Source organism: Caretta caretta, chromosome 10 (genome assembly GCF_965140235.1).
Source record: "Caretta caretta isolate rCarCar2 chromosome 10, rCarCar1.hap1, whole genome shotgun sequence".
Classification (NCBI taxonomy): Eukaryota; Metazoa; Chordata; order Testudines; family Cheloniidae; genus Caretta; species Caretta caretta.
This window is the reverse complement of record NC_134215.1, coordinates 21,084,458-21,661,173: the sequence shown is the minus strand read 5'-3', so window position 1 is coordinate 21,661,173 and position 576,716 is coordinate 21,084,458. Positions and strand designations below refer to the sequence as shown.

The following is a 576,716-nucleotide window of genomic DNA, read 5'->3' as shown; positions in this document are numbered from 1 at the left end:
TAGCAGTCAGTCTGGTAGCATCTGACTTTTATTCACTCCTTGAGATGCTGCATAGTGTATACTACCAGGTGGAGCTATGTAAATTATTCTCTCCAATACTGGAAACACCTCAAGTAGGTGAAGCACCTGATCTTGCAGAGGCTTCTGGGTAAGGGCCAGAAACTTCTCCCCATGACCACTTGGCCTAGGCAGAAGGGGTGATGGTCTCTTACAACCCAGAGTTCCTGCAGGAAATAAGATCAACAAGACAGGAATATGCTGCATGGGCCAAAGAGCAACTGGCCCACCCCAGGGAAATGGGAATTGAGCCCACAAGTGCAGAGCATCCAAATGGGGTTTCTAGTTCCTTGCATGCTGTGGTTGAATCGCTGGGGGAGTCTGCAAGAGCACAGACTTTGTTAACAGGACCAACAGTCAGCTCCAACCAAGAACCAAAACTTGTATCCTTTACCTAACTGGCACCCACTCATAAATCCAGCTAAGGCTCTGGTGGTGGCACTGCAAGTGCCCCGTAGACTGTTGGCCTGTCTACCCATCCCATAAAGGAATAAACACTACACCAAGAATCTCTTTTGACCTTTCCTTCAGGGGGCAGTTTATTATTCAAACACAGAACTGCCATGGTAACACAAACAAAGCTATTCCTCTGACCAAAGCAGGTTGCAGGGACCCAGAAGACTTTCCCCTTGCATCTCTTCTCCTACCCCTGCTCCAAGTCCTGCCACAGGCACCAACTTGCTTCCTATAGCTTCCATAGCCTCCCCACCCCAGCCCTTTCAGCTTTTATAGAGATCACTTGACTCCTTCCCAGCTGGGTCTGATAATTCCCTCTTCCAGGCCTAAATGTCTATTCTTAAACGGACTCTGCCTCTGAACAGGACTGTCCATTAAAGGGATAGACCACCCTGTTACATTCCAAGTAGCCTTTCCCACTGTAGAAGTGAAACCTTCCCACAGCCCACAAAGTAAGTGTGGCCACAACCACAAGTAGGGGAGAACCAGTTGTCTCTGTCCTGCCTCCAAGACATAGTCATTCACAACTGGGTACCTGGGGAGACCTTGCAGTGCACCACTAGGGGGACAGTCAGAAAATTATGATGTCAAAAATGAGCTCCCCTCACCCATCAGTACATCTTATAATTTAAACATACATCTGTGCAATCCTCCCTTTGCTGCATATATGTTGATTATTTTTTGCAGTTGAACGCTTTGCACTGTTAGTAGAGAATAGTGTTTTGTTCCTTCACACCTTTGCTTGCATCTTCTTGAACTTAACCCACTTTCCTCCCTCACCAGATATCTTTGTCACATCCCCACAAGCAGCATTTGCATCATGAGTAGGAATGCAGCCTACTGCTTATACATGAAGATATGGCTTCTGCGTGGTCTGACTTTGCAGTGCTGAAACTCCTGATGTGCTCCAGCCTATAGTTTAAAGGCCCCAGTAAAGTACCTAACCTCATGGATATGCCAACAATACTCAAAAGATGTGCTCCCTACTCTAGCACCCTAGTGACAGGACTATCTTTCCTCTTTCAGGTCAGATGCATTTTTGAAAATCCCGTGGTCCCATAAATTTGCCTTACTTGCCAAATAGTCTCTCTAGCTATGAAAATTTTAGTCTTAAAGCAAAACATAATGTGTACAGAATATTTTTAGATAAACACTTTTCTCCTAATTGTTTTTCCTTCTCTCTCTCTCACTCTTTCTCTCTTTTAACACAGATACGATGGTGTGGATAATTTGTCAGAGATTAAATTATTAAATTTAATCCAGCTGTTCTGAAATCTTTCATTGATTTTTGAAGATTAATCTGTTTTGTACTAGCACCCAATCTCATTAATATGGAGACTGTGAAATCAAATCTTGCCAAAACCTCCCATTCTACTGCAAGAATAGTTCTCAAGTCAATCAGGTTTCCTCTTGAATCTACAGTAACCTGTCATTTATACAAGACATTGAAGTTTCCCTTAAAGGCTAGGGCTCTCCCATTGTTTTGTATTTTCTGAATTATGTAAAAAAATAGAGGTTTATTACTCAGTTTGTAAATAAAATAAAATAAAATAAAATAAAATGGTTTGTCAATATGTGAACTCATTTAGGACAAGCAGTTGCCAAATAAGTTAGACTTGGTACAGTGGTGAAGTGCCACAGTTTATTTTAGATTTGTACAAATGGCAAGATATGGTGTTTATCCATATTGTCTCTATGTTCTTGGTGGAACCTAAAATACATCACAACTACTACGCTAAATATGCAGCAATGCAATTCAATATAACCCACCACCAGAAAGCCAGACAATTTAAAATATCAAATCCTCTTCTTCTTCCACCATTTCCCTATCCTTACTCTTCTAACTTGCCCCTCTCTCCACAATTTCAGTTGTTGGTGAAAAAGTGATGAGTTTTGCAGCCTGCACTGGAGACTGGAGATCATCAGATTCAGGCTATTTGAAACTGAATGGGATAAAATTCCAAAGCTGCAGGTCGCTCCCAGAAGGTTGTATCAGCAGACACTTCATGTTTACACCAGTGTTGATTAGCTGGAGCACCTTTGCTGATCTGCTCTGTGGTAATATGGCACAATATGGTCTCTTTTGGGTAGGTAGATAATTGCATCTTATTGTGAGGACTGGTGGCAATATGCAAATATTTTGTTCTCTGGCGCCCTCCACTGGCTTTGCAATAGTTGTTAACTAACACTTCCCAGGAGAAAGAAGGACCCAATTTCACTGGAAATGATCGTGTTTGGTAAGTCATCTTATATTCTTACTGTGTCCGTGAACTGGCTTAGCCCACCCTCTATGATCAGAAGAGTCAGTTCAGCTGAAGGCAGTTTTTACCTAATTTCTGAGAGAAGGCTTGATTTAGCCTTTGCTGGCAAAGGGAAGTGTGAATTTCATCTCCCTGTGCCGCTGGGATTTTCTACATCCCAGAAGAGATTTGCACCACCCCTCTCCTTCCCAGGCACTGCTATGGGAAGAGGATACTAAGTTGTAATTGGGGCCACTTAGGAGCTGTACCAGAAGGCAACATGTAATGTTCTGACTAGAGCTGAACGAGTAATTGATTTTTCAGTTGAGTGGCTGAACTGAAAAATAAAATAAATTAGGTTTTTTCAAATCCAAATGTAGTATTTTGGGTTTTCTCATCAAAATGTAAAAACCAAAATATTTTTTGTTTGTGTTGAACTAAACATTGTGAATGTGGATTCAAAATGACATTTTCCAAATGTTTGTTTTCAGGGTTGTTGGTTTTTTTTTTTTCCAAAACTATTCACCAAATTCAGCCCAAATTCAATGCCCTGAAAAATGCATTTTTGTCCAGTAATAAATTTGGCAAAGAAAATTGGCCTGGCTCTAGTTCTGACTTAGCTCATTGCCAGGTATTGTATCCATGCCCCCTCCCCTAGCCAGAACTGCCTGCTTCTGGAGCTGCTTCTTCTAGGCCTACCATTACAGATGGGGAAATGCAGCTGTACAAAAAATTCTACTTCTTTTCTCTCAACAGGCCCTGTACCCTGAATTATGGGGCAGATACCAAAACACTCCGGGGCCAGATCTGGCCCAGAAACTGCATTTGAACTGAGTTCTGTGATCCTATTAGAAAAAAAAATCAAGAAAACATTTTTTCCTATGTCTGTGTGTCTGGGACTCTGGTAGGCAATGGCTGGTACGTAATTTCTTCTCTTCCTTTGCAATTTCCCCAGTTCCTGGGAAGCGTCTCTTTTTTATCATTTGGACTCTTGTAATTATATCCCACTTTAAAGGGAGAAATTAGGAGTTAAATAAAGACATTAAAGTTTAGTTAGTCATCTCCATTAGAACTTATTCCAAAGCAGTAATGCAATAGCAGACTCTTACTGGAAGCTCACTTATTTCCTGTTTTCCCTTCACTCTTGATTTTTACAGTGTAAAATTTTCAAAAGTGCTTAAATGATTTAGAAGCCTAAGTCCCATTTTCAAAGGTACCTTAGCTTAACTGATTAGGTGCTTTTGAAAAATGGACTTAGGTGGCTTTGAAAAGGTTTTACACCATGTCTAGTTCTTTTTTCCCAAACTTGAGATAACCAGTGATTCTCTTTTCAGATGTAACACTTTTTTTTGTCATTGGTGCCTTAAACCAGCATATGACAAATTGCCAGGAATATGTATAAATATATTTCCCCAAAACAATGGATTCTCAACTACAGAGAACTCGTTTTAAAAGACTGTGTTTTCTGTTTACCATAGCCATTCTCTCATGTCCCACCCTGGATCCCTGTAATTGACAGTGGAAACAGCAGCATGTCATGTCACTTAATAAAAGGGTATAAAAAGATTTCAGTAGCATATGTCATATGCACAGAAGATATCAAGTTCTTCCAACAAACATGAAGCAGATCAGTGCATTAGAATTTTGCAAACCATGCTGGCTATATTGACTATTGGGTTATTGCTATAAATTTACTCTTTTCTAATTTCTGAGGACACTAATTGCTAATATTGTACTGTAAATAGATTATAGATGTCAAAATGTAAATAGATGATAGATGTCAAAATGTAATTTACAGGGCCATTCTTTCATTATTAATGCCTTATACTATATTTCCAATAAGAAAAGGAGTACTTGTGGCACCTTAGAGACTAACCAATTTATTTGAGCGTAAGCTTTCGTGAGCTACAGCTCACTTCATCGGATGCATCCAGCAGGAGAGTGGGGTGGGAGGAGGTATTGTTTCATGGTCTCTGTGTATATAATGTCTTCTGCAGTTTCCACAGTATGCATCCGATGAAGTGAGCTGTAGCTCGCGAAAGCTTATGCTCAAATAAATTGGTTAGTCTCTAAGGTGCCACAAGTACTCCTTTTCTTTTTTCAAGGGATAAATGGTAGTGTTCACTGCCTAGAGTGAGAAAAAAGATCTGGACTTTTGAAATGTGTCCGAGGAGGAAATGGTGACATTTAGACATTAGTTCATCAAAGTACTTAAACATATGCTCACATCCATCCAAAATACTAAAGCACATGCTTAAAATAAACATATGCTTACGTGCTTTGTTGAATAGGGATAAGCTTAAGTTTCTGAATTGGATCTCCAGACATAGCCTGAATTAGTGGGGAAATGAGTAGCAAGGATTCTAAGATGATCCCCAGGTTATGAGCCTTGCTGACAGTGGTGGTGTCAAACATAAGAGAGGATGGGCTTGAAAGGATAGAGAGGGTTTAGTAGGAAATCACAGAGCTCAGTTTTTAGCCATGTGTTTGTTGTTGGTAAGATACCAGATGCAATGGGGTGGATTGCCCTTGGGCTGGAGAATGTGCAGCCAAGCCAACCCTGATTACAGAACAAGCTCCACCTGAGGGGAATTAGGCAATTACCTATAAAGAGCTGGAAGTAGCTACAGGAAGGGGGAAGCTTAGGAGGCTATACTGAGGGGAATGGGAGTTTCATTAAATCTTTGCATCTGTTTAGAATTGATCAAAGTCCAGAAGGCTGTTCTGAAAAACAATGCAGGATTCTGATAGCCACTAGTCACAACAATGGGATATCTTCAAGCAGGGCCGTCTCTACCTTTTAATGCTGCCCCAAGCAGTGAAGCCAAAAAAAAAAAAAGAAAAAAAGCGGCCACCAAAGAAGAAAAAATGAAAAAGCTGCCACCGGAGTGCCTCCAAGGAAGGAGTGCTGCCCAGAGAATGGCCGAGGTGCCGCCCCTTCTGATTTGCCGCCCCAGGCACCAGCTTCCTTAGCTGGTGCCTAGAGCTGGCCCTGTCTTCAAGGAAAAGGCACTAATTTCCAATTGACAAATTTCTAATATTAAGCTTTACTCTTAAACTCAAATCTCTCTCTTACTTCACTGGTTCTTGTTGATAAAATCCAGTCAGCCTGGAGGGGATTTATAATTCTGGTAATTGCACCAGATGATTAGTACCTACAGAAGCAATCACTTACAGTACATCACCTGCAGATTGATGAACAATTTATTATCAAGAGCTTAATTGCTTGTAATATATAATACATCCTTGTAGCAGAGAGACACATATAGCTAGCTAACTTGTACATATTTATAAATATATGCCATTTAAATTAGGACAGAGTGAATGTTACAGGTTCAGTTCAGATAAGATGCTGCAAAGCTGGCAGTTAGAGTATTTCTCCAAATTCTATCTGATTCCCTTTGGTCTAGAATCAGGCTGTACAGCTCATGAAATTGGGTTTTCTCACAAGACTTTTAGAAGTCCTGGTCTTCAGCCTAAAATACCATTAACATTGTTTGTATTCCTCCATTGTCAGTGCTTGTTTAATGCAGGAAGTAGAAATTGAATATGCGACTATATATAAATGTTTAAACTTGGAAGAAGATACGCCAGATTTGTTTCAGCTATAGTTTGGAGTGAAGATTGGTTTAGGTTGATTCCTACTTGAACTTAATCAGTTGCTGTTACCCTCAGGGACCGTGTCTCTCCTTCCTAAACCAGGGTCTGTGGGACCTGGGCTTATGGACTTAAGCATCCACAGTACATTGTAAACCTGGGTTTACAATTGCTGGACCCAGGTCTCAGAGCTGTGCTAATGTGTCTATGCTACACCACGCAGATCTAACTCTGATCTGCAGCTTCACCTGCATCCACACTGCAAAATGACAGGGCTTGGACCTGAGTCACAGTGGGACTTGGTGTCTGATCCCATGCCCCCTAGCAGGGTCCTAAGATCTTGGTCTGTGTGCTTGCTGACTCAAATCAGAATGATGGAAGTGGGGCTTCGGTTCATACCTAAGTTAAAGCTCAGGCTTAGTGTGCTGGGTAGACATACCCTGATAGGCCCTTACTAGAAAGACAGAAATGGCCACTTCCTCAGGTGGGAGGATAGGTGCCAAAAAGATACTGGCAGTCTATTATGATGGAGGAGAAAACAAGAGGACAAGGTCACAGGCAAGATGAAAGCTGTCCTGACAGCTCTGCAAATTGAAACCCTTTCTTTAGTTATAAAAGAAGCACAGTATAGGCAGTGATAGTGCAAGATACCCAACCAACAGAAAGTTCAGTCATGCATCACTTTATTGTTGGCCTTTTTGCCAAGACTGCTGGTGAAGGTGACAATTGTGATGGTTTTGGTGATTTTGGACAGCTGTTCACTGGAAATTGAACTAAGGTTGCCAAACTCATTTCTCATGAGCCATTATGAGACAGTAACAATTTGGGGTTGTTGCTAATCTGGCCTGGGTTAGAATTGGGATTTGTTATTTTATCTGGATAGGTTTGCTTATCTCTATTTGAACTCATTGCTTTAGTGTCTTTCAAAACAGTGAAGATGGATCCAGCAAAATATCTTTAAAACATTTGTAATATTTGTGCTTTAAATTTAGGGCCTGGCTGCCAGGTTCACCCAAACCACACTGGGTAGAGAACTCATGTAAAGGTAGCAGTAAAGTACATTGTTTCCCTGATCCAGGGGCCCCATGAAGGTTGAAACAAACCCCAGCATAATTTACAATATCCAAAGGCTGCTCCAAATTTTTCTAGCTAGAACAGAGGGTGTGATTGTAGCATGGATATGCATATTTTAATCTAGTGTTAATCTATTTAGCACAGGTAACAATAGTAATGAAGATCTGGGAGCATGGACTTCAGTGTGGGGTAGCAGTCCAATTATGTATCCAGTGGGTTCTTACTGATACGGCTAGCCTGTTCTGCCACATCTTTCTGTACTAGCTAGATTAAAATTATTATCGGTATACCTACCTGCACTACAGTCACACTTTCATTTGCTGTGTACATATATCCTTAAAGACATTATGCATTCCCTCTGCACCACCAGAATCATGCAAAGAGGATGGACCCAGGGACCCAGAATATAGCTCTTAAACTATTTGCTGTGGAGTGATATATTCCTTCAGCGAATTTGCATGCTTTGCTAAGTACTGTTTGGGATATGCTTACAACGAACATGAAAACCAAACTGAGTGCAACTTTTGTTTCTGCATGAAAAGGTAGCTAATGAAACAATGGAAAATTTCCCCTTTCCTCTTTTAGAACCGAATGTACTTGCACCTCCTAGGTAATGTCCAAATGCAGCATTTTAGTGCTGGCAGTGGAGAGTCTGCACAAGAGGACTTTGTATGCCCTGCACATCTCAGTGAAGCCCCCCCCCCCCCCCAACCCGCCCCCATGCTCAGGGCACCATAATAATTGAGGGGAGAGTGAGGGCATTTTGGGTATTTCACAATGGATCAGGTCTTGGGCGGTGCCAAGAGCAGCCAGCAAGGTACTCAGATAATGATGACTGATTGAGGGAGCACAGCAATTCACAGAGGATTCTCACCAGCCTGAAGGATTGGACCTATAATATTAATCCACTGCGGCCAAACTCGGTGTTGGAGTTGGGGGAAAAGGCCACCAGATATCCACCACCAGCAGTGGCTGGCCACAGGCCAGCTTTGTTGGTTGAGAATCCTGAAGCAAAAGGGACTTAGGATTCCTTCCCTTAGCCTGCTGACTTCAGCTTATTTTTCAACAGACAAATCCCTTTTATGCAGGTTTCGCTCCATTTTTGCAGAGTTGGCCCTTTCAAGTTAGAGCACAAATTCTCTTATGGAGAAAGCACCACATCATATTACAGAAAGATACGTATAGCTGCCATTTTAGAGTGGGCCTCCAGTAAATAATGAAATATTATTCTCAGACTTGTCTGCTGGTATTTCTTCTCTGCAATAGTGAAATTTGCTGCTGTTGGTGCTAATACTACTCAGTGGGGAACTCTCCCCCTTTTCCTCTACTATTTGTACCTGCTCATGCTATAAGGCAAGCCAGAGTAATAGGAGAATCAGCACAGCATGAATCTTCCTCACACTGTGGAAGTCTCATTTCACTGGATGCGCTGTTGAAGCGCCATTGGAAAAGATCATGAATGTCTTTTTGTTTTGGGAGCTTAGTGACTGGGGGAAGGGCTAGTTAGAAACATGAAATAGGATCCATCCCTCTGTCTGCATTGCAGTACGGGATTGTCAGCACTGCAGTTATGTAAGGGAAGTGGAAAGACATCCAAAAGGGAGATAAGCTTCCTTTAAACCTAAAGAAACCCAAGAAGGGAATAAATTTCATTATTTGTCACTCAAACTATTGAATTTCCTGGGCCACATCCAGGTAAATGTCCCATTGAAACCAGATTCACTGTTGAAACCAAATGGATGTTTTGCCTGAGAAAAGTGCAGGGTGAGATTCAGCAAGCTCTGCGTTGGCTGTTTAATAGTTAAGGCTACGTTTTAGTCACGGGTACACGTCACAGGTACAGGTAACGGGCAGTAAACAAAAATTCAAGGCCCGTGACCTGTCCATGACTTGAACTATATACCCCTGACTAAATTGTGTGGGGGAGGCAGCTTGGAGGTTCCGGGAGTACCACAGGCGCCCAGGAGGGGGGTGGCCCAGGGGGTGCCGTGGGTGCTGCGGAGGGTGGCTGGTGCTGTGGGGGGCGGGAGGTTGGTTGGGTTGGGAGGCTCCCTACCTGGCTCCATGCTTCCCTGGAAGGAGCAACATCCCCCTCCCTCAGCTCCTAGGCAGAGGTGTGACCAGGCAGCTCTGTGCCCTGACTCTACCCCAAGCGCTTGCTCGTCATCTCCCATTGGCTGGGAACTGCGGCCAATGGGAGCTGCGGGGGCAGTGCCTGCAGGCGGAGGTGGCACACAGAGCTGCCTGGCCATGCCTCTGCCTAGGAGCACGGGGGGGGGGGATGTTGCTGCTTCAGGGGAGACCCTGAGGTAAGTGCTGCCCAGAGCCCTCACCCCGTCCTGTGCCCCAACCCCCTGCCCCCTCCTACACCCAAATTCCTGCTGCTTCAGAGAGGGTGCAGTGGCATGAGACTGCCCCAGCAGCGGTCGGTGCGACTGGCCCAGGGGCTGCCTGAGCTGCTCAGACAGCCACTGGGCCAGCTGCACCAGCCGCTGCAGAAGTCATGGAGGTCACGGAAGTCACGCAGCCTTATTAATAGTGTATATGTGTAAGCAGTGTCAGGATGAACTCCACCCTGAGATCTGGTGGTGAGGTGTGGCAAGTTGTGGAAAAGAACTTCAGGGGCCGATCTCATTTGCATAGGCACACCCAACCTGCCTAGAATGAGGCCATAGCTGCCCAAATGGTCACTTTGGCTGCTGTGGGATCCCCAGTGTCTCTGTTATTGGGGCAGGAAGAATAAATTGTTATTACCCTGATTATGGGAACGGTGCCTGGAACTGAACTTGGCCTTTTGTTATGATGGAGGGACTCACCATCAACTAAGTAGCACTCGCTAGGCAAGGGTCATGGGTTCCAAAACTCTGTGAGTTGACAGAGGCTGGAGACAAGTATTAATACTTGGTGGTATGGGTCCCTTGGTGAGGGCCTTACATGCTAATTGCACTTCCTCCTCTCTCCACTGTGGAAAATCAGAGCTAATTTTGATTCCCTCGGGAGTCTAGTTACAGGCTGCTGAGCTCACTTTGGGCTAATGGTGCACTAGCACCGAGGCTCTCCTCCTAAGAGCTGAAATCCCTGAGTGTTGTGTTAAGTAGTGGGGGAGCCTGAAGATATATGGTGGAGCAGTTTGCGGGACGGCTGGAGTGCCTTGTGGACAGGCTGGTGGAGCAGTTCATAGGACGGCAGGAGCTGCTTGTGGGATGCGGAGCCGAGCGAAGCAGTTTGTGGGGCGGCTGGTGGAGCAGAGCGAAGGCCTATGGAGCTGCGGGGCGGTCAGCTTCAGATCATGTAAGGTGCCCCTTACCTCTCTCTCTCCACATGCCCCCCCTCTCTCCACCCAGGTTGAGAGGTAAAGCTCTGCAGATAAACTTTCGAACTCTGGGGCTGCCCTGACCAGGGACAGAGACTTTTGGGACTTTGGGTGATTTGGGATTGCTGGACTCAAGAACCAAAGGGAAAGGGCACGCCCCAATTTGCTTGGGGTGGGTTTTTGCTCATGGGTTGTGGTATGAATCCTGTTGGTGGTGTTTCCCCAACGTAATGCCACATTGTTTCTCTCTGTTATTAAAAGGCTTTTTGCTACACACAGACTATGTGCTTGCGAGAGGGGAAGTATTGCCTCTTGGAGGCGCCCAGCGGAGGTGCTATATATTTATCCCAGGTCACTGGGTGGGGGCTTGAGATGGTTTGCATTGTGTTATTGGAATGGATCCCCTAGATATGGAACCCGTCCCTTGTTGCTGCCACCTCTGACGGGCAGAAGGGTTACATATGTAACCCACACACCTCCTGGGTGTGGTGTTCTGTCTCATCTAGTGGCACTGAAACCATTTAGAGAGAGATTAATGGGTCTGCTCTCCAGGCTTAGCTAAGAGCCAGTTGGCTTTTAGCTCATGCGATAGAGGCTCATGTACTAAGCTCCAGAGGTCCCAGGGTTGATTCTGCCTGCCGGTGACCAGGGTCTGTCGGCATTACAAGTGGGGACTCATCCAGGATTTCAACTGGGAAGTGTCTGAAGATTGGGATGCGCTTTCTCAGCTAGGGGAAGTATGTAACCCACACGCCTCCTGGGTTTGGTGTTCTGTCCCATCCAGTGGCACCGAGACCACTTAGAGAGAGAGATTAATGAGTTTGCTCTACAGCCTTTGCTAACAGCCAGTTGGCTTTTAGCTCATGCAGTAGAGACTGATGCACTAAGCTCTGCAGTTCCTAGATTCGATCCTGCCTGCTGACAACTGGTGGTCTGTCAGTGTTACAAATGCAGTGAAATTAGCCCCTCACTTCAGAAACTCATGTTTTGCTGATGCTGAGGAAGACTTTCTCTGAATGAGAGGAGTAACAGGTAAAGAAAGTGTAAGAGTACAAGGGCTTTGTTGTTCTGTAACCTCTCCAGCACTTGTTTGAAAAGTTCAGAATGTTCTAGACCATGTAGAATTCCCCTGATGAATGTGCATTTTTATCATGCAGTGAGGTGTGGAATCACCTAAACCTAATTAGACTAGAGAGCATTTGCTTATAAGACAGTAATAAGTAAGTACCTGTTTATAGGAACTAAACAGTTATCATAAATTAAAGCTAGACATGCTTCATGGTTTACTGGCTAGGGCACGGGACTGTAAATTAGGAGACCTGACTTCTATTGCCACCTCTACCACTGGCTTGCCGTGTGACTTTCGACAAGTCATTTCACCTCTCTGTGCTTCTATTTCCACTCCAATCCTTTGTCTGTCTTGTCAAATTAAGCTGCAAACTCTTTGGAGCAGGGATTCTCTTATTATATGTTTGTACAATACTTAGCACCGGGGGGCTTTAATCTTTCTTGAGATCTCTAGGTGCAACCATAACAATAACAATACAAGGAAAACCAAAATTCAAAATAAAACCGCATATGCTTTTTTAAAAGCTTTCTCTGTTTACTTATACCTGTGTTTTGTCTTTTCATTTTCATTTTTTCTTTATAATGGTGATGAAATTACAGCCAGTGAAGAAGGGCCGTATCCTGCAGTCCTTCCTCAGGCAAAACTCCTATTGATGTCCACTGCATGATTAGCCTGAGTAAGCATTCTAGGATTTAGCCTGTAACAAATAGATCTGACCCACACATTGTTAAGAATTTCATTACAGTACTATGTAGAACAAAAGCCTGTAAGACAGGTTGAAAATAATGAGAGGAAGGAGACTACTGTTCCATCAGAAATGGACGGGGGGGTGGGGAGAGAAAGGATAGTGTGGGGAACACCCTGTAGGTGGCAAAAATTACTGACCCTACAGGCAATGAAGAGACAGACACTACGTCCTCCCTATCTTTGAACCTGACAGGATGAGAGGCAGATAGACAGACAAAGGAAAGAGTGATATTCTGGAGCTGTAAATCTAGAGCAGACTTTTTTCTCTTTGCTTTTTTTTCTTTGCTCACCACATTACTGTCAGGTTTTGATCTGGCTTTTGTTTGTCTTCCACTACTTTCTCTATATTTTGTTCTGTGTTTGTCTTTAATCTCTGTCTGTCTTTTCCATTCCATTTTTGTCTCCTGTATGAGACTGTTGCATCTCTGTTTTTATTCTGTACCATCTTTTGTCTTTGAATCCTTCTATGAAACTTTCTTCTCTCCTCATTGTGCACTCTCTCTCTATTTGAAATGGTGTACTGAGTGTGAACAATAAGTGGATTGATTCAGAATGAATTGACAACAGCCATAGTGAATGCTAAGCTGTAGACTTGCTTGGAATTGATTTTTACACCACCTCCTTGAGTTAGCCCTTTAAGAAAGGGGGACAATGGTGAAATTGAAAACTCAGACTGGAAGAGATCAGAGAAGAAATGACAGGTTAAGAAGGAACAAGAGTGGCTCCTAAAAATTGTTTATAGAGGTGTGACACAGAGGCCTATTGGTGATTCCTTATGCTCTGTCAGCAACTCTTGTCAGGCTGGACACAGTCACTACGCCTAACACGCTGTTATCGTGATATATACCCCAAAAGTGGCATGTAATATATCCTTGGAAAACTAATAACTCACTGACTATTAATATTCCTGCATGATGAATGTATGGTGTGTACAGAGTTATAAATATGTGCTAGAATTATGTTCTCAAAATGTATATGGCAAGAAGTGCCTGATCAATGTCTGTTCCAGACAAGGGAATGTGGTTCCACCTGCTGGAATGTGTTTACAATATAAACACATAAGAGCGGCCATACTGGGTCAGACCAAAGGTCCATCTAGCCCAGTGTCCTGTCTTGTGACAGCCAATTCCTGGTGCCCCAAAGGGAATGAACAGAACAGGTAATCACCAAGTGATCCATCCCCTGTCACCCATTCCCAGCTTCTGGCAAACAGAGGCTAGAGACACCATTCCTGTCCATCCTGGCTAATAGCCATTGATGCATCTATCCTCCTTGAATTTATCTAGTTCTTTTTTTAACCCTGTTATAGACTTGGCCTTCACAACATCCTCTGGCAAGGAGTTCCACAGGTTGACTGTGCATTGTGTGAAAAAATACTTCCGTTTGTTTGTTTTAAACTTGCTGCCTATTAATTTCATTTGGTGACCCCTAGTTCTTGTGTTACGAGAAGGAGTAAATAACACTTCTTTATTTACCTTCTCCACACCAGTCATGATTTTATAGACCTCTATCATATCCTCCCTTAGTCATCTCTTTTCCAAGCTGAAAAGTCCCAGTCTTATTAATCTCTCCTCATATGTTCTTATGTGTTAACCATTTATATCTTTACTCCTTACACCTGGTATCACTTAAACTGTTGATGTTTTGTTTCATAAACTTGTTCTACTTTTACTATAAACTAATTCAGTGCTGTGAGTGAAATAAGAATGTTTGTCAAGCACCAGTTAAATTAATGAGCTGCAGTATGTTGTCTCTTTAAAGGAGCAATGAACATTCTGTGAATGTTCCAGGAGAGGGCTGGACACTGCAGAGAGACATCTTGGGGAACTCAGGAATTGGAGTTCAATGTTTGTTATCTGCAAGGCAAGGTATGGACTAGCAGAGTCCAGGAGAGTTTGCTGGCAGGGCAGACAAGCTGGTGTGTCAGGAAGTTGTCACACAGCTTAGCAGTAGCGAAACTTTCACTTGCTGAGGCTGAGAGGGGTAACACAGTAACTCACAATTCTGGAAACATCAGCAGATTGTCACATTAGTAGACAACTTTGGGGAAATTTGGGACTGGGAAGGTGTTGGTGTCACTCTGCAACTGGTAACTGGGGGATGGAAGCCAGGGTGTGACCTGCATGCTTGTTGGTGTCAGGACTGTCAGCCTTAGCAGCATAACATTTAAGGCATCCAAAGCTGCAGGACAGGTGGTGGCAGTACCCCTTACAGGGCTGGGCTGAACCCCAAAATGTCATAAACAGGCATGATGACAGAGTCAGTTAAAAATTATAACTAATTGCAAAATAGAGAAAATGCCCTTAGCCATTCATAAAATGTTTTTAAATGTCCTTAAAATGTAACAAAGAAGCCTGCTACTTGGGGGCCGAGTTGCAAAACTAATCCTCTGAGGCAATATTACTTTACTGCTGCATGACATCTACGTATGATTTGAAAGGAAATAAAAAATATCCAGGAACAGAAGGCTTATAATTGAAAAAAATTGAGAAACTCCTTTGTGTAGTGTTCCATATCTGGAGATTTTTCATAACCATGTCAGAATCTCAGTCCTAATAATTTCACATGTTGAGAGTAAAGTGTTATCTAAAGGATAGTGTCTGAATTTATATTAATTTTTCAGTTATTATTTCTTGAGTAGATCCATCAAAAATCTGTACAACCAGTGGCAACTGCCAGGTTTCTGGGGCCTTTTTATTTTCGTTTTTTTTTCAACTGAAATACTTTTCTTACACTGTGCCAGAACTTGACATTTCTTTTAAACAATTTCTAAATTTCAAAGGAGCAAATAAATTTACAACACTGGAAAGCTTTACAATTTCTATGTTTAACTGCTTTTTGATGTGTTACATCTCAGGACATTAAATAAAAACATGTCCTGCATAATCTTAATTGAGAAGACTCTCCTCTCTGTCTGTAATTACTAATGAACAAGATTTCAGCATGGATTGAGCTGTAAGATACACGTATTACATACACTGAAATTGGAACAGATTTTATCCTTATTTTCTTGTCCTGGTAAAGTGTTGTTTGTGTTAAACCTGGTGTACCGGCCACCACATAGGTGACTGTATTATACTGATTGGTAGAGTGTTTTCTATTTTATATAGCATGTAACTCCCTTGGAGATGCTTGAGTCTGAGAGGTGCTATATAAGCATAAGCTAGTATTATGAGGATTTCAAAACTTGTTTTACTATACAAGTCCTTTGAAATATCTAGGAACGAGCTCCTCAGTACCTACTACAGCATGAGAGCTTTTACTGCACCCTTGGCAGTGAAACAGAAACCAAGCCAATTCTACTTAAAGTCATAGAGATGTCAGCCATGGCTAATATGGGACTGCATTTTACCCCACCCTCATTAGAGCTGTACACAATCATAGCACTCACCTCGAGATTGAAAGTATCGGCTGTCATCTAAAAGACTGAGGGATGCTCCAGGCTGGAGGGGAACAGGGACTCCAGCTTGCTTGGCCCATGTCCATGGCAGCTGGGCCTGGGCGGGGAGCAGAGGGGGTGGGACGAGCTGCCGCCCCGCCAGGACTCTCTCAGGCAGCCACCATGCTGCGCAGAGCAGCAACCCAGAGTGGCCAGCTTCAGCGGGCATGAGAAGCAGCTCCCTCCTGCTCCCCACCCGGGCTCGGCTGCCAGGGAGAGCAGCTGAACATGCTGGGTGGGAGGCACAGTGGGAGAAGGACATAGGCATCCCCTTGCAGGTAACTCTGGTGGGGCAGGGAGGGCGTGGTGGCCCCAGGCTGGGCACAGGGCAGGGAGTTTACTAGGCAGAGGAGACACGTGAGGTAGTTACATGTCCTCCTCTTTAGTTTGTGTCACCCCCCACTATGAGGAGGCACGAGTCGTCTATGCCCAAGACTCTTGCCTACCAGCCAGGCTATCTTGGTCTAGCTTTCTAAATACTTTGTCACACTTTTGAAGTTTGGATTGAAGTTGGATCCTGTTATAAAGCAATAATATGTTTTGGCTTCCTCTACGGATTACTCTCTGGCATGCCTCCAGAGAATGGGTTTCTTCATTTGATTTTTTTTAAACACTTCAAATAAATTTGAAAGACTTCATAAACTGCTAAAAATGGTTCTTAATTTGTTGTGTTTTCTCTGGTTTTGTTTTTTGTGAAAGGTGACCTTTGGGTAATTGATTTTCAGCATGAAAATTACCAAGTAGGAATTATTTGCTGCTTGTGGGGAATTAAAAACAATGGAAAGTATGACACCAGTCTAAATGACCAAGCTTGCTGGCTCAATTTTTGAGCTTTTATTCTTATAACCTTATTAAGTTTGAGAAGCACATGAAGCTGTGTCAGGAATTTTTAGAAACATTTGAAAGATGGTGAACAAATCTACTAATAATTGATCCAGCAATATTTGCAGTTAAAGAATCTCTGTGCATTACAGAACAATGACCTAAAGACAATGTTGCATTTATAGATTGATAGCATCCTTCTTCCCAAATGATACCAAATCACTTCCCCCATTACAAGAAGTCATACTCCCCTTAACCGATATATGGCAGTTTTTTAACATGACCTATTCTAACCTGTGTTAATAATGAGTCTAAGAAACAAAAAATACTAAAGCTAATTGACACTGAATTTAGGAAAGTGTGAGAATGACTCCATAACTCAGTGGTTAAGGCATTCATGTGGAAGACTTAATCCCCTGCTCAACATCAGGCAGAAGAAGGATTTGAACCTGAGTCACCTATGTGCTGGGTGAGTGGGCTAACCACTGGGTTAAAGCATATAAAGGGTCTGCTACCATCTTTGGTTGTGAATATCAACTGGTGATAGATGCCTATATCCCTTTGCTGGGAAAGACTTAGGCCCCACTCCTCTCCTCTGCACTTCCTACTGGCTAGTTTAGGTGATTCCCTGCTCAGTTTGCTGTTTTTTGTGGATTGTGTTTTTAGGTGCCTAACTTCCGCATGCATTGTAGGGGCAGCATGGTCACCTAACTCAGGGCTATGGATTCCACTGGCAGCATGTCTACACTGCAGCTGGGTGCAAGCCTCCCAGCCTGGGTGGACAGACTCATGCTAGCAGACCTTGTGCTAGCGAGCTAATAATAGCTGTGTGGACATTGTGGCAGGGATGGAGACTTGGGATAGCCATCTAAGCTCAACGGCAGCAACATCTGGACAGCTATTCTTAGCATGGCAGTACAAGCCCAGCTAGCACAAGTCTGTCTACCTGGACTGGGAGGCTCAGGCCCAGCTGCAGTGTAGATATGCTCTAAGTGGCAGGGCACCTCAACGGTAGATATTGCAATGCTGAGTTTAAGTCCCCCTGGTGGATATAGCCAACAGGCTATAATTACTCAGGTTGGATGTAGGCGGGACACCATTAGGTAACAAGTTCAGTTTTTCAAAAAGTGCCATGGGATGTATGTTAAAACTGTAGTTATTTCTCAGCCTGTTGTATTTAGGATACATCCACACAGGAACTTGAAAGGTATGTCCACTCTGCTATGAAACACGCACAGCTAGTCTGTGTATGCTGCTCAGGCTGCAGGGCTATAAATCGGAGTGTAGCTAGTCAGCCTTAGGCTGGAGCCCAGGCTCTGAGCCCAAGTGTCTGCACTGCAATTTTATAGCCCCGCTGGCCAGGGATGCCAGAATATGAGGGGGGGCTTGGCCCTCCCACTTTTTGAAAGTGAGGCCCTGGCTAAGCCAGCAATTGCAGCCCAGGCAGTTGTGGGGCACCACGCCACAGACCCTCCACCAGCCCAGGTTGGAGGGCCAAGAGCAGCCCCCACCCCAAGCAGGTGGAGGGTCCGCGGCTGTGACGAAGTGGGACTGTTCTTAATGTTTCCTCTGAATATTGTGGGGGTGCCTCAGTTTCCCCTAGGCAGTTCTTAAGTATCTAGGGGGTGGAGTAAGGGTGTATGATCATTGCAGTGCCCTGGAGGGCATGTGTGTGCAGGGGTCTGGACACAGAGAATGGCCAACACCCTGTTTCCTGGCAACTGATGGCCTGGGCCCTTCCCCCCCTGCAAGGTGAGAGCTGAAGGGTTGGAGAACAAAGGAATCAGGTGACCACCTGGCCCGGGAAAGGAACAAAGCCCAGAGGAGGAGGGGCTGGAGGGGGTTTTCAGTTTGGGGCTGGCTGGGACATGGAGTGAAGTGCAGACGTGGTTGTCTGGCTCACTGCCCCCCAAAATGGACCCAGCTGAGGGGTCCCGTTCTCTGCACCTGCAAGCTCTGGTTTAGACCATGTTCCTGTCGTCTAATAAACCTTCTGTTTTACTGGCTGGCTGAGAGTCACGTCTGACTGCGAAGTTGGGGTGCAGGACCCTCTGGCTTCCCCAGGAGCCCCGCCTGAGCGGACTCGCTGGGGGGAAGCGCACGGAGGGGCAGAGGATGCTGAATACTCCGAGGTCAGACCCAGGAAGGTGGAAGCTGTGTGAGCTGTGTGTCCTGAAGACAGGCTGCTCAGAGAAAGGCGACTGCCCCAGAGTCCTGACTGGCTTCATGGGGAGCAGTTCCAGAGCATCGCCCAGGGACTCCGTGACAGCGGCTCCTCAGAGCTGCCTTGCTGCACCCCAGCCAGAACTGGAGTGGGGTAAGAGCCATGTGGGCAGCTGTGGGGAGCCCTTGTCCCTCTTACCTTGAGTGGGGGGCCCCCGGGGCAGGAACACGGGCTGGGAACTCCTCTTGGCACTCCCACCCTGGGCAGTTGGAGGGTCCACAGCACCACGCACAGCACTTACCCTGACCTGGCTCCAGCTCGGGGGGCTGCAGCCCGGCCATGGTAAGAACCACATGGGCAGCTGTGGAGGGGGGGCCCGGGACATGGGCTGGGGACTGCTCTCGGCTCTCCCACCCAGGGCAGATGGAGGGTCTGCGGCACCAGGCATGGCTCTTACCCTGACCCAGCTCCAGCTGGGGGGCTGCCGCTCGGCCATGGCAAGAGCCACATGGACAGCTGTGGAGCTGCAGACCATTCCGCCTTGGGAGGGGGGGCCCAGGGCGGGGACATGGGTGGGGGCTGCTCTCAGCCCCCCATCCCCCCCGCCATGCAGGTGAGGGGGTCCACAGCTGCCCATGCGGCTCTAACCATGGCCGGCCTGCGGTCCCCCAGCTGGAGCTACGTTAGGGTAAGAGCTGTGAAGGCAGCTGTGGGGAGCCGTGGACCCTCCTGCGCTAGCCAGGAGGTGTCTGTGGGGCAGGGACATGGGCTGAGGGCTGATTTCTGCTCTCCCACCCTGGGCAGATGAGGGTCTGTAGCTCCCAACCCACTCCGGCTTCTGGCTTTGCTGGGGGCAGGGCCACAGAGGGCAGGGGCCCCGGCCCCCACACTTTGGGGAAGGCTCTGCTACCCCTGCCCCAGCCCGAGCCAGCTGGCAGGGGCCAGCTGTGGGTGTTTTATTGCAGTGTAGACATCCCTTAGCTGGCTAGAAAGTTGTTAGGCACACATGGAGGGAGATAAGTATCTCAGAACTGGATTCGCTGAAGCCAGCATTCTACACAATGAGCTGCCTAAGATAACCAATGGGAGATGCTAAGAAGAAGGATGTGTCCAGAGCTCAACCCCCTCAGAGAGTTTGGCACATCCCTTTGCTTTGGATTCTCACCTGCAAACCCTTTCTAGGAGTTAAGTGCCTGTGCCATTTTGCAAGAAGCTGAGGTCTTTCCTCAAACTTTTAACCCAGCAGTTGGGGTATTCAGTTGACATGTGGGAGACCCATCCCAGTTCAAGTCCTCCTTTACCTGAGGGGGAGTAGGGATTGGAACAGAGATCAGCCACCTCTCACGCGAGTACCCTAATCAGTGGGCTATGGGATAAGCTGATGTAGGGAGTTCTCAGTCTCTCCTCTTGAAGCTGTTTCATGGTTGATAAATAAATATAGAGTCATTGGAGCAGGGGGACTGGTCCTGTGATGTTTTCTAACCACTGGCTGCAAAGTCATTTTTATGTTTGTGCTCTCTTTCTCTCTATGGTCTAATTATATGAATCCTCCCCCCCCCCCCCCCTTTTTGTGTGAGTTTGCATATGGAGCCCAATCCTGAAGGCAAGCTATGAGCATGCTTACCAGATTGGGCCCCACAACAGACAAGCTGGGCAGAGCAATGGCTAGCTTTTCCTGGTTTGCTCATTCTCTGGTGGTTAGGTGTCTGGATTTGTAGAGTAAGGCAGCAGTGCACATGCGCAGAGGCAGAAACATAGGTGCTTAGGGAGCTTGTGTTTCCAAAAAGTTAGGTGCTGAGTGAGTTTAGGTGCCCAAGATGTCTGTCAGCACAGTGTCTCCTAATACCTTATGGATGCATAATATCAGTATTGATTCAGAGGGAAACATGCCACCTTCTTGAGCACCTGAGCAGTCATTGCAGGTCTCTTATCTAAATATTGACTCAGCCAAACTCTGGAGATTTCACATGATCACAGCACAAGATAGTTTGGTGGTAGCAATAAACAAACACAGGATGCCTGAAGCTGTAGATTTGCTTTTGGAACAATGTTATATCTATACAATAGTATTCAGAGAGCGTTCTCAGATTGCTCTGAAATATCACAATTTGCTGCATCTCCATTCTGTTATCTTATGGCTTTCTGCTTCTGAGACCTCTTCCTACCAGACTAAAATCATTCCAGATGTAAGATGATAAATTAGTAGAACAAAACAAATTGGAATCGGTAGGAGTGCATTTAGCACTAACAAGTCCCATCTGAGTTTAACATTGTCTCCTGCAATTATAAAAAATAAGGCTAATGTCAGAATTTTTTTCATTAATTGCTGCCACCCAAAGCTTATGGACAGTGGGCTTTTCTTAAATGTTTTATAAGGGAGCATTCTCTCCAATTTTTGGTAGATGTTGTAATGTGGATTGGAAAAAAAGATGTGATGTCACTAGGGATGTGTCTGAAACTTCCTAAGCTTAATTAGTACTTTTAAGATTATGAAATCCATCAGTTCAGCCCAAGAAGTGGCCCCTCATGGCTCAGGATAATCAGATAAGAATTCAGCAAAATATTGTATTTTCCAGACTACGAAAGAGACATAGTAAAGTACTGAACTCTTCCTACCTCACCCCCCTCCATGATTAAAATTAATAGAGGGTTTTGTGACATCCAGTATTATGCTTGAGTGTGAAAAGAGGCCTCTGAAGTTGCTTGCTATCCTGAGTTTTCCCTTTCATTTGGTTCATGAGAATAAGAAGCTGTGTTCATAACAGTGTTGTGTATCAGTAGCATTTTTATTTTCCATTTTTTCAGATTGAGATTTTTAGTTTTACACAGTTAAGTGGGGGAAAGGATTATCCCATTTAAAATCTGGAGCAGAGAGGATTCATTGATCTGACTTCAATAATACATTACACGTTCATAAATCTCCTTTGAGACATTTGAAAAATCATTTAATTTTGAAATATATGCAGATGTGGCATATTGAAAAGAAGGTTTCAAAAGATTACAGAATCGATTATATAAATATCACAATGTACAATCCAGTAAGCCTCGTAGAGGGCTCCGGAAAGCAGAAATCCTGCTCAGGGTTTACTAAGCCATCAACTATTAAGATAGATAGAAAATATAGTGTTGGTAATAGAAGTGCTCCCAGATAGATGTATGTGGCCAACTAGTTCTTTTCCATCTCTTATTTCTGAGATTCAATTACCAGAAAAGTCCATAATGTTATCTGGAAGGATATTATGCACTAGGGTTCTTGATTGTGAACTTGGGAGCTATAGAGTTTGCCTGGGAAACAATTTTTCAGGTTCCACATGTCCAGACATAACTGACTCTTGTCTGCTTTGATCATATTGCGCATTGTGCTCAGGGCTGCTTTAAGATTTTGTTTAGGTTCAGTGAACTGACTAATTTTTATATTAAACAAGAGGGGACATTTGGGCCACCCTGCCTTTTGCCGTAGGAGATGCAGAACCCCTTTGTTTGTGCGCTTTTAAAAATATGGAATAGGGGACAATTCTCCAAATGAATTGTGGGTTTCTGGAGTTGCTAGGCTCCCATCTGTTGGAGGGTTTGTGTGTGCATTCCAGTGAATGGTAGCATATATATATATATATATATATATATATCAACATCCCTGTGATATAGATACATTTTATTATGCCTAGTTTACACATAGGAAAACAAGTAACTTGACCTAGAACACACTGGGAGAGCCAGGATTAGAATACAAAAGTTCCTCTTGGTCTCATGCTTACAACTGTACTGCTGTTCAGACTATGAAGATGTTCTCCTTGTGGCTACAGACCATAACGACAGGCTTAGCTACAGGCAACCAGTTGGCAGGGTGGTTTGCAGTATCCTCAGTGACACAAGTGTAGCCACCATGGCACTTCTTCACATAACTTTGAATTGGTCTGTGTTCCTTTTTTAGATGTTAAAAGGGACCAATTATGGTGAGTTTCCTGGGCCCAAAGATATGGTGACCGGATAGCAACTGTGAAAAAATGGGACAGGGGATGCGGGGTAATAGGCCCCAAAAAATGGGTCTGTCCCTATAAAAACGGGACATCGGGTCACCTTACCCAAAGACTGACCTGTGATCTTTAAGAAAAAATCTGAATGACAATTTCATAACCCATGCCCATCTTTCAGTTTCAAGGAAACTGCTTTCAGTGGAAGAGCAAGAAGTCAACTTTGGTTAAAAAAGTGAAAGCAAAAACTCTCCTTTATAAGTCCTTCATAACTGTGGGCTTTATGTACCCTAAATGCCATCTCTGATAATATGGTTGGAAAAGTGTCTCAGTATTGAATCAGAAGAAAAATAAAAGACCAAAGAAAGTGAAGAGCTTGTCAAGGTCAGCTTACCTTTCTGAAACACCATGGTTTGGCGTTGACATTTTTTGGGGGGAAGGGTTCTAGTAACCACAGTAAAGCTGATTTGAGTTAAATTAATACAGTAGATCAGCTCAGAACTGATGTGTTAAAGAGGTGCCATTTATTAGGAAATGTTTGCAATAGTGCATTTCTCTTGTACTGTCTTATGAAAGAGGGAGGTGATGAAGGATCCTTGTGTTGTCAAAGGGAAATTTACGTCCAGTAATTTGGTCAAATTATACATCGTTTTCTGTTCAACAAAATACTTCTACTGTTTAGCAGTAATAAAAAGAAGTGCATACAGTACTCACATATTATCATTAAGAATAAGAAAAATATTTAATCATGAATATATATTACATGTATATTTGTGGCACTTAAGTTCTGGATCTGTGAGTGGCTGTGTTTGTAAAAATGTGTTAATGGCATTTTCATTGCTGAACCAGTGATTACAGAAATCAAGATGAGTGCTGACATTAATGTTCAGTGAATTAGACCGTCTGTCCACGTCTATGCCTTTTACATGACTGATAACATAATATGTGAATGTTAGTTTCTTTATTTGTTAAAGACTCTAACTGGATGCAGGTTAAACTGTTATAAGGATGATGCAGAGGGGATTCTGCTGACTATAAAAGTAAAAAGATCAAGATTTGGTTATGAAAAGGCAGGAATCTGTTCATCCCATGAGCAGAGCAAGGAAAGAGAGAGCAAAAGGAGGTAATTTCCATATCTCAATGACCACAAATTCTAGTGAAATTTTAGGATCAAAAGTCATCATGGTTACCTGAATAGCGGAGTAACAGCATAGAACCAGATATGTCAGATACCTGCAAAATCAATTTCCTGAGTACACTATACATACCACAGATTTAACCTGAGCAAAAAGCAATGTTTGAAACACAAGTATCTATGCAGGTGAAACACACTGGTATATCAGATCTTCCAAGAGGCATTCCCCTGGACTGTGTGTGTTTGCTAGGATGCAAGTTCTATAATCAGTTTAAAAATCAGCTTGCTCTCAACTTCCTGAAAATGTTTCAGGGCCCTCAAGAGGAAGGAACTCTTCCTAAAACCACTGATGAAGCCCCTATCATAGCTGCTCTGAAAAGAGAAGTTGCAGAATGGAAAGATTTTATTTACCAATATCACAAATAAAATGTAGACGACAACAACAAAACCTTGCAAAGCTATTCATTGATATTTCCTAGGTTACGGTTGTGTATATTTATTGAAGATATTTGTCAATTGATATCACAGCGTTTAGCCCCAATTCAACCTTAGTGATACACACAGAGCAAACAACATTTATCCTGAGAAGATCTACCAGTTATTACTGAGAAGAGCTTTCAATGTCACCCCTGTTAAAAGATGAGAATTGAGAGTCTTCTTGTAGTATCTCCGTAAAGAGGCTTTCAGTTGGCATACTTATGGACATACACACGATTATGAGCATACTTAGGAAAAATGTTACATTGATCAAAAATTTATTTGGCGGGGTTTCTGTACTTCATGTAGAACTTCATTAATCCTCAAAAATGAGTCCCACATGTTCCTATAGATATGGCAAAACCAAAACTGCATTAGTAACTTCTATCAGTAAACAACTAAATATAACCAGAACTGAGATCAAATAAGGTAATTCTCTTCACAGGTCATATCCTGGTCTTTTAAAGTGATATTGAACCCTCCCCTTAGGGTGACCAGATGTTCCAATTTTATAGGGATAGTCCCGATATTTGGGGCTTTTTCTTATATAGGCTCCTATTATCCCCCTCCCGCCCCCCACCCTCTGTCCCAATTTTTAACACTTGCTGTCTGTCACCCTACCTCCCCTTGACACACTAGGCACGTCTTAAAGAACACAACACCGTTTTAAGATTTCATACTGATGTAACTAAATCATAGGTAATACCACTGAGTTGTGGGGGGCGGAGATCAGCCATTCTGGTTTCACTGATCTTCTAGCCAACTGTCTGCCTCAAGGGATATGAAACTTGTCCCCAGAGATGGAAAAACTGATCTCATTCAATTTTATACCACTTCTCTAAACCATACTGGATTTATACAGATGCTACAACATACCTCTGTTCCTTTATGCAAGAGATAACTTGATCAAAATGTATTCCTATGTATTATTTGCTTCTTTCAAGTTTTACCCATGTTCATCCTTGGCTGGTGCAAGAAAAACTAGATTAAAATATATAGAAACTTTCCTTCCCAAGTAAAAAGCTTACAGATCACTTTAACTAATTGCAATGGTAAAAGACTCCAGAGGGACTAATTTAGGAAACTGGAACTTTAAAGATGGACAGTCTCTTCCAATAAATATAAAATTTTATTACTCTAGCAAAAAAAAATTGGCAAATTTACTTGTCAAATGTTGAAGCTAATAATTATAAGGCTTTGAAACTCAATCTGATAGGTAATATACATAAAATGCTCAGATATATTTCTACAAATCCATTAAACAGACATTTCTGGCATTACAGGCATAATATAGTGCGTATCTAAGATGTCGTCTTGGATTTATTCTGGGACAAGATGGACCCTAACATAAAAAAAAATTAAACTCAAAAGTTAGGTACAAGTTAAAGATTCTTTTTCCCCATGAAGTGCGATAGCAAGTTCTGAATAATTTAAAACCAGTTAAAATCTCTGCCATAGAGCTTTCCATAGATCTCTTTATATCAGGCATTTTCTTACAGTAATAAAGGCATAAGGCTGGTCAAAATTTTTCCATGTTAATTGTTTGATGGAAAATTGGGTTTTCAATTAAACAAAATTTTTGGCCCAGAGCTACTGTTATCTGTGGAAAACTTCAGGTTTTTTTTTTTTTTTTTTTTTAAAGTGCTGTCGAAAAGGTTTTCTGCCAAACTATTTAATGACAATTTTTTTTTGTTTTCAATTTTGTCGATTTTCGATGGGGTGAGATTCCGACCAGCTTATTAAGGAATCAACTGGATAAAAGAGTTGAATTCCACACAGTCCTAAATATCCCTGGTATTACTACCACCAGTACTTTTATGATGTAAGGAACTTAAGGCTCTCAATCTTTCAGTCAACGGAAGGTTTTATCTTAAATATCTGAACCATGTTTTCTGTACCCCCTTTAAAACATGCTAAAGCCTAATCAAGGCATATCTGAGCTGTCTCTGAATTACCTGTTTCTTAAAAAATATGAAATACAGGGTTTGGAAAACCTGCCGAAAGGTATTTTAGCTTGACAGAAAAGCTACAACAAATTAGCATATTTTCACACTTTGCTGCCTACTGAGTGACAAACTGTTCATAAAAAGAAAAGGAGTACTTGTGGCACCTTAGAGATTAACCAATTTATCTGAGCATAAGCTTTTGTGAGCTACAGCTCACTTCATCGGATGCATACTGTGGAAACTGCAGAAGATATTATATACACAGAGACCATGAAACAATAGCTCCTCCCTTCTGCAGTTTCCGCAGTATGCATCCGATGAAGTGAGGGGGTGGGAGGAGGTATTGTTTCATGGTCTCTGTGTATATAATGTCTTCTGCAGTTTCCACAGTATGCATCCGATGAAGTGAGCTGTAGCTCACGAAAGCTTATGCTGAAATAAATTGGTTAGTTTCTAAGGTGCCACAAGTACTCCTTTTCTTTTTGCGAATACAGACTAACACGGATGTTACTCTGAAAACTGTTTGTACTTCTTCTAGCAACATAATACTATTCCACTATTCTGTGGTGGGGTCTAGCTTATTATCACTTAGTATACCCAGGTGAGGGAATAAATTATAGGATTTTAGAACCAAAAATGAGATGATAAACCTTGAAACTAACTAACTTGTTTTTGAGGTTTATATTTTGGGGTTTATTGATAAAACTCAAAAATTGTTATGTAGACATGAAAAAATGAGTTTCTGGGGCTTTCTCTTTGGTATGTACTGTAATGAGTAATGTATATTATAGTAGTATATACCATAATGAGTAATCTCTTTGTAATGTTTCCTAGTGTGCTTTAATGTAGTACTGTGTCAAACAGTAGGGAACCAATCAACCTTTTTGAACATTTAAATGCTTAGTAATAACAACAGCAACTGTACATGTATGTGATGTACCTACCTTATACGTATAGCTTTTCCACTAAAATATGTTTGTAGAGATTGCAGTGGGAGGAAGTCTAGCATGAGACGTCTTAGAAATCTGTCCTCCTATGAACTGAGACAAACACCACTTAATCTCCCAGAAGGTGGAAAAAAGAGCGTCTGTGTCAGAATAGGAGGAGATGGGTGACCACGGCATCAAGGAAAATTCCCCACTGTGGCAATCTTGTGACACAGCAAATAATGATGAAAAGAAAGTTTTAGCTCAAATTGTTAGAGGCCCATTACAGTAATATAACATGTTTAGCACATGGTAAGTTTGTCTACTGGATTTCAGTTCATACACATGCCATTGGAAAGAGGCACACAATTCTGCTTTATGCTACATGTTTATGGGTTTTAAAGAAACACATACAGTTGAACTGCTACTAAGGATGATTAGGTCGGATTTTCTTTTCAGTAGAACACAGGTGTTCCAATTTGCCAAATGAGCTCATTCAGGGTTTTCACTTGCATTCCATTATCTGCAACAATTTAGTGTGTGTGTGTGTTTGAAACCTGATGGTAAAGAAGCGGCAACAGATCATTTAGAAACTATTTTGTTTCATTTTCTATATGAGTTCAAACTAAACACTTTGACTGTGTGCTAGACGTTGCCTTGTCTTTATGTTAACCAAATAATACAATGGACAGTATATTAGTCACTGTGTGAAATTAAACATGACGGTTTGGCTTTCTAAAATGATAGGTACCCCAATTGCTGTTCAGCATGTCCCCAACTTTGGTAGAGAGAAGGTCAGTATTATACAGACATATGATTATGTCAATATCTTGAAAATACAGACACCGTTTCAGCCTAATTGTTAGGCTGGAAGTATGAAAAATCTGAAAGTCAAAATGCTCTGGTTTTCACAATTTGAATGATGAGTGCAAACATTCAGGTATTGATTCTGGAAAGACTTATTTATGTGCTTAACTTTACATACTCGAGTAGTCATGTTGAGTTGAATTTCAGTGGAGACTATGCATATGCTTATCTTTCCACAAATAAGTGAGAGTTTGCATGACTGGCACCTATGCTCAGGGCCATCCTTAGGCATGGGCAGCATACGCAGCTGCGTAGGGCACCCAAAAATGTGGGGCACCCTTGGGTCTTAGTGTCCACCCTTCCACCTCTTTCTATCCCTGTTCTGACTCTTCCTGCAGGCTCCCACAGCTAGCTGCTGCAGCCTGGTGAGTCTTCCTCCAGAGGGGATCTAGTAACTTAAAAGTGAAAAAGCCTGCCAGACCTATTAGCACAACATTGAAACTGTTAAAGAGCCATTCAAGTGGTAACGAAGCCATTTAACATGCATTTGCCAACCCCAAGGTATATACTGTCAGTTTCTGAATTTACTGACAAAAGCAGTTGTGCATTACTGTAATATTTACTCAGAACATGTTTCAGAGTAATAGCCGTGTTAGTCTGTATTCGCAAAAAGAAAAGGAGTACTTGTGGCACCTTAGAGACTCATATGCTCAAATAAATTGGTTAGTCTCTAAGGTGCCACAAGTACTCCTTTTCTTTTCTTTTTACTCAGAACGTGTTAGTCTACAGGACCTTAGTTTAAAATTTGCTTTAAAAATATTTCATTAGTGTGTTGCTGAAGATGATAAAATCACATCTCTAAAAAATCCTTGCATAGATATTTAGATCTGAGTATTCATCAGCACGATCTGCGTATTCATCTTTAGCCATAAATGCTTGGATCTTCAGATGTATAGTTTTTTTATATAAATCCTTCAAATGACCACCCTTATCTAAAATTTTAATTTTAATTACTATAGTACAAAAAACTTGCTTCCAAAGTATTCCTGTCCTTTCTGTCCATCCCTTTTCCCTTCACCCCCTTGTTGAAGAGAGCCCTTAAAGGGACAACACCTCTTTCCTGCCAGAGAGCTGGACAAACGAGTTTTCCTTTCTTTACTTCTGACTATTTGATGAACTAGTTTTAAGAGAACCCTCTAACAAAAGCAGTACCTTAGTAAGATATAAAATCCTTTGTTATGCCTTAAAATCTTTGGACACATGTTTTTTAAAGTTGGTGAAATTTCATAAACATGTCTATTGTTATGGAGATCACACAAAGTAAATTAGTGTTCCCTTTTTCTAAAAGCAATGAACTTTGTTATGAACACAATAAACCTCTGTGACTGATTAAATTAAAAGAATGTCTTTGTTTCAGTGAGTTAAATATGTAGTAATATGGAATGATTACTTTATGAAGGCTTAAGAGTACATGTAAAATATAAAATCAGCTTAGAAATACTGATTAAGAAAATGTAAAACAGAGAAGAGTTGCATCATGTATTCCATAATATTTAATGTTGTATCCAGCAGGACAGCTGACTTGGCCGTACTAGAAAGTTTTTGCAAATAAATCTCTGACAAACTTCAGGGTATATCCAAAAAAGCGTGACTGACAATTTTTATTCCCAAATTTAGTGCTTTTAATTAGGTACCTTCTGCATGTCCAGTCTTCAACTTCTGGCATGCAGTGGAAAACATGCTCCATTTTCTTTAGAAAGAAACTGCAGAAGAGTAGTTTTTTCAAATGTCATTTGCCTCATTTGGGTTCAGGGATTTGGCTGGAAAGGGGTGATCAGGGAGGGGGAGGGAAGAGAAGGGGCAGACAGTGCGGAGAGGGAAGGGCCTACGCAGAGTGGGGGCGGGGCCTGGTGCAGAGCAGGGGTGGAGTATAGGAGGGGCCACAGGCAGAAGAAGTGGGCTGGGGAGCTAGCCTCCCCAAGCAGCAGCTTCACCCACTGCCCATGGTAGCAGGTTAGAGTGGGTCGGTTCCCGCACGCCCAGTGTGCACAGCAGTCTCCTTAGCCTGGGCCGTATTCACAGAGCCAAATGCATTACCGTTGCACATTCTGCGTGAGGAAGAGGGTACGGGGGTCTCTGTGGGGAACTGCAACTCTCCGCCGCCTCCTGGGGCTGCCATTGGGCACAGGGGCACCAGTTTATTAATACTGCGGAGGGCCCCATAAATCCTAAGGATGGCCCTGCCTATGCTGGAAAAATAGAAAGGACTGAACTTCAGCATTCTGACCTTTATTAAATAGTACCTTAGAAACAACAAAACTTTTCAGCGAGAGATGGATGTGGGTCAGGGTTTCCAACATCCATGTCAAAGCTTTGATTTGCATCTGTCACTGTTTTTTTAAGTAAATTTAATATTTCGTTTTGAAAAATAAAAATACTTATTGGGAAATTCTGAATCACAACTATGTCTGGCTTCAATTATTTTTATTAATCCTGTTTCGGTTGGTGGAGTGTTTCTTCTGAATACCTTAGGGGTTTTAAGAGACTTTTCATTTAATAAGTTCAATTCAAGAAGTACAGCTACGACTGTACTTTTAGTACAGATTGTCAATGTTTCTTTACAAAAACACTGGCATCATAACATATTTGGATATCCTCATTGTATTCTTCATCTGGAAACAATGCAACAGTCAGGGAAAATTAGTTTTTTTTTTCTCTATAGTCTGTTTGTATTTCCATTCAGTATATAAAACAATGTACTATAAGGTAACCCAGCATACAGAAATTATGTAAGGCATCATGATATGGTTGCCTAACTAATGGTACTAATATTCTTTTCTTCTCTCTAAAATGAGTGCATGCCTAAAATAGACAGATCACGTGGTGCTTTTAGGAGGAGATTGGGTTAGCATGATGATCTGGTGCCATTTTCCAGCTCCACAGCTACTATTTAATGTATAACTAAGATGTCTTTCCTATCCAACTGGAAATGTGTCATATTCATGATATTTAATTGGGGTTTTAAGACCATGTGTCTAACTGACTTTCACCCCTGCCCCCAGTCCAGTGGTTTTGCTTAAGATAAGAAGTTACGATAAAAAATAAATTCACATATGGCATATTTATTCAGGATGCATTTTCAAGGCATAAGGATTGTTTATGGGGTTCTTTCTATTTTGTGACTCTTCCCCTTACTCTAAACTCTTTGCTTTTGGTATATAATGTTGTCTCTGTCTTCCACTCACCATGTATTTCTGCAGCATGGATTTCCTCTTTCTTCGCTTTAGGAAGAGTAGTCTATTGTATTATGCCTGCGAGTCATAGCCAGAAACCACTGTGTTCTAATTCTATCTCAGGCAATCATTTGCTGCCATTGAACAGGTCATTTAACTTTTAATCCCCTGGGACTAATTACTACCCCCCCTTTTGTAGCTGTTTGTCCTGGGTTTACCACAGTGTATAATTATATATATATTTATTTCACTTTCCAATAGACTGCATAAGGGAGTGTAGTGTGTGTATATATGCTTATTGTATAGAAAGACTAAACAGTGAATACAATGAGGAGTCCTTGTGGCACCTTAGAGACTAACTAATTTATTTGGGCATAAGCTTTCCTGGGCTAAAACCCACTTCATCAGATGCAAGTGGGTTTTAGCCCATGAAAGCTTATGACCCCAAAATTTGTTATTCTCTAAGGTGCCACAAGGACTTCTCGTTGTTTTTGCTGATACAGACTGGCACGGCTACCGCGCTGTAAACAGTGAATGAATTTCTGTGTGCTAGCTAGCTTATCCCTGTAACCCTGGTGTTTGTTTTTTATCTGACCTCATCAGTAGTGGCACAATGATGTTGGACACTAAATGAAGCCGTTATGTCACATTCATGAATCCAGCCAACAGGGCACCTTTTCTATATGGACTTTTGTTTAAAATAAATAGCACATTTCTTTACAAGTGTGTTACTGGCTCTATTATTGCTAAGCAATTGCTCTAGCAATTTTATCTGAATTTTTTTGCAGTGGGTTGAAAGTAATGGAAGAGAACATATGTACATTATAGAAATAGTGTGCCTGATTAAAGTCTGAAATTGTGCTTAGTAGAAAAGACATCTTACATTGTAGTTTTTTGTAATAATGCTGTTATTTTATTTATATAGCTGTCTTCTCCCTGTCTGCTGCCCAGGCATTCAGGGCACCAGTATACACCAATACAACAAAAGGATTATGAAGATGTAGTGAGGTGGAATGGTCTCCCACAGACCCAGAGCGGGAGGGGCCACTTGCAGAGCCCTTGTGGGGAGAACAAGGCTGCGCTCACTGCACCACCGGAAGTCAGTGGGCGGGACGGGAAGTACAAAAGGTGGGCCTGCAAGCTCAGTTGGGCTTCAGCCGTTGAAGGAGCCAGACGCCTCCTGCCCACTCCCAAACTGGGAGACTGCCGTGGATCCCTGCGTCACTGACAATTGGCTGACGCTGCTGGAGACACACACTGACCAAGCTGAGGAGGAGTTGCCAGGACTGTCGCTGGCCTTCTACCCAGACCACGCAGAGGACTCCTTACAGACTGAGGTACTCCCCGAGGGGAGCTAGACAACCACCTGGTTGAGAGCTGGCCTGCAACCAGGTCAGCGTCTTGTGGGAGGATCCCCACTGACCCAGTGGCGGACCCTTCTGCCACTGTTAGGGCGCTGGGCTGGGACATGGTGGAGTTGGGCGGGCCTGTATCCCCTCCCTGCCATCCAACCCTGGGCTGGGAATACTCCCGCTCCATAGGCCGGAGGGCCTACATCCATCTACAGTCCACCGAGTGAGGACACTAGGCTCTACTGCTTCCTGAGACCCCGTAGCCTGTGTGTTTGGTGCTCTAACCCTGCCTGAATCCCCACAGAATGTGTGCTTGGGTGCTCTACTTTGACCATAGACACTGGGTTTGGGTGCTCTAACCTTGCCTGAGCCCTCATAGACTGTGTTTGGGTGCTCTACTCCAACCATAGACTGTGTATTTGGGTGCTCTAACCCTGCCTGAGCCCAGAGGACTTGCTACTCCACCCCGATTAAGGGCTTGGGCTCTGAACTATTGGTTTGCTGCTTGGCCCTGTGTGCAGGCCTGAGACCCAGACACTGTACTGCCCTGACTAAGGGCTTGGCTTACTAACTGTTTATTTGCCACTTGCCCCTGAAGACAGGTCTGAGCCACTGACCAGATTACGGGCTAAAGACCCTACCTGCCTATCACTCTACCTGGACTGCCGACCACAGCTACAGGCTGAGAATGACTCAGCTAATTCCCCAATTGTGAGCAACGCCCTGTGACGTAGTGAGGTGGATTGGCCTCCCGCTGATCCAGAGCAGGAGGGGCCACCGCTAACCCACTACGCTGCTCAATAAGCATACATTATAACTTAAATAACAAGTCAAATAGAAAAGTTTAAATAGAATAAAAGGGGGGTGGGGGAAGGGGGAAGGGAAGGAAGTTGCTTGTTCACTGACTAATTTACCCACTAGTAAATTTTTCTGTCATCGTAAAAGGGTTTTTTTTGTTAATGGCACACCAAATTATAATGTACTGGAAAAAAGTTTCAATGTGTTCCTCAGACTTTGTTTAATGATGTAATATTTTCTTAAGGGCTAGCCTGAAGGCTGAGGCCCTTAGCACTAGGTGCTATCTTGTGATGAAACTAGACTAGCTTTGGGTCTATCCTTAGGATTCTCTCTCTTCAGGATAGGTGGAGATGTGAAAACCATGGGGTAATATTTAGCATTTGGGTCACTGGGTTGAGCGTACATGGATACTGGAATTAAATAGCTTTATTAGCTGATTCTGGAGTGTCACTGAGTCTCAATGGTTGTTGCTTGCTCATCCTGCTGGAAGTAATGCTCAGCAGTCATGCTTGCTGTGAGGGCAAAATGAGAGAAGATTATACTGGGGGAAAATGCATCAGAATAAAGGAATGAGTTGAGGAAAGAGGAAACTGAAATAGTTTCCCCTTAGAGGGCTTCTTGTTGTTTCTGCCACCTATGCAAGTAAAAGCCACATGCTGCACTGTTTATAGATGTGAGAACCAGAGGATTTAGTTCAGGAAGCGCTGTCTAGATTCAGAGCATGGATTGGCTGATTCACCTTGGTTTCCAATAGTTCTGACCTAAATTGCTTACTGAAGATAAAAATGACTCTATATGAATTTTAGTAAAAACAATAAACATGCAAGAGTAAAATCAAAAGAACTCATCAGTAAAACTAAAACTACTACACATTTAATTAAATCAGTTAAGGAGTGCACAATGTAGTTCTCAAACTAAGGCCAAAATAATGTCAGTCAAACAAGTTAGCAGTTAACAAGTTAATTAATGTTAATCATTAATTTAGTCAAATCATTAAATTAACAGAAGTAATTACTTAATCGCAATGTTCAAGGAGGCAGCTTCTTAAATAAGTTACAAGTTACAACCAGAGAACTACTTGTGGCACCTCAGAGACTAAAAAATGTATTTGAGCATAAGCTTTCATGTGCTAAAACCCACTTCATCAGATGCATGCAGTGGAAAATACAGTAGGAAGATAGATATTTACACAGAGAACATGAAAAAATGGGTGTTGCCATACCTACTATAACGAGAGTGATCAGTTAAGGTGAGCTGCTATTAGCAGGAGAAAAAAAACCCCAACCTTTTGTAGTGATGATCAGTCTCTACGTAAAAGAATAAATGGACACAAATCAGACGTCAAGAATTATAACATTCAAAAACCAGTTGGAGAACACTTCAGTCTCTCTGGTCGCTCGATTACAGACCTAAAAGTGGCAATTCTTCAACAAAAAAACTTCAAAATCAGACTCCAGTGAGAAACTGCTGAAACTGGACACCATTAAATTAGGCTTGAATAAAGACCGGGAGTGGATGTGTCATTACACAAAGTAAAACTATTTCCCCAAGCTTATTTTTTCCCCTACTGTTACTCACACCTTCTTGTCAACTGTTGGAAATTGGCCATCCTGATTATCACTACAAAAGCTGTGGGTTTTTTTGTTTGTTTTTTCTCCTGCTGATGATAGCTCACCTTAACTGATCACTCTAGTTATAGTGGGTTTGGCAACACGCATTTTTTTCATGTTTTCTGTGTGTGTGTCTGTGTCTATCTACTGTATTTTCCACTGCATGCATCCAATGAAGTGGGTTTTAGCCCACGAAAACTTATGCTCAAATAAATGTGATAGTCTCTAAGGTGCACAAGTACTCCTCATTCTTTTTGCTGCTACAGACTAACACGGTTACCACTCTGAAACCAGAGAACTGTTACCCACAACAATGAAACAATCTCTAGCTAAGTATTTTAGTATAGAAGCCAAATTGATGCTTTCCTCTTCGGGGCTTCATTGTAACTGCAGTGGCTAATTGCTTTGTTTTTTCTTCCCCCTCGCCCCGCCATAACAGGATGGCTTGTGCTTGGGCTGGAGAACCTGGGGACCAAACCAACCCTGAAATGAGCCCCACCTGAGAGGTATCAGTCCATTTCATATAAAGAGCAGAAGGTGTCTGTAATAAGAGGAAAGCTCAAGAGGCTATAATGAGACTACAGAGACCAATAGGCTTCTGTAGGGAAGGGCCTGAGATCAGGGAAATTGCTTCAGCTAGGAAAGGCTGGGAGTATCCTGCTAAGGCAGGAAGGACTCTGACCAGACATGGGGAGTTTTGGTTGTACCTGGCTGGAGGGAAGACTATTGTGTTTAGTTTTCAATTTTGTTAATAAATCAGACCCCCAAGGAGGGCTGTTGTGACTGGAATGGAAAATCCCTGTGTGGAGTATATTGAGGGATCCAAGAAATGAAACTGAGATGAAGGGCTGCATGCAGAGCTGCCCTGAGGCCACCAGGCGGAGCAGCAAGGTGGTCATTTGTGTATACTCATCTCTATCCCCTGCCAATCTAAACAAAGTATAAGCATTACAAGCCAATTTTTGACAGCTTTTCAGTAAACAATAGCAGATTTGGTTCTGTGAAGAACTCACACATGAACAGACACAGTATAACAGTTTCTAAGGGTAGATCTTTAAGGTTATGTTAGGAATACTCTAAAGTGCTTTCCCTGATGGTATTAACAGGATCTCGGACACACAAGTCTTCACCTGCACACAGGTAAATTGCATTTGGGAAGTTTCCCGTAAGGTCAAAGAGAAAAAGGAAATTAAGGTTAAAAGGTTTGAAATTCTTCAGCTCCTTGCCATTTTCAGATTCACCTGGTATAGGGAGTTATAGTGCAGTCATAGACCATATGGTGTCTTCTGGCACTTAATGTTTCTTGCCAGTGGTCATCTTCAGGTACAAGAAGTACTGGTGTTGTCTGTTTCTTTACATCTGAACCTATCAGCTGCAGAGTTTTGGAAGGTTAGTCTTCTTGCAGTGGCTGGAGACCCTGAAAAGGCACCCAGTGTTACCTGTGTACTTGGATTTTATGTGGGATGATTCTCCCTAACTGCATCTTGCAGTGCCTCCTTTGGAGCTGTGAGTAAATCATGGGCTGCAATACATTCTTGATACAATGATGAGATCCAGTCATATCCCAGTGACCAAGTTCTGGCAGATGGCTGTGGCTTTATCTGCAGACGAAGGAAGAAAAGCATGAGGCAGCATCTTAGGGGAAATTACACTTGTCTGCACCACTCAAAAAAAGTTAAATTGCATCATACAAAGTAAACATCCCAAGTGGACTTAAAGAAATTCCCTAAAAATAGTTAATTGCCCACCAAACCATTCACTCAACCACTTCTACACACAAATCTATTCTAGTTCTTAAAATAAATCTGAATGTGTCTTATGACAGCTGTCAAACCAGTTTCTGTTTGTGATGAAATTGGGGAACTGGTTGGTTAACTGGGTGAGAGTTTACAAGCCTTAAATAAACCAACTGTCTCTGTAAAAGTTCATCAAGCCTTACTGGGTGAAAGTTCACAATCTAATTGTGACTGGGGGAAGGCTTTGGTTATATAGGTCAGGGCCTGTACTCCATATCAAAGCAGAAAGCTGTTCAACACTTTGCCTTATGTTAAATGGAATTAATATTAATTAATAAGTTTAGTCTCATAGGCTATTTTGCTCGCATAGAACAAGATTAGATTATAGTCCCCAAGAACAATTGCTCAAGGGGAGATAACCTTGTGTGCAGCATCCTGGCTTTTTAAATATTTTAATGATTTATCTCTGATGTATATTTTAAAGGCTGTCAACCTATTGAAGAGGGGTTTGATGATCTCTCTGATGCTCTTTCCTTCTAATAGCATCTTTTGTTATAATTAATCTGTGAAACATTGTGCTTATGTTAAATAGATCCTTTCTTATCAAATCCCATGTCTTGCTTTCCTCATGTTATCTCTCTCAAATGCGATTTCAGCATGCTTCTTATACATTAGGTAACTTAAACTATCTATTAACCTTCAATCATTGGACCTGCAAGGATAGGGAGAAACCAGATTTCTCTAACAATAAAACAATGAACAGGAACAGAGTCATTCATACCCCATCAAGTATGGTTTTGGTCAGGGCACATTCACAGTATGACCGCATTGGATGGCTTGAGGAGGTATGGTGAGATGATAGTGGGGAATCATTTTTTGCCTTTTTATTTTTATTTTTTTTTATTCTCCACATCCTCCTAAACATTCCACTAGGATACATTGATCTTTTCAAAGTAATATATCAGTTCCTGGAGATTACAGTCCCTGCCTTACAAAAGTTTAGCATCAGAATAAGTCTTAAATGGCACATATTTGTTGGGAAGAACAGCTAATTTTACTAAAAGCCCAAATGATTAAAAAGTATCATGCTATATGGAACACAGAAAATCACCTTTCAGGCATAAACCATCTTTCAACATCTTTACAAATACTTATCTTAATAATAGTCTCTAATTTACTGCTGAGAAAGTAATGCATCACTAGCTTATTTCTTTTCCAGTTTTCAGTGTGTGATAAGTGGTAATATATTTAAATAAAACCTGAAATGGAACATTATGGATGAAATAGTTCTTTCTCTGAATTTGTGGTAAGCATGCATTTACCTCACTTGCATTTGTATACACGTTTCTAAAACTGCACATTTTTCTTTCTAAAACAAGTTTAAAAAGAATGAAATTTACTCATGTTCCAAGGGTCAACATACAGAACATAAGTGGTACTTGTCCTCTGCACATGGGAGAATTTCACCCAAGGTAATTGTACTGTCAAGTCCAACAGTAGCCCACATCCCCCTCAAAATCCTATTTTTTTTTTAAATAAAAGGAACTAACATGATACACACTATGAAAACTAGCAACATCTTATCTTATTCTGTGTAAATAAGAATAATTTACCATACCACCTTCCATCTCACCTCTTTCCTAGTATTATGGCATCTGAGAGGAAAAAATGAGGCCATACTCTGCAGATGGTCAGTAACAACCTGTGGTGGTTGTTATGAAAGGCCACTGATGGAGCTAAAAACATCAGCAAGGACACAATTTTATTGCCTATTGGTGTCTTCTGCCAATGAGGCTAACCCAGTCTCTGTTACTATCTCATCTTAAAACCTGATTAAAAGAAGTCATGCAAGTCAGAAGACTTAATATTTCAGTTGTCAGGTGACCCATCTTCCCCCAAAAGGGAGGCTAGCGACTGGCTGATAGTTAGCAAGACTGGCAGCATGAAAAGATAGCTTCTTATCACAGGCCTAGAAGTCACTTGATGGACCTTGCTGACATAAAGGGTGATCTAAAGCCCAGTGAAGTAATGGACCTCTTTCTCTTGGCCTGAATTGGCTCTGGCTCAGGCTCTTAAGGTGGCATTGACATGTAGAGCTAGGTGAAAATTTTCAATTTTTGATAGTGGGTTTTTTTTTTCACCACCATGATTGACAATCTCCAACAACAAAGGACGTCACTAGATTTTATTAGCCAAGAAAAATATGGATCTAATAAATAGGTTGCAGTTCCCTCTACACAGCCGGCAACTCAATTAATGAGTCCTATTAAAATACACTCAAAAGAGACATTCCATTTGCCACTCCTGACATGCATCATCTAAATGAGAAGTAGCCAATCTGGTTTGAAACCAATTGAGCATATTACTAAATAAGCAAACAGCTCCTCACAGCAAGAAATATTCCAGACTCTTTCCAGTTGGGAACATTCTAGGTTTGATAGGCTATCCATGATCCAGAGTAGTTCTAGTAATAGTTGTAAAATTCTTTGATTTTTAAAAGTACTATTGTCATAAATATAAAGGGAAGGGTAAACACCTTTAAAATCCCTCCTGGCCAGAGGAAAAACCCTTTCATCTGTAAAGGGTTAAGAAGCTAGCTGGCACCTGACCAAATAACCTCGCTGGCACCTGACCAAAATGACCGATGAGGAGACAAGATACTTTCAAAGCTGGAGGCGGGGAGAAACAAAGTTTCTCTCTGTCTGTTTGATGCTTTTGCCAGGAACAGAACAGGAATGGAGTCTTAGAACTTAGTAAGTAATCTAGCTAGATATGTGTTAGATTCTGTTTTGTTTAAATGGCTGATAAAATAAGCTGTGCTGACTGGAATGTATATTCCTGTTTTTGTGTCTTTTTGTAACTTAAGGTTTTGCCTAGAGGGATTCTCTATGTTTTGAATCTGATTACCCTGTAAGGTATTTGCCATCCTGATTTTACAGAGGTGATTCTTTTTACTTTTTCTTCAATTAAAATTCTTCTTTTAAGAACCTGATTGCTTTTTCATTGTTCTTAAGATCCAAGGATTTGGGTCTGTGTTCACCTATGCAAATTGGTGAGGATTTTTATCAAGCCTTCCCCAGGAAAGGGAGTGTAGGGTTTGGGAGGATTCTGGGGGGGAAAGACATTTCCAAGCAGGCTCTTTCCCTGTTATATATTTGTTTATTGATGCCTCCACCAAGCGTCTAAGTCCAAGGGCAAAAGGTGAAATAGTTTGTACCTTGGGGAAGTTTTAACCTAAGCTGGTAAAAATAAGCTTAGGGGGTTTTTCACGCAGGTTCCCACATCTGTACCCTAGAGTTCAGAGTGGGGAAAGAACCTTGACAACTATATACACTTGCAAAATATAGTCAGGCTAGAAGAAGTTACCCAATATTCCCCTTGTTGTTTATTAGTTTGTTATAAGGTAGGCATGATGGCATAGATGTGTGATGTTATACTCCATATTCTCAATAGAAATATTGTTATATGAATGTGGCATAACTAATATATGTTTTATGCAAGATGGGTCTTGTAAGATATCATTGGAAAGGTTATGATTTACTGAATGTGATTATCCAACTTGTATGCATGTATCATTTCTGTATCTAAAGTTAGGAATATTGACTATGTAACAATTACAGCTGTGTGTGCATTTGGGAAACACCTACCAGACAACAGGTCATCAGCTTTGATGGGCCATTAAGAAGACAATAAGACTTTAAAGATAGTAATCTTTCTCTTCCTGAGAGATGTCCTGGGACATAGCTGTGACACTACTAGGTCAGGTGGTCCTGTCACCTGGTACAAAACACTATCTTGGACTTCTAGTAATTTTCCACTAATACGAGGGGGAGTTCAAGGCTGGGAAACAAGAGTCCCAACTTACGTAAATCTTATTTAAGTCTGGGGAGTACAGCAAACAGGACTCTCCTCCATTGCCTACCTAAGAAGAAAGACTGCTGAAAATACCTGAAGAGACAAAGGAACTAACCTGAGGGGAAAGAAAGGGGTGAGTCCAGACTGCGACAGGGGTCCAGTCTATAAGAAGAGATAACTGGAACTCTAAACTACAGAAACTCTGCAACTTGCCTAAAATAACATTTAGGGTGAAAAATTACTTCTTGAAACCAGTCTCTTTAAGATCTTAAGCTTAGTATGTATGTTTTGTTCTATTTCCTTAGTAATCTGTTTTGTTCTGTTATCCCTTATAATCAATTAAAATCTGTCTTTTGTAGTTAGTAAACCTATTTCTTATTTGTAATATAACTCTGTTTGTGCAATTCATATGTGTGGGGGGCAAGAAGCTGTGCGTCCCTCTCTTCACATTGAGGGAGAGGGTGAAATTTTATGAGCGTGTGTTGTGTAGATCTTTAAGACATACATAAGACATAAGACAATGTTATCTAGGTTTTACCTCTCCACAGTGGGTGTGCACATGAGTGCTGGGTGAATCCCCTCACACAGATCTGACTGCAGTCTGTGTCTGCAGCTGGACTTGGTCTGGCCTGAGTGTATACTGGAAAGGGGCTTGAGAGCCTGGCACAGCAACCCAGTGCAAGGGAAACCCAGGCTGGCAGAGCCAGAGGGCTGAGTGGGACCCCAGCACATCAGGCAGCATTCGGGGAGGGGGGGGCCTGACCCGTCACAAGATGTTAAGAGTGTTCAGTTCACATATATCTCTAAAAATATGGAAGAATATCTTAGTCTGTGCTGCTTTTCCAAAGAAGAATGTGCCCATATGTCAAACTCTTTCTCCATCCTTTTCCTTACTTTTGTATGCTTATTTATCTTCTGGGAATGCATAGCAATAACAAATGATGATTATTATGTACGGGTTGTAATTTCTGTGCTGAGGAAGTCATGTCTTAATGGGTCATGCTGCTATCTCAACAGGACTTTTGAATACAAGATTATGACATGAAGGTTTTCTTACTTACTTGTCTAATAAATGAAAACAGAATACCTCTGTATTTTAAAATTGTATTTTAAACAGTTTAATTGCATCCAGAGGATTTTATCCAGGAGAGTTAGCTATATAAATTATAATGTCTTTGCTGTTATATGCCTCTTATCAAAGTGCAGTATGATCTAGAAGGAAGGGTTGCTAGTAAGATAAATCTGAATTCTTTACTATACAGTATATGGTAACAGTAAAGGGAGTGGTAGCTCTTGACTGAATAGCATTGTCTGAGACTGTATTCATGGCCAGTGAACTAGTCCAGATTCTAGAATAGCACTTTTGGGGACCTGGTCTAACCCTCATTGAGATTAAACTTGTGATTGATTTCAATGGGAATTGGCGTGAGCCCTTGGTGAGTTAAAGCTGATAGTTCAAAAATTTTCAGCAGATCTCACTGCCTGAGATACCATGGGAAGAGTGTGCTGTTTGGCTATGACACAGCACTTTTTTTATTGGTTAAAAGCTCCATTTTATTAGCTAAACCTCATGAGGTTTCCTGAGCCCTCTCTCTCCCTCCTACAGGTTTTGCCATGGGAAGGTAGATATGGTCCGAAGAGAATGGGATCTGATGCTGAAAGTATCTTTTATTACACAAAGGATGTGAAGAAGCAAACAAAACTGGTAATTCAGAACCAAAATATTGTCATGCGGTAAGTGTGCATGGTGTTTAAAAGATTTGTTTTGTTAATTCTAAATTCAGTCTTTGCTAAAACATTACTTTTAAAATCACCATAAAATGTTGAAGCTACTGAGCATACTGTGAAATATATTATACTTTGAAATATTTATACTGCATATTGACATCCTTGTACACTGGACAGCATTAAAAAATCATCATATAACCACAATTACTACACCATGGTATCTGGGATACTACTTTATTTTCCTGTCCTTAAAGTAGTAAATCATTAGTGGTCCAGAAATAGCTATGTAGTAACCAAGGATACAGGCTAACTTTTAATGATGCTATATATGTAATGTATGGAGTCAGGGCACTGGGAACTGTAAATCCATTTGTAAACCCTCATTGCCCCTACCTCCGTCACAGGCTTGATCCAACTCCCATTGAAATAAATGGAGGATTTTCCATTGATTTTGATGACAATTGAATAAGGCTCCAAATTTTCTACTGCTTTGACTCAGCCCAGATTATCAGATCCTCTCTTCCCTCCCCTCAGAGGATTGCAAATGGAGGATATAGGAGCTACTTTTTACCTCGTCTTTCCCCCACATCATGCCGCTTTCTTCCTCACGATTGGTCAGGTTGCCACAAAGCTTCTCTCTGTTGAGCAAGGAGTCTGTGCAGGCCATTGAATTTCCTTCGGTTGTAAGAACACGAGAAGAAAAAAATGGATAAAAATAGAAGTAAAATAGTAGCTTCTTTTCAGTCTAGACAGGGTTGTTTAAACAAGCTTTTTCCATCTAACAAAAATTCTTAGTGTTATTTACTCCTTCACATAATACATGAACTAGGAGACACCAAAAGAAATTAACAGGTAGCAGGTTTAAAGCAAACAAAAGGAAGTATTTTTTCACAGAACATACAGTCAACCTGTGGAACTCCTTGCCAGAGGATGTTGTGAAGGCCAAGGCTATAACAGGGTTAAAAAAAGAACTAGATAAGTTCAATGGCTATTAGCCTAGATGGGCAGGGATGGTGTCCTTAGCCTCCGTTTGCCAGAAACTGGGAATGGATGACGGGATGGATCACTTGTTGATTACCTGTTCTGTTCATCCCCTTGGGGCACTGTCGGAAGACAGGATACTGGGCTAGATGGACCTTTGGTCTGACCCAGTATGGCCATTCTTATGTCTTCCTTCTGCAACTGAGAAGATGATGCCTGTCTGAGCTTTCCATGATCCTACTTCTCATTAACCTGTAGAAATGTTGGTTCGCATTGAGAGCTTTGTGAAATGGTTTATGATCTTTGTGTGCTCTCCATGGTAACCTTATACTCCTTATATGTACAATGGTGTTTTTAGAGCAGTCTGTTTAGAGCTAAACTATTTAATAAGTAGCATTCCATTGCTTTGTTTACTGAAAATGTTTTTTTCCAGCCACTTCATTCATTTTAAAAAAAGAGTTAAACTATCAGTATAATAGTCTTTGTTCCCACTTCCCCACTATTCAGTTTTTTATGCTGTGGCGAACTGGGACAAAAGATCCATCTGAGCAGATATTGTGTTTTAAGATATAGGAACATTTGAATAGGCATAATTTGGTAAACAAAAAAGAAACTGTGGCCAAATATATTCTTTACTCCCACGGATACTATATTTTTCACTGGATTTATTTTGAATTTGACAATTGACAGAGAAATTACTTTATGTACTGGTTCTTACAGCAAGCAAATGGTCTACTTCTGGCTTCTTAAGCAGAGAGGTTTGGTTTATCAAGGTTTAATGTTACATAATTTTTCTTATCAATTTAGCAATTCAGAGACAGCCAACAGAGTTGTCCAGCCAGAAAGATTCTGATAACATTATATTTTGTCTTGCATTTTCCTAGCTACAGGTTCTAATTTGGGTCTTAGTTAATTAGTGCTGCCCATAATTTTAGACAACCCATATGTGTTAGCTACACAAAACTCCATAGTTATTGCCCAAGGTAACTATTTGTTGTACTAAATGGTATTTAGCTGGGGGAAGTAAATATGGAACATTTAATAACTATTACTTATTAAAATCGTATTTGCCTAGATATCATTCAGTGATAATTACTATATAGAGTATTTACAATTTAGGATAAATAAAACTTACCGGTAAGTGTTTTTTCTTAAATATGCAACCATTAATCTATAGAGCTGCATGCTATGATACAAGTCCAGCCTTTTAAATATAATCAAAGCAAGTCTCATTAAGTATATTTTTGTGTTCTACCAAATAAGACTGGCTCATATACAAATAAATCATACTCTAGCAAAAATACGGTGACAGACTAACAATATCCTGTAATATCCTGAGCAAACTTTATGAAATTAAGATAAACTTTATTGAATTATGGTTGATACCTTTGAGGTATCTTGTATTAAAATGCAAATGTTTATGTGCTGTTTTGGGACCATATGGAACGTCTTCAGTAGGAAGACAAGATTAATGCAATCTCTGGGAGGTATTAGCAACTTCAAAGGTCTTTTTGGAACAATATATGTGAAGTGGATTTTGTAGGACATGCCTGGGGGTGATGGGAATGCAAATTCTCTCCTACAAAGCCAACCTTCTGAAGTTATACTCTGGGGAGAGAAATCCATTGTATACTAATTACCTGCTTCTGGAAACTCCAGATCAAAGACGGGTAAACTAAACATGTTCTGAGCTGAAACTGTGATGAACTGATAACCACATGGACTCTTCTAGGGTGAGGGTGGAGGGGGTAAAAGACTGCTCCTGCCAGAATCCATGTTAGGGTTGGGGTTAATTCTGGTAAGCTTATTACTATGCATGAAGCTTCTTTTAATGTTTTCTCTGTAATGCTTTTTACCTTAAGAATAAAATAGGCTTGCTTAGGAAGAACTGTGTGGTACTAAAATTGTAGCAATTACAACTGTTAATCATTTCTAAAGAGAAAGTCAGCACAGACTTCTCTGTTCTGGGAAATACACAGTGAAGGCAGGGACAGCTCACCACCCAAGAGAGGCGACAGCTATGGAGTTGGAAGGCTGAGGGTTGGGTGCCCTGGCTGGACCACTGAGAGGAAATACAGGTTCTGGTTGCCCAGAACTGAGACAGATACATTTTCGTGATTCAGAATTCAATCAGTTCAATTCTGAAGCAGGGGAGAAGAGCTGTAAACTCTGCATATTGACTTTATTACAGAGTCACACCCTCATCAAACAAACTTACCTAAAATTTGTCATAACTGGTGCCTTTCACATATTATATTTTTGTGAGGTGACCCTGAGCCCTTCTCTATGGGATCCTGCTGCCTGCTATCATGTGTCAGATAACAAATCCTTTAAACAAGTCTGCTTGCTTAAACATCAGCCCTGTGCTGATTATGTCCAGAACCTCCTGAAGTACTTTGTTTGAATCTTCATCCTGCAGAAGCCTTTTGGGACAATAGAGCAGGCAGTTGCTTGGCCTTACTTACATACTTATGATTTAGGGGCTGGGTTAGTCAGTTGACTAAAGCTTTTCTATATGCCGCCCCTGGCTACCGCCTCATTGGAGTTTGCTCATATATTGAATGAAGTGCAAACAAGAGGTGTCTACTCTGACCACTTCCACTCATTCTGAAAATGGAGCCACTTATTCATAAAGAAAGACCAAGTCAGGAACTGACTTCATCCTGAAACTCTGCAACATTAACAACCTCCCTCAGAACACCATCTTTGTTGCCATCCATGTCATCTCTCTATACACCACCATCCCTCACAATGATGGCATTGCTGTCTGCCTCAAATATCTTCAGGACAATGGACAACACTCAGATATCCACCCTAAAGACCTCTCCAAACTCATCCATTTCATCCTCACCCATAACAACTTTACATTCAACAACAAACACTCTTGTCCAAAACATGGGAACAGCCATAAGTACTAAGATGGCTCCCCCAATATGTCAGCCTCTTTATGGGCTACCCCAAATGAGAATTTCTGGACAAATGCACTACAGAACCACTGCTATAGCTGAGATACATCAATGATTTTTTCATCCTCTGGACAGATAACCTGGCTAGATTCCCACTACAACTTCAACAATCACCATCCATCCATCAGACTCTCTGGAACATTCCCACACCAGCATCAAATTCCTGGACACCATGATCAGCTTCAACAATGGAATTTTTAAACAGTGAATGATGAATGGTGAATAATGAACTTGCTATTATGAGTTTTTTGGCATGTGCTAAAATTTGGGCTGTGAAACTTGGGAGTTATAAACTGTTTCATAAATATCCCCAGCAATTATCCAAATACACAAAAATAACCAGTAATGTCAACCCACCACCAGCAGCGAAACAAGGCTGATCCTTTAGAAAAGATGCATGTGCACTAACTGGTAGAACATGCCCCCTTGACACCATGGGGCCTCTAGATGTGGGGAAGCCTGTTCCATATTCAGTGCTTTTCTGAACACAAGGCACATATCTTGCCCTGATGCTGCATGAGATACAAGACGCTCTCAGTTCCCTCTTTCCGGTCTTCTGATCCACAGGTATGGTCCCAAGGAGGGGAATGCAGACTCTGGGTACAACAATAATACATGATTTACATGTACACATGTCACACAGATATGGGGTACCTTCAGCTGCACACAAGTGGTTGAAGTTAAAAAGAACATAGGTCATGAGCAGCAACCAATATATGAAAGAATAACAAAGTTAGGTCCTTGTTTTGCACACACTGAAATCTATGGGAGTTTTGCAGTTATCTTCAATAGAACAGGAATGGGTCCTTAATTCTGACTTCTCAACTGAATCCGTTGTCTTTAGCTCTCGTAACACCACATCTGGATCTGTTTTAGTTTCTAAGGGTATGTCTACACTGCAATGTAAGCCCAGGACTACTAGCAGACCCAGAGTTGGTTAACCTAGGGCTTGAGCATCTAAATTCATTTCTAACCCCAGGTTAGGAAGTGTTGAACCCTGGCTCCCAATCTGGGGCTTCAGTGTCTACACTGTATTATGCAGGCCTGAGTCCAACCACACATATCCCAGACTTCCTAGTGCCCTCCCAAAATGTGGCCATGCTAGTCCTTTGTTCATGTTGCCATGTGGGAAAACTTGACTATCCAGAGGAAAAAGGAAGTAATCCCATGGGATTGTGGGATACTTCTGACAGACTCCCAAAGCATGATTCCAGTGTGGCTGCATCTACACTGCAAAGTAATTGGGCTTAAACCCTGGCTTGGCTCAGGCTCAGACCCTCCACACCTGTTGAGTCCTGGATCCCTAGGTTCTAACTCTGATTTGTGCGGTGTGTGTATAGATGGAAGGGGGACTAGGGCTGAGCCTGAGTTCTAACCCCGGGCTTACATTGCAGTCTAGATGTACTCTAAGGGGTTGGAACCATTGTCTGGAAGGTTTAGTGCTTTAGCAGTAGATGACACTGGTACTCTGTCTCTGAATCACACTCACTATGCTGTGGATTTGTCTCCAATTTGGTTATATAATGTAAGCTGATTTTAAAGTGCAGCCATAATAAATGGATTCAGTTGGACTTGTCTTCACCTGAGTGAGGAGGAGCTATTCTGTGCTTTGCCTCCTATGCAACCTACTCGGAGTGTAATTATGTACTGCTTTCATTTGTCCCCTTTCATCCTTGATTTTTTTTTGTGATGCATTTCAGCTACAGATTCTCCAACTGTGATTAAGTACTACTTTGAGTTATTATTGTGGTATTTAATGCGGTGGGATTAATACTTCACCACTACTCTAACAGATTAATATACAAATTCATTTAATGTATTGCTTACATTTCTTGGGGATAACTGGGAAATTCAGTCCAGTGCAGAAGGCTCACACAAGGCTCACTGCATACACGTAATAAAGGACGAGGTAGAACTAGGGAGTAGTTGCTTTTATGCAGTATTTTTCCAGAGCAACCCACTCCAGCTCACAGGTAAGACTGAAAGCTTCTCTGTGCTGACCCACACAGGGAAAGTAGGGTAGAAATGGCAGTTGAGTAGACTTGGAGTCATGAGCAGCAGGTTCAATTCCTGGTTTAGCCACAGGCTTTGTCATGTAACCTATGATGTGCCTCAGTTCCCCATCTGTAATGGGCGGAATAATACTTCCTGGCCTCACAGGAATGTTATGAGGCAAAAATCCATTGATGGTTGTGAGGTGCTCTGACATCACAGCAATGAGGGCCATAGAAGAATTACATAGATGGTTGCATGCAGCTGTACTGGGGGAGTCAATGAAAGTGTGGATCGTGATCCAGAAGTAGGTCCTACTTATTTATTTAAACACCTGCAAGTTGTGCGAGGAGTGCCTCCACAGATCACCCAGTGCCCTGTGTGCTGCTGCATTGCAATGTTTGTACAGAATGCAAGCCCTTGAGAGAAGGGATCGAGTCTTTCTCTAAATGCTATAGAGTAGCAAGACATACGGGAGGCGCTTAGCAAATATATAATAGCCCCTCACTAGGAGGGATTAAAGGTTTACATTGGACCACCTGAGAAATTTGTATATACTATTTTAGTAAAGAACAGTATAGAATTTATCTCCTTGGCAACTGAAAGCAATATTTAAAATGTGAGTGCAAGAGTTAGGAATAGAATTCAGGTCTCCTGTCTCTGAATCTTGTACCTTATCTACTGGATCACCCTTCCCTATAAGAAGTTTTTGCAAAGATATGAGATTTAAAGAGGGATGTAAAGGAGGAAATGGAAGTTATTTTGGTGCACAAAATATGGGAGGTTGATCCTAGCATAGGACCAGGCATAAAAGAAATTAAGTTCTACAAGATGACATCCTATAATCATAATTATTTATTTCATTATCACTAAGTGTTCTAGATGCCGTATAGTACACAGACGGGCTATGTAGTTTGCAGTCTAAGGGGCCATTCTGTCATCTAGGGTGACCAGATGTCCTGATTTTATAGGGACAGTCCCAATATTTGAGGCATTTTCTTATATAGAAGCCTATATATATACCCTCCACCCCCTGTCCCGATTGTTCACACTTACTGTCTGGTCACCCTACTGTCATCTGTTCTTATAGAGGAGAGGTTGACACTTAGGGTCAGATTTTTAAAGTATTTAGGCACATAAAGATGCAGATAGGCAACTAGTGGGATTTTCAAACGTGCCATTTGACTTCAGTGGGAGTTGGGCACTTAGGCACTTTTGAAAATCCCACTTAGGTACCTAAATACCTGTCAAAATCTGGCCCTAAGCAATTAATCCATTCAGGTGAACAAAAAAAAAGCCCATTTCTCATAGTCCCAAGTATAGCTAAAGCAACAATTTATGTAATGAGTATGAAAACCCTGGCAATGTTGCCATGCTTTTGTCTCTCTGCTTTCAGGCCAAGGAACAGTTTATTCCAGCCATGAGTGAGACCTCATGGAATCTGTGAGGTTTTTAACTAAAGTGATCTCTACTAATCTAAAAAAACCCAAGGAGTTCTTGTGGCACCTTAGAGCCCAACAAATTTATTTGGGCATAAGCTTTCTTGGGCTGAAACCCACTTCATCAGATGCATGGAGTGAAAAATACAGTAAGCCGTGTGTGTATGTATATGTAGGGGTGTGTGTGTGTGTGTGTATATATATATATATCACATGAAAAGATGGGAGTTGCCTTACCAAGTGGGGGGGTCAGTGCTAACGAGGCCAATTCAATTAAGGTGGAAGTGGCCTATTCTCCACAGTTGATTACTTTTGTAGTGCTAACAAGGCCAATGCAATCAAGGTGGACGTCACCCATTTCCAACAGTTGATGACAAGAAGGTGTGAGTCATGTACATTGGCCAAACTGGACAGTCTCTATGCAAAAGAATAAATGGACACAAATCAGAAATCAAGAATTGTAACATTCAAAAACCAGTAGGAGAGCACTTCAATCTCCCTGGACACTCAACAACAGACATAAAAGTGGTAATTCTTCCACAGAAAAACTTCAAAAACAGACTTCAACAAGAAACTGCAGAACTGGAATTAATTTGCAAACTGGACACCATCAGATTAGGCCTGAATAAAGACTGGGAGTGGATGTGTCAGTACAAAAAGTAATTTTCCCTCTGCTCATACTCACACCTTCTTGTCAACTGTTGGAAATGGACGATGTCCACCTGGATTGCATTGGCCTCATTAGCACTGACCACCCACTTGGTAAGTCAACTCCCATCTTGTCATGTGCTGTAATATATATACTACTTACTGTATTTTTCACTCCATGCATCTGATGAAGTGGGTTTCAGCCCACGAAAACTTATGCCCAAATACATTTGTTAGTCTCTAAGGTGCCACAAGGACTCCTCGTTGTTTCTGCTGATACAGACTAACACAGCTACCACTCTGAAATCTACTACTCTAGGCATTTACAATAGCCAACAGGCATTTAAAAATCTTAGTGATAACCAAGGAGATAGGAGTGGGGCATGGAGGGACAGAAGAGGTGACCCTGAACAGTCTGAAGAGGTCAGTATATTGTCATTTGTCAATATTTATGACAGTCTTTTGGTTGGGGAGCTCTCTAATGCTGCATCCTAGAGAAAGAAATGTTATAATAACCAGTGCTAAAGCAACCATGAAGGGGGTGTAGAAGCCACTCTAGTCTTTCTAAAAGATGTTGGAATTAAAACCATCCACCCACTAGTCATTATAATTTCTCTGTTTTTGTGATGATATGGGGCTCACCCAGACCAGTAGGGGGTTGTCACCACCTGCCCTTTAACCCCCTACTTCGGTGCTGTGCAGCTTTGGCTCAGACCCCTGCCACCAACAGAATGCTCAGAGAACAGTGGGTTCACCCTGGCTTCCACTAAACTGGTTTCTCTTTGCATGGTGACACCAACAGACCTTCAAATTCAGAGTTTCCCCAATATAGTCTCCCCTACAGTGTCCAGTCCTCCTTACTGGACCCTTGCAGAAGTTAAAGTTCACTGCCTCCAAAGAGACCGAGTAAACACCAGCCTACTAGATTATTTAGGATTTTACCCTTTTAGTTTTATATCCAGAACTGAGGTGGTTTTGTAAAGTTTAAACAAGTTTATTCAAAATAGAACCTAAATGTAAGTGATACAAAGTAGGAGGGAAAAGGATAGACGTGACTAAAAACAAACAAAAGTTAAAATATGCTTTGAAGACTAAAATGTGACTTAACAAATTAGAGTCTTTTGTTCAAAGTTGTTTTCTACAGTAATTTTTCCGTTATGGCTGGCCAGTCCTTAGCCAGGATCCAACACAGAGCCCAAAGCTCTTGGCTACTTTGTCTCCTCAGGTGAAGAATAAACCAAAATTCTTTTCCAATTTTCATATTTTCCCCCGAAGTTCATTATCCTGATGTCAAAAGCCAGGAAAGTCCCCTGGGGGATTCAGTCTCCTGTCTCCTCCAAGGAGGAGGTACCATGTTGATTGAAGTGTCGCCTCCTGGTGAGTTCCCAGTGATGTTTTCTGCTGCAATTTTACAATGCAAATAACGATTCTCCCTCTCCATCCCCCCGCCTGTGAGCTGACTGCTTTGTTTACTGATGATCTATCCCCATTGTCCATGGCTCACAAGGTGGAAGGGGCATGAACAACCCTTTGTCTAAGAAAACCTATTTATCAATTTTTCCTGATATGCCTGGTTGTAGCGCATTTTAATCACCTATTTCCAGCACATCCCTAGAGTTCTTTGCATGTTAATCCTAGAACTGGAAGGGACCTTGAGACATCATCTAGTCCAGTCCCCCGCACTCTTGGCAGGACTAATTATCTAGACCATTCCTGACAGGTGTTTGCCTAACCTGCTCTTAAAAATCTCCTGCTGATAATAGTGCACCTTAATTGATTAGTCTCATTATAGTTGGTATGGCAACACCCATTTTTTCATGTTCTCTGTGTATATATATCTTCCAACTGTATTTTCCACTGCATGCATCCGATGAAGTGGGTTTTAGCCCACGAAAGCTTATGCCCAAATAAATTTGTTAATCTCTAAAGTGCCACAAGTACTCCTCGTTTTTTTCCCCCAATGATGGAGATTCCACAGTCTCCCTAGGCAATTTATTGCAGTGCTTAATCACCCTGAGAGTTAGGAAGTTTTTCCTCATGTCCAACCTAAACCTCTCTTGCTGCAATTTTAGCCCATTGATTCTTGTCCTATCCTCAGAGGTTAAGGAAAACAATTTTTCTTCTTCCTCCTTGTAACAATCTTTTACATACTTGAAAACTGTTATCATGTCCCCTCTGAGTCTTCTCTTTTCCAGACTAAACAAACCCAGTTTTTTTAATCTTCCCTCATAGGTCATGTTTTCTAGATCTTTAATCATTTTTGTTGCTCTTCTCTGGACTCTCTCCAGTTTGTCTACATCCTTCCTGAAATGTGGCACCCAGAACTGGACACAGTACTCCAGTTGAGGCCTAATCAGAGTGGAGTAGAGCGGAAGAATTACTTCTAGTGTCTTGCTTACAACAGACCTGCTAATACATCCCAGAAAGATGTTTGCTTTTATTTGAAACAGCGTTACATTGTTGACTCATATTTAGCTTGTGGTCCACTATGACCCCCAGCTTCCTTTCCACAGCACTTCTTCCAAGGCAGTCATTTCCTATTTTGTATGTGTGCAACTGATTGCTCCTTCCTAAATGGAGTACTTTGCATTTGTCCTTTATTTAATTTCATCCTATTTACTTCAGACCATTTTTCCAGTTTGTCCAGATCACTTTGAATTTTAATCCTGTCCGCCAAAGCACTTGCAGCCCCTCCCAGCTTGCTCAGAGAACAGTGGGCTCACCCTGCTCTGTAATTTCCTGGGTTTTCCTTATTTTCCTTTTTATAAATGGGCACTGTATTTGTCCTTTTCCAGTCTTCTGGAATCTTTCCTGTCTTCCATGACTTCTCAAAGATAATCATACATACATCACACAAAAATATTAATCATCAGTGAGTTACTAGTTTTCCAATAATAAATTACAAGGTACCTTTTTAATTAAATAAATAACATGAAAATTGACAATTGACTTCACAGCTTTCTATCATTATTGGGGGTGTTATCCCATCTTTCTGTCCCCATGAGGAAAAACTTAAGCCAGCCTTGGGGACAAAGTACTGATGCAGCCATGTGAGCAACAGGATAATGTCCAACGTGGCAATCCATCACCTTTAAGAAGAGATCAGTTTGCATGTTAGAACCAAGTCACTTTGACAGAATTTTATGTCATAAATCATCAACAACAGTACTGTGATAGGTTCTCCCTGGGGTGCCACTTGGAACTGGGGTACCACTGAGCTCACCTGACCCAGCAGCATGGGCTCCCTTTGCATTGTACTGCTATGACAGGCTCTCAAGTCCCTTCCAGCACACATACAGGTAGGGACACACCCAGCTGCAGCTTCACACAGATGCTGAGAAGGCTCAGCTAAGGAACTGCCCAGTTACTCAAGTGTACAGCCCCCTTTGAAGGGTAAACCCAAAATTATCCCATCTTGTGCTGCACAGGGAACTGTACAGCGTAAGCTCATGAAATTCATCCCCTCCCTCAATGTGTAGGAAGATATGCAATAGCTTTCTGCCCCCAGTTAGGATTTCCACACACTGTTTTTTAGACAAAACAAAAGCAAATTTATTAACTACAAAAGATAGATTTTAAGTGATTATAAGGGATAGCAAACAGATCAAATCAGATTACCTAGCAAATAAAACAAAAATGCAATCTAAACTTAATAAACAAAAGAAATTGGATATATATAGCAAATTCTCACCCTAACTGTTGTTTTAGGCAGTTTACAGAGATTCTTGAAGGCAAACTGCACTTACTTGCAGCTTAAAACTCCAGGGATTCCTTTCACAGGCTAGAAATCTCTCTAGCCTCAGTTCAACCCTTCTCCCGCAGTTCAGTTCTTGTTTCTCAGATGTTTCCAAGCATCTCCGGTCATAGTATGCACATATCATTTTTGTATCTGAAGTTAGGAATATTATTTATGCATCTATTACAAATGTATTTATACCTGGGGAATGCCTACTATGCACATTTGGGTGGGGAGTCAGTGAAGAACCAAATGATGTCACTCCCCTGTCTTAAATAGCTTTTGCATATGGTGGGAACCCTTTGTCTCCCAGTTTTAGTTCCCACCCCTTTCAATGGAAAAACACTAGTATTCTATGGTGTAGTCCAGTACCAGGGGACTTGGTCACATGTCTCTGTAGGGCCATAGCAGCCATGAGACCAAGGCTGTTTGTAGCATCCTAAGGAAGGCTCCCAATGGGAGATTTGCATCTTCCAAGACCTATTGTTCTCCCTAACGGCCCTTCCCAGCCAGCCATCTAGACAAGCGGTTCTCAAACTGTAGGTTGGGACCCCAAAGTGGGTTGTGATCCTGTTTTAATGGGGTTGCCAGGGCTGGCATTAGACCGGCTGGAGCCCAGGGCTTCACCACCTGGGCCTGAAGTCAAAGCCCGAACCCCACTGCCCAGGGCCAAAGCCTGAGCCCCACCACCCAGGGCTCAGGCTTCAGCACTGGGCAGCGGGGCTCAGGTTACAGGCCACCTGCCTGCGGATGAAGCCCTTGGACTTTGGTTTTGGCCCCCCTGCCTGAGGTGGTGGGGCTCGGCCTTTGGCAGGGCTCAGGCTTCAGTCCCCCCTGCTGGGGTCGTGTAATAATCTTTGTTGTCAGAAAGGGGTTGTGGTGCAATGAAGCTTGAGAACCCCTGATCTAGACTGATTGCATTCTGCCTAGTGGGCATTCTCCAGGTGTAATAACACATTTGTAATAGATGTATAGATAATACTCCTAATTTCAGATACAAAAATGATATGTGCATACTGTGATCGGGATCCCAGGGGAGCCAGCTGAGGTCCCCTGAACAATTAGGCTGAACTGCAAAGAATGGGGCAGGCAATCCCCAAAGCTAGTGGATATTCCAATACTTAAATTTACCAAGCCAGCACAAAACATTTAATATGCCTTACTGGTTACTCAGAAGTCAGTAACACAGTTCCCTTAAAGTAACCCAGCCTCAGGCCTCCACCTAGACACCCAAGTTAGGTATGATGAGGATTTCTGAAAATCTTATTTAGCTTATAAAAAGGTTCTATCAATCCCAAAGGATTGGACACATTACCTCCCAGGTTAATGAATAGTCCAGACCTTTCCCAAATACATGCTTACTGCCAATTCTTATAAACTAAACTAAATTTTAAAAAGAAAAGGGAGAGAAAATTGGTTAAAAGAACAGTATACATGCAGACATGAGTCAAGCTTGAGATTCAGATTCATAGCAGAGATGGTGAGCTTTGCAGATGCAAAGAGTTCTTTCAGAAATAGTTCAAAGTTCATAGTCCAATGTTTATATTTCAGGGCAGTCCAGTCAGAACTGGGATCTCAGTCCTCGTGGCTTAGGCTTCAACTGCATGAAACCTCAAGCAGATCTGAGATGACAGGATCAGGACCCAAGGGTCTTTTATACAATTACAGGTCTCCTTGGACAGGTCGGAGTCCTTAGGCCAACAACAGGCAATCAGGGTGACTTTGAAGTAGGTCCATTTCCCAAGCATCACTGGCAATTAGCTATATGAATTAACATATGGCAATTGCCTGTTTTTCCACCATTTGCAGATTTGCTATACATGTCACAGAGAGATGAATGTAGGACATCCTATGTTTACAGTTCATTTAAATGTTAAGATGTTCTTCTGATCTCTGAATTAACAGAATATAGCATAGACAGGGACTGTTTGATTACATTGTTGATTTCTACCAATATATAGGTAAATACACAAAACCACAAACATTATCTCCCCATATGTTTTTAAGGGTTGAATTTGAGTCATTTATCCTGCAGGATGCTTAACCCTTTCTGGTCAGGTGTCACACATACAAATAGGATAATCATATTCAGTAAATCATAGCCTTTTCGATGATATTTCACCTGACCTATCTTGTATAAAATACATCATAGTTATGCCATAATCATATCATAACAATATCTCTATGAAGAATATGGGGCATAGTGTCACAAGTACATGTTCCCCAAGCAGCATCTCTAGATCTATTCTGAAATCAGACCTTGGGCACTGTAGGCCAGGTAAAGTAACTTTTGCCCCTCCAGCTGATTCTGTGTCCAGGAAGGAAAAGACAAGAGAGACAAAGCAAGTGAAAGTGCTTAAATTCCCTTCACACACTCTACAGTCACTGTCAGTTTGTAAAACTGTCTGGGGTTTCTGTGCATGTATATCAGGGACCGGGGGGGGGAGGGGGGGGGAACTGTAGGCAACAACATGTCACCAGTAGCAAGAGATGAAGATGTTACAAATAAAATGCCAATTTGAAAGGGCACGTCTACCTGCTACTGAGTTACAAGTACAGATTTATCAGAAAGCCATTAAAGGCTGAGTCCTAAATCACAAGTTATCTCATACTGTAGAGTGTAGCTGTCTAACAAAATATTTGTCTAGGAACTACATGTGTGCTTGGCGATAATACTGATGGAATGTTACTTGTTCTGTAGGAGAAATGTTCTGCTTATAGCTTCTCGCATGTTTACTCTGTGTTTTCTTGTAGTGGTTACCTTTACTCTACCTCTGGATCCTCGTGTGAATTGGCACAAATCCACTGACGTTGCTGATATACACAAACTGAGGATCTGGCCCTAGGGCTGTTACATAGTAGTTCAATGATCAGTGTTATACAGAAGGATAGGGAATGACATTATCTGATTACCCTCAGTAAATTCATGTCCTTGGTACTCACAGAGCTACTGGTAATAACCCCAGTTGAGAGCATGAAAAAGGATTCTAAACACTAACATTGGGCAAATAATTTGAAAACCATAGCTACACACGTGCTCCTGTCCCCATCTCATTTGTAGAGACAAACTGGCTATTATTTTATTATTAATAATACTATTTCTAACAAATTACAATAGCATTCAAAATGTGTTAGGCATTGTACAGAGAGATATTTTTGATATATTTACTAACATTTACAAAAAGAAAAGGAGGACTTGTGGCACCTTAGAGACTAACAAATGTATTTGAGCATAAGCTTTCGTGAGCTACAGCTCACTTCATCAGATGTAGCTCACAAAAGCTTATGCTCAAATAAATTTGTTAGTCTCTAAGGTGCCACAAGTACTCCTTTTCTTTTTTGCGAATACAGACTAACACGGCTGCTACTCTGAAACCTGTTACTAACATTTACTAACTAAAATTCCCTCATTTTTCCATTAATTTTTTCACTTCCAGATTCCAACCTAATCATAAGCAGGAAGGACTGCTCCTCTGAGAGATTATGGCTATACTTGTATTGGTTCTGCTTAGCTAAGGCCAAAAATATATATATATCCCCACCTCACACGTGTAATAAACTTAATTTTTGTGGTTCTAAAAAACCCAAATCTTTCTATTATAAATATTCATAGTTTACCATTACATAGCTCCTTTCATCACGGCTTTACAGAATTCTACAGACATCAGTTAACTAAGCCTGACTATACTGTTACTGTTATAACCATGTTAGAGATGGGTAAACAGACGCACAGCAGAGCATAATCGTTTGTCCAAACTCATCATAGGATGAAATTCACCTCTATGCAGCTGTACAACTTAAGTCTCACTTAAGCCTTATTATGGGGGATTAAGTGGTGCATAGGTCTTTTGCTAGTCCTCTGCACACACACTGGGGCAGGGTGGGGAACAGAATAGAAAAAGAACCCAGTTCCCTGCTCTAATTGTTATGCACATTCCTTCCTAGACCATATTTTTCCTGAGTAATATAGAAACATAAATTAAAATGATAAAAACCCAGCACATTTTAAAGGACTCCATTCTGCTGTTACATATAAGCGGTCATGGGCTCAGAGAGCCTACACATGGAGCTCTTTGAAGAATCAGGGCCTGTGCTTGTAGAGCACAATGCATTAAAGACTGGGAGTGGATGTGTCATTACACAAAGTAAAACTATTTCCCCATGTTTATTTTTCCCCCTACTGTTCCTCACACGTTCTTGTCAACTGCTGGAAATGGCCCACCTTGATTATCGTTACAAAAGGTTCTTTTTCTCTCCTGCTGGTAATAGTTCACCTTAACTGATCACTCTTGTTATAGTGTGTATGGTAACACCCATTGTTTCATGTTCTCTGTGTATATAAAATCGTCCTACTGTATTTTCCACTGCATGCATCTGATGAAGTGGGCTGTAGCCCACGTAAGCTTATGCTCAAATAAATGTTAGTCTCTAAGGTGCCACAAGTACTCCTTTTCTTTTTGCAGATACAGACTAACATGATTGCTACTCTGAAAGCTATATCAATGAATTTTAATAATAATATGTCTTGCGTATTGGCTGTCAGAATAATTCTAACCCTTTTGAATGGCATATCATGAGGAATTATGTATTGTTAATGGTCATTGAGTAGAAAAAGACTTGATAGTGGGGTGGGGAGTGCAGGAAAAGGAGTAGCTTTTTTCCTCTTACTCTGTTTTTAGTGCATTCTTTTTAAGTGAGATCCATCAGTATGGAAAGCACAAACTTTTTTGCCAATCAGTTGAGTGCCAGAGAAATATACTTAGCTGTATTCTAAGAAACATGTGCTTTACTCATTGTGCCTATAGGACTAGAATCCATGATCCTGATCTCTTTTGGTATGTTAATGAAATGCAAAAACACTGCACTGTTACTTGAGGTGTAAATAAGATGCTTTGTCAGTTTCACTGAGAATTAAAATAAACCAAAAGAGACTCATATTTTTAGTTGAGTGAATTAAGGTGTGTTTGAGCAATACCGTTCTCATCTTTGTATTGAATTTTCTAGAGTGTCAGAGGTAGAAGGACACACTTCCCCTTACCACTTTTTTTTTATTACTTTTACTCAACAAGGTCTATGCATCTTTCTGCTATTTGATCAGAACAATAATCAAAAATATTTGACTCATAAGATTTATTTCCATTGCTATTGCAAGGTATTATAGTCTTTGCTTGGCGTGGGTTAGAGGCTGTCTTCAGAGGTTCTTCTTTCTAGATATTTCTTCTTGGAGGCAATCAGAAAGAAATGCATGTCTAACCCAAGGGACACACCAAATATTAAAAATTGAAGACACAGGCAACCTGCAGAGGCAGGAGTGGATTTGGGGGTGAATTTTTGTGGGATATCAACAAAAGCAGGGAGCTATTGGGAACAGAACACACTTGGGAATAGTGAAGGGAATATTTGCATAAATATGCCAATAGATTTGGGTTTTGATCTCATTCCAATTTTATGAACTGATTAATTAATCAATCCTTATTGAAAATCATGCTGAAGGTTTGAATTAAAATGAAAACAAAGGTATGCAATGCAGGTACACCCTATGGTAGATACACTTACAAGGTTAATTTTGGTCTTGGAGATGTGCCATCCTAGAGATAGTCCCAACACTTAAAATGGAGAATACCACTAGAACTTTAAGGAATTGTGTAAGTATGCCCACTGAGGGACCTCAGAACAGAAAGTGATGTTGCTCCATGTATAATTTTACCCTATGGTTGTTGGGGCTGATGTTGCTCTTATTCACATGAGCAGTCCTATTGACTTCAGTAATTTTATTCATGTGAGTAAGGTGAGCAGGATTGGTTGGGATTGTTCCAGGTTTTACTTTTATCTTCAAATGGCAACAGGCCTTTTGAGGCAAAATCCTTTTGATGCAAGTAATTCCATTGAAGTTAATGAATTAAGGGAATCAGGGAATTATGGGAGCAATGGAAGCGGGACTTAGTTGCTATTAAAAGTCTTGGAAAATCCATAAAGGAACTTGATGAGTTACACTAATAATAACAACATAATAACAACAATTAACAACATAATAATGGATTAACTGACTTTCCAGCTTTTTTAAAAAAAAAGCCAATACATATGATTTATTGAGACTTGTATGTAAAGTTCTAACTTCCTACAGATTAAAACTTCACAAATTTGAAAGTTTACCTTTGGTTTGGATAAACATCCATAAGTTCAAATGTTTATAGCATCTGAAGAGTAGCCAATCTATCCAGGTCTGTAAATTCTGTAAATCTGTGCTGTAAATCTCCTGGTACAGATTTTTAGAATTCTGATGTTTCCAGTTCCAATTTCAGAAATAAACTGGATGTGAAAAACACTAATTTGGACATTTCAGGTCCTCAGAAAGGCTCTGGTTCATGTTCAGTCCTATAAATGAGCAGATTTAAGGTTCCTAACCAAGAGGAAAGAATGACAATCTTTTAACTTCATTTAGATTCTATGCTTCTTGGGGCAGGGATGATTTTTACACCACCTGTGAGTCTGAGGTATCTAGGACAATGGGACCCTGATCCCTGATTCAGTCTGCTAGGGACAGCCACAATGTAAATAACTTCTGTGGTGATTTCTTAGTGTGGTTATTGTGATGTTCAAGCATTTAAGTAATTATTAATGGTATTGACAATTTGTAAAATAATTAAAATTGCTATTGTGCAAGCTATCTGGCACACCAACCTTGCCCCCTCCTCCCCCCGCCCCATACTCTCTTGCATGAATCTTCCCTGATTAAGTCAGGGTGTATATTACTATGATGAATTCAAATGCATTGTGGGCAAACAAGCTATCTGTACCTTAATAAGCAGATCACATACAGATGTAAAAAACACCTGTTTTTCAGCTTCCCAATTACATGGCTTTAATTTATTTTTAACTCTTGTGAGCATCCTAGCTGCATCAGTGACAAAATAGGCAAACATCAGGCAGCTAACACTCTTCTGCTATAAACTAGGCATATCCATTAAATCTTGTGGATTTGACTGACATTCAGTACAACTGATTAACCACAGAATGATCTGCCAGAACCTCAACAGAAAATGTCACTTCTGCCTAATACCAATCAATCACTCACTCTCTGCCAGTACAAATGCACATTCAGAGTAGAATGAGTTTGACCTTCACTGTTATCAGAATAATAGCGAGCAACCATTGCCAGGCTTTAGGCGTGGGGGGGAGGGAAGTACAAGCCAAATGCCAGGAAGAGAAGTCACAGATGGAGATGCATGTTGCTCAGTGGTACTACAGCATGTGAACACAAGAATAGGGCAATTCTCTGTACTGCAATGGATGCATTCAGTATGCCAGTCTTAGAGAATATCAGGAATTTACTATATTGTTTTTACATTTATGCTATTCCAACAGCTGAGCATTTTAAAGATCAGTTTTCCTGTATGTGCTACAGGCGAAATAATGCTTACATCAGAGAACAAAGGACTTAGATATAAGTTAGACCTACTCTTTCTATCTATCGAACAATAAAAATAAGATAGCCCTACTCTTTCCAAGTCCTTTGTTCTCTTACCTAAGCATTTATCTCTTTGGTCCTGATTCAGCAAAAGACTTAAGCACAGGCTTAAACCTATCTCTGTTCAGCAAAACTCTTAAGCACTTATTTAAGTCCTACTGAGTTTAAGTCTGTGCTTAAGTGCTTTGCTGAATCGGTGCTTTATCCTCAGGGTCGAAAACTCTTCTCAATCTACCTGCCTGTTTATTGTTCATAAAGGTCAGATCTCACCTAGCTGTCTAGGGCTGTTCAGAAGCTGCCCACTGTTGCACCTCCATGTGGCATTCAGCCAGAGTTGCAGTCTCTATATTCTGGTGAGCACAGGGATTACTCCTTCCCAGTGCATTCTAGAGCACATGATACTGGGGACAGTGGCGAGTGAAATCTGGCTGTGGCATAGTAATTGGGCACACATAGGGGAATACAGCTTTTCCTGTAAAGGTGTAGCAGCATATACCCCCACTACTCCACACCACCACCGATGCAGGCTAGTGCCCATAAGGCAGGATTGAATATAAAGTTTGATGGAAATTTGTACAAACTTTGTCAGGAAGAAGCTACAAAGGAAATCTCTCTCTCCCTCAAGCAGCTTCCTAGTCCCCCAAGGTTGTTGCTTGTACTTCTGGAGCTCTTTGAATTCCTGATGGGCTTGGATGTATTCTTTAGTGTTCATGTACTAGAAAGAGGATTTCCTAGCTTAGTCACAGAGAGAGCCCTATGCCCCAGTTATGTTTTAAAAGATACTTTTACAATGATCCTTTCTTACAAACTTTTCTGTTACCATTTTTGCTTGCAACAGCTAGTATCCGGCAGCCCCACTGTAAACTCACCCAGACTGGCGTAAAAACTCCACTGCCGTCAATAATTACACTACTGCACTCTAATGTAATTGAGAACAGAATCAGGCTCATTGGTTCTGAATAAAATGAACCTATCTACAAAAATATACCCATTGTATTCATCATTTCCTTGAAACACAACTCTCTTTGGGTTCCAAGTCTAAAGCTTCATCACATTTCACAAGAAATGGTTGTGCTACACTCTGTGGAAAAAAATAGCTTTTTGAAAGTAAGCCATATGCTGAATGCACCCTAAAAAAAGACAAAACTGACTGAATATAACTGTGGAGATAATCTCACTCCATTTTTAAAAGCACTAAGCACCATGTGATTGGCCCAATTACATTAATAATTTATAGCCTTGGAGAATTGTTGGTCTGTGCCTTTTTTTGGAGCATATCTGAATCACCATGATTGCTTGCTTTGACAATATTGAGAAAAATTGGAGATCTGAAGCTGAAGGGAGCAAATGTGCTGCAGGAATGTGTAGTAATCGTGCTGGCCACCGCATGCATATTTTTTTTCAGTTAGAGAGAATCCTGGTGCAAGGGGAAATATCATCCCGGGGGAAAAGAATCCCCAGTAGTTGCTATTGTTTGGGAGTGCTGAAAATTCCCTACTTTGTTTATATCATAGATGAAATGTGAAATGAATTCCAAAATGTGCAACCTGACTTTGTTTTGTTTGTCACAGTGTCAAGAAGCTTTAGAGCTTAAACTATCCCTCCTGTTCCTAACAGAGCAAATTAAAAAACGATGCATGAAAGGAATCCAGGGAACCCTTCTTCACTTGACTTTACTTGTTTTGGCATGCCAGTGTATGTGTTTGTGTACTGAACTTGTTACTTCTGGAATCAAATACATGGGTGGTTAGGAGATTCAATTTCTTATTTTTTGAGGCGGACCTTTGCAATTTAATTTTAAAAGGGTGTGTATTTTTGAAGAATTTAAATGACCCTTTTATCCAATTTCTTTTATGCTAAAATGCAAATTCTGTATTGGAAGGTGTATGTATATGTATACATGTGTGGGAGTATATAAATATGGGAAATATTTGAAGCCAGAGAGAGTGGTCTACTGGCTTCCCAGCTGTACAACCAAATTCATCCTATGTTCATCAACCTTTGCAACCACATGGAATCTTGAATGCAAGGATCAGTTTGAACTGGTCTGAGGTTTTGCACAGCTCTATTTGTTTGTCAGTGCTCTATTATTTTGATTACTTTCTGCCCTCTTCTGACCTGAATTCTTATACTTACCGTGGGGTCCACATTACACGACGTCGACGGGAGATGCTCTCCCATTTTAACTCCACTTACTCTTCTAGATCAGGTGGAGTTCAGGAGTCGACGGGAGAGCAATCAGCAGTCGATTTAGCGGGTCTAGTGAAGACCCGCTAAATCAACTGCCAACCCATCGATCGCTGCAGCGTCAATCCCCCGGTAAGTGTAGACAAACTTAAGCACATTGTACCATCACTTAGTGTTGTGAAATCCTCATCTGACTCTTCAGCTCATGGTAAACGTTTTTGAGGCTAAAGGCTGGGATTTTCAATGGGACCTAGGGAGACTGGGCACCTAACTCCTTAGGTCCACTTCAAAATCCCATCTGAAAGATTTTATAGCCTTAAAATATAATGTATTTATTTTTCTGAAAAGGGAAAGGGGTTGTTTACTAGAAATTAATTTCAAAAGGCCCTAACATTTATAGCTTTGTCTTCCTTTAAAAGCTATACATTTTACAAGTCTTCATGGGTTTTTTATTATGAATTAATATTGATTTAAGATGCATGTGTGGATACATGGCTTGATTAGAGGCTATTATAGTCACTCAGGTTGTAGCAGTTACTGTAATTTGATTTTCTATAATGTGATATTTAGGCTTACATATAAAACAACATGATGTGATGTAATAATAAGTAGCTGGCGCTTCCTAAAAACTGTATCATGAGCTTCCTCTGAGGCTTTTGATATGATTATTAGTGAAGAAACTAGGAAGACCCTAAGGGTTCTCATCTGAATCTCATCTCATCTCATTTCAGTGGGTTGTTTATAAAGGTTCGAGATTCTTAGAGTACGAAGTCCTTCACCACAGTGGAGTTAGGCTCTTAGAATCATTTAAGGTTTGCAACATCTAAATTTACATATTCTCAAAAACTTCATACAACATGGCAAAGCAAAAGACAAACATCAAATATGAACAGGTAAGCAAAATTAATGCTCAGAACTAGCATTCTCATACCATGGTTACAGACAGTAATGTTCTGTAGTAAAGCTGTATACACACTGGATCTTTTATATTTAAACTCAGCTGGACAGGTATAATTTTTTATCTGCTACATCAGGGATTTAGCTATTTCTGCCCTTGACCTGGATTTTGAAGAATCTCCTCCCTTTGATCTGCTAGCTAGACTTGTTTAATTACATTTTTTTTATTTTTACATTGTTAGTTTATTTTTAAAACTAAAAAGAAGAAAAACAATCAAAAGTAAATGATGACCTTATGTATGCTGAATATTGCCTTCTTACATGGCTAGTTCTGCTGGAGTCACTTGATCTACTGGTGGAGGAGGAAGTAAAGTACTACTCAGTGTGATAATGGGTATTGAAAGCTGCCCCATACTTACCATGAGATCAAGTTTAAAAATGTAATAATTTTGAGAGAACTTTCAAAGGACTTTCTCAAATAAGGTAGAATAAAATAGTGACTAATGTTCTCATAGGGCAGCCTCTGCCTGGAAAATTCTCATATGAAGAGTTTTTAAAACTCAAAACCAAGTATAAAAGAAAACAAAATATCAGGCCATTCCCTCCCCAATGTGCCATAGTGGACATTCTATTTGACTCCCTAAGTAAACTTCATCGTCTCTGTTTTTTTCCTCCTGATGTCCACTGGTTTCAGATAGAGGACGAGTAGCACCCAAGACCAGTACATCTTTGGATTTATTGTTCGCTTCCAAAGCCTACTTGGTGAATTCTAGCGAGCTGAAAAATTTCAAAGGGAATTTCCACTTGGATGTAATATATAAATTAGTCAAAGATGAATACCAGATTGACTTGTGTCCTTTAAGATCAGGATCGTTCCATAAGCATTTTTGGTTTGTCTTTTCTTATTGTATTTGTTTTCTTGCTCGTGCATACATGTACCTCCCCTGAAGAAAATAGGGAGATTATATTACACTTACAAACCTTGTAATTTTCCTTTTAAAATTTTGACTTCCATGGTACATCTGATTTCATTTTCCCCAACATACTCAGCCAATACAACCTTGTTCAAGTTGTATTTATGCTAGAATATCCCTCAGTTAACAAAACACCTATATATTTAACTTTTCATGCAGTGCCAGATTCTGCCACCCTTACTCATGATGAATATACTTCTCTAGTAGAGCTACTGAAAAAGATGTGGCTTCTTGCAACATAAAATATTACTCAGTGTGTGTACAAAGCAGGAACTGGCCCATAATGTATATGAACATACCTTTTGAAAGATGTATTGTTATTTTAATTTATGTTCGTTTGATCCCAGTTTCTCTGCCTAGGGCTTATATTTCAGACTTCAGTAAATTATTTACTGTGGTTAGTGATGTACTTTGTATTATCCAAAGATAAAAACACAAAATGCAGGGACAATGAAAACAGAGCAGTGAAAGATTTCTATGATTTATTGATAGGCAGACAATTTAATGAGTCATAATTCTCCCTACATGTTGATTTGCCAAGTGAGATGGGAACAATTAATTATACTCCTGTGCTTTTGAAACCAAAATATGCAAGCAATGTAAGCAAGTGTCAAATTTTTGAAGCTTAGATCAGAATAAATCCCTCTGCTTCCAGCTGAAAGAGGGATCATATATCCCACACTGAGCTAACAAGGTTTTACTGCAGGTGTTTCATTATTACTGTTATACATAAGCAAGAAATTATAAAGAGGGTAAAAATTTCATTTATACTTCAGCACATGTAATTTGGTAATGGGTCATTGTAGTGAAGCAGAGTGGCCTCCCTCTGGACAGGAGAGTGAGGTAGCACTACACCCCCATTGGTGGGTGGAGCCAAGGCTGCCCCACCTACCTCGCCAGAAGTACCAGGGCGGAGCAGGAACGATAAAAGGAAGGCTCTGCAGGTCAGTTGGGCTGGAGCCAGTGGAGGAGACAGACGCCTCTGCCTTGCTGTGGCACCAGAAGCCGAACCTGCGTTCTGTCACGTCTTGCCCCCAGAGGAGACGAACAGAGATGAGGAGTTGCTGGGACTACCGTCGGCTATATACCTTGAGGACCTGTGGCGGCCAGAGATACCAAATCCCAGGGATGTAGGAAGTAGCTCAGGGACAGCCGACAACTGGTTGGCTACAGGGCTGACCACATCTCAGTCAGCCTGTTGTGCATGGATCCCTGCCGACCCAGCGGCAGACCATTCTGACACTGATAAGACCCTAGGCTGGTACATGGTGGAGTAGGGCAGGCCCACGTACCCCTGCCACCCAAACCCCGGCGTCGCCGACTCCCAACTTTAGGCCAGGAGGCCTGTGTTCCGTGAACCCCCTGCTAGCACCCTAGACTGCCTGCCAGGTGCACAAACTGCTTTTAGACCCCCTAGACTGTGTGGGTGCTCACCCATACCTGAACCCCAAGACTGTGTGTGTGTATGTGTTGGATGCCTGAGCTCCCAGCTGAGGCTAAAGCCTGCCCCCTGCTCTGCCCCACCCAAAGGGCTAGAGCTTATAGACTGTGTTTGTTTGCTGGCTGCCTGAGCCCACAAACCCAGTCTAAAGCCTGATCTCTGCTCTGCCCCACCCGAAGGGCTAGAGTTTATTGCTGGTGTATCTGCTGGCTGCCTGTGTCGGGAGGCGTAGGCTACAGTCTTTACCAACCCAGCACTGCCTGAGGGCTAGGACCCTAGACTGTTACTTGCTGTCAGCCCTATTGTGGAGCTGTGAGCTAGAGACTATGCAGGGCAGCCCAGGGGCAAGGATAAGTGGCCCGGTCTATTGTTTGCCTCTGCCAAATGGGCCCAGAACTCTAGACTGCTTATGGCTCAGCCACCAATGCAACCCGAGACCGAGGACTAAACCCCAAAACAACGAGGCAGAGTGGCCTCCCTCCACACTGGAGAGTGAGGGAGCACTACACTTCATGGAGAATGAGGGCATTGCCCCCTCCCCTGAGATAAGGGGATGAGCCAACGATAACCTGAGACAGAGCCCCCTCCACCTTTCCCCAGTGAGAAGAGGATGGAGGTCGAGACATTGGTTAAATGGCTCCCCAAGAGCCAGCAGCAGCAGCAGCAACAAAAGCTGCTGCAACAGCTCGGCAATCAGCAACTTAACAACTGATTCGAGAAACCCAAACTGATTCGAGGGCCCAAAACCGGGAGTATCAACAACAGTGCTTGAAGCAGCTTGCATGACTTCTGCCGACCCCAAGGGCCCCCCCCCCCCGGCGGTGCAGCGGGACCCGCTGACCCCATTGTGCCGGTGCTCTTGACAAAGATGAGTCCTGAGGATGACTCTGAAACCTTCCTTATAATGTTTGAGAGGGTTGCCTCCACAGCTGAGTGGCCTCTGGAGCAAAGTGCCACTCTGTTGGCTCTGTATTTGATGGGCCCGGCCCAGGCTGCCTATAGGGCACTCCCAGCAGGGGAAACCCAGTACTATGTGTGGTTGAAGGCCGCGATCCTCAATGCCCTTGAGATCACACCAGAGACGTTCCAGCGGTGATTCCTGGAGAGGAGCTACTCTACCGGGGCTCCCACCAAGGGCAGTTGCCCAGCAGCTGAAGGAGGCGTGCTGGCATTGGCTACAGCCCAAATTGAGTACAGGGGCCGAATGCTGGGCCCATGCTGGGCCCATGCTGAACAAGTCATGCTCGAACAATTCATACACATCCTTCCAGCCCGTGGAAGAACCTGGGTCCTTCGCCACCAACTGGCAACCCTGAGCATGGCCATGGCCCTTATGGAAGACTTTTTGGCCGCAGAGACTACTGTAGGGCCAAGGACTCACTCTGTGACTGCAATGCCAGTCCATTCCTGGGAAGAGAAGACCCAGGGCCAAAGGAGCAAACCCCAACCTGGCTCAAGACACCCTCAGGGTTGGGAGGTTGGCAAGCCCCGACAGTTAACCCCTATGGCATGGGGATTACCTCAGGACATATCTGGTATGGGGAAACCCCAGGTTGCCGGCACACCCACACCCTCGCCCACCTCTACAGACTGGCCCTGACGCTCCGAAATTGGGCCTTGCTTCACCTGCAGCCAATTCGGGCATCTTCAATGAGATTGCCCCACGATGGACTGCAGTTTTGGACGGGTCTGTTCTGGGGCGGCCTGGGCCCATAAACAGCTCTCGGGTAAACTGACATTTCCCCTTGCCGTGAACAGAGTCCCAGTCTCCACTAATTTATTTGAGCATGAGCTTTCGTGAGCTACAGCTCACTTCATCCGATGTATACCGTGGAAACATGAGTAAGGATATAAAAATATGGATCTGCATATGACTCACAAAACTATCTCTGGGGTAGGTACAGATTATATTCCTTTTCAAAATTGTCAGCAACATTTTCAAAAGTATCTAAGTGACTTAGAAGCCTAAGTCCCACTGAGGTTCAATCAGATGCATCTATGTGCTTATGTCATTTTTGAAAATGGGATTTAGGCTTCTAAATCACTTAGATACTTTTGAAAATGTTGCTGACAATTTCTAAAAGGAATATAATCTGTACCTACCCCAGAGGTGGTTTTGTGAGTCCCAGTCTTCCAGTATGCAGATCCATATTTTTATATCCTAAATCCCATTGAGGTTCAATCAGATGCATCTATGTGCTTATGTCATTTTTGAAAATGAGACTTAGATTTCTAAGTCACTTATGAACTTTTATAAATATGAAAACACTGTGTAAAATTTTCACAGTACATAACACAATGGGACTCTGGACTTGATGGGACTTTTGGGTGTTCCTGTGGCATAAATATATAATAATAATTAATAGATTGGTTTAAAATGTGTTGCTTTTCAGTTTCATTGACTGTTACCTGCTCCTGTGTTATATGAGAGGTTTAAATAAAAGTGCCTGATTTATCTTCTCTGGAAGATTAATTCGTTTCCCTATGTCTATCAGATCCTCTTCTCTTTGTCATTTTAAAGGAAACTATCTCCAACCCTACCTTTCAATCTGTTTTCATGTGGAAGTCTTCCCTTGTATGTAATCATCCCATTACATATTTCATAGCCCTGGTCTACACTAGGACTTTAGGTCGAATTTAGCAGCGTTAAATCGATTTAAACCTGCACCCGTCCACACAATGAAGCCCTTTATTTCGACTTAAAGGGCTCTTAAAATCGATTTCTTTACTCCACCCCTGACAAGTGGATTAGCGCTTAAATCGACGTTGCCGGCTCGAATTTGGGGTACTGTGGACACAATTCGATGGTATTGGCCTCCGGGAGCTATCCCAGAGTGCTCCATTCTGACCGCTCTGGACAGCGCTCTCAACTCAGATGCACTGGCCAGGTAGACAGGAAAAGAACCGCGAACTTTTGAATCTCATTTCCTGTTTGGCCAGCGTGGCAAGCTGCAGGTGACCATGCAGAGCTCATCAGCACAGGTGACCATGATGGAGTCCCAGAATCGCAAAAGAGCTCCAGCATGGACCGAACGGGAGGTACGGGATCTGATCGCTGTTTGGGGAGAGGAATCCGTGTTATCAGAACTCCGTTCCAGTTTTCGAAATGCCAAAACCTTTCTGAAAATCTCCCAGGGCATGAAGGACAGAGGCCATAACAGGGACCCGAAGCAGTGCCGCGTGAAACTGAAGGAGCTGAGGCAAGCCTACCAGAAAACCAGAGAGGCGAACAGCCGCTCTGGGTCAGAGCCCCAAACATGCCGCTTCTATGATGAGCTGCATGCCATTTTAGGGGGTTCAGCCACCACTACCCCAGCCGTGTTGTTTGACTCCTTCAATGGAGATGGAGGCAATACGGAAGTAGGTTTTGGGGACGAAGAAGATGATGATGAGGAGGTTGTAGATAGCTCACAGCAAGCAAGCGGAGAAACCGGTTTTCCCGACAGCCAGGAACTGTTTCTCACCCTAGACCTGGAGCCAGTACCCCCCGAACCCACCCAAGGCTGCCTCCTGGACTCAGCAGGCGGAGAAGGGACCTCTGGTGAGTGTACCTTTTAAAATGCTATACATGGTTTAAAAGCAAGCATGTGAAAGGATTACTTTGCCCTGGCATTTGCGGTTCTGCCTTTGCAAAAGGTTTCTGGGGAGGGCAGCCTTATTTCGTCCTTCATGGTAGGACACTTTACCACTCCAGGCCAGCAACACGTACTGGGGAATCACTGTAGAACAAAGCATTGCAGTGTATGTTTGCTGGCATTCAACCAAATCCATTCACGCGGTGGGAGGAGGCAAAATGCGACCTTGTAACGAAAGCACATGTGCTATGTATGTAATGTTAACAGCAAGGTTTACCCTGAAAGAGTGTAGCGACTGTTTTATAAAATGTGTCTTTTTAAATACCGCTGTCCCTTTTTTTTTCTCCACCAGCTGCATGTGTTTCAATGATCACAGGATCTTCTCCTTCCCAGAGGCTAGTGAAGCTTAGAAAGAAAAAAAAACGCACTCGCGATGAAATGTTCTCCGAGCTCATGCTGTCCTCCCACACTGACAGAGCACAGACGAATGCGTGGAGGCAAATAATGTCAGAGTGCAGGAAAGCACAAAATGACCGGGAGGAGAGGTGGAGGGCTGAAGAGAGTAAGTGGCGGGCTGAAGACAGGGCTGAAGCTCAAAGGTGGCGGCAGCGTGATGAGAGGAGGCAGGATTCAATGCTGAGGCTGCTGCAGGACCAAACCAGTATGCTCCAGTGTATGGTTGAGCTGCAGCAAAGGCAGCTGGAGCACAGACTGCCACTGCAGCCCCTCTGTAACCAACCGCCCTCCTCCCCAAGTTCCATAGCCTCCACACCCAGACGCCCAAGAACGCGGTGGGGGGGCCTCCGGCCAACCAGCCACTCCACCACAGAGGATTGCCCAAAAAAAAGAAGGCTGTCATTCAATAAATTTTAAAGTTGTAAACTTTTAAAGTGCTGTGCTTAAAGTGCTGTGTGGCATTTTCCTTCCCTCCTCCACCACCCCTCCTGGGCTACCTTGGTAGTCATCCCCCTATTTGTGTGATGAATGAATAACGAATGCATGAATGTGAAGCAACAATGACTTTATTGGCTCTGCAAGCAATGATTAAAGGGAGGAGGGGAGGGTGGTTAGCTTACAGGGAAGTAGAGTGAACCAAGGGGCGGGGGGGTTAATCAAGGAGAAACAAACAGAACTTTCACACCGTAGCCTGGCCAGTCATGAAACTGTTTTTCAAAGCTTCTCTGATGCGTACCGCGCCCTCCTGTGCTCTTCTAACCGCCCTGGTGTCTGGCTGCGCGTAACCAGCAGCCAGGCGATTTGCCTCAACCTCCCACCCTGCCATAAACGTCTCCCCCTTACTCTCACAGATATTGTGGAGCACACAGCAAGCAGTAATAACAGTGGGAATATTGGTTTCGCTGAGGTCTAAGCGAGTCAGTAAACTGCGCCAGCGCGCCTTTAAACGTCCAAATGCACATTCTACCACCATTCTGCACTTGCTCAGCCTGTAGTTGAACAGCTCCTGACCACAGTCCAGGCTGCCTGTGTATGGCTTCATGAGCCATGGCATTAAGGGGTAGGCTGGGTCCCCAAGGATACATATAGGCATTTCAACATCCCCAACAGTTATTTTCTGGTCTGGGAATAAAGTCCCTTCCTGCAGCTTTTGAAACAGACCAGAGTTCCTGAAGATGCGAGCATCATGCACCTTTCCCGGCCATCCCATGTTGATGTTGGTGAAACGTCCCTTGTGATCCACCAGAGCTTGCAGCACTATCGAAAAGTACCCCTTGTGGTTTATGTACTCGGCGGCTTGGTGCTCCGGTGCCAAGATAGGGATATGGGTTCCGTCTATAGCCCCACCACAGTTAGGGAATCCCATTGCAGCAAAGCCATCCACTATGACCTGCACATTTTCCAGGGTCACTACCCTTGATATCAGCAGATCTTTGATTGCGTGGGCTACTTGCATCACAGCAGCCCCCACAGTAGATTTGCCCACTCCAAATTGATTCCCAACTGACCGGTAGCTGTCTGGCGTTGCAAGCTTCCACAGGGCTATCACCACTCGCTTCTCAACTGTGAGGGCTGCTCTCATCTTGGTATTCATGCGCTTCAGGGCAGGGGAAAGCAAGTCACAAAGTTCCATGAAAGTGCCCTTACGCATGCGAAAGTTTCGTAGCCACTGGGAATCATCCCAGACCTGCAACACTATGCGGTCCCACCAGTCTGTGCTTGTTTCCCGAGCCCAGAATCGGCGTTCCACAGCATGAACCTGCCCCATTAGCACCATGATGCATGCATTGTCAGGGCCCATGCTTTCAGAGAAATCTGTGTCCATGTCCTGATCACTCATGGGACCGCGCTGACGTCGCCTCCTCGCCCGGTATCGCGTTGCCATGTTCTGGTGCTGCATATACTGCTGAATAATGCGTGTGGTGGTTAATGTGCTCCTAATTGCCAAAGTGAGCTGAGCGGGCTCCATGCTTGCCGTGGTATGGCGTCCGCACAGAAAAAAGGTACGGAACGATTGTCTGCCGTTGCTCTGACGGAGGGAGGGGCGACTGACGACACGGCTTACAGGGTTGGCTTCAGGGAGCTAAAATCAACAAAGGGGGTGCCTGTACATCAAGGAGTATTTCAGGCAGGACTGCACGGAGGGTTCCAATAAGAAATGGTGCACCTAAGTTATCGTTGTTATTGGAACAAGGAGGTTAGCCTGGCCTCTGATTGATACATGGCTAGATTTACCTCGCTGCACCTTCTCTGTGAGTGACTGCAGTGTGACCTAGAGGAATGAGTCCCCTAGACAGGGGAGGAGGCAAATGAGTACAAAACAAATCTGGTCTATTTCTTGTTTTGACCCACTCCATCTATCTTTTACATCTTTGGCTGGCAGCAGACGGTGCAGAAGGACTGCATGCCATCCACATCTCATGGCTGCTCGGCAGAAGATGGTACAGTACGACTGCTAGCCATCCCCATCTCTTGCCTGCCTGGCAGAAGATGGTGCAATACGACTGCTAGCAATCCTCATCTCTTGCCTGCCTGGCAGAAGATGGTACAGTACGACTGCTAGCAGTCCGTATCGCCTGCCCGCTCACCATAAGACGGTTCAATAGGACTGACTGCAGGACTAAAGAGAATGACCTGGTCAAGTCACTCCAAATTTAGTCCCTGCGCCCATGTCTGCCCAGGCGCTCCCAGCCGACGCGGCCAGGAGCACCTCGGACACGATGAGGACGACTACCAGTCGTATTGCACCGTCTGCTGCCAGAAGGCAAAGGGTTGCTGCTACTGTGCAGCAAAGCCGTAACGCGTCTGCCAGCACCTAGGAGACATAGGGTGACGGTTACCTGAGCGGGCTCCATGCTTGCTGTGGTATGGCATCTGCACAGGTAACTCAGGAAAAAAGGCGTGAAATGATTGTCTGCCCTTGCTTTGAGGGAGGGAGGGAACGGGGGCCTGACGACACGTACCCAGAACCACCCGTGACAATTTTTTAGCCCCATCAGGCATTGGGATCTCAACCCAGAATTCCAATGGGCAGCGGAGACTGCGGGAACTGTGGGATAGCTACCCACAGTGCAACGCTCCGGAAGTCGACGCTTGCCTCGGTACTGTGGAAGCGCTCCGCCGAGTTAATGCACTTAATGCACTTAGAGCATTTTCTGTGGGGACACACACACTCGAATTTATAAAACCGATTTCTAAAAAACCGACTTTTATAAATTCGACCTTATTCCGTAGTGTAGACATACCCTTAGTCTCTTCTATTTCTGCTGTACGTTTTTTGAGTTAGAGTGAACATAAGAAACTACATAAGAACAGCCATAGTGGGTCAGACAAAAGGTCCATCTAGCCCAGTCCATCCAACAGTGGTCAATGCCTGGTGCCCCACAGGAAATGAACAGAACAGGTAATCATCAAGCGGTCCATCCCCTCACCCATTCCCAGCTTCTGGCAAACAGAGGGTAGGGACACCATCCCTACCTGTCCTGGCTAATAGCCATTGATGGACCTATCCTCCATGAACTTATGTAGTTCTTTTTTGAACCCGGTTATAGCCTTGGCCTTCACAACACCCTCTGGCAAGGAGTTCCACAGGTTGACTGTAAGTTGTGTGGAAAAAAAATACTTCCTTTTGTTTGTTTTAAACCTGCTGCCTATAAATTTTATTTTGTGACCCCTAGTTCTTGTGTTATGAGGAGCAAATAACAGTTCCTTGTTTCCTTTCTCCACACCAGTCATGATTTTAGAGACCTCTATAATACCCCCCACCTTAGTCATCTTTTTTTCCAAGCTGAAAAGTCCCAGGGTGACCAGAACTGAACACAGTATTACAGGTGGAAACATATATAATGGCTTTATATATTTTCATTATTATTTACTCTTGTTCTTTAAAAGTCATAACACTTTTTTTTTGACTGATACATAGTTGAGCAGAAGTTAACATTAAGTTATATTCAAGGAGGCTCATGTCTTCTTTCCTGAGTGGTTATAGTTAATTTGGAATCTAGCAGTTTGTATGAGTAGATCAAATTTATTCCAGTGTTCATTACCATGCATTTAAAAAGAAGAAGGGGGGGTGGGGGTTCCAGAACAAATTTCCAGTGTTTCATAAGTGATTGTACTAGAAGTACTAGAAGTCTCAGAACACACATTCCAGCTCCCAAAATGAGGGCTGGAACAGCATTCTGGAGCCTTTTGACAGAACTCGAGCCCTGGTGTGGCGCATTTACCTATATTTGTTAGGTCCCTTTGATTTTTACCACAATCTTCTCTCATCTAAACAATTTTGAATCATCACCAAATTTTGCTTCCATAGTTTACCCTCTTATCTTGATTAATAACAAATACGAAAAAGCGCTGGTACTAGTATGGAATCTTGTGGCACCCTGCTGTTGTGGCACCCTTCTGTTTTCTGCATCCTAGTCTGTTTCTAATCCATAACTCCTTCACTCCATGACTACTTAATTTGCATAATAGCGTTCTGTGAAGGACTTTGTCCAAGTGTTTGTGAAAATCCAAATAATTTATATCAACCAGCTTTCCTTTATCTGATATCTAATCTGGAATAAGACTTTAGTACATATCCATGACTTCATTGAATCCAGAAAATCGGAAGGACTAATTATTATTGTTTGTTTGTTTAGCCCTTACAGAATAATAATCAAACTGAGCTTGTCCTTGACATGAGAATAAGTGATCAGAATAAAAGCTGTTTGGGTCAGCTGTTTGGAAATTTGTTCTGGTACCTTCTTCTTTTTAACTTCAAGCACTGGGGTGCACAGTAAAATACATTCATGTTGACAAATGCGTGGTAATGAACACTGGAATAAATCTGATCTACTCACACCCAGTTTTGTGTGGGTGGAAGCTGAGTTTAAGAAATCAGAGGGTAACTGTATCTGTATAAATTATAACATATACATGACTTGGAGAAAACTCTTAGGCTATAGCTATGCATCCATAAGGATACTCAAAAAGAAAAGGAGTACTTGCGGCACCTTAGAGAACAACAAATTTATTTGAGCATAAGCTTTCGTGAGCTACAGCTTACTTCATCGGATGCATTCAGTGGAATGGATACTGTTGCCAGAGGTGAAGCAAAGTGCTCTTTAGATGCAGCAATTCTGTTAATGGAAGGTAATGTCTATTTCCTTAATTCTTTGTGATCAACCCAAAAGGAGAATATCAGATTTTATGCTTCAGAGCATAAACTGTCCAGTAGCTAGAGTCAGGAAGAAATTTCCCCATGGCATAATATTCCACAATTATCCATATGTAGTGTAAGTTTCTAAAAATCCCTTTCTTCCTTTTTGTAATACACGAATGATCTAAAAATGCTAACAGAATTAGATGACCCAAATATGTGTTTTCAAACAAAGACATGGAGGGCCAAATTTGTATTGGTTTGGAGATCCACAAGCACAAATACCAACCTATACTGCTGAAAATTACAGTTGCTGCATATATAAGTACAGGCACAAAGATGTGCACATATTTTGCACATGGATATCTAGGTCTTTTCTTAAAAGATCTGCAACAGTATCTATAAGGTAGTAAGTCAATTGTTATATGTTTGCCTTAAAGCTTAGTTACTCCTATGCCAGTGACACATTGGACAGTCCAGTTCCTCCACTGATTATGGTCACTTGCTAGTTGTGATACTTCTTTCCAGGGGATGCCAGTGCATTTAACATCCTCTGTCACTGTCTTCTGCCAGTTCTTTCCTGGCCTTCCTCACTTTCTTTTTCCTCCCTCGGGTACCCAGTTCAATACTCGCTTAGCATGTCTTCCATATGGTGTATATGTCCCAAATGCCTGAGCCTTCTTTCTTTGATTATATTTTCTAATATGTTCTGCTCTGTCAGCTCCCTTACTACACATTTTATAGGACAAAATGATAAATGTTAGAGTAACTTCCTCAGCCATCTGTGGTGGGCAGCCTCCAATCTCTTTTTGTTAGCTACTGTCATCGGCCAAGTCTGTGCTCTCTACAGTAGCATGCGCAGTACAATCACATGATTTAGTTTGGTTTGGAGTCCTCTGTTTGAGCAGATGTTCATCCTTCCACAAGTAGTGGTTGCTTTTCCTAATTTCTTATGAATATCCTTATTGCAGCCGACTTCAAATGTCATTATGCTCCCCAGATAGCAGAACTCTTCTATCTGTTCAATTTCTTTTCCATCCACATACATTTTTGCATCTATTTTCCAGTTTCCTACCTTCATAATCTACTTTTCTCTGCATTTTCTTTCACTATTTTTGCTGCTTCCTATTCTACTCCTGATGAAAGGGCAATCATTCTGTTCTACATCATATTTAGTTAAGCAATGTTGTCGGCAAAGTCAAGGCCTTGTAACTCGTCTCTGCTAACCCATTGGTGTGTATGTGTGTGTGTGTGTATATATATATATATATATATATATATATATATATATCCTTTAAATTGTTATATATTTACATGACTGACACTTAGTATGGCCTAAGGAGTATATGAAATTAATTTACATCAATTCTAGATACAAGTTTTGTCTATTCAAACTGTGGCTGCATAAGGAATGCTGCCTGGCTGAAAACTTGGTGCCAAATTTGGTGTACAGTTGCCATTAATTTAAATTAGGGCTGTCAAGCAATTAAAAAAATTAATCGCGATTAATCACACGATTAAAAAAATTGATCGCAATTAATCGCATGGTTAAACAATAATAGAATACCATTTATTTAAATATTTTGGGGGGTTTGCTACTTTTACAAATAGATTGATTTCAAGTACAACACAGAATGCAAAGTGTACAGTGCTCACTTTATATTTATTTTTATTACAAATATTTGCGCTGTGAAAACCAAAACAAATAGTATTTTTCAATTCACTCATACAAGTGCTGTAGTGCAATCTCTTCATCATGAAAGTTGTACAAAAAATAATGGCATTCAAAAATAAAACAATGTAAAACTTTAGAGCCTACAAGTCCACTCTGTCCTACTTTTTGTTCAGCCAGTCTCTAAACAAACTTGTTTGTCTTAGCAATTGGCTGAACAAGAAGTGGGGCTAAGAGGACTTTGTTTTGTTTTTGAGTGCATTTATGTAATAAAAAGAAATCTACATTTGTAAGTTGCATTTTCACTATAAAGAGATTTGGTATTTATATGAGGTGAATTGAAAAAAATACTATTTCTTTTGTTTATATTATTTTTATTGCAAATATTTACACTGTAAAAATGATAAAGTGAGCACTGTACACTATGTATTCTTTGCTGTAATTAAAATCAATATATTTGAAAATGTAGAAAACATTTAATAAATTTCAGTTGGTATTCTATAGCTTAACAGTGCGATTAAAACTGTGATTAATCACGATTAATTTTTTTTTAGTTAATCGCGTGAGTTAACTGTGATTAATTGAAAGCCCTAATTTAAATATTAGAACATTAGGTTCTAGACCAACTTTTAAAGCAGGGAAAAGGTTTAGAATGACAATCAATATTGAAAAATATCTTTAGAAGCTGTCCAAGAGGCAATGTGATGAACAAGTCAGAGGCAGTTTTGGAATTGTTTACTTGAAGTGTTGAAACCATCTACAATGGAATGTCAGTCCATCATCCAGTGCTTCCTCTCTCCTGAGAGGAAAAAATGGAAGATGGTTTTGAATTCAACTCAGAGGAGGCTCTTGTAGAGCCTTCATAACTGAAGTGAGGCATACCTTACCCAAATGAACATACAGGAGAAATATGAGGTAGGCACTATGTTATTACTCAAATTGTCCTTTTTGCTAGGCATTGGGATTTACATTATTACTTGCTAACAGAGGTTGTACACAGGTACAAGAGTCCGTGGAATGATTCACTTTCCAGAATCAGGGCCTTGGATGGGAGGATAGTGAAATACTAGTTATGCAGGTGGTAGTATTGGTGAATCAGCAGGTGGTATTCTTTCCTGTGATACAGCACTGATCCAAAGTCCCATTATCATCTTAGAGGGCACACAGCTGCTACAGATGATAAGAACTGAAGTTTTGACCTGCAGAACTCGAATTTCACTTGAGTTCTCCCATCCATGTGGATGGACGCAATTGCATACCATGAGCTCAAGCAAAGCCCCACTGACTGGGGCTCTGTAACAGTGCAAGGGTCTGCCCAGGTAGCCCACTTTGGTAGACTGGGGCCCAAGTACTGGCTGCTGTTGTCTCTGCAGCCAAAGGTTGTAACTCTACAAGCTATTATAAAATTGTAATCAGTTTTGTGTTTTTTTTAGTGTTTTATGTCCTTACGCAGTTTTTTGAAGCTCTTCTTATTTACTAAATAGAATGAAGCAGTACCTGGGGACCCATTCCAGTCTATCAGGTAAATCTGTAATTAGTATCCAGTCGATCTGTAGCATGGTGCTGTCATTATGTTGATATAGACATGCATATTAGAAAAGATTATTACATAGACACAGTAGGTGATTCACAGATACTAATAACTCAGCTGTTTTAATTTAAAAAAACCTCTACTAGTCTTGACTTCAGGATTTAAAAATTTTAACAGTTAAAACACTTCCACTTTAGGGAGGCAGAAAAAACTGGGATTTCTTCTTTTAATTACATCTCTATAATTTTAAAATAGTTAATACGATTTTTATAAAAGCAATTTAAAAAAATACCATGCTGTGAGCTGGAACTCCATCAGGATTAAAAAGATAAATTGGAGATGAGCAAAACTTAGCCCTGGTCTACACTAAACACTTATGTTTGTATAACTATGGCCCTGAGGAGTTTAGATTTTCCACACCCCTAAGTTATATTGACCTACCCACTGCTGTAGACAACACTATGTCGACTGGAGGCCTTCTCCCATTGACATAGCTACCGCCTCTCAGGGAGGTGGAATACCTATGCCGACGGGTGACTCTTTCTCCCTTTGGCTTAGGTAGTATCTTCTCCAAGAGCTGTAAATGTAGACAAGCCCTGAATGTGTGTATGGAGGGCCTGGGGGAGAAAGGGGCAAGTCAGAAGTTATTTTTTCCAAACCATTTTGGATTTGGTTTAATGGGTTGGATTCAGTTTCCAATTTGTTCCAGACTCAAAGTTCAGCTGTTGGTCTGCATGAGTTGTTTGGGCCTTCATTAATATATAGTAAACACACATTTCTCAAATGAATTGAGTGCAATGTGACGGGGTGAACCTACCCCAGCCTGGCTCTGCAAGGGTTAACTGTACATTACATGCTGAGGAAGCCACGCCCCTTTACCTCTGCTGGGCATGCTCAGCCTGGAGGCAAGGTATAAAAGGAAGCTGCCAAGCTCAGTCTGGGCAGGCTGCTGAAAGGGGAGGATGCAGACTGTAGGCTCTCTCAAGGGACCTGACCCCAGAAACAAGGCCTACTGAACCCCAGATAGTTTCCAGGTGGCCAGACCAACCCAGATAGGAGGCTGCGCCATCAGGAGCTTCACTGCCTGAGTACCCCAAAGACCTATGGGAACTGTGGCCCATCGCTAGCGAAGACAGGGTCGGAAGCAGCCCAGGGGACTTAAACTTTGCTTCGGTGGGAGAACCAGAGAACCAGTCAGTGTGTTTTGGGAGGATCCCCGCTGACTCGGTGGCGAGTAACCCTGTCATTGCCTGGGCTGGAGCTCGGAGGAGCAGGGAGGGCCTGAATCCACCTCTGCCCTTTCCCCGCCCCCCCCCCAAGAGTGGTGCCCCATTTCCCCAATGGGCCATACAATCCTACAAAGGGCTGCAACTTTATTGACTATGGCCATTAGGCAACACTACCCTGACTGTAAGGGGCTCGTGACTCTGGCTATTAGGCCATGCTGCCTTGAGCGGAAGGGCCATTTTGCTGACTCTGGCCACTAGGCTGTATTACCAGGTTCCATAGTAAGGTCCTATGCAGAAGGCCCTAACTGGCTGCGGTACAGCCTTTTCTCCCTCTTGTGACAAGGCACCCCATGACGGGGTGCACCTACCCCACGACATGCAATTACACCAGAGATTAATTCAGCCCTTTAGTGTTATTTATGAACAATGACTACATAGCTCTCATGCAGGTAAGAGGCGTGATTCAGTTAGCAATGGAAATTGTCCCATCATATTGCACATTGTACTGCACTTGCAATTTATTCAGCCTTCTTCTAAGTAGTCAATGAAATCTTTAGTTAATAATGAAGATTCTCTACATTTCATTCCCATATCATCAGATAAGTGTGTGATGTTTACAGGAGTGGGTGCTGTCAACATGCTGTAAAGATAGGAAAATAGGTCTCTCTTGTCAAATATTCCATGGCCCCAATATGCCAGAGCCAGTGTGATGATAAGACAGATTCCTTAATGGGCATACATCAATAATAAACTATTCTCATTCATATGTCCTACTTGAAAGAAGCAATGTGAACAAAGACTGAATGCTACATGGAGCACTGTCAGAAACATTTTCAAACAGAGCTACAAAAGCTATGAGCTATTATGTACATACAGAGTTCCTGGTTTGGGATTTTAAATGACACTTAATGGTAAAAGTGTGTCAGATAAATACAATCAGATGCACAGAGAAATACTATCTCAAAGTGAACGGAGAGGAAGCTGTTCTTGTGACTGAGGTGGTGGACTGGAACTAGGGACATCTGCGTTCAGTTGTCAGTTCTATCAAAGTCTCCTTATCAAAGACCTTGAGCAAGTCACATAACCTCCCTGTTCCTCAGCTCTTCATCTGTAAAATGGCAATAATAATTCATACATTCATAGACTCCAAGGCCAGAAGGGACCATTGTGATCCTCTAGTCTGACCTCCTGTATAACACAGGTCATAGAACTTCCCCAAGATAATTCCTAGAGGATTTTTTAGAAGAACATCCAGTCTTGATTTAAAAACTGTCAGTGATGAAGAATCCACTCTGACCCTTGGTAAGTTGTTCCAATGGTTAATTACCCTCACTGTTAAAAATGTACAACTTATTTCCAGCCTGAATTTGTCTATCTTAAACTCCTAGCCTTTGGATTGTGTTGTACCTTTCTCTGCTACATTGCAGGGTCTATTATTAAATATTTGTTCTCCATGTAGGTATTATAGCTTGTAATCAAGTCACACCTTAACATTTTCTTTAAGATAAATAGATTTAGCTCCTTGATAATTCCCTTTTTGTCATCCTTTGTCATAGCCACTAGGAGGCAGAGAATGTTTCTTACTATGTGCATGAACAGCTGCTAGCACAGTTAGACCTTGATCTCAGCTGGGGCTTCTAGGCTTTGCTATAATGTAAATAATAAGCTACTAGGGAATTTTTTTATCACACCTTTTAGTCTTGGCCTTAAGGCAGGATCAGTGGCAATAAAATTTATTCACAACCATTTCTGAGAATTAGAAATTCTGATTCTAAAATTTTGATTTGCCATGTTGGCAACTGTTTTGGATTCTCTCCTCAAACATTTATGTGAGCAAAGTTCTGTTCATATCAATATTGATGGAAAATTAACTTTGAATCCATAGGTGATTTTTTTTCCCCATCACTGATATTAGTTTCAACAATCATAGAATTACAGGACTGGAAGGAACCTCGAAAGGTCATCTAGTCCAGTCCCCTGCACTCAAGGCAGGACTAAGTATTATCTAGACCATTCCTGACAGGTGTTTGCCTAACCTGCTCTTAAAAATCTCCAGTGTTAGAGATTCCACAACCTCCCTAGACAATTTATTGCAGTGCTTAACCCACCCTGACAGTTAAGAATTTTTTCCTAATGTCCAACCTAAACCTCTCTCTGCAATTTAAGCCCATTGCTTCTTGTCCTATCCTCAGAGGTTAAGGAAAACAACTTTCCTCCCTGTAACTTTTACATACTTGAAAACTGTTATCATGTCCCCTCTCACTCTCTTCTCTTTTCCAGATTAAACAAACCCAATTTTTTAAATCTTTCCTCATAGGTCATGTTTTCTAGACCTTTAATCATTTTTGTCACTCTTCTCTGGACTCTCTCCAATTTGTCCACATCCTTCCTGAAATCTTCACCAGTCCTGGCATAGCTTCCATTTGCTATAGTGCCTTCCCACCTTTTAAAATAAGTAGGTACCCACAAAATGACTGTATTCTTCTTGTCTCTTGCCTCTTATGTGAGATGCAGAGTGATGAACGTAATTAATGTGTAATTGGACTCCAGATGTTCATGTAGTGATGTGTTTTCAGGGCATTTAGGAGAATGGTATTGACTAGGTTGTTTGACGTATGAATTTTTAGTGACATAAAAAAACAGTACATATGAGACTGGAGAGTATTATAACAAGCAACAACATCAAAATCCAATAATTCTAATACCTGCTTGTCACAGGGTGAAAGGGAAAGCACCTGTGATTGATAGCCTGCTGCCCAGTTGATTGAAAGGAAAGGCACCTGTGACCAGTTGGCTGCTGACTGAAAGGGAAGATACCTGGGTTTTATAAAGCAGAGAAGAATAGAGAAGAAGAGAGTGGAAAGTTCCATGTAGGAGACAGTCAGGAATGGCAGTAGAGTGCCTCTGGAGACAGAGGCAGCTGGGGAGCTGTTTGAGCAGGGGCCGAGCTCCTGAGGGGATTCCTGTGGGAAACCTGCTAAAGATTTAGTTTATGGTACTGGTTCTACTCTTCAAATGGATGACTCCCAGGCCCCCAAAGAGTTTTCATTGGAGTGTTATAAGTGACATTAGCAACGAAATGCAGTTAAGAGGAAGAAGATAGGTTGAGTAAGTTTAACAGTCAAGTAACTTGTTGGTCTAATTTGTGTACATCTATGCTCAGTCACCAAAGCCTCCGAAATTGGGTAATCTCATTTCTACTTCAGTGGTTTAATTTATTGGCTGCTCTGGGAGAATAGACCTAATTCCAGGAATAGAAACTACTTGAGAGTCCCAGTGAGGTACATTTTTATGTTCCATTGATAAAACTGAAACATTTAAAAATATCATAGGCCTGATTAAAGAATCCTAGGCTTCCTCACAAACATTCAGGTAACCCTCTCTTCAGAGATGAGGGTCAACCACCTTGACAACCTGTGGATAGCAATGCTTTTTGTGTAGTTTTTCTGTCAGCAAGTGTGATGACCTATCTCTGACTCTCTAACATAATTCAGGGGAGTGCTGTCAAGGAATCTGTTATGGGTGTAAAAGCAAAAGTTAAACAATTTGCTATTCGAATATCGGATGGGCTTCTGGCTATTTCTTAACAGTTTAAGATGTTTTCACAGGAATATAATAGGAATTAATATTGAACTGTTGGGCAAAGCCTTAAACATTTTGACTCCCCTCAGTTTGACTGAGTTTCCAGAAAAGGATAGAAGGGACAAGAAAGTAAGAGGTGAACAAAATAGCCAAAATAAAGTATAGATTCGATATTGCAAGACCAAATCAAGGAAGTTTTATCTATCAAGAACATTTCTTAATATTTTTACATATATTTGCCTTCCTCAAAAAATCCTTTCACTTTTTTCTGGTCTGACTATCTCGTCCTCTTCCTGTCCTTCTGTTGTGTGTATATCTTTAGAATGAATAAGTTGTTTTACTTTTATTTTCATATCATGAAATATAGATTTATAATGAAACTCACTTTCACACACCAGCAATAAAGTAACCACACAACCACATCATTTTCAATCAAAGTGGAAAGCAATTTTGCAAAATTGCTATTTTTGCCCCTCTGCCTAGCAGGTCAGCTTCCCGTTAGAGAAGAAATCAGTGAGCTGGAGTCTTGGTATTAGTATAATTGGTTTTATTTGCACTATATACACCAATCCTTGACCAGAAATGATCATAAATGACATATAGGCAAACCCTTTTTTCAGAAATCTCAGCCCAGATACCATGTTCAGTTTCCAGGAAGCAACTCTTCCCTAAGAATTTATTCTAGTTAAAGAGATTAAGACAGGCAGTAAACTTTCTGTTTTGTAACAGCTTCTCCTGCAAAGTTTCATAATCTGATCTCTGAACTATTTTGGGGAAAGTAATTTCACAGTAATATTGAATATTTAAAACAAAATATCCCAGAAAAAAGCAACTTCAGTCTGTCTTATTTTACAGGGTATATGTATTAATCTTAATTAAGATTAACCATTCACTAGCTCTTAATTCTTCATAATTATTCAATGTCAAAAAGCTACATTAAGGTAGAGTTCAGGTTGCTTGGTGATATAGCTTGCTTTGCAGACCCCTGAGTTAAGCAAAACCCAAACTTCTAAAAATCAGGAAATGCAGAGTTAAAATTGTCCTCTTTAGGCAGTGCCCCACTGTGTCCTGTTAACACATACCTTTACTCTGCCAAACCCTAAGTTGCTGAAATGTAAAGCTCATCTTCTTTTACAACCCATTCACTCCCCACCCCATAGCATTCGATCTATTAAAGAACAAAAAGGTGCATGGAGGGAGGGTAGTTGCCCACACCACCTTCCTTCTGCCTTCGTTGAGCAATGCCTCAGTATTCATATAGCCCGTATGCACATAGCCCATGCTCACACTGGCCCTTTGCATTATAAGATTCAGAAGTTCTAGATCCTGGTGCATGCATGTGTGTACACACACACTTAGCTAACTCCCCAGAAAGAATACCACATGGGTACAATTTAAGAACCACTTTGTGGCCCTTTACAACTCCCTTTCCCTCTGGGTACATTTGTACATTTGAGCTGGGAGGTATGATTCCCAACTTGTGTAGATGTACCCATACTAGCTCTGCTTGAGCTATTAACCTTCCCTGAACCCCTGGCTACATACTTGGGTGGTTAGTGCAAGCTGTCGCCCTTACTACACTGGCTACAGTGATACTTTCAGTTTGCTAGTGTGTGAATGTCTTTGTGAGCTGGGAATCAGACCTCCAACGTGTGTTGATATATCCTACAGGTTAGCTATTATTAACATAAGTGTAAGCCCTAGCGCTTAGAGGGATGCAACTCTCTGCTCCCTCTATGCAGGGGGTGGGAAAAGCCAGCTCTTACTTGCCTCATTTATATGAATTATAATGTAGTTTACCCATAATTCCTTATACTGTAAATTGTTTATTTAGTTGAAGTTTGTACATGTTCTGATTGTATAAATGGTTGTTACAGTGATTGTACTCATGAAAGGGCATGGCATAGAGATTGTGCAAGAGATGCCTTGGACTAAGTGGGTCACCTTGATTTTACAAGTTGATCTCTGGTTAAGCAATTGGATACAGTTTCAACCAAGAGAGGGTGGAGAGCTGTGTCTTAGATGCCAATACCTGTATCCCAGGGCCTCTGTCCAAGGGTCCTGTTTTTCTCTGGATTCCCCACCTGGAGATTCTAAACTGTATGTGAAGTGATTCTCTGAGACCGGACTAGATTGGTGGCAGTGGTGCGGAGCTGACTTCACAATGCAGTCTGGTTAGACCAGCAGTGGTGCAGAGCTGAAATCACAGAAACTGACCAGGCAGCTGCTTATTGAAGTGGGACCTGGTGGTGCAGACTTCTCTAGATTGGAGTAGATGTAGAAGAGAGCCTGGTCTCTTGATGCCCCTGACTACAACTAAGTGTAGCCTGTGAGTGGGGATTGTTTCATGACTAAGTTCTCTGGACGTCAGCAAAACTGATAATTAATAGTTGGGAGTGTGGGGATGGCCATACACTGAATAGGTTTTGCTTTTTTTTTTTTGTCATATTTTTTCTTGATTATTTTCCACCTAAATAAAAGGTACTTGTGGTTCACATTAACAAGGACGTATCCTGAGTGCTTGCAAGTGGAGAAGAACCACTTGCAAAGGTGACAGGAGGTTATACTTTAAATCCTCAGAGCCAGCAAAAGGAAAACAGCTCTGGGAGTGGGCTTGAGCTATATTTTTGTTACTTTGGAAAAGGAATCCTAGACAGTTTGAACCTGTCTCTTCTTGCTGCTACTGGCTCTTGGCATACTGGTTACACAACAATTTTTAGGTAAATGTTATTGAAATATGTATTGAGGTTCACCTCCTATGGATCTAATTTAAGATCTTTGGTTCCAATGGCATTACACCAGGGTTATGTTTGTCCTAATATGATCAACTTTTCCATCTCCTGTCGTTCTTCTTACACTTTTATATACAAAAATATTTTTCTGTGTTTTTAATTGTGGTTCCCAAAGGAAAAGCTCTTTCAGGGAATAAATTGCTGAATAGACTGGTAAAGTAATTACCAATCTTTATTTCCAATTGATCATACTAGAAATCATTAACAAGTTTAATTTGGCCTTTCTCTGTCATCTCTTTAGAATCAGTCTCCACCCAAAGACCACTTTATAAAGTGAATAAAAACTAAAGCTGAGCCTTTTAGAGTAAATGCAATCAGATTTTGTGACACCTTCACATGCACTTTCAAATGTACTACTTAAATGCTGTACTGAAAACCTGTTTGTTTTTGTTTTTTTTTAAATAGATTAGATACCATGATGATAGGTGCCTTAAAAATACCCTAGAAAGATAGATGGCAAGATTAGATAATCATACCCAATCTTAACCAAAAAAAAATCTGTTCTCTTTAACAGGCTGTATGATTATGGTTTACTTTATGTTACGCCATTTCTTATATATGATATTGTAACTCTGGACTGAGCCAATTTTTAGAAGCTGGAGCATCTGCAAAGATGTATGAGGTACCTGTCCATCCTAGGAAAGAAAAGGGGATCATTTGCTTTGCTAGAGTTGTGGAAAACTGTCATTACAAACTCTAAAAACCTGTAAAACTCACTTGGTGTGAGATTCTTTCACAAAATGCAAACCAGCCAGGAGAATCTGTTAGAATTCTTTGGGCCCTCAAACCTTGAGAGGAAACTTGAAATATGTAGCTTTTGCCGCATATGTATGACTCATTAGTGGCTGAGTAAAGCTGGCTGACCTTGAATTTGATGTGGGTTTGTCATAGAAGTTCACAAAGCATAAGTCACATGGTACAACTTCAAAGTCTCTGATTAACTGAGCCAGCGACCTGGAGGGGCAGCCATTATATGATCAAGTACAGTAACTCCTCACTTAAAGTTGTCCCGGTTAACGTTGTTTTGTTGTTACATTGCTGATCAATTAGGAAACATGCTTGTTTAAAGTTGTGCAATGCTCCCTTATAACATTGTTTGGCAACTGCCTGCTTTGTCCACTGCTTGCAGGAAGAGCAGCCCATTGGAGTTAGCTGGTGGGGGCTTGGAACCAGGGTGGACCGGCAGCCCCCTTATCAGCTCCCCACTCCTCTATGTTCCCTGTTTGGCAGCCGCCCAGCAGGCTATCAATTGCCGGCAGTTCAGCTGTCTCTCCCCCCACTGCCATGTGCTGCTCCTGCCCTCTGCCTTGGAGCGGCTCCCAGGAGCCTCCTTCTTGCTGTATATGGGTGGGGGGAAGAGGGGGGCTAATGTCAGGGTGTCCCCCTCCCTCCTGCTCCTGCCCCCTGCTTACCCATTCTCCATATAGAGCAGGGAGGGACATGACAGGACTCAGGACAGAGGAAGCTTGCTGGCCACAGCTGCTGTCTCAACTTCCTGATATACTTAAAAAGGCAGTGTACTTGGAGTGGTGTCAGCGTACTTAAAGGGGCAATGCACACCTCTCTCTCTCTCTCTCTCTCTCTCTCCACACACAGGGTATGTGTCTCTGTCTCTGTCTGCCATGCTGTCTCCCCTCCCTCCATTCGTGCTGCCTTGTAGAGTGTAAGGCTACATTAACAACAATGTGTTAACCCTTGAGGGCTCAGACGAATGCTAGTTCATCATTTAACAGTAAGGCATTCCCTGGGAAATATCCCATCCTCTTCCACCCTCTAACTTCACCACCTCAACCAAGCTTCACAATCATCATTGCTGTGTACAGTATTAAATTGTTTAAAACTTACACTAAGTGTGTGTGTATATAGTTTTTTGTCTGGTGAAAAAACATTTCCCTAGAACCTAACCCCCCATTTACATTAATTCTTATGGGGAAATTGGATTTGCTTAACATCGTTTTGCTTAAAGTCGCATTTTTCAGGAACATAACTACAACGTTAAGAGAGGAGTTACTGTATTCACAGAAAACAGTTCTGGAATTCTAGTACTAATGGCACAACCAGAACTGTGTAGACAGTTTACTCAAGATAGTTAAGTCCAAAGCAGACTGTGAAGAGTTAGAGGGGGTCTCTCAAAAGTGGATGACTGGGAAACAACCTCCCTAGGCAATTTATTCCAGTGCTTAACCAAATATTTATAATAAAAATAATTAAGTGAGCACTTTACAATTTGTATTCTGTGTTGTAACTGAAAACAATATATTTGAAAATGTGGAAGATATCCAAAAATATTTATATAAACTGTTATTGTTTAACAGCACAACTAATCGTGATTAATCTTTTTAATCACTTGGTAGCCATAGTTGCTACCACTGGTGGGCAATTTTAGGAGAAAAAGGCTATTGCAAACAATGCCCAAGAGTGCAAGGATTCCATGGAGCAAGTGCAGCCAAAAAGCCTACCTTCTATGGGGAAAAGGAGGAGGCAGTACCCATGGCCCTTACACACTGGCTTCTTTAAGGGATGCACAGCACCTGCATGTCCTGAGACAGCTGATAAAAAAAAATAAAAAAAATATTTATAATCATTTTTAAATTCCCCCTTTCTTTAAAAAACAATGGAATTTAATTGAAATACAAGTAATTGTGACCAGTTCTGTTGTGGTCTTATTGACCAGAGCATTGTGTCTCCTTCTGTTTGGCATTTTGCAGGAGTTGGCTCTTTGTTTCTGATCCCAGGCATACACTGGTATGTTGGGACCAGAACACTGAAATGGTGTCGTCATACTTGTTCACTTTATTATACTACTAGAGTTAGCTCTTGTCAACAGTGATTTGAGACTTAAAGGTAATCCAGCATTTAAAAACACCTCTCATGTAACTGGAAATAATGCAGTGCACCATTATATGTTGTTGGATCTTCTTCACCCATGTGATTCCAGCTTGTTTAGTTTTGATGCCTGGAAACTAATCTAAAGCAACTGACAAATTTAACTCATCCTTTTAATTTGATGTCACAAACTACGACCATTCAATGGGTATTTTAAGAGCATAACCTGAACAGTTAAATTTTGTTTCCTTTTCAGTAACATATTTTTCACAACTGTGGACTCACTTCTCCTATTTGCTGCTTTTGTTATAATCTCCAATAAGGAAATGAGTTATCACAGAATGTTAATGACTGATCTACCCCATAAATTGTAATATATGACTCTGGAATTTGAAAAGAAAAACTGTTGCACTCTCTGTCTTGCTTCTTCCATTCAGTCACTAGAATACTATGTACATACTAGGAAACAAATTAAAAAATTACCTTTGGAGATTTGTACTCAGACTATTGATCAAAGTCTCTCAGTCTATAAAATTGCAAAGTTTCTCTGTCTCGTTTCATAAGTTTGATTCAAATGTAGTGGGGAAAACATCCTGTTTATTTTTATATTTCTGGTGAGTACGCATTAGGAACTCATATATTCAGAGTAGGGCTTTCAATTACAATCTTATTGCACAATGTATACAAAATGGCCAGCCAAGCCAAGCACAGTATTAAAATGCTCTTAGAGATTTGTGCTACTATGCTTGTATTACTGCTAATGTACTTTATTTACGATGGAAATTAGCTTTGTTATAAATTCCATTTTTAACTAACATTTTTACACCAAATGATGTAACAAGAAAAAAATGAGAGAAAATGGTCTGCAATCTTTATCATCTCTGTTCTGCAATACATAGAATGGAAGCACAGTAACTTTTGCAAGTAATACTATAAGCTAATATGCAGTGCGGGGGAAAAAATCACATAGAAAACAAAAATAATAAATTTTAGCATCCACCCTAAAATCCCTTCAAATACTAGTCAGATTCATAAGTTATAATCTTTCCCCTCCTATTGCTGCCTCTGGTTCTCTAGTTCATATATGAATGACTCTTTGTATGCAGATTAGTTAATTTCTAATCTTAATAGCTGTATATTAGGAATATCTGTGGCTTTATAATAAAAAGAGGGCAAAATAGGAGGTGGTATGAAGCGTGGTATAAGTTGCATGTCAGTTTCTACACCTCATCACTGTTTCATTTTACACCTTCTTTGGAGCCGCTTCTCCTATGCTCTCCTCCGTTCTCTACTTTTCAGGCCCTTTGGCATGTATGTTACGTCATTTTAAATTACAAGGCCAGAATCACCAAAGATGCTGCAGAGAAGTGTAAGTTATACTTCTCTGTGCCAACCTGCCTGACTGCAATGCAAGGAGAGGCATTTACCACAAGGTATATGGTGGTGCCACTACTTCCTTTGCATTTTCTGCCAGCAGCTGGGAGAACTTAAATTTCTGGTGCCCTACCAGAGAAGGCTGCCAAGAAGATGCACTAACCATGAGTATCTCAACAGCCCTATCAGGAGGCTTCTTGACTCCCTGCTGACTTTACAGATGGTAATGGCCCCCTAGTGGAGGGGAGTTTACAGCATATCCCTAAGCTGAATCTGGCTCACTTAAATACTTTTATGTTAGCCGATGCCAAACTATTGATATGCAATGTTCACAACTACTTATCTCATCTCTGAGCTTGGCCCAGCATGGTAGGGTATTAAGGAAGAAGGGGGAAGAGTTTTTAAAATAAATAGTAATAGCAAAATGTAGAGGAATGCTTAAGATTCTTAAGATTGCCACTACCTCCTGAGCACCTTAAAGCCGGAGAGGGTGGATTTCTCCTTATTTTATTCTCTGTCTCCAGGGTTGTGACAAAATGTCCATGGGAATTCTTCTCTCCTCTCAGCTAAGTTCTCCAAAGGATGGAAGTGGGGGGAAATGACAATGTCAGACGCTTGAATACATGCAAGTAATGGCAGAAGCACTTGTTAAGTCAGATTCTTCTTTGAAACATCAAAAAACAAATTAAATTTTCATAGGAAACATGCAGTACTGTGTTTTAAAGCACAGTCGCAATGCTCCAGCATTTGCAGTCGGAGCTCTGCAAGTGGTCTGCCCCAGTCATCTTGACTTTCCTTTTAAGACCATCGTGCCAATGCTGCATACCCATGAAAAATAATGTTACATCCAAATGACTACACTAAAATCACATTAAGCAGCTCAGTTAAACCCATTGATTTTAGATATTGTAGGGATCTCAAAACAGTGGGTCATCTTATATAACATCGATGCTCTGAGACACAACTGATGAAGTGGCAGGCTTAACTCTTAAATGGGCCTGGGGAAACTAAAAAAAAAAAAGAACTTTTCCTCTGTACAGGAATACTGGCCCACACATGGACTATATTCCTTAACAAAGTAGTCAGGCCAGCAGTAGTTAGTGATATAATTCACATCCTTGAAGTGACTGGCATGTCAAACACCATTTGTTTCTGTGACACACTGCATTACTGAGTTTGTGAAATAACACTGCTATAGTAGCTTGTGGCACAGCAGTGCAGACCTCTAAAGGGAAAAAAAAACTTGCCTCAATGTTTGTCAAACTGAAAAATTGTTGTTTTTTTCCTGTCCCTTATGAGCATGCATTACAATAATCTTTATTTACATGACAGGTTTCAGAGTAACAGCCGTGTTAGTCTGTATTTGCAAAAAGAAAAGGAGTACTTGTGGCACCTTAGAGACTAACCAATTTATCTGAGCATAAGCTTTTGTGAGCTACAGCTCACTTCATCGGATGCATTCAGTGGAAAATACAGTGAGGAGATTTATATACACACAGTACCAATCCCCCCCCCGCCCCGCCACTGTTCCTCAGATGTTGTTAACTGTTGGAAATGGCCCACCTTGATTATCACTACAAAAGGTTTTCTCCCCGCACCCTCCCCACCCCCGCTCTCCTGCTGGTATTAGCTCATCTTAAGTGATCACTCTCCTTACAGTGTGTATATAAATCTCCTCACTGTATTTTCCACTGAATGCATCCGATGAAGTGAGCTGTAGCTCACGAAAGCTTATGCTCAGATAAATTGGTTAGTCTCTAAGGTGCCACAAGTACTCCTTTTCTTTTTATTTACATGTTCACATACTGTTTTTCAAACAGTACAATACAATAGCAAACAAATGTTTTAAAACCTTGGATATGAACCTGCAGCATCTTGCAGCACTGGGTACTACAGTGTATACCAGATAGTGTTTATGAAAATAAACACTAAAATTTGCTTCAGCAACATAGTTTACACTTCAGAATACTGAGATTAGGATTTTGTGCATGTATTTAAAAGAGCAACTGTAGAATTATGACAGGTAAATGTTTTAAGTATAAATCTAAAGGGTAATAATGAGGAAGTTAGTTAACCTTCCAATTATATGAAAGAGTGGTAATGAGAGACAACAAAAATATAGAACAACACAGGGCAAGATTCTGGCACATGTACTCACAGCAAGTAGTTCCCTAATTCCATGAGCAATTGCACTGAAATTGATCGGATGACTGAAGTAAGATACTACTCAACATGAGTAAAGGTTTAAAAATTAGGCAATTGCACTCTAACTGCAGTATGCTTATAGTCACATATTATAAAGTGTAACCACTGCATTCCAAAGTTGAAGTGTATTCAAGTAATAAATGGGTCAAATCCAGAAGACTCTAATCCTCATTTACCTTGGGACAGATTCTGAGCCTATAACTCCCATTGGGCAGTACCTTATTCCACAAGTAGTCCTTGGCTCACTGGAGCTGTTTGTGGAGCAAGGTACTATTGAACATGAGTAAACGGATCAGAACCTGGTCCCCAGACAAACTCCCATAAATTATAATGGATGTATTCCTAAATTTAAAAAATCAGAAATTGGCCCTATGTGATAGCAAAAAGAAGGGTTTATAGTTAAACAACCTTCTCTGTCATTAACTATGATGTTATCAGTGATGCTTATATCATTCTCTAAATATGCTGTTACTGTTTGCCACAAGACTCAACTAGATTAAATAGGTCTAGATTTATTTTCAATTTATGAAAAAATCAGTTTTTAATATACTTGTACTTGAAATTAGAAATGTATTGTTAATTATCAAAATAGTAATGGGGAAGCATAAATTTTACTTGAGAAATTCTAATATGAAAATAAACAGTCCTTACAATATTTTAAAGAAAGTATATTCAACACTTTTTATTTAGGAAAGGCTAGATTGTAATGGACAGGGGAAGTAGGCCCTGCCCCACATCCTCAAAAGTATTTAGGAAGCTAACTGCCTTAGGCTTCTAAATACCATTGAGGATCTGGACATTTCTCCCTGGCACAGTTAACTTCTCCCTGTGCACCAGATCAGCTGGGGCCAAGGATCCTCACCCACTTGTTTGGGGGTTGGCAGGGTGGTGGCCATCTAGTGGCAGTTCCTCTGCTTTCTATGCTATGGGTAACAAGTACAGGGGAACAAGTAGGTTCCTTATACCCTGCTATGACCAATACAAAAAGGGTCCTGATCTATCCTTAAGAGTTCAGTGACAGTCTTATTTCCCAGTCTTCTCACAAACACCATGTGCCTCCTGGCATCTAATATTTGGTGCAGTGGTTGGAGTTCATGTTACACATTTCCAAAACATCAATAAAGGATAATGCCGCACTTGCACCTTTATCATCTCATCAGCCATTCTGCTTATGTCTACTTGGCACAGGAGACAAGCCTAAGGTCATCTCTATGTGGTCACTACAAATCCACTCCTGCCTGCCCCCTTACCTCCCAGCATACGTCAGGTATGCAAAGCCACAGACTTGCCCTAGATTTTTTTTTCACTGTCACACAAATCCAGAACATCTGAATGTAATTCCTGTGTATAGCCAGTCTATTAAACACAATGCATTATTTTCTATTTTGTGGTGATATAGGCCCACAATATGCACTCTACATATCTAGAGCCATTTAAGTGTCTTTTTTTTTAATACTTTACTAACCCTACAGTATTAAAAGGAATGAACTGAATATGTGAGAATTTTGAATAGCTTCCATATGAGGAAAAGCTCTTCAGAAAAAGAACCTTCTTTATTCAACCTTCAATCTTAGTCTATGCAGGCAAGGCTGTCCCCCTCTTGGTGCATTATTGCATGTTTAAATTAAACAAACAAACACCATCACAATAATTTACTAGCAAAATTAAAATTATAATTAGGGATCACTGTTTATCATGGAGGTCGCAGAAGTCACAGATTCTGTGACTTTCTGTGACTTCTGCAGCAGCCGGTGCAGCTGGCCTTGGAGACTGCCTAAGTAGTGGTCCCAGGGGCGGCGGGAGCAGCTGCAGCTTGGCGGCTCCCGGGGGTGGTCAGAGCAGCATTGGGGAAGGGGGCGGTCCTGGGATCTGTTGGAGCAGCCACTGCTCAGTGTCCCCCAGCGGCTGGTGCTGCTGGCCCCAATGCGGCAGCTCCCCCGACGGCATGCTTACCACCTAAGATTTGGTAAGGGGTATTTATAGTACAAGTCATGGACAGGTCACAGGCAGTGAATTTGTGTTTATTGCCCCTGACTTTTATTAAAAATATCCATGATTAAAACGTAGCCTTGGAATGTAATAGGGTTGACACATGGCATGGGGAATGGTATATGAAATAAGATATGTGTAAGATATGAAAAATGAAGCTGAGTAGATAGTTGTAAGTGGGACACCCTGACAACTGAAACTTTTATGGCAAAGCAGCACTGCATCTCACTGCTGTTTGTTACATATTTACATACATTTTGCATGCAGTGCTGTTTGTTGCACCTTTGCATTCACGCATATGAAACATTCACAATTTCAGTCCAGCTGCATAAGAATTTTGCATGGTAAATGTGGGTTGCCTGTGTTATATCATTTATGCACACAAATAGATGGCAAACTTAGAGAGACAAGATGGGTGAGGTAATATATTTTGTTGGACTAACTTCTGCTGGTCAGAGATGCAAGCTTTCAAGCTATCCAGAGCTCTTCTTCAAGTCTGGGAAAGGCAGTCAGCGTCACAACTAAATATTGTACAAGATTGAACAGACAGTTTAGCATAGGAGTCGTTAGCACATATTCTAAGGGATCATTCAAGGTGACGTAGCACATTAACACCCCTGTAGTCATAGGACAAAAAGCGGGGTTTGGGGTTACAGATTGTTGTAATAAGCCATAAATCCAGTGTCTTTATTAAGACCATGATTTTTATTGTGTAGCAAAGTTATGAATGTAAGCTCCCAGGCTCATCTTTTGAAAGTGTTGTGCAGCTTTCTTTTGAGGATGAGGACTGACAGGTCAGCTATAGAATGACTGCTTTGTGAAAAGTGTTCACCCACAGGTAGTAGGTTGTTTTCTCTTTTATCATTTTCCTCTGTGAGTTAATTCGAGAGTGTAGTGATTGTCCAGTTTCACCCACATAGTTGTTGTTAGAGCATTTAGTGAACGGGATGAGGTATACCACATGTAGTGAAAGGGTTATGTAGGACTATGGATCTTGAAAAGTGTGTTGTGGTGGTGTTGATCATTGTAGCAGTGGTGATATGTCTCCAGGTTTGGCACAGTCTGATGCCGATTTGTGTTGGTGTCCTGGTCTGTGGGGAGCTTGTTTATGCTAATGAGCTTGGAGATGTTGGAGAGTTGTTTGAAGGCTAGACAAAGAGATTCAGGACCGATTTCTTTCAGGATGGGTCACCATCGAGTATGGGTTTTAGTTGTTTGATGATACCCCATATGGGTTCCAATATGGGGTGATAGGTAACAATTAGGGGAGTGCAGTCAGAGGGGATTTTATTTCTGTATCGAAGGAGGTTCTCTCAGGGTATTTGGGTGACCTGTTCCATTAGGCAATTCAGAGTGTCCTTGTTTGATGAAGGTAGTTTTGAATGTGTTAGGGTGTATATCTCAGATTTTCTCCTTAGAGTATATTCTGTGGTATCTTAGTGCCTGGCTGTAGATAACAGATTTCTTGGTGTGTTTTGGGGTGGTTACTGGATCTATGAAAGTAGATGTGGCGATCCAAGCATTTATTGTATATCGTTGTCTGTGGGGTTCCATTGCTGAAGCTGATTGTGCTGTCCAGGAAGTTGATGCTAGTGTGGCAGCATTCCAGAGGGAGTCTGATGGATGGGTGGTGGTTGCTGAAGTTGTGGTGGAAATCTGTGAGGGAGTTTGTTTCAAACCAGAGGATGAAAATATCATCAATGTATCTCAAGTATGTCATTGGTTCTGTGGGGCATTTGCCCAGAAATTCTTCTTCATAGTGGTCAGTGAAGAGGTTGGCATATTGGGGAGCCATCCTAGTACCCACAGCTGTTCCCTTGGTTTAGACAAGGTGTTTGTTGTTGAATGTAAAATTGTTATTGGTGAGGATGAAATGGATAAGTTTGGTGATGTGTTTAGGGTGGGTATCTGAGTGTCCATTGTCTTGTAGATATTTGAGGCAGGCAGCTATGCCATCATTGCAAGGAATGCTGGTATATAGGGAAGTAATGTCCATGGTGTTCTGAGGAAGGTTGTTAATGTTGTAGAGTTTGTGGAGGAGGTTGGTTGTGCCCTGGAGGCAACTAGCCCTTTGTGTGGTGAGTGGTTTGAGGATGGTTTCTTTGAGTCCTGATATTCCTTCAGTAAGAGTGCTGTGGCCAGATATGATGGGTCTGCCTGGGTTCCCTTTTTTGTGTATCTTGGGAAGTATGCAGAAGCTCCCTGGGGTGGGTTTATAGGGGATGAGTTTGTAGAGTTTCTCTGGGAGCTGTTTAGGGAAGGATTTGCTGACATCCTTAAATTCATGGGTAAATTATGGTGGGGTTGTCTTTTAGTTCTTTTATAGTAGGTGGTGTTGATTGACCTTGTTCATGTAATAGTCATAGTTGGGGATTATGATGGTGCCCCCTTTGTCTGCTGGTTTAATCGCTATCTGGTGGTTGGACTTCATGGATTGTATAACTGTTCTCTCAGCAGGGAAGAGATTGTGGTGGATGTGATGTTTAAGGATTTCACAGTCAATTTTTTTCCCTGAAGCAATCAATGTAATGATTAAGAATGTAGCTTCATCTGCTCTGTGGTGTCCAGTCAGATGATTCTTTTTTTCTTATGATTGTAGGTGGGGTTGTCATAACTGTGACTGGTGTCCTCATTGTTGTGTAATAATTATTTGAAGCAGAGTTGGTAGAAGAATTATCCTAGTTCTGCTCCACCACAGAATGTGATACCATACTAACATGTGGAGAAGTTCAGTCCTTTGCAAGTACAGATAATTCAGGGGTAGTCTTGAAAGCTGATTATGACTGGGTGTAGTGTACTCTCCATGTGGTGGCTACTGGTGCCATGATTTCTCCCAGAGGTGGTGTTCTGTGGGTTGTTGAATAGATTCGTGGGACTGGAAGGGACCTTGAGAAGTCATTTAATCCAGTCCCCTGCACTTCTGGCATACTAACTATTATCTAGAACATCCCTGGCAAGTGTTTGTCTAACATACTCTTAAAAATATCAAATGATGGAGATTCCACAACCTCCCTAGGCAACTTATTGCAGTGCTTAATCACCCTAACAGAAAGTTTTTCCTATTTTCCAACCTAAACCACCCTTGCTGCAATCTAAGTCCATTGGCTCTTGTCCTATCATCTGAGGTTAATGAGAACAATTGTTCTCCCGCCTCCTTGTAATAACCTTTTACGTACTTGAAAACTGTATAATGTCTCCCCTCTGTCTTCTCTTCTCCAGACTAAACAAACCCAATTTTTTCAGTCTTCCCTCATAGGTCATGTTTTCTACATTTTTAATAATATATGTTGCTGTTCTCTGGACTTTCTCCAATTTGTTCACATCTTTCCTGAAATGTGGCCCCCAAAACTGGACACAATACTCCAGCTGAGGCCTAATCAGAGTAGAGTGGAAGAATTACTTCTCGTATCTTGCTTACAACACTCCTGCTAATACATCCCAGAATTATGTATGCTTTTTCTTCTTTTTTTGCAACAGTGTTACACTGTTGTCTCATATTTATCTTGAGATCCACTATGACCCCCAGATCTCTTTCTGCAGTACTCCTCCCTGGGCAGTCATTTCCCATTTTGTATGTGTGCAACTGATTGTTCCTTCCTAAGTGGAGTACTTTGCATTTGCCCTTATTGAATTTCATCCTATTTTCTTCAGATCATTTCTCCAGTTTGTTCTGATAATTTTGAATTTTAATCCTATCCCGCAAAGCACTTTTAATCCCTCCCAGTTTGGGATTGTCCACAAACTTTATAGTAGTTGTAGTTGGTTTCACTTTTTGTTTTTGTGAAATATGAAACTTGTGTGATCAAGAGATTATATACACACACAGATCACTTTATAAATTTGGTCTCAAGTGCCTTTCATTTTACAGATACGGAGGGTTAATTCATAGGAACATAGGGCTGGAAGGGACCTTCTGTGTCAAGTCCAGTTTTATCTTAACCTCATCATATCCCATTCATTAAGACAAATTCCATTTTCTTGAAGTTGTGAGCCCCTCCCCTGCATATCTGTGTATATGTAAAAACATAGTATTTAAAGAACCTAAATTCTATTTTCTTTCTCAGTGCTAGGTTTCTCATATAGGAGACTATTAGCCTTAAAACACTAAAATCCTTGTTTATAGTTACAAATGCATCATCATCATCATTTCAGGTAGTAGAGAAGCATTTCCCCAAACAATGCTCATTTTTACAACCCTTGCAGTTTTAAATTGACTACTAAAGTAGATTTATGAAAGGCATGCATGCAGAAACATCCCTCCTTTGCTTCATGCTCAGTATTATCGTGGGATACAAAATAAGTGGCCTCAAGCTAATTTTAAGGAAGCATAAGCATATGCTGTTGTTCATTTTCAAATATTTTTTCCCCGGGATCCTAATGATTCACTATATGCTTCACATTTTCAAGAGATAAACAAGATGATCATGCCAATCTATTAACCCTTTCAATACCAACCTTCTCAGTGCAGGCAGGACTATGATAATTTTTTCAAGTGACTTTTTTTTTTAAAGCGGTTTCATTCTACTGTAGGAGGCAGCCCTGAAGAAATAGGACAATAGCTATGTTTTACCCCAGTGCAAATTCTATGTGTAATTTTTCATCAGATTCTAGCTGGGCAGCTAAGGTTTTGGAACACAGCAATGAATTTATTATGCTACAGGTCCTCCAACTGTAAGCAAAAGAGGCTGTCCAATCAAATTAAGCCAAGTGAAAACCACCTGAGAATGGGCAAGGATTCTAAAGGAGTCTATCGGGATTTCTAGTTTATTGGGAACTTGTATCAAAACATTTGCATATACCTCTACTCAGGAGTTACAGTTCATTATATATATGAGTGGCTCCCAAATAGTTGATGTTTTGAAATATTCTGGCAGTAGAATAGTCAGCCAAAAATATGTTTTGGGCACAGATTGGTACTGACTGGATGTCAGTAGCTGTTAAGTGGCCATCATCAAATGATTGGTGCTATCAATCCAGGGCTTGTCTATACTGAGTGGTGTATTAACAGACATATCAAATACAGACAGATGTTTGAGAAACGTGAAGTGCGAGCCTAGAATTATTTAATTAAAACTCTGCTTGTTCTTTTCATGTTTGAAGACGTGGTGGAATTCTGTTTATCTTGATACTGCACTCTGAGACCTGGCCTTCTGTCAGTTAGTCATGGAAAATGGAATTACAAGAAATAATGGTCAGGTTGCAAGACCACAATTTTTTAATTTTAAATGGCTGGAAGTAGCACTTTCCCAAACAGTACCAAGCACAAATTCACTTGCTTTAGCACAAGTATTCTAAAATATTTAATTAGAATTTATTTGGAGACGCTTCAAAAAGAGTATATTTTTTAATGAGTGAACGCTGACTCCATGGCAAAGTTGAGAGCAGCGTGGTTTAAGAGTTAATGCACTGGATTGGAACTCAGGAGACCAGGGTACTATTCCTGGTTCTGTTCCTGACCTGTTGAGCAACCTCGGGCAAGTCACTTATCCTCTTTGTGGCTCCATTTCTCCACCGCCCTCTCTCTCTCTTGTCTATGTAGCACTTGGCGGCAGGAGCTTCGGAGACTATTCACAAAGGCACTTTTGGTGGTACAACACCTGACTCCCAGGTACCCTGCTTCCTAGTGGAATTCACAGCCCAAGTTAGGTGCCCACACTCTGCATGCAGTGCAAGTGGAAGAGTTAGGAACTAACAAAGGGATTCTCGGAAGCCACCAAGCTGAATGGGATCTGCCAAAGCTAGTCAGGACTGAAATACTGAGGAAACGAGTGGGGCTTAGGGCCCAGATTCACAAAGCCACTTACTACCTCCCATTGATTTGTGCCTTAGACAGGAGGCACCTATCATGGGTTCTCAGCCATGAACCCTCTACTGGACCTGGTTTAGTTGCCTTTCTCATGAAAATCAAGAGAGCTTCCCTCCCATCCCATTGTAGCTAACAGCTCAACAGTTAGAGCCTTCACATTGGATATGGGAGATTTAAGTTCAAATCCCGGCTCTGCCTGATTTGGAGTGGGGACTCTGAACCCAGGTCTCCTGCACCCCAGTGAAGTGCCTAAACCACCAAGTTGTTGGGTAGTCTGGGGTGAATCTCAGCTGTTGAAGCTATTGCATTTTGTATAAATAATTAAACATTAATTAGGGAGCAGAGAGAGCGAGAGAGAGCACAAGATTGGCTCTGTAGCCCAGTGGGTGGGCATTCTCCTTGGATGTAAGAGAGTCAGATTCAAGTTCATAATCCAAGAAATCTTTAACTAGTTAAATGAAGTGGAACAGCTCCAATAGGTGGTTTTGAGAGAGACTTGCTTCAGAATGCCTAGTAGCTTGAGCACTCTCCTAGGAAGTGGGAGACCTGGGTTCAAGTCTCTACATCAGATCAGACATTTGAACTTAAATTTCCCCCATTCCACATGAGTGCTCTAGTCACTGGGCTATTGGGTATTCTGACATATAGTGTCTCTCTCTTGCCTATGGCATCTTTTTGTGGGGGTAGTGTACTCCAGTATTGCCAAGCTCAAGAAAGAAATCATTCATGGACTCCCCCTCAAGATATGGAAAACATCAGTCAGACCCCCCCCCAAATCATGAGATTTAAAAAAATATATTGTGGGGTTTTTGTCTGTTTTTAATTTTTGAACTCCTCCCCTCCAGAGGGTGTGTGTGTGTGTGAGAGAGAATTAGCATTGCCCATTCTCCAAAATTTATTGAGTAAGGTGATTTTGGCCCCCACTCTCTACCTCCATATCTGCCTATCCCCTGCCCAGGAATTAATTCTTCTCCCAACCTCCAAACCAATCCTGTCCCTAGTCACCACATCAGTTCTGTTCCTCATCAGATCAGCCCATCTCATCCCCAGCTCCATTCCAGAGTCCTCTCATCCCAGCCAGAGTCCTCACCTGCCCCCCCACACCCAACCTCTTGCCCCAGCCTTGATCCGCCTTCCAACCTCTGCACCCCTCGTTCCCAGCCTGGAGCACCCTCTTACATCCCAAACCCCTCATCCCCAGCCCCACCCCAGAGTCTGCACCCCCAGCCAGAGCCTTCACCCCCCACACTCCGACCCCCAGCCCAGAGCCCCCTCCCACACTCCAAACCCCTCAGCCCCACGGAGCCCTCTCCTGAACCCCAATCCCTCATCCCCGATCCCACATCAGAGCCCACACCTCCAGCCGAAGCCCTCACCACTACCCCCGCACCCCAATCCCCAGCCTGAAGCGCCGTCCTGCACCCCAGCCCCTGAGCCAGCCCGGTGAAAATGAGTGAGTGAGGGTGGGGATGGAGGGAGTGGGGGCGGGGCCTCAGAAAAGGGGCGGGGCAGGGCAAGGGTGTTCAGTTTTGTGAGTAGAAAGTTGGCAACCCTAGGGGAGGTGTCTTCAGAGGGGACCAGGGGTCAGCATGGGACTGGCAGAACTTTGCTGTTGTGGTAGAACTGGGGAGTTGAGAGAGGGAGCTGGGGCATGAATAGGGTAATTGGGGAGCTCTGATATCAGAGCCAAAAAGCACTGTCTGAGGGGAGAAAGGGCTGCAGAGAGCAGGAAGGCTCTCCTTCGGGGACTGGAAGGAGGCAGTCAGGAACAGCCAGGAGAGCTGAAGAGAATAGGCTAGAAAAATCTGGAAAAGATTGAGCATGGGAGGACGCAAAGAGAAGGTCGTATGTCCTGGGAGAGATGGAAGGCAAAGACTTGAGAAGCAGGACAGCTGTGCATTTAAGGGCAGACAACCCAAGAGACAGAGTACCATGTTTTGAAGCCCTTTAATGTGTGTGTGTGGGGGGGGTGTTCCCCAGCCCTCTTTTTTTTTTTTTTTGGTGCCCCTGAGGAAAATGGCCTGGAATCAAGCTGAATAGCCACTGTGAGATTGTTGGATGATACTTTGATTGGACTTCTTGCTTACCTCCAGGAGGGGTGTGTATGTGGATTTTATGACTTACCTGGAAGACTAAGTCATTTAGAAGCATTGGAATCTGCTCCTCCCAGGGCAGGGAAAAATGTGTCTGGAGCCAGAAGAAGAAAACTGAGGCATGGTGCATCAGGTACCAAGAGAGAGTAAAGTGATCTTGTTAAACTGTTTCCAAATGGGAGTGAAGGGGCCTCAATTTTGAGAGCAAGCTTCATTGGCTAAAAGGGGTTTGTTTGTTTGTTTCCACTGTTAAACTTCTATATTCTTGGGAGCTCATCCAAATAAAGTACTAAATTGCCTGTATTTCAAATGACATTAATAAGAACCCCAATGGCATGGACAAATTGCAAGCTCGTCACAAAGAGAGGACCAGATTCTGTCTCCAGTTAATTGTGATGAACAGCACATTGCTCACTGTGTAGTCCCATTGGCCTAGATCATCACCACCTCTATTAAAACTACTAGGGGGTAAAGAATTTCTTGCAGAAGAGTTGTTGTCTTTTTGAAGAGGAATAGGGGGAGAGGATGAAATGGAGTTTGCCTTCCTGCCTGCCCCCCATAGAAAAGCCAGTCCCCAGCGTGGGATATCTCAGAGGCTCTGTATCCCTTCTATGGTTCTGGTGGCACCCTGTTCTTTCTGGCTCACTGCAAGCTGACACTGGTGACTCCTGAAGCTGCTGGGGAAAATCCTAAAGTTACAATAACTAGGGATGATATACATTTCCCCCCCTCATAAGTAACAGGAGTCTGAAGCGGTAATTATGTATATTTTTCCTTCCCCTACCAACTTGACTGATCTTGATCCTGTGGAGGAATGTGAATTTCAGACCATGGGAGAGCCCCCTGCAGTCTTAGGAAGTAGAGGGTGGGACATACACTGCAGAAACACCTGAGTCATCTTACCATGTAGATGAGAATTTTATGCACAGAGGAACCTTATATCCATTGATTTTTTTTTAGTTTTTTGGGGTGGGGTTTTGAGCGGGTGAATAGGAGAGGAGTGATTTGGCCTGTTGATCTCAGTGGATTGAGAAGTTAAGTATGACTGAGTGTGAATAAGTTCAGCAGAATCAGGTCCAGAGTGCTTAACTGAGACTCCTGAAAATATCTAATCTGTATGTCAAACAAATCTTATCCTGTGGCTGCCTGCAGCCAGCACATGTTAAGTACAACTAAAGATGCTGCTATGTCCCTGTCTCTTTCAAATTGTACTGTATCAAGTCTCCTTTGACAGGGTTAGACAAGGTGATCATGAGTTATGTGAAGTGAAAGGACTGTGTTTAAAGGTAAAGCAAGGCTAAATTTAAAAAAAAAAAATCTATGTACCTCATCAGCCAGCATCCAGAGAAATGCCCAAATATTGAAGGATGGTGGGGGAGTGTATTTGTGAACTGGCAGATCTCTACTTTTAAATCCCTTAGTTCAGAATTTTAACTATAATTAGCAAAAGGCATCCATATGGTGACTTTTCTAGTCCCAGATGGGTAGCTGTCATCTTGCACATGATCTTTGCTTCTCTTTTGAAGTAGAAATGAGTAATCTTAGAAATATTAATCTGACTTCAACTATATTTATCCTTCTATCAACAGCGATGACACACTTTGATTTCTTTCCTGGCATAACATGGCATGTTCGGCAGTGCAGAGGATTCCAGTTGCCATTATTTTCAGTGGAAAAAAGAATCATCTCTGGGAGTTATAAGTCTATTATCATGAAATAATGATATATTTAATCCTCAAGGCTAAGAGAAAGTAGTGATTTTAGGTGCCGACTTGAGACACCTTGAAGGGGCTTGATCTTTAGGATTGCATAATGGGCACTTTCTGGAAATCAGGCTGCTTCTAGGTCTCTCAAATCAGGCACCTAAAATCACTAGTCACTCTTGAAAATCTTGGCCTATAACACTCTAGCAGCTGTTCCGTGCATAAGCACATCTGTGTATCTGTTCAAACCTGTCAATCTGCTGGTGTGTATAGCTACATCTTAATTAGCAAACAAAAAATAATAATAAAAATATGCACCACCAGAAAACATGTCTGCTTTTATCTGACTTATTTTTATCTTAACTTTTGAATTGGTTACCCCTTAAGCATTTGTTTCTGCCCCTGTCACTGTATCTCTTATTGTAAATTGACTATGGGCATCTTGTAAATTTAGACTTTGCATACATGGAGTCCTAATTTTAATTTTTTTAATGGACAAAGACCTTTTATGCTAGCTGGTATGTTTATACATGCTGCCTTCCTGCGTGTCTGAAATCCTCTCTCCTGCTTGTACCTGGATCATCTTACAGGAGCCTGGTGACCTCTGAAATGGATAGACAATCCTTCAAACAAGGATTCCCGTTCCCCTCCAGAAATGGCTTGCAGTTTGGGAGGGGGGAAAAATGTTGCAATATGATTTTTACCACATATAATTAATTACTGACTGTGTTGTAGACCAGATTATATCCACTAAAGGCAATGGAATCACCCTGCATTTAACCCCATTTAACTGGGAGAAGGGAAACATATCTTTATCCAGTGAGGCAAGAGAGAGACTCATGTAAACACTTATATATGGTCCCAAATTTGCATAAGTCCTTATATGAATTCTGTCTCTTGGGTTTGTCTCCTCCTCATTCCAGTTAGAAAGGAAAGGGAGGTGTCTCTTCTAGCCCCACTAACTCATGTCTCTTTCAAGCATTTCAGTATGTAAACATAGCAGAATGCATGTGGATTAGACCCAAGTTATAATTAGAGATACAGCTCCACTAGTGCCCCACCTGCTTATCCTCAAAATGAATGGTAAAATGTCCCTGACTGCAGTGATGTATTTCACATCTTGCTTATCATAGGGTTTATTTGGGTACACAATGGCCACATGCTTCTCATAAAGCCTTGAAGAGTGTGTGTCACAGAGAAATCATGGGTTTCCCAAGCATATTATTTAATAATGATGATAATTTAGCATTCAATCGTCAGAAGGTAATTTTAAGCTTCAGCTGTGCTCCTTGGATGCTTGACTAAGGAGAGTAGTCTCATTGAGCTGTTATTTATAGTAGAGACATGCATTAGTAGTGTGAATGTTGCAAGGGAACCCATCTCTGTTTATAAACAATATTTATTATGTGCCTTTCGTCCTAAAGCATCCCAAGACACTTCACAAATAAAGCAAAATGCTACTGAACTGAAACCACAGCTAGGGCGATATGGCAGCAGTAGCACTCAAGTCTTTAAATTTCAGGAGACAAAATGAAAAATATGGTAAATTCTCCAACTTCAATAACAGATTGGAAAACAATTAAAGCCCATATTTGCAGTACAATCAGCATTAAAGAAAACAGGCAGAGTCCCATCAAAGATGTGTACAAATCTGGCACCCTCTCGAGAGGTTTAGAAGCCTTATTTCTCCTGCTCCCATTTGGCCTCTTGCGCATTGATTTGCACACTATTTGTCAAGTTCGGGGGAATTTTTGTATCTTGATGTGCAGGGAGATTTATGCTTGTATTTCCCATTAGTGTTAATGGGAGTTCACATGCAAAAATCCCTGGAGTAGCAAGATAAAAATATAATCCCAAGAAGGCTATAAATTCTATTTCTTCCTTGGGCACTAACTTTAATCTCTTTGCAGCATATAATTTAGAGATGACAAAAGTCTTTAACTAGATTAAGCACATTTAAATCCTATAAATATTACAATATAAAAACAGATGTATAGAAAAGAGAAGTCAGTTTGGACAAGCAGGAACAATTTAGAGCGCAGCAGCAGGCAGCCAGGGGAAGCATTGCCTCTTGATATCACCTACACTGCCTCATAGGGATCCAAGCAAATTAGAAGGCATGTGATTGAGAATTGCTTCTCAAAAATTTGAAAGGAAAGGTGCAATTAATGTCAGTAAGTAACAAATTAATTATACAAAGACTAATGCTCAATTATTTTATTGTCTAATTTGCTTCCATCACATTTGTGTCACCGAGAGCATCTGAAGCTACAGTGCTGTTGAATTTATTTTTGACCCTGATTCCTTCTGGATATTTGTCTTTTTGCTCAAGGTCATTTAATAGGATTAAAACGATCTAGAAGAGGTGTTGTCCCACTGTGTGTGTTCCTCCTGTGTTTTTTCTCTTCTAAGGATCCTGTCTTTCAAGGCGCTAAGAACCCTCAAATCCCATTACCTTCAAAGGTACCTGCAGCTCCAATTGACCAAAGTTGCTTAGCTCATATAAAATCATTTAGGTTATCCTAAGGGATTTAGGAATTTCTGCATATTTAGAAAATTTAGCATCAGTCAGTACTTCTTGCAAAATTATAGGTAAAATTTATTGGCCCAAACACAACACTGATTTGCCCATTCTTTATCACAATGATTAGTGATTATGATTTACTCCATTTAAAAAAAATTGTCCTGGGATAGTAGGTGAGTACAATTTTTCAAGGCTGCTTTGCAGCTATTACAGCCTGAATTACTGCCTCTCTCTGCTCTTAATTCCTTGTTTTCAAATATTTTTTTTCTTTTTACTCCCCCTGCCCTTTCCCATTGGACCTCTTTATCATTGGCAATTGCTACTGTCACGCTCCTCTGCTTATGTTATTTGCTGAGTGACTTGACTGACCAGTTGTAATTTTATTATTTTGTGGTATTGTGAACCAGCTCATTTTGTATTCCTTTTAACTGAACATCTAAGCAGGCTATTGTTAATACCACACCAAGAAATAAAATCATGTTTTTATTTATCTCTGTCTGCTCCACTGTTTGCATTTTACTGAAAGTTACTTCCGATTTTTTTTGTAAACATAATGGGCTCTTGGAATGGGAAATTGTGCTTATTCCTTTTTTCTTTTCCTTTTAATGGAATAAATACTTTTCTGTGAAGATAAAATTGTAAATAGGATTGTTTTTTAAGGTGTCTTTCTTGGTCTTTGTATTTAGAAAGTAATAGGACCAACATCTCACTACCTGGCTAAAAAACTTGATTGCAAATTAGAAATAGTTGACCAGACTCTCAGCTGACATAATTGGCACAGCTCCATGGAAATCAATGAAGCTATACCGACTTACACCAGCTGATGATCTGGCCCAGCAATTTGAAAAAAGCACCACTTACAAAATTTCATATTATTTTTAAACACTCATTGTCATTACATTCATCAGTTTCAGTCAATAAACCCTGCCATTCAGATAATCAGTTCCTCTGTACCTGAAAATGACTTGGCAAGCATTTTTGAAGGCACCTCTTTATCATAGTGACTGCTGGAAAGAGTATTCACATATTCTATAGATGATGTATGATTTAAATGTTAATCTGACATTGAATGTGAGTGCAGGAACAGGAAACGGGAGCAAGTGGATGATCAATTTCCCATGAAAATACCAAAGACATCTGATCATTCAAATTAAGAAGAAGAATGCTTATATTGATCTAGCTGTTAGTACACTAGGGGTTAGGTTGAATTAACTACAGTGCTTGGGGTGTCACACTTTTTATAGCTGCAAGTGACATAGTTAGGTTGATCTAAATTTTAAGTGTAGACCAGGTCTTGGTCTCTTATTAGCACATCTGCCTTCTTTTATGGGATGCAGATTTTTGAGCTGGGAGCTCTCTGCTAGCAGAAAAGTAAAGTTTAGTTTTAAGATACAAACATGAGAGTGTATATCATCTCATTTTGAAATTCCCCCAAATATTACTTACCTGTGCATAAAATGTTGGTTTGACAAAAAAAAATTGTCGTATTCTTGGTTTTGTAGTTTGTTGGTAGACTGTAAAATGTGCCAGTTGCCTTGAGTAACAGAATGTTTCCATTATCTAACTTTAGTATTTGTGGTGGTCAGTGTGTTTCCTACAATAGGATTGTTTATACAACAAGGATCACAAAGGGGATTAGTTGGGAATCAGGAAGGGGCAGTCAAGAATAAACTATTATGTGAAAGTATCATTCCTTTTGAGAACACAGGGTGAAGTGGGGAGGATGTTTGTACATAACCATTATGTCTGACACTACAAGAACCCACTCTGTTATCCAACTGTTTAGCATTATGTTATATTGTCACTTAAATATAAAATTGGCTTGTGGATGTTTAGGTTTAACAAGGACAGATTGTGTATAAAGATAGCTTGTAGTGATTCACTTAGTTACTAATAATATATTATCCATAGGATGTGGATGAGATGCTTTTTTCAGCCAAGTATTAACTATTTTTTGTTATGGGATTCAAAGTCAAAATATAGGAGTAGTTGTATTGCAGCCGACCAACAGCCGTTCTTGTCCAGTGCCCCTGTCTTCAATAACAGCCAATGGTACATGATCTACACTCATGTGATTTGTGAAAAGAAACCTCTAACGCACCTCTCCTATTGTTCAATATTATATCATTGAAATAAGCTTCATTCCAGCTTGAAACTTGTATGTCCAGATGCCATGGTGATGGAAGCATAAAAGATATCAATGGTGAATTTAATTAAATATATCCGCAATGAAAGCTTGAACATGTAAACAGTACAATTGAGATTGTGAAATTTATGTGTAGGGGTTGGAGGGATGACTAGGTGGTCTATACATGAGGTTCTAAATACATAGATTTTCTGGAGTTAAAGGTTCGTATAATAGGTAATACTGAATTAGCTCTTAATCTGTCTGAGGAAATGTGGTGCACCCCAGGACTGTGAGGCACTTCACCGATACATGCCCTTAATGTGAACTGTCTTGTCTGTGCATGTTGTAGCTCAGCTCCCTGAAACCAACAGCCTCTAGTAGCACAAGCACTGCCTTCCAGGCCTCCACAGACCTCAATCTCTGTGCAGGTTAGTGATAGGTGTACACCAGCCCTGAGTCCTTGGAATGTTCTCAGTAGTGCCCAGCCCTTAACCACTGGACAGACACAGGTTTGCTGCCCCCAAGGGAACAATATACACACAGCTTGCACATTACAGGTCAGGATTAGCTCCTTTATAATATCACAGTACTAAGACATATATTTCTAGTGAAAACAATGATATGGTTATTATCAAAAGCTAAGATTTAAGAGATTGTGAGTAAGGATAATGGTTATACTGAAAACAAAAGTATTACACATTTCGTAGACTCTGAACCCTTGTCTAAAGTTTATCTACGTAAAGAAAGCTCCCAGTGTCTCCAACAAACCTGGCTGGGATCTCTCGTTCATGAACACAAAAAGCACTGACCTTTTTGCTTCCTTGGTGAAAGATAAAGAGATGTCTTTTACCTTCTCCTTATGACCCCTGCCCCCCAACATACATTGTTTGTCCCAGAGTGAAGATGACCTCCCAGGTCTTTTCCCTGGCATGCTGACTTCATATGGATGTCACATTCTCATGTTGACTTTGCATGCAAACGGAGCTTCCATTGTGCTTAATTTGCATGAGAATCAAGGCAGACAGGTGAATATACATCCTTTTGTCTGGCAAAAACCTGTTTGTCTACCCTGAGTGAATTCAGACTTTAAAATATTTTCCAGTAGATATATATCTATATAGTATCAGTAGATACATTTCACAATGGCCATGAATATCATCCTGGCTTTCATTTAAGACCTCACATAATATACTGTATAGATAAATACTATCAAAGTCACGTGCTAGGTGTAGTGAGTTTGTTGGGCCTGATAGGAATTGCTGTCATAGAACAAAAAGAATGAGGAGTACTTGTGGCACCTTAGAGACTAAAATTAATTTGGGCATAAGCTTTCGTGGGCTAAAACCCACTTCATCGGATGCATGCAGTGGAAAACACAGTAGGAAAATCTATATATACACACACACACACAGAGGACATGAAAAAAATGGGTGTTGCCATACCAACTATAACGAGACTAATCAATTAAGGTGGGCTATTATCAGCAGGAGAAAAAAAAACTTGTAGTGATAATCAGGATGGCCTATTTCCAACAGTTGACAAGAAGGTGTGAGTAACAGGAGGGGAAAAATTAGCAACAATTTCCATCCCACCATCAACCTCAGCCTGGACCAGTCCACACAAGAGATCCACTGCCTGGACACTACAGTACTAATAAGCGATGGTCACATAAACACCACCCTATACCGGAAACCTACTGACGGCTATACTTACCTACATGCCTCCAGCTTTCATCCAGACCACATCACACGATCCATTGTCTACAGCCAAGCTCTAAGATACAACCGCATTTGCACCAATCCCTCAGACAGAGACAAACACCTACAAGATCTCTATCTAGCATTCTTAAAACTACAGTACCCACCTGCTGAAGTGAAGAAACAGATTGACAGAGCTAGAAGAATGCCCAGAAGTTATCTACTCCAGGACAGGCCCAACAAAGAAAGTAACAGAACACCACTAGCCGTCACCTTCAGCCACCAACTAAAATCGCCCCAGCGCATCATCAAGGATCTACAACCTATCCTGAGGATGATCCCTCACTCTCACAGATCTTGGGAGACAGGCCAGTCCTTGCTTACAGACAATCCCCCAACCTGAAGCAAATACTCACCAGCAACCACACGCTACACAACAAAAACACTAACCCAGGAACTTATCCTTGCAACAAAGCCCATTGCAAACTCTGTCCACATATCTATTCAAGGGATACCATCATAGGACCTAACCACATCAGCCACACCATCAGAGGCTCATTCACCTGCACATCTACCAATGTGATATATGCCATCATGTGCCAGTAATGTCCCTTTGCCATGTTCCTTGGCCACACCGGACAGTCTCTATGCAAAAGAATAAATGGACACAAATCAGACGTCAAGAATTATAGCATTCAAAAACAGTCGGAGAACACTTCAACCTCCCTGGTCACTCTATTACAGATCTAAAAGTCGCAATACTCCAACAAAAAAACTACAAAAACAGAATCCAATGGGAAACTGCAGAACTGGAATTAATTTGCAAATTGGACACCATTAAATTAGGCTTGAATAAAGACTGGAAGTGGATGGGTCATTACCCAAAGTAAAAACTATTTCCCCATGCTAATTTTTCCCCTGCTGTTACTCACACCTTTTTGTCAACTGTTGGAAATGGGCCATCCTGATTATCACTACAAAAGTTTTCTCCTGCTGATAACAGTCCGCCTTATTTGATTAGTCTCGTTATAGTTGGTATGGCAACACCCATTTTTTTCATGTCCTCTGTGTGTGTGTGTGTATATATAGATCTTCCTACTGTGTTTTCCACTGCATGCATCCGATGAAGTGGGTTTTAGCCCACGAAAGCTTATGCCCAAATAAATTTTAGTCTCTAAGGTGCCCCAAGTACTCCTCGTTCTTTTTGCTGATACAGACTAACACAGCTACCACTCTGAAACCTGTCATAGAACAGTGAACCCTTTGCCAATTAGCATTTAGGGGGATTTAGGGTCACAGGAAGATAAACTGTATTCTATATAGTTTACTATGTGTGGGCTCTTTCTTGTGTCCTTATTCCAAATTGCCTCTATTCCCTACTGTCTTGCATCAAGCTGGATGGACAGTTCATCCTCTACCTCAGGGGAGTTTACATTCAATTCAGATTCTGTACCCTGTATAGTTGTCAAAGTTCTTTGAGATCCAAAATGCAAGTTGCAATATACATGTAAAATATATTTTAAATCTTCTACAGTTGGGTTAAAATGATGTAGGGTAAACCTCTGTGCACCAGCGTAGTCCCATAATAGCTCTGCTACAGGAATAGCTAGATTCTGAGGAGAGCGCCAAAAATATGCAAGATGCATGTTATTTTCTATCATCCTGTTTTTAAAATGGCTACTAGTTCTTTACTGCCACAGATGCTGTAGACTAGCCCCTTTCCCTTCTCTCCTGATACCACCAGAAGATATTTACCAAGAAGCTGAAGCAGTAGCTGGGAATTAGAAAATTTGATCAAGAAAAGTAATCTAAAGAGTAAAGTCATTTAATTAAAAAAAGGCAATTGAGGCTTTAGGCTCTAAGATTTTCATTTCCTGCCAGGTGTGGTGTGCCAGAAATATGGTAACACTCACACTTTAATTAAACTAAACATTTCCAGGAAAATAACAGAAAATGAAAAAGGGTGTAGTTAAAAACTCAGAATGGCTTCTAATCTTAAATAGATCCATTTTAACTTAATGCTGAATCTGAAGGTGGACACCAAAAACTTAACTCAAAGGTCTAATTGAGGAAGAGTCTGTGGGGGAGATATTCAGAGACAAGTGGAAATTAGACACCCAGCTCCTGTTGACTGGGAAATTCACCCCGTGCACAGAACAAGCATAAGGCACATGTCCTGCTTGAGTTGGGCATGTAACTGACCCTTGTGCATTTGAACATCTTCCCTTTTCATTTTCTGTTAATCTCCATAGTATTAGCATTACAAAGTATTTAACAATATAGCACAATTGGCTGGGTCCATTATGGGATGATTGGGTTTTCTGCATGCCTCCAAAGCATCAGATATCAGATACTGGTGACGGTAGGGTATGAAAATTGTGTCAGCTCAGTACAGTAAATACTTTGATTCTACAGGAGTAAAACTACAACTGAAAATTATATATTAAAATTGGAGTTGACAAAGTTCCCTTAAGTATTGACAGTAGAAAAGGAAAGAGGGTTGTTGATAGACTGAGAAGCCTCAGACTCCCTCCTCTGCATCATCATACAGTCTTAAGCTTTCTCTATTAGCACAGAACCATCCAGCATGGTACATTGTGACAACAGTCAAGGGGCTTGCTACTAGTTGTAATGTATGCCACAAGTTCAGATCAAGCCCTTAGGGAGTTCTACTCCATGGATTATTGATAAAATAAACTATTTCACATTTCCTCTTCGCACTGATGCCTCTTTTACAGCTGTTGGAGTCTATCTTGATAACTGGCGTTTGTGTATTGAGAAAATATATCAGTGGATTATCATATGAAAAATGAATACACTAAGATTTCCCATTCAGCATATCTACTTCTAAAACCTCAGTAGTTTACCTCAGCTGTTTGTTTCTAATAGTTGTTGCAACTGAGCCAAGTAACTTTCTAGGGTGGAATTCACCCTGTGCACACAGTAAGCATAAAGCACATGTACAATTTGAGTGCCACTTACACCTTATTTTGAGTGGTGCATAGGCCCTCTGCACAAGGGTGAATGCCACTTGTAATGCATACGTGTCCATAGTGCTTTACAGGTATAATAAGATAGTGTCCTGGCTCAAGGTACTTAAAACTGAGCCTAGCTGTTTGCAAACTTTTGTTTTCATACTCCTTTTATAGAATAAAAGATTAAGGGTGGGAGTATCCTGACTCAGCTCCCATTGACATCATTGGGGCTTTATCATTGATTTAGATGGGAGTAAGTTGCAGTGCAGAGCGCTTTTGAAAATCCCATTCTAAAAGTCTGAATCCATTTTTATCTCAAAATATTTAAACCATTAAAAATCAAAGATCCTTCCTGCAAAATTTTTAATCCAAAGCCAGCTCATGTCTATTCAGTGGAGATAAATTGAGATATACTGGTAGAGGTTTGGGGAATCCCTACTCAAGCTAATGACAAAAATCCCACTGTCTTCAGTATTTCCACACTGATGTCAATGTGGTGAGATTTAATGTTTGTGAGCATGATCTAACTCCAATTAAATTCAATAGATAGACTCCCATTGATTTAGTCAGAACTGATTGGCCCCGAGAGAGAATCCTATAATCATATCCTTATATATTGTCAAGAATCCACTCAATCAGTGACCAGCCAAACTGCATTTTAAAGAGTGAGTTAAAATTAAAATGTTGAATGACCAGGACTTTCAGAAAATATCTTGAAAGCAACAAAATGTATTAGGGTACTGTGAAAGTTTGTTTTTTCAGACTTCACTTAAATTCTAATCCCTGTCATTTCAAGTCTGAGTAAGGGAAGTAGCAGTATAGGTCTTAGTATCATGCAATAAAATGTGGTGATAACTTATTCATGCAGGATTTTCTTCGTTGTGTCATTTTGCCATCTAAAGTATTTGTTCTGAAATTCTTTAGAGAAGTCAGGTTAGAAGAAACATGACTGGACATAACTGCATAGTTAAGTAATGCCGAAGTTGTCTTAGAAAAGCTGAAGTGGCTAGATAAAGCAAAGAACGCTGCAGCATTAAGAATTTTCAGTAGTTCATATCAAAATGATGCTTCATCTGCTGTTAGCTCAGACTATGCTACTCATCAATTAGAACTTTTTAAAAAAAATACTAGGCAAATAGTTTATATTGTACAATATAAACTAAATTCTAATTCAGTTATACTGGTGAATCTGTAAATGGAGTTAACCTGCCTTTATATTGATGAATCTAGATCTTCTGTGTCACAGCCCAGAGCTTCAATGGCTGCACCACTTTACTTCTCCATTTTATCTGAAAGAATGTATTAAAAATCCTGGCTTTGTGTTGTAGCTAACATATATTTTCTCACTATGGTAGCAAATTTAATTAACTAGAATCAAAGAATTAGAGAAAGGAAGCACAATGCCTGTTAGATTAACAACTGCACTATTTGAAAAAAGATGGGCTATGTAGGGTGAAGAGAAATAGTTTTCCTAAAAGAAAAGGGAATTTATATCTGTCACCACTTTCAGAAGAAAATAAGTGTCAACACACATCTGTTGACCTTTAATAAAGAATAGTAACTGAAATGCGTTGTCCAAAAACAGGACTAAGGAAAAAGTTTGCATAAACTGTCAAGTTTCATTGGACCGAACTATAATTTCCCCATGGAAACCAGAGATAAACCTGTGACACATTGGACCCCCCTTCCAGAGTGCCACCTGATGTGCTGGGCTCCCACTGAGCCCACCTGTCCCATCAGCCTGGGACACCCCCCACTCTATGCTGCTGTGTCAGGCTCACCAGCCCCCTTCCAGCACACACAGTTAGGGACACGCCCAGCTGTAGAATCACACAGTCTGCAATCAGCTCTGTGTGGGAGGACTCAGCTCCGGGACTTGCCTAGCGCTTTGGTGCACACCCTCTCGGGACTGTAAACCCAAAATTATATTGTCTTCTGCTGTATAGAAGCTTATAGAGTGTAAGCTCATGAAATTCAGCTCTTCCCTCAATGTGGAGAAAGATATGCACAGTTTTTTGCTGCCCCTCCCCCAGTTATGAATTGCACAAACTGAGTTTTGTAATAAACAAAGAACAAGTTTATTAACTACAAAAAGGTAAAATGTAAGTGACTATAAGAGTTAGCAGACAGAACAGAGCAGATTACTGAGCAAATAAAACAAAACATGCAAACTAAGCTTAATACATTAAAGTATACTGGCTACAAATAATAATTTCTCACCCTAAATGTTATTTCAAGCAAGTTGCAGAGTTTCTTGAAGGCAAACTGCACTGCTTTCAGCTTAAATCTCCAGGGATTCCTTTTACAGGCTGATCTGTCTCACTTGTGCTCAGCCCCTGCCCTCCCCCAGCTTAGCTTCTTTATTTCTTCAGGTGTTTTAAGTAGTCTTCCTTCTTGGGCAGGGAGGCCATGGAGAAGAGCCTCAATTAAGTCGCTCTCCAGCCTTAAATAGGATTTACATATGGTGGGAATCTTTTGTTTCTCAGTCTGACCCCCACCCTTATTTTAATGGAAAAACACTGGAAGCCCAAGATGGGGGTCTAGTACCAGGGGACACAATCCTGCAGTGTCAAAGCAGCAACCCAGGAAAGGGGGAGATTTGTATCTTCAAAGTCTTATTGTTCTTCCTAATGGCCCATTCAGGCTGCTTGCCTGCTGGGCATTTCTCAAATGCAAACATTTTTGCAATTGATCATAGAATATCAGGGTTGGAAGGGACCTCAGGAGGTCATCTAGTCCAACCCCCTGCTCAAAGCAGGACCAACCCCCAATTTTTGCCCCAGATCCCAAAATGGTCCCCTCAAGGATTGAGCTCACAACCCTGGGTTTAGCAGGCCAATGCTCAACCCACTGAGCTATCTATAGAGCTTATATTCTTACCTTCAGATACAGTAGTGATACATGCATACAAATAGGATAATCATATTCAGTAAATCATAACCTTTTCTATGATAGCTCACATGGCCCCTCTTGCATAAAATACATCTCAGTTATGCCATATTCATATCATAAGCATATTTCTATGAAGATTATGGGGTGTAATGTGACAAAACTGTTGTGGAGAATTTTGATTGCTTGACTCATGAAGTCATAAGTGTTTGAAATTGTGGGGTGAGTTTCTGACAGGGTAAATAGACTCCGTCTAGAAAACCTGGCCCTACAGAAGACAGACTTTTAGTCCTTCCATTCTGATTCCTTTCCAGAGTGAGGTTCTCATGTTTTCTGAGGAACACGGATAGCTGCTAAACAGCCTATGTGCACACATTTCTTGTGCACAGGGCAAAAATAATTTGGATTAAGGGGGCTGTTCAGAAGCCTATCATTGGCCAAATTATGGGTACAAACTGATCCTGGTTTTGTAGTATTTTTGCACTCATTTTGCATGCATGTCTATACTGAGTCAAAATATGGCCCATGTTGATTATACACAGGTATATACCATAGAGCTATAATTGAAAGGGCAAAGAGGAAATTTGAAAAAAAAGGGAAAAGGGCCCAAAATCACACAACAAATAATTAGAAATCTTTAAATATACCAGAGTACCCTGTGGGAGATCCAGAGAAATTAAATGAGGTCTTTGCTATCAGTTTTCACCACAGATGATGGAAATAAACCTATACCAAGGTTATTCTTTTATAGGTAATAAAGGTGAGGTATTATTCAGGGCAAAAGGTGTATAAAAAGATGATTGATCAACTTGAGATATTCAAGTGCAATCAATCATGAGAAGTGGCTGGTACAGTGAGTGTTCTGATGGAACTAAACACAAGTAACTGAGCCGTTCACAAATATATAATTTATCATTAGAAACAGCTGATGTGGCCAATATTGCATCCAACTTTTTAAAAGGTAATATAGGTGCTACTGAGATGCTGTGAGATTTTAGATTAATTAGGAAAGAACATCATTTAAAGAAATCCTGAGTAAAAGCTTTTGTAAAGATAAATTATGACTTTCAAACCTGTACCTAACCTTTTTCAAAGAAATCTAACAAAACTGTGGATAAAGTACACACATCTACGACTTATTGGGACTTTCAAAAGGCTTTTGATATAGTTAAGAGGTAAAAGATGAAGTTCTGTGTTTAAGGGATATAAACCATTAACTCGGAGTGAATGGCCAGTTCTCAAAATGCCAGTTTATGATAGTTGAGGTTTTAGCCCATTGATTACATTTGAACGGTGACTGATATCAGTAATAGATTATTAATACACACAGCAAATATAGCAAATGGTATTACAGGTTCCCTAGTGCATCAGCCAAGAAGACAACTGTCATTTAAGTGAATACCTGCGACTCCTGTTTCTTAGATGACTAGCCTAAGGATCCATCTAGACAACCCTTCTTCTTGCATCTCCATATTTTGCAATTACATTGCTGCTGTATACAGAACTGCAGATAGAAAATGCATATGCAGCTCTAGCTTGCACTTCATCCCTTCAACATGATTGTCAGACAGTGGGTGACAACTGACAAACTAGTTAAAGGTAACATCTGTGACTCAGTGTGTTTAAATAATTATACCCCGCCTCTGACATATATCTGCATGCTGCAGGATAAGCCCTTTTCAAACAACATCTCAGAGCACCAACTGAAGAAAGCAACCAAGGCCTTTTAAGTTCTCTTGGTTGTTTTTCCACTCAGGTTGGTTCCAACATATTTTTATACTTATGTTTTTTACTAGTAGCTGTCAAGGAGACCATCACAGAGTCACATTTCATATGATTCTTCTGAGTCATTTTCCAAATGAAGTGCTTAGATTAACAAGATGATAGCTGCCCTAGTAGTAGATGCCAAGTGATAGGTGTAAAGTGACATATAGTGAAACTAGTGCTAATGGGATAATTGGAGCAGCAGCTGGAATTTACAAGGTCTTGGATAGGATGTAAAAGAAGAGCTCTAAGCACCAGCCCTCTGCTGCTAATCCAAGGCCTGGTCTACACTACAGAGTTAGGTCAAAATAAGGCAACTTATGTCAACTATGCAAAAATGTAGCTCCTGCCCATGTAACTCGCCCACTACGCCAACTTAATAACTCAACCTCCACGAGAGGCCTAGTGCTGAGGTCGATGGAATTAGGGTTGATGCAGTGTCATTGTAGATACTGCATTACTTACATCGACTGTTGCTGCCTTTCAGAAGCCATCCTGTAATACCCTACACTGACAGTTAAGTCAGTGTAAGCACTCCTGGTGAGGAAGCACATTGCCTACACAAGGAGCGTGCACACTGCCTACACAAGGAGCGTAGTGCGGACATGCAAAAGCAATTTAATTACTGCAGGAGCTGTACATCAGCATAACTTAGGTTGACTAAATTTTGTAGTGTAGACTTCCCCCAGTTTGTCTCTTCTCAATATTTCTCTTACAGCCTTTATTGTATGCATGTTTTCACTGTTCATTTACCCTCTTATCTATGCTCATTTTTTTTTGTTCTCTTCATCTCCCCCATTTCTCTATTACCTTTATCTTTGTCTCCTTCTTTCACTTTCTCCTCAACTCACCCTATTCATTTTTTCACCCTGCCATTTCTCTGCCACCTCCTACCCTGGTTTCTGTTGCCCCACCCATGTCCTCTTACTTTGCTTCTCCTCCTGTGCCCCATGCCCTCAGGTGAACTGAGGTATGCTCCAGCAATTTCAGGCTCCAGCCAAACTGCAACCACTTGCCCACTATTTTCCTTCTGCCATACAGTAGATACACTTATTGCTACTGCATGAGGGGTCTCAAGATGCTGAAGTCCTACTGAGAGGAAGTCATTGTGTCCAGGTCCCCCTGAAATGAGAACTAACCGTGTTGTTTTCTCCACCTAGTGGTGACCTTACCTGCCCTTGGGACCAATAAAATCTCAGGCCTGGTGCGAGTTCTTCCAAGTTAATCACACTGCTTTAAGCAATCAACTGTTCTAAATACCAGAAAAATAGCAGTCCCTTTGTCCATTGTGAACAGTCTTCACTGTATTTGTTTTGCAAGGGCATTCATATTCTAAATAAATAGCAGCACTGCCAGCCTGCAAAGGAGTTCTGAGACACAATCTTTACTGTTAACATATTGAGAAGTAACATGAAGTTCCATATAAACTATGACACATGTCATATGAATGAGCCAGCTCACGTTTGACTCAGAGACTTAAAGCATCATTGCCAAATGAGCCAGTGGCTGAAAATCTCCAAATACAGTAGGGTGCAGCCAAGCCATTACCCAACCCAGTCCTCACCATAGTGTTTGTTTTTTGGGGATGGATTATCTGCACCCTACCATCTGCTCCCTCCATACCTGTTTAAGCTCCATTCAGAGTCCTACATCACATCAGCCCTATAGTTGTATTGAATTTACTGATAGGCATTACTAGTTACCAAAGAGATGCAAAATACAACCTCCAAAATGATTTTGTATTGTAGTAGCACCCGGAGGCCCCAGTCATGAATCCATTGTGCTAGACAATGTACACACATAATAAGAAAAAAAGACAGCCCCTGTCCCCCAGAGCTTTTAAATTTACTTTTTACTACAGACAGTATTTTCTTATTCTTGGGATAGCTCTAGGGTTCCCAGCTTTGGTTGGATGAATTCCTGGAGGTTTCATCACATGACATTTATCTTTAATTAAAGATTAGTGCTTCATTCCTGGAGACTACAGGACAATCCTGGAGGGCTGGCAACCCTAGATATCTCAGGCTGGTATAGTAAAAGAGGCAGTCAGTTCCCTTTTCTGTAATTAATTCCTAGTCAGTTTCACTTTCCAGGTTTCCAGTGTTGTCAGGGTTGGGTTAAATAAAATAAATCTAGATCTTTTATATAGTGTGTTTCATCATTAGATCACAAAGCATTTCACAAAGGAGGTCAGTATAATTATTCCCATCTTACCGATGGGGAAACTGAAGTGACTTGCCCAAGGTCACTCAGCAGGCCAGTCACAACACTGGGAATTGCACTGAGGTATCTTGCTAAGGTAGGTGAACAGTAGCCTACCCAATAGGCCAAACTGTCTCCCCTCCAAACACCACATGGGGGATTTTTGAATTATTCTGATTGTTTCCTTTGAATTATTTTTAAAAGAAAGAAACATATCAGTCAGGACTGACAAAATCCTAGTTTAACAAAACCTGCAACTGTCACCTGATAGCAATGGTCTATTGAATAGACACTTTCTCTGAATCTATTGAGTGGTGAAATAGAGAGCATTAGCTTCCCCCTAAATGCTCTTACTTTCTGCCAGTTTGGAGAGTCAGAAACCAGGAATGGGAATGGAAGTCAGGTCTCCCATGTGGCTATGTTGAGCTACTATACTAAACCCTTGGGTAACCAGTGGAGTTTTATTTTATTGCTGTATCTAAGCTGCTTACTGAATCAAAGCTATACTGAGTTCTAGTTGGAAATTGTACACTTATAGAATCATAGAATATCAGGGTTGGAAGGGACCTCAGGAGGTCATCTAGCTCAAAGCAGGACCCATCCTCTTTTTCTTGGCCCTAGATTCCCTAAATGGCCCCCCCTCAAGGGTTGAACTCACAACCCTGGGTTTAGGAGGCCAATGCTCAAACCACTGAGCTATCCCTCCCCCCCATTTTATTTTCATAGACTGTGAATCAGGTGCTTCCCAACATGTGAACTAACTTATTCCCAAAGTTTACAAGTCTCTCCTCACAAAATGGGATGGACAAGTAGTAAATCAACTTTCTCAAGGATGAAATGTCAAGCTTTAGCATTCCTATTTAAAAAGATGTGTCAGTGTCTTAACATTTTATAAAGGCTGCACTGAATACTCTTTTTATAGCTGTAATATCATTTACTTGGCACCCTCATAACTAATAATTTGCGCATGAAGACCTCTGTATTGAAGGTGTACTTCAGATTATTTGGACGAATGAATACATTAGAATGTTGTGTATCACAGTGGGAGATTTTTAGGTTGCTGTGTAGAAGTGGAGCTGATTAACAAGAACTGTTTAACTTCGGATGTAACTACTGAATACTCATTGTGATAGAAGCGAAGCTGCTATGTAATAATTTTCTAAACACTATTAGACTAGGTCATTGAGGGGAAGTTATTCTGTATTGGGTTAGACAACTTACCTGAGTGAATGCATTGATCAAATTTATACTGGGGTTGTGGGATGAACAAACAGTGAAGCACCACAATGGCTTCCCAAGGAAGAACATCTAGGTGTCCGTGTGGGCTTCAAGAATTCTGTCTCCAATAACAGACTGGAAATTTTGTTTTGCCAGAGCTAGGAGCCTGGCGATAAAAGGCGACTAAAGAGTTTAAAAGCTGTTTTGAGAGAGAAAAGGGCAGTTTGCTTGCCAGCAGCTGCCTAGGGGGACAGGCTGACACAGACAGGCTGCGGAGAAACCTGAAGGAATTGGGCCTTCCCAGATCCAGGGAATGGTAAGCCTTAAGGAAGAAATAGATATGTGTACCATATGCTTTATTGAATATAAGATATGATTTTTCCCCCAGAAATAGTTTTTGTATAAATAAGTAATACTTCACTTTTAGGAGACTGGCTACTAATTACCACTCCCATCATTCTTGAAGGTACACAGTTACACAGTCTGCGCGTATATCAGTCCTGCTGAAGTGACATGGTTGATACACCAGGGATTGCAAACAAGCACTCTGTCTGAGAGTGGGAGAATCATGTGTTTCAATCCCAAGAGAGAGACTTGAGGGCCCAAGGCCTGAGACCTCTAGGGGAAACCAGGAGGGCTCAGAGGTGCAGTTCACCCAGTAACTGTGACATTCTTACCTAGAGAACAAACAAAATGCTAAGAGCCCAGTTAAAGTTGTTCGTCTAGTACAGGTGTATTGAGAAAAAGGTGGTTCACAGAGTCCCTTTCATCTGCTCCTTCTTTGCACTTCTCATGCTCTCACACAGAAAGTGCAAGGGCAAGCAGAGAACCAACATGGCAACGTTAGCTGATTAAAGAATCTGTGATCAGAGAGTGAATGATTCCAAATCATATTACTTACTAGTAGATGAAAGCCCATGCTGCTGCACAGGTGTTACATTTGGGCCAAGTAATTGACCATCTGTACTCTATATTGGATACATTGGTACTCCTTTAGTATTCTCCATCTTTTAGGTTCTCTGTGTGCAGTGACTGTAGCTTTCATTGTGTGTGGCCAAAACATAGAGTGGTACTGGTAATGGTGCCACAATTCTCTTGTGCCCAGTTCTATATAACTTGGAATCAGACTATTTCAGTATTTGTGGCAGGCCTTCACACCAGTATGCCTGTGTAGCGTTCCACTGAACAGTATAACAGGAAACATGCTCACAAAACCCAGCAGCGGTAAACATGGTAACACAGCATAAAGCAGCATGTGTTAGTGAACAGGAAATCATAAAGAAAGAGGCAGTAAAACCACGTAGGTAGGTAGTAGTTTGGGGCTCTTGTGTCCATGTGCTATGTTGTAGTGAGCAATATTGCTGTTTGTACACGTTCCCCACAATTTGTAGGAAGAGCTGTCCCTTGGCTGGAGGCACAACCACCTCTTTGTTACCTCGCAGAGCTGTTACTCCCACCTTCTCTGATCAACTGTCACATTCCAACTGCCACAGAACCTTTGGACTCCAACATTCCATCTGGTTCTCAGACTGCCCAGTGATTTAACCGGGTGCTATTCTAAACAAAAAGAGCTCTCAACCATGCTTGCGGCTGTTTCCAGTATTGCACATTGGCTTTACAGACGTTCTAGGCTTCAGAGTGACATTAATGGCATCTTATTACATAGATTGTACTGAGGTACAACCTAGAGGCATGGAGCATCTGTTGTGTCAGGTACTGTTCACGCACACATAACAAAAAGACCATTTCTTTATAATCTCACTGGAGCTGGAAATGTCCAGCTCAACTAAACATACCCATGCTACTTCTGACTGAGCTAGTGCATTTGAAGTAGAAGTGTAGCCACAGTACTGGGTGGGGCTAGGGTTTCAGATGGGATCATACTTGGGGGAACTAGCCCATCCTGTCACTTACTCTGCAGTAGCTATGCTTTTATTTTTTAGCATGCCAGCTTGATCAGAGGGGAAAAAATCTGCAAAATGTCTCCATTCAGCTCTAGTGTAGATGCACCCTGTGTATACAATGACAGACCACAAATGATAAATACAACATACAGATGGGAGGCACTCCATGGAACAATGAGACTGATTGATTTTTATATTTCTCCATGCAATTTTGGAGATAAATACACTGGGGCAGGTTATGCCTGGCCCTTTCATGGGTGAGCAAGGTGAAGGCATAAATAACCTTTTCCCTAAGCCCCTCAAGAGGCAGGTACTACTGAGCTCCTAAGCACATGGTGTGCTCCTTACTAGAGGCCCCTGGGCTAGTGGCATGTTTTGCCATTCTGACCCCTACTGCACACACACATTGTGGCCGTTACAAAGGAGGTTCCCCATATAGTTGTGCAGGGGTCTCACTCTTCCTGTGCTCTATGGATTCATAGATCTTTAAGGCCAGAAAGGACTATTATGATCATTTTGTCTGACCTGCATAGCATAGGCCCTAGAATTTCTGGCAGTTCTGGGAGACTTTGTGCTTCTTTGATTTTAAAGATAATTGGCCATATTCTGCTTTTAATAATCTTCCACCTTATTTGCGGTTTCACCACAAAATGAATGAAATGTATATGCCTAGTAGTGTCTGATCTCAGAGGCTGGGGGAGAGATCAATAATGGAGCCCACACCACACCTCTTGTAACATGCACTTCATTTACTCAAATTCCACATGACCCTCCATGTGACTCCTCCACGCCCCCAGCCCAGGGCCCCCACGCTCTCCACGTCCTCTCCAACACCCCCCCTTTGTATATACAAACATCAACATGCGTAACTACTCACTTTCCCCCCACATATGTAGTATTCAGTCTGTTTATATGGAATATGGGAGTTGGGTGAGGAGCAATTTCAGCATATGTACGACTTATTAAAAGACAAATTTTAAGTAGAACTGTATCCTAAACTGCTTTATGGTATTGTACCCAAACATTGCATTTCAATGGGAGATTCAACTTCCTTTATTGGAACAGACTCGTGAAACTCTTACCAGTCTACAAAAGTGGTCCATAGTCATGCAAATAGTCCCATTGTCTTCAATGGGATTGATCAAATGATTAAGAGTTTACAGGATTAGGTTCCAAGTTTGTAAATTGCTGTGGATGAAACTGACAATGCCTGGAGCTGTCAGATCAGAAGGAGCTTCATTTGAATAAAGGTGGGCAGATGTGTGATAAGTCTTAGCTCCATTGCTAAAATGAGGAACATATTTTCAGCAAAGTTCTTGGGAGATTCCTGAGGTGGCTGGTTTAAGGCTGTCAGTGTCCAGCATTATAATCTTCACTTTTAGTTCTCTCACCCACAAAGCTGGAAAATGAGGCATTTGTTTTCTTTGTTCTGCTGCTCCAGTTCCAGTTAACAAAATGCATGTTTGACTAATTTGGCTGCAAAGAAGAATGCTGTGTACACTGGGGACAACACCTGGTTCCTATAAGGCTGCAGAACTGAGCTGACATCAGAATCCAAACATCCTCTGGTCAGTGCAAGTAGAGGCATTCCTCTAATGATTTGGACTTGATGTGTTGAAATACACAAAGTAAATAGGTTTAAATGAAACTGTAAAAGGTTCTCAAACAGCATTTTCTTACTTCATCCATCAGTATATTTCAGTTATCGATGGAAATATTTTTTGTTGGTTTGTGTGTGTATGGTGAAATCAACGTCTATTGACATTTTACCAATAAAAATTGAATCCTTTCCAACCTAGGTATTTGGAACAGAATAGAAAATTAACTAACACCTCCTCTGTGCCCTTCTCCACACAACCAAGTATATTCCAGCCATCTTACTTTTTTGATGATGATTTTTCAGTCAGTAATCTCTGATTCCTTTTCACCACATGAAAAACGATCAGCGAAACAATGGTGGTATATATACCAGCTGGTTATATGAAAATCTTCCTTTCTTATTCTTAGGACCCATGCACAAGGTTATTAAACATTCTTTTGTTTGCTTAGCATATGTGGTGTGGGTACATTGTTAATGCCCACATTCCTCCTCTTCATTATTCCCATCCTCTGTTCTCATCTTATTTAAAATGTCAGAATCTGTCACTTTTCTGCCAATTTCATGATGGCAAGCATCCTGAACTCTGCTGTACTGATTTCTGCAAAGGGAGAGGACATGGCCTCTTGAGGCTTGTGTTGGATGATGTCATTTTGGCATTTGGTTCTCATAGAGTAAACCCACATTTTCAAGCCACCTTGATCTATGATTCTGGCTCATAAATTATTTTGGGTGGAAACAATATAAAATTCAGTTTTTTCTACTTTCATGTGACTTGTAGGGAGGATTTGTTGAATTTCAGTTCGAACTTCACACTCCAGGTGAAACCCCAGACTACAAACTAAAATAAAACTTTGCATGGGCTGATGCAAACAAAAACTGCTTTATTTTATTATGGTGCTCTGTAGATAGAGAAGCCAACATGTCCAGTTCAGATTAGTTATTAGGTTGGGAAGAGAAGTTCACAATTTCTACTCTCCAATGGTACTATCATCTCCTTTTTTATTTGGTTACATAAATCTATTGGTGATCTTTAGTGGAAACCATTTAACCATCGCTTGATTCACGAAATCAGTATTGCCAAGCATAGTTTTCCTGTTATAACTTCTGAAGGATAGTGTGGGTAACAAAGAGAGCTGGTTAAAATTTCTTGTTTGAAAGCTTGTTGACAAAAATGGCATCTTCACAAAAATGGAAACTTCAGTGAAAAAAATTACCTATTTTGACCCCTCAAAAAATTTTCCCAGAAAAATAAACAAGAAAACCAAGAGATATAGGTTGTCAGATTAAATTTTTTGAAAAAAAATTGGTGTTTGGCAACCAGTTTTTTGTTATGAAAACAAATTTTTCCTTCAAATTTTTCAATGAAAACTTCTATTTCATCAAAATATTTTGTGGGAACAAAAACATTTCCTGACCAGTACTTGTAACAAATGAACTGTATACTTCAATCACATGTCAGGAGAGATCAACACACTAGTAAGGACTTATAAGCAAACAAAAGAATTCTCCATGTCCTCTATAAAGAATAACATGATCTGCCCACATTTGCAATTTTATAAACAAACCCTTCATGCCTAATTTTGCAGTCCCTAAATTAAGCAAAATTCCCACAGAAATGAGTGGAAGCTTTGGTCAATTAAAGACCTGGCTAAGGTCTGGCTAAGTAGCACACCGAGATGCTTTTCTACAAACAAAAGAGAGGGTGAACATTCGAGTGTGTAACCTGAACAATGTGAATTTAGTTCTGATAATACATGAATGTTGCTGTTGTGAAAATTTTGATTTTTTTCGCTGGTGTTTTATTATAATTAAATATTTGTATCATGGTAGTGCCTATAGACTCCAGTCTGAGAGTATAATACTGTATTAGGTATTGCACAAAAGCCTATTAAAAGGTCAGTCCCTCCCCCAAATAGCTTACAGTGTAGGTATGTGAACACAACAAGTGGACAAACTAAACAAATGTGGAGAGGAGAGGTAGAGGAGCGTGCAGCAGCAGAATAAACACAATCTGGAGTACAGGTTTCAGAGTAACAGCCGTGTTAGTCTGTATTCGCAAAAAGAAAAGGAGTACTTGTGGCACCTTAGAGACTAACAATTTATTTGAGCATAAGCTTTTGTGAGCTACAGCTCACTTCATCGGATGCATACTGTGGAAAATATAGAAGATGTTTGTTTTTATACACACAAATCATGAAAAAATGGGTGTTTATCACTACAAAAGGTTTTCTCTCCCCCCACCCCACTCTCCTGCTGGTAATAGCTTATGTAAAGTGATCACTCTCCTTACAATGTGTATGATAATCAAGGTGGGCCATTTCCAGCACAAATCCAGGTTTTCTCCACACCCCACCCCCCCAAACAAACCCACTCTCCTGTTGGTAATAGCTTATCTAAACTGATCACCCTGACAGCAGGATTGTCTGGCTATGTAGACTCCCTCCTCAGGCCCTACGCTACCAGCACTCCCAGCTACCTTCGAGACACCACTGACTTCCTGAGGAAACTACAATCCATCGGTGATCTTCCTGATAACACCATCCTGGCCCCTATGGATGTAGCCCTCTACACCAACATTCCACACAAAGATGGACTACAAGCTGTCAAGAACACTATCCCCGATAATGTCACGGCTAACCTGGTGGCTGAACTTTGTGACTTTGTCCTTACCCATAACTATTTTACATTTGGGGACAATGTATACCTTCAGATCAGCGGCACTGCTATGGGTACCCGCATGGCCCCACAGTATGCCAACATTTTTATGGCTGACTTAGAACAACACTTCCTCAGCTATCGTCCCCTAAAGCCTCTACTCTACTTGCGCTATATTGATGACATCTTCATCATCTGGACCCATGGAAAACAAGCCCTTGAGGAATTCCACCATGATTTCAACAATTTCCATCCCACCATCAACCTCAGCCTGCTCCAGTCCACACAAGAGATCCACTGCCTGGACACTACAGTGCTAATAAACGATGGTCACATAAACACCACCCTATACCGGAAACCTACTGACCGCTATTCCTACCTACATGCCTCCAGCTTTCACCCTGACCACACCACACGATCCATTGTCTACAGCCAAGCTCTGCGATACAACCGCATTTGCTCCAACCCCTCAGACAGAGACAAACACCTACAAGATCTCTATCAAGCATTCTTACAACTACAGTACCCACCTGCGGAAGTGAAGAAACAGATTGATAGAGACAGAAGAGTTCCCAGAAGTCACCTACTACAGGAGAGGCCTAACAAAGAAAGTAACAGAACGCCACTAGCCGTCACCTTCAGCCCCCAACTAAAACCCCTCCAACGCATTATCAAGGATCTACAACCTATCTTGAAGGATGACCCAACACTCTCACAAATCTTGGGAGACAGGCTAGTCCTTGCCTACAGACAACCCCCCAACCTGAAGCGAATACTCACCAGCAACCACATACCACACAATAGAACTACTAACCCAGGAACCTATCCTTGCAACAAAGCCCGTTGCCAACTGTGCCCACATATCTATTCAGAGGACACCATCACAGGGCCTAATAACATCAGCCACACTATCAGAGGCTCGTTCACCTGCACATCTACCAATGTGATATATGCCATCATGTGCCAGCAATGCCCCTCTGCCATGTACATTGGGCAAACTGGACAGTCTCTATGTAAAAGAATAAATGTACACAAATCAGATGTCAAGAATTATAACATTCACAAACCAGTCAGAGAACACTTCAATCTCTCTGGTCACGCGATTACAGACATGAAAGTTGCAATATTACAACAGAAAAACTTCAAATCCAGACTCCAACGAGAGACTGCTGAATTGGAATTCATTTGCAAATTGGATACAATTAACTTAGGCTTGAATAGAGACTGGGAGTGGCTAAGTCATTATGCAAGGTAACCTATTTCCCCTTGTTTTCCTAACCCCCCGCCCCCTTCCTCAGACGTTCTTGTTAAACCCTGGATTTGTACTGGAAATGGCCCACCTTGATTATCATACACATTGTAAGGAGAGTGATCACTTTACATAAGCTATTACCAGCAGGAGAGTGGGGTGGGGGGAGAGAAAACCTTTTGTAGTGATCATAGAATCATAGAATATCAGGGTTGGAAGGGACCCCAGAAGGTCATCTAGTCCAACCCCCTGCTCAAAGCAGGACCAATTCCCAGTTAAATCATCCCAGCCAGGGCTTTGTCAAGCCTGACCTTAAAAACCTCTAAGGAAGGAGATTCTACCACCTCCCTAGGTAACGCATTCCAGTGTTTCACCACCCTCTTAGTGAAAAAGTTTTTCCTAATATCCAATCTAAACCTCCCCCACTGCAACTTGAGATAAACACCCATTTTTTCATGATTTGTGTGTATAAAAACAAACATCTTCTGTATTTTCCACAGTATGCATCCGATGAAGTGAGCTGTAGCTCACGAAAGCTTATGCTCAAATAAATTGACAGGTGTCAGAGTAGCAGCCGTGTTAGTCTGTATTCGCAAAAAGAAAAGGAGTACTTGTGGCACCTTAGAGACTAACCAATTTATTTGATGAAGTGATGAAGTGAGCTGTAGCTCATGAAAGCTTATGCTCAAATAAATTGGTTAGTCTCTAAGGTGCCACAAGTACTCCTTTTCTTTTTTCAATCTGAGTTCAATGGCTACAGCTCGCCACTTACCTAACCATTGTCAGGTGACTGTGTCTTGTTAGCATTCTGGCCGACTGGCCGAAGTGTGTTGTAAGGAGGCATTTGAAGGCAGATAAAATGTATTTGGGGCAGGGTTCCCACACAGCCAGGTAAGTATGGGAGAAAGGGATGTGATTGCAGCTGACAACTAGGTGTGATGGCTGAGCAATGTTATACTAATGCAGTGCCAAACATTGAAAAAGTTGCTTTTTCTTCAGACCAGGAAAAACAGGACATTTACCAGATGAATTCTAAATGGCCAAACATCCAGGGCAAGTCTGTCCCTGAGAGCATCAAATTTGACCCCACCTGTTCATTTTCCAGCAGCATCTTTGGACCTGACTCTAAGGAAGGTCCAAACCAAATACCTGATGCTAATTACCCCATAACTTTGATAGTGTGCAGCAAGGTATTTACTGTTTAAGCCTATCTCTAGTTATGAAAATCCTGAAGGTCCAATCTCAAGCATTTTGTAACCACACAGGAAACCTCTTTTGCAGAGAGAACTTATTGTACCAGATTCTGCCAGCCTTACTCACAGTGAATACTATCTTGCTCCTCAGGTAGACCCATTGCACTTGAGGAGTAAGGTACTGTTCAATGAGAGTAGCAGAATCTGGTCCTGTTGTTTGTTAAGCACTGAAACGTATTTTATTCAGCCAACAAATTGCATGGTTTTAGAAAATATGCTGGTGTTCAGGTCTGCAGATAGCCAGCTTTGATCTGAAATAAAATTGTTCCTGGTCTCCAAAAGCAGGCTTCACAGCACAGATCAGCTTTGGAGCCTGGCTATCAACACTGCATGCTGAGATCCCTCTTTCATGCAAATTATGACTTTTTCTGTGAGTAAGTGATAAGCTTTTTCAAATGGCCAAGTAACCTAAGGATAAAAAGACCCTCTATCTGCATGAAGGAGTGGCCTCTTTTGTATGCGTCTTAGAATGACCTTAATTTCCATGCAATGAAATCTCGATCCTTTAATGATTTAACTGTGGTGGGTGACAGAAAAATGAAGGGGAAATGGGAGGAACTGGTACATTTATTGCTTCCAAATTATCTCATTTGGAAATACATAAAATGGATTTCAAAATTCAGTTGAACTGATTCACTCTTCAAATTAAATTATCTTTTATTGTAGTGTAGTTTCTGAGAAATTGCTATTATTCTGCCATAAAAATGTTCAGATTTCCAATTAGGAAATGATCATCAATGAAAATTGGTTTAAATCTGGGGCTGTATGTAACATAACACTTTTTTTGTGATTTTTCTAGAGCCATCCATCTCCTTATAACACTTTGTAATACTCAAACATGCAAATTTAAGGAACCTCCCCACCCCGCAGTGTGTTATATAACTTATGTATAATAATGGGAGGGGGGCATGATCAGAAGCCCCGGAATACTATTTGTTTAATTTGTTTCCTTTGCTACATAACTTATATTAATAGTTTGGAAAGAGAAATGTTATCTGTTAGTGAAACATAGCTGGTTTAATAATAAAGTATTATCTATGCAGATCACTGTTTATCTCAAAATCATAGGCACTGACTTACTCAGATCCTCGGGGGTGCTCAACGCCCACTCTGCCTCAGGCTTTGCCCCCGCTCTGCCCCTTCCACTAAGCCCCCACTTCTGCCCCGTCCTTGTCCCGCCTATTTCCACCCGCCTCCCCCCACCTTCCTGCACCCATTCCTTCCCCTGTCCCCCCAGCACCTCCTGCATGCCACAAAACAGCTGATGGCAATGGGTGGGAGGCACTGGGAGGGAGGGGGAAGAGCTGATTGGTGGGAGGTGCTGGGGTGGAGGGAGAGGCGCTGACCCCCAGGGTTGCCAGTGGTTGCTGAGCGCCCACTATTTTTTTTTCATGAGTGCTCCAGCCCCGGAGCACCCACAAACTCAGCATCTATGCTAAAAGTAGTTTTCAGACCCAGGTAACCCACTACTGAAATGCAGCCGCCTCTACTGTGAACCAGAGTAACTGGAAACAGGAATGTAACCCAACAACGAAGGATAAGTTTCCAGACCCTGATCTCAGTTACGCTAGTAAATGCAGAGTAACTCCAGAAACTTCAAACTACATTGATTTTAACAGTTACTTCTGTGTAAGTGAAATTAATATCAAGCCCAATTATGAAGAAAAAGAAGATGTGAATTTAAGAGGGCAGAATGTAATCAGAGAATTATAGAAATGTAGGGCTGGAAGCAGGGACGGCAGAGGCTTCCCAAAAGTGGGGGGTCAGGAGCCCCCACCCCCAACACTTCTCCACTTCCCCGTGAGGCCCCTCCTCTTCCCCCAAAGGCCCTGCCCCCAGCCAAGCTGGAAGCAGGAGTCGGGGCTGAAAGCAGCCACTGCCTGTGTCCCTGCCCAGGACCGGTGGAGGGTACCTCGCCGTGGCTCCCCACAGCTGCCCATGCAGCTCTTACACTGATCCAGCTCCAGCCATACAAATCAGGTTTTCTAAATCATCTATCATTTTTGTTACTCTCCTCTTGACTCTCTCCAATTTTTCCACATAGTTTCTACAACGTATCACCCAGAACTGGACATAATACTCCAGATGAGGCCACACCAGTGCTGACTAGATCAGGACAATTAGCTCCCTTGTCTTACGTACAACATGCCTGTTAATACACCCTAAAACAATAATAGCCTTTTTTGCAACTGTATCACATTGTTGAATCATATGCAGTTTATGAGCCACTGTAACCCCCAGATCTTTCTGAGCAGTACTACCATCTAGCCTGTTGTTCCTGATTTTGTAGTTGTACATTTCATTTTTCTTTCCTAAATGTAGTACTTTGAACTTGTGTTTATTGAATTTCATCTTGTTGATTTCAGCCAGTTCTCCAATTTGTCATAGAATCATAGAAGATTAGGGTTGGAAGAGACCTCAGGAGGTCATCTTGTCAAACCTCTTGCTCAAAACACGACCAACTTCAACTAAATCATCCCAGCCAAGGCTTTGTCAAGACAGGCCTTAAAAACCTCTAAGGATGGAGATTCCACCACCTCCCTAGGTAACCCATTCCAGTGCTTCATCAAGCTCCTAGTGAAATATTTTTTCCTAATATCCACCCTAGACCTCCCCCACTACAACTTGAGACCATTGCTCCTTGTTCTGTCATCTGCCACCACTGAGAACAGCCTAGCTCCATCCTCTTTGGAACCCCCCTTCAGATAGTTGAAGGCTGCTATCAAATCCCCCCTCACTCTTCTCTTCTGCAGACTAAATAAGCCCAGTTCCCTCAGCCTCTCCTCATCAGTCATGTGCTCCAGCCCCCTAATCATTTTTGTTGCCCTCTGCTGGACTCTCTCCAATTTGTCCACATCCTTTCTGTAGTAGGGGGCACAAACTGGATGCAATACTCCAGATGTGGCCTTACCAGTGCCGAATAGAGGGGAATAATCACTTCCCTCAATCTGCTGGCAGTGTTTCTACTAATGCAGCCTAATATGCCATTAGCCTTCCTGGCGACAAGGGCACACTGTTGACTCATATCCAGCTTCTTGTCCACTGTAATCCCCAGGTCCTTTTCTGGAGAACTGCCGCTTAGCCAGTCGGTCCCCAGCCTGTAGCAGTGCATGGTATTCTTCCGTCCTAAGTGCAGAACTCTGCACTTGTCCTTGTTGAACCTCACCAGATTTCTTTTGGACCAATCCTCCAATTTGTCTAGGTCACCCTGGACCCTATCCCTACCCTCCAGTATCTACCTCTCCCCCAGTTTAGTGTCATCCACGAACTTGCTGAGGGTGCAATCCATCCCATCATTCAGATCATTAATGAAGATGTCATGGTCATTTTGAATTCTAATCCTGTCCTTCAGAGTGCTTGTAACCCCTCCAGGCTTGGTGTCATCCACAGATTTTTATAAGCATGCTCTGCATTCTATTTTCCAAGTCATTAATTAAAATATTGACTAGCACCAGACCCTGGAGAGAGCCTTGTGAGACCCCACTAGATACACCCTCCCAGTTTGACAGTGAACCATTGAAAACTACTCTTTGAGTATGGTCTTTCAACTAGTTGTGCACCCACCTTATAACAATTTTATCATAAGTAGGAATGTACTTTTTGCAAAAATGTCATGTATTTTCTAAAATGATTCCACAAAGGGATGTGTGTGGGCAACACCTTGTGTCTCTTAGTTCCATCAAGGGGCACTGCAGATCCCTTTGCAATATTAGGACCTTAGAAAGGAGGCTGTGATCTCCTCAGCTAGTAGAACCATTCCTTGAACTACCCTGGGTATTCACCCTCTCTGAATGTCTGAAGTTATAGGGTCCAATTCAACTGGAAACCTACAATGTCCCAGTCTTCCAGTGCAAAGTAGACTTAAAGCCAACAGAACTTTTTCTGCTGGAGGATTTCCCCATTGTGAAATGATCTAAGGTGCTCTCTTCCACCACTGCTCTCAGACCCGCCCTCCCCACCCCCCTTAAAGAGTGTAGATGATAAAAAGTGAGTATGTCTGGAGCAACCTTGCCCTCTAGCAATATTTAGAGGAGCCCTGTGTCAACGCTGAGCTGGTAGAAAACTGGCCCGAAAATAGAAGCAGCTCCTTAGTGTCTATGCTTCCCCGCACCTTTAGCTACACCAAGCACTAATTTTGCACAGCTGAGAATCTGGCCTACGTTATCCCCAGATGAGATCTATGATTTATGTGCTGTGCCTGTTTTCAATGTCACTTTCAAAGAATTTAGCATAGAAATACCTATTTTTCAGAATAAAATAACACTTCCAATGAAAAAGGAAACCCTGCTTTTTTAACAAAAGCATTGGGAGCAGGGGGTATTGCACATATTGTCAAAAATGCATACAAATCAAAAGTACAGGCAGAAAAGATATTACATCTGAGCCCTCTTCACCAGATGCGTTCTGTATCCAAACTGCAATTAAAACTAGCTTATTGGTTTTGCTGTATTCTCAGTGCCCTACTGTCACACATTCTCTCTCTCTCTCTCTCTCTCTCACCCCCCCCTCCAGTTTTTGCTGAAGAATAAATCTTTTCACATAACAGCATATTAAGTATTTTGACAGAAATTCATCCCCAGTGAACCACAAGGAGGATAGGTGGGTAATTTAGTAACCAATTTATTGTAAAAGCTACAAATGAAATAATTTGGGCACTGAACAGCAATCCTGAAAAAAGTGACTTTTTATTAATGAAACTATTTAGATAATTTCACATCTGCTGATATTCTGAAGTACACACAGATGGCTCATCCCCAGTGCTGGGTGGTCACAAAAGGGATGGCTAATCTTCATTATGACTGGGATGACATATTTCCTGCACACACACTTATAATTGCAATTCTTATCTCTAACTCTGCTTTAATTGTAACAACTCACAATGCTCCTATTGAACAGTAAAACCAGCAGGACTTCTAGTTTGCTGCCATGTTGTCTGTGTTATGGTTGAACTGCAGAATCCATTAAAAAGATGCCTCATACTACTCCAAGTACAGGTGCAGCAGAGATTTTCTTTTAAAAGTTTTGAACTAAAAATGATGGGCCTGATTCCGATCTCTCACAAGTTTGCAGCAATGTTAGTGTTGGTCCTGCTTTGAGCAAGGGATTGGACTAGATGACCTCCTGAGGTCTCATCCATCCCTAATATTCTATGATTCTATGAATGTGCAATTCTGCTGTCTGCAGTAGAGTCACTTCTGATGTATATCAGTGTGAATGAGAGCAAAATCAGCCCAAATGTATAATCACTTGGAGCCCTTCAGAATCTATTTGGTCCTGTGTAAGAACTGCAGTATTAAACTCCAGGTCTCGATATTTGCTCAAAAACAGATAAAGCTAAATACTGCAGTTTTCCTGGTAAGAAGTTACAAGCTTCAGTAAAGCTATTCTTTCCAGCTCTGGTTTGGGTGTGTGTGTGTGCATGTTCACAGAAGTGCACATATGCATGAGATCATGCTGCATTGCCACAGAAATATTAGCCTTCCCAAGAGTCTAGTTAACTGTAATCCTCTCACTACAGCAAGTCAAGTTTTAAACATAGAAATACACTGAGGCTTTGTCTACATTGGCAAGTGAAAGACAAAACGTTTGTCGTTCAGAGCTGTTATAAAAAAACACACACCAGAAAGACAAAAGTTTTGTTGACAACAAGTACTAGTGTGAACAGCGCTTTGTTGGCTGGAGCGCTCTCTTGCCAAAATCGCTAATGCCGCTCATTGATTAATCCCTCCTCAGGCCCTACGCTACCAGCACTCCCAGCTACCTTCGAGACACCACTGACTTCCTGAGGAAACTTCAATCCATTGGTGATCTTCCTGATAACACCATCCTGGCTACTATGGATGTAGAAGCCCTCTACACCAACATTCCACACAAAGATGGACTACAAGCCGTCAAGAACACTATCCCCGATAATGTCATGGCTAACCTGGTGGCTGAACTTTGTGACTTTGTCCTTACCCATAACTATTTCACATTTGGGGACAATGTATACCTTCAGATCAGCAGCACTGCTATGGGTACCCGCATGGCCCCACAGTATGCCAACATTTTTATGGCTGACTTAGAACAATGCTTCCTCAGCTCTCGTCCCCTAAAGCCCCTACTCTACTTGCGCTATATTGATGACATCTTCATCATCTGGACCCATGGAAAAGAAGCCCTTGAGGAATTCCACCATGATTTCAACAATTTCCATCCCACCACCAACCTCAGCCTGGTCCAGTCCACACAAGAGATCCACTTCCTGGACACTACAGTGCTAATAAACAATGGCCACATAAACACCACCCTATACCAGAAACCTACTGACCGCTATTCCTACCTGCATGCCTCCAGCTTTCACCCTGACCACACCACACGATCCATCGTCTACAGCCAAGCTCTGCGATACAACCGCATTTGCTCCAACCCCTCAGACAGAGACAAACACCTACAAGATCTCTGTCAAGCTTTCTTACAACTACAATACCCACCTGCAGAAGTAAAGAAACAGATTGATAGAGCCAGAAGAGTTCCCAGAAGTTACCTACTACAGGACAGGCCTAACAAAGAAAATAACAGAACGCCACTAGCGGTCACCTTCAGCCCCCAACTAAAACCCCTCCAACGCATTATTAAGGATCTACAACCTATCCTAAAGGATGACCCAACACTCTCACAAGTCTTGGGAGACAGGCCAGTCCTTGCCTACAGACAGCCCCGCAACCTGAAGCAAATACTCACCAACAACCACATACCACACAACAGAACCACTAACCCAGGAACTTATCCTTGCAACAAAGCCCGTTGCCAATTGTGCCCACATATCTATTCAGGGGACACCATCACAGGGCCTAATAACATCAGCCACACTATCAGAGGCTCGTTCACCTGCACATCCACCAATGTGATATATGCCATCATGTGCCAGCAATGCCCCTCTGCCATGTACATTGGTCAAACTGGACAGTCTCTACGTAAAAGAATAAATGGACACAAATCAGATGTCAAGAATTATAACATTCATAAACCAGTCGGAGAACACTTCAATCTCTCTGGTCACGCAATCACAGACATGAAGGTCGCTATCTTAAAACAAAAAAACTTCAAATCCAGACTCCAGCGAGAAACTGCTGAATTGGAATTCATTTGCAAATTGGATACTATTAATTTAGGCTTAAATAGAGACTGGGAGTGGCTAAGTCATTATGCAAGGTAGCCTGTTTCCTCTTGTTTTTTCCTAACCCCCCCCCCCAGATGTTCTGGTTTAACTTGGATTTAAACTTGGAGAGTGGTCAGTTTAGATGAGCTATTACCAGCAGGAGAGTGAGTTTGTGTGTGTATGGGGGTGGGGGGGGATGTGAGAAAACCTGGATTTATGCAGGAAATAGCCCGACTTGATTATGTAAAGAGTTGTCACTTTGGATGGGCTAGCACCAGCAGGAGAGTGAATTTGTGTGGGGGGGTGGAGGGTGAGAAAACCTGGATTTGTGCTGGAAATGGCCCAACCTGATGATCACTTTAGATAAGCTATTACCAGCAGGACAGTGGGGTGGGAGGAGGTATTGTTTCATATTCTCTGTGTGTATATAAAGTCTGCTGCAGTTTCCACGGTATACATCCGATGAAGTGAGCTGTAGCTCACGAAAGCTCATGCTCAAATAAATTGGTTAGTCTCTAAGGTGCCACAAGTACTCCTTTTCATTGAGGGTGGAACTTTTTGTCAGCAGGAGAGCTCTCTCCTGCCGACAAACAGCGGTTACACTCTGTCCCTTTTAGCGGCAGTGTTGTAGCTGCACAGCCGCGTTGCTAAAAGCTGTGTAGTGTAGACATAGCCTAAGACAAATTGTAGAATCCTCCTGCAGACTAAAATATACTATGTGTGCGAGCCCATCAAAGAAGTTACTATTGTATGTACAGTTTTTTTTAACATGCAATAAAATGTCAAAGCATAGTGCATTTGATTCAAGTCTTTTAAAACCAGTCATGATAATGTGTAACCTGACAAGCATAATGACTTTTGTATGTTGTGTTCTTTCATGAAAAGTCTATGGACCAAAATTATATCTGGCTTCAATGGGGTTGCCTCTGCAGATATCAGGTCCCATAACCTCAGTTCAAAGAAGAGTAGTTTGTGATATACCTTTGAAAGTTTCGTCCTCAATTGTATAGGGTAACGATAAACTGGCTCATATATATGTAACACTGCCCTCCATTGGATGGATTCAGAATTGCTTACATGTTACTGGCCCTATAACGCTAAGAATAGCCAACGGTGATTCTCCTTTAGTTCAGGTGTTATGGTCCTGTGCTTTCGGAGCATCAAGATCTCAGTTCTTTCATCACTGCCACCATGCAGTTCCGAAAGACTGGGATGTGCAGCATAGTGACAACCATGAAGTCCTAGGTTGCACTGGTTTTAGTCATGCACTGCACTGCACTGTACAGTCTGGGCCATAACATGGCTTATCTACAAAGTTTGTGAAGTTAGAACATTAGTTACATGAAGTGAGAGAAAACATGTACCATACCCAAACTCCCATGCCCCTGAGAACATTATGTAAATACTTCCTTTCTTGTTTATTGTCTTATTTTGTGCCAATAGCAGAAGTACTTACAGTGGGTGCTGTACAATAATTAAAAGCAAAGGAATCTCAAAAATAACCCAGAAAATTGCCACCATCCACAAAAACTAACCCAGCCTAAAACATCAAACTAAATAAGACTAACAACAGTAAACCAAACTAAAAGTCAGCTAAACTCTCGTATATTTTACAACTTGCCAAACTCAGGCTCTGATGACAACTAAGGGCCAAGAGTTCCTCTGGGGGCACAGTCCTTTAACTGAGAATGTCCAGCTGTCTAAGTTCTAGATAGAGCACATTTAATTTCCCTTCCTAATTCCTTTTCAAGATTCCCCTTGTTAAATCTACATATTCTACGGTATCTTATTGAGCTACAGTTCAAATCAAATAAAGTATGAATGAACTTTCTTCATAGATGACTGCAAAGGGATTTAGTCATCTGCAGAAAAGTAATTGCAATCCTTTGCTTCCTTTGCTAATGTAAAGCTTGCTAATGAACATTACCAGTGTAATAGTTCAATGGATCTATTAAATGCGGTTACCGAAGCTGAGTATTTTAAACGGGACACAGTTAAAAAAAGATCAAGATGTGCAAAAGAAGAAAAATGGTTCCTGCATTTCTTATATTCACCCCTTAATTGTCAAAAGCCTGTGAGTTAAATGTATTCTTAAGACACAGATAATCGCAGGATTGTAGAAGTCTGAAGGGTTAACATGATAAAACATTTATTGTACGCTTGTGTCACAATGTAGATCTCCCTTTTGATATAGATAGCTTTTCTGTCTTTATTTAATGTGGTAAATTTTTAATTATTTCCTTTAAAGTCTGCCTTCTCCTCACTCGTCCCTCCCCAGACTATTTTAAACAGAAGTTGGAGACTAATTGGCTCCATATTATTGTCACAGTGGCCCTTTTATTCTAGAGAGGATTCTAACATGTGTAGGGCATTTATTTAGCAAGGTGAATTTTAAAAAGTTGGAATTCGGCCTAAAAGGAAAATCTCCACAGGGACTCTTTAGGATTTTATCCATGCACTAAACTGATTTCCTTGCTCGTGTTTCTTGCTTGAGTGAACTTTGCTAAGGTCTAGCCAATGTCATTGCAATGTCTCTCTTTATTAGAAAATATCAAGAGAAAAGGGTTCAAACATGATGGTTTAAACAACATGATAAAGTACTGTGGAAATAACCTGAACATTTTGACAAGTGTTATTATTTTAAGGGATTCAAAAACAAATAATTACTTAATGCTTCAACCATTGCAACTTGTTACACAGCAGCATGGGAACCAAAGCATGAGTGGGATTTCATATTTGCCCAGAATCTCAAACCCACTCAGGCTGAACGGGGATTTGAAGTTTGATGTGTTTGTGAACATCAGCCCATGCTTATGACACATTCAACCAACACAAGCTCACGTTCACAGGGCTGGGAAATGACCAAACCTCACTTCCTCTGGACATTACAAGAAAAAGAAGGGGGCTCCACATTCTTATTGTGAGAGCAGCATGCAGATCCCATAGAGATTTGGGCTGGTCAGACCAGAAGGAGGTGATACACTTTCAACCTCTGTAAACTGCACTGCAGTTCACCCTCATGCAGTCCTGGCCCTTAGTCCAAACATACTGTACCCTGCTTATTGATTAAAAAACAGAATTAAGCCAAGCTTTTGTCCTTTGAGGTTCTGAGAGTGCATCTGTACATGTGGTGGTGAAGGATCAGGGAACATTTTGTTGTTAAGCTTTTCAACGTGATCACCTTGCTATTTGTTTATTGTTAAAAGACTATGTGAGTGAACTTCAGAATTCAGAGACTGTACAAATGGCACAGTTCATGGTACTTTGCTCATAGAGCCTGATCTAGTTCCCAGTGAAGTCCACAGAGAAACAGATGTCAACTGAGAGGGAGTCAGACTGGTTTTATTTCTATAGCATTATAGCAAGTATCTCGGAACATTTTATAACCATTAGCCTTCACCATGCTCCTGTAAACAGTAGATGGGGGATTAGCATTAAGGGAGAGTTCTTTGGGTTCCCAAAAAGCTAGCTAATGATTAATAAAAGAGACAGTGGAATCTGCCAGACTTCAGGTATACTTTAGGATTTCTACTTAGTTACATTTTAAAATTAATCTCATATATAATCTGGCCCTTTTTACAGCTTTTAACACCTGACAGAAGAGTTGCATTCCCATTTTACAGCTGGAGAAACTGAGGCACAGAGTGTGACTTGCACCAGATGTCATAGAAAGGCAGTGGCAGCATTTGGAATGGAACATAAAACTCCTGATCACCAGTGCCATGTTGTAATCTCTTAACCATGCATTCTCTTCATTAGAAATGAGCTATTTAATGAAATAATCAAACAGCACAGCTAATATAAACCAGGTGCTCTGTCCTGCCTCATATTCTTTGACTTACTGAGTTGGTCATTTCACCTGCTGAATCTTATCCTTCTATCAGAAATTTAATCAATCTGGTTTGAGAGCTCACCTGTCATAGCTCAGGCTGGCATCGTAACACAGTGTTTGTCTCTGAATGAGACACTCATTTTTACCAACTACACACCTGCTTTAAATTAGTCCCCCTCCCTCCTACAATCATCAATCAATGCACATCTATTGTTAACAATTTTTAGGCATCTTTGCTTCTGGCTTCCTTACTTTAGAGAGTCCCTGGAACCGATAGGAAATAGATCACTGCATTTTATGCAGTGTTGTTTCCAGCCCTGCTCTCTCTTTTGGTGGTAACACTGGCATGGCTGTTGAGCCCTTCAGTAAAGCACTATTGTTTCAAAAACTCCTGCTGAAGAAAGGGAGGATCTGGGGCAGGGCAGGAACAAAAGAAGTTTTGCTGGTCAGCAAGATGGACAAAAATAAGTTAGATTATTGTTTCCTTCTTCCTTCATTCACACCAGGGCAGGTAAGATTTCTCACTATGTAATTTAAGTGATGCCTAGAAGTAATGGTTTCATATTTTGGCTATTGCTGTTCCTGTCTGTAATACTTTCCTATGGGCAGACACACCTTTCACAAAGCCACAATGATTAAGATGATCCAAGCATCCAGGGCCGGCCCACAACATTTTGGCACCCGAGGCGGCGAGCTCAAATGATGCCCCCAAACTCCCTCGCTCGGGCCAAAACTTTGAAAGGTCTCAATTCTGTCTTCTTCCAGTTCTTCTCTCATGGTACTGCTCTGCTACTTACCCCAATGAAGGAGAACTAACAACTTAAAATGCCTTGTTCAAAATTTTTAAGTAACGCTTAACTTTCAAACGCCTGAACAGCAAATGTAACTTTTCTTGTCTGCATAGTAAACACTGGCATTTTTATCTGTTTGAATAATCAAAGTGGTGCTTTCTGTGCAAAGGTTTGAGCTGCTTCCTGAAGGTCCACAGTCTGGGCCAGCTCATGCTCTATTGAGATGGTTGCAAGGCCGACCAGCTTCTCCTGTGTCATCGTAAAGTGTAGATGTGTTTTTATTAACTTCACCTTGGAGAAGCTGTGTTCTCCACTGGCAACTGTTACAGGAAGTGTTAGAAATATGCGCAGAGCAACAAAAGCATTTGGAAAGAGGGTGGTCATCTTATTTGTGCACATATATTCCAGAACAGCCTTTGGAGTTGATCCTGCTGAAATGTATCTTGAAAGGGCTTTCTGTTCATCACCTAAATCACTCGCATCAATATCGCGCATGTCATCATGTGTCAACACTGTCTCTAGTGCCCTGCATTGCTGATGTAGGTCTTGTGGAAGTATAACATTGTATAAGTATAACCTTGTATAAGGGGACATGCTGGATACATTGTATATGAGAGGGCATGCCAAAACATGTTACAAAGTATCTGAGGGAGCACATGTAGGGACAGTTAGCTTTTGAATGGAGAAGCAATTAAGTTAGAGCCAGCACGTCTAAGAAGCAGGCATCAGAATGGAAGGTGTGAAGGGCAATTAGTTAAGTTAACCGGAAGCTGTTAAAGGAGATTGTTAAGGGTGGCAGGTAATTGAAGATACGTGACTGGTCTCAGGGATCTCGAAGGGTGGTGACTAAAATCTTTTTCTTCTTTTGTCTGTAACTTCTCTGTAACTTGTCCTCCAAAAAACTGTATAAATTAAAAGACACAAGCCCCACTTGGGGGGCTCACTTCTAAATGTATTAGCAGAGCAGCTTTGCTAATAAAACAGAGTGGTCTGATAAATTGTGAGTCTGAGTCAAACTTTGACAATTTGGAGGTTCTACCAAGATGGCAAGCGGCTTCACTGAGGCTGTGTGATCCCTGACTGCCTTGCAGGACGATCGTGGCAGCCGGTGCCTGGACGCTTAGTCCAAGCGATCCTCCACAAGACAGAAAGGTACACAGCAGCAGCGCAGTCTACGCCATTGAACTTGTTGGTTCCCACTCTGTTCGTGTAGGGGTCTTTGGATCCAGCTTCTGGAATCAGACGTCTCAGGTAATTATTATTTTTGTGCTTTAACCGGTTTGAGGACTGTCTTGTCTTTGTGTCTATCCGTCTTCCCCATGGTGTGTGTGTGAATCTGGGAGCCATCTCTGTCCAGAGACTGGCTGACCAAGGGGTCCCCGTCCCCACAGTCTGAATAAGTGGAATCTGCACAGCTGCAGCCACACCATGCCTTGGGTATAACCCCTGATGTGAAAGCAAGGGCAGTTGAGGCAGTAGCCTGTGGGCTCCTTTCTGTGTGTTGCACCGGGTACTGCTCTGCTGAGCCCGAATTTCCTTCTTGTGTGAGTGCTGTGTGAAGTCCTCCTGGATGGGTAATCAGAAGTCTAAGGTAGAACAGTGCCCTAAGGGAACTCCAGCTTATTTTATGTATTTTAGGAGGGGTCCGGACTCTTGTAGGTTTCTTGAAAAATGGTCCAAATTAGCTCTAGAGAACCCCAAATTATAGTGGCCACTGTTAGGTTCTTGGGACAAAGATCGAGTGGACGCTTTAAAAAGCAAACTCATCCTCCCAAAAACCAAATTGGAGAGAGGAGAAGTAGACTGCTTCATGCAGTGGTGGGAAGAGGCAAATCGTAGATGGACTGAGTCAAAACTCACCTCTCTTAAAAATTCTATCAAAAAACTAACAGTTCAATTGGATGCAGTCTCTCCCACCACTAGTCCGCGTGCTCCCCTTTGCCCTATCCTGTGCAATGATCTGGATCAAACCCGACCCCCACCATACTCCTGTGCCAATAAGAAATCAGAAAAGGAAAAATCTTCAGTGACTACAGATAATGAAAGTGAAGAAGATACCCTCATTGGCCTCGCAGCTCTGCAAAATATTATGAAGAAGAAATCCAAAGCAGACTGCAAAGATTCTCTTGACATCTCTTCTTGGAAAAGAGAACCTGATGGGAGGTTAATGAGAGACTCTGATCAAACTGTTGTGGCACTCTTACGAGTCCTTAAGATGGGAGAAAGTGAGTCCATATGGGATTATAAGCCCTGGACTCGTATGGAACTTTTATCTATAGTTAAAAGTTTTCCCAAACCACAGGAAAACTCTGTCAAATTTGCTGAGGAGTTTCTGTTAATCTGTGAAACCTATGAATCCTCTGAGACAGATCTCCTCCAACTGTGTAAATTGTTAGCTTCTGCCAGTTATTATGAAAAATGGTTGGCTGCCGCAGACTGGCCAGCTGAGGCACACCTCAACCATAAAAAGTACTGGCCCAGATTCGGCATAAAGAGACCGGTGTATAGCTCTTTGGAAGCGCCTGCATCAAGCCATTCCCAAAGTGTGGTCTCCTAAAACAAACTGGACAGCAATATGTTGCTGTAAGCAAGGGCAAGGAGAAAGCCCAGGCAACTATAGGTCCCGGCTAACTGATATTTTCCTACAACATTCAGGAATACAAGAGCCCGATGTAAATGGGCAGGGGGCCTTGGCACATGCATTTGTTGATGGTCTTCTCCCTGCCACAGGCAGCATGTTAAAACGAATAAGTGTGGGATGGGAGACTGAAACCATGGAACAAATTGCTGGCAGTAGCAGAGCATTGCCACCACACTTTAAAAGGAAAGGAGGAACAGTCCTCCCAAAAGTTAATGGCTCTGCAGATACAGCATTATTCAGGACTAAGCAGACCACACCGGGGATAGAGATGGGGTTGCGGAAGGGGGCGGAGGACTGGATTAACTGGGGTTTGTAACTACTGTAAACAGCCTGGACACTGGAAAAAAGAGTGTCCAAGACGACCTAATAATTGTATGGGAAATCAAGTGAACCCCCCGCTGGTTCCTCCAGCTGATCCCCAACCCTATTTTTCACCCCAACAATGACGGGATGCTGGGGAACCTCACAAAGTTTTAGCTCCCTTATTACCTCTGTCCCCTACTGGAGAATGTGTCCTGACTGTAAATGATCTCTCTCTCCCTTTCCTTGTTGATACTGGAGCTTCTCTTTCTACAATCCGCACCACTGACTTGCCTGAGGTTCCCCGATCTGGAAAATCTGTGTCTGCTGTTGGCATTACAGGGATCCCTACCTCTTTTCCCCTCTCAAAACCTTTGTCTGTTCAGGTCGGTCCCCTCTCTGAGGAGCATGCATTCCTCCTCTCTGATTCCACCCCTGCAAACCTTCTGGGATGGGACTTGCTATGCAAACTTGGCTGTTCTATTTACTGCTCCCCAGATGGTGTCTATCTGCAAATCCCTCAGTCTTCCTTATGTGATTCTGTAGCCTCCCTGCTGTCTGAAACTTCCCTCTCCACTCCGGTCCCTTGCTGTCCCTTAACTCTGTCCCTAGAGCACCTAATCTCTCAGGTTCCTTCCTCCCTATGGCCATCTCACCCATCTGAAGTGGGCCGATTAAATACTGACCCAGTTCGGATTACTGTAGACAATTCCAAACCTCTGCCTCGCCTGTCTCAGTATCCTTTGAATCCTGAGGCAGAGGCTGGGATTGCTCCAGTTATATCTGCATTAAAAGAACAAGGAATTATTGTCCCTTGTTCCGGCCCCTGAAACACCCCTATCCTCCCAGTTCAAAAGGCTGATGGCAAATTGTGGCGATTTGTTTAAGACCTTCGAGCTATTAACCGTATTGTTATACCTTCTTTTCCAGTGGTTCCTAACCCTGCTACAATACTAGCGTCTATTCCTCCAAATGCAACCCACTTTACTGTTGTAGATTTGTGCTCCGCTTTCTTCTCTGTCCCAGTTCACTCTGAATCCCAGTATCTCTTTGCCTTCTCCTACAAGGGTCAGCAATATACATGGACTACCCTTCCCCAGGGGTATACAGAGAGTCCATCCTATTTTTCTCAAAGCCCTAGCCAGGGATCTCGCTGATCTGGTTTTCCCATCAGGATCCACACTGATCCAATATGTGGACAACGTACTCCTGTGCTCCCCCTCTCTGTCTGCCTCAGAAACTGATTCACTAACACTTCTCACAGCTTTAGCAAACAAGGGTCATAAAGCTTCTCACACAAAATTGCAGCTCTGCCAAACCTCTGTCACATACCTAGGCTTCCTTCTCTCCCAGGGCTCCCGTACACTCTATCCAGCCAGGGTACAAGCCATCCTTAGCTTTCCCCAGCCTTGCTCTCCACGCCAGGTCAGAAAATTCTTAGGCATGACAGGGTTTTGTAGGCAATGGATTCCCCAATATGCTTCTCTGGCTAAACCACTCCAAGAACTCACTCGATCCTCTGTACCTAACCCCATGCCATGGCCACTTGAAGCAAATGCTACTTTCATCTCCCTTAAGCAGAATTTAGCCTCTGCCCCTGCCTTAGGGTTACCTAACTATGACAAGCCTTTTACCCTTTTCTGTCACAAACAATCTGCTTGTGCCCTCGGGGTTCTTACTCAGGAGCACGGTGACAGAAATCGCCCGGTGGCTTATTTTTCTGCAACCTTGGACCCTGTAGCCCAGGGTTTACCCCCTTGCCTACATGCTGTAGCTGCTGCAGCGTGCCTGGTTGAGATGTCTGAGTCCCTTGTCCTCCGCTCTCCTCTCACTCTCATGGTTCCCCATTCTGTGGAAACTCTCCTTCTGCAACGCAACACTGCTCACCTCTCCTCTGCTCGCCTCACTAGGTATGAACTTTTGCTGCTTTCAGCCTCACATATCACTATTAAGCGCTGCTGCCCTCCTTCCTTTACCTAGTGATGGTGAACCCCATGACTGCCTTGCAACTGTCTCCGCTATCACTGTCCCGCGCCCCGACCTTTCAGATGTACCTCTCCCTAACTCTGGCCTGGTATTATTCACTGATGGGTCCTGTTATAGAAATGACCAAGGACTTCTTGCAGGGTACGCTGTGGTCTCTCTCTCTGAGACCATAGAAGCTGCGCCCTTACCCTCTGTGACCTCTGCACAGGTGGCTGAACTGATTGCTCTAACCCGTGCCTGCTTTCTAGACGAGGGGCTCTCTGCCACTATTTTTACTGATTCTCGGTATGCCTTTGGGGTTGTGCATGACTTTGGCACCCTCTGGCAGGCTCGAGGTTTTCTTACCTCTACTGGTACCCCTATCAAGAATGGCCCCTACATTGCCACCCTCCTGTATGCAGTTTTACTATCGTCTGCCTTGGCAATTGTTAAGTGTACTGGCCACTCAGCGGCAGACACCGAGGTGGCAAAAGGTAATGCACTTGCTGATGCTGCTGCAAAACATGCCGCCACTATAAAACCTTCACCAGAAGCGTTTCTTGGTCCCCTCTCTGTCTCTGTAATGCCACCATCCCTGTCTCATCTCGCTCAGCTCCAGGATTCTGCCCCAGAAACAGAGAGAGACTCCTGGAGTGCTTTGGGTTGCTCTTTGCATTCTGATTCCCTTTGGCAATCCCCCACCGGTACCTTTGTAGCCCCCCTCTCACTCTACCCGTCTCTAGCAGCCCTGCTACATGGTGTTTCGCATGTCGGCAAGGAGGGGATGGTCTCTGCTATGAGTAAGGCGGGGTGGTGGGCTCCTTTGCAACCTGCCACTGTGCCGCTTGTGTTACTTGTCAAAGCGACAATGTAGGCAAATCTGTAAAAGTAACACAAGGGTTCCGGGGTTTGCCTCAAGCACCTTTCCTACACTGGCAACTTGATTTTGTACAAATGCCAAAGTGTCCAGAAATATGAATTCATTTTAGTTATAATATGTCTGTTTTCGGGTTGGATTGAAGCCTTTCCCTGTCGCAAAGCTGATTCATTGTCCATTGCAAAATGTCTGTTAAACAACATTATCCCTACCAAGGGAATTCCTGCCACTTTGTCTAGTGACCGGGGAACACATTTTACTGGAAAAATTGTTCAACATCTAAACCAGGTATTACATGTCACCCACCTGTTGCACTGCCCTTACCATCCACAGAGTGCAGGGGCAGTTGAAAGGCGAAATGGTGTGCTTAAAAATAAGCTGGCAAAAATCTGTAGTTCCACAGGGTTAAACTGGCCAGCTGCTTTACCACTGGCCCTTATGGAAATTCAGTCATCCCCATCCCAGAGACACAAATTGAGTCCATTTGAAATCATCATGGGACGCCCTATGCGAACAATGGCTACTATTACCCCAGCCCCAGACCTAAACCTAACTCACAGCACGCTCTTCCAGTACTGCAAAGGGTTAATGCAAGCTGTGAGCTCCTTCCATTCGCAGGTGCGAGCAGCTTGGCCGATGGAACCCACCTCTGCTGCCTGTCACATTCTTGAGCCTGGTGATTGGGTCTACCTGCGGCACCACCTTCGGAAGCACGCCTTGGAACCCCGGTGGAAGGGTCCATACCAGGTACTGCTCACCACCCAGACAGCAGTGAAATTATCCGGCATCGCTGCATGGATCCACGCCTCACAGTGTAAGCCAGCGCCACCTCAAGGGGACCAAGCACCTCTGCAAGACCACGCAGAACCAGCTTCAACCCCAGAAGACAAAGAGGAACAGCCTGCAATACCTTACAATCTGCGCTCTTGTAAGGGTTGCCAGAAGCAGAGGGTAAGCAGACAGCAGGACCCAAAAAACAAGAAGCAGTAGTCAGCCTAGCGCCTGCTGCCTGGTGGACATAAAACCGTGACTGTGGTTCTCTTGAAAGGGGTTGTCAGAACCAGAAAGGGTCCTGCTTCCAACATGTGTCCTTTGAGAAGCTTAATCCTCAGCTACTGTGTCCTGAGGGTCTGGGGAATCCAGAGTGACAGTGACAATTCTTTCATCCAACAACAGGTGCAGATAGCCCAGATCCTGAATATTTCTAATTGCTGGGTCTGCAGCCACATCCCAGCTCACTCACAAGGTAGTATCCCCACCATGGCAATCCCTTTGAATTCCTCAGAGCTTGCTGGAGAACCCTATCCACTTAAAAGGACATGGAAGGAAAATTACACTTGGGGGCTGGGAAAAACATATGTTCCTAAACTTATAAGTGTGGTGAAAGGAAAGGGCCACTGGTGCTGGGTGTGTAATGGGACAGGGCTGAATCTAGGGAGGAGCAGCTGTCTCCAATACATCGTGTCCCATGGTGTATGGGACTATTCAAACAAGGTTGGAGAATGGCGAACCGGGTATAGAAAGATAAACTTCCTCTCAACCTGGGACCAAACCAAAGATTCAATCTCTTGCTCCCCCTACAGCCTCCCTGAGAAAAACAGCACCATCTACAAATGTCATGTGAATGCTACCTCTTCTCCCAGTGAAAATCATCCTGTGCCCTTTGGGGGATACTATTCCTCCTTCGTAAATTCTTACATGTCAAAGGGTTGCAGTCAACCCTTCCCAGCTTTAATGGGACATCATTGGGTTTGTGGGGAAAATGCTTACACTGTGTTACCAGCAAATTGGTCAGGTATCTGTTAACCTGCTCAGCTTTTCCCACAATTCCAGGTGCTTCAATCCCTCCCACGAAATCGCCTCCGTAATTTCAGGCGAAAAAGGAGGGACTTGCCAGATGCTAAATGGTATGTGGATAACATAAGCCCCCTAACTTGGGAAGAAGCTGTTGGCATTTCTTTAGTCCCAGTGGGGGGGGGGGGTAATCCACCATGCAAAAAGGCTTTTAAGGTTACAAGCGGTGGTTGAGATCATGGCCAATGAAACAGGAGAGAGCTTAAAAGCTCTAGCCAAAGAAGCAGGAGCGGTCTGACAAGTGGCCCTCCAAAACCGTCAGGCATTAGATATAATACTGGCAGCCAAAGGAGGGACCTGTTCTCTAATTGGAACAGAATGCTGTGTATACATACCTAATAATACTAATGAGGTAATAAATCGTGCTAGCGATCTGGAGCAAATTGCATACCTTCCCCACGAAGAACCAAGTTCCTTGTGGAAATGGATAAATAACTTATTCAATTTCTCTAGGCTGGGAAACTGGTTGTTTCAAGGAATCCTGACTATCCTATTTGGAATTCTAATAATCTTTGTGTATTTTCAATTGATTTCTTGTTGTATCCAAAACTGCACAAGACACACCATCCATCAGGTTACCCCTAACCAGAATGCTAATCTAATGTTGTTAAATGTCACCAGTGAAAGTAATGAAAAAGAACGATTGATGCATGGAATCCAGTAAGTCATTGGTCATGGGCGTAGCCTTAACCAAAAGGGGGGATTGTGGAAGTATAACATTGTAAAAGGGGACATGCTGGATACATTGTATATGAGAGGGCATGCCAAAACATGTTACAAAGTATCTGAGATAGCACACGTAGGGACAGTTAGCTTTTGAATGGAGAAGCAATTAAGTTAGAGCCAGCACGTCTAAGAAGCAGGCATCAGAATGGAAGGTGTGAAGGGCAGTTAGTTAAGTTAACTGGAAGCTGTTAAAGGAGATTGTTAAGGGTGGCAGGTAATTGAAGATAAGTGACTGGTCTCAGGGATCTCGAAGGGTGGTGACTAAAATCTTTTTCTTCTTTTGTCTGTAACTTCTCTGTAACTTGTCCTCCAAAAAACTGTATAAATTAAAAGACACAAGCCCCACTCGGGGGGCTCACTTCTAAATGTATTAGCAGAGCAGCTTTGCTAATAAAACAGAGTGGTCTGATAAATTGTGAGTCTGAGTCAAACTTTGACAGTCTTCTTCAGGTTTACTGAGTTTTGGAATATCATACAACATCCCAAATATACTGCTGTGTTCCTTGAGCTGCATGAAATGTTTTTCAACTGACTGTATTGCACAATCTAGCACCTGGTTAAAGAATTCAACTTTGAATTGTTGTTTGGGGTCTCTTATGGGATTATTCCATGCCTCGTAATCAAAATATCGTCTTCTTTGGTGACTCTTGTATTCTTGAATGGGTGGGAAAATAGCTTCAGTGTGAAGTTCCTCTACCAACTTCTGTGCACTCTTCAGAACGTTTTGAAATCCCTCATCTGACCAGTAAGACTGTAGGTATGACTTTGCTTTGTCCAGTTGTTCCATTGCTCCAGATATATCAAGGCCAACACCTTGGAGTCTCTTGCTTACAACTTTTATTTCAAACAGTATGTCATGCCACAACACTAAGCCACACAGAAATTTGAAATTATGTATGTTTCTGGTGATTCCATTTCCCTCTGCCACTGTTCTCTCACGAACAGTTCCTGTCATAGCATTATCCTTCATAATGGCAACTATGGCATCATCTATCTTCCCAATTTGGTGTTTGATAGGCTTTATCACCTCCACTCGACTTTCCCATGGTGTGGCACTCAGTGGTTTCAATGTCAGAGAGGATGTTCCCAGATGTTGCTTCAAAATTTGCCATCGATGAGTTGATGCAGAGAAAAATACATAGATGCTTTGAATTACATTAAAAAATTCAGCAGCCTCAGTAGAAGCTGATGCTGCATCACTGACCACCAAGTTCAATGAATGAGAACTGCATGGGACAAAAAAAATCTCGAGGGTTAAACTCTCAGATCCGTGTCTGCACTCCTCTGTTCTTTCCTCTCATGTTGGCATCATTATCATAGCCCTGACCTCTCATGTCAGCTATCGCAAATCCCGTATCTTCCAGCTTTTTAAGAAGCACATTTGTCATACCAGCTCCTGTAGTATCATCAATGTCAATAAATTCTAGAAAATGCTCTCTGACAGTCACCATTGCAGGGACATTTTCACTAGGTTCTGTTGTTACAAAACACACCATTAAAGTCCATTTGTTCCATATGGCTGATGTCAGGTGTGCAGTCCAGAATAACAGAGCAATATCTTGCTGACTTCAGATCTGTCACAATCTTCTGTTTGACTTTTGTTGCCAGTAACTAATGATCTCATTTTGAACTGTTTTTCCAAGGTAGTAGTGTGTGTACATTTCTTGGGTGGTGACTCTCCTTAGATGCTCCTGGCGTACAGTATCAAACACAGCCATCAGATCCACAATTTTAAAGAAGTTTCCATTGTTTGGCACATACAGCTGATCTGAAGAGCCACGCAGTGCTAGGTTTTGGGTAGCAAGCATTCTCACAATGGCAATGAGCCTTTTCAAAACATTTTGCCAGTAAAGAGACTCTGATGCAATCTTCTCTTGATGCTGATCATCTATGGTGGATGCTGCAGTAGCTGCAAGGTCCCCTGCACTCTGACTAACTGGAAGATCAGGCATCTCCTCACCACTCACAGTGCCAGAAGGCTCACCATGAACATTTGTGTCTATGTATCTCAGGAGAGCTTGTTCCTGCTTAGATAGAAAGCTTCCTTTGCTTTCTTTCTTCTGAATGCTGCCCCAGAGGGGCATTTTCTTCTTTCACTCATGACTGCTGTTCTGTGCCAGCTTTAGTGGCTCTCAACACTCAATTGAAGGGGACAAATAAGCAGGCTGGTAGCGTGGCCTGAGTGAGGGAAGATATCAGTGTCTTAAGGGCCTAACTGGCTCCTACAATTTCAGTTGACTGCCTGTTCTCCTCAAGTGGGTTCAGGGAAGCAGCAGGAAACAGGAAGCTCCCTGAGAAGCTGGTGTTAATCAGCCCAGGCTCCTGGGGGAGCTAGAGAGGTACATAAGAGGCTCCTCCTCCTCTCTCTCCCTGCAGCTCCTGCTGCTTTCTGTTGTTCCCTCTCACCTTTTCTCCTGCCTGCCTGTTATGTCTCTTGTGCCCTCCTTCCTCTAGCACAGCACTCCACCATCTCTGTGGATCTAGAGCAGAGAGAGTACATATACACAATTTTCTTCACTCTGGGTCCTAGTGGCACCCTACCACACTCTGGCAGCTGAGGTGATCACCTCAGTTCGCCTCATGGTAAGGCCAGCCCTGCAAGCACCCTATATAATAATTTCTTTTCTTTTTGTAATTAATTATCTCCAATAGCACTGCTTGGCTTAATGAAGCAAACTATAAAGCAATGAGAGGTTATTGATGGAGAGTTGTAGAACCCTTTAACTCCTGTAACAGACTGTGTTCCAGTTTTGGAGGGGTTTTTTAAGTAAACTATTAGGGATGCAGAATTTTAACTTCCTCAGACTGTGTAAGGGAAACGCAATCCTGCAAACTGAGGGATGAGGCCAAAATCCTGCAGTGATTTCACTGTGGGGAGGGGGAAGACAGAGAGAGAGAGAGAGAGAGAGAGAGCGCACGCATGCATGCATGCATGCACACAAGGGTACCCCTGAACTCATGGTTTCCAACATTAGGTCTCAGCTGTGCAGTTTTGCTACAATACAATATGTCCAAAGAGAGTTCTTGGATATGCAATTAAGGAAGCCCGGTAAAAATGTGGAGTCAATTGTTCACTTGTATTTTTAAAAATATTTTACTTATCAATTTTTTTTAAATGATAGCACCAAAACTACAAAGGAATATATATGGAACAACCACAACAAGTAGATGAATTTTACAATATCTGGATGAGGAAAAAAATAAATCAGAAATGATACTGCAGGTGAGATCTGTTGCATAATTACAGTAGGATCAACGTTCCAAATATCAAGAATAATTTAAAAATCTCTAATAAATTCAGTATGTAAGATTTGTTCTACTTAAAAATCCAGTAAGCAAGAAATGTTTAGGAATATCATAATTGGCAACCTCAAAAGATTGATCCTTGGTAGAAAATGTCTTAAAATGTTTTGAAATAAAAAAAAAAATTGAGCCTCATCTAAAGTCAAGACAACACATTTCATGATTGCAAAGTAAGTTAAAACTCCTGCAGGATAAAATATTGCTATTTTCACACTGTTCTTATTTCTATGTGCTTTTAAAGACAGAGCAAAATTTTCATAAGTGCCTGAGGGCCAGATTTTTAAAGGTATAGGTGCCTAACTCCCTTTAAAAATTTGGATTTAACTGGCTCATTTTCAAAGTCTCATTTTCAAAAGTGACTATTGAGACTTAGGTTCTTAGGCACCTCAGTCACTTTTGAAAATGGAACTTAAGAACTTCTAAAAAATTTACCCTTTAAGTATCAGATCCTAAAACTGGTACTCTGCGTGGGCATCCCTGCCCATGGGGCAAAATTTAGAGCTGTATTCATTAAATTTTGTTAAATATAATGGAATGGGCTATTTTGAACAAGCTAGAAACTTGAAAATTTGATATTTGTACGCACCAGTGACCATCTTACAACACTACGCCCACACTTTCCTAATACATATGATAACTGGTTTCTAGACCAGAATTCTATTGTGGGAACCATTTTCCTGTTAATGGATTTGGTTTTCAGGACATTTCTCACTACTTTTTCTCTTTATGTCCACCTAACCTTTCTGAATAGGAGGCAGTTGTCTGAGACTCAGTCAATATCAAGTGATTCTGTGCTCAGCAGACCCATGCTAATTGCTGAGTCAGGATGTGACTCTATTCATATTTCTGGTGCTTCAGCCCAAAAATCTCATAGATGTGGATACAATGGGGTGGATTTCAGTAACTGAACATTTTATCAGATGTGGAAGACTACCAAATTATGATCTGCAATCTCCTAAGCAGATCTAGACACACAAATAAGTTTTTTATTACAGTACATTCTGTATTGAATAATGTAAATTTCCTGTTTGCTGGTCTCACAAAAGTTGTGTTTCAAAGATAACAATCTGTTTCCATGATTGCCTTGACCTGAAAGAAATACAATATAATGAAATAATATAGTAAAAATAAGCCAGGCACCCATCACAGAAATTAAACCTTTGAATGATCAGATCTAGTGAGAATACAACTCTTTAAGATGCCTTACCACAGTAGCCTTGATTTGAAGGACTGAAATTTCTATTGCTGTGGCCAGGCAAATTAATTAATTAAAGCTGTTTTCCTGGTATGGATGTGGGGGGAGTTTATAAACTAAATATGGAACCTTCAAATATTTCCTATCATTCTGAGATCATCACATGAAAATGATACTGCTGGTACATATTACAGTGTAAGGCCCTGCTTCCGGAAAGCATACATCTTTTGTTAAACGTTTAAACATGTGCTTGTGTGATTTCCTGAACATGAATGGACTTAAGTGCTTTCCTGCATCAGGGCCTAAGAAAGTTGACTGCCTGACAATGGGTGCATGAAAGTACGAGTGTTATGAGGTGTCCCGCTAGCATCATTCCTTTGAAGGCATGCTCTGTCCTTCCTATAACTCTGCCACTTATTTTTTTAAGACTCCTTCTGATTTATTTCTTAAAGCATAACCGCTTCTGGTTAGCTTCTTATCTCAAGTTTTACTGTATGAATTAACCCTTTTGTTAATTCTGATCTTTTAGCAGTTCCAAAACATAGCTTACATGTGATCAGCAAGACTACAATTTTCTGAACTTTAAAACAGCTTGCTGATAGCTTTTCAACACTAAGGCAGTGAATCCATGCAGGACCCATGGGACATCATAAATACAAATGTTTATCATTTGAAATGGGCTGGAGAGTCATTTTCCTTATTGCTTCTGTACATACGTGATCTGTGATGCATGCCCCTGAAAGAGTTTTTAAAAATGAGTTTCCATTTTGTTGTACAGTTGTGAGGGAAAGGTGACAGCTGGACACCAATTCTACCTGCACTTTGGAAAGCTCATCAAATTACTCTGTTTACTAAATTCAGCATAATTTTCTTGTCTGTATTACCCTAATCTCAGAACGTGGGAATCAGAGACAGTCCCAAGCAGTTCTAATGTACTTCAGCTATTTAGAACATGAACGTTCTGGCCTCTTTTTGTCTGAGGCAGCAGAATGGAGGTAAGGGTAACTCCACGTGTTGCCTTTCTTCCCCTTGCTTGCTTGTTTTACATTAACGCGACAGGAACAGAAACAATGGGGAGTTTGTTTGTTGATTTGGCTCAATTTTTTTGCCCAAAGGGAAGTATTGCCACTCATCCTTTTTCTTTCAATAATGTTTCCTGAGTGGGTTATTTTGATTCAGTCTAACATTGAACACAGTGAGTTTAAGCAGCAAGATAAGTTTATCTTGCTAATTACATGGCATGGAGATATGAGACATAATTTCATATCACAAAGTCTCTGGTTAAAATCAGCTTGCTTCATTCTTTATTTCTCAGCATTCGGCTCGGGTCTTGTTTGTTCCATTTATGTTACTTGCATGTTACATAGTCTGTTTTTTTCAGATGTTTAGAGACAAATGGAATGCTGGCTAGATGCAGCACTGTGTGGACTATAAGAGAGATTGGATGCTAATAACCATCATTGGGAGAACTTGTGTGTATATATAGTCTGTACAGGCCCAGCTGGTCATGCAAAAAAGAAGTCAATGAGAGCTTTGCCATTCACTTCAATGGGGCCAAGATCTCACCCATAATGTATAGCAAAGTTCATTTTAGCTAGAAAAATATTTTACTTCTTGAATCATGGAGATTTCTTGGGACATTGAAGGTACCAACTCGAGCATACACGCATGCAGGACTGAACTTCTTGCTAATCCCCCAGGTCAGATCAACACATAATAATGTACAAGCATTAAGATAAAGATATGTCCCCATCTGCTAGAGAAGGTGATGTCGACACTAATCATTACAACTCCCCACCCCCGCTAGTAAAATAAGAATTTAAATAACTCCTAGGAATCTAGGCAGTCTGTCATCCACACAGTTTTTCATGTCCATCTGCCCACTTGAAGCCTGTAGTCAGTCATGGACAACTCACTCATAGTTGGATCTACATTATTAGTGAGTCAGGATTCATGTCCTCTAGGTCAAGCCTATCTGTTGTGGCAGACTGTCTGTTGCAAATGGCAGTGTAGTGAGGTCTCAAGAACACCCTGGCAATTCCTTCACCACAGCTGGTCTCCCACCATGAGTCACAAGAATTTGCTAGGATACTTCCATATCCTCTTCTGCATTTCTCTGGTATTCCCATTTCCCTTTTCTTTTTCTTTTTTTTCTCCCCAGTGAATCTTTGCACCAGTTCTCAATGCAATACAAAGAGACGAGCTCTTTCTTTTTGCATCAGCAAGACTAAGTTGTTTAGATTTTTGATCACTGTGTAAGGTCCCCTCCAAAAAGGAATATGTTTGGAGCACAAGGAGTTGCAGAATTGGGTCCACAGTACAAAAAAGAAAATATTGCTTTGCTTCTAAATTTGCATTCTCAGCACTTACACATTTCACATCAGAGCCCTAGCAATTACCAGTATTTATTTAAATGTCAGTCTAAAAAGCACAAAATGTTTTCAAATTAAAGCAGTTTCCATATCTGGAGGTATGTGTGCAGGTTAGAAAATGTGCTTACAAGGTAGAGGGAATAATGCAATATTGCAACATTACATCTTTGAGGTAATTAAGGTAATCACTTTATACGTAAAAACAACGAGGAGTCTGGTGGCACCTTAAAGACTAACAGATTTATCTGGGCATAATAAATCTGTTAGTTAGTCTTTTAAGGTGCCACTGGACTCCTCGTTGTTTTTCTGGATTCAGACTAATACGGCTACCCCTCTGATACTTTATATGTATACTCTTGTCAAAAAGGCTTCTATTTCACTGTGGGTCAATGTTATTTAAAATGTCATGGTGATTATTGTCTATGGAAGAAATTGAGCTGAAATATTGCATCAGAATAGTGACTGGTAACTAGTGGAGATTTTGTTTTTGTTAATATGCTAATGTGAAAAGACTGACACAGAAGTGGGGAGGGTTAGGCTACCAAGAAATTGAAGTGTGGTAGAGGAGCGGCAGTCAGCTACTGTAGGTCTTGTTCAGAGTCAGTTCAAAAAGACATCATGAAGTACAGGGAGTAATGGACCTAAAGCCTGTGATCCTGCAATGAGTTGTTTGTTATTTGTATTGCAGTAATGCCTGTGTGGGCCTCAATCATGGATCAGGTCCTCCTTCTTGTAGCCATTATACAAACAAAATTAAAGTGTGAGTTGATGTCAGTGAAGCTCCGTGTGCATGCAGGGTCTTCCCATGTGGAGTTCTCTGCAGGACTGAGGTTTCTGTCTGCTTTGAAGGAGCTGCAAAGCATTCCTTCATGGCAGACAGCAATTCACATTCTACAAGGCCCAATCTGCATCATAGAAGTAAAACGTAGACATTTTTGAAAGATGAGCGAGCAAGTGGCCCTGGGTTGGCCCAGCACTGTGTAGAGTATTTTCTTTTGCTGTTTGACGTCACTGGAAAAGAAAGTTGTTCCTTCCACACACTGCAAAAGGAATAGGGAATGAAGCGGAATTAATAGTTATTGATCCAGTTGGGTAACAAGGAAGGTGGTGCAGCTATTTGTTTGTACTCTATTGTACTAGTGTCCTCAGATGATAAACCTGAAGAGGTAGGGACTTTATCATTGTTTTAACCTAGCCCACTCACTGTACAGCACCATACAGTTAGTGTATGATTGGGTAGTCTGCCCCTTAAAGGCAGTACTGCATATTGGTCAATCTAAGATAGAACCCTGAGGGGACTGGGAACAGAGCTTTGATGGCAGGCTTTGGAGGAACCCGAAAGCCAGAAGCACCTTTTGTTTATGTGGGACTTATTGTTATGGCCTCTTTTGTATGAGGTTTTGTAAAAAACAAGCCCTAAGGAGGGTATTATTGTCAAGCACCAAGAATGTCTGAAATGAAGTTATTGGTTATTGAAGTTATTGGAGAAGGAAACTGAGGCAGGGAGTATTTGCAGTGCCCCACTAACTGCAGGGGCAGGCATGCCCCATGACATGGTACTTTATAAATAACTTCAAAAATAGCTACTTTTGCACATGGATCTCGTAAATAAATTTGCATTTCTGCACATCCATATTTGTCCATCCATTTATATTATGCTCCTATCTTTAGTATTGAAGCATTTTTCAGAAGTTGACGATTCCAGCAGCTCAGCTAAATATCGGGTGTGTTTAATATGTTCCCTATTTCCCTGGAACCTAATGGCCTTGCTTCGTCCATGCTGATGAGTATTTCCCATTTAATAGCTCCCCCATTTTCTCTTAAAACCCCTGGATACTTTCCCTAGAAGTATCTTATCTCTCTAATTGTTTTGTTTACTACTTGGTTTACTTTCACAGACTCATTTGATATAATTCTGTGATCACACAAAATGATAGGCAGGTAAACTGCCACATATAGAATATTCATACAAAATAATACAGATATCTCTCCACAACATGCATACAATCTTCTCTGGGCAATCATGGGTCTTGAGACCAAAGGGATGTTCCTTGCTATACCCAAAGGTAGCTTTCCCTGTCCCTAGTATATTCTAAATGTGTGAATAATAGTGCTCCTTAAATGTAAGGCAGACTGACACTGGAACTGGGTTGCCAAAATGTCTTTATGGAAGGACAGGATAACTAAATGCATTAAGCACATGACTACTGGTCAGGAACATTTTTATGTTCTAATGGGCCCATATGCACCAAGGTAAAATCCATGGGAGTTGAGTGTGTCAACACGTTGTGTGCTTGGACTGTTAGGCCATGTAGTCCAAGTCTAAACCTATACTGAAGAGTGAGAACTTCCCTTACAACCCTAATCAGATTTCCAGCCCTTGGGTTTCAGACTGTGCCTGCTAACACTCTCTGCACAGCAGGTGGTTGAGAAGAGGCGGGGAATAGGTGGAGCCTTGACTCCACCCCTTCCTACATGTTAGCCAGCACAGCTGAACTGCCTTGGGGAATATCAGGATTTTCTACTAGTCTAGATCAGCAAAAAATTACTACCCTCCCGCACCTACTTGGAGCAAGGAGGAAGCCCAGCATAAAAAACTGTGACTCGTGTGTATCTGAGTCATGTTGTCTCCAAGGGTTAACCCTACAATGATACAGCTTACAAACCACCCTTTGTTCAGGAGAGTGCTTAAAGGCACAGTCCTGACCATAGCTTCTTTCAAACTATTTCATCCCTCCTGTCTCTCCCAAAAACCTGTTAAGTTGCTACAGAACTCTTCTTTTATTAGAATCGGCTATGAGACATGTAGCACATTTTTAATTGAAAAGAAACCTTTCCCCTTTCTCTCCAGCATTTTCCACTGAGATTCTTTTGCCACAGCATAGTTAAAAATGTTCTTATTTTCTGCGCGGAGAATAATATCAAATTCTCCAACTTCCATCAGAACATGTGCATGAATGCTGGCATATCTAACGTTTGACACATTTTGTCATAAACAAGGCAGCAGATGTTACCTTATCCACATATATTAGTTCAGTAGACAGCATTTTTTTATTTTAATTTTTAATGTTAACTCTTTCTTAAGTTATGCTACTAACAAATACTAAGAGGGCCTAAGTGCTAATATTCTATACTTTGTAGTTTGTATTGGATCTGATGCTGTGGGGACACTAGTTCCTTAACTAGGAAAAATGTCATTGAATTATTGCCTTCCTAGACAATGGTTAATATGTACAGAAATGAGATGTTACTTGGCAGAAATCACAAAACTGGATGTTTATTACCAAAAAAGAAGGAAAATAACCTAACCAGGGATGAACTGACATGGATTAGGTGCTTCCGTGAGACAGGGCACTATCCATTAATTCCTGGAGAGATGGGTTAAAGTCTGATTTAGGTCACAAGTGAGATGAGTCTGTTGGTCTCAGCCTAGAGCTATGGCCTTCATCCTGCAAGCTGCTAAATATGAGTGAATCCCCACTTCCCTGCAGAACTCCATTGAAGCCAATTAGGAGTCCATCCACATGGAGCAGTTGGCAGGATTAATGCCATAGGCATTAAGTTCCAGGCTGAGACTGCCTAATTCATTTAATTTGTGACCTAAATCAGACTTTAACTCAGGTCTTCAGGGATTAATTATTAGTACACAGTCTCAGTGAGTCACCTGATCCATAAATCTGTGCCATGTTATATTGTGTCCCTTCCTTCTGAGCTTTGGAGCCAACAAGGTTCTGCACATATCTAGAGGGTGGGATGAAGGTGTCTACCTATGGAGAGCAGCTTGCAGAATTGGGTCTTAAATCAGCTCTCGTTTGAGACTCATGCGCACATTTTAATGGAAAAGCAATTCTAATTGAATTGCGTAATTTAAGTGCATCTTATATTAAAATCATTGTTGATCTGACATGTAAAAAATGATTTCACTAGAAAATCTAGTGGGAACAAGTTAGTAAAGAAGAAACACCTGGTTTGTACTCTGTGGCAAGAAGCAAGAAAAAAAAAATCTGTAGCATGTGGGAATATTCAGTCTTCCACCAATGGGTTAAAAAATACTATCTGAGCACAACATTCAGTAAAATTCTTGTGTGTTATCCCTGTAATGTAACTGGCTTTCAAAAATTATAATGGATGATCCCATTTGACCAGGGCAAAGGAAGAATGGGTTGGCTGTAGTAGTAAAAAAATTATAGCTGTGTTACATTTCCCTTCCTCTTTGTGGTTTTGATTTCCTGATGATTCTTAGGAGAGACGATCCAGCCGCCCATGATATCTTATGTAGGTAGCATCTGTTCTGGTTAAGAGGGTTGGCGAATATACAGAATCTGCTCTTTGTGCTCAGCAACAGCAGGACTAACGTGATGCAAGGATGGTATTTTGTTGCACTGCAGGGACACCAGTTGTTATAGGAAGCACTGATTTTGTGCATGTTATATTTGCTTTTAAAAAAAGAAAGCCTTGATTAATAGCAATCAACAGACAAACAAGTGAAATAGATAGAGGCTTGCATTGTGCTGGGAGGATGCAGAGAGCCTTGTCCTCTCCACTTGTATGTTTGCATAGGGGCCTTTGCCCCCCCTTGTGGGGAAATGGCAATATAAGGCAGCCTTATGCACTGAGTATAAATGGGCCATTTTGAGTTTAGAACTTCCTGTGGAAACCAGGGACTAAGAATAAATCTCTTCTCAAACTCAAAGCGGTCATAATTTGAATTTTCTGTAGTTGATTATTCTAGTTACCAAAAGTACATATTATCTAACATCCATATCAGTGATGGAAAACATGGTAGAAATTTCACTTGGGATTAGGGTGACCAGATAGCAAATGTGAAAAATCAGAAGAGGGGGTGGCGGGTAATAGACGCCTGTATTAGACGCCTGTATAAGAAAAAGCCCTGAATATCAGGACTGTCCCTATAAAATCAGGACATCTAGTCACCGTACTTGGGACTGATTTTTAGATGTCTAAAATCTAATCAATAACATGGGTATTTTTTTAGAGTATGTTCTCTAGATTGAAATGAAAAACAAGCCAAAGAATACTTTTTCTTTTTTCTTTTTGAAGAGTGCGGGGAAAAGAAGAGGGAAATGCCTCTGACTTCTGCCTGGATGGTAAGAAACCCCATTATAGCCACAAAACCACGCTGTTCATCAAGATAAATAATAATCAATTCCACTTCATTGCTTACTGACCATTCTTTTTTCAGTATGTTGAAGGAATAACTTTCTTCTCTATAGCAGCCAAGTAGTAAAGAAATCTGAGGACAATTTTCAGGTAGAACACATATAGCTGATGATTACCAATATTTCCCCCCTTAACAGAATATTGATATTTACTTTTCCTATTCAAGAGCCTTGAAAGAAAGGCTTTATCTTTACTTTTAGTTCGGTATATGTTAGATCATATTAATTTATTCTCATTTTTAACTAGTTTTTATATTTTATTTTTGTTTTAGTTTTGATTCCAATAATTGTATATCCTAATCTAGCATTTAAAAATATGTTTACAGTTTATTACTTTGGGCGGTGAGGTAGACTTTAAATTATGGTGCATTTTAATTGGTCTTTCAGGTCTGTACTTCCTGAAGTTTTATATAAGAGTCATATGATACAGATTGTATGCCTAGAGCCGAAGTGCTGCATTGGTCTTGTGCTGGGTTTCTGTACAGGTGTGTACTACATCCAGACAGATAAGTCCTTTAGGCAATCTCCTTGCTCTCTTTTTGTGTATGACTGGCAAATGTATAGTGGTCCATATTGCAGAATTACCACTTTGTCTGATAGTCTCTTTCTGGTATTCACTGTAGGAGAGGAACTACTATAGCGAGCACAAACTAGGAGCTGACCCCAAAGAACTCCTAGTTCAAAAATCTTGATTTCAAGTATGGGGGCTCCATGGCTTGAATGCTACAGAGCCACAATAGGAGCCAAGTAACTTTCTGAGCTTTCCTGTAAAGTCTTGATTATGAACTTTGGCACCAGCATAGAACAAAAATATTCAACTAATCTTGTAACCATGTGAGTTTCCCAACCTGGTGGTGGCGCACTAAAGTCAGCGGACAGAGTGTTAACAATGGGACATAGAGAAGGATTCTTTCTCCAAGCCACATAGACAAGACCCCAGCATCAGATGGGGGCCTTTCAAAAAGATGTACTCTCCTTTTTCTCTTGTTTTAAAAGCCATTTTATACCATCTGGAAGCAGATCTGTCATTCTTTTCAGAGATATGGATAAGAAATAGGCCTGTTATGAAAGGACATACAGGTAGAGGTCCTTCTAAAAATATTGTGGAAACCTCTTAAATAACTGCATAGGAACTGCCATGGCAGAAAAGACCAGTAGTCCACTCTGACATTCTGAGCTGTAGCTCACGAAAGCTCATGCTCAAATAAATTGGTTAGTCTCTAAGGTGCCACAAGTACTCCTTTTCTTTTTGCGAATACAGACTAACACGGCTGTTACTCTGAACTCTGACAGTGCTAAGGGATATGAAGCATTGTAGTGAACCAGCCCATAGGGGATGTTTCTTCCTGATCTGGGACTGTTAGTGATTTGGTTTATGTTCTGAAGCATGAGGGCTTATATCCATTCTAATTTTTTTTTTTTAGTTGACATAGCTCATTAGAAACAGAAACCCTATATGTCAATTACATAATTTGTTTCCAGGAGCAGAAAGTCTTGGAGATACATTTTGCTGATGTATTCTTGCTTTTATTTAATTAATGCATTATTTAGTGCTAATTTTTAGAGCAATTAAAATCCTGATTGAGCAAGGTACTTAGAATCATGGACTATCAGGGTTGAAAGGGACTTCAGGAGGTCATCTAGTCCAACCCCCTGCTCAAAGCAGGACCAATCCCAAATTTTTGCCCTGATCCCTAAATGGCCCCCTACAAGGATTGAACTCACAACCTTGGGTTTAGCAGGCCAGTGCTCAAACCACTGAGCTATCTCTCTCCCCCCCCCGCCCCCTGCCCCCTGCCCCTGCCCCTGCCCCAATGGCTAACTTTAAGCACATGTGTAGTCCCAATGACCTCGCTGGGAGTACTCATGTGCTTAAGATTCTTGTTGAAATGGGGGTTTAATTAATTTTAAGTGCTGTGGTAAGGTTAACACCTAGTTAATTTGGACAGAATAGAAAACAGCATGAATGAACAAAGGGCTGGAGAGGAAAGAGAATTTGTATGGGTATCTATTCATACCACTTAGCTCCTGCACTAGGCTCCCAGACACACTGCTAGGTATTTGCATTTGATATAGACTGAGGTGTGCCATTTACCTATTGCTGAGGCTCATGGAAATGTACTACACTGAATTGGGTCTCTGGCAATTAGCCCAAGGAGGAGCACCAGGACACTAGGATGCCAGTTAATTAGATTCAGCACTGGAATGCAATCAGTGCCTGGCACTGTTTTATTTTCCTTTTTAATTTGAACCACCAGTGCAGTGCGTCTGCTTCCTCTGTCCTATTTCCTTTCCCTGACTTACCCCCTACCTTTCAGTGACTTGCTGCACTTAGATGGGATGTACAGTGTACTGAGGGGGTTTTGTTTGTTGTAGGAAAGATTGTGTCTTGAATATATGGAGAAGCCTATTCCTCTCTGCAACAAAAGATATAAAAGCACCACATGGAAGAAAATAAGAATTCTGCAGTGTCAGACTGAAACTCTGTTTGAGGAAGGTAAGTCTGCCATCCTGTAGAATTACAGGTCATACAATACAATGACCCCTGTACAACTAGTGAGGCCTTGGAGGGAAGTGGAGCCTTGAAATATATATTCTATACTCTATATATTTCAAGGCTCCCCTTCTCTCCCATGCTTCACTGGTTGTACTTGTTCAGGGCTGTAAGGCAGAGAGAGAGAGAGGCAAATTATCTTCAAGGTGAGCAGGCTTCTCATTGGCCACTGACACAGGGATCTGTTGTGCAAATCCAGCCTGATTAAGACTAAGATTTTGTCATAGTTATTTTTAGTAAAAGTCATAGAGAGGTCATGGGCAATAAACAAAAATTCATGGAAGCCCTTGACCTGTCCTTGACTTTTACTAAAAATAACCATGAGAAAATGGGGAAGGAGGAGGGTCCAGCACCCACTGCTGCTGGGTCTCCATGGTCTTCCTTGCTGCCTATGGTGGCTGAGAGTGCCAGAGTCCTATTTCCCTTTTTCCCCCCTTCCTGTCCCCCGCACTGCCCGTGTCAGCTCAGAGTTGAGGGGCCCACACCTGGGAGCTGTGTGGCCTGCGATTGATTGCTGCAGAGTCTGCCCGCAGTGGCTGGGAACTGTGGGAGGGCCCCACCACCCTGCAATGGCTGGGAGATATGGGTGGCCCCCTGATGGCTGACAGCTCCAGCCCTGTGGCCCCAGGGCTGAAGTGGAAAATGTCATGGAAATCTCTGGAAGTCATGGATTCTGTGACCTCTGTGACAAAATCTTAGCCTTAGTAACTATCTTATCAGCTGAAATGCCTAACCACCTGTTATGAAAAGTGATGTGAGAATGAAATGGAAACCAATCCTTATGAAACAGATGGATCAGTATATTATTATGGTCAGAGATACAGGGCTTGGTTCAGCCTTGGCTTAGGTGGCTTCCACTGGTGTAAACTAGAGCACAGTCCACGTAATGGTTGGAAGTCTGTTTGTAAATGGGTTGCAGCTGTGTGACTGCAAGGACCCTGCATATGGCTAGTGAATCTCTGTAAGTAGGTGCTACTGGTCAGGGACAGGACATAGTCAGGGCAGAATCTACTGGAGAAGTTCTTAAGGAGTTCCAGCCAAGTTTAAAGCTTCTTTCTCTCTGAAGAATCTGTGGAGCAGGGTGTTGGTGCAAATATTAGGGCAGGAACTTTCTCTTTAATAAGCACAAAGGGGCCCTGATCTCTGTAAGAGCTATCAAGCTATGCATAATTGTCTTCCATACTCCAGAGTGACATTTACACCTTTCTGGAGCAATAGGAATGAACCATCCCCAAGCACCCATTGAACCATGCGGAAAATGATAATGGATTTGTAAACCCTTTAGAAAAGGGGTCTTGAAAAATGGGATAATTTGAACACCACCTAATTTCTGCCCTTGCCAATATTCCTTATAAACTTTATCCAGGTGTCCCACTGTTGTCTTTTCCATAGTATTGGAGCCTCAATCTCTCAGGAAATTAAAGACAACAACACAATCCTGCCATGAATGTTCTTCACGGGAAGAACTGTTTCTGAGTTCTTTCCTATAGCTCTGTTCCACACAACTCAGAATATTTCTAATAGCAACTTGATTATCATGCACATTGTATAGAGAGTTGTCACTTTGGATGGGCTATCACCAGCAGGAGAGTGAATTTGTGGGGGGGGGGGTGGAGGGTGAGAACCTGGATTTGTGCTGGAAATGGCCCACCTGATGATCACTTTAGATAAGCTATTACCAGCAGGACAGTGGGGTGGGAGGAGGTATTGTTTCATATTCTCTGTGTGTATATAAAGTCTGCTGCAGTTTCCATGGTATGCATCCGATGAAGTGAGCTGTAGCTCACGAAAGCTCATGCTCAAATAAATTGGTTAGTCTCTAAGGTGCCACAAGTACTCCTTTTCTTTAAGTCAATGTAGTCCTTGAAATAGAAAAAGTACTGTTTAATTTTACAAATAATTACATGAAGAACTAGAGGTGCATGAATCTTATTAACTCTGTTTCCTAAACCTCCAGGAAGAAATCCCAGCCGGTGAGGACCAGGCTGGCCAGCAATGTCTGTGACTTGGGGGGCATGTGATAAATGAAGGGGGTGGGGGTGGGTGGGGTAGCCCCTGTTTATGAACAGCCAGCCAGCCAGTTAGCTGTAAAATTCCTCTTGGTGTCTGTCCTCTGCTTGCTTCACCTGTAAAGAATTAATAAGCCCACAGGTAAGAGAAAAGGTGTGGGCACCTGACCAAAAGAGCCAATGGGAAGGCTAGAACTTTTAAATTTGGGAAAGAAACTTTCCCTTTGTCTGTTCTCCAGCGAAGGAGACACAGAGTAGCAAAGCTATGTAAGGCTTGAACCAGGTATGAAAAGTCATCTTCCATACCTAGAAGAAATTATTTGGGTAGGGAATGTTTAGTTAGAAACAATTTTTATTTTGGCTTGTGGATCTTCTCTGTGCTAACCCCAGAGGCTTCTGTTTGCTTGTAACTTTTAAGCTGAACCCCCAAGAAAGATATTTTGGGTGCTTGATTTTTGGAATTGATCTTTTAAAATCTAGCAAAAGCCTAAGTTCCAGATGTATTTTCTTTCTTTTTGTTTTTAATAAAATTTACCTTTTTTAAGAACAGGATTGGATTTTTGGTGTCCTAAGAGGTTTGTGCATATGCTGTTGATTAGCTGGTGGCAACAGCTAGTTTTCTTTTTCTTTCTCAGCTCTTCCCCAGAGGGGTGGAGTGAAAGGGCTTGACGGTACCCCATAGGAAAGAATTCCCAAGTGCGCCTTCCTGGGTCCAAAGGTTTGGGGTTTTGTGGTTGTTTTTTTTGCATTTGGGTGGTGGCAGCGTTACCAGGTCAAGGTCAGAGAAAAACTATAACCATGGGAGTTTAATACAAGCCTGGCGTTGCAAGTATTAATTTTTAGAATCCTTGCGGGCCCTCACTTCCTGCACTCGGAGTGACAGAGTGGGGATTCCACCTTGACTGGTGGTATTAAAATATCTCACAAAAGTGAAATCCTAGGTCCATTGAACTCAATATCAAAAATCCCATTGACATCAATGAGGCCAGGATTTCAGCCCAGTTGCATTGGTTGACTAAAGAAGATTTGCCATTAGCTAATCTCAATATTCAAGTTATTTCTTTTCACTACGAGAAAGAAAATACAAGGGAATACTGTAGATGCTGAGATAACTGTATATATTTCTCGTAACCATTATTGGCAATTTTTTCAGCTCTACCACTATGTGAAATTATGTATGCTTTTATTGCAAGTGATAATTTGGGAAAGCAAATTTGCAGCAGGGAAGATTGGAACTTTCGATATTCTATAACAAATATTCCTGTTATGCATGGGAAACCTTCAGTAGTTAAGGGGAAAAAACCCTCAGATTTAAGGCCCGGGGGTGTAGTGTGTCGTAAAAAATATTACTCCTGTTATTACCAAACTTTTCTTACTTGTACTTTATTAAATGCATTTATCTAACCTCTAAGCATATATACAATAACAAATTTCTTGATGGTGAAATTTCATTGAACTCAATGGCATTACACCAGCAAGGTATTTAACTCAAATTTATATTGTGTTTTGTAAATTCTACTTTAATCTATCATTGTATCCACCAACACCATCAATACTCCATGGGTTTGGGTGCATGGTTATGCCCCTCCTCCTCAAAAGCCTAGGAAAGAAGATGGGCCTTCTTAATAACATCCAGCAGATTCCTTAGTTCATTTTTTCTCTACATGACTACACTTAATTTTTTTCAAAGTTTTCACTTGAGGGGTAGGACCAACTAGATCATTACAGCCAAGTTCTGCTCTGAGTTCTCCTGAAGCCTTGAAGTTTCATTCTAATCAGACTGTGGCCCATTGAGTTCTTTTTCCTCAGTGAATCTGAAAGTTTCATTTCCCACTGGGATCCAAATTATTTATAGCTGCTTTGGGTTATCATTTTGCTAAAATTTGTGTATTTCATATACTGTTAATTACTGGTGCTATTAAATCAGGATGCCAGGCAATCAATAACTGGGGACTCCATCTGTGAATAGGCAGAGACACTCCGCACAAACAGTGCATATGGGCTGGGTTAGTGTCCAGACTTACCCCTTTCCTGGGGTTTGCCTGTACTGTTAACTTAATAAACAAAACAAACAGTCTGTGTATTGAAAATTAGCTTAAAATGACAAGCTATCACTTGTAAGTTTGTAAGGGGTTTCCAGGTCCTGCATGTAGGCTAGGAGGCTTTGTAGGGAACCATGTTATCTGGATCTTGTGCAGACAGTCAGCCTAGACCAGAGGTGGGCAAACTATGGTCCGCAGGCCACACCTGGCCCATGGGACCGTCCTGCCCAGCCCTTGAGCTCCCAGCTGGGGAGGCTGGCCCCCGGCCCCTCCCCAACTGTCACCCCTCCCCGCAGCCTCAGCTAGCCATGCCGCCAGCACTCTAGGAGGAGGGGCTGCGAGCTCCTGCCAGGCAGCGCGGCTGGCTCTGGCTGGGCGGCGTGGCTGCCAGACGTGCTGCTCTGAGCGTTATGGTAAGGGGGCAGGGAGCGAGGGTTGGATAAGGGGTAGGGGGTTCTTGGGGGCAGTCAGGGGACAGGGAGCAGGGGGTGGTTGGATGGGGTGGAGGTTTTGGGGAGGTAATTGCGGGGGGGGCGGTCAGGGGATGGGGAACGGGGGGGTTGGATAGGCGTGGGAGTCCCGGAGGGCCTGTCAGGCAGTGGGGGTGTGGATAGGGGTCGGGGCAGTCAGGGGACAGGGAGAAGGGGGCGTTGGATGGGGGTGGAGTCCCAGGGGGGTGGTTAGGGGTGGGGGGTCCTGGGAGGGGGCAGTCAGGGGATGTCATAAATATAAAGGGAAGGGTAAACCCCTTTGAAATCCCTCCTGGCCAGGGGAAAGCTCCTCTCACCTGTAAAGGGTTAAGAAGCTAAAGGTAACCTCGCTGGCACCTGACCAAAATGACCAAGGAGGAGACAAGATACTTTCAAAAGCTGGGAGGAGGGAGAGGAACAAAGGGGTCTGTGTCTGTCTGTATGCTGCTCTTGCCAGAGACAGAACAGGAATGGAGTCTTAGAACTTTTAGTAAGTAATCTAGCTAGGTATGTGTTAGATTATGATTCCTTTAAATGGCTGAGAAAAGCATTGTGCTGAATAGAATAACTATTTCTGTCTGTGCATCTTTTTTGTAACTTAAGGTTTTGCCTAGAGGGGTTCTCTATGTTTTTGAATCTAATTACCCTGTAAGATATCTACCATCCTGATTTTACAGGGGGGATTTCTTTATTTCTATTTACTTCTATTTTTTATTAAAAGTCTTCTTGTAAAAACTGAATGCTTTTTCATTGTTCTCAGATCCAAGGGTTTGGGTCTGTGGTCACCTATGCAAATTGGTGAGGCTTTTTATCCAACATTTCCCAGGAAAGGGGGGGTGCAAGTGTTGGGAGGATTGTTCATTGTTCTTAAGATCCAAGGGTCTGGGTCTGTAGTCACCTAGGCAAATTGGTGAGGCTTTTTACCAAACCTTGTCCAGGAAGTGGGGTGCAAGGTTTTGGGAAGTATTTTGGGGGGAAAGACGCGTCCAAACAGCTCTTCCCCAGTAACCAGTATTAGTTTGGTGGTGGTAGCGGCCATTCCAAGGATAACGGGTGTAATATTTTGTACCTTGAGGAAGTTTTGACCTAAGCTGGTAAAGATAAGCTTAGGGGTTTTTTTTCATGCAGGTCCCCACATCTGTACCCTAGAGTTCAGAGTGGGGGAGGAACCTTGACATGGTGGCACAGTGGTGGGATTAACCTGAAATCATCTGAGATCCAGTTGAGATTTTTTGAACTAGAAATACAGATTTTAAAAAGGAAATTTTTTTTTCTTTGGAAAGAAAGTCCGGAAAGCAGCTTTGAAACTGAAAGCAGCTTGGTTTCTCTCTGCTTTGTGGCCAAGCAGAGACAAAAGGGGATTATCTTGTGAATTGCAGGTTTTCTTTGCCTGGAGGCAGGGTACTTAACTCCTGCAGGGAAATTCACAGTCTTCCAACCCAGAGGTTTTTTTTTTCTCTTTTCTTCCTAAAAGTAAATAGGGGGTGTGTGTTCTACCCATTTGCTTTTTCTTTGGGCTGGGTAAGCAGGTTTCCAAGTAGTTGGAGGTTTTTTGCTTTAATTTGGGCCCAGAGCAGAGACAAGGGAATTGTCTTTTTCTGTAGGCTGACAATCACTATCAGAGAATAGGTATTCTATTCCAGCACAGCAAAATTTTACAGCCAAGTTTTGTTTGTTTATTTCTAAACCTCGGGTGTAAAGTTAGTAAAAACAGAGAGGTTAGAATGGCAAAATCCGCGGCTCTACTACAGCTCGAATTAGCCAAATTTCAGGCTGAGGAAAGACAAAGGGAACATGAAAGACAGATAGAACTCATGCAGCTGAAGAAGGAACAAGAAAGGGAGGCAGAACAACACCAAGAGGCTGCCCACAAGAGGGAAATGGAAGCAAGGGACAAAGAAATGGAAGCAAGGGCCAAAGAACTGGAGGAGAAGGAAAAAGAGAGGAAGCATGTGGAGGAGGTGGAGAAGATAAAGGCCCAGCAGAATATACCAACAAACCCTAGCAATCCTTCTCCAGGTACCACTTCCCATCCCAGAAAGTTCCCCACCTACAAGGCAGGTGATGATACTGAGGCCTTCTTAGAGAACTTCGAAAGGGCCTGCCTTGGGTACAACATCTCTACTGACCAATACATGGTAGAGCTGAGGCCGCAGCTCAGTGGACCCTTAGCTGAGGTGGCAGCTGAAATGCCTAAAGAACACATGAACAAGTATGAACTGTTTAAATCCAAGGCGAGAGTCAGAATGGGGATAACACCCGAGCAGTCTCGTCGGAGGTTCAGAGCCCTAAGGTGGAAACCAGACATGTCATTTACCCGACATGCCTACCACATTGTGAAACATTGGGATGCCTGGATATCAGGAGCAAGTGTTGAATCTCCAGTAAATTTGCCCTTCCTAATGCAAATGGAACAATTCTTAGAGGGTGTTCCTGAGGAAATAGAAAGATACATCCTAGACGGGAAGCCCAAAACTGTAATCGAGGCAGGAGAGATTGGAGCCAGATGGGTGGAGGTGGCAGAGAAGAAGAAAACTGGTCGCAGTTGGAGCGGAGACCAGAAGGGACCACCCCAGACCACACCCTATTACCGGGGGCCGCCCAAAGCCCCACCTACCTCCCAAAGAACCCTCCAGACCCCTTATCGTCCCACCACCCCGTTCTCCAGCAACCCTCCTCGCCCCAGTGACCCATCAGCTGGACGATGTTTTAAGTGTAACGAGCTGGGGCATGTAAAGGCCAACTGCCCCAAGAACCCCAACAGATTACAGTTCATTGCACCGGAATCACACCAGAGGTCCACAGGCCCAGATACCTCCCAGATACCCTTGGAGCGGAGGGAAACTGTGAGTGTGGGCGGGAAGAAGGTCACCGCGTGGAGGGACACCGGAGCACAAGTGTCAGCTATCCATGCTTCCTTAGTGGACCCCAATTTAATCAACCCAGAGATCCAAAGTGACGATTCAACCCTTCAAGTCCAACTCTTTCAATTTGCCTACAGCCAAGTTGCCTGTCCAGTACAAGGGCTGGTCAGGAATGTGGACTTTGGCAGTCTATGATGATTATCCCATCCCCATGCTGTTGGGGGAAGACTTGGCCAATCATGTGAAGCAGGCCAAGAGGGTGGGAATGGTCACCCGCAGCCAGGCTAAACAAGCCGTGAGGCCTAGCTCTGTTCCGGAAACTTCTATCAGGACCCAGTCAGAGGTGATGGACCTGGACCCCAGGCCAATGTCTGCAACAGCAGTAGTGGATCCAGTCCCAGAGACCCAGACGGAACCAGTCCCAGAACCGGAACCAGCCGAACAACCAACACCAGACCCCGTGTCAGCACTGAATCCAGTACTTGCAACCTCAACACCAGAGGGCCCCACCGAACTTGAACTGGCAGCAGCCGATAACCCGACCCAAGAGGCTCAGCCGGAGCCTGAATCCCAACATAGTGCACCAGCGGAGAGCAGTTCACAGTCAACAGAAACAGCTCCATCCCCTATATCGCTTCCAGAGGGACCAAGCCTAGGTCCACAATCCCATGAGGAACTGATGTCTCCAGCATCAAGGGAACAGTTCCAGACCGAACAGGAAGCAGATGAAAGCCTCCAGAGAGCTTGGACGGCGGCACGGAGCAACCCACCGCCTCTCAGCTCTTCTAATCGATCCAGGTTTGTTGTAGAAAGAAGACTTTTATACAAGGAAACTCTTTCTGGTGGACACCAGGAAGACTGGCATCCTCAGAGACGGTTGGTAGTTCCAACTAAATACCGGGCCAAGCTCTTGAGCTTAGCCCATGATCACCCTAGTGGCCATGCTGGGGTGAACAGGACCAAAGACCGTTTGGGGGGGTCATTCCACTGGGAGGGAATGGGCAAGGATGTTTCTACCTATGTCCAGTCTTGTGAGGTGTGCCAAAGAGTGGGAAAACCCCAAGACCAGTTCAAAGGCCCTCTCCAGCCACTCCCCATCATTGAAGTTCCATTTCAGCGAGTAGCTGTGGATATTCTGGGTCCTTTTCCGAAAAAGACACCCAGAGGAAAGCAGTACATACTGACTTTCATGGATTTTGCCACCCGATGGCCGGAAGCAGTAGCTCTAAGCAACACCAGGGCTAAAAGTGTGTGCCAGGCACTAGCAGACATTTTTGCCAGGGTAGGTTGGCCCTCCGACATCCTCACTGATGCAGGGACTAATTTCCTGGCAGGAACTATGAAAAACCTTTGGGAAGCTCATGGGGTAAATCACTTGGTTGCCACTCCTTACCATCATCAAACAAATGGCATGGTGGAGAAGTTTAATGGAACTTTGGGGGCCATGATACGTAAATTCGTAAATGAGCACTCCAATGATTGGGACCTAGTGTTGCAGCAGTTGCTCTTTGCCTACAGAGCTGTACCACATCCCAGTTTAGGGTTTTCCCCATTTGAACTTGTATATGGCCGTGAGGTTAAGGGGCCATTGCAGTTGGTGAAGCAGCAATGGGAGGGATTTACACCTTCTCCAGGAACTAACATTCTGGACTTTGTAACCAACCTACAGAACACCCTCCGAACCTCTTTAGCCCTTGCTAGAGAAAACTTACAGGATGCTCAAAAAGAGCAAAAAGCCTGGTATGATAAACATGCCAGAGAGCGTTCCTTCAAAGTAGGAGACCAGGTCATGGTCTTAAAGGCGCTCCAGGCCCATAAAATGGAAGCATCGTGGGAAGGGCCATTCACGGTCCAGGAGCGCCTGGGAGCTGTTAATTATCTCATAGCATTCCCCACCTCCAACCGAAAGCCTAAGGTGTACCATATTAATTCTCTAAAGCCCTTTTATTCCAGAGAATTAAAGGTTTGTCAGTTTACAGCCCAGGGAGGAGACGACGCTGAGTGGCCTGAAGGTGTTTACTACGAAGGGAAATGTGCTGGTGGTGTGGAAGAGGTGAACCTCTCCATGACCCTTGGGCGTATGCAGCGACAGCAGATCCAGGAGCTGTGCACTAGCTACGCGCCAACGTTCTCAGCCACCCCAGGACTGACTGAACGGGCATACCACTCCATTGACACAGGTAATGCTCACCCAATTAGGGTCCAACCTTACCGGGTGTCTCCTCAAGCTAAAACTGCTATAGAACGGGAGATCCAGGATATGTTACAGATGGGGGTAATCCGCCCCTCTGAAAGTGCATGGGCATCTCCAGTGGTTCTAGTTCCCAAACCAGATGGGGAAATACGTTTTTGCGTGGACTACCGTAAGCTAAATGCTGTAACTCGCCCAGACAACTATCCAATGCCACGCACAGATGAACTATTAGAGAAACTGGGACGGGCCCAGTTCATCTCTACCTTGGACTTAACCAAGGGGTACTGGCAGGTACCGCTAGATGAATCTGCCAAGGAAAGGTCAGCCTTCATCACACATCTCGGGCTGTATGAATTTAATGTACTCCCTTTCGGGCTGCGAAATGCACCCGCCACTTTCCAAAGACTTGTAGATGGTCTCCTAGCGGGATTAGGAGAATATGCAGTCGCCTACCTTGACGATGTGGCCATATTTTCGGATTCCTGGGCAGACCACCTGGAACATCTACAAAAAGTCCTTGAGCGCATAAGGGAGGCAGGACTAACTGTTAAGGCCAAGAAGAGTCAAATAGGCCTAAACAGAGTGACTTACCTTGGACACCAGGTGGGTCAAGGAACTATCAGCCCCCTACAGGCCAAAGTGGATGCTATCCAAAAGTGGCCTGTCCCAAAGTCAAAGAAACAGGTTCAATCCTTCTTAGGCTTGGCTGGTTATTACAGACTATTTGTACCGCACTACAGCCAAATCGCTGCCCCACTGACAGACCTAACCAAAAAGAAACAGCCAAATGCTGTTCAGTGGACCGGAAAGTGTCAGAAGGCCTTTAACAAGCTTAAAGCGACACTCATGTCTGACCCTGTATTAAGGGCCCCAGACTTTGACAAACCGTTCCTAGTAACCACAGATGCATCCGAGCGTGGTGTGGGAGCAGTTTTAATGCAGAAAGGACCTGATCAAGAATTCCACCCTGTAGTGTTTCTCGGCAAAAAACTGTCTGAGAGGGAAAGCAACTGGTCAGTCACTGAAAAAGAATGTTATGCCATTGTCTACGCTCTGGAAAAGCTACGCCCATATGTTTGGGGACGGCATTTCCACCTGCAAACCGACCATGCTGCACTAAAGTGGCTTCACACCGTCAAAGAAACTAACAAAAAACTTCTTCGGTGGAGTTTAGCTCTCCAAGATTTTGATTTCGACATCCAACACATCTCAGGAGCTTCTAACAAAGTGGCTGATGCACTCTCCCGTGAAAGTTTCCCAGAATCAACTGGTTAAAATCGTCCTTGAGATGTGGAAAATATTGTTAGTCTTTATGTACTTGGTAGTATATTTAGAGATGCATGTGTCTTATTAACTCTGTTTTCCTAGAGCTCCAGGAAGAAATCCCAGCCAGTGTTTCACCCTAGCTGAGATTTGGGGGGCGTGTCATAAATATAAAGGGAAGGGTAAACCCCTTTGAAATCCCTCCTGGCCAGGGGAAAGCTCCTCTCACCTGTAAAGGGTTAAGAAGCTAAAGGTAACCTCGCTGGCACCTGACCAAAATGACCAATGAGGAGACAAGATACTTTCAAAAGCTGGGAGGAGGGAGAGGAACAAAGGGTCTGTGTCTGTCTGTATGCTGCTCTTGCCAGAGACAGAACAGGAATGGAGTCTTAGAACTTTTAGTAAGTAATCTAGCTAGGTATGTGTTAGATTATGATTCCTTTAAATGGCTGAGAAAAGCATTGTGCTGAATAGAATAACTATTTCTGTCTGTGCATCTTTTTTGTAACTTAAGGTTTTGCCTAGAGGGGTTCTCTATGTTTTTGAATCTAATTACCCTGTAAGATATCTACCATCCTGATTTTACAGGGGGGATTTCTTTATTTCTATTTACTTCTATTTTTTATTAAAAGTCTTCTTGTAAAAACTGAATGCTTTTTCATTGTTCTCAGATCCAAGGGTTTGGGTCTGTGGTCACCTATGCAAATTGGTGAGGCTTTTTATCCAACATTTCCCAGGAAAGGGGGGGTGCAAGTGTTGGGAGGATTGTTCATTGTTCTTAAGATCCAAGGGTCTGGGTCTGTAGTCACCTAGGCAAATTGGTGAGGCTTTTTACCAAACCTTGTCCAGGAAGTGGGGTGCAAGGTTTTGGGAAGTATTTTGGGGGGACAGACGCATCCAAACAGCTCTTCCCCAGTAACCAGTATTAGTTTGGTGGTGGTAGCGGCCATTCCAAGGATAACGGGTGTAATATTTTGTACCTTGGGGAAGTTTTGACCTAAGCTGGTAAAGATAAGCTTAGGGGGTTTTTTTCATGCAGGTCCCCACATCTGTACCCTAGAGTTCAGAGTGGGGGAGGAACCTTGACAGGGGACAAGGAGCAAGGGGGTTTGGATGGGTGGGAGGGTTCTGAGTGGGGCGGGGGCCAGGATGTTTGGGGAGATAGCCTTCCCTACCCGGCCCTCCATACAGTTTCAGAACCCCGATGAGGCCCTCAGGCCAAAAAGTTTGCTCACCCCTGGCCTATAGCAAGGCAGGCCAACTTGTAACTCTGCCTTAGGGAGCACCCAGAATGGTGTCTCTCCTTTTTTGTTTCTTGTATGTTAGGATTCTAGATTCTAAGAAACAAAGTAGTGTTATATTGCAACTTTCCAGAAAGATAAAAATAAAGTAAAAAACTTTAACTTCTCTATGTGTATGAACAGAACAGAGAACTGGCAAACACAACAGTCCGATTTCTTGTGAGTTTGGCTAGTTCCTGGGGTTTCTCTCTGTGAGGCTTTTATCTTCCTATCTCTCTCCCACTTCTTCCTCCGAGTTGAGAGATAAACCCTGGATTGGAGCTACATTGAGCCCTAGCTGGTCTGGCTTCCATTAACAACAACCCTTCTACTCCCTGCAGGGCCATAAAGCCTGTTCAGGATACATCAGATTTATACTGTAAAATGGGAGTCAAGAAGTGAGGCTGAAAAAAAGGAAGTCTTTGAAATGGAAAATCAGTTGAGAATTTTAATCTTTAATTTCTTCTTTATCGTTATCTCCTCCTTGTGGCAGTGCATCAAGACTTCATTGCTTAATCAGTGACTAATGATAATCCTATATCATATATTCATTCTATAATTTTTCCGCAGGCACTAGAAACACCTTTTGACTGTGGTACATCCTGTGATTGACAATAAGTGTTTTGATGGCTTGTTTCACAGCTTTATTTGTACCTTAGGGGTTTAATTTCTTTGAGCTGTGAAGAGGAAACTCTAGCCTTATCTGTGCACACCAAATTCTTGTTCAGATTTTCTTCCTGAGTTTCTGCCTGCTTTACTGATTTAATTAATACTTCTATGCCCCTAGGTTATATACCTGCTGACTTTAAATCTGTTGTCATTTAGCCATTATTAAAGCAACATTCCTTGCCTGATGACTTGGCTGATAGTTACAGAACTACTGCCAAACTCCCATTCCTCTCTGAGAGGTTTAGAGACAAGGAATTTAACATATTTTTTTTCAAAAAAATCAAAAGTAACAAGAGTTATCTTCATAGTTTAAAGCCTAAAATCTTGAAGATCTTTAGAGGTAAATTAGCTTGTGTTCCATTGTCTTGGACCTTTCTATTTTTCTGTCTTTGATGCCAATGATCATTTGAAAAGTACACTCTGCTGAAAACTGCTTTTCTCTTTTTGTGAATAGGATGTGAGCAAGGTAACCAATATTAATAATTATGCCCTGGCCTCAAACTCACTTCCTTCGCTCTGTCTGCCCAACTTTCTCATTTAAAGTCATGTGACTTCTCAAACAGCATCCCCTTTTGGAGATGGCCAGATACTTACAGTGTAGGGAAGAAGAGGACTTCACAGTGGCAGGATCCAAGGAGAGTACTGTCTTTGTCATCTGCTTCTGTTATGAAGGTACCCCAGCCATATGGATCACTAGGTGCAGGATGATGGTTTCTGGTGGGATGGGTTTGTGTCTCCTTCTGAGTAATTACAGTTCAAAGTCCTCCAGTACCCCCAGTCATGATGTGAAAGAGTAGCACTACATTGATGGGATATTGCTTTCATCTGGACCACAACATCAGCGGATACATGAGCACCTCACCTCAGTGCCCCAGCTTGGTCCTCCACCCTGGTTGGACTAGGGGATGTGGGATCTTCATGGAGCAGATCCTAGAACATGTCTGCAACAACCTCTGTTGGTAAAACCAGATTGAGTACACCCTGGCTGCACTCATCTCCACCTGACCTCGTGTCCGTGTATGGGTTCCTATCAATGGGTAGTTTTATTCCTCCTTATCTTTTCTCTACAGATATATTTTAAACTAGAAGAGTATTTCTCAAACTGATCTGCAAAAAATGCTCACTCACCATTTAAGAAAAGAAAGTCTGGAAAACCACATGAAACATTTTAGTTTATAATTTAATTCAAAATATTTTTTTGGGGGGGGGGGGGGGGAGAAATACTTTCACCAATTTCATCCCAGCTTAGATCAAAATTTATGGACACTATTGCTTGATATGTTTTTTACTTTTGATATTGATACACAGCCATCTTTCCTGGACATATTGTAGTATTTGGCCTATGCATTCATTCCTTTACTTATATGTGTATATGTATATCATGCAAGTTAAGTTATCTGAGTTACATTACATTGTTACATAATTGTTATATATGGTTGTCAGATAAATTGCATGATTTTGTCATTTATCTCTCTCACTTGGCCCTCTTTCTAATGGGCAGCTTCAGGGTTATCTCCTTGGTTGAGTATTTGCTTTATGTAGTGCTTCGCTAATGGATATTATTCTAGAGTTAGAGATTCAAACATTAATGCCATGTAGATGACACAGATGTTTCAATGTTTCTACACCTGATTTCATTTAATCTCTATTACAGTGTTTGTCCAAAATTTAACATTTGAATGAATACAATTAAATTGACCCTCAGTGTTTGAAAACCAAGTCTGGGCACTCCAGCTGCCTTACAACATTGTGTTTTCCCTTCCAGTTCCCTTGCAGGGTTTGAAATCACATTATGTCTTGCTATAGAAAATCAGTTTCAATTCATTGTTTTAACTGTGTTAAATTTTTGAACTCTAGGGTACAGATGTGGGGACCTGCATGAAAAACCTCCTAAGCTTATCTTTACCAGCTTAGGTCAAAACTTCCCCAAGGTACAAAATATTACACCCGTTGTCCTTGGACTGGCCGCTACCACCACCAAACTAATACTGGTTACTGGGGAAGAGCTGTTTGGACGCGTCTGTCCCCCCAAAATACTTCCCAAAACCTTGCACCCCACTTCCTGGACAAGGTTTGGTAAAAAGCCTCACCAATTTGCCTAGGTGACTACAGACCCAGACCCTTGGATCTTAAGAACAATGAACAATCCTCCCAACACTTGCACCCCCCCTTTCCTGGGAAATGTTGGATAAAAAGCCTCACCAATTTGCATAGGTGACCACAGACCCAAACCCTTGGATCTGAGAACAATGAAAAAGCATTCAGTTTTTACAAGAAGACTTTTAATAAAAAATAGAAGTAAATAGAAATAAAGAAATCCCCCCTGTAAAATCAGGATGGTAGATATCTTACAGGGTAATTAGATTCAAAAACATAGAGAACCCCTCTAGGCAAAACCTTAAGTTACAAAAAGATACACAGACAGAAATAGTTATTCTATTCAGCACAATTCTTTTCTCAGCCATTTAAAGAAATCATAATCTAACACATACCTAGCTAGATTACTTACTAAAAGTTCTAAGACTCCATTCCTGTTCTGTCCCTGGCAAGAGCAGCATACAGACAGACACAGACCCTTTGTTTCTCTCCCTCCTCCCAGCTTTTGAAAGTATCTTGTCTCCTCATTGGTCATTTTGGTCAGGTGCCAGCGAGGTTACCTTTAGCTTCTTAACCCTTTACAGGTGAGAGGAGCTTTCCCCTGGCCAGGAGGGATTTCAAAGGGGTTTACCCTTCCCTTTATATTTATGACAGTCTTGCTATAGAAAATCAGTTTCAATTCATTGTTTTAACTGTGTTAAATTTTTTAAGCTTCACTTGTAATCCTATTTGTAAACAGCTTTGATATTTTTCAAGATGGCACTATGCAAATAAAATAACTGTTTCTGAAGTGGAACATTTTGAGTTACAAATTAAAAATTGTTGCAAGTTTTGTATTAAAGTAAAATTACACTTCGGATTTCATCTTTCTTTCTTCTGGCCATATGTGAGCAGTTTAGAAGCAGCTTCCTCTTCTTAAGGAAGAATGTAAAGGACTGGTTCTTTTCATTATAGGAGAGGGCCTACATCCATATTTAAGTGATACAACCTGGCATTTTATGAAAGTGGCTGATGTAGCAAATTCATGTTTTCTCACTGAGGTCTGTATTATGACTTTGTCAAGCTATCACTTTACAAGGGATGGGAAACACTGCATCTTTGTACTCAGAGTTTCCAAAGCACTTTTCCATTGTGATTGTGGGCTTACGACCCCACAAGAATAACAGGAAGTTTGTCCCTCGTAAACTCTCAGGAACTACAGAGACTAGGACCATCTTCCTCCACACTAACTCCTAAACCTCTTTGGCCCCCTCCGTGTGCTGCAGCTCACAACTCCAGTCCAGCTCACAGCTTCGGTGGGTATCATGCTGCCATATGCTCCTTAACTGCCTTATATACCACTCCTCCTCTGTGTAAAAAGAAAAGGAGTACTTGTGGCACCTTAGAGACTAACCAATTTATTTGAGCATGAGCTTTCGTGAGCTACAGCTCACTTCATCAGATGTATACCGTGGAAACTGCAGCAGACTTTATATACACACAGAGAATATGAAACAATACCTCCTCCCACTCCACTGTCCTGCTGGTAATAGCTTATCTAAAGTGATCATCAGGTGGGCCATTTCCAGCACAAATCCAGGTTTTCTCACCCTCCACCCCCCCCACACAAATTCACTCTCCTGCTGGTGCTAGCCCATCCAAAGTGACAACTCTTTACATAATCAAGTCGGGCTATCTACTATGGATGTAGAAGCCCTCTACACCAACATTCCACACAAAGATGGACTACAAGCCGTCAAGAACACTATCCCCGATAATGTCACGGCTAACCTGGTGGCTGAACTTTGTGACTTTGTCCTTACCCATAACTATTTCACATTTGGGGACAATGTATACCTTCAGATCAGCGGCACTGCTATGGGTACCCGCATGGCCCCACAGTATGCCAACATTTTTATGGCTGATTTAGAACAACGCTTCCTCAGCTCTCGTCCCCTAAAGCCCCTACTCTACTTGCGCTATATTGATGACATCTTCATCATCTGGACCCATGGAAAAGAAGCCCTTGAGGAATTCCACCATGATTTCAACAATTTCCTCAGCCTGGTCCAGTCCACACAAGAGATCCACTTCCTGGACACTACAGTGCTAATAAACAATGGCCACATAAACACCACCCTATACCGGAAACCTACTGACCGCTATTCCTACCTGCATGCCTCCAGCTTTCACCCTGACCACACCACACGATCCATCGTCTACAGCCAAGCTCTGCGATACAACCGCATTTGCTCCAACCCCTCAGACAGAGACAAACACCTACAAGATCTCTGTCAAGCTTTCTTACAACTACAATACCCACCTGCAGAAGTAAAGAAACAGATTGATAGAGCCAGAAGAGTTCCCAGAAGTTACCTACTACAGGACAGGCCTAACAAAGAAAATAACAGAACACCACTAGCGGTCACCTTCAGCCACCAACTAAAACCCCTCCAACGCATTATTAAGGATCTACAACCTATCCTAAAGGATGACCCAACACTCTCACAAATCTTGGGAGACAGGCCAGTCCTTGCCTACAGACAGCCCCGCAACCTGAAGCAAATACTCACCAACAACCACATACCACACAACAGAACCACTAACCCAGGAACTTATCCTTGCAACAAAGCCCGTTGCCAATTGTGCCCACATATCTATTCAGGGGACACCATCACAGGGCCTAATAACATCAGCCACACTATCAGAGGCTCGTTCACCTGCACATCCACCAATGTGATATATGCCATCATGTGCCAGCAATGCCCCTCTGCCATGTACATTGGTCAAACTGGACAGTCTCTACGTAAAAGAATAAATGGACACAAATCAGATGTCAAGAATTATAACATTCATAAACCAGTCGGAGAACACTTCAATCTCTCTGGTCACGCAATCACAGACATGAAGGTCGCTATCTTAAAACAAAAAAACTTCAAATCCAGACTCCAGCGAGAAACTGCTGAATTGGAATTCATTTGCAAATTGGATACTATTAATTTAGGCTTAAATAGAGACTGGGAGTGGCTAAGTCATTATGCAAGGTAGCCTGTTTCCTCTTGTTTTTTCCTACCCCCCCCCCCCCGATGTTCTGGTTTAACTTGGATTTAAACTTGGAGAGTGGTCAGTTTAGATGAGCTATTACCAGCAGGAGAGTGAGTTTGTGTGTGTATGGGGGTGGGGAGGATGTGAGAAAACCTGGATCTATGCAGGAAATAGCCCGACTTGATTATGTAAAGAGTTGTCACTTTGGATGGGCTAGCACCAGCAGGAGAGTGAATTTGTGTGGGGGGGTGGAGGGTGAGAAAACCTGGATTTGTGCTGGAAATGGCCCACCTGTTGATCACTTTAGATAAGCTATTACCAGCAGGACAGTGGAGTGGGAGGAGGTATTGTTTCATATTCTCTGTGTGTATATAAAGTCTGCTGCAGTTTCCACGGTATACATCTGATGAAGTGAGCTGTAGCTCACGAAAGCTCATGCTCAAATAAATTGGTTAGTCTCTAAGGTGCCACAAGTACTCCTTTTCTTTTTGCGAATACAGACTAACATGGCTGTTCCTCTGAATCCTCCTCTGTGTGACAATATTAAAAGAAACTTTGTAGATCTGAGTTGTGTGAGTTCTCATCATATCCTGCTTTCCCCCTTGAACAGTGGCAATCCAACAATTCCATCACAAGAAGGTTGTCCTCATGCCTGAGTGGACAGGGGGAGGGTTTGCCTCGTCATGCAGGACATCTGAACTTCCCATGGCTTTCCTAATTCTTTGATTTTGATGGTATCTCGAATAACACATAGAAGTTGAAGCCACATTTGTACAGATATGCTCCGAGGCTCATAGTTACTGCTGGTGGCCAAACAATAAAACAAAATTTATTAGCAACATTCCCATTCTGTAGCTGGACTTGGGTTGTGTGTATTCTGTAGGGAACAGCAGCCAAGATTCCAACTGGGGACCCTAGAAGCCCAGAGGCAAAAACTCTTGGAAAGCCAAAAGGGAGCCAATCCAGCACGGGTGGGTGCTAGGGCTGTCTCCTCTGGAAATCTCTTCTTTTACCTTTTACAGTTACTTTCTGCCTACACTGTTGTGCCCAGTCTCCTCCTCCTCCCCTCCCCCTTCTCCCTCATCCATTTAATCTTTGCGGCCAGGCAACTTTGTCATGATTGTCTTAATGAAGGGGTTAACCACAAGGTACTAGATTTACTTCTGCTGGTCCATAGAGGTACAAATTGCAGCTGCTTGCCTCCCAGAAGAGCCCCTCCACCAGATTTGTGCCTTTGTCTTGGTGTTGCATTGGCTTGCTGGCCATTGAGGAGGGGTTGCAGATGCCTTTTCACTGCAAACTCTCTCTGGATGGAATTTGCCTCAGGGCCCCATGCCAGACCCTGTGTTGACTATTGCCAGCATAGTGAAATTTCACTTAAGGAAGTCCTGCAGGAGTCAGAAAGTAATTTTTCTTTCTCTTCAACTTCATAATAAATACATTTTAGCTCAGGATTTATTTGTCACCTACCTACATTTCTGTAACAATATGCCCCTGCCATGCAGCAAAGTTCAAGTATTCCAGATGTCAGAAGTAGCAAGACAGCATTGCTTCAAAGCATCTTACTCAAAGTATATGTGCACTAACTCATAAAAAGGCTAGATTGCAGGGCCCTCTTTCAGCTGAAACTCTTTAAAGAATGTTATCCTCTTCCCCTCCCCTAGGATTAAAACCATGTAGTTTTAGTCTAAAAATTATTTTAAATTAGATTGAGAAAAACGAGAATGGCCAAAAGTTTAAATTCAACTCTTGGGGAAAAAAGCCTGCTCTCATAGAAAAGGAGAAGTCTTACCGATTTAAAGTGTACAGATGGAGGGAAGGAAGCATCACAGTTTTACACATAGGCTTCGTCTACACTAGCACTTTTGTTGGCAAAACACATCCCTGACTGACAGAAGTTTCACTGACAAAAGCACCAGTGTGGACAGTGCTGTCGGTGGTAGACACTCTTCTGCCGACATAGCTACCACCAGTCATTGGGGGTGGTTAAATCATCCCGACATGAGAGCTCTCTCCCGCCAGCATAGAGCGGCTACACAGGAGACCTGACAGCAGCACAGCTGCAGCGGTACAGCTGTGCCACTGTAAGGTCCATAGTGTAGACAAAGCCTTAGATATACCAGAATTGTGTGAACTCTACAAGACACTCAGAAATAATTTGATTACAGTAGGAGACTCATTGATACTTTCAGGTCTAATATTCAGGGCTCCTACTTTTCAGTTTTTCTGTGGCTATGGCTACTGCAGAAATGAGGGTTAGCTACTGAAATGTACACCTTTATATATAGGCTCTATCTTTCTCCTCTTTACTCCTTTTCTCCTTAGGTCATACTCTGGCTCTCCATTATCCCTGCTTTTGTTACTTTTTAGAAATGTATTGACCGGCATCTTTTTTTTTTTTTTTAAATAAATTTAGTGATATGAATGGATCTGTAATTGCCTGAACTCCACTATAATAAAAACCATTTAGAGATCCTGTTGATGAGTCTGGGAAATGGAAGTAATAGATACAGGAAGGAAAATGGAAACCTAATTCACAATCTAGAATTATTCTAAACTGTTTTTTTTAGTGTAAATAACAAATATAATTAGCTTCAGATTGTGACATATCAAAGAATAAAGGATTCTAGGTAATTTTGGTAAGGTTACAAATATTACTGAACTACAAGCAAAACTGGTACAAAAAGCAAGTCTTGCGGTGCAAATATAATTCTACAGAAACTTGGTATGTGGCCTAACTATATATTGAAGACTGGTGTATTGGTTTAAATAATTCAGCAAATTCAGACACTGTCCTTCCTTTTTAAATAATTCTGCATATTTCAAGGATATATGGTCCTCATTTAGGCCCCAATCCAGCAATGTACACGCCTAACTTTAGGCATTCAATGTGCTATTGACTTCAATGGGACTAATCTCTTGCTTAAATTAGGCTTGTGCTTACGTACATTGCTGAAATGGGGCCTCAGGACATGATCTACCGTGTATTGGAGTCAATGGAAAAACTTCATTATATTAGGATTAGTTTAAGGCCTGATTCTACTCATTCAAATAAACACCACCGCAAGACTCCTACAGACTTCAGTGGTGCAGGATCAGGGCCTTATTTCATTTTATATAACTTATATTTATCATGTAGATATATCTAACAAATCATGTGATTGTGTGTGTACCTGTGAAGCTGGTTGAATATTTACCAATATTCATTGTTCAGCAAATCTTGCCATTTTTCTGTCAAATAACTAATGTGAATGACTGTTTTGGTATTTATAAAATAAATAATTGACCAATTCTGTAGCTGGATAATGCTATTTGTTTAAGAAGTTATTTGGCAAATAGCAGTCATGGAAACTATTCTGAAATATTTTTTCTGGCATTTAACCAGCTCTAATAAGTGTGTGTGTGTGTGTGTGTGTGTGGCAGGGGATGGGGGTGGGACATTTCTGTGGCATACAAGAAATACAGAAATTTATTTTTCCACAATATGTTGTCAAGGGAGATTCCTACCAGCACAAATGAGAGGAACTGTTCTATTTATTTTGATGTACCATCTTTAAACACAGTACCTCTTATCTTCAATAGTAATGCATTATGATTTCATCCCAGTGCAGAAGGACTGCAAGAGATCCCAGGGAATGCTTAAAACCCCTTTTACTCATATATATTAAGGCTAAATCCTGATCACACTGAGTTCATTGGCAAAACTCCCACTGACTTCAGTGGATTCTGAATTTAACTCTTAGGTCACGTATAAACTCCCAAGGCTGGCTCTGGCCCTGGAGCTCTTAGATTTATGTGGCTGAGGGGTGCCCAAACAAGAAGTGTGGGGCCCAAGAGTGCTTACAATCAAAGTATACGATAAGAAAGAGAATTATATTATCTCAGTTTTCCAGATGGGGAACTGAAGCAAAAGGAAATTAAATGACTTGCACAAGATGACAAAGGAAGTCTGTGTGCAGTGGTGTTGTAGCTGTGTGGATCCCTGGGTATTAGATAGACAAAGTGAGGTAATATCTTTAATTGGACCAACTTCTGTTTTTGAGAGAGACAAACTTTTGAGCTTACACAGAGGGCAGGTCTACACTATGGGGGAAAGTCGATCTAAGCTACGCAATTTGAGTTACATTAGTAGCGTAAGGAAGTCAACGTCACTTAGATCTACTTACTGCAGGGTCCGCACTATGCTATGTCGACGGGAGATGCTCTCCCTTCAACTCCCCTTACTCTTCTCATTCCAGTGGACTACCAGAATCGATGGGAGAGCAATCACACTAAATCGACCCCTGGTGGATTGATCGCCGCAGCATCGATCCAGCGGTAAGTGGAGACAAGCCCAGAGTTCTTCAGGTCTGGGAAATTTACTCAATGTCACATCTAACTACAAGATGTGAAGTGGCCTGTTAACACCCCTCTAGTCATAGGGAGGAAAGGAAGAATGGAGAACCACCTGCAAGAGTTGTTAGTTGTTTAATAAGCCATAAATCCAGTGTCTCCATTCAGTCCATGATTTTTAGTGTCTAGCAGTGTAATGAATTTAAGCTCCCAGGTTTGTCTTTTGAGGATGTGGACTGACCGGTCAGATAGAGAGTGATTACTTTGGGAAAAGTGTTCATCCATAGGTGATGTGGTGGTGTTTCTGTCTTTTATCATTCAGAGGTGTGGGTGAGCTTCCTAGATAATATGAACTAATCTATAGGATGAGTTCTGACCTCACCTCTCAGTGCATATCATCCACAGAAGTCATTGCGCATTGCACAAATATATGTGAGGGCAGCATCTGGCCCTTAAGAGTTCTGACTGACCCACAAAATGGAAGCGCCACTGTTGAATGTGTGGAATAGACGTTATAACACAAATGGTATTGCTAAAATATTCTTCGTGCTTTTGGCTTCTTTGTTTCCAGACACTCTACAGGGACTATTTAATGCATCAAATTACATCAGAACAGAGCTGGCTTTTTAGGTGCTGTAGAACACTAAGAACAAATTAGTAACATGAGAACTGAAGCAAACTATAAACTTTGAGGAGCTATCAAAGATATTTGTGGTACTAATTACATAGGGTTATCAGACATCTGGGTTTTCCCGGATATTGCCTTTTTTTTCAGGTTCCATTCTTTATCCGAATGGAGTTTTCAAATAACAGGAAATGTCCAGGATTTTTACAGAGCAGACAAGCTGCAGCTTAGAAAGAGCCCCGATTGGTCCGCTTCCCAGTTGGTCCCTCCCATGCATCTGTAGCTGATTGCTCCATTCCCCTGGAAGCTGCGGGATCCCATCCATCCAGGCCCTGTCTCCCAGCCCTGGGAAGAGGGATCCTGCAGGGAGGTGCTGACTGACAGCTATCACTGTGTCCTGGGCTTGTGCCAACCCCTCTGCCATCATGACAGGGAACGACATTGCCCACCACCTCCAGTGAGTACCCCTGCGGTAGGTACCCCTTTGACCACCCTTCAAATACCCCTCCCAGTACTCTCACACCCCTCCAGTATCCCCAACTGCACTCCCCCTCTGGCAGTGTCCACTTTTGGGGAATCTGAAATATGGAAATCTTATAATTATAGCTTTCAGTTTGGGATCATGAGAAATGTTTGAGAAGATGCTCTCAGTCTTCAGAGAAACATAAGACTTAAATTAATTTCCTAGTGGCATCTCATTTGTGTCACCTTCACATTGGGCATTAAAGAGAAATAAACAAATTCTCACTAAACAGCTGACATAAAAGTACTCTTAGAATCTTTCTGCCCATGAATATGTGTGTATGCATATTACACAAATTACAGTCTTACGGCTTGTATGATTTTTTCCCCCCCATTTGGAAAAACTAAACTAATTGAATGGATCAAGTTTTAAGAGACTTTGTTTGAGAGTCCTTAAAACTTTCTAATCATGTGACTTGCAAAGTGAATCAAATGCTATGTTTCAATGTAAGTCAGGTTCAGAATTCCATTCACTCTCATCAGTAGAGAAGTTTTAAGTGCACTTTTGGGGACTCTTACAAACTGTGGAAGATATTCATGGTTTCGCTTATTTACTCTGTGCTACAAATTGAAAATTAGAGCCCAAAGTAGAAAACTGAAACCCTCCATATATCTGTACATCTGCTTTTCTCACAGATGCTCTCTGATTGTTCTTCCCCAGGATTTATGATTATAACATTCCCACATGTATAGTAATCCAAGTACTCAAATTATTATAGTGACATATGAGATTCAGCCCCTTCCCATTAGGAAAATCTAGAATCTCTGAAGATCATCGATTACAAAAAAAAAAAAAAAAAAAGGGGGAAGAAGAAAACCCTATAGAGAGCAGTAGAGAAGGAGTCAGCTATTTTAGAGCATTGTGATTCCATGAAATGAGAGGAAGGGATGGCCTTGTAGGAAGGGCACTGGGTTAGGATTCAGGAGGTCTGTGTCAATTTCTAACTCTGCCACAGAGTAAACCAGGGCACATCACTTAATCTCTCTCTTCCTCAGTTCCAAATCTGTAAATTGGAGATGCACTCCAAATAGACAAGACAGTATTAAGATCTTTTGGGAAGTGACTGTTACTTACACCTTTTTAGAGTGCCTGGCACAAGGGGCCTCTAAGTGATACTGTAATGAAAGTGATTAATTATAACAATTTATTACCATGTAATGGCTGTGTGGTGGCCTCTATGAAAGAAGTTTGGCAGTCAAGTTCATGGTAGACGGGTGTCCACATTAACATGTGTATTAACATTAATACACATATCTCATTTAGCATGAATGAACATACTTGTCAGTAATGTAAGCAGAGAGGCCAAAGATTAAATGGTTTTAGAGACAGAACTGCCCTAGATGTGGTCCAGCCAAGGCAGCATTGAGGCACTTTGATAAGTCACTGTGGTGAAATTTGCACTGTTCATGCCCATTTGACACCTGTTCTGAAACTACATAGAGAACTTCAGTTTCCTAGACTGTCAGGCCATGAGAAGTGCATTGGAAAATATTACAACCAGGCACATGTACAAAATGTAAAAATCTGGGATTTTACAAAGTCACTCACTTTAAACTAGATGCTCCATGCAAATTGAAAACAGGAGCTATATATCATAGGATGCAAAATTATGAATTGTTATGGACAGCAAAGGTGCTTTAATAATCTTATGTATAGCTATTCTTTTACCTCAGTGGTTACTAAGTGGCTTAACATCTCCCTCTGAACCAGGCAGATGAACTCAACAATCCTGTTTGGTTCCCTCACTGCTCCTCCTTTTGTTTGGGATTTTCCTAAATACCTTAATAGCATGAGTCCCATTGAAAGTCAAAGGGATTTGTGCTCCTAAGTCATTTTTTGAAAATTGGAACAGAGCATTTGGCCACATGCCTTAAAACAGAATGATGGTATTCAGGGGGTTGAGAATGAGGGAATGGATTCGGAATGCCAATATACACTTAAGGTGTTTTAATAATTTTCTGCAATCCGTAGTCTTTGTCTTCAAATCTATTGTGTAGGGTTCACAATGTCTAGTCATTCAGTAAATTTCTCAGAGTGAACACTTTATAACTTTTTAATCAATATTGTAAAAAAGCTGTGTGTGTGTAGGCAGAAGGATGAAATAAAAGCAAATAAAAGACTGCTCGCAAAAGGCTTTTGATCTAAGTGATCTCACACCATTTGTAGGTGTTGCCTAATAGCTGGATATTAGAGGAGGGTTGAGTATTGTATTAAAAGCTTCACAGGTTACTATCGAAAGTTTTATACAGTACAACACTCTAGTTCTACTATTTTAAGGATGGGATATTGCATTTCATATCTTCTTTGGGAATGGGAGAGTAACTTGTGTTCTTCTCACAGATCGCTAATAAACTAAATAAGATTAAACCTAACACAAATATGTGAAGGATCCTGTTGGCCACATCCTCTCCAAACTTCAAACTTTGCCATTTACAATGACCCTTTCTGCCATTTATTACGTATTTTTAAAATATATACTTGATAAATACTTCCCATCTAGGCCAGGTTGGTTTTGAACATGCATGGCCTTCTTTCTCATTTGTGAGATTGTAGCTCTTTGGAGAGCTGGTAATATATTCTTAAATAGTTTTCAATTATCTTTCACATTTTTCTGTTCCATTTTTTTGTCCTAACTAATTTGGCTCATAATTGTTTTTTCAGGGTTGTGAAACTGGCCCTTTTAAAGCACTAAGTATATATATTACTGGTTGGGACTTTATCCTGTTTGCATATAACAAATATTGTCACGTCATGATCACTTGAACCTAAGCTATCCCTTATTTTTAGTTCTGTGATCAATTCCTCTGTATCTGTCAAGATGATATATAATATATAATTTCCCCATGTTGGATGCAACACTTTCTGAGTTAGGAAATTGTCATCTATAATATTTAGGAATTCTGGGGAATGTTTTAATACTGGCAACCTGAGACCTCCAGGATATGTCACTCAGATTGAAGTTAAAACCAGTGATTTACCTTCCAGTCATGTGACTCCTCCGTGATGTTGGCAGACCAAGTGCTGACTCCCGCCAAGGTTTTAGGTCTCAGCTGAGCACTGACAAATTCATTGCTGGAAACCAGACTGTTTCACTTGTATATTAGTATGGTTAAGATGGGTATTGAATTTATAACAATGTGTTTTGTATTTAGACTTTATGAAATGCTTGTAAATTACTGCATGCATTAATCTCACTCATAATATCTTTATCACATGATATAACATAATATTTAAGTTTTTGCTTTGTAACTAAAAAGTGTTTGCTGTGAAACTGTGAATCTGTCAGGAGGGATCATCTCCTGCTTATCAAGAAAGCTATCAAAATTAAATGAGGCTTAGTGGGACATCACAGTACAAAGACTTTAATTGCACATTTATACTGATGAAGAGGCTACATGCAAAAGGGCTTGTCCCATCAGCTTGAATTCTGGAAGAAGGAAATAAGAATAGCTGACAAGAAAATTTTTCATCTCCCTTTTGCTGTTTGGACTCTCTGACAGGGCCAGAGCTAGAAAACAGAAGCACAGATCCCCAAGGTCAACCCGGGTCAGCCCTGAAAGACATTCAGAGCAGACAGACTACCACAACTTTCTTACCTTTTAAAACCATAGACTGTAATTCATTTGTGTATATAAGTTTTCATGCTTTAACCTCGTAATAATTATTCTCCATTATTTTCTTAGTTAATAAATCTTTAGTTAGTTTATTATAGGATTGGCTATCAATGTTGTCTTTCGTGTGAGATCTGGGGTAAGTGACTGGTCTCTTGGGACTGGGAGCAACCTCAATATTTTGTGATCTTTGGTGTGTAGCCACCAAATATCACAAAGTCCAGCTTTCCAGGGTGGCAAGATGGACTGAAATGTCCAGGGAGGACTGTCTGTCACACCATGGTAAAACTGTTATAGTGCTTTAGGAGCTCACACTTGTTAGTGGGTTGGTGAAATCTAATTATAGAACGACCAGTTTGGGGTCTCTGCCCTGCTTCTTGACAGTCTGCCCTGAGGTTGCCACTCATGGTCATGTACCACTCCAAACAGCACGACACCAGGTTTTAGTAATGCTGATTTTTTTTCATTGAATTTATGCTCATAAATAAGCAATTCCAATTCCTCTTGTTAATTACTCAGACTCCTAGTATTGGTGTATAAGCAATTTAAGGATTTCTTCTCTTCATGTCTTTTGGTGTCTTGATTAATTTTGTTCTCAACATCTTAATTAGAGATGTAGGTTAGGGTTTAATATGTAGTTCATATGCTCAAAACATTTTCCTAGTCTCTTACACTGTCAGTATTTGCCATACATTTTCTCTCCCTGAGCCTAGCTTTTTCATCTGGTCTAAATCCGAAGTTTTTTAAAACAAGATTTACCCAAGAGGAACCCTACTCTGTATTGTTTTTCTGGCTTGTATCATTGTGTAACATATGGATCCGTCCCACTGCGGAGGTTGTGTTGTCTGTCTCAACTGCTGTTTCACACTTGTTAAAAATACTGGTTCTCTTCTCTCTTGTATATATTAACAGTGTGAGTGTAAGCGAACATATATGTCATTGATTCTGGAGAAGCATGATCCTTGCGAAGGAGAAAATCACTGTGTATTACAGCAGTATTTGTGGTTCCTTTATACACCTGACAAAGGGGTAATTAGCAGAGGTGGTGAAATTTCAGTAGTTATTAACAGTAACAGCATCACGTCTGTAACTATTTTCCTAGTCTAGTTTTACCTGCATTTTCATTTTGTCTCTTAGAGGTTGTGGGTTGTGTTTTTGTTTGTTTGTTTTTAAAAATCTATTCTGAATTTTTGGACAATCCATGTAATGGTGGGATTACCACCATTCTGGTATCAGCAAAAAAATCTGATCAGAGAAAGAAATAAAGTTAACTTTCCCTCAGTAAGCTCTTGTAACTATGCTCCTTCATCTGTCCTTTCAGTGAAACCTTAGCGTTATTACTGTTGGTATCTTCACTTGTGGCTAAGCTCCTGGAAGCTGCCAACAACTTGTCTCCTCGTTTGTGTGTATGGGCATGAAGCACAGCTCCTCCTCCCATTTTTCAGTGATCACTGAATGACAGGTAAGAAATTATCAGCTTTGGAGGCCATTGAGTACTATGATATTTTAAGGGAATCAGCATGTGGTTATTTAGCACAGGTATTTCTGAAATTGTGACCCATCCTGCGTGGCATGTGTCAATAAACTAATGTTTCCATCTTTCACTACAGTCACTTAAATGAATCTTCTTATGTTGCCGTCTCAGTGGTACATTGTTACATAGCTTTGTGTGGTGGTGTACTTGTGGCTGTAATGTTAAACGGGACGGGAATGGAATACTGGCTGGATAAAGACTTGATAAAAATTGTCTTGTCCTTACACTGCCTTTGTTTAGCCTTTTTTGGTATTTGTTTGGTTATGTACATGACTGTCTTCTTCCTGTTATGAAAAGAAGCAACCTTTCTAAAAAGGAGTAGAATAAGTTTTGTAGTGAATCATGTAGTATTTTTCGTGTCAAATTATTGTATTACCAACCTTCTGCATGGGATGTGCATTCATTGGCAAACTGAAAATATTATTATGAGGGCTGTTATGCCAGATTTTTATAATCTTTGTTCATACTAAATGCACATCTATTATATTTAGTTTTAATTTTCAGACATTTATATATTGTAGGTGACCATCTACTTAATGCCTGATAGTGTAGTTTGTATATAATAGAATATCAAGTTTATCAAAAAGAAAAGGAGTACTTGTGGCACCTTAGAGACTAACCAATTTATTTGAGCATAAGCTTTCGTGAGCTAGAGCTCACTTCATCGGATGCTGTAGCTCACGAAAGCTTATGCTCAAATAAATTGGTTAGTCTCTAAGGTGCCACAAGTACTCCTTTTCTTTTTGCGAATACAGACAAACACAGCTGTTACTCTGAAACCTATCAAGTTTATGGAATGGTACTACTGAAGTGCATGTTACAAGTAAGTGTAGGTGTATATATATTGCTAGATTAGCAGCCAAACATTAACCAAAAATACAAAGAAACTAAGGATGAAGGCTGGGATTTTCAAAGGAGCCTAGGGGAAATCTCATTGAAATTCACTTGGATTTGGGCACCTAAAAACCAACCTGAAACATTTGTTCACCCTATATAGAAGGGATTCTCTGTAGTGTTGGTAGTTCATAAGAAAAATACAGTGATATTATGAAGACACTAATATCCTAATGTGCACAGTAGTAGCTTTTTCACAGAGTGCTATGAATACCTACATCAGTGCCAAGCAAGCCACCTGAGAATGTGAATGTTCGCCAGAACAAGGGATTCTTCCTTATTCATTATGAACTGTCAAGGTAACTAACATCTGCATGACAACCAGCAGAAAGAGACAGATGAGATATTGGCTGGATGTTTCCCCAAGATATTATTTTCCTCCATAGGGCAATGCTGCAGCCACTGTTCTATTGCACTGCAGTATCAGCAGTGACTAGCATTCCAAGATGGTTGTGCTTGAATGTACAAACCTGTAGCTGCATCTCCTTCTTAAAGGCTTACTTGTTAAATTGCAAACCAGCCAAATAAATTTAACTTGCCCAAACTACTGTAGGGAGTCTAATAAAGTTTTGCTTGGGGTGTGAGCCTCATTTTCTGTCCACTGAAGTCAACGGCAGAAATCCCACAGGATCAAGGCCTTAGGTGTCAGAGGTGTGTGTCTACTGGCCTGTTCCAGCTGACCCCAGTTTGTGTGGCTCAGGCTAAGGGGCTGTTTAATTGTGATGTAGCTGTTTGGGTTTAGTCTGGAACCCAGGCTCTAGGACCCAGTGAGGTGGAAGGGTCCCGGAGTCTTGGGCTGCAGCCCAAGCCTGAATGTCTACAGCGCAGTTAAACAGCCCATTAGCCCCACCCTGCAAGCCTGGGTTAGCTGGCATGGACTGGCCACGGGTTTTTAATTGCTGTGTAGACATACCCAGAAAGTCCTAGATCTTGGAGCTGGAACTAACTGTACCGTTGCAGCTCTAGTTTCTGTGGCTCTTTGACGATTGTTATGGTCCTGATACATCAGTCTCATGCATCTCCCTGCCAAGTAGGTAGTGCTTTGTATTACACCCTTAAGTGTGCTGTGTTAAATGATTGTGGGATATGCTCCACCTTCTATGCACTAACAAGGAACTGGTGGAGGGTGCATGGGGCCAAAAACACTTGGTATTACTTTGCTCTCTGCAAAGGGATGGGCCAGAATCTGTCTCAGAATTAATAAGGCTTGTACTAATTCCCTAATTCAGCTAGAGAAACTGTTCCATAGTATCTAGCAAGAGAACATGGAAGGAACGTATGCTGGCTTCTGGAGGGGGTTATAGAGTGGAAGAGGGAAACTCAAAGAACCAAATTGAGAAATATATGTAATGGACAAAACATACACAAATAAAAGCAAAATCAACTCAATATAAAGGTTTTACTCAATTTGTAAATTAAATAAAACTTTAAAAGGCAAAAATCTTCCTTCACTCAGCTTTTGCACTACAATAATGAAATTGGGGATTGGCTGGCTCAGGGGATTAGAATAACAATCTGAGATGGAATTTTTCACCTTTAGTAACCACTTCAAACCTGGCCAAAGGCTGCAATGATCCAAAATACTGAGCACCTGGGTGTTGGGCCTATGTGAAATGAGTTGGTTGTCTGTCTTGAAGCAATTGCTAGTGGTCAGATATCTACATCATAAAATCCACATCCACAATCACAGTTGACATTACATGGTCAGTTTCAGCAGAGGGGCACAAGGTTTGAACTGTTCCCTTAAGTCTAGAAGCTGTCCCTCCAAATCAGGGAAGAGACACATTGGAGGGGCAGTATGAGGAAATTTGCGCTGCCTCTACCTCTACCTCTGTGATGTTGGTTCTGTGGATGAACAGAGCGCTTTGGTTTCTAGTGCTGTTAACCGTGCACATTTCATATGCACTTTTAAAAACAAAATATCCCCATAAATCACTATTAGTGAAAAGAAGAACAAATTTGTCCCAAAGAGGTTACTAGAAACCTGGGTAACAAGTAGATGCAGAGGTATACAAAGATTTGTGCGTAAGCAGCAACCTTAGTTATGTCTACCTTAATGGGCCTCTCAAGTTGCTTTCCATCATTATTTTTATTGCCATCCCCATAGCAGTAATGTGGAAATATATTACGGTCTCAAAGGATACTTGACCATCCCTGCAGCCAGACTGTGCTCTTGGAAGTCAAAGAGACTTGTTCTCGTAACATATTAGGGTAAAATTTTCAAAAGTGCTTCAGTCCCATTTTCAATATCTTAGGGTTTAGGGCCAGATTTACAAAGATATGTAGGCACCTAAAGAGACAGATAGGGGGCTAATCGGATTTTGAAAAGTGCCCATTGGGATTTAGATGCCTGAATGCTTTTGGAAATCCCACAAAGCATTTATCGACATCTTTAGGTGTCTACAAACCTTTACAAATCTGGGCCTAAATCAGTTTTGAAAATGGGACTTAGCCTCCTAAACCACTTAGATGTTTTTGAAAATGTTACCCTTCAGGAGTATTGCCAATCCCAAGCATTCAAAAATCATGAGTCCCACCCAGAAAATCCTGAGGTTGTCTTAAAAATCATGAGATTAAAAATAATTTGGAGGTCTTGCTGAGATTCTCATGTAATCATATGAATCCGGGAGACAGGGCATTAAAAGATATCTAGTATTGTGCAATGCCTGATTAATATAATGGGATCTGGCAACACTTTGTAGATGCTTTTGGAAATCTCATCCAGTCCCTCTGGGGCTCTTCATAAAGGGGACCTGAGTGGCCCTGTGACAGCATTTTACAATATACAACATAAACTCCACTATGCGGTGCTAGGGCTTTGGGCTCATCTGGGTTAGTGGGGAAAGGATTGTGTCCTTACATTCTGCCTTACCATCCCAAAGATAGGGAAAAATCATTGAGTCCTATTCCTCCCCTTATGAGGACATGCTCTGGGCCAGACAAAATCTGGATCCTAGTCTCTAGTCCCAGGCTTGTGAAAGAACATAACGATAGCTTTTATTTATTGAAAAAAACCCACACACTTCTATTGCTTAAAGAAAGATTAAATAGCACGTAAAGTGTCTATCCCATTGCGGAACAATAACTTGGAGAATTGCATTTACTGGGAAGAAGTCGACAGGGATGGATCACTGGATGATTGCCTGTTCTGTTCATTCCCTTCGGGGCACCTGGCATGGGCCACTGTCGGAAAACAGGATACTGGGCTAGATGGACCTTTGGTTTGACCCAGTATGGCTGCTCTTATGTACTAACATTAGTAAATGTCTCTCAAGTTGTAATAACCACTATGATTAAGATGTTAGCATGAGCCAAAGTAGCAGAGAGAGAAACTGAGATTGGGAGCTAAATATGGTACAAAGAAGAATGTGCTTCTGCACAGTAGCTTATTTCCAATACCATTTTGCACACCTGCTTTTTGATAGGCTTTGTTTTTGTAATAAAATAATCATGCCAATGACAACGCAACAGGCATTTGATTGTTTCCTGGTTCAGTTCTGGAAACTAAGCTGAACCTCAGCAGCAGTTTCTCACATGCTCTTGTGCTCTCTTGATTTGAAATCATCAGCTGTTTGATGCTCTATTGTGCTCCCAGCCTTATTTATTGCTAAGGATGCACACAGCATATTGTGTGTAAGTTCAGAAAATGAGATCTTCCAGTGAAATGTCAACCCCTGTTAACATGAAGTGATGCACTCTTTGAATTTAAGTGCGAGTGATGTTGCTTAGCAAAGGAAGCTAGTGATGACTAAAGCAGGCAAGGTGCAAAAGGAGGAGAAACCGTTTACACAATAGACTGAGTATATTGTTAAAATCACAGAACGACAGAAGGAATTAATTTCTCTTTAACTTTGCTAGATAAATTTTAGCACTAAGCTAAATGGTATCAATCTTTTGGGGCAAAATACTCCCTGAGTTGTTCTGGGAAAGAGAGGGAAAAAAGGCTCAGAAACAGGGCTGTGCACCACACGTCAGTGAAGGAACAACACAAGAGACAATGCCACCATAGCATTGACTTGAGCCTCAGGAAATATATCTGACTATGCATTATGGCCCCAAATGGGTCTGGGTAGGCAATTATGGGGCATACGCAGGCCTCTAGTTTCCCTGTATACATGCTGTGATCAATGGCAGGTGGAGAAACTGGGAGGAAAGGGGAAAAAACATTCTTGCTTTTGGGAGCAACAATAAGGAGCATTTCTGAGCTCACTGTCTAAGTGCCCTGTCACTGTTTTACTGTGTTCTGGAAGGCTGGGTTCTCTGCTCATCTGCTACCATTCTGCTCCCTTAGTTGGTGAGCCCTGATTGAGCACCTTCTTGGAGTTGAACTCTCGGCAGTGGAGCTTACTGCATATATTCCAGGAGTTGCTTGGCACCTTGCAGGATCAGAGCCTGTCTGATTTAGGAGAGAGTTTGCCCTTGAGCATGTATATTGTTGTATATGGCCATGAATATTTTGGACATTCCTTCTAATCAGTGATTCTCTGCAGAGCTCTGCTTTGGAACTTATATTTAAATCATCAGCTATGCAAGAATGCACCACAGTTTTCAGCTTAACACATTTCGTTAGAATGAAAAATAGAGTCAACAGTTAGTGGTTGTGAAATGCTGACTGAGGTGTCTGAATTATCTTTACTCTGCTTATACCCCATATAAATAGGCCATTTATTCCAGGTTTAGGTTTACATTTATTAGAAATTACCCTGAGCTAAAACCTGGGTCTTAACTTCTTGCCTTTACTTTTATGATCTATCTCTGTAGTGGATCAATTAGAAACACTAGATCCAAACAGCCACTAAAGTTTTGGGGGCTGAAATCTTGATCTGAGTTTTACTTTTCAGGCTCCTCTCCAATCCTTACATAATGTGATACATGGCTGTGATAAATAGGGAAAGGAAAGTCATTGCAAAGCATGATAGGTCTTTGGTTCCCAACCTTTCTGGGCAACTGTTTTCCAGACTAAGGGCTGAATTATGCTTGCTCTAGTCTTGGTCCAGGGATTGATATGATGATCCTGGTATGCTTTCAGATACAAAGGCACAACTTGTAAAGTTCCAACAAACAGACCTTCACAGCAGCCTGCTCGGAGATCATCCCCACATGCATCACACCAGGATCCAAGCTGTTGCACTTCCTCTGTGGGCCAGCATTGGATCAGCAATGGGGTGTAGGAGTCCTGCAGTGGTAAACTGAGGGTTAAAGAGCAGCTCTGGCCCAGAAGGCCCTGCCCACTCACACTTACTGGGCATACTCACATTTGAGGCAGAGCTCAAAAGAGAGCAGCTCTTTTCAGTCTGGGGGACAGAGCAGAGGAGCAGTCATGTGCTGCAAGCTCCCACAGAGAAGCCACCGGGCTTCTATGCAGCTGAGATCCGACCCCACTGCCAAGCCACCACAGACCCATCACTACATGGAAGCAGGGAACGACGGGCCATGGCTGATAGAGGAAGACCCTCAAGAGCGCCATCAGAAAGAACTCCAGGGGGAATCCAGAAACTGACCAGTGGAGTGGATAAAAGAACCGAAGCCAGAGTAGCAAGTGGCCCAGGGAACAGGCATAAGGGCGCTTGCCCAGGCCACCTATTTGAACTATTAGTCAAAGGGCTCTGGGTTGGAACCTGCTGGAGTAGGGAGAGCCATGAGCTCTGGCCGCTGGGCGACACGGCCACAACTCTGGCCACTGGGCAGTACTCCTGGGTTCAGACCTCAGCTCCCCGATATGTGGTGGAGAATGCAGGCAATGACCAGGGTCTGTTAAAAGGACAGTGGGTAACAGTTAACCTGACACAAGAGAAGCCATGGACACAAAAAAGTTACTGAAATGGATAATGGAGAGGCAACAACAGCAAGGCCAGCTGCTACAAGAGATCACGATCCAGCAGCAACAAGTGGCCCAGCAGCAGCAGCAACAGCTACTCCAGGAACTGGCAACACAGCATCAGGCACAACAAGAGCACCTGATTCAGCAGGTGGTGGAATGCTTGCATAATGGAGAACTATGTGGTGGCCGACAGTCCAGCCTCACTGACACCAAAGATGGGGACCCCAGAACCAGAACGCTTTCCCCTAGTAAGGGCCATGATAGGAGGGGAAGTCAATGGTGGCTGAACCAGCTGTCCCCTTTGGGTTGCTTCTGCCCTGAGGATGGGACCCAGAAGCAGAGGCGGAAGGGACTGGGGTAGCCTAGGCAGGTGATATGCCTCACCGGGAGGCCCCGTGGCCTCAAGTGAACCAGCTGACCGCGACCCCAAAGTGAAGCTGCTTTAAGTGTGGGCAGGAAAGGCATTTTAGGCGGGATTGCCTCTTTATGGACTGTGGCTACAGGCAGGCATGGACAGCAGACACCACCTTCTGCTGTCCATGTTCACCCCTACCCCTGGCCAATCAATGGACTCTGGCCTCTGGGCAACACAGCCAACAGACAGGCCACCAACACTAGGTGATACTGCTGGGTTGGGACCTCAACTCTCTGAGAGCGTCTCAAAGGCACAGACAACTTCAGTGGGAGGAAAAGAGCAAATGAGGCCCCTTGCCAGCAACATTTCTCTGTAGAAGAGCCTGTAAGAGGGATCTGGCTTAGATGCTGCTGCTGGTATGGGTCAATGGAGCTGAAGTGATTGACCTGGTAAACTATGGGTGTAACCAAACCACTGTATGGGCAAGCTTGGTAGAATCCCCCAACATGTCAGGTGCTCCGATCTACCTCCAGTGCATCCACAGGGATGTGTGACTCTGCCCTTCAACAAAAGTGCAGCTGAGGGTAGGAGGCTAAATGGAGACTTGTCAAGTCAGCCTAGCAGTCACACTGGTCTACCCAGTCATATTAGGGCAGGACTGTAAGTGATTTGGGGAGCTCCTCAAGCAGTAGAGCGGGACACTCTCAAAAACCAACCCAGATCAAAAAATGAGCGGGCTTATGGGCCACAACACAGTGGAAGACAGTGCCATCCAGGAACACCAATCCAGCGGGCACCCAAGGCAGTAAACCACAATTGGCTACCAGAACATGAAGACTTTGTATGGGAACAATAGGAGAGCCAGATGCTGAGCTGCACCTGTGAGCGAGTAGCTGTCTCCAATGGGGAGTTGGGCAAAACCCAATGGGCAAAGTAGCGACCCCACTTTGCACTTCAGAATGAGTGGCTTTGCTGGGTGATGAGAGGCCCCCAGACGCAAAAATATGGTGACAACTGCTGGTAGCCAGGAAGTTCTGCCAGAACCTGCTACACCTAGCCCACTTGGTGCCAGGGCCTGGGAACTTAAGGAGAGAAAGGACACTGGAAAGAGTGGTCCTTAGATTCTTCTGGATGGGCATCCACAAAGAGATGTGCAACTTCTGTGCTTCATGCTCCAAAGGGATGCCAAAGGCCCCTCTGTTTCTGCTCCCAGTGATGGGCATGCCCTTCGAATGGGTAGGAATGGATTTAGTGGGTCCGCTTGAGAAGAGCACATCAGGGTACCATTATATACTAACGCTAGCAGACTATGCAGTGGAGTCCCTTGAAGCCATCCCTCTATGCAGGATGAAGGCACCCATCCTAGCAAAGGAACTTATGAAGGTCTTCGTGAGGGTCGGAATACTGAGGGAAATATTGACTGATAGGAATCCAATGTCTCATCCAAATTGAGGCAGGAACTGTGCAAACTGCTGAGGATCAAATCCCTGAAGACCTCTGTCTATCATGCACAGATGGATGGGCTGGTGGATTGGTTCAATGAGACCCTGAAAGTCATGCTGAGGAATTTGTCAATACAGACCCTCAGCACTGGGACCGACTGCTGCCATCATTGCTATTTGCAATATGGGAGGTTCTCCCAGCCCAGGGAACAGGTGTAAGGACACCTGCCCCTAGGTCACATATTTGAAGTATTATTAGTAGGGCCCTGGGTTTGAACCCACTGGAGTAGGGAGGGCCCAGATTCCCCTACCCCTGGCCAATGGACTCTGGCCTCTGGGCAACACAGCCAACAGACAGGCCACCAACACTAGGTGATACTGCTGGGTTGGGACCTCAACTCTCTGAGAGCGTCTCAAAGGCACAGACAACTTCAGTGGGAGGAAAAGAGCAAATGAGGCCCCTTGCCAGCAACATTTCTCTGTAGAAGGCAGCTGAAATGGTGTGTGCTCTGGGCACAGTGAGGGAGCTGCTAAAAATGGCAGTGGACCTGAACATACAGAAAGGGATTATGTCTGTGCAGTTCTGAGGCATGGCTTTGGCCCAGTCCATCACATTCCCCACAATTACTGGGAGGATCTGCCAGTTACAGCTGTCCTAAAGGTGAATGTGATTGTCCAGTGCACACAGAGGCATTATTCCGAGTCCTGCTTCTTGCAGACATACTACTTCCAGTCACTGCAGCTCAGGCAGTGCACTCTCTTAACTCATACTATATGGCTCTGTCCCTAGGTCTGATAGTTAATTCCTAAGCTTTCAGCTGTGCCAGGCAGTGCCTGTACCACTCATTCAGCTGTGTGTGCTCTAACCTGCAAGGAGACTTGATCTGCTCTAGTTGTGCATGGGAGGCAAATGGTGGTGAACAGGAGTGCAATGGAGGATTATAATTAGGGTAAAGAGAGAGGTGCATAGCTGTGGCTGGGAACCCCGGGCTTAGCATGCATCAGGGTCCTACAGTTGAAACAGTGCTCAGCCAGTACATGTATATTCCATAGACATTAACCAGAGCAAATGCTACATTATCTCCTGAATATAGAATTGGGATTCTGTATATTTTATGCCTCTGAAGAGGAAAAAAGGGAAGGACTTTATCCCTTACCCACAAAACTGTTTTAAATATTATTGTTAAATAAATCTGTATTCTACAGTCCAGGAGGAAATTTAAGGGGAGGGGGACGATAAATGACAAAACTACATGTCACAATTATAACTCTGGGTGATTTTGTTGTTGGTTGTTTGGGGTTTTTTGTACGTGTAACACTGTCTGGTTGAATGTCTCCGAGTAGTCCTGGTTGGGATTTAAAAATCTGACAGTAGAAAGAATGACCCTTCTAAAAATCATGGATTTTAAAGCTATTCTTTTAACCAGATCCTTCCTATATGACTTTAAGAATGTGGCAGAGAGCAAAGCATAGCTGGCATTTACAATAAAAAATGTGCCTTCCATAATTTTATTAACATGAAAGAAGATTTTCTTTCCATTTCTCTAATCTAGTTTGAAAAGCATATTATTCCAAGGGGGGAGGGGGAGAAGAGAGAGCGGCTAGCACACAGCTTCAGCAACAACCCAACGCTAAACAAATGAACCGGAAATAATGGGAAGTTCACATGTGAGTTGAATTACTACCTGGGCCTGTAAGAGAGAATTGTTCTGCAGAAATTATTTGAATTGCATTTTATATGGAATATTTGTGGCAGGTCCATTATAAATATTGTTGGTTATCAAATAAGAAATCTACAAGAGCAGTTATTTTGGTGAAAATGTATAAAATTACATTTAACACTAATACAACATTAAGCAACAGAAGTCTAAATGCACAAAGGTGAAACATGCAGGTGAGTAGTTACACAGATGCTTCAGAGGCTAAGGGGAAGCTAAGGATCACAATAGCTCAGGGACTGAACAGAGGGAAGTTCAAGCAGCAGAATGGATAAAAGACTCTGGAGAAAGAATTTGAGAAGGTGGATCAGAAATGTGGCATGTTGCAGACTCAGTTAACAGGGGGGAAGGAGAATACCAAGTTTGTACTTATTCTTTTAGAGGAAAAAGGAAAGAGAAGCAAAACTGAGCAGAGCAGGTTGGAGGAGAAGAAGGAAAACATTCTGCTTTGAGGCTGGTTACTTTCCAGGCAAAATACAGCCTATGCATAGGTCCTTGTATTTTACTCTGGCACATGGTGTCTTTTCAGGAGAATAAACAGTTTATTTGTAGTTGTACAACACACATATTAATATTCAGTCATGGCTGTGAGTTAATATATAGAATCCTTCAAACAAATATTGATTTCCCTCTAATTTCTATGAACTTAACAATTAATACATAACTACAAGAGTTTTAAATGGCAAAAGTATAAGTGAGGATTTTTTTAACAGTTTTCACCCACTTCCTTGAATAACAGCTGCATGTTTCCAGATGCGTTGATTCAGAGTCAGTTCTTATACTGCCCCAGGGCAGAATGTATGCCCATGGTAATTTTAAGGAAGAAGTCTATTTAAGTAGTGGTCTTATTTAAATTATAAAATAACCCAAAGAGGGCTGAATAGACGCATGAGTGTGCATGGTTGTGATGCTTTTTTTTACATGATAGCTGTTTGCTGGAGAGTGAGAATGAATAATGGCATCCTCACATTCAATAAATGGTCTCGTTCAATGTAATCCGAGCAAGATCAGTTGACTTCAGTGATAAAAATAAGTCTCTTAGTTTTTACTAGCTGAACAGCTCCAGCACAGCTAAGGGTATGTTTATACAGAAAATCATAGAATAATAGGGTTGAAAGAGACCTCAGGAGATCATCTAGTCCAACCCCCTGCTCAAAGCAGGACCAATCCCCAATTTTTGCCCCAGATCCCAAATGGCCCCCTCAACGATTGAACTCACAACCCTGGGTTTAGCAGGCCAATGCTCAAACCACTGAGCTATCCAAATGAATGTGATTGTAGTGCAGGTAGGTATACCCACACTAGCTTTAATCTAGCTATCAGAGGTAACAATAGTAGTGAATACATGGTGGAGTGGACATCAGTGTGGGCTAGTAACTTACAAGACAGCATGCTGACACACTCTCTGCCCCCCAAAACGTACGGTCTCTCCCCCCACATATACACCACATGCTCCCTGTCACACTCCACCCCATCCCCCCATTTGAAAAGCATGCTGCAGCCACTTGCACACTGGGATAGCTACCACAATGCACTACTCTCTGTGGCGTTGCAAGAGCTGCTAATGTGGCCACACCACTGCACTTGCAGCTGACAGTGTAAACACACGGCAGCGCTTTCCCTGCTGCTGTCTCCGAAGGCTGGTTTAACTCCCAGCGCTCTACATCTGCAAGTATAGCCAAGCCCTTAGTCTGGAGAAGAGAAGACTGAGAGGGGGACATGATACGTCTTCAAGTACATAAAAGGTTGTTATGAAGGGGAGGGTGATAAATTGTTCTCCTTAACCACTGAGGACAGGACGAGAAGTAGTGGTTTTAAATTGCAGCAAGGGAGGTTGAAGGTAGACATTAGGAAAAACTTCCTGTCAAGGTAGTTAAGCACTGGAACAAATTGCCTAGGGAGATTGTGGAATTTCCATCATTGGAGGTTTTTAAGAACAGGTTAGACAAACAGGGCTGGTCAGGGATGGTCTAGATAATACTTAGTCCTGCTGGGGACTGGACTAGCTGACCTAGTTATGTCCCTTCCAGTTCTACATTTCTATGATTCTGTGATTCACAGGAATCTCTGTCTAGGTTACACCAGGCTCCCTGGGCTGCTCCGGGGCCCACATTACTGCCCGGAATCTCCTTAATGCTGTGTGCTGTGGCCTTACCCTTAGCATGTCCCTCCAGACCCTTACACCAGATCTTGTGAGGGGGTCCTCAGAGGGAACCCTTATGGCTGTCTCCATTATGCCTGAGCTGTGGGAATCCTCCTCTGGCCTGATATGGAGCTTTTAGGGCCCATTTCATTTTACACGGTATAAAAGGGCGCAAAAGAGGATGTCATCCATTATGCCTTTCAGACTGATAAGTCCTCCATACACCATGGCTATGGTGATGGATTTTCTTCCCTACCCAACATGTCACAGCCTCTTAGGAACCATAATTGAGTAGTTATTGTTTAAGTGACTTGCCCAAGGTCAGAAAGCAAGTCAGTGGCACTAGCTGGACTTGAACCCAGATCTGACTTCTAGTGCTTTGTTTTAAATACCAGACCACACCATTGCATGATACTGAAGATTAACTTGGAAGCTAACTAAATACTTTGGTTTTCCCCAGCTGACATTTTTGTTTACTCTCAGGTGTATGGGCCATTATCAGCTGTAGTGAGGCCCATCAAAGGCTATTTCTGTTCCAAGTGAATCACTATATTACAGAGCCATAATGTAATGTTTCTTCTGTAATTGATAACTCCTGCATAAGAGTTGAAGTGTTACATCTACAATCACCCCAGTGCACACTATATGAATCGGACCCTGCAGTCCCATTGAGTTCCATCGCAAAATTCCCATGCATTTCAAAGAGCAGGATTTGGCCCTTATGTGTCTTTAATTTTTTTCTCCCAAAACTTTAAAATAATTAATCAGGTGTGCAGTGTTCAAATGCTAGCAAAGTGCATACTGACCACAGATAAGAGACAGCCTGCATTTGCAAGAGAACTTTCTTCCTGCATGATACAAATAATAAAGGCACAACTCCTCAGTTCTGCTCAGGCAAGACCCATTGGCTTCAGAGGGAGTTTGTAAAGACTTTTTAAAAGCTGAATGAGGAACTCAGGAGTTGGCCCAGTGATAGAAGTTTATGAATGAGCCAGCAAATCGGATTCACATAGAATCAGTTTTATTGCCAGGTAAGAAATTCATATTAATATAGTGAATACATATGTTTACAAATAAACATTCTTAAAAAACAAACAAACATTTTATCATAGGAAGTATTATTGGTATCATAAACTCTGTAGTTGTTAACAAGTATTAACACGGGTTTACTTACCGAACATACAGTTACTAAAATATTTCCACATAAAATATGCTCAAGTTACACAAAAATCTGTGTGGATAAGAGTGCAGCTGAAGTGTGTATCTAAAGCATATGGATTAACAGCAACATTCCATAAAGGGTCAAATTAAGTTAGCCAGTTGTGAAGGCAATAAAGCTTAAAGGAATGAAGTGAGATACTGGAGAACTTGGAGTATGTGCAAAGGATTAGTCCATAGGCTTTGTCTACTTCTCATAGGCTTAAAATAGATGATTATACAATTTAGAAGCACACTTATAGAGTGATGCCTATATTGTCAGGATGCAAATCAGTTCTGAGATGGCTGGATAAGTGATCTGTCCTGTTATGTTAGCCTCTTTAAAACTTCTCTGCTCTTGCGTCCTTGCAAAAATCTAAGAAGAAATACTGCCTGAATCAGCTGAATACAGTTAAGAAATCCCACTTTTGATTCACTTTACAGCATACGGTTCTCAGACTCATGGAGCCAATCATGTCCTGATACATTATGAAACTAATCTTCAAGAGAATTGACAGCCAGTGACAATATAAATTGTATTGGGATGGTTAGTTTATGACTTGGCCAAATGACTTCTTTTTTGGGAGGGAAGGGATTTTAGTGCATGCTGAAAGTGAAATACAGATTGCACTGCCTGGTGTGTCAGGCTGTTGCCACACAGTCTTAGTCTCACAACAATTATTCACTTCACTGCTGATGTGCACACATTTTACCATTCCAGGACTGCCAGGCTGCTAACTGTGCCAAATTCTGGAGTGGTTTTATTGATATGAAAAATGTATCCAAGTCATCAGAACCACAGTAAGGCGAGACCATGAGTCTGATTTTAAACCCAGACCCTTGTGATGTCTGAAGCTAGTGCAGTAGTCCCCTTTATCAAATAGCCCACCAAGAGGGGGCACACCACTAACAGAAAGCGAACGAGAAAAGACAATATGCCATGTAACATTTAATTGAACTTTGAAGGAGAACTACTGTGCCTAAAAGCAAATACAGAATGAAAGACTATAGGGGATTTTAGGTAGGAAAATTATGGTTTACCATAGGGAATGAGGGGCTAACTAAATATTCCTGACCTTGCAACCACTACACGGAGGTGAAACATGAATTTTCATTCTTGACAACAAAAGAGGGCAGAGAGGCTGATGGGGGTGGAACCCTTCTAATACTTTAATAAAACATGAGGAAATAAGCTTAAAAGAACACGGGTTTCACTTTGAGAAACAAGACTGTCATTGAACAATAGCAATACAGTAAAGGCACCACCCACGCTTATTTATTTTCAGTCCGAAGCAGTTGAATATAGGCAAAACATTCAGGTGAAGAAAAAGTCTTGACAGTCCGCAAAGTGAGAGTTGTTACCTTCTGTCTGGAAAACAGGACGGAGGGGGAGTGGTTTTCTGACCCTGCCCCCGCCTTCCCGCACCCCTCACCCCACATTCTGTCATATGATATGTCTCTTATTTTGGAGGTTCAAAAAACTTTAAAACGAAACCAAAAATAAACTAAAATAAAAGTTTGTTGTGTTTGTTGTTGTCCTTCTGGACTCTCTGCCAGCCAGAAAGTTTCCATATGCTTTTAATTGTAACAGTCTTCGTTGGATTCACATGAAAGAGTCTTTTGTCTTTTTTTTATTTTATTGGGTTGTGGGTTTTTTTTGCGCTTCATATAGTGATGGCATGAAAGTACAATAATGTTAGGGCTGGTACCAAGTTATTTGCACTTGGGTTTTCACAGGTCTAGTGATTATTATTATTAGAATTTATACAAAATTCCTGACCAAAACAATGTATTACAGTATATTGTTCTCTCTCACTGGCTCTCTGTCTCAAGGCAGGAACATAGTGTAAATGGTTTAAGCAGACATAAAGTTTCTCTAGATTGTGCTACTTCTCATCATGGATTTCAGTTTCAAGTAAAAAAAAATTAGTCACAAGGGTTTGTTTTCCAGTGTGAAATACAAATGGTGTTTCTAATTCAACCTTCAGTGTATTGCTGAATGGTATTAACCCACTCTTTGCCTTACAATTGGCTTCATAGCAGGAATGTCCAAGTGGAAGTTCCTTTCTTTCTTGATATCATTTTTTTTTTTGCCTCTTTCAGTTATTTATGTGTGTGTTTTTTGTTTTTAAGGGATCTTTTTTTCTCAAAAGCAATCTCAAACAGTCACTTCTGTCTTGCTGTTGGTTATGAAATATGGCTGTGGGGGCAGATAGTGCTGGTTCCGAGTTGTCAGTGGGTCACTTGCTGCTGGTTCTCCTGTGCTGTGCTTCCCCTTGTTTGCATATGTCTGCCGTCGGAGGGACTGGACACTGGGGTCCCAGGTTTTGAAGTTGGAGTTGTAAGCTAAGGGGTGTGTGTGCATCTTTGAGACTTTGGATTTCTGCCCATTCTGTCTGGTCGTGCCATTGTCAGGCGTGTACGTTCTGTCTTCCTCTCTGCGCACTGGGTGCAGTGGCAGGCTTCCCTTGGCAGCCAGTTCTGCAAGGTGTCGGCGTTTGGAATAGAAGTCATCATTGACCTTGTCAGCTGTTTGATTTCAAAAAGAGGAGGGGAAAAAAAAGAAAAGGTCAGTTGAGTGCAGGAAAATATTAAACATCAATGCAGAGTTTATAGTCCATCATGTATGATTACATCTAGATCAGCTAGAAAAACAAATCTTTCCAGATGGGAATAAAAATCCCTTGTCATTACACAGAGAGGTAACCTGAAAACTCTCCATGACTAACCTTGCAGAATTTACCAGATCATCCTCATGAAGGAAGAGAGTTGGGGAACTGGCAGAGGTGAAGTATCCCAACCCCATGAATCCCAGCGATTCACGAAGGGAAGCCCTAGTCCTGCAGAGGAGGTGTTGTTCACTACGATGATGCTTAGGTAACAGAGCTTTCACAGAGAACCCCTGTAGTAGTACTCACAGAGGGGATCTAGCAGGAATCTATACTGATTCAAACTACAGTACATGAAGTTCCACTTGGATAAGGGGTCAGCAAGGATGATGCTGTTGATAGTAGTGGGTGGGTCCCTGGCTCTACCTCAGTCCGGCCCTCAAAGTACCATGGAAGTACATCCTCTCAGAGCTAGAGAGAAGGATCTTTTATGGGATCCCAGGGGCAGAGACACAGTATGGCAGACATGGCATTTCCCTTCTGATCTCCCCCTTCCTAACCTTCCAGATTTACCAGTTTTTCCCCTCCTCCATTTGCAGAGGATGCTCTACCTGTTGCTTTGTAAATGGTGAATTCGATCAGGAGCAGACTGGCCCTGGGTAGTGTTCTGTAGTGTTCGTTGTTTGTGCACATAGCAAAACTACAAAACCATTTGTCACAATTCAGCACAAATGGCATACACTGCTCAAGAGAGGCTGCTGTAGGCAGAGATGAGATGCATTTGGTACAGCTGTGCTAGGAAGCAATGGAACCAAATGCTTTGGGTTCCTCACTTTTGTGAGCACTAAATTAACTCAAATCCTGTTAAATTCTCTTAGCATCATTCCTAAAAACTGCATGTGGCATACCATTTCATTATAGAGGAATATCAGCAAAATACAAATATTTAGACAGGGTGCTAGTGACAAACTTAGCAAAGGGACTATAGCAAAGCTATGGTTACAATGAGTAGCATGGATGTTGCAATGTAATGGATACCACCTTTTTTATTTCAATACATAGTCAGAGGCACTTGCCCCCATCATCTTTGAAAACATATCTTTAATGGAGGTTGTTTGGACTCTGCAGAATGTGCTTACTGCCATGAATGGGTACTTTGCAGCGCCATATGTTCCCCTAAAGAGGGCAGGTTTGACTTTGCCAAACCATCCTTTGCACCAGCTCTGGGTGTGCCTTAACAAATTATACCCCCTTTCGTTGAAGCTAAAACCTGCTCGGCCTCTGCAAGTCCCTTAGACACTACTCTTGCTGTAAAGCCCAACATCTGCTTCCACCATGTTGCATGCTTTCTCAGCTGCCATGCCATTTTTTTTTTTGCACCTTTGCTATTGGTACAGGTTCTGTTGTGCTCTATTCCTAAACATCACTAATCCTGAATTTAGCCTAAACAGTATGGAACTTTAATTCAGAAGGTGAAATTTACCCCTTGCAGAGGGCCAGCATGAAGGCAATCCATCCTCAAAATAGGGCTTCATTAGGACTTAAATGGTTCATCCTGCTTGTGCGGGCCCTCTGCACAGGGGTAGATTTTACCCACAATGGTTGCTGCTCATCATCTCAGGACATTATCTGTGTAATGGCCGTACAATCGGGTTTTCTTTTTTAGATTGTAGATTTCATCACTGAAGATGTATTTTCCCTCAGATGAACTGAAATTGCTTAGGAAGGAAAGTATGCTGTAAAATTAGGTTTTACATACCTTACCTATCTCCATCTGTCTCTTTCTTAATTGGCAACTGAATGCTTTCTATAATGTACAGGTGCAGTAAAGAATTTGTCTTCCCTTTTAATTAAAACACAGAATGTAGATAATAGCCTGTTCTAATTTCAATACATGATGTGCCAATGCAATTACTGATAAAGCTGTAATATATTACAAAGAAGGCTTGCTAGAGTTTTCTTCCTTTTACAAATCTGTGATCTAAACAGCCAGGAAATTACATCTACTTTGTTTTTGAATGACTGTTGTCAGTCTAAATATGGATAGTCCTATTTATTGCAGTGTTCATCAGTATTTGTTTGGAAGAAGAAAAAAAACCCTGCAGTTTCACACTGATGGGATACTCAGCCCCTCTTATTAGCTTCTCATGAAAACTTGTGCTAGCAAGTATTTATTTGCAAATATGTATTTGCCTGAGCACACCAGATACATTTGTGTGGCCATACTGGTAGCTTTGAGGTAGCCAGTCAGGGAGCAGGAATCACTACCATATGACTTAGGCCTTGTCTATATGAGAAAAGTCCCACCAGTTTAAACAATTTTAAATCAATCTAATTAAACAGGTTCAAACTCCCAATGTAGACACACAACGTCAGTTTATTCCATGTTTAAATTTATTTAATTCTCATTTGAAAATTACCAGATTAAGATAAACTGATTAAAGTATGGGTTTGGATCCATTTAGCTAGATCTATGTTGTTAAACTGGGGCAACTTCTGTCACATAGGCAATGTCTTAGGTGATCAATCACAACATAAGTAATCAATTAGGAATAGTAAATGATCCAAGTAATAATCATGACACATAATTTATGAGCAATCTGTTGGCTGAAAATGTTTGTAAAGGCCATTCACTAAATAATACTTATCAAATTAATAAAATCTGTATCTATTTGTAAATAATGAATGAACTGGAAAAAAAAAAGACGTTAACGTCATTGAGTGCCAGATTGCAATAGACTTATTCACAATGAATAGTACCTTAACTTTATTAGTACTTCCACTTAAGTCAGTAGTAGGACTTGTGAAGGAACGGGTTTCTAAACTGGAGCAATGGTTATCAGAAATCTGGCCCTGAATAAATATGTTCTGTGAACAGTTTTCTGAGCTCCAGTTTTAGGTGTAATTCTAGTGGAGTGTTCCAAGGTTAATACTACCCACTTCCAGATTTTCCCTTGGCTAAGTAAGCAATGCCCCAAAGAGCCAACCTTAATTCCTTGATTTCTTTTTCTTCATACTCTCTTTGTTGGCCATATCTTTCATGCTGGAGCACTGCCTACATTCAGACTTCTGTCAGATACAAGATGTATTACTCAGATCTCTAGATATATTAAGATAAATGTTCTCACACAACAGTAAATTTTGTTACCATTGTAGCCTTAATAGTTCAATTGTTTTTTATAAAACAGGCTCCCATTGTGAAAACTAGAGATGGGGAGAGCAAAGCCTAGAAAGTGCTGTGAATATGAGGTGTCTGGTGGTTTTATTTTGCTCTATACAAGTTATATGTATTCTGTGTAAAATGTGCAGCTATTTTATTGGTTGAGCTCGAAGGCCAAATAAATAAATAAATAGATTCAGCAAATACAGTTCCATTTTATTAAGTATTTCAGCTAACTAAATCAAGTGAGACTTTCTAGAGTTTTACAGAACTAATGGCTGGAAATCTGAGAACCAAGGTAACAACAGTAAAGTTCAATTTGCAAAAGTTAGCCGGTGAGAAGTAAATGGGTGAAATTGGCAGCACTGGGGAATGACTGCATTTGATTTGCTTTAGGCTGCTGTGATAGCATGGGAAAGTTGGCATTTGAACCTGTACTAATCAAATCACTCATGGCTGTCCGCTGAGAGATTCCCACATGTGCCTAACACTTTGATTTTGCAAAGAAGCCTTAGGAAGCTGCCAAGCACTCTTGCTTCTTTCTTGGTTTTCTTTCATCAGTGCATGTGTCATAAATATAAAGGGAAGGGTAAACCCCTTTGAAATCCCTCCTGGCCAGGGGAAAGCTCCTCTCACCTGTAAAGGGTTAAGAAGCTAAAGGTAACCTCGCTGGCACCTGACCAAAATGACCAATGAGGAGACAAGATACTTTCAAAAGCTGGGAGGAGGGAGACAAACAAAGGGTTTGGGTCTGTCTGTATGCTGCTCTGGCCAGAGACAGAACAGGAATGGAGTCTTAGAACTTTTAGTAAGTAATCTAGCTAGGTATGTGTTAGATTATGATTCCTTTAAATGGCTGAGAAAAGCATTGTGCTGAATAGAATAACTATTTCTGTCTGTGCATCTTTTTTGTAACTTAAGGTTTTGCCTAGAGGGGTTCTCTATGTTTTTGAATCTAATTACCCTGTAAGATATCTACCATCCTGATTTTACAGGGGGTATTTCTTTATTTCTATTTACTGCTATTTTTATTAAAAGTCTTCTTGTAAAACACTGAATGCTTTTTCATTGTTCTCAGATCCAAGGGTTTGGGTCTGTGGTCACCTATGCAAATTGGTGAGGCTTTTTATCCAACATTTCCCAGGAAAGGGGGGGTGCAAGTGTTGGGAGGATTGTTCATTGTTCTTAAGATCCAAGGGTCTGGGTCTGTAGTCACCTAGGCAAATTGGTGAGGCTTTTTACTAAACCTTGTCCAGGAAGTGGGGTGCAAGGTTTTGGGAAGTATTTTGGGGGGAAAGACGCGTCCAAACAGCTCTTCTCCAGTAACCAGTATTAGTTTGGTGGTGGTAGCGGCCATTCCAAGGATAACGGGTGTAATATTTTGTACCTTGGGGAAGTTTTTGACCTAAGCTGGTAAAGACAAGCTTAGGAGGTTTTTCATGCAGGTCCCCACATCTGTACCCTAGAGTTCAGAGTGGGGGAGGAACCTTGACAGCATGCATCTGAAGATAGCTTCTGCTATTCAGTATGAAAAATTCAAAGGCACCTGAAAATTACTGTTGGTTCAGCTTTTGACAAAATTTAGAGTTGTCACGGATGTTCTTTATGCTGTGAGATCTGCAAAGCTGTAGGACTCTCCCAGTTTATGCTACAGTACCATTTAATTCCTATCCTATTTTGAAAGCTTAAATTCTTTCTCTCATTTCTCAGTTCATTCTGTCATTTATCCCATTTTGAAAGCTTTCTAGAATGTCTTTGAAGGAAGAGATGTGATTGTACTTTCGTTCTTCCCTGCTATGTTAAATACTATGAAATTTCTGTCTATATTAAATCTTCTAGTTCATCCTCTCACTAGCAATATGATCAGTGTTGATAGCATCTCTTGATAGTGAAGAAATGCTGAAATGAGGGTGTCTACATATATGGGAAAAATGTGTATTATGTCCTCTTCCTCCCACTCACACTTGAATACCTCAAAAAGAGCTGAATAACTTTTGCTCAAACTTTTCCAAAGACTATTCACCTTCAGGCTGAAACCAAACACTCAAAATTTCACCCCCAAAGAATTTATTTGAGAAATTTATGAGCAATTAGAAAGAAGAAATTAGAATTAGAGTAGTGTTGGTTGCAAATTGTGTAACAGAACAATTTACCATCAGAAAATGCTGATTCAGCATAATCAAAACACTTTTTCAGGAATGGCTCAATGTCGAAATTTTCACATTTTGTTTAGACTTCTGTTGTAATAAAATGTAAAAGTAAAAATAATGAAGTTGAGATGAAACATTTTGATATTATTGAAATGAGATGTTTCAATAAAGTTGAATGAAATATTTTTAGAATATTTCATTTTGAGAAATATTCCCCGATTTCAACTTTCTGCCCCAATCCAGAAACCAAATTTTGAAATTATAGAATTTCCTGTGGGATGGAAACCAGCTCTAATTACAGAGAAAACTGGAATTCTCTTTACCTGTCAGATGTAGGTATTATTGAACCCATCTTACAGGTAGGAAAATGGAGGCATGGAGTGATTACATAACATGCCCAAGGTAAAAGAGAATCTTGAAACAAGTTAGGGAAACATATTTTCTTCTTACCTCTGTGGCTAATACTAAAATATTGTGTTTCTATAATATTTGTAGAGCAACATAATTTCTTAAAAGCTAATTTAACATCTATAAATTCGCAGATCTTTTTAATTGTAGCATTTCCACCCTAATACATAAAATGTCTGTGTTTATAAATTTCAAAAGATATTGTGTTCAAATCATATTGGGTTTGCGTTTTTTATTAAAAATCCTTCATATTTATTTCCACTGTGTGTCGAGTGGATCGCATTTTCATTACTTATCATCTGATAAACCTTTGTCACTATGAACAAACATACTACATGTCAGCTTCATTTTGAAAAAGCAAAAATACCAAATCTGATTTTTTTAAATTATACCTAAGGGTTCTTTTTTGTATGGAAACTTATTATCAAGGTTCCTATGCAGTCTCACACATACAGTAGGAGTGTATTTTGTGGAGTGTGAACTTTGTAGCCAATTTTAACAAAAGGGGTTGTCAATATAAATGATTCCAGTGTATGAATATGCCTGTTGGTGATGGATTTTAGCCCTGTCATGAAGCATTAATTTTTGTTGGTGTTGTGTGGTCACTAAAATCTCCCTTATATTTTTGTTTCAGAGTAGCAGCCGTGTTAGTCTGTATCCGCAAAAAGAAAAGGAGTATTTGTGGCACCTTAGAGACTAACAAATTTATTTGAGCATAAGCTTTCATGAGCTGCAGCTCACTTCATCGGATGCATGCAGTTGAAAATACAGTGGGGAGATTTTATATATACAGAGAACATGAAACAATGGGTGTTATCATACACACCGTAATGAGAGTGATCAGGTAAGGTGAGCTATTACCAGCAGGAGGCGGGGGGAACTTTTTGTAGTGATAATCAAGGTGGACCATTTCCAGCAGTTCAGAAGAACGTGTGAGGAACAGTGGAGGGAGATGGGGAAATAAACAGGGGGAAATAGTTTTACTTTGTGTAATGACACATCCACTCCCAGGCTTTATTCAAGCCTAAGTTAATTGTGTCCAGTTTGCAAATTAATTCCAATTCAGCAGTCTCTCATTGGAGTCTGTTCTTGAAGTATTTTTGTTGAAGAATTGCCACTTTTAGGTCTGTAATCGAGTGACCAAAGAGATTGAAGTGTTCTCCGACTGGTTTTTGAATGTTATAATTCTTGATGTCTGATTTGTGTCCATTTATTCTTTTACGTAGAGACTGTCCAGTTTGACCAATGTACATGGCAGAGGGGCATTGCCGGCACATGATGGCATATATCACATTGGTAGATGCGCAGGTGAACGAGCCTCTGATAGTGTGGCTGATGTGATTAGGCCCTATGATGGTGTCCCCTGAATAGATATGTGGACACAGTTGGCAATGGGCTTTGTTGCAAGGATAGGTTCCTGGGTTAGTGTTTTTGTTGTGTGGCTGCTGGTGAGTGTTTGCTTCAGGTTGGGGGGCTATCTGTAAGCAAGGACTGGCCTGTCTCCCAAGATCTGTGAGAGTGATGGGTTGTCCTTCAGGATAGGTTGTAGATCCTTGATGATGCACCAGAGAGGTTTTAGTTGGGGGCTGAAGGTGTTGCCTAGTGGCATTCTGTTATTTTCTTTGTTGGGCCTGTCCTGTAGTAGGTAACTTCTGGGTACTCTTCTGGCTCTGGCTCTGCCTAATCACATCAGACTGGGAGTGGATGTGTCATTACACAAAGTAAAACTATTTCCCCCAGAGGTAGAGGCCAAAAGAGGGCCAGAGCCAGAGGTAGTAGGACCAATGGAAGAGACAGAGGCCGTAGAAGGGCCAGAGGCAGACACAGCAACGAAACAGCGAAACCAGAGTCAGATGCCGAAGGGAGCCAGAGGTGGAGGCAAAAGCAGTAAGACAATGAAGCCAGAGGCAGAGGCCAAAGGAGGGCCAGAGCCAAAGGCAGCTGCGGAAAACCAGCAAGATTTTAATTATTTATTGGGTAGAGGCTGAAGAGAGCCAGAGGGAGAGGTAGCCCAAGTGGAGTACACCCTGACTAATGCGGGCATGAGAAAAGACCACTGCCCCAAGCCTGTCTGAAGGGGGAGGCACGTGGCAGGATGAACTAAGTCCAGAGGCCCCTGCTGGAGGCCTCTTAGCCCTGCATCATCCTGCCCCTGAAAAGAGCAGCAAGAAGTCCTCCAGCCAGACTAGAGTGGCTGATGGAGCAGCCAATCCAGAAAGGCCCTATATTAGACAAGCAGCAGAGCAGAGAAGTTCAGTTGCTGCCTGGAGCTCGAAGAGTGAAGACTGGGTGACTGGCTGGCTGAAAGTGCAGCAGTACTGCAGACAGCTAACTGTGGAAAGTTCACCGCAGACAGGACTGAAGCCTAGGGAAGGCTTCTGAAGACAAGGTGCCTGGCTGGCTGGAGAGAGTAGCAGCAGGACCATGAAAAGATCAGTGTGGGCAGGCTGAGTCCAGGACTTGGCCTGACCAGGCGAGGGTACCAAGATGAGCCCTGTTGGTCTTGTTGAAGAGTGAGCTCAGGGAACCCTACTGAAACATCACCAGTTGCAGGTTCCGAGATGGGCCCCGGCTGGGTGGTTGAAGAAGGCAGTGCCTCTGGGAAGAAGCCTAAGAGCTTTGGTCCCATACCAGGTTCATGATAAGAACTTGCGACTGTATACCGTGGAAGGGGGGGACAGTGTAGACGGTTCGGTCGGAGGGCTGAGTCACTGAAGACCCACCAAGAGACCCATCAGCCAGGGGGTGCTCATGAGAGGTGGGTGCCACCTCATTGAAAGAACTAAAAACAAAAGCATGCTCACACCCAACCAACCAAAGGGGGGCCGCCTGCGAGAGGTGGATGCTGCCCCATGAAAAAGACTGTGATTGCAGGCATATCGGCCAGAGAAAAGGGGGCACACCTGAGAGGCGGGTGCTGACCCCATTACAGTATGCATGATAGCCAGACACAATTGTAATCCCCACACTAGAGAAGTACAGGGGCTACTCCTTTCCATACACCAAGGAGGTACTCAAGGAGGACAAGGAGAGAGAGGTCCTTGACCCCGTCTCTTAACATATGCACTGGCCTTCAGAACCTGCTGGGTGGAGATAGGAGGGTATGCTGCACTCCCTGAAGTACTGCAGCAGTGGTCATGCTGTACCTGGAGTCGTGTGGTTCCTACGTAGCACAGTCAAGCCCTAAGTTGGGTAAGAATGTGAGGCCTATAGGAATAATCCTCCTGTTATATTAAATGGTTAACTCCTTCTGGTTTACTTAAGATGCAGTTATGGTGTAAACTTGTCCTTCTTCTCATTTCAAATCCATGCATGGATTTATGGTGCCTAGGAGTTCATGGACCCTCTGCTATGAGGTGTAAAGGGGACCAAAACAGAGTAAAAATTAATCTCCTAAACCTTTGGAAGGGGGACTGCTCTTCCTATTTTCCAGAGCCTGTCAAAACCCCATCTGGATACCTCTTTGCAGTTGGGGCTTCATAGGTCAGAGATATCACTGGGAAGTCACTCTGTGAAGCACGGTCCCCTGGGTACTTCTGCTAATTTATCTGCTGTGTACTCGCTGTGGAACAATAGGATGTTGATGTGCTGCTAAGGGTGGGAGAGCCAGTGAACTTGCAGCTAATCTTAGATCTGTAGGTTGGAACTTCCTTTACCTTCACATACTTAGATTCTTCAAATTTTGGAGGTTGTACCTCTTTCTTTATCTGCACCCCCAATCCCTTCCCTCTAAAGCTCCCATGGATTATTATCCTTCTGTTCATTTTAGCATGGGAGGGTTTGACACTTGGTGGAGTGGGGTTGGAGGGGTAGCCATTTAAATGGTTCACACTTTTCTACTGTGACTCTGTACATTAGACATCACAGCTTAATATGACTGAACTGTTCTTTTTCCAATTTGATTGTTGTACATCTAAATCAGCTTAAAAACTACCTAAATATAGTAGATGCATGAATGCACCTTGGGATAAATGTATTATGGATACAGAGCCATCCCTGCGTCCCTCAAAATCCCATTTTCAGCTGTTAATGCTGTGTATAACTGTGACATGTCAGCAGTGTGTTTGATTGCACAGTGAAAGACATTGACGTTCAAAGCTAGTCTTGTAAATCCCATTTTCCATCTGTTTAAAGTAGGCTTCTTTAAAAAACAACAAAGAAACCTGCCTCAATAAACACAGACCAAAAAAGGAGGATAAATAGTGTAAAAAATCTGTTGGCAACTCTTAAAGAGGCCAATATTCTTGCATGTTATAGCTCTCCACCTCAAAATGTGCACATCAACAGGGCAGAAGCCTGAAACCGAGAGACACTGAATATTTCCAAATATATTATAACTGCAACCCAACCATGCTACCCCTAACATTCCAACACCTGATGCTAATCTGTTGCAGAAACACATTCACTATTCAGAGTTTTCTAGCCCTCCCCTTTCTTAAGGAGAGTGGGGGGAAGGGAGAAGGATGAGAGGTGATTTCATATCAAGCGAAAAAATAAAGCATGTACACAGTATATGGATGCTTGTGCAGTCATCTTTGAAAACTGCCTGTTGAGTATACCTGGGAGGGTTCTTTATTTTAACCTATCACTGTAAAGGTCTTGTTTACTTTTGTGCACACAATAGGGTTCCAGGAGATCTGGGATTTTGCTCCAGATTCTGCCACTGACTTGCTACATGATCTTGGGAAATCACTTAACCTTTTCATGCCTGCATTTCCCCAGCTCTAAAATGGGCTTCTTCAAAGGTGTTACTAGGATTAATTGCTATTTTTAGAGTTCATTGAGCTCTCAGATGAAAGGCCCTATACATTCATTTGTACTGAGTATATTTCGTATTCAAGTCAGTAAAATAGGATTTAAAGATATCACTGTCATATTAGCAGAGAGAGAGAGAAAAGAATTGGAATCTCAGAATCGCATAATGACTATGTACAATAAGAGCTTTAATTCTGAGAGTCACCCCTTTGCTTTTTCTGTTTCCAATATTAATGGTTATTTAGATGAATTTTGACAGTTCAACATTTTGGTAAGATTTTTACCCTTAAATTTAGGGTAATCTATGGTACTTCTATGGCCCCCACCACTGTAGTATTTGAATGTCTCATTGTCTGTAATGTATTTATCCTCACAACGCCCCTGTGTGGTAGGAAATGAGAGAGGCTATATGACTTGCCCAAGGTCACACAAGAAGTCTGTGGCAGAGCAGAGAATTGAATCTCTGTCTCCTGGGTCCTCAGGTAGTGCCCTAACCACTTCACCATTCTTCCTCTCTTAGTGTACCCATAAACATAATGATAGCTTTTGGGCTTTGATTTCAGCTATTGTGTAGTTACTCACAGCTATCAAACTTAAGATGGGAAACCTTGCATACCTCTCCAAGTAAAGAAGTTGGAAAGTCCCCATAAAATGGCTTAAGGGAAGATTTAATAGTGAGGAGCCAAAGGAGGTATTCAAATCCTGCCTTGGCTTATATGTTACTGTGAGTTACTATAACACAGTCAACTTGATCTAGTGTTAAATATTGTGACTGCCTCTGTTTACTTGTCTGAGCTGAAGCTAAAACAATGTGTTTAGAAGCTGCCAAACTACTTGAGTTCTGTTCTTTTTAGGGGCTTTTACCTGAGTTCATGTGAAAACTAATGCAGAATTAATTCTGCAAAGGATCAACCCTATAGTAACTTAAAGTTTCCTATGCTGGGGGAAAAGAAACATGTGGACCAAATTACAATTTGGTTCAGCTTCACTGAGTTCAGTGGGATGAACTTTAAAAATAACTTCAAGAAACAGGGCTCAATTCTTTTTTACGTCCAGGCAGATAGAACGAATACCCAGAGAACAGCGCTTGGGCATGCAGGGGTTCCCCATACAGCATGCAGCCAGTATAACAGCTCTGGCTGGCCCACCTTTGTAATTGTCTGGCATAGGGGGATCTGGAAACCAGAATGCAGTCTCATGTCTGGAAGTAGACAAGCTCCTTTCAAACAATGGTTGTAGAAGAAAAGGAGGATAGGATATGTCTTTACGTGCACAGTGTTGCCCAAGGGAGGAAGTATGGCTGTGGCAGCTCACTGCTCACCAGCTGTTCTCATCTGTGGAATGGCTTCTTGCTGGCTTTGTTGCAGCTGAGCACAAGTTAGAGCAGTCGTGAGCTAGACTGAGAATACAGAAAGTGACAAGTGGCTTAAAGTCACCTTTGCCTCCTTCCATTTCCATTATTGTACTGAGCACATCTTGGCAAGAACCAAGAATTCAGCGCATGAACTACAAAAGATTGATTTCCCCCTCCTCCTCCTGCCCCCCCCCCCCGCATTTTCTACTCTGCCTTTTCTCTCCCACCAGTTTATTTGTAACAGTCTGCAAAGAAAGATAGCATATTGTGGCCACAGATTATTTTCTGTGATCCTTATTAGTGATAGGGATGTTGGGTAAGCAACTAATATATAATGCTCAGAATTGGATGTAAATGAGTCTCACAGGGCTGGTAATCCTACTTATGTAGCTCTGTTATTCCTCTTCTAACATACTGTACCACTTTATCAGTTTACTCATTTCTCATACTGATCTGGAGAGAGACCAAGCATAAAAAGACACATCAAATCATTCTTCTCCTCCACAGATGCTGTTTGAAAGGAGCTTGTCCACCTCCAGACACAAGGCTGCATTCTGTTTTCCAATAAAATAAAATGTTACTTTCATGTGATGAGAAATTATTAAACATAAATATGTAGGCCCAAGTCTTCTCCTGTTCTATTGATTACTTTTTTGACAGCTTTTGAAATGCTCAAGAGGCCAGAGAATGTTTGGTTTTGAAATACAGTAGGAATATTTGAGAATATGAATGTAATTAGACTTGGTAACTAGAGCCTGCAGTCTCCGCAATGTTCTCTGCACCCACTGCAGACAGTGAAGTCTGCTGCTTGGCTGGTAATTCTGAGACAGAATTTGATTAACTCCTCAGGCACCAGACATAATGCACGAGATTTTCCATTGCACCTTGCTGGGTAGGTAGCAAATCACTGGAGGTTGAGACTATCCACATGTCCAGAAGCAGAAGTGCCCCTCTTCTGAACATGTTCCAAGAACTATAAACACCAAAGGGGCTAATTATTTCTGGTATTTTTTTTCTTATTCTTTTCCAAACACTTTATAAGATCAGGCAGGTTTCTCTCTGTGGACATGTAAAACAACTTCTTTTCAAAAGGTATTTTTATACTAGGCCACATAGGTTTACATAATTTTAAATTACAGTGTTAAAAATTTTATTTTACAAAGTAATGCAGTGGTGTCATCCTTATTTACCAATCCAAGCATACTGGCTACAGACATTGTATACTATTTTGAGATTAATAAATGACAAATATATATATCAGTTGCAACCAATGTTAGGAAACCAGTGCATTGAATACAGATTTATCATAATCAAGAGACTCTGGTTTCCTGGAAGCAAATAATGCTGCACTGTGTTGAACTAAAAAGTAGCTTTTGCCAGAGGTTTGAAATCTGTTGATGAACAGCAATGCATCAAGCCTCACACCACACTTTATAAAGGGCAAAATTTAAGAACAGCAAGGTTGTTACTCGCTCAATGTCAAATAGTGAGTGAAAATCTGAGAACAAAATAAAAAGATTTCCACTTCCCTGCTCTAAGCACGTGACAATGCGTTAGGTTTTCCAAGGTACATAAGGGAATTAGGCACCCAGTTCCCTTAGGCTCCTTTGAAAATTCCAGCCAATGGATACTGTAATTTGAAATCTGTTTCATAATGATCTCTCTCTCTCCTTTCACAGTGAATATTAACACTTATCCTTGCATGGCATCTACAACTGGGAAGTAAATTACCTGCCAAATCATGGGATGAGTTTCACTAAAAAAAGTCAATGCCAATTACAAAATATTTATTTCATAAATTAATAGAGTTTGAACATATTTTTCTCAGTTTTCTGATAACCTTCCCCGCATATTAGGGTATAGGCAAAAAAATTACCATTTGAAATACAAATTAACAATCCAATCCTGCTGTCCTGCCTGAAAAAAACTCCCACTGACTTCAATGGGGACTAAATGGACTGCAGAGTAAGTTTACTACAGTTAACATAAGAGAGATTTCCAGGTTTCTATTAAAAAGTGCTTGTTCCTTCCCTTCAGTGACCTAGATCTGATTATATTTTCATTAGATAGCTTCTTAGTGCATCTCTAGCATATAAATAAAGAAAAAACTTTATTGCACCAAAAGTTTGTAGCAATCCTTTTATGCATGAACAAATCTTTTAAATGTTAAGTTCTGTGGCTCAAATAATAAGTGTTCCAGAACATGTTTCAATGACTAAAAATGTATTTTTGTTCTTCTTTTACGACCTACCATTACATATATGCATCTTCTGCTCTGGCACCGCAAACCTATTCCCAGCCCATTGCAGCGGGGAGGCCTTGGAAAGAGGAGGGTTGGAGAGCGAGCTCACCTCACAGTGATGGCTCCTGTCCCACCAGGCTGGGCCTGGCTCTTTACTGTGGGCATTGCAACCTGGTACACAGGGTCACAGTGTCACTTAGTGTGGCCTGGAGAGGGAGCTGGGCCCAGCCCCATCAGACAGGAGCTGCTACTGCAGGGTGAGTGTGGGTTGAGCTTGCTCTCCATCCCACCACACCCCACTTCCAAGGCTTCCCCTCCACCCTAGGCCAAGAGAAGAATGTTTGTTTAGGGACCAGAGATGGGTTAATCTGTTCCAGAATGTGGGAACCCATCTAGTACCTTCCCTCAACCCACTAGTGGGTTGGGACCCACCATTTAGGAAACACTGGCCTAGTCGGTTACAAATGTTACCGATTGTCCTGCTGTGGGGACCTGCACAAGGACACAGAAGCCTCAGTTCAGTTTATGTAATTCAGACACAATATGCTGAAATAGGGTTGATTTTGCTCTGTTCCATAAGTGGAGACACTCCAGATTTACCCCATTGCTTCCGAGAGAAGAATTTGACCCTCAGGCACTTAGTCTGAATGGTATTGATTAAAATGAGAGCTAAACTCACAGCAATACTATTATAGTTGTTTTTGCAAGTATAGTTTTCCTTTGATCTTTTTATTAACAGCTACAATTTCAAAGAATCTTTTAGTCACCACTGCTCTGAACTGAAGTCAGATGGCTTCTTAAATCTTAACTGTTACAAAATTAGTTCCAATAGTTGTTACTTTAAAAAATGAGAGCCATGTTGAGCAATAGCAAAGAAAATGTAAATTTAAAGCCTTAGCTGGACCTCACACATTCTTTCTGTCTGTCAGTTTTGCGCTAGAGCTATATGAAACTTTCATGATGAAACTCTCTACCTGGGCAGAGTTCTCCAGCATTTCTGAATCTTTCAGCAAAGCAGGGATGTGTTTTTAAGCAAAACCTAGGGTGAGTTTCCACTGAATCTTTGGTTGATTTACAATTTGGGAGTAAACCATATTGAATTCTGTGGTTACTGATTTTATGTGACCTTTTCACCCCAAGTCAGGCAACATGTGGAGGCTTCATCTGAATTTTCATTTTGTTTTGGGGGTTGTTCCAACCCCCAAAGCAAAACAAAACTTTCCAACCCCTGGGAACTGAACCCTTCAATAGCGTTAACATAGACAGAGAGAGAGAATAGGGCAGAAACTGAAAAGGAGCCACTTTGGCTGAATGGGTTTCAGAGTGGTAGCTATGTTAGTCTGTATCAGCTCGTTGTTTGGCTGAACAGTTAGTTTCCTTGGCTGAAGCTCCATTTAATCTCAAGAGAGGAGCTTGTCGTTAGAGCTGGGGGGAGCAGGGAAATTTTTGTTGAAGCTGTCAAAACTGTCATTTTGTCAAAATTACTGTGTTCATCAAAACGAAATGTGTCACTTTCAACTAAATGTTGTTTCTCGGAGGGAAAAAAATGAAACAAAGCATCTTGATAATGTCCAAATGTCCCATTTCAGCATTTTCAGAATGAAACATTTTGATTTTTCATAGTGAAAATACTTTTTGAAACCAAATTTTTATGTAAACATATTTTTAAAACATGAAAAAATCAAAATCAGAACAAAATGTTTTGATTTTTTTTAATCAAAACAAATGTTTTGACCTGAAATTATTTATTTTAAATTTCATCTCATGGGAAATTTTGAAATATTTTGTTTTCATTCCATTTCGGAATGGAAAACATATATTGTGGAATTTCCTGTGAAATGGTTCCCAACTAGCTGCTCTTATCATGTAAGAGAGTCTCCCCCTTCATAAGAAGTCAACTCCTCTTCTGACTGCCCACTGAGGGTAGTAATCATAACCATTAGGTCATTCTTCTACACTCACCACTCATGCAATAGGAAAGCCCAAGATATAGGATTATATTTTTGAAATAGGCAACTGCATTCCAAACCAGTCTGTCTTCCCTGATGTGGTGCAATAACTCCTTGTGGTTTGCAGGAGGAAACACACTTTCTTCATAATAGTGGCTTACCTGGCTTTCTGGGGCACATAAACTTTCTCCTCCATAAAGGCAAGAAATCTTATCATGATGATGTGATGTGACTCTCCGGCTTACGCTACAGATATTGTAGTGGGGGTTTTAGCTGTTGTAGTCATATAGCTAATATTTCAGAAAAATTCAATTTTTAGGCAAAAAAAAAAAGCGTGAAAATTCATTGGGTGCCTTGCAAATCATGTTACTGCACTCGCCCCCCACCCCCAGCCTTTTGTTATTGCAGTATAGGAGTAAATCTCTGTGACTTCTTACCTGTGAGATTTCTTTCTTATACTCATTTGCTCCAGTTAGAACAGCCTTTGCAATACCAAAATGGCAGACTGTTAACAGCTGCTATTTATATAATATTTACCATAAAGGGTTCATTTCCATCATTTGCCTAATTGCTCTATCTGGCAATTGGGGGGGGGGGGGGACCACACAGCTGATGTCAATGTGCATCATTGTACAAAGGTGAAGACTGCTAATGTTTATCTGCATTTGGGTTTTGATTTTGGTTAGAACAAAAGAGCAAAAGATCCTACAGTACCTTTTGACTTAAGTGTCATCACAGGAAAATCACCATCATACCCTCCTAAAAAATAATCAAGACATGCTAGTATGTTTGTTCTATTTCATATCACAAACATCATAAGCACAGTACACTGAATCCAAATAGTTTAAAAATAGACACTATTATACTCTGCTTAGGACCTGATTCTCATACGCCTGCTCATATTCAATAGTATGCACAAATAGCCCCTTTGAACTCAATGGAGCTACCTTGACAAGTAAGGTGAGTATGAGAATTGGAATCTGTCCCTTAATGAGTTTGCCTCCCTAAGCCAGAACTTTCCATTTCACTTCACAGTACACACCTGATTTTAAATGCTAATGAGATATTAGAATCCCTCTCATACACTTTCATTATCCTTCTCTGTCTTAACTCCAGCACTGTACAAGATTTAAATTAGCGCCCTTCTTTAAAAGGTTGTTTTAATTTTCACTTTTGAGGACTTAAAAAGAAAGCATAACTTTAGATCGAAGTTTGGCACAAAATATCATACGGTTATCATGACTTTTACACAGAGTGTCAAAATGAAATAAAGCATATAAAAACAGTGTACTGAGAGCCCCTACTCATGAGAAACTATTCGTCTATTGGGCAAAGTTCTCTTCTGTATCTTTCCCCATTCATCCAAAGTCGACTATTTCAAAATACTTCAGCACTTATGTAGCAGTTTTCATCTTAAGATCTCAAAACACTTTATAAACAGACTCTGATAAACCTCACGAAAGCCTTGTGAGGTCAGTTTTCCACCCATTTCAAAATGGATGGACTGAGAGACTGAGATTTTCAAAAGTCTCCATAATTTGAGACCCTACCTACCTGTGGCCCAATTTTCAGAGGTGCTGCGCACTCACAATGGGTCCCTGAAGTCGGTGGGAGTTGTGGTTGCTCAGCAGCTGTGGAAATCAATTCCTAGATGTGTCATGGGGGAACCCAAAATGAGTGGATTCTTTTTGAAATGTTGGTGTAAATCACTTGATCGGACGCTGTGAAATCCTGCAGGGCTGGCAATTGGAGTGGGAGGGGGGAAGCCATGATTTTATTTGTAAATGGGGCATATACAAAAGGCACTGAATTCTGTTCAGCTGTAACCACTTTTGTTCTGTAGCATAGACCAGGCCTAGACATCATCCCACACATTTCCTGTTACATCACTTACCGTAAAGTCCTGTGTGTAATTCATAAAGATTTCATTAAAATAGGCTTTTCTAGAGGTACCCTGGATTTAGATTTACTGGCTTCTTAGCCATCACTGATCTGCTAAATGGATAGAAATAAACCTGTTTTGATTGTTAGCCTGTTGCCACCAAATCATGCAACCACGAGCAATAGAGGGGAAAAACCCTTCTAATCAGGTAATGTGTTTCATTAGGCCAATTGGATCAATGCTGATGCTCTTACAGGTCTACACATTGTACACTATGGAAGACAGGTATGTGGGAAATTAGTTTTGTCTTATTCTGAACACTCAAATTACATGGGTTTGAAAATTCAACTAGTTTTCCAAGAACCAGCCTAGCTTTTTGATGTCTTTAACATAAAACATAGTGCAAGCTTTCCTTTTGCTAGAAAAATGTTAATTGATTAAAACTGAAATCCTTTTTGGGCAGGCGGGACATAGATTTGAATCAGTGGAATTAAAGAGATTCGCAAATTTTAAACTAGTCATGTAAGACTGAAAAATAGGTTGAGAATTTGACAGAATCTCAAAACTTCATCAGGTTCACCCTCACCAATGAAAGTAAACACTGGCTCAAATTCATTCCTGAAGACAAAAAACATGCAGTGTTTGGCTTAGTAAATCTTAAATCTATTTATCAAAAATAACTAGACATCCAATAGTCCAGGTATTCTCTCTCTCAAGGTGAAATCTGAATAATAGTTTCTAAATCTTTTCTATACTTTAGTGACTATTTAAAAATGATAGTCATCCTTACTGCCTGCAAAATTCTTTAAAGCTGGATACACTACTTGACAAGTAAAGGTGAGATGACACAAATGAAAGTGTCTGTGTGTCTCCTACTTCAGTGTTAAAGCTGCCTCTACTAGACCTAGCGCTGTTCGCAGTCTCTCCTCCTCTCTCTCCACAGTCTAGGTGTCACTTCTACTGAGACCAGTCTTATCCCTAAAGAGCTACCTTTTCACAGCTCTATTCAGTTGCTGAGGGAAGGATGTGTCTGTAACATGAACATTGCCTTTTGTGATGATTGATTACTAATCCCCGTATTCCCCAGGCCCAGAAAGAGAAAATCACCAGGTAGCAAAAGAGTCGACAGTAAAATGTAATTTCTTAAAGGCTGCAGTAAGACACCAGCCAAACTACTGATATTGTATGGTATCTGGGATACCAAGGCATTTCACAACCAGAGTGCTCCCAGCTAAATTACACCCATCTCTGAGGTGGAAAGTGACAATTAGTGCATTGCATGATAGGAAAGGGGGAAATTGTGATTAAGGACATCAGGATAGGGGTTTTTTCCCTCTGACAACAGCAAAGGGATATACAGGAACCAATCAGGCTGCCACTGAAGTCAATAGAAAGTCTGTGTGATTTCACTGGGAGCAGGAATGGGCCCCGAAAATCTGCACAAAATGGACAGCAATTTTCAAGTTCTCAGCAGAAACACCCACACACAGAGTAGTCAGATATGACACAATTTGTCTATATGAGAAGAGAGAAGGGCTCCTTGGACAGCACTGAGCTTCAAAACTGTGGTCCCAAGGTATTTCTGATTTCATGCTTAGCCCACTAATGCCAAGATGCTTAGAACTACATCTCCTGTATCTTGGGGGAAAAGCAGGGATTATCTAACATAATACTCCCTTAGTAAATGAACACCCCAAAGCTCCAGCCACAGTCGATTTTATATATATTAGAAAAATCAGACTTTTATGTCACACTTGGTTCTGATAGATCCATGGCCCCAATGTTGAATCAGGCAAATTGCCTCGTCTTTGCCTAGCATTATAGATGACACTGAACATACCTCTAAATATATGAAATTATTAACTGAATCACCCTCTGGATATGACAAATGATGCCTTAATCTGTACTTTCACGTCTGTTTCCTAGGCATTAAACCCAGTGAGCTATTCCTGTGTCTAAGATTCTTTTAATCCATTTTGTGCCACCATTAACGGAAACGGTTGCTGATATTTCTTTGCTGTTGGAAATGAAAAAATACCAGTGTGGTATTTATTTTGCAATCCCTCTTTGAGCCTTTGCAAAAAAACGTTTACTTATCAGTCTAACAGTGTGGTAGGCAGCAGTTGATAGCATAGTATAATTGCATTATGCCTAATAATTTTAATTCTGACTTTTCTAAAGGATCATCCCCCATGAAGCCATAAACACATCTTCTGTGTTGTGTTCAAGGATGGGATAGTGCTTCAATAGTATTGTTTTTCTACCTATTTCTCCCCAACTCACCCCTTGCTTTGTGTAGATGCCCCTTAACTGGAGCTCCATGGAATCATAGTAGAGTTGCCACTGTCAGCCATGCAGAAATCCCTGCCCTCTAAAACAGTCTGCGTGGGAGGTAATATAATTCAGGATCATATTACAGTACTTTCCTTTAGGTCTCGTGTGTGGCTTCACTGAGCATCTGCAGGGGTCCCAGCTAAGAGTGGTAGCTTCTTCAAAGGCTGTGCTGCTTGGAGAAGATGAATCAGTGGAGCAACAATCATTCCTGCAAGATAGCCCCTGTCTCCGCACAGAGTGGGAATCCCTTCTTTGCAAATCCCCAGGATCTGCAGAGTTAGGAGGGGGCGTGGCTCCACCCTACCAAATCCTTCTCACTAGAGGGTATAGAATCATAGAATATAGGGTTGGAAGTGTCCTCAGGAGGTCATCTAGTCCAACTCCCTGCTCAAAGCAGGACCAACCCCCAACTAAAACGTCCCAGCCAGGGCTTTGTCAAGTCTGACCTTAAAAACCTCAAAGGAAGGAGATTCTACCACCTCCCTAGGTAGCCCATTCCAGTGCTTCACCACCCTCCTAGTGAAAAAGTTTTTCCTAATATCCAACCCAAACCTCCCCCTCTGCAACTTGAGACCATTACTCCCCGTTCTGTCATCTGCTACCACTGAGAACAGTCTAGATCCATCCTCTTTGGAACCCCCTTTCAGGTAGTTGAAAGCAGCTATCAAATCCCCCCCTCATTCTTCTCTTCTGCAGACTAATAATCCCAGTTCCCTTAGCCTCGCCTCATAAATCATGTGCTCCAGCCCCCTTATCATTTTTGTTGCCCTCCACTGGACTCCTTCCAATTTTTCCACATCCTTCTTGTAGTGTGGGGCCCAAAACTGGGTACGGTACTCCAGATGAGGCCTCACCAATACCGAATAGAGGGGAATGATCATGTCCCTCAATCTGCTGGCAATACTCCTACTTATACAGCCCAAAATGCCATTAGCCTTCTTGACAACAAGGGCACACTGTTGACGCATATCCAGCTTCTTACCCACTGTAACCCCTAGGTCCTTTTCTGCAGAACTGTTGCCTAGCCACTCAGTCCCTAGCCTGTAATGGTGCATGGGATTCTTCCGTCCTAAGTGCAGGACTCTGCACTTGTCCTTGTTGAACCTCATCAGATTTCTTTTGGCCCAACCCTCTAATTTGTCTAGGGCCCTCTGTATCCTATCCCTACCCTCCAAAGTATCTACCACTCCTCCCAGTTTAATGTCATCTGCAAACTTGGTCATTCTGCTGCATGCAGATAGTCTTGTTTGTTTATGCAAGTAGTTCCACTGAGGATAGGTGCTTTGGCCACTTGCCACTCCTTGAAGATCATGGAAAGAAATGAACTGCTTGTGTAAATCAGGAGTGCAGAATTGGGCCTTAAAAATGCTAACTGTTTGCCTATATATTAATGCATGAAGATAACTAATACCTTGTATGAATCTCTGACTGAGGGAAAGTTAGCTTTCAGCTACAGTATGGCATTCAACTCTTATAGCTCAGGAGGAGGAGTTCAGGTTGGACTAATCATACCTTCTGAATGTCCAAAGGCTCAAAAAGGGATTCTAAAGTCTTATGAGGAAGTGACTCTGTGTTTAGTAAATCCTAGCTCTCAGACTGAGTGAACATGTTCAGGTACACTACCCCCATCTTGTAATTATGCAAAGTGTGGGCCACTAATGGTGGTTGGGAATCTTGATGGCTCCCATCAGCCAGGACAATTGACTGTGGATGGCTCTGTTTGCAGGCAAGCCTTCCTGTGAGTCAGGCTGGGAGGATTGAAAGCTTGGAGTCTTACAGGAAATGTGAACATGTCACCTGGTACTGGAATCCATCTTAAGCCTGGTGCTTTTCCATTTTGGGGGGGGACCTAGAGAGACAAAGGATTCCCACCTTGTGCCAAAGCCATATAAAGAGGTGGAACAGAACAAAAGAGGCAGCCATCATGAGGAATCCCCTAGCTACCACCTGAGCTGGAACAAGGGCTGTACCAGGGGAAAGTATTGTGCCCAGACTAGGAAGGTGTCCAGCTCCAGTCTGTGAAAGAAATTTATTGAAACATCTCTGAGGGTGAGATTTTATCTGTATTCAGTTTTTATTACTAGACTTAGATTGGCGTGTTTTTTTTTATTTTGCTTGGTAATTCACTTTGTTCTGTCTGTTACTACTTGGAACCACTTAAATCCTACCTTCTGTATTTAATAAAATCACTTTTTACTTATTAATTAACCCAGAGTATATATTAATACCTGGGGGGTTGGGGCAGCAGGCAAACAGCTGTGCATGTCTCTCTATCAGCGTTATAGAGGGCAAACAATTTATGAGTTTACCCTGTATAAGCTTTATACAGGGTAAAATAGATTTATTTGGGGTTTGGACCCATTGGGAGTTGGGCAGGAAAGCAGGAGCAGAAGTAGTCTTGGCACATCAGGTGGCAGCTCCCAGGGGGTTTCTGTGATCTGACCCATCACAACCATTTAAGCATGGAGTACAAACAAGGTTGATGAATTGGAAATAAGAATAATTTGTGTAGAAAACCACTTTCTGCACTTTTCCACATAAATAATGAAATGTTGTAAAAGTACCAAAGGAAACCAGGATCTTGCCATTGCAGGTGATCAGAAAGTTAAGATGGCTGAACGTTGAGTGCTCCCTACCACCCAGCATTCAATGCAATTTTTTGAAGGAGGTAGCTTTGCGGAAAAGCTTGTAGAACATTTAGTATATTGTATTTGTACATTACCTAGCATAATGAGGTCCTGGTCCACAACTAGGGCTCCTAGACTCTCATGTAATACAAATAATAGTGTGTGTTTAATCTTTGGGAATGATTCTAAAATTCTAACTAGTTAAAAACAAGTCAAATGACATGGACTCGGGTGAGAACTATTGCTCTCAAATCCATGGGAGCAGGCAACAGGGGAACGTATATCATCAGATGTCATCCCTGATATCCATCATGGGCGGTGGCAGGCATCTAGTGCTGTTGGGGTGGGGGGAAAAAATTCTGGCTGGATAGAGATGGAGCATGGAAAGGGGTTAGCAGATGGGAATAAACACGAGTTTATTAGTGATTCATGAACTTGGATCTGCTCCCACTATTGCTGGGAAGTGCAAATTGTAGTCTTTGGTTCCAGAAAGGCCCAATAAGATTCCAGTGGGGAAAGCGGGTGTTGTTTCTGGGGAAGTGGGGAGAGAGAGAATAAAATTCTGCTTGGGGAAGGGGAAAACAGCTATTCGGCTCAATTTGCCATTATCCTGCACCTTTAGTAGTCCTTTACATAAATGCAAAGTGGGTGTAAAAAGTTATCACATCAGAATAGTACTGTTTTACACAGACATAAATAAATATACAAGTTGGTTGGCAATCTCAGTTCCTGGCCTACACTCAGTAGGAATCCCTGCACTGGAGGCTGCATCAAAAAGCTACCCCACAAAACAGCTAACAGCAGAAAATGAAGAAAAAATCCCCTCTTCCATGGAACTTGTAGGAGGAATTTAGACAGGAGTAGGGTGACCATCTTTTCCCAAATGGAAAACGAGACATCCCATGAGCCAGCCCAAGGCCCCCTTCTCCCTCCCTCATGCAGGGCTGGCCGAACCCTCCCTGCCTCCTGCCCGCCCGTCTGGGACCAGCCCGAGGTTTTCCTCCCACCTGGGGCCGGCCTGAGCCCCCTGCCGCCTGAGCCCCCTGCCACCTGTGGCCCCCCCTCCCCATACACAGGGTTGGCCGAGCCCTCTCTGCCTCCTGTCCACGTGGGGCTGGCCCTAGGTCCCCCTTCCCTTGACAAGTAGTGTTGGACCGAGCCCCCCTGCAACCCACTTCCCCCTGAGCGCAAGGCCAGTCCAAGCCCTCCCTGCATGTGGGGCCAGTCGGCCCAAGCTGCTCTCCAGCCATCCCTCCAGCGTGGTGCTGGTGTTGCCACTCACTCCCCCTACGCACACGTTCTGCCGCACCCCGCTAGGGCTCCCACTGCACATTTTTGACAAAATTGTGCATTTGTCCAGTTTTCTCTTGCCAACTGCTGATGATCAGTTAGCAAGAGCAAACTGGATGAAAGCTCAGTTTTGCCAAAAAAGTTGGGATGGCCGGGACAGGGCCTAAAAAGGGACTGTCCTGGCCAAAACGGGATGTATGGTCACCTTAGATAGGAGAGAGACGTTTGAATCTGCTGTTTGAATTTCCTCATGTAAAATCCTTTCCAATTTAAATAAAATATATAATGTAAATGATGGCCATTTCAACTCTGTTCCCTCCCCCTCTTTGTGCTGAATCAGCTGGTTTTAATTAATAACGATGGCACTGTTCTCGTTTAGCAGTTCTTGTGCTCGGGAATCCTGAGTTTGTCTGAAGTGCTAAACTTTATGCAGGTGCAGCACTGTGTCTCCTGAATTACTATGGGCCACTAGGTTTTTAAGAATAGAGCTCTTACAGTATCTTACATAAAGTTCTCTGCTGACTGAGTAGTTGTCTGTATCTGGTAATGCATCACTTTTTCAATTGCCTAAACGTCTTATCAATTGGACTTTAAGACCACGTTATGATTGGTGATATTTACATACTGTAATACCGGTTGCTAATAGTTGACAGTAATGTTTCTCTGCAAGAAAAGGGAATTAAGCATAGTCAACTGATTCCTAACATAAAGATCATGTAGCGTGAGCTGCACTTAAATGGCTATGGTTTGTTTCCATATACCACAGAGAGATGAAAACTACACTCATTATTACATTTCTGCTGTAGGCAATTGGATCAATGCTTAAATCACTTGTCATCAAATGCAAAGGAAAAACTAAAGTGATGGAACTAAAGTGATTAGAATCTGAGTGAACTTTATGATTTAAGTGTAGGTGTATACAGCCAGATGAAAGGGCAAAATTGGTGTAAATGTAGAACAGCATCAAAGTCTTTGTTGTTTGCCAGTGGCATCTCTGCTCAAGAGACGACTCTGGGTAACAACTGAAACTGGCAGGTTTTGTATCACTCTAGTAAAAAGCCACCTGAATGTAAAACTTGATTAATATGGTCTCAGACTAGTGGATCTTGTGAGTGTTCGTGGAAAAATCATTTGCCACCAAGCTCAGATTTCAACTTGCAATGAATAATTGTTCTGGTGTGATGACTTCCTTTGAATATCTGAGTTTTCTCAGCTGTCCAACTATTTGTCTGATCCAAATAGCCACCTCTGAAAACAGAAGGTATGATACTGTTCTAAATTAGGAGGAAATGGTGTTAACTTCCATATATACGAACTGGGAAAAGGTTGGTGGGAAGCTAAGAATGGACAGAATCCCTAATTTTTGCTTTCTTATTGACTAGAAGGGGACAGAAGTGATAAGGTAACAAACATTTCATATCCCTAAGTGTTGTGCTAGGGGATGATACATCTATCAAAATGTATTAGAAAAATAACTTCCATAAAGGAAGGGTACATTGCATCCCCCATCTGTCCACTGCTGTCCCCACCCATACAAACTGCTTTTTCAAGAGTTTTAAAAACTATACATATATATTTAATTAATGAGCCATACTCCGACAGCAATAAGCCACAAGTGTGTATGTATAGGTGGTTAAAGGCATGAGGCCTCACAAAACACTTAGATTATACCCAATAGTCTGCTAACTGCTACAAATAAAGGCCATTCTGACTGAAGGTACATAGTTGTGCTTTCTGTATGGTGCCTAAATTGTATTCTCTAAATTTGCACATTCATCTATTCTTGCTTATCCCTTATCTGAGTGCACAGACGGGGTAACTACTTACTTAAGAATCTGTTCAGTACACAATTAATTGATTTGTATGTGGAAATGCAGTATTTGTGAACACAGCAAAGGTGCTATAAACTGAAAATAGTGTCTATGTACAAAATCCTTAGTTGTAATTTTCTTATGCCTAATTGTAAAGTAACCTTGGTATTAATTTATGGAGTACTTTCTAACTGAAATAGTATTAGAATGGCTCAAAATCTACAATTAAGTGGTCAGAACAGTAAGGATTTCTTTTTAACTTAGAGGCTGATTGTTAGCTAATACCAGAATATGCAGCATATTTAATTAAATGAGGAGCCATGCATTATTTTTCTTGCTTACCGACTGCCTTTAGGGAGGCATACTTGTTAAGCTCCTTGCCCGGGGGCTGTTGTTCATAAGGATTTGTGATCTGTCCGATGCTGGGGTATGAATGTGGATGTGCCATCTGAGGGAGGAGAGGAGAAGTTGGTACCACATTATTCATCTGTGAACCATCTGTATTAAAAAAAATATATATAAAAAAGAGTGTCTCATTTAAAATAAATCTTTAGGTTTGATCGTCATTATGCATTACAGACTAGACAGACTGAATATATCATGGTGTTACCAGAAAACAAATTAGTGTTAGAATACAGCCTATCTAAATTGCCCCAGTAAATATATTCACAGGCTGTGGTATGGTTAAAGGAGCATATATGAACAGAACAAAGACTTGGATTAATAAATATTATTTTAAAGTATTGATTAATATGTTACAGCTGAGTTCATTGCAGCACTAACTGCATGGTTTTGCAGTTATATATGAGAGAACACAAACACATATTGTGTATATATATTATATGGGCCAAAACTTGCATTTAGTTCCATATTCCAACCTGAACGTATTTGAATCTGCGGTTTTGGTTCAGGTCCATCATTAACATTTGATGATGATGACCAATAATGAGGTCATTCTAAAAGTAGATATATCTCTAAAGGCCAGAGGCCATTTGTTTTTTAATTCCTCCCCTTCCTCTCCACCACCCATGATAATAGGTGTCATAGCTGCAGAACAAGATAACATTTACTGTAGCAGCTGCCTCAAGTCTAGAAACAGAAGCTGGTGAGTGCTTCTGGACTGTCGTATCAGTACAAATTTTATATCTGTTCTCAGTCTGGTTTGTCCCTTTAGACAAGTGAATACAGCATGACTACTCCCCCTCCCCCTAAAATGTACATGCTTGAACAATGAGCTTTTCCACCATACTTTTAGCTTCTGTCTAACTAGGTGAATCAGACTTGTATGCTGCTCCCAATAAGCTAGATTTCTACATGGTCAGCATACCCTTTTGGTGAGTCTGTTACCAAGCTCTGTGCTTTACAGTATTTTGAACTGTGTGCCAGTCAAATAACAATGCTGTTGTCAAGTATATAGAGTTTCTGAACTCCTAACATTCACAGAACAGCCCATTTTTGTTACCTACTCCCGCAGTGAAACCATAATGCTGAATTGGTGACAATACAGTAACCCTCATAGCATCAGACATAGGATTATGACAAAGTAGAAGGAAAAGCTGGGTTGCAAGGGAGAAAAAGCTTATTATGATGGAGTGAAAGGACCCTCCCCCACAGGATCTGGCAGAAGCCAGATTCCACTGCAAAAGCTGCCAGGTTTGCAAGGGAATGGAGCCACCTGGCTGCCTACAGTTCTCTAATGAAGCTGAGCTCCAGGGAGAAATGCAATCAAGTCCCTCCTCCTAGCATTTGTATAAACCAGTTGAGAGAGGACACCCCAATGAATGAAGGATAGGGGTGGCACAAATCTAGGATCTAATAACTGAATGTTCCTCCTTGCTATCACTGAATATAACAAGGGGCAATAGCAGGAGTGTAATTAGTGGATACTGACTAGAGGTGGTTGAGAAATGGTTTTCCCATTCTGTGAGGATTTTTAAACATTTTTTTTCTGTTCCAAATTGGGACAAAAAGTTAACATCTCAAAAAAAAACTGAATCAAAAATCTGAAGAGAAAATTTTTTTGATTCAGTCAGTTCAAATGTTTAATTCTAATAATTTCAAAACATTTTGTTTCCATATCAATCTTTTTTACATCTTTACTGTAAATTAACTTACATTTCAAAATGAAAAGTAGTTTGAAACTGAAAAATGGAACATTTTCATTTTGAAAGTGTTGAAATGGGGCATCCTGACAACTTTTTAAATGTTTTTCCAAACATTTTCTAAATTATAATTTCATCGAGACCGACCCTTTCCTGCAAACATTTTTGGTTTTGACAAATCAGCATTTTCCAACCTCCCAAAAAAGTTTGATTGGAAAATTCCCAACCAACCGTAATAATGACCCCTATCGACTGAATGACTACTATCACACGAGGAGCTAGAGCTAAAGAAAATCCATTTCCTTTCTACTGAGTCTAGAGCCCAGCTGAGGAAAGCCTTTTATTCTGATGGCTTGTACCAAATGGCTTTGAAAGTAGCTGGGCACTCTTTGCAAACCAGCTGTATCACCCATGTATTTGGCTTGTACCTTTACAGTTGAGTCTTCACTAGACTTTTTTGGAAAGTCTCATGCCATTGCACTAACAACACTGCAGCTCCACTGGTGGGAGCATTGGTGTTAATAGGGCATCAACATTTTTACCAACATGTCCTTTAGTCTTGTTCAGAATAGGGTGTAGATAATACAGTGGTAAAAATACTGGTGGCATGTCTACACTAGCAATTTCATTGTTGCTACCACTGGTGGACCTGCAATGGTGGAAATCTTGTCTAGTATAGGTAAAGTGTAGGTGGCCACAGTTCTTTGTCTAGCTTCCACCTCTCTGTCAAGCCTCTCATGCTTATTCAGACACATCTTTAATAGCAACAAGGGAAATATGAAAAAATACTGACAAAGAAAATGGATTTAAGTATAAAAATGTTCGTTCTTCCAAGTGCACCCAAGTGTTGAAGTCCCACTTTAATACCAGGCTATTATCAGAGTTAATGTTGCTGCTTTTCAGCTCTTCAACAATTTATGAAGATTTAATAATTAAATATATTAGCTATTTTTTGTATGTCTGTGGAATCTGATTTCTACTTTGCCAGCTTTTGTCTGAGGCCATGAAGTATTCTAAATGGTGACTTTCAAGTTGATTAATGACAAAACCTCTTTCATTGCTGCTCACTGTCTGCTACAGTAGCCTTCTTCATTCACACTGAAGTACTGATGCAAGGCTAGATCATTGGATGGAAAACATTATTCAAGTTTCACAATCAACTGGCCATTAACACAAAGGCTAATTAAGCAAAAGGCCAAACTGAGACACAGTACATTGCATAAGCGAGGAAAAGATGCATGCTTATAAAAGCATCTACATTAGACTGGATTTCCAAGACTTAAAGGGAAATCTGAGCCGTCTACAATCACACACTCTCTTTTGCATCCTACAATTTGTAAGTCTCGAAATTACCATCAGTGGTAAGTATGCCAGTTGCATTTTCAAGATTTTGAGTCTCTCAGCTGTTTGAATTCTAATTCAGATGCAATCTTTCTTATGTTTTCTTTGAGTGAATATGATAACCAAATGCCACTGTGGAGCCAATTTATCTTTTCCCCACCAAACACAGGTAATTTAACAGAGATGGATTAATACCCCAATATTTGAATGATATTCAGAAAAATCTTACTATGGAATTAAGAAGGATATAATGCGAACTATCATGCCGGTGATTTGATTGTCTAAATCTAGCCACTAGGAGTAGCCTAGGCTTAACCACAACCAGGTAAAGTTCTTCAGCATGACTTGCCCTGCCTACACTAGGTGCAAAGTCCTGTTTAAAATTTTGTTAGGTAAAACGTGTTAGCTACATGTTTTAAAAATGCAACCTATTTTCCAAGTCTAGATGAGGTTTCAGTGGCAGGGATACTCCCAGGAGACATAGAAATCTAACTTATCCTCTGATTGGAATTGGGCAGGAAGCAATTTTTCTGTCCTGTGAGACTTTGAGATTTTATTTAAAAAAAAAATATCCCATCTTGAAATGGGATGACAAGTCAAAATCCCCTCCAAAAAGATGTGAATTGATAATCCATAATAATTTTCTCATTGGGTCAACTAAAATGTCATTTAGGATTAAATACTAAAACTTTTCATTTAAAAAATGTCAAAGCAGAATGTTTGCTGAAAAATTCCCAACTAGCTCTACCCATGACCTCTAATGGCATGTTGAATCCTGATATCCATCAGCCATGTATTTTCTGATTGATATTTGGAAATAGCTGGCTTACCAAACAGGGATAATTTCAAGCTCAAGGCTCTGACTGGGTTGATACGTTATATCTGGCATTCCAACACTGCTATGTTGCCCAGCATGATACTCCATGTAACTGGTTGGCACTGTGCAGCTGCTAGTATTTAATTAATTAATTTTAATTTTAAAAAGCCAAAAACGAGAGCACTATAGAGTCAAAGTATTTGCGCCATGACCAAAACCTCCAGCAAGCATAGTAAGTCTTAGCCTAGACAGTGGTAACTGGTGATGTTGTAATAACTTAGCCATGGGTCTCATTGGCTGCTGGAGCTACAATAAAGTTGATGATATGCTGCCAGCTGACCTGAGTTAACTCTGCAATCCCTGGACTGTCAGGTCCACAAGGGCATGTGAGAATATAGTGTGTTTGGCTAGACCTCTGTCTCCCTACTGCCAATACAAGAAGGAAGAATAGGAGAGGAGTGTGCTGCAGTTCATCAACACAGAAGCTAGACACCTGCTGGGTCAGTAAATGTGGCAGACAAGAAGCAGCTGACAAAAGGTTCTTCAGATGCAGAAGCCTGCTGTGCCTGCTGCTTTCCTTCCTTAAAAGCACTAGACATGGAGTAGCCAGCAGGAGGGAGAGCAGTGCTCTAGGCAGCCTGTCTCTGGAAGAGATCCAGATAAGAGCTGAACAGGAGGGGAGAAGCACCTGAGCCCTCTGATAGTTTGAAGAGAGGAGAGGTACAACTAAATTCTGACTCTCAGCAATGGAAGGGAGAGAGCAAAGAACCCTAAAAGCTAAGGTGCCAGCATCTCATCACAATCCCAACAGGTGAAGAAGGTTTTTTTTGTGGTTTAATAAGCTGAGTACAGTGATTGTGCACCCCAACTTTCTATTGTCTAATATTAGACTACTCTGCTGTGTCTCACAGACCCTGTACAGCTAATGGAGATTTTGAAAGTGGAAGTGCTTTTGGAGCTGATGCATCTGTTTTCTAATCCCTGCGCTTGCTGGGAATTTTCACATGGCAGACAGAAAACAGTGACAATACCTACATGGCTACAGTTTATTACAATAGAAGCTGCATTCCATTCAGTCATGGTAGTGTCATGTTTAATTTATGTCTTTTGCTGAGATGTCACAGCGATGGGCATATCAAGCAATCGTTAAACACAAAATAGATACCCAATATGTCAGGGACTGATAAATTCCCCCACATGACACCTATTTGTGAAATGCATTGTGCAGCTCACCCTGCTTTATTTATTGGTGTTAGGCTGCCTGACTTTAGGGTTAGGGAGAGGCAGAGATATGCCAGCACCCTGATAGCAATAATAAGTTTGTTCAGCATGTGGTCTGCCTTGAAGCTTCCTGAAGCTCAGGAATAGATCATTATTAAAATCTTCCTTCTCTTCAACCCTCTGAGAATGAAAGCTATTCTATAGCATGGCCTGAGGATTCACTTCCTTCTGTAGCAGAAAAGTCAATTACTCTGTGCTTGGAGACCAGGAAAATTGGGGGAGGGGGGAGAAGAAATAAAATAGAATTTATTAGTAAATGAGTAGTTGCAGACATCAGAAAAAGAGCAAATGAGACAGGCAGCATGATAAAACAAAAAGGGGGGGAGAGGGCAGAAAAGCAGAGCAAGATTTTGCTATGAAAACTACCTGCAGGCACATACAAAAAGGAAACAAGGACAGGATCAACAAAAGGAGACCAGGAAGTCAGGTGAAAAAAGAGACCAACAAGAGCAAATTCAGAGCAAAATCTAAGATTAGTTGGGCATTTTCAGATACTCCGCAGAGAAAGATAAGCCCCAAAGCAGCTACAATGGAAAATAACAGCTATAAAAGCAGAACAAGGCTGAGTGATTAAAGAATGTTTGTAGATACTCCCCCCCACACACACACACACCCACACTCGCTCACTCTCACACACATGCCATTTGTCTCCTTTTCCAGCTTTGTCCTTTTCTGTACTGTACATTTTCCTCTGCCTTATTTGCAGGGCCAGTTCAGCTGGGGCTGCCAAACCTGCAAGCCATGGGGTCATGAGACTCCACCCCACCAGAGGTGGATTGAACTGCTAGTGTGATAATAAATGCAGTATTGAACTGCTTCGAGGCTGACTGTGAGCTCCCTGGTTATAACACCATAAGCCCCCTGTAAACTCATTCTCTTCCTGCAGTGCAGCTTAGGATATTCTGCAAGGAACATTCTGCATACTAATTTTACACACACACACACACACACACACTCATTATCTGTTGCCCTCAACTCATCTGCGAGACTAAACCCTCTGTGCCCAAGCTGGCATTGCAAAGTGGTTTGTGGTGGGGGCACATGCCACCTGCTGAATCACAAGCCTTGTAGCCTCAGTACCAAATCTTATGGCTTTTCAGGTGGCCTCAATTTTAGCTGAACTGACCCTGTTTGGTTCCCCCCATTTGTGCATCCTCTCCCATGGCTAGATCTTCTTTGCTTTTCCTCTCTCTTCTTGCAGGTATGCTATTGCATTGTTAGTTGTTTTTACTTAGGTGCCATCTTCCATTCTCTACCACCTGTACACTGGCTGGCCTATTTGTAAAGGATATTCCAGTTCAGATGTGGATTCTCAGATTCCTTGTGTTTCACTCTAGAGGTACAGTATCCTCTATCAAGAGCATGTCTGTGTGACTGTGACAGGAGAGGCCACAAAAGCAGGAGTCTTTGGTTATCTAGTTGCTTAATATAGGAATTTGCCATACTGGGTCAAACACATAGTCTGTTTAGTCCAGTATTTTGTTTCTGGCACTGACCAGTATCAATTACATCAGAGGAAGTTGCAAAAATCCCACAGTACGCAGATCTGGGATAATCTGACCCATGTGATGGCCTCCTACTAACCCCTAATAGTTGGAGATTAGTTTAAGACCTGAAGTGTGTGAAGTTTTTAATCCTTTAAAAAACTTTCTTTGTTTGCAACTCTGAAAGTTCTTGTAATCCATATAATCCTTCAATATGACTTTGAATCTTACCAAGTTCTTGGCCTCAAGATCCTATAGCAGTGTTCCACAGTGTAACTGTTTAATGAAAAAGTATTTATTTTTATCAGTTTTGAATTGTCTGCCTTTCTATTTTATTGCTCTTGTGTTATGAGACTGGGAGCTTCTGCTCTTCCTATCTGCCTTCTGTATACCACCCATTATTTTATATACTTTTTTTATTTCCTCTCTTATTTGTCTCTGTTCTAAAGTAAACAATCTCAGTCTTTTCCATATCTCTTCATATGAAAGGTTTTCCATGCTCCTGATAATTTTGGTCACCTTTTTCTGTACCCCCTCTAAATCTGTAGCATCCTTTCTTGCGGTGGTGTGACCAGAGCTGCATACACTGCTCCAGACGAGGCTGCACCATTGACATTATAACATCGTCAATATAATTTGCCATCCAATTCCTTATGCAGTATAATGTCTTCTATGCTCCTTTTTTTAAAACCAGAACTTCACACTGAGCAGAAGCTGTCTTTCTTCCCAAAATGGGATAGCTGTGGGGGGGCAGCTCACTACAGGCCGGTTTCCCATTTCTGATGCTGTGTCCTGTCACAAACACAGTTAATGCAAAAGCACTCACTGTTTAGTCATGTCCACACTAACGGAATGACACAGGCTCACAGATGAATTATGGTGCCACTTTCCCTGGCAGGAGAGGGCTCCCATTTGACTGACATGCCAGACTAGGGTGCATGGTCCTGTCACCAAGCACATTTTCTCAGATAGGAAGAAATAGAATTCCACTGGCAGAAGGGGCAAATCGCAGTCCACTCTCTAATGGCTCCCACCTGCCTGAATGGAAACATAGGATTCGACATGCTGGAACAGACCATTTGTTCACTATGCTTTTGCCACTCAAGAGAAGTATGGGCCTCCATCTCCACCTGAGCTCAATAGGGGGTGAGAAGAGAATGTTTCTGTAATGGTGTATAGTTTTCTCAGTAAGCATGCAGTTAAGGCTGCCTATTTAAATCCATGGGAAAGGATTTTTTTTAAAGTGTGTATATATAATTCTCTTGCATGTGAGACCTAAACTGTGTGACAGGGTGCCAGTGGGATAAAAGACCAAATCTATCATCTACCTAGCTATAAAATTGGATCTGTGTATGTTGATTAAGCTAGAGTACTGGCGAATACAGCCCCCCTTTCCTTTCCAATGAACTAGGGACTGACTGATCCTGTTAGGTGCTGAATGCCTTCAGTGCTCATTGACTTAGGAATTGGGGACCCTCAGTGGTTTTTATGATGGGCTCTTAGTATCTGGTTAGGCTCCAAATGTGTAGGAGTCTAATCGAGTTCTGTGAGATCAGTTAGTTGTTTTGCTGCCATCCAGGGAGGTGTGGGTGTGGGACAGCATTGGTCTTGTAACTAAATTGGCTAAGAGCCTATGTCTTCTGCATAGTTGATTATTTCATACTCCCTGTATACTGTATTATATCATTGGACTTGCCTTTTATTTTCTGTGCTCTGTTGTATGTAAATATACTTTATTTTGGACTTGATTTTCCAGATAACTTTTCATATGGACTTCTTGTCATGTGACACCGTGTTCCCTTTTCTGAAGGACATTTATCTGTATGAAAACAGGATCTTTTTGTCACTGAAGATTTTGCTGCCTCCTCTTGTTTACTCCTCACCTGAAGTAGCTGTAATTCTCTGATCAGATTTGTGACATTGTAATCTTCTCCCAAGCACCCCATTGTGACTTCACAAACAGAGGATTATAACTTTTTAAGAGGGCACTAAGCAGATGAAGTCTTCAGATACAAAGTCTCTGCTTTCATACCAATCTCCAGTGTTTGAATTGGGATGGGAATGGTTGTAGGGGGCAAGAAATGATGCTATGCTCTTACACTACCCACATTTTTGTCTGTCATCTTCCTTTTCCTCCAGCAGCTACATACCCTTTAAGCAATGAACATCCCTAGCTATCCAAATTGAGGAAGGACAAATTCAGCAAATTTGACTTATATAGCTGAATTGTTGCTAAGCAGAATGTTCTACACACTTTTCCCATGAGGTGTCCAGCTGTTCTTTAAATCAAACAATTTTGTCCATTCCTAGAAATACTAGCAGCATGGTTGAAATGTGCCACCTAGTTCTGTGCTCCATTACCCTACTGCATTTTTTCTCTTATTGCAAAAGTTTTCCTGTCAGTAATACTATAACTTCTGCTTTAGAATGGCATTGTGGTGGTCTCATTATAATCTCTGGCATTTTTCTGTGTTTCTTTGCCTTATTTGTATTTGACTTTGAATTTGGAAAGTGTGTATGGAGAGGGTGGTTTTACTTTTTCATTTTTCAATAGTGGTTATGGGCCACCAACTGATACAGAGGAGATTTTTTAACAGTTTGAATACATTAAAATATTTTACTTGGGACACCTTAGCGGGCAGCCTGTCATCTGAATTGGGCAGCTGGCCTGATTAATTTGAGACCCTTTGAGAGACTTTTAAATGAAATAACATGCTATATGGAATAAAAATTACAAGAATAAAAATGATTCTCACTTCATCTTACACCAGAGTTTAACATTTCTCATTCAATTCAGCATCACTTAACTACTTAACATGGGCCAAATGCATCCCCATTAAGCAGAATGAAAGCCAATTACTACCCTGTTTAAGCAGTAGTCATTATCATTCACTATTATCAGGCTAAACTGGCTAATTGAGAGGTGTCTTATTAAAACATTTACCCAAATTTAAGCACATCCTACATACGTAGAATATACTGTAAGGGACATATTCTGTCTTCAGTTACCTTTGGGCATTGGTAATGGAGCTGCCTGAACCCATATACCTCCCTGGTGTAACTCAATTCATGTCAGTGAAAATTATGCTTGCATTCTAATGTGATTGTTTTAATGTTCAAATATGGACATATTCTCTCCTGTTCCGCATACATACAAAAACTCGGAGAACACTCTTAAAACACCTTTTAGATACAGGTTCCTGACACTTGGGTGATACATCTTACTATTTGGATTCATCTTTTTCTATGCCTTTTTTAAAGGGCCATCCTTACTTTTTCACTCTTCAGCTAAGTAAACTATTTTTTAAGAAAACCTTTAAAACTGAATTATGTCAGAATCTTTTGCTTCCTCTCCTTTTCTATGATCAACCCCAAACTTAACATAAATATTTATTTTTCTTCTTTGTGAACCATAACAGCTTAATGTAGCCCTTTTACTTAAAGCAATTGCTGAGCATTTAACTAGTTAGTTATGATTTGAATCACCAATTTGAAGAGTTGCTTTTTCAACCTGTTTCCTTTCTAGCTAATGTTGTTTTATTTGAGTGTATGCATGGAAATTGCAGGAAACAGACAGAACTATGGGGGAAGATAGGTGCATTTTAAAATAAAAATTGCCAATGGAAGAACATTTTACTTTCCTCCTATTTTTGGTCTCTCTTTATTTGCTTTAGGCCTCTGAAGCAACAGTTGAGGTAGCATGAGGCAGGCAAAGCAGATATACAGGATAAAGGTAAATACAACACAGGTATGTGGCCAAATTAATTTTTTTTCCCCAGAGAGCCATTTATAAACATACTGCCTAGGAAATAAGTTATTATGGTACCTCACAGACAGTCTGATATTTTTATTCATAATATTTGCAGTTCCTATCAGATGGTAGAAAAGCTGCCTGGGAGTGAAAGAAAACATATTTGAAACCATTGTTTGAAAAGAGGCACATATCGTGAACTTCCTAAGATTCCTTCATCCTTTCAGTTGCTGCATTGCTATTAATTTGTTTCAGAGTCTGAGTTTGTTTCACTAGCTGTATACATGGCCAGTAGCTGAAGATTAGTTACATTTCTTTCATAAGGTATGCTTATGCACCAACAGTTCTTAGAATATCCGTTGATTACATTTTCAGTCACAGGTAAAACACCTTATTTGCCTTTTGTGTTGCCACTAAGTACAAGAGCTGGAAATTTAAAAAAAAAAAAAAAAAAAAAAAAAAGAGTGTGGGGGGGAGGAGATTTGCTTTCTTTTTTGTAAAATATTTCCCTTTTAGAAAAAAATTGAATTTCTTTCAATTTTTAAAAGTGGGACAAAATTAACCAATTCTGTAGTTGGGTGAAAAAGGACAAAATTTCACATAAATTTAATCAGTTTTCACCACTTTAAAAATAAAAAGTCTTATTGACAGGTGCTATTTTACATTAGTGTTTTAGGATGATTCTCAAGTCAAACATTATTTAATCCTCTCTTCTAATCATGCATATAAAACTCTGTAAGTAGGAAGGTACAAAATATAGGTAGTGAAGATGGGGACAATGGCCTGCTCTTAATTGCTTCGTATCCACTAGAATGTTGTTTTTCCTTTTTGCTAAACCTCTGCTAGCATGTGTCAGGAATTTTACCATTTCAATCACGTCCCCATTTTTTTCAGCTTTCAGGTTTAAAAGGCAATGCTGGTAGTTGGTGTCTCAACCCCCATGTTATTTTAAGACCCTCTTTTTGTGGAATTTTTCTGTGATCAATAAGGTCCAGGCACATACATTGATGTCTAGCATAGAGATGACCCAGTTCTATTTTGGGATGCTGCAAAGGCCTTTCTTGGAGGGACAGTTTAGCTGGTAAAAGGACAACCATGAACATATGTTTCAATAAATGAGAGAGGGGGGGGGGGGAAGTACTGCTTTAGAGATTCAAGTTTCAATGTTGTTTTTTTTTTTAAATGTCTTCAGTCACTTGAATGGAGATTGAGATTATATATTTTCTTACAAGCTCCTTACCAAAAAAGAGAAAATTCACTAAGGATAGGCTTTACATAGAGTGACTAAAGCTGACAAAATAACTACAGTAGATTAATTAAAGGACACCGCGTATCCAGAGTAAAACCAAAGACTTTATTCATATGAGAGTAAAGCATATTGGATTGGATAATAAAAAGATTGTAAGCAAGTCATTTAGCCCAATTACATTTAGGCAAAAATACCTTTCAATGTATGTAGCTGGAAGGATCACATCGAAGAGTGAAAAATAGTTCAGTCACTGTCCATCCATTCATTTTGGCCTCTCTGCAGAGAGCAGGGTGCTTATTTGTGTTTCTCTTTAGAAGGTGTTTTTTATAATATGGTCACTGAAAAGTGGTTGAGATCACCAGCTCCTTTCACAAAGGCCACCAAATAGTCATTAGCTGCAAATAACTTTCAATCACTGCCAAATGCGAGCTGTGTTTGAACTGGTGTCACGGAAGTCAAAGGCCTCTTTATCCCACTGCCAGTCTCCGGAGCTCCAGTTCCTCCTTTCATTAAGTCACAACACCATTCTTCATATCCAGTATACAGCACTGTCCATCTCTCCCAGATTCCTATAATGCATGCATGGTTGTCCTGAATCTTTACCAGGCTGTAATATTATCTTTTCTAAATTGGGAAGTGTACTATTGGCTGATATCTGTGACCTAGATGCCTTAATTCCTTTAGCAAATTACAGTCCAAATAAGAGATCCCCATCTCTCAGTTCTTTGCTAGTCTGCAGGATAAAATCAGCTAGTTCACTATATCTAAAGCTTTCAAAATTGGACCTTTGCCCTCTTGATAAATGGATGCTCCATGGAAATACTTCAGTTTCAGCATTTTGTAACATTTTAACTAGATCAAATGCTCATTATTTTGAGGCCACACAGACCTGGTACAAAATGATGAATGGAGAGCTACCACACTCTACTTAGTACTTGATACTGATTAACAATGATGTTGCACTGCAGTGTACTGATCTGCAAGCTTCCACTTTGTGCTTACATCTCCATAGGATGATAGTCAGTTCTCTTAGGGCCCACAACAAAATTTGGGAGCCAATCCTACATCACCTCCAAAAAACTGGGCTGGCGGAAGGGGAATTGATAAAATTCCATTCATGCCCCAGACTTAATCATAGAATATCAGGGTTGGAAGTGACCTCAGGAGGTCATCTAGTCCAATGCCCTGCTCAAAGCAGGACCAATCCCCAACTAAAGCATCCCAGCCAGGGCTTTGTCAAGCCTGACCTTAAAAACTTCTAAGGAAGGAGATTCTACCACCTCCCTAGGTAACGCATTCCAGTGTTTCACCACCCTCCTAGTGAAAAAGTTTTTCCTAATATCCAACCTAAACCTCCCCCACTGCAACTTGAGACCATTACTCCTCGTTCTGTCATCTGCTACCACTGAGAACAGTCTAGATCCATCCTCTTGGAACCCCCTTTCAGGTAGTTGAAAGCAGCTATCAAATCCCCCCCTCATTCTTCTCTTCTGCAGACTAAACAATCCCAGTTCCCTCAGCCTCTCCTCATAAGTCATGTGTTCCAGTCCCCTAATCATTTTTGTTGTCCTCTGCTGGACATTTTCCAATTTTTCCACATACTTCTTGTAGTGTGGGGCCCAAAACTGGACACAGTACTCCAGATGAGGCCTCACCAGTGTGGAATAGAGGGGAACGATCACGTCCCTCGATCTTCTGGCAATGCCCCTACTTATACATCCCAAAATGCCATTGGCCTTCTTGGCAACAAGGGCACACTATTGACTCCTATCCAGCTTCTCGTCCACTGTCACCCCTAGGTCCTTTTCTGCAGAACTGCTGCCTAGCCATTCGGTCCCTAGTTTGTAGTGGTGCATGCGATTCTTCCACCCTAAGTGCAGGACTCTGCACTTGTCCTTGTTGAACCTCATCAGATTTCTTTTGGCCCAATCCTCTAATTTGTCTAGGTCCCTCTGTATCCTATCCCTACCCTCCAGCATATCTACCTCTCCTCCCAGTTTAGTGTCCTCTGCAAACTTGCTGAGAGTGCAATCCACACCATCCTCCAGATCATTTATGAAGATATTGAACAAAACCGGCCCCAGGACCGACCCTTGGGGCACTCCACTTGATACCGGCTGCCAACTAGACATGGAGCCATTGATCACTACCCGTTGAGCCTGACAATCTAGCCAGCTTTCTATCCACCTTATAGTCCATTCATCCAGCCCATAATACTTTTAACTTGCTGGCAAGAATACTGTGGGAGACAGTGTCAAAAGCTTTGCTAAAGTCAAGGAACAACACGTCCACTGCTTTGCCGTCATCCACAAAGCCAGTTATCTCATCAAAGAAGGCAATTAGATTAGTCAGGCATGACTTCCCCTTGGTGAATCCATGCTGACTGTTTCTGATCACTTTCCTCTAAGTGCTTCAGAATTGATTCCTTGAGGACCTGCTCCATGATTTTTCCAGGGACTGTGGTGAGGCTGACTGGCCTGTAGTTCCCAGGATCCTCCTCCTTCCCTTTTTTAAAGATGGGCACTACATTAGCCTTTTTCCAGTCGTCTGGGACCTCACCCAATCACCATGAGTTTTCAAAGATAATGGCCAATGGCTCTGCAATCGCATCCACCAACTCCTTTAGCACTCTCAGATGCAGCACATCCGGCCCCATGGACTTGTGTATGTCCAGCTTTTCTAAATAGTCCCGAACCACTTCTTCCTTCATAGAGGGCTGGTCACCTCCTCCCCATGCTGTGCTGCCCAGTGCAGCAGTCTGGGAGCTGACCTTGTTCGTGAAGACAGAGGCAAAGAAAGCACTGAGTACATTAGCTTTTTCCACATCCTCTGTCACTAGGTTGCCTCCCTCATTCAGTAAGGGGCCCACACTTTCTTCTTGTTGCTAACATACCTGAAGAAACCCTTCTTGTTACTCTTAACATCTCTTGCTAGCTGCAACTCCAGGTGTGATTTGGCCTTCCTGATTTCGTTCCTGCATGCCCGAGCAATATTTATATACTCTTCCTTGGTCATTTGTCCAATCTTCCACTTCTTGTAAGCTTCTCTTTTGTGTTTAAGATCAACAAGGATTTCACTGTTAAGCCAAGCTGGTCGCCTGCCATATTTACTATTCTTTCTACACATCGGGATGATTTGTCCCTGTAACCTCAGTAAGGATTCTTTAAAATACAGCCAGCTCTCCTGGACTCCTTTCCCCCGCATGTTGTTCTCCCAGGGGATCCTGCCCATCAGTTTCCCTGAGGGAGTCAAAGGCTGCTTTTCTGAAGTCCAGGGTCTGTATTCTGCTGCTCTCCTTTCCTTTCTTCCCTGTGTCAGGATCCTGAACTCGACCATCTCATGGTCACTGCCTCCCAGGTTCCCATCCACTTTTTGCTTCCCCTACTAATTCTTCCCGGCTTGTGAGCAGCAGGTCAAGAAGAGCTCTGCTGCTAGTTGGTTCCTCCAGCACTTGCACCAGGAAATTGTCCCCTACCCTTTCCAAAAACTTCCTGGATTGTTTGTGCACCGCTGTATTGCTCTCCCAGCAGATATCAGACTTCATTTACTCTCCCTAGTTATTGCTGTTCCCCCTTCCCAGGTGGCTACTACTCCTTTCCTGGTTGCTCATTTAGGGTGAACTCCACCCCTTTGTAGAGGGTCAATACAAGGCCTATGCACCATTTAAGTCACATATACCATGAGGAATATGGCATAAGTGATGAATAGATGAATAAGCTCTGTGCTGGGGTGACTTTCTCCCTAGATGCAGTTTTAGCACTATAAGTTCATGTTCTTTATGCATTTGAACAATTGTATAAAATTGTTCAGCATCCATTGCCAGCATGGGAAAGCAAAATATCAGTATTGGCACTTCATTTATCAATTGTTTCTGGTTATCACATATTACATCATCACTTTGCATACAGCATTTTTAATGAAATGCAGAGTATCTCGGACTTTCTCTGAATTCCTTCAGAGAACACTGCTTTTTTGGAGCCTTAACAGACACATGCACCCATATGATTTGCATGATGTTCTTTTCTCCTTCCTGGTAAGGAAAGGATTTTGGCAACAGCTCTCCTATATTTCCTTCCATTATACTCTTGCCGCAAATGCACTGAAGTCAATGGAAAAATTCCATTGTGCCTTAATGTCTAATCCTACAACATGCTGACTGTCCTTAGCTCCCATTAACTTCTATTTATGAGAACTTAAATGCCCTGGGCTCACTGAAATCAATGAAACTTTAGTCAGTGATTTCAGTGGAGACATGATTTCACTTGAGGACTTCAGTGGCTGTTAGCTGCCTGGAGTGTGTTGATCTTGAAAATAGAACTCCCTGCACACCTGACTGAGACAATGGACTCTCTTAGTGACACATAGACTCAGTTATGAAAAACTTAACTTCCAACTTTATGATTATTTATTTTATTGCTGGTAGCATCCACAGTGTAGTGTTTTCCAAACACAGAAAAAGGCACAGTCCCTGCCCCAAGGAGAATGTGTTAGAAGCTTTGCTAGTTGGATGCATATAAACTAGCTTTGTAACCAAAGGCCATGCCCTTGAATTAATTCTGTCAAAACTCTGTTGTTTCTCACATCTTGTTACTCTATATAATCTCTGTATAATATTAGAGACTCTACTGTAACTTCCCATAGAAACTCCATACTCAGTAAATGTCTCTCTCTAATATATTTTACTTCCAACTTTAATGGGATGTTTAAAAAATATGACCTCATCTTATATATTTACAGCTACAAATACTACAGCTAACAGTCCCTTTTCAGTATTATTAAAGATTGCAATAGTTCAACAGGATACAGTTGCAATAGTTTAAGAGTAAAGGTGCAATAGTTTAATTGGGTAGGATCTGAATTACATTTTTGGCGATTATATTAATCCTTCTATGTGTTAATTCCCTCTCTGGTTTCTTCAAATCCTGCCCTAAGCCTTTGTGAACTATTTCTGTGAGCTATTAAACCGCTTCCACGTTTCAGCTTAGAATAGGCTGATTTTTTTTCATGATGAGTGAAGTGAGCCCTTTGTTCAATTTTAATTTGTAAGTTATCTGCTGCTTTTTTTCTTCCTCCTCCTACAAAAAGAGAGAGAGAGAGCGAGAATGGATTTGTGGTAAAGGCATGAAACTATGACTTGAGAGATTTGGATTCAATTCCTGGCTATGCCATAGAACAACCTTGTCTTGTTGACAAGACACTTCAGAGGATGTTTTTAATGGGAACTCTGCTTCTAAATTCTTTAGATGCTTTTGAAAATTGCACCTTTAATCTCTCTCCTCATTAGTTCCCTATTTGCAAGTCAATATAATAATACTGCCTTTTTGTCTGTCTTATATGATTTAAACTGTATCTTCTTTAGGGAAGAGACTGTCTTTTAATGTGTGTTTGTAAAGTGCATGGCACAATGGGGCCTCAATACCAGTTGGGGCCTCTGATGCTACTGTGTTACAAGATAATACTGAGAATGCTTTTGGTTCCATTAGAATTAAATGTACTATATAAACATATGCTGTTATTTTGTCAAATGAAGAGGAAAACCAAATTAAACAAAACTGTAAAAGAGAGGAATGCAGCGGTAATGTCTACCAGCCACTATTTCTTTTGTCAGTTCAATATATGCAGTATTTATTCATATTACATACTGTACAGTCCATGCTGAATACTGCTTTATAGCCAGCAAGTCAGATGCCTATATCGGAGTATGGCCACTTAGTGTGTGTGTGGGGGGAAATCAGTAAAAGAACCCCTCATTTTGTAGCAGCAGCATGACTTTTTTTAGATTAAATTTACTATGGCAGAGTCACTTGTATCTACAGAGAGCCTCTAATTATTTCTGTTCTCTAGTACGTAGGTCACTGCATGCCAGAAGAAACACGGTTTGCACTTATGAATGGAGTTTGCCTTTTTTTAAATATAAGCTGCTCTTGTTGTTTTGAGTGAGTCACTGCATGTAAAAGGTAAAGAAAAGTGTATACACAGAAGCAAGGGTAGAATCAAAACAGCATTTCTCCTGAGGAGTGGTATGGTTTATGATAGGGCTACCAATTTTAATGCTAAATCTTGCAGAAAATAGTAAGAAATATGTATGACCTATTTGTAGGACTGGACAAAGTTGGTGTGAATGGGCATCATGTGAGTTCCTATAACTACAACCATGGAAATGTGATAGTTTGCATTCTCATGGGTTTGTGGGAACCTCTTTTCCAGTTTTAATTCAGGTGGATTCACTCCCTTGTGACTTTTGCATTGTAATTAAAACTCATAATGAAACTCTTTCAAAAATGCTAGATTTTGTCCACTGGAAATGACAGCCAAGGTTGTCTCCTAACTCAATTCAGGTTCTTTCAAAGTTTCACAAATGCTAGTTTAATGTCTGGATAGTAGCAGAATCAGGTGAATCTTGCCTAGTTTCAGATTACCATACAGAAAACTTCCATAGTTCCATCTGAGACATCGTTTATGCATAAATACAGTCAGAATGTATCCTATTCCCTGCATACCTCCAACAGAGTTATTGCATTTATCAGAATAAATGGCAATATCTTTCATTTTTCAAATGGGAGAAAAGTTCAGATTTATCTGCCTTCTGGGTCTAATTGCCAATTAGAGAACAATCCGGCCATGGCAGTACTCAGTGATCACAGGATTTTTCCATATCTTGCTGATTCAACTAGAGGGAACTAAAGATTTTTCTGCATATGTTTTGCATTATTTGTTCTTCTCATGGTTGGATGAATGCTCTTTACTTAGCCATTTCTGTTGACAGCAAAACAGAGTGCAGTTTTGTAATTATTACACATGCATGTGGCCACTTGATTAGTGATTGGTGCAAGAATTTGAACTTTTATTATGATAAAAGGAAAACACGAGATGTACGTTTATTTATTTAAGCCAGATTGGCTTGGAATCTTAAACACATATCTATTTGAAATGTTAAACATGGCCACTCTTCTAGGCTAGGATTCCTCAGGAAGTAGTACTCACTCGCATTATTATAGTAAAAGGGCCTGATCTGCATTCCTTATTGAGACAAAGCTGCCATGAACCTCAACTGGGCATCCAACACACATGATCATGAGTTTTCACCACAGTAAGGATAGCAGGATTTCTCCCTGAAACAGTAGAACTCAGCAAGGGAGACTCAAATACATACCTGTTTCCTGAACTTTTGGGAAGTAAATTCACAATACTAAGCTTCATAAATCCCTTAAATACCTCAAATATTATCAGCTGAATTTGAAATAAGGTCAGAGGAGAAAATGATGATGCTGTGGTGCAGGAGCTGTTCAGTGCAAATGAGCTATACTGCTGGGAGCAAGGTCTCCAACTCTTTTCATAGATTCCTAGGCCAGAAGGGACGATTGGCTCTTTGAGTCTAACCTCTGTAAGGCATGTTTTCTAATCCTTTAATCATTCTTATAGCTCTTTTATTTATATTAATCTGCTAATGGATGTCTGGAGCTGTCATACTTGTTGCTATCCAAAGAACACCACACATTGGAGAAGATAAATAGCATTTTTAGCAAATCAGCATTTCTACATTTTGGGCCGAATCCTACAAGCCCTTCCACTTACACTTAGTCTGAAATCCTGGCCCTAATGAAGTCGATTGGTGTTTTTGCCACTGAAGTCAATGGGGCCAGGATTTCTCTCTTGAAGTATGTCTATTCTGCAATTAAACACCTGTGGCTGGCCTGTGTCAACTAACTTGGCCCTGTGGGGCTTGGGCAGTGGGGGCTATGAAACTGTATTTATGTCCAGGCTTGGGCTGGAGTCCAATCTCTTGGAACCCACAAGTTACAGCCTGGGCTCCAGTCCAAGCCCAGACATCTACACACCAGTTTGATAGCCCCACGAGCCCAAGTCAGCTGACGTGGGCCAGTCACAGGTGTTTAATTGCAGTGTAGACATACCCTTAGTTCTTCTCCATGTAGGCCCTAATCCAGCAAAGCACTTAAGAACAAATTTATTTAACATTAAGCATCATTAGACTCAATGGGACTACTCAGGTGTTTAAGTTCTTTGCTGGATAGGGACCACAGGAGCCTTATCCAAAGCCTACTGAGGTCAGTGGCGGCTTTTTGTTATCTGCAATCAAAGTTGGTTCATAGTTCCAGCAGTGCTATCAACAAGTGTAAGCATTTTCAAGATTGGCTTCTTTATACTTCAACCACATGTGCTGAAATATGCAGTGAAATACCCAAGCTTTGTGTGAGCCTTTCAAAACCGTTCACACTACACCAATTATTATACTATACTCGCATCTATTCAACTTTTAGTCAGAGTTCTACCCAGTCTAGGAAAAATTCAATTAAGGCAATACTTGAGCCAATACCACAACACCTGATTAGTGATATGCCAGTGCAAAGCCACAATTAGCAGTGCATGTTATTAACCTCCAGTAATTATCATGCTCTGTTGCTGTTTTCCCAAACAGCATAAAAAGAGATGTGATAAACTTCTAAAGTTTATCCAGTTATGGTACGTTAGCAGCAGTTAGATGTGAACCATACAACGACTCACTTGTAGCTGTGTAATATAAAAGTAAACCCACAATTATATTTTGTTTAAAAAGTTTTGAAATGTGGCACTAGTAACTGTGTATGTTCTTGTTGTTGTTTTGGCTCATAAAATCTATATTTTGAATATAATATATTTTTATATTAGGACTCTAAAATTATTTTAATAGAGGATAGGGCCGGGGGCCTGAGTTTGTTTCCTGATTCTGCCACAGAGTCACAGTGGATAGGTCCACATGGCAAAAAAAAACGCAAAAATATAAAACCATGACCGCGAGTCTCGGAGCCCAGGTCTACAGACTCATGCTACACACTAAAAATAGCAGTGTAGATGTTTCTGTTCAGGCTCCGAGACCCAGCCCTTCCTCAGGTTTCAGAGCCCAAGCGGGAATGTCTACACTGCTATTTTTAGTGTAGTGCAAGCGCCGTGAGCCCAAATATGTAGACCCAAGTTCTAATACTTGCTGCTGCAGGGCTTTTTTTTTTTTTTTTTGTTACCCTGAACATGTATTTCCCCTCTGGGGTGTTGTCCTCAATTGTAAAATGGGGAGAATGATACTTTCTAAAGTGCTTTGTGAGCAATGGATGGACTATGGACTGTTATTTCAGGACCAAAACCTGCCTTAATAACTAAGAAAAAGTCCTTGGGAGACATGTCTGAGTAAGAAAAGCAGGCTTTGACTCCTAGTAAGCTGTAAAGCGAGTATAACCAAAGCTGGCTGGACCTAGTAGCTTATGTAATATCCCACAATGTTACCGTGTTACAATCAGGTATGGGAACATCCTTAAGAGTCTCATTTTGGTTGAAAGGTCTACAACTACCATATAATTTTCTTGTTGGCGTAACTACTCTAGCAAGGAGATATAGGGATATTACTGTAGAATTATAACCTGGAAAGATTCACTGCCTGACTAAGAATTGCTTGGAAGGCTAAGCACCCTGCCAAGGCCAGTCCAACTGAATCATGGTTTGAATGACTGATTTTGAATAAACCTCATTGACAAATGCCCCAAAAGCTAAGATGAATGAGAAAGAGGGCAATCAAAGCTGCTAATATCTAATATACCATAATAAAGAGAGATAATGGAGGAATACATTTCAAGACTAGCTAAATTCCGAACATATTTTTGTCCTTCAGAACAACTCCATGGAAGTGAGCTACAGCTCAAGAAAGCTCATGCTCAAATAAATTGGTTAGTCTCTAAGGTGCCACAAGTACTCCTTTTCTTTTTGCGAATACAGACTAACATGGCTGTTACTCTGAAACATGCTATACCTGGTGGAGAAAATATTAATCACAGGGCTGGCTTTGATTTCAAGGGAAATGTCTTGATTACAAAACAAAGTATAATTAAAATATCCTATTGACTATCTTGAATCTCACATTCCTGTATTTTTAAAAATATTGAGTCAAACTTTAAAATGGGATGAAATTTAATTTCAGCTTCAGCCTAATTCACATTTCCATTATTACAATAATAAAGTCTTTGGGGGGAAAATTCTATGCACAATTCCCTTCCTTGCTGCTGGCACTAGTGACATGTTCTAGGCTGCCTACTATTCATGGGGTTGTTTATATCTTAAACACCATAATCCATTAGGGCTTTTTTTCTTTTCAGTCTCTGAAAAGGACCAAATGAAAAATAAATATAGTCTCACTTTTTGTCCTGTGTCTTTGGAAATAGAATATTTGATACGAATCACAAAGGTTACATTTGTTTTTCATTTGGCTCTTCTAAATATTAAAACTACCTTGAAGTCAATGGCAGCAGATTGGGCTCCAAGGATGTTCTCATTTAAGGCTTGGATTTTCAAAGCAGTCTAAGAGTAGGTGTCCACCTCTCATTGAATTTCTATAGGATTTGGGCACTTAATTTAAGGGGGGTCGGAAATTCTCTGACAGAACACTTCTGAGTGGGAGATGCTAAATCAAATTTGAAATATTCCGTGGAGACTGATTTCAGTACAGGTCTTCCGAAAAGAGGGCAGGTTTCTGTTTGTTTTTCTCATCAGCTCACCCACCCAGCTCCAGGACAGCCCATTTGGGAGCTTTGGAAGCTCTGGGAGCCCCAGCTCCTAATTTCCCAGGCTCCTGGGCTCCTCCACAGATTGCCCAGTAGGCTGTCATGGAGTGGGGCTCCCAGAGCTTCCATGCTCCCAGCAACTTTGAGGCCCACCTGGTAATCTGATGGAGAGCCTGGGAGTACTAGCTTCCAAGCTTATGGCTCCTTGGGAGTCCAGGCTGCAAGGGCTTCATGGGTCTGCAGCTTTGAGGCAACCCACCAGGTAGACTGCCTCGAAGTCATGGACTCTTGTGCTTTCCCTTTCATGTAGAATTTTAAAATCAGAATAAAATCAAATTTCAAAATATCAAAAATCTTCTGTGAAATGGAATTGCCTTTCTCTGCACAGCTCTAACCTTAGGCTAAAACTCCCTGGCATAATTGCTTTAAAAAAGAAAAAGTGTAGTGCAGCATGCAGTCACCTTGCACAGAGATACATAGCCAGGTTGTGCAAGTGTTTCTGCCTCCCAAAAATACCCAGGAGTGAGGAAAAAAAGGGAAATTTCCTGACAAATGAGCAAGCTGCACAAATTCATATAAGCAGAATTTCAAAGCCTTTTGCAAAAGTAAGCTGCACTGGTGAAGATTTCTTGGGCAACCAGAGCTTAAATGGTAAATAATTAAACATCCCACTGACCTCTACAAGTTTAGCCTTTATGTAAGAATGAAAAGTTCTCAGGGGAAAAAATGTCTCTAATTTATTAATCACAAGCAGACCTCAAATCTCTGTGCTGTTCTGTTTTGAGGTTCAGGTTGTGGGGGAGGATTATTTGTGTGTGTGTGTGTGTGTTTTAACAAACACAGGGTTTGATCCTACACCCATAGAAGTCAGTGGGAGTGTTGCTATTGGCTTTGATGGGTACAGAATAAATACCATATTTCAGGCCAATTTCTCAACCTGTCCAAAGCCAAGGGACCAGACTTTGAATGGGGCTTCTCTGCAACAGTCATAAAGGACAAAACACTCTAAGCTCCCCATTACAACTTCCCGCCATCTCTCTGCTATTAATGTATCCTTCACTGCTGTTACTTCAGCCATGCCCTGTATTTTTCTCCATTTAGCTGGGGCTTTGGCCATGGATCTGCATGGCTGTGGACCCATTGGTCACATCCTCTCTACTTCGTCCTGCTCCTTCCTCAGTCTAACCTTCCTCTACTTTCCTGTTTCTGCACAGCAGTTCTCCAGAGCGCACACAATTGTCAAAATCCTCCTGTATTCCCTCTCAACCTGTGTGAGATGATTTCGCTGTGTTTAGCATCCCAGTATTGTCAGCATTCAAAAATCATGAGGTTTCCTTAAAGATAGTGAGGTTGTTTTTTTTTTAAGTGCATCCAAGTAATTGTGCACACTTGATCAGTGCATCTAGGACATTCTCTGTAGCATGTGTTCACCATGCAGTTTTCAAATGCATGACTGCAGCCTCAAAGATGGGGAGTTTTTGGATGGATCACCAGGGAGAAAAAGGCTGGGGCCCCTTTATCTCTCTCACAGGCTTGCGGGGGGAGGGGGGGCAGCATTGGCCAAGCTGATAGGTTGGCCAGAGGGGCTCAGAAGTCCATTAGTTCCCACACACCTAAGGAGAGGGCATATAAGCCCTTTCCCTATAGCAGAACACCATTACATGCCCAGATCAACTTTGTTAAATCAAAGTAAATTCCTTCAATTCTGTTTATTCACACCCACATATGTATATTCAGTGAGAACAATAGCTTTGACCTGTATGCCTATAGGAATCAAGAGCTCTCCAGCTCCTTTTTCATTAAAGCTAACCCAGGCTTCCTGCCATAAGGACTAGGGTTCTTTCTAAAGGAAGATTCCTAGATAGCTATAGAGCCGAGCTCTGCAGTGTAACTAGCACAGCCCCATCTATGGGAGTTATTTTTGCAGTATATGGACTGTTCTCTACTCAAGTTCTTATACAGCCAAACTCAGCTCTTGATGCATAGTCAGACAGAAAAACAGACCAGTTTAAATAATAGTGAGAGAGAAAGAAGAGAGAGGGAATGAAAGATAGCAAATGCCAGACTCCCTATTATGAAACTTCTACTGAGCATGACCTCTACCAATCTAAGAATAAAAATAAGAGAATGGTAGGAAAGAAGGAAAATGGCACAAATAAACCCCTACTGCACAGTAGCTCTGGGGCACCAACGGTATTTCAGGCCCCCACTAGAAAAACAAATGAACATAATCAACAAATAAAAACAGACAATACTGGAAACTGACATTGTTTTAATCTATTTTTCTATTTTGACTTCAGTTCCCTTTCAAACAGTGATAACAGAGGGAAGAAAATGTATTGTCCATGCAATGTGAAAACCATTTTATGTCTCATTAAGATGATAAAGGCATTTTTGCATCTTTAAACTTCATTACTTCTGTAGAGGCTAATGCAGCACGCTTTATTTGTGAACACACAGTAATGGGCACAGAGGATGTTTACCGTTAGACTAACGGATCATGCAGTAAGTTATTACGAAATGTGTTATTAAGCTGGAGATAATTATATGACAAAGAAAAAGCATTACTGAGCAGTTCAGGATATTTCTACTTCATATCTAATTCATCGAAAGGTCAGTCTCTCTCTCTCCCTTCTCCTTCAGTTACTTGGTATAATAATGTGACCAAAGATTATGCACCACGGGCAAGAGTCACTCTTGTGAAAGAAGGAGCACAAGGCCTGAATGGCAGTGAAAGCCTATTTAAGCCTCATTCTGAAGGCTTCGGTAGGTTATAAATGGTACATAGGCCTTTATTGACCCTCTGAACACTGGTAACTTTTACCTCACAAGACTACTGGCCCAAATTTCAGTTACACTAAGGCCCATTATGCCACTGTGCCAGCCAGGGACCCCTCCAATTGGAGAGCTAGTGTAAGGGCTTGATGTTGGACATGATCTCCATCCCTGTCATAAGGACACTAGAGCTGCGCAGCTGGTCTGGGGGTGGAGAGAGAATGAGGGCAGAGCTGTGGCTGGGGGCGGAGCAGGGGGCAGAGTGGAGCTGTGGCTGGGGCCAAAGCTGGGCTGGGAGCAGAGCAGAGCTGGGTCTAGGTGGTGCTCCCTCCCCGCCCCATGTGGGGGCAGGCCTGGGCCCGCCACCCCCCCACAAATGTTCCTCTGCACCCCCCTAGTGGGGTGTGCCCTAAAATTTGGGGATCACTACTCCAACCAGTTTGGAGTAGTTAGGGAGCATCTCCCATGCTTCCCTGAATATATTTACTACCCTCACAAGGCTGTTCAGGAGAGGGCAGGGAGAAGTGAAAAGATTCTGTTTCTCCACACACAATGTGCACTTGCATAAGGACTAAGCAGGATCTGGCCCTAAATATTGTTTTATTCTGTTGTCGTTCTCAGTAAATTCTTTAGCCGCAGTTCCTCACAGTGAGAAGTGCAAACACTTAGAATTACTTATTAAAATGACCTCCTTATGCAGCAGAAGGCAAAGGGTTTATGAGCATAAACCAAAGTTTCCCTAATTAATGCCCCTGAGAAATATTTCTTTATTTAATGGTTTTTTAATGCTAAAGTGTCTTAATATTATGGTAAAATATGTTAACTTCCTTGCTACTCTGACTTGACTGATGAAAAGAACGTAAAAGTAATCTGTTACCTACCGTATTCATGCCACCTTGGTTGGTGGTGGTTTCTGTATTTACATAATGTGCTGATCATCTGCTTATTCACTAATTGCATCTACATTTAAAGTGTATTAATCCTGCACTAGTTTATCATCATTGGCCTTTTATCTCATGGATCCACCTTCAAATCCACAACTCCCCTAGCTTTCAAATGATTATAAATGTAGGTAATGTTATGTTGGAAGAAAGGTAAGTCTATCTTTGATCTATGGTCCATCGCAAACCTCACTGAAATTGATGGACATGCTAACCATCTTCCATTCAGGCTAAATATGGGAGCAATTAAATGCCCCTTTGTATAGTGATAGCGGAAACAATGGAAGTCACTACCCAAAGACCTGCTTGAATGTAGATGCTGGGGCTGGGGATTGATTTGATTGCAGCTGTGTGTGTCTGTGTCTCAGAAACCCTGAAGAGCAGGAAGAAAGCAACAGAAAGCCCAGGAGACAAACAATGAACCACTTTGAGGGTGGTCCTAGAAGGAAGGCAAGAGAAAGAGCTAACTGGAAAAAGGCTTGGAAATTGTGAGCAAGGAAATGACCTCCTGTTATTTGTTCCTACTGCGTTCAGGAAAACGGGACTTACTGTTTAACCAGATTGCACAAAGAAATACTTGACTCTATCATTCATTTCTCCTCCTAAGGCCCTAAATATTGGCTAATTGCTTGGGCCAAAAAGCTTAACAGTAATAAAAACAAGCTGTTCCAAAATTTTGAAATCACTCTGGCTGCTGTTGATATTAGAGCATTTGTGTCTTGGAGTATTTGTGTCTTAAACCATGTGAATTGTCATTGTAAATTATTTTAAAAAGAGATTTTGGACAGCAAGGAGCTGGATTTGATTCCCAAAAAGCCCTAGTTAAAATTCTGCCATCCAAATGAACAGAAGATTGGGATGATTTCCTTGCCCAACTTTTCTGGGTACCTGATAAGTCATCTCTACCTGAGAGGACTTAATCACCAAAGCTCATGAAAATGTTTGTGAAACACAATTTTTTTCACTTTTAGGGTGGGCCAGATAGCACTAAATGATAGGTATTTTCAAAACAGTTCATTGGGAAGGATGCACTTACAACTTCCGTAATCCAAGCAGAACTGGGTGCTATACTCAGGAAAAAAACTTGAGAACCAGCTATAAATATTTCCATCAAAGGGCAGCTAAATATGTGAATTTGTGAAGAGAATGGTGCCACCTCCTTCCTTGGTAATGATCATGAGATGGTGTTTCAGATTACATGAGAAAACAAATGCATCAACTGCCTAGTCCCTCTCACTCTCTACTCTGCCATGGTGCATGTACCTGCTACATTGTTTATCACACTTTAAACATGGGAATTTTGTGTTAGTCCCTTGTTAAAATATTGGTAGTGCATCAATGTTTTGTGGTGTATATGCATCCAATTCCTTCAACTATCTTTGACAGTCCCTTTAAAATACAATAGGTTTTCTGAGATGGAAAAAAGGTATAGTCAGTTTGCCATAAAAAGAAAAGAGCATGAACGATTTAGAAGTTACACAATAAGCACAGTCCTGCATTCCTTATGCATCGGGCCGCTGGTTGTTTCAGTGTGAGGTCTGTACCCAAAGAATGGAGGAATAGGCTATCTAATAAATTATATCAGGGGTTGCCAAGCTGCTGTCCGGGGACCATTAGTGATTTGCAGAGATGTGAGTGTTCACATGGTGCTAATTCCTCCTTGTTTGGAACAAAGAGTCTGAAAGCCTGTGAAAGCAGCTGGAAACAAGGAGAAGGAATCAAAACTACATAAGAGATGGGAACAAGAGTTGCCCTACTGGGACAACTGGAGCTGCCAGACACCAGCAATGCAAGAATCTCCAGGGCAGAAGAGAATAGGCAGCCAAGTAGTATGCCCAAGGGATTAGGGGGACAAGATGAGCAGGTGACTAGCTAAGCGGCCAGCATTTCTAGGGGGCCAGAGCAGTAGGGAACCAAGTGTTAGGGAAATGTTTCCTGGAGGAAAGGGGGCCTAGGCAATAAGGAACAACTTGGACAGGTCGATGAGGATGAAGCAACTGATAAGTATTTGCAGAGGAGTGGGAAGAAGAGAGGAACAGAGCAGGTATGGGGAGGAACAAAGAACAACACTAGAGTCAGTGTGATTCATTTTTTTTAAAAGGGCAAAATACTTGAAAAATTTTAGGATGAAACAACTGAAAATATCTTGTTTTTGTTTTTATATCCCTTCCCTAGAAAAGCAATTGTTGTAGACATCAGGTGGTGGTATTCAACTGTGAATGGAAGCGGGAAGTTGTCTGCATAACAATGAAAAGGAGGCGGGTTTGATCCCTCAGTGTCAAGACTTGATATCATTTACAGTGTGAATAAAATCAGAGAATCTGCTTTCTGGTTTAATGGTGATTACTATATTGCAGACTAACTAAACTCCCAGGCCAAAGGTGGATGTAGTGGTTATTATTTACTGTGTTCTATGATGCTGAAATGTCTAAATACTTTTGAGAAATACTTGGGTTAAGGGTGTGGTATTTTTAAACTTTGAAAGAGAAGATGAAAGTCTGGAACAGCAGAATTTGGCAGCTGGAGGAAACCAGAAGTTGAGGGAAGCAGCAGGACAGGCAGGGAAGTTTTAGCTGACTGTGTTTTGAGTCATATCTAGTGCGATCTTAGCTTGGTGCTACAAACTGACTTGGAGTGGCACGTTTACATGTCAGTTCTGCCAACTCACTTTCAGAGGTCACCAGCATGCTGCCAGCCCTTGGTGGTTGTCCCCAATTGTTACAGGGATGTAAATGATGAGTTCTGAAGTCAACAGGAAGTCAGAGGGTAGGGAACTGATGATAGCCAGTCAGGATGGAGGGAGTGTGGTATGTTATGGATACTGGGAACTACCACAGTGGCAATGCACAGCATCACTGTGCTCAGACTGGCTGAGGGCATTTCATATTAGTGTAATAGCTTAAAAACGCGAATAGTGTGCCTAACAGAACATTCATAGCTTCATTTTAATGAGCTTCAGAATGATCTTATGAAAGCACATGAGGATTTTTTTGTCAGAATGATTTATTTGTAAATGTTTCCATTAACATTTTAAAAATGTTCAATAGCTCCTTCGATACACCTTGTAAATTAATCTAAATAAATATGCAATAGGAAGCAGCTTACCCCAGAAATTGACATTTAATACCTCATACAATAGCTACAATTTCTCAGATAATTCCAACAAGAAGTTTAACTCTTAAATAGCCCAATGTCGAGGCGGGGAGGAGGAAATAAAACCACTTGATGTCTTTGAAAGATGGTAACTGAGGTAAATTGCATGTTGCATTATAGTTAGTTTACATTAATCATTCACTATTGAAAGAATGGAGAACAAATACTTTTTTTAATCTAATAAAGGCATGTATACTGCACTCATCACTTAAACATAACAAAAGATCTTTTTCCTATTGGTGCATTTTAAAAAATTATTTTGGTTTGTTGTGTGGAAAGACTAGGTCAAAGAAATACATTCCAAAGGCAATGAGATTTTTGATGGTTCTTATATCTTCTGGGAGTGAGTTCCACTATCATGGGACAGTTGTCTAGGAAGCTCTGTCTTCTTCAGACATGAGTGTACTAATGTTCCAGTGAAAGCTATGATCTTGGACTCTGAGGCAGTCCTTCAGGTGGCTTGGGCTAATCCCAGCGAGAGCTTTAAAGTTTAAAATCCAAAATCTTAAATTTGGCTCTCTATTCAATGGGGAGATATTGCAGGTAGTGAAGCACTGGGTGATGTGTTCTTGGCAGCCTGTGTTACAGAGTAAATGACCAAATCTGAACCATTTTAAGCATTTTTAAAGTCAGAGGTTTGCTTCCTACATGTTGTGCATTGCAATAAGTGAAGCTGAAGATCACAAATATATGAATAACTGTGCCAAGTCTGAGTCCAATAGGACTGAATGCAATCTCGTAATCAGCAGATGTGGAAGAGTGTGTTTTTTCACAGATGTGGATATTTCAGCGAATCACAGATATTGTAGGTTTCAGAGTAGCAGCCGGGTTAGTCTGTATCCGCAAAAAGAAAAGGAGGACTTGTGGCACCTTAGAGACTAACTAATGTAATGAAGTGAGCTGTAGCTCACAAAAGCTTATGCTCAAATAAATTGGTTAGTCTCTAAGGTGCCACAAGTCCTCCTTTTCTTTTTACAGATATTGTAGTAATATGGAGTGCAAAGAAACGCATAGAATTAGAGCTATAGCGATGACCCAACAGTAGATGCCCTCAATGGAGGGCAACACCTACTGTAATAGCATTTCCCCTTTCCCCACCAGTACCACCTTTAATCTTGCCTATGTTTAGCATTGTCCAGGCACTGAGAGACCTCAGAGATGGTGCTGTTTGCTTGAGATGTAAAAGAAGCATAGAACTGAATCTGATTTGCGTGCTCCTGGCATTTGAACCTATGTGGTCTCAAAAGGTGGTTCCCAGGCTGGGAATATTAGCGCCAGAGAGCAGATGGTTAAGAGAGAGAGAATTTCCTCATCTCCTCAAAATGTCCGCCTCTGAAAAAATCAATGAATGATCCTGCAGACCTTATTCAGACTATCCTCGCCCTGGCCTCAAGGGGACCTTAATCTAAGGACTGCAGGATGGATGTTCAAAAACATTGCAGTCATTTTGGATAATGCTGAATAAAGAACACACAGTTGTTGTAGCCATATATGATATAATAACCCAATAATATGCTGTTCCTAATGACAAAGCACTCGGTATTATTTAAGCTTATTATTGAATCAATTTGTGGCAAAGACAGTCCACTGCCAAACCTTTGCTCTTAGTTGCATTTAGTGCTTACTGATATCAGCACAACTCATAATATAATTACATCACTGATATTAACTATTGCAACTATCGCTTTGCCTTCGGTAACTACCTTTTTATGGGCAAATTCTTTTAAAGACAATCGCACATCAAGAGAGGCAGCAGTTTCAGCTGAAATGCACAGCAGCCAAATTCAGCATTCAGATGTTATTATATTCATCTAATGATACTATCAACCCAAAGTGTTTCAATTTATTGTATTTATAAAACTATATTTACTATGCAAGTCTATTTAACCAATAAGCAAAGTAATCATTACTGTCAGATTGCTTAATAATGTGATTTTATTTTTGTTTGATTCTCTTTCTGGTTCTCTTTTGTTATCTTTTGAGATCCCATTTAGCTGTTTCCTGGACTCAAACCCCTATATGGTTAGTGTGCATTTCAGTGCAATGATTTTACTTCTCTTGAGTCAGTGAATTCTGTCACTAAACTTTTCACATCTCATTTCTCTGTTTCTTTTGTTGTCTTCCTTATTGTATTTCTGATTGCTGAACTGATTCAACTGCTCAATTGCCAATGCTATTAAAAAAAAAAAGTGACCGTACGTCTGCTTTTGCCACCTCTCAGCCCCATATCGTTTTTTTTCTTGTGACACATACGAGTCTAAAACGTTTTCAGCTCACACCAGTATAATAATTTCATGCCCAGATCAGCTGCTACTTTGTTATACCATAACATACTTTGTTATAACATAATTATAATTCCACGTGACTTAGACTTTCTTTAAGGATACACAAAAACACTGATTCTTTCCAGCAACCCGTTTCAAGATTCAGGGAGATTATCTCATCGTAGAGAACAGGATGACACATTTCAGATATTGTGTTGCACATTTTCAAAGTGGTGCTCAGGAATGATGCATCTCTGATTAGCAAATAATTGGGATTTGTGAATACAACTTTCTGATGCCAGTTTGAAAATGTACCCCCTTGGAACATCTAATTTGCAAAAGTTAAAAGGGGAACTCAGCCAAACCTTGTTAGAGTCCGTCTTGGTTTTTAAATGAAAGTAGGCCCATGGAATAGAAAATTCTGAACTGACTTTAATCCTGGATAAATAATATTTGATTCCCTTATAACTTGTAGTAGCTTCAAGAGACTGGCTCTGCAGATGGCACTATTCTCTTCAATGTACAGCAAGGCTCCTGTCTTCAGGGGAAAAAAGTATAACTTTGTTTTCCTCATATAATTTCATTTGCAGCTGGAAGCAGCGTGGGAGGGATTCTTTCCACCTGTATATCTTTTGCCATCTTGTTCCTCTTGCTGAAACCTTATAAAAAGAAGCTAGTAGGTTTTCTTTGCCTGCAACTGAGTAAATCCAGTGAACATGGCTGAAAGGTGATGGAGGGAAAGAAACATTCTGAGATAGTATGAAGGGCCCTGAGAGGACTGATTCATCCCCATCTGTGGACTGTACTGCTGTCATTTTCTTCAGAAATCAATTCCCCTCCTCTTCATTTTCCCTTGCCCAGGTCAGTAGGCAAGTAGGAAACCATGATGAGGTAGAGGACTGAGCATCTGCCAATATGGCTATTGATTATAAACTTAATCAACCAAATTCCTTTCTTAGTTACACCTGCACCAATCCACTTGTAACTCCATTGACTTCCACAGAGTTACTCCAAATTTACATCAGGGTGAGAGAGCAAAACTTGGCAAAATATAGTTTAAAAATAATCAGATTCTTTTGTGTTTACATGTTCGGTTTGAGAACCTTGAGCATTGATACACAGACTCCCTGTCTGTCTAGGGTAAATGCTGATAGGCAATGGCCTAACACATTTTGGGAGGCATATGGGAAGATAACTTTGTGCTTACACTCACACCTTCACTCTGAACCATGTTGCTCTCCTCTACATATAACTCAATACCCACTCCCACATAACAGCTTGCATATGTTCCTTGTAAACCCCATATTTATTGTGGCTCCGATTCAGGAAAGCACTTGAGCATGTGCTTAGAGTGTTTCATGAACAGGGATGCCTTCCTGAACTGGGGAAGAGGGGAAGCATCTGTAATTGATGCTAGAGATCAAGTGCAAAGTGGCCAGAAAGACACGCCAAACAGGGACGTCTTTTTGGCCAGATGAGCGTACGAAGAAAGAGTCCAATAATTCTTTGTATTGGGAAGGCTCCCATGCTTATATAATGCCACTAGCTGAGCCACTAATTTTGTTTATACATCTCATTTATTTGCAGCTAAACTGTTGTATATTTCTAACATTACTCACACTAAGATCAGAGATTGTCATGGTGTGAATCCCAGTGTAGGAGTGTGTGACCAGGTGGCACTCCCACCCTGCTCCCAAAAAGTCTATACCGATGAAGTGAGCTGTAGCTCACGAAAGCTTATGCTCAAATAAATTTGTCTCTAAGGTGCCACAAGTACTCCTTTTCTTTTTGCGGATACAGACTAACACGGCTGCTACTCAGAAACCTGTACAGACTGTGTAAGGTCATACTTACTAATAAAGTCAAATCTCAGAGAAGGGTAACTGATGTAATAACAACAGAACATAAGCCTCAGCCTAAGTTTTCTCCCTAACCATGGCTGTCCATAGGGTCTTCTTCAGGATCTCCCTGTCTGCATCCCTAGTTCTCTCTGATCACAGGGTCACATCCACCTCTTTTATTCTTGTGTCAGTAATAAACAGTGGGCAGAACTGTCAAGGTTCCTCCCCCACTCTGAACTCTAGGGTACAGATGTGGGGACCTGCATGAAAAACCTCCTAAGCTTATCTTTACCAGCTTAGGTCAAAACTTCCCCAAGGTACAAAATATTACACCCGTTATCCTTGGAATGGCCGCTACCACCACCAAACTAATACTGGTTACTGGGGAAGAGCTGTTTGGACGCGTCCTTCCCCCCCAAAATACTTCCCAAAACCTTGCACCCCACTTCCTGGACAAGGTTTGGTAAAAAGCCTCACCAATTTGCCTAGGTGACTACAGACCCAGACCCTTGGATCTTAAGGGCAATGAACAATCCTCCCAACACTTGCACCCCCCCTTTCCTGGGAAATGTTGGATAAAAAGCCTCACCAATTTGCATAGGTGACCACAGACCCAAACCCTTGGATCTGAGAACAATGAAAAAGCATTCAGTTTTTACAAGAAGACTTTTAATAAAAAATAGAAGTAAATAGAAATAAAGAAATCCCCCCTGTAAAATCAGGATGGTAGATATCTTACAGGGTAATTAGATTCAAAAACATAGAGAACCCCTCTAGGCAAAACCTTAAGTTACAAAAAAGATGCACAGACAGAAATAGTTATTCTATTCAGCACAATTCTTTTCTCAGCCATTTAAAGAAATCATAATCTAACACATACCTAGCTAGATTACTTACTAAAAGTTCTAAGACTCCATTCCTGTTCTGTCCCTGGCAAAGACCAGCATACAGACAGACACAGACCCTTTGTTTCTCTCCCTCCTCCCAGCTTTTGAAAGTATCTTGTCTCCTCATTGGTCATTTTGGTCAGGTGCCAGCGAGGTTACCTTTAGCTTCTTAACCCTTTACAGGTGAGAGGAGCTTTCCCCTGGCCAGGAGGGATTTCAAAGGGGTTTACCCTTCCCTTTATATTTATGACACGCCCCCCAAATCTCAGCTAGGGTGAAACACTGGCTGGGATTTCTTCCTGGAGCTCTAGGAAAAACAGAGTTAATAAGACACATGCATCTCTAAATATACTACCAAGTACATAAAGACTAACAATATTTTCCACATCTCAAGGACGATTTTAACCAGTTGATTCTGGGAAACTTTCACGGGAGAGTGCATCAGCCACTTTGTTAGAAGCTCCTGAGATGTGTTGGATGTCGAAATCAAAATCTTGGAGAGCTAAACTCCACCGAAGAAGTTTTTTGTTAGTTTCCTTGACGGTGTGAAGCCACTTCAGTGCAGCATGGTCGGTTTGCAGGTGGAAACGCCGTCCCCAAACATATGGGCGTAGCTTTTCCAGAGCGTAGACAATGGCGTAACATTCTTTTTCAGTGACTGACCAGTTGCTTTCCCTCTCAGACAGTTTTTTGCTGAGAAACACTACAGGGTGGAATTCTTGATCAGGTCCTTTCTGCATTAAAACTGCTCCCACACCACGTTCGGACGCATCCATGGTTACTAGGAACGGTTTGTCAAAGTCTGGGGCCCTTAGTACAGGGTCAGACATGAGTGTCGCTTTAAGCTTGTTAAAGGCCTTCTGACACTTTTCGGTCCACTGAACAGCATTTGGCTGTTTCTTTTTGGTTAGGTCTGTTAGTGGGGCAGCGATTTGGCTGTAGTGTGGTACAAATCGTCTGTAATAACCGGCCAAGCCTAAGAAGGATTGAACCTGTTTCTTTGACTTTGGGACAGGCCACTTTTGGATAGCATCCACTTTGGCCTGTAGGGGGCTGATAGTTCCTTGACCCACCTGGTGTCCAAGGTAAGTCACTCTGTTTAGGCCTATTTGACACTTCTTAGCCTTAACAGTTAGTCCTGCCTCCCTTATGCGCTCAAGGACTTTTTGTAGATGTTCCAGGTGGTCTGCCCAGGAATCCGAAAATATGGCCACGTCGTCAAGGTAGGCGACTGCATATTCTCCTAATCCCGCTAGGAGACCATCTACAAGTCTTTGGAAAGTGGCGGGTGCATTTCGCAGCCCGAAAGGGAGTACATTAAATTCATACAGCCCGAGATGTGTGATGAAGGCTGACCTTTCCTTGGCAGATTCATCTAGCGGTACCTGCCAGTACCCCTTGGTTAAGTCCAAGGTAGAGATGAACTGGGCCCGTCCCAGTTTCTCTAATAGTTCATCTGTGCGTGGCATTGGATAGTTGTCTGGGCGAGTTACAGCATTTAGCTTACGGTAGTCCACACAAAAACTTATTTCCCCATCTGGTTTGGGAACTAGAACCACTGGAGATGCCCATGCACTTTCAGAGGGGCGGATTACCCCCATCTGTAACATATCCTGGATCTCCCGTTCTATAGCAGTTTTAGCTTGAGGAGACACCCGGTAAGGTTGGACCCTAATTGGGTGAGCATTACCTGTGTCAATGGAGTGGTATGCCCGTTCAGTCAGTCCTGGGGTGGCTGAGAACGTTGGCGCGTAGCTAGTGCACAGCTCCTGGATCTGCTGTCTCGGCATACGCCCAAGGGTCATGGAGAGGTTCACCTCTTCCACACCACCAGCACATTTCCCTTCGTAGTAAACACCTTCAGGCCACTCAGCGTCGTCTCCTCCCTGGGCTGTAAACTGACAAACCTTTAATTCTCTGGAATAAAAGGGCTTTAGAGAATTAATATGGTACACCTTAGGCTTTCGGTTGGAGGTGGGGAATGCTATGAGATAATTAACAGCTCCCAGGCGCTCCTGGACCATGAATGGCCCTTCCCACGATGCTTCCATTTTATGGGCCTGGAGCGCCTTTAAGACCATGACCTGGTCTCCTACTTTGAAGGAACGCTCTCTGGCATGCTTATCATACCAGGCTTTTTGCTCTTTTTGAGCATCCTGTAAGTTTTCTCTAGCAAGGGCTAAAGAGGTTCGGAGGGTGTTTTGTAGGTTGGTTACAAAGTCCAGAATGTTAGTTCCTGGAGATGGTGTAAATCCCTCCCATTGCTGCTTCACCAACTGCAATGGCCCCTTAACCTCACGGCCATATACAAGTTCAAATGGGGAAAACCCTAAACTGGGGTGTGGTACAGCTCTGTAGGCAAAGAGCAACTGCTGCAACACTAGGTCCCAATCATTGGAGTGCTCATTTACGAATTTACGTATCATGGCCCCCAAAGTTCCATTAAACTTCTCCACCATGCCATTTGTTTGATGATGGTAAGGAGTGGCAACCAAGTGATTTACCCCATGAGCTTCCCAAAGGTTTTTCATAGTTCCTGCCAGGAAATTAGTCCCTGCATCAGTGAGGATGTCGGAGGGCCAACCTACCCTGGCAAAAATGTCTGCTAGTGCCTGGCACACACTTTTAGCCCTGGTGTTGCTTAGAGCTACTGCTTCCGGCCATCGGGTGGCAAAATCCATGAAAGTCAGTATGTACTGCTTTCCTCTGGGTGTCTTTTTCGGAAAAGGACCCAGAATATCCACAGCTACTCGCTGAAATGGAACTTCAATGATGGGGAGTGGCTGGAGAGGGGCTTTGACCTGGTCTTGGGGTTTTCCCACTCTTTGGCACACCTCACAAGACTGGACATAGGTAGAAACATCCTTGCCCATTCCCTCCCAGTGGAATGACCCCCCCAAACGGTCTTTGGTCCTGTTCACCCCAGCATGGCCACTAGGGTGATCATGGGCTAAGCTCAAGAGCTTGGCCCGGTATTTAGTTGGAACTACCAACTGTCTCTGAGGATGCCAGTCTTCCTGGTGTCCACCAGAAAGAGTTTCCTTGTATAAAAGTCCTCTTTCTACAACAAACCTGGATCGATTAGAAGAGCTGAGAGGCGGTGGGTTGCTCCGTGCCGCCGTCCAAGCTCTCTGGAGGCTTTCATCTGCTTCCTGTTCGGTCTGGAACTGTTCCCTTGATGCTGGGGACATCAGTTCCTCATGGGATTGTGGACCTAGGCTTGGTCCCTCTGGAAGCGATATAGGGGATGGAGCTGTTTCTGTTGACTGTGAACCGCTCTCTGCTGGTGCACTATGTTGGGATTCAGGCTCCGGCTGAGCCTCTCGTGTAGGGTTATCGGCTGCTGCCAGTTCAGGTTCGGTGGGGCCCTCTGGTGTTGAGGTTGCAAGTACTGGATTCAGTGCTGACACGGGGTCTGGTGTTGGTTGTTCGGCTGGTTCCGGTTCTAGGACTGGTTCCGTCTGGGTCTCTGGGACTGGATCCACTACTGCTGTTGCAGACATTGGCCTGGGGTCCGGGTCCATCACCTCTGACTGGGTCCTGATAGAAGTTTCCGGAACAGAGCTAGGCCTCGCGGCTTGTTTAGCCTGGCTGCGGGTGACCATTCCCACCCTCTTGGCCTGCTTCACATGATTGGCCAAGTCTTCCCCCAACAGCATGGGGATGGGATAATCATCATAGACTGCAAAAGTCCACATTCCTGACCAGCCCTTGTACTGGACAGGCAACTTGGCTGTAGGCAAATTGAAAGAGTTGGACTTGAAGGGTTGAATCGTCACTTGGATCTCTGGGTTGATTAAATTGGGGTCCACTAAGGAAGCATGGATAGCTGACACTTGTGCTCCGGTGTCCCTCCACGCGGTGACCTTCTTCCCACCCACACTCACAGTTTCCCTCCGCTCCAAGGGTATCTGGGAGGTATCTGGGCCTGTGGACCTCTGGTGTGATTCCGGTGCAATGAACTGTAATCTGTTGGGGTTCTTGGGGCAGTTGGCCTTTACATGCCCCAGCTCGTTACATTTAAAACATCGTCCAGCTGACGGGTCACTGGGGCGAGGAGGGCTGCTGGAGAACGGGGTGGTGGGACGATAAGGGGTCTGGAGGGCTCTTTGGGAGGTAGGTGGGGCTTTGGGCGGCCCCCGGTAATAGGGTGTGGTCTGGGGTGGTCCCTTCTGGTCTCCGCTCCAACTGCGACCAGTTTTCTTCTTCTCTGCCACCTCCACCCATCTGGCTCCAATCTCTCCTGCCTCAATTACAGTTTTGGGTTTCCCATCTAGGATGTATCTTTCTATTTCCTCAGGAACACCCTCTAAGAATTGTTCCATTTGCATTAGGAAGGGCAAATTTACTGGAGATTCAACACTTGCTCCTGATATCCAGGCATCCCAATGTTTCACAATGTGGTAGGCATGTCGGGTAAATGACATGTCTGGTTTCCACCTTAGGGCTCTGAACCTCCGACGAGACTGCTCGGGTGTTATCCCCATTCTGACTCTCACCTTGGATTTAAACAGTTCATACTTGTTCATGTGTTCTTTAGGCATTTCAGCTGCCACCTCAGCTAAGGGTCCACTGAGCTGCGGCCTCAGCTCTACCATGTATTGGTCAGTAGAGATGTTGTACCCAAGGCAGGCCCTTTCGAAGTTTTCTAAGAAGGCCTCAGTATCATCACCTGCCTTGTAGGTGGGGAACTTTCTGGGATGGGAAGTGGTGCTTGGAGAAGGATTGCTAGGGTTTGTTGGGATATTCCGCTGAGCCTTTATCTTCTCCACCTCCTCCACATGCTTCCTCTCTTTTTCCTTCTCCTCCAGTTCTTTGTCCCTTGCTTCCATTTCTTTGTCCCTTGCTTCCATTTTCAGCCGCATGAGTTCTATCTGTCTTTCATGTTCCCTTTGTTTTTCCGCAGCCTGAAATCTGGCTAATTCCAGCTTTTGTCGAGTCGTGGATTTTGTCATTCTAACCTCTCTGTTTTTAACTAACTTTACACCCAAGGTTTAGAAATAAACAAACAAAACTTGGCTGTAAAATTTTGCTGTGCTGGAATAGAATACCTATTCTCTGATAGTGATTGTCAGCCTACAGAAAAAGACAATTCCCTTGTCTCTGCTCTGGGCCCAAATCAAAGCAAAAAACCTCCAACTACTTGGAAACCTGCTTACCAGCAGCCCAAAGGAAAAAAAAAATTCCTTTTCAAACCTGTGCTCCTTGTAAAACAAAAAAAATCAAAATCCTAAAAAAAAACCCCTGCCACTTTTGTCTCCAGGCAAATGGGTAGAACACACACCCCCTATTTACTTTTAGGAAGAAAAGAAAAAAAAACAAACTCTGGGTTGGAAGACTGTGAATTTCCCTGCAGGAGTTAAGTACCCTGCCTCCAGGCAAAGAAAACCTGCAATTCACAAAGATAATCCCCTTTTGTCTCTGCTTGGCCACAAAGCAGAGAGAAACCAAGCTGCTTTCAGTTTCAAAGCTGCTTTCTGGACTTCCTAAAAATTCCTTTTTAAAATCTGTATTTCTAGTTCAAAAAATCTCAACTGGATCTCAAAATGATTTCAGGTTAATCCCACCACTGTGCCACCATGTCAAGGTTCCTCCCCCACTCTGAACTCTAGAAAACAGATGTGGGGACCTGCATGAAAAACCTCCTAAGCTTATCTTTACCAGCTTAGGTCAAAACTTCCCCAAGGTACAAAATATTACACCCGTTATCCTTGGAATGGCCGCTACCACCACCAAACTAATACTGGTTACTGGGGAAGAGCTGTTTGGACGCGTCCTTCCCCCCAAAATACTTCCCAAAACCTTGCACCCCACTTCCTGGACAAGGTTTGGTAAAAAGCCTCACCAATTTGCCTAGGTGACTACAGACCCAGACCCTTGGATCTTAAGGGCAATGAACAATCCTCCCAACACTTGCACCCCCCCTTTCCTGGGAAATGTTGGATAAAAAGCCTCACCAATTTGCATAGGTGACCACAGACCCAAACCCTTGGATCTGAGAACAATGAAAAAGCATTCAGTTTTTACAAGAAGACTTTTAATAAAAAATAGAAGTAAATAGAAATAAAGAAATCCCCCCTGTAAAATCAGGATGGTAGATATCTTACAGGGTAATTAGATTCAAAAACATAGAGAACCCCTCTAGGCAAAACCTTAAGTTACAAAAAAGATGCACAGACAGAAATAGTTATTCTATTCAGCACAATTCTTTTCTCAGCCATTTAAAGAAATCATAATCTAACACATACCTAGCTAGATTACTTACTAAAAGTTCTAAGACTCCATTCCTGTTCTGTCCCTGGCAAAGACCAGCATACAGACAGACACAGACCCTTTGTTTCTCTCCCTCCTCCCAGCTTTTGAAAGTATCTTGTCTCCTCATTGGTCATTTTGGTCAGGTGCCAGCGAGGTTACCTTTAGCTTCTTAACCCTTTACAGGTGAGAGGAGCTTTCCCCTGGCCAGGAGGGATTTCAAAGGGGTTTACCCTTCCCTTTATATTTATGACAAGAACTAACTCAGCAGCTTTATGCAGGGCTGTAAATCATCCTCACACGACAGCTCAACAGAAGAGCCCAGCATCCCTGTGCAAGTCACAGATCCTGCCATCCTGTTGCAGATCACATTTCTTGTTAGGAAAATACCTTAATTTTCTGCTGTTGCCTAGAGCTTCTTAGCTGATACTGCTCCTAACAAAATGAAGAAGGCATTTTATATTTAGATATAAATTTTAAATGGTTAATCCATATTCCATAGTGGGGGAGAGAAATTCTTTTAGCATAATCCAGTGCTGTATTTGACTAGAAATGTACCATATTGTATTACACCTTTCCCCGAGTACACACAAAAAACCCCACTCTGGAAGCTGCAACATCATATATAGAGTTGGATGGTACTGCATGCTGCGAAAAGTATGATAAAAATGAAGTTTTTCCTCCTGTGAAGGGAAATGCTGAATTACAGTTGACTTCACATCAGCATATAAATTGACACAGTGCAGAGATGCATTCCATGGAAGCTGGCATGTATCGAAATAGCTAGGACTGCTATCTCAGAGTACAGATATAGACAAAAGATGATACTGTAGGGAATGATACATTTTAAAAAACATTGATACTTTGCCCTATAACTGCTCATCTAAGGCAATGTTTGATGTTATTCAGCAAAGTGAGGTAGGTCTTAAGATTCCTTAGAACCTCCACCACTGAATATCTTCGTAGAGGCAGATAAATGGAGTAAGTAAGCATATCTAATCATTAACAAACCTATCCACATCGTCTTTATCCTTTGTGCAGACCTGAGAGGGAACAGGATGGATAGTTTTGTGGCGAAAGCACAAAACTGGGAGTCAGGTGATTTGAAATCTCTTCATGGTTCTGCCACAGACTCTGTGACCCTGGGAAACTGTCTTCACCTCTCAGCACATACATTTCCTTATCTATGAAATAGGGAAGATACTAGTTATGTACACAGATGCTGTAAGAGTAAATTCAGTTACATTTGTCAAGTGCTTTGTGAACCTTGGATGGAGGGTACTATAAATGTGAAAATATTTATCTTATTGTTACTGTTTAATCAGTAAAGGTTCCCACCTGGCAGACTGGAGCCAATGGTGAGGGTATGCTGCACCTCCAAAAAGAAGGAATAAGCACACCCCATAAGTCTGTGTGTTTGTTCCACATACAGAATGGGCCTGACCTTGTAGTGAGCTCCATGCAGGCAAAACCCTGCACTTGCTCAGGGATCATTACGGTATCAGAGCAAGAGCCTCCTCTGGAGGTGTGATCCCCCACCATATCTGTTGCTCATAGAGTCACTATAGGGTCCAGATGTCTGGTTTATCTAAAACAGTGAAACTATTCCAATTTTTAAACCTCTGCTAATCAATGTATAACAGCTGAATAAAGGAGTACTTGACCAGGTCCTGGCTCACTATTAATGGAACTACAAGCTACTCCACACCTACTTTGCCACCATAGAAACTGGCTGTGGTAGTACAGGTAAGAAGAAGAGAAACTGTGATGGAGTTGGGGGTGCATTACTGGGAAATATGCTACTTAATGAATAGATGTGCATAAGTAACAGAGTACCTTGTGCTGTCCTTGGAGGATATTAAATCCCTCAAGCAGCAGGAGGAGGGCTAGCAATGAGGTTTACAGGATTTCACTTTTTTTTTTTTTTTTTTTTTTTGAAGAAAAGCTGTCATTGTCTTATAGGTAGTAAGAAATTTTATGAACATCACAACGATGAACATTTAAAAAAAAACCCTCAGAGGCACAGGGTTGTGAAAAATGTAGGCATCTGGGCAGTGTAAGTAGGCAGAAACTGATCCAAATTTAAAGAGATGGAAATAAATAGTGAGTTTTGGGGTAGAAAGGTTTGCCCAAAGCACATTTGCACATACAAGTCCCCCTTCTATCTCATCCCCACATACAGAGGCTTCTTTCCAGGGGCTCCGAGGCCTGTCCTGGGAATACCTCCTTTGTATGCTCTTTGGAATAAAATGTTCATGTTTTATACAATTTGCGGCGTGTGTTGTTTAAATTGGTTACTGAATTGGTATTTCTTTTCACTTCTAGCATACTTTGCTTCTTGAATTGCCTTGAGTTAGATCAGGTTGTCTTACGGAATGTGACTAATTTTACAAACACCATTATGTGGCATGACGTTTCTGAAGAAAGAACACCTGACTTAAAAGTGTCTAAGCTACCGTAACACATTTCCAGTTATAAAATAGTTTCTTCCTTTCTTTACTGAGCTAATGGAGAAAAGGCATGGCAAGCCATGGTATGTTAAACTGAGGGTTATTGGTGGTTGGTTGTTTTTGCTGAATGTCCATTATAGTCACATGTTGGAAATACTGGTTGTAATTTGTAAGATCACCTCTCGTTGTGTTGGTTGAGGAAGAGGGGGACAGCAGAATATTACACCTATTATTTAAAAGATTTTTCTTAGCAGCCTGTTCTGCTGTCACTATCCTGTCGTCTCTGCTAAAACCAAAATTGCTAAATGACTAGAGTCCAAGGCTCATCTCAGATCAAATGACCACATCAGCTGTTGATCAGTAGTGGGGCAACTAGCAGATTTTTCTTCAGAGTAGGTGTATAATGTAATTGCAGTGAGACAATTGGATAATATGCAATTACATGAAAGGTACAGTACATTTTCAAAATGAAAAATACTTTGTTATTGAAAACTTTTTTCTTTTGGAACCACTTCCATCAAAGATTCATCACAAATCAGAACCAGACGTGGGACTGAAGACCGTCTTAAATGTTCAGTGCAGTACAATCTACAGTGGGTAGGGGGGATCCTTGTGCCCAATGACATGCAGTACCCTCCTGCTGTACAGAGGATAGGTAGCAGTCTCACACTGTCTGTCTATGATATTTATAGGCTGCCCATCACTGTTGTATCCCAGATAATCAGATTATACACACACACACACACACACATAGGAAAGGCCTCTATTGGCACTTCAGTGTTCTGCTCCTAGGCAAATCCAGAAACTAGCTATGAAGCCTCTTTCTAAACACTCGTATAACTATGGTGGAAATGTCTTCCCTTGCTCCCCCCAACTTTTTGTCTCTTTCTCCATAACCCAAATTCTTGATCCTGGGAGCACTTGCACATATCAGTCACCTCTTTAGTTATGTTGTTGTCCCAAGGGGTAGTCAACAAGACTCCCCCTGTGAGTAGGATTCCTCACATGTGTAAGCATTTGCATGACCAGTCTTGAATCAAGAGTCAAAACAGCCTCTCTGACATTTATGGATTTCTTTCAAAACACAGAGAAGAAGCTGAAAGAAAAACAGAAAGATTCCACAAGAAAGCTGTAAAGTGCATTTTAAAGACACTGAACTACTGGTTTTTACCTTGAAGGTTTAGTTTGATATCACCAGTCAGGAAGAGCAAAAAACTTCAATAAATCTTTTTTCTCAGAGTTGTATTTTGTTTTGTGATGCCTGAGACTTGCCAGGGGAAGAGGGACACGTGCCGAAGTAGCAAAACTGGGACAAATCTCAGTGTCTCAAAAATCAAACATAATTTTTCTTTTTTAAAAAGAAGATACATTTCTGAGGGTAATTCTCCTCTTATGCTCAGTCACATGAGAGCAGAGTGGTTCATAGGCTGTGTGGGGCCTGTGGACATTAAACAGGCTGTAGTGAAAAGGTTTGATAGACGTAGGTGCTAGGCTGAAAAACCTGGCATTGAATCAGCTGGTCCACTGCCTCTTTCTCCACCAAAAAGAGCAAGTGTCTAATCCTGCAAACTTTTGTCCATCAGAGTATTTCCACTGCATGTGCCTCTGCAGTTTCAGTTCAACCAAGTCAAAGGGGCCAAATTCAGTCCCCTGGGGCAGGGGAGAGCAAATGGTACCTCCCTGCACCAGCCTACCCTGCTACACACCAGAGAGGATTCACCAAAGGCTAACCAGTTTATGGCACTGCTGCCTGTCCTCTCTGTCTTTGGGTTTTCTCTAGAGAAAGGCAGCTGCAATCTCCACCACTGGCTCTATAGCAGCTGCATTAATGAAGCCTGCCGAGAGAGGCACTGATTCCCCCAGCCATCCTCCATGAGGAGGACTATCCATTTCTGTGGATGCAGCCATGGTTGCTGACTCCCTCAAAAAGAAAGGAGGTTGTGGCCGCCTTGCATCACCACAGTCCCCCTGCTGCATGGGCAGACTCTTGGATATCAGGAACCCTGTGCCAGAAGCCAGCAAAAACCGTGGGTTAATTTGGTCCAGAGTTGTCAGCAACTGGGAGAAAAAAGTAAGTAAAAACCCAAAAGCAAGACAATGTTTAGGGAGCAGAGTAGCAGCTCAGGCTTGATCCAAGTATTGCTTTTGGAAGGAGATGGTTAGTGCTGCTGAGATGTTTTCTCATTTCCTGCTATAATTGTGGGTAATCAACCATAAATCTTGCTAGGCAGCATGGCAGAGTCAAATGCTGATGGTATGTGCCAATTTATGCACCACTGGAGATATGCCTACCATGACCATCTGCAGAGCTCTCCACCTGCCAGTTGGTTTCTTTAGAGTCTGGCAGAGCGGGCTGTGCTGGAGTGAACACATCTCCCTGCTGCCTTAATCATTTGTCTCCACTAACTTTAATTAGCCTCAGCTAAGGCTTGCAAGGCATCAGAACGGTGGTATTTTAAAGTCAGTTTGCTCATATGATGGGTTTTCCTAGGAACACCCAGTTCTTAAGGGGAGGAAAAAATAGTTAACATAGTCAACCTATAGTTACTCTATTGAGAAATAATAACCAACATTTTTTAACGTAACTTCTCTGGCACAACTTCAGTGGCTAATTATACAATTAGAAATTTAGTTACCACAATTAGATTAGGAAAATTTCACTTAATAGAATAACAATCTCCCTGGTGACAGAGGCTGTGGTAGTTAGGCACTGTTCTTGGCTATTCATTTCTTGACAGATTGCTGGTTGCCAGAAAAGAACCCCGAGGTCAATTCTGAGGTTGCATCAACAGACATATCATATTGCATTAATTCTAGGGCATAAATTGCACTCACTAGCCTGGGTGTCTTGTGCGGAGTAGCGCACAGGCACTCCAGAAATCTGTATAATCAATTATTCTCTATATTTAGTTAGTTAATTATAGGAGAAAAGTCAAGCAGAGGAGCATAAGCACCACTTTCTGGAACTGAGCAAATTAACAATTTGAGCCATACATTTGTGACATTTAAAATGGACATGCACTTGTTCAACAGGCCTTGTCCTCTGCTGATGTAAACTGGCATAGAGCTATTGACTGACTTCAGTGAAAGGTTTCAGAGTAGCAGCCGTGTTAGTCTGTATTCGCAGAAAGAAAAGGAGTACTTGTGGCACCTTAGAGACTAACCAATTTATTTGAGCATAAATTGGTTAGTCTCTAAGGTGCCACTAGTACTCCTTTTCTTTTTGACTTCAGTGAAGCGACCCTGATTTCCATCAGCTGTGGATCTGGCCTACTTTGGGTATGTTTTAGTGGCTTTATTATTTAAAAGTTGCCCGACAGACAGACTGAGAAACCAACAGTCTCTATCCGTAGAAAAACTACAGCATGAGCAGTGACTACGCAATCTCTACAGTCTCTCTACCCATGTGCCTCAGCTATATCTGGGAGATGATACCATTGTGGTGGGTTAGGGTTGCCAACCTGGTAATATTTAAAAACAGGACACTCCAGCAGGAGTGCTGGAGCCTCCCCTGCCCAACCTCTTCCCCCCCGAGACCCCACCCCTGCCCACCTCTGCCTCCGAGGATCCACCCCATCAACTTCCGGTCAAAAATCAGGCTCTTGGCTACCCTAGCCGGGGGGGTGGGGTGAGAAGGAGGTTCAGTCTACAGAGCTCCAAGCTATCTTTCATTTCTCTGAGGCTGCCAACAAGGGTGTTTATGTGATTGAGGATATTTGTCCAATAAGAGCTGCAGGGGGGTTAAAGCTACAGTATCAGAATCCATCTGGCTTACAGATGTCATAACATAGATACAGAATGTGCATAGACTGCTAACCAAAGATTATTCATTCCCAAACATTGCCTAGTTATCATAAACCGTGGCAACAGCTATGTCATCAAGATGAAATATCAAGTCCCATATCTAATTGCATAAGCCAGAAAAGATTGGCAAATATTTTAGAATTTAGTCTTGATTCCCAATTGAAAATTAAGTTTTCTGGTAGACTGCATCCAGTTAAATCTGGAATCCAGTCCTGTGCTGAAAAGAGAGGCTCTACCAATTTCCCTATGACTATAGTTTTACTTTAAACGATTATCAGAGTTACATTATGTCATCTATTCATCCCATCAAAGTGGCCAATGCTGCTTTACAACCCAGAAGCTACAAAGCATGTGACAACTTTGTTAGTCTTCAGCCTTATTCAGAAAAGTTTGTTCATCTTACCTGCACAGAATCTTTGATACAAAATAATTCAGCTGCACATTAGCTGCAGAAAAACAAGTCTCTTCTTCTTGTACCAAATTATACCTGTTCTAATGGGAATAAGTTTGGTATTGAATGTGTTTTGTTTTGGAGGGAAATAAAGGTGTCCTAAATGGATAAATAGCGCAATTGGATTAACTGATATAAAAGGAATGTTACGCATTTCTTGATCTATTTGCACATCTTAGCACTAGTTCCTCCTGTTTATTTATCCCAAATAGCAAAAGTTGTGTGATAAGATTAACAGCATTGCAGCAGCTACTGCAGATTACTGGTTTTTCTCTAGTTGTTTTCTAAGATATTTTGGTTGGTCAGAGGCGGATTATGATTTTGTGGGGCCCTGGGCCAGAGCAAGTGGGCACCCCTCCCCACCTCTTCCACCTGCAGTCCCCTCCCGCCCCCTCGTCAGGTACTCCTGCTGGGAAGCAGGGTCGGGGTGCGGGGGCTTCCCCCGCTCCCCAGCAGGAGCGCCAGGCGGGTGGCATGGGGCAAGCCCTGGTGCCCCAACCCTGCTCCCCAGCAGAAGCGCTGAGCAGGTCGGGGCACCAATTGGCCAGGGCCCCTGGGCACAGGCCCCATTGGCCCTGTGGCTAATCTGCCACTGGGTTGGTGCATGGCTGCAGGTTCATACCTCTTTATCTCCCCATCTTTATTATATGTTACTTTAGTAAAATATGTAGGGCAAAATTCTGCCCTCAAAGCATAACAATACATTTATAAATATGTTCTTGCAACTCCCATTGCCATCTGTGAGATTTGCATATGAGTATCAGTGGGCAAAATTTTGCCCACTATCATGTTTTTAGTTCATACAAAACTGTAGAATTTAGTACAATACAATACAACAGTCATGCTGGACTCAAATATTTGTATGTCATATTGAAGCTAAAGAGACATTCTCTTTTTAATGTTTCCAGCAGAATTACCTGAAACTTAGATGCATGTTCATAGCCTAAGTATTCAGAGTTTAAATGCACGATGGACTTCTTTACTTTCTTTCCACTCCAGCATGTGTTGGATGGGGTACTTAATTACACTGCAGGGCCAGATTAAAGAAAATCTGGACCATAAACACCAAGTTTAGGGTGAGCAGAGCAAGGAAAATATATCTCCACCTAATAGAGATACTCTGGTTTGCAGGACACATATGTGTATTGGTGAGTTTTTTAAAAGTTTAACAGTCTATGTCTAGCTGCAACACAGTTGATTAAATACATATTGGAACATGATTTTGTTTTCCAAAGTATCCAAAACACCGCTCCTAGACACCACTTGATTTTTTTTAGCCTGGCGTGAACAATGGTTATGTTGTAATAATCCCAGGAGAAATTGAGCTCAGAGTAGAAACTGAATCTCAACCCTCACTGGAGTGACACACCACTGTGAACAATAGATACAGGAAAAATACGATTACAGATGACATGCTGACAGTGGGGTCTTCCTTAATAGTTGGGAAAACAGAACATGGTATTCCTTCAGTCAGAGAAAGTCCACAAGGACAGAATAATCAACTCCATTCTTGCCTTCTGCCTTTTGCTTCTGTCATCTTGTCACTTACTTTAGCATTTTCCAGCACATGCAGATATTGGGCTTGATTCTGCATATGTGCTGTGCATTGAAATCAATGGCAGGTCTGTGTATGCAAAGAGCCTGCGGTATTGGACCTATTATGCAGTCACATTTTTATTTTGCTGTGTTGATTTGCTATTCTTTTTTCTATTTTTGCCCAGAAATAACATTTTCATTCCCTTTCCGGATTTAATATTTTTTCCTTTCAAAAGGATCCAACTGCTGTTTCTCTCACAATGGAAATCATGGTATGATGAAAAAGATAACAGGAAAACAAAGTCTAAGCCCAGTGAACCCTATTTATCCTTGTGTGACGGTGAGCAATATCTAATTTCACTTAACCTCCTTGGTTCACAGATCTCTCTCTAAATCCTGTTATGCCTTGATTCACCAGTCCATGAGTTTTGATTGTTTCTAGAGGGCTTGGAAGCTAACAGACTGGTTATTTTATTTGCATAGTTCAACAAACACTGAAATTGGCCTGAGTGATTATAATTTTGTCAAAAGAACAGGAGTACTTGAGGCATCTTAGAGACTAACAAATTTATTAGAGCGTAAGCTTTTGTGGGCTACAGCCCACTTCATCGGATGCATAGAATGGAACAGATAGTAAGAAGATATACACGTACATACACATACAGAGAAGTTGGAAGTTTCCATACAAACTATAAGAGGCTAATTAGTTGAGCTATTATTTTTTCCTTTGCTTGCTGAATCACATTTTTCAGAGAAAGTTACATTGCTACTCTCAAGGAACAGAATGCTTTCCCAGGTGTTTGTGGGCCTGCACTAAATTCAGTAAGTGCCCCAATGGCTATGATAAACTGGAAATTGTCTGGATGAGTGAGAAGATTGTAATTCAAGGAGCTCTGCTGCAAAATATTTTTCTAAGCTCACAGGGACTCGTTAATACCCCCCATTACCTCGCTGGTTCCAATATAAAGTGCCAGATTTACTGCTGCTGAACAATCCAGAGTGATTTACTGCTCTTGCTCTTCATCAGCAAGAAGGAAGAATCAACCCATCCCATTAGGCAGGCAAATGAGGAGGCTGTTAAACTGCACAGAACGGATATTTCCCTGTTTTTCATGCAGCTAGGCTACATCGTGTGAAGGTGAACAATGGGTGTCGGTAAAATGGCATTCTGGCAGTAATGAAGAGGATCTCTAAGTTGGATGGTCAATAAGTGCATTGGAATCATGACACTAAATGAGAAAGATGCTTCCATCTGTGCCAATGCCTTTTTTTCTCTTTAGAGCGATAAACTGACTCTAGTTGTTTTGTTTTTGTTTTGGACGGTGCAACTTTGCCTTGGGCTGTAGTCTCCTCTGTTGTGCGTAATTTGCAAAATGAGTGAGCATCTTCATTTCACTATTGGAAAGTTATCAGCCTCGTTGAAAACAAATTAATTCAGGACAAACTAACCCCAGTAACTTGGCTGAGTGCTGTGGAACTATATGGGCAAAATGAAGGGAGGAATACAGCAGAAGTGGAGCTGCTCTTGGCTTCCACTCAGCCTATTGGAGATGAAGGAATTCAGGAACTGTAGAACAGATTCTCTAGCCTTCTTTAGCCTTGACACTCTCCAAGCAAGTCCCTTTTCCTGCCTCTAAATCATCTATGTGTAACAATGCTCAGGGACCTTCTGCAGAGCTATATTCCCTGCTTCAAGTTGGTACACAGCCTCTCAGATCCTGTCCCATGCCCATTGTACACTGATTCCACTGCAAGAGGGCCCTTTGTGTCCACAGAGGAGAGAGAAGGATTTCCCCGGTAGAGATGATGGTGTTGATGGTATGGTTTACTTTATATATAAAACTAAGATTTAAACACACACACAAGAAAATAGCATTAAAACTGAGCAGTAATTATGTGTATAGCTTTTGGAAAACTTAAAAAAATTATTTAGCTATGGCACTAACTGAAATATCCGTGTTAAGTCCCTGTGTCTAGGGCAATAATCCTTCTTTCTCGTCTCGCTGGATAGCGTACCTGTTGTTCTAAGTTCACTGCCAGATAAGTAGAGAGTTTGAAAATGTTCTACAAATGAGTTGCAGTTGGAAAGGTGACTTCTTATCTTCTGTAGCCTTAACTTATTGTACACACCAGGCCTTCTTGCATTCCTCTGTTCCATCCCTGGAGCTCCCTCTCATGCCCCTATTTCAGGAACTCCCTGTTACTCCCCCGTGTCTCTTCCTATGGCAGCAGCTCTCATTCCCTCTTCTGTCCCTATGCTTTCCATTCCCCACTTCTGCTCCATGGTAGGGACTCTGTGTCCCCCCTATAGCAGGGTCCCCAAATCTCTCCCTAGTGGCAGGGTCTCTGTGTGTGCCATCTTCCCCCAATCTTCCCTCAACATCAGGGGTTCTGTGTGTTCTCCATTGTTTCCTCCCTCTATAACAGGGTCCCCCAGTCTTTCCCCTCCTTGCCAGGGGACTACCTGGCAACCCTTCCCCCCGCTCCTCCTTGCCTAGGGCTCTGTCTGCCTCACATTCCCCCCCCCTTCCCCAAAGGGCTGTGTGCTCCCTCCCCCTATATCAAAATCCTCCAACTTTCTTCCCGTTCTCCATACCAAGGTCCTCCGTTCCCCTCCCAGGCTGGGGCTATGTGAATGCCCTCATTCCCCTATTCTCCCTGCCATTGGCCCTCCCCCACACCATTATTATTTGTCTGGGAGATAAATCATGTTAAACTCTCTATTGAGAGGCTGAGCAGAGATGAGATGGGGTATTGTTCTGCTGGAAGGAGCTAATAGGTGCTACCAATCAGTTGTTTGATCTATAGACAATTGCAGAGGTGCTTGAAGCTGTGGTTGTGCTGAGCTAGGGTTGTCAGGCATCTGGTTTTCAACCAGAATACCCAGTCAAAAGGGACCTGGTGGCTCTGTGGTCATTAAAATCCTGTTGGCGCAGGGCTGTTAGGCTCCCTACCTGGCTCCGTGTGGCTCCTGGGAAGCAACCAGCATGTCCCCCTGGCTCCGAGGCATAGAGTCAGCCATGGGGGTTCTGCACGCTGTCCCTGCCCCGAGTGCCGGCTCCGCAGCTCCCATTGGCTGGGAACCCTGGCCAGTGGGAGCTGCGGGGGCGGCGCCTGTGGGCAGAGTAGTGCACAGAACCCCCATGGCTCCCCCTATGCCTAGGAGCCGAAGGGACATGCTGGCCGCTTGCCAGGAGCCACCGCCTCCCACACCCCAACCCCTTGCCCTAGCGTTGAGCCCATTCCTGCACATAAACTCCCTCACAGAGTTTACACCCCAACCCCCAGCTGAAGCCCTCACCGCCGCCCCCACCCCGCACTCCAATCCCCAGCCCCAGCCCGGAGTCTCCTCCCATGCTCTGAATCTCTTGGCTCCATCACACCCCCAGCCTAGAGCCTTCCCCTGCACCCCAACCCCTGCTCCATCTGGAGCCCCCTCTCATACCCTGAACCCCTCATTTCGAGTCCCACCCTGGAGCCTGCACCCCCAGCCCAGAGTCTGCACCCCCGCCTCAGCCCAGAGCCCCCTCCCACACTCTGAACCCCACCCCCCCATCCTGGAGCCGCCTTCTGTACCCCAAGCCCCTGCCCCACCCCAGAGCCTTCACCCCCTCCCACACCCCAAGCCCCTGCCCCACCCCAGAGCCCCCTCCCACACCCTGAACCCCTCATTTCTGGCCCCACCCCACTCCCAGCCAGAGCTCTCACGCCCTCCCACATCCCAACCCCCTGCCCCAGTCCAGTGAAAATGAGCGAGTGAGTGAGGATGGGGGAGAGCAAGCAACAGAGGAAGGGGGGATGGAGTGAGTGGGGCTTTGGAGAAGGGGCAGGGCATCAGGGAAGGGGCGGGACAGGGATGTTTGGTTTTCTGAAATTAGAAAGTTGGCAACCCTATGCTAAGCAGATGGTAGGAGTTCCACGATTTTCCCCCATCCCCCTTCCTTTCTGGTTTTCTGATGTTCCCCAAAATCAATGGGATTCTGGCCATTGATTCTTAGAACAGTCCCTGACATTTTGGAATTGATTGGATGCAGTGTTTAAAGTATCTGTATGTAATGCAATCAGACAGACAAAAAAAATCCCATTATGTTGAGTGTAAGGCCTTTACCAACTTGGTCAACTACTGCAAAGTGGGTGTAAAACGTTGCCATTCTGATCTGGTAGCACCTAGAGCTTGTTATTCCATCATGTTATCGTTATCCACACAGCGGCCAGAGCTCCGACCACTGTGGGGAGCCCTAGGCCCTTTAAAGCACCCCTAGGGCTCCCTGCAGCAGCCAGAGCCCCTGGGCCCTTTAAAGCACCCCCCGAGCCCCGCTGCTGGAGCCCCGGGGTAGCGGCGGCAGGGCTCCGGCCACACTTTAAAGGACCCTGGGCTCCAGCTGCTGCAGAGAACCCCTGGCCCCTTAAAGCGCCCCCACGAGCCCCACTGCCGGAGCCCCGGGGTAGCGGTGGCAGGGCTCCCGTGGTGATTTAAAGGGCCAGGAGCGCCGCTGCTGTAGCAGCGGCCAGAGCCCGGGGCTCCTAGCTGCCTCTGCAGCTGGTAGCTCTGGGGGTGATTTAAAGGCCTTAGGGCTCCCAGCCGCAGCCAGAGTGCTGGAGCCTTTAAATCTTGTATGGGTAACTGTATGGGTGCCACTTGTTCTGAAATGTGACTTTTATGTGAATGGGAAACAATCCATTTTTAAAATCTCCTTTGATTCTACAAAATTATTATGACAATCTCTGCCTCACTCCGTCCTACAAAAATAACCTCAATGGAAGTCACACGAGAAAACTACGTTCAAGCACTTTAAGTTGTTACTGAGAGGCAGAAAATTTCCGGGTAAGGTTGAAATGCACCACACAGAATCACCAATTAGAAAAATTGGAGCACATACACTCTGCCTTAATGCATCCCTTTGTGCCTGGGTACAGAGCAGACTCAGGTATGCCTCCTCCATTAATTTATTGGTTTTCTTTAGTTATGCTCTTCTATCACAACCTTTGTTATTTTTTAATAAGTAATACACTCTATACAGGATGAACACCACAAAGTACTTCTCAACTCTGACATTTTACCTCCAAAGATTCAAAAATATGCCTGCCTTGTGTATATCAATGCCATTAATTTTATGGGCATTTTTAAAGCCACCTCAAATGGTTTTATTAATACTCTCCAGATTATCATAGAATCATAGAAGATTAGGGTTGGAAGAGACATCAGGAGGTCATCTAGTCCAATGCCCTGCTCAAAGCAGGACCAACACCAACTAAATTATCCCAGCCAGGGCTTTGTCAAGCTGGGCCTTAAAAACTTCGAAGGATGGAGATTCCACCACCTCCCTAGATAACCCATTCAAGTGCTTCACCACCCTCCTAGTAAGAAAGTTTTTTCTAATATCCAACCTAAACCTCTCCCTCTGCAACTTGAGACCATCATTCCTCGTTCTGTCATCTGCTACCACTGAGAACAATCTAGATCCATCCTCTTGGAACCCCCTTTCATGTAGTTGAAAGCAGCTATCAAATCCCCCCCCTCATTCTTCTCTTCTGCAGACTAAACAATCCCAGTTCCCTCAGCCTCTCCTCATAAGTCATGTGCCCCAGCCCACTAATCATTTTTGTTGCCCTCCGCTGGACTCTTTCCAATTTGTCCACATCCTTTCTGTAGTGGGGGGCCTAAGACTGGACACAGTACTCCAGATGTGGTCTCATCAGTGCCCAATAGAGGGGAATAATCACTTCCCTAGATCTGCTGGCAATGCTCCTTCTAATGCAGCCCAATATGCCGTTAGCCTTCTTGACAACAAGGGCACGCTGCTGACTCATATCCAGCTTCTCATCCACTGTAATCCCCGGTCCTTCAAAGATCTTCAAAGCCATCAGCAGGTCAGGATCTGGCTAAATCAGCAACAACATCTCCTTGCATGACCTTTCCAAGACAGGTTTCAGAGTAACAGCCGTGTTAGTCTGTATTCGCAAAAAGAAAAGGAGTACTTGTGGCACCTTAGAGACTAACCAATTTATTTGAGCATAAGCTCTCGTGAGCTACAGCTCACTTCATCGGATGCATACTGTGGAAAGTGTAGAAGATCTTTTTATACACACAAAGCATGAAAAAATAACTCCCCCTACCCCACTCTCCTGCTGGTAATAGCTTATCTAAAGCTTATCACTCTCCTTACAATGTGTATGATAATCAAGGTGGGCCATTTCCAGCACAAATCCAGGGCAGTGCTCCTGTGAGGCAATTTAGTTGACAAAATGCAAATTGAAATGCATGAGATCCAGAGATGGGGTTTAGCTACAGAATAAGCTTCCAGAGTCTGACCACCTTTAAAGCACACAGTAAGACCTTTCTCATTGATAAAGCTTTCTCAACATAATGGGAATTATATAGAATACCCCAAGCAAAGTTCACTATAACTAGGGAGAGGAGACAAGTCTCAGTTACTGTGGTGCTGGGTGCCAGTACAAAACTCTGAGACAGATGGATAGAAGAACAAAAGACTCCAGGAAGCCAAGGTCACTATGTAGATATAATTTAACTGTGCAATGCTGAAACACTACAGTGATGGGTTCTGTAGAAAATAGTAAAATACAAAGATATAATTAGCAAAATACCAGACCCAATGGATGCCTGGGTGTTGTAATGTCCTTCTCTATACTGATCTTCTCTGTGGTGTTAGAAAAGGCTGCATAGGCTCAGTGAAGCATCAGAGAAGGTCCCAGAGAACTGGATAGTCAATGAAGAAGGATCACAAAGGTCAGGGGTTTATTGTTAAGTGCTACAGGAAAATTTCATATTGACAAGAATGTCTGCAGGAGCACTGGAGATGCTCATGAAGAACAAGATGACATCAGAAAGGGCATGGGGGGGCAGCTTCAGAGCAGGTCAGCTACTGCCAAAAGGAGCAATGGAGAGAGCCATTAGGGAGGACCAGCTAGAGGAATAATGGAGAGGGGTAGAGGTCCAAAAGGGTATTGACCACCAGTTGGTGACTGAATATTGGCGAGGTTACAAAAGTGGGTGGGGAGGGGAGGAAAGGTAATGATGGGGCTGGGAGACTAAAGAGGACTCTGTATTTATTAAGAAGATTAAACCAAAGATTTCATGAATGGCTAAAAAGGGGCTAATTCTAACCAACAGGGTCTACACATTATCATACCCTATAGTCATGTTTTAGTGCATAAATTATCCTCCATATAGATGCAGTGAAGCTGCCTTACTGCCAGCCACATTTCTAACATTTTGGTTTTTTATGCAATGTTTCAAGCTACTTATTTGTTTCACTTCCCCTGGCTCCAATAGCCTTGTATTTCCTGTAGCACAACTGCTGTGACAGTGACCACATACTCTGGGCAGCATTACATGTTTGACTAGCTTCCTACCATTCAAGTCCCACCAAATGTATTTTCTTCAGACTACACACAGCAAGATTCATAGCTGCTGTAACAAAGCAAGGGGAAGATGGGCTCGAGCTCCCTGAACACAGTGATACAGCTTGACATTCTGCTGTAGTTACTGGCAAACCTCCACCAGGCAAATTGTAGCTTTATTGTGCCCACAAGCACAAGAAACATATTAAATGCTGGTCCAGAGAAAACCATTCTTCTACCAAGGGGATAGTGAGTCTGTAAGAGAGCTGCTTCTGATTATACTGTATGGTCCAAATTTATCCCCTGATGTAACTCACTTATTGTTGATGGAGTTAGTTACACTTGGGATTTGGCCCTCTGTGTTATGTGGAAGAAGGAGACGAGGGTTGGCTTTTGGAATAAGGCACAGGACTGAGAGTCTGAAATTCTGTGTCCTATTACTAACTCTGCTGTTGGTTTACTATGTAATATGGATTTGTAAAGTTGATTAGAAAGATTTTGATTGCCTGGCCCCCCTTCCCCACATGCTCTGGAGAGTCTAGCGCTAAGGCTAACCATATTTAACCCTTGCATTCAGGGGAACACTAGGACCATATTGTAGCTGGCCCTGAACTGAGGTAAGGAGGGCACAGAGGACAGAGTAAAGAAGAAATTCCCTTCCCCACACACACAATTATACACCAATGCAAGGGGGAAGCACAATATGTAAGGGTTAATTTAATTTAATGCTGGTTCTAGCCTCTCCATTGAGGGCAGGGAGAGCTTGGTGCTATTGCTTTGCCCATTCTGCTCTCTTCGGTGACTGTATTCCACCAGCACTGCCCAGAGCTCCTGCAAGCATTGTGTCTGCTACAGAAAAGCAGGTAGTGCTGGCCAGAGAGGCAGCATAGCCAAGTGAATCCCCTTGAGCTTGGTGATAGCTAAGGGTCTGGCCCTATGGACTCAGTTTTCTCTCCTTTCTGTTTTCATGGCTGCCAGCTAACAGCATCATCCACTTATTGTGATGAACTTAAAGCTTAAAATTAAATACAACACACCAAACTGCTTGCTTTTTTATTTCCGTTCCACCATGTTACAAAATATGGAAAACAGCAGGAGTGGAAAGTACCTTACCCCCCTGACCTACCACAGTTCAGGAGCTCTCAACTATTCACTTAAGGGACTGCCAGCCCCTTAACACTTCTGAACAATGGCAAGATTGGGACCAAGAGAATAATGAAGATTTTAAACCTCTTCCTAAGCAGTTTGTAATCTCTAATATAATGGAGTTCAGTACTTGGAAACCTCAGAGAGATGACTCCTCACATGGAAGAGTTTTTAATAAAGCCATTAACTTTGCAAGTAAAGTGCGGGGCCCTCATGAGTGTCCTTACTCCCAATTAACGTTTTTGTTCCAACAGTATCTAAGGATATTTTTAAAAATATGCTGAGTCCGGATGTGCAGCTGACAAGGAAAGTGAAGCATAGAAATGTGTTGAAATGAACAGCCACTTGCATTTTGAAAGTGTTTAACCTTACTCTGAAATTACACTTTATTAAATAATCCATTCCTGATGGAGACATCAACTTGTAATAGGCAGCTGCTGTGGGAATTCCTGCAGCCCTGTGAAATAAGAACAAAAATCTACCACACTTCTATAATTAATTTATTACCTTCCAGTTTTAAACACCTTTAAAATTCAGCATGGATCTCTTTCCAGGGATGATGATGTACAGTAGTTGCATTAACAACGAGGAGTCCTTGTGGTACCTGAGAGACGAATAAATTTATTTGGTCATAAGCTTTCGTGGGCTAAAACCCACTTCATCAGTTGCATGGAGTGAAAAATACAGTAAGCCGTATATATATTATAGCACATGAAAAGATGGGAGTTGCCTTACCAAGTGGTTGGTCAGTGCTAATGAGGCCAATTCAATCAAGGTGGAAGTGATCTTTTCACAACAGTTGACAAAAAGGGGTGAATATCAACAGAGGGAACAGTATCAACAGAGGGAAAATTACTTTTTGTAGTGATCCAGCCACTCCCAGTCTTTATTCAGGCCTAATTTGATGGCGTCCAGTTTGCAAATTAATTCCAGTTCTGCAGTTTCTCGTTGAAGTCTGTTTTTGAAGGTTTTTTTGTTGAAGAATTGCCACTTTTAAGTCTGTTATTGAGTGTCCAGAGAGACTGAAGTGCTCTCCTACTGGTTTTTGAATGTTACAATTCTTGATGTCTGATTTGTGACCATTTATTCTTTTGCATAAAGATTGTTCGGTTTGGCCAATGTACATGGCAGAGGGGCATTGCTGGCACATGATGGCATATATCACATTGGTAGATGTGCAGGTGAACAAGCCCTTGATGGTGTGGCTGATGTGGTTAGGACCTATGATGGTGTCCCTTGAATAGATATGTTTACAGAGTTGGTAACAGGGTTTGTTGCAGGGATTGGTTCCTGGGTTAGTGTTTTTGTTGTATGGTGTGTAGTTGCTGGTGAGTATTTGCTTCCAGTTGTGGGGCTGTCTGTAAATCTGTGTTGCTAACAGTAGAAAGTTGTGGTTTAGAAGTATACGTTTATTGTCCTCTTTTGCAATGTGCTGTGTCTAACATAATAAGAACTTAAGAATGGCCATACTGGTCAGACCTTCTGACAGGAGCCAGCGCCAGATGCTTCAGAGGGAATGAACAGAATAGGGAAATTTATCGAGTGATCCAACCTCGGTCTTCCAGTCAGAGGTTCTAGTAGTTTTTAACTTCTCTAAAACTACATTCAGCAAATGTCTTATCTTGAGCTAAAATCTTTTTTCAAGCTGATTGAAAATGAAATTCAGAGTGATCACTTATTTTGCATGTAAAACTGAACTTCAGTTTAAGAATTGTACAAAAGAGACTGAAAAGACCTAAAACAAATATAAGTGTCTTGCTTTGGATTTGTTCATGAAAATTTTATGCACATAATACTGAAAATGCACTTAATATGATTTTCACTCATCTATACTAAAGGGCCAATTTTCTCAGTTTCATTTTCTGTACTAGTTCTATACCTATTATTGTTTTATTCTCGGGTAATTAACTACCTCCCTGTTTCAATTTGGCTTTTTTTTTTTTAACACAAATCTTTTGTTGTGGAGAATGCATTGTTCAGGAAAGCTTATTCACTGTTTGCAGGGGTTTCTAAGGTTTGGGCTTTTATTCAGGACTGTGAAGCCTAGAAGCATAATAATGTCAGAGAGATACCAGTATTTTAATAACTTACAGAGATGGCTATAAAATTGAGCATAGCATAAATAATAATTACCTTGACAGTAAATTGCGCTGAGTGAATAAAACTATTGACATTCCTTCTGCCAATGAATCATTTGTATGTTCTTGGGCAAAAAGGAGGAAAATCACATTCCTGCTTCTGTATCCCATACCATGAAAGTAAATTGTCAAGTTGCTATTTGTAGTGACATGTACAGGTCCTGATCCAAAGGAATCCAGAAAGTTTCATTCTTGGGTGTCTGCTATTCTTTATAAGAAGAACATCTGAAGTATGGGAAGGTCTGATGTCTAGTAGTTAGAATGGAGGAATGGGAGTTGGACTCCTGAGTTCTTGTCCTAGCTCTGATACTCACTTGGGTAAATCATTTAGGGTGGAATCCTGACTCAATTGAAGTCAATGGGAATTTTGCCATGATGTCACCCCAAATCTCTGTGCCTCAATATACTAACCTGTAAAATTGGTACCTGTTTCACAGGTGTGTTGGGATGATTAATATGTTAATATTTGTACAGTGCTTTGAAGATGCATATTAGATGTTTTCCATTGTAATAATAGTAATAGATGAAGAGTAATAGATAATAGAGTAATAGATGAAGTAATAGATAGATAATAGAGTAATAGATAATAGTAATAGATAATAGAGTAATAGATGAAGGGAAAAGGTAAAACTATAGGACTTCATATGTAACAGATCTAAGGGTCTGAAAATTCAAACTACTGATCAGAAATTGTCTCACCTGTACTGAGCTAAGCTACTGCGAAGCCTTTCAGGGAAGTGATACAAAAAAAGACATAGAATATAATCCTGTGCTCCTTCACTGCTGTAAAAAGTGACCTGGCACACAAATAATTATTTGGATCTGCTTGTGATACCAACAATTCATTGTTTGTAAAGGGAAAAAGAAAGAATTGGTAACAGTGTAAGCTAGATTTAGCTTTCCTAAGAATGTATACATTGTAACACAAACTCAATTATTACTTGCTTTATTAAGGCGGTGCCAACCATTTGGTTTTTGCTGCACTAACTTTTTTAATAAACACTTTCTTGGGCCCACTTTATGATACTCCCCTAATTTACACCAGTGTAAATCACGAGCAGCACCACTGAAGTAGATGGAGTTACACTCGTGTGAAACCAATGTAAGTGAAAAGATATTTGGGGCCAGCATTTTTGTGATGTATTTCTGGAGCAATGAAGTGACTTGTACTTGTATTTATGCCAAAGACAATGGACCAGGTTCTCAGATTGTGTGAATTCGTGTAGTGAAATCAATGGAGCTACACTATTTGTGCCATGCAAAGATCCGGCCTGCAATTTTCAATAAAATGCTAATCATTGAAGCATAACATGAAAGAAGCCCAGGACTGGAATGGGGCTGAGAAGGTTTCCCCCTTTCCTGTCTCTTCTAAGAAGTGGAAATGATTAATTATAATATTTATTGTAGTCAAGAAGTTGGGAGGTTTTGTTTCTCATGATATTCAGACAGCTGACAACTTGCTTCACATGTCTTCACTTTGAATTAACTTAACATGTCCACATGCAACATCAAATTAATGTAGTGTGAATATGCAGAAATCAAACATCCTCCTAGAACAACTGCTCCAGTTGTTGTATACTGTACATATCAGGCCAGATCTTCAACCGGCATGAATCTGCATAACTCTGTTACTATGCTAATTCACAAAAGCTGAGTGTCACAGTTCAAGGCTAGTTGCACATCTGACCCCTTCAGTGGGCTCTCCCTGGGTGCACCTCACCCAGGTTTTAGGCCATAAGCCTTTACTTCCTTGGGGTGGAATCTCACAGTTCTTCCACTTGTAGACTGGGTTCCCAGGCATGGGCGGCAGGTATAATAGGCCAAAGGAGGCTAAGCTTCCCCTGGCGCAGCCACCACCGACCTGCCGCAGGACGCCTAGGCTGTGTTGGCCCCGCCTGTCCTCTGCCTCTTCCAGTCCCTGCTCCGCCCCTTCCCCAAGACCCTCGCCACTGCCTGGTGAGTCCCACCTCTCCTCCACTCCAGCTCCCCCCTCCAGAGGTCCCACCACCTGCTGTGTCCCTTCTCTCATCTGCCACCCGCCGCTCCCCGAGTCTCACCTTCCGCCCCCGGTCCCATGCCAGAAACTTCTCCCCTCGTCCCCCACCTGCCACATTCCTCCTCAGAAGCTGGTGGGGGCTCAGCTCTGGCCAGTGGCCTGGAGCTCAGGGCTCGGGCCGGCTCATGGCTCGGGGAGCACCTGAGCCAGGTGTCGGGTTGGGCTGGCCCAGACCAGGGGTTGGGGCAGTTTGGCTGGTGCTCCTCTGGTCGTGGGGGGAGTGGAAGGGGCGGGGTAGGGGCAGGGCCTTGAGCAGAAGGGATGGGGGTGGGGGCTTGCCTCCCCAGAGGGTGGCTTCACCCGCTGCCCATGTTCCCGGGCTACAGCATCCTGTGTACCAACTGTGATTGCTCAGTAGTCCTGACTGGATGAGCTGCTTGCAAGTCTTCCCTTCATGAGCTGTGAGCAGTGTGAATACAGAAACTCAATGCAGCCTTTTCAAAACAAGTATTGTTTAATCTAAATAGCAGTTTTAACATAAACTATTTACACGCATAACTGTTTTACCCAAAGTTTAGGAACCTCTGGGAATTTGGGTTCAACCTGCTCCTTCCCCCCCCCCCCCAAGATGCCCCCTCCCGCTCTCTCCCTCTGTCTTGCATTTACTTCATGGGCACCGGCTTTTATTAACTCCAAATTTATTTGTTTCAGTTTCCCACCTGATACCCCTCCCTCCTGGGGTCACCAGCCAGATAGCTGACCTTGGTTTGGTGGAGGTAAAACTTCAAAGGAATTAACACCTGCATTGTCCCTAACTACTAATGGAGGACTATCAGAATGTATGCCCGCTTTCCTGTCTATGTGTAAACCATCTCATGCCTGAATTAACCCCTAATAATCATATAACAAAAAGACCAACAATTAACAAACAGATGGGCATATAATATTCATCAAATCCTTCACACAGAGGAACTGGCTCATTGTCCTTTCTCTTCCAACATATTCTGTCACTCTTTGAAACTGACTACCTCCCTATGATAATACTACTGTCAATTACAACCACAAAGTGTCAGGTGTATTTTTGTAGACACTGGAAAATAATTTCAGATTACATATTATTTCATCACCACGTTCATCGAAATGGCATTTAATGGATGCAAGAGAGCAGAATGAAACTAGCAGTTTTCTAACAAAATTCAGGTGTATTGAATAAGAAAAGTCACTGGAATTTCCATTTAACATTTAGGATAATAGAACTTTTTGTCTTGGACTGACAGTGATTAAAAAGAAAAAATGAAACAATATAATGTGTGGGAAGCCTCTGTGAAATTTTTTCAAGAACAGTTGATCCTTACCTAAAGATAACCCTCATAATTCTAGAAAGGTCAGTGTTTGAATGGATTATCTGATGCACACGTAAATGTTGACTATGACTTTCCCCAATGTGACTGAAGTGGTGCAGCTATTGCACGTGGGATTTGGTGTTTTTGTTTTGTTTTTCTTCGGTCTTTGATATTCCTTTATTTCCCTTCTGTGCCCATTTAAAGTTGTCCTGCACCCAACACACACATGCACACGCACACATGTACTGGTGTGTAAACACTGCTAGAGTACCTTTGTCTGTGCCAGTAATGCATGTGTATGAGATTTGCTTTTGTGTAAATTACATAGAGAGGGTCATGCTGTCTGAGTTTCTTTGAAGCTCCAGGGAGCAAACCATTTGAAAATAGGATCTTTGCTATTAGACATGAGGCTGAGTCAAGACACCTGCACGTGCTCAAATCTGAACTGTATGTATGTGAAGCAAAAAAATAAAAAGAAAAGACTGCAACTTTATAAAACCGTATTGCAAAAAGTAAAGAAGGGAGGCTTGGGTAAGGGTATTAACTAAGAAAGCTCTGAACTGGCAGACAGCCAAAAAGATGAAGTGGAAAACTGTTAGGATTTTCTCTGCTCGTAAGCACTGTAAATGGCTAGACTAATTTATTTATTTGAAATTTGTCCCTTACTCCTTGCAAGCCACAGAGAAAAGATGGGCCTTGCAGTGTGCCCTTAGTTTAACAAACTTGGCCTGTCATACAGCAAGGCTCTGCTTCAAGAAAGTATCCCTGTTTAGGACAGCATATTTAAGCACATGCTTTAGTCACATTGGGTTCAACTGGGCTTACATACACAGCTTAAATGCTGTCCTGAATGTGGATGGCACAAGCAGACAATGTAGGTTATGTCTGCACTACAAGCAGCTACAGCGGCACAACTACAAAGTTGCAGCTGTAGCGCCGTGGTATAGATGCTTCCTGCATCAGTGGAAGGGGTTCTTCCCTTGATGTAGTTAATGCACCTCTTCGAAAGGTAGCAGCTAACATGACGGAAGAATTCTTCCACTGAACTAACTGAATCTCCAGTGTGGATTAGGTCGACTTAACTCTATTGCACAGGGTGTAAAACTGTTCACAGCCCTGAGCTCTGTATCTAGCTTGATCTAATTTTTAGGTGTAGACCAGGCCTAAATTCTTTGCTGAATCTGGGCCCAATGCGAGGCATAATATAATTTCATTTGAACAGCAATGAATACTCTATCAAAGCAAGATAATGTTTGTAATATTCCTTTGACCATATATTCCAACCTGCCTCCTCTTAGTTTCCTATATTAGCTAGCCAGAGAGCTGCAGGAGCACTCAGCTTTTAATAACACAAAATTGTCAATAAGAATGTTTTGCTAAAACCCACTCTGGAAATTAATGACAGGTTTCAGAGGAACAGCCGTGTTAGTCTGTATTCGCAAAAAGAAAAGGAGTACTTGTGGCACCTTAGAGACTAACCAATTTATTTGAGCATGAGCTTTCGTGAGCTACAGCTCACTTCATCAGATGTAAACATCTGATGAAGTGAGCTGTAGCTCACGAAAGCTCATGCTCAAATAAATTGGTTAGTCTCTAAGGTGCCACAAGTACTCCTTTTCTTTCTGGAAATTAAGTAAGTGTAATTGTGACACGTGTGTGCTGGTACGGTAACCCGGGTGTAATGGTGTGAGAGACGCTCTGAGGGTCATTAGCAAGTAGGAATGTGAAGTATGTACTCCTTAGACACAGTTTTCTGTGTGAATCAGTAAAGAAATATTCAGGATTTTGCATTTGGTGGACTTCAGTTTTACTGTGACTATTACAACATCTCCATATCTCTTTGCAATGTCTTTATGAAGTTGTAATGAGCGTTTTTGTTTCAAGGGCAATGCTACCCTATTTTGTGATGCAACTCAACAAAATAACGTCTTTTTTAATACAAACAAATCCTAAAGAACTAGTACAAATATTTTGTAATTGGTGAACTGTCCATGATTTAATGGAGCCCTCATTATACTCTCCATGCCTCTTCCTAGTATAATACTGTAGGATAGACTCTAATAATTGTTTCATGAACTGGTAATTAGTTTTCAGTTTGTTTACTGGATGCCATAAAGGAAAATTTTCTTCTTGTCACCTCATACCACTGCCCCTGACCTGTGATCCCACTTCAGCAGTCTGTCCCTATTCTGCAAAGCACTTAAACACATGCTTAACTTTAGGCAGATGCCTAAGTCCTTTTGACTTCAGTGGGACTTAAGCACATGCTTAAGTGTTTGCAGAATTGGGGCCTGTATGCACAATGCTGATCCCCGCTTCCATCCTAGGAACCATTGATGAAGAATGGTGTGAAGTTGGCAGGTGGTCTGGAAACCAGAAGTAGCTTGAACTTAATATCCACATTTTTAAGAGCAACGAAAGGACAATTTAAACAAAAAGTTTATCACTACTTTTATTGGTAATGTTAATTGAACCTGAAACCTGGAATTCTTATTAACATAATATAGGGATGCATTCTGGTGTCATTCTGGATTTCTCTACCAGAATGCAGTCATTGGCTCCTTGTGTGACATTGGCCATGTCACTTCACCCCAACTGATCTCAATTCAGGACACCACGTAAGTCCCATTGATTTCAAAGTTTAGCATGTGTTTAAGCACCTGATTAAATTCTTTCCTGAACTGGAGCTTGTATTTCTATGTCCTCATTTGTAAAATTAGGATGATAATGCATGTCTTTGCATGTGAAGGTCTGAAATTGTTTTACAAAGTATTACTATTAATTTTATTTTCTTTTTCTCTCTCTTTTTTTTTTAATGTAACACTCGTTGTAAAGTTAACATTTGATCGGAAACGTTTTGGTTCTACTTTTTACTAGTTTTTGCTTTTACAGACAACCAACAGACTCCCACTACCCCTGCCTCCTAAAAACTATTTTGTTATATTTTAGCCTAGAAAACAATTCTGACAGTATTAGTCACAATATTGCAATGCATTGGATGCGTTGGCCACATTAGTCATATCATGTTGTATTGTATCGGATAATGTTCCATAATGTGACTTCCTGTGTGCCTGATTCAATGTATCATCCAGGGAATCTGAACATAAAAATCTTTTTCTATAAATGAGGATTAAAAAAAATCTTATTTTGAAAAATACAGAAGAGGCTTTATATTTTTTTCATAGATTTTCAATTATTATTTGAGTCTACTGTTACCAGCAATACTTTTTTTTTCTTCTTCCAGAGAAAAGGGCTGTAAGTAGCTAAGATCCAGCAAATTCTTCTGCGTCCTTCATTAACTTTATTGCCTCCACATCTTTAAGTATTTAAGTGCTGTCATTCATTCATTCATATTTTGATAAATACAGATTTGAGACATCATCTGATTTGGCTTCTTATTTTAAAATGCATTCACTTACTAGGAACAGCCAGGATTGAGTTTTCTGATCAGCTAGGGTTCTTCAGAGATATTTTGCCAATAACTCATTTGCCTTGGGTTGGACAAATATTAGAATTCCACTTCCTGGGGAAAAAAGCCATCAGTTCAGCTCTTCATCACTGTATGACAACATTCCTATCTCCTTCCAGAAAACGCTTTCCTTTTGGGTAGGACCTATCATTCAAGATGGCTGCAAGCACTAGTTTGGAAGTTCCATAGATATACATGACTTGTCAGTTGGCCAGCTGCATTAAGAAGTACCCAGAATCTACCCAGACTGTTTCTGCCAAACTCTAGGTGTACTGTATCAGTGCATAACCGCGACCAGTTACTGTTTTCACCTGTGGTTCTTCGGTGAATTCAATAGTATAGATAAGTTGCAATAAACTATATAAGTTGCAAGCAGTTGGCCGTTATTAACATTCACAAAATGCAGAGCAGTATTTTAAAATAGAGCTAGTGTTGGCAGCAGGCTCATTTATAAATGATGAAATATTAAAATCCATATAAATCCTGTGGATTGAACATGGTAGTGATAAATGTACACTGTAGTTATGGCGAGCGGCTAGTAACGATCAATCCATTATATCATTGATTGGTCTTGCATTTACCACTAATGCCTTAATGGCCATTCCCACTGTAGCCCTGGTCTCTACATTAGTTATGAATGGGCAGCCTGCTCCTTTTCTCCCATTCATGTGTGTGCACGCTCACTAGAGTGGAGTTTTGGCTGATCCAAACCTCAGTCTCATGCAAGCTGGCAATTTTAGGATTAGCAGCTCCCCAACTTCCTTTATGGCTAAGAGCCTGCTTAATTGAATGGGAGGCAGGCAACTATGAAGCACACAGTTCTGACCACTAGTTCATCAAACTAAGCGACAGGACAAAAAGCTTATACATTCTGGTGATTTGTTAGTTGCTTGAAAATATCGAGGCGCACTATACCATGTGAACAATATGTGCTGCTAGCTTCTTCTACCGAGTCCACAATACATCTGTATTCTCAACTCTCTGGTTGTACCTTGTAACATCTCTGACATACAGAGAATAATGGATTGCTGCTGGGGGTGCATTTTAGGAAATAACTTTATTAAGGCTTTTTGACAAACCACAAGAGCACAGAAATCCTTTCAGGTCTCCCCCTGATTCTCCTCAACTCATCCATCAACCCCTACAGAACAGTAACATAATCTATCCTGCTTTCCTTCTCTTTGCCATGGAATCTACTCATGTCAGAATACCATGGGCAAATATAGGTCAGATGAATCCCTGGTACCATATCCCTGTCCAAGGAAAGCAAGTGGCTGGTAGAGAAGAGCAAGTAGCAATGCAGAGTCAAGGGGTCTTGCAGATTCCTGCAATCTGTAGGTTTAGAAGTGGGGCACATCCTGTTGGTAGCACATAGTGTGGAGGGAGGGAAACTTTGCACCTAGTGGAAGAATTATTTGCAAATTCATGAGTACAAACTGGAAACTCCCCGAGTTTTCCCATGAGGATGAGTGCACAAAGCTGGACGTGCACAAGTCCATGGGGCCGGACGAGTTGCATCCGAGAGTGCTGAAGGAACTGGCGGCTGTGATTGCAGAGCCATTGGCCATTATCTTTGAAAACTCGTGGCGAACCGGGGAAGTCCCGGATGACTGGAAAAAGGCTAATGTAGTGCCAATCTTTAAAAAAGGGAAGAAGGAGGATCCTGGGAACTACAGGCCAGTCAGCCTCACTTCAGTCCCTGGAAAAATCATGGAGCAGGTCCTCAAAGAATCAATCCTGAAGCACTTGCATGAGAGGAAAGTGATCAGGAACAGCCAGCATGGATTCACCAAGGGAAGGTCATGCCTGACTAATCTAATAGCCTTCTATGATGAGATTACTGGTTCTGTGGATGAAGGGAAAGCAGTGGATGTATTGTTTCTTGACTTTAGCAAAGCTTTTGACACGGTCTCCCACAGTATTCTTGTCAGCAAGTTAAGGAAGTATGGGCTGGATGAATGCACTACAAGGTGGGTAGAAAGCTGGCTAGATTGTCGGGCTCAACGGGTAGTTATCAATGGCTCCATGTCTAGTTGGCAGCCGGTATCAAGTGGAGTGCCCCAAGGGTCGGTCCTGGGGCCAGTTTTGTTCAATATCTTCATAAATGATCTGGAGGATGGTGTGGATTGCACTCTCAGCAAATTTGCGGATGATACTAAACTGGGAGGAGTGGTAGATACGCTGGAGGGGAGGGATAGGATACAGAAGGACCTAGACAAATTGGAGGATTGGGCCAAAAGAAATCTGATGAGGTTCAATAAGGATAAGTGCAGGGTCCTGCACTTAGGACGGAAGAACCCAATGCACAGCTACAGACTAGGGACCGAATGGCTAGGCAGCAGTTCTGCGGAAAAGGACCTAGGGGTGACAGTGGACGAGAAGCTGGATATGAGTCAGCAGTGTGCCCTTGTTGCCAAGAAGGCCAATGGCATTTTGGGATGTATAAGTAGGGGCATAGCGAGCAGATCGAGGGACGTGATCGTTCCCCTCTATTCGACATTAGTGAGGCCTCATCTGGAGTACTGTGTCCAGTTTTGGGCCCCACACTTCAAGAAGGATGTGGATAAATTGGAGAGAGTCCAGCGAAGGGCAACAAAAATGATTAGGGGTCTGGAACACATGAGTTATGAGGAGAGGCTGAGGGAGCTGGGATTGTTTAGCCTGCAGAAGAGAAGAATGAGGGGGGATTTGATAGCTGCTTTCAACTACCTGAAAGGGGGTTCCAAAGAGGATGGCTCTAGACTGTTCTCAATGGTAGCAGATGACAGAACGAGGAGTAATGGTCTCAAGCTGCAGTGGGGGAGGTTTAGATTGGATATTCGGAAAAACTTTTTCACTAAGAGGGTGGTGAAACACTGGAATGCGTTACCTAGGGAGGTGGTAGAATCTCCTTCCTTAGAGGTTTTTAAGGTCAGGCTTGACAAAGCCCTGGCTGGGATGATTTAACTGGGAATTGGTCCTGCTTCGAGCAGGGGGTTGGACTAGATGACCTTCTGGGGTCCCTTCCAACCCTTATATTCTATGATTCTATGATTCTATGAGTGCTTATTTTTCCCACTTAGAGGAGCAGCAGGATTATTATCTCTGTTTTAAGGTTTGTTCCTCCTTGCCTGACCCCCTTTTGTTGTCTCTTAGGCTAAGGCTGGCTGGAAAACCAAGAATTCTTGTTTGCAAAAAAAATTTGAGAGTTCAGAAATTGCTTTTGTTCCACACTGGAACAAAACTTAAGACTTTTCACATTCTTCACCAAAAAAAACCCACCAACAACAAAATATGAGAGAGAGAGCCCCATCCCACCAGAATAGCCAATAGATGGGACACTCACCTGGGACGTGGAGGCCCTACATGTCCCTGTTCTGGTCCAATAAATATTTAAGAAGCTCTGACTTCTCTCTCTCTCCATTTTTTTTAAACAATTTTAACTTTACTACCACTACCAGAACCACCTGAAATGCCATCCTGGACTTGAGAAACCACCTTGATGAAAATTTTGTTGAATCTGATATGTTTCCATGAAAAGTTTTTCATCAAAAAATTCCCAACCAGCTGTACTCCTAGCCTTCTATTCTGTCTTTGTCTGATGAAGACTTTGCATGGAAGGGACCATGCCTTTTTATTTTTTATCTCTGCTAAAGCATCACACAGAGATATGCTACTATATAAACATACATGAATATTGCAGTAAAACCAGAAAAAGTTACAAAGCTATGCTTGCATAATAACCATGGACACATCCAGTGTGTCCCCTAACAGTTATGTCCAGATTTTCCAAAGAGCTCAACTGCCAATACTCCCCATTTAGACACCTAAATAAAATGGTGAGATTTTCAGAAGCATTAAGCCCCCTACAGCTTCCATTGTCCTCAATGAGAGCTGAAAATCTGGCCACTTTATTTAAGTGCCTAAATGGGAGCTGAGCTGTTTGGAATATCTGGATCTTTACTTAGCAGAGATAATCGCAAGAATTTTTTTTTAGCCAAAATAGAATGTTAAAGTTGAGTCTTATTCAGGTAAATGAGCTCTTGAAGTTAATACTTCAGTGCATGAAATTGCTGCAGCCAGCTGCAAGACGTGTAACAGTTTTTTAATCATCACTGCTGTCAGTTTGAAAATGCCATGGTGTAAAGTTTACAAGCCCTTTCTGTTCGAAAGTCAAGCACTAGAGCTACTCTACTTAAGGGACTGTCAGCACTCTGTTCCATTATCAGTCTTTTCCTGTAGCATTACAAGGATATTAATATCCAAGCTGTTTTGAATCATATTGCATTGAAATTGCTACACAGATCGTCAGCAGAGATGGAGTTTATATTTATTGTTTACAAAATAAAGTCCAACCACTTTTGATCTAGTGCTTGATTTTAAAATATAAAATTCTCAGAGTTGCAGGTGCTTTCCTGCCTTCTAGATTAACAACAGTTACAATATGTCAGATGACACACTGCAGTCAGCTGGAAAATGAAATGTAGTCATAGATTTGGTGTTTGGAAATCATCCAGACATTCAGATTTGAAAACACTCTCAGCAGAAACCTTGTAAATGCATTGTGAACCTTGATAGGTGCAGTACTTACTCCTTGTTTTTCATGGTAGCATATCCTGGATATTTCAGACTGCATCATGGAACATCTTGATGCTGCTATCATCCATGATCTGTTTGTTTATTTGATGAAACTGGCCTTACCTGTAACCTTATTATGTAATTACCAGCCCTGTATGACTATGTAAGACTGTGCTTTCTGTGTAACAAACCTTGGCATATTTACTTTCACAATGGTCGGTAATAAGTAGTAATGTTTTATTGAAGTCACTGGAATGTTTGATTTCAATGGAACTGTGTATAACAGTACATAATACAGTGCTAGCATGCTAGTCATGCTGCTACAGAAAAAAGCATCCATTGTAGGAGTACTTAGTAAAGGACCTGGAAATAATAACAATTCTAGACTGAGATAACTGTGAACAACTTATCTGTCCCTTCCATCCTATTGCCATCTCCTGACTCACACCTGCACATGCAGCCCCAAATCTTTATGTGGACAGACCCTTTGTGCCCATGCAGAGCTTCATGAATTTGAATGGGGCAGACAATATGGAATAGTCCTAGGACTGTATATCCTCTTGTCCAGTCTGGTTTGCACAGACAAACTGTCTTCTGTATTTATGTTGCATTTGCTGATGGGAATGGAGAAAGATATTTTGTAAGGGATCAAATTTGTGAATTTTGGTAAAAATCTCAAGCTTTATGTGCAAATATAAATTTAAAAACCTGTGATTTTGCCATTCTAGGAATTCACCTAGAGAGAATACTATACAGTTATAACAAAAAACTGCATAAAAGGACACTGGACTACAAGAATAATTGAGTTGCTGGTGCATCTTATGGGATCATCTTCTTTGAGCAGTTTGGGTAGGTGTCTCTCTACATGTTGTTTTACTCAGTTCCATTGAAATGAATAGAGTACTGCACCATTGATTTCAATGACATTTTATGTACCAAGAAGAATATGCAATAATATTACAAAGACACTGTCTACTAAAGAAAAAGAGAGTTGTTTGTGTGTTACACATGACTTGGCAGAGCCCAGATTTCATAACTGGTTCAGACAACAGCTCATTTGGGGATTGCTCCTGCTCCCATTAAAGTCAGGTCTTTAGTAAGGCAGCTCGCTATACATTTGGGGTTGGGAATGTTTACTTCCTTTCAATGGTTGGTATTGAACAGAAACTGCAACTCTTCTGTGGTGAAAGGAGCCCTTTAACAATTAATTTGAAATAAGTAATTAATTTTAATCAGTGTTTAAATTAACGTAATATTACATAATTTAAAATAATTTCTGGAGTCCTAGCTCAAACACATTAACCAATTAAAAACATACTAAATTGAAATGGTTCACTCAAATTTAAAACACCACCATTCTTTCCATCCCATAATTATTCTTGGGACAGGGAAGCAGCAAGGTTATTGCTGGGCAGAGGAGACCCACCCTCGTTGTCTCTTCTTACTACAAAATCTCCCCATTTTGCCTCTATCCTCTGTTTCCTTCCCTCCCATCCCTTTGTTGAGATAAGGAGATTATTTCTCTTTTCCCCCACTCCTCCAGCCCGCCTGACCTCCCTTATCTGGTGGTCTGGCCTTTTCCCACAGCAGACCAGTGGAGAGTACTCTGCTCTCCAAAAGCAATCCCTTTCCAAAATATAGAAACCTTTGAATCTAGAAATCTAGGCTGATGATCTCTTGACAGCAGCCTTTCTCCTGAGCTTCCTTCCTGTTTCTAGCTGAGCCAGAAATAATATGAAAACAGCTTTACTCTTGGTATTTTGGCCTTTCCATTAAATTAACCAAAAGTTAGTTCAGGTTCTGTTCATATTTTCATGTCAATACTTATTTTACGTGACCTGATCTGCCCTTCCCTAGTTAAATCACCTGTTATGTGATAACAGTGACATTTCATGGGACAAATTTTTAAAGTTATTTAGGCACCTAAATAGGCACCTTCCTATCTGCATAACTCCCTTAGGCACTTTTGAAAACTCACTGTGTGCCCATCTGCATCTTTAAGTTCCTAAATACCATTACAGATCAGGCACAAATACAAAAAGGAGACTGCATTTAAAACAGTAGGATCTATCTTAGAAAAAGTAATAACTGACATTCTTTCCTTAACTCTTAAATATAACCATTTGTATCGTCTCCTGTTTTTGCAGGTCAAATACTACATATTACCTCTTGCATATGCAGCATTGCCAACTCTTGTGGTCTTAACACAAGTCTCACACTATTTGGTTGTTTTCTTAAAGTTACAGCTCCTGATTTCATGTGATTACATGAGATTCTCAGCTTTCATTTCAAAACAATCAGAACATTTCCAGTCCTCATGGTTTTGAAGAAAAGTTTGAAAATGTGATCCAAGTGCTGTCCTAAAGGCTCAGAAGGCAAATAAAAAAGAACCCTAAATTTCATTTAAAAAACCTCATGATTTTGCAAGCCACATCTGACTCATGATTTTTGAGCACTTGGTTTTGGTATAGGACATCATCCAAGATCAGTGCATGGACTAAAAAGTATATGCTGCTGGTGCTGAAATGCACAGTCACACTGGGCAAGTTCGGGGCAAAATAGCAGCTTTAACTCTGAATGTCATTGTGTTTGGCCTTTTACATTTCATTCTGTCATTTGAACATAAGGAAAATGGGCTGTTGGTAGTTTGGGGGGTTTTTTGGTCTGTTTGTTTAATTGTTTTAATAGTATAGAACTCAAAATAGCACAGGCCTGATTTACTTTAGAATAACATTAAGGGACTTATTCACAGAATTACAAGCCATAAGCATGAGAAAATTGCATAATTTAAGAACATAATAACTGTAATCATTGGAACATCAAAGGTCACCAGGTCCATCAATACTGTTTCTTCATTCCCCTCACTTCCATCCCTCTGCATGAACAGTATCACTTTATCCAGTCCCTCATTAAAGCATCTGCCCTCTCTCTCAAACATAAGTTAATGCATTGTTCCCTTTTCTTAATTGCATAACACACTCAGTTTACCTAAAGGTCTTCATTTTTAATCCATGTTGTAATGTATCAATCCTTGCTTCTGTGGTCACTTTGTTTTTAATCTGAAGATTTTTAGAAGTATGAAGTTGTTCCTTGAGATCAATATTGATTTTTTTAAACTTTCTCTAATAAATTATTGCTTAGTGAGCTATGAAGCCCTATCATAACAGAAAGAAGTTTAATTTTCTTTCTTTCTTAACTATACTATAGCTCAACTATACTAAGCATGTCAAATAAATTGTTGTGTTTTATGTGTGTGCACATAAACATAGGGATCAAATATAGATCTCCAGAGTCTCAAGTCAGCCTCATATCCACTAGCTCATCCTTCTTACCTAGAAATGGTTTTTGTCTGGAACCTGGGCTGTCTATGAATTTGAAACATACTGCTTTGTTTTTCATTATTCTGAAAATCCATACCTCCTCAAAATAGTTGAACAGAGAATGTTATGAAAGTACCAACCAATCTTGATTAGCTGATGTAGTGATGTTGTTCCAAGACAATATCACCCTGTGAGTGGCATTTCTGCATCTGATGTCAAACCATACACTTCTTCCAAGTTCCAAATGGACCTGAGTGGGTAAAGCTGGTGTTTAGAAGGAACTCACTAGACACATTATTTTTCTGCAGACTCTAACTCTAATAATCATGGTAATGCAATATCCATTGCTTTATACTATAAACTTTTTTCTGTTCAACTCACCACACTATTTGTCTTTTTTACTGCATCTGCACCTGAACATTTTACCTAAAGCTTTAGGGATTTTCTGAAAATTTTCTCACATATATCCTAAATAGTCAACATCAGCTCCCCTCTTTTAGTTCTTTGCTCCAAGATTCATTCCATATGAACAAACTGAATATCTTTGTGTGAGTCCTAAATTCTTCTGAATTTTGTTGCATTGTTCACTATATGCGAGGCATCTTAATTTAGCATCATTCTACCACTTAGAAACATAAATATACAGGTTTATTTGGGAGAAACAGAGAGTAGCTAGGCTCTGTCTCTGCCTTGGAATTGCTGACTCCTTGGTGCCATAACCAGATGGGCATAAATTAGAGCAGTTCTCAGACTGTCTTATTCTCATGATCAGCCCAGTCCTTGGCTGGCTCCAGACCAGAGCGTATGCATGCATGCATGCGTATCTGTAAATCTACCGTAAAGCCGCCTTTGCCTCACCCCCAATCTTTCCTGAGCTGCTCAGACTCACCCAGGATCAGGAGCACAGTTAGTATATATTATTTGTATTGAGGAAGTGCCAAAATGCCCCAACCAGGATCAGGGTGTTAGGTATTGGACAACCAGCTTGGAAGATGCAGTCCCTGCCCTGAAGAACTTACAGTACAGTCTAATTTAAGACTAAATATAAAAAACATGAGTATGATAAACAATAGGAAAGAAGGGGAGGGAGGAGAAGGTAACAGTAATAAATTCATGCAGTTACGTAGCCTAATTATGTTCATAAGGCTATGAAGAGGGTTAGCAAGGAGGCTGGGAGGGAGGTTGTTTTCCATATGCAGTTGATACCCAGCTGTATGTCTCTGTTTTGTCCAATGCTCATTATGCTATTCTGTGCCTCAGTCAGTGTCTAGTTAAGACTGGGGCATTCATGAGAATAAGCTGGCTAAAACGCAACCCAAACAAGACTGAGGTCACAATGGCAGGTTGGAGGAAGCAGCTGGAGGAGATAATATTGGCCCACTGATTGAATGCTGTGTCTGCCATTAATTACTAGGGTTTGCAACTTAACAGTAATTTTAGACATCCAGCTGCAGTTTGACAATCACACTGCAACAGTAACCTAGTCCATTTTTTTACCATTTGAATATGACTAGTATGCTGCAATCTTTTCTTTTGGATGTAAACTTTGCCACTTATGGCATTTGTTACCTCAAAACTAGGCTATTGTAATGTGTTCTGCATGGGGCTACACCTTAAAACCATTCAGGTGCAGAATGCAGCAGCTCACTCTGAGAGAGGTATTTCTTGGGAAGCACATGATAACCATGCTCTGGGATCTGCACTGGCTGACCATTGTTTTCCAGCTGGAGTGTAAGGTGTTGGTTATGACCTATGAGCAGCTAAAGGGCCTGAGACCCACCTCCGTGGAGGATCACCTCTCTTCTCTTGGCATTCTGTCACAGCTACATAGGCACCTTTTTAGTTATTTTAAATCTAAATAAAATTTAATGAATAACTATGCACAGAGGTGATTGGTTCCAAATCACTTACAAGTTTGTGTGTGTTGTTCAATACAAATAAATATCAGCTATCAGAAGCTGCACTTCAGCCTACCTGTCATTATTCGGCTAATTTCGTGGAGATTACAGAATAAAGTCTTGAAGAAGGATTGAAAATAAGAGAGGGTAGAGGCTTTACAGTCTAGACGTGGGAATCACCGACATCACAAGGATGACACATAATCAGAAAGAAGAGATAAAATAGAAAATGTATCTGAGGTACTATTCTTGCTTTAAGCGAATTTGGGGGATTTGATGTGGATAAAGTGATGTGGATAAAGTAATGTGTGAGAGTGGTGCAGGTCACAGATCAATCTTGTTAATAATTGAATCTTCAGCAGCCATTGTCTGAATATTCAATCATTCTCCTCGTTTAAGTTATTATCTGTTGGAAAGTGAAGTGGATTGGACACCCTGATGGCAAGATATTTGTCCTTTAACTACAGCCATAGTGAACTTCTCACCTTGATTGTGAATTCTGTCAGACAAGAACTAGAAGGCTCTCTTTCTGCTGCAAATACACTCCATGTGATGAAAAATCTAAGACCTTACACTGGAGTTTTTTGCACTGGAATAAATATGGTGATTTAACTAAAACAGTGCAAACCTCTAGTGAAGATGTGCTGCATCCATATAAAAAGTGACTTCCATGAGCGCAGTTTATCTTGGTGTCAAACCCTGATCCAAGCCATTTTTTACTTCAGTGCAGTGTCTTTCATTATGGGTTTGCAGGGGTATAGCTACATCAGTGTAGCTATGAAGGTGTCAAAATCTCCAGTGTAGACGAGGCCTTCAAAGACCCTGCTTTCTGCCACAAAGGAAGCAGATTCCTTTTAAAAGGTATGGTGGTGTTAATTGGTTTATATGCACCTGATACATGTATTCACTTTAAAAGGATAACCTCCTTACATAAATTTAAAGAGGTTGTTTGAAATAGTAGAACACTATTTGAAATGCATCTTTGCAAATTAGGAGGAAATTGAAAAGGGTTAATGTATTTGATTAAATATAATTGAAAAATGTTGTCTGTTTGAACTGTCAGATGAGGTGATCCTCAATAAATAACATGTTAATGAAGACTTTTAACTCCTAGTCTGATAAAGCCATCAGAGATGTATAAACAGAAGATCTTCAGTTACACAAAGAGCTGCTAGTTATGAATCAGATTGTGAACCCATTACTTGTACTGGTGATCAAAACAAAATAAAAATGTGTGTTTCATATTGAAGTGACTTTTTGCTTCATTCAAGTGCTCAAAAACCCAAATGAAATAAAAATGTCAATTTGAATACAAAATATTTGTTTTAATTTTGAATTGAAGTTTTGTTTCACAATTAAACAATGTTCATTTTTACAGAATTCTTCATTCAAAAAATCAAAACAATTGAAATCTTTTAATGAAACTGCATTTTTCAATACAAAATTGTTGAAAATTTTTTATCAGCTTTAATACTCATCACAGTGGTTTTAGCCTACTTATTATTATACTCCACTTTACTTTATTATCTGTGATTATTCTCTTCATTTTCAATCCCATGCCAAATCTACTTATCTTTATTCAGGATAACTAGAGTCAGTAGCAGAAAATATTTGTTTGGAGATGATGAATATTCTCAGATGCTCATAAGGGAAGGAAACTGAGATCTGACATTCAGTAAAGTGGAAACAGAACAGAAGAAATCTGAGCAGACAAGCAAAGTAAATGGACTGCAAGACTCCTCCCCAAAAGTTGGTGTACGGCTGGTGTGGGCATGTAGAAAACAGGAAGACCTGCTAGTTTGGGTTACATTCCCCATTCCATCAAAGAAATCAGAATTTTTCAATTGCTAGACCTTTAGCAAGATGCCTGTTGTATCAACCAGGCACGGTACTAACAAGCTTCAACAGGACTTTATTTTAAAAGTGGAAACCTCTTACCAAGCTGCTGCTGCACCCTCTGTAGCTCTCTCCAGCCTCTCAACTCCTCCCCCCTCCTTCCTGTTTCCTGTCCTTTCAGACTCCCAACAGCCAGTGCTCCCACTTCTAATAATTGCAAGCAACATCTAAACACCACATTCCCTCCTCTCTTAAGAAACTCTCCCAATTAAAATAAACATTATTGTTCTAACCACAGGAACAAATATGAAACAAGACACTATACTGTTGGCAGAAATATTAAACTGAAAACACTATAGATACTACATAACATAGTCTCTAGTCCAGACAGGTGGTCGTCTGGGTCTGACAGGCCATCTCTCAAGCCCCGGTTCCAGTGCAATGTCTTGTTGTGTTGATACTACGGTGAAATCATCCCTTGCAGACTGGGTGTTGGCATAATCTCCTCTTGGTGCACAGGCAGGTGCAAGATAAGAAGCATTCCATACCTTCCCATCAGAAAGTCGATAGGTGTAAGGTCCCTTCTTCTCTGTGATTTTAAGAGGAGCTGTGAATTTATGGTCCCCTTTGTGTAAAATTCCAGGTTTTCGTATTCTAACAAAGGAACCACACTCAAACTTTGGTTCCTTAGCACCCCGCCACTTGTCTGTGAAAGCTTTAGACTTTGCTTGGTTCTGTTCAACTGTTTTTCTCACATCATCCTCGTTTGGAGCATCAGGTCGTGCCTTTAACAATCCAGCAATGTTCAGTTTAGTATTCATCTGTTTTCCATGCAGTAACTCTGCAGGTGATCTTTGCGTTGTGGCATGTCGTGTAGCCCGGTATGCTTGCAAGAAATCAGTAGTGAAGGGTATCCACAATCGCCCTTCCAGTTTAGCTGTTTGCAAACTCTCTTTCAAACCTCTGTTAAACCATTCGATTTCCCCATTGGCTCGAGGGTAATAGAGGGATGACCTTCTGTGTAAAATGTTCCTCTGTGCTAGAAAAGTTTCAAACTCCAGGGAAGTAAATTGACTACCATTATGTGAAACCAGTTCTTTGGGGTTACCTTCCCTGCTAAAAACTGAAGAGAGGAACTTAATTACTGTAGCAGAAGAGATTTGCAATGTAAACGCTACCTCAGGCCATTTACTGAAATAGTCTATTAAAGTGATGGCATAATGTCAGTCAATTGGAGCAGTATCAAAGGGTCCTACAATGTCAATCGCTACTTTTTCCCATGGAGATTCAGGAAGAGGAACAGGCTGTAATGGAGGGGTACATGCTGTCTTATCATGCATTTGGCAAGTGACACAGGATTTTATGAGTGCTTCAGTTTGAGAGTCCATCCCTGGCCACCAGTACAGATCCCGTAGTTGTTGTTTGGTTCAGACAATTCCTCGATGAATATCGTGTGCCAGGTGTATGAGTTTTGACTACAATTCTTCTGGCACAAGGAGCCGGTGTGTACCTCCTAGCACACAGCCTTCAAACAAGAAAGTTCATCCTGAACTCTAAAATAAGGCAGCAAAACTGGGTCAAGGTTTTTAGGGTGACTGGGCCATCTCTTTGTCAGAAATTCCCGTAGTTTTTGTTGAATTGGACATGCTGAACAAGCAGCTTGAAATTGTTCTTGTAATTGCAATGAGAGTGCTTGTAATAAGCGCATCCTCATCCTCCAGTGGACCATCTGGTGAAGGCAAAGGCAGGTGAGAAAGGCAATCGGCGACCTCATTTTGGTTTCCAGGCTTATATTCCTGTTCATAATTGAAAGAGAGTAGTCTTGCAGACCATCGAGCAATATGGTATCCTGCTCTTCCCAGTCCTTTCATGGTGAGCAATGTCGTCAAAGGGCTGTGGTCTGTGCACAACTTGAACGTGCGGCCCCAAAGATAAGTTCTCCATTTTTCAGTAGACCAGACACAAGCAAGTGCTTCTTTTTCGACTGTAGAATATTTTCTCTCAGCATTACTTAGTGTCCTTGAAGCAACTGCAACAGTCCGCTCTGTGTTGTCCTCATGCAGTTGTGTGAGAACAGCCCCAGGTCCATAATCAAAAGCATCAGTAGTTACAACTGTGGGCAATGCATGACTGAATAGTGCAAGTACTGGACTATGTACAGTCAAGTCTTTCACCATTTCGAAACTAGCTTGTGCATCCGTTGTCCGCACTAAGGTTGAACTTCTCCATAGTAATTCCCGTAATGGTTCAATGGCAGAAGCATAACTGGGAATGAATTTTGCATACCAGGAGGTAAGACCCAAGAAGGAATGTAAGGTTTGCAAATCTGTTGGAGGAGGAGCATTTGAAATTGCCAGGATATGATCTGGATCAGGCTTTAGTCTAGCCTGTGAAATTGTATGCCCCAGAAAGGAGAATTCAGTTTGTCTAAATTTGCATTTGGATCTATTGAGCTGGAGGCCCGCTGTGCTGATGCAGTTTAGTACAGACTGCAGGTTATTGTCATGCTCCTCCAGAAGTATTTCCAAACATGATGATATCATCCAGATAGCACTGAACTCCATGTTGATTCTTCAGAATCAATTACATCCTTTTTTGAAAGGCACTTGGGGCAGAGGCGAGGCCGTATAGAACACGTTTAAAACGAAATAGTCCCTCGTGTAATAAATGCTGTGAGGTCTCTGCTATCTTCATGCAACATAACCTGGTGGTATGCACTCTGCAAATCAAGAGTAGAAAGCATCTTTGCTCCACGGAGTTCTGCAAATACTTCTACTATGTGAGGAAGAGGATGGCTGTCAATCACAATAGCTTTATTTGGCTCCCTTAAGTCCACACAAAGGCGAATGCCTCCACCCTTCTTCTGCGTCACTGCTATAGGTGAAACCCATTCCAAGGAGTCGATCTCTTCAATAATGTCCTCTTGAACAAGATTTCTAAGTTCCTCTGAAACAGCTTCCCTGACTGAAAATGGTAAGTGCCGTAACTTCTGTCTTACAGGCATCACATTATTCCGCATTTTAACTTTATGCAGAAACCCATAAGCACAGCTGAGTTTCTCCTCAACCTGGTGTTGGGTCCCAGCTGAAACTGGTGTGTGTACTGCAAGAGTGCTTTGCTGAGGAAGATCAATTTGTCCATTAACTACCCTGAGATTTAAAGCAGCCAGTAAATCTCTGCCAAGGATAGGAGAGCCTTTGTGGACAATGTAGAACTCTGCAGTTACACAGCAATCACCAAAAGTAACTATTACTGGCAGGCAGCCATGTACTGGAATATGGTTGTTCAAATAGCATACCAAGTGAAGTTTGGGTTCAGTAAGATGCACATCTTTAAAGTAATGCAGATAGATGGAATCAGGTAGTATAGATACTGCTGAGCCAGTGTCCAACATTAGCTGAATAGAGTGTGTTTTGCCTGAGGGTATGGCAGAAATGTTTACAGTGCATTTTATCTGTTCTGGAATATGTGCAGTAGTGATTTTGACCACGCTCAGCACAGTAACATCTGGTGTTGTAACTGAATGCACCTGTTGATTGAACTGGCTACTGTGACATACTTTAGCAAAATGTCCAATCTTTTTGCAATGATTGCACTGAGCTACTTTTGCCGGACATCCTGTGTAGCTTGGAAGGTGTTGTGGGGATCCACAGCGAAAGCATGTTTTTATTGTATTTTGAATTTGCTGATTCAGTGGTTTTTCATTAGTTTTCCTCTTGCAATTGTGTGTCTGCAGTGGTAGTGAACTTTTCTGCAAAGGAGTCACATCCTGGACTGTGCCTCCTGTATCCATGCTAATTATTTTGGCTTCAGCTGTAGCTGACTCAATCTGAACAGCAATGCTTATTGCTTTTTCTAGTGTAAGTTGTGGTTCTAGAAGTAAACGTTCTCTTACATGAAGCATGGTTGTTTTCTCAATGAGCTGGTCTCTAATCATCTCATCTGCCATAGTCCCAAAGTCACAAATTACAATCAGACTCCTCAGGGACTGCATTATAGTTTCCCCGAGTTTCTGCTCACGCTGGTGAAATCTGTAGCAATTAGCTACTACATTCACTTTTGGCACAAAAAAATTCTTTAATTTTAATGCAGTGCAGTTTCATATTTACCATCTGCAAGGGGAAAAGTGTAAAATATACACTGCCCTTCTGCTCCAAGGCAGTGGATTAGCAGAGCACGCTTTCTTACTTCAGAAATCTCTGTAGCACTGATTGCAAGCAGATAAGTCTCAAACATATGTATCCAGGTAGTAAAAGCAATTGGAGGCTCACCTGGGTTTTGCAGAAAGGGTGCAGGTGGCTTCAGAGGCAGAAGATCCATCCTCGTCACCAAAATGTTGTATCAACCAGGCAGGGTACTAACAAGCTTCAGCAGGAATTTATTTTCAAAGTGGAAACCTCTTTATCAAGCTGCTGCTGCACCCTCTGTAGCTCTCTCCCAGCCTCTCAACTCCTCCCTCCTCCTTCCTGTTTCCTGTCCTTTCAGACTCCCAACAGCCAGTGCTCCCACTTCTAATAATTACAAGCAACATCTAAACACCACAATGTCATATTGAAAACAAGCTCAATGTGTAAAGATTGCATTCTGAACATAAGCCACTTAACTACCATTGAACAGGAAACTGTTTCCACTTCCTGTGAGAATTTTCAAGATTTCAAATCTTTTCCTGGACAAATTGGGACAAAACTGAAAAATCTTGAAACATTTCATAAAATGATAATAAAAAAAAATTGGATTTGGTCACTCAAAATATTTTGTTTCAATAACTTCAAAATATTTCATTTGAATGTTGGCCTTTTAAAATTGTTTTAACTTTATTTTATGGTAAATTAATGAAAATTTGAAAACAAAAACAATAGTGTGTAACTGGAAAACTACTTTGTTTTGACAATTCTAAACCAAATGGGGAGATGAATCTAAATAACCCTTTCCTGCAAACAGTTTTGAGTTTTGAGAAATTGACATTTTCTGATGGAAAATGTTGTGTTGGAAAATTCCCTTCAGCTCCACACTTAACCTCACTCTGGCACAATTTATCGTTCTGTAAAACGTTCTGTAAAAGATACAAGTGTTACAAAGTTTAATTAATGTTTGTAAAGCACTTTAAGAGCCTTTGATAAAATGTGCTTATATAGCAGCAAAATATATTTTTCTGCTGTGTAGTAACATGAACTTTGCAAAAAGAAAAGGAGTACTTGTGGCACCTTAGAGACTAACCAATTTATTTGAGCATGAGCTTTCGTGAGCTACAGCTCACTTACAAAAGCTCATGCTCAAATAAATTGGTTAGTCTCTAAGGTGCCACAAGTACTCCTTTTCTTTTTGCGAATACAGACTAACACGGCTGTTCCTCTGAAACATGAACTTTGCAGGTTCATGACTGTATCAGAGGCACATATTGTAGAGAGCATCTAAATTTCCCTTTATTGCATTTGTTATTTTCAAAATATAGTAGAGAAAAGAACAAAATAGGACCAAGCAGAGGGGATATCTGAAACATTAAAATAGCAATTTTAATTTGACTTATTGAAAAGAAATATATTCTGGGGGCAATGAGTGAGAGGCGTTTTCAGACCCAAAACAGCAAGTATACGTTTTCATAGGAACATAGGCTTTATATGACTAGAAGAGACTTCTTGGATCTTGCCTATTACCCTGCTATCACAGGCAACCCTATCGTACAATCCCATTCATAAACTTATAAAGCTGCATCTTAAAATTAGTTATGTTGTTTGCCTCCACTGCTCCTACTGGGAGGCTGTTCCAGAGCCTCATTCCTCTGATGTTTGAAACCTTCTTTGAATTTGGGCCTAAATTTATTCATTCATTTAATTGCTTTGTCTTTTTCATAAAATGCCTGAAAGGCTGAGAAAGGAAGAGAGAGGGGTAAAGCCAGGGACTTGGCTTGAGGAATGAATGTTCATGTCTCAAATAAATAACACTGTCATATTTTGATCTTTTCTGGTTTTTTTGAGCCCAGTAATAGAATAGCATTTTTAAATGCTTAATTGATTTGTGTCCTATAGTACTAATTGAGCTTGCTGTACGTTCTTTAGATTTGTGACTATCAAGCAGGGAACGTGAGTTTGTTCCTTAAGTAATTCTTTCTCCCATATTCCTCCAACTCTGGTAAATCTGTCATCCAAACCTATTATTTACTCCATGATGACCACAGAGGCATATGGAGTCTGAGGGCCCAATCTAATTTAGATAAAATAAAACAAAGTTGACTGCAGTCACCTTTATCTCTGTGTTGGCAGTGCAACCCATGAAAACTACTGGCTCTAGCATGCCTCTCTCCATCTCAACGAAGCTGCTCCAATCAAACTGAAGCACTGCAGGCCGAAACCTACAATATATAGGTCCCATAAAGATAAATCATGAAAAGCTGTACTTGAGCTACCAGAGTTACGGTCTATATCTAATGACAGAAAACAGATTCCTTGTAGCAATATTAGTATTATTAAGGTTCCCTTTTGTTTGAAAAGCATCCGTGATTATTCATTATTTCATGTAAGGACTGTTCAACACATGGAGCCAACCTTTAAGCTGTGAGAAAACTGTCTGCCTTCCTTCTATCCTCCAAACCCAAATAGATATTTAGATAAATTTCTTGTGTGGCATGAGAAGAATTAAGTGTAAAATTTCTATCCAACAGAAGTAGCAAAACTTATCTTTACACACTGCACTGAAAGTGTTCACCTAATCGGCAATGCAGTGTGTTGGTACCTCAAATGGTTTATGAAAAAAACTGTCTCGGACAGTCTCTTCATCCTCCTTTAGTTATAATTCTATCTTCAAAAAGTGAAGCAACTTTTAGAATGAAAGTTTGTCCAATAATTGTCTTTCATATGTCCAAGACAATTATTCTTATCCAGTTTGTGCTGATTCTGGTCACATACTCCACCATTTGATTACCTTTGATGGGTTACTTTGTAAAACATACCACACAACAGCTGACATGCCTGTATTAAATCATAACTTAATAACCACTCACAAATCAGAGCTCTCCTAAACTGCAGAGAAAAACTTGTGAAAATGTCTGCTAGAGCCTTGCCAATGTCCATGCCTTTTTTTCTGCTCAGCATTGAGAAATCTGGTAAGATTTGGTTTGCAGCCTTTACATTTTGAACAGTCTTTAACCTTATTTATAACTGTTCAGGTACTCTACTTTCTGCTTATCTCAAAATTCCCCATTTCCAGGTCTAAATTCCAGATGCATTTGTTTTTGTTTTTATCCTGTCTCTTATTCTCCATTATCACTTTTTCATGAATTAACCCTTTCATCATTTTTCTCATGAATAGATTTTTGTATAAAGTTCAGCTGTTCTGTTATGTTTCATGTGCATGGTTATTAACCTCTTTTGTTAAGCTTGATTTACATATTATTCTATATGTAAAATATGTCCTTATACTTTTCATGTAGAGCAATACATCACTATGATTTGAAAGGGCATTCCTGCTTATTGACATTTTTGTCCCCAATAATTAAATTTTATAAAATATATACTTATGAATGTTTTTGTGGTGTATGTGTTATATAAACACATTGTGTACTTATACACATACACCCCCCCTCAAAAAACCATTTAAATTACATTAGTCATATATACAGAATGTACAGACTTTGTTTTACTTGTATGTAATACTGTATATAAAAGGCCAATTCTTCTGTTGACCTCAAGCCAGCGTTCACTTTTACATGCCCACCTTTTCCTTGCGATTGCACCCCTAAATGCAAATCACACATGCAAAGCAGGCTGCTGGGCACAAATACCTGTTTCCACATGCAAAATGGATGTTCACTTTTGCAAGCTTGCTAAATGTGAGGCCAGAGTGTACTCTCATTTACTTTTAACTATTTCTGAGTGTATCTTTTACTAAACCTTCTTGCTCAGTTTCAAATATATACAGAATCCCTTGTATGTGTGTATCTCTCTCTCTCTCTCAGCTACACAAACTGAGCAGTCAGCAGTGCCACCATTAGTCAAAGTCAGAGAAGCTTGCTCATGCTAGTATTTCTGTCACAGCTGTTACTTTGGGTCGCAACACACTGGTATGACTAAATGCCTTTCTTGGAAATGCTTTTTAGCTGTGCAAGGCTTACCACTTTTTTCCTTCTCAGAAACAGCCTTATAAGTCTGCTTGTGAAAAGGAAAGAATAAGATAAATATACAATAAATATCAAACTTGTTAGTACTCTCCTATGCAGTCCTACAATAAAGATCTGTTAACTATGATCTACAAATACAGTATATGTTAGTTTTATATTATAAATATGTTTATAATAATATCATTACTTGTTACCCTTAAAACTTTACAGTTTTGCTTTAGATAATGATTACATACATAACAAACAAACTGATAGTAAAAGAATGTTAAGTTTGCAAAACCAAGCATTCGAAAGTTAGGAAAGGCTGGAATTAAGGTTGCCTTTGCAACAGGCAACATTAATTCTGTCCTCTTGTGCATATGCATTATGATGCAGTTTTTGATTTTTCACAAGACCACTGCCTTATTTAGTGTGCAGGAAGAATCGTGCTTACCAAATAGGTACCTATTAAATATTTATTTTTATCTTAATTATTCAGTGTGCAACCCCACGTCTTATTTACTGCACATGACTTGAACTCTGCACTGAATACAGTATTATTAATTTCCTCATAGGCTTTTCTATGAAGCTCATCACCAAAGTATCTGACTGGTTCACAAATATTAATGTATTTATCTCTACAACACCTTTGTGAAGTAAAATAGTATTATTATTCCCTTGACAGACTAAGGCCAGAATTTTCAAGTGTGTGCTAATTTTGGGTGTCCAACTTGAGAATCTAATTTCAACTTGAGGTACCTAAAGCTTGATTTTTCTGAGTACTTTGTTTTTCTATAGCACTACATATCTTTAAGCACAGATCCCACTGAATTCAGCTACAGTTGTGAGCACTCCACATGTTTACAAATCAGGCCTCAGGTATCTCAAGATGGGCACCTAGAAAATGACAGGACACACAGTGCCCACCTGTGAAAAATTTGCTGTAAGTCGCCACATACAAATTCTGTATCACATATGAACTCGAGGGCAGAAGCAATGAAAGAATTCAGTTCTCCAGGGTGAAATAACCATGAGACCATCCTTTCTCCTCCTACAATCCCGTCTCATTCACTACACACCTTTCAGCTTCTGCATAAAATGAGACAGGGTCCTACAGACAGCAGCCTCCTGTCTGACATACCTAATACATACCCTGACCACTGCCCAGCCTGTGCACTGAATAAAGCCAGAAGTCTTTTGGGGAAAAAAAAAATGTGACCATGTAATGTAATCATGTGCAGACACAACAGGGGCAAATTAAGTTACACAGGAAGCCTTGATTCTGGCATGCCTAACTTTTGAGTGCTTGGCTTTTCAACCTTAATGTTCTTTTAATGAAGGTTTTTTTTACACTATAATCTCTTACATGTTTAAAAAAGCAAACTGAAAAAACATAAATTCCATCATGTGAATCATGCTTATCTTTCATGGATCATCAGCAGGGTTGGAACTTTTAGATCTACAGCACAGACATGTACCACTTAAATTAACAGGGGAACTGGTAGCAGTGGTAGTTTATCTTATGCAGTGGAATGAAACACACATTTTGCCAATAGGTTTCAGAGTGGCAGCCGTGTTAGTCTGTATCAGCAAAAACAACGAGGAGTCCTTGTGGCACCTTAGAGACTAACAAATTTATTTGGGCATAAGCTTTCATGGGCTAAAACCCACTTCATCAGATGCATGGAGTGGAAAATACAGAGAGGTATAAATACAAAGCAACGTCCATCTTTTCATATGCTCTATATTTATACCTCTCTACTGTATTTCCACTCCATGCATCTGATGAAGTGGGTTTTAGCCCATGAAAACTTATGCCCAAATAAATTTGTTAGTCTCTAAGGTGCCACAAGGACTCTGCATTCATTTTGCCAATGAGTTTCAGATCTATTGGCTGACAGCAGAGGAATTTTGGAACTCAAGATCCCTGAGTTCTGTTCCGGGTTCTGGAGTGAAGTCTGCTCTACTTGTTACAGATCAATCTACCATTTCTCCTGCAGCCTGCTCCCTTCCGTCCCTGTCCTTCCAGTTCTGCTTGAATTCCACCACTCCTGCCCCGACTCCAGCCTGCCTCCGTCCATCCCAGCATGTTTTGTCCTCCTCCTCTCTTTTCACACCTCTACATTCAAGCAAGTCAGACTGCTTCCTCCTTCTCCATGCTGTCTGGGTACGAGCAGTGGGAATCTTCAACAGAGACGGTATTCCTGCTCTCAGTTCTGTGCCTGGCACCACAGCACCCCCTGCCACCCCAGTAGCTAGGAGGAACAATTGCAGGAAGAGTGCTGCTCAGCCCCTGTTTACCATACAGCCATGCGCAGTTGCTTGGAGGGGAAAAATATGTTGGTAGTCCATGGGGAAGAGTTTTGGCTAAGGACAGGTCAAAAGCTTACTTTCACACAAAATGCCGTGGGATCTTAATGTAGAATATAGGGGATTTCAAGTTTTGCACACTGGAAAGATGAATGGCAAGTCAACTCTTCCACCAGAGTTTGAATGTAAACATTTTTTTTTAAATCAGTAAAAGCATTTTATGAAATTTTTTGCTATATAGCAGAATTACTGAGAACAAATAATCATTGTTTGTATATGATAAACTTCTAAACTTTTGTTTATGATAAATGGTGTTATTTTTCTTTTCTCATATCTGATACAATATAATACAATAATACTAAGCATGACTCATACATTCCAATGATTCAGCAAACCTGGAAAGTCAAAAAGTACATCTGTGCAGTTGGAAAGTTTTAAAAAAGAAAGAGATCTCAGTGATGTTTAACTTGGTTCTGTGCAGGGTAATGCAATATGTTTCAAACTATTAGGGATTGTATCTACGTATACAAAAGGTACACATGAGTTGGCCAGAAATATTACACTAATACTGTATTTATTGAAGTCAAAGTCAAAACTCCCATGTTGTCTTCAATAGAAATAGGATAGGACCTTACTTGTAATGTTTTGTACAAACCAAGCAATAGAAACAGAGATACTAGAATTATTCAGAATCCGGTCAACATATCAGTGAGAGAAAATGAAAATTTGCAATAATAACAGCAAAATGGGGATAAACAAAAAGCCTCTAATCTTGCCACAAAAATTCCCATTTTGTGGAGTACATGCTAGCAGAAAATGGCTACTTTTTAGGCAGCCAGCCTACTACCTGTCACAACATGAGTCGTTTTCACCTTCTCCATATCAGATCCTGTCAAACTATTTTCAAATTTCAGCTACAGGAGTTTCAGTCAGATTTGGAAAGTGGATGCTCCAGGGCACAGCGGACTTCTTAAAAGAGTCATAAAATAACAAGGTATAACCTTATTAAAGGGGATTTGACAAAAAGAGAAATATAAACATCCTTGAGGATCTAGCCTTGTAACTCTTAATTTAAACATCATGCCTAACTGAATTTATATTCAAAACCCCTGATTCTTTGCTTGGCTATCAGAGCACTTTCTGTAAGAAGTGTTCATACCAATATGTCATCCAAAATTAAATATGTATTATTCAATGCAAACCGGAAACATGATATGCTGTCTAGGATAGCCCATATGACTTGCTTCCTTCTATTATCTTCTTTAATTAACTTCTAATCTTTATTAGACTAAGTTATTGTGTATGGATCATGATAAAGATCTTAGTGATAGATAATTGGTCTACGAAGCATGTGTAGTTCTATAATGTAATGGATTAATGCTTTGTTTCTTTTTTTTCATTTTTAACAAGTACGGACCGAGTTCTGCTTTTGGATGACGATTTCTCTTTGACAAGGGTCTCTAGTATCTTATGACCATTTATAACAAATAACCTTTATCTTTGTTTGGCTTCTGAATACTGACTGCTGAATCTTGAAAGCTTTGGTTCAAATACACACTCAATATTTACTGATAGTAAATTTGTATCAGCAAAATTATTTTGGAAACATCTTGGTGTTGTGGTTTTTGTGTGAGCTTTCAAGTGCTTCTGGCTTTTATCTCGGCTACAAATGCCATAAGAATAGGGTTTTTTGTTCTGTTTCAGCACTTCCAGTCCCAATCCCAGCCATGATCAAAATATGTGAAAGCACTGCGTAGAAAAAAAAGTTGAATGTGTATTTTCGAACTTCAGAAAGGTTTGGTTTGTATTTTGGCCAAAGGTTCAAATCAGTTCTTACTTTAATTGAGTCACTGCTCCCATTTTTGTGCTAGAGCATCAACTGTGGGTCATTATTGCCCTCTGTTGTATTAATTTAGATTAAATACATGGGCTAACATAATCCAGTCACTATCCAACATTAAACAGTGTTAAACAAGGTCTGGAGCTTGGAAAACTGAGACCTCAGCTTGCTTTGCATCATGCCAAACACACCATTAAAAATCCTTTTAATCTTTTATTAAAGATACAGAAAAGAAGGAAAAACAAGTGAAATGTAAAGTATTAAATAAGTCTATGCACTTTTGTCATTAAAACTTTTGTCAGTCAGAGGTGTGAAAAAACACCCCACTGGACAGCATTTTGTTGGTGGGAGACGCTCTCCTGCCAACAAACCTACCACCCCTCATAGGGAGTGGTTTTAGTTTGCCAGCAGGAGAGCTCTTTGCTCTTTGCTTGTGTTTCTTGTCTTGTACTTAAGTTGTAAACTCTTCTGGGTAGTAACTTTCTTTTTGTTACAGTATGTCTATACAACATCTAACATAATTAGGTCCTGGTCCATGATAATCTATGCGTTACCACAGTGGAAATATATAATAATAATTAATAAATTCTCATATACATCTGCACCACTTTTGATCACCATCAAAAGTAGTTTTGTTTTAAAAGGGTTGTAGTCCTTACTAACCCTTTTCAACTTTATATGATAGTGAAGTTGGAATGTTGAAGCTGTGATATCCCAATCCTTGCTTGACAGCAGATCAAAATGGCACAAACATGTAACTTCATTGCTTGGATCACAGATGAGAGAGACAAGCTTTTGAGACACACAGAGCTCTTCTTCAGGTCTGACTGACCCATTGTTAGGAGATAGAAGGCTGGATCTCCTCTGAAAAGCATCTGGACACACACACTTTGGCTATGAACTGTATGTAGGGAAATGTTCTGGTAAGTTTTCCCAGATCTAAAGAATAGTTTTGTGTAAGCTCAAAAGCATGTACCAACAAGAAGTTGGTCCAGTAAAAGATACTACCTTCCCCACCTTGTCTTTCTAATGGGTCAGTCAGTCAGTCTTGTGTAGCCCTTATTCATACTACTTCTGAGGCTCAGTGTCGAGATGTACAAAGTCCTAATTAACATGTTGCCATAGTATTTTCCAGTTTACAAAAACACTTCATGAAGGTTGGTATCTTGTGCTACACACTCTAATTTCCTTTTTGCATATTCAGGCACTTCATAGGTCTTTCCTAAACTTCAGAGGATACCTTTTGAAGTCTCCAAAGGTGTGAGCCAGCTAAAGGGATTTACACCTTGTCTTCAAGAGTGTTTCGGTAAATACTTTCAATGGAATAAGTTCTTAGTATTTTAATGAATCTCACAGAACCAGGAGTCTTCCAGTTTTGAATACCTGAAGCACCTTCATAAAGTGACATGACAGCAAATTTCATATGGATAAACCCATACAAACAATTATACAACTCATACTGAAGATTTTCATATCAAATTTTAGGAGGAAGAATTGTATCAGGCAAGTTTCTACTGTTAAAAAATAATCTGGAAAGAAAAAGGAAAAGAAACCTGTTCCCATTCTGTCACTGAGCTGATGATTTTCTCCATTCCAGTGGAGGGCTTGTTAATAGTACAAATAGACCTAGTGGATTTAATCCTGGACCCATTAAAGTCCAGTCAAGTTTTCCAACCTGATGGTTGCTCTAATTTGGATCAGCTGCCCACAGCCACATACAGTAGCCAAGGTTCACTGGGGCACAGTGATGCTTTGGCCCTGCTCACTTTCTGCCAGCTATGCTCCTATGCCAACCACAGGAAGAGGAGGATAGTGTAAAAATTACTATACCAGCATTACATCGCTACAGTGTCCCCCTTCTATAGAGATGATCGGATCTGGGTCTGTGTTTTCCAGTTAGTTAAACTCAGATGAATTATAACAGTGGTTCAAGAATAATTCTACAGCAGCCACTTCAGAGGACTTTAAGATTGTTTCCTACTAACAGGTTCTCTTTTGCTTCCTGTAGAAATTGCCCTAGTGAAACACACTGCCACTGCCTGGTATCTTGTAAAAATAAGTGGTCACCTTAACTTGTGCAGATGTATATTTGTTATCACTCTGGCTCATCATGCTCATCCAAACAAACACCTCTCTGTCCTTGACTTCATATTAGGGAGACCCTCAGATGTCCCTTGTGTATTCTTGATAACATTTCCCTCTAACATCTGTGGAATCACTATTCATTCATCTCGCAAAATAGACCAATTTGCTCTGCTGAGCTTCTTTCAGAAGGACCAGTATTGCCCACCCTCCTTAAAGCCTTTATGCATTGCCTCTGGCCATCCACTAGCTGCTCTCTTTTTCAATATTGTGTTTATCTTGCCTTGTTCCCACTTGTATTTCAGCTAGTCTGTTGGAAAAAAACTGGAAGATGTGCATTTTGGTTTTCATTTAACTTTATAAATCCATCTGAAACCTCATCTGTTTATGTGCTTGAAAGAAAATTAGCCCTAAAAGTGGTTTTCCTGAAACATCTTTAACCTCCATGCCACAAAAGAGTTTTATATTGTTGGGAAGAAGGAAAGTGTATCGTTCCAAACTAGTGCCAAAGGTCAGCTGGCATCTGATTGAACTATTGAAGCGTACTCAAAATCCAACTATTAAAGTCTACTTTCCAGTTTTCAACATGTGTCCTAAATACAATTTGTCCAATTTTCAAAGATGCAGCTCCCATTTAACTTCAGTGGGATTTGTGGGTGCTCAACACTTCTGAAAATTAGCCTCTTATACTCAGGTACTTAAATATGGATTTAGGCGCCTAACTTTAGTCCCCTAGGTTTGAAAATGTTGATCTAAATTTCTCCCAATTGATTACAATTTTATTTTTTCTCAGAAGTTTGATTCCTGGGGCTGATCAATTTCTGTACCTAAAGGAAATTTAATTTAATCTTCACCAATAAAATAATGACCTTCCCTCTCTGTTCAAATGTATGGTTCCATGAATATTAACAATATTGAATCTCAGCAGTAAATAATACATGTCATTTTGTAATAGATCATACTTAATTCACAAAATTCCTTTTAATTGTCATACACACACTATTTCTTTCTATTGAGTTATTCAAAGACCTTTCTATACAAAATGCATTATTCAAAACACAATCTGTGTGCTTGATTTGCAGGCTTCGCATACATTTCAGAAGCTCTTTTGTGTATTGTTTTACTTTTTTTTCTTCAATGCCATTTATTGTAGCACATACTTGTCATAATTTTTATTCTTTTCTAAAACCTCTTCCTTCCCCATAGAGCTAGCTAATCTAAAGAACACATCAGGGAGAAGAATAGAGACAGGATGAATACATTTTAAGGATGATCAAACTCCCTCTGCTGTCCTTTCCAAGCCATTGAACTATAATGGCATTAACATGAGCTCCCCTCATCTACCTGGCTTCTTTGAATTGTTTAGCAATTAAAAATCCCTCTTCAAGGAAACACCAGAGGCAAAGATCCATATGCTTTGCCCTCCTTTAGATAGTATATAGTTAGGGTACAAAATTACAACAAAACAAGGATATAAAAACCCCACTCAAGGAGGTAAAACCTATATGGAGTCATCCCCTGGGTACTTGTGCCCTCCATTAGACATCCAAAAGTGCACATCATCTGTGACCGTCATGCACTGGTTAGAAAAATGTGCTCTGTTGTTGTAGATTGAAGGTGGGAAGGGTAAAAACAGCAGGCATTTATGCTATATGCTCTCCCACACAAAAGCCTGGAAATACTAATGATAAGAGAATCACAAGTTACTTCTGTTCCAATCTGTCAGCAAGCAACACAAGGTTCTATCAGTAGATGCTAGAAAATAGAGATAATAACCCTTACTGCTTAACTCACTGGACTTATCCCTTGGTCTGGTAATGTCTGCCTTACACAGTCGTACTCCTCTCCTGCTGCATACTAGGTCAGGGTCATCTTGCTGTGATTTGGCTCTGGCTGTTTTGAAAGTTCTCTGTCAGTTTGGCTCCCTGATAATAATGTCCTTTATTCTCTGTCAACTTAGAGTTAGATCCCTTGAATGTTTCTCTTACTTTTGCTGCTTCTTCTTAATGCTTATTGAGTATCACCCTTTACATTGTGCTACATGACCACACCACTGCACCATATGAGTTTCCTTCTCAGTGGCTTCCTTTAGGGTATGCTGTAGCACAACTGTCTGTGGTTTAACCTTTATACATTTTTGTGCTTCTCTCCCCACCATTTACTTATGTGGGTGCATAGTATGTGGGCCCAGGAGCAAACTTTACAGACCAACATTCTCCCGTCGCCAAAATCCTGTCCCAGCAGTATGATCAGAGTCCTTGGTAAAATCTAGGATTCTTTTGGGGTGATTATTCCAAAATCCTGGTCAGGAATCTGGAGGGGGGGGGGCATGGTTTCCTATGGCATAACAGAGGACAGCTGCAGGAGAAAAGAGGGAGTATTCTTATTTCAACTCATTTGAAGCTGTGAAAAAGTTTGGCTTTGGTTTGAGATCTAGGCTGAGGTTTAGGTTAGTGTTTGTTTATTTCCAGTTGATCTGCCTATCTCTGTGTGGATTATTTTTCCCTGACTATCTTTACATCAGAACCTTAAACCTGTCATTTATATTTTTACAGATACTTAAGATATTATGTGGTCAAACTGTGCTATAATTCACCCTCAGTCTCAGTTGCAGTCATTTTCTGTTCACTTAAGAAGAGTCTCATAAATCATTCATAACAAAGGAAAATAAATCTCTCAGCTCACACCATGCACCACTACCATTATTAAATTTTGTCCACCCTTCCTTAAAAATAAAGATGAATGCATTTAGTAACGATAAATAATTAGGACTGCCGGCCTTAATTATGGACAAAAAAACTGTCTACATGTGTAGGAAATTTGAACTACAGCAATGCATATTTTCTTTTTAGGCATTTGAGCACTAATTCTTTAGGAAAATTAACTTTCATGTATATTATTTGCTAATTGTGGAGTGGAGTTGTACTTAACACCCCCAGGGAACATCAACAATGGTCTCGCTAAAGAATAAGGAATATGATAAAGCTTCAGTGAATGTGCTCATGATCTATACGCCACTCCTGACAAGCCATGCTATGCCCTTGAGAATCCTGCATGAGTGAAGCAATGAATTTGTTGTATTAGTTCAGCAGTTAACACTCATGCAACTTTCTCAGTAGAATCAGGAGCCTACTGTAGACATGAATTTAGGATTAGGCCATCTTAATTTCCTTTTCATGTGAAGATATTGTGACTTTTTGTCAACTTTCTTATTCAGAGTGGGATCAGTTGATTCTTCTAGGAAGAAAGTGATGAATACCACAGAGAGATGTTTTGTTTTTGTTTTAGTGCTGAGGGCATTGTGTTGTTTCTTTCTTTGGAAGATTAACTTGTTTAGTATAACTTGTTTCAGCAGAAGTTTGGCCTACGAAACATAAAAAATTCATTGTACAAAAAATCTTGTTAATTTTAAAAAAATAAACCTTTCATTTGAATAATAAATGGGTCTCACACTATGATCTTTCATAATTTGTTTAAATAAAGCTTTCATAGATTAAAAGAAAATAGTGTGGTATAAAAGCAGATTTTAAATGCCACAGGCCAGAAAGTCCTGGCATTGGGATACACTTGATCCTTACTACAGTCCATAGCTTTGACACTTCACATATAATAGAGTGACAGGTAGTAACTACTGAATTTATAGTATTTGGAAGTGTATTTACAATAAAATTTCCTGTATTTAACTTTTCTGTATTTAAGGTATATTTTTAGTAGACCAAAAATGTGTTTGCAGATGTATTTCTGTGAAGCAACAATGTTCCCATGGAAATTAAGTGAATCTGTATGGCCCTTCTAGATATGATAAAGAAAGACTGTCCTTGGTCAAAGTGACATTTTTCACATTTGTATTTGAATTTTGGACCAAAAATGCACACGCAAGTATTTGCAGCCCTACAAACAGTGTATATAATATACAGTGAAACCTGCAATCAGGATACCATCAGGAAATAGTATCCTGTCATAAGTGACTGCTTTAATGTAACCACAAGTTTTCACGTGCAAGTTGGTTTGACCTTGAGTTAAGACCCACCTTTAGATGAGTAAGCCCTCAACTCTGCTAAAGCTTGCACATGAGTAATTTTATGCACATGAGTAATCCTACTGATCTCAAAATTCTAACACTGAACTCAGTGAAATTATTCATGTGCATATATATACTCGTGATTAGAACTGTGGCCCTAGTTTGTGCTGGTTTGTTGGATGATTTCTTAAAACAGAGTTTCACTGTACTGTCTATAAAATATATTTAATCTGTTAGATCAATTGATATTTAACTGACCACATAAATTAAAAATACATTTATGTTTATACACACACGATTTCTAACAGTATCTTATCAATTGGGTATTTCGAATTGGTTTCTATATTTTCTTTTTTGCAGTTTAACCACAGTATAAGGAGTACCCGATGCTGACCTGTGTTTGTTACATTGGTGTAAACCTAGAAGAAAAATCCACCTAATTCAATGGCATTTTTTCCAGATTAACACCAGTGTAACAGAAGTAGAATCAGGCCATATAAATTTGTGATGCAGAGGGTGGTATATGTATTCTTTATTCTAGTCATAAAACAGAGAAAATAATCTGGGGGATAGGTTATTTCACTCTTTTCTCTCTTTCTCTCATTTAGAACATAATAAAGAGCTGAGGGGCTTGCTAGAACAAGACTAAATGGTACCTAACTGGTACATTACAAATAGTGATCCACGCTGTGAATTAAATTCTAGGCGTCTGTAGATATTGCGGCTGTACCTCTATGAAGTTGAAAGTGGAAAGGCCGCCTTTGTCACAGCCTAACTGGATAGGGAAAGCTTTCTACTGAAAACGCACAGCATACAATTGCTACTTACATGTATTTTTATTTGTATGATGCAGCTGTATATGGCACATGCTGTTATCATCCACTATACAGATAACATTATGAAAAGACCTGGAAAGTGACAAGAAAAGCTTTTCTTGTACTTTGTTAAGCTTGCCAGAAATCACTATGTTGCAAGTCTTCTCTTTCTTTTTCTGATGAAAAACAAAATTCATAGTGCTACAATTGTGCTAAGTGACAGAAATGGCATAAAGATAAATAAATACATAGAACAATATTTCCTCTGTCTTCAGAGTTTTCACAAAGTGAAAGCAGCATGGCTCCCTGGCAGTTCAATTCAATAGCACGTCAAGACTTCATCATTCAATAATTTAAGAATCCATGGTGGCAGCTGATAGAGATTTGTGCCCTCCCTGCCCCCCCACCCCCCCCAAAAAAGAAGCTTTTACAGGTTTAATCATTTTCAGTGAATAATTAAAAGAAACCTACATATAAATAATGTCCACTACCGCCTGGTGATATTAGTGAAGCAAACTTGTGTCCATTTACCACCTTAAATTCTCCAGCACAGCATGCACACTCCTGACATCCATTTAAGCACTTAACAAAATGTTCATGTATTGATTTTAGTGTCTTTTGATCCACTCAAATGAATTACATATGAGTATTTAAGTATTTGTGAGTGGTCCAAATGGGCACTGATCCCTAAATAATGATCTCAGCTTCCCCAAGAGATCACCCTCTTTTTCCTGCTCCCCCTGCTTTTTTGTGGAGCATCTGGCCAGCATATTGCATAAGAAGTTTAAAAGTAAAAGAAAAAAGAGCGCAATTGATTCTCAGTTCTCACCATTTTTTACATTAATGCAACACCACTGCATTCATTGCAGTTGCTCCTGATTTAACCCAGTATAAATGAGAGCAGAACCAGCCCCAGCGTTTTCATTTATTTGGAACATTTCATGAGGAAGGAAAGATTCTATTCATTTTAATGGATTTTTGGTTAAAGGGCCCAATACAATGCCCACAGAAGTGACTGGGAATCTTTCCATTAACTTCACTATACATTAGATCAGGCCCCTAGAGAAAGAAGTGAAAAGTGAGAGATGTTTTCCTAATCTTTTGCAAGGGTCTCAGTCCATACAGGTACCTCCTAGGGAGTTTTACTTTTACTTGTGGTGAGTAAAGCTCAGTTCTTTATAAAGCCTCTTGTAAATTTTCTAAATTGTGAAATACATTTTTGTGAAAGCTATGCTGTTACATAACTACAGGAAGTATTCTCTGCACCATCCAAATTGCACAGAGGTACATCAGAGATAATCCCTTTCTTTGTTTTCCATTCTGATTCTCAGAGGCACAGGTTTGTGGGAGGCTCTTACAAACTTTTCTGCCTCCTACTAGATTTTTACTCATGGTTTTTTTAAATTGTTTGACACGTTAGAGCAGTGGTTTTCAACCTTTTTTCATTTGTGGGCTCCTAAAAAATGTTGAATGGAGATGCAGACCCCTTTGGAAATCTTAGACGTAGTCTGTGGATCCACAGGTTGAAAACCACTGTGTTAGAGTACATTAAAAGCAGCTGGAAGTGTACTTGCTTTTTCAAACTACTGTACAGCATTAACTAGCTCTCTCAAGACTCCTGTGAGATAGGTAAGTACATAGCATTCTGCTCATTTTAGAGAATGGAAAAATGAAATGCAGAGAATGACTAGCCCGAGGGCACATAATGATCTAGTGCAGTGGTTCTCAAACTATTTACCATTGTGGGCTGCATAACTGGCCCACAATGTGTTATGTAGGCTGCATCCAATCCTACCTGTATGGCCCTGAGGATGTCACATGTGCTGCAGCTCTTTGATGACTGGGCCACAGGTTGAGAATCACTGATCTAGTGAAAAGAAAAGGAGTACTTGTGGCACCTTAGAGACTACCAATTTATTTGAGCATGAGCTTTCGTGAGCTACAGCTCACTTCATCGGATGCATACCGTGGAAACTGCAGCAGACTTTATATACACACAGAGAATATGAAACAATACCTCCTCCCACCCCACTGTTCTGCTGGTAATAGCTTATCTAAAGTGATCATCAGGTTGGGCCATTTCCAGCCCAAATCCAGGTTTTCTCACCCTCCACCCCCCCACACAAATTCACTCTGCAGGATAGTGAGTTTGTGTGTGTGGTTTTTGGGAGGGGGGTGAGGGGGTGAGAGAACCTGGATTTGTGCAGGAAATGGCCCAACTTGATTATCATGCACATTGTGTAAAGAGTTGTCACTTTGGATGGGCTATCACCAGCAGGAGAGTGAATTTGTGTGGGGGGGGTGGAGGGTGAGAAAACCTGGATTTGTGCTGGAAATGGCCCAACCTGATGATCACTTTAGATAAGCTATTACCAGCAGGACAGTGGGGTGGGAGGAGGTATTGTTTCATATTCTCTGTGTGTATATAAAGTCTGCTGCAGTTTCCACGGTATGCATCCGATGAAGTGAGCTGTAGCTCACGAAAACTCATGCTCAAATAAATTGGTTAGTCTCTAAGGTGCCACAAGTACTCCTTTTCTTTTTGCGAATACAGACTAACACGGCTGTTACTCTGAAAACTGATCTAGTGGTAGAGCTGAGATTAGAAATTAGGGCCCTGATTTTCAACTATGACTGATCTGCATTTGGACACTGTGGAAAGGGGTGGCTGCAAGGAGCCAATTGCAGCTCCCTAATTTGGAGCCATGTGGTCCTGACACAAGTTAAAGAAGAAGAGGTCCTTCTCTAACTTATCCTGCTAGCACTGCAGACATTAACTTTTGTACACCAGCAGAGGATCAAATATAGCAGAGCTTTTATCTGCTAAATTCCCTTCTCGTTAATCATTCAGAAGTAATGTGGCTTTAGTTTGTCAGAGTGAAGTGAATTAAGCTAAAGTAAGCTGAGGCCACTTTATTTCAGAATGAGACCATCCACACTTCTGTAACAGCCTGGAATTACAGATGATCTTCTTCAACTGGCTGGTTGGTATTCCTACATGTTAGAGCCTATACTAAGGCTTGGTCTGCATTTTGAAAGTTATATTAGTATAGCTATGTCAGCCAGGGACATGAAAAAAAAATCACACCCCTGATGGACATAGTTATTCCGGCATAACCTCCAGTGTTGACACAGCTATACCAATAGAAAAGGTCTTCCATTGCCATAGCTAATGACATTCAGGACGTGGTGTTCCCATATTGATAGAAAAACCCTTCTGTCAATGTAGGCTGCATCTATGTTATGGGGTTTTGCTGGAGTAGCTAAACTGACTTAGTTGTGCCAGCAGTCTCTGTACTGTAGACATACCTAAGAGGAAACAGAAAGAGAGACAAAGACAGTCATGTTCAATGACTATTGAACTTTGTGGGTTTGATTTTTATACATTTTATAAACCAAAATAAGGCAAAGAACAAGGATACTAAACTGACAGACATTTCTCACAGGCGTTTAATGCACTTTAACTAACATGCTAGAAATTCATACATTCAGTTACTTAGGCTTAACTTTCCTGAGTGTCACCATGAAGACATGCCTTAACTGTTGGTACAAGAAAGTCCAGGAATGTTGATTTTCAAAGCATGGTGTGAAGCATTTCTGTTTACTTAGACTTTTGCCTGGCAGAGTGTTTGTTTCTTCTTAGCAGAATCTCAGTGATGTTTCTTTGTAATACTAGCTGATAGCACGTTTTTTTCTGTGTCTGGGTCCAAAGACGGCATTGTTACCCGCCTATATTTAGGGCACCCCGTTTCACTCAAGACTGGCTTAATATGGGGCAGGGGGATAGATCAGGTCTCAGGTCAACAGCATGATGGGTACATTTGTAGGAATAGGTTAGACAGACACCTGTCGGGGATGGTCTAGGTATACTTGGTCCTGCATCAATGCAGGAGGATGGACTAGCTGTCCTCTTGAGGTCCTTTCCATCCCTACATTTCTATTATTCTATTTATTAAAAATCACAAAACAAAATATTTTCTTACCCTGACTTTTATTGAACTGTATTTTTATGTCTACATTTATATATTTCTGTTTTTTATGTTTGTTTCTTGATTTCTTCAGTCACTTTTAGCATTTAAGAATGTGCTAAACACATTGTAAGGATGCCACATATGAGAGAGAAAGGTCATACAAATAGACATCTATCAAGGTTACAAAAACAACTCTAGCAGCACCAAGGGAACAAGATAAAACACTACCCTGAGAACAAAAGTTGCTTTCATTGTTGTTCAAGTGCATTGCACTTTCTCTCAACCAAAATTCCATTTAAGAGACTGGAAATCTCTCCTCCTTTCAGCTCAATTCAAGTATCAAACATTTGAACTGGTATTTTTAGTCTTGTAATGATAAGCAGAGCACAAAAGCAAATGCCCTCCCATTCCATAGGTAGGTGTCCCAGTGTCTAGAGAGACTAATTTCTATATGCAATATTCCCAGTATTCAGTAGTTTTTATTCTGCTTTAAGACTGTGGAGTCCTATCATCACAGAAGCAACCATCTGACTGCTGCAGTATAGCTAAGCAACTGGAGAGTATGCAGGGGAGCAGGAGAAAGGAGAAAATGGACTTAGTGAGTGAGAAATGCCTATCAATATACTATGCTTGTTCTTTGCCTTATTTGGGTTTATAAAATACTTTAAGTACTTTGTACTTCTGTGATGTCTTTCATACATGGGATCTCAGAGCATTTTTTACACATTATTAATTAGGCCCCACAGCAACCCAGGAGATAATTAAGTATTTATTATTATAAAGATGGATAAGCTGAAAAGGAGTTTGAGCCACAGGACCTGATTCTCATTTACACTTAAAGTGGGTGTAAATTATATATATGTTCATATTGAGGCTCCTTCACACAGCCAGAACAGTGGTTTTGGTGTGAATGAGAATCAGGTTGTCATAAATATAAAGGGAAGAAAAAAACCCCTTTGAAATCCCTCCTGGCCAGGGGAAAGCTCCTCTCACCTGTAAAGGGTTAAGAAGCTAAAGGTAACCTCGCTGGCCCCTGACCAAAATGACCAATGAGGAGACAAGATACTTTCAAAAGCTGGGAGGAGGGAGAGAAACAAAGGGTCTCTGTCTGTCTATATGCTGTCTTTGCCGGGGATAGACCAGGAATGGAGTCTTAGAACTTTTAGTAAGTAATCTAGCTAGGTACGTGTTAGATTATGATTTCTTTAAATGGCTGAGAAAAGAATTGTGCTGAATAGAATAACTATTTCTGTCTGTGTATCTTTTTTGTAACTTAAGGTTTTGCCTAGAGGGGTTCTCTATGTTTTGAATCTAATTACCCTGTAAGGTATCTACCATCCTGATTTTACAGAGGTGATTTCTTTACTTCTATTTACTTCTATTTCTATTAAAAGTCTTCTTGTAAGAAAACTGAATGTTTTTTCATTGTTCTCAGATCCAAGGGTTTGGGTCTGTGGTCACCTATGCAAATTGGTGAGGCTTTTTATCCAACATTTCCCAGGAAAGGGGGGGTGCAAGTGTTGGGAGGATTGTTCATTGTTCTTAAGATCCAAGGGTCTGGGTCTGTAGTCACCTAGGCAAATTGGTGAGGCTTTTTACCAAACCTTGTCCAGGAAGTGGGGTGCAAGGTTTTGGGAAGTATTTTGGGGGGAAAGATGTTTCCAAACAGCTCTTCCCCAGTAAACAGTATTTGTTTGGTGGTGGTAGCAGCCAATCCAAGGACAAAGGGTGGAATATTTTGTACCTTGGGGAAGTTTTGACCTAAGCTGGTAAAGATAAGCTTAGGAGGTTTTTCATGCAGGTCCCCACATCTATACCCTAGCGTTCAGAGTGGGGAAGGAACCTTGACACAGGTCTATAGAGGTTATGTCAAATACGGAGCCCATGGTAAAGCAGGGATTGGAACACACTTTTTTCTGGTTCATAGTTCCCCACTAGACAACACTCCCTCCCCCAAAAAATAGAAATGGAAGCACAAATACAAAAGAAAGGATACCCAACAAGGTAATATAATTAAAGCCAAGAGAAGTTTCATAAGTGCAATATGAAACAATAGTTTATATAGTATATGTTCAAGCCACTAACAGGCCAAGTTCACCCTGCTGCAGAAATCCAGCACAAGACTCCCAAAAGATCCCCTCAGAGTTATTTTTGCACCATTCCATTGGGAGGAGGGATCCTGTGGGATAGGCCATGTTTCCACACCAGGAATTCTAAGGGACCACACAGCCCTCTCTGTTAGTAACTAGATGTAAAACTCACCCCTTTGATTTGGTGATCTTTCTCTCTCACACACACACACAGCTCGCTCTCTCTCTCAGATACACACGGCGCTCTCTCTCACACACACATGGCTCACACACACACACGTATCTCTCACACACACAGCTCACTCACACATGGCTCACTCACACACACACACACACACACAGCTCTCTCTGTCTCTCTCTCTCTCTCTCTCTCTCACACACACACACACACAGACAAATGGCCCTCTCTCACACACACACACGGCCCTCTCTCTCTCTCTCTCTCTCACACACACACACACACACACACACACACACACTTACTTTCTCTTACAGGCTTAGAAGGAAGAGGGAGAGACTAGTGCTGCTCTCTCTAAAGCCTTGGGATATGCACAGATATGAAAATGATGAGAGCCATTATAAACAGAAGTCAAAGGGACCCCAGGACTTTTCCTCTACTTCCTGGTGGTACAGCTTCGCTGGAACTATGCTATGAGGGCCTTCCCTGGCCATAGCTGCCTGGGGGAACCCCATTAAAGAGATTTACTCCACATAGAGGAGGTGTGGAAAAGGTAGTACAATGGTATTACCTTTCCTGAAATATCTCTACAGTTCTAAAAGAGGAATGATGTGGCTCACTGGTCCTAACCATAGCTTACCCAGACACACTACTTCCTACTGTGTGGATGCTAAATCTACAAGGAGCAATGTCCCAGCTGTAATGTATCTTTACTTTCCTGTTTGTGATGATGATGTCAGGAAAGTTTTCTTAGTTAAGCTGGGCTCCCTCTACTGCCTCTGCAGCAGCAGAGTAAATGGACTGTGACCACTGGCATTTGTTTTTCAACCTGAGCAAGAATGCAATGACTTTAAAAAACATATGCATTTCAAATCTGGAGGACATTTTGTACAAACTTCAAGGTTGATTTAAATTTTGGGCATAAACTACCTGACAGTGTCCCTTTAATATTGTACTATTTCAGCTTTTATTAAGTATAACAGCAATGACAAAGGTACACAAACTGGTGCAAACTGTTACACAAAGGTACACAAACTGGTGCAAAACCTAGTAGGTCTTTGCATTTACTTAATTTGTCCTGACAAGAAGCCATAGTAATTCAGGTTTAAGTTTGGAGTGCAATAACCTTGTATTTGTCCAAGGTGTGCTCATAAAAGTGACACAGCCTTTAAACAAGAGACATTCCCCCCACCCCCATGATTTTATACATGAATCTGAACTACTTACATTTCTAATATATGCTATGACACTTAATGCAAGATCTTCTCTAGAGTCCTGGAAGAATGCCCATCCATGCTGTCATTACCAGCATATGGTAATAAAGCTGACCCAGATAGACCTGGCAAGTTTTTGCATCAGTTTTGAGAAGTGCTTTTGTTATCCAATTATTTTTCTAACAAAACTTTGCTTTACCAAAAGTACAGCATAAGATGAAGAAAAGTCTTTGTGGTTTAGAAAAGATCCAGGCCCCTATGTATCAGCTCTTCCCTACCCTGCTCTGCCTTCAACTCAGGGTAAAAGTGCATCTGAGGTAGCACCCTATATTCTCCCTACGTACAAGAGATGTGATTCCCAGCTCACATAGACATACTCATGCTGGCTCTCATTGAGCTAGCATGCTAAAAACAGCAGTGTAGTTGGGATACAGGGGCAGTGGTGAATGGCAACACGGGGCTACTTGTGCTGCGTATACCCATGGGGCTCAGGTGGTTTGTACTTGGCACAGCTAGCACATGCTGCCACTGCCCATGCCACCCCGGCTACACTACTATTTTAAGCGTGCTAGCTCAATGACAGTCAGTGTGAGTTTGGCTGCGTGAGCTGGGAATCCCACCCCAGCTCCAAGTGCAGACATAGCCTAACACATACAACCAGCCATCTGCATGACAAATGCTGCATTCGCTCTGCTGCTGGGAGGGAAGGAATTACCTTCTATAAATAAAATGCCAGTTCATGACCCCAGCTACTAGAGAGTGGAAAGGGTAATAGTGCTAGTGGGCACTCAGCCACCACCTCTGACTTATATAGTGGCTGTGACTGCATCACTTCTCTGATGCTCCCAGACCTAGCTAGAATGAGGCACGAAACATTTGAGGCCACTCTGGATTATAGGATTTAATGAAAACCTGTGCCTCAATTATGATTAATGGGCTCTGGGTCTGGTCTCATTACAGTTTTAAGGTCTTGAACTATGCATCTAGAATATAATCCTTTTGGGAGCAAGTTATTTCCTGCTTGTCCATTGCTGGCTAAGGACTTTCTACTGGGAAAATCTAACAGTCTTCTCTAAGGAATAAAAGATGCTCCGAGGTTCTAGAAGGCCAACAGTGTCATAACAAACTCATTTAAATCAGGTCAAAAACACCTTATCTTGCAAATTAATATTTTAGATCCTTGTGCACTGGAATCTTGTAACTTTTTATTTCAATTAGAGATGATAAGGTTGAAAAGAACACCTCTTTCTTAAAATATACAGATGAGGAATGAGTTTCTTTTCATCTGAGCAAGATTGAAATGTCTAAATGTTGCATTAGTACTTCAAATTTTAGACTGTGATACTGTGAAAAGAGCCTAAAGAAAGATCACTGAGTTGTCCCAGTAGCAATGTTCTGTGCTGCCATATGAGGGGATTGTCTCTTCTGTGAGCAAATCCCATGAGGAAGAAGTGTCTCATGTTCCTTAACGGTGACACCTCTGTCCTGCTAAGATTAATCACTCATTGACTCTAAATGGAATGCCAAACTGTCCTCCTCAGCTAGAAGGCTACTATTTTATCAGCCATGAGGAAAGAAAGTCTCTGGTTAATGCATCAGGCCAGGTCTCAGAGATCTGAGTCTTGTTTCCCTCTCTGCCACAGACTTCATGTATGACCTAGTGCAAGTCACTTAACTGTCCTTTGCCAAAGTTTCTCATCTGTAAATTGAGAATAATATTTCCCTTCCTCTCTCAAGTGTTAAAAGGATTATTTCATTAATGCATTTATGATGTTCAAACACTATGAAGATGAGTATTGTAGATAAGTCTGTATATGAAATAATTACATGAAAGTTTAAAGTGCAGTTAAGGATAACAAAGTAACCATGTAAAAATGAGACCTTTTAATTTCAGAGATCTGTTCCTGTATTTTACTCCTGTGAACATATGCAGGAAAAGTTATAAGAGAATGAGCTGGATTTTATTCTGGCTCATGCTTCAAATCATGTCTAGAATTCTTAACTAAGTTACATTTGCAGACATTTCATTGCTGTTAATTTCTGTTTTTTCTGGTTCACACTTGAACTGCCAGATCCCAGATTGAGTTTGCAGCACAGACAGTTAGAAATAATTTGTAACCTGAGCAGATTTGGTAGAGAAATATTAGAGAAACAATCCATATGGAATTCAGTATTGTTATTTTCAGAGTAAAATGGTGCTTCCATGTGAAGGGAAAAAAGAGATTCTTTGATTTCCACAAGAGATGTGGAAGATGCTTCCTTTCACAAATGTCTAGAAGGAGAGAAAATAAGAACCTATATTTAACAGAAATTACAAAAATTTCTGTGGAACATCTTCAGGGTCTTGTACTTCAGAATGTTTTTGTTCATGTGTTAGGTCATCTTGGTCTGATTGTGCCAGTTTAGAATCTGCACTGTCACATGCTGAATGACAAGAATTTAGGCTATGTCTTCAGAATGTTTATAATGGAAGTTCAGTAATTCTCAGTGTCCCTCATGATGCATATATTGTGTATTACTAGTATTCACAGTATTTTTAGAAATGAAAAGGGAGAGGCTGCATGTGCGGTTTGGGTTTTTTAAGTTATCAGATGGAAATAAAATAATTTGATCTCACTAAAACACAAGCAGTGTTCTAACACACAAATAGGTTATTCTTCAAAATGAGCTTCCATCAGTGTTGAAACATTAAATGAGGCAGTCCTAAATATCCATTTTAACAAGCCTCTGTTGAAATCTTCTCTTCTTGACAGAATTAGCTTTTTTTCTAACTATATATGCATTTTTCTTTCCAGTTTTCCTGTGTCAGAGCAAGAGAGACAGAGGCAGGGCTACTATATGTAGGTCTAAATATACTTAATCCTGTCTCAGTGCAGGAGATGGACTAGATGACCACTTGAAATCCCTTCCAGCCCTACATTTCTATATGGGCTTGCAGCCCAGTTCCCTCCCTATCTGTGCCATACATCCTCCAACCCTTGTGTGGCTACAGTGGTACCTAGCTGTATCTTACTGCCCTACAAATCATCACTTCAATACATACACTTCCCTTCCTAAGCTTAGGTAAACGCCATTCAGCTCTTACTGAGTTCCTGCAGATACTTACAGGAACCAAGAACTATTCCATCAAATTCAACCTGCAATGCAGCAATCTCCTGGGGGGGGGCAGGGATAGCTCAGTGGTTTGAGCATTGGCCTCCTAAATCCAGGTTTGTGAGTTCAATCCTTGAGAAGGCCATTTAGGGATCTGGGCCAGATCTTTGAGCAGGGGCTTGGACTGGATGACCTCCTGAGGTCCGTTACCCTGATATTCTATGATTCCTTCAGAACAGAAGGATTTTATCCTTTGAAAATTATTTTTATTGGATAAATAAATCTTGAAAAAGCCATCTGTACAGATTTGAGCAGGCATCCAGAAATACAGTCAGCATTATGTAGACTGCACACACTAAAATTAGAGATCATGGTTATTAGTAATATCCAAAGCTTTTTAACAATCTCTTTTGATACGAAAAAGTCAAACAAAGCCAGTATAATCCAAGAAGAGAAGAAAAATATATTATTGTAAAGGTTTATAGCCTATCATTAAAATTAATCAGGACTTTTTAGTTAATGAGAACCATCATGCAAGAAACCAATTATTATGTGTCAGGATCCCTTGCTTTTTGATGAAGGCAGGGAGAGGGGAAAATACCTGAGCAATGAATAAACAGATGCTCCTGCAAAAAATAGTGTTCTAGTTTCCTACTGCGATAACTTACTAGCTTCTACCTGACACAATAGAAAGCACTGCTACCAAGGATGCCATGGACTTGCCAAATACATGGCTGATACATTGTCATGCTAGGGAAGGAAGAGAGGGGAGAGGTTAAATATCATACATTGTGATTCCTGCTTGGAATCCTCATTAGTTTCTGCTGTGTCACAGTTTTTGTTTCAAGCAGCTGTCTTTGATAGTGTCAGGTAATCTGGTTGCTGATGTCTCATCAATGGCGATTCCATTTTTTGCCAGATAGAAAATAGAGCCTCAGTTCCTCTGTCCAATTTTTGTTTTTCAAAATAGCACACTCTCTTCTCCTTAGCTTGTATGGCTGCATACAGAGCTGGGGAACTGAGAAATTTTGCCCCTTTAAATTCCAGTTTCTTTTATAGCTTGTGCAGGAGCAGCATTCTCTGTCCCTCTCTGATCAGATAGAGATGTGATAAGAGTGCTTTCCCCTTGGGAGTTTTTGTGGGCTTTCTTCTTAGAGGGGCAGTTAGTTTTTTCCAAGTAGATAAGATCTTCTTTTACATCAAGATTCAAAACTTTTGGCAGAAGATTTTCCATACAAGAAAGCAGCTCTGAATTATCCTTCCCCGGAGGGATATCTACCACTTTTAGGTCTTGTGAACGCTAGGATTTCTTAGACCTTTAGTTCCCATTTAAGACAGTAATAGCACCAGTGGAAACTGTAGTATAGACAAGGATCAGACCAGCTCAGGTGATTTGACTATCATGCCACCTACCCAGCTCTGAGGCTTGTTTACACTACTACTGGGGAGGTTGCAGGGCATGGGAGGGGGAGGCTGCTGTGGTTAGGAACTATGGATCTGAAATGTCCAAGTGTAGAACAGCCTCTAATTTCTGTAGTATTTCATAGTATTTTATTTTCTATTATTCCAGTCAATGTTCTCTAGTCATACTGCCCATGATAAGCTTTGTAATTTGCTCCTGCTGTTATTGAGATGTGGGGTTTTCAGCCAAAGCTTGCACTTTTTTGTCATTATTTCCCATCCTTGCTTCCGTTAGTAAATTAAACAGCAATTTCTGCAACTTTTATTTTCCACAAGGGAGACAGCAGCACAGAGATCTTGTTTAGAGTTAATCCACTGCAGTGTTCCTTGGATAGAAAATAAGCAGAGTTTCAGTGGGTGCAGCTGATGACTACTACATGGTGTTTGAAAGGGTCCTGGGTTTTCAAAAGTCCTGATGTTCACTTTTACTAACACGCATGGTATCTCCTTCAGACTCAATGTTTCTTGAAGATTTTGATGGTGCTCTCTCCTGTCCTGTGAAAGAAACTTTTTAAAAAAGACTTAAACTGTAGCTTAAGCAGTAGCTTCCATTTCATGGTTCCTGCTCCCCTCCACAACCAGACCCCCATCTTGGGAGGAGTTATAGCCAGGCATCCTAGCCCCAATCCAAGACCCTGGAAGTCGGTAGAAAGACTCCCAGTGACTTCACCAGGCATTGAACTGGGCTCTTTGAATGCAGGAAATAATAGTTCTGATCCAGCCAAGCTTATGATCACATGCTTAATTTTTAACATGTGAGTCATCCCAATTAGGGTTAGGATTAGTAGTCCCAATAGGATGATTCACGTGCTTAAAGTTAAGCATTTGATCAAGCTGGATTGCTGCCAACATGCTTTAAATTCTCTCTCTATAGCTGGATATTTTTCAAAAATGTATCAGCATTTATTCTCAGTAATTCCATGCATACATTATTTTAACTACATGTCATTTCTTCTTTCTCTCTCCACTTTATTTGAATGCAAATCCAGTCTCTCACTGGTGAACAATGAAAAGGTCCACAACCTTCTGTTCTACAGAACACAGTTCAGACTTCAGGAGTCAAAGGAAGAACTGTGCCAATCCTTAAGAAAATTAGAAAGCTTTGGATCCTTTTGGATTTAAATTACTGCTTATACAATGTAGCACTAATTATAATATGTAGTAATTAAGGAAACAAATTTATTGTATGTTTTAAAGCACAGCACACACACACACCTTAATTGACGCTGCTTCCATTTCATAAGAAAACCTATCATATTGCACTTTGAAATAATCTCAGAAAAATCTGAAGGAAACAAATTGCATTCATTACTGTTTTTATTGAACAGTGGTGGTTGTGACATATCACAACCTATGGCAGTAGGGTTCACATCAGGTAGAGCTAGGACAGTAAGCAAATCAGAAATCAAGAGACAGTAATTGAAAGATTCTATCTTTTGAATGTATGCACTGTGATCTGTAAGAGTGTATATGTGACTCTGAAATGACTAAGACTATTACTCTTGAGGTCTTCCTTCCTGAATGAAGTGAGCAAGCATAAAGTGTTAGTGCCAGAAAAGAGACAGATTGAGTTGGAAGGTATTCCTTTAATGACTATTGGAGTAGATAGATAAGTAAGCTTCCTGTTCTTGGACAGATCTAATTGATATTAGAGGCTTATGTTACACTGATTTTTAATGGATAGGTAGAGTTTGTTCATTTGAGCAGGACATGCCTATTTTCCAGATGACTGCTCCCAGTTTTTTGGACATCTATACTCTCTAGGGTTCTTTGGTAGGTTATCAATTTGTACATCAAGAAGGAAGCTGTGATGAATAGAACCCCAAAGGAATTTGTTTTTTCTTGCTTTGTTCTTCACATGTTATGAATATACTCATTAGAAGGTCTGGATAACTGTTGATTTGAGCCTGAAACACTTTTTTCTTGTTTGTATATTAATTTATATTCTTGTGTCATGTACAACATTATGTAACTACATTGTGTTCCAAGGATTAAATATTATAAAGTTCAAGTTGAAAATAAGATAGTCTTTGTAGTTTATAATGAGCATATAAACTAATGCTTTATTGCCTTTGTCATGGGATGTACAAACCCCACACTGAAAAGGAAGGATTAAATAGTTGCTTTGGGGCCAGCTGGCCCTGCCCCACGAGACCACACCTTCAAAGCCTGAACAGGCTGGAGGAAGAGCTTCAGAAGAGGGGGGGTGCAGAGTAGCCAATGGTGGGCAGACAGTAGAGGTAAACTGATGTATACTCTGAGCTTTTGCGAAGGAGAACTACAGGAGCTCTGACCTGGCCAAGTCGACACAGAAAGGACTTGTGACACTCTGAAGGTCAGAGACTTTGGCCTGGTCTACACTAGGAATTTTCACTGGTATAACTGTGTCTTTCAGATGTGCAAGAAATCCACAACCCTGAGAGACATAGCTATACCAACCAAACTCCTGCTGTAGACAGCACTGGGTCAACAGAAGAATTCTTCCATTGACCTAGTTACTGCCTCTCAGGGAAAGGTGGATTACCTATGCCACCAAAACATGTGGAATTTTGTAGCTTTCCTCTTGTAGCACGATTATGGGTGGAAGTAGAATGGGGTTGCAGAGAATGGGACACTTGAAATTCTCTGCCTCCTAAGTATCTCTACAACTTGTGGCCATGTATTTTGTTTGTTCTAGGTTACAATGGCATTTTTTGCCTTTCTGCTGAATTGGAACCACAAGACTGTAGTCTACTGTGGGTTTGTGGGGTCCAGAAGGCTACCGATGTTTGCAGATGCATTGAGTCAAAGTGTATATTGTGATATTTCAGTATTTTGATTACTAGCCATTAGTGAATGATTATAACAGATGAACTTGCATGCTATCTGTCCTGGATACCAACATCATAGGAATGATAAGGGTGTTTAAAACACAAATCTTCTAAGCAAAATTAAAATATGCCAAAGATATTATACTATTGTTTTCCACAATAACGAGAACAACAGATCTTTCCAGTACAAGGAATTCCTTTCTCCAAACTTAAAAACATCATATTGTAATAAAGGAAAAATTAAGTTTTTTCCCCTTACCTTCCAGACAATAGTAAGAATATACTAATTCTATTTTTGTCTGTGCTGCGGACGGAGTAGTCAAAATGAATTAATTTTCACTGATTTTTGCCTAGTCATCTGTAAACAAGATCTATTAAAATAATTAAATGCAGATTTTGTAATTTGTACAGTGTTTAACTGAAAAATAGGAACTGTTGTAAGGATGCGTATATTTAGCATCCATTTGCCTCTAAGCTATACAAGTGTCGTGGACACCATTATTTCTTGGAGAATTAAATGCTAATCTCTTTTTGATCATAGGGTTGATGCTGACTTTTGTAAAATACACACAAAGAAAACCCCATACTACTGAGAGAAAAATTATAAATAAAGTCAATAAGGTACATGCGAGCACACCCGAGTCCATCCACATAGAGCTCACTGAAGAACTGGGGCCTTAGTCTTTCCTCAGGCAAAACCTCCATTGGTTTCAATGGAGCTTTAGCTGAGTTAAGATTAAGTAAACACTGCAAAATTTCACTCTTTTTGTCCATTGTGATATTTAATTTAACTTCCTTCTCACTGTTTTTCCCTGCTGCAAAAAGGCTTCCTTTCTCACTAACCAAATTACATTTATGTTAATTGTCCTAAAGGCTTAGCCTTTAGTCTTCAAATCCATTCCATCACTTGGCTGTTCCCCATGGAGCCTACCACATGCTCAAAGAGTGGTCAGAATAGATATCCAAGGATAAGCAACTGCTGCTTTGCCAGCTTTTGACTAGCCTGATTGTTGGCTGCTGTCCTATTGATCCTCCTAGGATCTGTGAGAGCTGGCTTGCCTTTCGTATCTGCTCTGGTTTTAAATGGTGATACATCAGCAGTATGATGTGGATGCATTTCAACAAAGGTGAAGTCCAGGCAGTCTCTCTGTGTCTGTCAATTTCCCATCTATTCTGAATTATCTGTCTAGATACTAATGCTCCCATCACCCTGGTACCTGAATATTATACTCTTGCTAGCTAATTCTAAGAAGACACTGCTGATTCTTTCAGATAGAGGCAATAGTTTTTCCTCTTGAAATGTGTTTCAGCTGTTTTTTATCTTCCTTTCCCTGGTCTTGAGAGACATCCATTTATCTTTGGCTTTCCTTTGTCAACAAACAGGTTTTTTTGTTTGTTTTTGTTTTTTGAAGGAGAATTGAGTTTAATTGTGTTTCTTAGTTACTCCTCTTCTACATCTCCTGTACTGCAGCTGCAGCATGAGCTAGAAAAGTTGTAGGGAGTTGTATATACTGGCTGCTGAAGGAACTGGAACTAATTATATTTCCCCATCACCTTATTCTAGTTGTTATGTCAAGATAAGTTCAGAATATCTAAAATATGCATGTAGATTCAATCATAGGAACATGGCTACATGTTCAGCTGTCCAGAGTTGAAGAACTATCTAGTGGAGCCAGTCAAGTTCTTTCTCCAGCCCCGAAAGAGGAAGAATGACAAAGAGGATAACAGCACCTCTGCGGGGCTCTAAAGGGACAAATAGTGTTTGAGGAGCTGTAGGATGGAAGATTGCCTACTAATGGTCCTGTGGCAGTTGGGAATTTTTTGGGAAAGTGTCACATGAAATGTTGGGGCTGGCAGTTCTGTGGAATTTAGGATTTTTAGGGAGTGGTGAGATGGAATGTTTGGGTCCAAAGGTTCTATGGCATTTAAAGGTAGTTGAGCTGTTGGGTGGAATATGCCATGGTATCCAAACACTCTCATCACTTCCAACTGCTACAAAGCCCAAACATTTGAAGACCTCCTTGTGAACCAGAAAAATCCTCTCAGTTTCATGAGAAGGGCACATTCACTCCATTTGTACAATCCAGATTTTCCTATAGGTGTCACTTAGCAGACGTATCAGTTGCACAGCTCATGGTTTAGAATTCTCTGGAGGTAGAGACCCACTGTGATAGATCAGGAGGGGAGCCACAGAGCAGAGTCATCAGCACTTTTAATCCAACACACTGTTGAATAAGATGAAAATACAAGGTGCTACTATTACAAACTGGCTTCTGCCTGTGCTGGGGACAACTGAGGGTTATATGTGCATGCTGAAAATTACCACTCATGTTTTCTTGTCTAAGTTATGGCAGCCTCCCAGAGCTGCACTATGGGCCACAACACTGCCCAGAATCTCAACAGCATTCCACAGCTCCACCCTTGACATGTTTACAAGGGGATCCTTTAAAGGCAGTCTTATGGCCATCTCCAACACGACCTGCCCAAGAGGAATCCTGCCCCAGCCAGAACTGGGGCTTTTAGAGCTCCTTTATGCCACCCCACCCCTCTTATCAGGCATAAGATGCTGTAGTGGAGGTGAGGATCTCATCCTCAATGTACATAATATTCTGTTCATATGTAAATACACTGCCCTTTGTACCTAGCAGCAGAGCTTCTCAGTAGTAGTCTGCATAGGATTACAGGAAATGGGAAGTGGGAATGTCGGGGATACAGTAGTAACTTAGCCTGTGCATTTATGCACAGCCCAGAAATACATTAGAGTTGTGACCCGGGTCCACTACTCCACACCAGACCTTCCAATAGTTACCATTTATTTATACAGGCGTTCCATGCCCTAATTGTGTGTTACAAAGTTGGGAGAGGACAGAGTCAAGGATATTTTCTATGGGCTTTGCTTGCAGAAGTTGGATTTGGCCCTAAGTAATTAAAAAATTTCTGATGTTGACCTATGGCCTCATTCATCTTAAGCAAAACAACCTAATTCTCATCTAGAATAAACGTTGATAGGAGACAGTGGGTCTTGTGCAAGAACTGTATTGTTTATAGTGTGATATGATTGACATAAAAGCATTGTTTCTCTAAAGTTATTTTTGTAATGAATTAAGTTGAGTGCTATTAATTGTACCCTATAAATCATTTACCTTGAGGCTTTTTAGTTTTTTCTTTAAAAGGTTTAGATGAATAACATTACCTTCCTTTCCTCCATACTTTGACCACTTTGCTATTCTATTTGACTCTCCTGGACTTCCAATCTCTTACTGTAACAAATCCAAGCTCCTCAGTACTTACGAAGTCTGCAGTGTTTCTACTGAGCTTAAATGAAGTGAAAAACAAAATTTAGAAAGAGAAAGAAAACCCAACGATTTTCTGCTTTATTTTACTTTAATGGGCTGACAAGTTTGAATTTATGAAATGATAGCTCAATGTACACATGGGTTAAATCCACCAACAAGTACCCATCACATATGATGTTCTCATATGGTGTCCATTACAGAAGACTTTAGCAATTGGCACAATTTTTAATGAAGTGCCCTACACTTTAAGGTTTCAGAATATAGAATTTGAAGGTGCTTATAGATATTATTGTTGAGAACAAAATGGGGCAATCAGTGCCCTGCTGAAGAAAGTGTTGGTTCACTTTATTAGGTAGTATTTCAACAAAGACTAAAAGATCAGAAGTGGTAAATAATGTATATTTTTAAAGAGTATAGTTCTTTCATATTGATTTTCATTGTGCTGGCCAAGCAGGCTATTGGGAAATGGAATATTTTCATGAACATTTCTATCTGAACAGTGGCTTTGCCTTGCCGATGTGGGTTGGACAGTCTAGTGTAATGTAGCTCAGCTGTTCACATTCTAGAGACCTGGATGGAGTTCACTCTGACATGTGTGGCAGAAGTTTAAGATTTTTCCTCCCATCCTTAGATTTTTTTTACCACCAACCCAGGTAAAAGGAAAAGTAAGCGAATATTTGATTAAAACAATTTTTTTAAAGTGTGAGGATTAATTGAAATGGCTCAAACATTTATTTAGCAATATCACTGTGTTTGCATTTGCTTTGCATATTATTTGGAATAATGGTGAAATATGTTTATATTATTTCCTTGATAAGAACATATTAAGTGCTGAAACCTTTACAAAAATAAGTAATTTCAGTATATTTGAGTATCATAAATGTCAGTGTGGGTGACATTTAAAAGTAGGGCTTTTAAAGTTGTGCATTATACCTTTTGAATTTCCTTTCCTCATCTATCAAAGTCGAGTGTTATCAGCTGGCACATTCTATGAAATATTCTTTCAAGGACAAGTCATGACAGAGAATCATGCTAGACATTTTCTGCCTTGGTTATACTTCCTGCCTGACAACTTTTCTGGTTTGAGTTGCTCATTTTTATTTCAAAAGAGATGTTCTGAAAATTATTTTACCACTTAAAAATTATATGGGGTTTTAGGGCTAATTCCTGCACACACCTGAAAGCAGTAGCCCAAAGAGAGAAAGGTTGGAATTTTTCTGCCCTATTTCTGGTTTCTCTTCAAGAGGCTAATACAAAGTCTACTTAAGTCAATGGAATAAATCCCACTGACTTCAATGAGTTTTGGACCAGACCCCAAACTTGGGAACAGGCCATTTCAGGAGCTACTTAGGGAGGAAAGCCTTGTTCCCATGTATTTCAGTAGATATGTCAGAAGTAGTCTGTGCACCTTATCTCGTGCAGATCATAAGTGATACGATAATTCATAGTTATTATACTAATACAGCATTCATGTTTACCCATTTTGGGTAAAACCAACCAGTGCTGAAACAGGGACTATTAGCAGGAAATATATTTTGATACTCTGAGAAAAACTGGATTTTCTTCTTGTTTCTGTATATATCTTTGCAATAATGCCAACCTTGAAAATTTTATTTAGGTTACACAAAGATACTTATATGCATATATTTTTAGTACAAAAATCCTGAGACTCACTAACCAAGAAAAAGGTCATATTTCACAGTACTGTATCTATGAAGCAATTATGAGGAACTAAGAGATCTATGTGTCACTGCCATATAGTTATAGCAATGTAATCTGAACTTCATAAGGTGAAAATAAAGCAAAACACCACCGGAAATAAAACGAACAATAAACCCACTAACTCTTCTTAGAGATTGACTTTGAAAATACATCTTCATTTTCAAAATGTTCACTATATATCTAGTTATGACTGCATATTCAAAGGTCACGTTAGACACACAGCTTGCTAGTTGTGTGCCCAAATACCAACTTTAGTGATTTGAGTGTACAAATGAGGACAATACAGACTTCTTTTTTTTTTTTTTTGGTGGATGACCTACCACTGGCTTTGTTTTCACTGCTAAAAAGAGTGTGTTTTTACACAGAATAACTAAAGCATGTTAGCTATCCCACTGTAAAATCCTAGGGTAGACATGAACTACAGTCTTACCACAAGGTAAACTGAGAAGATCAAACATAGGCTGCGGGTACAGTGCTGACCTCGCTTTGCTACCTTGTGGCGAGAACTACAGGGCCTTGTCTCCACTAGGATTTTATAGCAAGATAACTATTGTGCATTATCTTACAGTAAAAAAGACCTCACCTTTTTTGCAGTGAAGACATAGCCTCTAAGCTGAGTGCTCCTACTATCAAGCGCGCAAGATATACATAAGTGTTCTGAAAACAAGCTAGAATTATAAAAAGCATGTAGGAAACTTTTGTCCATTTTTTCTATTTATGTACTACTTTTATGCAAAATGAGCACATTGGAGGTTGGAGGGATATTTCATATAAAAATTTAATTTGAAACATGATTCCTGTGTTTGATATACTTGAAGGTTAAGAACATAGTTTAAAGTTCTGAGGACAGCATAAATTAGAATCTCTTTATACTGACCATGTTATTAGAACTGGAGAATCTCTTGAGATTAGGTTTGGATAAGCATCCAAATAAGTGAATCGTTATCTAAACCTTTTGGGTGTGCAAAATTGTATTGCCCAATTGATTTCCAGTACTTGTTCCATCTGGTTGTGGCAGGCAGAGCCATCCCTAGGAGACAGCAAATCGGGGCAACCACTCCAGGCCCTGCGCTTTGGGGAGCCCCACAGGCTGGGCGACTGACCAATGCCACATGTGTGAAATGTGAAATGCTGGCTGGGGAGGCTACCCCCAACCCCCCCCACGTCCACCCAAGGGAGAGCGCGCGCCCCGGGGCACTAGGAGGGAGAGCATGCAGCAGTGGCACTGCAGCCTCCCCAGTCCCAGAGCACGAGGAGGAAGAGTGCATGGTGCCGCCTCATCCTCCCCAGCCCCAGGAAGGCGGGTGGCATGGCCATATCCGGGGTCCACGTCCGTCCCTTCAGACGTTTGAATCCCGCTGGGGAGCAGGATCCAGGGCTTGCCCTGCTCCACGCAGCTCCCAGAAGCAGCGGCATGTCCCCCGCCACACACTGCCCCTGCCCCAAGTGCCGCCCCCACAGCTTCCATTGGCCAGGAACTATAGCCAATGGGAGCTGCAGGGGCGGCGCCTGTGAACAGGGCAGCGCTCAGAGCCGCCTGGCCATGCTTCTACATAGGAGCTGGGTGGGGGGATATGCTGCTGCTTCCGGGAGCTGCTTGAGGTAAGCACAGCCCAGAGCCTGCACCCCTGAACCTCTCCTGCGCCCCAACTCCCTGTCCTGGCCCTGATCCCCCTCCTGCCCTCTGAGCCCCTCGGTCCCAGCCCAGAGCACCGTCCTTCACCCCTAACCCCTTATCCCCAGCCCCCACTCCAGAGCCCACACCCCCAGCTGGAGCCCTTACCCTCCCTGCCCCCCAACACTCTGGCCCAGTCTGGAGCCCACTCCTACACCCTGAACTCCTCATTACTGTCCCCACTCCAGAGCCCTCACCCCCTCCCACACCCCAACCCCCAATTTTGTGAGCATTCACGGCCCACCATACAATTTCTATACCCAGATGTGACCCTTGGGCCAAAAAGTTTGCCCACCCCTGCCCCAGCCCCTTGGAGCCCAGCAGCACCACCGAAGCCGAGCCCTGGGGGGGTAGAGTGTGGGTGGAGCCAGACCTGGCTGTTGGGGGAGACACCACCTCCCACAGCCTTCCCTACCTGCCTCCGGCACGGTCGGTACCGGAAGTGACGTCACTTCCACCCCGGGAATCCGCACGCCCCTAGGGACGGCCCTGGTGGCAGGAATAAGTATTTCAGCACCTTAAAACTAAAGAAGTATATGGGAGGGAACTGAAAAATTAAAAATAGTCAAGGATTTTTTCAAACACCAAGGAAGTTTTGGTTCAAGGTCAGTTTGAGTGTGGGCTGAAGGTGCAGGTCAGTTACTTTATCCAAAGAAATCCACCCTTTCCTACTCAGAACTATCACTCTGGTGCCAGGAGTTAGAATGTTCCTGCAGAGACTGTCAGGGCCAGTTTTTGGCACTCATATGCTGTGGTGCCCTAGAAATAACTACGATAGACAGACGGTGAGTGAGGCTAGCATACTAGCTCACAGTTACAACACTGAGTCAGATATATATATTTATTCCACTGTTGATTGCCAAAAGCAATGCAAGAGATTGAGACAGGGTCATACCACCTAAAATAGTTCTACAACGTTGCCCTATTAACTATACCTCTCCTGCCAAAGCCCAAACGTGAGACAAAGCACTGACATGAGGAACACAAATCAAATAGTAGTGCTGAAAGCTCTAATGATGTGAAATTAATTTTAACATAATTAGATACTGGTTTCGATTAATCTAAAATTGTATATAAATTGCCTATTGTTGGTTCCCCTCTCCCTAACCTTCATCTGTCCTTAGATTAAGAGGTACTTGGAGCAGAGACCCTGCTTTTTAGGTGTTCAGAAAGCCTCTAGCACAGCAGTTCTCAAACTTTGGGTCAGGACCTCATTACAATGGCTTAGATTTGCTGGGGCCCGGAACCAGAGCCGAAGCCCAACAGCTTCAGCCCTGGGCAGCGGGGCTCAAGTTCAGGCTTCCCTCCCCACCCCATCCGGGGTGGTGGGGCTCGGGCAGGCTCAGGCTTCAGTCCCCTCTCCTGGGGTCGTGTAGTAATTTTTGTTGTTAGAAAATTGCAGTTGCAGTGCAATGCAATGAAGTCTGAGAACCCCTGATCTAGCACTTAGTTTATACTAACAATTATAATAATAATAATTAATTAATAATTATTGGATGTCGCAGAAGATCCCAGAAGTAATTAGACCAAGGGAGGATGCTGCAGTGGTAGAAAGTGGCCATAATGTGTGTCATGCAGAGTACAGGTGAACCAAAGGAGCACAGTAAGTTGAGTGGTGTTTCCTGGGGAGCAGCTATATCATGGTGGCTGGGGGAACCAAGTTTCTTTGTAGCTCCTGGCAAGAGCTAAATTTTCCTCCCCATTTCAACCCAGCATGAGCTTTTAAGTAGGGTGATGGTGGTAACACTGCTTGTTTTCCACCAGTGTGGATTCTCCCGCACGTGCAACGGGCTTAGTTGGTGCAGGAAGTTGAAATATATCCTTCCCTAAACCACTATTGTCTTATCAAAATTAACAATTGAGAAACATGCCCACTGGTCAAAACATTTTAGAACCCACCTTTTCTTTTGCAGTGGATTCTCCAGTTTCTTCTGAGCTCAGGAAACCAGAGCTTTGAGCATTCTGTTGTTCTTTGTTGTTAATATTAGTAATAGACGTACTGTGGTAGCATCCACGGGTCACAGTCAATAATAGAGCCCAATTATACTAGGTTCTGTAAAACACATAGTAAGAGACAGTTCCTTCCCAAAAAATTTACAGTCTACTCTGAGAAAAGATGCAACATGTGGCAGTGATAAACAAAAGGAGAGATAGGGAGAGGGAACATGAATGGAATAGAAAAAGAAAACATGCATAGGTAGCTATTGCATAACTTGAAGGTACTAAATGTTTAATAAATAGATAAAATCAGCTGTCCCTGCCAATCATCACTGGGTGGCATATTTATTGTAGGCTCCAAGGAGGAGAGAGTAACAGCCTTACAGATTAATTCAGAGATGGTGTTCCATGAATAAGGAAGAGAAGCATACCCCAGAATCCTCCCTGCCAGTTCAGTCTATGTTAAAAGAAAAAGTGCCATGTGCTCTGATGCAAACCAGACTCTAATGTGTTCTGAAGTTCTGATGTCTTTCAATAAGCTCTTTCCTGATTGCCACAATTCTGCCTTATCGCCATAGGGCAGGAGTATTGCACTATAGCCCTCATCTTCAGTTAATACTATAGAAATGGGAAATGATTTTAGTACAAAAACCCAACTTTGGTACAAAATAAAATCATCACAGCACTTCCATTCAACTCACCTCTTCATACCTCCTCACAGCAATCAGCACTCTTTGTCACTCAGAGTAAATTAACCCACTGGGATATAACTCATTTCAAAAGAAGAACCCACCTAATTTTCAATGAAGCTTTTGTATATTAGAAATACTGTAAAACACTTAGATGATCAGGCATTAGGTTATTGTGTGCATCACCTGCACACATCTACCACTCAAAACTCTGCCCACAATTCTGACAATCAATCTGACAACACAGCCAATCAAATTCCATCCTACAGCTGCTTCCTAGGAAACCAACACATACTGTATCTATGGAAACTAACTGCAACACACCAGATGAAACATGAAGAAAAATCCTGCAGTTTTTTTCCCACTTTAAAAAAAAAGTATTTGAAAATTGTTTACTATAGAGGGGGAAAGAGAGCAGTATTGAAAAACACAACAATATTGTGTTCAAACAATGTACAAAATAGATTACTCTGTGTATGTGTGTGCATGCACACACACACACACAAGCATTTAAAACTACCTTCTGTGCTTATATATTATATATAGTCAGATTATTAGAGTATACAAAGTAGGAAAAATCTGATTTTCATTTTGCAATGCAAAGATATATATTTTATTTTATAACTGTAAATTTCTTTAAATCGCTTTGTAAGTGCTACTCTTGTGGAACAGAGAATGTGAGACAAAAGGAAGAAAAAACATTAAAGATCATGCCATACACAGTAACAGGAAGGAATTTCATATGCAGCACCTTATAAAGAATCCTGAGTGTTATAAATAGTACCTTGAAAAGAGGGCACCAAAGACAAATAGTGCACACCAATTATAACAAGACAGAACAGCCCCTTTCACCTATTGTCTATTGTATACCAATGTAAAGTACTGTGTACACTTTGAGCCAGAGTAACAGTAAATATGTCCAGGGAGTGCACAAGTATGTGTCAGAGGGAGTATTTATGAATTTGGAATGAATGAAAATGACTTTTTAAAAATCTTTCCCAATAATTTAGTCTCGTTACATTGTAGTTATTTCAGTTCCCAACACTCAGGACTACTAACCTAATTTGAAGGTGAGAGGCTGTTTTCTATTAAGACAGACTGTAAATCTGCATGCTGATTGCTGAGGCCCCTGATAGTTAGAACAGATGGGGCTTCTGTGTCTCTGCAATGCTCCCTGCTCAAAGCACTACTTAAATGGAATAATCTCGCCTACTAGGGTTGCCAACTTTCTGATTGCAGAAAACAGAACACCCTTGCCCCGCCCTTTGCTCTCCCTTCTCAGAGGCCCTGCCCCCGCTCACTCCATCCCCCCCCCCCGCTCATTCTCCCCCACCCTCACTCCCTCACTCATTTTCACCAGGCTGATGCAGAGGGTTGGGGTGCAGGAGGGGGTGAGGGCTCCACCTAGGGGTGTGGGATCCGGGGTGGGGCTGGAGATGAGCGGTTTGGGGTGGAGGAGGGGGCTCCAGCTGGGGCCGAAGGGTTCAGAGTGCGGGAGGGGGCTCAGGGCTGGGGCAGCGGGTTGAGGTGTGGGAGGAGGTGAGAGGTGCAGGCTCCTGGTGGTGCTTAGCTCGGTCAGTTCCCGGGAAACTGTGACATGTCCCTCCGACTCCTAGGTGCAGGGGCAGGCAGGGAGCTCTGCGCGCTGCCCCCATCCACAGGCACTGCTGGCCAATGGGAGCTGCGGAGCCACTGCTCAGGGTGGGGGGGGCGCATGGAGCCCCCCTGGCTGTTCCTGCACCTAGGAGCTGGAGGGACATGCTAGTCGCTTCCGGGAGCCACACGGAGCCAGCCACTATGGCCAACCAGACTTTTAGCATCCTGGTCAGCTGTGCCAGGGTCACTAGAGCTGCCAGGGTCCATTTTTGACCAGGCGTTCCAGTCAAAACCGGATGCCTGGCAACCCTATATCCTACTGACACTCAGAGAGAGATAGCCATTCCATTCTGAACTCCCGTGTTAACCCATTCACCAAAATTGTTGAACTGCACTCTTTTGTGCTGTGTCTGTTCAAAGGTGATTTATTTTTAAAGTTTGAAGAAAGACCATGTAGCCACTTTTTTTATTCCCATTTAAAACTGTTTCAACTTTTTGAGGCTCTGATAAATCCAAAGTGTCTTTGTTTTAAAACTTCAAAACTGACAGACAGGTAGCTGGGAATGAGCTGTAATCACTTTGCCTTGATTGAAAATATTTCATTAGGAAACACAAAATACTGAACTTCAAAGTTCTTCTTCTCTGCTGAGCATAGTTTCTGTTCTGATCCACATACGTACTGCTGTTTCCCTTTTTCTCCTATCCATCTCCCTTTTTTCATCTCTTGATTTGTATTTGAATGTTGACAGGATTTTTCAAACTATTTTTCTGTTGTAATCAAAACATATAATGGTGTCTTGCATGCGTTGGCAGCTACACTTTATAACTACAACTAGATTGTTTACTATTATTGTCACACCAAATAGTCATACTGCAGACACTCAACAAGATTCTGGATGAATTCATATTCACTGGGGGAGGGTGTTTGGACCTGGAAATCTGGCAGAATAATTTCTTGTTACTCAGCAAGTTTACATACATCTAAAGAGGTCATGGTGAGAACTGAACAAGACACTTCTTCTGCCCTATTAACCTTCCTTAACATTACAACCTGACACATATGCAGCAGTTCATTACATTGTAACTCTAACAGTATATCAAACTTAAAAAATAAAAATGAATTATCTGACAACTTTTCAGTGACTTACATGAAATTAGCTGGTGGGTTCAGTCCTGGAATATTAGGGGGCCATATTCCCCAAATGACTGCCAAATATGGCATCAGTTGAAACCATTGCTGGCAGTCTCAGCAGAGGCCAACAACTGAATGGGTCTGAAACTGACCTTCTTTGTAATGATCCCTCGAAAGCAAGGCTGAAAGATTTTGAATAGACAGAGTGGGAGGCTTCCATGTCACTGCCTATGTGTGATGCACATTTTGGCAGAACTTCTCTAGAAGTGCATGCTTGGGAGTGGAGGTAGGGGGCCTGATTATCCATTGCTGTGCACCTTCTGTAGTCATTTACATCAGTGCCAAGTGGGTGCAAGTGTAACCCACTGCTGTGTGTGCTACTGGGCTCCCACTGTGCCAATCAGTAAAAGTTAGGAGTTGACAACCCCAGCTACACAGCCTTGGCTGTTTAACTCAAGATGTAGCAGCTCATGTTTTTAGCTCTGGAGGTCAGCCAGTTAAATCTCTGGTATGTTAGCCAAGAGGCTGGTTGTGTCACTACCTTTCTGATTTGGTGGCATTTTACACCCACTTTGTACTGGTGCTAATGACTAAACAAGGTAAAGGGCAATGGAACATCAGGCGCTGGATTTTTTCATGTTCTTTCTCAATCTGCTACAGCCTGAGAAAACTAATGCTGTGAGGCACCTCCTTTTTGCCAAGAATTTGTCTGTGGATTGAAGCGAGGAAGATTTTTCTGTTGCACCAAAGGTGGGAGAGCTATTTGTGCTGTCTTTGTGACGAGTTTAGTTAGATATGTTGCCTGCTTATATGCTGCTTGCTTATATATATGTAATGCCAGATGCCCCAGCCACGGGTCCAATAAAAAGCATTAAAATAAACTGATGACTTCAATTGCTGGTAGTATAAAACTGGACCTTTTATGAATGAAAATCTAACAGGCAATTAACCATAATAGAGCGTAGAAAAATATCAGAAAAGCCCTGGGGAATTTGTTAAAAATATATAAATGTGTTTTGTTAAATCCACAGTTAAAATTTTATCTTTGCATGTTCATTTTCCTCTGTATGTTAGATTATTAGTGTTCTCATTCTTCAACATCCTTCTTTGGCTCCCAGGGAAGTTCCAACTGGTAAGTTTGCACATTGAACATTCACAGACTATCTAGGAAGCATGTGCAGAAGTGTTAAATAATTGGTGATATGTGTTTACTTTCCAATACAATGATGAAAATGAACCCTGTTTCATTTTCACCAGCCAATTTAAATCAGTCTACAAAAAAGTAGAAGCTGTGTCTCCAAACTTGTATGTTCTGACCAAATTTCAAAATGTACGTGGGGCAGTTTAAGCATGACTACAGGCAGTGGATTTCAAAGAAGTTTGAGGGAGTTAGGTACCCCTATCTCATTGAAAACCAATGGGATTTGGGTGCCTGATTGATTTAGGTTACTTTGAATATCCCACATTCAGTAGTTAAAGATTAATAACTGGATATTTGCACCACTGTTTGCAAGTACCTAGCACTATGTTTAACACTGATGCTTATTTGTTTACATTGTTGTCACTTTCTTTATAAATACCAATGTTGACAGTCCCAAGTTTCAAAGATCTGGACCGAAAATACCATTCCTAACTCATCTTTAGAGTCAGTATAATACCACTTTCCACATGAGACTCACAACGCTTCTGAGATAGGTAAGTATTAACTTCCCCATTTTAAAAGATGGGGGGAAATGAGGTTATGTTTTACCCAGAAAGTCTGCAAATAACACTCAGATTTTCTTAGCCTTTATGCAGGTACTATCTCAATTGATAGTATCATAATTTTAAAGAAAGCAGGGCAAAATCCTACCATTCCCAGAGCAAAAATCATTTAAAAATGTGTCCCTTGCCAACTAAGAATTTTGCCATCTAGTAGAACATATGCTATCCGAGGAGCTGCTGTCCAGTCCCAACATACTGGCTGTACTCTCTACCTTAACTTACTATTGCTAAAATAAATATCATCAATAGTATTAACATAGTGTTTGCATATATAATTGCTTTCCCCAATGTATTTTAGTTTTCTCTTAACTATTTCTGAGATCTAGGGGTTGATCCACCTCCCACTGAAGTCAATTGAAAGACTCCCATTGATTTCATAGGAGTAAGATCTGGCCCCTAACCTCAGTTTTCAGTTAACTGTTACGGTATACTAGCTCTGTCTAGAGATATAGGACTGGATAGAACCTCATCAAGTCCAGTCCCCTGCCATTGCCGGCAACCCAATCAAGATAATCCCATTTGTAAAGTTAGCAAACACCCTTTAAAACTAGGTAGGCCATTTGTCCACACTACTTGTATTGGAAGGCTGTCCCAGAGCCTCACTTCTCTGATGGCTAAAAACTTTCTGATTTCCAGATTAAATTTATTCATGGCAACTTGATACCCATTTGTTCCTGTGCCAATATTGTCCTTTAGCTTAAGTAGATCTTCTCCCTCCCCATGTTTACCCCCTCAATGTATTTATAAAGAGCAATCATATGGCTTTTCAACCTTTGTTCTGCTAAACTATACAAGCCAAGCTTGTTTAGTCATCTCTGGTAAGATAGGCTTTATATTCTCCATTTCATCCTAGTAGCTCTTCTCTGCATCTGTGCTTTACCTTTCTATCATTTTCCTTCCAATTCAGACTTTAATCACTCTGTTGCAACTCTAGACCCTCAGCTTCCCTTACTAAGCTACAACTATTCTTTCAATCTCACCCTCAACCAAACCAAATTGTCATTCCATTTCTAACTAGCCGACCACTTCACACCAAAATTCCAGGTGCTTGCTTGGACCATCCCCCCTGCCAGTGAGCTTTGCTCATGGAGTGGCGTTTTCTCTTAGGCTCCTCTGACCCTGGTGACATTTATTTTATATCATTTTACTTACATATAGTGGGCCAGATCCTCAGATAGTGTAAATTATCATAGCTCCATTGTAGCCAATGGAGTCCCTGTAGCTGGCTATAGAGTCCCCATACCTAGTACAGATTACTTTCCATGGTACTTTGAATCAGCAGTGCTGGCTGGCATACTGTGAGGAGGTCAAGTCAAGGTTGAGTCAAGCAAAGGAGGGGCCATAGCAGCTCTCTAGAGGCTGCTCCATGCCTGTATACACATTCGTTATTACCCATGATGCAGGCAGCCCGTGCAAGGGAGTAACGGGGCTCACAATTTAGTGATAATCTTCTGGTAGTATCCTACTTTGATTCTTGGTGCCCAGCTCCCCAGTGGACTTAGCAGGTTGGTCTGAAGTTTTCTTCTTGGTGGTGATCAGTTCAGGGTGGATATGAATTATATCTCCCACTTCCAGCAGCCACTGGGGCTGCTGACAGCTTCACTAAATGTTCTCTTTAAACATCTGTAAGTTAATTAAAACTAACAGCAGCACTAGTGGCTGTAGTTCAGCTCCATCCTATGCACTCTGGCAGCTAGGAGAATGCTGCTGCACACTTCACAAGTCTCCCAGAGAGTCAGGGCTCTAAAAGTAGCAGGGAGAATCAAGGTGCCATGCTGGCCTCCAGATTAATCTTATTTATTTTACTCTCTTTGAGACTGAAACTATGGGTGCCTGCACATAATTACCATCTGACTCCGTAAGCCAGATCTGCAAATGTTTGTGAAAACCTCTAATTTTGCATAGGGTAGGAGAGAAGAGAGAGAAAAGTAAAACCACGGAATTTCACATAGTTCTTCAGCCAAGGAACCGCCAAACATTAAGCTTAGCTGTGGATAAATCATTGGATTTCAGTGACTAATGTTTTTCTTGGTTCTATCTGATTTATCTTTTCTGCAAAGCAGGATCTCAGATAAAGATGCCAGCCAAAGATGGCCAAGAAACAGCAAATAAGCAAATATACCTGAGCCTCAGGTTAGAAGTACATTGATTTTGGCAAACAAATTTGGCCCCATTCAGCTATTAAATGTATTAAGTTCAGAGGAAATGAAGTCAGCAGCTAGGATGTTTGGCTGATGTATACTGTGCACCAAATAAATACTCTAAACCTTTGTAATGAAATTAATAAATTATCTACTTTTTGGCTGTGCTATTTTTTCTACATCCTTAGAACTCACATGAATGGAGATGGTACTGTGGTACATCACTGTAACAAGTGACTTTAAGTACATTATAATATCTTACCATGGCAACATCTTTGTGCTGATCTTATTTATAGTAAAGAAAGAAAACAAAAACAAATCACCAGAACCCTGAAAAGTAGAGGTGAAGGGCTAACCTAGGTCAAGGTTCTTATCTTCATAACTGTCTGTAAAGTACTTTTCACACATTTGGCACCATATAAACAATAAATAATAATTTAAAGAAGAAACAATACTTTTCTGCTTTTAATTCTCGTTTTTTCATCTTTACATAAAAATACTAAATACAAGTGAATTTACCTGGTAAAATGGCTTTTGCTTGGGTAGCTCTGGCCAAATATAACTTGATTGTAATAGGTAATGCTAGAAGCATACACTATAGTTTGCTATTATACCTGATCTTGGAGTTTGGCACAGGACCCAAGTGTGTGTGTGTAGTGCGAGGTGGGTGGGGCCTGGGATAATTCCAATTTTGCACTTCCCTGAGACTTCCTAGTGCCTGTCCATCCCCTGGCATAAATAAGAGAAGCTTCAGGATAACTAACTAATTTATGCTGACTGGTAAGGCTCCCTTAGGGACTGTTATGCCATTTGGGGATTGTCAGAGTGTAACCACTCCAACAATGGCCTGACATGCCTCCTCCAAAGGGTTGGGAGGAGGATATGGCCCTATGTTTTGAATCCATTACCATGTCTCTGTTTGATTTGGGTATATACAAATCAGTGCTGTGGAGCAGGGATGTGTTAGGGAGGGCCTTGTGAAGAATGGGGGTGTGTTGGATCAGAGGGTAACAGGACGGGCGGGGAGACATGGAGGAGCTTGGGTATGGGGGAGCTATGCTGGTTGTCTGTTATCTAGTACACAAAGAATGAATATGGCTTTGGGCTGATGGGGAGAAACAGGGCTTGAGTTCCAAGGTTCTGGGAGGGGGCAAGCAGAGCAGAGAGGAGCTCTGCTCTGCTGAGCCATCTGTGTTTCATCAGAATGCGCCTTCCCTCTAATGAACCTCCCCAAGGGTCTCTATCATGGGGCAAGAGGGGGAGAGAACAGGATGTGGTAGCCATCCATCTAGAAATGTTGTGGTTGTATGGGGGTCAGTAGTGATGTTTGCTGGGATGCTGAAATGGAAGGGATGGCGCTGCGAAATAAGGTTGGGGGGTGCGTGCTCAGCACTGAGGCAATGACGTTGAGCAATTAAAGTTCATGGAGGTTCATTGCTGGTTGTTATGGATTAATTAAGAGATCATAGAGTACATAGCTTATTGGCCTGTGACTCCTGTTTTTGGGGGAAGGGATAGCTCAGTGGTTTGAGCTTTGGCTTGCTAAACCCAGGGTTGTGAGTTCAATCCTTGAGGGGGCCATTTAGGGATCTGGGACAAAAATTGGGGATTGGTCCTGCTTTGAGCAGGGGGTTGGACTAGATGACCTCCTGAGGTCCTTTCCAACCCTGATATTCTATGATTGGGGGGAGGGATAGCTCAGTGGTTTGAGCATTGGCCTGCTAAACCTAGGGTTGTGAGTTCATTCCTTGAGGGGGCCATTTAGGGATCTGGGGCAAAAATTGGGGATTGGTCCTGCTTTGAGCAGGGGGTTGGACTAGATGACCTCCTGAGGTCCCTTCCAACCCTGATATTATATGACATATATATATATATATATATATATATATGACATTTGTAGGGTTTCCCTCTGTGTTGTTGCCTAGTGTGCTAGGGAACCAAAACAGCAGTGCTGGAGGAGCCCTTCAAGTAACATTGCTTCAGGACAAGCCCCATCCCAGGCCCATGGGACAGTTGTAGTTCCCCTCCACTGCTGAGTCTAACCTTCAATTGCTCTGTTTGTATACTATGATCAGTCATTAACATGTTAAAGAAAAAGATTTCAGTCCTGACTAAAGTGCAAATCTTAAGGTAACTTTAATGTCTTTGGCCAAAATGTTCAAACCTAGGTGGCTGAAATTAGGCTAAAGAGGTAGCTTGGTTTTCACATCACTGAGCAGCCACAATTCCTGGTGACTTTGAATGGAGTTGTAGGTGCTCATCACCTCTGAAAAAGTCGGGTCACTCATTTAGGTGCCTGACTATGGATGCAGGTGTCTGATTTTAGACACCCACTTTGGAAAACATTGGTCTTATTGCTTGTTTCACTCCCACACACTCTTCATTCATTCAACTTTTTTTTTAGAAGAAGAAGCCCTATGTTTATATTCAGTATAAATAGGGAAGGAAGTGAAGGGGAAATATGAAGAGATTCTGAATTAAACCCAACCCCCCTCCCCACTATTTTTAATCCTTCATGAATCTTTCATTACTACTTCCCACAAAACACCTCCTGCCTTCTCCAAATGTTCTATCAAATAAATAAATAAATAAATAAATAAAATGCTTCCAGGCTTGGTAGGTAAAAACAGCACAAAAATAATTGTATTTAAGCAAAAAATATTTTTTTAAAGCTACAGGCATCGTGACTTCCCACCCCAATGTCTTTTGCAATAGGAGTAAGATCTTTAAATGTCAGGAGAGTAAGTGCTGTTAGCTGTGCAAACAAATCTGTAATATGCATATAAGGGAAGGCAGAGAATGTTCAGGATATGGAAAACTTTCTTAGTCAGAGCATGGCCCTTTCTGCTCACTTGTACATGGGATGGCCAGGCGTCCTATGTACAAGTTTTTTGACCGGAATGCCCGGTCGAAAAGGGATCCTGGCGGCTCTGGTCAGCACTGCTGACCGAGCTGTTAAAAGTCTGATCAGTGCAGTGGGGATAAGCAGGCTCCTTGCTTGCCCTGGCTCTGAAAAATTCCCAGAAGCAGCTGGCATTTCCCTCTGGCCCCTAGGCAGAGGCATGGTCATGGGGGCTCTGCATGCTGCTCCCACCCCAAGTGCCAGCTCCGCAGCTCCCACTGGCCGGGAACCACAGAGGTACGGGCAGCACACAGAGCCGCCTGGCCGCACCTCTGTCTAGGAGATGGACATGCTGGACACTTCCGGGAGCTGCCTGAGGTAAGCGCTGCCCGGAGACGGCACGCTGAACCCCCTCATGCACTCCAATCTTCTGCTCCAGGTTGGAACCCCCTCCCACACCCTAACTCCCTCCCAGAGCCTGCACTCTTCATCCCTAACCCCCTGCCCTAGCCCTGAGCCCCTTCCCACACCCAAACTCCCTCCCAGAGTCCGCACCACCTCCTGTACTCGGAGCCCCTCAACCCCAGCCCCACACCAGAGCCCGCACTCCCAGCAGGATCCCTCACCCCCCACACCCCAGTCCGAAGGCCCCACCTGCATCCTAAACCCCTCATTTCTGGCCCTATCCCAGAGCCCACACCCCCAGCCCAGAGCCCATACCTCCTCACACACCCTATACCTGTGCCCCAGCCTGAAGCCCCTTCCCACACTCCGAACCACTCATTTCTGGCTCCACCCCGAAGCCCTCACCTCCTACCGCATCCCAACCCCCTGCTCAGCTGGTGAAAATGAGTGGGAGTGGGGGAGAGTGAGTGATGGAGGGAGGGGGATGGAGTGAGCAGGGGCGGGGCCTTGGAGAAGCGGTGGGGCAGGAGCGGGGCCTCAGGAAGGGGCAGGGTAGCAGTGGGGCAGAGGTGTTCAGTTTTCTGTTCAGAAAGTAGGCAACTCTACTTGATCAGGGGAGTAAAGGAGTGTAAGGATCCCCTTACTCCCTGCACTTGTTACCTATATTGCAAAGGATAGAGCAACTACTAGTGGGTCCCAACTCTCCTGCCATGGGAGGGCAAAGAGTAGGGGGAGCCTTGTCTCCACTCTTCCCCCTCCATGTCCCAGCTGTAGGAACCTGCATGGTATTTGGAGGGTGGAGCACAGATTTCAGGAAGGTAGAATTTGCAGGAGGCACCAGGAAGTCAGTGGTCAGTGTATGTGCATATGGTTGGAATGCATTTCTGTAAGAAAGTTCTTTTAATGAAGAGTCTGTTTAGTTTTCAAAACATGGATTCTTCTCCTGTTATTGCCCAGCACGCGGTACATGAAACATGAGACAGCACAGCTGAGCTGGCACAGAAGGAGAAATAAGTTGTACCAAGCAAAGGGCTGGCGCATATTACTTTCTTCCCTGGAACAAGGGAAAGCAGAGATTGAACTGTCATTCTTTGAGCCAAAATGGGTTCAAAACTAGATTCAAAGGGGCCCAGTGACAAACACCCATAGATAAGCATAAAAAAGGTGACTTTAGCAGAGAGCTAGAGATTCTATAAATACACTAGGAGCAAGAGAAAGACACTGGATAGTGTGGGTCCTCTGCTTACTGGGGAAAGTGAGCTAATAACTGTTGACATCAAGATGACTGAGGTGTTCAATGCTTATTTTACTTCAATATTAACTAAAAAGGTTAATGATGACCAGATACTCAACACAATTATTATTAACTACAAAGGGAAAGGAATGCAAGCCAAAATAGGGAAAGAACAAGTTAAAGATTATTTAGATAAATTAGATCTATTCAAGTTAGCAGGACCTGATGAAATTCAGGGTACTTAAGGGACTGAAACAATCTTGGAATTGTTGGCATTATCTTCAAGAACTCATGGAGGACAAGTGAGGTCCCAGAGGACTGCAGAAGGGCAAACATAGTACCAATCTTTACAAAGGGGAACAAAGAGAACCCAGGGAATTATAGACCAGGATAGATATCTCAAAAGATTTTGGGACAAATTATTAAACACTCAGTTTGTATCCTAGAGGAGAATAGGGTTTTAAGGAATAGCCAGAATGGATTTGTCAAGAGCAAATCATGTCAACCCAACCTAACTTTTCTTTGACAGAGTGACTGGCCTAGTGGATTGGGGGAAGCAGTAGAAGTGATATATATTGAGTTTAGTAAGGCTTTTGACACAGTAACACATGACATTCTCATAAGCAAACTAGGGAAATGTGGTCTAGATGATATTACTGTAAGGTGGTTGCACAACTGGTTAAAAGACTGTACTCAAAGAGTAGTTATCAGTGGTTCACTGTCAAACTCAAACTCAGAGGGCATATCTATTTAGGTCCTGGAGGGTCTGTCATGGGTCTAGCACTACTCAATATTTTCATTAACAACTTGTATAATGGAGTAGAGAATACACTTATAAAATCTGCATATGACACCAAGCTGAGGGGAAGGAGGGAGTTACAAGCATTTTGGAGGACAGGATTAGAATGCTAAACAACCTTGACAAATTGGAGACAAATTCAACAAAATGAAACTCAATAAAGAGAAGTGCAAAAAGTACTTCACTTAGAAAGGAAAAATCAAATACACAACTACAGAATGGGAAATAGCTGGCTAGTACTGCTGAAAAGGATCTTGGGATTATAGTGGGTCACAAACTGAATATGAGTCAACAATGTCATACAGTTGCAAAAAAGGCTAAGATCATTCAGGGATCTATTAACAGGAGTCTCGTATATAAGACATAGGAGTAATTGTCTCACAGTACTCAGCACTGGTATGGCCTCATCTAGAGTTCTGTGTCCAATTCTGGGCATCATACTTTAGAAAACAGGTGGACAAGTTGGAGAGTCTCCAGAGGAGAGCAACCAAAATGATAAAAGATTTAGAAAACCTATCTATGAGGAAAGGCCAAAAAAACCTAGGCATGTTTGGTCTTGAGAAAAGAAGACTGAGGGGGAACCTGATAACAGTGGTCAGATATGTTAAGGGCTGTTATAAAGAAGATTGTGAGAAATTTTCTTCATGTCCACTGAAGGTAGGACAAGAAGTAATGGGCTTAATATGCAGTAAGGGAGGTTGAGCTTAGATATTAGGAAACACTTTTTAACTGTAAGAGTGATTATGTTCTGCAGTAGGTTTCCAAGAGAGGTTCTGGAATCCCCATCATTGGAGGTTTTTAAGAACAAATTAGACAAACACCTGTCAGGGATGGTCTAGGTTTACTTGGTCCTAGCTCAGTGCAGGAGGCTGGACTTTATGACTTTGCAAGGTCCATTCTAGTCCTATATTTCTATGATTCTGTGATTCTAAAATGGATCCATTTTCAATTTCTTGCAAAATTTTCACAATATCTTTAACAAAGATTTTTATTGAAATCATTTTCAGAATGTTTAATTTACTGAAAACCTTTCTTAATAAGAAAATGCATTTTTCAATAAATGGAAAATTTGAAAATTATTTTGATTAAAATTTTAATAATAAATATTGTGGAAAATTTTACACACAAAACCAAAATGTTTTGATAATAATTTTCCACACAGAAGTTTTTCTTTAAAGACTGTTTTCCTGTGTAAAAATCATTTCATGTGAAAAATTTTGGTCAGCTTTAATAAATAATATTTGTTAACAATCTTGGTTTTACAGAAGTTAAAGGACCTCACTAGCTTCCAACTGAAAAATCCTTTCAGGATAACTTTCTTCTAACATTGATGAACTTCAAATTGACAGCACACTAATCTTTCCAGAGATTGTCTTTTTGTTCTCTGTTTGTACAGCACCTAGCACAATGGGGTCCTGGTCCATGACTGGGGCTCCAAGGTGCTACCTCTGTACAAATAATAAATAACAGTAATAGAAAGCATGGCTCTAATTCATGATTGCCATATGTCTTGTGTAGTTATTTACACTGAGTGCAGAGTTCTTATTTATTATTTTGCATGTTGGTGACACCTAAAGGGCCCAGTCAGGAATTGGGACCCCCCTGTGTTAAGCGCTGTACACACATAACAAAAAGATGGCCTCTATCCTAAAGAGTTTTGGATGTAAAATGCCCTCATTCTGGTTTCATAGTGTTTTACGCTTACTTTACACTGATGTAAATGACTACACAAAGTGCAGGACAATAATGAATCTGGCCCCAGGAAATGGGGTCCCAGCTAGCTACTGACTTAACTTGAATGAGAAACTGGAAGGTGTAAGTGGAAGGAGCAGATATATAATGATCAAGTTGCCTAAGTCAATGATATAGGGAAAGGGGAATGGAAATGTTTTGTTTGTTTTGCTCTTAATATATTCTTGAGGAAAGAGAAAGTTTTCATGTTTTGCACTTCAGTCTGCAACATCAATAGCAAACCTTAATTGTTTGTTTAAGCAACCTTCTAAACTGACAGAGTTGGCCAATTCAGTCACACAACAAAAGACTTTCAAAGAGACAGCTTTGCTCCCAAGTGCTTATTGTCAGGCGTTTGAGTTAAACTGATTTTAACAACCCAAAAAAAACTCCACAGGGGAGTTTTTCACAAACAGAAAACTAAAGCTCAGGTTTGGCTATTTAAAAACCCTCAATCCCTTATACCTGATGTGGCATTCCGCCTCCTCCAAAGCCCCTAGATTAGCCTGTTCATTGCTAACATCAGTTTTTCTGCCTACCAACAAGCATTTATTATAGGGCTCTCCGATATAACCCTTGATTCACCTCAATCAGGAATAGCAATTGCTCTATATAAACTGACAAATGTCTTTCCCTACCACCCCACAGTCATCGCATGAACAAGTTACTGAACATTTTGCTGCCTGTAAAATTTTGAAACCTTAGGTGACTGCCTACTCTATTTATATTATAGAGCCCATTTTGCTCATCTACCTCATTACACCAATCCTTTCCTGTGCAGCCATGGACCATGGCACTGGAAACTTGAGGCAAGGATTCTGGCCAGAGTCTCTGCAGCCTGTCAAAAGTGGAGAGATTGGCCAGTAATAGAATCCAAAGATAAGAAGATACAATTTATCTTGTTCTTTTCTGCATTTGTGTGCACTCTCTGACACAATATAGATAATAAACAGTAATAAGGGATTGTAAACCTACGAAAAGTTTATAGTACTGGAAGTCCTAGAAAGGAACTTGGGAAAGAAAACAGAGAGTGTCTGTGAGTTGGGATTTTTTTTAAGTGCAGTTCTAAAAATTATTATATTAAAAATTGCACCCACAAGGAGACCATAAATTGCTCATTAAGGAAAACAAAACAAGACCAGGAGGACAACACAAATATATAAATAACTATGCTAGGCTAATAGAAACTGCTTATAAAAAAATGAGACTCTACAACAGCCCTATTCCAACAAACTAAAATTGATTTAAAATTCTAATTTCAAAGTTTGACTTACATTAAAAAATCTACAATAAATTATCGTGATTTGTAAATCATTCATCATTCAAGGTTTGGTCAAGGTTTTAGGTGGAAATGCTGAAAACAGGAAGTTATAAGCCTCATCACTGTACCATCTATAACAGGGTGAAATGCACTACAAGCACCCTCTGATTATTTTATTTGAATGTTACAGTCACTTAGGTAGAATCCTGCTCAGCTTAATCATTCAAGTAGTCCCACAGATATAAACTGGAAGTCACAGGCACTTTGTGCTACACCTCTCTCCCCTGCAGGTAGACTCTCCTCTGCTGGGATGCTGCATTTGGGATGATGCAGGTGGAGGTTGGCATACACCTGGGAATGAATCTAACCTAGCATCAACAGTAATATTAATTGACCAATTATTTAAACAGTGTGCTACTCTCTGCTTTGGAACCATATCCTTGCAAGAACTCACTGAATATGTCTGATATTTTACTGTTTGTTTTTAAAATCTAAATCATGATCAAGATTTTTGAAGGTGCCCAGTGATTTTGGATACCTCAATTTTTGGGTGTCCAACTTGATGTACCAGCAAATGCTGAGTGATGACCCTCTGCAAATAAGTGTTTCAAACTGAGAATCCAAAAATTGGTGCACCCCAAATCACTAGGTATCTTGAAAATTTTGGCCAGTACTATCCCCCATATTATCCATGTAAAACAACTATTCCCTGGATATAAATTATAAAGGTATCTAGAAGTTTTATAGCAAATAGTTCTTTACTCAATATTAGAGGGTAGAAGTACCAGCTCTGAAAATATCAGAACTATTGTAACAAGAACCAATCCCAAACCTACCTTGAGGTGTGAAAAAAAGTTTAGACAGGTGCTTCCCTAGGCTAATATGGTGGGTAGAAAGAAGCAAGGGGGCAATGCATTCTGGGACACTCCTAATCCAGGCACATGATTGGAGGAGAAGTTAAAAGGTTAGGGAGCTTGTTGGTAGGACAGGAGTGATTTGAGGGTGAAGAAAAATTATAAGGATCTTTCTGAACTGAGTGAAAGACATAAAAATGTATTCTTTCAGACAACAAAAGAAAATCACCCTCTTGTTGTCTTTTGCTATGACAAAATTTTATTGCAAAAGTGTTTTCTGCTTGGAACAAATATATTAAAATTTACAATTTTGTTCTAAGGCTAGAATTTTTCATTATTGTTCTGAAAGGTGTATTTGTTAACAGAGTTAGCAAGAACGGTAAATATCTTTTTTTTTTTTTTTTTTTTTGGTAAAAACTCAAAGGTTTTTGTTAAGTGACTACTTGCAAAATGAAAACAATTTTGCACAGCTGTAGTAAGGCAACCTGGAGGGCTTCAAATAAGCACCCATACTTCTAAGGATTCAGTCAGATCAACTAATTAGTAGAAATCATATTTATACAGACTAAGCATTCAATTCTTCAAGGAGGATATGTTCATAAATGGCTATTAGCCAAGAGGGTCAGGGACACCCCATGATCCGGGTGACCCTAAATCTTCAACTGCCAGAAGCATCTGGCACTGGCCACTGTCAGACACGCTAATGGGCTAGATGGCCCATTAGTCTCATCTGGTATGGCTGTTCTTATGTTCTCAACATTTGGGTGCAATCAAAAAATAGAAAAGTTCTGAGGATATTTTGCAGCTCCTTTGCCTTTCCTCCCTCCCCTATACACACACTTTAGTTTTCTTAATTCAAACAAGTTATTGTGTAATTCTAACAGTGATGTAGGCATAACAATATCTCCTTACCTAACATCATCCTGTTTTTATTATGATATCTGTAGGTTGCAGAATTCTGCTTTCAATGTTTCACTTCATCAGATGAAGTGAGCTGTAGCTCACGAAAGCTTATGCTCAAATAAATTTGTTAGTCTCTAAGGTGCCACAAGTACTCCTTTTCTTTTTATAAGGAAGATATGACCCAATCCATTAAAATAGAGAGTGCAGTATACATACTGCGAATGAGTAACAATGTAAATCCGATATGATGATGAGTTCAGGATCAGGGTGAAAGGATGCAGTTATGCATGCGACCTCTCAAATACAGGACAGCTACTTCACAAAAGCATCTACCCAGGATTACTGTCAGAAGGACAGGTGGTAATTTTGTCCTGGTCATAGTTTTAGCAGGGGGGCTAGACTACTGCTGAGCTGCCTGATGAATGTTTTAAGCATCTTGCTACACTGTAATGAAACAGCAGCAGGGGATGCTTGACTCGTCCTTCCTCACTGTTCCTTCTCCCCCACCTCTGTTTGGGAAGAGTAAATGTATTCATATTTTCTCCTGACCCCATTTCTACTTCTTGGCTCCTATTTGACTATGATGTCATAAAGCTAAATTTTAGGAATCATGTAAACAATTACTAAATAATTCTAATAGGCTTTATCTGTGTCTGCTATTTTCTTATCTATTTTGCTAAAGGAATGGGTTGCATTGGATTTGAAAATATAGAGTCAAAGTCTGTGTGAAATTTTCCTAATAGACCCCTGATTCCGAATTATATTACAAGCAGGGATCTTTGGTCATGGTCCATGAAAGTTTTGCTGTGTGATCCTGGCCCAGTTTAATGTTCTGTGTTGAAACCAAGTGGAACACTCTGATTCACATGGGTTTCAACCAGGGCCGTTGGGTGAGTTTCACATAATCTGAATCAGTGTGAATCAAAAAAGGAGAAAAGATTCACACTCCCCAGTGAATTAAAATTAGTGAGTTTCAAACATCAATTCTGCAGAAATCTGTGTACCTGCATAAGGAAAGAAAATTCCACTTCCCATCTGATACCAGCAGGTCATGCATCCAGTGTACCCATCAAAACTATCCCTTTGGAAAGTTGCATGTGGAAGGGTGGTAGAGTCTTTAAAGGGAATGTATGTAAGTCTGACCCAAAAACCAAATGCAGCCACCATCTCCCTGTAACTCTAGGGTGAAGAGAGAACTGTGTATTTTGCTAGTTAGCGCAAACTACAATAAATATTCTATACAGCTATTAAGAAACATAGAAATTAAAGTAAATATTAGTGTTGTGGTCATTTGCGTCTGTTATTGGAAAAAGCAAAACAGATATAGCTCTCATGAGGGCAAAAAATGCAGGTGCTTCACGTGTGTCCACAGGCAGTTGTATTTTTTTCTAATTAACCCGATCCTGCTGCCACTGAAATCAGAGAGTTTTGCTGTGGACGTCAATGAGGGTAGGAGCTGATCAAAACACAGCTTTTCAATCAGAGCTTTTCAAGTGATGTCAATAAAGCTAGACTAATTTCTACCAGCTGAGGAGCTGGCCCAATATTCAAAAGTACAAGTTACAAGCAAGAGGGGACTGTTGTAGTGCTCCCGGATCCTTTAGCACCAGGGTTATTAGTTTCTATTCCTGTTTCATATTCTACATATATCTCCAGCTGTTGAATCAACAGCTATTTCATCTGTCCTGTTTTCTGAAATGCCACCCTTCTTTCTTCACAGAATTTCTTTAGCCTAGATAGACATTAGCAAATGTCTATTGTAAATGCCTCCTGATATGTGTCTGTAAGCAAATCCTGCATAATTGTGCTTAAGCATAGTTATGCTTAAATAGTTTTTAAAATACATACCCTAGTTTTTAATAGTTAATAAGTAATGGTGTGTAAGAAATACAGGACCAGTGGTGCAAAGAGACCAGGAAGCTGCTTTTAGTGGGTATCTGAAGATTTCTCGTGCACAAGAGAATCTTTGGTTGACATTACTAGCTCTACAGCAATGCCTATCTACCTCCACCTCCAATTTATAGGGTATGTCATTAGTAAAAGGGCATCCAGTGATCTTGCCAGCATTAAAAGCATCTTGGGGGCTATTATGATTGAAGAAACAGCATAGGATTTTCCTCAGAGTCAGGGACAAATTGTGCCTTTACAGCCTGCCACCTCAACTGTTTCCATCACTTATTGGGTATAGCTGGGAATTCAGGAATTCAAATCATTATATTTAAATTTACTTAACATATCCTGGAAAGCTGTCTACTGAAAGGCTACTCAACGTCATAAGTTTTCTCCCTTTTGGCTAACCTGCAACACACAACAGTCTGTAGATTCTCAGGTTGTGAGAAATACTCCTACATTAATGCAACTGTGCATGAAATTTATAAAATAATAATATACTACTAGGAATAGATGACTAGTAATGAACTGTATCATTTAGTTTTACAATATAGAAACTGTCAAAATATGAATATGACTCCAGTGGAATTACTGTCAAAATATGGACTCTGGATTTAAACTGGTGTACCTGAGATCAGAATCTGCTCCACATACTGTATTATTATTATTTTATTTTATTAATAAGCATAAATGCATGCTGTAAATGCACACAATTAAATGATTACAAATAGGTTTTCAAATCTGAATGTTCTTTTGATTATTATTTATGTTACAGTAGCACATAGGAGCCACTGTTACGGACCAGGACCCCATTGTGCCAGATGCTGTACAAAACTAAAGCAAAAAAGGCGGTCCCTGCCCCAAAGAGTTTACAATGTAAGTAATCTAAATATCAACAGTGCATAATGTACATCAGTGCTTCTGAACCTTTCGAGGCTACTGTACCCCTTGTAGGAGACTGATTTCTCTTGCGTACCCCCAAGTTTCACGTCACTTAAAAACTACTTGCTTACAAATCAGATATAAACATACAAAAGTGTCACAGCACACTATTACTTAAAAATTGCTTATGGTCTCATTTTTACTATATAATTATAAAATAAATCAATTGGAATATAAATATTGTACTTACATTTCAGTGTATAGTATATAGAGCAGTATATACAAGTCATTGTATGAAATTTTAGTTTGTACTGACTTCACTCATCCTTTTTATGTAGCCTGTTGTAAAACTAGACAAATATCTAGATGAGTTGATATACCCCCGGAAGACCTCTGCGTACCCCCAAGGGTACATGTACCCGAGGCTGAGAACCACTGATCTATATTGCAGACAGAGGACCTACACACAAAAACACAACAGTAAAGAACTGGTTTTGGAGGGATATGGGGGAGGGTATAGTCAGGGGTGAAAGTAGGCTGGTACGGGCCAGTACGGCATACCAGTAAAAAGCCCCACCCCTTCTGCCCAAGGCCCCGCCCTTTCCGGGGGCCCAGAGCCGGGCCCCATTACCGGTAAGAGTTTAATATTACTTTCACCCCTGGCTATGGTGTTCATTATGCCAAGTTTCAAGTTCCCACAGAAATAGCTGATTTATAAACCTCTAAAAATAAGAGTTCATGATAAAAACTCTGACAAAACCTGAAGTATTGCAGTGGAAATGGTGTCACTGTAATATAAGAGAGATTAATGTATATTTCCCTGGTAATACAGAATATATTTTTTCTATGCATTTATCTCAGTAAATACACAGTAGGGCTCAAAGTGCAGTAAACTCAATGTGAAGTGCAAAATTAGGGACTAATTTGATTATATACTTATGTGGAGAAAAAAACTTAGATAGACCATTAAATATATGCTGAATGCAATATTGTATCTGAGATTAATGTAATGTTACTAATGAGACTAATGCTTATGCAAGCACAAGCAGCAGCACTGGCAGTTTCATTAGTTTCTAAAACTTCTTTCAGTTTGAATATTTTCATGCCATAATACAAATATCAATCATAGCACAATAGCCAAGCAATAATCAAACAAAACACTGAAATACCATGACAAGGAATGGTGCTGCTGACTATATTGGGCTGTGTAAATGTGAGTATGAATTAAACATACTATCATCATTCCACACAAAAATAAACATTTAAAGAACACTATCAAGTTTGAAAAGCTAGAATTCTTTTTTGTGGGTGATTTCCTAGGTTTTTAAAAAAAGCAAACTGAAAACAAAAGAAATGCCATCATGTGGCATCAGGTCTGGATGGGGGTATGTTCTAGTATAAACAGACTCTTCTTCCTGTTCCCCCAAGTTTGATCCCTTCTGCTTCATACCCTCCAACCTGTCCCTGTCCCAGTCATGTCTCTTCTCCATAACTAGCTTCTTTTTTCAGTCTGTTTCCTTGTCTACCCAGTCCCAGTTTCCTTGCCCAGACAGTCCTCACATCCTACTCTTAGCTCACTGTTCATGTCCCAGTTCCCCGTCCCCAGCTCCTAGTCTGACCCTTCCCCACACCCAGCCAGTATCAGCCCTCACACCCCTGCTCCTTGTCTGATCTGTCTCTACCCACTTGCTTCCAGTCCCAGTCTCCCTATCCAATTCTACTGTCCCTTCATGTCTCCCTTGCTTTTTGTTCCAAGTCTCTCTTCTTAGCTAGTCCCAGTTCTTCCCCCATTCACCCTCGTTCCTTGCCAGATCTGTGTCTCCTGCCCCCCATTCCCTCCTCACTGGTTCTTAGTCCCAATCTCCTTGTCCCACCAGTCTCCCTCTGCCCCTCAGGTCATCATCTGACCTCAGTGTACCTCCCCAACCAACTGGCTCCCAGTGTCCCAGGCTCAGGCCCCTTGCCCACTCAGTCCCCGCCTGCCTTCCCCCAGCTTCCTGTCTCCTTGCCCAGCCAATGAGATAGAATCTTCAGGAATTTGAACTGCTAAAATAGAAGAAACCTCTGCTGACCATGTGCAAACTGTGATTTTTTTTTAAGACTTATAACTTGACCAAATTTGGAACAAGAAAAGGCACATCACCGATACATAGGCCAATCTCCTACCAAATTTCAAGCCCCTGCTCCAAAGTGTAGGGGTACTGTAGTACTTCAAAGAAGAGGTCTCGAGAATTTTTTAATATGGGCAAAACAACAAATTTTTTACCTAGCCTTTTTCTTGCAAATGCTAAATTGTTTTGGATGAAATTTTCCAAAAACATTCAGCCTGAGGCAATTACTGAGCATGAAAAATTCCATCCAAATGGTTAGTTTCATAAAGTTATAAACAGCTGAAAACAGAGTCTTATAACTGGAAGTGTAGACCAACTTTACAAGGCAGTATTACCAGCCCAACCTATAAAACTTGGTGTAGGAGAGAGGAGGAAGTTATCAAGAATCCCAAATACTCCCTGAAATGGTAGCATATGTGGGAGCACCCACAGATAACAGTAATAACATAAGAGTTATATGAAATAACCAACCCATAACCAATGCCTGATAGAAGTAAACATGCAAGTATTCCAAGACTTAAACTCACACACACATCATTAACCTTCAAAATACTGAAGACCAAAGCATAGGAGTAAATAATATCCAAATATTAATCATATAGTGTGATGTACCACCTGCAGAAAAGCACACAACTCCCACTGATGTCAGTTAAGTTGCATTAGCCCTGGTCTACACTAGGACTTTAGGTTGAATTTAGCAGCATTAAATCGATGTAAACCTGCACCCGTCCACACGATGAAGCCCTTTATTTCGACTTAAAGGACTCTTAAAATCGATTTCCTTACTCCACCCCTGACAACTGGATTAGCACTTAAATCGGCCTTGCCAGCTCGAATTTGGGGTACTGTGGACACAATTAGACGGTATTGGCCTCCGGGAGCTATCCCAGAGTGCTCCATTGTGACCGCTCTGGACAGCACTCTCAACTCAGATGCACTGGCCAGGTAGACAGGAAAAGAACCGCGAACTTTTGAATCTCATTTCCTGTTTGGCCAGCGTGGCAAGCTGCAGGTGACCATGCAGAGCTCATCAGCACAGGTGACCATGATGGAGTCCCAGAATCGCAAAAGAGCTCCAGCATGGACCGAACGGGAGGTACGATTTTAAAATCGCTGTTTGGGGAGAGGAATCCGTGCTATCAGAACTCCGTTCCAGTTTTCGAAATGCCAAAACCTTGTCAAAATCTCCCAGGGCATGAAGGACAGAGGCCATAACAGGGACCCGAAGCAGTGCCGCGTGAAACTGAAGGAGCTGAGGCAAGCCTACCAGAAAACCAGAGAGGCGAACGGCCGCTCCGGGTCAGAGCCCCAAACATGCCGCTTCTATGATGAGCTGCATGCCATTTTAGAGGGTTCAGCCACCACTACCCCAGCCGTGTTGTTTGACTCCTTCAATGGAGATGGAGGCAATACGGAAGCAGGTTTTGGGGACGAAGAAGATGATGATGATGATGATGATGATGAGGTAGTAGATAGCTCACAGCAAGCAAGCAGAGAAACCGGTTTTCCCGACAGCCAGGAACTGTTTCTCACCCTGGACCTGGAGCCAGTACCCCCCAAACCCACCCAAGGCTACCTCCTGGACCCAGCAGGCGGAGAAGGGACCTCCGGTGAGTGTACCTTTTAAAATATTATACATGGTTTAAAAGCAAGCATGTGAAAGGATTACTTTGCCCTGGCATTCGCGGTTCTCCTGGATGTACTCCCAAAGCCTTTGCAAAAGGTTTCTGGGGAGGGCAGCCTTATTGCGTCCTTCATGGTAGGACACTTTACCACTCCAGACCAGTAACACATACTCGGGAATCATTGTACAACAAAGCATTGCAGTGTATGTTTGCTGGCGTTCAAACAACATCCGTTCTTTATCTCTCTGTGTTATCCTCAGGAGAGTGAGATATAATTCATGATCACCTGGTTGAAATAGAGTGCTTTTCTTCAGGGGACACTCAGAGGAGCCCATTCCTGCTGGGCTGTTTGCCTGTGGCTAAACAGAAATGTTCCCCGCTGTTAGCCACAGGGAGGGGGGAAGGTTGAGAGGGTAGCCACGCGGTGGGGGGAGGCAAAATGCGAAACGAAAACACATGTTTTGAAAACACTTGTAACGAAAGCACATGTGCTATGTATGTAATGTTAACAGCAAAGTTTACCCTGAAAGAGTGTAGCCACTGTTTTATAAAATGTGTCTTTTTAAATACCGCTGTCCCTTTTTTTTTCTCCACCAGCTACATGTGTTTCAATGATCACAGGATCTTCTCCTTCCCAGAGGCTAGTGAAGCTTAGAAAGAAAAAAAAACGTACTCGCGACGAAATGTTCTCCGAGCTCATGCTGTCCTCCCACACTGACAGAGCACGGATGAATGCGTGGAGGCAAATAATGTCAGAGTGCAGGAGAGCACAAAATGACCGGGAGGAGAGGTGGCGGGCTGAAGAGAGTAAGTGGCGGGCTGAAGACAGGGCTGAAGCTCAAATGTGGCGGCAGCGTGGTGAGAGGAGGCAGGATTCAATGCTGAGGCTGCTGGAGGACCAAACCAGTATGCTCCAGTGTATGGTTGAGCTGCAGCAAAGGCAGCTGGAGCACAGACTGCCACTGCTGCCCCTCTGTAACCAACCGCCCTCCTCCCCAAGTTCCATAGCCTCCACACCCAGACGCCCAAGAATGCGGTGGGGGGGCCTCCGGCCAAACAGCCACTCCACCACAGAGGATTGCCCAAAAAAAAGAAGGCTGTCATTCAATAAATTTTAAAGTTGTAAACTTTTAAAGTGCTGTGTGGCATTTTCCTTCCCTCCTCCACCACCCCTCCTGGGCTACCTTGGTAGTCATCCCCCTATTTGTGTGATGAATGAATAAAGAATGCATGAATGTGAAGCAACAATGACTTTATTGCTTCTGCAAGCAGTGATTGAAGGGAGGAGGGGAGGGTGGTTAGCTTACAGGGAAGTAGAGTGAACCAAGGGGCGGGGGGTTTCATCAAGGAGAAACAAAAAGAACTTTCACACCGTAGCCTGGCCAGTCATGAAACTGGTTTTCAAACCTTCTCTGATGCGTACCGCGCCCTCCTGTGCTCTTCTAACCACCCTGGTGTCTGGCTGCGCGTAACCAGCAGCCAGGCGATTTGCCTCAACCTCCCACCCCGCCATAAACCTCTCCCCCTTACTCTCACAGATATTGTGGAGCACACAGCAAGCAGTAATAACAGTGGGAATATTGGTTTCGCTGAGGTCTAAGCGAGTCAGTAAACTGCGCCAGCGCGCCTTTAAATGTCCAAATGCACATTCTACCACCATTCTGCACTTGCTCAGCCTGTAGTTGAACAGCTCCTGACTACTGTCCAGGCTGCCTGTGTATGGCTTCATGAGCCATGGCATTAAGGGGTAGGCTGGGTCCCCAAGGATACATATAGGCATTTCAACATCCCCAACAGTTATTTTCTGGTCTGGGAATAAAGTCCCTTCCTGCAGCTTTTGAAACAGACCAGAGTTCCTGAAGATGCGAGCGTCATGTACCTTTCCCGGCCATCTCACGTTGATGTTGGTGAAACGTCCCTTGTGATCCACCAGAGCTTGCAGCACTATTGAAAAGTACCCCTTGCGGTTTATGTACTCGGCGGCTTGGTGCCCCGGTGCCAAGATAGGGATATGGGTTCCGTCTATGGCCCCACCACTGTTAGGGAATCCCATTGCAGCAAAGCCATCCACTATGACCTGCATATTTCCCAGGGTCACTACCCTTGATATCAGCAGATCTTTGATTGCGTGGGCTACTTGCATCACAGCAGCCCCAACAATACATTTGCCCACTCCAAATTGATTCCCAACTGACCGGTAGCTGTCTGGCGTTGCAAGCTTCCACAGGGCTATCGCCACTCGCTTCTCAACTGTGAGGGCTGCTCTCATCTTGGTATTCATGCGCTTCAGGGCAGGGGAAAGCAAGTCACAAAGTTCCATGAAAGTGCCCTTACGCATGCGAAAGTTTCGCAGCCACTGGGAATCATCCCAGACCTGCAACACTATGCGGTCCCACCAGTTTGTGCTTGTTTTCCGAGCCCAGAATCGGCGTTCCACAGCATGAACCTGCCCCATTAGCACCATGATGCATGCATTGGCAGGGCCCATACTTTCAGAGAAATCTGTGTCCATGTCCTGATCACTCACGTGACCGCGCTGATGTCGCCTCCTCGCCCGGTATCGCTTTGCCAGGTTCTGGTGCTGCATATACTGCTGGATAATGCGTGTGGGGTTTAATGTGCTCCTAATTGCCAAAGTGAGCTGAGCGGCCTCCATGCTTGCCTTGGTATGGCGTCCGCACAGAAAAAACGCACGGAATGATTGTCTGCCGTTGCTCTGACGGAGGGAGGGGCGACTGACGACACGGCTTACAGAGTTGGCTTCAGGGAGCTAAAATCAACAAAGGGGGTGTCTTTACATCAAGGAGTATTTCAGGCAGGACTTCACGGAGGGTTCCAATAAGAAATGGTGCACCTAAGTTATTGTTCTTATTGGAACAAGGAGGTTAGCCTGGCCTCTGATTGATACATGGCTAGATTTACCTCGCTGCACCTTCTCTGTGAGTGACTGCAGTGTGACCTAGAGGAATGAGTCCCCTAGATGGGGGAGGGGGGGAAGCAAATGAATACAAAACAAATCTGGTCTATTTCTTGTTTTGATCCACTCCATCTATCTTTTACATCTTTGGCTGGCAGCAGACGGTGCAGAAGGACTGCATGCCATCCACATCTCATGGCTGCTCGGCAGAAGATGGTACAGTACGACTGCTAGCCATCCTCATCTCTTGCCTGCCCGGCAGAAGATGATACAGTACGACTGCTAGCAATCCGTATCGCCTGCCTGCTCACCATAAGAGGGTTCAATAGGACTGACTGCAGGACCAAAGAGAATGACCTGGTCAAGTCACTCCAAATTTAGTCCCTGCGCCCATGTCTGTCTAGGCGCTCCCAGCCGACATGGCCAGGAGCACCTCGGACATGACGATGATGGCTACCAGTCGTATTGTACCGTCTGCTGCCACAAGGCAAGGGGTTGCTGCTACTGTGTAGCAATGCCGTACCGCGTCTGCCAGCACCCAGGATAGGGTGACGGTTACCTGAGTGGGCTCCATGCTTGCCGTGGTATGGCATCTGCACAGGTAACTCAGGAAAAAAGGCGCGAAACAATTGTCTGCCCTTGCTTTCACGGAGGGAGGGAGGGAACGGGGGCCTGACGATATGTACCCAGAACCACCCGCGAAAATGTTTTAGCCCCATCAGGCACTGGGATCTCAACCCAGAATTCCAATGGGCAGCGGAGACTGCGGGAACTGTGGGATAGCTATCCACAGTGCAATACTCCGGAAGTCGACTCTAGCCTCGGTACTGTGGAAGCACTCCGCCGAGTTAATGCACTTAATGCACTTAGAGCATTTTCTGTGGGGACACACACACTCGAATATATAAAACCGATTTCTAAAAAAACGACTTCTATAAATTCGACCTTATTCCGTAGTGTAGACATACCCTTAGTGAGCTGATAGCTAAATTTGCTTCATGGATCCTTGGGGATGGATCCTGGAAATCTTTACAATGGAGTTTGTTCCTGCAAGCACTTAGTTAGTAGTCTCTACTGAAGTCAATAAAGATACAAGCGTAAGAGCTTGCAGGATTGAACCCTTTTTGAATAGTATATACTCATACAGGTTGCCCCATTGAAATCTAGCAGAAATATTCATGGATATAGCTATTTAAAAGTAAATTTTAGACTATTTACATCAGAGACCTCATTTTAAGAGTTATGTTCCTCCAATCAGGAAACGGAAATAATACCATGTGATCTATCTCACCAGTCAAAACTAACCAACTCAGCTCAAATTCCACATTTTGAATAACCCACCCCTGCAATGTACTGATCATGAGCAATCTGCAGACCAAGAATTATTTACAGAAGTTATTCACTGAATTTCAAATTGCAAATAAATTCAAGAAAATCATAAACTCTGATCATTTTGTAAAGAGAAAAGGATAATAATGCCATTATATAAACTACTTGCTCAGCTTTTGTGTGTGTAAATAAAATATATAAATAATAACTGCTGCAAAAGCATCAAAATAAGATTGTAGGATATTGCTCGAAGCTAAAGGCTGAGAGCACTGTGCCCATTTGAAACAACAATTTTTCTTTTAACACTTTTGCCTCTATAGCCCATTACTATTTGTATTATGAGTATTTGGACTTCGTTTTATGCACTTAAGTTCTTATATGTTTAGATTCTGTTCCCTGTAAAACAGATGAAAATGTTGAGTAACTCCTTTGAAATCATTGGCATCATTCCAGATTTATGCTGGTGTGACTGAGAGCAGAAATTGTCCCAAGGATTTGAATACATGAAGCCAGCTTCACTGAGTAAGAGACATTTGATCTGCCTATAGGGAGGAGAAGTCAGGGCAGCTGGCCAGCCTTTCACTCCAAGAGGTGATTCCAGGTTAGTCAGCAAGCTCCCTTTGGCCATCAGAAGTCATAAGAGGTAGCCATTCCCTTTCCCTAGTGGGAAGTGTTAGGAGAGCCAGCTGGCTTCTCTTTCAGGAGATTCAATAGCTCCTCTCTCTATATATATATGTATAACTAGAGAGAGAGAGAGATTTCTTGCCCCGGGCTAGCTTCTTAATCCATGGCTGACGTTATTTGCAGTGTGTGTGTATATATAAATCAGTTATGTATCAGTTTATATAGCCCTTACTTTATTTATATTAGGATATAATATAACCTATTACTCAGTAAAGTGGAACAAGAAAGGAAGACATCAAAAATATTCTGCTAAGTACAAATAGCTGTATAGTGCAAAATGCGAACATCAGACTATTCCCCAAATGTGCAATTACAGGCAGCTTCAAAGAGGGGAGAAACGCATTTTTAGCAAATATATCATACTAGATTTATATTGTCTTTGCTTAGAGGCAGTTTGCTTTTGCACAGACATATCAAACTCCTGTTGAAGGGACCATCAACCAGGGTTTGTTACTGATCACTAGGAGCCATAGGCATAGAGGGGAGCAAAAAAGAAAGGTACAAAAGTGTGAGGTGGTATGTCTCCAGCATGCACCTCTCTCCTTCTGGGAGAATGAGGGAGTGTCTTCACAGCAACTGACCCTTCTCCCCAGCAAGAGCTCGATGGCTGGCTCAAAATGGCTGGTGGGCCAGATCCAGCCCATGGGCCGTAGTTTACCCACTCCTGGTCTAGGCTCTACAGTTCAGGGAATATGTGAGTCAAGCCAAGTGGGTGGGTAATAGGAGTAGCTACTTTATTCACTATTCTCCCTTCTGAACTCAGTGAAATTGCTAGGAAAACAGCAGAAGTAATGCTTCTACTTCCACTCCACGCTGTCTATACCCTTCAGGTACATGATGTAGGTTTAGCTGAGGTGAAATATAGTGAGCAGTGTGAAGAGACAGGCCTTCTCTACAGAAGACCCAGGATTGAAAGGATGGAACTTTCTTTCACCATGAGCCTGGGCTTTCCTGTCCCCCCTCCATGTCCATAAACCCCTCCTTCTGAGGAGTGTTTTTGATGGAAATTCTCCCAGATGAACCCTAGGATTTTACTATGACAATTTACCATGTGGCTCACAGTCTCTAAGAACTCTCACAGCAAATCTGTAAAGTCCATTACCATTTCCACCATCTACCATCCAAAAATGTGCTGGCCTCATCAGTTGGGGCCTGATCCAAAATGCACTGAAGTCAGTGGATTTCTTTCCACTTATTCCAATGGAGTCTGGATCAGGCTCTTGATAAACAATTAATCTGTAGCCACAGTACAAGTCTTTAAGGTTTTCTGAAAGCTCAAAAATACTTTACTGCATTTGAAAACAATTGTGAATATCCCACAGTAGTGTTTTGTCTACTTGTTAAATTACATTGTGGGATACAGAAATTGTACTAGATAACCCTTTTTATAGAATCTCTAACCCTCTTCTTCCTTGTCATAGAGAGCATTTTCTGAAGCTACTGAAGCAGGAAGGGTGTAGTCCCCTACTAAACTGAATAACAATCATCAATGAAAAACATTCTGAATGAGTTTTGCAAACAATCAAGAGCGTATTTACTAATTGCGTATTTTTCATTCTCATTTTATTTTCAGTAATATCCAGTTTAACTCTGACCTTTATATCTCTTAAAGAAGCAAGCCCAAGAGAATTATATGTTGACCAAGAGCTGAATTTTTCAATTCCACTACCTTTCTTTAAATACTGAGACTTTGACACTGAAGACCTGAAACTTTTTATCTTATTTTGTAGAGAATCTCAGATGCTGACTGACTTTTTTGTTTCCACTACTTGGCCCTTGTTAGACATTTATTGAAATAATCATCAGATAAACCAGAAGCAACTACCTGATGTTAAAGGTAGTATTAGGAATGGACCTTATTGGTTGCTTATGGATGGGGGGGAATCACTTTAGAGTCCCAGTATCTTTCTCAATGAACACTTATCAAATTTCTTACTTACTTGTATCAATGGAAAAAATGCCAAAACAATACTAGTAAGGACATAAAAAAAATCTCATTTGGTGGGTGTATGGAGGATCAAGAAACTACGAATGATTTGCCAGAAGTAACGTAATACATTTAGGCCTGATTCTCATTTACATTAAGGTCCCTATATTCCACACTGGCACTATAAAGAGGCCTTAAAAGGGGCCTCAAAGTAGCTGCTAATGTAATTTACACTCATTTTAAGGTCGCTCGGTGGTGCAATACTGGTGTAAAGGGGGCTGTAGCGGGGCAGTTACCCTGCTCCTGTGAAAGGCTAGGCTGACTGGGGAAGCAGCCACAGCTGGGGCCACGTTCCAATCAGGCCACAGCTGGCCCTATACAAGGGCTGTGAGCCTTAGAGGGAGATGGACCTGGCTACCTGGGAGCTCAGGGAATGGGGCAGTGCTGGGGAAGGGGTAGCCTGAGCTGGGGAGCTCAGGCCTGGCGATCTCCCAGGCTGCGGCCTGATAGAAAGGCCAAAGCTGGTACTGGGCTGCAGGGAAAGGCAGCAGGTCCAAACCCCCCTTGCCAGTGATAAGTGGATTACATACGATGTAGATCTAGACGATGACTGACAGTAGCCAGAGGCAAGGTGGGGATAGAGGGTTGGAGGTTCCCCAGAGAGGGGAGACCCAGAGACTGTGGGGGTGCTGCAGAGGGCAGAACCCTGAGGTAAGGGGCACCAGGGCCTGGGAGGGACATGGGGGCCTGAGGCAAGCGGGACATCGGCCAGCAGAGGGTGCTCCAGAGCTGGAAAGCTGATGACCAGCAGGAGGTGCCGCACCGGTGAGTCATCGCTTTACTACAGGGGCTTAGTGTAAATGAGATTCAGGCCCCTATTTGTCTATTTACCTCTCACGAATTGCTCCTGGCTTCCCGATTCTGATTATTTGTATACCACATTCATTATAGCTGCACTTGTCAAGTGAAGTTTGCTTCAGAATTTCTGTGGGTTTTTATGCAGGCTATATTTTCTCTGGCCTGATCCTTGCAAGAAAGGTCTCAACGAGGGAATAACTTAACTTAAAAAAATCAATATAGCTATTTTCTTGGATCTAGGAAGAAAAACTCACATCAAAGATCAGGATTTCTATGTCACGGAGACTTCCTCAATCATTTAACTTTAAAACAAATGTAGTTTAACAAGAAATAAGACCTCAACATAAGCTTTTTCCCCCTTCTAAATATTGGTTTCTATTAACGGACCAATTAAGTGAAAATATTTTAGATTTTCTTTCACTCTAAATAGATAAGACCCCAGAAGCCCAAAATTTGACTTCTATATCCATGAAAAAGGAAATCGGGACATTCTCTTTTTGAATTGAGCCTTCAGATGGTATCACAAATCTAGGGTCAATTTCTGGGCAACACAAATGGTAACTGCAAACATACACATGATATTGCAGAGCTGATGGGGGGCGGGGGGAGCTGCAGCGCAGGAGTTGCTGGATGGGTGGGTATATATGTAATATGAGAGAATTCAGTACCTACTAGCCTTATGGATGCTTAGGGCTTTTTTTATATTATGTGAATTTATGTGCAATGGGCGGTTAAAATCTGTTTCATTTTACATTTTAAGCACTTGTTGTCACTTGAAAGGCCCAACATATGGATAAAGAAATTTAACTTAATCTAATAAAAAAAGACTCCTAAGGCAATGCAGAAACATATGGATTTCTTGATTCAACTTGCTTATCCTTAATGTGAGTTTTACATAATATTTGCTATTCGGTGGTATCTTTTATTGATTGAGGGCTGAATTGATTATTTCCCAGCAGTTGATTAAGCTAACATATTAGTCACTGGAGCAATTACTCATCAGTTTGGAAATGTATTCTCACTCTTTCTCTCACACACAGTTTTAATAACTAGAGTGTCTGGTGAGTTTCACCAAGAATTATTTCAAGGCAATTGTTCTGCTTTCAAGCTTTCATTATGTTAAAGAGTAGAGGTTGAATTAGATTCAAGGGCTGGATTCAATGCCCACTGCAAAGGAAAGACTCATATTGACTTTAATGGACTTTGGACCAGGCTTCAAGTGCACAGTCCTCCTGTGGAAGAGGGGGTGCAGAAGCACATCGCTCCAACAGGAGTTCAGGAGACACTATGTCAATCAGGCACACAGTGTTGTGAAGCTCCTGGAGACTGAATTCACTTTTACAGGTGTGCAATATGTACTTCTGTGTCCAAATGGCATGCATATCCCCAAGTTCTCCCTTCCAATATCCTCTTTGCACAGGTGGTAGTGATGGGGAGAGTAATTTTGCAAGTCAGAGGGAAAAGAAGGTGCACAGCAGAGAGACACAAAAATTGCAAGTGTGCCTTGCTCTCGCTCAGTGAACCAAGGCAGGTAAGGAGCTATATCTTGTGCCCTCCCATTTTTATGCACCCATTCAGGCAACAAGCACATTCTTGCTCCCAAACCATAAATTAGCAATGCAATAATAAGAAACCAAGGTTCTTGGTTATAATTCATATGACTGTTAAATTTGTTGCATTTTGCATATTTCTTGCCCTCATTGATTGTGTTACAGTTATTGTATCTTCCTTGAAACCAGCCTTAAACCAGAAGCTTTAATAATAGTTTTATATGCTAAAAAAGTGAAGCAATGTATGAGTGAAGAGGTTATTTGCTTCTGTTATTTGCTGTCAATACTATCACTCTGAAAACAAGCGTCTAATGTAGTGCAACATCTTCGCCGCCTTTTAGAACAGATAGCTTCTAAGTCTGCTGGTCGACTAATTCTCCTTTTGTGACAGAGTGGATTTAAGATGCAGTGCAAGAAACAACTGCTGTCAGACAGGGTTTTTATTTCAGTTAGATTAACATGGAAAAGCATCTAATTAATTATTCCTGTTATCCAACACCCCTCACTAGGCAGTAAGTCTCATAGCGCCCATTGTAACTTTACTCCAACAGTAAACCTATTTCCTCACTATGCTTGTTATACAAAAAACAGATGTAAAGCATTTAAATATGACAGGATCCTCCAGACAGCAAACTGTAGATTCCAGAAAAGTGTGGATAAATTTCTGTAGTTCAAAATCTACAACTAGATTATGTTGGGTCACCCTCAAAGTTATATAAGTATGATAGAATTATAATTAGGTAATACTAGAAATAAAGATAGACAAAACAGTATATAGGTATTGTAAAAAGGTATGAACATCCGTTCCATGCTGTTGAATTTCACTCAGTAACAAATGCAAGGCCAAAGTGCTAATTATTTCAGGCCGGTACAGGACAAAGAGTCTGTGCTGGAATGTGACAAGAACTTTGAGGAAACAATGCTGTTCTTTAAAACAACACCCTGATGCTCTTTCCCCGCGGGGGCCCCTTGTCATGCCTATGTATATCTTGGTATCCAAAGAGGGAAAAATAGATAGTGGGATAAAACTTCTTAAATGAATCAAGAGTCATAGATTGTGTTAAGTAAAAGAATGAATGAGGAGTGCATGGAATTGAGAGCCTGAAGCAGGGAAATTGGTTAGTAAATGGTGCCAGCCTAATCCTAAGAATTTCAACCTTGATATCGATGGGCCGAAGAATATGCAAAGTGGAGATAACTGGATGACTCCCGGAGGGTGACCAGGAATCCACCCAAAATGCATCAAGGAAGAACAGGAAGATAACACCTAGCCATCATGGAGCCGTCATGGATGTACCACCTGCTGATTGAGCTGATTGATGGTCATCCCAGTTGTAAATTCAGTATGATGAAGCAACTTCCATAGACTTGTATTGAATCAGAGACCTATAAAAATTGGGTCCAGGGACTGTGTTCTTTGAGTCTGGTTCTACGACCACCCTCCAGGAGCATCGGATACGCATCTGACAACGACTCGGCTCCACTCTCGTGTCCAGGCCACCTGGCCAGTGACTTGGCACGAGCAACATCTAAGCCAGTAACTATAATAACCTTTATGTAGAACCTGTGTGTAAATGTCTGTGTGTGTGAATGGATCTATATAGAAATTGCATATAGGAATATTTTGTTGTATTTACAATAAACGTGGCAATTTGCCTTGTCCCTCTTACAAGATCCTGTTGGTATCATTTTTATTAGTGTAACAATTATTTTATTGTTGAGCCCAAGCTCTTTTAAAGTGGACTTTTCCAAATATTCCCAACCACCTATTGTGGGGATGCGAAGTCTGGATTAATGAAGGAATGCTTCTTGAAAAACATCCCAGCACTTTCAAAGGCCTCCTACGACAGTACAAGTGCCTGGAGGTTGCACTGCCTCTATCTCATTGATCTGCCTCCTCCAACCCATAGGAACCATCTATATTTTGTAATTTTGGAAAGAATTCTTCCTCCTTGTGCTCCTTCCCTTCCTCAGACTCCCATTCACTACCAGGTTCCACACATCTTTCTGAATGTTAGTGATCCTAATGTTCTGATGTAATTAACTCTCACAGACTGCATTGAGGCCCTCATTATCTTCTGACTCAAAGGAGACTGGATGGGACTCGCTGAAGATCATTGCTACTTCCTATGTATCTGAAGGGTCACAACTGAAGAATGTAAGTACTTCACAGGCAGCTTCCGGAGTGAGACCTCTGGGAAGCAGGAATCAGACATTGATCTCCATGTTTTAGTCATAGTCTTGTATTTATACTTTGACCCCAGAACTCTTGTTAGATCAGAGGATTGCAGCACCAAGCCACAATCCTTTTGTCAGACAAAACCTCAGTCAGCAATGCAGCTTCTATTTCTATCGGCCTGCCTTTTCACTATTCCCACCATCCAGCATGCATCTCCTCCACTCTGCCGGAAGGAACTGCAGCTCCTCTCTGCAGTTCCAGCTCCGAACACTATTTCGAGCCAGCCTGGACCTCACATCCTTTATTCTGGCTCCCTCTGCTGCTTTGTCCCATCTTCCCCTGCTGTCCAGGTAAAAACAATTTGCCATTACCCACTTCCTTCCTTTTGCCACTACATTTTACTAACTCAGACACTTGAATATTCTGACAATAGTCCAGGAAATAACAGGTTAATTTTTTTAGCTATTGAAAATGTGTCAGAAGCATACAGAAAATCTCTTCTTCAAAGGTATGCAGTGGAAAGCTTAATGCCCAGAACTTTCTTCGGGTATTCAGTTAAATCTACTAGAAAGGGGACATAATTTAACATCAATTGAACATATGTTCCAAGTTAAAATGACACAAAAAGAGAAGGTTTAAACCAAGTAAATACTGTGAATTAGACAGTCTGGAATACAATATTGCAAAAATTAAAACTTTGACTTTACGATATAGTCCCAAAATAGTCTCTGTTAACAATCAGTTATTCAAGTATTTGCTCTAAATGAGCATTTCAAAGCCTTGTGTATTGCTCGAAGCTTCATGGAAACAATTTGCTGAATAGACAGTTTCTGTCTGAAATTGTAGCAGCAGGAAAGTATTGTTCATATGAATGAAATGCACGAACTATTACAAATTAGAACTTCATTTAAAAGAATTCAAACCTCAAAGGAAATTTTCCATGGTTAACCAAACCTAAAGAACAAAACAGTTATGAAATGACTGAAACGCAGCTCTGAAAGTTTAATTCCAGAAGTCAAAAAAACTAATAAATGAAGGGGCAATGGAATTAGTGTCTGTTGCAGTCCTGTTATTGATTTCTGGCCTTCAATAAACATGCTTAAAGCCTAATGGTGAAAGACCCTGTTATCCTTACACTTCTCAAGCAGTGTTGTTCTAACTTGGCTAACCCTGGGGTAGCTTCCATGTCACTTCTAATATGCAGTGCACACTATCCAAATGTCAATTACTAGCATGAATTGCAAATGCCAATCTGAACAAATAGCTTTATTTTCTGGTGCTTGCTTCCTTTTTTTTTTTTCTCTGCCCCTTCCCCCCTCCCCTCCCAAATCATGGGAAGGGACACACCCTCACTCTAGTAGAGAGGAGAGTATTGAGCACTTCTGGGTTTGGTCAGTGCTAACAAGGCACACCTGTAAGGCCTGCTCTGCCTCAAGGTTGGGAGCTTAAAAATGGAAAAACGGCCACAGGAGGGGTTACTGAATAGGAAGAAGACTGTTGTAGCTCAGTGCATACTGACTGTAGACACAGTCAGCCAAGAGGGAGAAAGTTGTACGCCTTGCTGCCCCTGAAACTGCATGGACCAGCTATAAGACAGGGTGCCCCAAGAAGAGGGGCTGGAGGTAGATCCTAATTAAAGACAATATACCAACTGATAAGCCAAGCCCCAAAGGGGTGACCCCAGAAGACTGTTTAAGAGTCTTTGCCTTTCACTCCTTTTACCCAGATTCCCTGCAAAGGAAAGAGAAAAGTATCTTCTTTTGTTTTTGTTTTGAGAACCCCTTGTTTGCTACAAACAGGGGAAGGAGATTATAAACAACTGGAATTGGGGTCTGGTGGGGACTCAGGGGAGCCCAACTCCTCCCCTTCCCCCACTTCCCTGTTGCAAGGTCTCTAACTGGCAGATTGATACAGCTCATCCAATTCCCACATCTACCTTAGGTTATACATTGGGTCTCAAAGGAAATAGAAATGCTGCAAATAAAAAGAATTTTCCAAACATTTGCTTTCATAGCAAAGAGGCTCCAGTAGATAAAACCAAGGAGTTTTAAGGATTTTTCAACAGAAACAAGTTAGTCCCATATTCATTGAGTTAAGTTCTTGCTAACTGCTTCAATTTGGAATCCAAACCTCTATTGACTGTATGGTCTCTTAGAAAAGCACACTTTCCCAAAGAAAGGGAATGAGTTATCTTTTGTGTACTGCAGTCAGCTGTGGACAATATTTCTTTCACTAGCTTTTATTTAATATGCCATTGCATTCAGCTACAATTAATGGACTGTGAAGGATATTTGGCTGTCTCTCCTATTTCAAAGCAAGAGTGTTAAGAATTTAAATAAACATAACATAGACTGTCTATTTTATCAGGGTCTAATTACCTATTTCTTCCATTTTTAAATCTGATTTTAATTTCATACTAGTGGACTGGCTTGCAGCTTTTGGATTCAGGTCATATTAACTCACTGCAACTACATTATTTCAACAAGTAATAAAAACTTATGCCGGTTCAGGTGATCACATTTGTATTGATTGCCAGATGACACAAGAAATAAGCATGACTACTGTAAGATGCTTTATAGATAGTATTAAAGGCATGTTTCCTGTAATGATGCCATTGAAGGTGGTCATAAGAGACTAAAAGAAACCCCCAAAAGCAACGATCAGATTTTTAAAAAGCACTCAACTGAAATGAAGTAAGAAAGTCTTTAGATTCTTGAAGGAAGTTATAGTTCTTGTCAGTTGTGTTAAATTAGAAGGGAACTCTTAATGGCAAATAAGAAAACATAAGCCTGAGACTATTTCAGGCTTTACTTTGTGGTTCCTGCATGTATTTTAGCTACAATATCTTTCTTTGAAATCATCTACAATGTAATTCCCATTAATTATAGGCAAAACTACACTGCCAGCCAGAGAGTCATAAATTCAGAAGTGAGCTGTAGCTCACGAAAGCTTATGCTCAAATAAATTGGTTAGTCTCTAAGGTGCCACAAGTCCTCCTTTTCTTTTTGCGAATACAGACTAACACGGCTGTTACTCTGAAATGAGTAGGAAGTAATTCCAGCAATTGTTTCTAACTTTCTTGAGCTACAGAAGTGTTGTGCCCCTACTGATTTTAAGTGCCAAATCCTAACGTTATTAATTAGAAACAACTGGATGCAATTCCTTTTGTAGCCCCAATTAACAGAAAAATGTGATACACATAATCTCCCACCACCTTTATCCCCCTGTTCAGACCTACATTAGCTCACAGAATCATTTTAGTCATAGGCAACTGGATGACTGGTAATGAGCTATGAATCTTTTCATTTCTTGGTCAGTGGTATGAAGCTGACCTAGGCAGACAGTGAGCAAAAGTCATTCCCATATGATAGTTATTCACTGGTGTATGTGACTTGAATAGACAGTCTCAGATCAGCTCTTGTTTGGCAAACTTTGACATTGAAAAAAGAAAAACACCCCCACATGGGGGTATTGAATGTCACCCTTTTTGGAAGTCTCAGCAGAGATTTACAGACTAAGGGCTTGTCTTCACTTCCAGGGTCAGTCAACCTAAGTTACACTACTCAAGCGACATGAACAACGTAGTTGGAGTTGACAGCTTAGGTTGATTTACCCCAGTGTCTTCACTGTGCTGCGTCGACAGGAGACGCTCTCCAGTCAACTTAGCTTACTCTTCTCGGGGATCTGGAGTTGATCGGAGAGCGCTCTGCCATCGATTTAGCAGGTCTTCACTTGACCTGCTAAATCAACATCCGCTGCATTGATTGCAGCAGTGTGGATCTCCCTGGTAGTGAAGACAAGCCCTAAAGGGGCATAAATATTGGATTGCCCAATCAATGAGAGCTGGTGCCTGTAGCCCCAAGTGGAAGAATTTGGGCATTTCACTGTGGGGAACATTGCTGTATTGCTGCCTGCTCTGTGGCTAAATAGAGGACTTTGATCCACAGATCTGTCTAATCCATCATCTTTCAAAAACACTAATAATCTCCTGGACAAATTCAGCTTCTCCCAGTTCTTATCCCAAACTTACTGTTTTAGTGCAAAACCAGACCAACAGACTCAGTTACACCTGGCTGAGGCAATCAGATAACCTCAGCACAAAGAAACAGTGAGAAACTGAATGCTAACACAGAGGAAAGCGTATTTTATTTTTTTCTCACTTGAGGCTACAGGGGTTTATTCCTCAGGACTTGAGTCTCTAGTGATCAACTCATTGTAGCTGAAATTACTTCTTTCACCAACGCCTTGTGATTGCCACAACCAGAGGTGACACAGCACATATCACCAGGAAAATATGTAAGTTCCTCAAACAAGGTAACAGTGGCAAAAGGCCTTACTTGGGCACGGAAGTAAAAAATGATTTGGAAAAAATCAATAGGCATCAGCAATACCCAGCCTGAGCCTGTTAAATGAAGACTTGAAAGTTTGTGAACGTGCTAGAATTTATTCCAAATTAACTTGCAAATTTTTAATAATGAATAATTTCCAGTTGAGGATTTTACATAGCAATATCAAGGCCTTTTTAAGTGGATACTTTAACAGATCAAAGAATTCTAATCAGCTCTGTCTGATAACTGGGCTTTGATGCTTTAAATAACACATTGTTTCACTTTCAGGGATATTCTGACAGACTTTTGATGATTTTTTTTCCCCTCAAACTTTTTTGCTAACTTCGTAAAAACACTGATATTAAAGTTACCACTGTTGTCAAGTTAGAAATATGCAAGCTTTGCATAGCTTTAGGCAAATTTCAGAAACAGGTTTGAGCCTGCAGTTTTCCTCAGGCTGTTGGAGCCCTTGAACCAGCTTCTTCTGTCTTCTACAACACACATAACAAAATAGCACATTATATCAGTTAATTAAATAATGTATACAATATAGGTCACACGTTCTGCTGATAATTCATGTGAAACAGATAAATGGGCCTTCTGCCGGCTTTGTGTTTGTAGGAACCTTGCTATAACCAGAATTTTCTCTAAACGCTTACATGTAGATTCAGTACCATTAGTCACAACTCCAGAGGTGAAATCCTGGTTCCATTGACATCAGTGACAGAATTCCCATTGACTTCAACTGAGCCAGGATTTCATCAACATGACCCAGTGTCTAACCCAATGGGACATCTTGTGAGTGATAGCTACACTAAGGAATAGAAGGAAGATCCCTTGCGTGAGGTCCTTGTTAGGATACAGGCGTTCAGGCCTGTCGGCAAAGGCCTGTACTCTAAGAATTTAGGTGTATTCTTATCACTTAGCTAGTTATAGGGCTCTAAAAGAGAGAATCAAAATCACTGTCTGCCGGTGTAAGGTCCTTCTCTTACTGTGCAAGGCCTTTGGCTCAGCAGCAGAGGCAGCCATAAGCTGGGAAGCGACTGGTCACCACCTCACATTCCAAACTAGTCACACTGAAAGAAGGTGCTATTGGGCTGTTAGGAATACAGTCCTGTCCTCATAATGCCTATCGCCTCCAGAGAAAGGGAAGTGCCTAGAAGATGTAAAAGGAAACTTGGTTGGACAGCATCCTGTCTGGTAAGAACTCACTTATCAATAGCTGGGATGTGAAATCACCATTTCTGTGTTTGTTCTATCACTGTAGTCCCCATTTCCCTATTGTTTGTCTGCATAATCTCTGTCTGGTTCTGTGATTGTTCCTGTCTACTGTATAATTAATTTTGCTGGGTGTAACTAACTAAGGTGGTGGGATATAATTGGTTAAATAACCATGTTAAGTAATAATTGGTTACATAATCATGTTACAATATGTTAGGATTGGTTAGTTAAATTTCGGGAAAATGATTGGTGAAGGTATAGCTAAGCAGAACTCAAGTTTTACTATATAGTCTGCAGTCAATCAGGAAGTGTGTGGGTGGGGGGAAATTGGAACAGGGAATGGGGGTGGGGAAATTGGAATCATGTTTTGCTAAGGGGGGGGAATGGGAACAGGGACACAGGTAAGGCTCTGTGGTGTCAGAGCTGGGAAGGGGGATACTAAGGAAGGAAACTGGAATCATGCTTGCTGGAAGTTCACCCCAATAAACATTGAATTGTTTGCACCTTTGGACTTCGGGTATTGTTGCTCTCTGTTCATGCGAGAAGGACCAGGGAAGTAAGTGGGTGAAGGAATAAGCTCCCTAACAGTCCTATTTAAAAGAATGGTTTTCCCTGACCCATCTATACATATTGATTACGTTACTTTGCTCTGTTATCATCTATGAATCACCAAATCTCTCTTCTGACATCTTTACCACATAATTATTTATAACTTGCCTGTTAAACAGAAGGTAGTTTACAAAGTGTTATTCAGTTCCACAGCTGTTACTACACTGTAGCCAGAATAAGTTACTTGCAAGTAAGTGTGTGTGTGTTTGATATATACATACACAATTACAGATGGGCCTGCACTGAAATACCATGACCATCTGGTTGTTGCAGGGACTACCAAAATACTGACAAATTCAGCAAGTCCTATCAATCTTTTTCCCTTTAAGAAAACCTGGGTGGGTGTTTACACAAGTGTCTTGTTTTGAAATAATTGGTTTCACTTTGCAGTTTGCGGTCTAGTGAATCCACTTTTGGAACCAGTTCAATTCAAAATAGATAGCATGTCTAAAAGTCCAGATCCAAGGCAAAATAAACCAAAGATAAATTTGACCCTCCTAGATAACAAAGTCAAGGCTAGATGACCATGGCCAGTGACTGCAACTGACTCAAGTACCTGGCCCAGCAGAGTTGAGGAGGGGTAATCTGATCCTTACAGAAAAGGTCCCTTTATTAACAGCTAGGGGAAAATTTCATGTGCTTTCTTCAAATGCTTCTGTTGTCAATGGGAGTATGAATTTCCAGTATGTAGGGAAACTAACAATGAAAGCATTAGGCATCAAAAGGACTGCCAGTGCCTTCTACCCCAATCAGTTATCTAATTCAGCATTTCACTACCTGAGTTCTATAAGCAAGGACCTGCCCCAGAGATTGTCCTCTGGACCTCTTAGACCTTGGAAGGTCTACAGGAGGAGAGCTGCTCTCCTGTGGACTTCCGGAGATGTACACAAGAAAAGTTCTACTACTATGCTCCTCCTAAAATATTCAGCATGGGAGCTAATCTCCTGCAGACATTGTAAAGACTATTGCACCACCTTAAGTATCTAATACTAATCACTGTCACATACAGGATAATGGACTATATGGAGCACTGCTTTGACCTGGTATAGCAATTCCTATGTTGTGTTCCATGAGCTAGAATCCATGGGAATCAAGAGTCTTAAATTTTTCACATTACCTCTGAAATTTTACCCAAAGAGATCCTTCCATAAGTTCTTTGGTGTACAAATTTTAAGAAATCACTTGGAAACTTACTTCCATAGCAGATTCGGGGGAGGAGGGGAATCTGATCTTTCATAAACATGCAATGGCAACTACATACAACAGGGATGGGTGCTCTAGAAATACTGATGAGAGACTGATACAGCGTATCAGCAAATATGTCAAAATACAGTGTGGCTAATCTTAATTGGTATTTAACTTTTGTGTAACCAGAGTTTTAATGCTACTAAAAGCATGATCATTATTTTATATATGTGAAGGGGAAGGACAGTTGAGGAAGAACCATGATTTGATTGAAGTTACAGTGAATTATGTCAGGAAGACAAAGATATGATTTCTGTATTTCTCTGTAATTAGGTTAAATATTTTGCACTCTTTCAATTTCTTAAAATAGGTCATTGGCAGGAAATCTTTGGTTCAGTTCAAAATAATAGAAAGGATCTTACTTATCTGACTGGACATGACCTTTTAACTGAAAATTAGACAATGATTGCATATAGCAAAATTCAAAAGAAATGCAGAAAACATCAAAAATTGTAAAGCTGAGACACTTCTCTTTTCTTTCAGAGAATTCTAATTTGAAGCAATGCCAGACTTAAAAGGTGCTGCTAATCAGCTGTTAGTTAATCTTTGATCTTATAGAAGAGCACCTGAGTAAAAACCACTGGGTGGGCTTGGAAACACTGAGAGAACCCTTATGGCCACATGGGAATATATTTATTTGTATTAAAAACAAACAAAGATGTAAGCAGTTTAGAATTTAATACTAACGGTCTAGTTAATATTTTTTAAAATGTTATGATTAAAACCTGCTTGTCCTAGAAAACCATTTCAGTCAGAACTTGGAAAACTGACTTGTTCTATAACAGTAATGAGCACATATTTCAAACTTCCAAGACAAAATAAATGGCATACACCTCTCAGTATAAATCCCATTAGTGCCAATACAAATTATATATGCACATTAAGGGAAGCATAGGTTTCTTAGCTTGTGTTTTGGAACTGTTGTCCAGGACTAGAAGAACTGCGATGAACTTCCAATCCCTATCTAAAAGCAGATGCTTATAAGACACTGAAATTCTGATAATCATAATTCTTTTCTCTTAAAATTGTAGTTGTTTACAATAAGGCACCATAATGAGCTCTTCAGTAAGAATCAGTACCTTTGCAGATGTTGTGATCATTATTATTCAAACTGCAATAATTGGGTCTGATCCAATGTCCACTGAAGTAAATGAAAACATTCCCACTGACTTCAGTGGGCTTTGTATCAGAGTCACGGAGAGTTAAGATTTTTTTCCATCATACACCGCCTTCTGAGGGTGGCAGGGGGAAAGATTGCAAAGACAGAGAAATCCTCGTTTTATGGATTATTTGCTCAATATTGGAAATATGGCACTGGCTTTATAAAAAGGCGGTGTTTTTCACTATAATTCTCAAGTATTAAAAACATGTATGCACATCACTACCTTTATGCATAAAAGTAATACCATTGAGTTACATGAGAATACTGACATGAGTAAATGTACTCACATCAATATTTCTTTGCAGAGCCAGGCCCTCAATCCCTAACCTCATTTTTGGTACCATGAGATTTGTTGTTCTCTGAAAAGCTTGATAGAGGAGAGAAGGAAATTGAAGTTTCCTACTGACCATTGAACTTGACCTTAGAAGGAATAAGGACTTGTCTACGTGGTAGGAAAAGCCTGGAATCATTAGTTCAGAATAGCTGCTACTGAACAGCTAATTTGCAGAAGCTCACTGTGTGGATGCTCTTATTCTTCACTGAGTGCTTTTGGGCAGATTAGTGTCAGGAACTCAGCTGCCTCCAGGGTCAGTCACCTAGCAACCCGATGAGGTTGACAGGGCCGGATAAAACCTCACTAAGTGACTGTACTCCCAGATCACCGTTTAGACCTTGTAGCAATAACAGCACAGTGGATGTTCAATGCATTCTACACACACTGCTGCACCAGACCTGCTTCCAGTCTGCCCCCTGCTCCATCCCTTGCTGCTCCACTCCAGCCCTAATCCCTACCTACCTCTGAACTCCTGATTCCTGGCTCTGACCACTAGTTTGTCTCACGATGACTCCAGCTCTGCCTTTCAGTTCTGTCCTGGCTCCTAACTCTGAACATTGGCTTGCCTCCTGACTTTGCCTCCAGTTCTGCCCTCTGATTCTGCTCCAACTACTAGGTGTCACACCTACATCTCAGTGTGTCACAATTAGACTAAAAGGGATTAGACTAAAGAGCACAAAGGCATTCTTAGTGTAGAATAACATCCACACCAGAAGCTAATACAGAATAACTACTGTCCTTTAAATTCACACTCTATCCATTTCACACTAACTTCCCTGTGAATTCCCCAGGTATATATCAAGCATAAGATTCATTACATCTCATCCTTGTTTTCAAGTCTCCTCTGACACCAATCTCTATACAAGTAGAACCAGGAAGTTTCCATCTCTCAGAAAAAAGATGGCTGGGATAAAAATCTGACAATTGGTACCTATGCCTCTATAAATATATCAGAGGGATAAATATCACGGAGGGAGAAGAATTATTTAAGCTCAGTACCAATGGGGACACAAGAACAAATAGATCTAAACTTCCTGATGGCCAGTTTATACTTGAAATTAGACTAAGGTTTCTAACCATCAGAGGAATGAAGTTCTGGAACAGCCTTCCAAGGGAAGCAGTGGGGGCAAAAGACATATCTGGCTTCAAGACTAAGCTTGATAAGTTTATGGAAGGGATGATATGATGGGATAGCCTAATTTTGGCAATTAACTGATCTTCAACTATTAGCGGTAGATATGGCCAATGGCCTGTGATGGGATGTTAGATGGGGTGGGATCTCAGTTACTACAGAGAACTCTTTCCTGGGTGTTTGGCTGGCGAGTCTTGCCCACATGCTCAGAGTTTACCTGATCGCTATATTTGGGGAAGGCAAGGAATTTTCCTCCAGGACAGATTGGAAGAGGCCCTGGGGGGTTTTCACCTTCCTCTGCAGCGTGGGGCACAGCTCACTTGCTGGAGGATTTTCTGCACCTCGAAGTCTTTAAACCATGATTTGAGGACTTCAGTAGCTCAGACATAGGTTAGAGGTTTGTTACGGGAGTGGGTGGGTGAGATTCTGTGGCCGGCATTGTGCAGGAGGTCAGGCTAGACAATCATAATGGTCCCTTCTGACCTTAAAGTCTATGATTCTATGTAGAAAACAGCTGTGTTTTCTTTTTGATTCTGGCACAAAACCTTCAAACCTTTTGTTTATAGCAACTGAACAAAGGGAGAAAATGTCTGGTGCTCTAGTCTCTTTTTAATTACAGTATCACTGGTAGAAATGAAATTCCTCTCCAGACAAGATTGGGAATGATTAAATGTCCAGTTTTCTGTTGTTCTTCATAGCTAAGGAGATCTAAAGACTGAACTTCTTGATATCCTCATCATAATTTCCCTTTAATATTTACTAGTATTAAATACAGGATTAGCATTAGTGATTGCCCTGAGCTGCAAAGGTCAGTTTCAAACTTTCCTATAGTTTGAGACTGTAAAGCTCCAGGCTTTTGATTTAATAAAGGCGAGGTTCTTAACCAAACAGTTGTACTTGAGGCCTAAAACCAGCATAATACTTAAACACATACCTAACATTCAGTGCTTCGTTGTGCTGTTGAAGTCAATGAGACTACATCTATGCTTCACATTAGGCATGTGTACCTTCCTGAACTAGGAAAAAAATACTGCAAAGATGGCGAAGAAGAGTTTAATATGAGGATGTGATTTGGCCTCTTGAGCACTACTCATTGCTACATTACAATATGCCCTGCCAGCCTCTTCAGACCTGCATGAAAGTATTACAGGCATGAGGTCAAGTCACTACATTAATTTAAATGGTGTGATTCCAATGATGAATTTGGCCCTGCCCTGCCCTTGTGCACTAGGCATTGAAACCAATGGGAGTAAAGGATGCTCAGCGTATCTCAGGCCCCATGTCTTCCCTTAAGCAATTTCTCCCTCCTTTGAACACTGCTTGTCTACACTGGCACGCTAAATTGGCAGCACTGCAATCGATGCAGTGGCATCGATTTAGTGGGTCTGGTGAAGACGCGCTATGTCAATGGCAAAGCGCTCTCCTGTTGACTTTGGTACTCCGCCTCCCCGAGAGCAGACAAGGCGGAAGGTAAGTCGGCCAGTGAGCATCTCCTGCTGACATGGTGTAGACCCCACGTTAGGCTGATGTAAGCTACTTAAGCAGCAGTGAAGACCAGGCCTGACTCTGAGATTCTTTCTCTCACGAAAGCTCATGCTCAAATAAATTGGTTAGTCTCTAAGGTGCCACAAGTACTCCTTTTCTTTTTTCTCTCTTCAGAAACAACGAGGAGTACAAGGACTCCTCATTGTTTTTGCTGATACAGACCAACACAGCTACCACTCTCTGGAACATTTATCTCTTCACTGAACTACTTCATCTTAAAAACAAAATTTGTAAAATTGCCTCTGTTGCATGTGGCTGCTGGTTGGCAATAGCAACTATACTTTTTTTGTGCCATTACACTAAGACCTATCTTGGCCCAAATCTCATAAGCAGGAAATTTATTGGCACCCTTTCTTTTAGCAAAGATTGGAGCCAGAATTTGGAAATACTACAGTAGTACTTGATGTTTCCAAGTAATGTGGATAAATGAGTATCAAAGTTCTACTTCTTGGGGAATGTAGAGGCAATTAACTTTTTAAGAAAGACAAGGACTTTTTGGTAATTACTGAGTCAAGGTTATTGCTGTCTGATTTCAGGTACTTCTCCTGCCTCAACTGTTATGATGATCATGATGTTCTATGTATTTCTTTGAAAATCCTCTGCTTCTCTTAGCCAAGCAGATTTTTAATTCTGATAAGTCCTTGAACTCCTTGCAAATCAAACACATTATTTGAATATTGTTTTTGTTTTCTGCTCCTCTAATCACAGCAATCATCTTTTTGCTGGACAGAAAGAATACTATGTCCCTCTAGTGACAAGGGCAGTTCTGATAAAATTGTTTAAATAACTGAACTATAAACCCCACCCTGTTTGTTTATCCCCAGGATAAAAAAGACAAGATTAGGGGGGAAATTATTTGGTTTTTTGTAATGTGCTATTTTGAATAGAAATAGTTCCTGCTGTCTTTGGATCAATGTGTGTCCATATCCAAAGGGCAAAAGCATACTTTCAGTTTATTTTAAATTAGGGGAAATAACATGAGAGACCAAAATTAAAATCTGTGAGAGGAAGCACAGTATATGTATCTGCTCTGTAACAAGCTACAGGAACTCTGACAACAAAATGGCTGCTGCCTCTGTGGACAGAGTTCTTACAAATTTCAGAGAGCAGTATACAGAAAGTAAGACCATGGGTAAAGTTTTCAAAAGCACTTAGGTTCACAGAGTCAATTAAACTTAGGAGCCTACATTACTTAGGCACTTCTGAAAATTTTGCCCCGTGAGTTACCTGAATAAATATTCCACAGAATGCTAAATGCAACTGAGACTGGTGATATTTTATTTTCAAGGCAATACGTCCGTTGAAAAATGTATGTCTAAATGCCAAATTCTGGTGACAGCTGTGAAGCCACTATGGCCCACCACTGCAGCAGCCAGAGTGCTGGGAGTCAGCCAGAAGAGGGAGGGGGTTGCAGCAGATGGTAGGAGGTATCATCAGGGCTGTACTTGCACCCCCGTGATTTCCCATTGTCACAACCTCCATATGAATATGGTACTGAAAGGCACAAATTGAGCTGCTCTAGCCTCTGCCTTGGCCCCCAACATCAGCAGAAAAATAAGGGAAGTGTAAGAAGCCTCCTTGCTTTCCCTGCTCTGTCCCTAGAACTCGCATATGGATGAATTTGGCCCAGCAAGTTTACATGGCGTGAGGCTTTTCCATCCCAGAAAGCCACAAAGCTGGTGTACAGAACTGGTCTCTAAATGAGGAAGATTAAATGTAGATTTCTAATTTTCAATTTACTGTGGCAGTACCCTTGCAAATTGGAATTGTGGAGAACAGAAGGTTAATATATCGCAAATTTATGAATGTGACCTCCCTATTAAGATACTAAATGCATAGCATTATTGGTTCATTTGAATGTGTAAATGAACTAGTTCAGTTAACAGTGAACTGTTGGAAAACAAGCAGGAAATGAAACAATGACTAGAGGTAAGGTATTTCTGGAGGAAAATACTTCCAAGGTCCTTAAGAGAACAAAAGGTTATTAACAGGGAAGTGCCTACCTGCCTAACTCCAGCCAGTTAACAGGATTATTTTTTTCCAGCGCTGGAGCCTAAAATCAAAAGGACACTAAGCTGTTTAAAATCCCTGTTTACAGAGAAAGGGGAGGAGGTGAGTGAGCAGCAGCTATTTTGGGGGGAAACTCTAAAGGAGAAGTTTAAACAGGGCAGTCTGCCCCTCCCAGCTCAGAATCAGGTGTATCTGGGCTAAGTGGAACTTACCAAAGATTGCAAGGAAAGGGTATAGTTTAGGTAAGACCTATGCATGTAGGACTTTTGTTGTTTTAACTCTTTGCTTTGAGAAAATAAACAATACATTGATTTTGAAAAAGCTGTTTTCAGTTACTTTAATAACTGCTGGGCACATCTCTTGAAAGGAAGTCTCCTGTCGTGACCAAGCCCAATTGGACCTGCTAGGAGCCACTATTGGAAAATGGGGGCTGCAGCCCAAAGACTGTCAAAGTCTGGTTGAATTGTGGGGCCCTCACCTAGAAAGAGATGAAGGAAGCCAAGTCTGTCACCTGAGGGGTTCACTCAAGCATAACTGCAAAGGGGTCTTAAACCTTCAGTTTGCTCTCTAACCATGATAGATATGCACTCAAACATCCATTGACATCATTGACTCCATTGGCAGGAGTTCTACATGCTGACCAACAACAAGGCTAGGCCCTAAGGGAGGCATATTCACTCCTAAACCTGGCTGTCGTCATTGGCAGCTGCCCTACTGTAACCCATCTCATTTTAAACCATGACAATTTATCTATTGCATTAGTGTGTATCACGATAGAGTCTTTGTTTTGAATGATCATTTCTCCCAATATTTTTAGAAACTTGAGTTTAAATGTTTTTGGACATAACTGTTTAGAAATTATGTACTATGCTGAGATTGTTCACCTAATGCCATGGGTCAGATGAGGCCCTGCTGCTCCATAGGTGTGCAGACATGGGAAGGTACAAGGAACACTACCCCTCTTACAGGGTGTCATAAATATAAAGGGAAGGGTAACCACCTTTCTGTCCATAGTGCTATAAAATCCCTCCTGGTCAGAGGCAAAGTCCTTTTACCTATAAAGGGTTAAGAAGCTCGGGTAACCTAGCTGGCACCTGACCCAAAATGACCAATGAGAGGACAAGATACTTTCAAATCTGGAAGGGGGCGGGAGGGGAAGGCTTTTGTCTGTCTGTGTGATATCTTTGCCGGGAACAGATCAAGGATGTAAGCCCTCCAACTCCTGTAAAGTTAGTAAGTAATCTAGGTAGAAAATGCGTTAGGTTTTCTTTGTTTTGGCTTGTGAAAGTCGCTGTGCTGGAGGAAATGTGTATTCCTGTTTTTCTGTCTTTTTGTAACTTAAGGTTTTGCCTAGAGGGATTCTCTATGTTTTGAATCTGACTGCCTGTAAGATTATCTTCCATTCTGATCTTAAAGAATTGTTCTCTTATCTTTTTTTGTTCTTCTAATAAAGTTCTGTTTTTTAAGAATCTGATTGGGTTTTTTGGGTCTTAAAAATCCAAGGCTGGTCTGTGCTTATCTTGTTTATTCTCAAGCCTCCCCAGGAAAGGGGGTGTAAGGGCTTGGGGGGGGGATATTTTGGGGAAATAGGAACTCCAGGTGGTCCTTTCCCTGATTGATTGTTTGTTTAAATCACTTGGTGGTGGCAGCATTTACCTAATCCAAGGGCAAAGACTTTGTGCCTTGGGGAAGTTTTAACCTAAGCTGGTAGAAATAACCATAGGGGGTCTTTCATGCGGGTCCCCACATCTGTACCCTAGAGTTCAGAGTGGGGAAGGAACCCTGATGCAGGGTACAACTGCAATCCTGGAATGTAGGGATTGCAGCTTCTGTGCAACCCCTGGAAGAACAAGGGGGCAGGAAAGATGCAGGTCCTGGAGAGGTACAGCATGAGTACAAACCCCTTGGGCATGAGAAGGTCCAGAAGAAATTTTGAATCCCAGAATCAGAGTCCTTTTTGTAGCTCCCTATGGTGAAAGGGTGGGAACTGGGCCTTTAAAGAGACAATTGTAAATATTAACAATGACAGTCCCCATGTAGTACTGGAATCAAACATTTCAATACACTCAAAAGAGAGCAAATACTCCTGGAGTAGTTATTACTATGGTTACTTATAAAAAAGAGTAGCCTTTAGTAAATGGATAAAACTGTTTGGAATGTCTCTCATTTCCTCAAATTAATTGTTTCCTTTTATAACAGACTTGTACAAAATCCTGCCACAAACTGGGTATCCCTTCATTTAATTATATTATTGACAATCGCTTATTTACTGTTGCAAGGAACAAGCTTAAAAAAAAATGTTTAACCACCTTTGACACAAAAGCATGCAAGTCCTTAACCCTTGAGGCTTTTTTACATTTTAATGTAATTGTCTTATACACACAGACTATCCTAAAAGTTTTAAATTTATGGCACTGACTTTATGGAAAAGAAAAACTTGCATATTTGTATTTTTTGGGGATCTCAAAGCAACAAAATTGTCTTAATATTTCACATTATTTATAGTCTATATACACTGTTACGTTCTGTATGCTTCAAATAACTGCCTAAAGTCTCTTATAATCAAGAATGGTTTCTGTTTACTTTTTCTTTCGCCATACAGTTATTTTCATTAATTGCAACAAATTCACCTACTATGTGAAACCCACACTAAAATCTGTAGTTGGCTAAACCATATTATGACTATGCTGATCACTGTCACATATTCACTGTTATATAAGAGCTGAGTATCTTGTAATCAATATTCCCATCCTTCCATGCAAACAAGCTACAGGACAAAAAGTTATGCAGCTGTAACTACAAAAGAAGAAACAAGGCGCTACAGAATAAATATTCTAAGACTTACTTTGGCTATATGATTCCCATTGACTTCACTGGCTAAAGTACGTTGTGAATTTTTTTAAATATTTACCTCAGAATGTTCTAATCAGATGGGACTTTGAGTAAAAACTGCAGAGAACTCACTAGAAATCACTGAATGTATTTTATCAATGGAATGATTCAATACTTGAGAATTTTAAAGTATATCAGATATATGCATTTACATTTCCAGTTTTGTTGTTAAAACTTCCATTCAAATCAGTAAGTTTCTGCTTCTAACAGACACCCAAGACCAACCAAGAAAAAGTGGTGGCAGACACAACACCAAAGCAGTCCTTTCCCTACTGACTTCCTGGTCACTACTAAATCTCTCTACTGCAGAGTTCCTCTTACAGGAACTTCCCCCAGCATGCCTTTCTGGGCAAGTCCTTTTCAATTTGGTGGAGTGAAAGAGCTCATGACCTAAAGTGGCTGTTTTACAAATGACAACTTCTAGCTACATGTTTCTATCTTCCAGCTGGTAAGTGAATGTTATGTTTTCCCTATTTTCTTGCTAAGGAGATAGCAGTTCCCACATACACAATGTGGGCTAGATTCATCATTGCACTATTCTAATTTTACGCCAATGATGCTCCATTTAAATCAATAGAGTAAAACTGGAGTAGCACAGTGGGGAGACAGCACTGATGCCTTTAATTAGTCTGCCATTAGACCATAGTTTTCATCCTGATTCACTCTGCATGACTATACTTGTAGGAAAGAGGACAATTCAGTCTGCAGACTTCTATTTAAGTGTATTTAAATAGAAATATGTACTATACTGAATAGTGCTCACCACTGCAGGTTTTTTGTACATCCTGACACCAACATACAGATCTTTAGTTGAAAGGATGTTGTTGTTGTTGTTGTTTTTTTTTTAAATGTTTAGACCCAGAATATTTCAGAAAAATGTATCCGATATTGACAGGGAAAGAGAAAAATAAAGCTATGTATCTAAACCAGAGTATTAGATTTGATTATGTTGCCTAACCATGCAGATAGTGTATGCAAAAAAAGTCAATGTCATGCAGTTTTCTAATAGAATACACAGGACCATTCTGGGGAAAGAAACCTAATTATGAAGACCCTCTGAAGTGCTACAAGGCAAAAATGATAAATCTGTAACACCAGATGCATCTGAAACTAAATGTACTTACTCTCTGTGTGTGTAAAGATTCTGACAGTTACATCACTTTGAGATCTATATCTATACAATATGATTTCATGAAATAACAAACTCTGATCAGCACAGAAGTATGTTACTCCTGAATTATGCACCAAATTAGGCTTTGGCTCCCACAAGTTGGTAGACGCATTCGGTCTTCTCTGTAAGACCTTTTACCATCTAAAACTGGACTGCCAGCCAAAAGTCAGTGAGTCACAGTTTTTGCAATATAGCATGGCTGCAGATCTACCATGCTGTTCCATTCACATTATTGGAGACACAGTGCAAGCTACCACCCCTTTTTATGAGTATTGACAGGAGGCATCAGAGTCTGTTAGTGAAACCTGCATAACAAGCAAGGAGAAGACACTAATTGTTTTCTCTATTTAAAAAAAAAATCAGAATTTAAGGGACTGCCTTGACAAGAGACTTCTTGCCTTGGGCTTTATTATTTGTGATGGTAATGACCATCATCATTACACATTGGTAGGCTGAGAATTCCAAATGAGGCTAAACCAAAATCCCCCTATGAACACTCCCGACTTCCGGGGAAATTCAAATGCAAAATTGATCCAAGCCTTAGAGGTTAGACTCATTTCTACTGACAATTAATTTCTGGATGGGCTTAAGGTGAAACTTTCTTCACATTCAAAGTCATTTGTAATATACTGAAACACAAAGTTTCTGATGCTGAATTACTGGATATCCAAATATTGATACTCGTCTGGAGTGGCTGACAGAAATATTTTATTCATTACTGAGCACCAGTGGTTAGCTCAGCACAATGCAGAGGGAGAAATCTCTGCCCCAAGTATCTTGCTATCTAAATTTGACAGACAAATTAGCTCACATCCACAATAGACTGGTTTTCAAGGTGAAGTTCCAGCCTCCACACTCAGGAGATTATTTTTAGAAAGGTGGTGGGCATAGATCATCCATTTGCTTGCCCTCCACTCAAGAATTACTTTCATGGCACTAAGCAATTAGCACATTTCAATCTGAGAAGTGGGTGATGAATTTTACTAAATAAAATTAGTGGACAGCAGACACATGATTAATCAAATTATCTTAGTCTGCTTTAAATTGCAAATGAAAATTCCTGAAATAGGCTTTGAGCAAAATGGACTTTTAATAGCAAAGCAGCATATTCCAAGTTATCAAACAGATTTGCACAAATGTTTCTCTTTCCATGTGCTTCTCAACAGTCCCCATCATTTACTACTCTTGTCCTTTTTTCTTGATGTAACTATAGCTGGGTGAATATTTCAAAATAGTTACCATGAATATTCACTTCAATATTTTAAAAAATTGCATCATCCATGTTCATGTCCTATTGTGTTTGCTTTCTGCAAACATCCTAGTGAACAAGATTAGTCAGAATGTTCATGGAAAAAGTGAATTTTAAGAGAATATTAAAGAATAGCAACTATAAAGATTAATTTTGAATTTGTATATGCAAGCATTCATGATGTCCCATCAAAATCAAACTTCAGATATCAAATGTGAATAGTAAATTGTTCACAAATGAGCACCGACCAAGAATTATTCATAATTTTGTTTGAATTGATTTAATTGTTTAAAAATATCTGTCCTCAAATCATTCAGAAACAGAATGAGGTGAATTCCATTGAATAAACAGAGGCCTTAATGCTAATGTTCAACTCCCAGCCCAAAATATTAATTAGTTTTTTAGCACCACCTAAAACACAACAAGGTTCTCTGACCAATGTTTGGTAATGGGACTTGAGATGGATTGAAACTGCTTCGGGGGTGGAAATTTCCTGAGTTATTCAATAGGAGAGATCTATGTTAGAGTTAGATTCATATTCATTACGCCTCTTTGCTCACACAAGAGAAACCCATTAGATAACAACCCACTCGTGATTTATTTGGTGCCACCCACCTCTTCTACATCTATGATTTGATTGTTTGTATCAAACTGAAAAGTGAGTTCCTTCTCTGAAAGACAATCACACCTATTACTTCCAGGTTACTCTGGTTCCTGTTGGTTTTTTTTGGATTTTTTTCAATGCTTTCTGACGGAAAATGGCCCAAGAATGCCTTCCACCTTCTAGAAAATTATTTCCTGCATGATAGAGCTTCCTAGGTCAGATTATTCCCTGTGCTGTTGCCATAAGAGGTACAGCTGGGGCAAGTAGGGTATCGCCCATTGTGGGTGTTGGCAGCAACCCAGAGACTGCTCTAACTTCCATTTGGGAAACCAACATAGTACACAACCAGTGCAGAATGGAAGGTGTCTTAAAGCCAGATTTACCTCCTCTACAAATTGTATTATGCGTTCTTTGGCCACAGGAAAGAATCTGGACCATATTCTTCAGTAAATGCTTTGCCAGTGTTGCCTTGCCATGTTTTTGTTTATGGAAAGAGTTCACTTCTTATTAGAATCTATAGATTGTAACATTTTACTTCAAATGGAGTTTGCAAAGTATTAAGAGTAATAGACTCATTAATAGCAAGCATAATATAATGCAAATACAATTTAGTTTGAAGCCAATTTATAATTAATGACATAAAAGTTATCAAAGTTCAATTACTCCAATTAGAATTTCACTCCATAAGACAATTAATGACTTTGCTGAGCACCTTACAGGATGAGGCCCTAAGACAAATGGTTGCTTAAACTGAGTATTTGCATGTCTGAGTTCCTTATTCACACATCCTCAGGGGAAGTAACTGGATACTACTGATTTCCCTTTTAATAAATTATCTCAATGTTTTGTGGAGTAGTAGCAAATCCCTCTATTAATGTAGTTTGTAAATTTAACAAAATTATTATCCCATATATCTGGTGCATGTTTTTCTCTTCCTCTTCATCAAGATGTCTCTTGCTACATAGTTCAATATTTTCCCTCACATTCAAAGCCACTGGCCTGTAGTATGGAACTTATGAACTGTTTATATTATCATTTGCTTTGTGTGATACTTTTCCAATGAATGCAAGCAGAGCTTCAGCAGTGTAATTTATTCTAATGAAAATACATGATTATATAGTTCTTATTAATTTGCATGCACGGCCACTTTGAAAAGCACCACATGTTAGGAGTGGTATTAATTTAGCTAATTTGTTATGCACAGATCTAGAAGAGTTTTAATGGCTACAATAGGATTTTATTGTAAATGGCTTAGTTTTTGTGAAGTCTGAAGTATGAAATAAAAAAGGAAGGAATGTTTTATTGCTTTCTACTCCAGGCTACCAACAAACACACGTTACAACTTCTCTAATCTCTTGTTAAAACATTGATGGTTTGTTTCTTTCCCACTTCCAGAAGATGGTCCTTATTTTAAATAACTGGTGTGACAGAAGTGTTTTAATAATTTATCAGAAACCTACCATCTTGGTTAATCCACTGGCATATCTTTTAGGTTTGTAATTTTAGGATGTCATCATATATGTACAGTTCAAGGAAGGGCTCTGTTCCATTAAGTACAGTATTGAGGGCTCATTGTAGCTAAAATATCCCCCAGCCCTCTGGTGCATAGCAGAACCCTCCTACCTACAGAAAAGACCACTTTGCATCAGAAGAACAAAAAAAGAAACCTGATTTACACAGATCTTTGCTAGTTAGTGGCAGAGCTACTCAATGCAGAGAGAGTTATATTTTATTCTCTCTCTCAGAGATCTGTAAAGTTGGGCTCATAATACTAAGGGAGCTTGGCTGTGCAAGTGGAGAGGTACAAAATACAATTCCAGTTTAAAAAAAAATTAATGAAATAACTCATGTATTTCTGAAATAATTGTCCTAAATATGCCATATGCAGAATATATGTTGCTCTGGCTTAAAGGTTTTATTGGCAATCAGTTGTAATCTCTGTTAAAACTCATGACTGGCTTTACCACTCATGAATAATTCGGCCGTCCTAAATTCATGCTGATAAAAAAAAAAAAGCTAACATACCAACATGTATTTTTTTTCTTCTTAGGATACATAAACATTGATGGTTTGTTTCTTTCCCACTTCCAGAAGATGGTCTTTATTTTAAATAACTGGTGTGACAGAAGTGTTTTAATAATTTATCAGAAACCTACCATCTTGGTAGCATCAGCTGTACCTGAGATAATTCCACAGCGTAATGGAATCAGTGCTGTTGTTGGTATTACAGCTACATACATATGGATAGCTTATCAATATTATGGAGGGGGTGATCCTCAGGGCAGTCTGGTCCCATCATAATTTAAAGCAACCTTATGGCTGCACTAAGTAATACCTGACTGCCCACAGCCAGGGATTGCTGAGATATAGGGATGCCCTGGCTGCATACTTGTTTTCCCTGGAATGCCACTCCCTGCACTGACAATGTGGGGAGGAGAGGTGATATAGTAGAGCCTTTACATCATAGGGAAATCCTCAGTCAGTTAAACTGGCTTTCTGGCTTCTTTGCTTTGCTATAGCAGAATAAAGCACTTTGAGAGCCCCTGAGAATTGGGCCCATATAATATGCATGTTCCAGAAAAAAATAATAAAGATAACTTCGATATCAAATTAGTGGACCATGAAGAAGGAAGCTGCCTAATGGTATTAAAGACCAAAGATGGCTTGAAACAGTTATTTATTAAAACTTTAGGTATGAAAGCAAAACCATCTAACTTCTTTTACCTTCTGTAACAGTGTTTTTGTAGCATCTTCTGTGCAAATTTGTCAAATAACAATAATCACAAGCTGTGTATGTAAATCTGGCTAATGCAACTAGATTACAAAACAGTGTAATATACAGGTAATGTAGATTTTCTCCATAAAGTAGGACAAGGATGCAGAAAAGTGAAAAGACTATTTTGGCAGAATTATTGAGCTCAAGAAAAATGGATTTGATTGTTTTTATTAGAGAGGCTTAGGAATGGGATAAGATTCTGTGCTGCATCTCTAAAGAGGTGTGTTTCTGGGCTGGAGTGATCCCCAGCATAAATTTTGGTCTTCCTATGGGCAGCAGTACTGCCCAGTATCTCGCTAGCACCATATTCTGTGGCACTTCCCCTTCCTGCTCCAACCCTGCCCTCATATGCCCCATAAACTATGGTTTGTGACTATCTTCCCCGATTCCTGTGTTGGTGCAATTCTTCCCCACTGGATCTGGAGTTTAAGAGCCCCTTTGCACTAGGATTGACAACACTGTATTTCAAAAATATGAAACAGACCTCAGATATCCCCAGTCTTGACTTGAGCCTCTGATGGGCAAGTGCCTTTTCCTCCCCCATCCTTGCTAGGCTCTCTCCAGCTCTGGGTGCCACGAAGACCCCAAAGCCTCAGGCACAGGGCTGGGGAGCGGTTGCAGCTCCTGTTCAGGTTCTATGTGTGTGCTCAGATCCGAGTCAGAGTTGCTGATCAATGCCTGCTGCCGTGTTGTGTGCTGCCAGCAGTCTTGGCTGAAAAGTGTGAAAGAGGTTTTGCTGCAACCAGGAGGGGTGCCATTTGGAAGAGGCAACTTTCAGTGAGGGACCAGGGGCAGAGGGTCAGCAAGGCCAAATTTGAGTGGCGTTGCAACTCCATGCACCAGGCTGCAAATTTTGCCTGGCTGTTTCTCTGTTATGCCAGATGGAGGGGGCAGCTGGGCCAAATTTGAGTGGTGTGCCAAGTCAAGTTGCAAAATAGCAGCACGTTGCAATGTGAAGTGTTGGTTTGAGATACAGGATAAAAGGCATCCCATACTAACTTAGTACAGGACAGGCAATTTTTTGTTTAGATAAGGAACATTGCTTTTAATATGGGACTGTTGGTGCAAAGTAGGGCTGTCAGTCTGTCCCCTTGGCCGAAGCAGAGTTGAGAATCTCATGTAGGTCAGTGCAAAAAGACTGGTTTTCAGAGTGAATTTGAAAAGTCAGGGAGACTGTTTTAGATAGTGACATTAGAGAATAATGAGGAGAGATGGTTAGAAGTGAACATAAAGAAGTATCACATTTTAGAAAATATTTGATTTTAATTTCTCTGGGTGCTGTGCCCTCCACTTACTCCACTCTACGGCTTGAAAAATTGGCCTGAAAAATCACTTCGTTTAACATAGGACAGATATCTTCAGGAAAGTCTAGCTAATTTCATCTGAAATCTGTATAAACATGTTTATCAAGGAGTTGTAGAGAAAATAATGTTCATATTCCATACAAAAATCTGCCCCAGGGCTTTTTAAATTGATAAAACATTGCATTTGTTAGGAAAACCTACTGCAAACAAGATCTTCTGTCACCAGTAGTTTGCACAGTGGTAATGGGAATGCATTGAATGCTTTTGGAAATGTGGGGTAACAAATTCGAAAGATTTAGAGTTGTTTGGCTGCAAAAAAAATGAAAACATACCTAATTTTATTTGGAAAACAGTATTATAGAAAAGCTAAACATCTGGTTATCCCACAATGGTCATTGAAGACCATTTCATTGAGTTCCTTTGAAGTCTGTCTCATTTGCTGCACTTTGTGAATGCAATAATCTAAAGTACTAAATTTGCCTCTGAAAAAATTAAAGGAAGTCAGGCAGACAGGTCTTTTGTTCATGGGCTTCACAGTGAGTGGACTTTTCCTATTTGCAACATGTGTTGTGAAAGCTACTGAAAGGAAAAGGGTAGTTGCACTGGAGAATAAATTCCTGGCAATTATTTATAACTCTTCAATTATTGCCTTGCTGTCACCTGCACTATGTCTCAGTTGGCTATAAAAGAGAAATGAGTTTGCTTCTCATTCACTCTTCAACATCTCTTCGCACTGAAGTCTGATTTTATTGACCAATGTTTTGATCATTTGAAACTGTTTTCAGTTAAACAAACCGGGGTCATTTTAGCTGTGTTTGTTGTTGCCTTTCATACTGCAGCCTTACAAAACAAAAGACAAAAAATTTCACAAGAAATTCTCAAGGAAATACCGTGGAATAATAAACCATCTGCATGTCTATTGGGAATATTTTATGTTGAACGACTTCTGATTTGATGTCAGTAAATTGATGCAGGAGTGATACATGACCCAAATCTTCTTTTTTTTTTTTTTTTTTTTTACTGTCAGGTTGGAGAGATGCTCTGATTTAAAGAAACAAAATACAGACAACTGCCTATTTGGAATGCTAGTGATGGCAGCAAAAACATGTATTTCATTACTATTATGCCAACAACCAAATACACACTACAGAAATGTGATTTGCATGAATAAAAATTAAGAGAAATAGAAAGATGTATGTCTATATTAGGTTAGATAACAAACAATATTCAAGGAAAGACTAGAGCAAGTGGGATGAACTGATTAAAACCAAACCTGTGATATAGCTCTTATAATAACACTATGGGTGTGTGTATATACTGTAATCTATATCTCAATACACCTGTATTCTCTTGTATACAGGGGTGGAAAGCACAGGATTAAGCTGTAATAATGTTATGAATATGTGACCTAGCTACTGAGATAGTACCTGCATAGCCTCTTTGGAACGTGAGAATTGATTGACTAAGTTTAATAGTGGGCTGTGGGGAAACGAGCAGGAAATGATACAATAACTAAGATATCAGGGGGCGGGGCGGGGAATGCTTCAAGGGTCCTTAAGAGACCAGTGGGTTAGCTATTAATTGGGAGGTGACTACCTGCCTGGATCCAGCTAGATTAACCAGTTTATTTTTCCAGAATGGGATCTAAGATCAAGAGGATGCTAAACTGTTAAAAACTCCTGCCTAGAGAGGAAGGATGGTGAGGTGAGTTGCCAGCAGCTGCTGAAAGGTAGATGCTGAGAGAAGCAGAGAACGCAGGAGGGCAGTCGATCTGAGGCATAGGCTCTGTGGGACGTGTCTAGGGCAGCAAGGCTTGCCTAGGCTTTGAGAGAAATGGTAAGCTTTAGGTAAGTCCCAGGCATGCAGACCTCTTGTGGTTTTAACTCTTTTCTGTGCTTGCTGTTTACCTTTGGGTGAATAGACAGTAATGTTTGTTTGGAAGGAGCTGTTTTGGGTCACTTTAATCAGCCACTGGTCATAAGCTCCCAGAGGGAGTGTCTTGCAGCTGCTAAATACAGCTGGGCCTATCATATTATCGTGGCTTGGAAGAGGGGAAGGAGTCTGCTATCCTGGGGTCCAGTATGAGTGGCAGAACTATGGGATTCCACCCAGAGAGAGGTGATGGTAGTGGCACTTGTCCCCTGAGGGGTGTACTCATGAGGGACTGCAGAGAAGTCTAAGGCACCACTCACCCTGTAACCATGACAGGAGGGTGATAAAAAGATGTGTTGTACCCTGATGAACCAGAGTGCTCCACTTTGGGAGAAGTGCAGGTAGTGAAGCCTGTCACTTTAAAGCTGCGCACAAAGACTGTGGGAGAGATCACAGCTGCAGCTCTCCTCTGAACTGTCACATGATACCATCTTCTTATGTAAGAAAATAATTTGCACTGGTGTGGCTTCTATTTATCACTTTAATAAAAGTACAAACAAAAATATTGGTGGTGATACTATAAATGGAACCTACTGTACCTCTTCATGTTCTTCCATGAAATCTATACAAAGAGCGAAGATCTTTATAGATTTACAAGAGGAGCTGGAGTAGAGGCTTCAGTAAGTTTCACCATATAGACAGCATAGCATTTGCCAACTTAATAGAGTTTAATCTCAAAGTTTCTGGTCTCTATTCCCATCATAGCAGTACTGCTTTTAGTTTGAATCATTTTGTACTGAACTGGTTTTATGTGCCTTACTGCCCTCTATTGGATGGGATGTCAGATCTGCTCATTCACATATATCGTTTCCCTCTGTTGACTAAGCTTGTGTAGCTGTTCCTTTAAGATCATTAAGAGGCCTGTAGTAATATATTGGCATATGCATATGTTTACAATAGCCTGATATAGTACAGAATCAGACATTCACAAGTATCTCCACTTGTCTTGCCCTCTAATTGCTAGTTTACAAAAAGCGTATACACCCAAATGCTACTGATAGTCAATGGAGCTTTTTCTTTAGCTCAGGTGGAGAAGGACTGTGGTTTTGAAATAGAGGACAACAAATTCTAATTCTGCATGTGTGCAATTCAGCTGACCGGTGTCTTTGTAAGTAAGGTGCCATGGTTTCTTACAGATTGATTCTCTGTAATGAACTGTGATTTACCCATACCTAGTTTGTGTGTGAAAAATCCTCCCATTCCTACTCAGTCTAATTGTGACTTTTCACCCTTTACTCTTGTAATTCTACCAATATTTTCATGTTGAAACACTGCCATGACCCTGCTGCAGTTGAAAACACTAAATTGATAGTGATATTAATATAGTCTCAGAATAAACTAGAGCCATAAATATTTTGTTTTAAAATGTATGGCACATGCTCTTGGAACTGTTTAATTAATATTTCTGAATACATCTTGATATTCAGTGGAATTGCCCATACCAAAATTACTGCATTAGAAATATTTCAGGATATTCTTAGCACTCATGAAATGCAATTGTTCAACTAGTCTAAATCAAAACTATTTTATGAGGAAATATCCTGGGTATATTTTGGGATTACAGACAATTTTGGGGTTGTGATGTTGATATGGGTTTACTGTAACTACTTCAGGATTGTGATAATAGAAACAGTAGAAATTTGAGATTAGGAATATAGATATAAATAAATATATAATAGTCCTAACTTATATCATTGGAATAGCTGTTTACTTGCAGATCACTATGAGTCTGTGTAAAGATGTTGGCTTTCTAGCAATAAGATTTAGTATCTATGCAAAACTAGATTAGAATTTGAGAGAGAAATTTAATACTGGATCAACAGTTTGAATAAAAACCCATTGTACATTTAGATTTATAAAGCCCTTCTGCAATGTAGGCAAATATTTACTTGGCTCTTGCAGGTGGAAAATAGTACATACACACTTCCCGAAATTCACCAGTGAAATTGAAAGCTATAAGGATCAGGCACTAGATGTAATCTTAAACCACACTTGCACTCTACATTATCAAACAATAAAAAGCATGATGTACAATGGGATTATTGCCAAAGCATTTAACAGGCAGAGGATTAAACACTATTCATGTTTTGAAGCAATTAGTACATTTTCTAGATGAGAACAATTTGGAGAACGTCAACATTCCTCGGGGGGGGGGGCTCGTGCGTGCACACACCCACCAAACAGCAGCTCAATGATAAAAGATAATGAAAGTTACTTTACATCTTTTAGGTGGTTCATCTTTCTGGATTATTGCCTAGCACAGGCACTGGCAGAAGTGCATTTAAAAAATACTTGTAGCAGCACCACAGGCTTGCAAAATTGTTTGATATTGAAGTCAGACAGCAGGAGAGGAAACAAGCTGGGAGAAACAGAAAAACTGGAAATAAAAAAATTCCAGCTATCAGTCATTTCAAGAATTCTACCCTCACTTTTTGTCTCTGAATTCAGTGCAAGCTTCTCTCTCTAAATGCCAACTGGACAGTCAAACCCATTTAACAAGTTATTTAGGAAAATATTTTTGTTCTATTAACTGTATTTTTAACATTGTACATTACACTGACTACAGCTGATGTTTTTGAATAAAGCAAAATATAGGAGTCTGAGGACAGGAAACATTTTTATATTGTACTTAGTGCTGAGTGTAGTGTTTATATTTTTAGGGCTCTGTTAGGGCTGTAGTAGCTTCAAAGAGGGAAGAATTGACACTGTCTTTGCAGGAGTCCCTGCTGTATTGTATTTGCACACAGAGTACTCCTCATGCTGCCAGTGAGCACTAGCAAGCCCTGTCCAGTTGCAGTGAAGAAGAATCTTCTCCCTGTTCCTTTTTCTTATGTTTAGAAGACTCATAAGAAGGCCATTATATAGCCATAGTCTTCAGTGTATCAAAAACTTCCATTTCAAAATAACAATTTCCATTTCCAAATTGTATGGAATATATTTCAGAAGAATCCCACCATATGGCTAAGGTAAGCAATGAAAAGCATCACAGTGGTAATGTGTAGTGAAGTTTATGATTTTTGCACAAGATTTGATGTATCGCAGTGTGAAATATCTTGATCTGGACTTCAGTAACACTAACTGATTTGTACTTTTCATTTGTTAAAATTCAAGTGCATGGTGCAATGTTCCTTATGAATATTTGATTTATTAACAAAGACGATTTGTGGTACCAAAAAACTAGGAGAAAGAGGTCACAACTTGGTGACTGTTTATGGTATACTTGTGTATAGTTACTGTTTCTCAACAGTATAAAAGTAAACTTCATCTAATGCCATTCACAAAGAAACAGAAGTATGCCTATGCATCTGACTCGACAGCTTGTCCTTTTGTAAATGACCATATTACTCCGCTTCCATTAATCTTCATTTATCTTGACACAAATGCTAATGTGGTGGTTGTCAGCTATTTTGAAATGTCGTACACTATATAGTTAGCTATTTCCTGTACTAAGAATGACCACATAGACTCGAATCTCTGAAAATAATTAAATTATCTGACTCTACTTCTCAATGGAACCAAGTCTATTGCATACTTTTATACCAATATCATAAACACTAAATTATTTTGCTATCTCCTTTACATGATTGATGAGATTTAAATTGATCATATAATGAGTATTCTAAAGACACTGACCCTTTAAAACTAAATTTTCTATGAGAAGTATAGACCATGCATTACAAGGTATTTTCAATATCAGTCTATATTCCTTGGTGCTCTTCCTATTTGAAGAAACCCTGCACACAGTCTTTATCTTCAGTGTCTTTCAGTATCTTCCAGTTAACTGTATAAGATTTGTCAGCAAAACAACTGCTAGATTTTAGTTTTTCTCCTTGACAAATGAAAAGAACTGGTTACTAACAGTGGGGGAAAAAACTGTGTAGTAATGCAATCGTTCATTATAACAAGGACTGTACACCTTTGAAATGTCAAGACTTTCTCAATAAAGCATTTATTTTAAATATAAATTCAAGTGGATTATAGTGCTCAGAAAAGGTGCCAGACTGACACCCAGAGAGCGTGGTCTATTCATAATGAGATGTGGTACAGCACACACAGCAGCTCCCTCCTTGGCTCACAGACTACACATCCAACCTTGTGCAGAAGAAGGAACTTTTAAGAATCGCAGTGTTTACCTTGTAAAATAAATCATGACCAATAAATTATGTGGAACTGCATGGCCTTTTGCATAACAGGGAGACTACTGCAGAAACCACAAAGGGTTTAAAATTGGGTAGATTCCCTCCAGGGGTTATATCTGCAGAAGCCCCCACTACCTGCATCCTGGCCCCCCCTTACCTCTGGAAACCCTGCGCACATCCAGCACAGTCCCAAATGAATTGTGCTGGCAGGGGTGGGGGTGGTACTTAGATTTTATTAGTACTTGTAGCTTAGGAAAGTGGGAAATTATCTATTTCATGTCATTTATGTTGCAGCCTTGTCCATCAGGGCTCCACCCAGTTGACACACACAGCAGTTCTTCCCCATATCAAGCCCCAAGGGAATAAAATGGTGGAAATGCAGCATGGCCTCCGTCAGAAGTGATGATGCCCAGGGCACAGCATCTCTCACTGGTGCAAGAATCTGCAAATTGCATGTACAATATGTATGCAGGAAATTATTTGTAATGCTTGACTATCTTGTGCTTGATCCAAAAGCCACTGAAGTCAGTAGGAACCTTTTCCTTGTCTCCAGTGATTTTTAGATCAACAAATGTACACTAGAGAACAAATATAAATTAGAAATATTCATAGTGCTGACACTGTATACAATCAGTAGTGAAAGATTCAGACTTACAAGACTCAGCGGTTTCTAAACTCATTAATATTGGTGCAAGGAACAAGATGCTATACCTGAGACATATACATTTGGGAACACTCAGGAGAATTACATTACAGCACCTGGAAATGTTGATAGGAAAGATATTTTGGGGAAAGTGTCATGACCCCAAGTGATATAGTTTAATTGAAACTATAATTATTATATAAATCTATAATATATATGGCTCAATCCTCAGCTGCACTGAATAAGCACAGAACTGAACTGAAAAAGGAGCCATTTGTGACTCCATGATCATGAGGCTAGTTCTACACCATCCTCAGCCCTGATTTACTTTACAGCAGCCTCCGGACTGCATAAGCTATGCCAGGTAACTATGGCCCCAAGGAACAAATACCTTAGCTGGGGATTGCTGGAGTGCAGTGGTGCTCCAGCCATGCCCATGCACTCGCCAGGCCCTTAAGACCAGGGGCCGTCCATGTTGGCCGTATGATACCAAGTGATTTCTTTATGCCAGGTGAATCCCTAGCTGGCCAGTAACACCAGCTTTCTGGCCTCTTTTCACCACCAGAATGGTGCAATAGGACTGAAACAGCTCTGAGAATCTGCCCCAAAGTTTGTATGTGGAGTGTTGTAAAAAACTGGTGGTAAGTATCATAGTTAAGACAAAATCAAAATATTGTGGTCTGAAGTAAGGAGGATGGTGTGTGTGTGAGAGAGAGATAATTTTTGGGATGGGTGAATTATTCATGAATATTAAAGCCAAAATTGTTGTACCAGACACCCAAATGAATGTCAATATAACTTTGTACCATTATCATGTGTTCTGTATTTGCTGCAGAAAAACTATTTTAGGAATGTTTTTTAAGAGTTTTAACAATTTTATTAGAAATATAATTTGTATCTGCCAACTTGTAAAACCAGGTGTTTAATTACCATAAGTCTAAATATATGGTGATCAGAGGAGCTGTAGCTCACAAAAGCTCATGCTCAAATAAGTTGGTTAGTCTCTAAGGTGCCACAAGTACTCCTTTTCTTTTTGCGAATACAGACTAACACGGCTGTTACTCTGGAAACTGTTGAAATAGTCTTCTACACATAAAAATCCCAAATTTAAAGTGTGATACCTTCTGGGCCTGTTGGGCTAAAAGTAAATGATGCCTGAAGCAGCTCTAGGATTTGGAATGTTGGAATAAGTCCTAGGGAAATGGATTAGTGAGCAAAAGGCAGTGGTGCATAAATGTATTCATTAAATGAATTTGCCACATAGATATCACTCTCATATATGTGATATCTGTATATGTTTACGTATTTAAAAAAAAAACAGTTGAAGGGGTAGTAGTCCTATCTCTTCTAATTAAGTCCTTGGCCTGCCTACTGAAAATTCCAAATGAGCATCTGGGCGGGGATGGAGGAGGAGAGAGAAGAATTAGTGATGTAGACATTTGTCCAGTAGGAACTGGATGGATTCTACCAACTTATTACGCTTAGGCCATTGAACACCAAGCAAATGCTACTATCTCTCTCTCCTGCACACGTGCAGAGTCTGTTTGTTCCTCTCACATAGTTGCTTTTCCTACTAGTTTAAGGAGAAAATTCTAATTAATATGAAAACAATATCTTAAAATAAATCATCTCTAGTACTATTCCTTTTTGTTTTTTGCTTGATATCAATTAGGGGTTAACAGAACACCCACATAACAGAACACATAAGCACATTTACACTGCTGGATTACATTAAGACATGGTACCAAAACAAATTCAAGATAAAATATCAATTATAGATTATCATTAATATTCCATAATTTGTGCCTTAAACACAACCCTGGCTGCAGTAGAAGATGAACTGTTTGACTTCTCAATTCATGAGCTGAATGCAGGAACTACTGGATGAAATTATGTGGCCTGTGCTGTTCAGGAGGTCATACTAGATAATCACGGTAGCCCCTTTTTGGCCTCTCTGAAATCTAAACACAGTGTCTGTGCTCCTCTGCAGAGCTCAGGGGTATGGGAGGGATGGCAGCCGACCAACATGCGTACATTGCTTGTGAATCCACAACCACTGTAGCCCATAGGATTACTTCGCTAACTATTATATCCTACTAATGCAGCCAGCCGTATCAAATAATATGTTTCTCTTTCTCAATTAATCCATTTCATATATGATTCTTATATTTTATCAGTATTAATTCCTATAAAATTAAAATGTGTTGAGGCATATGATATATATTTCCTAATAATTATACATAGAATAAATGTTGCTGAAATGCAAGAAGCCTACCAGCCTGTATCCGGTAAGATCAGCTAAATAGCTAAAAGTATGATCAGTTAAGAGTAAGTCAGCATAAAGGCTGGCAACCTTTGGCAGAGATAAAAATGCTCCCTCAACTTTGGGGAACTGAAGGGAGGAACCACACACAACACTGAACAGGTTTATCTGGCGTCTGCAACCAGTTGGTAACCGCAGGGTACACCACAAACCTGGAAGTCGCCAAGAGAGCCTAGGTTGGCAGTTTTTTGGAGTGAGACAATCCTTATTAATATGTGGAGAGTAAGTGTCATAATTCACTAACCTATAGAATAAGGGTACCCATAATTTTCTTCGGGTATGGAATTAAGATTTGGGTATAGTAGGTTGGGCCTGAATTACATAGTGTCAGGATCCTATAAAATACCGGTAAGGCTATCTTAGGGACATTTTTCTTTTCTTTGTTCTCCTATATTCTATAGACTATCTTTTTATCTACCTATCATTCTATCTTCTATCATGCTATCAGCTCAGATTGTGTAGCACAGTATAACTACTCAACATTCCTAACTATTGGGGAAGCCAGAACCATCATGTTATTGGGCATGCCAGGAGTAAGGCTGGTCCTTCACCGCCTATTACCGGGTCTCAAGGAAGGATGTGAGTATGTTAGGTTAAGGTACTTATAATAGGAATTTTACCACTTGGAGTTTTGGAATTCTTTTACTGTTTTGTAGTCATACGTTTCATAGCTTTATTATTCTTTGTTAATCTCAATAAAGCTTCTATCAATTTGGTATTGTCCTCAGTGTAAGTGTTTTTGCCAAGCACCCCGAGAGTCCTCTCCTGATATAGAAGAACTCTCTGAGTTCTCGGATGCTATAGTCTGAATTGGACAAGAACCTATAAATCTTCTGGTCGGATGCGATCAGTGGTGAGCCATAACAACTAACCCATAAAATTCAGATCAACACCACTACACTCATTGTTTTACACCCCACAGTGAGAGCATGGACATATGCCATAAGCTATTGCTGTGTCCGTCCTGAGCTTCCAGTAGTGGTAATGGCAGAGGATTTCTTCCCTGCAGACCACCTCACTATGCAGCTGAGGTACTCACACTTTCAGCCTATCACAGGATTCGGTTCCTGATAATCATCTGGTCAATTAAACGATGTCAGCTAAAATTCATCCAGTCAGCAAACAGAATCTTCTCAAAGCTAATATGCCCCAGAATATTCCTTTCATGATAATGCTGCAAGTTAGCAATACACTTATTTTCATGCCTTAGAACAGGGGTGCCCAACTGTGGCTCCGGAGCCACATGAGGCTCCTCAGAAGTTAATATGCGACTCCAGATCTGCTGATAAACACTCCCCATTTTTGTTTTAGCAAATCTATCTAGTTAAAACAGTAGGGCTCGCATAATCTATATGTACAGATATCCCTGATATCATTAAAACCCTGAGATGGCCAGCTTCTCTCTGGATTATTTAATACTTTAACCAAAGAATTGACAGCTGGTAACAGACATGTTAACACAGGTTACTAACTGGTAATCACTACAAACAATGGCTAGATTTAAATCAGTGCCCTAGATGTTAAAAGTTCTGTATTCCATTACCAATCTCCTGAGCTATCCAGTCCCTGAGGACTTCTTTTCTTAAGGAATTATAATTTGTTTCACTTTCCTTTGTCCATGTCAATAAAAGTTTTTTTTTAATTCTTATCCTCCTATGTTGTGTGCATGCTGAGTTTACAAAATGTCATTGCTAACCTAAGCTATTTTCTTTAGTGAACAGCATAAAATTGAATTAATTAGCCTGGATGCTCATTTTATGCACTTTAATATTTTATTACTCTTGTTCAAATCATTTTTGCCATTAGAAATTCCCAACTTACTTGTCTCCCTCTCTCCCAGAAATGAACGTCTAATTAGTACCAATTTCTTAACATTTTTTTAAGTGTTTATTTTAATAACTATGTTACCTTGAACTACATGGAAATTGGAAACTACCCTCCATCCGGCATCTAGATTCCAGGCAGGCTGCCACTATTTTTAAGACCTCTAGAAATCGCTGAGGTTTTGCTCCACATTTCCCAGTCTCCAGTATTTTATATTCCCATGGTTTTTGTTCTTAAAAATCACGTTACTTAGATGTCAAAGTACCTGAGAAAAGGAGTACTTGTGGCACCTTAGAGACTAACCAATTTATTTGAGCATAAGCTTTTGTGAGCTACAGCTCACTTCATCGGATGCATACTGTGGAAAGTGTAGAAGATCTTTCTCTTTCCACATACTTTCATACTTTCCACAGTATGCATCCGATGAAGTGAGCTGTAGCTCACGAAAGCTTATGCTCAAATAAATTGGTTAGTCTCTAAGGTCCCACAAGTACTCCTTTTCTTTTTGCGAATACAGACTAACACGGCTGTTACTCTGAAAAAAGTACCTGAGGTTTGTAATAATGTTTACATAAGTAATATAGTAGAGTTTTAGAACCATCTTTGGCTTATGAAAATGGAAGTGTTACTCATCTGTAAAACAATGATATCATTGATAATATTATGCATAATGTGATATTATTCTGTGGCATCTCAAGCATCTTTATTTAATATATAATGGGCTTGATCGAAAGCCTACTGAAATCCATGGAAGGCTATCATTTAACTTATATGCTTTGGATCAGGCCCAATATGGTGAACATAAGAACGGCCATACAAGATCAGACCAAAGGTCCATCTAACCCAGTATCCTGTCTTCCGACAGTGGCCAGTGCCCGGTGCCCAACAGGGAATGAACGGAACAGGTAATTATCAAGTGATCCATCCCCTGTCACCCATTCCCAGCTTCTGGCAAACATAGGTTAGAGACACCATCCCTGCCCATCCTGGCTTACAGCCATTGAGGGACCTATCCTCCATGAATTTATCTAGTTCTTTTTTGAACCCTGTTCTAGTCTTGGCCTTCACAACATCCTCTGGCAAAGAGTTCCATAGGTTGACTTTGTTGTGTGAATAAATATTTCCTTTTGTGGATGGTGTGATTTTTTTCCAGAGCAATATTTTGCTTGTGATTCTACTAATTCCACTGATTTAGGCATGAACTGTTTATTAATTCTAAATGGCAGGGTTGTGCCCAGTACAGTTCAACAGCTATTGCAACTGAAAAAGATTTTAAATAATGAGCAGAAAAGTCACTCTTCTGGTAGAACACGTCAGTTAGTTCTCTATCTAAAGGCTAAATTTCCAAAGCATGGTGTAATGAGTTTTCTGTATGACTCCCAGTGAATCATGTGACTACAATCATGCATAATATTTTGAAAATGTTCTTCTAAGATGGCATGTTTGTTGCCATATTAATCCAAGCAAATTCATTAATTAACAGTTTCTTGCTCCCTGAAGGCTAGGAGAGCTGTAGCGGCAGTGTACACAGCCTCCCAAGGTAAAATGACGTAAGTTGCTCTATAGTCACCTCTCTGATGCAGAGTCATTGCTGAAGGGATCAAGAGAACATTATATCCAGTCCTAGAAGGGACTGAGATATGAGACCTTGGGGTGGTGAGGAAGCTAAAGAAGGTTAAAAAAATGTTTACTACAAAAACTATATCTGTTACTCTTAGCCATGTAGTGTCAACATCAAGCCGTTAGAAAGCCGTAATACATAGCATTGACAATGATAAGTCATGAGTATGATTTCTTCTTCCGCTCCAGCTGGTGAAGAAACAGAAAAAAACATATTACCATTTCCTGTGTTACCTTTATAGCCCATTACGATCAAGTGTCTCTTTAGCAGACGGTTATGTTTTCCATGTCTCTACATGCATTTCTGTGTTTTCACTCAAATCATTTTTTAAAAACTACTGAGGCATTGGGATGTTTAAGAAAATTTGACTTCTGCTCTATGCCACAGAGCCTTAGAGAAATTTACATTTCAGTGATCACTTTCAGAAATTAATGTCAGGGCAAGTTTCACTTCATCTCTTTTGGCACAGTTTTCCTGGAATTCTTGTTCTTGTCACTGTCTATGGCATATCTTCATTAAAACTGTCACACACAATAATACCAGATTCACAAATATAAAGGAAATGAAAGGTTTTGAGGGAGAGAGACAAATGATCATGTTCATCTGGTCAAGGCTCCTCATGATGGGAAGAGATGACCTTGCTTGTGCAATTTTGAGTCACTCACATTGAGTCACTGGTACAGTATGATCTTTAACCATTGCTGCAACTTGGCTCTGACTTCACATGCCAATTTTTGCCTATCTTCTTTTTGATATTATTGAGTCTTTTTGCTATTATTGATTATTGATGTTTGGCTACAAGTGGCCAAAAAGTAAAAAATGGAAGGTGGAATACGAATATTATGGGTCAGATATTGATTCATGTGATTCAATTTGCAGAAACATGCTTGCCAAATGGTCAGTTCAGGTAATTGCATGCCCGAGTATTATGGCAGTTTTGCAGGAAAAAAGACATCTGCATGGATCTTTGGGATTCCCATACTGTATCCACTTTTGAAAATTTGATCCTATAGCTGAAAAAGAATCCTTGGAGCCCTTTGAAATTACATCCATCCCAGCTCCCCATGTGCTTCCTTATACTTTCTTGCCTGTGAAGTGTCCAAGTGTTGATTATTATTTTATTTCTTAAATTATGCCTATATATTCCTTGAACAACTTCTCTTGTTCTGTGAGTTCACCATACTAAGAAAAACCTTTGCCTAAATTCCTTTTCTACCTAGAGTTTCTTTAAATACAAACAGTATTTTGACTGATCCCCATTTGTGGGCTAGATTCTGCCACCCTTACTATATTGCGTAGTTTCTTACTATGTCATTTACTTTCGGGGGACTATTCAGGGAATGAGGTACATTTGGCAGAATCTGGCCCGATGTCCTCCTATCAGAAATCTGCTTGTTTTTGGATTGCTGCATTGGCAGGTTCTCATTTTATCTTGTTCAGATAATATTTAGGATCAAATCATTCCCTCCCAGATTGTATCCCATCCAAGCAGAAAAGAAAGCTCAGCAACATTGAGAACATCACGAAGTGCCTACTGCATGTTCACTTTCCTCATTGAAGATGCAGGGTGTACAGACTTCTAACCTTGGAGCCTAAGGATCTATGGGGAAAGTAAATTTCAACTCTAAATGCAGAGGCTTAGAATCTGGGAATATTCACTAAAGTTTTTCCCCTCCATGCTTCTGTTCAGCCTCCCACTGGCAGCTGCTATTGGCTTTCTGTTCTGCAGCTGTACAATACCTACTTTTCCAGAAGGGCTAGAAGCCATGGAGGAGGAATAATGCTGCTTTTGAACAGCCTTTAAATACTGTGCAGATTTCCACTGGGAAAGCACCCAGAATGATGTTGCCATTATGCACACCAGAAATAATAACAATTAACAATTAATAACAAATCTGCCAGTGTTTGAGGGAAGCATGTTGTACAGAGTTGTTGCTCCCCGACAGACCATTCCCCACCATCACCACACACACATGCAACTTGCAGACTACAAGTCAAGCACTGGATGGGGAGCATGCCGGAAAGCCACCCCACACACACATCCCGCTGTCCTGGCATTCCTACCCCTGTGATGACTAGATGTCTATTGTAGATGGTTAGGTACTCTGAGTGCGGCATATCAACACCCATTTTATGTGCTGAGCCAAATTCTGTGTTAACTGTACCCTGTACTATTTTACTGCACTCAGTGGTGTTGCATGGAGAAGTTTCTGCAGAATCTCTCCCTAGAGGTGTAGTGTCCACAAAATGGTCAGATTTTGGGGGTTACAGTTTTTAACAGTTTCAAAACAAAGCTTGGGCTGTTTTATCTTTCATTCTAAAAATGTGATTTTAATGCCTACTGGAGTGAGTCACTAATAGGTCTGGCTGTATTGAAGCACAGAGCATGCAGGTGATAAGCAAGCTTCCCAACACAACTCTAGAAATACACCCCCTTTGATTCCAGTCCAAGGCTTTGCCTGAGTAGAGCTTGCCAGTCCAAAAACTGGCACAATTCAGCATGTTGTGGATGAATGCCCTAGGAATTAGGATGAAATTGCCAAAATAATTTTTATTTCAACTGAGATCTGCAGGAGTGAATACCAACTGTACTAACCTGCCAATGACAAAACAATACCACCATATTTAAAAGTGAGGCTCTCAGAGTGAGTATTGTTTTCCTATTTTATTTTAATTTGCATTGTTCAGTAAATCTGCCAAGAAAAAAAGCCTGGATCTAATTCTTCCCTGCCTTGTATCTAACATGATATTTTATACCTGTTCACAGCAGGTATAAAACAATATTGGATCAGAATGGTAATGCTGAACCCCTTTTTCATACTCAGGATACACAGGTGTCAATGACTACACAAGGTACAAGCCAGAGAAGGATCCGATCTTCTGTGACCTTTTATCGATCCCTGAATGCATGCATGAAATTCTTAATAATGTTAACAATTCAGGGAAACAGATTTCCTAAAATGGATTGTGACCATGTTTTCAAAGAAATGTTAAAGAATTTTTATCAGAAATGTCCTCAAAGGTCAGAAGTTGCTGGTAATTGCCACTGGTTTTGTTATAAACATTTTTACCCATGCTTAGTCCTTGAAGAACTCTGTCACTCATAATGACACCTCTGGATAATTAAGGAGTAGCATGCTGGGCTCCAAGGGGACATCTTTAGCCAGGAGTTTGTTGGCTTTCATACAAGACTCTGTAGACACAGGGTACATGACAGACACTCACTGCAAATTAAGAAAATGTTCATTTTAAATTAACTTTGATAGTTATATCTGTTGCTTAAAGAGACCATTGTTCTAAGTTACATTTCTGCAGAAAACCTCCTGAGAATCTCTTACTCCATTAAATGTGTTCTGATATGCCAGCTTTTCTGAGGTCACTAGAAACCCTTTGCTTGGGGCCAATTGATTCAGTTCCAAGAAAATCTGTTCCTTTTTGCAGAGATCTTTTGTAGACTGCTTTGGAACAGCAAGAAAGAAAACAAGAAACTTGGAAAATAAACTGTTAAAATGACACCAAAGAAGAAATAATATGTTGTATATTTAAATGATTTTGCTAAAAAAAAATCTTTCTTAGAGCTTATTTAATTAAGCAAAGCTTTGAATGTTAATTTAGTTAGGGTGTGATGGTTGGAATCTTAAAAGCCTTCCAGTTGAAATGGTGGTCAAGTCTTGTTATTGACAATAGATAATGAATATTTTCTCATAGTCCCACTTGCTATTTAGAAATTAATTTGAAACTTTAAAAGGAAACTGGATTATTCCTGCAGAAACTTAAGTTTTCTGTCATTGCAGCTTGGAAGAACATTTCAATTCATTATATAAATGCAGAAATTATCCTTAGAAATTAATCATTTGCTGAGGTTCAGCAGACGGGGGCTGTTAGGAAGAGATTTACAGTTCCCTGATTCTCTGCCCAGCCCCAGTCTAGGGAACACCAGCATACAGCAGCTGGGAATTGCCAGAGCACTTTGCATACTGGCCAAACTTCCTGCTCACTTGTCCCCAACATGCCATCCCCTTCTAAACCTGTGACACACCCTCTGCACCAAGGACAACAGAGAGGATAGCTCCCAAAAAAGAAAATTACCAGTGGCCACATCTCCCTTGACACTACCTAGTAGCACTAAGGGATTGCAGTGAAGCTGAGAATATGGCCCATAATATTTAGAAATGCTTTACGAAGTTGTAGTCACAAGGGCTTATTTAAAAAAAATCATTCTTACAATAGAGCACAACTCAATATTTATCTTGAAATTTATCTAGAAGCATTTTTACATGAGTCAAATCCTGCTGGCCTTACACAAATAGTTCCATTGCAGTCATTGTGAGCAATTAAAGCAGTGAACTCAAACCTTGTGATATGTCAGAATAGGTTAAAAGGGGATTGCTGCCTTGTAGCATCCTCCCTTCCTCCTCCTTCCCTTGTAAATATCCTTACATGTGTGCTCCATGGAACTGGGGGGTGGGGTCAGGAGGAAGAGCTGCTTTTTCTGCATTCATCCGAGAAGAAACATATCCACTTAGATGTCAGTGCCTTCATTAATGCTACTTGCATTACCTTATACTCCATTGGCCAGATTCCCTAGTACACCAAGTTTATGCCATTTATGGCCTAAAGCTGGTGGAAGCCAGCTTCTCTGCCAGCTCTCCTACTAGCTCTAAAACCTCTTGCAGTGGAACCCTCCACCCCTGGTGGTAAGAGGAGAGAAGGGACATGAGAGAGGGGCATGGCAGAGCAAATTCCAGTATATCCACTTCTCCACTAGTATAAGGTCCCAAAGAGACTTTATGCCAATGGCATAAGTTAAAGCTTTGGGCTGAAGCTTTAACTTGTGCCAGAGATGGGTGGCTGAGAACTGTGGAACTATAACCAGCTTGTGATAGCTTCCCTGAGAGCTTGGAAGTAGTTAAGAATCAAGCCTGCTGCCTGCAACCCTCTCATAGGGGGATATTTTGCACGTTATCTGACTAATGGAACCACTGATCCTACAGCAGCCATCCTGCCAAAGAGGAGGAGCCTAGAGTAGTAGCATGGAGGCGCCAACCCATACAGGACTGGGTTTCCTTTTCCCACGGGTGGCAAAAATCTGGAAAAGATCTGGAAGTTGCACCCTTTGCCTCCTTTGTCGATTTCCAAGTCTATCACCACTCATTGGACAATTGGAAGAAAACTCTGAACTTAATGGAGTTTCCTGGCTTTTATAATATCCTTCTCAGAAAGGTATAATTTGCCCTTTATTTGGTGATTTGCACTCTACTTTCACTAACAATTTTATATTATTCTTTGGAATAAACATTCTTTGTTCCTTTTCTGCTTTGAATTAGGGATGTAAACTGTTAACCAATAAGCATCAGTCTTATCAGTAAGGTATTCCAGTTAACATTTAAACTCCAGCTGCAGGATTCCGCTGCCACCCCGCCCCCACGATCCTGGCTGCCCCTCGCCCCCATCCCAGCTGCCGCCCCGCGTGCCCAGGGCTCTGCTGCCATGCCCCATCCCCGCACCACAGGTGTCCCCATCCCAGGGTCCTGGCTGCCGACCCTGCACCCAGGACTCCATGGCACGGGGCAGCAGCAGAGCCCCAGGCATGCAGGACGGCAACTGCGATCCGTGGCACAGGCCAGCAGTGAGTGGAGTCTCCAGGTGTGGGGCTGGCAGCCAGGATCCTAGGCATGGGGCGGCAACCAGGATCCCGGGCTCATGGGGAGGCAGTGGAGCCTAACGTTTAAACGTTTAACTGGTAAAACATTAATAGTTTAAACGTTTACTTTTTTTAAACATTATTTACATCCCTACTTTGAATTCCTCGCATAAACTGTGATGGATAACTCGAAATTGTCCTGTTCTTTTGATTCCCTCTGAAGCATCTGACATTGGCCAGAAGACAGGATACTGGGCTAACTGGATCATTGGTCTGACCTAGTATGGCCATTCTTATGTGTGGTGAATTAAAACTAAATTACAAGCTATCACTTGTAGGCTAGGAGGCTCTCTACGGAAGCATGTGATCTGGATCTTGTGCAGGCAGTTTGCAAAGAGCCAACCTAAAGCAAGGTGGGTCGAATTGTGCCTCTCTGCCTTAGGAAGCAACCTGCTTTCTCTCTCTCTCTCTCTCTCTCTCTCTCTCTGTCTTTGGATGTTGCATTAGGGTTCTGGATTATAAGACATAAAGCAGTGTTATTGTGCCACCTTCCAACAAGGGTACTCTAAGTTTTTTTTCCAACTCTCTCTGTATGTGCCATGAACATAACATAAGGCTCTTCTTGAGAAGGGCGGGGGCAGGGGAATGAGTGTTTTGCATAGCTCCTTATCTTTGTCCTATTGAAGGCAATGACAAAACACCCAGTGGCTTCTATGAGAGGTGGATCAGGCCTATATGAGTTGTATTTTAATGCATTCCTTTATAAGTCATTAGACTTTATGGGTGAAATCCTTTCCACATCAAAATCAATGAGAGTTTTGCAATTAACTTCAACAAGGCCAGAATTTTACCCTGTTAGCTTAACCTAGCTACTATTGAAGTCATTGGCAAAACTCTTCAATTGTAGCGAACGTCAAACAACATAGCTACCCCCTCTATGGTTATTCTTCCACTGTACCTGTTATCAGCTCTCTGTAATTTAAGCATTTAGGGAGGAAGGTGGGGATCAGGAAATTAATTCTGAGTGCCCTGAAATCAGTAACATGACATGATGCTGGAGCCAGCAAAGGAGCTTTCTGATATATTGCCTTGCATGCTGTCCAGGATGGACCATCATAGAATATTTCAGATTATCTTTTGAGATCCGGAACTTTATAGAAAAAGACACAACTGCGTTTCAGCAAATACTGTTTCTAATCACTGAAAGGGACAAGGTTGTTACAGGCAGCAGAAAAGACAGCATTTCTGGGTTAACAAATAATGGGAAACACAAGGTTTATTATGCATGGAAAACACATTGAGAAAACAACTGAGGAACAAAAATCAAAAATCACTGATCAGATTAGGCCCAGAAGAGCAACTGCATGTAAGGAAAAAGCCCTCCCATAGCTACAGTTTTAGAAACCAAAATATGAACTAATGCAGTCAGGATAAACTCTTCAGAGCAAGGACCATGTCTTCTTTGTGTTTGGTAACCACTTGGCAGATCTTGGGCACTATCCTAAACTAAACAGAATATAATTACTAATAACAATAATACACCCAAATTTCTAATCCACTATATTTGTCTTCTGTGCACTCTTTTTCAAGTGTCAAGGATTTGATCCTGAAACAAAATGATGTTATCTTGGAACATATTTTAGAAATTGTAAAGACAATGTCAGAAGCATATATATGGCCGTCAGTTTTTCCTTCTTGTTGCCAATAATAAAAGTGCAAGGCAAGTACATTTCTTAGAGTTGGATGCTTGCTCAGTTATGAACTATATGTGAAGTATGAATAATTGTCCCCTTTTTACACGGTTTTAAGAATACTGTTTTAAATAAAATTTAAAGTTTTAAGGTTTAATGATACTTAACAATACATTAGAATCAATATTGTAATTATCTGTGAATGATTATTAATGTAGCTTTGCATCAGCTGTGGAGATTTGCTCTCATATATTTTATATTATCCATATCAACAATATAGCCATTTCATAAATATTAAACATACTCAATTCCCTTCTTGGCTTTATTTTATAATAATGAAACTGGAGTCGGCAGTGACATGTACATTTCAAAGGAAGTTATGATATAAAGCAGCAACCAAATTAAATGGAACAAAGCTACTGAAAAACCATTTGTGATTGAATTTGGTGGATTGCATTTTTTGAAAATATTACCTTACACTGAATAGCATTTCATAATTGCCTAGTAATGCTGCAAAGTGTATTCATAAGCTTTTTAATGTATGCAGCCAACCTCACCACTTTTATCTTGTATACACTGATTCCTGATGCAGGCTGGTAAAGTTAGTATGTATGGATTAAAAGATGAAGTAATAAAAGATAGGTGATCTTACAGGATGTGACAATATTTTAAACCATAAATTTAGCATCCAAGTTTCACTCAGCCAGAATGGAAAAGATATAGGTGCACCTGCAGCTTGCAACAGTTTATATCTGACCTTGTATCCGTAGCTGAAATCAGCATATGAATGTATCCATGTTCTTTAACATTGCTGTGATTTTTTTTGAGACAACTAACATGGGGGTGGGGGTGGGAACAGACTTAGAAAGATGATTTAGCTTTAAACTAGCAATTAAGAATTATATTTTGGCACACAAATGCAATTTCTACATATGACATTGTTGGCAAACCAACATTAGAAACAAAAGGTACCTTTTGCCTGCCTTTTAACCAGGTGACTCGTGTCACAATACCTTGGGCTTCATAAAGCTGTACCTTCCATTTTAAGAAAACAAAAGAGTCCAAACTTTTTTCCAAGCAGAGTTACAACATGGGTGGACTCACACTTTTCCATCAAGAATCAAGATGTTACAGATTTTAATATCAATGAAATAGTGATGCCTGATGCTGCTGACAATTATTATTAATAGAAGGTTGTTTTACTAAATGTTGATCAACCCCAAGCAAACTTATAATGACTGTATCTGTCAAAGAGTTTTACATGATTTTAAGATCATGAAAAGGGTAAATTGTGAGAACTTGCCACATTAAGAAGATGTAACAGATAAAAATATAGCTTGTAAAGTGCCAAGCTAGTCCCAACTGCTTACTATTGTGAGTGCTCCTTTTGTTCTCAGAAGAACAGTGGACAGCAGTAAGCATTAACATTTAGTAGCAAGTGTCTGCAGGAATGGACCCTTAGTAAACAATTCTCTTGACGATACAAAGAAGAAATTGAATCACCCAGGTAGCGGAGAAGTTCTTCTAAGAGTCAAATCATACTTTAATATTAGACCTCATCTGCTAGTGTGTAAATGCTTCCCAATGTATAATATGACAATATATCAGAAGTGCCATGAACAACAGCAAGATGAGTCTTGTTTTTACTATCTACTTTCCAATTTTGTTGTTGTTGTACGGACTGAAACTGCATATATAATACAATATTATTGCACTCTTCTCTTCAATTGTGAGAACAATTTTTGTTTTATTAATGATACATTCATTTAATTAAACTGTGTTATAAATTGTAAAATTTATGCTAAATAGATTTTTAAGAACAGAATTTTTAATACCATAATTTTAATTACCACAAAATTAAATAAATCTGTGATAATTAACTATGGTTGTATTTCTCTCAAATACCTTTTTACATTGTTAAATATGTTACTAAAATATACTAAATTTACCTGAAAATTAAAAGCATGCTAAAGACAAATGATTATATGTCAAACAGAGAAAAATATGTTCATACTGCACAATAAAGAAGGCAATAGCCAAAAAAAGGACCTTTCTTGCACATTCTGAAGTTTTTAATGGTAGTGCTCACATACAGGCATTGTGATGTGGTCTCTATCACACTAAGCCTGACTGGGTAAAAAGGACCAAATAAGCCTGTGACAGGCTGTGCCTGGAGGAGCGTCAGGACTGATAATGCTTAAGGCTCCATTTTTGTCATGGAGATCACGGATTCTGTGACTTTCCGTGACTTCTGCAGAGGCCTGTGTGCCTGGCCCGGGGGCCACCTGAGCAGCTCAGGCAGCCCCTGGGCCAGGCACACCGGCTGCTGCTTGGGCAGTCTTGGACCCTCCCCCATGCCCCAGCAGCAGGAGTTTTTTGGTTTTTTGGGGGGGGGCTCAGGGCTAGGGGTTGGAGAGCGGAGTGGTGCTTACTGAGGTGGGCTCTCCAGCATGGCGGCAACTCCCCTCCCTCAGCTCCACATGCTGACTCCACCTGCAGGCACCGCCCCTACAGCTCCCATTGGCCATGGTTCCCAGCCATGGAGGCAGCACATGGAGCTAGGAGCTGGGGTTGCTGGTTCCCAGGAGCCAGGTAGGGAGTCTGCCCCAGTCCCACCAAACACCACCCCCCCAGCACCCATGGAGCCTCCAGGGCTGCCCTTCAGAACTCAATTTTCCAAGGAAAATCTAAGGATTTTTTGATAAATAGCCTGAGTTAAAACTGACTCAGGCCCTTCATTCTGATCCAGCAAACAGGGAAGACCTTCCATCCAAGGAAAGGGCATTTATCCTTAGGGAAGAGTAGGAAGGATTGGCATGTGCCAGAGCTCATACTGGAGTTGTGGGGGATCTCTGGTAAGCTTAATAGCATGTGTGTATGTTCTTTTATTGTTTTTAATGTTTTCTCTGTAATACTTTTACCTTAAGAATCAGTGTGGTTGCTTAGAAATAGGTATGTGGTAACTTAACTGTGGGTAATTACACTGTGGATACCCTTTGAAGAATAAGCAAAGCACAGATGCAGTCCTGTTTTATGCAGTCTGCCTTGCTGGGGAAGAATAAAGTAGGCAGGGTACTGTACAGCTTGGAAAAACCCTGGTAAGCAGGGAGAGGTCTCTGACCAAGAGAGGTGACAGCTAGGGTGCTGGAAGCCTGGTGCCCTTGCTGCATCACAGAGGGGGAATACAAGTGCAGTTGCCCTGAACTGTGACAATAATTAATTTCCTTGAAAATATTTACTGTTTTTTTTTCAGGAAGGTTCATAACATCTTATTATAAATCAGTATAATATATCTGTATTAAAATATGAAATGTAAACTAGTTACATTTTATATTAATGATTAACAGAAAGTGGTTAACACAAATTCAGAACTAATTAAACAGTGAGTTATAATGACTGATTGAATCCATGTAGGAGATCAATGAAGTGCACATTCACTTACTGTAATTTTAGATTGGAAGCTTATGCTTCCAACATGGGAGGCTTGGAGTTCTCAGATTCATCTCTGTAACCATAATTATATTAACAAAAATCCCCTCAGCAACCTGCAAATGCTATAAATCCCACAGTACGTGCATAATTTAAACTAAAGTCAGGAACTGGAAATGAATTTACAGTAGTTTAAAAAGTTGTCTCTAGGTAGTGCAGACAGTGGTTTTAACCTCAATCAGAAATTACAAGACATAAAAATACGTTGTGCCCTTTTGGTGGTGGTGGTAGTTGTAGATTTCTCTTGGAAGAAGATGAATTTGTTTTACTGAGTGAATGATATAAAACGAGTGTTTATCCACTCATTGTAGATAACAGGCAAAATGCAGTAAATAGCTGTGTCCCATATACCAGGGCCGCCTTAACCATAGAAGTTTTTTTGCATAGGAGTCTTGATGCATCAATTAGTCTAGATTATTTGAAGTATCTGATCTTTAGAAATAGTTTTAAACTGCTTTCCAGCTAGGTTGTATAAGCCCTTGTAAAACAATTTCTTACATAATGACACTAATGACTAAGGCCTAAATTTAAATTTCTAAATTGAGTCCCAGTATTGCACACACATTCACATGCTTAACTTTAAGCACATGAGCAGTCCCACTGAAGTCAAAGAGACTACTCACATGATTAAGAGTTAAGCACAGGCATAAGTGGTTGCAGCATGGGAGACCCTGGAACAACATTTTCCCTTCCAGTTCATTGTTCCTCTTAGCTGAAGCATTTGGGGTTTTTCTTTGTTTAAAATTACCTGCTTTTTTGTCTGCTTTTTTAAGTTTTACAACAGTAGGGTCTTACAGGTGAGTGTCAGAAACAGCTGGTACTATCAATGGCTTTATTGCATGCTAAAGTAGAAAAAGAGAACAGATTATAAAAACTGGATTAGAAGAATGATGACAAATGAGAAATCTGTGGAGACCTTTGTGGGCCTATGAAACCCTCCATCTGTATTTAGCTCCAAATCAGCAGATTATCAGCTATATACAGCAATGCAGCATAAAATCTCCTTGGTAGAGTATTCATTCTTTCTCTGATCAATTTTCATTTACTTGATTATTTAAAAGGATAGATAGGTGTGTCCTTTCTTTAAACTCACTTGTCTTCCCTTTTAGTTCATACATTTGGATTATCTGAAGATTTATTTGGTTTTACTATTTATCAGCAGTTAGTGAAAACTTTTAATTTGTGGTGATATATGAGCAAAATAGGAAAATAAAAAAACTAATACAGCCCCAGCTCCATGTCTGTCCCATCCACTACAACAGCAGTGTCTGCCCTGTTCTTGTTCTTTCCTAAATCATCACTTCCCCACTCCCAACTATGTTGCAGAATCTCTTCCAAGTCAGCAGTCCACAACCTATTCCCCCATACTGACTACACAGTCCCCTCTCCCATCCACAGCACTCTTGCTTCTCACAAGCATGCCAGCCCTGAGTCTTGAATTTGTGCTAGCAGTTTCACTCGCCCTCATTCTTACCTAACTCTGGCCCCCTCATCAACAGTTCCAGTGCACTTTCACTGGAACGCCCATCAGCTGGCTAACCTCAGGTACCCCTTTGGTGGCTCAACACCTCCTGTTATCCTTGCTCAGCAGATGTGAGTGGCCTCTTTCCAGTAAAGGCTGGGTTCTTGGACTCCACTTGCACCTTCTGTCTATAAAAAGTTGAGCAACCAAAGAAGAACATATGGAGAATACAGTCCAATTCCTCTGGGCAACAGCCCATACAGAACCAGGTCCAGAATAGCATTTTACTGTAACTATGTAGCCTGAATGTTGAGTAGAGGATGCAAATAATCATGTACTAAGTCCTTTGTATATTTCCATATATCTGCATATTGATGACCGTGGAAGTTTAAGGCCCAGATCAAGGACAGTATTGTACCCAGAATAATAACTTTGCTAATTCTCAATAATGACAAGTTAACTAACTGTGCAATTATGTGGTCAACAAATATCATGTCAGTAAACTTACTACATAGTACTGGGGCTCCAAGGACCTTCCATTTACAGGAGTAGCAACCTTTAGCTCTGCTCTAAAATGTAGTCTCTTCATGATGCCTCCACACTTAATTCCTATTAGCAACAATAAGATTTATGCATAAGCAAAAATATCCTAGAAACATGTCAGGATTTAATGAATCATCTGAGGTAAACATTTTTGTTGCAAATGTATTTTTTTTAAACATAAAAATAACTCATTTGCCACAGGAGTGTTTTATTTATTGCTTAGGCATTCTAAATAAATATAGGCAACTGCTGAAAATTCTTGCAAATCCTAACTTTCTTTCTGCCAGTATCAAGCAATTGATATAAGTGCTGATCCTGCTGTCACTGGTGGCCACAGTAATATTTTCTCTGGGAGCAAGATCAGGGTCATTATAAATGTTGCTTCAGTATACTCTAGAATAAATTTGTATATAATATATTTCACTCTATTTATATGCCTGGATATTGCATAAACATATTTTGCAGTCAACTTCCTACTTCTTCTTATCAGACCCAATTCAGTATAACACAAAGTAGATACTTAACTTTAACTACTAGCCTTAGAACAAAACAGTGTTTCTTCATTTTTTGTTTGTTTGCATCAAAAATGTTAAAGAAAAAACGTATGCCATCACCTGGCAGACTAGTCCATTGAAAATATTTTCACATTAAATGAAACAGTAATATTATAGTACCATCTGTGGCAGAATTGGAGATAGACCCCAAATCTCCTGACACAGTACAATGCTCTTTAACTACTAGGCCATGTTTCTTCTCCACTGTCAATTTCTGATACACTTTTTACTTGTTCAAAAGCAAGTTACATTTGAGGCTACTTGGTGGTTTTTTAAAATGTCAATCTGTCAGTATTTTATATTTGTAGATGGGATTTTGTCATGTGATGACACTGAAAATGGCAAAATCTCAGGATGGACAGTTGCCTAATAACTTGTCATTTGTGTGCACAAATATCTGCTTTGTACATGCAGTCATAGTAATTGCAGTTCTGCATGAAGAAAAGGAGTACTTGTGGCACCTTAGAGACTAACAAATTTATTTGAGCATAAGCTTTCGTGAGCTACAGCTTATGCTCAAATAAATTTGTTAGTCTCTAAAATGCCACAAGTACTCCTTTTCTTTTTGCGGATACAGACTAACGCAGCTGCTACTCTGAATTCTGCATGAGTCACACAGTTTTTCACAGGACCTCAGATTTTGCTTGTTTGAAAAGAGGTCCTGAAAGTTATTGCCAACTTTGTTATATTCTGCTAGTTTACTACTAGAGCTGGGGGTTTCTATCTTCAGAAAAAAAATATTTTTCATTGAAAAAAAACCAAAAAGTTATCAGTTTTCATGTTCTTGGGGTTTTTTGAAGAAAAATCAAATTGTTCCACAGAAAAAGGTTTTCCACAAAAATTTTCATTTAGTTGAAAAACCAATTTTCATCCAAAAAATCAGTTTTTGAAAGAGAATTTTTGACCAGCACTATATTAGGAGGGCTTAACACGATTATCCAGAATGTCAGCATCCTTTGATTACTGTTTGACTTCTTCTTTTGTATATATCCCAAGTCAATATGTACATTTTTCAGCCATCTAACTGCTGCATCATCGAGGCTAGCAAGGTATTGCAGTCCACCCTCCAATCTTGTGATTGTGCACTCCTCCACCACATGTTTGATCATCTGCTTGCTGCCTCACAGTCCCACTGAAGAGTGCTGAGCCAAATTTCTGCACAGGGCAGTCACTCTAGCTGTTCCTGTCTGCAACATGGGATGCAGATCCTGGACTATGCTTAACAGGCTGTAACAGGTGGATGTAAGTTAGGGCTTCTGAAATTCATCTGCATGCCTGTCTCTCTATGCCAGAGTTGCTGCCACTCTGCAAGGTCCTAGCCCATGACCCTGATATGCCATTGTTCATCCTAGATTGACACTAGACTGGCATGAATGGCTGCCATGAAAGGATGTTGCAAAGTCAATCATAGCAAGTCAGCAGGAACTGCAGGTGTGGATGTCTTCTTCGGGGCAGATTTTCTTGTAGGAAGTGTGCATTGTTTATTTACATCTGTTGGAATCATTGTCAGCCTGGTGTGCAGCAGGTTGCTTTCATCCATCATAGCCCTCCCTGCAATTTTAAGGGTAATGGCATCTCGTCAAAGTTTTGACGGAGCTATATGAGCCAACACATATAAATTAGATGTTAATGTGTGGCTAAAGCGGCCACTAAAAATATGGGTAGCTGTGTTCGGCTCCAAATCAATGAGATGTGTATGCTGGCTCCCTCCACCCCGACGGCTCCACAATATTCCACTCTTGCACATAACAGCAACATGACTGAGGTTTGTCAAACATTTGCCTCTACTTCCCAGCTTCTCTCCGGCTAGCTTCTGGATCAAGGAAGTGTGTCAGGTGATCTTTAGAAAACATTTCTTCTGCCTTCTTGTGGTGCCCCCTCTCCCCCATGAGTAGCATAAAGCAGAAAAACGCAGATAAAATACAGTACACAGGTTTGCATTCTAAGCCTACTGTTTTGACAAACTAACCATGGACAACAGTATGGAACATGTTATTTTAACACACAATCGCTTCAAAAGAATCATCCTCTTTCTAAATATCCAGTCCCAAATGGAAACAGCGGCTAAACACATAATTCTTTTCAATACGTTGAAACTCCTTTATAATCACCATTATATGGAGTCCAAAACTTTGGCCTTTATAACACTGGCCACTTACTACAGTATAACTAAATATCTCCTTCACATAAGCACTGCCAATTCACTTGCACTTACACATTCCTGTAGTTTTATAATAAAAAATTACAATAAAAAAATTAAAATTGGAAAACAGCTCATAACTCTCCCAACTCAATTAAAATGTAGACAATTTATACAAACAATTCTCACCTTAGAAAAAAATCCATAATGTAGAGGTGGCTTCCCTTTTTAGCCACCTACAGCTGGGGGAATCTGCAGGTTCCCATCAATGCACTAGGAAGGCGGTTGACTACTTCTGGGTGAGTTATTACTATGGATGCAGGAACTGAGATTTTGCCGATCTGTAGGACAGTGGGTAACACTAACATAACCATTTGTTTCACTATGCTGTCAGACTGAGATTTAGGAATAATAGTGGGAAATGTATTCCAGAGATGAGGAGCATAGCTTCAAAGACTCTTGACTCACACTGCATCTACATTATGATCTTGAGAAGTTAAATAAATTACCAACTCCTAACGTAGTAATCAATGGGAAAAATATGGCAAAAGAAGATTGATCCACTATGCTGCTCTCTTAAGAATTATGAAAGTGTAAAAGAAATTAACAAAAACATATAACACAAGATTTTGCAACAAGGTTTAATATTTTCCTGAATTCCAAATGTCTACATATTTTAAATAGTTAGAATTATCCACTAATTAATTTTCTTTAATATTTCCTGTTAAACCCCTTGAATGCTATGTTATTTGGTGAATACTTGCTGTTCACTGTCAATGCACTATTTGGTGGTAATGCAAGCTGATGAAGGAAAATGTGGGAAGCTGTTTTGGCTTTAATCCAAAATAAGGCACATTACTAGAAGAGAAATATGGACAGTAACAACCATTAAAGGTCAAAGAAAACTTAAGCAGTGAGCATTTAGCATGTCTGGATTCAGATATGCACAGGACAAAATCTGTCCTTCTCCAGATCCACCAAGATGGATACTCAGAAAAGGAAGAATGGCAAACCAAGTAAGTTACAATCCATTGGGCTGCAGAGACATGGAAACATTTTGCACTTATTCTGAAGGATTTTAGCTTTTTGTTGGATTCCTAATCTTGGCAAGTAGCAGAGCTAACTGCAGGCTGCTTAGAAAATCCTTTTTCTTTAGTAAAAAGTCATTTAAAGACTTAAGCACACTCTTTTTCAATGTCAGAGTTCATGCAAGGTATTTCATTTTGATAGAGTTCTTCTTTCCCAAACAGCTTCAGTGTGGTTTGGCAGCATCAGCAAAGTGGCATTTCAAGAGATCAAAAAGAGCAAATGAATAATCGCTCAAATTAAACCACTCTTGAATAATACTTTGCTTTTAAAAATTAATCTTTAATACATTTGAAAAAAAAATTCTATGAAGAGTACATAGTGGCTATGAAACTATTCCCTGCCTTCTTGCATCATGGAACAATACAAGAAGGATGACTTGTATTGTTCCATGATGCAAGAAGGCAGGGAATAGTTGTGACAGCAACTTTCAGTCTCAGTTTGAGGTGTTCCTGAAGGTTGTAACTTAAAAGTACTACTACTATAGTAGCCATCAGCAGATGCAGTAATTTTGTACCACTTCATCTGCTCTACATATGTAGTAACTTGTGATTAGACCTATGAACCATACTCAAGTTTCAGATTTATTTGCTTGCAAAAACATATTTTAAAAGGTTGCTCATTTCTTTAACATTAGCACTGGGTAATGCCGTACTGTTACAGGTTGGTAATGGTGCTGCCAAATTTTCTAGTTTTTCATAACTCCACCATAAACATTTCAGACTGCTAAAATATTTGACGTAGAAAACTGACTTCTGCCCATTTCAATAAATATTTTTTCATAAAGGATTTCACTCTGTACCCTACATATTCACTTGACAGAATGTAATAGCTTCTAAAGCACCAGTTAATTCTGTTGAGTGGCTTAATCCCATTTTGTCTAAGTATGTATTTTCATGACTGATTATAATGGCACAAAAGTAACGATGATTTATCAGTTATATAATAAACATATTTAAAATTGTTTATGTAACTATGATAAACCTGACAGGAATATCATGCTAATGTCTGCACACATTCCAGATTTCATTTCCATTTCCTTATGTAACATGAAAAGCAAAGAAAATGAAATACAAAGGGGCAGATCCTCAGCTTGTGTAAATTGTCAGATGGGCCTATGGTATCTTGCATCAGTTGAGGATTGGCACCAAAACGTCTAAGGCACCTTTAAAAAACAAACTCAGATCCTGGTTCTGCAAACATGTACTATCATTGAGTTAAACATGGTACCTAAAATTGATAAATCTAAGAAATACAATGAGGGTAATAAAGATCTGCTGTGTTGTGCTAATATAGCATAGTATATAAGGTAGTGTCTGTTAAATGCCCAGTGTGAAGATTTCTGAAATACCCAGAAATGAGCAATGAAATAAGAAGTTGTGCATTTCTTGGCTTTTGTCTGTAACCTAGATTCTTGACCTTATTTTAACATATGGGGGTGAATGGGATTGCACCTAATTGCTTTACCACTATGCACCTTCCCTGCTTGAAAACCTGATCATAGGAAGGAGGTGCCTCTCCTTTTATTCAGCAAAGACCAAACAGTATATACTCCTGGGGGAATTCTGCACCACTGTGCAATGCAGAATTTTGCAGAAATTAATGTTGTGCATGCAGAATTTCCTTTTTCCCCTCACAGAAATGGACTTTAGAGATGTTGGTTGCCACTAGGGGCCACTGGACCCAGCAGAGCCCAGCTCGCAAATAGAAGACGAGGCTGGGGGAAGGAAACTGGAGGGTTACCAGCAGCTGCAGTTCCCAGCTTGCCCTGAAGGAAGGAGGCAGTGGCATGCAGGAAACTCTATGCAAGCCTGGCACCCAGCATCCCTCTGGATCCCTGGCCTCTAGGGAGTAGGGCCTGTGAGTGTCTGGGCTGAGGGGGGCCGTGGCTGGGCTCTAGGGGGTTGTAGGTGTGAGTGTTTGGGCTGGCAGGGGCATGGCTGGGTTCTGGGGGAAAGGGGTGTGAGTGTCTGGCACTCTGGCCCCCTGGCTGGGCTCTGGGGGGTATGGGGTATGAGTGTCTGGCTGTCTGGCTGGGCTCTGGGGGCTGACGGGGTGTGAGTGTCTGGCCCCCCAGCAGGGCTCAGGGTGCGGAGGGGGCAGAGAAATAGGAACTGGGTTGTTACAGGGGTTTCTTTAACTCTCTACTCCTGAGGAAATTGTGTGACTTGCTGACAGGTATTTTGAAAGGAATTACCAAAATAATTGAAACTGGTGTGATTATATAGTGTTATTTTGACAAATAACATTTGCAGAATTTTAAAATCTTGTGTGCAGAATTTTTAATTTTTTGGAACAGAATTCTCCCAGGAGTTAGCATAGAATTGGTATATGAAGTGCAGGGATAGATGCAGTGGCTACACCATGCACTCCCAGCTTTCCATCAAACCTTTGAAAGCTCACATGTGCTCCATGCAGTTAAGGCTCCTTTTGTCCCAGACAGGAGTGTAAATTCCCTTTGGGAGCTGGTGTATTTTTGAGTGGATGTCGATGGGGGGAGGGGGGAATTAGGTGCTTCTGTAAAGCTCTGTACTTTCCCCTCTCAATGGTGTAGGGCAAGTGGTTCCTTAGGAAGCTATGCATCCAGATTATAATAGGAGGCCAGGCTTCACCGTACATAGTAGCTTCACCATAAATTGGAGCTTTTCCTCTCTCTTGATACCTGGTATCCACAAAAGAGGGAAATCACACCTAGCCTCTGCCACTACCCCAAAGAGTGGTATTTATGAAAAATGCCATTATTTATCTGGGTTCTCTGACCCTCCACCCCCCACACATTTTACCAGCAGATGGTATGATATGGCTTCAAAACAATTGTACAATATGATCCAAGCAGAACCTATTTTCTTGGTCAAAGATGATCAAACTGTCAGCTCTATATAGTTGTAGAAAGACATATGAAAGACAAATTAGCTGGTGATTTAAATATACTTAAAACACATCAAGAAGTAAATCCATAATACTTTTGCAGTAGAAAGCACATTGTAGATAGACAACACAGAAAGAAATTGTCCACTGTAGCCTGCTATTCTGAATTATGCTATTTTCTTTCACAAACACCTTGAATTTGAACACAGAGAGAGAGAGAGAGAGAGAGAGAGAGAGAAACCTGCCCAGCAGAAAGGGAAACTTAATCTGTGCAGGAGAAAGAGCTTTCTTAGGGGGTCGTCCAAGACTGTGGAACAAGCTTGCACGGGATCTAAAAGCCGCCTGAAGCCTTGCCACATTCCATACCAAGTGTGAAGTGCACTTTTTTGACATTGCTTTCAATAATACATGCACATAGCACAGCTACTATAAAATAAAATACATAATATGTATTAAAAATAAAATAAAAGAATAAAACAATCCTCCCCTAATTATCTCTTTGGAGAGAGAAAAAGAGAGGAAGGGAGGGAATGAGACACGTGTGACAAATGCCAGTTACTTACTCTTTACTACATTTCTGGAAGATGTTCAGACATTATGGTTGTACAATTGGTATAAATACCTACATAGAACATTTTCTTTTTGGACTTCACAGTCTTATTAAACATCCTATAAGTCTTACTATAAACTTGGCTACTTTTGTATTCTCTGTCAAGTATACTGAAACAGTGAATAGGTCATAATCTGAGAACTGAATGAAAATGCCTTTTTAAATAAGAGACAGAGATATGAAATAAATGGCAGCCAACCACCAAAACTAATCCCAAATAAATGCAATAATTTAACTTTAGTTCAGTTGAAAATGCCATTTTGACACAGTAAAGTCCTTGATGTAATCTAATTCAATAATAAGGACTTATAAGGAATATTTTCTGATTTACAAGAACCTATGCTCCTTTGATCATAATCCTCTCATTCACCCGCCTGGCAAAAAAGTTATAAAATATAATGCAACTTACGCAAATTATTTGCAGGTGGCCTTGTCTCCATGTTTTCATAATGTTGCACATGAACTACAATGTTTAGGTCTCTTTCCATGTGATCTGTTGTGCAAGGACCCTGAGGTCGCATAACATCAGCAAGAGCCCTGAAGAATAAAAATTAAACTCAATTAGAATAAATCTGCAAAATCTATAATGCAGTTACAATGTACTCTGGTCCTTTTAGTTCTTGATATTGTACATTACAACGTATATACTGTAGAGTCACAGTTTAATAGGGGCCCAATCCAGCTCCCATTGATGTCAAAGAGAGTTTTGTCACTGACTTCAGTAGGAGCAGAATTGGCACTAGATGTATGCCATATAAGTAGCTGATCCATTTACTGTGCCATAGAAAATAACTGGTCCCCCTGCAAAAGCCCTGGCCTTAGGCAAAGGAATGATATGGCATGTGTTATTAATGTCTTCAGGGTTCAGTTCAAGTGTTTTCAGTTCTGTACCTCACTGACCATTGTTTGCCTCCTTTGTCACCAGATCTGGACCGTTTTAATCCATTTTTAAAGAGAATGGATATTTTTACTAGGCACTATGCCCAGTTTAGTTTGTTTTTGTGTAAAGTTACATACAGTATCCTAGATACTGCATCTGGTTTATAAATTAATAAATACATTCACTAATGAAAGTCGAGGCAAATGCAGTACAGTTCTTCCACTGAACCAGTGTGACAGGAGTTATTTTCCTAGTTGCTATGTGCTATATTGAAATATCGAACAGTAGCTCCATATAAATGTGTGGGTTACAGATAGACAGAGAAATCTTGAGCTGGATTTTGCTCTTTGGTGCACATAAGATACACAATAAGATGTTCCCTCGTGTTTGTGGACATTTTTATGCTATTAGAATGTGAGGTACAATTCTGATTGTGTTACAACCTGATGATACTGTAAAAAGTTAGAAGAAGGTAACCAAAATTATTTAAGGTACTGAAGCAACACTTCAATATGAAGCAATACTTATACAGCAAGAGTAGCAGAGCTGTATTACGTAGCTGAGAAAAAGGCCACTAGCAGAGATCTCATAGGTGTATGTACAATATGATCCTGAAAGGAAAGGATTTTATTACAAACCTCAGTTTGAAAACAAGTTATGGACTGAAGCTGGGAGACCACTCGTATCTAATTAATGTATGCAGAATTTGTTTATACAAAACAAATTGTTTGTCAGCATTATAGATTTAATTCAAGAGGCAGCTGGACACATTTTTGGAAAAGGAAGAAATGCAAATGACAGGTCTCACCTTCATTCTGGGAGTTAAAATGGTGTAATCTCATAATGCATGGATTAGTATTTCCCCAGTCTAGGAGACCAGGCTTTCAGAGATGGCCTTTTTGTTGCCTTTAATGTTACTGTAAATATTATTCATTATATACTCTAAATAACATCCCACACGCTACCAGATTAACTGTTCCCTGTGTTTGAAAATACCAATGAAGTCTTCAGCATTTCAAAGGGGGTTCAGGGAGTAAGGTATCCCACTCCTATTATTTTAAACTGCTTTTAAAATCCAAACCTTAGAAAATCTGGGCACATTTAGATTGTCTAATACTAATTCAAAAATATGTGCCTGTTTGCTAATTACGGAATAATCAACCAGGCATTAAGAATGTCAAAGGCCAGGACAAAAGAAAGAAACCTCTTTATCTGCAGGATGTCTTTTGTTTTGTTTGTTTTTTAACAAAACGTTACCTCAATTTATATTGTAATATTCAAGTAAAGGGCCTGATCTTTCAAGGAGCTGAACATCTCATGCAAGATGCTGCACACTCTTATCTGTCATTTACATCAGTGAAAATTAAGAATGCTCAGCACCTCATAGAACCCAAGAAAAAAGATACATATATAGGAGATCAAACATAGATGACATATTATTGTCTTAATGAATATTACAGATTAAGAGTCACATTCTACCCTTTTGAGGATTTGCTCATGTAATTTTAAATGGTAGTGGATGTTTATGTATCACAACGACCACATAAAGTACTTGGTTTAGGGTGCTTGTTTTTCTGAAACTCTATGTCGACACAACAGGCTGTTTCATAGGGCTTCTCCCTCCACGCATTTGGCTAACCTGAGTAAATATGACCATGTCTTTACTCTTTACCCATATATAGTTTTTCACTTGCTGACTTTGCTTCTGTATTGTATCTCCATCAAGTACAATAAAGAATGGTAGAATGGTACTATCTTATAAATATCTGAAGAAGGTGTCATTAAAGGTCTCACTGGGAAATGAAATAAATAAGAGAGTTATATTCGCACTATATATATGCCTCACATTTAATGAATTTAAGAAAATGCATTCTACAGGATGAGATGATAATCTTCAAATCAGAGACGTTTGTCTGTTCCCTACACTGATAATGATAGAAATCACAAATATATGGAGCAATGTCTTCCACCTATCAGATCAGCCCAAAGCTATTTAAGAGTGTCACAAATCTTCAGGATATCTCTTATTGTAAGATTTTGCTCTCTGGATCTGTAATGCTGTTTTAAGAAGTTATAAAGCATATCTAGTCAGGCAACTCCCTTATGGCTACAAGCTTGAAGAGGCTCATACAGATGTGACTTCATGAAATGTTAGTTGTTGTTGTTTTGCTTCCAAAAGTGGGTCAAAACCAATCTGGGAAATAATTTCACACAAAGGATTTCAGTATTTTGGCAATCCAGACTATTTTGTTCCACACTCCTTTTGGAAAATCAGCGCATTCTGGAGGGTGGGAAAATTCAGGTGGGTTCATAAGATATTCAGGAGGCTGCTTTCAAACTATCATAAACAGATAAGTTATAACAAAAACAGGAGCTATACAGTGCAGATCTGATTGCAGACTTTGGCCTTTAGGCCCTTTACTGCTCTTGATTTATGTGCACATCTCCCATGTGAAGGGGGGGCAGTATATGATACTGTGTTTTTATTTACAGAAAAATCCAACTGCATCTTAGGGCAACAACTTGGGGAGACAGACCTCTCTCCACTGCTACCCAGATTCCCCATCTCACCTGGCAACATAGCTCCTTCAGAAGGGGGGATACCCTACCATAAGTCTTCCCACCACCACCACCACATCTACCTCCACCTTACTTCCTCTCATAGGAGATAGAAGATTGAGAGGGAGAATTAATGCTCTCTTGGACACTATATTCCTTTCTTGGATGGAATGGATAAAGGAAACTAGTTCTCTTTCTTTGCCTATGGATAAAGGAAACACTTTAATTCTCTTAACTTTGAACAAATTTACCTAAAGAAGACCAAGAGGTAGCATTAGGAATTAGGAATGCACAATACTTTAGAATCCTATGGGAAGCATACCATGTAAGAGCCATCCTTCTCCCCCTCCCCTTATCTTCTTCCACCTTCACCCAACACCACAATCTAAAGAGAGTACTATATTAAAATATAACAAGGATCACACTTTGCCTTGTTTGTCTAAACTACAGGAACTACAAAACATCCCTAAAAAGGTATGAATTAGTTTGATGGTTTTCACTGAATAAGTCTGCTTATCTTGTCAATGTTTTTTCTGCATTTTAACTGACAAAAGATCTATAAAACTTCAAAATGGCCATTTAATGTCAAAACAATGTCTTCATATTATAGCAAGCAGAGTGCAGTGTATGGTAAAAGAAACCATACCTGATAATTCTAAAGGCTAGATTGTGACACCCTTGTTCACATAAGTACCTTACTTTGCTAGCAGATCTATGAACTGTCTGCATAAAAAAGTACTCCTCAAGATGAGTAAGAATGATACAGTCTAGCCCTAAATTAGACAACATTCTTATTCCCTACATGCATATACAAAATTTCAGATTAAAAGCAGCTTTCAGCAATGTAATGTGATTAAAAATAAAGCTTTGCATGTTTTGGTCATTAGTAATAAAATAGGCACACCAGTATATTGTGTATTGTATTTCTGATAAGTAATGCCACTCTTTCTTTAAGTGACTTTGTTTATAAAGTTAAAAGGATTAAAGTGTTTCAGGTATCCATTAGCTAGTTAAGGAAGCTAAAGCAATAGTGTCCCTCCTTGTTAGCTATACTCTCAGCCTGGCCTAGAAGATGAAACACTGTCAAATGAGGGAATAAAAAAGCAAATCAGCTTCTGTGTGCTTCTCACTACCAGCCAAAATGGATTAACACAGCAAGCAGTGGAAACCAAGCAAACTACTTTAATGAAAAATAGTGGGGTAAAATCTTTAACCAGGATTTCTAACATCAAGTCCATCATTTCAACGTGGCCTAACTAACTCACTCATGACCAGGGCTTTATAATTTATGTTTTCAAAAATGACATTGAATGTAGGCAGAGCATAGGAAGCCATGTTCATTTCTTATAGACCTCATGGGAATTGGTGCCATATAAGAAGGCAGATATCTAGATAGGATATATAGTGTCTTACTTACTGGTACTATGAAATGTTTTTTAGCAAGTACTTATGTTTACATTGTAAAACTTTGTGCAGAGCTCTGCCCCCCCTTTTTTCTCCCCCAGAACCCTGAAACAAGCCAGGATATGGTGCTTTGGTAAAATAGGTTGAGGACAAGGAGATTGCCATTCATCCCTTAGGCAGTCTCTGAAAATCTCAGCTACTGTGTGAAAAATTAAATTAAGCATCCAAATTCCCTAGATGGTTTCAAAAATCCCACCCTGTATGTTTGTGATGAGAACTTTTGAAAAAGCTGTAGTGATTTCCTAACAGCTGTGGAATATCCATTGTGTGTACTGAGTGGGCGTCTGTTTTTCCATTATCATCCTGACTCTTGTAGGTTCCTACAACCTCTGAAATAATCCTACCTTAAGAGATCGATGAATGAAAAAGTACATGAGTTTGAACAATATTAACTAATCAGGGCAAAAACTATCCTTTCTGAGACCCGCTTCAGCAATCTAATCTATATAGATACAGGTCTGAAGGGGCTTAGAATGATATTCCATCCCCTATAATTCTGTATCCATAGTCTTAGGGATAGAAATATCATTTCAGAACCCTTCATACCTGTATCTGATAGAGAGAAAATAGATAAATCCTTTTAGAGATTTTTTAAACCAAATATTTCTACTACTGGAAATGTGACTGACTGATCTAACCAGAGCCGAACAGAGATGGATGCACTGTTTTCACCGTCTCTCTGTCATGTGTTTGGTTGTTTGGTTTTTTTGCAAATGAAGTGTCTAAACTCACCTGCTGTTTTACCTGCATGTAAACACTACATAAATGGATTGAGGCAGATGGGAATAAAGCTATTTTACCAAAGCTTTGGCTAACAGATCCAGAGTAGGGTTTATAATTTTTTTTCAGGATTCATGTATTCTTTTTATCAATTTCGTGGGTCAGGATTCTCAAAATGTCTTACTATTTATACCCTGCTTAACAAAAAGACAGTCTCTCCAAAATTACCACAGACACACAGTGTTGAGTTGACTAAAAATTCTATGGTCTGCTTTGTTCCTCAGTAGTAAAATGAATCTGTATCAGCCAGGATATAAATAGCAAATAATTGCTAGTGAACTGGTGATGCATTTGCAGCACTATTTTTGGTGGCTTCCCTGTTCATTTCAGGGGAGGCAGTTAATCACAAAGCAATACAGAAACTTGGACAAGTAATAAGGCTCCAGGTGTTGTCGATCTCATGAACTATCTTTCCAAGGGTGACTCCTGAGCCAAGCTTTAAAGCTCTGACTGTGAATTACTCCATTTCTATCAACCACCAGTCAGGGAGATAGAAAACCTTCTGCCATGCTGCATGGCTAGTAGAACCTGTCCTCGCAACTGTATTTCATTTCCAAAGTTGACCAAGATGCTGGAATCAATTTAGACTCTTTAATGGAGCTATTTGCTTTTTTTAAAAAATCTGCAACTGTCTTTCCCCATTTGTTTTGCTTTCCTGTGTCTGGGATTAGCAATGAATCAGACAGACTGAAAACTGGACAAATATCTTATCCCTTGATTCTGAAGGGATCAATCTGGGTGCTGGAGTATGATGTTAGAGCAATTGGGCTGTGTCCTGAGCTGCCCACCAGCAGGCAGCCAGTCCCTGGAGCAGGCAAGTACACAGGATGCCTCACTCTAGGTAGGGGAGGTTCTCTTTGATGTAATCCAGCCATTGCATGGTGGACACACCGAGTGTAACACACACAGGACAAAGACTTTTACATTCCATATTTGGTTACAGTTTGCCTCTCTAGCAACTGCGGGGGAAAGGCTTGATATGCAGGCAGCTGGGTTATATTAAACGTTAGAACCCTTCCACAATAGGTCCCTTTTGGTCTCTCCCTCTCTACCCCCCAACCTCATTTCCAGGACAAAGAGCTGGGGTGGGAAAGTCCTGTCAACACCATTTTGCAGTGGGAGAGAGAGGGAGAGAGGGATGGGATTTGTTTACATCCTTCTGTTGAGAAGTAAAAACCTTGTCAGGGGCTTGACGGGGAGACCCAGCAGCCCCCCTTGAGGCTGATTCAGACCCCGCATTTGTGCCTGGACTTGGGCTTTTTTGTTCTGAGACAATATTTCCAAGAACAGTTGTTGGCTCTTGGAGGGGAGGGAGGCGAGCACTGCAGCTTAAAAGCGGGGTAGTGGCTGGGCAGCCTCAGCAGTGCTGCCTGGTGCTCCTGGCCGTGTGAGTCAGAAGCCGGGTCTGGGGCGCAGCCCTGCCCTCCAAAGTTGGTCTGTCTAGCCTGGCCCTGCCGCAAAGCCCGGCTGGCGGGAGTCGTTCGCGTAGCAGGAACACATGGGCTCCGGTATGGTCTCCGGGTGGGGGGAGGGGCCCCTGGCGCCGAGCCTTACCTGGACATGTGCTCCCGCTGCGGTCTGTGCGCCTTCTCCAGCCCCAGCTTGGTGAAGATCCCCACCAGCACCATGACCGCCACCACCCCGCAGATGATGTAGACGATGAGGTTGGTTTTATCCCTGGTGGGGTCGTGCAGGGGGTCGTCGATGCGGGCAGGGGGCTTCCCCGTGTTCATCCACACCGGCGTCTCGTAGTTCGTGCAGGTGTTTTGATCCAGCCGGGTCTTCTTGAACTTGCAGCAGAACCTGAAGCCACAAGTGCCGCAGCAGAAGACGAACTCCCCCGAGCTGCAGTTGAACGGCGGGTCCCACTGGCCCATCACGTCGAAGTAGCCCCGGCAGAAGTCCGGGGTCGGGGGCGGCTCCGAGGCGTCTCCGTGCTCGCCAAAGCTGGAGTGGTTCCCCCCGGAGAGCACCACGATGCTGCCCAGGTGCTGCCCGGCTTTCTCCTGCGCCCGGCACACCAGCGTGAGCAGGTCCGCCACCAAGCAGCCGAGGGCCAGCCGGAGGAAGCCCTGCATCCTGCCTCCCAGCCCGGCCGCTGCGATGCCGCCGCCGCCGCCGCCGCCCGAGCTGCTGGCTGCTGCGCTGCGCCAGGGGCCGAACATACAGGGGCTCGGGCGGGGGGCCACGCGCTCGCTCAGCCCGCTCGCGCCTGCAGCAGCCTGGTCCGCGCGGGCAGCAGGGGCAGGAGCGCGGCGCCGAGCCGCCCCCTGCCTGGCGGGCTCCCCAGCCCCGGCAGCTCCCAGCGAGCCGAGCGAAGTGAGCGGCACTTGTGGAATCGAGAGGGGAGCGTGCGGGAGAAGAGGAGCGAGGAGGGGGAGGAGGGGGAGGAGGAGGAGGAGTGGAGCGGGGTGGAGGGGGCAGGGGGAGTGAGGGGGCAGAGATGAGAGGAGGGCTGGGGGGGAAGGAGCGGTGGGGCTGGGGCGAGCGGGAGGGGTGAGGTGCGGGCTCTGCAGAGCAGGGGAGAAGCGGGCGCCGGGAGAAGCTCCTCGCGCAGCCTTGTGAAATCTGCAGGCGCCAGGGAGACCCCCCTTCCCGCGCCCTGTGAGAAAGCCCGGCCCGTCCTACGAGAAAACTCTCTCCCTCAGAAGAGGAGCCCATGGAGCCCCACCTGAGACGAGGGGCCGGTGCATCCTGACAGCGCCCGCGAGAGAGCGCGGCGGGGCGCACGGGCTCCCTGCAGCATCCAGCTGACGGGCAGGCGCTGTCACCAAGGGGAAAATCCGATTTGGTGGGCAGTGTGGGTATGAGCGAAGGAGATGCGGATTTGGAAAGCAAAATCCCTCTAGCGAGGCGCCTACATGAGCCCCAGCGATGCCTCCGAGGCTGACAGTACCAACAAGCACAGCCGGAGCACCCCACTGCAGCTGTAGCTGGCCACTGCTCCCTGTCCTTCGGTTATATAACACGGTCCTTCGCGAGGAGGGTGTTTCCCACACGAGCCAAGGTGCAATAGCTGCTCCTCCCCTTCCCTTCCGAAGCCCTGACCTGTACATTGCGGCCTCTTTCTCCCCAGCCCATCCCCACCCCCAGCTGCAGCAACGGGCCCGTTGTGAGTGAGGAGCTGCCCGCCACCTGGGGAGAGAGCGTTCCAGTGGGGATGAAAGGGACAATCCGACACATGGCTCAGCCCTTCTGGAAATAAAAGATGAGGGGAACTGAGAAATGCTAGAGGCAGGTGTCTGGGAAGAGGCTAGAAGCCTCGCTGAGGTGATACCCCCGATGCATTTCTTCAGGAGAGCCCAGAGAGTCACGTGGGAGACGAACAACGACCTTTGCACCAGTTTGCATTGACTTTGCTTTTACTCCGCACCTTTGGATTCTGACCTCACGTCAGAACCTCCCGGATTTGAACAAATGCGGGAATTATAGGGTACTTGGAGGGCGGGGAGAGCAGCTGCCACTTTCCTGATACTTGAAGAGAACAGTTTACTATGTAAAGCCCTTCTTACACCCTAATCCTCTTATCAGTCTCTTAAGATTCACTTACCTATATAACGAATGCAATATAGACCAGAAAAAAATCTAAACGTGTATGAGACTATGGCTATTACATGGCAGGAAGTGTAACCATGGTGTACTAGTTCTAGTCTATGCTGTGGAATGATCCTACCTTCTTGTCTTTCATACTGGAACTCCCTTGTATCATTTATTGAAAAAAGTACTTTATCAGCCAGTAAGGCTGGCTCCTGAGGACATCCTTACACTGCAGGCTATCAGATGCACAATTAAAATAACTTCCCTCCCAACACGCCTTTGATCCTAGGAAAGACTTCTCAATGATTCACTCCATCCTAGTTACTCTACTTTCTCATCTCCACCACTTGGTTGGAAATCACCTGCAGAAATAGTGAGAACATTTTCCTGAATACTGTGCTGCCAGCCAAATGCTAGGAGAAGTCCACTAAAGTGAGGCTTAGCAGACTGTGGGCTGTTTTAAAGCAGCTTCCCATCTCCTCTTCCTGTATCTCAAATTGCATCACCAGGGCCTCTCTGCTGTTATCTCTAAGGAAGAGCGGCTTGTTGATGGGGCTCTGAAGCCGCGTGTGCAGGGTGGCAGGTCACAATTCAGTGGTAGTTCTTTCCCATCTTTGCGAGAGGGCTGGATTGCCGATGCATTTTCCATTGCTTCAGTCAGCTTCCTATGGGAATTGTTAAGAGTCAGTAAATAAGCAGAAAGGTGAATCAGAGGACAAAGCAGACGTTTGGAATCGGAGAGGGCTGTAGTTAGCTAATTGCGATCCTTTGCCATCTCTTAAAAATAGACTCTAAGTACAGTGAATTTACTGAGCGTTTTGACAGGAAGCCTGGCATCCCTGGCCAGTGGGTAGGAAATAAAGCCGTGAAATTCCACAGCAGAGAAAAACAATCAGTTCCATTCAAATCCAGCTTTCTTTGGTGTTAATATTTAATTCCTAAAACCTCCATCTTCATCTTCATCTCTTTTCAAATCTCATCAGCAATCATCTCTCTCCTGCCTTGCCTATATATTTCTCTCTCCTATTATTTATTATTTAACTCTATAAAGCACTTTGTGGTAGAGTTTGTACTGAGGATGTTGCACAAAATGAAGCTGTACCATATTTTATAATCACATACAGAGACAGAGGTCCCAGGCCTGCCAAGCTCTTGAGAAGGTGTGTCACTTTGCAAACCTGAGTGGTCCCATTGATTTCACTTGTTAGGCAGGTGCTAACGTGCTCTGCAGGATTGGGGCCATAAATATGTAGATATAATAAAATTATAAATTAAACCCAAACCTGGGCTGTTAACACTAATTTAGTTGAACCAGAGATAACAATGGAAAGATTTCTTAAATTCTAATAAAGGCAAAACCTGAAGGATTAAGGGCAGATTCTAATCTCAGTTACACCAGGAACTCCACTTGCTTCACTGAAATGAGATCAGAATCAGCTTCTAAGTGATTTGCCCCGGGGAGTAGAACTGGGAAACACAAGGCATAATTCAAAGCCCACTGAAACCAACAGAAACATTCCCACTGACTTAAGCGGGGGTTTGGACCAGGCCTATAACTCATTAATTTGAAGTTTTTACTCCAATTACACGCTCTGCCTTATTTTATTTTATCTTATTTTATTTTTGTATTGCCATAGCACTTAGGAGCCCTAATCATGGACCAGGACGCTATGGTACTGGGCCCTCTACAATGTATTTTTAAATGACTTCAATTACAAAATATAGTTGCTAAAAAGAATAGTAAATCATCAAAATGTGAAATCATTAAGTATAATAAATAGTACAAAAGAAACAAAAAGTTGCTGTAGTTTACCCTTATTTCAGACACAGATATCTCATTGAAAGCAATGGGAGTTTGCACAATGATGGGGTAGAATATGGGCCATTATGTGACAAAGGAAGTATTGTTCAACATTAGGGCTTAATCCAAAACCCACCAAAGTCAGGAAATAGATTTACATTTACATTTACTTCCATGGACTTTGGATCAGATTGTTAGACGTTTACAGTTTTAAGCTATAGTCTATCACAGTGGTTCTCAAACTTTTGTACTGGTGACCCTTTTCACATAGAAAGCCTCTGAGTGCGACCCCCTCCTTATAAATTAAAAACACTTTTTACACCATTATAAATACTGGAGGGAAGTGGGGTTTGGGCTGTAGGGCGACAGCTCGCAACTCCCCTCCCCGCCCCATGTAAGAACCTTGTGACCCCCTGAGGGGTCCCGACTCCCAGTTTGAGAACCCCTGGTCGTATTCTCCACCAAAAATGTTATGCTTATAGTTTGTTAGTAGAGTCATGTTCTTTATATCAGCAACACATGGTTTCCACCAAGTTACCACCAGACACTCCATAGTGATGGACACTCCATGTATTTATCTAATAAAAATAATACTATAATTTTTCCTGGCAGACATCCTTATCCGTCCCAGCAGTCAAACTAAGGATTACATGGGCATGGAAACAGGATGACTTTCTCACCATTAAACATGGCCTGTCTGCATCAAGTTTGAGCCACGCTGGTGAGGCATTGAGGAAGTTTGCCATACCACTGCCCATGCTGTGCTTGTTTTATGGCTAAACAGAATTTGGTCTTTAGGTGCATCAGGTGAGCACCACCCACAAAACATGTAAAATAATTTAGTTCGTAACACTATGTGTATAATATGTTGTATTTAGCTATCTAAGGTATTAGAGCTAATCACTACAGCCTCCCTTTATAGACAATGGGGAAGTAAGGTTAACAACCTTTAAAGCAAGGTTGAAAATCAAGCAAAAAATAATAATTATGAATTAAACTGAATGTTGAGAGCAATTTGATAGGCAACTACTCTAGCGATGCTGTGTACATACCAATTGCAATTGCCATGTTTAAAAATCCATATTTCATATTTTTCATTTATAATAACAATATTGACTTCAGGGCATTTCCCTGGGATTAATGACTGAGTAGGGTGAAAGGCTCAGTAGAGGCCATAAGCCATCAATTCCTTCTAACCAGTCATTAATGCCCTGCACCTTAATTATTATTAAACAGACATTCCAGAGCCATGAAAATTACTACAACAGTAGCCAGACAGCACTCAATCCCTAGACAGTACTGATGTGAGGGGCATTCTGTGAGAAGAAGTGTCATGTGGCAACTGCAATGAAGCCGTCAATGTCCATCTTCTTGACAGTAATAACTCATAATATCACAGGGTGCTTGGATGTATAGATAAGAGATTTAATACATTTGGAAAACAAAGGAGATGATTCCTCTATACAAGTCCTTTGCCATGCTGCTTTTGGAGTACTGAGTACAGTTTTGGTCACTGATCTTTAAAGAGGACATTTAAGTGTTAGGGAGCATCCAGAGGGTAGGAGAGAAAAGCTTCAAGAACTAAATGTGTTGAGCATGGAGACTGCAGGAGATCTGTGGTTTACAAATTCTCAAGGTGGGTCCCTTGATTTACTTTATTTTTTTGAACCTGGTTTGTTTCTTTGGAATACCTAAGTGTTCTTCTTGCATGGTGATGCATCATGCCACCCCGAGCCCTGCCTGAGGTCCAGTTCTCGAACAAATGCAATGGCCCGATTACCATCATACCAGTGCATCAAGGTCTGAAAATCTGGCTATTGTGATTTGATACTAAATCTGATTTTCCTTTTTCATTTTTTCTTGGGCATGTGTCTCAGTCCACTCTTGAACTCCTTTGGACCTTTCCATTAAAAAACATTCGCACACACATAATGAGATTGTAACAGAATGTGCTAGGTCTGAGAAAATATTACGCATCATGCTGCTGTAGAAGTGCAATTTTTAATATTTTATTTAAATTAGCTTCATATGACAAGCATGTAACAGTGGGCTCACCAATAATATTGCCAGGCCAATGGCAAGCACTTCATGAGCTAAAGCTAATTAGCATGCAAGGCATGTTTTCCTGACTCACCCCGGGGAAAACAGTTCACTGCAGTTCTACAATATTGAAACTACATTTAACACCTGATATTGTCCTTTTCAATCCTAATGTAAAACTGTAACTTTAGTAGTTGCTTACGTTTGGGTATTTTCTCTCTTTGAATGGAGATAAAGAACCCTTGACAGTTCTAGTTGTTTAAGGTTAGATTATTCAATTCTACAAGTTCAGTTTAATTTAAAATGTAATCTGAGTACTTGTAAATATATGAGGGGATCCATTTACAATGCACAGGTTATCTGTATATACAGAAAAAGGAAACATGCCAAAAAGTCCAAAAATGCTTTAAGCAGAATAGGTGATAAACTAGGTGTGCCCTAGTTTGTCTATTGCATGGCTATTGCTTTGCCTCTGGAACACAGCAAATTGTCAGTTAATTTCTAACTTCTGAAGCATTGATACGGCTCATGAATTATAATAGTATTTGCAAGTACATGAAAATAACTTATGTTTCTGCTCATTAAAAATCAGGGCTGTCTGCACAATTCAGAACTATGGGTAACTTGCCCTGGGGTTTGTGGACTACTGCAGTTAACAGAGTGACCACTGCAGATCATTCCAAACTCATGACAATAGAACCTTTATAGCACACCACACCATCATGTATTCTGGACATGCCACTTGTTACTGAGCAAAAAAATTAGGCATGTTTTAGAAACTCTTCAATAAGAAATTAGGACTGGATTTTGTATCCCTCTACCTGCAAAGCCAGATGCCTTCATTGTCATGAGTTCAACTGTGCAGTGCTCAGAGGGAGCCATAAAACCCTTTTTAAATTGACTAAAATAGCATTAATATGTCACACATTTAAAGGCAATGGGATAAATTCTGTACCATGTGTGAGCTCAGCTCAGGCACAGTGGAAGGTAGCACTGCATGGAGAAATCCATAATCCTGTGCTGCCTGGCCTTGACATGTTAAAGTAGCTGACCCACAATACTGCTTAAAGTCTATAAGTGACCTTGTGCTAGTGGAGGATCACATGTAGCCAAGCTTTACTCTAGTGTGCCTTTTCTTCACCCTTAGAATACCCTGGACACATTACTTCTCTCTCCATATGCCAGAGGAGGGGGCAGCTGGTGCAGAATGCAGCTATCTCACCTCTGCCGGCTTTGTGTCAGTGATTTTTCTAGAGCTAGAAGTGAGTGGTGCGTCTTGGGGAAAGTTGGGTATCTTTTCTTTCCAGTGTTATAAAGCTGCTGGTCTACATTTTCAAAAGTGCTCAATGATATTGGGTGTACCAATTTTAGACACATTTCAGGAACCTAATTTTCAGAGAGAAGGTGCTCAGCACTTCTGAAATGCTGTCTCAAGTCAGACAACCAAAATCATGAGTCACTGTTTTGAAAAATTAGACCACCATTTTTAGTGGTGCATGCCCACAAGATAATGAACTTTAAATCCATGATATTTTCATATATAGAAAAGTTGCCACTTGCCCATCTTGGTCATGGGTTATTTTGGGAGGGGGCGGGGGGGATTTCACATCTGAAAAAAGAAAAGGCAACATTTTGCTGGCACGTTGATATTTTTAAACATGTCAGCAGTCTGAAGTTACTCAGGGGTTTAGAATAGTAAATTAAGTCACAGGAGAGATGGAATAGTAGGCATACAGCAAGTAGGCTGCAATTTTTCACATGGAAATCAGCTGCAAATATGTGGCCAACAATTTCAAATTTGCTTGCCAAAATTTACACACTCAGGGTCTGATTCAATGTCCCCTGAAGTCAACAATTGTCTTTCCATTGACTTAAATGGGAATTGGTTTAAATGGGAGTTGGTTTGGACCTCTCTCATGCAGAGAGCTGAGACTCACAAACACTGAAGTTAATAGAAATTCTGAGTGCTCCATGCTTCTGAAAGTCATGTAACCTAAAAGCCTAATAATGGATTTAGAGACCTAAATTAAGACACCCAAGTTTGAAAATGAGAGGAGTGTGTGCAAGAATGCACATGCAAGTATATTACTAGCTTTCCAGGCAGACTGTAAAAACAGCCTCTTCTTAACGTTATTCAACAGTCAATCCATAGAGTAGTATTGGAATTGACCCCACGGGGACTTTCTTTTCTGCCTCCCAGATAAAAATAACAGGTGAGGCAAAATCTATGATCCAGGCATACTAATAGCTTGGCCAAAAAGTATGAAGAGATCAAGACGCAAATGCAGCTTCATATATTTTCTTTCTAAAAAGGCATTGTGATATGTTTAATATGATTTATCATTTGGTAGTTTTCAACACAGTACAATCCTTTGTAGTTTGAACAAAAAGAAATCCTTCCAATCTCTCTCCTCTTTGCATCATGATAGTAGTACATTGAAGAATAAATGTCTTAAGTAAATAAAGTGCTCTGTGGAAAAGCATGTTTGTTATTAATACATTGTAGTCTTTTTTTCTTGTGGTTTTGCAAAATAGGTTTTCTTGAGGTATTTTTATTTTGAAAGGGCAGTGATTCCCGCAGCTGATAAATAATAGGAGAGATAAAAAGGTTTTAACAGTAATGTAAAATGCACATCAGAGAGTTGGGAGAAGTAATGCAAAAAGGTGCTGAAAGCAGATCATGAGATGTCTTGTGTTGCCACATTTTCTTAAATCAGCATATTATCTCTAACCTGCTAAATATCATCTAAATTTAATAACACATTAGGGTAGTGGCAGCTAGCACATATATAGGACATTCCTGCAGACTACACTAAGGTATTAGACTTAATACAACATGCTGGCAACTAAGATCTACAATTTTTAGAATATTTTATATGAGCATCTGAATAGTCTCAAAATAATGGTACCAGCTTACATGGAAATCATATGTCTATAGGGGCAGCTGTAATTTAATTTTTTTTAAAGGGCAACTCCCAATCTTGTTGGGTGAATGTGGGAGTTAGTCTGTCATTCACTCCCACACGCTTGACAAAAAGCTGGCTACTAAAGAGACAATTTTGTAATTTATGTACACCTGTACAGCCTTTGAATATGATTTCCCAGGTTTAAAAATCAATGGGAGTTTTGCCATTGACTTCAATAGGGCCAAGATTTCACCTTTGGGGTCACAGTGTAATACCCATTCTCACACTGAATAGTGCTTTACTCCACATGGAGTTTCATTAGTTTCAATGGGACTACTTTAGAAGGAAGGTGCTATTCATTGTGAGCAAAATGGTGCTAAAGATGGCTCCCTGCCTATAAACACAAAAGGATAGAGGCTAGAGACAGATGAGATTAAATAAAAGGTCAAAAACAAAATCTGGCTGAAGTTAAAACTAAGGGCCACTTTCTGACCTGTGCTGGATGGATGCCTTTGGGGCAGGAGGTGGTGGAAGGAGCTTTTATTACCCAGACACCTTACATTCCAATGCAAGATAGCTAGTGCTCAACAGAGTATTAACAGAGAGGCCAGGATACCATGTCCATCAGCATACCCAAGGAGGCATGGTCTTACAGCCTGGTGATTTGACCTCACACACAGCTCACTAGTTCATATGCTCAGGAGTGCATCATGTACTAGCAGTGAAACCAATATAAAAAATCAGTAGTGTGTTCCACCACACTTGCTAGCACCCCTGCAACCTTTCAGCCATCCTGAGCCATTTTTCTGCACCCTGACTAGATGGTTCTGGGAGCAGAGAGACTGTTTCACTCTCCAAGATCAGGACCTACCACTACAGTTACATTACACTGGAACAATGGGACAGTCACCTACATTTCAATGACAGGGAGAGTATTCTCAGTAACTGGCCCATGGCTAGGTAATTCACTCCCTTAAGATATTAGAAAAATTATAAATCCCCCTTGGGACTGAAATGTAAAACCCATTACTCTAATCTGTACTTCAATAATAATACTAACAAAAATAATGAAGCCATCTTCCCTGGGAGTTGGACAGAAAGCTAGAGATCCCTTATTGTATTTACTCTGAGAATTTGTAAGGTGCTCTGATACCATGGTGATGAGCATGGTATAAATGCCTAGCTAGATGGATGGATCCAGCTGGCACCTCTCAGCTCCTCCTACACACACCATGGTGCTCACCAAAGCAAGTATATCAGTTCACCTTTTTTATTAAGTATATGGGCACATATTTTGCAGAAATGACACCCGTAGCAAACAAACAATATTTTACACACTTGATTAGCAGCAAATATAAAAATGAATATATAAATAAACATACAGTGTTCTTCCAATGAAAAAGCCCTTCATACATCTATCTGTCTGTGTCATTTTAAAGAGGATATATAAAAAATGATATGACCCTGCTTGTCCAGATAATGTTTATTATTCAAAGGTTTAGAAAGACTCATCCAAGTTGAGTCCTAACTTGCACTTTTGCTATTTACATAGGATTTGTAGACAGATACCAGTTTTTCTTATCTCGAAGATAAATACTTACTATATCAGTCTTTGCATCACAGGTTGTATCAGAAGTATCCTAGAGATAACACAAATCTCTTGAGGAAACCCAGATTCTGAAAAGTAATGGAAACTTCTATAATTTCACAAACTATTTCAAGGTTGGAAAGTATTTACTTTGCCTGTCAGACTTTTCCTGGTTTTGAATATTAAGCACTTTACTATTTTTGCATAATTCAAACTTTCACAACTTAAAAAAAAACCCGATTCCCCAAACAAAACTACTACCACAACTAGCAGTTATCAGTATCCTTGTTGGTAGTGCAGCAGAGGACAAAGACTCAATAGCTAAAGAAAAGCAGCTAAACTTCATCTCTAAAAGTAGTTATTCCCAGGTCTGATTGAGGGCACTTTAATGGGGCAATGTGGAAGCAACTTGCACCGTTGCTTCAGAAAGACTTCTTAGGTCCATAGGCTTACAACTCTCCTGTACAATTATCCAACCGCTATAACTAATATTAACATATTTGTTTTCTAAAGAACCACTTTTCAAATGGTATAATTAGTTACTAAGGCACTGTATTGGGCAAATTGCTGGATGATTCCAAAACAATTATATTCATAAAATAAGAAAAAGGCAAACAGTGAGGCAAATAAAAATGGGTGCAATTTTAATTGATTAAATGGGATTAGCACACCCTTTCACCAGGAGTGAATTTGGTCCTGTAACTGCAAGAATTGCAAAATTCTGATTAACTGGTTTTTATCCTGAGTTCAGTTAGTATTAAAATATGGAAATCAAAGCTTTGGTACTGGTAGCATAACTTTTTTTTAAACCAGAATCCAATGACCAAGACCTAATAGAAGTCAGAAGAGTAATCTCTATCTCCCACCTTTCTCTTGGCATTAAAAAATTATCAGTTTCTTGCTTTGTATTAAATCAGGTGGTGCTTATTTCCCTAATGAGGAATGGTAAGGGAGAAAACAGCTCAGTTTCCCCACACAGACTTATTTTTGCCTTTGAAGCACATACTGGAAGTTCTGCCACCAGTTTGTTTATTATATCATTATTTTAGCCAACAGCTAAGAAACAGATGCTTCTCCAGGTCAAGGCATTCCAACCTTTTACAACACAAGTGTCTTGTCTTTATTTATAATTTTATGTGGATTTCAAATATCATATCACATATCAAGCCTGCTTGTCATGGGCTAGGCCCAGGGGCGCCGTGCTGGAGACCTCTGGGTCCTGCCACACGCATCCCTGGAAAGGAGCAATGGTGCTATGTCCTCCAAGTGGTCTAGAGAGGCTGCAAAGGGCTAGCCAATCAGAGAGGCTACAGGGAGCAGCCAATCAGGGCCCAGGAGAGCCATATAAAAAGGAATTGCAGAACCAAATGCAATCAGTTCCTTGTTGGAGCCAGAGGAGTACAAATGGTGCTCCTGGAAGGGAATGGCTGCACCATGGACAGTTCAATGCTGGCAGGGATTAGGGAAGGAAGGATGAGCTCCTTGCTGGCTGCTGGGCCTGAATGAAGGAGAGCCCTATGGTAAGGGTGCAGCATCAGTGAAAGCTGTGGCTGTGGGGAAGTAGCCCAGGGAGCTGAAAGCAGTTATGCTAAAGGGATACAGTGGCATGTGTTTGCTATTTTTAGGGTCCCTGGGTGGGGCCTTTGAATAGTGGGTGGGTCTGGGTCTCTTCCCTTCACCCCCCACCACCACAGACTTTTGGGTGAAGTGGCCTACAGTCAGACAGTGATAAATACCCAGAAGGGGATCTGTAGTGGCACAGCTGGAGAGCTGAGGCCAGAACAGACCAAGAGGGGAAAACCATTACCTGCAGGGAGGAAGCCCTGGGGATATGGCCTGATACCAGGGCAGGGACTGTAGACTGCAGACACACCTGACCAGAAGGGGTGCTCATGAGAGCTGAGTGCCACTCTGTTTAGGATTCAGTGGTTAATGCCTTAAAGTAGAAGGGCCCTCTCAGTACATGTCCAGCAAAAGCAGCTTGCAAAGCCCTGCTATAGGATTGGATTTCACCCCTGTGTAGAGAGGCAGCACTATACCTATGCACTATTTAAGGCCCATAAAACCGTCAAAGTGATGTAGTCTCATGTTGCTGTTGACATATGATTCAGCAAACACTGTAGTTGAACACATGAATGTGATGAACACAGTTACATGTGGGACAGACAAGATTGTCCATGCCCACTAAAGATTATCTGAGCTATATAAACATCCAGTTTATATGATTATTCAATTTATACTACATTATTTACCACCTGTGTACTGTACTAATATTTAAACTGTTTGACTCTAGCTTATCTGAAAAAAGATTTCTAAATGAATCTGACTTCCAATTTAATTTGACCATTTCTTTAGCAAATTAGCTTCAGTTTTCTGGGGGGAACTAACACAATACCAGCTTCCCCATCATTATGTTCCAGCAGAAAATATGATGATGCCCATCTTGGACATCATCTAGCTATAATTATGCATGCTACATAGGGTGACTAGATAGCAAGTGTGAAAACTTGGAACAGGAGTTGGCACCTATATAAGACAAAGTCCCAAATAGTGAGACTGTTGCTATAAAATTGGGACTTCTGGTCACCCTAATGCTATATTGCTAGTGGCTCAGCAGAGGTATTCTAAAGAATGGATTCAAATGAGAATTCCTTGACATTTTTACTGGAAATCGAGCACTATAGTGTCATGTTAGATTAGGTTTAAAAGTGCTTGAGTACTGGTGAAGACAACAAGGTGCTGTGCAGTTTGAAATTCAGAAAGGAATACATTATACACATTACTGATATGTGCATATGTTACACATTGAAATAAAAAAACTGCATAGTAAATTTGATATATCCTGATTCTTACTGAAAGAGAAACATTAACTGTTAAATCCAATTCTACAAGTAGTATAGCAAAATCTCTACTTATTGCATCACATTTATCCCATAGAAAATAACTATTTTACATGTTGACCAATATCACCTACAGGAAGTAAAAACAATAGGGAATGATTAAGGTCATAACCTCTCCAGAGAGGTACCACTTCTTGGGAAGGCTCACATATTCTGGTTGACACTGGATTCTCCAGAGATTGACAATAAAGAAAGGACAATAAAGAAAGGATAAATAGGCTGATCTTAGACTGAAAGCCCTGATTCAATTTGGTTCAGGATCTAAGATGGATGAACTTGTAATCACAGGGAAAACTCAGTTGTGGGTTGGAAGGACTAAAAATTACAAGACCCCCTAGGTTGGAGTTGGGGGTTACATCTAGTAAACTTTTTAGCATGCATGTAGGTTCTTTTATTGGTCTGATGTTTTCTCTGGAATACTTTTACCTTAAGAATAAATGTGCTTGCTTAAAAGGAGCTATGCAGTAACTTATAACTGTAGGCCTCAGAGAGAAAGCAAAGCACAGGTGCTGGTCTTTCTAAGCAGTCTGGCTTGCTAGGGATATCATAGAGAAGGCAGGGAGTGGTGCAGCCTTAAAATTTTCTGTTAGGAGGAAATGAGATGTGGGTCTCTGCCTAAGAGAGGTGACTGCTAGGAGCCAGAAATCTGAAGTGGGTGCCCTTGCTGGACTCTGGTAAGGGAATACAGGTGTAGTTGCCTTGAAACTGACATGCATCATACCAGTTTTCTGTGCACCCCAGCTCTCCACTCAGTACCAGGTCATATTCAAGAAGGTCTTTCCCTTTAAGGCATTCAGTGGGTTACAAATCTAACTCCCTCATCAACTGCAACTCACAAGACAGCTGCATTCAATGGAAACACTGTGATCGTCTCAGCCCAGGGTGAAATAATGAGGAAAAAGAGGGAGATGGTTCTTAGTCAAGACCTAAAAACTCAACATTTTTAGGGTCTAAGTGTAGCAATGCAGTATCAGTAGCTGAACTTGAGGCATCGGCTATCTGAAAAAATACACTTTAACTGTAAATGCCATGAGGTGAATACAAAAAAAGATTTATAGGAAATGGACCTCTACAGAACTAATCATTTTATTTTCAACTTCTGTCTTTGCCACAGACTTAATAACAAAAATTATCTGCTGACCTTAACATCAACAAAGTATAAATTGTTTGGTTTTGCTACCTTCACAAAAGCTCTGAGAAGGGAGATTAATGCCCTAATGCCCAAATGCCACCAATCAATACTCTAAGAAAAACATGGACTCATCTGGGTTTTTTTCTACAGCCTTAAATACTTAGGGTTATATCATGCTTTGAGCTTGTAGTTCCTAATGACATTGTATACACCATAATGTAAGTCATTAAGAATTTTTTCCTGCTGTAAATTTTTTTCATAACTTTCTCCTATATACTTATAACATCCTAAGCATTTCTTAAGTTTAGAAACACCAATAGAACTGCAAGAGAAGCACAGTCAATTAGTTCCTTTATCTGAATAATTAAACATTTTAAATATTCCCTCCATACCTTGTTCAGCTATAAATATATTAATAGTCAGCCTGTGCTCTGTACTGCAGTAGAGTATAGGCACATAATTCCTAGCACCTGGTGTGGGAATATTTCCTGACACTCTGAATTTACTTGCCCACTGACAAAAAGTATCTTGTTCTAATTCATGCCTGTTTCACACTGTAATAATTATACTGTATGACTGTTGTACTTCTCTGTTTATGAAATTTCAACACAAAGTTAATCAAAGAAATTATTGTGGCTGATGAATCCATCCTACTGTGTTCAGCAAAAATGTTGATCATGCTGTTCGCTATTTTTAGGATGTTACTGTGTTGTTGTTCATCCCAATAGTTTACCCTGTAAATTACTGTACAGTCCAAGTGCCTAGGTTTAATGGCTCCAGCTTTTATTCTGAATGAGCTTAATCAATCTGTCACAATTCCAAGAATAGCTCCACCTCTGAACCCTCTCTGATCTTTCAAAGCGCACCCTCACAGGTATCAGGTCTCATGCCTTTACCTCTACTGGGTTGGATTCACATAGTTGCCCCACCGCTTAGACTGGGTTCTGGGCTACCATCTTACCCAACAGATCCAGCTATACTGAGTCCCTGCAGGTCTCCCCTTCAGGATCTTGTGTCCAGTAGTATATACAATGATCAGCCAGCCTTCTCTAACCAAAATACTGGTTAATCTTAACAGTAGGAAAAAAGTATAACATGAGAGAGAGGATTTTAAAACAACAAAAGGTCTATTTGCATGTCTACCTTACCTAAAGACCTAGTATCCTGTGAAGGTGGTGTGGCAGACCTAGCTGCTTGTGTGTGTCAGTCAGTCTCTTCTGTTCCACAACAGTAACTGTCCCTCCCTAAAGAGACGGTCACTTGTATCCACCCAGAAATCCTTAGTCCTAGTTTCTTGGGATTTTGGTTCTTCTGTCTCCATAAACTCAGGCTCCACCTCTTGAACTAGCCCTGTGATCTCAGCAGGGTGTTGGCGGTAACACAGCAAAGTGAATGGCTCTAGCAATGTCTAGCTTTAGTGTTTGCTTGAACAGTGTACCTCAGGATCTATCACCACCCCTTTCTGACAATCCTGCTACTGAATTAACTCAATTTATGCTTACAGTAAACATCACAATAACCAGATCAGCACATAATACTGATAAATTATTACAGGCAACTCCATATTTGTGTCATAATGTGTTGAGTGTATTAGTTTTAGCTTTAGGGAGCTTGTGAAAACTTCAGAGGAATATCTTCTGAGACAGATACCACTTTCATAGAAGAGCTATGCTTCCCCCTGTTCTTCCCTGCCCCCCCCCCCATCTCTTATCAAAGTAACACATTATCGAGTGGCCACAATCCAGAAACCAGAAGCAGAATTCACTGCACATGTTTTCAATTCATTTACCAAGGATTATTATTAATATTTAGGGCCATATACTGCCCCCAACTCCATGCCTGAAAATTCCATTGACATCAACAGGAGTTCTGCTGTAGCTAATGGGTATTTTAGTCCCTGAATTATGAGATGAGGGCCCTGACATGTTACTAAAATACAATTCTAAAATGTCTCATCTCTAGTGCAGAACTCCAATTCCATAGGAAAAGTCATTACAATTCCATCTTCTACCCAAAATGTTAAATCCTAGAAATGTCACTGAGAAGCCAGAATTTTTGTGTGTCCGCACTGCAATGAAAGAGCCATGGCCAGATGACTCAGGTTTGCAAAGATCAGGTTGCAGGGCTGTAAAGTTGCAGTTTAGCTGTTTTGGGCTCCTAAGCCCAAATTGCTACATGGCAATTTTGTAGCCCTGCAGCCTGAGCCCAAGTCAGCTGATCTGGGCTCTGAGACTTGGTGCCACATTTTTTAAATTGCATTGGAAACATACCCTGTTGGCTTCCCTCCCGCCCCCGGAACATAAGACTTGAGGACTCGTTGCACGGGAACTCTAATACAGCATTCTCATTAATGGGAACGGTTGATAGGAATCAAAGAACCAAGCCCCATCATAGATAAAGATCTATTCTGTCAAATGCAGGCACCCCAGAAAAAGCAGGGGAGGAAGAAATTTCTGCCGCCTAGCAGGCCACATAAATGCTGACATTAGCCAAACCCCTGACAATTAAAAGAGCTCTGTTACACCAAGTAGTTCTGCAGACTGTGGACAGGTGGGGTGGGGATGCGGTCAGGGCTTTCCTGACCTTCTGTATATCTCAGTATTTTGAAACAGATGCTCAGAGATGCAAATGCCTCACCTTTCAGCAGCAGGTGTATGGAGCTCTCAGCCATGTCTTCTTCCCACAGTAATCTTGGTCACTCTCTGCATTTGCCCAAATGCCTGAGAGGCCCTCATCATGTTTGCCACCACTCCACAAATCCCCCTGGCATTGCTCATCATAGAGAGGCCAGAACATGACCTTTAAAATATCTCCATGCATATTGATGATGATCTATTAGTAAAACAAACAAAGAGAATGGAGTTTGATTTACAGAGACAGCATAGCCTGTCATTCTGGGCAATCCTAAATTATTTGGATGTCTTCCTCTAATACAGTCTGCTGGGGAGAAATTGAGAGAGTCACAAATCATACCCCTGATTTGTCATTGGGAGCAGAACACCATTATTAAGAGTGACCTTTTTTGGCTGCAATGAATCTAAGTATAATACATTGTCTTGGTCCTGCAGTCCATCCAGGAGTTATTATCCCATTGTGGTAAATATAAGGTCTGCATCGGAATGAACTGTAGAATTGTTTTTTGTTGTCTTGTTCTGCAATAATCCTATCAAGCCATGAATTTCAAGAATGAATTTGGCATCTCATCCAGGTTTTTTTTTTTTTTTTAAGGGTTTGATCCAAGGTGTCCAATCCAAAAGGCTTTACTTTCCTTACAATATGACATTTAAAATGTGGGCAGGTTTTAAAGCCTACACCTGACACATCTTGCAGAGTGGTTTATAGCTTGGTTCCATCTGTTGATTTTCATTCTTACAGTGAGTCCCATCTGCAATCTCATGATAGTGGATGCTATTTTCTGAGATGTTTTGGTAGGAGAGGATCTTTTGACCATTTATTCCAGCTAATATTTCCCTTGACAGAGGATGGATCATTTGATGATTACCTATTCTGTTCATTCCCTTTGAAGCACCTGGCATAGGCCGCTGTCGGAAGATAGGGATACTGGGTTAGATGGACTATTGATCTGACCCAGTATCACCATTCTTATGTTCTTATGATTTTAACTTTCTTCCCAAGGTGCTTTATCACATGGCCATAGAGGCGGTCCAGCCCACGTGACTTGCATGGTTTGAGCTTCCGTATTGCAACTTGTTACTCACTTATGACAGATCTTTCTAAAGCCATGGTACTCAGATATGTGTGCACGTTTAATTCTCCATCTTTCCTCCTGAATAATTTATCTGTCATATTTTGCAACGGCCCTATCCTTATCATTATACATGAGCCTACTAGTCTTGGTGTAATGATCGACCAGCATATTTGCAGCCTTTTTGTCATCTAATTCCACAACACCTCCAGTTTTGGGGATTTTGGTGGGGTTTTTTTAAATTGCAAACCTTAGTCTGTTTGTTTGTTCTCAGTTCACTTCAGTATCATCCACAGATCTTTTAATCTGAGGATCCAGCCCTTTACAAATCTCTTCCTACTGCCTTCATCTATTTTCACGGTGACCTCTTTTGAGGCTTCATTTCATTTTCAGCTGTCTCCTTCATCTCCAGGGTCTGTTCAACTTCCAGTGAAACTAGATTCCTTTCTTTAAGATTTTTTTCATGCCAGTATCAGTCCAGCATGGGACCCATTTCTTCCTTTTGGGATGCTCCTTTTTTTACTGTTTTTTTTTTCTGCACAGCAGATTAAAAAGAATGAGGTTTTTTCAAGGTTAAATTTCATAGGTGTTTGAGGAATAAAATTCTCAACTTTAAAATAGGGCTAGTCACTTTATGAAAGCTCTACCTCCTATTTATCAACTGAAAGCTGACTATCTTCCTATTCCAACAAGTGAGTACATGTCAGTGATCACTTCCAACATCCTCCAAAACGTTCCATGTGCAGCTCATGGACATGCTGCTGGTTACCAGAGTTGTATCTAATGCTGACTGTGTGCCATGTGATCTTGACGTATAAGTCATAGTGCCATCATTCAAGACAACTAAATCGTTGTCAGCAATAATGCCATCCAGCAAAGTTCCATTCAAATCATTCATTCTGTTCCCCCAAAAACTTTACTTTGGGCATTGAAATCTCCACAAATGATAGTTTCCCAATGCTATCACAAGATTGTTTTTATCAGTTGGGCTGACATCAGGATGTTAGACATTGATAACTCTTAACTCCTCACCCCCAAACTTGAACATGCATACTGAGTTGGCTTGTATCACTGTCATCTCCTACATTTCCATATCTCTTTCATGTTTGTCTCCCTAACAATAAACATCAGACCTCCACCAGCTCATCCCCTGCATTCCTTTCTCAAGCAGTCAAAACCCATAATAGTTACACTTTGTTTGTTAGAAGGCTTTGTTTCTTGTATAGCAGCAACAGAGATATTTTCCTCAGAGAACTTTTTCAAGTTCTGATACAGTTCTGGATGCCCATTGCACTCAAATGCATGATGTTAAAGGTGGAGGTAACATTTTTGTTGATCCCTCCCCTGGAAACCACAAGAGGTGATGTATTTGGTTTCCCCATGTAGTTGCATCACATTTCTGAACTCTTCTGAAACTTCATGGTGGGAATATGCTTCTCAGAGCCCTATTAGCCAGAGATTCCCTCTGGAAATGCTCCACTATCACAATGAGGTGAGGATGCTCTTTACTTGCGACTGCAGTGTTAGAATAGACTTGTACCATTCTAAACAGAGTATTTCATATTAGAACTAATGGAAGACCATGACCTCTCAGCAACAACAGGATAACACTTTTAAATGCCATGGTTGTCTCACATTTACCCAGTGAAAGAGAAATCATAAAAATAAGGTTCAATCCCATGAGGTGCTGAGCACATACTGCTAGGTGCTAAAAGCTAGGGAGTTTAGGATACTTAGTAACCTACAGCAGTAGTTCTCAAGAAAGGTCTCAGGGGGGCCTCCAAGCAGGGCCAGCATTACTCGCTGGGGTCCAGGGCAGAAAGCCGAAGCCCCACTGCATGGGGCTGAAGCTCAGGTCCCTGAGCCCCACCACCCAGGGCTGAAGCTGAAGCCTGAGCAATGTAGCTTTGTGAGCACCCTTGTGGCATGGGGCCCCACGCAATTGCCCTGCTTGCTACCCCCAAATGCCAGCCCTGGCTTTTATATGCAGAAAATCAGCTATTGTGGCACAGGTGGGCCATGGAGTTTTTATAGCAAGTTTTGGGGTGGGGGGGAAGAAAGATTGAGAACCCCTGCCCTACAGGGTTTGTGTGTGTGTTTTAATTGGTTGGTCTCTCAATCTCAAATGATTTTGGCTTTTAGTGGGATCCTATCAGGTTTTACAGCTGGCATGACTAAGGAACAAGGACATAAAGTGATTTATTTCCTACCCCCCGCCCCGCCTCCTCAGGGTCACACAGTGAACTTGCAATTCAGGCAAGCTTTGCATCTAGAGTTCCTCTCCTGCTCAGTCCTTCACTTTAAGACAACACCACTTCTATATACTGCCTGCTACATATACTTGCAACCAAATGACAACAGTGAAAAATACTTTTAATGGTGTGAGCCCATCTGGAGCATTGGTAAGTGAGTTTAATTTGTTTCTTGCCTGCTGTATAGTGAAAGTATTTTGAATGTGATCATCTCCCAGCAATGGTAGGAATGTACTAATAAGGAGACAAGTAACATCCACTGATAAAATCCCATTACCCCCATTATATTCAGCAACAGAAGACATTCAAAGGGAGTTAAAGCCTCTTTTTTCTCATGTACATTAAAGTCTGTTTCCTTCATAACAGCTTCATTTAACACTTGGGCATGTTACATTTGCACTATAGATTTTTAGAAATGTTTTGTGAAAGATATCATTAATCTCCAGGGTGATACAAACACCAGCAGAAATGGTATGCTGCTATCATTTGGGAACCTGTAATAGTGTAAGTGCAATAGTGAGAGAATCTGAGAAATGTCAGGGTAAACCAGCTGCCTGAGAATTTTTTCACTGGCTATACACAGGATTCTAGTACATACAATGAGGTGGGAAGACATCATATCCTATCTTTGCCTACAGCTCCTAGGACAGCACCAACAACTGGGCCTGATCCATTTTGTCAGGCTGTCCAACTATTTTAAGAATTTCCAAAGCATGCATCACTTTAATATCTGAACATTTATATGTCCTGTAGAGGCCTCTCTGCCTAGCGTTCCTGTGGACATAGATGAAACTTATGGTTAGTACAAAAGCAGTGTAACAGCTCAACAAATTAATAGAAAAAATATATATATTTAACTAGCTAATATGTGGCCAGTATCTTAATAATGGGCTGTAAGCCTGAGATAAACCCCGATATAAGGGTTATATGTGTTTTACAGAGGGTAGGGTAAGAGACTGGAGAATCTGGTCACTTGTTTTCCCATTTAAAGAAGAATGCTTTCTCATAACTAAAACCAAGAAAGGGCCACATGGCAAGCAAGCTTATATTAAGGGCACTTTGCGGGAAATGGTTATACTTCATTCCTGAAATATGTTCCACAGAATTGTGTATGCTCAGAACTTCTGACAAGCAGGCCCATTGAATATACTGACAGAATATAGAACTTGTGTGGCTTGAATGGATGGGGGAGACATTACAGGGAAGCCAGCAGATTTCCACCCAGAGTGGATTTTGAAAACACCCGCCATTTGGTGAAATCTGGTGCCTTCCAAAGACTAAACAATTTCACAAGTTTTTTTTATGATCTCCAGAGATGACTGAGTGGTGTCCAGTGAGAGGTGACACATCAGAGACAGCAAATTACCTGACCTCTCACTTCAATTGGTAGTGGCTCAATTTTTAGGCTAAGGGATGCAAGCATTTCACTGCTAGGAGTGATGGACTGAAAAAACAAATAAGATTCTGTTTAAAGAAAAAAATCTCTCTAAAGCTATAGCATATTTCTGTTGTCAGACTCCCTTTCAAAGAACTAGTTTGTAAATTCAAGTGCAGTCAGTTATATAGCAACTTCTGGAATAAGAGAGACAAGGTGGGTGAGGTAATATCTTTTATTGATCCAATGTCTGTTGGTGAGGGAGACAAACTTTTGAGCTACACAGAGCTCTTCTTCAAGTCTGGGAAAGGTACTTAATGTCATAGCTAAATAAAAGGTGGAACATCAGGAGGATTTGCACGTCTAAATCAGTGGTGTAAAAATGTGCATATACTTTTGCACGCTTCTATTTTTAGAAGTGCCCCTGCTGTCTCAGGCCAGCAGGGAGGAAGTAATTCCCTCAGGTGCTAGTTCAGTCTGCCAGGGAAATGGGAAGGTTGGGTGTTTTGCCCTTTTAATACTGGCTGGTTGCTCCCCTCTCCCCCAATCTTCCTGCCTCATTCCAGTACAAGGTTGGGAGAATTGGCAGTTCAACTGTTCATGGTGTAAATCCAAGTATGGCACACAGGAAGGAGGCTTCTGGCAAATATGTGAAGAGGGGAAGTTTAGCACAGATCAGGGCACCCCTCATCTCTATCCTCATTCCCTTGTATGAAGGCGGGTGGTGGAAGATAGAAATATCTGTCTGAATCAATTGGATGGATTAAGGCATTAGGCCAAGGGTGCCTTATCTCTATTGAGGTTATGGCATAGAGCCATGCCCTCCTGCATTTAACCATTGTTTCTGCCTGGTAGGGCTTGGGGTACTGTTCACCCCAGTTATTAAATGAATTAATAAATCAGCCTGCTGTGTAAATCTCATCCTCTGTGTGTTGTCATCTGTCGCCTGTGTGACTGCGTCACTATGGGATTCCATGTAGCATAAGGATCTCCTCTCTCTTCTCCCTTTATTCAAGGTTTGTAACACAGTTTGAGATCTTTGGATGAAGGAACCTAGAGAAGTGAAAAATACTATTATTTATCACTAAGATAATATTGAAAATGGAAGCTTAGATTTGTTAAGAATTATCCTTAATGAAATAGAAAGGGTGCTTGAAATTCTCTGCAACAGAAGCTCAAGCAAAGCTGGAAGGTAGTCAACACTGGAACACTGAAAACATCATGTAATATTTAATTCTGCAATCCTATTTTTTGTAAATTAAACTAAAATGTTTATAATATCAATTATCCATTCTGAGTCCATCAGTCTCTTAATTCATTTTCTTCAGTCATTACCTGAGTTGTAAAGACCTCAGATGGGTCATGTGTGCTTAATTTAATCTGTGATTTTCCCAGAATAGTCGCTTTTGTTCATTTCCAGTTTCAATTACAGAGAAGTATTTTGTTCTGCAAGATATCCAGCACATCCAATGTATTAAAGGATAGAAAAGCCATAGCAAAATATATGTATGTTTCAATAGATGGGCCTTCTGTTTCAGGAGGTTCAGTGATTAACATATGGGTTCTGTTTGTTAGTGGTTATACTGATAAAACACTTGGTAAAGTAAGTACATAGTGTGTTAATAGCTGTTACACATTCAGAACACTGCCTGAGTAAATGGGCAATGCAGAGGGGAATGCTATAAATGTTGGAGGGACAGAATCCCTCCTCCCACCCCCCAACTTGAAGTAGCAGCAGAGCTTCTCTCTAGCTGCTGCTGCAATCTAGGGGTGAGGTTACAGCCTAAAGGGAGACTAAGCAGCCATGGCAGCTCTTGTGGCCAACTCCTACAAAAGGGGTATATGGCTGGTGGAAGCAAGTTTTCCCGCAACACCCTGGCTGTAACTGCGTTCAGCCCCTAAGAGGACCGTCCTGTAGGGGCTCTGCCCTGTCTGCTTAGGCTCTCTGCATCTTGTTCTCTTTGTACAATGAGTCCTCTATCCTTTCTTCTGCCCTCACTAAGGCAAGAACTCCTCCTAAGTGAATGTGCTTTAATGCTTCTGTTCTTTAATTTGGTGTATCCAATGTTAATGATGCATATACTTCTCAAACAGAATTATTTGTCTAAACAGGTGACCTGCAAAGTGTTCTCCAGCAAAGACTAGAATTAACATAAATGATATTTCTAAGGTAAAACCAAGCCATGGAAAATAGAAACCCTCTTTTTGAAGAGGTGGGGAGAAAGAAAAGTCTCAGCCCTCTTTGCAGGTCACCTGTAATAAAACAATGTATCCTATCCAATCTAAGAGGATTTCTCTACATGTCTAAATCAAAAAAGGATCTGAGGGCTGATTATTTGAATCTTTTTCTTTTGCCATTTCAGAAATAGCAACTGCACTTTAATCATTTTTCCCCCCAATAAAATGTCTTTTTATCAACAAAGGAGAAAGGAATCTGAGAAAGCGAGATGGACCATGCATACAAAAGCCAAAACTAAATCTTCTTCTTTTGCTAGATTAACCTTGCACATTAATGGGAAAGTTCACTTGATTTAAAAACTAGACAGCTCAAGCTGTAAACTTCAGATCTTTCCCAAAGTTAAGGATACTTGAATCTGGGGTTTTGATCCAGGGCCACCTAGTAGTAGCCTTTAGGGGCCTGATTTTTAAAAAGGTATTTAGGCACCTAAAGATACAGATAGGTATCTAGTGGTGATTTTTTTTTTTCAAAAGCAGTGAGGCACTTAACTGATTCCCCCCCCCCCCTCCGGTACCTTGGGTTGTCCTTCAATACTTCTAATGACATCAGGTTTGCACCATGGCTAACTAATGTTAACTAAAGCCTAATGGTGTAGTCATGGCTAACTAACTGTGTAGTATAGTCAATGTGTTCCCCCCCCCCACCCCTGCTTAGACCAGGAAAGGATTTAGAGAGAAGCCTGTGATAATACTAGGAACAAAGACTCTCTTTAGGTAGGGAGCAAAAGAGTCAGGATATCCAGCAGATTCAGCAAAGAATCTCCTTTGTATTTGTTAGCAGTGAGTCCTTTCTCTTCTTTGTTATAATGGATTCTATAAATGAGCCCAATCCTGTGAGGTGCTGAACACCACCTGTAAAGCTGGTCAGCACCCTTCCCTTGAATCAAGATTGCAGGAAGTGCTCAGTCTTGTAGGACTGGGCCCCAAGTTTACATATATAAGCAGTCGGAAGGCCAGGAATTTATGTATGTTAAAATATTATGACCAACATTTTCAGAAGTAGCCTCTACACTGGAATGCCTCAATTTTTTTTGGGTGGCCAACTTCAGACACCTTGGGCTTGGTTTGCTAAACACTCAAAACTCCAGTTACAATATTGCAAACATGGACAATATCTAGACAGAATCTGTATCCGTGTCAAGAATGGGAATTCAGTGTGCAAAACAAATTGAGTTAAATAATGTATTTAACACATTACATCAACTTTTATATCTCGCAGAGTCACAATGATTCAAGGAATATATTATAGGTTTCTTGAACAAATGGAGCCTGCCCACACTAAATGAGTCAGATAAAAATCAACTACATTGTAGATTCTTAACTGTGGAAACAATCAATGTCACTTTAGTCCCCTCCTTAGCAACAGCAGATCGGTTCTGGTCAACAGATTTTCAAGTTGGGTGGTGCAAATATTTTTAATTTTCTTCATAGCTTAATAAAACAAGTAATATTTGTTTGACTCCCTTTGAGCATGGAAGGCTCACTGCTATCGAAGGACAGGAATTAGTAAAGATTTATTTCTTGCCTTTGTCTTCTTTGAATAGGATAAGCATCAACGTAATGACTCACTCGCATTTATTTAGTATGTCCCAAGTTACTTTCCCCTCCCATAATCAGATGGAGGGTCCCTGCTCAACCTAGTTAACAAATGCCAAACTGCTGCCTTTGAAACTGACGTAGGAGGCTTTCATAATACAGAATTTTGAATGCTTTAGGCTAAATTTTACCATCAGACACACGCACTCAGATCCCACTGAAGTCAATGGGAATTTTGCCTGAGTAAGGATTTAGTAAAAACTGAATGGAGACCTCAAGATTTCGCATATCCCATTTTTCTTTAGGCACATCCTGTTCTAGTCATCCATGAACCTTATGCGCTCACACCATGGTTCCGAATCACCCAGTTTACTTTCCTCCTAATATTAGGGTGGTCTGCTGGCATGCATCTCTTAGGACCTGGCTGGATTGGTTCTTTCCTGGATACTGTATGATCATGATAGGAGTGGGTGGCTGCAATATGGCACCAAAACAGTTTTCAAGCATTATTAACTTTGTCTTTTTTGGGGGGGGGGGGTAAATACCATCCCCTCACAAGTGTTGTAACTACAGGTCAATTTAAATCATGGAGAAATCAGACATTTTTCACATGTTGGTCACTGCATAAATAGCAAATTTTGCACATGTGTTCATACAGTATATATGCAAGTATTGTACTGTACTACTGTTACCTTTGTAATTTGCCCTGGATAAGGAAGTCTGCTAAATTATTGATTAAAAAGTAAATATCCAAAGTTGTACGTAAAGCTTAGAAATACACGTTTATGCTTAACTAAATAAAATGGCATGCAGCATCCCCCAGCAGTTGCAATTGACATCTTCTCTCTCTGTGGGGTTACTCCTGGGGGAATTCTACACCACTGCATACTTGTGTAATTAATGAACCATGCATATTTTTAATTTTTTGTGCAAAAAAAAGCTTCTGCTGAAAAGTTGCTGCTTTTGCCCCCTAGAGGGTGATAGAACACAGCAGCAGCTCCCAGCCAGCTAGGGAAGAGAGCCTGCTTTACAGCAGGCCAGGTCAGGAGACAGGGGCTATGGGGAGACAGTCAGCATGGGTTGCTGAGGGGAGGGAGGATCAGACAAGGGCTCATAAGGGCTAGTGAGGGAGGACAAACTGCAGCAGGGACTGAATGCGATTGGAGACATAGGGCCACAGGGGGAGGGGAGTGCAGGACCACGTGGGGGAGGGGGTGCAGAGCTACATAGAGACAGAGGGTGTCTGAGTAGGGGCCCAGAGACACATGGGGAGGAGGTGCAGGGCCACATGGGTATGAGGGGGAGTGGGTTTCTGAGTGGGAGTGAAGGGACACACATGCCTGACTGAATGGAAGAGGCTAGGGGTCAGCCAGGGTCTGTATGGGGGAAGCTCACTAACTGTCCCTCCCCACCCCCCAAAAAAACTGTTCCCTGCTTTCCCACCCATATCCAGCAACCCTCCAAGTTCACACCCAAGCTCCTTACCAGTAATTATTTCCCTCTCCCTCAGCTCCTCATTACCCCTGACTACCCCAAGCCTTTGAACTGCTTCTGGGGGTGGGGGAAATACAGTTGTGTTGTAGTTTAAATTAATTATTACTCAGAGTTCTGTATTAATATGCCTGGTAAGGAATCTATTTGTCAAACAATTTCTGAATCTTTTTTGTCTGTATTGTTAGACATACTTGCTGACAGGTATTTTGAAATAAATTACAAAAAATAATTGAAACGGGTATGATTTTGTGTTGTTTTGACAAATAAAATGTGCAGAATTTGAAATTTTTGTTGCAGAATTTTTAATATTTTGATGCAGGTTTCCCTCCAGGAGTATGGAGTGAATACCTGTCCATACATTACAATTGCATGTTCTTCATCCACAGAATTGGTAGGAACTGTAAGGCAGCATTTTGCCAACTTGTGGAGATTTGGAAATCAACCACAAACAGAGTCTCAAAACTCAGTTACTTTTACTGGCATCTGACGTTCTTTGACAAAGGTCAAGTAAGCAGCACGTTTCATTGTCATGATCTTTCTCCCATCCAGGAATTGCTTGAGTTAGCTCAGGGTCAAAACACAGAAAAGGCACCCAATTTAGCTAAAAAATGTGAATAGCACTCAAAAAGTAGGCATCTGGCTGTTTAAACCAAGGTGGTGGTACCTGGAGTACTGGTTTAACTTCTGCCATTGACTGGAACATTTCTTGTCTGAGGCTGTTTTCAGCTTTGCAGTCTGAAGTTGTTGCGATGCCATATCTTCAGTCCATATGATCAAATCTATCAGTTTGTTGTATGCTTTGTGAATCAAAACTGGCCGACTTTCAAACCATGTTAGAAGTTGCATGAACTGGATTGCATTCTCAGCCATGACCTTCACTTGGTCTTCAGTGTTGCTCTGTTTTAACAGATTAGAGACTTTAAGCACAGAATGTGTGATTGGCATGATTTCAAGCTCTTCAACTACAAATTGTTGGTAGTATTTAATATTCCTTGCATGGTAAGTAACTGCATTAAACCATGAATTCCATCTTGTAATCACTGGTTCAGGTGGAAGCGACACTGCTTGGTTACCACTTTGATTAGCCACATGGACTCCTTGAATTGTAGTTTACGGCTTGGACAATGCTTGAATAGTCTTTTAAAAAAAAAAGAAACAGGAAAATATGTATGCCAGATATCACTGGACATTGAAAGAATGTGTGCATTACAGGTAACGTGAATTGCATTGGGCATCATTCCTTGTAGTATACCAGAGAGAGCTTTGTACATGTACATTATGTTATCAGAGAAATGCTGAGACCTTGTTGAAATCTAACCCTTAGTTTACACCAGCCTTTACTATAGCTTGTGATACAGCTGAAAAATGTACTGACTTGAGCTGAACAGGCTCCATTAGGAAAATGGCATACAGTTGTCTTTCCAGCTGTCAGGTGTGAATAAAATGTGGAGTATGTACTTATCCTATGCATCTGTTGCTTCATCAGCGACAATTGAAATGGAATCATATTCTGCCAGTACAGATTCTGTAAACTGAAGGCGCTTCACAATTACTTCTGTTAGATAATCTTGGTGACCTTTGTCTGCACACTGGAAACTGCCAGCTTTTGTTACATGCTTTCTGAAGTATTCCCTTAGTTTTGGATTATCCATTTTTTTGCCCCCCATAAGTTACGTTGGCAGCCTCAAAAGCCTCCACTAGCTCCATTGTAGTGTCTTTTTTTTTTTCCAGGCTACTTTCAGTCATTCTTTTAAACTTCGTGAACACTGTCGCTTTTTTTTTGTTCTGACTTGTCTCTATACGTGCTTTTTATTATGCAATTCAGACTCAAAATGGCAATCAATTATGTTTTTTCCAAACAAATCCAGAGTCACACTGCAAGATGAACAAAACAATTTACCACCTGAACCTTACTACATGTAAGGTTCTCCACGGGTACTGCTTTACACAAACCAAAGCTGAAATGTTCTTTGCTTTTTTTTATTTGTCAGCCATCTTTATATGCAACAACAATCCTTTCACTCAACCTGCTTGTGCTCACTTATCGTCATAAATGTTGACACATTCTCAGTGAACAATCTACTGTAATGACTGCTGTGCTCACTTTAGTCTACATCATGCAACTTGACAAGACACAATCAATTATCCACTATGATGATTGGAATGATATTGAATGATTATAGACAGCTGTTTTCTGCATTGTGGCAATCACAAGTTTTGCAACATATCTTATGACTAATACATATTTTTATTTTGAAGGTTAACTTTGTGAATGATCCCATATCTCACATTCCTGTGAAATCATGATCTAAGTAGGCCCCTAGTTATAACTGTTAGGGCTGTAATCCATTTTCTTATTGTAGGGTTGCTGCAAGTTTACAGTGTTTTGAATAGTATAGTTTTAAAATCGGATTATATTCCTTATTTAGCTAATCCTTCTAAATCCATATTGTCCCTTTAACAGACACAAAGAGGTGGTCCTTTTGTATATCAAGTTTTATTTCCCTTATTTTGTCTAACTCTTCCCTCAAGGACTTGTATATATCAGGACACATCAGAAACAGATGTTGATAATCCTATGTGTGTTGTTTACACCCCCAGCATTCACTGGATTCTCTGAATTCCAGATGGCACATAGACTAAAATGACTATGTATAAAATTAGAATGGGTTTAGCTTCAAATGTGGATCTCTGTTTTGTAATTTTAATTCCTAGGTCTAGACCTCCCTGTTCTTTTCACCTTTAGTATTCCTCCATACTTGCAATATAATTTCTTCCTTCACTAAGAGTAGGCAAGTAGCTTTCTTTCAATACATTTTTGAACTACTGTTCATCGGAAGGTGATGAATTTAAAAATTAATTACTTGTATTAGATTTATTTAAATCTCTCAGGAGTGCATAGAACTATACCTTACATTGCAGCAATTAATATTGGAAAGATTAGCAACTGAATTTTCCACAACTTTCTAATGGTTAAGAATCCATACTGTAGAGCAGGGGTTCTCAACCTGGGGTACATGTACCCTTGGGGATATGCAGAGGTCTTCCAGGGAGTACTTCAGTTTATCTAGATATTTGTCTAGTTTTACAAATGGTTACATAAAAAGCACTAGGGAAGTCAGTACAAACTAAAACTTCATACAGACATTGACTTGTTATACTGCTCTATGTACTATACACTGAAATGTAAGTACAATATTTATATTGCAGTTGATGTTATAATTATATGGTAAAAATGAAAAAGTAAGCAATTTTTCAGTTAGTGGATGCTGTGACACTTTTGTATTTTTTTGTCTGATTTTATAAGCAAGTAGTTTTTGAGAGGTGAAACTTGGGGAGGAGGGTACACAAGACCTCAAGAAAATCAGCCTCCTCAAAGGGGTACAGTAGTCCGGACTCCGGAAAGGTTGAGAGCCACTGCTGTAGTGTGTAGTCTACTATATGGCACTGGGCCTGGATTCTATTCCTATCTCTACTGCTATCCTACTAGATAACCTTGAACAAGTCACTTCTCCTTTCTGTACTTTTGTTTCCCTTCCCAACTTGTGTCTGTCTTGTCTATTTATGTTCTAAAGCTCTTCAGGGCAGGTAATGTCTTACTGGGTGTGTATACAGTACCTACCAGCAGTTTGGACACAGCACATACAGAAAGAACTCCTCCTCCCTCCCAGTCTTTGTGTGACTACTTAATCTGCTGCTGAGCTCAAAGCACAATGAGGCAATGCTGACTTGGGCTGCTGTCTACTGTGCTGTACAATTTCTAAGGCCTCCAAGACGGCCTCATTACAAGCAAGACTTCTCAGAGGACTCGGATCCTGGAAAGGGGTCAGTGAGTGCACCAGGTGGATATGGGGGTCAGAGTGAGAGAGGTTGTGCCTTTGGTTTTAAAAACAAAAAGAATTTAAACAGATGCTTTGTAGAGCTGCATAGCATCTTGAATAAAAAAATGTTAGGAGAAAAGGGAACAGTGAACTGAACTGAAAACCAGTTGTAAAGGAAGCATGAGCCTGAGGGGATTGTTGTTAGGTTGCCTGCCCCTGCTTTCAGGGAGAAACCGATTCACTGTGTTTCACAAATAAGGAGACAGTTGAACCACAGAAACTTCCACATCCCTTTATACTTTAATTTAAAAACAGACGACACTGGGGGCAGCTCCTGTCTCACGGGCCCACGCTTTGGCTTTCACACACGAGCCATCCAGCTGGGCACGGCAGGCCCGCGCTCCGGCTGCCTCCGTGCAAAAGCTGGCAGTGGTGAGGTCAGCTCAGGGTGTTTTCACTCGGTGCCATGACACGGCGCTGAAAACGCCCGAGCGAAGGTCAAAACTGCCCGAGCCAGGTCGTCCCGCTCTCTCCCCTTTGCTTCCCCCGTGGCTGACCCCCTCCTCCACCGTCCCACGCTCCCTTCGGGCACCGCCCCTCGTGCGGTGGCGCCGCCTCCCCTCCTAGCCGGCCCGGCCCCAGCGCTGGGTCCCGGGTTTCCCGAGCCTGCAGCGGAGCAGCCACCTGGCGTTTCGGGACGCGGCCGCAGTTAGGCGGACGCTATGGCCGAGGAGCGGGACGTGTTTCCGAGAGCCCGGGGCAGGACGCTGAGCGTCTGTCGTGAAGGTACGCGGCCGCCCGGCCCAGCACGGGGAAGGGAGGCGGCTGGGGCTCGGCACCCGGCGGAACGTTGGTGCGGCGCGCGCGGGTTTCAGCCGGGCTCTTGTCACCGGTGCGCTACCAGGCTTTGGGGGGAACGGAACGGGCGGTGCGGAGGCCCCGCCTGGCGGGGGGCTGGGGGAGCCAGGGGCGGGGGTGAGGGTCCTGGAGAGCGTGCGGGCGGGTTGGCTGCGGGGTGGGGCTGGCCGCTGGGAAAGGGGGCCGCCGAGCGGCGGAAGGTTACGGCTGTGAACCGCGGCGGTTCGGTCGCGGCGTGGCTGTGGGGCCATGGTGGAGGGGGTCGCAGGCAGCCCCCGCCCGCCACAGCCCCGCAGGAGGGAGCTATGGGCAGCTGTGGCGGGGGGCGCTCCACGTACGCTCCCGCCCGCCGCGCTGGGGTGTCCTACAGCTGTGAACGATCAGCCACCAGTACCCCTTTTCTGTCAGATGACTCTTCAGTCCCCACGGCCCTGCTGCACTTGCTGCGGTGCCCCCACCCCGAGTGAATAACTCTGGAAGACACAAACACCAATCCATAATATCAAGTGTGAAATAAAGTTGGCCACTAAGTCTAGTAAGCTGCCTCCCACGGTAGTTCATGGCTGATGCGTTTGAGACTGTTGACTGCCCCTGGCCCATTCATACCACCTCCTAGTAACGCTTAATTCTTTTCAGAGTAGCAGTGATCACTTTAGATAAGCTATTACCAGCAGGAGAGTGGGGTGGGGGGGAGAGAAAACCTTTTGAAGTGATAAACACCCATTTTTTCATGGTCTGTGTGTATAAAACATCCTCACTGCATTTTTCACTTTATGCATCTGATGAAGTGAGCTGTAGCTCATGAAAGCTTATGCTCAAATAAATTGGTTAGTCTCTAAGGTGCCACAAGTACTCCTTTTCTTTTTGCATGTTAGTCTGTATTCGCAAAAAGAACAAGAGGACTTGTGGCACCTTAGAGACTAACAAATTTATTTGAGCATAAGCTTTCGTGAGCTATAGCTCACTTCATCGGATGTTACAAGTGTTTTCTTTTTGCCTCATATCATCTGGTAACTTGGTATTCTTCAAATAAATACTGCCAATAAAATCTTCTTTGAAATCAGTATTGATTTGGACTTACAAACTTGTGTTCATTGTTCATTTGCCATATCTAGCTGTGATGTTTCCTTGTTCCAGACTTACTGTGTTTTTTTGAAAAAGGCTGAAGTTCAATGGAAGAAATGTTTAAATAATTAATAAAGTGCTGGAAAATGCAGATCCCAGGCTCCATAGGTCCAAGATTCTTCCATCTGAAAATGAAAAATATTTGTTCACATTCTGGGCTAGGGTTCCCAAATGTCCTTGTTAATCTGTTCCACAGACATTGTTCTGTTCATGAATCTCTCAACTACTTTGAGATGCCTCTAACCTATAATGTTATTTTGGCACAATATTTCTTCAAAAAACATGAAAACACTACCCATTGGCCTCATTTCCTTTTCTTATTGTTTCTTTTGCTAATCCACTCCTTTTGCATTCTATCCCAGAATTTTTTGGGTACTCCGCTTTCACACTGTTCGTTGTAAATGGATCCATATTGACTTTAGGCTCTGGGGTTTTTTTGTTTTTTGTTTTATACACATTTTCCTCCAAATTCCCTCTACACACACGAAATTGTGTCCCCAAATTCCTCATTGTTTAGAACAGTTGCAGTGTTTCAGTTAAGCTGCTTAGCCTTCTATAGTTTAGACAGCTAATTTTTCCAAAGAAATCACACATTTTTAAATGCTTGGTTTGTTTAATACAGTGTAGCGTAAACAATTTTTTTGGAATTTTATAGTGCAGTTTAAAAATGTGATCATACTTACCTAATGCCATAGCTAAGGCCCTACCAAATTCACCATTCACTTTGGTCAATTTCATGGTTGTAGGATTTTAAAAATTGTAGCTTTCATCTATTTAAATCTGAAATTTCATGGTGTTGTAATTGTAGGAATCCTGACCCAAAAAGAAGTGGGGTGTGTGGGCGGGGGTGGGTCGCGGTACTACTACCCTTACTTCTGCGCTACTGCTGCTGGCGGCACTGCCTTCCGAGCTGGGCAGCTGGAGAGCAGTGGCTCCTGGCAGGGAGCCCAGCTCTGAAGGCAGAGCTACTGCCAGCAGCATCACAGAAGTCGATGGCATGGTACGGTTGTCACGGGTTCCCCTGAGGTGCCACCTGGAACTGTGGTACCACTGAGCCCCTGAACCATCAGCCTCTGTACTTGTCTTGCACTGTGTAAAACAAAGCCTTCAACTTCTTCGCATGCTTAAAAATGGCCCAAAATCTGATGATGCAAGATTTCACATCTTTCATTTCTTCTGTAGCAGTAGCTGCTGACAGCACAATGTTAATCTGATGAGCAAGACAGGTAATATGTAGCAACTCTGGTTTCTGATTAAGTTTAATTTCCTGTGCAAACTTAGCCATGTAGGAAGCCAAATCTGTGTTAGTTGTGGCCACATTTTACCAAGTTAGTTGGTACATCTCAAACATGTCAGTTACTGCTGTGTCGACAAAACGGGTGTCAGCAGAGGGAATGAGTGTCACATCAGCACAAAATAATTCCCTTTGAAATAAAAAAATAAAAGGCCAAGAATTGGACGGTCCAAAGCATCAGGAGACTTGTCAAAAATCAGACTAGACGCCACAGTTCCATCAGTTCATTCCATCAGTTTAGATACTAAAGCATAATTTTCTTTCAGATATTTATAAGCTGCACAAATTCATCAATAGGCTCCTCTGCAATTAACAGTGGTAGTCTGGCAAAACAAAAAGCATGCACAAATTCATTGACACAATCCTACTGTGTCCGCTCTTTCATTAAAACCCTGATGAAGCTCCTGATACTGAGTGCTTATCCCAAAGCTCACTCTTTTCTTTAAGAAGAAATGTTGCTTGCTTTCGACTTGCTCCTTTATTCTGTCAGCACGAGCACGGACCTCAATGCTGCAGTAGTTGCAGCGCAGTGCATCCTCTTCACTCCAGTCTTTACTTTTCTTGAAAATTTTTAAGCACAGATTTTCTTGTTGGTATTCAGGCACAGATTTGCATTTTTGTCCCACATTTTCCTTATCTTTATCTGTGGAGGATTGATTGATTTACATTCAGCACCTCACTAAATGGATGCAAAGAAATAGGCGGGAAGCGTCTCCTTGTGAGCCAATCATACTGCAATATTAACATTGGGGTTTTTTGTTTTTTTTTCTGACTTCCATCAGTGTTTTACACTGAGAAACTGTTTCAGTCTCAGAGCTGCAGGACACAGCAATCACTTAAAGCATTAGTGTTTAAAAAAAATAAGTACCCGAAAAAATATTGAGCGGATTGACTAAACTGGTGTAAATCAGTTAAAACTGAACTCCTTTAATTTAAAAAAAACCCTGGGAATTTATTGGTGAAAATCAGTAAAAACTGAAAACATGGAACACTAAGAATAGCTTCCAGAAACAAAAGTTTATCCTCCTCCTTATTGATTAAAACTCAGTTCAAAACTTTTACACTTTTTTTTTTTTTGGCTGCACCCGGCACATGTTTGTGGAGAAGCTATTATATCTGTTTCTCATGACTACATGTGGGAATTAGTGATGTTTCAGTACATTGTTCAGACACTGGCCTTATTTGAGACTGGAGCATTACAGCCACCATGGAGATGGAGAGCCAATTTTTAATTCTCTGGACTCTGCTAAATTATATGATGATCAACTAAGATGGAAAGAATGCTCACGAATGTGGAATCTCTAGTCATTTGATGCTCTCCCTTTGAATAACCCTTGTGTTTATGTTATTCTATAACCTACCCAAAGGGGCATTACAAATGTACCTGACCTCCACTAGCATTGAGGATTAAAACAACTGCTAGAGATTGTGCACTCTCAAAAAAGCCATTGCCTGGTGCAGTTTTGAAGGAACAAAACTGCTATACAGTATTTAATTGTAGTATTGTCCATGAACATTTGATTTATGAAGAATCTTTCTTCACACAGGGTTTTTCAGAGGTTTACACTAAACTGGTGCAAACTGTGTGTGAAGAGTGGTTTATCTTGGATTATTTTAAATGTGTTCCTAATCAATTTAAACTACACTATAATAAGGCTGTCTTAAACCAAAATACAGCCTTTTGCATTTAGTGTAACCAAATTAGTTTATAATTGCACCCAGTATTAATTAAGAATTAGTAAACTGGTGGAGCTCTGTGTAAATTAGCCCTATTTCTTTTTTGGAAAAAGAAACTTACTACTTGGATTGACCAAATAGCAGAAAAAAGTGTTTGAATATATTATGTACTGATCTTCATTGTTGTGTACTATGTAGCTGAACTAATACCACAAACATATAGCTATTGATTAATTTTCATGGCATTGTTGAATAATTTAGTCAAACCACACAGTAACCAAATACTGTTTGCCCATCCCTGTTTATTACAACTCATAGATATTAAGGTCAGAAGGGACCATTATGATCATCTACTCTGACCTCCTGCACAATGCAGGCCACAGAATCTCACCCACCCACTCCTGCAATAAACCTCTCGCCTATGTTTGAGCTATTGAAGTCCTCAAATCATGGTTTAAAGACTTTAAGATGCAGAGAATCCTCCAGCAAGTGACCCATGCTACAGAGGAAGGTGAAAACCCCCAGGGCCTCTTCCAATCTGCCCTGGAGGAAAATTCCTTCCCAACCCCAAATATGGCAATCAGCTGAACATGAGCTTGTGGGCAAGATTCACCAGTCAGATACCCAGGAAAGAGTTCTCTGTAGTAACTTAGATTCCACATCATCTAACATCCCATCACAGGCCATTGTGTTGGATCATATTAAAGAAGTTCTGTATTAAAATCACAAATGAGTTTGATTCTCCATAGTTTAAATTCCAGGGTTTTACTAATTAAGAGGTCTCTTGGTGTTTGGTACTGTTTCTCTCCCTCTATGTGTGAAACTTGCAAGCTGCTAATTGTGTTAGTACATTCTAAGACAGAGTCTGTTCTCAAAGCAATTCTTTGTAACAACAGCTACTCACACAGAGAGAGACTCAAAGCAATACTCTGTAACAACAGAAACAGCACCCAGAGACTCCCCGCCCTTTTGTTGTATTCTTCTCACTTTAACAATTGTGATTAAAATAGATATAGAGGATGTATGTGGATGGATGCTTGGTGTGGATAATAACTGAATGATCAGGGAGGTGCCAGCCTAAGAATCTAGTGTCCAATGGCTGAAGAAGGCGTCAAGTGGAAATAACCAGAGGACCCCCGGAGGGCAGACTGGAATCCACCCAACAGCCTCAAGAATGGGAGAACCAAAGAACAAGATAACATCTGGCAGCACGGAGCCGTCAGGAATGTGCCATCTGCTGATTGATTCAGCAACAGCATGATGAAGCAATTCCCATAGACTGGCATAGGAAAAAATTCCTATAAAAATGGACTCTAGAAAGTGAGAACTTTGGGGTCTGATTCTGCAAACCAACTTCCAGGAACATCAGATGAGCATCTGACAAGGCCCTGCTCCCTCCTAATGTCCAGGCCACCTGACCAGTGGCTTGGCATGAGCAACTCTAAGGCTGGTAACTATGATAACAACCTTGCAGAACCTGTGTGTGGGTATGAATGAAAGTATGAATAAATATGAAATTGAATGGAATGTTATAGCTATAACTAACTGCTTACTATGAGTCTTTTTGTATTCACAATAAATGTGGCATTTTGCCTTTTCCCCTTTAATAAGATCCTGCTGGTTTTTATTTTTTTGGTATAACAATTGGGCCTATTTACCATGAATAGTTAAAGATCAATTAATTGCCAAAATCATGTTATCCCATCATACCATCTCCTCCATAAACTTATCGAGTTTAATCTTGAAGCCAGATAGGTCTTTTGCCCCCACTGCTTCCCTTGGAAGGTTATTCCAGAACTTCACTCCTCTGATGGTTGGAAACCTTCGTCTAATTTCAAGTCTAAACTTCCCGATGGCCATTTTATATCCATTTGTTCTTGTGTCGACATTGGTACTGAGCTTAAATAATTCCTCTCCCTCTCTGGTATTTATCCCTCTGATATATTTATAGAGAGCAATCATATCTCCCCTCAACCTTCTTTTGGTTAGGCTAAACAAGCCAAGTTCCTTGAGTCTCCTTTCATAAGGCAGGTTTTCCATTCCTCAGATCATCTTAGTAGCCCTTCTCTGTACCTGTTCCAGTTTGAATTCATCCTTCTTAAACATGGGAGACCAGAACTGCACACAGTATTCCAGATGAAGTCTCACCAGTGCCTTGTATAACAGTACTAACACTTCCTTATCTCTACTGGAAATACCTCTCCTGATGCATCCCAAGACCACATTAGCTTTTTTCACAGCCATATCACATTGGCAGCTCATCATCATCCTGTGGTCAACCATACTCCAAGGTCCTTCTCCTCCTCCGTTACTTCTAATTGATGCATCCCCAGCTTACAACTAAAATTCTTGTTGTTAATCCCTAAATGCATGACCTTGCACTTCTCACTATTAATTTTCATCCTTTTACTATTACTCCAGTTTACAAGGTCATCCAGATCCTCCTGTATGATATCCCGGTCCTTCTCTAAATTGGCAATACCTCCCAGCTTTGTATCATCCGCAAAGTTTATTAGCACACTCCCACTTTTTGTGACGAGGTTAGTAATAAAAAGATTGGTCCCAAAACCGATCCCTGAGGAACTCCACTGGTAACCTCCCTCCAGTCTGACAGTTCATGTTTCAGTATGACCCGCTGTAGTCTCCCTTTTAACCAATTCCTTATCGACCTTTCAATTTTCATATTGATCCCTATCTTTTCCAATTTAACTAATTCCCCATGTGTATCAAACGCCTTACTGAAATCTAGGTAAATTAGATTCACTGCATTTCCTTTGTCTAAAACATCTGTTCCTTTCTCAAAGAAGGAGATCACCAGGTTGGTTTGGCACGATCTACCTTTTGTAAAACCATGTATTTTGTCCCATTTACCTCAATGTCCTTAACTACTTTCTCCTTCAAAATCTTTTCCAAGACCTTGCCTACGACAGATGTCAAACTAACAGGCCTATAGTTACCCGGATCACTTCCCCCCCCTCCCATCCCCCGTTTCTTAAAAATAGGTACTGTTAGCTATTCTCTAGTCATACGGTACAACCCCTGAGTTTACAGATTCATTAAAAATTCTTCCTAATGGGCTTGCAATTTCATGTGCCAATTCCTTCAATATTCTTGGATGAAGATTATCTAGGTTCCCCGATTTAGTCCCATTAAGCTGTTCAAGTTTCGCTTCTACCTCAGATATGGTAATATCTACCTCCATATCCTCATTCCCATTTTTCATGCTACCATTATCCCTGAGATCCTCATTAGCCTTATTAAAGACTGAGGCAAACTATTTGTTTAGATATTGGGCCTTGCCTAGATTATCCTTAACTCCATCCTCAGTGTTTAGCGGTCCCACTTCTTCTTTCTTTGTTTTCTTCTTATTTATATGGCTATAGAACCTTTTACTATTGGTTTTAATTCCTTTTGCAAGGTCCAACTCTACTTGACTTTTAGCCTGTCTCACTTTATCTCTACATATTCTGGCCTCAATAAGGTAGCTTTCCTTGCTGATCCCTCCCATCTTCCACTCCCTGTATGCTTTCTGCTTTTTTTCTTAATCACCTCTCTGAGATGCTTGGTCTACAACTCCTGCCTATGAATTTTTCCCCTTTCTTGGGATGCAGGCTTCCAGTAGCTTCTGCAGCTTATACTTGAAGTAATCCCAGGCCTCCTCTGCCTTTAGATCCATAAATTCTTAAGTCCAATCCACTTCCCTAACTAATTTCCTTAATTTTTGAAAGTCAGCCCTTTTGAAATCAAAAACCCTAGTCACAGATTTATTTTTGTTTATCCTTCCATTCAGTTTGAACTGAATTAGCTCATGATCACTTGAACCAAGGTTGTCCCCTACAACCATTTCTTCTATGAGGTCCTCACTACTCACCAAATCTAAAATGGCATCACCTCTAGTCAGTTCATCAACTATTTGATGAAGGAATCCATCAGCTATTGCATCTAGGAAAATCTGACCCTTATTATTATTACTAGCACTTGTCCTCCAGTCTATATCTGGGAAGTTAAAGTCTCCCATGATCACACAATTTCCATTAGTATTTACTTCATTAAACATTAAAGAGGGCTCTATCCATATCCAAATTGGATCCTGGCGGTCGATAGCACACCTGAAGTACTATCACAGGGGAGGCTCTAGTAGTTTTCTTCCCCAATGTGATTTTTGCCCAGACAGATTCTGTCTTATCCATTCCATCACTTCTTATTTCTTTACATTCTACCTCATCCTTGATATACAATGCTACTTCACCACCTTTACCTTTATTTCTGTCTTTCCTAAACAGCACATACCTTTCAATACCTGTAGTCCAGTCATGACTACTATTCCACCATGTTTCTGTTATCCCTATAATATCTGGATTCACTTCCTGCACCAGTAGCTCTAGTTCCTCCATTTTGTTACCTAGGCTCCTTGCATTGGTGTACAAACATCTTAATTTTTGCTGTTTGGCCTCACTCACAATCTATACCCAATTAGGCACAGACATTCTACAGCCAGTATGACCTATTAGACTGGTATCCACACTGCCCTTCCTCCTTATGTCCATTCTCCTACCCACGGCTGTATCCTTCCTTACTTTTTTTTCTTCCCTCTCAATACTAAAATCCGGCATGGACATTACCTGGACGTCTCCCCCAAATTCCTAATTTAAAGCTCTCTTAATCAGAGAGCTTCGCCTTCCTCTGTAGCATGGGGCATGGGTCACTTTCTGGAGGATTCTCTGCTCCTTGAAGTCTTTAAACTACGATTTGAGGACTTCAATAGCACAGATATAGGTGTGAGGTGTTTTTTTTTTTGTAGGAGTGATGGGTGAAATTCTGTGGCCTGCGTTGTGCAGGAGGTCAGACTAGATGATCATAATGGTCCCTTCTGACCTAAATGTCTGTGAATCTATGAATCTAGTTGTGATATATCTTCTTTTCCTTTCTGACTTCACTCAATTTCTTCTTCTTTTTTCTTTCTTATAATAGGTGATGATGGTATAACTCTTTTTTCCTGCATCATTTCAGTTTCTTTCCTCTGTTTATTCGCAATCCTTTCTTTCCTCTGTTCGCATTCCCGTATGTCTTTCCCTTTCTCCATTATAAGTTCTTCTGCCGCTTCTCCTCAGAATCTCTCTGTATACTGAACTTCTCTTTTTCTAATGTATCCCAACAGTCTCTCTGTCCCCATATCACCACTCACACCAATACATGTCAATTGATGACAATACATGACAATTTAAGTCATGGGAACTTTCAGTCATCTATAAGGTAGAGGACTAAATTTACTAGCCAGCAACCAATTAGTATGAAAAAAGTAGACGTCCTTGCTGTTAGGTGATGAGCCAACTCTGTAGCTCAAATTGTTGAAAAAGGGGTGGGTGCTGGGATTCTTTCTTTGACCCCGTTCAGGTGGTTCATTTTTGTGTAAACCTCTGTTTAGTATGTGTCTGAGAAAATTGAAGCCTTCAGCCTTCTCTAGCTTCTGGAAAAGAGAAGTACTTTCTCCTTGTTCCTCTGGGCTGCTGGATGGGCATTTCTGATTACTTTTCCCAGAGACTCCACTTTTGTATTCTCCTGTAGTGCTTGCCTCCTGTGTTGCTCAGAGCTTTCCAGAGCAGCAGTGAAACTGCCTTGATTCTTATCAGTTGCACAGCTGCCTACAGGGTTCTCACTGGCACCAGTGAAAACTGAGAGGAATTTGGTCTGGTTTCATTGTGTAGCAGAATGGAGAAACTTTGAGCAGGAGCAAGCAGCACCAGAGAGCCTGACCTGGGAAAGCTTCCTACTCCTCCAAACTGAGTAGCTTTTTCAAACCCTCCTTTTCCTTACTAAGTCACAGAACGTGTCTGCTGAGTTAGAACCCTTAGAGTTGCAGGCTTCCTTAACTCCTCTTTATAGCGTTTCATTTTAAAAAATCTAAGTTGATTTCTCTGCCTAAACAAGGTCTTCGATGCAGCACGTAAACTGATTTTTATGACAGTTGTATTTCTCATTTTCCATGCAAGACACATGAAATAAAAACCTAAATTATGTTGTGTCATTCAGCCAGTTCCAAAAGGGTTCCATAGAAAACAGATGAATTGATTGATCATTTCACTTCTCTGAATAAAAACCTGTCTGAATGAGTTTTCTAATTTGCAAATGTGAAAGGTTGCATTTCAGATTTAAAAACTAATGGCTAAAGGTTTTCAGTCTCTGTAAAACGTGAGATTTAGAGGTCTTATTAATGTACAAGAGAGGACGATGACTATATGAATTGATGACGTTAGCAGACTATAAATTGTTTTATTTAACAATTACATTTTAAATTAATTGTAATGTAGGAACCTACGTTTGGCAAAGGGATGTGGGTCTAATGGCAGCAGTTAATAACTTAGAACTGATCCTGACATCTCTTGCTTTTGCTGTTGAAGGAGAGGAAAGTGGAATGGCGTACGTTAAGAATAGCAGTTACTTTTCCCAGTCTGTGTTTCAGTTTCAATGTTGTTAAACAATTTATTTTTTAAGTGTTTCCTCCTAAAGGATCCCCAAATCAAATCACTTATTTAGTTGGTTAAATATGGGTTTGAGCCTATTTTTTTTTTAAATTTTTGTCTTTGATTTTTAAGGTCTTTTATCTGAAAAAACTGACTTGTTGTAGGTTGCCTAGAAATCAATGTAGCTACCATGGAAGGATGAAGTTCTGAGCTGACCTTGATAACATTTGAATCTGTAGTTCCAGGGATGCTGAGCATGTTTCTACACTAGCCTTTTATTATATTTTAATTCCACTATTGCAGTTACACAACATAATAGTTGGAACTGTGGTAACCCTGGTCAGAGAGAGTTCTGGTGGAAATACAGTTCTCCTTGTTCTGCAGTACTATAGTGGTAGAATGTGTGGGTTTTTCATCATGAATTTAATAAAAACAAACCCACCCACTTGTATAATAAACAAGCTCCAGGACTTCAGGCAGCTACGAGTGAATGTTTTAATTGTAGATATTCATAGATTCATAGATATTAAGGTCAGAAGGGACCATTATGATCATCTAGTCTGACCTGCACAACGCAGGCCACCGAATCTCACCCACCCACTCCTGCGAGAAACCTTCACCTATGTCTGAGCTACTGAAGTCCTCAAATATATTAAAGCAAGGATAAAACTAAAAGGGGTAAGACAAAGGGCTTGTCTACACCACAGGTTATGTTGGTACAACTTATGTCGCTCAGGGATGTAAATAAGTTACACCGACCTAAACGCTGGTGTGTACAGCGCTGTGTCAGGAGAGCTTCAGTGCAGCTGCACCACGTAGCGCTTCTAGTGTAGACTAGTCAGACATACCTTAAAGAAGAGCATAAAAAGGAGAAACCCAGCTGCAGTAGTCCAAAACCAAACACTTGGAATGCAAGGAAATGTCTTTAGACAATCAGGGCAGCAACAGTATACTTTTGAAAAGTTTGTACTGTAGTTTAGAGAAAAGTTAAGACACCCACATTCTCTTATCTGTAGCAGAATATGGTCTTAGCTATTCATGGATGAGTAATGAGAAATTTTTTCTTAGCCTGCTTTGGTATCTACATTATCTAAGGTTTTTTTTGTGGTACCCATTACTGAGATATCCGAGGTACAAAAAATTAACTGAAACTACAAAAATCCTGTTCTTTCCCCTCCGTAAGTTTCTGGCCTTAAGCAGGGTGTTAAGGAAGCTGTACACATTTTAGTTTGCCTCCAGGCTCGTATATTTTTATTCTAGGCTTCAGTCAGGAGCCATTATGAACATCCTAAATTAAGGTTTCCATTTGACCCTTCTAATTCTCACTAATCACTTTGAGGTCCAATGTAAATGACCGAAGCTAGCAAATAAACAAACAAACAAACAAAATAAACATGGGTACTGTTGCACAAAATACCATATTAATTTAAAAATGGAATTAAATTATGTATAATATTTCATAGTATACTAGTAAATGTTGTATAGCATTTTGAGGAGGAAAAGCAGTTCAGTCATAGTAATATGAGATTTCCCTATAATGCCATATTGTGGTAGTGGGGAGAGCCTTTTGTAAGTCTAAATAGTACAACTAAAATGTATGAGAGCAGGCTTGAAAAAAATTGCCAGAGGATTAAAACTACCAGCCCAAAGTTCAAGTGGGGGTGGGAGGTTATGTGCCTGGACCTCACTGCCAATTGACTGTATGAGTTTGTCTACACCACAGTTAGACTCCTGGAGCTGGCCTGTGCCAGCTGACTTGGCCTTCAGGCTGCAGGGCTGTTTAATTGCAGTGTAGCTTCCAGGCTCAGGCTGGAAGCGCAGGCTCTAAGGACCCAGTGAGGAGAGAGGGTCCCAGCCTGAGCCTAGGAAGGTTCCTGCCCAAGCCTCATGAGAGCAATTCAGCTGGCATGGGCCAGCCCAGAGCTGCTGGGAATGAGGAAAGAATGCTGCAATTCCTACTGGGTTGCTGTCCTGCATCCTATACAGGAGATGTGTCTCTAGCTAGCAAGAGCTTTGCACTAGTGAGTGAATTTTTCAAGCTTTCTCTAATAGGGTAAGAGCAAAAAGCATTTAACATAATAATTTAAGAGTATATTCCTCCTGACACCATAAAATGTTGTGTGCATTTTTTATTTAATTAAAAAGGCAATAATTGAAAATGAATCTCTTATGTTCCATGCTATTGAGCTATGCTGTAGTCCTGCAGTTTTAAGCAGCATTTGCTTTGTTGCTGGTACACTTTTTCTCTAGTCATCATACAGCCACATGTCAGCATTGCATAATTAGAATAAATAAAAATGCTCTAATCTATAGTAGGGAAATATTATGCTTGCGCTTACTCTATTAAAATATTGTGCCTACTGTATTAAAGTGGCCTTCAATTAAAGAAAAAAGAATGAGGAGTACTTGTGGCATCTTAGAGACTAACAAATTTATTTGGGCATAAGCTTTCGTGGGCTAAAACCCACTTCATCAGATGCATGGAGTGGAAAATACAGTAGGAAGATAGATACACACACACACACACGCAGAGAAAACATGAAAAGATGGGGGTGGCCTTACCAACTCTAACGAGATAAATCAATTAAAGTGGGCTATTATCAGCAGGTGAAAAAAATCACGTTTATAGTGGTAATCGGGATGGCACATTTCAAACAGTTGACAAGAAGATGTGAGTAACAATAGGGGGAAAAAATTAGCATGGGGAAATAGTTTTTAGTTTGTGTAATGACCCCCCATCGACTCCCAGTCTTTATTCAGGCCTAATTTGATGGTGTTCAGTATGCAAATTAATTCCAGTTCTGCAGTTTCTCGTTGGAGTCTGTTTTTGAAGTTTTTTGTTGAAGAATTTAAAGAAAGTTACTCTTCACCTTCATGTTGATAATACAGGGAAAATTTCCTTTCCCTTTAGGATTTTACTAATATTTCATTTTTTTCTTTAAGATGATGAAGGTCAATGGAAAGCCCCTTTCTACTTCATCCAAGGAGCGGATCCTCAGTTTGGACTGATGAAAGCCTGGGCAATTGGTGACTGTGACAATGGAGGTGATGAATGGGAAGAGGAGATCAAATTAACAGAGCAAGCTGTGCAAGCCATTAACCAGTTAAACCCCAAGCCCAAGTTCTTTGTACTGTGTGGTGACCTCATACATGGTATGCCAGGTAAGACTGTTAATGTACACTGGTAATCGTATTCCCATTTTCTTTTTTTAATTTTTAGATGTGATATATAATTACCTTAGCTTTACAGTCAGGCATAGTATTGTGTTCTCATGGATATGTACTTCTAAGCCCATACCTGAAGTAGTGTTCTGACCTCTTGTCAAGGTTCCTCCCCCACTCTGAACTCTAGGGTACAGATGTGGGGACCTGCATGAAAAACCTCCTAAGCTTATCTTTACCAGCTTAGGTCAAAACTTCCCCAAGGTACAAAATATTCCACCTGTCGTCCTTGGATTGGCCGCTACCACCACCAAACTAATACTGGTTACTGGGGAAGAGCTGTTTGGACGCGTCTTTCCCCCCAAAATACTTCCCAAAACCTTGCACCCCACTTCCTGGACAAGGTTTGGTAAAAAGCCTCACCAATTTGCCTATGGGACTACAGACCCAGACCCTTGGATCTTAAGAACAATGAACAATCCTCTCAACACTTGCACCCCCCCTTTCCTGGGAAATGTTGGATAAAAAGCCTCACCAATTTGCATAGGTGACCACAGACCCAAACCCTTGGATCTGAGAACAATGAAAAAGCATTCAGTTTCTTACAAGAAGACTTTTAATAAAAATAGAAGTAAATAGAAATAAAGAAATCCCCCCTGTAACATCAGGATGGTAGATATCTTACAGGGTAATTAGATTCCAAAACATAGAGAACCCCTCTAGGCAAAACCTTAAGTTACAAAAAAGATACACAGACAGAAATAGTTATTCTATTCAGCACAATTCTTTTCTCAGCCATTTAAAGAAATCATAATCTAACACATGCCTAGCTAGATTACTTACTAAAAGTTCTAAGACTCCATTCCTGGTCTATCCCCGGCAGAAAACCAGCATATAGACAGACACACAGACCCTTTGTTTCTCTCCCTCCTCCCAGCTTTTGAAAGTATCTTGTCTCCTCATTGGTCATTTTGGTCAGGTGCCAGCGAGGTTACCTTTAGCTTCTTAACCCTTTACAGGTGAGAGGAGCTTTCCCCTGGCCAGGAGGGATTTCAGAGGGGTTTACCCTTCCCTTTATATTTATGACACCTCTCCAGTTGACTTCCTGTGCCATTCATGCGTGCTAGCTCTGCCTCTGTTAGTAACTTCTTCCTGTGGCTTAGAGAAAATTTGCTGTAAGAATGAAATAAAAATTTTAAGAGGATATGTAAAAGTTCTTTCACCAAAAGTATTACTTTCATAAACAGTATACCGACTCTAGCCAGGGGACACTCCAGAAACTAGCTATAATATGTCTGCTGCACTGTTGGAGGACTTCCAGTCACAAAATTAAATAATGCAGTAACTGAATATAAAACTGATATGTTGGATTTCACCTTGTATGGGTATTTCCGGAAAGTCATTAACATAAAAAGGCTCTTAAGCCTCTGAAAAGAATTTTGTCTACTCAGGACTCATGTCCATATAACAAGTTCTGTCATAAGTAGCCCTCTTGTTAAAAATTTCAGAGGGACTAAGGACTGAATGGGCATAGAGCCTGATCTGTCCTCTCATCTCTAGATGGTGTCTGTACAGATCAGGTTCGGGCAGGACAGAATGTGGAAATTTGTACACTGTCACCCCTGGAAATTTTTTTTGGTGGGGTGGGGGTTGGATAGTGGACTTTTCCAACCAGTATTATCTGTCTAGCACAGCGATACTCAGACTGGGTCTTGCAAACTGCAAGTGGCACGTTAATGTGTGATATTAAAACGCTGTGTGATTTTATTATTAACCAGTCTAAGTTATTAACCAATCAGGATGCTTTTACTATTACCTTTTTTTTTTACTTACCCAATTGTAGTTAATAAATAATAATCCTTGCTCAGTCATTTTTGCTGTGAGAATATATACAGGTATAAAAAACTAAATATTTCCCCTGTCACACTGTTTAAATATGAATATATAATACTATAGTAAATGACACAATGAAGTCACACTACTGTGACTCTTTTGGGTAATGTGGATCATTAATTTGACTCCTGAACCACTGTGGTCTATCACCAGTCTGGCATCTTTAATGAGCATAGGGCTCTGATTTATCGTAAAACGTAAGAAACAAATTTGTCAGAGTATGGCAAATTGTTATCAAATAGTCATCTCAATTACAAAATACATTAATGTTAAACTGAACAGATTGTAGAGCTAAGACTGCTTATGTTCTGAAAAGTGTATTTGTTATGCATTGTATAAATTTTGCCAGCAGCCTATTGCAATTTCCAAGTAGTAGCAGGAGAGAGCAGTTTCATTGGCCTTTCACCTTGTCTCATCTCTTCTTTCTGGTGTAAAGATAACTAGTAACTATAGGTAGTACAGGTATATCTTGCTTTGATCCTAACAATCCATTGTTTAAAATGTAAACATTTTTCGTAAATCAATGAAGCAATATTCTGCACATCCGCTTCATGATTATTAGGCACTTTATGGAGAGTTAAGGAAATAGTCTATTAAAGGAAAGTGTAGCTCCTACTAGAACAGCTCTTTCATTGCTTTACATTGCTGTTTACATGTGTTTAAGTTTATACGAACGATTTACTGACACTTTTTATAAATACATTTTATAGCCAGTAATTTGTCTTTCTGTCTGAACTGAAAAGAGACAAAGATGCTAAAGTAAATACTTCTTTGGCTAAGAGACACCGTGTGCAGTATTCTTGGGATGTTTGCCCAAAAGGTCATTCAGACTTGCTTGAAGCAGCAAGTGGAATGGAAACGCAATCAGAAAAATATTCTAGAAAAGTACAAAGAAAAGGATTCTGGTCTAATCATAAATGAATGAACATAAAAATATGGATGCCTTGGAGGAACTGAAATTTTTGGTGGGGTCTTATATTTTTTTCCTAACATTTTCTTTCACTTATTTGTAGTAAGCTTTTGGAATAATCTTAAGTAAAAATTCTTTGAAAAGGCCAAATTAATGGAATAATAAATCAAGTAAAAGAAGAAAATTTTGAAAACAAACCCAAATCCTAGAGAAGTCCTAATGAAACATTTACTGAAAATGTTTTGAAAAATGTGTGCGGAAACAAGTCCAGATGGTTGATGGATATTTTATTTCTTTTTTTTTTTAAGAGGCATTTTGCAATGAATCAAGATCTTGGTTCCTTAACAACTCATTTGCTGTGTTTTCTCCACCAAAATTTCAATTTCCTGACATTAGAATTAGAGATTTTATCTGACATTACCCTCTCTAATTTCCTTGTAATAACATTTGCTTCTAAGAAAACTTGAAAGTAGTGCAATCACATGCTGAGTTCCCTTTCTCACTTAAAGATTCAGATGGCTTCATTTGTTCTACTTTACCATAGAATTGATAAAACTCTTTGTCAGACTTCCTCTTCTGACACACACGAGTGCTTGTAACACACTGTTTTGTTTCCTTTCTGCAGTCGTATGGTTTGGGTCAAGATTACAAAATAATATACCCTGTCACATGTCCACTGGCTCCTGTTATGCTTGGGATTTAATATTTTTTTAACCACGATTAAAAATCAGAGTGACATTCTTTTGTCATTCAGGGATGCCTTAATTAGACTGAAGTAAAGTTAAATCAGCAACTGATTATGGAAATCATCATAGGAATACTTAAATTGGTCTGTAAGTGCTTTCACTTTATGCCAAGAATGTGAAGTTGTAGGAAAACCTTCTCCAGCGTTAAGGAGCAAAAGGCAAACTGCTTGAGAATTTAAGTTTTTTTTTTTTTTATGAATAGTTAATTTTTTGATGTTTAAAAAATTACCTCCTTCCAAGTAATACATTTCTGCAGTGCGGTTTTAAAACTTAACTTTTTAAAAATTCATTCCAACAGATACTTCCACCGTAGCCCTAAAGTAAAAAACGGGGATATATCTATATAATGGGGAGTATACCCACATAGCTATGGCACTGTAGTTATGCTGACATAACCCCATAGTGTAGACACAGCCGACATCAACTTCAAGGGTTTTTTCCAACAGCGAGGAACATCACCTCCACAAGCAACCGTAGTGATGTCAGTGGAAATGTCAAGGTGTGGATTTTTCGTAGCCCTAAGCAACTTAGCTATGTCGACCTAAACTTTAAGTGTAGATCAGACCTGGGACTGCTCATGTGTGTGAAGTTACTCACATGCATAAAGTGTTTGCAGTATTGGGGTCGAATACTATTTTTGTTGGGTTTTTTTCTTATCCTTTTAATACTTTCTTATTTCACTATTTTCATTACTGTTCAACACAAGATCATTTGGATCAACACTAATACATTTGTAGTGAAGTGGTACTGACTTCATTTCATGCTTTTCCTCAGTGGAGTTTTTCGAGTAATCTGTGTGTCAGTTTGTTTAATCATTTTAGTTCCATAATGTATTGGGAGAAAAGGCTAAAAAAATGTTTTCTCAATGGAGATAAATCACCAAAGGCATAAGAGGAGGCAATCCTCAATTTCAGTCTGACCGTAGTGAATTTGGCCCATTACTATTTCTAATTGATATATCAAATTGATAAGAGCTCTCTAGTTCAGTTGTGGTTTTAAACTACGCTTAAGCTGACAAAAATAATGTTAATCAAAGAGTAATGCAGTTGTTTTCCCAATATGGTTTTTGCTTAAGAATGACAGATTAAAGTTTGAATACATTTTTAGCATCCATTGACTTCATATTATTATCTATGCTCTCTTGGATTGTATTTACATTTTTCTATGCTTAACTTCCATCTCAACCTGTTAAATAATAATAATAATAAAAAAACCTACCCATCTTAAATACGTTTTTAACTAGGAGGAACACATGAACTATGTAGAGCTTTGACTATGACTGAATTCTAAAGCACAGCAGATTTTTGGTTGAAATGATATCAAGACCTTTGAACAGGGACTCCAAGAAGTCTCAGGATTCCAACAGCTAGGAGTGATGAATAGAATCCTGATCAGCCAAACTAGGAAGCAATCAAGCAATACACTTGTTATCCATTACACATGCCATTAAAGGAGCTAAGTAATCAGTGCCAATGTCTCAGTATATAGATGCTGATTAAAACTGATTTATACTCAGAACAGTATTTTGAAAAGTTTCTCTTGATTATGTAATCAGAAATCGTGTTACCAAGAATAGTTAACCTAGTATTGTGGCACTAAATCAAGAATTTTACAAAATACAGTTGTAATATAAGGTGTTTCTAAAAATAACTTTTTCTACAAGCTCCTTAGATATTTATAACTAGATGTATTGTGATCATTGGAAACTTTTTTTCCTGAAGACTTCCATGTGTATATTAAGTCAGCATAATTTGGTATATCAAAAATGTTAACGAAGAAACCTCACAAAGGGTTAAGGGGCCACAGTCAATACTTGCACTGCTTAGTAAAGGAAGCAGAAACCAAATGCCAGTCTGATAAAGGGAATTCTCCCAATGTGGAGGAGTTCCTCAGAGCAGTGATACTCAGACTGAGGCTCATGAGCCACAAATGGTTCGTTAATGTGTCTGAGGTGCTTTGCAGCACGTGGTATTAAAACAGTGTGATTTAATTAACAACCAATCAGGATGCTTTTACTATGTTATTAACCAATTGTAGTTGGTAAAATAATACTTGGTCAGTCATTTTGCTATGTGAATAATTATATATGTATAGTAAATGAAACAATGAATTCACACTACTGTGACTCCTTTGGGGAATGTTGATTGCTAATTTGGCTCCTGAATCACTGACGTCTGAGTATCACTGCCCCAGAGGATGTAGAGACCGCATAGCTGGTTCCTTCACCTTTCTCTCTTTCCCCCTGACCCTGGTGCAGGGGCTGGAGTGCACTGTACTCTGCTAGCCTCGGATGGCCTATGGTCCCTAGTGGACTTTTGTCCATTAGCACCAGTTAATGTCCCCTCTGGCTGCTTAATCTGGGCTGGGGAAGAGAGTCAGGAAGCCATAACTGGGTGTTGAGTCTCAGCTTTTCCTCTTCTTCCACTGTCCCAGGCTCCCCTGGGTGACATGGTGGGTTTGGGAACTATCCTTTTTGGTGGGAACCCTTAGGCTCAGGAAGAGTGAATGTAGCTCTTATCCTGCACTCCCTGAGACTCCAACAGCCTGGCAAGTAAGCAGGCAGTGGAGCACTCAAAGTTACTTTTATCCCTCCCCTGCAGTGCAGCAAGTGGTCAGCTGTGGAGCTGCTGAGAAGCTACTGAAGAAAGGGATCAGCAAATGCTAGGAGTGATCTCACTCATGTGAGTGCTCCTTGGTCTACAGGGGAATTGGTAGGAGGTGGTTGTGGAGGCAGTGGTTCTGGTAGTGAAACAGCTGATTCAGACACTTCCTTTGAAAAATCTCTGAGCACAGGTCACAAAGAGCACGTTTTTCAACTTATAATCAGTTGCATGTTTTCTTCTCAACATGATTGTAGCTCACGAGGGCCATCTGTTGTACACCAGTGGTCTAAAGAATATTACTGTTACAAATCCAATTCAGGGAAGCTCTTGAGCACATGCTTGACTTTAAGCCTGTGCTTAAGTACTTTCCTGAATACAGGCCAAACTCACTTGGATTATACTGTTGACAATTTGCTAGATGCTTACAGAAGTTGTGGAGCCTAACATTTTGTGTCTGTGAAGGTGAGAGAGAACTGGACAACTGTTGATTACATGTGGTCCTCAGTGTAGACTGATTTAAACCAAAACTATTTAAATCTGAGCAATTTTAATCATGATTTAAATCAACAAGCAGGAAGTCTTGAATTAAATAATTGATTTTAATTGTGTTTTGCATTTGTACTTCAGTTCTTTTCCTAAAGAAAGATTGATTCTCATTGGTTGGTAACCATTAAACCATGCTGATGTGCAACTAAACATAGCATTGATACGAAATGTGGTGTTTCTTTTTGCCAGCCAGGAGGGTATGCTATACCTGAAAACATTTTTATTTAAGCAATTATATAGTTTCACTTACCTTTATTCAGATTCTAAATTTTAACTTTTTTATTAGTGATTTCTTATTTACTGGATGATAAAGATTTTACTTCTGATTGATGTGTCTGTCTGAACTGTGTGCTCCTCTGCACTTGTCGGCTTTCCCCCAACCCTTAGTTTAAAAAAAACTTCTCTACGCCCTTTTTTAAATTTTACATGCCAGCAATCTGGTACCATTTTGCTTGAGATGGAGCCCATCCTTCCTGTATAGGCTCCTCCTTTCCCAAAAGGAAAGGTCCCAGATCCTAATAAACCTGAATCCCTCCTCAGAACACCATTGTCTCATCCGTGCACTGAGACCCTGAAGTTCTGTCTGTCTAACTGACACTGTACATAGAACTGGAAGCATTTGAGAGAATGCTACCATGGAGGTCCTGGACTTTACTCTTACCTGGCAACCTAAATTTGGCCTCGAGGATGTCTCTCCTACCTTTTGTTATGTCATTGGTACCTACGTGTACCACGACCACCAGCTCTTCTCCCGTACTGCCAATATGTCTGTCTAGATCAGCGATTCTCAACCTGCAGGACACATGTGGCCCAATCAGCACACAGTTACGGGCCAGCTCAACCGTGTGCTAAAGGCCATGGGCTGCCAGCAGTCCTGACTGCCCCCAGATCCCACACGGTGGAGTTTGGGGGGTCCATGCGCAGCAAGGTCTGGGGTGCAGGTCCCTGCCCCATGCCCAGCTCCTGTGGAGAGCTCAACTTTGTGGAGGGGTCTCTGGGCGGAGGGCGCTGAGCATAGGTGTTTGTGGGGGGGCAGTAGGTGGGGGCATTGTGGGTCTCAACCTGCAGCCCAGGTAACACTTTGTGGGCCGCATAAATAGGTTGAGAACCACTGGCCTAGATGTCTCAAGGGATCCGTAACCTTCACACCTGGCAGGCCAATCCCATGTGGTTCTCTGAGGCCTTAAAAGACCCAACTCCACTCCAGCTTGATCTTTTCCTTCCCTGAGACTTTCATACTCCTCAACAACGCCGAAGCTGGCTGACTAAAGCTGGGCCGCTCTTACTGTGTCCCTGGAAGTCTCGTCTGTATACTACTTTGTCTCCCGTAACTCCTCCAGTTCAGTCACCCCAAATTCAAGAGCCCATACTCTGTCTCTGAGGGTGATTAGCTGCTTGAACCAAATGCAGAGATATGCTACCTGCCCACAAGGCAGGTAATTGTGTATGATGCATTCAGTGCATTTAACTGGATAGCCCTCGCTCTGCTGCTGGACTTTGACCTGCATTATTTTCACTCCTGTTGGGGTTTTTGTTTTGGTGTGTGTGTGTGTTTGGGGAGGGGTGGGGAATGTGACTGGTCTTAGTTTAGAGAATCTTTATTAGGTATACCTAGCTCTCATTCTTCCTCTCTTAAACTTGCTTGCAAAACTCCCGTTTGTTGCTCTTGTTTGCTATCTTATGAGCTGGCTCGTTAAACCTCTGTTCTCTCTGAGTTAGCCCCTCCCGCTTGTAATCCTAAAGGGATTTGGGATCAAAGGATGGCAAACTAGAGCCTTGTTAGGAAGCTCTCAGTCTTGCTATGCTTAACAGACAGCCCCCCAAACAAACTACACTGTAAATTTCAATCAACTAGTCACATGGCAAGCAAGCGCACAACAACAGACAACAAGCTCACCCCAAGGGTCATGTAGTCACACCTCCTTCACCTGAAGAACTACCTCACAATACTCCTGTTTGCTAGCTCTCTAGGACATTGTCCTTCAGGATATTAGAACTAGTAGATCTCTCACCTAGATTTTATTCATAGATTGGAAGTCAAGCTTTCCTGCTCTTTCAATACCTTATTTGTTTCTTAACTTTGAATGAACAAGTTACTGAAGTAGTTGAAAAAACTGAAATAAAGAAAATATTCTGTCTTCCTGCAGCGTTGTCTCTGCACCTGTCAAAAGCTGGTTTAGCACTTCAGCAAACTCTGGTTCCAGGTGTTTAGCCACTGACTTTCACCAATTCAGCGGTTTGACTTTCTTTAAAACTTATCACTATTCAGTATTACATTTTGTATAAGAACGGCCATACTGGATCAGACCAAAGGTCCGTCTAGCCCATTATTCTGTCTTCCAACAGTGGCCAATGCTAGTTGCCCCAAAGGGAATAAACAGAACAGGTAATCATCAAATGATCAATCCCCTGTTGCCCATTCCCAGCTTCTGGGCTAGGGACACCATTCCTGGCTAATAGCCACTGATGGACCTATCCTCCATGAACTTATCTAATTCTTTTTTGAACCCTTTTATCATCTTGGCCTTCACAACATCCTCTGGCAAGGAGTTCCAGAGGTTGACTGTATGTTGAGTGAAGAAATATTTCCTTTTGTTTGTTTTAAATCAGCTGCCTGTTAATTTCATTTGGTGACCCCTAGTTCTTTCATTATGAGAAGGAGTAAATAAGGAAGTGTTATTTACTCCTTCTCCACACCAGTCATGATTTTATAGACTTCTATCATATCCCCTCTCCCTCCTCCCCCGCTTAGTTGTCTCTTTTTTCCAAGCTGAAAAGTCCCAGTTTTATTAATCTCTCCATATGGCAGCCATTCCATACCCCTAATAATTTTTGTTGCCCTCTTCTGAACCTTTTCCCATTCCAATATATATATATATATATATATATATATATAATATTTAAATGGGGTGACCACATTTGCATGCAGTATTTGAGATGTGAGCATACCATGGATTTATATAGAGGCAATATGATATTTTCTGTCTTATTATCTATCCCTAATGATTCCCAACATTCTGTTAGCTTTTTAGACTGCTGCTGCACATTGAGTGGATGTGTTCAGAGAACTATCCACAATGATGCCAAGATCTTGAGTGGTAACAGCTAATTTAGACCCCATCATTTTATATGTATAGTTGGAATTAAGTTTTCCAATGTGCATTACTTTGCATTTATCAACGTTGAATTTCATCTGCCATTTTGTTGCCCAGTTACTCCGTTTTGAGAGATCCTTTTGTAGCTCTTCACAGTCTGCTGTGGACTTACCTATCTTGAGTAGTTTTTGTATCATCTGCAAATTTTGCCACCTCACTGTTTACCCCTTTTCCAGATCATTTATGAATATGTTAAATAGGACTGGGCCTAGTACAGACCTCTGGGGGACACCACTATTTATCTTTCTCCATTCTGAAAACTGACCATTTTTTTCCAGTCCTTTGTTTCCTGTCTTTTAACCAGTTACCAATCCATGAGAGGACCTTCCCTCTTATCCCGTGACAGCTTACTTTGCTTAAGAGCCTTTGGTGAGGGACCTTGTCGAAGGCTTTCTGAAAATCTAAGTCCAGTATATCCACTGGATTCCCCCTTGTCCACATGCTTGTTGACCCCCTCAAAGAATGTTAGATTGGTGAGGCATGATTTCCATTTGCAAAAACCATGTTGACTCTTCCCCAACAAATTATGTTCATCTATGTGTCTGACAATTTTGTTCTTTACTATAGTTTCAACCAGTTGGCCTGGTACTGAAGTCAGACTTACTAGCCTATAACTGCCAGGATCACCTCTGGAGCCCTTTTTAAATATTGGCATCACATTATGTATTTGATCAGAATTATTTTAATACATTATAATTTAGCCTTAACATAGGTTGTCGATTTTAAATGTATTTATTTAAAAAAAAACCAAACCCTGTATTTAACTTACATTAAAAATTGTTTTTAATTCATTTTTTTAAATCGATTTTTATCCATCCTGGTGGTCATATTATGGAAAAACCTGCATAATGCAATGCAATAAATAATATAGGACAAAATTTTGAGTCTCTTTAATGACATAGGCCAAATGATGATATCTTAAATTCTCCAGGTGCAATGAGAGGTTCTGAAAATTTGGCTTTGGGTAATACCCATTGATTTCAAATCTAAGTAGCCTATTTGCCTCTGTTGGCAAATCCCACTGGACCTGCATCTTTAGGTGCCTAAGTACCTTTGACTGTCTGGCCCATAGCATCCAGTGCAAAGTGAATAAAAATAGGACTCTTGAATTTGATGGCTTTAGGGTTAATTTCTACTCTGGGAGTAGAAATTTTAAAATTTCTACTATGATATTGTTTGTTAATTTCTATTATAAAATTAATAAACAAATGTTAATATATAATGGGCAACCTTGTCAGGAGCTGACTTTTTTTGTCCACTAATGCACTTGCAGCATCCCTTGTCAGCTTCATAATATCAATGATGTTGCCATTTTCCAGTTACGTGGACACGGCATGTATGTCTTTGTCTGCACTCAAACCTACATCCTTCACTGAGGTGGTTTGGTTGAATCCCTAAGCTGTAAAAACACCAGTTCTGGGATCTAATTTTTGCATGGATCGGATAGCAAATGTGCCTTTTCTGGAACCCTGCTGCTGGGCACCTAGTACCTTCTCCACTTCGATGTGTCTAATTTGCATTATTAAATGGCCCAAAGAGGACTAGAATTGCCATCTAAGGTGAGAGAGAAGATGAAGTAAGTAAATTAATAATAAATTGGAGATCTGAAAATCAGAACTGTTTAAAAGCTGAAACAGCTGAAAGGACACATTTCCAGTTAGCACTCTGGTCCCCTTTGCCATTCTGGGGGAGATGACTGATGGACAGGCTGTGATAGCTCTGTGTGCTGCATTTTGATGTAACATACAATACAGTGCTTCCCTCTTCATTTCATAACAGTAGTTTTATTTTGCCAACTGAAAATGGCTACAACAGACTAATATGTCAAATACAAAGGGCTGGATTCTTTGCTGGGGTAAATCAGCATAACTCCATTGAAGCTGAGAGGTCTACACTGATTTGCACTACCTGAGAATCCGACCCCAAATCTTTTGTTCAGTTGAGTTTCCTTGAAGAAACTTGCTTACATTCTGTAACTTCCTTATGACTGTACCTTCCTTCCCTACTGCTTGTTATTAACTTGATATGCACCTTGTAATATAAATTGAATTTTTTAAAGTCCACTGTATGATAAACTATTAGGGCAGGTGTTTAATTGTGTTTCATGAATTGTACTATTTATGGGTGAGTGTAAGTACATGCTGTGACCTCTTACATGCTTCAGTTATCTTCAACTCTAAATTAGATGTAGCTGTTAGAGACTAAATGAAACCAGTCTTGTCTAATAATGTCTATAATCGAAAATGAGTAGAACCTGATTAACTTGATAAATAATTGCTCTGGGTAAGTGAAGGACTAAATCCCTAATCTTTAATATCTGCTCAAGTGCTGCTCAGGTCATAATGTTCTAAGTAATCTGACACTAGCATCTAGTTAGGCAAGCCCTAGTAGAAGGACTTTTCATTCTCTGCATATTTGTTCTCATTTTTAGTCTTGAATCCCTAGGTTGCTGAATTCAAGCCTAATTGTCATGCTGCTTCTTCTAACGCTTTTTTGAAAAAGAAATTTGGCTCTGCCTGAGGTGAATTGACCATAATGAGTATAACAAATTCCTATTGGATGGCATGGATGGTCCTGTGGTTAGGGCACACGAGTGGTGATGGGGCATTGAAGGTTCTTTTGCCATAGATTTCCTGTGTGGTCTGGGGTTAGATCATGAGTCTGGGAACTGGAAGATCTGGATTCCAGTCCTGGCTCTGCTAATTACTTCAAATCCCCTTTAATGTTTCCTTTTAGTTTAGGGGTCTAAACTAATTATTTGACACAGGCAGAAAATAGGAGGAGATGAGGTGCACTAGTGCCAAAGGCCCCTGTCATGGCAGGGAAATGATTGTGAGATATACCCAGATAATCCTGGCAAGTGACCTGCCCACCCGCTGCAAAGGAAGGTGAAAAAACCCTAAGCTACTCTTAGCTCTATAGAATCCTAGAATATAAGGATTAGAAGGGACTTCAGGAGGTCATCTAGTCCAACCCCCTGCTCAAAGCAGGACCAATCCCCAACTAAAGCATCCCAGCCAGGGCTTTGTCAAGCCTGACCTTAAACTTCTATGGAAGGAGATTCCACCACCTCCCTAGGTAACGCATTCCAGTGTTTCACCACTCTCCTAGTGAAAAAGTTTTTCCTAATATCCAACCTAAACCTCCCCCACAGCAACTTGAGACCATTACTCCTTGTTCTGTCATCTGCTACCACTGAGAACAGTCTAGATCCATCCTCTTTGGAACCCCCTTTCAGGTAGTTGAAAGCAGCTATCAAATCCCCCCTCATTCTTCTCTTCTGCAGACTAAACAATCCCAGTTCCCTCAGCCTCTCCTCATAAATCATGTGTTCCAGTCCCCTAATAATTTTTGTTGCCCTCCGCTGGACCTTTTCCAATTTTTCCACATCCTTCTTGTCGTGTGGAGCCCAAAACTGGACACAGTACTCCAGATGAGGCCTCACCAATGTCAAATAGAGGGGAACAATCACGTCCCTTGATCTGCTGGCAATGCCCCTACTTATACATCCCAAAATGCTATTGGCCTTCTTGACAACAACTACACACTGTTGACTCATATCCAGCTTCTCGTCCACTATAACCCCTAGGTCCTTTTCTGCAGAACTGCTGCCTAGCCATTCGGTCCCTAGTCTGTAACGATGCATGGGATTCTTCCATCCTAAGTGCGGGACTCTGCACTTGTCCTTGTTGAACCTCATCAGATTTCTTTTGGCCCAATCCTCTAATTTGTCTAGGGCCCTCTGTATCCTATCCCTACCCTCCAGCGTAGCTACCTCTCCTCGCAGTTTAGTGTCATCTGCAAACTTGTTGGGGTGCAATCCACACCATCCTCCAGGTCATTAATGAAGATATTGAACAAAACTGGTCCGAGGACCGACCTTTGGGGCACTCCACTTGATACGGGCTGCCAACTAGACGTGGAGCCATTGATCGCTACCCATTGAGCCTGACAATCTAGCCAGCTTTCTATCCACGTTATAGTCCATTCATCCAGCCCATACTTCTTTAACTTGCTGACAAGAATACTGTGGGAGACCATGTCAAAAGCTTTACTAGAGTCAAGGAACAACACATCCACTGCTTTCCCCTCATCCACAGAGCTCTAGTTTCTTCCCAGGAGTTCACATTGCTGTGGGGTTTTCAGCTTCAAAGAAGCTTTCTCTGAGGGAGGCACAGATTTCATTTTTTAAATCCACCTGCATAGGCCAATTCAATCCAGCCGCATGTTTTCTTTTTAAATTACTAAATTAAAAATGGAATACAGTTCCATGCCTTACTCTCCTGGCATATCTGATGGATACATTCTGGTTGCATTTTTTTCTGTTAATAACACAGTCAAAGATAAAACTATATGCACCAGTGTTGGAGGACACTGCTGGAATGGTTAGCCCACATCTGAATGAGTGAGTTTGATCAAGAAAACATTAAATAGAATTCTTTAGCTCTTTCTCAGAACTAAGCAAAATTGTCAGTTGTGTGTGGGCATTGGTGGTAGGGAGTATTTAACATAAAACTCCACTGCTGTCAAAATCCACTAATTTCCCTGAGTTATAGCATAGTATCAAATTATATATTACTACTAATAATATTATTTTGGTTTTCTATTTAGGTTATCGTCTTATGGTTTATGTACATGTGAAATGTAATGCTTGTGCAGAGTGCTAGATTTGTAGTCTAGAGAGGCTAACAGCTTCTCTTTATCCACAGAAGAGATACAGCCTAAGTAACTGCTATGCAAGCTTCGCCATGCTTTTCCCTCCAGCATGCCTCTACTGTGACCTGGAAGGCAACACCTCTGGTAGTGAGAGAGTAACTCATTCTCCATAGTCAATTCAGTTCTCTTCTGAAATTGGTGATAATGTGCATCACTGTCCACTGGAAACGTGACTAACCCCAAAGATTTAATGGATGTTGGGTGATGTTTGCACTAAGAGCAATAAACTGTGGCACAGAAGGGTAATTCTTCACTTTCAAACTGTAAAAAAATGCTCAATGTGTAAATAGAGCAGGAGGTTGTGCTTAGAAAAGTAATAGATGTGGGTAACTTAAAATTGGAAAGGAGAGAAAAGTCTGCAACAGCTGCTTAGTAGAGAGGCAGTTAGAGGTAGTTTGTGTGTGTCATTTATGTATTTGTGCATTTGTTTATAGGACTGCATATACAATTTTCAAAAAACTAATGATACCTAGATCACTTTGCCTGTATGTTTAATTCCTTTCACAAAGCTTTGTCTATGCTTTGTCTTTTTTAAAATAATAAAAATTTGTTCAATAAAAGATTAAAAGCTCTTCGGGGCAAGTCCTGTGGCATGGTCTTTGTAAAACACTTAGCATGATGGGGGTCTCCAATCCTTTGGGCATAGGTGTAATACAAATAATAATTGTAATTGCATGTTGATAAACTAATATCTCCTCGCATCACCTCTACCAACACCAATCTGGGCTGATTTTTGAACTGGAATGCTAAGTGAAAAACTCTCTGTAAGTGACTGTTACTGCATTTCTTTTTATAGCTGATAAATTCTTAATGTTCAGTGGTTTGAACACTGGCCTGCTAAACCCAGGGTTGTGAGTTCAATCCTTGAGGGGGCCATTTAGGGATCTGAGGCAAAAATTGGGGATTGGTCCTGCTTTGAGCAGGGGGTTGGACTAGATGACCTCCTGAGGTCCCTTCCAACCCTGATATTCTATGATTCTTCTATGATTCTTCTTATTAATCAACATTAACCACATTTAATCAACTTCTGGTTTAAAAAAAAATTAATTACCGGTAACTTCTAGTTTCTTTTGTAGCTCTTTTCACTTGTATTTTATAATTTCCAGAAGAAGAAGAAACTCCAGAGAGCTGGACATGTTACCCTTCTAGGATAGGGCTGCTTTGTGCTATTCCGGGCCTTTTAGGCATGTCTAGTTACTGGAAAATTTCTCCCACCTAGGGGATCCTCAGGCACCATAGAACTGATTCTACACCATCCTCCCTGTGACACTAAGAGCCCTTCAGTGCTGACTGGCAAAGGTTTCACTGTCATGTAGCAGCAACTTCTGTCAGGCCTGAGAAACATAGTACATCTAACACATGGTTGTCATGGTATTTATCTATAAAGAATGCAGTGTCTAGTATCAAATGAGAACTTGTATCGGTCATCATAATCATTGTGTGATGTATGCAAGGTAACAATTAAGTTGTATGTATGTACTAAAACTATGCTCAAGCCATATAACCAGGAAGAGTTGATAAATAAGTTTGTCCCAGAGAAAGAAATGTTGATATACCCGTTTGCCTAGGTCTCGAATGTAAATGGAGTAGGGTAAGCCAAAGTCCAAAGAATTATATTTGCATCTGAAGTCAACAGGAAAAGCAAATCACGTAGAGGATGAGAAAAGGGGCCATGGTGCTAGCGTTCTGGGGAACAAATAATACTTTTTTCAGAGGTTTACCGGACTAAAAGGAGAAGGGGAAAAAACACCTTTTGGTTATCCATCGATGAGGGAACAAAGAGGTCAGTCTCTCTAGTGTCCCTGAAGGGTGGCTCTCCAGCCATGGGAGTTGGTGATAGAGGAGACTTTAGGTGAGAAACTGCCCTTAGACAGGACTGTAGCCGGTTAAGTTGAATTTTAGTTACTAGAAATTGTAATATTTTTGTTTTATTGTTACCATTTTCTGTTTCTTTTATCTTTGCTTATCACTTTTCACTTTTAATAAAATTATTCTTGGTTTTACTATAAATTCATCTCGGGCTGTAATATTATAGGAAAGTATAAATCCTCATCTGATAGGCTGGTTTGTATATTGTCTCTTTAGAGACAGCATACCTGGTACTTTCTGATGTTGTCCAGTGATGGGATGGATGCTGCAGAAGAATCCTCTTCCGGGGGGCTCAGGGTATTTGGAGTGCAATGCAAAGTAAGGGCTGGCAGAGTCCCATTTGTTTGTCTAACAAACTGGGGTGGCAGGGAGTTGTCACTCAGTTTAGCACCAGCAAATCTCTCTTGCTAAGGCAGTGGCATAACAAGGTGACTTACAGTTCTGAATGCCCAGACAAAGGGTCACACTCCCTTCTTCCTTGGTGGTGGTGGAGGTGGTGTGGCCAGGGCATCCCTTCATCCTACCAACCCCTGATGTCTGGAATTGCTCTTGCAGTGGTCAGGTGTTAGAGCTGACATAGATTAGACAGGCTCTAGGCTGCTATTGGTAAACCTGATTCTGGGGTCATTTGGGCATCAGGAAGTGGTAAGGTGACTTAAAGCCACCTTTGTGCCCTGCTGCCTCAGATATGGTTTTATGTATTGCTATATCCTTTTGAAGTATTATTCATTTAGGCCTGATGCCCATCATATTTAAAGGAGAGATTCCCTCCCTCCTACCAAAGGATATTGGGACATTTTGTGGCATTTCCAAGATTTTAGTGGTTGAGATAGTGTAGTAGGAGAAGTCCTGAAGGAAAGACCACAGCTTTGCAGAGCAAAGAGCATTGCAGTAGGATTTTTGACATTTCAAAAGAAATGAAGGGTATGGGGTTAACTACACTTAAATATGTTAGGGTCACATCATTACTGTGTGATTTCCTTTATTCAAGTCTAAAAGTTAGGAAAGTATCTTTGTTTGCCATATGTATTAAGTAAGTTGACTTTCTGGTGGAATATACATTTTGCTTGCTTTCATTTGCTATTGTGTGCTTTCTCGGTGTGTTCTTCTGTTTACATACCTGCCAAGATATCTTTCAGATCCTTAGCATGCTAAATGCAATGAGTATGTTCAGCCCAGTAAAAATGACAGAAATTGATATTTCTTCAGACATTTAAAAACGAGTTGTAGTTTTAGAGAACAGAGGGGCAGCTGGGGAGAATTAAGTTGAAACTGTCAAGTTTAAACAAAGCTGCCCAATTCTGGACAGGATAGTAATAGAAAACATGAGGGATTGTTATCAACCTTGACATCTTATTAAAACATGTGCAGTGGGATGTTCTGCACTAATCAGATATCAAGTTAGAATTTGAGTATGAAAGGATGCTTTTCAGCAAAGCAAAGCAAAATCTACCTTTTAAAATATTTCTCTGAATAGTTATCAATGTTGTCACTTTTAAAATATCACCATTCTTCTGCTTGACCTATCAGTATCTTATTCTTAATTTTATTGTTGCCCTGAATTGTTCCAGACAACTCAGCATGGAATCTGTTCAATCCACTGTTACCATGGGGACTTGCTCTATTTTGAAATAAGGGCTTAAGACATAGGGTTGGTCATGAGTGGATTACTCTAGTTTTCAAGCACATATTCATTCAATGCTGAGGTTATTCATTTATTTATTTAATGATGATCCAATTCAGCAAGCTTCTTCAGCAAGTGTCACTTTTTAAATACGTGAATACTCCCATTGAAGTCAATAGAACTACTCACATGCTTAAAGTGAAGCCTGTGCTGAAGTCCCTTGCTGATTTGCGGTCTTATTGTAGTTCTCCTCCTTAGCTGCTAAGGCAGCACGTGCAATCCTCAACATGCTCCTGTGTACTGAGGTTGTCATTTGTGTAGCTCTCCCAGGGTCCCTCCTTTCATCATTCTTGTCCTAGTCTGTGACTGGAGCACCTAGATGCTAGCACAATATAAATAATTAATAATTGAAAATGTGTATCATAGCAATTTTAGTTTAGTATTTCACCTGCACTAAATTATAAGATGCCCACTATAATAGAATGAAAAATCTAGATTAAACTGAATGTGTTGAACTGTTAGTAAAAAAAAAACTGCTCTCTTTCCTCAAACGGAAACATTAACTGCTCAGATGATCTCTAGTTGGCTTGATTGACTGCCATGTTTTGCGATAATAGTTCTGATACCACACTGTTGCATCAGGCAGCTGGACTTATTCGGAACTCGGTAAAACATCCAGCATAATGCTGTCTCTATGAAATCATTAACTAAATGAGTTGTTTGGATATGGAACATATGTGAGGACATCCCAGCCTTATCTGTGTGATCAGGATTAATGATGGCATAATGAATAGCAGCATCCATATATAGCACCTTTCCTCCAGAAGGAATTTCTAAGTGCTTAAAAGTCTAGGTCATATTCAGGCCTGATGTAATTAGGGACAAATTCCATTGGGGGCAAAGCCAAACTTGGCCCTCTATCTTTCATACTACTTTATTTTGCCTGTTGCTGAAGTGCAGTCATCTCTGGAATGGAATATCATTCTGTACCATCAATGCATGGTAACACACATTTTAAGAGATGCAACGAAGAAAAATGTATCCTGTATAAATTTACAGATGGAACATAATCACCGATGCTGTAATTTGGCAAGGGCATCAAGGTTAGTAAAGAGCAGAAAATATTAGTAGTTGATATGAAATAGGTCACTGAAGTTTAGATGTGATTATTCTAGTATTTTGGTAAAAAGAAAAGGAGTACTTGTGGCACCTTAGAGAATAACCAATTTATTTGAGCATAAGCTTTCGTGAGCTACAGCTCACTTCATTGGATGCATACTGTGGAAAGTACAGAAGATCTTTTTATACACACAAACCATGAAAAAATGGGTGTTTACTACTACAAAAGGTTTTCTCTCCCCCCACCCCACTTTCCGGCTGGTAATAGCTTATCTAAAGTGATCACTCTCCTTACAATGTATATGATAATCAAGGTGGGCCATTTCCAGCACAAATCCAGGGTTTAACAAGAACGTCGGGGGGGGGGGGGCGGTGTAGGAAGAAACAAGGGGAAATAGGTTACCTTGCATAATGACTTAGCCACTCCCAGTCTTTATTCAAGCCTAAGTTAATTGTATCCAATTTGCAAATGAATTCCAATTCAACAGTCTCTTGCTGGAGTCTGGTTTTGAAGTTATTCTGTTGTAATATCGCAACTTTCATGTCTGTAATCGCGTGACCAGAGAGATTGAAGTGTTCTCCGACTGGTTTATGAATGTTATCATTCTTGACATCTGATTTGTGTCCATTTATTCTTTTACGTAGAGACTGTCCAGTTTGACCAATGTACATGGCAGAGGGGCATTGCTGGCACATGATGGCATATATCACATTGGTGGATGTGCAGGTGAACGAGCCTCTGATAGTGTGGCTGATGTTATTAGGCCCTGTGATGGTGTCCCCTGAATAGATATGTGGGCACAGTTGGCAGTGGGCTTTGTTGCAAGGATAGGTTCCTGGGTTAGTGGTTCTGTTGTGTGGTATGTGGTTACTGGTGAGTATTTGCTTCAGGTTGGGGGGCTGTCTGTAGGCAAGGACTGGCCTGTCTCCCAAGATTTGTGAGAGTGTTGGGTCATCCTTCAGGATAGGTTGTAGATCCTTAATAATGCATTAGAGGGGTTTTAGTTGGGGGCTGAAGGTGACGGCTAGTGGCGTTCTGTTATTTTCTTTGTTAGGCCTGTCCTGTAGTAGGTGACTTCTGGGAACTCTTCTGGCTCTATCAATCTGCTTCTTCACTTCCACAGGTGGGTACTGTAGTTGTAAGAATGGTTGATAGAGATCTTGTAGGTGTTTGTCTCTGTCTGAGGGGTTGGAGCAAATGCGGTTGTATCACAGAGCTTGGCTGTAGACAATGGATCGTGTGGTGTGGTCTGGATGAAAGCTGGAGGCATGTAGGTAGGCATAGCGGTCAGTAGGTTTCCGGTATAGGGTGGTGTTTATGTGACCATCGTTTATTAGCACTGTAGTGTCCAGGCAGTGGATCTCTTGTGTGGACTGGACCAGGCTGAGGTTGATGGTGGGATGGAAATTGTTGAAATTGTGGTGGAATTCCTCAAGTGCTTCTTTTCCATGGGTCCAGATGATGAAGATGTCATCAATATAGCGCAAGTAGAGCAGGGGTGTTAGGGCCACACTATCAGAGGCTCGTTCACCTGCACATCCACCAATGTGATATATGCCATCATGTGCCAGCAATGCCCCTCTGCCATGTACATTGGTCAAACTGGACAGTCTCTACTTAAAAGAATAAATGGACACAAATCAGATGTCAAGAATGATAACATTCATAAACCAGTCAGAGAACACTTCAATCTCTCTGGTCACGCGATTACAGACATGAAAGTTGCGATATTACAACAGAATAACTTCAAAACCAGACTCCAGCGAGAGACTGTTGAATTGGAATTCATTTGCAAATTGGATACAATTAATTTAGGCTTGAATAGAGACTGGGAGTGGCTAAGTCATTATGCAAGGTAACCTATTTCCCCTTGTTTCTTCCTACACCGCCCCCCCCCCCCCCCCGACGTTCTTGTTAAACCCTGGATTTGTGCTGGAAATGGCCCACCTTGATTATCATACACATTGTAAGGAGAGTGATCACTTTAGATAAGTTATTACCAGCAGGAGAGTGGGGTGGGGGGAGAGAAAACCTTTTGTAGTGGTAAACACCCATTTTTTCATGGTTTGTGTGTATAAAAAGATCTTCTGTACTTTCCACAGTATGCATCCGATGAAGTGAGCTGTAGCTCACGAAAGCTTATGCTCAAATAAATTGGTTATTCTCTAAGGTGCCACAAGTACTCCTTTTCTTTTTGCGAATACAGACTAACACGGCTGTTACTCTGAAACCAGTATTTTGGTAGGTGATTTAGGGTTCAATAAAAAAAATGTGCTTACCCCTGCCTACCACTAACCAAGTACAATACAAATATGCATTTTTTTTAATATAAGGAAAAAATATAGTTTAAAAAAATATGGGGATCCCCTAGTATCCCTTAGTTATTTGCTTATGTCACTGGTGCTTTACTTGCATTTCCCACCTCTCACCCACCTTTCCTAAACTCTTGTGGAAGACACTAGTATATTTAGCAATTGATACAGAATAAGTGACCCTAGTAAATAATGTTTCAGACTGTCCTATTCAAAGTCTTTTGATTTTATTTTTCAAGTGCTATGTTAAATAATTCATTTCAATATTGTAATGAATAAACTCCAGTGAGCCCTCTAATGTGCATTTAATATGAGAGATTTGTGGAATGCAGTGTATCATTTTGATTTATAGTTTTGGGGCCAGAGAGTCTGCACCTGAGGAGCACTTGATGAAGCTGAGGAGAGGGAAGTGGTTAAAGGTGGTTTTTAAACCTCCTTGATTCTTCCCCTTCCTGGGACCTAGTCCTAGATCTCTCTATTTTGTTGGAAGTGTTTGCTTTTTGCCCATAGATTGTATTGAGAGATGTAAAAAGCTCAGGGCTTGTGTGGTCCTCCATCCTTCATGTGTTTAGTAGTCTTCCAATTCAATTTGCTCACACTCTCTAGAGAAGGTATAAAGTTTATTTATTTAGGAGCAATGTGTTTAAGGAGCATTTTTGGCCTGATGGATAAGATCAAGCGGAGTTAAATATAATAAATCTTCAATCCACGAACTGTGTCCTCTCTGGGGGTGGACTCAATGATCTACTAATAGTTAGTTATTTTCAATCTCTAAGTACTACAGTCGTCAAAAACCCGGGGGCCAAATTCTGTACAAGCCCAATGAACTGTGTCTGCACAAAAGATCATGGGATCTAGAAATTGCAAAACATATCAGACTGAAATTGTGGATATAGTAAAGTTAATATATTGCCTCAAGAAACCTGTCAAGTAATTCATGTAGCAACAGAACAAATAGAGTCCAAGTGAAGTATCTGTGCAGCAATTTTTTGCACATTTGGGTTTCATTGTAGCAGTGACTGAACTTTAATCCAGGAGAGAGAAGAATTGCTGAGGTAATACAGGAGGTAGACTGTTTTAAGACCTAACTGAATTTTAGTCATTTTGTCCACAAGAAGGAAAAACTGCCTGCTGATCTTGATGGAGGCAGAGAACTGTGTTATGCAACCAGTCTGTCAAGACAAGATATCCATGCTGTAGTGTATAGGAATTTGGGTAGTATTGCTTTTAATAGTCTGGGCTCCCAGCAGCGAACCTCACTGTCTTCTATTGCAGAAGAGCTCCTAAACTATTTAAAGCAGTACTACCCAATTTCTTTACACTACACACTCGCACAGCAAATAACATTTTTGTACTGCTTCTGTGTGTTCCCAAATTTGGCAAGGCTTTCAGTAATTTCAGATAGGTGGATGTTCTCCATGTGAGAAAAGTAATTGTGGTAATATTTACCAAGATTTTCAAAAATCGGTGCCTAATATTAGGCTTCATATTTAGGCACCTAGATTAGTGGCCTTATTTCCAAATCATTGCTGCTCCCAGTGACTTTACTGCTCAGGAACTTTTGAAGGTCAGCACACAAGATGAATTAGGCACACTGATTTTCTTTTTTTTAACTGTACAGTACTTGTATAAGGGTGCTTTTACAAACTGTGATTAGTGTACTGTAGTGAGAAGTTATTTATGTTCAGAAGAGAGAGCTTTAGAATTAAGGAACATCAAAGTTGATAGTGCTATTGTCTAGGTAGAACGAAGGTTTCATTTCAATTCATAATCACTGTAATGTTTTAAAACCATTATTTTTCAGTCCATCCTGAGACCTACTAAAGGGATTATTTTTGGGGGCATTTATAGGGTTGTCTGAGAAACACTTTTATTCAGTGTGGAACAGACAGGGGAAAAAATACGCCACTCAAAATTCTCCCAATGAAAGGGCTATATTTTAAAATCCAGTGTTTTCCCTAGCCATAAAGGGGCATGATGATTATAAATATTCTAAACCGTTTTACTTATGAGGCACTTATGAGCCTGAAAAGGCACTGAATGCTTGATTGCAATGGAGTTGAGGTCACATAGCACATCCCAAGAGGCTCTAAGTATCCTTCAGTATTTTTCTCAAAAGGGAGACTGAGATAATATTAGGTTTCAGAGTAACAGCTGTGTTAGTCTGTATTCGCAAAAAGAAAGGGAGTACTTGTGGCACCTTAGAGACTAACCAATTTATTTGAGCATGAGCTTTCGTGAGCTATCGGATGCATCCGATGAAGTGAGCTGTAGCTCACGAAAGCTCATGCTCAAATAAATTGGTTAGTCTCTAAGGTGCCACAAGTACTCCTTTTCTTTTTGAGATAATATTAGGCAGAAGCTCCATCTAGCTGTTGACGTTTGATCAAAAGAAGTCAGCAACACTGTGAAGGTATACAAAGTGGTAAACTTTAGCATAGTTTTACAGTTGATTTAAACTAACTGATGTGTTTTCCAAACAAGAGCCTATAGTACTCACAGTTTATTACATAAGGATACTGAAGTATCCTGTTCACATTTTAGCAGTTGGGTAGTTGAATAAGGTTTGGAGCTCTTTGGTGCTGCTGGTGGAATTTTGCACCTTATATGTGCTATGGATGTAATGCTGACAGTCTGTATTCAGGCACACAAGCAGAATTTATGCACTTGTGAATTGAGCAATTTACAGAGAAATGACTACTCCCATACAAAGTTTTAAGGTTGTGTGCATTGAATTATCAGCAAAATTTACAAAGAAAAGAAATACTTGAAACTTTTAAATATTTTTCTCAAAGTGCTTTCCCCATAGTATATACTAAGTTATTGAGCACTCCTCTTTGGTCAAGAATCACGTTTGTTATTGCTGTTATACTGTCATTAATCTTGTGATATTGGTCTCCTTTGTCTTTGTAACTAAATAAAAGCTTGTCATATAAAATTGAAGCCTTACAGCTTGCCCAAAAGGGATGGGGATACCTTTTATAAGGTCTGCTTTAATAAATAGGGATTTTATTTTAATTAACAATACTTTAGATTATTTTAAAAAAAATTCCCTTCCACATCCAAAAGTTGACAGCATAAATTCTAATGTATTTGTTTTGTCTGCTTATATGGCCCAGATTGCTGTGGTTACTAGTTTTAAAAAAAAATTATACTTCCAATGATATTTAAAATATGGTGATGATTTTAAAAAGTGACTGACTGTAAACATCTCACCTTATTGGAACACACATTTACTCCTTTTTTGTCTTCTGAGAGCTGATCAGCTTAGTTTACTGACAGAAACAAGTTTGTTTAGTTTTTTTAACTACCATCACCATTGCACTGCTGTGGAGAAGTCAGCTGTATTCTATTTCATCTCGTGTATTTTCAGCAAAATCAGTAGCTCAATCCTGATTCCAGGATCTTTGTTGGATGGTGATTCATGATGGAGTGCGAAGTAGGAAGAATATAGCTTGATTTTTTCAGATACCAGGCTGAGACTTGAGAGATGATGATATTTACAAAAATGTTTGCTCTGGTGTTTAAACTGCTCAAGTTCTACATGAGTCCTGGGAGAATAACTGGGATATTAACATGTCTGACATTGCATCAAGTAATGTGAACTGATTTACTGCTGATGGACTGTGCACATGTGTTCTGTGTTTGATCTAGACTCCTGCCAATAAAGTAAGTTAAATAAACTAATTGAACAAATTTTTCATGTGGCTGTGTGTGTGCTATTTTTAAATTTGTTGCTAATTAGGAAGAAGCCAAAACTATCACAAACTTTGATGGCTTAGATATAATGGAATCCACATCCAAAGAACACTTGACTATTTTTTCCCCCAAACCCTCAGCCCATTGGTAATTTTTCATGTCCAAAGAGCTTTCTAGATGGAGCAAAAACTGTCAAAGGGGTTTTATATTCCCTATAAAATTCATTATATTTGTACATTACTATGAAAATAGTTTTGTGCAATTATCTGATTTCAATAAAAGCTAACGGAGCGCTCACGACCTCCAAACAACTTAGTATGAAATTTTATTTGCTCTAATCATCCCATGAGCAGGGAATTATGAAATATACTCAAGGCATGATTTATCTCTTTGACAATATATTTTTCGCTTGTGGGACCAAAAGAGCCATAGTGCAGTGGAAAATAATTGTATCTGTTGAGCAAGTGTGCTCTCATTTTATTCATGTGCTATGTCCCAATCCTGCAATGAGATCTGCTGTAGAGAATCTTGTGCCCCTGAAGAATCTTGTTGACTTTAACACAATCTTACCACTCTTCCTATGCTCAGATATTGTGATAATCTTTAACTACATGAACATATAATACAATATACTATCAACTTTCTTATAAAACCTTAGATATATATTTACTTTGCAGAGTCTGCTAATTTAACTGGGTAGTCTATCCAATTATATTTATTTAATATCTTGTTTTGATGTATACTGAGATCAGGTGTTGAAGAGGCTAGTTTGATTCCCCTCTCCCCCCCCCGCATATCCTAGCAAAAATTTCATCCATCAAAATAAAATTGAAGTTTTTTTTTTTCACCACATCTTTATTTTTTCTTCTGTGTAGGTATAGATAGATTAGCTACAAGTATTTATTGAGACAATTGAAAGGATTCCCAGCCCAAAGAGGTTTGATTCCATATATTATTATTCTCTGGTTGTTAGGCTGCTCACTCACTGTGGTATCTAAGAACCGACAAATATATTTATACAAAATTGGCAGCCATGTTTTAAAGGTAACGATCCCATTTGTTTGTGGTATGAAAATACTTGCTAGAAGATGAGATGTGAATGTAAATGTTGATATTTCTATGTCATTTGAGGAAAGCTCCGATAGTAGAAGACTAATTTCTATGAACATGTCTCAACTACAACTCTTAGAAACTGTCTTGATGTTAACTTTGCAGGTATGGAAGGCCATATTATTCCAAAGTATAATGTTGAACAGTGAATAGATACCATTTTCTGGGTGAGTAATGAGGTGTAGCTTATATATACTGTGTGCATTCTGCATAACAAACCATTTGGCTGACACATTATACAGTACAGAAACTCTGTTGTATAGTGTTTGCTTCCTCATTTGTCTTCTTGAAACTGTCCTTTGCTTTAAGGAAAGATCATTAAGTGAAATTCTATGTCCTGTGTCATGAAGGCGGTCAGACTAGATCATAATGGTCCCAGTCTTATTTTGAATTCTATGAATTTTGAAAAGGTGTATTTCAGGCCTTTTTTTCTGACCATCTGAACTGAAAATTGTTTTCTACTTCTTCCTCCTTGGATGATGATGGTCCATGCCCAACCAGCACCAAGTTTGATTCTGAGTTAATCAAGCTGGAGTGAGATGGGGAAACCTCAGTGTGCTAGTTTTCATGGAGTCAGTAGGAGAAGACATGACTTGTTGGGTAGGGTACTGAACTGGGAGTCCTGGGATTCTATTCCTGAGTCTGCCACAGACCATGGACGAGCTGCTTCACCATTCTGTCCCATCAGTCTGTTATGTTGATTTAAATTGTAAATTCTTTGGTGCAGGGACTGTTTGCTCGGTTATTCTGTTAAGAGAACTGGTTTAAGAGTTCTTTTGCAGGTATAAGATGCATCCCTCTAGGATGGGTTGCCAGTATCATTCTACCAGTATATCTATACTGGCAAACCACAGTAAGTAAAGACAAGGCCTAAGACAGTAGAGTAGGGACATTTCCCCTTCAATCTTTGCACTTTCATCAAAAAACTTTTTTAGTTTGCTGGTTGAATGTAGTTGTTGGGTTTGTTGGTTTTAAATCAAGCTTGTAATGGGACTAACCCACAGTTCGGTAAAAATATTTGCAGTAGATATTAGACATGTTGATAATGCTTCAGTAGGTGACGAAAAATATCATGAAGACCTCCGAGCTGGTGAGCTTCTTCTCAAAAAAGCAGTAACCGACTCTCAGAATATATTTAAAGTTTTCATAGCTAAACTTCACCCCCATGCCTCTTGAATAAAAAATAGCAATTGGAAACTACTAGTTTGCATCTTATTAACTCTCTATTAACTTATTTGTTACTTTTGTAAATTTTGTGTAATTATGGTAGTCTTGTCATGGTAACAATCGTAAACAAAGGATTGGAAGTGATGAGCTACCCTTGATATGCAAGGACTAAATTGCTACGGTATGTGTGTGGATAAAAGAGCTGAGTGTGCTTAAATGAAGCATAGTGATTATTTTCACAGCAGAAGGTGGAACTAATCTGAAGGAATAGTTAGTTAAATGGACACCTGTGCCTCTGAAAACTAGGAAAGAAGCCTTAGTTCAGTCATCAGTATAATGCAATGCATTGAAACTCCAGGAATAGTTAAGCTGCTGAAAGGTTGTTTTCTCCATTTTTGTTTTTTTATTTCACTGTCATTTCAGAAATCTAATAATCCATTAAGAGCTAGTACTGTAGTTAAATTTTTGTATTGCGTACTTCAATATAGAATGCCCCAAAATACTGTTAAATCAGCCTCTCATACCTTAGCTGTGGTAAAATAGCTATTTCAATTCCAAATGAATTGTTAACCCACAAACTTCTGCAATATGTTATATTTCTTTAGCAACTTAGGAGCCCTAATCATGAACCAGGAGCCCATTGTGCTATGCACTGTATAAACACAACAAAAAGATGATCCTTGCCCTAAAGATCTGAAAACCTAAGTATAAAACGAGGTCCAACAGATGGATGCAGACAGATGAGGGAGTACAAGGAAACAGAGACCACATAGCTCAGCATGATAGACAGCAGTCTCAGCACACTAATGATTGTCAAGTTCTTTGTACGCATCACAGAAAAGGAGAGCTCTAAGGAGAGTTTTGAAGGATGATAGTGAGGTCGCTTTGTGGATGTTAATTGGACCTCCTCTGAAGTGTGAGGGGCACCATGGGAGAAAGCATGAAGGTGCTTGTTTGAAAATTTAACAAGTGGGAGATGGAGGCTGGCATCCTGGACTAAGGGGAGGTGGGAGTTGACACCTCAATAGAAGATGAGTGTGTAGAGTTCTGTTGTGAAGGGCCTTGAAAGTGAAGCAAATAGCTTATGTTAATGGTAAAGAATGGGGGACCTAGAGGAAGGATACAAAGAGAGGAATGACATGGTCAAAGAAACTGGTTAGGAAAATATTTGCAGCAGCATTCTGAATGGATATGAGTGGGGCAAGACTGCGTTTGTCCAAGCCAGAGAGAAAGATGTTGCAGTTAATGAGACATGAGCTGATAAGACTATGGTTGAGAGTTTCAGCTGTGTGGATGGATAAGTAAGGATGTAGAGGTGTTGTGCAGAAACAATTGGCAAGATTTAGACATAGACTGGATGTAAGGATACAGAGAGAAGTCTGAGTCAAAAATGCCACTCAGATTATGGGCCTCAGTGACAGGCAGGATGATGATCACAGTGATTGGGAAAGGAGGAAATGGGAAGTTTTAAGAACTATTTTAGCCATGTTGAGCTTGAGCTGATGGCTGGATCCACAAGGAGACGTCAGAGAGATAGGCCATGATTTTAGTTTAGTCAGAAGGAGAAAGTCTGGAGAAAGAAGTAGATCTGGGAATCATCCGCATAGAGATGGTAACTAAATTTGCATTTGCAGATGAGATTACCCACAGATAAGGTGTTGAGGGAGAAGAGAAGGGGACTAATGGCAAAGTCCTGTAGAACTCCCAGAAAGGGATGGGAGCTTGAAGATTCTCCAAAGGACACACTTGAAGGAGTAATTAGAGAGATGAGGAAAACCAGGAGAGGACAGTCACAGAAGAGGACAAGATTTCAAGAAGAGCATGGTAGGTGGTGGCAAGGGCAGCTGACAGGCCAAGGAGGATGAGGATGGGGTACTGATTCTGAGCCTTGGTAAGGAAGGGTTCTTTCAAGACTTTGGTGAGAGCAGTTTCAGTGGAGTGCAAGGGATGAAAGCCAGATGGAAGAGGTTCTAGGATGGAATACTGTGTATGTGCCCTTGACTTAGAGTGCTGTTTTTAGTGATCATGTGTGTTTCTTCAAATGGGCCTAATTGTCTTTTTTTACGGTGATGTAACTCCACTGACATCACTGTAAATGAAAGAAGAAACAGGCCCAATATCTTCATTCATTCCTCCATCAGTGGTGCTGTGCCATCTTTTTACTCTTTTGGACTTGGTACTATTTCTGCATGAGAATACCATTTTTTGTATTATTCTAAAATAAAATGCAGTTCTTCCCAGTCTTCAATCTATCTCTATAAAACCAAATTTGAGTAGGACAAAGCTAATTAGAAAGCCCTTTCTGACCTGGAGGAGGTCAGATAGAGAAATCATGCAGAATAGAGGGTGTATATGTTGTGCTGTGTCAACTCTATAGCCAGTAGGGTTTTGAGAGTCCACACTCCATTGTTGACTAGTCTGATTATTTGGCACTCAATTTATAGGATGCAAGGACAACTGGGACCTGCAGCCCCCACTGACCTGGATAACAGGACTCCTCCAATGATTAACTCTCTTGTTATATGGTGCCTGACTAGACATCCACCAGAACCCAAAGGGAACCACCTCTCATCACTCTTGCTGCATATCAGTGGGAGATATCCAGATGCAGCACATCTAGACTGAGCACACAAGTTTGCAGTCAGTAGTGCTAGTTGCCCTAGAAAGGTCTACCCACCATACAGATTATGTACAAAACAGCAGGTGGTGGTATGTTGGTAGTGAGGGCTTCTAAAAATAGCATCTGCTTAAAAGAAGATCTATATTGCATAATTTCTTTGTAATAACTGCAAAGGAGGGTGAACTCTAACATAAATGAAGAGTTGTCTTTTTGATGTAAAATTCACAATAAAACACTTTTACAAAACTACAACTCTGTGGCACTAGTTATGTGGTGTTTTAAAGCATATTCGTAGCTAATGCATTTGAAAAACTTTTTTTTTTAAATATATAGGTTCCCTCTGCAGTTTTACCAAGGTCAGTTGTAGCATGGATTATTAGCAAAAGGATTATTACCTTTGCAGAATAAACTTCAACTACTGCTCCTGTTGACTGCAGCAAGCTTTGGCAAAGACATGTGCAAAATAGACTTCTTCCTTTCTTGAAATGTGCTGTAAGTGAGAGAAGAAAGATTATCTTGACTTTTTTGAGCAATAGACTATTGGAAATGTTTAGAAAAATAGAGACTTACAAATAACTTACAATAGAAAGATGTACTGCAAAAGAGATGTTGACATTTCCCCTTTATACTTTTGCTCAGGTCACTCAACTTTCAAAAAATGATAGAGAAAGCTCAAAGGAAAATTGCAGACAACTATGCTCTAGTGACAGTTCTAGCTTCTTTATATTCCTGAAAAGCAAAACTATCCTTCATGGGCTATTAATTTTTAAAGTCATTTATCTTAGAGCAAAGCTGTATGTATAGAACATATTACAGAATATCAACATAGTATGGTATAGCTAGTGACTGTAGGCATTGTGACATTATAACTCCAGGATAAACTGAACAAAAATGAACTATTCATTACTTTAGTTATATCCACCCTGACACTTCCCAAGTCAGTTTCCCTGTCATGCCTTCCAGCAGTCCTCCTTGGCTCTCTGCTGTTTTCACGCTTCAAGAAACAGCTACAATAAAATACAAGACTAATAAATATCACTTCACTTTTATTTAACCTTGCCCATGGAGAACACTATGTTGATATGTGTATTAGATTACATACAGCATACTCCTGTTCATCCAAATAGCATGGGGGACATGGATTTTATTGAGATAATCGGGAGTTTGGATAATTGAGAGGCCATTGAATAAGCAGTGGGGGAAACAAAAGTACTATCACTTTCTGTATTTAGAAAGAGTGCACATTTATTGAAAAGTAGATAAGAACAAACAAACCAGGTTGCCAGGAAATACTAGCTCACACAAAGCACGCTGAATACAGAAGAATAAGCAGTCATAGTAATCCGCTACAATACAGCAAAGAACTCTGTTATAGCAACCTGCTTTTTAGTACTATTTAATTTTTCTACTGTCTGCATATATAACTTTTGAAGTACCAAGATGTGCAGGTAGTTAACATTCTCCTGACTTCAGAATAAACACTTGTTCACTGCAGCAACTGCTGTCAGTATCTGATCCAAAGGTGCTGCTATCTTTGACTCTTCCTGGTCCTTTTCAGCTGTGTCCATGAGCTAAATAGCCATTATGTTGGTTATTTTGTATACTAAGAGGCAGTGTGATACTGAACTGGGACTCAGGAGACCTGGGTTGTATTCTCTGCTATGCCAATGCCCTACTGTATGACTGGGACTCTGGACAAGTTATTTTTGTTTTTCTCTGTACGCCTGGGGTCCCCTCTCACTCTTTATCCATCTTGTTTAGATAAATTGTAAGCACTTAGCTAAGGGACTCTCTCTCTTTGTCCTGGGCACTGCCTTGATGTTCAACCTCAGTGAAGCCTCCAGGTGCCATTGTAATATAAATAACATCTAGGTCCTTAGCTTTCCATTTCTGTTGATACACAGGCACTGCTACCTTTACCCTTCCTTGTTCTCATTTTTTAAAAATAAATAAATAAATAAAAATTGTCTGGACCTTTAATAAAAATATGAAACCAACTATTTAATTCTCCTAAAATTATTCTTTTGACCACTTAATACAACCACCGAGGCTCTGGGGGCAGAGATCTTGTTTTTTGTTTTGATTGCTATTTTTTATTGTTGTAAGGCACCCTGTACATCTGTGTTGCTTTACAAATAAAACTGTACTAATTGAGGAAACCACTGCATTGCTTTCAATAAAGTGTTAGGGCTTTTTCTGCCATGTACCAGTTTGCTTTTTTTTTTTTTTTTTCCAGCTTTTTTCCACTCCTTTACAGAATCCTAGTGGTAGTAGTAAAACTAGAGTAAACTTCTGTCATTTGTTAAAGATTCAAAATGAAAGTGGTAAGGTGATTATTTTAAGCTTGTGTGTTTGTTAAATTTTCAATTCCTTTTTTAAAAGTCACTAGTAAAATTTATTCTTCTTCTTAGAGTGCTTGCTCATATAAATTCCAGTTAGGTGTGTGCACGCATGCACCACGTGCATGGAAGTCGGAAACTTTCCCTAGCAGCTACCCATCGGGCCAGCTGTGGATCCCCCTGGAGTGGTGCTGGTATGGCGCTCTATATACAACCCTGCTGGCCCCTTCAGTTCCTTCTTACCACCAGTGATGGTTGTTGGAACAGTGGTTTCTTGTTCTCAAGTGCTCCACTACTCCCTAGCTATCTTTCTTAGCTCTATATATAGTTTACCCATTGTTAGTTAATTGTTATCTCTAGTGTTAAGTATAGTTTATAGCAGTTGGGGGGGGGGGGGTCTTCCCCTGCAACAAGTGCCCCGTGGGGCTCCAGGGCATGCCGTTCAGGGCTTCAAACTTTGTAGCTCCTGCGGCAAGCCTACACCCACGGGCGATCCCACGACTCCTGTCTTCAGTGTCTGGGGAAGGCCCACCAAGCTGACAAATGTAAAATTTGCAAGGCGTTTAAACCCTGTACCAGAAAGAAGAGGGACATTTGCCTGAAACAACTCCTCCTGGAGTCTGCTCTCCATCCTTCACAAGACTTGGCCCCGAGCATCTCGATGCGGAGCGCTCTTCCAGCGGTGCCGTCTACACCACCACAAATGAACTCAGCACGCCCGCCTAGGGGCTGGCAATCTCCTGGGGCCCAGAAGCGCTCCCCCCAGCATCGCTCCCAGGCCATGGGAGGACCTCCTCAGAGGCTTGAAGCGGACATCGCGGCCTCGGCAGGACACAGTGCGGACCATGCCCATAAGGCTGACAGATCCTCCAGTAGGCCTCAGCCCATACAGGCCCTTGGTCCCCTGGGCAACCCCGCACTGCCAGTGCCCCTGCAGCAGGTGGAGGAAGTCACCCTGCCCTCCACTCTGGACACTTTTGAGGCCACTAGAGGGCTCATTGAGATGACTGCGCCTGTGTCCCTGGCCTCGAAGCCTCCACCAGCTCGAGCCCTGGTACCATGAAGGCGCAAACCGGCAATGTTTGGAATTTCTGCCCCCAGATCAGCATCACCGCGCCGCTCTGAGACCTTGCGGCACCACTCAGACCAACATCATTCCGTGCACCGCTCTCCGTCGCAGCGCCGCACCCCTCCATGTTGCCGATTGCGGCACTGCTTTCCGACATGGCGGTGATCTCTGGCTCGGCACCGTTCTCCATCGCAGCACCAGTCTCTGGCATGGCACCGCTCCCCGGCACAGCACCGGTCACGGTCGCACTCTCAACGCCGCGCCCCATCGAGGCGAGGTCCAACTTCTCTGCACTCGTCAACTGCACGGCACCACTCTCCACAATGGCACCAGTTGCCATCCGGATCTCGCCATTCCTCACGGTACCCATCCCACCCTTCAGGGGGCCGCGGAGCCTTCCTTGGTGCACTTGGCCCCCTTGGCCGTCACGCTCCCAGTCTCCCTCCCTTAGGTCGGGTAGGGCATTGGGCGCTTCGGACGTACACTAATCAGGCTCAGGCAGTCTCGGACAGGACCCCTCAGTGCCTCACTGGCAACCCCAGTGGCCGTTCTGGACCCCCTGAGTGTACCACCAGGCCCAGGTTGCGCATGCGCACACACACGCACACACACGTTGTGCCTCCGCCTGCCATGTTCAGGGTGCCGTCTTCCCGAGGCAACCCTCAGCTGCCCTCCTCCAGACACCGCACAAACTCTGGAACCAGCCCCACCCCCAGTGGCGGCTACTCCTGGTGCTCAGGAGGATCCGGACCCAACAGATCAGGGGGCTGTTTCAGACCCGGTCCTGCTGGTCGCATCCTCCTCATCTCCTGACGAGGCTGTGGTGGGCACGTCCATATCCGGCCCACCTCCCTTAGACTTCAGGGCACTGCTGGAGCTCCTCCGGCGGGTGGCCCTGAACATGAACCTCCAAGTGGAAGAGATTGTAGAAGAAGAGGACCCTGTGGTGGACATCCTGACACCAGAAGGGCCTTCTAGAGTAGCCTTGCCAGTTGTTAAAATTATTCAGTCTAGTGCCAAAACAGTCTGGCAAACTCCAGCCTCCATTCCCCCATGGCCAAGGGAGCTGAAAGGAAGTACTTTGTCCCCACTAAGGGGTACGAATACCTTTTTACCTATTTCCCCCCCACCCCATGCTCCCTGGTGGTGGATGCGGTTAATGAAAAAGAAAGGCAGGGTCGCCCCTAAATCAAGGGATGCGAAACGCCTGGATCTCTTTGGGAGAAAGGTTTATTCCACAGGTGGCCTTTCCCTTCAGATCACTAATCACTCGTGATCCTTAGCAGATACAATTACAATTCTTGGTCTGTTTTTCAGAAGTTCCAGGAGCTTCTCCCATCTGAGTCATGCACAGAGCTGGAGACCATTGCCAAGGAGGGCAGGCTCGTGGCCCGGACTCCTTTCCAAGGCTCCCTGGATGTCGCGGACGCGGCAGCACGCACACTGGCATCTGGCATCGCCATGCTACGTAACACCTGGTTCCAGTTCTCCCACCGGAAGTCCAGCAAATGATCCAGGATCTCCCGTTTGACAGTCAAGCCCTTTTCGCCCAACAGACCAATTTGAGACTGCATAGCCTGAAAGATTCACATAATACCATTAAGTCTTTAGGCATGCATACTTCGGCAACTCAGAGAAAGCCGTTCAAGCCACAGCCCACCCAACAGCGATCCTTCCCCACTAGACCCAGGCAGGATTCCTCCCATAGGAGGAGCAGATACTCTCGGCACAGGCCATCGTGCCCTCCTCCTGGGCAGAGCCAGGGACAATCCAAGCCCCCTCCAAACCCTAAGCACACCTTTTTAAGATGCGCATGAGGACGGGTTACCAGTCCACAACCTGGTCAGCTATCCTCCCTTTCTGAACCGTCTATCCCACTTCTACCGTGCATGGTCCCTTTATTACATCGGACCGATGGGTCCTCCGCATGGTAGAAGCGGGATAGTCTATCCACTTCTGCTCCTCCCCGCCCTCCCACCCCCCTTGCCCATCCCTCTTCAGAGACCCCTCTCACAAGCAGCTCCTTATTCAGGAGGTCCAGTCCCTCCTTGCTCTAGGAGCCATGGAGAAGGTGCCTCAGGAGCTCAGAGGCAAGGGATTCTATTCACATTACTTCCTCATTCCCAAGGCAAAAGAAGGCCTACAGCCCATTCTGGACCTCAACAAATACATTGTCAACTTGAAGTTCCGCGTGGTATCCTTGGGCACAATCATTCCCTCACTGAATCCGGGAGACTGGTGCGCCGCCCTCGATATGAAGGACGCTTATTTTCACATTTCAATCACTCCGTCTCACAGACATTTTTCTCTGCTTCGTGGTGAACAAGACGCATTATCAGTTCACAGCCCTCCCATTTGGCCTGTACACGGCTCCTCGCATCTTCACAAATGCATTATGGTCATGGCAGTCTTTTTTCGCCGCCATCACATGCATGCCTACCTGTACCTGGATGACTGGCTCATACGAGGCCGGTCTCACCAGCAGGTAGAATCACAGGTGCAAATGGTCAGAGACACGTTCAACCACTTGAGCATCATTCTCAATGTCAACACGTCTGTTCTCACCCCAACCCAAACAGAGTTTATTGGGGCGGTCCTGGATGCAAACCAAGCGAGAGCATTCCTCCCAGAGGCCCTATGTCTAGCCCTTGCACACATATTCGCTGGTCTCTGCAGTTTTCCCACTACCACAGCGAGGCAGTATCTCAAGCTGCTGGGTCACTTGGCATCCTGCACTTACGTGGTGCAGCATGCCAGGTTGAGGCTCAGGCCTCTACAGGTGTGGCTGGCGTCCACATATCGCCCGGGCCATGACAGTCCGGACATGGTGCTCACCGTCCTGAGGCATACCCTCAATTCCCTGCATTGGTGGCTGGATTCCCGTTCCACCCTCCCCAACCCTCTCTGACTCTGGTAACGGACACGTCCGTGCTGGGCTGGGGAGCGCATCTCCGAAGCCTGACGACTCAGGGTGTATGGCAGGTAGAGGAGCTGGCCCTGCATATCAATATCAAAAAACTCAGGGCTATCCGCCTTGTATGCCAAGTGTTCCTGTCCCACTTGCAGGGCCATTGTGTAGTGGTGCTGACGGACAACACCATAGCCTTGTTTTATTTAAACAAACAAGGCGGGGCCCGGTCGTCTCCTCTATGTCAGGAAGCCCTTCTACTGTGGGAATTCTGTCTAGCCCACTCCATCCTTCTCCAAGCTTCATATCTGCCAGGCGTTCAGAACGTACTGGCAGACAGCTTGAGCAGACGCTTCCTTATACACGAATGATCAATTCGTATGGACATTATCCACTCCATTTTCCGCAGCTAGGGGTTTCTCCGAATTGATCTGTTCGCCACATGGACCAGCAGGAAGCATCCAACCTTCTGCTCCTTCCGGGGTCACAGCCCAGGCTCGATCGTGGGTGCCTTCCTGATTCCATGGTCTGGTCAGTTACTATACACCTTCCCGCCATTTTCTCTGGTCCACAAGGTTCTTCTCAAGGTCCGCAGGGACAAGGCGGACGTCATACTGGTGGCCCTAGCTTGGCTTCGCCAGTGCTGGTACCCCACTCTCTTAGATCTGTCGATCCACGCCCTGCTGCGTCTACCTCTCACCCCCGACCTCATCTCACAGAATCATGGTTGTCTCCTCCATCCAGACCTTCAATCTCTCCATCTCATGGTCTGGAGGATCTGTAGTTGAACTGGGCTGAGCTTGCCTGTTCGGAGTTGGCGAGACAGGTGCTTCTGGAAAGCCACAAACCTTCTACCAGGATTATGTATGAAGCAAAGTGGAAAAGGTTTTCCATTTGGTGTGCTCAACGGCAGGTGCTCCTGCTCCAGGCTTCAATCCTGTGCATCCTGGACTATTTAGTGCACTTAAAAACCAGCATCTGGCATTTGGCTCTCTTAAAGTCCACCCAGACATTGCCGGGCGTTCCATGTTTGCACATTGGGACATTTCCTAAAAGGTCTGGAAAAAGTCCATCCCCTGATGAAGCCCCCTGTGCCAGCCTGGGACCTTAACTTAGTCCTCTCCCATCTCCTGGGTCCCCCTTTCGAGCCGCTAGCTTCCTGCTTGCTCCTCTATCTCTCCTGGAAGGTTGCCTTCCTAGTGGCCATTACCTCAGCACGACGTGTTTCTGAGCTACGGGCTCTCACGTGTGAGCCACCGTATACCATTTTCCATAAGGACAAAGTTCAGCTTAGGCCTCATCTAGCTTTCCTACCAAAAGTTGTATTCCGTTTCCATGTCAGCCAGGATATTTTCCTGCCGGTTTTCTACCCAAAACCGCATGCTAATCTTTGAGAGCAGCAGCTGCATTCACTGGATGTCAGAAGGGCGCTCGCCTTCTACATAGATCGAACAAAGCCATTCCGCAAGACAACCCAGTTGTTCATCGCTATAGTGGAACGAATGAAAGGTGTGCTGGTTTCTTACCAGCAGGTATCTTCATGGATCACAATGTGTATTCGTGCTAGTTATAACTTGGCAAATGTCCCTCCGCCTGCTGTTACAGCTCACTCCACAAGAGCTCAAGCCTCCTGCAGCCTTTCTGGCACATGTACCTCTCCAGGAAATCTGCAGGACTGCCACATGGGCTTCAGTGCACACCTTCATGTCGCACTATGCCATCGTCCATCAATCTTGTGATGATGCGGCCTTCAGCAAGGCGATTCTTCAGTCTGCAATACCTTGACTGCGACCCCACCTCCAAGATAAGGTTTAGGAGTCACCTAACTGGAATTGATATGAGCAAGCACTCGAAGAAGAAAAAACGGTTACTCACCCTTTTTGTAACTTGTTCTTTGAGATGTGTTGCTCATATCTATTCCATTCTCCCCCACCACCACCACCACCTTCCCCTGTCGGAGTTGCTGGCAAGAAGGAACTGAACGGGGGTTGGGCCGGCAGGTCATATATAGAGCACCATACCAGCACCACTCTAGGGGCTCCACAGCCGGCCTGACGGGTAGGGCTAGGGAAAAGTTTCCAACTTCTGTGCATGCAGCGCACGCACAAACCTAACTGGAATAGATATGAGCAACATATCTCAAAGAACAACAGTTACAAAAAGGGTGAGTAACCGTTTTTTTTGTTTTGTTTTTTTTTAAGTCAAGGCTATATCAGCATTCAGATTCTAGAAACTTTGAAGAAGCATGAAAAAGAATTGTATAAACCTTATAGTGATAGGTGCAATTAAAAAAACCTGTGTAATAGATTTTATATAAAATCTATGTAGTTGAGAGTTCTAAATTTGTTTAAGTGAACATGTTTTGCATAGTTGTTGCATTTATGGTCACTGCTGCAATGTGAGTCTCAATTCAGACCTCCTTGTAAATAAAGACTTATAAAAATCCAATCCCAGTTTTATAAAAATGGCTTCTTGGTTTCTAAAATCCAACTGTGAAATTTACCTTTGTAACATTGTTCCCTGCGGTAAAATATATACCTTTTTTTTTAGAAATGTAATACTTTAATTCATTTATAATAGCAACTCTCTCTATATATAAAAAGTATTCTTTTCTCAAATGTAGAACAAAGTTTTTCTATCCTTTTATTTAATGTAAAATAAACAAACACCCTTCAAAAAGACATTTTCCTAACTTTTCATGACATCATGTATATTTCTCCAGTGTTTAAATATACCCATCCCAAGAGTAATAGGACTTCGTGTCAGCAGAATGATAAATATTTTAGACAAGCATATTATAAGTCAGACGTGAGGGGGGAGGAAAACAAATTGGTAAAGTGCACAATTACCCCTCCTTGAAATTAATCCCATGTTTTAGTAATAGTACAAGACTGTTTTAACAATCTAAATGAGTTTCTACAAGACACTAATTGTTTTTGCTGAAGCAGTTCTAGTAATGAACAAAAACTCCATTCTTTTACCTACCTATGAAGTATAAACCAGACGTTTCATCAGTTGCTACCTTGTACACGAACTTGAATGACACCTTCCAATGATTCTGCATTTTCCTCAATGGATCATCAGTCTGTATGATTTCCCTAGTCCCTGTTTGCCAGAAGCTGGGAATGGGAAACAGGGGATGGATCACTTGATGATTATCTGTTCTATTAATTCCCTTTGGGGCACCTTATCGGAAGACAGGATATTTGGCTAGATGGACCTTTGGTCTCACCCAGTATGGCTGTTCTTATGATGGAAAAAAGGGGAGAGAGATGATGTGTTTGATGCAGAATATTGACCACACATCCTTATGGCATCTACTGTTGGGCAATCTGTAAATTGTCTTCGGCAGTCTTGTGCATTGAAAGGTATAGAGAATGGCAGAATACTGGCCATGGAAGGAAGGAGGGAGGCATGAAGGAAACAGACAGTAGAGAAGGCGTCAAGCTTAGATGACTGATGGATACCTTAAAAATATAATTAAAGAATAACATTATACATTTTGTCTGCTGCATATTTGCTTTATCTGGATAGCAGTGTCATTTGGTTTTACTGTCCATGCTGTCTGTATTAACAAAATTTAAGTGGTGGTGGTAGAAGAGTGTAGCATAAACATAAAAGGTAAAATAACTCCATTCTTTTTATAGGAACTCAGTGGCGAAAGGACCAAGAACAAGATTTGAAAAATGTCCTGAAGAACATTGACCAAGACATTCCATTGGTATTTGTCAGCGGAAATCATGATATCGGCAATGTTCCAACACCTGAAACAATAGATGATTATTGCAAGCACTGGGGAGATGATTACTTCAGTTTTTGGGTTGGAGGAGTTTTCTTTCTTGTGCTTAACTCACAGTTATATTTTGATTCCTCTAAATGTCCTGAGTTAAAGCAGGCCCAAGATGAGTGGCTTGATGCACAACTGGCTGTAGCTGAAAAACAGACGTGTAAACATGTAATAGTATTTCAGCATATTCCTCTATTTCTACAAAACCCGGATGAAGACCATGACTATTTTAACTTGGAGAAGTCGGTTCGGCAGGAGCTGATGGAAAAGTTTCATAAAGCAGGTATCGCTGCTACTTGCATTTAACTGATTTTTCTTTTCAGCACTATGATGTGAACAGCTCATACCCTGGGATACAATAAGTGGACATTGGGTGGCGTTTGGGTTAAGAGCTTTGTTTTGGGTTTGGCATAGGAAGGGAAATTTTTACTTTTAGCCTTTTTAAAAAGAATAGCAGTTAGAGGTAAATGTGTACTAGTTGGGCAGTATGTTATATTTTTATCAGTAGAATAGAAATTAAGTAGGAGTGACCGTTAAAATTGAAAAGGAGAAAGATCTGAGCATCTGGGGATGCATTTTATTATCTTACTACATATTACTACATATTTTATTTTTTTTTATTATATATAAAAAAGATGTGTGACTAATATCACGGGGTGGGTGAGTGTGTTTCGTCTCTCTTTCCTCTACCTTTTTACAGGTTCTATCTTTTAAACAGTAAGCTCTTCAGGGCAGAAACTCCTTTGTATAGCATTTAAAAGAATGAGGTTAACTGGGGTAACACAAATGAACTACATACAGTAGGTAAACTTTCTCCCCCCCCCCCCCAAAAAAAAAAGAAAAACAAACAAATAATCCTTCCTTGACAGCCATTAGTTTGGACTGCCTATTTGACAAGAGTGTAAGAGAGATGTGTCCCAAGATGCTTGATTGTGTGAATGGACAGTATCCACAGGTTGAAGCCTCCCACTGCTATGTGTGTGTGTGTGTGTGTTTGTGTATAATATATAAATATTTTTTAAAATTAGATCCAGAGAATAGGCTGTATCCCATACAAGTGAAGCACCAGATAATACTGATTCAAGTCTGGTTTAGAATGATGTGATTGACAAATCTGTTTGATCTGACAGGTGTAAAGGTTTACCTATGGTAAAGAGTAGTTTCAGGCAGGTCAGCTCAACTTTGTGAGCCGGGCAGGACACCTCCCATTTTACATCTCCCCATAAAAAGAAGAGCTGCTGTCACAATGAAATGTCATTGCTGCATATCACCATGTATTTTACCTTGATCACTTCAGAGTCATTGTCCATTTTTAAAACGCACTCTGCGTGAACCAGTCACAAAAAAGAATAGGTATGGTTGTTCTAAAACAATGACCCAGAATTTCACATACATGTTTTGAGGGGTATTAAAGTCTATGCCTATGGGTGTGTGTGTTCCCTGCAAAAGTAATTGTCAATATTTTATTTCCCAAGCCCAGAAACTATCGCAGTAGTTCAGCAAGCATCTTTGAATTTTAACATTTTAAAATACATTTGTTTTTAAAAAACAAAACAAAACCCAAAGTTATCCCTTGGTACTGTTAAAATTTAAACCTTTTCTATCACAGAGATTCACTGACATTGCAATATACCTCACAGATGCGTTATTACAAAATCATACTCTGCCACATTTTATTTTAGTTATTAGATCCCTGCTGCCAACCTGACCCTAATATGAAATAAAATGTCCCAGAGGGATGGGAAATAATATAAGAGTATAAGGAAAAGTATCCTCTTTCAAGACTATCCTGGAAGATCATAGTGGAGGTTCTTGTACAAAATATAACCTTTCCATTTTGTCCTTTTTAATCTTTGTGAATTAAATTGTTTAGCATTTTTTAAGAAAAATACAATATGCATATCTGTTTATGGAGTTTTTTAAAGAGCTGTTCATATCAGTACTAGTTTAATAGGAAATATCTTTAATCAGGTAAATACTTGTACATTTGTTTTAAAGTGTTTAAAAATGTATGTGTGAGATAGTGTTACTTAGGCCTTGTCTACACTGCAGAGTTTTATCGCCAAAAGGCAGCTTTTGGCGACGAAACAATGGAGGTGTACATGCTGCAATGCCACTTTTGGTAACAAAACTCTTCAATTTCAGCAACAAAATAAAACCACCTCAATGAGAGGCACAGAGCTTTTTGCGACAAAGTGTCCATGTAGATGCTGCCGTTCATTATATCACTGTAACTGGCTTCCCCCAGTATCCCACAATGTCGGTCATGACTTCTCTCCTCACTGTTTTGAACTTGGCTGACCTGCATTTCTGCTACACAGGAAGGCACCCCTTCCCTTTCAGAGCTCTGTGAAGTTCTGACAGCTAAGCATGCCGCTCAGCTCCGGCAGCAAAGAGGAAATCATTAATGTGGAATGCTGCTTTCTCCCGCACTATGGAACACACAGGCAAGCAGGCAGAGGCGTGTGTGTATGTGTGTGAGACTGCTGTGCAGGCAGGCGGGGGCTGATGTTGGGGGTGTCCCCCTTCACCGCCTCAGGACTGGTTGCTTTTGGTGGTTGGCTGAACTTAGAGAGACAGCATGCCAACACACTCCCTCTCCCCCGACGCACACTCTGTCTCTCTCACATACACACTCCCCCGACACACATTCTGTCTGTCTCCCACACACACACACATACACACACTCCCCATCACGTGCTTCCCCCCGCACACTTCAGTTGAAAAGCGGCTGGCAATCTAGCACGATGCCCATGGAACGATAGGATTGTGCAACCTGCATCATGTGATGCTGTACCTGCCCCATGAGGCATTGAAAACCCTTCCCAAAGAACCCTGTGGCCAGTTTCACAGTGGGATAGCTACCCACAGTGCACTGCTCTCTATGCCAATGCGAGAGCTGTTAGTGTGGATGTACTCTGCCGACACAACGAGCAGTGTGGACATGGAATAGCAGTTTAAAGTGCTTTAATTATAGCGATAAAACTCTGCAGTGTAGACAAGGCCTAAAATGAAATGGGTGTCATAAGTCTCCCGGAGGTAAATAAGCATTAATGTAGAGTCATTGCTGTCTTCCAAGTTCATTTTCATTCAGTTGACTTACTAACATTTGGTACCATTTTATAATTGTGGCATTATTCCTTTGATATCAAAATTAATTTATGTAAAATGCCTTCATTGTAAATGATACTGTATTAAGCACTAGTGCATTATATACTCCTGGGGAAATTCTGTACCAAAAAAATTAAAAATTCTGCACAGTATTTTCAAATTCTGCAATATTCTGCATATTTTATTTGTCAAAATAACACAATTTAATCACAACAGTTTCAATTATTTTTGGTCATTTGTTTCAAAATACCTATCAGCAAGTATGTCTGTAGCAATACAGACAACAAAAAATAATCAGAAAATGTTTTTTGACAAACAGATTCCTTTACTAGGCATATTAATACAGAACTCTGAGTAATAATAATTCATTTAAACTACAATACAGAACTGTATTTCCTGCACCCCTCAGAAGCAGTGAAAAGGGTTTGAGGGAGTCCGGGTTAACGAAGGAGCTGAAGGAGAGGGAAATAATTTCTGGGAAGGAGCCTAGGTATGAACTTGGAGGGTTGTTGGGTATGGGTGGGACAAGTATGGAAGAGGTTGCGGGGGTGGAGAGGGACTGCTAGGGAGCTTCCCCATGTAGATGCTGGCTGACCTCTAGCCTCTCCCATTCAGTCAGGCACATCTGCCCCTGTACTCCCATGTGGCCCTGTACCCCCATGTGTCTCTGTGCCCCCACTCAGCCACCCGCTTGTTCCTTTATGGCCCTGCACCCCCTGTACCCCCAGGTGTCTCTGTGCCCCCACTCAGCCACCCGCTTGTTCCTTTATGGCCCTGCACCCCTTCCCCCTGTCCCCATGTGACTCTGTGCCCCCTCTCAGTCACCTCCTGCCCCCTGTAGCTCTGCACCTCCCTCTTTCTTTACCTATGTGGCTCTGCACCTCAGCTCCCATTCAGCCCCTGCCCCAGTCTGTCCTCCCCCACTAACCTTTATGAGCCCCATCTGACCCCTCAGCAGCCCAGGCTGTCTGTCTCCCCATAGCTCCCCACAACGGGTGCTGTGAAGAAGACCAGCTCTTTCTCTTCCCCAGCTGGCTTGGAGCAGCTGCTGTGTTCTAGCACCACAATGCTCTCTGGTGGGCAAAAGGTGGAACTGCCGCAACATTCCCACACAAGCTTTTTTCTGCGCAAAATATTAAAAGTATGCACTGCTCATTAATTATGCACGCACAGTGGTGCAGAATTCCCCCAGAGTAATAGTGTTACTGAAAATTAGCATTCCACTTGCCTTTTAAAGTTCACGTTATACAGTGCTTCTCCCTATCAGAGTATTTCACAAAACTACATCTTGCATAGTCTTATCCTGCCATTAAACTGAAACTTGGTTGACTGAAACCTTTATCAGTATATAAAGGTCAATCATTCCTATTTTCTGGCTGGTTGCAACCATGTTAACACTTCAAAGAGCCATCTCTTCAGATAATGTTTTACAGAGTTAATTAATTTAAAGATAACATTAAATAGTACATGGCTGTTGTATTTAACTTGGTGCATCCCTGGCTTTTTTATAGTCTCTCTTCTTTCAGTGATATTTCATAATAATCTATTGGTAGCTGTACTTAAAATGTCTATACTTTAAATATGTTAAAACTTTATCAGAGCACCAAGATAGCTTTAATTTATGGGAAAAAGAGACAGTAATGAAAGACCACTCTATTGAACAAATCACCCACTCCCAAATAATAAGAGCCACATTGTGTTCGGATCACTTACTACATTTGTATTAATTAAACAAATGAAATGAGGATAAAGCGCTAGAAAGCTAGCAATACAACAGCTTAACTAAATAAGCTGTGAAAAATTCTCTGACTCAAAAACAGAACTCTCTGTGGCTGAGTTTCCTTAGTAACAGATGCATTCTGCTTCCTTTTTTTTTATTTTTATTATTCTCTTGAAGAGCCTTCTTTGTAGGAGTATAAAAAACAGTTATCATGGTAGCACAGATGTGTAGTGACACCAGTTATTTTCTATCTTTATGCTTTTCCCAAGAATTAATCAATTTCAGCACACCCTTGGTTATGAAATTGGTTTTCCCCCATATAATTCACCTCATACATACATGGAGGAAAGAGAGAGACAATAGATAACAAAGTCCCAGTGTACTCTGCTTATTTTCTGAAAAAAAAACCCAGACACTCTGGCTCTTGCAGGTTAAGGAGGTTAACCTTTTGATCACTTAATATTTATTCTAATTTTCTGACTCTAATCTGAGAAAATTATTCTGTCTTTTTAATGAAAGGTTTTTAACACCCCTCCACGCCCTCACCTGCCAGTGTTCTACTACTTTTCTCTGCCTCAGTGGGAATGACTTGAAATACTATACAAAATGGTTTGTAATGATGAAAAATTCTAGTAAAGAATTCTCTTCTGTAAAGGTTAACAAGATATTTTTGTCTGAACTTGGAATATTTTTCCTGTTTTTAAGTCTGTCTGTCTGTCTCTCTCATACCAAAAAGCAATTTTAATGTTGGGGGTGGGCGGGGAAGAAATTGCCAGGGAAAGTGAAATAGGGAAGACATTTGCACTTAATAAAGGGCTATATAGCAATAGGTAAACTTGGTTATACTATAAATGAAGAAAAAGTACATGGAGATATTTAGGAAGTAAATGGTGTTTTAGCATTCAAATATTGCATAAAGTTTCTTCAGATTAATTAACTTGATTTCAGAAACCTCAATATCCTTTTCAAGTTTAGAGCTCAGATTTGGTGCGGTTACTCTAATAATCAGTTGCATGTTTAACATGTTTTTAATCTGATTTCAATATCTCATTCATTACAAACAAAGATAAAAGACGAACTGACAGAAGCTACATCTGGTGCAAAATGCTGAATTACATTTCTCACATTAGACGTGTCCTTAACAGTTGAGCTAATTAAGGATAAAATCATGTCCTTATGATAAATATTTATAAATTGAAAATCTGGCACTTGTAAATGTGTATTATTACTTTATGAAGTTAAACCGTACAGATAACTATATATCTAACAAATTATCCATTTTGCTGCCTATAGTCAGAGATTTTTGGTTTTGAATGTAATAGTAGATTAGCTCAATCCAAAACAGTTTTTATCAGCAAATAGAAATTTGTTTCTGAAACTATAATGCTTTAACTTCTGAGTTTTAGACCTCTGTTTGAAAAGGCCAGTCTCCCTTATGTGCGCACACATTCTCTCTCGCTCAGTGAAGGTGAAGAAAACCTATGTGAAACATATGGAGTGAAAACATATTTGACCTACCCTAACGCTTGTGCATTTTAGGATTTGCACCTGCAATATCAGTTGGAGCCAATGGATTCTAAAGGAGTTGTAGGCGTGCTCAGCTGTTCAAATTTTTATAGTGCGTTCACAGGTGTTTGCACCTGAAAAGTGCAGGCTCAAGTGTATGTGTACACAGTTTTGTATGTGAAAGGCTGGGTGCAGGTCACGCTGAAAACTTGGCCCTTAGTTCATATTACTTGAACAAATATATATTGTTTCTTAAAACTGAACAATTGTTTATTTTGTACAAAGCATAATTAATTGTGACTCTATTTTATTTAAATAAGTATAGTTTTGTCAGTAAATTACATATATTTGTGACTTGAAAATGTAACTACAGTTCAATTTAAGTACTCATCCTGCAAACACTTAGTACTCTGCATACACGAGCAACGAGGTTGGTGGGACTGCTTAGATTAGTAAGTGCTTCACCCAGTAAAGTGATTGCCGATAGCCCTAATTCAGCAGAACACAAATGTAATTAAAAGTTTTGTTGAACTGGGAACTAGTTTAGTGAGCAGATTTATAGACCAAAGAGATTAGGGAAGAGGAGTTTGTGGTCAGGGATGACACCAAGATTACAGACAGTGTTATGTGAGAGATTTTGAAAAGATGATTTTGTGCCCAAGAGAGTGCTGCTTAGAAATGCAGAGTTGAAGAAAACCTCTTCGTAAAACAGCAAGCAAGGAAGGTCTGCTGGTGGTGGTGGTGTTTTTAATTAAAAAAGGGGGAAAGCCTGACATTTATCTTGTGGTTTAAAAATATATATATATTTGAAGGTGAAATAGACAAATAGCCTTTATATTAGGCAACAGTGTATATAAAGATGAAGATAATCAGTCTGAGGTTAAGAGCTGGATTGTTCCTTATAGACTCACCCACGTCAAGGGTGGGAGCGATTCCAGAGTCTTTGTGCTCTCTGGCATGCACTCCCTGTCCTACCCCCCCCCCCCCCCCTTTAAAAAGGTATAGAGAATGCTCAACTTAATGGCCAGCCAATTCTGTTGGTCCATGTGGAGACATAGCCCTTCCTTCTTCCAGCCTGTAAAGGCTGGCTAAAGGCACTAGCATCACACAGTTCTTGCACTCATTCCATTATTAAGGGAAAATAAGAGTAGAACAGTACTGGGGCGGGGGGGGCTTGGAATCACAGAAGTGTAATTAAACAATAAGGCAGGACCGGGGTCTAATTATTGTGATAGAATTACCCTTCCAGGGCTTATGATGCATTACACACAACTGACTTCCTCTGTTCCACTACAGTGCAATTATATCATAATCATCCTGACCCCTTTTCCCTGGTGCTGCAAAACTGATATTCTAAAGGGTTTATTTGTAAGTAAGACTATATTTCATTAGAAGAAGATGGTGCTGCAGTTTTAAAGTTCTAAATAACCTCACTCCGCTCTCTTGCTGACAGGGGAATAGACTTCTTTAGGATGTTCATATGTGGCTTCTACTCAAAGATGAAACCTTTCCTCGTCCGTCATACATTACATTTCAGGGTACTGAAGATTTAATTTGTAACTAAATTTTAGCTACCTAGATGTTCTGTAATTGTTTCTAATCCTTTAACATTCTGGTCTGGCCACTTCTACATTCCTCAATGTTGTAGTTAAAAGAAAAGGAGTATTTGTGGCACCTTAGAGACGAACCAATTTAGTCTCTACAGCTCACTTCAGCTACAGCTAGAGCTCACTTCATCGGATGCATTCAGTGGAAAATACAGTGGGGAGATTTATATACACACAGAACATGAAACAATGGGTGTTAACATACACACTGTACCGAGAGTGATCACTTAAGGTGAGCTATTACCAGCAGGAGAGTGGTGGCCGTTTCCAGCAGTTGACAAGAACATCTGAGGAACGGGGGGGCGGAGGGAAGAAACATGGGGAAATAGTTTTACTTTGTGTATTGACCCATCCACTCCCAGTCTCTATGCAAGCCTAAATTAATTGTGTCCAGTTTGCAAATTAATTCCAATTCAGCAGTCTCGTTGGAGCTGTTTTTGAAGTTTTTTTGTTGAAGAATTGCAACTTTTAGGTCTGTGACCAAAGAGATTGAAGTGTTCTCCGACGGGTTTTTGAATGTTATAATTCTTGATGTCTGATTTGTGTCCATTTATTCTTCTATGTAGAGACTGTCCAGTTTGACCAATGTACATGGCAGGGGGCAGCTGGAAATGGCCCACCTTGATTATCACTACAAAAGGTCCCCCCCACCCGCTCTCCTGCTGGTAATAGCTCACCTTAAGTGATCACTCTCTTTACAGTGTGTATGGTAACACCCATTGTTTCATGTTCTCTGTGTATATAAATCTCCCCGCTGTATTTTCCACTGAATGCATCCGATGAAGTGAGCTGTAGCTCACAAAAGCTTATGCTCAAATAAATGTGTTAGTCTCTAAGGTGCCACAAGTACTCCTTTTCTTTTTGCTAATACAGACTAACACGGCTGCTACTCTGAGAAATGTTGTAGTTAGTTGTTGTGAAACTAAACATGACTGATTGAAGGAGGGGGATTTTCTCAGGACCAAAAAGCTCAGGCTTGTATATAATTTCTTGTCAGAACAGTGCACTGCAGGTTGCTTCATTTCTCCAAAATGTGATACTTTTTTTTTTTACTTGATCAAGCATCCATATAAAGTGTGTTTAAAAGGTAGCGTTTTGAATTATATACACTACATTCTACTTTCTGAAGGAATTTTATTCTTCCTTTAGGTGTCCCACTGGATAATACATATTGTCTGAAAGTGTGAGTCAAAGCAACATAATCTAATGTTTATATTGGTTAGAATAAAAACAGGGATCTTTTAAAACTTCATGGTCAAGATTTTCAATAAATGCAGAGTTATCAAAATTTTGCAACAATTGTTAAGTATCATTTGAAGATAAACTACACGTTGTCTATTCATAGATTCATAGATATTTAGGTCAGAAGGGACCATTATGATCATCTAGTCTGACCTCCTGCACAACGCAGGCCACAGAATTTCACCCACCACTCCTACAAAAAAAACCTCACACCTATATCTGTGCTATTGAAGTCCTCAAATCATAATTTAAAGACTTCAAGGAGCAGAGAATCGTCCAGCAAGTGACCCGTGCCCCATGCTACAGAAGAAGGCAAAAAACCTCCAGGGCCTCTTCCAATCTGCCCTGGAGGAAAATTCCTTCCCGACCCCAAATATGGCGATCAGCTAAACCCTGAGCATATGGGCAAGATTCATCAGCCAGATACTACAGAAAATTCTTTCCTGGGTAACTCAGATCTTACCCCATCTAATAACCCATCACAGGCCATTGGGCCTATTTACCATGAATATTTAATTACCAAAACCATGTTATCCCATCATACCATCTCCTCCATAAACTTACCGAGTTTAATCTTAAAGCCAGATAGATCTTTTGCCCGCACTGCTTCCCTTGGAAGGCTATTCCAAAACTTCACTCCTCTGATGGTTAGAAACCTTCGTCTAATTTCTAATCTAAATTTCCTAGTGGCCAGTTTATATCCATTTGTTCTTTTATCCATATTGGTACTGAGTTTAAATAATTCCTCTCCCTCTCCAGTATTTATACCTCTGATATATTTATAGAGAGCAATCATATCTCCCCTCAACCTTCTTTTAGTTAGGCTAAACAAGCCAAGCTCCCTGAGTCTCCTTTCATAAGACAAGTTTTCCATTCCTCGGATCATCCTAGTAGCCCTTCTCTGTACCTGTTCCAGTTTGAATTCATCCTTCTTAAACATGGGAGACCAGAACTGCACACAGTATTCCAGGTGAGGTCTCACCAGTGCCTTGTATAACGGTACTAAAACCTCCTTATCCCTACTGGAAATACCTCGCCTGATGCATCCCAAGACCGCATTAGCTTTTTTCACAGCCATATCACATTGGCAGCTCATAGTCATCCTATGATCAACCAATACTCCAAGGTCCTTTTCCTCCTCCGTTACTTTTAATTGATGCGTCCCTAGCTTATAATTAAAATTCTTGTTATTAATCCCTAAATGCATGACCTTACACTTCTCACTATTAAATTTCATCCTATTACTATTACTCCAGTTTACAAGGTCATCCAGATCCTCCTGTCCTTCTCTAAATTAACAATACCTCCCAGCTTTATATCATCCGCAAACTTTATTAGCATACTCCCACTTTTTGTGCCCAGGTCAGTAATAAAAAGATTAAATAAGATTGGTCCCAAAACTGATCCTTGAGGAACTCCACTGGTAACCTCCCTCCAGCTTGACAGTTCACCTTTCAGTAGGACTCGTTGTAGTCTCCCCTTTAACCAATTCCCTATCCACCTTTCAATTTTCCTATTGATGCCCATCTTATCCAATTTAACTAATAATTCCCCATGTGGCATGGTATCAAATGCTTTACTAAAATCTAGGTAAATTAGATCCACTGCATTTCCTTTGTCTAAAAAATCCATTACTTTCTCAAAAAAGGAGATCAGGTTGGTTTGGCACGATCTGCCTTTTGTAAAACCATGTTGTATTTTGTCCCATTTACCATTGACTTCAATGTCCTTAACTACCTTCTCCTTCAAAATTTTTTCCAAGACCTTGCATACTACAGATGTCAAACTAACAGGCCTATAATTACTCGGATCACTTTTTTTTCCCTTTCTTAAAAATAGGAACTATGTTAGCAATTCTCCAATCATTCAGTACAACCCCTGAGTTTACAGATTCATTAAAAATTCTTGCTAATGGGCTTGCAATTTCTTGTGCCAATTCTTTTAATATTCTTGGATGAAGATTATCTGGGCCCCCCGATTTAGTCCCATTAAGCTGTTTGAGTTTCGCTTCTACCTCAAATATGGTAATGCCTACCTCCATATCTTCATTCCCATTTATCACACTACCATTATTCCTAAGATCCTCTTTAGTCTTATTAAAGACTGAGGCAAAGTATTTGTTTAAATATTGGGCCATCCCTAGATTATCCTTGACCTCCACTCCATCCTCAGTTTTTAGCGGTCCCACTTCTTCTTTCTTTGTTTTCTTCCTATTTATATGACTATAGAACCTTTTACTATTGGTTTTAATTCCCTTTGCAAGGTCCAACTCTACTTGACTTTTAGCCTGTCTCACTTTATCCCTACATGTTCTGACCTCAATAAGGTAGCTTTCCTTGCTAATCCCTCCCTTCTTCCACTCCCTATATGCTTTCTGCTTTTTCTTAATTACCTCTCTAAGATGCTTGCTCATCCAGCGTGGTCTACAACTCCTGCCTATGAATTTTTTCCCCTTTCTTGGGATGCAGGCTTCCGATAGCTTCTGCAGCTTTGATTTAAAATAATCCCAGGCCTCCTCTACCTTTAGATCCATAAATTCTTCAGTCCAATCCACTTCCCTAACTAATTTCCTTAATTTTTGAAAGTCAGCCCTTTTAAAATCAAAAACCCTAGCTGCAGATTTATTTTTATTAATCCTTCTGTTCAGTTTGAACTGAATTAGCTCATGATCACTTGAGCCAAGATTATCCCCTACAACCATTTCTTCTATGAGGTCCTCATTACTCACCAAGACCAAATCTAAAATGGCATCCCTTCTATTCGGTTCAGCAACTACTTGCTGAAGGAATCCATCAGCTATCGCATCTAGGAAAATCTGAGCCCTATTATTATTACTAGCACTCGTCCTCCAGTCTATATCTGGGAAGTTAAAGTCTCCCATGATCACACAGTTTCCATTAGCATTTACTTTATTAAAAACATTAAAAAGGGCTCTATCCATATCCAAATTAGATCCCGGTGGTCTCTAGCACACCCCAAGCACTATCCCAGGGGAGGCTCTAATAGTTTTCTTCCCCAATTTAATTTTTGCCCAGACTGACTCAGTCATATCCATTTCATCGCTTCTTATTTCTTTACATTCTATCTCGTCATTGATATACAGTGCTACTCCACCACCTTTACCTTTATTTCGGTCTTTCCTAAACAGCACATACCCTTCAATACCTGTAGCCCAGTCATGACTACTATTCCACCAGGTTTCTGTTATACCTATAATATCTGGTTTCACTTCCTGCACCAGTAACTCTAGTTCCTCCATTTTGTTACCTAGGCTCCTCGCATTAGTGTACAAACATCTTAATTTTTGCTGTTTGGCCTCACTCACGTTCTGTACCCTATTAGGCACGGTTATTTTACTACCAGTATAACCTATTAGACTTGTATCTACACTTCCCTTCCTCCTACCTATGGCTGTATCCACTCTTACTTCATTTTCTTTCCACTCAATGCTAAATTCTGGCATGGAGATTACCTGGACATCTCCCAACCATCTCCCCCAAATTCCTAGTTTAAAGCTCTCTTAATCAGTTGTGCCAGCCTCCATCCTAGAAGTCTATTTCTTTCCCTACTCAGATGAAGTCCATCCCGAGAGAACTGTCCTCTATCCATGAACGCCTCCCAGTGGCCATACATCCCAAAGCCCTTCTTATAGCACCACTGCCTAAGCCATCTGTTGATAGTCATAATCTTGTCACACCTTTGTTGCCCTTCTCTAGGAACAGGCAGAATCCCACTAAAGATCACCTGAGCCTCAATTTCCTTAAGCGTCCTCCCCAGCCTAGCATAGTCTCCCTTAATACTTTCCAGCGAGAATCTAGCCGTATCATTTGTTCCCACATGAAGGATAATTAGGGCATTAAATGTCATGAAGAAGATGCTGCTAATAGGCTGCTCTGCTCACAGAACTGATATGCAGAAACTCATTTAAAGTCCATTATTCGGACAGCATGATTAGGGGGAAAAAACCACTCAGTTCTTTGGAACTACCAAATCTTGTTGCCTTGTCAAAATCTAGTCAGTTTCATTGATTGGAACCATTAAAAATAGTCTTAATTCTCCTCTTATTGGCATGGTTTTATTCTAGGATAACTATTAACTTCAGCAGAGTTACTCTTGATTTACCCATTGTTAGTGGGATCAGACTCAAGCCCTGTATTTAGACACTGTCATAACATACAGCTAAGGGTAGCATAAAATCCCTCCTTTACCTGTAAGGGGTTAAGAAGCTCAAATAACCTGGTTGGCATCTGACCAAAAGGACCAATAAGAAAAGAAGATACTTTCAAATCTGGGGGAGGTTTTGTTTGTGTTCTTTGTTGGGCTTTCTCAGGACGGAGAGAGGGACCAGGCAGGAAAAAAAAATCTCCTAAAACCCTACTTGAAATGAGCATCTAAGATTACAAAAATTGTAAGTAAAGCAAAGAAATGTGTTAGATTATCTTTTGGTTTAGCTTGTGAATTTTCCCTATGCTAAAAGGGAGGTTTATTCCTGTTTTTGGAACTTCAAAGTTGAGCCTAGAGAGGAATCCTGTGTTTTAAATCTTTTTATTACCCTGTAAAATTACCTTCCATCCTGATTTTACAGAGCTGCTTCTTTTACCTTTTCCTTTATAATAAAGTTCTTCTTTTAAGAATCTGATTTTAGAGTCGTAAAAATAAAGGGTCTGGTCTGTACTTTTATTAAAGGCAATTGGTTAGTATATTATTCTCAAGCCTCCCCAGGAAAGGGGGTGAAGGGGCTTGGGGGAATATTCTGGGGAAACAGGGACTCCAAGTGGTTCTTTTCCCTGGATGTTTGTCTAAATCACTTGGTGGTGGCAGCAATACCGTCCAAGGACAGATAAAGGATTTGTGCCTTGGGGAAGTTTTAACCTACGATAGAAATAAGCTTAGGGGGTCTTTCATGCGGGTCCCCACATCTATACCCCAGAGTGGGGAGGGAACCCTGACAGGCACTATTTTAAAGGAAGTTCAGGAATTTTTGAACTGTTTGTTTGTGTTCAGGTGGTTATGAAAGTTCATCTTCGGTCTACAGATCAGAATGTCAGTGTTCTTAGATATTTGTACACAATCTGAGTGTACTTTCAGTTCAGATTACTAGAGGCATGGTGATGTAGCTGATTGATTCATGTCTTGAAGACCTGATATAAAATCGCATTTCAATCGAGTTTGGTGCTAGTTGACACTTTGTCAGCATCATAAATCTTGACAGATCTCTGCATGATTGTTAGTCTCTGTTTGAGAGATGGTCATGACTTGGATCAGCAGGAGTTGTAGGAAACAGGCCCCTATGATTCTGTGGGATGATGAAACTCTCATTGGTCATGAAAGACTAGAATGATAGAATCATAGAATATCAGGTTGGAAGGGACCTCAGGAGGTCATCTAGTCCAACCCCCTGCTCAAAAGCAGGACCCATCCCCAATTAAATCATCCCAGCCAGGGCTTTGTCAAGCCTGACCTTAAAAACTTCTAAGGAAGGAGATTCCACCACCTCCCTAGGCAACGCATTCCAGTGTTTCACCACTCTCCTAGTGAAAAAGTTTTTCCTAATATCCAACCTAAACCTCCCCCACTGCAACTTAGACCATTACTCCTTGTCCTGTCCTCTTCCACCACTGAGAATAGTTTAGAACCATCCTCTCTGGAACCACCTCTCAGGTAGTTGAAAGCAGCTATCAAATCCCCCCTCATTCTTCTCTTCCGCAGACAAAACAATTCCAGTTCCCTCAGCCTAGCCTCATAAGTCATGTGTTCTAGACCCCTAATCATTTTTGTTGCCCTTCGCTGGACTCTCTCCAATTTATCCACATCGTTCTTGTAGTGTGGGGCCCAAAACTGGACACAGTACTCCAGATGAGGCCTCACCAATGTCGAATAGAGGGGGATGATCATGTCCCTCGATCTGCTCGCTATGCCCCTACTTATACATCCCAAAATGCCATTGGCCTTCTTGGCAACAAGGGCACACTGCTGACTCATATCCAGCTTCTCGTCCACTGTCACCCCTAGGTCCTTTTCCGCAGAACTGCTGCCTAGCCATTCAGTCCCTAGTCTGTAGCTGTGCATTGGGTTCTTCCGTCCTGCACTTATCGTTATTGAACCTCATCAGATTTCTTTTGGCCCAATCCTCCAATTTGTCTAGGTCCCTCTGTATCCTATCCCTGCCCTCCAGCGTATCTACCACTCCTCCCAGTTTAGTATCATCTGCAAATTTGCTGAGAGTGCAATCCACACCATCCTCCAGATCATTTATGAAGATATTGAACAAAACCGGCCCCAGGACGAACCCCTGGGGCACTCCACTTGACACCGGCTGCCAACTAGACATGGAGCCATTGATCACTACCCGTTGAGCCCGACAATCTAGCCAGCTTTCTACCCACCTTATAGTGCATTCATCCAGCCCATACTTCTTTAACTTGCTGACAAGAATACCATGGGAGACCGTGTCAAAAACTTTGCTAAAGTCAAGATACAATACATCCGCTGCTTTCCCTTCATCCACAGAACCAGTAATCTCATCATAGAAGGTGATTAGATTAGTCAGGCATGACCTTCCCTTGGTGAATCCATGCTGACTGTTCCTGATCACTTTCCTCTCATGTAAGTGCTTCAGGATTGATTCTTTGAGGACCTGCTCCATGATTTTTCCGGGGACTGAAGTGAGGCTCACTGGCCTGTAGTTCCCAGTTCCCAGACTAGTCCAAGCAGATGACAGAGCTTTTTCAACAGCCAGCCTACAGCTTTGGAGCTTCATGTACATTACCTTTCTATAACTGAGGGTAATAATGAATCCAACCACCTTCAGTACAAAGCCATATATGTAGCTAGACTTAACATTCGATATGCATTTGCGCGCACCCCCTCTCTGAGTGAGAGAGAACTGACCAAACAGTAAAACCTCCTAATTCTGTTTCTTCTCACAGTGAGGAAAGAAGAACATGGGATGACAAATTTGTTTGAACTTCTCTACCTACCTCTGGAGGGAAAGAGTATCATAAATGGGTGTCTCTGTAGATCACTCAGTTTATTTAAATGTTTTGACATTCTGGTATCATAATGATAGGTGTAATATGAAATCTAGATACAATAGTTTTGCAGGTCATGACTAGGGGAGCCTCAGCAGAGATAAGTGTATAAAATTTTATTCAGTACCTACCTGCACTGTTCCTGGCTCTGCCCAGTGCATTTAAGGTCTTGCTTTCCTGAGCACTTTATATACTTTTTTTTTAACGAATAGTCTATTATGCATGAATAGTAATTGATGTAACAGGTCCTAGTTTTTGTGAACAGGTTATGTAAACACAGAATATTTACAGAACAATTTTGATTTTAAAATATATTTCATTAAACTGATGTAATGTATACTTGTGGAGGTGCTAATGCTTGGACATTTCTTGGCACAGTGGTTTGATTGCTTTATACTTCCTCTCTTGGTACCAGAGGTTTTACTAACAGTTAGTTCAGAAATCAACAGCATGCCTGCAACATGAAGAATTAGCAACCATCCACTGCTTTAATCACAATACTTTCTCTAATATAGCGGGCAACACCATGCTTTTTGAACATAGCAAGTTATACAGAATTGTAGTTAACTTATCCAGACATTCTGAAGCAGGACATTAAATGATGCCTGCCTGGACAAAATGCAGTATTCTTTCTAATAGGACGTATTTCTGAAATAATAATTTGACAGAACTACTTTAGCAAAACATTCTAAGTGAATAAATGAAATTTGAGTGCATTACACATTTTATAAGATTCTTTTTATGTTCAAGATCAAAGGTAAGAGAAAAGTAAATTGCCTGCTTGTCATCTTAGTATTATTGCGTTGAGTAGTTCACACTGGCTTCTTATGGTAACTAACAAAAATAAGTTAAGTGTAGATGAGTGAATAAAAATAAAAACCCAAACCCAAACTGTGCATTAGTGAAGAAAGAGGTTTCATCAAATAGACTTCTGTTAAAATACAGCAGAGACCTGTTTCTGTTTTCTTGTTCAAGATGTAACATGCATTTTTGACCAACATTTTCAACTGTAGGTGCCTGAAATTAGACACCAATTGCCAGGTCCACAAAGAGCTTCAGGCACCTAAGTCCAACATGTGGGCCCTCCCTGAGATTCTGAAAATGCCCACTCAGCTGCCACCTAACCCCTAAATCCCAGACACTTGAGTTTCCTCCAGTGGGCATGTGCAAAACTTCCTATCTCCTGCCACTGCCAAGCTGTTCAGCACCCTAGCTAATAACTAATCTCTGATGGGATTCTCAAGCAAGTTGTTCCCCTGCCAAGATTGCAGGTGGGGCCCAGTCCTTCTCTGAGCCATAGAAGACAGCTGAAGGCAAGCAGGGTTGGAATTTTTGGCACTTACTTTATGCATCCAGTTGTTAGACCACTCAGCTGGGATGTGGAAGAATCAGCTTTGAATCTCCATTCTGCCTGAATTGGAACCGGGACTGAACCTAGGTCCCACACTCCAGGAGTGTGCCCAAGCAACCAGACTATTGGGTTTTATGGGGTGGGGCTTTCTCAATGTCTCCTGTTGAAGCTGGTCTACTTCATATAAATAATTAGTTATTTCTTGGAGCCGGGACTTGCACAAGACTTGTGTACATCCGTAATCATTGGCTGTAGAGTCAGTCTGTCTTGCTTTCGCTCGCTCAGCAAATACTTAAATGATTTATACAAAGTGAAACCGCTTCAGTGGAACAGTTTGAGACCCACCCCCTTTTGGACAGTGGGACACCAGGTTCAAGCCCCTGCTCCAGATGAGGCAGAATAGGGGTTTGAAAACAGGTCTCCCACCTTCAAGGAGAGTTGTCCTGGCATCTGGGCCATTGGCTATAAAGGGGTAGATCTAGTTGTAGTGGCACTGATGCTATTTCAGTGCTGTATTAACGGATTGCCTTGATAAGTGTAGCTAAATCAGATTAGCATCAATAAACATTAAATATGCTTGGGGCGACAGACCCATTAAATTACAAAGCTGAAAGTGTTTCGTATGAAACCTTTTTTTCATGTGTATCTTACCACATTTTAATTTCCCATAGGGTGTATGAAGTTGCTGCAGTATGGTAACAGGCCCCCTAAACAAGTTTTGAGATTGACAAGGTGGGTGGGGTAATTTTTTTTTTACCCACTTTGGTTGGTGGAATAAGGGTTACCAGATTAGGACAGCCCTGGTATTTGGGGCTTTTTTTAATATAGATTTCTATTCTTTCTCTCTCCTCCCTCTCCCCCTGAGACCAACATAGCTACAACAGCATTGTGAACAAGTTTTGAGTTGTCATAGAAGGAGGTACAGCACTTAGATCAGGGCAAAACACAAGACTAAAGTTACCTATCAGACTGCATCTTGCTGTGCTACTTATGTTGCTTTTATAGCCTCTCTGTTACTGCTTTTCCAATGATAAAGACAATACAACAGTAAGGGGGTTTGGGGGGCAGGGCAGCTTGTCACTGCTGGCCGTTTTCTTTCAGACCAGTAGATTCTGGGGAAGGCAATAGGATGTCACTTTAGGAACACACCAAAAAAGAGGGATTATTTTCCTTTCTAAGTTTAAAAAAAAAAATTGTCACACAGGTTAACATCTCCCTGCAGCTTTATCACTGTAACTTTTTCATAAAAGACCAGAAGATGAAATTGAGTTTTCAAATGACATTTTCTGCCTTCTGTGGAATTGTAGAGAAGAGCCAAGAAAAGTGACAGTAACAGGAGGGGAGGGGGGTGGGGAAATAGGCTGCAGTGGAACTCTAAGCAGTTTTTCTTCATCTCTAAAAGTGACAATATTTTCTTGAAAAAACTTAGAATTTCCCCTTATATTGACAGCACGTACTCTCTTCCCATTCCACCTAGAAAGTTATTTTACACAGCCAGTTGGTACACCCACCACACAGTCACTAATACTAAAGGCTTAATGAAAGGTATGGGACATGAATTTATTCTTGCGGCTTTAAGCCATAGGGTAGCCATATTGTATTTCTGAATGAATATATTGCAATGTTTGGATAGAGCTGAGCAGGCCTTTCAGGCGGTCAGTGCTAACGAGGCCAATTCAGTTACAGAATGGGGCACAGCCACCCTAATTGAATTGGCCTTTGATAGAGCTGAGCAGGCCTCGTTAGCACTGACCCCCCACATGGTAAGGCAACTCCCATCTTTTCATGTGCTGTATATTTATACTGGCTTACTGTATTTTCCACTCCATGCATCTGATGAAGTGAAGGGGCACATCCACCCTAATTGAATTGGCCTTTGATAGAGCTGAGCAGGCCTCATTAGCACTGACCCCCCACATGGTAAGGCAACTCCCATCTTTTCATGTGCTGTATATTTATACTGGCTTACTGTATTTTCCACTCCATGCATCTGATGAAGTGAGCTGTAGCCCACAAAAGCTTAGGCCCAAATAAATTTGTTCGTCTCTGATGCCACAAGGACTCCTTTTTGTCCATTCAAGAGCACCAGGAGGATCACATTCTTAGAATTCCCTGAAACACGTAGATTTGTGAAGCATTTGAACAGGAAGTTCATGAACTCCCCTTGATAGTCAGGCTTTAAAAGGCAAAATATGTTTCAAGCCCACAGCTTCAGGAATTGTAAGTCCAGGAGTTAGGAGGTTCAAAGATGCTGAAGTGATATTTGTAGGAATCAGAGATGATGGGTGGCTGGGCCAATACCCTTCTGCTAACTTCTTGAAGATTCAATATCTTAGTTGACATGATAATGTGTGAATTGCCATCTGCTTAGGCAGATGACCCTTAAGCTGCTCTTTTGTTAAAATTTATGTAGTTTTAACCAGGTTGGCTTACTGTAAACCAGTTTTAATCTTTTGCATTTGTACTTTAATTAGAGAGGTTGATTTTCAGTGGCTGGTAACCATTAAACTATGTTGATTTGCAGCTCAAAAGGCATGTCTGTATGACCCATTAGTGCAGAGCAAGCTGAGGTGTAAATCTAAAGTGTGCCACACAGTCACTCTGCCTGTGGACAGAAAGTTCCCCAGTGCACGTTGGGTAGGACAGTACTCACAAGAGAGTTTTCAGTGCACAGCAGAAGGGTCCTCACAGCCAGTGAGTGTGCACTATGCTGTAAATTTACACCCCAGCATGCTGTTAGCTCTTGTAAAGACAAGCCCTTTGAACCTTTACAATAAATTTGGTACTGTTTGCTAACCAGGAGAATGCATTATACCTATAAAAGCATATAAAACACTTTCAGATTCTTAATTTTTATTAGGTAAAATGCATCATTCATCCTTTTTCTTTTTACTAGATTAACTTTTTACTCGTGATTTGTATCAAGCTGAATTTGGATGGAAATTGGAATTCAATTAAAAATGCACAAAAACTGGCATTTTAAAAGTTTAAATTAAAAAAACTACCTTAAATGTGCTGATACACAAGTTTATTTTTTCTTAGCAAAACACATTTTGCATTAAAAACTGATTTACCAAACAGAGGAAGTATTATCTGTAGTTAGTGAAATTAACTGATTATTTCAGGCTACTACTTCCTTTAAGATTTCAGTTGTAGTAGATCTTACCCTCTCACACCTTATTTTTTATTCATATTGGAGGACAAGTTTTTCTTCTTTTTTCAAACTTTAAACTGAGCTAGCTGAATAAACTGAAATGAAGAAAATATTCTCTCTACCCTTGCTGATGCTATCAAAAGCTGTTTTGGCATTTTCACAAACAGTGGTTAAAGATGCTTAGAAAAGGAGTACTTGTGGCACCTTAGAGACTGACCAATTTATTTGAGCATAAGCTTTCATGAGCTACAGCTTACTTCATCAGATGCATGCACTAGAAAATACAGTGGGGAGATTTTATATACACAGAGAACATGAAACAGTGGGTGTTACCATCCACACTGTAAGGAGAGGTTTCAGAGGAACAGCCGTGTTAGTCTGTATTCGGATTAGGTAAGGTGAGCTATTACCAGCAGGAGAGGAAAAAAAACCTTTTGTAGTGATAATCAAGGTGGGTCATTTCCAGCAGTTGACAAGAACGTGTGAGGAACAGTGGGGGGGGGGAATAGTTTTACTTTGTGTAATGACACATCCACTCCGTCTTTATTCAAGCCTAATTTAATGGTGTCCAGTTTGCAAATTAATTCCAATTCATCAGTCTCTCGTTGGAGTCTGTTTTTGAAGTTTTTTTTTTTTTTTTGAAGAATTGCGACTTTTAGGTCTGTAATTGAGTGACCAAAGAGATTAAAGTGTTCTCCGACTGGTTTTTGAACGTTATAATTCTTGACGTCTGATTTGTGTCCATTTATTCTTTTACGTAGAGACTGTCCAGTTTAGAGTGACTTCCACCAGATCAGTGGCTAGACTTTAAAACTTTGACAAACTTGTACTGCTTAAATATTTTAATAGACTATCCTAAATTTAGGCCTTAATTAAATTTGAAATTATTACATAGGCTCTTTTTTTTTTTTAAATAAACTTGTATTTGATTTGAATTTTTTTTTTTAATTCTGTTTTTACCTGTCCTGGTTTTAATCATTAGATGCCTTGTGTTGTGAACTGCTTGGAGAGCACACAGTGGGCACTAGTTTAAATAAAAACAAAACCAAAAAACGGCTCTTGGAGCAAGGTGCCGCAAGTACTCCTTTTCTTTTTGCGAATACAGACTAACACGGCTGTTACTCTGAAACCTGTTTTGTTTAGACTACTTAAACTGTGGTTCAGCTGTAATGCACACAGAGATGGCTGTTTCAGTATTCCATTCAAACTGCGGCTTTGATGTATCTGATCAAAAACCTTTGTTGGGCTTGTCACTGACACTGAAAGCAGCTAACCATCTGTTTTTAAATTTGTATCTATATCTTTTAAAAATGGAACCAAACTAGGTCCCTCTCTTATTCCCAATTCCTCACAGAAATGAATAAAGTTAAATACTGCAAAAAGAATAGGAGTACTTGTGGCACCTTAGAGACTAACCAAAGTGCCACAAGTACTCCTCTTCTTTTTGCGAATACAGACTAACACGGCTGTTACTCTGAAACCTGTTAAATACTGCATTATTCCTCATGGGGTGCGGGGGGGTCACTTTGCCTATACATTAAACAGGCAATTTACATTCCGCCTCACAGTGAATTTCTGTGCTAACATTTCTTAGCTTTAAGTTGCTTGATTTAGAGCTTGTTTTGTTTTATATTTTGGGCTTTTTAAACACAATGTTAATTTATTAGAAAATGGCTAGCCTAGGAATTATAGGCTGCATGTCTTGCTACCAGAGGTAAGTAGTATGCAGAGTTTTTAATATAGCACAACTGTATCTCAACCTGTGTAGTGAGCTACATGCACCTAAATGGTGCACTTACATAACTCAGTAAATTTGGCCCCGAGTGATTTAGTAGCACAAGTTCTATTGGCTTTCAAGGGAAGATATGCTCCTACGTAATTTAGGTGCTTTTGAAAATCTTTCTTTCCATTCACAGTATTCTTAACTAACAGGTATAAAAGTCCTTCTATAGTGATACTAACCTAAAGTATACAATTAAATCATATGCATTATACGTGATGATAAATTATAAAACAATTTTCAGATTTTTTCAGCTATCTGGTCCAGTAGTGTTTTCAAGCAGAATGGGATGGAATAGGATTAGTCGCAGCCTTAGGGAGTTTGTAATAGCCTGGCATGCAAAGCATTTTGCTGGTCTTGTTTGTTCGTTTTGGAGGTGCTAAATCTCTGTTTGTGAAATTTGCTATTTATGCTTAATTCATATTTCTAAATTGTACTGTATCTGAAGTGATTTGTATTAAGTGTGAAAGCAATGCACATTAGCAATACTTAGCTGTAAGAATACATTTATGTTTAAATTTCATGCCACGTTTATTGGCATTCACCAAAGAGAAAAAAGAGAGAGTCACCATCATACATACCTGAATGGGCATTTTCGTATTTTAGTCCCTGCAGATGGAATTATGTGACCATTCTTATTCTTGCAGTATTTTTTAAAAGTACCAGTAATAGCATGGAGCTCCTGCTTCAGGCAGCATGCATGGTGGACTGTCCAACAGCACTGGAGTCCTTGGCTCTAGAACCAGGTGGATGAGCTGTCATCAGAACTTCATCAAAATTGGACTATCTACATGAAGCAGTTTTGATTCTGATGAAGCAGCAAAGTTTGAAAACCAGGGCTGTCGATAAATTGCAGTTAACTCATGCAGTTCAACTCAAAAAAATTAATTGATTAAAAAAATTTATCGCATTTAATTGCACTGTTAAACAATAGAATACCAATTGAAATTTATTAAATATTTTTGGATATTTTTCTACATTTTCAAATATATTGATTTTTATTATAACACAGAATACAAAGTGTACAGTGCGCACTTTACAAATATTTGCACTGCAAAAATAATAAAACATATAAAGAAATAGTATTTTTCAATTCACCTCATACAAGTACTGTAGTGCAGTCTCTATTGTGAAAGTGTAACTTACAAATGTAGATTTATTTATTTATTTATTTATTGGTTACACAACTGCACTCAAAAACAAAACATTCTAAAAGGTCAGAGCCTACATATCCATTCAGTCCTACTTCTTGTTCAGGTAATCGCTAAGACAAACAAGTTTACGGGAGATACTGCTGCCTGCTTCTTATTTATGTCACCTGAAAGCGAGGAACAGGCATTCGCATGGCACTTTTGTAGTTGGCATTGCAAGGTGTTTACGTGCCAGATATGCTAAACATTTGTATGCCCCTTCACGCGTCAGCCACCATTTCGGCGGACATGCTTCCATGCTGCTGCTGATCATTTTAAAAAAATGGTGCGTTAATTAAATTTGTGACTGAACTCCTTGGGGTAGAATTGCATGTCTCCTGTTCTGTTTTACCTGCATTCTGCCATATATTTCATGTTATAGCAGTCTTGGATGATGACCCAGCACATATTGTTGGATTTACAAATACTGGCACGGCAGCTTTGACAAAACACGAAGAAGGTACCAATGTGAGATTTCTAAAAATAGCTACAGCACTCAACCCAAGGATTAAGAATCTGAAGTGCCTTCCAAAATCTGAGTGGGACAAGGTGTGGAGTATGCTTTCAGAAGTCTTAAAAGAGCAACATTTTGCTGCAGAAACTACAGAACCCGAACCACCAAAAAAGAAAATCAACCTTCTGCTGGTGGCATCTGACTCCAATGACGAAAATGAACATGCGTCAGTCCGCTCTGCTTTGGATCATTATCGAGCAGAACCTGTCATCAGCAGGAACGCATGTCCTCTGGAATGGTGGTTGAAGCATGAAGGGAGACCATATGAATCTTCAGCACATCTCACTTTCAGGTGACGTTGTAAACAAGAAGAGGGCAGCATTATCTCCTACAAATGTAACCAGAATTGTTTGTCTGAGCAATTGGCTGAAGTAGGACTGAGTGGACTTGTAGGCTCTAAAGTTTTACATTGTTTTATTTTTGAATGTAGTTATTTTTTGTACATAAGTCTACATTTGTAAGTTCAACTGTCATGATAAAGAGATGGCACTACAGTACTTATATTAGGTGAATTGAAATATACTATTTCTTTTTTTACAGTGCAGATATTTGTAATCAAAAGTAAAGTGAGCACTATACACTGTGTTGTAATTGAAATCAATATATTTAAAAATGTAGAAGACATCAAAAAATATTTAAATAAATGGTATTCTATTATTTAACAGTGCGATTAATTGCGATTAATTTTTTTAATCGCTTATCACAATTTTTCTGATCAGCTCTACTAATGTTAAAGCATTTTTTATCCCAGAATCTCAAGGTTTATGAAGTATACCATATTTGTTTGCTTCCTTTTCCTGCCATCATTTATGTCAGTGAGCTTTCCCCAAATCCCTGCTGCCTAGAGCTCGTATTTGGGTCACATTAGGGGATTACCTGAGCAGCATTCTTGAGGATAAGGCACAATTTTCTCCCCAGTTGTCTCTAGCAATAGATCGAAAGAAAAGTATTTCTTCTTTTCAAGGCCCTAGTGATGTTACCTCAATATGGTTTAAAATACAAATGGTGTAATTAAAAACAAGATTAATTAAGTATACAGAGAAAAAATGATTGCATAACATACTCCTTAAGAGTTAGTTCATGTTATTATAGTACCTCTTTCTCTTTGAGGCCTGTCAGCCTCTCCAGGTAGTTTTCATCTTCCTTCCCCTCTCATCTAACTTAGAAGCCTCTTACACATTTCAGGTTTCTTTCATGTGCCTGGCTTATTTATATTCCAGACATCCTTCATAAAGGTCTGTGCCTTCCAATACCTCTGGACAGGAGATTATAGTCTATCTTCTCATCCTGTAGTACACAAATAAGGGAACCTAGGCAGACCCATCGTATCTGACCACAGCAGTATTACTGAAGGAATATTGGGACTCAGAAAAACCATCCTCAAACCATTCACCACACAAAGGGCCAGCACATGACTGACTTCCTCCAGAAATGCCACAAAATTATCATCTTCCCTCAGAACTCCATCCTTGCCACCATGGATATCAGCTGCCTATACACCAACATACATCACAACGATGGCATTGCTGCCTGCCTCAAACATTTACAAGACAATGGACAATGCTCAGATATCCACCCTAAAACTCATCCATTTCATCCTCACTCGTAACAATTTTACATTAAACATACACACCATAGGAACAGCCGGGGCTACTAGGATGGCTCCCCAGTATGCCAACCTCTTCATGGACCACCTTGAAGAATTTCTGGACGAATGCACCATGAAGTCAATCATATACCTGAGTTACATTGATGATATTTTTATTCTCTGGTAGATAACCTACAGACCCTCAAAGATTTCCACCACAACATCAATTACCCCTCCTCCATTAAACTCTCACTAGAACACTCTCACACTAGCATCAACTTCCTGAACACCATGATTAGCTTCAACAATAGAACCTGACAGACAACAAACATACAGGTCACCGCAAGTACCTTCACAGATCCAGTAACCATCCCAAACACCAAGAAATCTTATCTACAGCCAGGCACTCAGATACCACAGAATGTGCTCCGAGGAGAACATCTGAGGTATACATCTTAACACACTTAAAACTGCCTATGCCAAACAAGGACACTCCACCAGAGGAGTAGATTGCATCATGGAGCAGGCCACCCAAATGCTGCCAGGAGAACCTGCTTCAGTACAGAAATGAAACCTTTTTTGACTGCACACCCTTAGTTGTCACCTACCAACCATATGGGGTATCAAACCATTATAACCGATACTCAATGGGGACCACAGCCTAAAAGAAATCTTTCCTGAATTCCCCCTCTGCTTTCTGGCTTTTAAACTACCTCCCAACCTCATCATCAGCAAGGACTCAAAGCAGCACCAGACTCTCCCAGAACAGATGCAAAAACCTGTGGACATCTCTCCAATGCTGTGATTTGCAACACCCCACATAACACACTTCCCAATATCCATGGGCTCCACACATGCCTATCACAACATGTGGTGTACCTCATTGAATGCATTAAGGGCCACAACAACAAGGTGGATGAAACCCAGCTATCACTACACTCTTGAATGAATTCACACAGAAAACACCATATCACTTGTAGGTGAATACTTGTCACAAACTGATCACTCTTATGTGACCTCAGTCCTCATCCTCAAAGGAAATGTGCACAACATTTTCAAAAAGACAAGAGCTTAAAGTCATAACTTTGCTCGACATTAAAAATTATGGACTGAATAGCGACACTGGATTTATGGCTTATCACAACAATTTAGAACCCACTTAAATATCCCTCCAACCACATTACTGGAGAGATGTTAGTGGGCCACTTTCACTTGAAATGTGTATTAACTAGTTAGTATACTATACAAATCTGTTCCATCTTGTATTTAGCTGAGACATTTTCCAGATCTGAAGAACTCTGTGTAGGCTCAAAAACTTTTGTCTCTTACCAGCAGAGGTTGGCCCAATAAAAGATATTCCCTCCCCCACTTTGTCCTATCTTTTAATGTCATTCACTCTTATAATCACTATCCCTTTGAATAAACAGATTTGAGGGTCTTGTTATCTTTAGTTCTCCAGATGTAATGTGTGGATCCAACAGTTGACTTTCTGCTCCTATCTACATGCATGATCCTCTGGTTAATTACTTGATTTAGAATTACAAAAGGACTTTCAACAAGAACATCCTCTCACATTTTTACTGTTTCTGATCAAAGAAGTAATGGGAAAATAGCTGGCTTGAATCTGAGTTTAAAGATACAGGGCTCCAATATTTTTAAAGGGAGTGGGAGGTTAGTTGGTCTGACTATCAATATGTTGCTAATATTTATTTTCTTCCTAAATGTAATATCATGTAAACGATTCCCTATTAATTTCACAATTTCTTAATCATTAGATTAAAAATGCCCATTAAGAAAATAAGGATAAACATGACAAGTTGTAGCTTTTCTTAGTCATATAGATGTCTGTTGAATTATAGTGGCTGCATGAGCCTAAAAAAGAAGATCATACTGTTTTTAAGCTCATTTTGTCCGTAGTCTGTGTTAACTAAATATAAATATATATTATTTTTAAACAGGCATTAAAGCTGTATTTTCTGGACACTACCATAGGAATGCCGGAGGGTCCTACAAGGATCTAGAGATGGTGGTTTCATCAGCAATTGGATGTCAACTGGGAGAAGATACCCATGGGCTTAGAGTGGTCATTGTCACAGCTGAGAAGATTGTTCACAGATACTGCAGTTTAAATGATCTGAGTAGCCAAGGAATAGAAAAAGAGCTGATGGATTTGATTAAGCAAAATTAGCCATTTTCTAACTATGACAAGTCTCCAGTTTATTTTTAATTCACATTTTTTATTTCCCAGATAGAAACACTAGCTAAGCAAAAACAAAAAAGCCTACTGTGGGCTGAAGATGATTCCCAATTGTGTATTATGCACCAAAATAGTTGTCTCAACTCATTACCATCCTAAATAACAAAGCAGAAAAGTATGCAGAGATATTTATACCTTTGAGGGGAAATGAAACCAATTATAATATGAAAAATAATAGAGGTAATGCTATCACTATTGATTTTGTAATGGGAAAGAGCTGTTCTGAGGGTTAGCTGCTCTATTCCTGGATCAGACTTTTATAGCATATCCATGAGTAGGAGCAGTGGCTTCTGGATGACAAACTCAACTCTAGTTCACCCTTCTGTTCTAGTTTGATGGCCCACAAGATACATCTCAAAACCATTATACTTAATGTTCTCTATTAAATGCTTGGTAATCCTCCAGAAAGTGACAAAGTAAATGTGGCATGTTCGTATTCAGTATGGGCTAATCCAAAGCCCTTTGAAGTCAGAGGGAAGACTTCCATTGACTTCAATGAGTTTTGGATCTCACCCTATTTCTGCTTCCTTCCAGTTGATGTCATCTCCCATCCCAAGCCTTTATCTTCAGAACTACTACAGCAATCAGAGCAAGCTGGATTCTTCTCTGCCTAGCAAATCACCATTGTGGGTGCTATAAGAGAGACAAGACTCATAATTTGAGTCTGCAGGAGTGGAGGTTAGAAAAGCCTGTAAACTAAGAAAATATAATAGGAAAACCATAAAGAGAAACTAAATATAGAAGAGTCATTTTACTGTTGCCTCTTGGCATTTAACTGCAATTAAATTTGCTATTGAGAGTTCCCTGTAAGAGCATATCCTCTTTAGAAAACAGCTGACTCCTAGACAAAGGGAGATTTATGAATGTCCAGTTCTACCAAACTAAATTGCAGAAGCTCAAAAACTGCCTATGCTGTATATTCTTTTTAAAGAAAAAAGACTATAATATATATATTGTTTTAGTCTAGGACATAGTTTAAAAGATTCGCTAAGTACAATATAAAGTTCCCAAACATCCTGAAAGAGATTTTTGGTCAATGTAGCACAGGGGCGGGCAAACTTTTTGGCCTGAGGGCCACAACGAGTTTCTGAAATTATATGGAGGGCCGGTTAGGGAAGGCTGTGCCTCCCCAAACAACCAGGCGTGGCCCAGCTCCTGCCCCATATCTGACCCCCCCTGTTTCTCGCCCCCTGCCCTCTATCCAACCCCCCCTGCTCCCTGCCCCCTTACCGCGCTGCCTGGAGCACCGGTGGCTGATGGTGCTGCAGCTGCACCGCCCAGCTGTGGCCAGCCGCAGCACAGAGCACCGGGTCAGGCAGCACAGCTGCTGAGCCGTGAGCTGGCAAGAGCTCGCAGCCCCGCTGTCCAGAGCATTGCACCAGTGACGCAGTAAGCTGAGGCTGCAGGGGAGGGGCCGGGGGCTAGCCTCCCAGGCCAAGAGCTCAGGGGCCAGGCAGGAGGGTCGGCCGTAGTTTTCCCACCTCTGGTATAGAGCCTCCAAGCGGCCTTACTTAGTTAGATATTGTTTTAATAGTCTGGTTTTTCAAGAAGCCACCTCAGATTTGGCAGCTAAAGTCCTTCACCAAGGCTAAGGAACAGATTTATAAAGTTATTTAGGCTTGATTTTCAAAAGTATCTAGGTGCCTAACTTCCATTGATTTCAATAGTAGTTAGGCACCTAGTAGAATTTTCAAAAGTGCCTATCTGTAGCTTTAGGCACTTAAAAATCTGGCCCCAAATGTGTTGAGGTTTCTTTATCCTTACTGCTAGTTAATGCTGTAGAGTGGTGCTCCCCTTACAGTTTGTTGCAGAAGGAAGGGTATTCCACTGTTACTTATATCGTTTAAGTATGTCCGTTCAGGTTATGGCTCGCGGAAAGAACGGAGAGTATGATAGGCACTGGATGGTTCTGTTGGTCTTGCCCTATATAGTAGAGTGGGCAGAAAAGAAATAAGGTGGGCCATTTGATTGTGAGGGTGATATTTGGGAGAGCCAAGATAGATTTGAAAAGAGCGGTTTTCCATAAACACGAGAAATTAATAGAATGGGTATGAATAGGAGTGGTTCTAAAAATTTTAGAATTTATGATTTCATAAATGATTATATACACACACACGTGGAATTATAAGGCATGAATGTGTTTATGCAGAACCATTTTACCTATACAAACTCATAACTCAAATTTCAACATTAATTCATATTGTATAAATAATTCCAAGTTTGCTTTTTATAAGAGAGATTTTTTTACCATAAATTGTCTACTGTTTTCTCACTAAAGAGTATTACTACACTGTAAAATCTTTTAAAATCCAATTTAAATTTTATGTTCCAAATTCATGATTGAGTGAAGTATAAGAAGCTTCAAGAATTATACATCACTCATACAGTCTACCATGAGAAATAAATATACTGTATAAATCAGGGCTTTCAAGTCTTATTAATAACGACTCTTTCAGATCCATTCATGACACTATGCTGGAATAAAATAAATACAAGGTTCACTGAGCCAGTGGTGCCCGCCTTGTTGCCACAGGTCTACTTCTCCTATCATGGGTTTTCTTTTTTCCTGGGCCACTCCCTATCTTTGTGAAGTCCTCCTGAGGCTGAAACCCCAGGGTACTACCCTGTCCTCCTTCAGATCCCTCCCTAAAGGCCCACACTTCTACCTATAAAAATAGAAGCTGCGGGGCAGCTGTATGTTTTTTAAAAATGGAACTAACATGATGTGCTTAGTATCATCCCACACATTTAATGACGTTTAGGGATAAAACTTGGATCAGCTAAAAGTGGGGGATACTCTGACTGCAGGACATCTACAGCAGATGGCTGTCTGTCCTGCTTACCAGCAGCTGGCTCAGCAGCAAATCTCCAGTTAGCCCTCCAGCTAAGGAGAAGTAATTGCTACTTTAAAAATAAACCCCAAAATGTCTGATGTGTGGTCAAATTTGGCAGACAGGATGGGCAACAGGAGGTTTACCCTGGCATCCCCACCCATCCTCCACTTCGCACAGCACAGTGCTTGCACAATCTCTGCAGTGTGTATGTGCACATGCTCTGCTCAACAAACTGCTTCCTGCTGTCCTGCAGGGTCAGCCCTTTATTGTCTGCATAATTAGAAGACCAATACATTTTAATTGGGAATTAGAATCTTAATTACAGTGACAGCAACAATACCATTCAGCAGCAGCTAGTGCTAGTGACATGTGTGAACTAGCTTTGTGTGCCTGTTTTTCCAGAGGAAGGATGCACCATGTGTCCATACGTTATTACAAAACTGGTGTCACTTTCATGATTTAGTCATGTTGCAACTTTTTTATTGCTTATCAAAGTACAGTAGTGTCCCAGCTGGCTATTGCAAGAATATACAAGGTCTAAACCATTTCTTAACCTGAAGGTTAAGAGATTTGAAGCAGGTCTTCAAACTCATTTGAATAGTTTAAACTGGTCACATGAAGTGGTATTTGGGAGAATCAATAAGAAGGTTTTACTTAGGATATTGAAATATACTCAGTATAATGTATATTAAAATAAGAAATCAAGGGGAATTTAACTCTAAAATGCAACTGAATACACACTTTTGCAAAGTAGTAAAAAGTTATTTAAAATGGGGGGGAAGGGTATCTCGCATATTAAGATACATTTTTTAAAAAAAGTTTGTAACCTGGAACTTTCACAACATTATCGTGGATAATCAACAGAAAAGGTAGGTTGAGGAGTCATTGTGGTGCAAGATAAAGAATACTTTACAATGTGCTACAAACCTGGACAGCAGATCTTTTGGGGAGTGTTATCAGTGTCTCATTCACTGATCAGATGAGTTTTCAGTTCTAGATCAATTCACATTTATTAAAGCTAGTTGTAACATTTAGCAATGATTAATACACATCTGTTTGTTTTTTTTAAATAAGGCTTCATTCTGAAGATTTTGGGGAGAACGGTGCGGGAGAGGGAGGAAGGGTGGTGGAAATCAAATTAATGGAAGTTCTACCCAGGTAATGACTGCAGGCTTGGCTCTGTAGTAATTATATTTACTCTAATCACTTTGGAAAAAAGAAGTTAAAAACTAGTTCATATGCCCAAGGCCCCATTCTGAATTTTGTTTTACAATCATATTTTCCTATAAGATGTTTCTCTCGCTCCTGTTATATTGGAGACCATTCCCCCCACATCGTTAATGAAACTGACTACACACAAAATACTGTCAGATGCACTAAGCAGGCAAACTGAAAGAGGGAAAAAATGTAGTCTTTATAATTGCTGCTTGTAACAACAGCTAGAAAGAGAAATGTCAGGCAGATGTGTGATTTAAAAGTTGCTAGTGTCCCTTCAATATTGTTTGATTCAATATTGAATCAATAATCAGCCTGGATGAACCATATTGCTAGAATGGGGCACTGATAATACATTACTAAGCCATCTACTTTCCATTATTTTCTCCTGAATATGGAAGTAAAGCAGGAATATGTACATACTCACAGATGTACACGGGAGTTTTAAATGAAACACCAAGATATTAGAAAAGGAGTACTTGTGGCACCTTAGAGACTAACCAATTTATTTGAGCATGAGCTTTCGTGAGCCACAGCTCACTTCATCAGATGTGTACCGTGGAAACTGCAGCAGACTTTATATACACACAGAGAATAAAGTCTGCTGCAGTTTCCACGGTACACATCTGATGAAGTGAGCTGTGGCTCACGAAAGCTCATGCTCAAATAAATTGGTTAGTCTCTAAGGTGCCACAAGTACTCCTTTTCTTTTTGCGAATACAGACTAACACGGCTGTTCCTCTGAAACAAGATATTAGAGGTGATCAAGCGGATTACATAATTTGCCATCAGTTCAAACTAGGTTATAAGGAGAGCAAACACTAGCTATGTTTGGAAGTGCTCATAGGCAACATTCTCGTTAGTAAAAACAACGAGGAGTCCTTGGGGCACCTTAGAGACTATCGTTGCTGATACAGACTAACACGGCTATCCCTCAGATGCTTGTTAGTGTGTGTCTAGGCATATCTAACATAAACCCCATATATAAGGTGTTGACAAAAAATGAAAACCCTCTTTTCTGTAAGAGTTTGTAAAGTTTGTGGTCGGTTTTAAAGCTGAATTTATTGACTTTCTGTTGGGGAGGGAGAAAACTTTAGCTAGATTAATGACCCATTTTGAACAGAAAGCAATCAACACTAGAACTGAGCAAATAATTGACTTATTAATTTGGCCCCCAAACAAAAAAAAAAACCCTGAAAAATAAAAAATGGTTCAATCAAACAAAAACTGTCCTTTTTAACCTAGCAAACACCAAGCCTTAGTTCAAACTGAAGCAAATGTTTTGTTTGACTCAAAACAATTTTTTCTGGGTTTTCTTTGTTTTTGGGTGTTTCATTTCCAGCGTTCCCATATAGTTAAATACTTTGAAGCACTCTACTTATTTTGTTTTACTTAGTACTTGTATTAAGTACATTTAAAAGTTATTTTATATAGCTTCTTTTTAGTGTGCAAGTACTTTTTCAAAATAGATTTTTGAAACAATCACATCCCTCACACCTGTCCCAGATTCTGGGGGCCCCCAGAACCCACTATCCTAGCTTGGGCACTTCAGACCCTGAGCTCCAGCCGTCTTTTTGTTGACCCTGGTGGGGGCTTTGTCCCCTTCGCATCTGATTGGTCATTCAGACGTGCGGTTGGGAGACTTGCTCCCCAGCCCAGCAGCAGTGGGGACTGCCAAGATGGAACCATCTTCAGGATGGTAAGTTCGAGATTATTGAAGAGAAATGCCCACTTCATGGAATTGATGCTGTCTGTACATATTATTTTATACATCTATATAAATAAAATAAATTTATAAATTTACTTCCCAGAGATATTTTCAGGGTTATTCCATGCTTGTGTCTATGAATAAAATTTCATTGTTGTGCTTCTCTTCCACAATGTGCTTATATTATTTAGGTAGTTGTCCATATATTGACTAGACAATTGCAGGGAATAGGGGAGTTAAAAGTATTTGCACTTACGCTTATAAATACATAGTACTATTTCTACAGCATACTTGTAAGTACTTCTATAATACTTCTGTAATTGGCACTTATATTTAAGTCCATTTTATCAATACTTAACCGCAACACTGTCATTTCAAAATGAACTGTTTTGACTTAAAATTCCAATTTTTTGGCAAAACTATTTGCCAGATTTGACAAGAACTAGTGAATAGGTTTCGGTGTCCTGAAAAATATTTTGCAGTGCATTTACTATTTGCTAAAAAACAAATTCATCCAGCTCTAGTCAATACCCCTAAAACAATGAGGAGCCAACTTCTGCATCAGGTCCATTGGCCTAAATGGACTTGTATCAGTGCAAGTGAGAGCAGAACGTGACCTAATTTTCAATCCAACTGCTGGTAGATTCTTAATCACAGTGGAATTGCTTGGCAAATGCCACCAAAGTGTTTTTTTAAAAAAATCAATTTCTACCACCAAAAAATGACAAGTTTGTTGGATTCATTTACTTTGCCAGGCATAATTAGCTAATTTAGTATTTATACTGATGTCTTAACTAATTAGAAATGGCAGAGGTCCTTATGGTCACAGTATCTCATCTTGTTTATGTACAGAAAAATAATTCATACTGCGATAATTTATGAAAGAGTCCACCCATGGAGACACTCTAATTATCATTCAAGAAAACAAGCTTTTGATGTTATGGAGATATTTTTTTCTCTCCAACAGGGCTGCTAATTGTAACTCCTGTCAGTGTATGAGTGGCTTTGGAGTGCGATCCCATGAAAACCTCAAACTGCTGATGAAACAAAGAATAATTGAGTTCTCGTGCATTTCTATGGCCCCTAGACTCACTCTAGGTGGAAAAATGTATAATCAAATGACCACAATTCATCTTAGTTTCCTGAAAGCAGCTAAAAGTCTAAGGTTCCCTCTGAAGAATTTAATCGTGTAGAAAATTCATGTTAAAAACACCAGAACAATCTGTGAAAGAAATCTAATTCTTCATAATTAAATTCAATCTGAAGGAGAAACCTGTGCTCAGGGTGCTGACAGGACGCTCAGAATAGCTTTGGCAAAGCAGATTGTTCTGAACTTCCAATTTCTGTTTTTCATTTTA

At 41.2% G+C, this 576,716-nt stretch overlaps 3 protein-coding genes across 12 annotated transcripts; 2 read left to right on the top strand and 1 right to left on the bottom strand.

Moving 5' to 3' along the window:
• Window positions 1-207,957: 207,957 nt before the first annotated feature.
• On the bottom strand, window positions 207,958-456,802 carry SHISA9 (shisa family member 9). 2 transcript variants are annotated; one of them, XM_048867059.2, is made up of 5 exons: window positions 456,009-456,802; window positions 449,181-449,308; window positions 237,064-237,219; window positions 227,492-227,536; window positions 207,958-210,679 (listed from the first exon to the last, which is right to left on the bottom strand). In XM_048867059.2, the coding sequence occupies exons 1-5, from the start codon at window positions 456,617-456,619 to the stop codon at window positions 210,309-210,311; spliced, it is 1,311 nt and encodes a 436-aa protein (XP_048723016.2). In that variant the 5' UTR covers window positions 456,620-456,802; the 3' UTR covers window positions 207,958-210,308. The 2 variants fall into 2 exon arrangements, with proteins under 2 accessions (XP_048723016.2, XP_048723017.2); XM_048867060.2 differs by lacking the exon at window positions 227,492-227,536 and having other exon boundaries at window positions 456,009-456,790.
• LOC125643847 (uncharacterized) lies at window positions 338,325-382,311 on the top strand. 5 transcript variants are annotated; one of them, XM_075132760.1, is made up of 5 exons: window positions 338,325-338,438; window positions 361,395-361,484; window positions 377,334-377,434; window positions 380,744-381,161; window positions 381,774-382,311. In XM_075132760.1, the coding sequence occupies exons 4-5, from the start codon at window positions 380,747-380,749 to the stop codon at window positions 382,292-382,294; spliced, it is 936 nt and encodes a 311-aa protein (XP_074988861.1). In that variant the 5' UTR covers window positions 338,325-338,438; window positions 361,395-361,484; window positions 377,334-377,434; window positions 380,744-380,746; the 3' UTR covers window positions 382,295-382,311. The 5 variants fall into 5 exon arrangements, with proteins under 5 accessions (XP_074988861.1, XP_074988862.1, XP_074988864.1 ...); XM_075132761.1 differs by lacking the exon at window positions 361,395-361,484; XM_075132763.1 differs by lacking the exon at window positions 338,325-338,438 and having other exon boundaries at window positions 361,280-361,484; window positions 377,337-377,434.
• A 19,560-nt stretch (window positions 456,803-476,362) lies between the features above and the next one.
• CPPED1 (calcineurin like phosphoesterase domain containing 1) lies at window positions 476,363-572,024 on the top strand. Of its 5 annotated transcripts, none has more exons than XM_075132757.1 (4): window positions 476,363-476,466; window positions 501,139-501,357; window positions 541,411-541,833; window positions 565,625-566,067. In XM_075132757.1, exons 2-4 carry the CDS (start codon window positions 501,204-501,206, stop codon window positions 566,050-566,052), a joined length of 1,005 nt encoding a protein of 334 aa, XP_074988858.1. In that variant the 5' UTR covers window positions 476,363-476,466; window positions 501,139-501,203; the 3' UTR covers window positions 566,053-566,067. The 5 variants fall into 5 exon arrangements, with proteins under 5 accessions (XP_074988858.1, XP_048722452.2, XP_048722454.2 ...); XM_048866495.2 differs by lacking the exon at window positions 476,363-476,466 and adding an exon at window positions 487,316-487,566; XM_075132758.1 differs by lacking the exons at window positions 476,363-476,466; window positions 565,625-566,067 and adding exons at window positions 487,331-487,566; window positions 569,303-569,546 and having other exon boundaries at window positions 541,411-541,829.
• The last annotated feature ends 4,692 nt before the right edge of the window (window positions 572,025-576,716 follow it).

Excerpts from the sequence above, each read along its gene's own strand:
- LOC125643847 (XM_075132761.1), top strand. The coding sequence starts at position 380,747 with ATGAAGGACAGAGGCCATAACAGGGACCCGAAGCAGTGCCGCGTGAAA. Across the intron at positions 381,162-381,773 it reads AGGCGGAGAAGGGACCTCCG|CTACATGTGTTTCAATGATC; the intron begins GTGAGTGTACCT and ends TTTCTCCACCAG.
- SHISA9 (XM_048867059.2), bottom strand. The coding sequence starts at position 456,619 with ATGTTCGGCCCCTGGCGCAGCGCAGCAGCCAGCAGCTCGGGCGGCGGC. Across the intron at positions 449,309-456,008 it reads CAGCGGGAGCACATGTCCAG|GGCTCTTGCTGATGTTATGC; the intron begins GTAAGGCTCGGC and ends TTTATTCTTCAG. Across the intron at positions 237,220-449,180 it reads GCCACCTGCAAATAATTTGC|ATGGTTCACAGATGAATAAT; the intron begins GTAAGTTGCATT and ends TTTTTAATACAG.
- CPPED1 (XM_048866495.2), top strand. The coding sequence starts at position 487,503 with ATGGCCGAGGAGCGGGACGTGTTTCCGAGAGCCCGGGGCAGGACGCTG. Across the intron at positions 487,567-501,138 it reads GCTGAGCGTCTGTCGTGAAG|ATGATGAAGGTCAATGGAAA; the intron begins GTACGCGGCCGC and ends TTTTTCTTTAAG. Across the intron at positions 541,834-565,624 it reads GGAAAAGTTTCATAAAGCAG|CAGTCTTGGATGATGACCCA; the intron begins GTATCGCTGCTA and ends TTCATGTTATAG.